This window comes from Etheostoma spectabile, chromosome 4 (genome assembly GCF_008692095.1).
Source record: "Etheostoma spectabile isolate EspeVRDwgs_2016 chromosome 4, UIUC_Espe_1.0, whole genome shotgun sequence".
Classification (NCBI taxonomy): Eukaryota; Metazoa; Chordata; class Actinopteri; order Perciformes; family Percidae; genus Etheostoma; species Etheostoma spectabile.
In genome coordinates this window covers 15559559-16136274 of record NC_045736.1, presented here as the reverse complement: position 1 = coordinate 16136274, position 576716 = coordinate 15559559, and the positions used below count along the sequence as shown (strand labels likewise).

At 39.4% G+C, this 576716-nt stretch overlaps 30 protein-coding genes and 3 long non-coding RNA genes across 70 annotated transcripts in view; 17 read left to right on the top strand and 16 right to left on the bottom strand.

The window, feature by feature from the left end:
• slc38a3b (solute carrier family 38 member 3b) overlaps window positions 1-11559 on the top strand; it is a 22723-nt gene extending 11164 nt beyond the window's left edge. For all 5 annotated transcript variants that reach the window (XM_032513088.1, XM_032513084.1, XM_032513087.1 and 2 more), the window contains 12 exons: window positions 2482-2555; window positions 2946-3038; window positions 4151-4226; window positions 6928-7010; window positions 7889-7947; window positions 8322-8495; window positions 8652-8731; window positions 8821-8921; window positions 9826-9950; window positions 10047-10191; window positions 11095-11198; window positions 11351-11559. In XM_032513088.1, the coding sequence (XP_032368979.1) occupies window positions 2482-2555; window positions 2946-3038; window positions 4151-4226; window positions 6928-7010; window positions 7889-7947; window positions 8322-8495; window positions 8652-8731; window positions 8821-8921; window positions 9826-9950; window positions 10047-10191; window positions 11095-11198; window positions 11351-11455 (1219 nt within the window). In that variant the 3' untranslated portion in view covers window positions 11456-11559. The remainder of the gene's footprint in view (window positions 1-2481; window positions 2556-2945; window positions 3039-4150; window positions 4227-6927; window positions 7011-7888; window positions 7948-8321; window positions 8496-8651; window positions 8732-8820; window positions 8922-9825; window positions 9951-10046; window positions 10192-11094; window positions 11199-11350) is intronic.
• A 4835-nt stretch (window positions 11560-16394) lies between these two features.
• Window positions 16395-60192, top strand: LOC116688038 (guanine nucleotide-binding protein G(i) subunit alpha-2). Its single transcript, XM_032513809.1, has 9 exons — window positions 16395-17185; window positions 44832-44874; window positions 47985-48126; window positions 51154-51314; window positions 53480-53608; window positions 56368-56497; window positions 57159-57312; window positions 57477-57669; window positions 58450-60192. The coding sequence occupies exons 1-8, from the start codon at window positions 17068-17070 to the stop codon at window positions 57665-57667; spliced, it is 1068 nt and encodes a 355-aa protein (XP_032369700.1). The 5' UTR covers window positions 16395-17067; the 3' UTR covers window positions 57668-57669; window positions 58450-60192.
• Window positions 60193-61722: 1530 nt separating this feature from the next.
• LOC116688487 (PAK4-inhibitor inka2) lies at window positions 61723-64197 on the top strand. 3 transcript variants are annotated; one of them, XM_032514562.1, is made up of 3 exons: window positions 61723-61856; window positions 61960-62009; window positions 63169-64197. In XM_032514562.1, the coding sequence occupies exons 2-3, from the start codon at window positions 62007-62009 to the stop codon at window positions 64078-64080; spliced, it is 915 nt and encodes a 304-aa protein (XP_032370453.1). In that variant the 5' UTR covers window positions 61723-61856; window positions 61960-62006; the 3' UTR covers window positions 64081-64197. The 3 variants fall into 3 exon arrangements, with proteins under 3 accessions (XP_032370453.1, XP_032370455.1, XP_032370454.1); XM_032514564.1 differs by lacking the exon at window positions 61960-62009 and having other exon boundaries at window positions 61741-61856; XM_032514563.1 differs by lacking the exons at window positions 61723-61856; window positions 61960-62009 and adding an exon at window positions 62029-62895.
• A 472-nt stretch (window positions 64198-64669) lies between these two features.
• uba7 (ubiquitin-like modifier activating enzyme 7) lies at window positions 64670-98831 on the bottom strand. The gene is made up of 24 exons (XM_032514005.1): window positions 98581-98831; window positions 98270-98438; window positions 96854-96988; window positions 96390-96496; window positions 96204-96294; window positions 95782-95914; window positions 95523-95620; window positions 95292-95441; window positions 94945-95109; window positions 94669-94773; window positions 94480-94560; window positions 93889-94044; window positions 93274-93439; window positions 92924-93120; window positions 91971-92035; window positions 89756-89966; window positions 87997-88071; window positions 86688-86889; window positions 86518-86609; window positions 84639-84731; window positions 83595-83786; window positions 68645-68746; window positions 67030-67117; window positions 64670-65938 (listed from the first exon to the last, which is right to left on the bottom strand). The coding sequence occupies exons 1-23, from the start codon at window positions 98625-98627 to the stop codon at window positions 67031-67033; spliced, it is 2919 nt and encodes a 972-aa protein (XP_032369896.1). The 5' UTR covers window positions 98628-98831; the 3' UTR covers window positions 64670-65938; window position 67030.
• Window positions 98832-103587: 4756 nt separating this feature from the next.
• Window positions 103588-114951, top strand: LOC116687976 (macrophage-stimulating protein receptor). Its single transcript, XM_032513723.1, has 21 exons — window positions 103588-103773; window positions 104525-105835; window positions 107088-107264; window positions 107493-107612; window positions 108058-108228; window positions 108353-108519; window positions 108936-109065; window positions 109180-109316; window positions 109451-109627; window positions 109770-109869; window positions 110104-110334; window positions 110454-110600; window positions 110711-110873; window positions 110996-111085; window positions 111317-111523; window positions 111688-111768; window positions 111873-112054; window positions 112169-112278; window positions 113015-113180; window positions 113268-113404; window positions 113612-114951. Exons 2-21 carry the CDS (start codon window positions 104630-104632, stop codon window positions 113841-113843), a joined length of 4131 nt encoding a protein of 1376 aa, XP_032369614.1. The 5' UTR covers window positions 103588-103773; window positions 104525-104629; the 3' UTR covers window positions 113844-114951.
• A 12083-nt stretch (window positions 114952-127034) lies between these two features.
• Window positions 127035-139363, top strand: camkva (CaM kinase-like vesicle-associated a). 2 transcript variants are annotated; one of them, XM_032513725.1, is made up of 11 exons: window positions 127035-127285; window positions 134638-134778; window positions 134882-135013; window positions 135379-135453; window positions 135602-135740; window positions 135872-135992; window positions 136094-136169; window positions 136270-136400; window positions 136529-136607; window positions 136720-136807; window positions 137561-139363. In XM_032513725.1, exons 2-11 carry the CDS (start codon window positions 134684-134686, stop codon window positions 137870-137872), a joined length of 1248 nt encoding a protein of 415 aa, XP_032369616.1. In that variant the 5' UTR covers window positions 127035-127285; window positions 134638-134683; the 3' UTR covers window positions 137873-139363. The 2 variants fall into 2 exon arrangements, with proteins under 2 accessions (XP_032369616.1, XP_032369617.1); XM_032513726.1 differs by having other exon boundaries at window positions 127052-127285; window positions 134635-134778.
• Window positions 139364-139988: 625 nt separating this feature from the next.
• Window positions 139989-154085, top strand: rbm6 (RNA binding motif protein 6). 6 transcript variants are annotated; one of them, XR_004331645.1, is made up of 23 exons: window positions 139989-140153; window positions 141131-141210; window positions 141744-143253; window positions 143372-143461; window positions 143591-143660; window positions 144338-144411; window positions 147685-147759; window positions 147988-148279; window positions 148409-148566; window positions 148698-148798; window positions 148891-148960; window positions 149053-149125; window positions 149212-149270; window positions 149357-149477; window positions 149811-149908; window positions 150974-151327; window positions 151688-151837; window positions 151956-152021; window positions 152714-152941; window positions 153027-153101; window positions 153192-153284; window positions 153378-153429; window positions 153516-154085. XR_004331645.1 is itself a non-coding variant. In XM_032513534.1 (23 exons), exons 2-23 carry the CDS (start codon window positions 141152-141154, stop codon window positions 153606-153608), a joined length of 3957 nt encoding a protein of 1318 aa, XP_032369425.1. In that variant the 5' UTR covers window positions 139989-140153; window positions 141131-141151; the 3' UTR covers window positions 153609-154085. The 6 variants fall into 6 exon arrangements, 4 of the variants coding, with proteins under 4 accessions (XP_032369425.1, XP_032369426.1, XP_032369422.1 ...); XR_004331644.1 differs by having other exon boundaries at window positions 153513-153620; XM_032513534.1 differs by having other exon boundaries at window positions 149056-149125; window positions 153192-153280; window positions 153513-154085.
• Window positions 154086-201334: 47249 nt separating this feature from the next.
• Window positions 201335-258643, top strand: sema3fa (sema domain, immunoglobulin domain (Ig), short basic domain, secreted, (semaphorin) 3Fa). Of its 4 annotated transcripts, XM_032513813.1 has the most exons (20): window positions 201335-201345; window positions 207897-208128; window positions 209650-209803; window positions 237759-237919; window positions 238003-238065; window positions 240450-240569; window positions 242001-242090; window positions 243128-243221; window positions 244610-244729; window positions 246353-246492; window positions 248128-248242; window positions 252875-252944; window positions 253759-253903; window positions 254057-254279; window positions 254569-254657; window positions 254926-254967; window positions 255518-255675; window positions 255767-255849; window positions 256048-256181; window positions 256313-258643. In XM_032513813.1, the coding sequence occupies exons 3-20, from the start codon at window positions 209692-209694 to the stop codon at window positions 256739-256741; spliced, it is 2388 nt and encodes a 795-aa protein (XP_032369704.1). In that variant the 5' UTR covers window positions 201335-201345; window positions 207897-208128; window positions 209650-209691; the 3' UTR covers window positions 256742-258643. The 4 variants fall into 4 exon arrangements, with proteins under 4 accessions (XP_032369704.1, XP_032369706.1, XP_032369705.1 ...); XM_032513814.1 differs by lacking the exon at window positions 201335-201345 and having other exon boundaries at window positions 207722-208128; window positions 255782-255849; window positions 256313-256741; XM_032513815.1 differs by lacking the exons at window positions 201335-201345; window positions 242001-242090 and having other exon boundaries at window positions 207720-208128.
• Window positions 258644-259976: 1333 nt separating this feature from the next.
• On the top strand, window positions 259977-263650 carry gnat1 (guanine nucleotide binding protein (G protein), alpha transducing activity polypeptide 1). Its single transcript, XM_032513305.1, has 9 exons — window positions 259977-260288; window positions 261360-261402; window positions 261493-261634; window positions 261748-261905; window positions 261982-262110; window positions 262221-262350; window positions 262482-262635; window positions 262730-262946; window positions 263031-263650. Exons 1-8 carry the CDS (start codon window positions 260183-260185, stop codon window positions 262918-262920), a joined length of 1053 nt encoding a protein of 350 aa, XP_032369196.1. The 5' UTR covers window positions 259977-260182; the 3' UTR covers window positions 262921-262946; window positions 263031-263650.
• A 1165-nt stretch (window positions 263651-264815) lies between these two features.
• Window positions 264816-273457, bottom strand: edem1 (ER degradation enhancer, mannosidase alpha-like 1). Its single transcript, XM_032513304.1, has 12 exons — window positions 272831-273457; window positions 270206-270278; window positions 269557-269660; window positions 269015-269186; window positions 268674-268857; window positions 268314-268488; window positions 267697-267817; window positions 266887-267057; window positions 266728-266801; window positions 266533-266629; window positions 266086-266271; window positions 264816-265976 (listed from the first exon to the last, which is right to left on the bottom strand). Exons 1-12 carry the CDS (start codon window positions 273298-273300, stop codon window positions 265887-265889), a joined length of 1917 nt encoding a protein of 638 aa, XP_032369195.1. The 5' UTR covers window positions 273301-273457; the 3' UTR covers window positions 264816-265886.
• Window positions 273458-274704: 1247 nt separating this feature from the next.
• arl8ba (ADP-ribosylation factor-like 8Ba) lies at window positions 274705-281904 on the bottom strand. The gene is made up of 7 exons (XM_032513306.1): window positions 281643-281904; window positions 278173-278253; window positions 277981-278054; window positions 277747-277840; window positions 277544-277611; window positions 275775-275845; window positions 274705-275628 (listed from the first exon to the last, which is right to left on the bottom strand). The coding sequence occupies exons 1-7, from the start codon at window positions 281763-281765 to the stop codon at window positions 275579-275581; spliced, it is 561 nt and encodes a 186-aa protein (XP_032369197.1). The 5' UTR covers window positions 281766-281904; the 3' UTR covers window positions 274705-275578.
• Window positions 281905-283002: 1098 nt separating this feature from the next.
• On the bottom strand, window positions 283003-287821 carry LOC116688471 (tumor necrosis factor receptor superfamily member 26). The gene is made up of 7 exons (XM_032514535.1): window positions 287634-287821; window positions 287087-287212; window positions 286782-286913; window positions 285358-285453; window positions 285146-285271; window positions 283915-284466; window positions 283003-283110 (listed from the first exon to the last, which is right to left on the bottom strand). The coding sequence occupies exons 1-6, from the start codon at window positions 287779-287781 to the stop codon at window positions 284312-284314; spliced, it is 783 nt and encodes a 260-aa protein (XP_032370426.1). The 5' UTR covers window positions 287782-287821; the 3' UTR covers window positions 283003-283110; window positions 283915-284311.
• A 3444-nt stretch (window positions 287822-291265) lies between these two features.
• si:ch73-361p23.3 (tumor necrosis factor receptor superfamily member 11B) lies at window positions 291266-295204 on the bottom strand. 2 transcript variants are annotated; one of them, XM_032514533.1, is made up of 7 exons: window positions 295061-295204; window positions 294838-294963; window positions 294457-294591; window positions 294303-294369; window positions 293938-294191; window positions 293765-293860; window positions 291266-293294 (listed from the first exon to the last, which is right to left on the bottom strand). In XM_032514533.1, exons 1-7 carry the CDS (start codon window positions 295137-295139, stop codon window positions 293209-293211), a joined length of 843 nt encoding a protein of 280 aa, XP_032370424.1. In that variant the 5' UTR covers window positions 295140-295204; the 3' UTR covers window positions 291266-293208. The 2 variants fall into 2 exon arrangements, with proteins under 2 accessions (XP_032370424.1, XP_032370425.1); XM_032514534.1 differs by having other exon boundaries at window positions 293944-294191.
• Window positions 295205-298362: 3158 nt separating this feature from the next.
• ddi2 (DNA-damage inducible protein 2) lies at window positions 298363-309603 on the top strand. 2 transcript variants are annotated; one of them, XM_032514524.1, is made up of 11 exons: window positions 298363-298516; window positions 298672-298844; window positions 299668-299797; window positions 300473-300763; window positions 300860-300986; window positions 301257-301384; window positions 301801-301929; window positions 302426-302529; window positions 302674-302866; window positions 306752-306800; window positions 307108-307301. In XM_032514524.1, the coding sequence occupies exons 2-10, from the start codon at window positions 298707-298709 to the stop codon at window positions 306760-306762; spliced, it is 1251 nt and encodes a 416-aa protein (XP_032370415.1). In that variant the 5' UTR covers window positions 298363-298516; window positions 298672-298706; the 3' UTR covers window positions 306763-306800; window positions 307108-307301. The 2 variants fall into 2 exon arrangements, with proteins under 2 accessions (XP_032370415.1, XP_032370414.1); XM_032514523.1 differs by lacking the exon at window positions 306752-306800 and having other exon boundaries at window positions 307108-309603.
• A 1124-nt stretch (window positions 309604-310727) lies between these two features.
• On the top strand, window positions 310728-314422 carry si:ch73-15b2.5 (rho guanine nucleotide exchange factor 19). The gene is made up of 13 exons (XM_032514532.1): window positions 310728-311040; window positions 311072-311134; window positions 311213-311359; window positions 311438-311502; window positions 311603-311874; window positions 312413-312572; window positions 312676-312828; window positions 312917-313046; window positions 313151-313225; window positions 313391-313483; window positions 313595-313740; window positions 313818-313982; window positions 314075-314422. Exons 6-13 carry the CDS (start codon window positions 312529-312531, stop codon window positions 314118-314120), a joined length of 852 nt encoding a protein of 283 aa, XP_032370423.1. The 5' UTR covers window positions 310728-311040; window positions 311072-311134; window positions 311213-311359; window positions 311438-311502; window positions 311603-311874; window positions 312413-312528; the 3' UTR covers window positions 314121-314422.
• A 656-nt stretch (window positions 314423-315078) lies between these two features.
• Window positions 315079-318021, bottom strand: cplane2 (ciliogenesis and planar polarity effector 2). Its single transcript, XM_032513012.1, has 4 exons — window positions 317314-318021; window positions 316447-316462; window positions 315959-316079; window positions 315079-315873 (listed from the first exon to the last, which is right to left on the bottom strand). Exons 1-4 carry the CDS (start codon window positions 317497-317499, stop codon window positions 315678-315680), a joined length of 519 nt encoding a protein of 172 aa, XP_032368903.1. The 5' UTR covers window positions 317500-318021; the 3' UTR covers window positions 315079-315677.
• Window positions 318022-318036: 15 nt separating this feature from the next.
• On the bottom strand, window positions 318037-319558 carry LOC116688475 (heat shock protein beta-7-like). Of its 2 annotated transcripts, XM_032514541.1 has the most exons (4): window positions 319447-319558; window positions 319182-319315; window positions 318666-318791; window positions 318037-318075 (listed from the first exon to the last, which is right to left on the bottom strand). In XM_032514541.1, exons 1-4 carry the CDS (start codon window positions 319523-319525, stop codon window positions 318058-318060), a joined length of 357 nt encoding a protein of 118 aa, XP_032370432.1. In that variant the 5' UTR covers window positions 319526-319558; the 3' UTR covers window positions 318037-318057. The 2 variants fall into 2 exon arrangements, with proteins under 2 accessions (XP_032370432.1, XP_032370433.1); XM_032514542.1 differs by lacking the exon at window positions 318037-318075 and having other exon boundaries at window positions 318544-318791.
• A 1382-nt stretch (window positions 319559-320940) lies between these two features.
• epha2a (eph receptor A2 a) lies at window positions 320941-333751 on the bottom strand. Its single transcript, XM_032514522.1, has 17 exons — window positions 333535-333751; window positions 332550-332617; window positions 330452-331088; window positions 326287-326442; window positions 325845-326177; window positions 325236-325363; window positions 324958-325135; window positions 324744-324846; window positions 324414-324466; window positions 324191-324316; window positions 323898-324083; window positions 323729-323790; window positions 323436-323645; window positions 323089-323238; window positions 322620-322813; window positions 322102-322257; window positions 320941-321730 (listed from the first exon to the last, which is right to left on the bottom strand). The coding sequence occupies exons 1-17, from the start codon at window positions 333608-333610 to the stop codon at window positions 321622-321624; spliced, it is 2925 nt and encodes a 974-aa protein (XP_032370413.1). The 5' UTR covers window positions 333611-333751; the 3' UTR covers window positions 320941-321621.
• Window positions 333752-335825: 2074 nt separating this feature from the next.
• On the top strand, window positions 335826-359957 carry LOC116688476 (uncharacterized). The gene is made up of 4 exons (XR_004331781.1): window positions 335826-335836; window positions 338506-338514; window positions 344261-344265; window positions 359869-359957. It is a non-coding gene; the product is annotated as an uncharacterized LOC116688476 (long non-coding RNA).
• On the top strand, window positions 341642-351232 carry h6pd (hexose-6-phosphate dehydrogenase (glucose 1-dehydrogenase)). Of its 4 annotated transcripts, none has more exons than XM_032514529.1 (5): window positions 341642-341715; window positions 347155-347821; window positions 347921-348034; window positions 348617-348890; window positions 349008-351232. In XM_032514529.1, the coding sequence occupies exons 2-5, from the start codon at window positions 347180-347182 to the stop codon at window positions 350351-350353; spliced, it is 2376 nt and encodes a 791-aa protein (XP_032370420.1). In that variant the 5' UTR covers window positions 341642-341715; window positions 347155-347179; the 3' UTR covers window positions 350354-351232. The 4 variants fall into 4 exon arrangements, with proteins under 4 accessions (XP_032370420.1, XP_032370418.1, XP_032370419.1 ...); XM_032514527.1 differs by lacking the exon at window positions 341642-341715 and adding an exon at window positions 346217-346431 and having other exon boundaries at window positions 347921-348037; window positions 348620-348890; XM_032514528.1 differs by lacking the exon at window positions 341642-341715 and adding an exon at window positions 346218-346392.
• LOC116688472 (probable intracellular septation protein A) lies at window positions 351989-353581 on the bottom strand. The gene is made up of 6 exons (XM_032514536.1): window positions 353089-353581; window positions 352913-352975; window positions 352731-352810; window positions 352495-352625; window positions 352345-352411; window positions 351989-352255 (listed from the first exon to the last, which is right to left on the bottom strand). Exons 1-6 carry the CDS (start codon window positions 353160-353162, stop codon window positions 352176-352178), a joined length of 495 nt encoding a protein of 164 aa, XP_032370427.1. The 5' UTR covers window positions 353163-353581; the 3' UTR covers window positions 351989-352175.
• rbp7b (retinol binding protein 7b, cellular) lies at window positions 353527-355220 on the top strand. The gene is made up of 4 exons (XM_032514540.1): window positions 353527-353727; window positions 354346-354524; window positions 354679-354780; window positions 355028-355220. The coding sequence occupies exons 1-4, from the start codon at window positions 353655-353657 to the stop codon at window positions 355079-355081; spliced, it is 408 nt and encodes a 135-aa protein (XP_032370431.1). The 5' UTR covers window positions 353527-353654; the 3' UTR covers window positions 355082-355220.
• cenps (centromere protein S) lies at window positions 356556-359822 on the top strand. Of its 2 annotated transcripts, none has more exons than XM_032514539.1 (5): window positions 356556-356815; window positions 357464-357587; window positions 359199-359232; window positions 359366-359432; window positions 359622-359822. In XM_032514539.1, exons 1-5 carry the CDS (start codon window positions 356786-356788, stop codon window positions 359757-359759), a joined length of 393 nt encoding a protein of 130 aa, XP_032370430.1. In that variant the 5' UTR covers window positions 356556-356785; the 3' UTR covers window positions 359760-359822. The 2 variants fall into 2 exon arrangements, with proteins under 2 accessions (XP_032370430.1, XP_032370428.1); XM_032514537.1 differs by having other exon boundaries at window positions 359166-359232.
• tardbpb (TAR DNA binding protein b) lies at window positions 359593-364384 on the bottom strand. 3 transcript variants are annotated; one of them, XR_004331780.1, is made up of 6 exons: window positions 363670-364384; window positions 362884-363047; window positions 362656-362796; window positions 362398-362586; window positions 361263-362314; window positions 359593-360625 (listed from the first exon to the last, which is right to left on the bottom strand). XR_004331780.1 is itself a non-coding variant. In XM_032514530.1 (5 exons), the coding sequence occupies exons 1-5, from the start codon at window positions 363908-363910 to the stop codon at window positions 361823-361825; spliced, it is 1227 nt and encodes a 408-aa protein (XP_032370421.1). In that variant the 5' UTR covers window positions 363911-364384; the 3' UTR covers window positions 360685-361822. The 3 variants fall into 3 exon arrangements, 2 of the variants coding, with proteins under 2 accessions (XP_032370421.1, XP_032370422.1); XM_032514530.1 differs by lacking the exon at window positions 359593-360625 and having other exon boundaries at window positions 360685-362314; XM_032514531.1 differs by lacking the exon at window positions 359593-360625 and having other exon boundaries at window positions 360685-362314; window positions 362398-362568; window positions 363670-364382.
• Window positions 364385-367550: 3166 nt separating this feature from the next.
• Window positions 367551-376732, bottom strand: LOC116687888 (uncharacterized). Its single transcript, XR_004331656.1, has 2 exons — window positions 376614-376732; window positions 367551-367988 (listed from the first exon to the last, which is right to left on the bottom strand). It is a non-coding gene; the product is annotated as an uncharacterized LOC116687888 (long non-coding RNA).
• On the bottom strand, window positions 367743-380677 carry gnb1b (guanine nucleotide binding protein (G protein), beta polypeptide 1b). Of its 2 annotated transcripts, none has more exons than XM_032513591.1 (11): window positions 380447-380677; window positions 374573-374672; window positions 374380-374418; window positions 373801-373907; window positions 373418-373481; window positions 371084-371246; window positions 370902-370968; window positions 370553-370754; window positions 370209-370425; window positions 369925-370040; window positions 367743-369240 (listed from the first exon to the last, which is right to left on the bottom strand). In XM_032513591.1, the coding sequence occupies exons 2-10, from the start codon at window positions 374627-374629 to the stop codon at window positions 369934-369936; spliced, it is 1023 nt and encodes a 340-aa protein (XP_032369482.1). In that variant the 5' UTR covers window positions 374630-374672; window positions 380447-380677; the 3' UTR covers window positions 367743-369240; window positions 369925-369933. The 2 variants fall into 2 exon arrangements, with proteins under 2 accessions (XP_032369482.1, XP_032369481.1); XM_032513590.1 differs by lacking the exon at window positions 380447-380677 and adding an exon at window positions 380151-380402.
• LOC116687887 (calglandulin) lies at window positions 380508-385946 on the top strand. 2 transcript variants are annotated; one of them, XM_032513592.1, is made up of 5 exons: window positions 380508-380590; window positions 382818-382992; window positions 384869-385013; window positions 385289-385389; window positions 385814-385946. In XM_032513592.1, the coding sequence occupies exons 1-5, from the start codon at window positions 380534-380536 to the stop codon at window positions 385855-385857; spliced, it is 522 nt and encodes a 173-aa protein (XP_032369483.1). In that variant the 5' UTR covers window positions 380508-380533; the 3' UTR covers window positions 385858-385946. The 2 variants fall into 2 exon arrangements, with proteins under 2 accessions (XP_032369483.1, XP_032369485.1); XM_032513594.1 differs by lacking the exon at window positions 380508-380590 and adding an exon at window positions 382055-382624.
• A 289-nt stretch (window positions 385947-386235) lies between these two features.
• Window positions 386236-391519, top strand: c4h3orf18 (chromosome 4 C3orf18 homolog). Of its 4 annotated transcripts, XM_032514834.1 has the most exons (6): window positions 386236-386660; window positions 387447-387860; window positions 388115-388140; window positions 388598-388727; window positions 389236-389270; window positions 390017-391519. In XM_032514834.1, the coding sequence occupies exons 2-5, from the start codon at window positions 387603-387605 to the stop codon at window positions 389239-389241; spliced, it is 420 nt and encodes a 139-aa protein (XP_032370725.1). In that variant the 5' UTR covers window positions 386236-386660; window positions 387447-387602; the 3' UTR covers window positions 389242-389270; window positions 390017-391519. The 4 variants fall into 4 exon arrangements, with proteins under 4 accessions (XP_032370725.1, XP_032370724.1, XP_032370722.1 ...); XM_032514833.1 differs by having other exon boundaries at window positions 389236-391519; XM_032514831.1 differs by lacking the exons at window positions 386236-386660; window positions 389236-389270; window positions 390017-391519 and adding an exon at window positions 388910-389222 and having other exon boundaries at window positions 387433-387860; window positions 388598-388761.
• mst1 (macrophage stimulating 1) lies at window positions 389070-418447 on the bottom strand. 3 transcript variants are annotated; one of them, XR_004331826.1, is made up of 20 exons: window positions 418180-418447; window positions 417532-417676; window positions 414942-415057; window positions 414743-414857; window positions 413703-413839; window positions 413089-413209; window positions 412829-412947; window positions 410246-410423; window positions 408978-409108; window positions 407906-408008; window positions 407182-407318; window positions 406892-406924; window positions 406681-406795; window positions 406508-406585; window positions 406133-406279; window positions 405921-406027; window positions 405478-405617; window positions 404220-404536; window positions 401137-401139; window positions 389070-389084 (listed from the first exon to the last, which is right to left on the bottom strand). XR_004331826.1 is itself a non-coding variant. In XM_032514828.1 (18 exons), exons 1-18 carry the CDS (start codon window positions 418226-418228, stop codon window positions 404375-404377), a joined length of 2133 nt encoding a protein of 710 aa, XP_032370719.1. In that variant the 5' UTR covers window positions 418229-418447; the 3' UTR covers window positions 403477-404374. The 3 variants fall into 3 exon arrangements, 1 of the variants encoding a protein (XP_032370719.1); XR_004331825.1 differs by lacking the exon at window positions 401137-401139 and adding an exon at window positions 401618-401620 and having other exon boundaries at window positions 389073-389084; XM_032514828.1 differs by lacking the exons at window positions 389070-389084; window positions 401137-401139 and having other exon boundaries at window positions 403477-404536.
• Window positions 391609-401145, bottom strand: si:ch211-161c3.6 (high mobility group protein HMGI-C). Of its 4 annotated transcripts, none has more exons than XM_032514835.1 (6): window positions 401048-401145; window positions 398093-398262; window positions 397483-397566; window positions 395812-395862; window positions 395644-395679; window positions 391609-393868 (listed from the first exon to the last, which is right to left on the bottom strand). In XM_032514835.1, exons 2-6 carry the CDS (start codon window positions 398195-398197, stop codon window positions 393785-393787), a joined length of 360 nt encoding a protein of 119 aa, XP_032370726.1. In that variant the 5' UTR covers window positions 398198-398262; window positions 401048-401145; the 3' UTR covers window positions 391609-393784. The 4 variants fall into 4 exon arrangements, with proteins under 4 accessions (XP_032370726.1, XP_032370728.1, XP_032370727.1 ...); XM_032514837.1 differs by having other exon boundaries at window positions 398093-398216; XM_032514836.1 differs by having other exon boundaries at window positions 398093-398306; window positions 401048-401139.
• On the bottom strand, window positions 403477-420258 carry LOC116688662 (uncharacterized). The gene is made up of 3 exons (XR_004331828.1): window positions 420246-420258; window positions 418732-418736; window positions 403477-404224 (listed from the first exon to the last, which is right to left on the bottom strand). It is a non-coding gene; the product is annotated as an uncharacterized LOC116688662 (long non-coding RNA).
• On the top strand, window positions 418698-424189 carry abhd14b (abhydrolase domain containing 14B). The gene is made up of 4 exons (XM_032514829.1): window positions 418698-418806; window positions 419911-420138; window positions 420523-420764; window positions 423167-424189. Exons 2-4 carry the CDS (start codon window positions 419925-419927, stop codon window positions 423344-423346), a joined length of 636 nt encoding a protein of 211 aa, XP_032370720.1. The 5' UTR covers window positions 418698-418806; window positions 419911-419924; the 3' UTR covers window positions 423347-424189.
• A 387-nt stretch (window positions 424190-424576) lies between these two features.
• On the bottom strand, window positions 424577-570435 carry cacna2d2a (calcium channel, voltage-dependent, alpha 2/delta subunit 2a). Of its 4 annotated transcripts, XM_032514824.1 has the most exons (39): window positions 570010-570435; window positions 564568-564649; window positions 528242-528358; window positions 497456-497515; window positions 476588-476632; window positions 472636-472774; window positions 461535-461666; window positions 461255-461312; window positions 451420-451470; window positions 450981-451080; window positions 449391-449552; window positions 447613-447723; window positions 446643-446721; window positions 443786-443835; window positions 441509-441598; window positions 440954-441022; window positions 440313-440387; window positions 440150-440224; window positions 439936-440007; window positions 439703-439774; window positions 439469-439530; window positions 437485-437561; window positions 436357-436371; window positions 434409-434469; window positions 433393-433490; window positions 432855-432945; window positions 432559-432621; window positions 432286-432389; window positions 432066-432164; window positions 431794-431885; window positions 431653-431700; window positions 431473-431544; window positions 431235-431387; window positions 431077-431129; window positions 430849-430904; window positions 430037-430160; window positions 429644-429753; window positions 429281-429363; window positions 424577-428022 (listed from the first exon to the last, which is right to left on the bottom strand). In XM_032514824.1, the coding sequence occupies exons 1-39, from the start codon at window positions 570123-570125 to the stop codon at window positions 427900-427902; spliced, it is 3339 nt and encodes a 1112-aa protein (XP_032370715.1). In that variant the 5' UTR covers window positions 570126-570435; the 3' UTR covers window positions 424577-427899. The 4 variants fall into 4 exon arrangements, with proteins under 4 accessions (XP_032370715.1, XP_032370716.1, XP_032370717.1 ...); XM_032514825.1 differs by lacking the exon at window positions 436357-436371; XM_032514826.1 differs by lacking the exon at window positions 476588-476632.
• Between the last annotated feature and the right edge of the window lie 6281 nt (window positions 570436-576716).

The following is a 576716-nucleotide window of genomic DNA, read 5'->3' as shown; positions in this document are numbered from 1 at the left end:
GAAGACCGAGGAGTCGAGGAGCTAACAAATAAGGGTTATGAGACGCAGCCTGAGTAGCTGTAGAGAGCAAGCAGAACTGGAATATAGAATATCCTCTGTGATAGCATCAACTATGGAAAGAAGAAGTCGGTCCAGTGCTAGAGCTTTCAAAGAGTAGCTTCTAGTAGTAGGTGACTGGTTTTGTGTAACTGGATCATTATTATGTACACAGTAGGTGCAACAGATATTTCTGTTACATATACATGAGTTTTTACACCAACATAAAGCCTAACGGTCTTTAGTATCATGACAACTTATATCAAACAAAACATACAATAAACAGCACTTGCAAAGTTAAACATAAAACTTAATCTGTAAACTATGTGTATCTAAAACCAAAATACAGTGATAGATTACGCCTGTTATAAGATACACAAAACATAGACTTGTGAGCTATGGAAAAACTATAGGTTTGAATGAGTCAACAGATGAAAGGAAGGATGTCACCTCCAGTGTGATTACCCGTATGACATTTGGATGTAGTTAATTATTAATTAATTATTGAGATAGACAACATGAAAATCAGTATTGAAGCATTATGTATTACTGTTAGGTGTTCTGTAATTTTGTTTGCTCTTAGTTTGTGTTTGTATTGCATTAATAAGTATAATTATTAAAAATAACAAACCAAAGAGCTTTCCAAGCACATGAACCCAATTATTTACAGTATGTATTATTTCAAGTGAAACACTCTTCATATCATATATGCCAGCACTTTATATATTTAAGCTAGCACTTCATCAAAGTAAAATAAATGTGTTCATTAAAAAATAAATCAACCATTAAACACAAGATTTATTGCGCATTGCATTGTTATTGCATTTTATTTTGTCAAATGCTTTCATGGCACATGTTTTAAGAATACTGCAATGACTTAGGTGTTTTGATTACATGTCCATGTATTTCAATCAAGAGAGACTTAATTTAAGAGTCAAATGGATTTAATGAACATGCATAATAGTTAGATATGTCTATATGTCTATATATGTATAGTCTTTGGCGATTAGACGCCATCACAGTGTTTATTTATAAGGGGTATACATAAACATTTGGAGTCTAGACACTGGTGGAGGTGATGATGGGTCTGATGTGAAGTGGGGCTTCTGACGGAGGAATGCTGGGTGCTGGGAATGATAAGAACTTGAGATGAATGGGGTGGAGGAGATTTTGCCTGAAATAACAACTGACAGCAGCAGAGAGTAGAGCAGATAAAAAATTTGATGAAACAACCCGATAGCTCATGGGGATTGTGGCAAATCTGGTTGGTTTAACTGAGAGTAAAATGCCCACATTCAGCAGATGACAATGCAGCTGATTAAGTTGGGAGAGAGAAATGTGAAGCATGGAAGTCTTCCTTAAAGAATTTACGCTGAGCTTCATAAGTCCGTACACATATTTTGCTGGAGATGTTTGGTCCTTCTTGCCTCCGTGTTACCTCTTTCGACTGCCAACTTTATTTCCCTTATGTGTGGCCCGGTTTGGAGATCCACAGCCTGTAGTGTCAAAAGAATCCTTGATCCACCGGGAGAGTTACCAATAGACATTCTCATTCCTCGTCAGCATATTTCCACTGAGACACAGAAATAGAGCATGCTCATGAAGGCGTCAGGATCCAAGGAAGGATATTGCTTCCTTTACACAAGGTATCACACAACTTATGATATTTTCCAAAACAAACCTATAAAATGATGAGTTGAGGGAGGTTGTACAGAATGCTAATGACGTGGAATCTGAGGGCTCGGCCTTCGTTCCTCTGTCTGTACAGACAAAGGCCAGTGGTATTTTCACTACAGTTGTTACAAGAAATACAGTGTATAGAAATGCTGGGAAAGGGTCTGAGAAAGGTTATGGATTTAGGATCAACCTCTGACCCATTAGGAATGCTGACCTAAGAACCTTGTGCTGACTTGATTCTGCAACTCTGAGAGACAAAAGGGTTATGAGAAATATAATTTTCATGTGTAGGGCTGTTTCTATCAATGGAGAGCATTTATATTCTATTTTTAAAAAATGCTTAGTATTTCAACAATGCCCCATCTTGTTTCAACTTGAATATTAGCTGAACCTTTGATATATTGTCACAATAATACTGTATAATTAGCATTTTGAAGCAATGAGCAGCATCCACTTTGAAATGTCATCAAATGCTGGACAGTGGAAAATCAGCCACCACTGCACTTTCCCCCTCATTAATGCACAATTTCAGATCAAACAATAACTTGTGTGCATGTATTATGTCACATGTGCAACATCTAAGAATATGCACAATACATTACAATTTAATGCAAATGGTTGATTGTAATGCACATGGAAATGGATGGAAGATGAATGCCTGGATTATCATCCCAGAGGAATGCAGAATTTGGTTTAATATAATGTTGACAGATATTGAAGTGTACTATAGTATAGGTATGTGACTGTCCCTTCCGTATTGTGTCACAGGTTTCTTCTGACTGCAGTAGCAGCCTTGTCATCTTACTCTGTTCATCTGCTGCTCAAATCTTCTGGCATTGTGGGTAAGCCCTGTGTCTTGTCTCTGCCTTTTGTAAAGAAATATAGAATTATACTGTACAGTAATGTTATCAAAATGATATGTTGACTTCCAAAAATCAAACAGCTTGCTATGTCTCATACAGTTAAACTGGTTAAAGGACCATTTAGGCAAAATGACAAACCATGCAAATTAATCTATAGAAGGGAAGGGTTAAAAGGGAGTTATGTCTGACTGCTTTTAACTATCACACTATGACACTAAATTTGCTAAATTTCTCCTGGTGGTCTTCAGCCACCAATCATAGCTGTACAACCTTTTTAGTTTTAATTTCAGTATATTTTATTGTGTTTTTAAAGGAACGTCTCAGCAAAACATAACTGAGTGAATATTATTGTTTGTAATATGTTAACAGGAATTCGAGCTTATGAACAGCTGGGGTACAGGGCCTTTGGCACTCCTGGAAAAATGGCTGCTGGTATAGCAATAACGCTGCAGAATATTGGAGGTGAGGAGCCAATTTGCCTCATGTGTTTTCATGAGTGTCGACTGTTTGCAAACTCCCTGTAGCAGAAAACATGAGATTATATACCCCTTACCCAACCACACACACACACACACACACACAACACACACACCTACTACGTACTGTCAAACCAGTAGTATCACTTTTGCTTTTGTTGTTGGCTTACGTCCCTTTAAGATGGAGTATAAGGACGTATTAAAGCTATAGTGCGTAGTTTCTGTTGTCCCCATGAGGAATTCGTAGTAATTGAGAACCAAACTGTTGGCGTATCCATGCAATACAAGCCTGCCATAATTGGCCCCACCCCCCCACCCCCCTCCAGCCATTGCAAATAGCCAAAAAAGGACACGGGGTTTTTAGAAAACTAGGACTTTTTAGAAGAGATTTATTTTACTTGATTTTCGCTTGCAAAAAGCCCGGAAAACACATCTTCAAACAGGGCCTATTTTTTAAACACAGGTTTTGTGAAGGAAGTTTAATTAGCCTTTAAACTTCAAACTAATTTTGGCAAGGCTTGAAGTAACGGTGTTTATTAATATTAAAAAAAGTTAAACTAAAGTTTTAAAAGCCAATCAGGGGCGTGTTGGTAACCCTGCGTTCGGGGGCTGCTTACAAAAGTCCTCCCCCCACTGAACGCTGCGTTTCTGAACAAAACTTTGTGGACTAGTGTTTGTCCTAAGTTTTAAACACAGCATGATTTTTAATATTTAATTGTAAGCTCAAAGATTTCCAGCCCCCGTAATAGGCACAAAAAATACCGAATTTAGGATATTTTTAAAAAAAATACGTGTCAAGATCCCCCAAACCCCCAACCAAAAGAAAATTAAAGCGTTTTTAAAGCAATTTTAATTTGACAACGTTTTTGTAAGACTAAAAATGTCAATATATAGTTTATCTTTGAAAAAAAACCACCATGTGTTTTTATTTTTAAAATGTAGAAAGGTTGCTAAAACGCCTCTGTCCTCAGTTTTTAGTCTGCGTTTTACACACAAACATAATGTGACATGGCTTAGCTGAGTTTTCTCAAAAGAATGTATTTAAAAAAAAAAGCAGCTTGGCCCCAACATTTTTATATTTTTTTCTTGCCGTTAAAGCTTTTCCCCGCTACCCGTACCTTGAAAAGAATTGCGCTGGTATCCAAGCTTTCCTGAAAGGAGATTACAACTCTGAGTAAGTGTTTTCAATTAAATGCTTTTCAACTCTCTGTGCTGTGAGTGAAAGGGATTTGACCCCTTTGTTCCCCCGCTCAGAAAACTGGTGAGGGTCAAGGGCATGGTAGATATTGGTTTAAAAATCTTTTGTTTGCCCCTTCATTTTATTACATCAGTGTGGGGGTGTGATGAGAAAAGGCGCCTTTTAATTTGGGTTTAGCTGCAGGGGCCCTTGGGAGGGTCTATCTGTCCCTATGTTACACAACAAAAAATTTTTTTGCGTCAATTGTGGAGGCGGGTGGTTAAGGTCAGAGGGTTTTGGAAGACCGACACATGCAAAAGGGCCCCGGGACAAAGGGGCTTCCATTGCCTGTCCCCAAACAAAAAAGTCTTTTTGGGTCAAAAAAGATTTTCGTGAGGGAGCTCCCCCTTATAAAAACCAGACCGAAAAAAAAAAAGCCCCAAAACCCTCCCCCCCCTCGTGTTGTCATGGTGGAGTTTTAAAACCCGGGTCCAACAATCCTCATACATTTAAAGCATATATGCACAATTGGTTAAATCCCCCTACACCCAAAATCCATCAAGACATGGGCCGACCCCTCCTTTCCCTTGACATACTGTGGGTTGTTCTTTGTGTTTTTCCATTTTTGCCATGTCCCTTTAAAAAAACTCTTTATCAAGCCTTTGAAGGGACGCATAACCCCTTCAACATTTTTTTCTTTTTTGGGGGGGTAAACTATTTGGTTTTTTATTTAGGTTTTGTAGTTTAAATTTAAGTGGGTAAAATTTGTCTTTCTCTTCCCCCTCTCCTCTCTCTCTCTCTTCTCTTCTCGCTCTCTTCCTCCTTTACTACACACACACACAACCCCAGAAAACAACACCACACACGGAGGAGGGCATAAGTTTGTTCACCACACACACAAATGCAGCGAGGGGTTAACATGGTGCCCCGTTTTGGTCAGAGTAAGGACAGGTCAGCTGGGTCGACACTTTGGGCCCCCCCCCCCCCCCCCCCCACACAACACACATGTTTATTTTCCCTTTGGTCTTTTTTTTTGAACTGAGCTGAGAACAAGAAAAAAGGAGTGGGTGGTGGGGGGGGTCGCATGGTCCCAAGGGGAAGGTCAGATATCTGGAAGCAGCAGGAATTCCCCCAGAGCTGTAGTCATGTTGATGAAGTCACAAAATGAAACTTGGACTTGAGGCCCAGGCGTCCAGACTTGGGCCTGATTGATACTAGATAATTTTTTATTATTATTTATTATTATTATTATTTTTAATTGTTTGGGCATTCATATGCTTAATAGAAAGGGGAAGGAGAGGGTGAATCTTAATTAGCAAAATGTTCAAAAGCAAGACTTTAATTTGCTTGTAAAAACTTGTAGATTATTGATTTCTATGTCCCTGAGCAGCTCAGGATTTATAGCATCCTACATTTCATCTCACATGTGAAAGCTAATTGTTTAAAATGGCCAACTGGCCAAATGTCCAAAGAGGACATGACCTAAAATGTGTGTGACTTCCACTGCTTGAGTGAGAGAGAGAGAGAGAGAGAGAGAGAGAGAGAACGCTAGACTTTTCTATTCTCAGGATTTAGGAGACAGTGGTCTTTATTATTACTCATCTCAGGTCTACAGCTACTAAAGTAGCATAGCATTATGCACGTAACAAAGCATTCTATCACTGCCACCGATTACACTTTATTTGTTTTCCTCTCTTTGCGAGACACACAAGGAGAGTTTGTCTTTTCTATTCCATTACAGTCAATTGGTTGCTGCTCAGCTCAAGGACTGAAACAAGTCTATGCACAGAACCACAAAGGTTGTTGCAAAGAACCACATACACATCTGTTTACTATAAATAATTGTGTTGGTACTGATTACATGCTAGTAAAATATTAAGATTAGGTCAATACAGAACACCATAACATGGAGCCAGTCAGACCCACATGTCCACGTGTTAAGAACAAAAGTTATGTTTTCACAGGAGGTTTGTTTTTTGGGAAGACGTGTGTGTGTGGTGCCTACGTATAGCAGAAGATATAGAAGATGATGATATAGCATCATGGTCCCCCTATTGGATTGAAGGGGAAGCAGGTCTAAGGATATGTCATTCCAGCCAACACATGTTTTTTAGACTTGATCCCAGAACTGTTTATGCAATCGTTTAAGGTGGAAACTATGTTGGGGGTGAGTAATAGAGATGTTTTTGGGGGGTTGGTAAGGAAGAACTAGAGACAGAGATGGCAATGGTGTGATGGAACAAGCTGACATTGGTAATATTTACTGACGTCTTCAGTGCTGTTTTGCTTTGGCTGCACTATGTCTTCCTTTTCTGCAACTGTGAACAGTCGCATAAATCATCAGTTATATAACAGTCGACTCCAGTACTTGGTCGAGAGCAACATAAGCAGACACGTTTTTTCCCCCCCACAATCTCAAGGCCAACGATGTTCCCAGCAGGTTGCTGTTGGCCTGAAAAAATGCAGCGAATCAACCATTTGAACCAGTTAATTACTTTGTCTTCCTCTCAGACTGTTAGTTTAAAAAAAAGTAATATCAACATTTTCACTACATGTGAAACAATTTATCACCATCCAACACTTTTCCACTGTATTTTTTTCTCTCTCTCTCTCTCTCTCTCTCTCTCTCTCTCCTCTCTCTCTGTTAATGTTTGAAATATTGAGCTCACCAAAGTAAACTATATTTGTCTCCAAACAGTCTGTGGTACTTGAATGGAAACTATCTAGTCATCATGGTCTCTGTCTGTGTCATCCTGCCCCTGGCTTTAATGAAACAGCTCGGTGAGTAGAACCACTACAGTTTTACCTGCTCTGTTTCATCTTCCCAAATTAACTGAGTTATTTGTATCTACTACAAAGAACTACTAGTCTATTGTAATTGGTGTAAGTGAGGCACATCAAGGTATATCTAACATTTTAGACTTTTAATCTGCTCACGCTGCAAGCAAATCAAAATTCTGAGATACATAGACTTCCGAACTCATAATCTTGACTTACCATGGGTGTTTTTATTTTTTAAGACGCATATCTTTTTGTCCATTGTTTCTTTTTTGTGGTGCAATTGGGCTTCCATAATTTTTTGTTCATGGGCCTTAGTTCCTGCCTCCTAGTGTTAACAGACTAAGGTTTACAATTATTTCTATGCAACCTTGTTATCTTTAGGATTTCTTCATTAAGATTGTGTTTCCTGAGGCGAGCGCTAGCACACCCAGTAGAGAGTGCGCCCCATGTTGGCTGAGTCCTTTGCAGCGGCCGACCTGCGGCCTTTTGCTGTGTGTCGTCCCCCCATCTCTCTCCCACCTCTCCACTGTCACTATCTAATAAAGGGAAAAAATGCCTCCAAAAAATAAGTAAGATTGATTGTGTTTCCTGTTTTTGAGCCAGCTTAAATATTCTTGATGGAGCAGTTACCTTAAAGTCATGCAATTAGTCAAGCAATTAGTGTGCGTCTTTATCCCAGCACTGGCAGAAGGAACAGCAGGTGCCCGATTAGTACACGAAATAAACATGCTCTTTCTGGTCTCATAGTGCTGTGAGGTCATTCTGATTAGGGCATTTTTGCAGAAGCCTTTTTTATAGAACAGTAGGAAACCTTCTGACTGTAAGACTAAATGGATCAGGATTTGTGAAATTAACTGTCTTTTCCCATTTATTTTTAGGTTACCTCGGTTACACCAGTGGCTTTTCTCTCAGCTGTATGGTGTTTTTTCTCTCTGCGGTAAGTTCGTCCCTCTTCACAAGGAGGCTTATGTGTTCTAGCATGTCATCTTTGCACACATTCCTCACTTTCCCACCCTTGTTTCTTTCTCACCCTCATCTCTATTTTCAGTTGTATATGGCTATGTTTGAAAATATATAATATAATGTATAATAAAATATAAGAGCTGTCTAATACACATCAAAGATTGAGAGTTAAACTGAAGTACTTAGAGGCTGAGTCGCACTAATCTGATGTGAAATGGTGTTATTTATTTTTAATTTGTTTTTAGCTTTGCAATGATTATTGAGAGCCCTTGTTTACTGACACTGACATATCCCTTGTGTCCCTTGTTTATGGTTTTTATTTTCTTTTTTTTACCTTCCTCGCTGTAGGTTATCTATAAAAAGTTTCAGATTCCTTGCCCATTCGAGGAGTATTCAACCAACAGTACTGCTGCCCACCTCAGCCTGAACATCTCAAGCCACGGCAATGAGCACACCAATAATCTGCTTCACAAGGACGATGACTCCCAATGCTTCCCAGGATTGTTCACCGTCAACTCACAGGTAGGCAGCCGAGATGAAGAAACTGTCTGCTTATCTAGATTGTTTTCAAACACTAAGGCCACACATGTTGAAGTCTGCAGAGTTCCCACACTGATTTTGGGAGGCTCGGTTGCACTGCTAATCATAGAAAGTCAAGTGTCACTGTGTTCTTCACAGACAGCATACACCATTCCCATCTTGGCTTTCGCCTTTGTTTGCCACCCCGAGGTCCTCCCCATCTACACTGAGCTCCGCAAGTGAGTCACCTCTCTGTAACTTGCAAATATTTTCTAACATGTCATTGCTGAATGTGGCATTCACATAACTTATAACTCTCTGATTTTAGTCCAACGCAGAAGAAGATGCAGAAGGTGTCCAACGTCTCCATCTTTGTCATGTACAGCATGTACTTTCTGGCAGCTCTCTTTGGCTACTTGACCTTTTATGGTGAGAAGTCGCCTCACTTTTTTGGAGTTTGTGTTTAAAGTATTAGGGGAGAAATAATTATGTTTATGCGCAAATCAGAGAGTAAGTGCATTAATGGATATTTGTCATTGTCAAAAGATACACAGTAAAACAAAAGGAGTTATGCTTTGGCTTATAGGCGCAGTAAAACTGGGAGAAGAGTTTTGTAAAAGCAGAACAAAAAAAAGAATAGGTTACTCTGATAATAAAAATACTTTGTTTTGCTGCTTTCTTGATCTTGCAATGTTAATCCGTGACCATGCAAATGATTTCATTGCTCAAAACCGCTTTAAAGACACCATTATCCAGAAAGAATCTGTGAAAATAGAGTTTATATTTTATTGACAAACATGTTTTACTTCCTGTGCACAGAGACAATTTACCTCTGGTGACCGTATAAGAGGAAAGACAATAGTTTGAATCAAAAAATCTACAGGGCCTAATTTTGTGATGAGGGGATGCTGCTTTCTATGTAGTTCTAAATTCATTTTTTTTTTTTAATTGTTATGTAGCTTTTAAATGTTTTTCAAATAGGTTTTTGGAACAATACAGTGAAAGTAAATTGTTAAAAACAATAATACTTTTACATTTTTAGAGGAGAGAGTCACAGTTTTTAACACATTCTAATCTATAGTTTTAATTCACTGATTGTTGTTTAGTCATATGATGATATGCAGTATCCATGGTTTGTATTTCTCTGTGTTGAAAGAAAACAGAGCCTGGTACAGTATTCCCTTCGTACATAGAGCACAAGCACCCACTTGTGGTGGCAATGTGCTCTTCAGTGCTAGATGGCATTATTACAGAGTGGTGTTTACATGAGAAAACTTGGTTACTAATGTATTGATTCTATAGCTATATATTTACTTTTGTATTATTTATACAGACAAAGTGGAACCTGAACTGCTGCACACTTACAACCGCATTGATCCTTACGACACTTTGATCCTGTGTGTGCGAGTGGCCGTCCTCACGGCTGTGACGCTGACCGTCCCTATCGTGTTGTTCCCCGTAAGTTTGTTGTTGATTTCTTCCTTGTGATGCTAAATGAATATGATATTGTAGTATTATTTCCTAATTGACTCCTCGGTCTGTGTCTGTCCACAGGTACGCAGAGCAATCCAGCAGATGGCATTCCCCACCAAGTCTTTCAATTGGTTGCGTCACATTGCCATTGCAGTCGTTCTGCTCACCATCATCAACATGCTGGTGATATTTGCTCCCAACATCTTGGGAATCTTTGGCGTCATTGGTTAGTACAGCACTGAACATTAAGCTGAAATTGTATCGGAAGCATCATAGTGTTGTTGCAGTTAGTTGTCATCCTGACACCCTTAACAACGGCAGACAAGTAGCAAACGCCCTATCCATTATGATAACAAATGAAAAGTCATTGAAAACAGCATTCAGTGTTTCCTACAGGTCTTATTTATCCACTTTATTTGATTATATCTGATATTCTATCAATGAGCCGATTATGGGTTACTCATTCTGTCTCTGTTTACGGACTGAGACCTCCTGTTTGACATGGCAATGTTTGTTATTTCAAAAGCTTCACAAGTTCTAAGTCAAAGTTGGGAAAAATTAAGTCAAAGGACCATCTTCAGCATCTACAAACATTAGACAAACATGTGCTTGCAGATGGTGTGATATATGGCGCTGTTTGCAACCACCTTTGTTTATTTTTAAGGCCTACAATCCAGGAAATCCAGCTTTTTTGTTGTTTTTACTCTCAGGGGAATGCATAAGGCAGCTCTTTGGGTTTTCTCCTTTTTTCCCCCCTCACTTTCTTTCATCACTGTATCTATCACTGTAAACTATATTTAACTGTGTCCTCTTAATAACATATTTTTAGGTAATTACACAGAAAACAATACAAAAAAAGAATAATTAGACGACAACACTTGTTGCCCAGTAATGAACAAATTCAATACAATTATAAAGAAAATGAAGAGTAAATAAATAAACAACCATACAAATGATCCATCAAGCACACAGGCAAATATTCAGTATTTGCTACTAAAATACGTAATAATGACTAGCGCTAATAAATTCAATAAAACTTGGCAAGATTGATTGATGTTAACCAGTCCTTTCTCTTTTTTTGTTTTGTGATCAAATATGTTTTACCAGTCCTTTCTCTTTCTCTTTACAGGTGCCACGTCAGCTCCATGCCTCATTTTCATCTTCCCTGCTGTCTTTTATATCCGCATTGTTCCAAAAGATGACGAACCGATGACCTCTACTCCTAAGATACTGGTGAGGCCTTGATAATATTTCTCAATCATCTTCTTCAATCATTCATTACACTAATTTGGTGATTATACTGTGTGATACAAGCTTTTGTCATGGTATCGAGTTCTTGATAATCAAATCTGTGAAAATGATGTGCTTCCCCCCCTCATTCTTAGGCTGTTTGTTTTACTGCTTTGGGTGTCTCCTTCATGGTAATGAGTCTGAGCTTTATAATCATCGACTGGACAACGGGGGGCGGCCATGCTGCAGGAGGCCACTAAATGCTGCTTTGGTGTGTTTGAGCTCTGGAAAGTGGGAAAAATAATTAGTTTATGTAAAGGGAGCACTATCACCTCATTGGGAACACACTGCAACACTATTGGTTTGAATCACCGGGTTAAAAATCGAGAAAAAATTAATTTTTCCCCCCTGGGGAATTTACACATATCGGAACAAACAACAAAAATTTGGGCATAACCCGTTCTAAATTAAATTTCACCTTTAAATTTTTTAAATAATCAGGACAAAAAAGGGTCATTTTTTCCCCTCGAAAAGTGGGGGAACTTAGTCCACCATGGGGGTAAATTTTGGGGGGCCCTTTTCCCCTGTTGCCCCCCCTTTTAAATTTAGACCCCAACCTCCGCTGGTACGGGTACAGAAAAAAGAAACGTGGTTGCCCTGTTGAGGGGACGGCATCATTTTCAAAAGTATTCCTCATGCTTTTTTTACCCAAAAAAATTTTTTTTTGTAAAAAAAGGAGGGGCAGAACTCATCCTGACCCAGCGGGCCAATCTGTGTTGCCCTTGATGTTTTATTATTTTGATGAAATATAAAAAAAACAAAAAATTTTTAAAAAGGCCTTAGTATTTCCCAAAATGATTGTTAGTTTTTTTGTTTTTGAAATCAACAAATTTTTGGGTTTCCCATATCGCTAACTCTCTTGGGAAACCCGGGTTTCCCTTTTTAAAGAAATTTGGGACAGCACAAAAACCCCACACAGTGATAACAGAACGGGTATTTTTATTTGGGCTACTACACCCTGGGGTTTTTAAATTTTCAAATGAAAAATTTTTAACCTACTGTATATGTAATCAGGGGATCCAAATTATTATGTTTTCCCTTTTTTTTTTTTTAAGCTCACGTACCCAAACCATTTCCCCAAATGATGAAGTTAACTGAATATATTTTTTTTTTTTTTATAACATAAAAAAAGCTTGTTTTTTGGATTTCCCCTCACTCCCTTTTAGACTTTTAGCACACATATACCAAAATCCAAAAAAAAATCCAAAAATAAAAAATTCTTGATAACCCCTTTTTTTGTTTCTCTTAAGTGTTTTTAAATACAGAAAACACTTTCAACCCCCCCCACAAACGGTAATATTCCCTATTTTTATTTACATTTGCCAAAACTTTTGTTTTTTTTTTTTGTTATGCCCACTTAATAAAAAAATTTTTCTTAAATTTAAAAAAGAGTTTTTGGGGGGTACCCTTTTTCACTTTTTTTTCAGAGAGTTGATTGGAGTTTGTAAAACTCCAAAATCTTTTGTGTGAAAAACAGCCCCCGGCCGGAGAAAATTTTTTTTAGCGTAACCTAAAGACTGGAAATTTGGGGGAAAAAGGGGGCCTGGCTCTGTCCTTTTCCAAAGGGTTTAAAAACTGACCAGCACTCCCAAAACTCACAACTAACCCTTTTATTCGGAAGCACTTCCCTGGGAATGAAATAATTTTCCAGCCATGCAGATAGTTTTTGATTGTACTTTTTTCAGGTTTTTAATACACTATAAATCAAAAGTTTTGGACCCTTACAGACCCTTCTAAAAACCCAGCAAATACAAACCAAAAACCAGTTAATTTGTTTTTATAGTTTGTGTGAACCCACGAAAGCTCCATGGGTTTGAACCATGGGTGGCCAAGCAAAATACTTTACAAAATAACCCCCTGGTGGGTCTGGGGAATAAAATTTAACGAGTTACTTTTTTTTAATTTGAAGAAAATTTGGTTTTGTGATTCTGTCCCAAAAATCGTTGCCACACTGGGTTTTTAGTATTTGATTTTGCTTTTACCCTTTGGGTTTACTAGGGAACTTGAGGGGGATTTTTTTATATGTTGTTTATGTCTAGGCCCCGTCACAAATTTTTTCGGGACGTCAAATTGTCCCCGAAAATTAAATTGGGAATATTATATTGTCGTCCTGAGCCCCTTCTCCTCTAATATAAAAATAATGGCACCAAAAATTTTATAAAACCCCGTCCCCCGTCAATAAAAAAAATTCCCAAAAAATATTTTTAAAACTGGACTGAAAGTCCCGCCTCCCCCCCACAGAGCCCTGTGGGTGACAATTTACTTGGCCCCCGGGGTTTAGAGGTTCCCCTGAAAGCACGTGTGGTCATCCCTTTTCTTTAGTAGAGAAAAAGGAGACGAGGAAACACAAAAAAAAATTAAACAAGCTCAATTTTTCCTTCATGCATAATTGTTTATTGCAACACGACAGGCCCCGTTAGTCCCCCCCTGTCCCCGTGATTTTTAAAGCGAAAACCCGAAACCCTTTTCCCCATGTCACCCGTCCCACACAACTTATTTTTAAATACGGGCATTTTTTCTCCTTTCAGTGAAGTGGAAAAAAGTTCCCTTCGGGGCCTATTTAAAAGTGGTTTTTACCCGTATTAGTTTATGAAGCTCCTTTTTAAAAGTGTGGCAAATTAAATTTTTAAGTTAATTTTAAAAAGGGGGATGATTTCCCCCCGTAATTCTCCCGGGGGGTTTTTATTTTTCCAAAAGCACTAAAAATCTGCCTACATATAATGAATTTTTTTACCGGAAAAAACAGGACATTTTTTATTTTAAAATTTCCCAAAATTTTAATTTTAAAACCACAAAGGGTAACCCCTGGAAAAAACTCAGAGAATTTTTTTAAAAAAATTTTGGGGGGCCCCCTTACCCAAAGGTGCCGGTTTTTTTATTGATTTTTCAGTCCCTTTAGAAAAGTCCCGTGTAAAACATCACTTAAACTTTTTAAATTTTTATATTATTGACCCCCTTTTTTTGCCGTTTTGGCCCAAAGGAAAAACTTAGGCCGTATCAAAATTCTGTCCCTTCTTTTCCAAAACTTTTTGCGTAAATTATGGGTAAAAGAGGTTTTTTTTTTGTCACTTTAAATTTTCCTTCAACCTTCTTCAAGCCAAAATAAAAACTGCCACCTATGAAATGCCTTCAAATTTTAACAGGTGCCCCCCGTTTTTTAAAACCCCGATGCAGTACATTCAAACGGGATTTTCCCGTACTGTACCTAAAAAAAACTGTGGATAATTTTTTTTATACTGTTTTTTCCCGGGGTTGACTATTGGAAAAAACCCGCCCATAAAAAAACCAATAGGTATATGAATTTTGGGGAAATAAAATGGGTTTATTTAAAATATTAAATTTTAAACCCCTTTTTTTTTTGATTGTAGTTACGTAGCTTTAAAAAAATTTAAAAACCGGGGCAGTTTTTTTGATTGGCAATAAAATAATTGTAGAGTTTTCATTGTCCTTGTTGGGCATCATTTTTCCCTTTTGAAAAAATACTTTTTTTAAGCGCCAGCAATATTTTGTGGGTTTTTGTGTTCAAATTCAATTTTTGGGTGTTTTTTTATTTTAAAAATTTTTTTAAAATTTAATTTACCCCTTTTCACTTTGATCATTAGGAAAATCTTTTTTCCCCCAAAAACACCTTATTTTTACCCGGGTTTAAAAAAAAGTTTATCCCTTATTTCTTATTGGGGGTTTTCAAGGCCCAAGCTTTGTTAAAAAAAAAAAAAAACCTAAACCCGAACCCTTTAAAGGGCATCCCGATCCTCCAGCTGACCTTTTTTTTTTACTGACGTGTTTTTACTCCCCCCTAATTTCCTTTTTTTTGCTAAAAGGTCCAAAAAACAGACAAACCCCCAAAGGGGTTTGTAAATTCAGCCCTTTGGTTCCCATATCTATAGTAAAATTAAAACCCAAAAACCCTTTTAAGAAAAAAAAATACCCCTAGTGTCTGTTAGGGAAAAATCACCGAACATGATGGTAAAAACTTATGGAACAGAAAATTAAATAGGGATACAACATTTTTAATTAAACCTATTTACTTTTTTTGTCTGTTTTGGGTTTTTTTAAAAACTTTGAGTGTATTATTGTCCCAAAAATTTCTAATAAATTAAACACAAAAAAAAAGGGAAGTTGTGTTTGGTAGATTATTTATTTTTTGTAATAATGATTCTTGCCAATAAATCTTCTACCATTGGAAAACCTTATTATTTACCTTTAATTGGTATCACATTTGTAAGGAACATGCACTTGTGGAATGAGCAGCAGAGCTGGGTATGTGGGTCGAGCCCATGAAAAAATTGTCAAATCTTCTCGGACAATGCCAAACAGCTTTTCTTTGCTATTGCTATTGCAATCAGCAGCAATCCCATATCTCCACAGTCTGGGACCACATTCTACCCTCCAAGATGACAGCACTTGTCCCCACAGAGCTTGGTTCATCAGAGACTACCGCCAGAATTTGGGAGTGGAGAGGATGAAATGGCCTGCCAGCAGTCCTGACGTCAACCCCAATGAACACTTGGGATCAGCTTGGGCGTGCTGTTTGTGCCAGTGTGACAAACACAACCACATTTCCTGACTTGCAACAAATGCTGGATGAAGAATGGGATGCCATCCCACAGCAGTGTGTGACCATGGCTGGTGATCAGCATGAGGAGGTGCCAGGCTGTTGTGGCTGTGTATGGTTCTTCCACATGCAACTGACCCGGCTGTTTGTTAAATGAATGATTTGTGGAATTGCCAATATGTCTTGTTACTTCAGACTTCAACCACCCAATCCACCAAGGCTTTCCAATTTATTACCAAGAAGCATTGCTACAACAAATAAATCATCTACCAAACACACGTTCTTAACTGTCTGTGTGTAGTTTATATATTGGTAGCCTATTATTCATTATCAACATAGCTTTACAGAAGGGCCCATAACTCAAACAGAAGCCTACTCGTCAGCTGCGAGAGGAAATATCTATTTATGTCCATTTGGGGGCGCTATCAACCAACTCTTCTATCAGCCTGATTAGGCTATGCGTATTTCATTAACACAAAGACCCATTGGCCATTTTAACAACCCATTCTGCATCCCTGCAAAGACAATCCTGCTCCTTTGCAGTTCAGCCACTGAGAGCAGTTCAGACTTCATAACGTTGTGTTGTCGTCTGAGAGGCTGCGTCCATGTGAAATGCAGAGGAATGATGCTGCCTGGCACAGCGCCCACTGCAGTTTGCACACCACACTGCTGAAATCACGCATCACTGGTTTCCCTCTAATTGGTTCCATATAAACTACCGTGGACAGCTCACCTGCTTTAATTGGACTAATATCGCGACAGGTTGTCCAAGTGACGTCGATGCGACTGGTCGACCACTTCCAATCGTCAGAGGGATATCTGAGGATAAGAAGCCAAATTGATCCCCGAAAAGGACTGCAGCAGTCGCGCGACTGAGGGACGTGCTGCGTCACCAGGCCGACAGTCTGCGGCGGAGCAGCGAGCACAGGCATCTCAGCCTGTGAATGTTTGCAGGACAGAGAGCTGTGCGCGTTTCGAGATGGACCAGCGGTGGTAAACAGCCTGGTGTAATAAACCAAAGATTTGAGTGCATCTGCTTTATATTTGAGCTCCCACGTGAACAGAAGAACAGGGACATTGACTTACTTTACGCGTGGGTAAAAACTCTGGAATCAGCTGCTTTCCTGTCTAGAAGGCAGTGCTGGACGCGGGAGCTGCACCAACGTTATTCGCTGCATCGGCTGGCACGCTGAGACCATCAGCATTGAAGCCTTCATTTTTTGCGCAAGTGGACGGTGCGCCCCTGCGTTTGGAGCCATGGGTTGTACGGTGAGCGCAGAGGACAAGGCTGCCGCGGAGAGGTCAAAGATGATTGACAAAAACCTCCGAGAGGATGGAGAGAAGGCAGCCAGAGAAGTGAAGCTGCTTTTATTAGGTAAGTCACAGCTGGTGGTTCCTCCTTAGCATACATTAAGTACCTCAAGTGAATGTTTGTTGCTGGAAAAAGGACAGAAAAGGACAACATCTCCACAGATTTATAGTGAAATTCAGTAAATCCACAGACCACCTGATTACACGACATACTGTGGTATGACCAATGATCAAGCAGCTCAACATGATGATGTGAAAATATGAATTAAAATAAATACGGGAAAACATGAAAGTTTAGACTTGACCAAGCATCAAATCATAAACTATCATATGAGATCACCAAACCACGTAGAGTTCCTCCGAATATCCGGACCATCATTTATATACCACAGAAAAGAGGCAATTTCGATGTTAATTTTTTTTGTTCTAACTGTGTTATTCATTTGGCCAACACAAGTGTCTATATCAAAGCCCGTTTACACATTAACAAGGTTACACTTCAGAACTTCAATCTTAAATACACATCATTCTATTCTTACGAAGAAACAGCAAAACAATCCTTGTTCTGCTAAAAACAGTACCCCCTATTTTGCATTTTACTCTTCTTGCATGTATCCTGCACACACACACACACACACACACACACACACACACACACACACAACACACACACACACACTCCTAAACAGTACATCAACAAAAAACACACACCTCCCACCTAGAAATATATTCTCACTTCCCCTCTTATCCATTTCAGCTCTTTGTTTGACATCATCTTGCTTCATCTTTCTCCTTCATATCATTTAAATGTGCACACAACTCAACTGACAGCTGACAAAAGTGTGTGTGTGTGTGTGTGTGTGTGGTGTCTGTGTGTGTGTGTGTGTGTGTGTGCGCGCGCGCACGCTGGGGAAGTGAGAGTGGTGAGGTGGGTGTGGTTGGAGTTGTGCGGGTGTCATTTTGCTGTGATGAGCTGTTTATAGAGGACAGGATCCAGATGTGCTGCAGGATTGCTAGTTGCTTTGAGGTGTTTTGGTTGGACTCCTACTCACTCCTTATTATCAGCCAAATAATTAGTAGTAATAATACTGAGTTTTGCCCTTAGTTTCATCCTTCAACTAAACAGTTTGTGAGAGAAGAGCTGATGGGGGATCAAGTTTGCTCTTTGAGGACCAAAGGCTCCTTGTGTAACTGTAGTTGGTATACCATGTTCTCTCTTTAAATGTAACCTTCTCTTATTTAATCATTTTCTACACATCAGAAAGCATGTGTTGGTATATTGCCCTTTCTTCACTCCACTGTAAACTAGAATTGGGCGGTATCCAAATTTGGATACGTCAAACCTCCCTCCCTATTTACCGCGGTATACAAGATTATCATGACTAATTAAAAATTATAATGTAAAGCTAAGACGGCGTCACCAATATGTTGGCTTGTGCCTACACCGTTCAGAAACTGAATACCAAACACTGGTACTGAAACACCTCTCCCCTATCATTAGGTCAGAACCAGAAATGCTCTTGTTCTTCATCGAGACCAGGTTACTCAGTGTGCGATTTGCCATATCCCCCCCTCTCTTTCTTTCCTCCACACTGTCACATGATGACAACCACACATAAACATTTTTAGGCATTTAATAAATTATTTAATAAATTATATTTAATATGTAATCCTTGTCTTCTATATAAGTGCATTGCATGTTTTTTAATGACGGTATTGAAACTGATACCTTTGCTATTTTTAAGACCCTGCGGTATACCGCATTACCGTATTAGGCTACCACCCAACCCTATGGTAAACCACTGTGAATGGTTTCACCCTGTTTGATTTCTCATGTCAACCACTTTAATCTGCTCTTCCTTACACATGGAAACTCACTTTTAAATGAGATGTGTATCTTTGAAATTTGGTGTTTGATGTCAACACAGTGAAGTTGTTGTTACAGAGAGACTCTAAGGGAACAGTTGTTATTTGGCAATAACTGAGAAAACAGAGCAACAGTAACAGCATTTTGTTCAGCATCAGCAAAACATTTTTAAAGATACAGAGAAAAGAAAAGTAGAACCTGAAGTTCCCTATGTCTGTGGTTTCTTCTGGTTTCCTCCCACAGTTGAAAGACATGCAGGTTAGGTTAACTAGCGATTTTAAATTGCTTTCCTTGCTTTCCTCATCACAATATAGGCTACAGTTTTAATGTAGAATCAGAATCCACTTTAATGGCCAAGTAAGTGTGAACAAATACAGGTATTTGACTGGGCTAGACTTTTTTTCATATTCCACATCCAATGCCGGAAATAGGCCGGATATCAATGGTACTGAGTACGGGCACTTCTGATTTTTGTCCACGTGAGTACCGTAACTTCATACTGAGTACTACCACCTCCTGCAATGAGTAGGTAGGCCTAAGCACCTGTAAACACTTGCATCACATAGCAGCTTAACGCTGAGGAAACAGAGCTGAAAATGCCCTTATTGACAAGGATAATTCTATTAGATAAACATATTATTGTAACCCTGATCACTGGAATAGACTACTGTGCCGCTTTGCCACCTCCCCATACAGGAGCACAGCTGTGATCCAGTGCGCAGCCCACGGCCAGATCACGATCCGTGGCGTTTGTGTCATAAAAACATTATGACGTGAGGATTGTTTAAAGAAGTAGGCTGTAGAGCATGTGCATCAGGACAAGAGACTTTTGCTCTGTGGCTGCACTTCTCGTCACCTGGGTCGCTCGTTCCAAACCACTTTCAATAATTCTTCTAAACCCCTGCACCACTTATGCAATAAGAACCTTCTCTTTTGATGTCCGTCTTAATCGTTTGCATGTTTTCATACAAAATGAGCTTTACACAAAACCTTATCACAGCTGAATATTTCATCACTGTAGCCACAGTTGCTGGTGGTGAGCAAAAATTTTAATATCAAGCCCTGAATGTGTGCAATAAAATGTATACAACCACTTTTTTTGGGGTAGGCGCAGTTACTTTCTGGAGTCTTGGCGTTACCATGAAGTTGCCAGGCAACCAGTGGAGACATCAAGGATGTCACAGCTCCTGGCCAAGAAATTATCCTGCACATAACCTAATTGTTATAAAAAGCCTAAATGTAACTGTAAATTTCTTTCATTTTGTTACCTTTGAACAGAGCCAAGCTAGCTTCTGTCTCCAGTCTTTGTGTTCAGCTAAGCTAATGGGTCACTGCAGCTTCATATTTAACACACTGAAATGAGTGGTATCAGTCTTCCCATCTAACTTTCACCAATAAATGAATAAGAGTAGGCCTATTTCCCAAAATGTCAAACCACTCTAGAATAAAGCATCACAGCCCTAACTGGGTCAAGCTGATTTTGACACAGGATTCCAGTATTTTGTCTGAAGATTTTCACACATACCACCACAAAATCATTGTAGTTTTTCAAGTATACTCTGCACTGCCACACCAGTATTTACTCCCCATCATGATATTATGTCAGTGGCTTAAGACAGAGACTAACAAAATCACTAAATAAAGAGAATATGACAACACCATCTGGCTCGTTCTAAGTGGCCATTTATTGAAAGCATTGAGAACATGCACAAGGTTGCAGCTTGTTTGCTTTTTATTTTAAGGTTTAGCTGAGGATCTTGTATTTGTCTTGTTTCCGTATGAGAAGATACAAACTTGTTTTACCAAAGAGAAGATGAGTCACTTGATGGTAGCCACTGAAGCATGAAAGGGGTGCATCAAAATGTTGTAATGGCTTCAATTCTGCTAAGTCATTTTATTTTTTCATCACGTGTTCTTGGAGGAAATAAAAAGCCTGTTCCCTTTTTCTTGCAGAATGAGTGTGAATGAATGTGTTTTGTCTTTGCCGACAATCATGTTCAGGACGTAAAGTGCAAAAACAAACCTTCGTAGGTGTCTGACAGCTCATGGTAAGGTCTGCAAGTTCTAGGGATGGAAAGTCAGAATGAAATTATGTGGAGGAGAACAAAGATTATGAACATTAGTTAATTACGTTTCCAGACTTAAAGACCTTTAACGTTTTAACTATTATTTTATTTTCATTGACTTTATTGACAGGACAGCTTAAGACAGAAAAGGGAGAGAGAGAGAGAGAGAGAGAGGAGAGAGGGGGGGGGGGTGACATGCAGCAAAAGGCCACAGGTTGGAGTCAAACCCACGGCCTCTGTGGTAAGGACTGAGCCTTGGCACATTGGGTGCACGCTACGTCTGCACAATTAATCGTTATAAAACCACAATCTCGGTTCACCCTGTTCACAATTTAACTTTTTAAATTAATTCGATTTTTATTTAATGACTTTGACTTCTCATTTAATTTTACGAGCCGACAGCATCACAAACGCTACTACTTTCCTCTGTGAGTTTTAAACAGATTGTTTGAAATAGGTTTCAAAGCACTGCAAGGCTATCCTTTCTCTTCATTCAAGGCTCTCTGTTTTCAGGCTTGTGGTGATTTGGTGAATCATGGCAAGAATTGTGACATCAGTTCTAAGCAAAAAAATCGTGATTCATATTTTTCCCCAAATCGTGCAGGCCTAGTGCACACTCAACCAGGTGAGCTACCCGGTCACCCCACGTTTATACGTTTCTAGTCTATATCCTTGACATTCCACTTCTGGGATTGCTCTATTGCAGAGGGCTTCCTTTGGGTTGGCTTTTTAAACTCCAGTCGATTTATGAGGCCTATGGTTAACCTTTTCTCAGATCTTTGCAGGGTAAATCCAGACAGCAAGACTATCTGTCTAATCTAATTTTTTTGTTGCACGACTAAAAAAAACTTTTGAACGTACACATGTTCCACCACAACAAGTTCTTTCCCTAGGCTATTTTGCAGAGGCAACGCAGCTTGTCCAAGTGCTTAGCACCGCCCAAGACAGTTGTGATTGGCTTAAAGAAATGCCAATAAACCAGAGCTCGTTTTTCTTCCATCCTGGAATGCTGTGGGGAGTAGGCAGACTTTCCTTTGCTGTGCTGCAGTGGAGGAAGGTCTGGCAATATGATACTGCTCGTTTCTAACTGGCTTTGATTATATTTAAGCCATATTCCAGCACAGGGCTAAAAAGAAAACTTTAGAGGAAACTCTTCTCTTACCACTTTGTGCTGTAAGAAAACACTGATTTCATCATATTGCACCATACTCAAGAGCTCTGTGTAACTGGCGCCTTTATCAGACCTGGAAGCAGGGCGAAAAACTATCTGGAAGTGAGGATCATCATCATATCTTGACATTGAAACACACATACATTCATACATATACAAGTATTGACAATGGTCTTTTCAACATTAGTATTCCCAGTTGTTACCTTTTTAATATGTGTATGTTATGACGTCGACCTTGTTAATGACCCATTCAAGAGTGTCGGTTTGGGTACACTTGAACTCAAAGGTTCTTCAACTGAAAGAAAAAAAGAAAAAGAAAAAAAGATCAATAGCCCAGTATAATGTAATTGGATATCAGGCTTTCCAAAGTAATAAAGAAATTATTTGTAAATTGCAGTAATTAATTTCGGGCATCTGGTAAGGATGCCTCCTGGGCGCCTCCCTAGGGAGGTGTTCCAGGCACGTCCAGCTGGGAGGAGGCCTCGGGGAAGACCCAGGACTAGGTGGAGAGATTACATCTCCAACCTGGCCTGGGAACGCCTCGGGATCCCCCAGTCGGAGCTGGTTGATGTGGCTCGGGAAAGGGAAGTTTGGGGTCCCCTACTGGAGCTGCTGCCCCCGCGACCCAATACCGGATAAAGCGGATGAAGATGGATGGATGGAGTAATTAATTTTGTATAAATGTTGTTTTTGCATATTTGCTATGCACTGCCATTTACTACCTGTATCGTTTTTAGTAAAAAAGTGTAGTAAATAAAACAATACATTATTTTACATTAGTAGTATGTAATGTAAATTTGCTATCAATACGTTTTTTCCTGCTGCAGCTGCTGCTTTGTGAGCTTGTCTTATCTGAATTGTGGTAGCTAGACAGTAACAAAACTCTGTTAACAGAGATTGTATTGAGTAAATCAAACTGAAATTATGCACTTCGGATTGTTGGAGTTTGGAATCAGTAACAGACAATTAAGACACAATCTTAATCACACTCAAATCCATGCCATCTGTCGTGCAATAATCAGAAAGTATTGATTTAGCTGTTCTTACTTGTGTATTTTCAGGTCCTGACTGCATAGTGGTAACAACATTAAACGCAAAGCAGTGCAGCCAAAGGGCAAAGTACAGTGCCTGATTTCAGAGTATTTTCTTTCTGCCCTGAGAAATGAATGTATAATTTTGCTGTTAAGTAAGGTATTATTACCATTCACTATGTACAGTGAGGTACATGAAGTTGATTTCGTAAATAATTGTTATTTCAGCACATAGCGATTATCTGTCACAACGATATCTAATTACCATCACATTTATTTACTGCCCTATCTGAGGGGCAGTTTCAGTTTTCCTGTCACACATTTTCACCCAGAAATATTAAGTGAGGATATTTAATTTTTTTCCCTAATTTATTTCCCTTGAACCCTCCTGAAATGAGCCTCCACTGCACTGCTGTCTCAAATTCTCACCCCAGGCAGATGATAATAATAGTGCTTCACAGACATGACTCACTTCTCTTGACAGAGAGGACAGCTCAGAGTGAGACTATCCATGCAGATATGACAATTTCACAACTATCCACAAACTGAAATAATATACTTATATACCGTTAGTCATGTCGCTGCTGAATACCACTAAGTCCACAATAAATGCATGTGTATTCAAGTGCTGAAATAGCAAAACAGGGTGCTTGCTTCAGCCTCACTTAAGATGCAATTTTTATTTTTATTCCCGTTTATTTCCACTTTTCCATACAGAACTGAGAGTAATTGGTGTTTTCTATATGAATAAAATGAACAATGTCCAATAAATGCCCTGAGACAGATTATTTGTAGTAGAAGCATGAATGAGCTCTACTCAGTAGTATCATAGGCGATTTAAGAATTTTTTCTAAATGAGGCGGCTTGGCTCAGGGTCACAGTGGACTAATGAGCAGAGGCACATCACAATTTCAGGCGGTGTGTGTGTGTGTGTGGTGTGTGTGTGTGTGTGTGTGTGTGTGGTGTATCTGTGTGTTTTAGGTCTTTGAATGATATGTGTGTGTGTGCAGAATGGCAAGCTGGTGGTTTATGTTAATGCATTGCATGCACAGTTCACATACATCTTCTAAACTTTTTAGAAAAGTTAAAGAAATTAGCTACTAGAGGGCAGACAAACAAGTATGACAAAAACAAGTGTGACAGACACACACCACTAACATAGTATAACCATGTAAATAGAATGAGAGTAGAATGGACATTCCCGTTCAAATCAACATGGCACAATGGTCATTGCACTTGGTACAATGGTATAAGCACTTCCTGTTACAATGCGCCCATGATAGCAATCACTAGATTACTGTTATACTGAGGAAAAAACAACAACCTAGAAAGTTAATGATTCTCATGCAAGTTTTGGTGTTATAAGAAGAAGAACCTTACTTGCCTGTTTTACACCGTTCTGAGGAAACATTGTTCAACCCGGAAACCGTGGTAAAACGGTGCACGCCATTTTAAGATTATGCGTGCCACATGATTCACCTAGCCCTTACACCTCTTGCAATATCCTTGCATAAGTTGTATATATTCTGATAAAGAACATCTCTCTTCTCTGTAAATCATTTTGACAAGTTGCTTTTGGTAGTTTCTGCAGAAGTGCCTGCTCTCTGCCAATTCATTGCAACTTCCTTAGCCTCATAGAGCTGGATTGTATGTATGGGAGACACACAGTGAATAAGGTAAAGCCCTCAGGCCTTTATGTGAATTTGATGTAGGCTAACTTACAATATTTTCTGCATTTTCTGTTGCTGCAGTAGTAGAACTCACATCTGATGACTTTGTAATACCAACAGTTGTTATGCAGCAGGTTTATGCAGACCTGAACTTACAAGTTAGATGAGAGCTATGTTTAATTAAATTACATATTTATCACAACTCACACATATACAGAATAATTGTCTGTTCCAAAGTTATTTCTCAATCCTGTATGGTGCAGATGACAAACCTGATCCTTCCTAATGTTTCTTGTTTTAATCACATTTACATTATCAGCTCCATCTATAATTGAATACTTCTTTTATCTCTTTCTCTCCTCGTCTTTTCACATTCCACTCACCCTCTCTCATATAGTAGTGAGTGAATAGTGCAAGAGTGCCGCAGAAAGTGGCAAAGTCTTGTTACGACCAATATTTTACCTCTGCCAACATCAATCCACTCACATTGATTACACTTGACACTAAAGACAGTTGGGGTGCTGGATGGATGGAACTTGGTATGCCTTTGACCTCTTGATTGGTTTTGCAAAAATGAAGGAGTTTTTTTTCACCTCTATTTATCCAGGTAAGTCAACTGAGAACAAATTCTCATTTGCAACCTTTCACATTCACACAGTTACACATTCCTAACTGGAAGCTGCCCAGTACTAGTCTGAGCAGATCCATTGAGCAATAACAATACAACATTTTTTCTACCACATGGTATCGTTTTGTCATTGATTACATCCCAGTTTGCAACACAGTTATACAACAGATACCTTATTTATTGACATTGATTAATTTGAATGTTGATCGATCCATACCAAAGATTCTATTGTACCTTAAAATAAGGTTTCCAAAATTGTTTCAGTGGTTCATTAACTCGTTGGAATGAATACTGGTAACAATTCCCCTCCAAAGCTGTAGGGGGAACGAAGAGGAAACGTGATTTGGTCCCTGTCACTGTCCAATGTGAGGAGAGTGCAGATTTGAGTTAACCAGATGTAAACGGTTTACAGCATAACACGTCATACCCAATGAGAGCCGAGTCAGACACGCTCTGGTCGAGTGCAGATGTTAGTTTCACGACATAACATGTCATACTGAAATTTGTGAAATACATTTAATAATAAACGTTTGCCATTACAAACAATAACAGAAGATGGGTATCATTTAAAAAAAGCTTTGCCATCTACCTATCTTGTTTGATTACTAACATTAGCTCAAAATACCATTCCAGTATCAATACCAATACCAGTCCAGTCGCAAAGTGACACATGCGCAACTCACAGCTTCATTCGTTGAAAAGTGCCGCATGCGTAACTCAAATCTGCACTCTCCTCACATTGGGCAGTGACATGCCTACTGTAAAGCTGCTGCTTGACAAATAGCTAATGGTAATGCTAATGTAATTCTTGGTGGGTAACATAACATAACAACACCGTTCAACACGCTCATTTATTTTTAGTATGATTGTTTTGACCACCGTTAACAACTCTGGGCTAACCCACAAATTCATTAGTAATGTTAATTGTATAGATAGACGACTAATCTAATGGTAATTTAGCTAGCTAGCAAACCTCTGTCTTCTGCCTCAGTCTCCCGGCGCTGCCAGGCTTCAGTTGGGATGAGAGCCGAATACAGCCCGGTCCACGGACACATCGATCATTCCACAGTCAGCCCCCAGCCAGCTAGCAACCATTCACTATCATTACAGCCCTGGCCGGGGGACACATCCTCAGTCAGCCCCCAGCCAGCTAGCAACCATCCCGTTCAGCACTTAACTCCGGGGCTAAGGAAGCTACTGGCAGTTTACTGAACCGTTGGGAAACAGACCCAGACACCCGGGTCAAATAGCGGCCAGTCGTAACGTTAGCTAGACCTCCGTTAGCGCACGGTGCCCACTCTTTCGATTTTAGCAGTCTGTACAGTTAGCTAAATTTACCAGACAGAACACGAATAAGGCACCAAAAGGACAAATAGTAATTTAAAGATGTGGTAGCACTGGATCTGGATGAGAAGGATAACTCTGGAGTTGGAAGGGATGTGTCGCGATTCTGCCTTCTCCACCGCGACACAGGATCGTGGAGCTAAGTGGCGTGAATTCGGTTTTATTTTCCATATCGTTACAGCCCTAATATTTATAAATCCATGCAATTACCTGGAAATCAGGTAAAAAAGAAGCAGGCCAAATTAAATGGAACCATTCAAGATTCTCTTTTAAAATGTTGAGTCAAAGACATTTTGTCTGCTCCGATAAAGAAATCAACAGTATTAAATATTTAGGACGTTAATATTAAAACTTGAGGTGACAAGGACATGAGTAAGAACAATTATATTCATTGTTAAAATAATGTATTTTTACTTATTTATTTTCCTCCAACTGACTCAACCAGTAATGGAATAATCATAGCAGCAAGTTTGACTATATCCAAGTTAAATCCACTTTTGCTAGTTTGACGGCGGAAAAAAGGGTCTGTGCGCCAGGCGCATGGTTCAAAAAGGTTGTAATTAGTGTCTTCATGCGCAAAGATGGGCACAAGTGCATTTGGTATTTAAATGACGCGGGCGCATGACTGGAAAATAACAACTGCATCGATCTTAAAATAGCAAAGACACTTACGTTGAGCTATGCGCTGCGCTGGGTATAAGATAGGGCCCCGGAAGTAATTCATCCCAATAGAGGGTAAATAATGCCATCATTGTGGCATCATTGAATTTTCTAAAAGATGACAAAGTTGTGTCATCACAACAACCAAAATTTAGAGGGAGGATTGTTACCATTTGGGTTGGTTGGTGCAGAAACAAGAACAAGAACTTGCTGTCTTTTTACCCATGAACAGGAATACTTTTATTCAAAGCAACGCACGACCAAACTGGACCTACTGCAACTGGAAATGAAACCCCGGGTCTCTGCAGTGATGATAGATGAAAATGAGGAATGATGAAAAAGATTTAGTATCTTCATCAGGTGTAAGCCTGGATGGTATCATATAAAATGAGACGGGACGTTTATGGAGAAAGAATGGAGAAGTACTGTTTTAGGTGTGTGTTGTTCAGCAGTTAATCTTGCATACTACTGCCCATCCTTATATGTTTTTTGCACTTTTATGACTGTATGCTCAAGGACCTCTCATGGTTGTGGTGATTCAGTTCAACCTATTTTATTGACAGTTTTACTCTGTCATTGACTGCTGACTCCTGACTCCTCTTAACCGACCGCTAGTGGCCATAAGTATCGACAACTGCTTCTGTTTGGCAGTAGCTCAGAAAGTGGAGCGGTGGTCCACTAATCAAAGGGTCCATGGTTTGATCCCTAACCCCTGCAGGCTAAATGTTGAAGTATCCTAGGGCAGATACTGAACACCAGATTGCTCCTGATGACAGTGCCATCGGCGTGTGTTAATGTTTAATCGCTCCTAATGAGCAGGTGGCACATTGCATTGTAGCTTCTGCCACCAGAGTATGCTGTGCATGCTAAAGACTAGAAAAGAATAGAAAAGCACTCTATACATTTTGTCCCTGCAGTCCATTTATATAGCAAAAGGAATTTCCGTAAAACGGCTAGGCTAAAAACAAGCCTTATTAAATCTGTTATGGCTCAAAAACTGACATCCTTAAAAAAGTTTGGTCTCATCTGCCTCCATCTTAACTGTAATGCTGCTTTGGGAGGTAAAAACAAGGAGCGAGTAGAAATAAAAGTGTTTTTTCACCTACATCACCAACTGCTGAAAGGTTTGTAAATCTACCCAGTAGATTTTTGCTATTTGAAAACGTTTCTGCTCAGCAGCAGTGACAGGAGGTCCGGATTCAGAGTGCATGAAGTTGAAGCTCTATCTGCCACCATTTAAGGTCTGTCATCGATTTGGCTCCCAGTTGATTGCTGGCATAGCTATCAACCCCTCTCAACGCACACATTTAGAACATCATAAAATATACAATAGTTAGATAGTAAATCTCAGATTTAGAACGTAAAAGTTGATAATCAGTACAGTTTGTTATGGTTCCCCCAAGTGGCCAACAAACAAAGGAATAAAAATGTTGGTTTAAACGTTTGTCTCTCTTTACAATATTAAATCTGAAGTTGTTGTTTTTGGCATTCATGAAACAAGGTAATGAAACAAAAGTCATTAAGTCTGGAAATCTTCTTGAAAAGATATTGCTGGTAACTTGAGGCCAGATAGATTAGGAAATTGACAAAATTAATACATCCCTCCAGCCCTTGGACCTGGTGAACTATTAACCTGATTTTATAAAGACTATATACAATTTGCCTGTTCCCAATATTAGCACAACACTTTGGGGTAGTTAGCTTGTTATCTGTGACGATATATGCTAAATGTAATGTCTCTTTCACTCTAAAAATGTCTAATGTCAAAGTGGAAATCAAGAAAATAGCACCAGTTAGAGAACAACATGCATATCAGTAACACAGTAACATAAATATCATAAATGTGTGCAAAATTAAGACAGTCAGGATGGCCCAGTGTTTGGTGGACCAAAAGGTACACCTTGTTTACTTACATAGCCTAAAACCCATTCATGGGATAAATTACGCATCACATGAGTTTGCCCACCCGACAGTTTGTTTCTGGGGAGTTGGATCTGTGCTCCCCACATCCTGTGGCCATGGATGTCAGAGCCTCAGCAACTACTAGCTATAAAGATACAATTTGCCAGGTTCCAGCATTAGCCCAACACTTTGAGATGGTTAGATGGTGACGATATATGCTAAATGTAACGTCTCTTTCACATTGCAACTGACTGAACTATTTGGGTGCGTTTTGAAATGCCTGATGAAGTTTGACATTGTTGATCCGGCATCTTTTATCTTGGAGCCAAACACCTTGCATGTAGCTGTTCGCTTACTACCACTGTTTACAAAGTTATTGAAAGCAAAACTAATGACAAAAGGCACAACTCCGGGAGGACTTGGTGTCACCATCGTCAATGCATTTTTGTATGTGATGTCAATGTATGTGAGTGCGCGCAATAGGCATAGCGCATGCGTTACGTTGCACATTATGGCAAAGGGCAGAGAACATGCAGCTTGTCATACGTTTCCCCAACGCATTTGCGCTAATAAAAGTAAATAGAAATACATGAATAAATTTAGATTTAAAAAGCAATAATTGTAGGACAACAGGTTGTTTGAACCTTGAGTCCAAGTCAAGTCTTTTGGGTTGAGTCGCTAGTCAAGTCTGATGTCAGCTGTCTCAGAATCGAGTCCCCATCTCTGGACTGGTATAGCATGATGAGATAAATAGAGGTAGTTGTAAGTGGGACAGTTGATAAATGGTCATTGTAAGCCATTTCAAAGGCATGAGAAAATTCCACAGTGGTTCTCTCTGTGACATTGTTTGGCATTTAATGTCTATAAATGACTATTTCAAATAAAACGGACAAAGCAAAGTAGATGAATACTATCAATGCTCTTCTCAGTCTCAATCTTCATCCCTTCCATGTTAACTTCAAGTTCCATCAAAAACGCAACTAACTGAGGTTTGAGGAGGAGAAAAAGCTGTTACTGAATGAGCCTGTGCTTTAAGAGTATTATAGTTTTTCATCTGTCGGCCCACACAATGGTGTAAATGTGTTGATATTTGTAATTTAGTTCTGGTGAGGTAATGTGCTGCTGTAACCATGGCAACTACTCCGGTACATGCACATGCAAGGACAATAAGTATTTCCCTACCGGCTCTGAGTTGTCCTACTAACACAAACCAGCATTAAGCCATGTTTCCTGGTGGAAGTGGCAGAGTATCTCTCCAGCAATATCAGCCATCAGCACTAACGTCAGCAGTAATAAAAGAGCTGCACAGCAAGCACCCCATGGGCAAGTGGGAATTTGTCAGGTGTGTACATACATTCCTTCTTGCCCGACACAAATACATGGAAGCACATACGTGTGCACGCAAAGGTGAGTTTATAAATTAGAATGCGTTCGAAGATGAATCTATGTAGCAACAATTACTGTACTCTTGTTTTTTTAATTGTGCCCCTTCAATGCATTGCAAGATTTTGTGTTCCTTGGCCAACCAAAGCTATCAAAACTTGTCTGAGCACTACAAACATAGGCACAACTGCACTTTTTGCCATGTGCAACTAATTTGGTGTAAGCAAAGTCCTCACTTGTCTGGTGTGCCAACAAAATGCAGGATGGTTTTATAACACTGCAGCAGCTGCCCGACACTGCTGATGTCTCATCTGTTTGCTGACGTGTGTGTGAGTTCAGTGTGTGTAAGAGTATAAGCTGACATGATGGTATGTGGAAACATAGTGAGGTGGAAGAGTAAGCAGTATGACTGCAAGGCAAATACCAGCTCTGATGGTTGGATATGCGTAGAATCACTTTCCTGGCACAGTGGATTGATTAGGGGAAAGGAAAAGTAATGATTCTCATAATCTTTGCTAAAAAGTCTGTATTTCATGCAGGCTTTCATTTCCTAAAACGCAGGGCTCAGAAACAGAAAACTAGCATGTGGGAAACTTCTGTTTCTACAGTGAATTATAAGTCTTCATTTTTTTACAAAAAGGGCCCTGCCAAATTGAATAAAGAGTTTAAATAGTTTTGATTAGCACTATCTTAAACTGTAATGCCAGCCAGAATTTATGGAGCTACAGATATTAAAGATAGTGTACGTCAGGGTGCTGAAGTATGAATACATACATGCGTAAAAACATTTGTGGCTATACATTTAGATATACATGCAGACTACGCCTGTGCATCAAAAATCATCAAAAATCTTAATAGTTTAACAATTGATTTGTTTTTGTTTTTACTTAAACATATTACATGAACAAACGTTTTTATAAGAATTGTTTGTCTCTAAAGATTTGGTACTAAGATATAGTATGTATTGAGTGGGACATCTTTCAGTACAAAAATAAATGTGTAACTGCTTACTAGTGTTTAATAACTTAAACATGCCATTGGCATTTCCTGTTGCTTAAAGGGTGACATAAATGCAATATACTGATATGTTGTTGATAAGCTACTAGCAGCCAATTTCTCAGTGGGGTTCTAGACTGACTTTTATCTGCTTTGTCTATGATTTAAGTAGGCATATTAACTACCTCTATGTAACCTTTTCTATCTGGCTTTCATGACATATTAAATATCTTGAATTTTCATCTAAAAGCTATGGAACTGTGGCTCTGATGCATTGATGATAAGAAAATATTTCACCAACACCAACATCTTTCTTTCTGATTGGATTCCTCTGTATTGAACGGTTCAGGAATAACAGTTTTTTTGGTTTATGCATGTTATCGAAGTTCAATGCGTATTCACCGGAGTGGTGTAATTAATAGGAACTCAAGTAAGGCTGGGTGCATACTGATTTTGTTCTAAATTACCCTGGTGGTGGCCGGGTTGCTCAGGGGTAGAACAGGTGCACATATACTGAGAAGTTTATGCCTCGACACAGAGGTCCAGGGTTTGAATCCAACCTGTTACGATTTCCTGCATGCCTTCCCCCTCTCTCTCCCCTTTCTCACCTAGCTGGCGTGTCCAAAATTAAAGGCAATAAAAGCCCAAAAAATAATCTTACCCTGGTGATTGGTGTGTGAACTGTGTGTTACCTGATACTTCCCACAACCCGTCACATACAGCAAAGTGTGGAATCAGCCCTTCTGTGAGGCCCTTTGTCATAATAATAATCCTGTTACTGAATAGTTCATCAAAATACCTTTTTAATGACACAATCCAGAATTTAAACCAGATGTGACCAAATGCGTCCTCTTATAATGCAATGCTGTCAATCATGGCCCATGTTTTAAATGGCAGCCAAACAGCCAATATTTTTATATAAGTTTTACACAGATGTAGATTTGGCTCTGTCACTACCTCTGTTGCCGGTTTAATTATTAATTAATAGTTTGAATTAGTCAGTTAATTTCATTCCATGTCCGTACCAAATACAAAGCAGTGAGGCCGAATAACAACTATAGCAACCGGAGCCGAATCTGAATAGGTTGTTGAATCACATGGTTTTCTGATCTAGGCAGCCAACAACTGACTGGGTTGTCGTATTTCACCGTCTGTGCGTTGCAGGCACTTCAGATACTCAAATGTATGAAAGTGTGGAAAAACAAAAAGTATGTATTTACCTTCTTACCTAAATACCCACAATAAGAAACAAGTTATGCCAATTATAAAGTTTTTAGGTAAAGAACTTCACTTCTATTAATTTGATCTAGGATTTTTTTTCTTTCTTTATTGGATAGGACAGTTTAAGACAGGAAAGTGGAGGACAGAGGGGATGACATGCAGCCGCGGGTCAGAATCTAATCTGGGCCACTGCGGTAAGGACTGAGCCTTAGTACGTGGGGCACATGTCCAACCAGGTGAGCTACCAGATTTCCTCAGTTGAAGCTCTGTTTAAATGAAACCTATTGTTTGGAGTTTAAATCATTTTTATTGTGATAGTTGGCAACTTTACCTGCATTGCGATGAATTGAGTGTGAATTTGTGCAAATGTTTCTGTGCAAAAGTAATATGAGCTCAGGATTTTGCTCCCTGCCAGTATGTCTGAGCCAAGGATTTAGATAATGACTAGCGTCAGAAAGCTATCCAAGTACACATCCCTCCAACGATTTCCATATCAAGTTATCTTAAGCGCTCTCCTTTTTTCTTTCCAGTATATGCATGGTCAAACTTTATTTACTTTACTCATCCCACTGTCAAAGTACTAATGATAATAACAAATTTCAAAACCGACCAACACCACAACTTGTTTTTGGAAATGCAAATTAATTCAGCATTCACTTATGACAGAAAGTAACTTTTAGCAATAAATGGTTGTCTTCCTTCTAGTAGTCAGAACATGGGTTTTCCTGGTGGTCTATTAATATTAATACGCATCATGTGATGTAATATCTCCGCTTCAATTTCTGCTGGAAACTTTCAACACGCTCTCCTCATCTCAGTCTGGAACTACTACAAGTACTAGAGAATCTTAGCAGAAATGTAAGTAATTTAGCCAGGTGCCACACCTTCCAAAGCTTAAAATATAATAAAATATTACTAGCAGTTTTAAACTGAGTTGCAGAGCTACAGTTGATTAGGGCTTTTTGTGCAGCACTGGTACGAGCAGCACTGATCTCTTCTGAAAAATATGAAAAAATTGAAATTACAAAATTGACTGAGAAACGAAAGTATCTTTTGATGTCTTCCCTAACGTAAGAATCAGCAAGAATTATTGCTACATTCATAACCTCATCCTGAAAGATCAGATTACTGTGAAAAATCACCCACACATGATCTATTGTTAGACTTCTTTGGTGGAAATAGCAAATATTTTCTTTACTTTATATTGCTGAGATGTACTCAGTTTTGAGACATCCAGCACATCATGAATTCTTAAAATGTCAAGAATGGTTGGATCATAGGCTTTTAAGAGGAGACACAGTCGGGCATCACTAACTTAGCAATGACGTTATATATTTCAGTTGTGTTTTAAACTGCTATGGGAGACCATGTAGAAAGAAATTGATTAGACAAAGAATGGCACCTTGTATTGGAAATGTATGAATCAGTCAATAAACGTTTTGGTGACACTACAAACTGCTGAGGGGCATTAATTTTATTGCAAGATGGTTGATGGAACTGGAGGAGGCACTAAGGTCTAAAACAATTTAGTAAGGAAGTAAAGGCCTGCTTGCTTGTATTAAATGACATGTTGTGTCTCTGCTATACTCTTCATAGAGTACTGTATGAGCTCAGTGCTCTTTCTCAGGCACCACTGATTGATTTGACTGCATTGCATACATATCTAAATGTCATGTTACAGCTTCTCTGGTGCTTGTCTGGTGCTCTCAGTGTGATGTTTTAAATTTGCATGCATTAGAATGAGCTGTCACTTTTCTCTCTGTTGTTTTACACTGATGTTCTTTTTCCCCAGAATGTATTAGACATGAGTCTTTAAAATCGACACGTTTCTCATCATCTGCTTTAGTTGTTAGCTTTAGAAGTGAATCTGACAATGTAGGCACCAGATATATGAAAAGCTGTCACACATAGTGCTCTGCTTGATGTGCTACATTGGTTTTTCTGTAAGAATACTGCAGTAGCTTAAAGATGCTTGTTGACAATTTTGAATGTAGAATTGTTGGGTGTATATAAAGCATCCAGGTCACATAAATATGTTGATACTGTTTGTGAGCACAAATACTGTTAATATTGGCTGCACAGCAAGAGCGCAGCAAGCATCCTACTCTGCAGAGCAAAGCAGTAAGCTCACTGCTCCATGTTAGGCTGATGACCTACTTTTCCACTCCAGGCAATGACTTACTATACCGTATCCAGCCATATAAAATTCCTCCATCACTTTTTCACTCTGCATATGACATAGGTTGGAGGGAGAGGGGAGCTGGCTGCTGTGCTGGCGGGAACACCTGTACTACTAATGTTAGTTTTTTAGACAGTCACCCCTATAACCTGCATGTAGTGATACAGTGAGCTAATCTAGGTCTTTGTTCCCTGACTGGAAGCCTGAATCTGTGGAGTAGCTGCATGAATTTATTCAAAGACTGCCACTATCTGCATGCTAATAAGAAGAGGATAGAGAAAGGCTGGGTGACACACACACACACACACACACACACACACACACACTGAGTAAATCATTTACTAGAAGTGTTGCCTAAATAATTTAGGTCACAATGTGGCCTTCCTGCCTTTTGGTAAAATGTAATAAGAATCGGAAAGTTTGTCTTTCATTTAACACCTTCGTTTTTGGTGTGTATTGAGCATTATGTCCTCACAGAATAGCCCTATTTTAAAGATCTGAAACGCAAGTATAACACGTGAAACGCAAGTAGCTTTGTGGGCAAATCTCGGGTGCTGTTGCTATTATATCGGCGGGATAAATGACTCTTGCTCCCGACACACATCTAAAATGGGTTGGTCTGAGGTAGCTACATTACTCATAGGTGTGTTTTGGGCGTAACGTGCAATAAACCAATCAACCTTTAAAAGCAGACGTGCTTGTTCCATGGCAGATTGCTATTATAATGGGGGATTTGCTAGGCACACGGCAGGTGCGGTTCACAGCCGAGGAGACCGACGTTCTCGTCAGGGCTGGAATGGTAACTGTCCGGGATGCGGCAAAGTATAAATGTCCATCTTGACCTGGTGGCGATGTTGCTGCGGCCTCTCGGGTGCATCTCCTCAAGTCTGGAGAGGATTGCTGCAGCCATGGAGCTCGGGCCTTAAACGCAACACCTGCTCCTGTTGTGTCTGTTGTGCCTCCCCCCACTCCATCTCTGTCCATCTACACCACCAGGAGCACTTCACGCATTTTCACTCCTGGACCCTCAAGTGTCCAATCCTGCCGTGGTGCACGTCACATGCCTATCAGAGGAGGGAAAAATAAATAGTTATTCTGTTTAAACTTTTAATTTTCTGTTTGTATTTATTGTTCAGTTCAGCACACAACTGGAGATTGTCCGTGTCAGATTTTCTACTGGAAATACTCCTTTTGGTTTATGCAAGGGGTGGAGCCTAGGAGAGCTTGCAGGAGGCAAGACATGACATGTATTAGACCACTGTCACAGAGCTGTTTGTCATAAAGAACCAATTCTCTTAAATTTATCTGGCAATTTCATCATTTGCCCTTATTAGAAGTTCCAGAATCTCATTGTCTCTTCAGATAGAAATTTCATGTAGCCATGATAGCCAGCTTCATGTAATGTAAATCACACTTCTTTGCCTTTGGATGTTTGTTTTTTTTCCGCTTTTGTGCAAGCCGCAATAGAAAGGTCATCTACACACAAGGGAGCTGGCAGGTTAAAGGCTTACTGATGTCTGATCCAACTGATTCGGAGCAACTAGCTACGGCTAGTCGCTGCTTTGGCTGGCTTCCATTTGGTTTCTGGACAGGAAGTGCACAGTGAATTTATAGAGCTTTTTTGCAACTGCCTGTTCTTGCTGGGAACAATGCAAATGAGAGTGGTGAGAACAAACCAAAAAGGTTAAATTGAAAACTTAAGTTAAACACTCTGTAGAGCTGAGAGGAACTAAAGAGTTGGGTGATAATTGGGTTTATCATTATATACAGTATTACCTCACCTTTTTAAGGATCGAGCTAAGAGGTTAGTTGGTTGTAAAGCTCAAACTCAATAACTGTGAACAATCACTGTTTCCAGAAAACATAGTGTTGGCTTCCAATGGCCAAAATCCAACAATTTATTGAATACTAATGCTGCTGTGTCTTGTTAAGTTATTGTGCACATTTGTCACTAAGTCATTATATTCAATTCTGATTTCACATTTAATAAAATGCTATTAAACACCACAGTAGTGAGAATATATATTTCTGCTACAACAGATCTTTATACATCAGATAATGTATGCACAGATGAACTTTACATTTTGGGTCAGGAAGAAAACTGTACTTACAAATTACTCATGTCTGCTTGTGTCAGACAGCTCCCTCAGTACATTGCCAAAGGGCTTTAAATAGCAACAGCCTCCTTGATGTGTATTTTGCCCAGTGTCATCAACGCCCAGAGGAGGTTAACCTTTTAAATGGCTGTGAAAGCTAGTTGGATGTGAGCAGTCGTGATACCAATGTAGAGCGAAGGAGGAATCGTGTCAAAGCCAGGCAAGTGAGTCATTCTATCATGGCAGTCACTTAGACAATAGATGGCTTATGATGCTGGCGTATTGTATGCTGATGTGATGTGTTGCATGTTTCCACAGAAGAAATGCCACAGCAGTGGACTGGGTGACACAAAGATGTGACACAGTGTTTGTGATCATAGGCCTTCCAAGGATGCTGACATGTTGTGTTGAAATAGCATAATGGATTTATGACGTGTGTGCGTGTGTGTGTGTGTGTGTGTGTGTGTGTCAACCCACCACTTTGGTTCAGACTGAAATGTCTCAACTATTAGCTGAATTTGCCATGAAATGTACAAATATTCATGGTCCCCAGAAGATGAAGCATTTGGTAACACCACTAACAGGTCCAAAATCTTTGACATTCATTTTTATCCAGTGAAATAACTCAATATTTATTAAATGGATTGGAAGATCCTTAACATACACGCTAAACTAAGATGGTGAACATGGTTAACACCTGCCTAACATCAGCATGATAGCATTGTCACTGTAAACAAGTTATCATGCTGCTGCTAGCTTGTTTTCTTCTTCAGAGTCAGATTTATGCTGTTCCACAGAGTGAATTGAGTGTGTTTTGCCTGCTGCCGGAGTAGGACATCACTCATGTGTCCAGTAATTAAATGTGCCAGGACACGTTTAGTTTTCTTCTGTGAGACAGCTTTTTTAATTGCCCTTTTCTGGTTAGTTCCCTCAAGGCATGGGTGTACATTTCATCTAGTTGGGGGGGGGGGGGGGGGGTAATAAACATAACATTTTTTAAGAGCAATTGTTGAAAGGGACACAAATAATACAGCCGAGATTGTACTTGTATAGGATACGTGTAGTTGTGGAACTCCAGTAAGTAGGCTAGCAAGCAATTTATCTGATTTAAAGAATATTTAATACAAATTTTGCTGAACTGAAAATTAACCCTCCTAGTAAGAAAGCTAGCTAACTAGCCGGCCAGCTAGTTAGGATGTGCTTTCTTTCTTTTCTGTATTGTTACATTTTTACAAAGAGATACATTTTAGGATCACAAGCCTGAAATTACTCACCTAACGATGTAACTTAACAACCTGTAAAAATGATGCTCTCATTTTGGTTTTAATGCCATAATTAGAAAAGGTTCTTTGGAAGTATTACCTGGGTACTTCAGGGGCAAGGTGTGCAATGAGGAGTCTGCACTGGGGGTGATGAGTTATAGAGCTCTCTATAAAACAGTCTGCCATCCTCATTGCATTTGCTTGCCTTAAAGCAAACCACTAATCCGCTTAAAGTGAACTGATGCCGAAAGCAAGAACAAAACAAGTGATTGCCCGCTGCTGTTCACTGAATGCTTTGAACTTGAACTTTATTGTCACTCAATGCAACACTCTAAATATTAAGCCTCCATTACCAATCTCGCATTTCATATTGCTCGTAGTTGCTGGACTTGCAACTGAACTCTATATTTATGTGCAAACTGGCAGATGACCTGTTGTGAATAATCATTAATGTAACAGGCACTCATGTTAGTTCTCATCCCACCACTTTTTCTCTTGACCAGTGCCCTCCATGCTCCGTCCGCTCACATGCTCAAAATTTCTCCACATTGTCATCCTCCGCCTCCATCTCCTGCTCATGTGTCACTCTTGTTCACCTTAACTGTCATTGCCTCCTATTTGTCTTTTTATTTAACTGCTATATGAAGGGGTTTCTTCCCAAGCTTTTCTTCATATTATCCTCCATGTCACAGTATTTTAAATTGTGATAAATTACTTCTAGGGCTATTAGTTTTGATGGATGTATGCTGCTTTGTCTCTGCTCAGTATCTCCACATCTTACAGGGTTAAGGTGGTACTGTGTCAGCTTTACCAAAGGGAATCTGTGCCCTGTGCGCTACACCCGAGCAGTTTTTACCTCCTCCCCATTGTATTCAGCTATTCTCAGTAAGTTTTTAATATGACTTATGTGGTCCTTAAGTTTATAAGTTAAGCACCAATCAAATTCTGGATAAAAGAAAGGCCACAGGAGGTCTGGTGTTACTGATGCTTTTTACTACATTTCTTTTCAAACCAACTCCCCTCTAACTGTGGCCCTTGTCATGTCTTACTCTCCCTGCTATAGTTTGAGGACACAGGTTGTCTGTAGACAACCACTTGTCTCCTCTGAAAGTCATGATCCCACTTATTTTTTACCTGAAGACAAGTAGCCTCACTAGGGTTATACATGTGGAGGTGCAAGCAATCTGCCACAGATCCAACACTCTTTCTTAAGATAGAAGATGCCTCACTGGCTTCCCACTCACAAACACTGTCAAATTGAATAAGACAGTTTGACTCCATGAAATCAGACTCAAATTGCATTACTGTTACAATAGAGTAGGTCTGCAACTATAGCGATTATTTTCATCATTGATTATCATGTCAATTATCTCTTATGATTAATCATTTAGCCAATATAATGTCATAATTTACAAAAAAACATCCAAGACAGTTTCCTTGAACAAAAGGCGTTGTCTTCAAATTGCTCGTAGAGTAAGAACGCTTCCTGCAGCAGGGTTCTCTCTAAATGACCTGTGATTGGCCAAAGTCTCCTGTCACAGCTCGATTGTCCTACGTCTGGCAACAGAACCAAGCAAAGGTGAAGAAGTCTAACTTTTGACAGTCTAACTATTTTTTGCGCAATGATGCCAAAGATATAATGCCTACAACAGCTTTAATCAACTAAGTGTTTCAGCCCCATAACAGCCACTTGTTTATACAGTAGCTCAGATGTAGATTGACATGTGTGGCCTGGTTGCCTAGTTTTATAATGATACAATATTATATTGATTCTTTGGACAACGGTACAATATGTTTTTATAGCACAAAGTCTACCTCAGTACAAATTCCATTCAGGAGCTCTCGATCGATGTGGGAGGATATTAAGACTTAGACTTAGACTTCTCTTTATTGATCCTTTGGGATGACTCCCGCAGGAAATTGAAAGTTCCAGCAGCAGTTTTTAGCAAGAACAAAGAAATAAAAAATAGATAAAAAGACAGTATAAAGACAACAAAATCAACAAAATACCAATAAAAATTATAACAACTATAAGAACATTTGTCAAATAAACAAAGAAAAGACCATAAATTATTATTAAAGTGTCAGTGTTTAGTCCAGTGTTAAAAATTATTATAAATAAATTGACCAGGTGTGAATTTAAGTCCAGGTGTGAATGTATGTATGTATGTATGTATGTATGTATGTATGTATGTATGTATGTATGTATGTATGTATGTATGTATGTATTGTCCTCTCTGCCCTATTTCCTGCCCTATTAAATGCCCATTTACTTTAATACAATCAGTTCCATTTATATTAACTCAAAAATCAACTAAAATATGATTTTGAAATGTTATTACTGAACTCTTCCAGCCATTGAAATAAAAAAACTCTTCTTTTTAATAAAAAATAAACATTAAAGGAACTTTCAAAATAAAGTTGCATATTTAAGAAGATATGTACCCGCGGCCCTTTACGCCTCTCTCCCCCCTTTTCTGTCTATCTAATAAATAAAACCTAGATATATTCACTGATGGCATTGAATCAATGCTCATGGAATTAATATATATTAATCCAGATCAATGTATTGTTACACCCCATTTGACAGATGATTGACCTGTTTGTATGTTTTCCACAATCAGAGTATCTCATCAGTCCATGAATGGAGGCTTTGCGTCATCAGCAGTGGGTAACTGAGACCCTGATCAAGTCGTGGATGTGATTAGACCTGTGAGAGCATTGGATGCCTTTTTGAGAGATGGTTCACTTTTCTGTAGCCTGAGCACTTGTGATCCTAATTCTTCACACTACAAATCATGTTCACATCAATGCTCTGTGTTCTGGCACTCACTGAAAACCAACTCAGAAACAAGTATGAATAGTTAGGGTTGAAAAAACAGAAAGAGGTGGCATCATCTTCTCATTGCCAGAAAGGGATTCTGAGTCTGTTGCAATGACACGAAGAAAAGAGCTTCTCCCCCCTGCCGGCACAGCACACAGACGACTCTTTGTGATACTAATCAGTGATCATTGCTGCCTCAACACTGTTGGTTGGATACATCTGTTCACTTAGAGTATTCTGTAAATTTATTTGTAATAGCTACTGAATGTTTTTAGCAATGGTGTTTGACCTTCTCTGCTGGGTAGATCACTGTTTACTGATTCCTCATGTCAGTAATTAAGCTCCGTGTGAGACAGTTGTTGAAATAACATCAAATATGTATCTAGTAATTTTTTGGCACATAAAACTTTCTTATTATCCTGTGCAGTGGCTTTTTGTTACCTTATGATCACAAATGTCATAACCTGAATTAGCTATGTTTGGTGGTGTCCCATTGGGATAAATTAACATCCTGCCTGTTTGTTATCATGAATAATTTGATAGGTAACTCTATTTCTCAAGTTTAAGATTTCCCTAATGTGTTCAGAAGACTACAAACAGGTGCATCATTGTCCGATAATCACTCTAATTTACAGCGTCCTGTAGTTTCTAGAAATACACCAACAAATACTTTTTGGTTTCATGGCTCAGCTCTTATTACACTTTGTATAGTTTTGGAGTCTGACTGAAATATTAGTGAACTAACATTGGCCAATTTTAGCTAATAGATAAATTGTACTGATGTGAAAGTTGTCCAGTAAGTAGCAAACAAAGTTCTGCAGTACTGAATATTTAATGTTCTACTGGCTTGCTGACAACACACTACCTCATTAAATTTGCATTATTGCTGATTTTAGTTTTCAGCCACACTAGAGGCGTGGCTCTTGGGATAGCAATGTCAGTGTTGGTCGGTCCACTACTTTGGTCCAGACTGAAACATCTCAACAAGTATTTCATTTGATTGCCATTAAAATGTGGTATTCATGTTCCCCCTAGGATGAATTCTCACAACTTTGGCCATCCCTTTGTTTTTCCATCTACTGCCATCATCAGGTCAACATTGAAATAATTGACTGTTAAAAGATTTTTTTTGTTTTTCATGTTAACACAGAGAAAGAAAGATAATTAAAACAGTAATCATGATTTATGTATTTGTATAGCACAGTTTCTTGTCCCTCTGGCTGGTGCGATAAATGACCTTATACTGTCAAATCAAAAGTCAATTCAAAGGTTTTCCACAGAAGCAGCACAACAACACTGGCCGTTTCTCCCTAAACACCGCCCTCATTTTTTTTTTTACTGCTGCTCAAGTGTTCACTTCCCTTTGGAGCTTGAAACATTGATGGATGAGTTTTATTCAGGAGTTAGGAAGGTGACCTTCATGCATCTGTGGACTTTTTTTTTTAAACAAGGGCCTATAAATCTGAGGCTGTTTTCATATTATTTGTTCATATTCATCCCATAATTAGGAAACTTTGATGTTACAGATGGAAAAAGATGACATTCTAAAAGAAGATACTTTACCATCTGTGATAAAGGTTTGTGTTCCTAGAGAAAGAATGGTGAATGAATAGAAGAACCAGCCTAGTTACATAATGTAATCTTGATTAGCTTTAAATAGGATTTAAACCATTCTACATCAGGATTCACCCAGGTACAAATTGTGAGTAAAACATTATTAAAGAGAGAAGGTGAAATGACCCTGAAACTTTTACCAGAAATAACAAATATCCATATATTATTCGTTATTTGTATACAATTAAATATTTGTTTTGTGTGTTGGGTTTCTCTACCTCTTATCATAGAGCCACAAATCACCTGGAAATCCAGCTACCTCTCTGCCTTATTTCAAATGACAGTGAATGCAGCCCCAGACATTGCTTTTACACCCCTCCCTTTCCCCCTGCATTCCTCCCCCTCTCTCAGAAAAGTGTTGGATGTGTGTGAATATGATGGGTGCTGACAGCACTGCTGGTCCCACCTGCTCCGTCAGCCCTAGGCTGGCTAAGGTTTGTTGGCAGGGCTGGGTCAGGTGGTGTGAAGGGACAGTGCATGGTGGCATGGTCCCAACAGCACACGGGAAATGCCAAAATACTCAGACTCATTCATTTCAACAAGATATCAATGGTTTACACTATAATTTGCAAAAAAACCTTTTTTGTGCATGACAACTTCTTTACTGTGTGGCACAGAAAGAAAATGACACGGTCGTCTCAGTTCTAATCCTTTTAAGGTTTTAATTCTTACAGTAATCTATCTTTAATTCTTTATATTTAATCCACAGAACTAGGACTTTTCTTGCCCTCTAGGTGTCTCCATCCATACAAATAATTTAAGCTCATGACTGTAAATATTTTTCAATATTATATATTTCCCCATTTTTCAAAATTGGATCAGTTCCTAGATTATTTTAATCTCACGCTCATTTGAGGTTTCTGATGATGGCAGTTTATGTCTGGACACTATAAAAAGTAAAGGTGCCCTGTGGTGTGTGTCTTTGTACACAAACAAAGTTTACATTCTGTGTAACCCACCAAAATAGATTATAGGTTGACTAAACAAGGTCAATCAATGTGTTTCCTTCCTTGAAATTGCTTACTTTTTATATTTAAAGCTTGTATTATGTACAACCATGTTTGCTAACTTGCAGTATTCTTCCTTGCATTTGGGGAATAGTGTAAAAAAACACAAACAAGCAAATGGGGACAAACTCCTAAAAACTTTGATCATAGCTCTAGCAGTGGACAGAAACTACAAAATCAATTCAATTTCCTCGCAGGAGTCATCCCAAAAGGATTAATAAAGAGAAGTCTAAGTCTAAAGTACCTTTAAATTTCAAAGATAACATATATAGACAGATAGACACAGAGATGATAACTTTGACAAAAGTTATATAGGTTGTGAATAGTTCACAGTGATTGATTTCCTACCTCAAGTGTCTGCAAGTTGATTTTCAGAGCTCACTGATGTGAATAGAAACCAGTTTCTGCCTGGAGAGTAAAAAAACATTACACACATCTATGGTTGCTTTGGAAAGTATATGAAATTTAGACTTACCGGATTAAAACATGCAAAGCCACCTTTTAAGGATCTTTCTTTTTCATCATGTACTTAGCATAAGTTGAAAACAAGTATTCCTACCATGAAGCATTAAACCTTGAAATAATATATATTTTTTTTAAATGCATGTCTGCACATCATGTTGTCAGAAAAGGAAACAACCCACAGGTCACAATCTGATGGTAGTGGCTGAACATAACTAGGTCGCTCATGTTTTTAAAGCAGAAACAGCCTACCCAAAGTTCAGCCCTGTTCCACTTACAAAAACAACAGGCACTTGAAATAACTCTAATCTTTTAATGTTCCAACAGGTGCTGGGGAATCTGGGAAGAGCACCATTGTAAAGCAGATGAAGTAAGTTACAAAAGCAATCTTTGTCTCACTTTTTCCTTTATATTTGCCTTTTTCAGCTTCACCCAAATATGTATTCTCCACCTTGGAATAAGTGTTTCAACTTGAAATAATGGTGCAATTGGTACAATTGTAATAATATTATATAATAATATAATATAATATTATAACATAATCTGTCCACTTCATTTCAATTTAATTTTATTTATAGTATCAATTCATAACAAGAGTTATCTCAAGACACTTTACAGATAGAGTAAGTCTAGACCACACTATAATTTACAACACCCAACAATTGCTGTAATTCCCCAAGATCAAGCATTCAGTGTGAAAGTGGCAAGAAAAAACTTCCTTTCAAGGAGAAACCTCGGACGGACCCAGACTCTTGGTAGGCGGTGTCTGATGGTTCTGGTTGGGTGTGTTTATAGTCACAAATAAAGATAATGGAACTATGACATATTTGTTTAGTTTATGGCATAGCGGGGCACTGCCGGGCAGTGTAGAGCGTGGTAGGGTGTAGCAGGGCATAGTGGAGCGCAGACAAGGGCCATGGCGACAGCTGCAACCATGTTTTAGGTGCCACCCTAATCCTAAAACAAAAACATAAGGACTCTGGGGAATACGCTCCCCAGAGCTTAGATAGTAACAAGCATTTCTGGGACTTTGATGCAAAGAAAGGGAAGAGAGTAGGCGAGAAGGGCTCAGTGTGTCAAAGGAAGTCCCCCTGGATTTTAAAACTATAACAGCATAATTAAGAGCTGGTGCAAGGCAATCCTGTGCCAGTTGTATAAGGGTTGGTAGTCTGACGGCTATGAAGAGAAGCGGGTGGGCCGGGCTAGGTGGACGCTGGAGCTCCTCATTCCCTAATAAGACTATAGGCTTTATCAAAGAGGAGAGTTTTAAATGTGTGGGTTTCTGTTGTTCTCTTTTCTTTAGAATCTAAGAACATGTTTTAGCTGTAGATTAACTTTTAAATCCTGATATGTGTTTGACAAGCTGGCTAATAAGAGGAAACTTTACCAAACTTCACCTGATGAGTCTCTTCTCACTGTTAACGTTGCCATACCTCACTGATCTTATCTTCTGTGTTTGTCTCAGACACTCAGGCACTAAACATGTAAACAATCAAAACATTGGTAGATAAATAAATTTGACTTTGACATGCGGTTTGTGCCTCTCCTGTTTGTTACTGTATTTAACTGCTCATAGCACAAGAACGGTGTGGAGAGTTTGGGAATACAGAGGATAGTGTATTGCCTGTGCCCCGATCAGAACACACACAGACAAACAAAGGACCCTAAATGTCTGAATAATTCACATTACTCTGGGCTAGCCAGGCATTGAAGTGACGAACAGTCTGTCACTTTTTGAAGCCAGATTATTACAGGAATACAGATAAATCAGCCTGCAAGACAGAAACACTTGCTTATTATGTAACATTGCACATTGATGTATCCTGTATGTGTGTGTGTGTGTGTGTGTGTGTGTGTTGTGTGTGTGTGTGTGTGTATATATACATATATATATAACGTACAACCCATAAGGAAATTCCAAAAGACCATTCAAAACGAACTAGCTAGCAAGCAACAGCGGTGTAAAATCTGTGGTACTAAAACAGTCCATAAAATCCCCCAACAATGACAACCTTAAAAAACTAAATAAAAAAGGAAATAGTTGGTTAATCTCTACAGATTGCCAATTTACCACTTTACTGTAGAAAGTGGATATATGAGTATTAATCTAACAACATATTTTAAAATACACTCTGTTATTTGGTAACCATTCCAACTGATGTCTTCATGGTGGCTAAGAAGGGTCACCATAGAGGTATACTTATCTAGAGTGCATATATTTACGTAAATTATTCAAGTTTAGCTATTTTCAACAGTGCATCAGTCAAGTCTTGAATATGTGGAGCATTGCTGTCTCTCCATTTGCAAAACGATTTTACTTTTTGGCCAAAGCAAAAGCTACAGATATCAACTTATTTTATCTCGCTGATTAGGTGATCTGACAGAACCCTTAATCGGGCTGAAAACAAACTTTTCTCACAGCACAAATTTTTTGAACAGTTGCACATTACCATAACACATATAGATATTTTGTTAATAACTCTTTTATTGATATTTTTTGGTTTTATTTGAGAAATCTCTCTTCCTTGTAAATATTTGTCTCAATAGAAGGCTTTGAGTAAAGCAGTAACGGCACTTCTCAGTTGGAGAAAACTCCACAAAGGTATTTGTTTTAGTGCACTCTGTGTAAACATGACATTAAAGGCGAGGAAGTTAGGAAAACAGTTTTCATAAAGCAGCTTAAATACTAGGCCATGTTTTGTTTACTAAATTGCTACTGTTCGTTATCGTTTGCATCAACACACTGTTAATAGCAGTAGGCAGGTTGACCTCAGAATTAATGGGGGGTCATCTCAGTATGCTCTCTCTGCACTTCCTTCTGCAGTCTGATGACATCTGGATGATTGCATCTGATGATAGGATGCACATACACTTAGTTCCCTCGCTCTCAGGTTCTGAGTAGGAATATTGCAAGAGGTAAACTCAGGATACTGCATCAACTGGATGTTGCAGAGTTGAGGCAGTTTCACTGGATCATCATACACAGCATTCTGACATGGTAATTGTAATGCAGAGTGTACAGTATATGCTTCTTGGTCGACAAAGTAGCAATTGTATGCAGACAGAAAAAAACTGCTGTTCATGTATTACTTAATTTATAACAGAATGTATTTTTCATGTTCAACTTAATAATTGATGTTTTGATGCTGAAATATACCTACTGATAATCAGTTAATAATCAGTTATTAGGGCTGTAAAAACCCTAATTTGAAAATGGAAAAAATGGCTACCCACTAGTCACGGCTTGCCAGTTCCACCATAATTTCCATTGTAAAGCTGCTATAATCAATGATTTTATTTTAACAAAGGACCAAGTGACTACATATGTGAATGATCTTAGTGATGAACTCACAGAGGATTGTAACCCAACACTGCAGTTTCAAATCATTGTTTCAAATCACACAGGAAAGACTTGACAAATCTGCAAACCTATACTTTAATGTGCACTTTAATAAATGTTGCATATGTTTTAATTCTTAGGATCATCCATGAAGATGGCTACTCAGAAGACGAGTGCAAGCAGTACCGAGCAGTGGTTTATAGTAATACCATCCAGTCTATTATGGCCATTGTTAAAGCCATGGCCAGTCTCAATATAGACTACAGCAACCCTGGCAGAGTGGTAAGACACACAAGCACACACATGCTTAAAAACACTTTGTATTTTTTGTGAGAGCAGAAGGCTGACCAGCCTAAAAACAACATCATTGTTTGAGAATGAAGAATTAATTTTCCACTAACTGTTGACAGATCAGGATCTCCTCAGGCCACAACAAAACAAAGCCTGGTTTATCAACAGCATCTTGCAGTTGTATATCTGGTGCAGTCCCTAAGACTTATGCTTGCAAAGAGCCAAAATCACAAGAGTTTGTCTTTGTTTCTACAACATACTTTGTCCCTTACATTTTTTTCTGTCTCAAAGTAATAATTGGAGACAAACTGCTGTGTACACTGTCCTTTATCTCTAAAACAAAGATTTTACTCCTTCACTTATCCAAATTCCAGTACAACCTGGTGAACAAAGATTATTTCAAGGCTGCGATGCCTCTGGGAGAACAAGTCTGCTTCATAAATCACGCCTCCTCTTGGCAATTCCTGTTCAACACCGGTAAACTGTGCAACGTCAAATGTTGGAAAGTGATTTTTAGCATTCATCACAGCAGCCCTTTTTCAGCTATAGAATTGCCCTAACTAGAAACTAGAACACAGTGTAATGCTTCTTGACTTCTTAAAGTAATAGTTAGAGAAAGAAGTGGCTGCAAGTGTGGTTAATGCCAGCCGCTGCAGCAGCACTGAGAGCTGTTTTTCGTGATTGGATTTATTCAAAAGTGCTGGCAAGACACATTTTAACCGCACATTTGGTTTGCCAGGTGCTTTCTGCAGCCTCAGCAATGACACTTATTTCCTTGTTTTGAAGGCTACAACCTGTAAAAAGAAGAATTTTGTTTTTAAATAACTAATTTATCATTTTCTGTCTACTTTGCATGTTTGTCTCTCTTTTTTGTCTGAACTAACATTACCTTGTCATCCTCTGAACAGCAATTGTCCAATCGTAGCTTAGCAACTCTACAGTAACTAGGCAAATCCGGCCAAATTTTGGATTTTACTACAAATAACTATGAATATTGAGAGTTAAATCAGCCATTATTTATTTAGTATTGCAAACTGTGTTACCCTATGAGAATGGAACGCTTGAAAGGCAACAGTAACTAATGGGGTCAGGGCTCAGCGACTTGTCAATTTGCATCAGTTTAAACTGACTGGTTTCATTTTCTCTGGTGTGAGGGTTTTCAGCTTTTCTTTTACTTCTTCATAGAATAGATATATCTTCACTGTATATTTATATAATTATACATTTATATTAACTTTGTGTTGAACATTGAATGTCATTTGTGATTATTTGTGACATTTTATAGATATTAGGGTTAATCAGTTAATCCAAACAATTTCATTAATCAACAAAATGACAGAAATAATAATTAACAAATTAACAGAACCTCATCAGCACATTCAATGAACCCTTATACAGAAACGCATGCATACAGACAGACACCCTGTACACACAGAGACATGGAGGCACACACCACCATCATCAACATTAACGAGTCTCAGCTTCAGGCAGAGATCCAGTCTACTGCACCCTGTGAACACTTATCAGCCTGTGAACAAGCTGTCTGTGAGGTCTAACAACGGCTGAAGGAGTGTGTGTGTCAGAGTTGTTTTGCTGTGATGCAAGGTTATGTGTGCTGTAACTGATGATATAATAAAAGGATTGAGGATTCTGCTGTGGTCATTAGAGGCCGATGGATGGACTTTTCTCTTTTCCTCTGACAGATCTGTCAAATGGCTATGTATTAGTCAGTTTAAATGTTGATATGCAGTAAATTCAGTAAACTGAACTATTATTTATTTTCGTCATGATAAAGAATAGTAAGTGGTGATTGATGTTCACCACAAACGAGGTAAAAGTCAATTGGCTGAAGAAAATCCATTAAAAATACAAAAACATGGCTACTCACAAAGGAGCATAGATGTATTCGCTGCCTGACAGGGAAGCAGGTTGAGACAGATGAATTTCTCCTCAAATGTGACAAATACACCCACACAGTAGAAATTGTGAAATGTAGTCTTCATTGTCACTTCAAAGTCATTCCTTTATTTTAATGAAGACTACATGCATATTCAGAATCAACAGATCCCACAGCCAGATACTGACCAGTGATTAATTAGTGCTCTTTGTATTTTGTCATATCACTAATTGTGAATAAGGCTTGGAGAAAATAGCTGATTTCATGCCAAGAGGAAGATGGAGTATTGAAGGAAACAAGCATGAGGGCAAACAGCAGGAAATCCAACCACCCTGTTAGGGCAGCCCTGCATGCTGTTACCTTAAGTCATACCAACTTCTCTTACGTGTGCTCGGCCAATATAGGCTGGCATCAGCATTGGTGTCAGTGATATCCACATCACATTTTATTGCCACTATCATAACCTTTGGCACTAATTTGGCGACACTGCCCTCCTTTTTTTAGTATAATTTATCAAAAGAAAAATAGCTGAGGAGAATTTTCACGGTTGTTGACCATTCTTGAGGGGTTGTATTTGCTTTGTCATTCTTCACTCTGTGGAACAGCTTTGCTCTAATGTAGATTACTATTCCCTTATTCTATGTTTACTGTTTTATGTTTCCATAGTTTAAGGATTTTCTTTTAGTTCACCTGATGTTTTACATTTTTTTTAAGTCTGCCTGGTGGAAGTAGAATAGTTACTGGTCACTGTAGCTGTTTCTCCTGTCTATAATGGCTGCAAAAAATATCAATTTTTATAGAAATTTCAATATAGGAAAGTCATTGTTCACTACAAAAATGAATTTCAAATTAGTACCAAAGCTATTATATGTCTTGTGTCAGACAAATTTTCAAAGTCAATTTTATCCAAAATTCCCCTTCAATGTACATATTGGCATGTATTGTTCTATTAAGATAGACTTATAAAAACGTCGACCCATTCTTTAATGATGCATTATGATTGTTTCAATCCATACACAAATCTATACAGCTGATTAAGATGATGTAACAGTTTTAATGTGTTTTGCAAGTGATGCTCTCATTGCAGCTATCCTGTCCTGCGCCCTTATCGCCCACTGCAGGACGATGCCCAGCAGCTCTTCGCCCTGTCTGCAGCTGCTGAAGAACAGGGCATCTTTCCTGATGATCTGTCCAATGTGATGAGGCGTTTGTGGAGTGACAGAGGCATACAGAGTTGCTTTGCACGATCGCGAGAGTACCAACTCAACGATTCTGCAGCATAGTGAGTGTGAATTTGTGTATACATTTTAAACTGGGACGCCGCTTAGGAAATAAAATACAATATTTAAAGCAATATCTTCCTTTCTACATTCAGGCTGTCATAATCAACGTTGACGCAACATATCCTCATCTAGTTGTACATCAATCATCAAGCAATTTGCTCCTGCATACACTAACTCTGTTTCACTACTATACACGTAAATGTGGCTACCTAAATATGCTCTTTTTTCATCCTGCATACTGGTTTGATATGTATATTAAAAAATAGTTTTGCAACTGAAACACTGCACTGCAAGATTATAAAACAGCTGAAGAAAGTGACAGTGAGAAAGTTTATTTTCTTTTTTTTCTTATATTTTTTTCATTTTATGTTGATATAAAGGTGTATTTTACATTCCTGCCATTAGGGAGGTTGTTGTCTTGGTGTTGTAATGGATCCAATGGTAAAGTCCTTTCAGCCTCTCTCATATGCGCTGCAGAAAAAGCCTGTCTTTAACTTCTCTAGGGAGCTATCAAGACTGGAAAGAAAGTCCAATAACTTCCATGTACTGAGTATTGCTACATCTCTGGGTTTGATTATTACAAATTGTAACCTAATAAGCAGAGAAAAGAATAGTTTGTCTTGAGGGATGAAAAAAATGTAGTTGGCATCCATTAGCCTCCAAGTAAACTGAGAATTGATAGTTGTGATAATATCACCCCTTTAGTCACACCTTTAGTTTTTTTTTGAAGAAGTTGATTAATTTTGTAAATGTAAAATATATATACTGTATTGACATTTTTTTTTAATGGCTGCTCTGATGAGAAAAGTAAAAGAGAGGACAATTGAAAGAAATGCAGCCAACTTGGTAGACTGAGTGGAGACAACCTACTTCCCTTTTTCTTTGTGTGAATCGTTTGCTCTCTGTGTTGCATTTTGCATACTACATATCACAAGTATATATATATATATATATATATATATATACTGTATATATATTGATTTTGATATTAATTAGAAGCTATGTTGATCACCTCGGAATTTCTTATTTAATAAAAATTAAGTTTTTTTCATGCATCAAATTTTACAAAAAATCTGTAAATAATATGCATGTTGCCATTACAATCCTCCCACTAAGGCTAGTACATAGTACTCTGGGTCTAGGGGTAATCCCTCAGTGGTCTCACAGACATTTCAGTCAGCTGTTTCCCACAGGGATTTATTGTATAAATAGTAGGTGTCATCCACACTGTTACCTCATCTCAATCCCCACAAGCACACCAAGCAAAGCACAGCAGATATTACAATAAAACGTTTACCCCCCCGAAAACCTGCTTGAGATATACAGCCTTGTAGGTGTTACCTATATCTATCTATCTATCTATCTATCTATCTATCTATCTCTATCTATCTATCTATCTATCTATCTATCACAGAAGACGTAATATATTGTTAACTAAAATGAATAAATAATTTCATAAGAAAGTAGAATTGAGAGGCAGCCGATAACCAGCAGTGCATACATGAATATGACAGGTTGGCAATGAGTGCAGCTGCACTGACCGAGGCCACAGGGAAATAATAACGTGAATGGACTGCCTGCAAGACACCAGTCATGTTTACATCCACAGAGCCAGCCAACGTACCATATCTGTCTGCAGTAAGGTCAATTTATAAAATTTAGCCAGCAGCGCCGGTGGGTAGAGTAACAACAACCACAACATTTTGGAACAGAGGCCATGGCTCTTACGCTGGACAGGACATCAACAGGACAGAAAGAAATCTAGCTTCCGGTTAGAAGTGGATGGTCTGATGTAACAAATGGAGATAACAAATGGCCACAGGAGCATTGGGGAACATCAGCACAAACATTTCCTCCCACACCGAAATGCCATAACCGGTCTGTTGGTCAGTGAGCTTTACGAATGAAAAGCTACGAGCTCTAGCAGTAGCAACTTACAATGGGCAGGGCACTAATAGTTTAAATATACTGCCTTATGACGAACGGTGCATTAGAAATGTTGCAACAAATAGTTCATGTCTTGTGGGTGTAGCAGTGTGCTCCAGTTGCCTCAAACCATTTGTGTGTGTCTACATGTGTGCGTGTGCATGCGCAGCCTCCTTTTGCGTGTTGAAATCTCTCTCTCTCTCTCTCTCTCTCTCTCTCTCTCTCTCTCTCTCTTTAGTTACCTGAATGACCTAGAAAGGATAGCTAAAGCAGATTACATTCCCACCCAGCAAGATGTGCTGCGGACTCGGGTCAAGACCACTGGCATTGTGGAGACTCACTTCACCTTCAAGGAGCTGCACTTCAAGTAAGGCCATATAGCACTGCCATCTACACTCTCACCCTGTCTCCACCTTTTATCAAAACAAGCAAGTAATCTAACGGTAATATGACCCCCAAGTGTTCACTCATCTCTGATGCTGGAGTGTTACTTTGTGATACATAAAAGACTGCCAGTTGTCAGATTTTTTTACTAGCCACATACGAGCACATGAAACGTGGCCGATACTGAATAAAATATAAATGTTCTTTTCTATTTTGAGAAAGCAGCAAGGCGGAAACCTAGCTTGGATATTAAAGTAAATGCCGGTATGTCATTGTACGTTTTCTTTTATGCCTCCGTGCCGGCAACAGCAGTGGCCAGAGACTTTATGTTTTCTGGTTGTCTGTCTGTCCATCCCATTCTCATGAACGCAATATCTCTGCACTCCCTGGAGGGAATTTCTTTAAATTCAGCACAAATGTTCACTTGAACTCAAGAATGAACTGATTACATTTTGGAGGTCACAGGTCAAGGTTACTGTGACCTGAACGTTTGGCCATAACTAAATAATTCCTACACTAATTAAAATAAACATTTTAAACAAATGCCTAATAGGATAGAATTATGAAGTGATGAGATTTCATGTGGTAAAACCTAATGTGGCATCATAATGTTCTGCAAAAACACTTTTCTGTCTATGATTCAATGCCATAACTCAGAAACAGAAGGGGAGACTGTGACCATATTTACTATTTGGTCGTATACTTTTGAAACTATGGTGATTGTTTAGATCTTCTGTGCTGCCGGGTTGAAGGTGCGTGTGAATCATCCATGTTTTGCCAAAGAATACACTTACTGTAATACCGTTTATTAAATTGCTTCAAAGTCTTCAGTACGTATGTTATATGAGTCTGAAGAGACAGCATTGTAGTGCAACTTGACTGGTTGGTGGAGGCATACAACTGCCTCCACCAACCAGTCTACACTTACAAAAGGTTGTAATTCTAGTTTACACCAGTTTAAGCAGTGACATCACTCCAGCCTCCTCCACACCTGCTTTAAACAAATTAGTAGACTTTATTTTGGTCTCAACATTAAGAGCATCAAAGACTGACCCTCCTGGCTTAAAATGCACATCTCAGCTATAGAAGCCAAATTATACCAGCAATTAAAAGCTTAATTATCACACATGCACATGAGAGCTGAGTACATGAATTAGATCCTTACCACCATACCCTCACTCAATAAGCATTATGTAGTTCTAACATTTAAATGTATTCTCCAGGGTACAGTGCTGTAGGTCTTACATAAAATGTGATATGACCCACCCTGAGCACTCATGTGTGGGATAGTAATGGATGTATAGATATATCTCTTGATAGAGGATGTGCAGGAGATACAGTAAGTGTTTTAACCAAACCAATACTGAAGCAGATACAAATAAGGGATAATAGCAAGTGAGTCATTATTGCAAATGAAACTCCCGCTTATTACACGGCTACTTACTAAAGAAATCAATAATTTGACACAAAATATGGATTTTACCCTTGTGTTGTCCTTCTGGGTTAAAATTGCAAATGTACATGGTTTTTTGACACTTTTGTCACTCATTTTGCCGCTCGTCAGTAAAACATTTTACATGAATGTTTTTGTAGCATTTTTTTTAATGTTTTTGCTTTGTAGTTAAAAAAGCATAATTATACAAAAGTATGAATTATTTTGACTGATATTTAAGGTCAGAGGATGCTGATGGATAATCAGAGACTGTCAAAGTTAACTCAGAATAATTCTATGATAAAAATAAAATAAAATACCCAAAGTTCAAGAAAATTAGTGAACTGATCCTCAAGTTGACTTGTGAATAGCATTTCATAGAACCATCCGTGTTACTTTTGGGCAATTTAGTTGAAAGAAACCTAAATGTTCTGATATACTGTAGATACTTTAAAAACAAGTCAAATTTTACCCAAAGACAAAATGAAGGTTAAACATTATTCTCCAGAGTCTATGATCAGAACTGCGTCCATTGCATAGAATGCTGTAATTGACCAGAATTCAGTATTCAACAAAGTTATGTAATGAGTATAGTGTTGGTGAATATACAAAACATGCCATGTAAAAATGGAAAGTTGTTTTGTAAAGCAGCTAAACAGATCTGGATGATAAAAAGGCAGCCATCAAAACGCTGATATTTACCTTCTGTCACAGCCTCAATATTTGGCCTGAATAATACATGGAGACAATCAATAAGAAGAAAGTCACGTTTTCATAATTCTGTCCTGTTTGCCATAACAAGTACGGAAAGGAAATACTTATAGATACAGAGAAGTGTCATTTCGTTAACAATGGCTTAATTTTAGATTTAGATTTACTAAGGCATCTGCTAACATAAACACCTCATATTTGCTCTTTGTATCATTAAATATAGTAGCTGTCCTGGATACGGTGGGCTGTCATTGCTTAAGCTGTCTGTTGGGTTTTGCTCACATTTCTAACATTCTTCAATCACAGTGCTCAGTTTTCTAATTAGCCAGTGCTTTGCTTTGAATATAGGGGCCTGTGTGCCTCTCGTAGCCCCACATTGACGCCTGCAGTCTTTTATCTGACAGACATCTCTCCACCTCCACACTTCTTTTGTTCTCAAAGCAGCCTCATGAAAACTTAATGTACATCCAGGGATGGAATGTCATCCTAACTTTCTATTTCCTTCCTTCTTTGCCATCGTCCTCCCTGACTGTCCTCTTCAGTACCAAATTCTCTATCAGCTTTACCTTACTGTCTTTCATTGTGACCTCCCTTTGCAGAATGTTTGATGTGGGAGGCCAACGCTCAGAGAGAAAGAAGTGGATCCACTGTTTTGAAGGAGTCACAGCAATTATTTTTTGTGTTGCACTGAGTGCTTATGACCTGGTGCTGGCTGAGGATGAGGAGATGGTAAGGAAAAATTCCCCTTCTGGCATGTGGGTCATTGGCTGCATGGGTAATATTATTTTACTAGCTTGATAAATCTGCTATTTTAGATTGTAAGGCATTACGAGGAGATTAAAATCACCCATTTCTCCTTATATATACTGTATATATCTTAAAAATAATGAGCTCCAGGTGGTAACATTGGATCAATGGACTTCAATGAACCATTGTAGTTAAACCAATGGAGTGTAATTATGTAGTTCAGGTGACTTGAACCTTTTGACCCCAGTTTCTAGAACTCCTTGTGAATTTAAAGCAAGTACCCAGAAGAGACTTGACCAAAAGATGCTCTAAAGCAGGGATCTTCCACAACAGGGGGTCTGGGACCCCTAGGGAGTCCTCATAGTCAATGCAGGGGGCCTCCTAATTATTGTTAAAAAATCCTCGAATTTATCCAACATATTATATTATTATTATATGTAGTAAGGGGTCCCTGCTCTGTCTGTCTTTTAGCTAAGGTGTCCTTAGCTTAAAAAATGTTCACAACCCCTGCTCTAAAGAACCTTGTCTGCACTGGTTATTCCACACATTTCAAATATTGAACAACATTGTCCCCTGGTGGCAGCTCTGATGTGTTGTGCTTCAGTGGAGACTGTAAGCTGTGACCAACTTTGCTTCTCTTTAGAATCGAATGCATGAGAGCATGAAGCTGTTTGACTCCATCTGCAACAACAAGTGGTTCACTGAGACCTCCATCATCCTCTTCCTGAACAAGAAGGATCTCTTTGAGGAGAAGATTACTCGCAGCCCTCTTACCATCTGCTACCCAGAATACACAGGTACTGCTTTAATAGTCGCACAGCTTCATTGCAACCACAGACAGGTTGCTGTTGCTGCAGTCGGCACAGTGCCAGTTTAAAAACAAATTGCAACATAAGAAAATGTATTCTGTCATATTAACAACAAATCACTTCCTCATCTTTTCCAAACTGTCACTTTGCAGGAGCCAACAAGTTTGATGAAGCTGCCAGTTATATTCAGACTAAGTTTGAGGACCTGAACAAGAAAAGGGACACAAAAGAGATCTACACTCACTTCACCTGTGCCACTGACACTAAGAACGTGCAGTTTGTCTTTGACGCCGTCACTGATGTCATTATTAAGAACAACCTGAAAGACTGTGGTCTTTTCTAAAGGTAGGATAGCGAAAATATGAAATATGAAATGTTATCAAACAGCTTTAGGTAATATAGGTGGACTTGAGGTGAGACAGTTTGTCAATTGATCACTTAGTCGATCAACAGGAAATGAATTTGGAACAATTTTACAGTTGTGTATGTAATTTTCTTACAAAAAAGTCTCAAGATCCACCTTTCTGTATGAATTAAGTTATGTTTAGAAACAAATATGGCCCCAATTTGGGTATTTCAAGCCGTAATGTGCATGTGTTACACTAATGAACATTCTCATAGAGTCTTAGATAGCGCTAAATAGGGCCAAAGTAAAGCATGTCATGTGTTACATAAATACATATTAAGACAATTTTTTTTTAATGTGTGCTTTATAAATAAAATTAATTTAACCGATTACAATGAGCTCTGTAGATTATCCAGAGTAACAAGACTATGTTGCTCTAAAGGCTGTTGAGTTTTGATGTCATTACTGTAAGCACCACAGATATTTCATTCAACTCCAAGAATAACATACTACTTTACCTCAGCAAGTTGAACCAAAACATCTGCATGGCTAGGTAGATACCACCAGAGATTTGCAAATATTTTTGTGTTTGGCAAATATAATGTAGACATATCCAAGTCTCTGCATTTTACTATAGTAGCTGAGGACCATATTAAATAGCATCAATTACAAAACATAAATCCAAGCCCTTGTGCAGTTAAACAGTGAAATAAGAGCTCTTCTATCATTTTGTATTGTATTTGTTTGAAGTTACTTTTTTTGTCTTTCTGTTCATGCAGAGCGATGCCCAACGCACACAGACTGCATGAGAGACTGCGAGAGCCATGTGATTACTACTGCTTTTCATAATGAAAACCATAACAGACTTGATTCCTAAAGGGGAACCTTAAAGAACGTAAACAATCACTGATTTGCAACCATTACATTCTCTGTCAATTGTGTTAATATTTTTTTATTTTAAATATGTCTTACTGCTCTTGATCAAGGGTTCTCATAATGTTCATATATATATTTGACCAAGGACCCCTTTCAGTTTTCAAATTAGATTTGAAGCCAAAATTATATTATCCAACTGGTTTAAAGCTTTAGTGCGTAACTTTTTTATATTAATGAACGCCCGTTACAGTCAAGCCATTGCAGAATGTGTTGCTACAAAGCTAATTAAGACGTTCAGCTCAAGTGCAGACCTCTTCTGAAGAGTCTGTCATGTTTTTTTTAATCCTCCGTGTCCTTCTTGGCTACTGGCAACTGCGTGGAGGAGGGGTGGGGTGGTGTGCAATAACGTAAGACTTATATCATGTGGACGCGCTGACAGTGTTGTTGTCATTACTTAGAATTCCTCATGGGGGCAACAGAAACTACGCACTATAGCTTTAAGTGGAAAATAATTGTTGGAAGAGGAAAACTAATAATAATAACCCATTATCTCACCATGCCACATAGCATGAAAGCAATGAAAATACAGCAAAATTAAGTATTTTTCATCCTTAATAGGCCTTTTAAGGACCAATTTTGAACTGGATTATTAGTTGATGAGTCTCATTTTTTGGGTATTCAGATCTCTTTTGGGATTTTTTTAGATTTTTATTTTACTTTCCGTATTTGTCTTTAGAGTTAAGTAAGAAAATACAGTACAAAAACAACTTTTCTATAAAAATTACATTAACTTACGTTAGCTAATCTTGGCATTTTATGAACCTTTTGACTGTACAGGGCTTATTTTTTAGAAGAAAACAAACAAGCATGGAGAATGAAAATGGATAAAGGGAAAATAGTTTTTTGTACAATGTTTACACAGAATCAATATTCATGGTTACACTAGTGCATTGTTCTGCATGTCCATAGATTAGCTAGTATCCCCCACAAACTGAATAACATTCCTTTAGTAACTTCTACTTTAAAGAAACAAAACAGAAGTGGTTACGTGTCACTTTTAAGATATCTGCAAGATTTTAAGTGCTTATGTCTGTTTCTTACATGGATTAATCCGTAATATTTGTTCCATTTCAAGTCTTATGTATGTTTGTGCCTTGATATCTGTTTACACGTGTTCTTTAGAGACATGCTATTGCCATAGTGTGAATTAGGGCTATTTCTACTCCACTTTGGTTCACAAAAAAATTCAACTCAGCACTGAAACAAATCCGTTCATTACTCTTAAGATTAAAGTTATTCACTTGTTACATGTAAATAAAAGTTTGCTCACATGATCTTTTATTCTACAGTGTGATGTGTCAAAAGAAAATGCACGAAAAGCATATTATTCTGTTCCTCCATGTTTGGGCCAAACTCTACTTAAAATAAACTAAAACAGAATGTACAAAGAGAACCATAGAGTAGAAACAGAAAACATTTGCTGATGAAGATCATAAGATGGGGTTGAAAGCTCAGGAAAAGCCAATAAAGAGACTTTGAGTTGACATTATGTCTTGTGAACTAAAGGTCAGAAATGGATTTCTGGGGATTGCCCCTGAAAGTGTTTTGTGTCATATTTTAAAAATCAATAAACACATATAAGAAAATGGACTTCGCCCTGGGACGTGTTCCTATGTCCCAGTGTGTTGTCTGTAACTGTTTGTGAATGTTATGTTTACATTATTATTTTTTCTGAATATAAAAATAAAAAGATTTGATCACAAAAAGAAAATGGACTTCTGTGCTCAAATATAGCAGTTTATTTGTAAAAACACAAGACTATGACCCAGAGCATAGTTATGAAATATTATGGAGGCTTGCACTGGCATTGCAGTATGGAGTGTGTACAAATATCAAAGTGTGGTTAGTTCTTCACAGGTCCCACAGAAAAAACTCAAAGTAGGTGACAGGATAATCTATGTTGGTGCCATTTGGCCATTAGCAAAAGTAACTTTGTACATTTACTGTATTAAGTAATGTAATTAAGTATAACTCTGAGGTACTTGTGCTAATTTATACTTTAATTAATAAAATATAATATAATTATATTATATTGTGTGCTTTATTTATATTTTCTTACTTCAACAATCATGTTCTGACCCCTCAGATTTATCTTGTGACCATTTGGAGGGGCTCTACCCCTAGGTTGGTGACCACTAGACTGGACTCAATCGATTACCAGTGAAAAGCTTACAAATTGATGAATTAGTATTAATAATCTAATAAAGTCGTATAAAATAAGTTTTATGTGCATATGTTTTGTTTTTGTGTCAGTTTTATTTTGCTTATGCTACCTATAATGTAGTCTACTTCTACTTCGGTAGGACTTTGGATGCAGTTCTTTAGTTTGTAATAGAGCATTTTCACAGCTTTGTATTGGCACCCACTTTTGCTAAAGAGAAGGGTCAGATAGTCTCCCACCACTGTGGCTGAATTATATTGAATATAAAGTGTTACCAACATCCAAAGACGGCGAGGCGAGAGGCGCAGTCGTGTAAATGGTTTGCTTATCTACACATGAAATGAGAACTAACTTGAGCCCAACACCGTGTTTGCATTACCAAACACCAATCAGGAGAATGATGGTGAACGGACTGTATGCAGACCTTAAAGGGTGTGAAAAGGTTTATATGCAAAGTCAGTGCAAAAAGGTATCATGGGAGCTCGTGTTAACAAAGATCCACAAGGTGGCGACATGTAGATTTAGTTAATCCCCACACACGTATTCAGAGGTTTTCAGCCAAACCAATTAAAAAAAAGTGGCGTTTATACTTTGCAATAATGTACACAGCCTTGGGAAACTACAATGAAGCGTTGAACTTATAAATAAAAATAATAATGCATTTAATACAATAATCAGTGTAGTGATTCGTAATATTTAAGTAGTAGTAGTATCTGGATAAATGGTTAAAAGGAAAACGTTTTAAAATGATCATTGTCTATATATTGTTCAATAAAATTGTTCTACATATCCAACTCCAGATTGTTGTCTCAACAGTGTAATACATATGGGTAACACAATTAAAGTTACAGTAGGAACCGCTGTAATTACACAGAGAGGTGTCTTGTTTCAGGCGACTTGCTATTGGCTGTTTTTGTGATGCTCTGTGCTGATTTGCTGCAGCGAAAAGCTCAGCATCGTCAAAGTCAGCTAACAGACCTTCATGTGGTCAGATGAGGGAACTATACAGAGCGACGCTTCATCTCTGACCAGCTGTAAACTTTTGCAGTTGTGGATTGTACTGGGGTTAACTCTGAACCAAATGCGAAGGTGAGTGTTATTACTAATAAATCACGTTATGGTTTAAGAGGTGTAATAGCCTAGTTGTGAAAAAACGCTCATCACTCATCTAATGCATTTTTCCTTTTTGCAGAAACAATTAAGATTCTGAACTTCACTACAGAAATTTACTCACACGCTATGGTAAGTTGTTTTCACGTGCTTTTATATATTTGGACAGTTTCATAGATGCGTAGGAGTGGCTTAATTGGGATTAAAAAGGTATGTTTTTTTTCTCCTTTTAACGCACTTCTTTATTGGAATTTTTCTCAAATCCAGAGTGTTTTCATCCCCCAAGTCACAGTTAATTCATACCAAACTTTCCTTGCCAAATGCATACAACTGAGTGAATCTTTTTTTCTCGTTGTGTGAAGGCAGGCAAAGAGAACAGGGCATTTTAAGAGGTGCACACTGTCCCACTGAGGATGTCTCTTTATGCCAGATAAGTCTCCCCCAGGGGCCAAATGGTTCAGCACCCACAGCTGTGATAACATCATGGCATTGTGGTGTCCCTACTACTCCAAACCAAAACATTGGGCGGACAGGGAGGTTCCACCAGCTCAATATTATAAGAACTTGAAAACAAAATGTATGGCAAAAAAAGTGAGCTCTTGACTGCACTAGGGACAGTGTGCTTTCTACCGCCCAAATAGCCTACTTGAAAAAACTTGGTTTGATGATTGTAAAGATCATGTTGCATCAGCTGGACTGCATTGATTTCAGTTTATCTGAAGGCTGAACGATGACATGATTCATAATTAATACATGCACATTGTGTAATTCCAAAATGTTGCTGTCATTTCCTGCTTTATAATGCAGTCCAGTCAACATCCTGTCAGTTAGGGGAATCCAGAGAGGATATGTGCCTCGGCACTCCTCCACAATTCAGCTTTACTTTGTTCAACCTTCCCCTCTTGGAGGCAGGGAGAGTCTTTCCCTGTGTAAAATGTGCAGCTTGTTCTCAGAGCCACAATTTTTTCATTTTCTGGGATCAAACTGCATGGGATGGTCTCCATAAAGCTGCTCTGAGGTTTGTCAGGAATGCTTCACTTGTTATATGGTCATAGAGCAGAGTGATCTCAGCTGGTAAAAATCTTATTGGCCCAGTTCTGGAAACAACAGAGGGAACTGTGTCTTAGCTAGACCGGCCAGGCCATGATAGTTTTTTTTTTTGCGAGCCTAACTGCTCTGTAGACTCCTGTAAAAGTCAACCAAAGCTTTTTGGTTAGAAGTGTTGTTTTTAAATAGACTAAATTTAAATTTTGCCTGCACCACTAATCTTTGTGTCTGTCTTATTGTGTAGCTGTGTTTAGGAGATTCTGAGTGCCTCCGGGACCAAATGCAGTGCATGATGAGATCCTTGCAGGACCTAAAGCAGATAAGCAGACCGAGGCCACTGAGTGAACCATGCGCTCGGTCCTTCGCTGTGACACGGCTCTGCAAACAGAGGGCACAGCAAGAGCGACTCACTCGTCTACGTGTTTCTGACGCCAGCACATATGACTCTGCCTGCTGCCTGGCCAGCACCCTGGAAGAAGAGGAAGAGCATCAGGAGCATGAACGGTTGACAAGAGACTCCCCAAGCAGTGAAAAGAGTCTGGACTTTGACTCGGGTTACTCTGAGGCTTCTTGGCACGATGAAGGTGTGGTGCTGAGGAGGACCAGGAATGTGCGAGTCTCTTCTTCTGCCTGCCTCCGCACAAACAGAGGACCTTCTGGCCGAATCCGCCCCAAATCCACTTCGGACGCTTGCCTGGAGCGCTGGACCTCATTTGAGGCCAGTGACCCAGAGGACTGGACAACATTGCTGCTGAGCCGCAGCAGGAACAGACAGCCTCTGGTTCTGGGGGACAACAGCTTTGCTGACCTAATAAAGAACTGGATGGACCTACCAGAGTGTCCTGAGCCAGCAGAACTAAAACCCAGTGCGGGCCGGCGTCTTGCCAAAGACATTTTGATCAATATGCGGCGCAAACTGGCAGGAATGTCTAAAAGTGTGGAGGTGAGGCCAACAGACTCCACAAGGGTCCGCAGTGCTGCAGAGGCTCCCAAACGGATGTCCTGTCCTGTGGGACTCCAGGCTCTCAAACCTTTCTTTCACCAGTCCCACACAGGCCTACATCAACCAGACACTGACTTCTACCAGTTCACCGCTCTCATGAAGACAGGCAGCCGACAACCCATCATATGCAATGACATTATTGGATACATTTAAGTAAGGCTGTATTCGCAGACTGAGCCTTTAACACTGAATAAAATAAGATGATTCTAATTTCCTAATTCGATTTTTGTCTACAATTTTTGTCTGGAATAAAAGTGTTTTGGATTTAATTCAAATGTGTTGTGTTCCTGCCTGAGTTTGAGCAGTGCTAACTGTAAAACTCATATTATTCTAGCCATCTGTAATTGTGTTTGACATATTTTAAGTTTCTTCGTAATTCTTCATAAGTCAAATGATGTTATAGGGGTGATGGTGTCAACCGTTATCATGAATGCAATATTTTGTGTCAACTTTTTAAGCTCAATCAGTCTGTCTTTTGATAGTTAGTGGGTGGGAGAGACATTGCATGACAAAGTAAAAATATTATACAACAATATACATCTAGGTTCAATTAAAAAACCCACACAGTATACGGTCAAAAGCTTTGTAAACCAAGTACTGTATATTCAACAGGACCCTTACCTGGGTAAATGGGAGATTGGGTGTGGTGTGGTAATCATAGTGTGATCAAGTGAAGATAAAGTGTGTGACTTATAATAATAATAATAATAATAATAATAGTAATACTAATAATATGCAGATGTTAAGGGAACTGAAGTCTAGTATTAAAGTACACAGATATAACATGGTTCCTCATAGACACATTTATTGAATTACTATTGTTCCAACATAACTGAATCACAAACAGCATCTTTCAAACCCAAGATTAATTCCACAGTGAATTAATAACCCCTCTAAGTAGTTGCAGTGATCATTTCAGAGAGGATTCTTCACGACAAGATTCAACTGGGAGAGCAGAGCATTGACAAAATGACAGATGAAGTTAATGTGAGGGTGTGAAGTGAAACACATTGTGAGGTTGTGGAAAAGGGCAGGGCATGCACATCAGCCATCTGAGGACAGACAAAAGCTTTGCAGATGAGTCCAGCTTCTCCACTCTGACCTGTTCTGGGATTCTTCTGGGAGGGAGGGGGGATGCATGTGTGCTCGGAGCGGGATTTAACCAAGGCAGCTGTGTCCAGATGGCAAGAGCACCCTGAAGCATGAAAGCACTTTACCTACTGTGCCAACTGCCTGTTCTGACTGCACCCCTTCAAAATCGTGCTCAGTCTGACCTGAATTAAACCAAGAAACCAGGCCAGTACTGCGCCAGCAGCGCCAGATCATCTTATCCATATAAGATGAGAAGAAGGCATCTTCTCATCTTGTACGGATGATATCATCTGGCACCTGTTACCTTGACCTCTTGGAAAACACATTTTACATTTAAATGAAAACCAAAAGCAAACAGAACTTTTTGGTAACATCTCTGGTATTTTGTATAGAAAGTACAAATTGATAAATTTACACTTTTGTGTAAACTTAGCGTAAAAAAAGAGGAAAGGATATTAGCCTAATGGTTGTGCATTCTGTGGTATTTATTGGGACATGGCTATGAGACAGGACAATAGATAACGGTTGTGGAATTATTCACTTATTCACTACAATGATTAGTGTCAATAAAATAAAAAGTATTGTTAAAGGAAATGAAAGGAATATATATACATGTGCTGAGGGGAAAAAACATTCAGATATGAATCTTTGTAAGCAACAGCTAAAGCAACAAAATGAGGATGTTTTTAACTGATATGATGTCACAGGAGTGTTAAGTTTACTTTGTCACATTGAAGTGGTTCCATGTGAAGCATTTTTACTGGAAACTTTGTGGAATCGGTGGCATCACAACAGCAGGTATCTGATAGGTGGGACTGACTCACAGTCCTCATCTTCAACAAATGAGGCGATCAACTCCAGCATCTTCTTGTGTGGAGGGATATCTTTCTTGGTGACCATCTTCACCACATCAGAAACACTACAAAAATATACAGAATTCATGCTACCTAAATATATGGATGTATCCAAAGCTTGATACACTGTATAGTGTTTCTCTATGCGACAGACCACCATAACTGGCTTGTCAATTCTACATACACCGTCCTGCTGCTGGAAATAATCAGTAGCAGGCAAAAAGTGTATTAATCAGTGGCTGAAAATAGTCCCCAACAAATATACTATTTACTCTGTTTGTGTAAGGTTCAGATTAAAAGAATGGTCTTGGGGCCACAGACAGGGTTGGGAAGTTCAAAAGGAGAATGCGCTTTTGGCTTTGGTCTTTCACAGGAATTTTTGATAATAACAAAAATGTAGAATAATATCAGCTATACAATTAAATCATTTTGAATTTTATCTGTGTTATTAGGTTTCAAGTTCCCCCTCACTGGCCCAACACAGGAAGCTTGGAGCAGGGCAACAGCAGATGAGGTGACTACTGAAGACAGCATTTGTCATGTGTGTCCACATGGCCAGCACTCTGCCCTTCTCCCCGTCAGCTTAATCTAACCACAACAACACAACACCAACTACCCAGAGACTTGAACATAAAGGCCTCAGCAAGATTTGAGCATAGAACAATAACAATCAAATATGTCAGTTTACACCTTTCTTGTGAAATGTCTGGTTTATTACAGTTACATGGAATCGAAACATCACTGAGGGTGCATGCTGTATTTTAGTTCTTGATGAGGAGTTCACAGTATGACGCACCTGATCAAATTCAAACACCCCAGGGCTTATTATATGCTGCAGCGCTGAACAGGCCCAGAAAAGCGTGGCTTCTCAGCTGCCAGAAAAAAGGTTCACACTAATTTAACTCTTTAACTCTTGTCCTCCACAAACAGAAGGAAACCTGAGGAGGATCGTTCTCACTCGACAGTGTTCAGTGATGCATTTATTGTGTCAACAGGTTCTCTGCTCACAAGTTTGGAGGAAACACCTCATTCTGCCATTAGCCTCTAAACAAAGGAGAGGCTGCTTATTGTGATTGTTTATGTGCCCTGGGTAGCGTGCCGTGTGTAGTCATGCATATGCAAAATTTCACTGTATCTTTGTCCTGGCTAGACATACCTCAGATTGAGCCTGTCTTCTTGCCCCGTGTATAACACAGCTGTTCCGTAGTAGTAGGCACGCAATCAGACACTAAGACTATATATACCTGTCACCAATAAAATGATTATTTAAACATAGCACAGTGCATATAACAGCAACAACGGCAATTTTTACATACATGTTGTCACTGGAAAAGAAGATGCTTTTAATCTTTTTGTACATGTGTATAGTGACAATAAAAAGGCATTCTATTCTATTGTATTCTATTCTATGAGAGTAGAGTATTGCCTGCATGCAGCAGAGCTGATTATGACCTGTGGCCTCAAACCCCTTCAGTAGTTCAGAAAGGTCCTCTGTGTCTCCACAAACAAACCATGAGGAACCGGCCAGTCAAAGGTTAAACAAAACCTGGAGCAAATATGAGCACTTGCCAATTTATTTTCCCTTTGCCTCTTCAAAACAAACTCCAACAGGATCAATAATCCTAACGTCTGTTCAGGGAAAGAACGTGCAGGCCAGGAGTCATGTGCTTAGACATTTCTGTTGCAAGTGACCTATATGGTATTATAAAGGCAATGTACTGAGTATGCTAGAGCAATAGGATAGGTTTTTACTGCATTACATTTACTACTACTTTACAGGATATGCAGACACATATCCTGGCTACAATTGGTAGGTGAAGTGTCTTCTATAAGTGTACATTGTATTCTGGGACACTATGGGGGCAATCACCTAATCAACCAGTTTATGCTCAACTATTTGCTATACGTTCAGTCAGAAAAACAAACAATATGAAATTTAGAATGGTGGGAAGTGACAGTTTGACATTTGTCAGTGTGGTGGAAACTCTTGTCACCTGTCCAACAATTTGACTTCAATTGGAACAGTCCATGTTTATCCACTCTATCTATTACTAGTTATTTGGTGTTATTTTTGTACAAAGCAGCATCTTAGGTACTAAAAACACAATATTTAATCCAGTTGTTTCAAACTATCTCAATTTACTTATCTAATGGCATTTCTTACAAATCATTAAATCTAGGTTGTTGAAGTTAAGTAGAGGCCTTTACAGAAAAAGCTTGACATTTTTGGAAATACATGTATTTACTTTCTTGCAGAGAGAGGATTGGTACCTCTGTAATATCTTAACTTTGCACAATAGCTTAAAACGGGGAACCAACTAGGTTGGCTCTGTCCAAAGGTGACAAAATCCACCAACCAGCAGCTCTAAAAATTGCTAATCAACACATTGTCTGAGTGTAAAAATGTTAAATCTGATGTTGTTTGCCTTGCAGTGAATACACATTAGCCATAATTACCAAGATGAGCATGTATAAGTAGTATACATATGCATTGGGGAAAAGGTTCCAAACATCGTTCAAGCAGTGAAAAGAAAGTCAATTGTTCAACAAAAAGAGTTTCCACCAGGATGGTAGATTTTCGTCCTTACGTTGTGAATGGAAGGTGCAAAGAAGCCATCATTTGAAACAATGGCTATTGTGTGCACTGGAGGAAGGTGAACAAGTTTAGGGATAAAAAAATAAATAAAACATGCATGAAATATGTACTCAATAGCACTGGGTGTGAAGAAAGTGTGTGTTTCCTTGCTGAGAGAAATGAGGAGGCGCTATACCTTGATATACTGGAACAGATCTCGCAAGGTCATTTCCTGCTGACCGCCACGTCTGCCCTCAACGAGGAAGTCATCCCACAGGGTGTATTTCTTTCCTGCGACCTGCCGATAGACACATCACATACACCAATGCGCACACACACAAGCACACACACACACACACACACACACACACACACACACACACACAACACACACACACACACAGTTGACAGACTAAGTACTACTTGCTATGAGGGATGTGCAGAAAATGTTGGGTCCATAACAACAGTCCTGGACACTCACAGACAGAGGGACAGCATGTTTCATCACTGTGTTATAAAGCAGCTGAGAACAATCAGCAGCCTTCTGAACGCTACGGTGTGGACCTGAACAAGTCGCCATGAGGTCAAGAAGGTGCTTCCTTATGTGTGATGAAGTGACCCACTTGCTGTTCTCAGGTTTCGATCTATGAGACTTACTTGATTTACCAGTTTTGCCATTGTCCTGTGCTAGTTAAACAAATTCATGCAGCCATGTCAGTGCGGTTTGGGGCACATAATATTTGTGCAACTTGAGAAAAAGTTGAAGAATGTTTCTTGTAAAAACTGCATCTGTGTGAATATAAAGGTCTTGCTCTGGGCAGTGAAATAACAACATAGGAATTTTTCAATCCACCCTGCCAGATTGCACTTCAAGTAGCTGAAGATCGAGCATTGAGGGGCCATTTTCAGTCTGAATTTCCTGTTGTTCTTTCAGTCTTCTGTGTTAAATAGACTGTGGGTGTTTAGACTGGGAATAGCAACTTTTACCTACTTTTAGTCCTCTTTTTGCTGATTGTACAATGTGCTGAAAATATTTTTTCAATTACCATTAAGTAAAAAAATTGAAAATTCATATATGGCCATTCTGATAATTGGACTGTGAATTTAATTTTTGTGTCACAAGAGCATCCAAATCAAGTACTGAAAGCTGGCATTGAACATATGGTCACATTTTTTATCTATTGGACACACTTCATTTTAGTATCATTACCAAAACCTTGCTATCATATCAGCAATAGTATCAAAACATTTTTTTAGTTTTCTGTCAATTTAAAGATATTCCTTTGGGCTCTGGGATGGGATGATGATATTTGGACTAAAAGGTAGTTCAAAATTGCAAAACATTAACCGATATATGAAGCTTAACCAATGTCATTCATTGAGAAAACTTTACAAACAACACATCTCTTTTTGCCTCAGACTCCACTATCATTCTACAGTACTGTGTCACAGCCCTCGTATCTCATGAGACAGATGACCAGACAACAACTCTTATAGAATTGACCTATGACCTTCAAACAAATACTGAGTGCAAAGTACTAACACCCAGACAGATCAATTCAAACCTCTGCAAACAGCGTTTCTTCTGTCAATGGACAGATACCGGTTTTCACATGCCACCACTTATTTACAATAAACGTTATAATCCATCTGTGTAGGACCTTGGGAGAAAACATCACCTGACCTGATCTGAGTCAGGATTCCTTCCTTGTCAATGTGTCACATAGTCAGACGACCCTTCTCTCATGCTGTCTGGCGAGAGAAGTTGTGAAGATCAAAACTTGGCTGGAGATGTGAATACTTAAACTCTGGCTAAACCTGGGTCCAATTATCTTTGCTCCAGCAGCCAAGGGGAACTTCTCGACCACCCCTCACAACTGCCACCACTTATAGGGTTTGGGGTTATGGAGACACACTCGAAGCATACTTCTCCTCAAGTCTGACAGGGTGTCTGGGTCCTTTGTCCCATTTTCAAACAAAGCACGTTTTGTTTGCAAGATGCACTTCTTACCCATGGTCATATTAAGTTCTTTAATGGTTATGCCGAGTGAATTATCAGTATACCTTCAAACTTCCACTTGGCAGAACAGAACTTAGACCTGAAATGCACTTGTAGTACAAAAGACCATTATTTTAAATGGCCATGCAATAGCACAGTTATTGTCAGTCTTGACATAAAATGGACCTCTTTCATTCAGTGGTTCCATGCCAGAGTGCTTTTGTGTGCAGATGCTGATTTTACACAATGCTAAGCCAGCATGCAGGCTATTTTTTACTCTATCCTAACTTCCTCTCTCTCATATCTGTCACACAACTGGCAGGAACCTGAAGCCAATCAACTACCACATCAGTCCGTGTGTCGAGTGACGTCAACTATTCAACACTATAGCAGAGAGAGAAAAAAGGCAAGAAGCAAGATTGCTGGAACCAAACTGGCTGCTGGAAAAAATTGGAAATGGTTTCCCACAATCACAACAGTATCTTTTTTCTACCATGAAAAAAACTAAAATTGCCCAATGATACAGTTATGTCTGGAAAAAGAGAAGGATTGTGAAGCAACATGTTATGGTTTTCCTCTCACAGCATCATGTAACCAAATTACCAGTGTAACTAAATCTGTTTTTTTAGGAGCCCAAATGCAGTTATTTTTTATGTTATAGACACATCTTTATCCACTGTTATATTTTAATAATAAAACAAACACACTCAAGGTGGACACTGCTGTCACAAAAATAGAATCAAAAGGAAAATCAACTAAACACATTTAACATAATACGGGCTGTTCTCAAACAATCCAGTTCATGAGAACGTGTGCATAATAACATAAAAGTCCACCCAATTAAAGCTGGGCAAGGCTTAAAATGTAACATTACTGTATGAGAGGTCACCTGTGATGCTTCACAGGCCTGGAGTAAAGCCACAGTGGTGGACATATAAGTTTATACTCTGTCTAGTCTGTTGTTGGAGAACAGCCAATTCTCTCTTCAGCAGTCCACATATTGTAGTCTGTACTATAAATGGAGCTTAGCACTTCCCCCTAAAACATGACACAGCTGGTCTTTCCAACACAGTAAAGGAACACAGTGACATTTTGTTTAACTGCTTCTCACTTCTCCCTTCAGAGCTTCACTGATGCTATGGAAAAAACACATGTACAGTGGCTGTATCAACTGCAGTCACAATGTGGAAAACACCATTCTTTTAATGTATCAGTAACACAAATGCTTAGTGATACTGTAATAACGCATTGATTTTTCATCCCCTTGTCTTGAGATATAAGGCCAAATTAGAAATGCTTGACTGTAAACAGAATCTACGTTTGTAATTTTTTTTTAAATAGACAAAATTCATCCAAATTTCAATGAGTGTTTGTGGCTTTTGCATTATTAAAGAGTGTGCATATTATACATTATCTCTCCTTATGAATCCTGTTCAGATAGAAAGTTCCCCTAATATCTGACCTTACCAGGCCAAACTTCAGACTGCTTCCTATTGTTGACAGGAAGCCTGGCAAGCTTCCTTTCTCTTCCTAAAAAATCTTAATGTAGACAGTAACAGCATGCAGGAAAGAAAATCTAAATTAATCTTATCATAAAATAAGCCACATATCAGATACACACACATACATCTTCCCCCTTCACTTGCTGGTCTTAAAACTGTAAAACAGGAACAGATGAATAAAGAAACAGATGACTTTAACGCACAATAAATCACGTCTGCAAATGCTCTACTGTCTGCTAATTTTATTTTTATTTCATTTTAGACGTTATCTGCTGTAGTTACATAGCTGATCTTGGGGCAGGGCTATCACAGAAAAAATAAATAAACAAAAAAATAAGTAAAGCTAAAAGAGAAAGTAAGAGACCAAGTGGAAAACCCAAGTTCAGTCTCAGTCAGGGTTTCAACAGCTGAAGACAATTATGGAATTGTAAATGAATCAAAACCTACCCCAAATTTAACCTCAGGTATGTAATATGTATATTTCATTCACAAAATAACTTTACAACACACAATGTGGTTGTACGTCAGTAGCCTAGGTTAAATGACATCCCCCTTACATTTAGAGCGGATGTTTATCCTTTTAGTCCGTGTTTGTGTTGCCCTATTTTCTTTTCCCTTGTCCCCCTGTAACTATGTAAAGCGTCAGTGGGTTTCATGAAATGCCAAAGTTATTATTACATTGGTTGCTACAACAATATCTTAATGCTTTGGTATCGTGATACAGTGACAGTGATACCCGTTTTAGTTCATGATCCATCCAACAACATGAAACAATTGAAATGCAACTATGGATCTTTGACGTATTCTCTTATTGTAAGTAAATTATTTTCTGTCTGAGCAAAACATTAATCACAACTGTATGCCCTCATGGTAACTCCAACTCAGTAATACAGTGGGCAATACAAAACAGTATAAAAAAAGACCTTTACGACAGCAGGTGTGGTAAAAACACTACTGCTTTTGTCAAAAGCAGCCACTAGAAATCAACACAAACTGAAAGTTACATATAGCCACTTTAAATTCACGCTTCACATTTACATTTTAAAATCAGGTTTAGGTTCTTTCAATATAAATAGTGCTGTAATCACCCACTCACTAAGGCAGTTTAACAACATAGGACCTGATACACAATAAAGACTCTTATGATAACAAGGCCTGCTGAACCCAAAAATAGATGCCTCTGACTGCAGATATACATAAGACCATGGGAATGTAGTGCAGAGGAAGTTCAGCCAAGTGAACCTGATAAGGAGGTATAATGAATCCATGTCTGATTGTGCCCCCCTTTAGAGAACACAGTCATGCTGGTCGCTTTGCACCGGTCAATGCACATGGAGTGTTATCATAAAGTGAGTTTTTAATCTTGCCCTTTAAGACAATGGAACATTTTTGGATGCCTCGATAAGTCCTCCTCCCTGCAGTTTGCTACAAGGCATGCTCCTGCCTCAGCTTTATTATCTGTACAGAATCCCAACAGTGGATACGTTTTTATAACCCGTTGTGGCTAGAGGCCTGTTGCTTCAAAGGCAACTCTTTCCCTTTGGAGGGCTTCAAAGTGAGCTTCAACGGAGGCAGATGGAGGGTCTGTGTGGTCTTTTCATAAATTTTCATCTTAATCTTCTTTAGCTTGCCGTAGATTTCATTTCGTATACAATCTGGTTGATTTCACTAAGACATAATGTCCAAGATTAGTCCTTTACTGAGCCTCAAAGTCAAGCCACATTTCTAAACATATGGCAGTCAAATTGACTACTGTATGCTCTTATTGCAATACAAGCAGGTATGCACGAAGGTTATTTCAGATAAACTGTGCAAAAAGTAAAATAGTCAGTCTTTTTTAAAAGCACACAGGTTTGTCTTTTAGCTGAATTAAAGGATTACTTTCACAAGATTAGCTGATACTTTATTTTCTTTAAAATGTAAAGATATTTGAATGTATATCATTGCTGCTGTATGAGATAAATAGTTTTGAACAATTCTAGTTGCAACAGCCTTATAAAGAGTCTTAAAAACAGTCATAAGAGACAAAAACAACATTCATTAAAACTAAATCCAGGAAGTATTTTTCATGTTTCAAACTGACTAAAAACATAAGTGGACTATAAATTTCCTTTTCATTCATCCAGTATCAATTAACCTTCCATCATACCTACTGCACAGAGCTGATGGTGATACTGCCAATGGCAGCACATCTATGGATGTAAACTCACCGTTGTAAATGCTCTACAAGGTACTAATATATCTGAGAACTGATTAGGCCTACTGTTTTTTCTATTGTAACAACCTGTGTCACTGGTGCATGATTTTGTGAATGTATTCTACAGCACCTTTAATATGTGTGTCCTTGTACCTGTTCTTCTGTGTGCTTGTGTTCGATAAGAAGTAACACAGAAAGTGATACAGACTTTGCAGACTGGTCTGATGCTTGATGCTGATCATTGTGGATAACCATGAAGTGATGCACTCCGCAAATACTTTTGTATGTATAAGATGTTACAATTGACAATAAAGCACTAAAAATTTTAAATCCCATAAAATTAAAATCAAGTATGCCACTGCATAAAATGTCCTTTCTTCTGTTTGTTTAGTAAATTGTTACAACATTGTGAAACAGCATAATTCCATTAAACTATGTTTATGCAATGTTTGTACATGAAACCAGATAGTTGATGTTCCATGTAACGTTACTAAGAGAGATAATTTGGAACTGGCTGCCAGACCTCTGGAGCTCCTCATTTTTGCCTGAAGCTAGCGGCTTGAGGACACAGTGATTGCTACTAGCACAACACACCCGAATCTCTGACAAATGGTGAAGCGGTCAAGTTGCTTTGCTGGTAATATAGGCCATTTAAAAAAACAACGAAAGTGTGGTATAAAACAGACGACATCTCTGGTTCTGGTTCCATTATATTATAAGTGACTCTTGTTTTGAGGTAGATTACCGTAATCAGAAATTATGCTGGTGAAATGCAGTTTACCCAGATCTATAGCAACATGTTTTCTTGTATGGCCTATTTTTACTTATTTACTAATTTTCAAAAGAACAACAGTATGGTTATGTACAGTGTGCCCTTTGTCTCATCGGGAGTGTCATCTGCTACCTTGTAACTATTGATTACCACTCCCTTTGGACTTCAATGAAGAAACAGATGGCTGGGACCTCCAACTGCTACCTCCAGCCCATTTCTACCACCCCAGAGAATCAACCAGGAAAACAGCCTTTCACTCCTCTCAAAATTCAATGAAAAAAATTAAAACAATAGACCAAACTTAATGCATTAAAAATCAGTATAAACAATACTATACGTTAAATTTGTAAACTTTATGTTTTGAAGGATGCCTTTCCGACTCGTGCGAGGAGGAGCAGCAGAGGCAGCAGCAGCATGCCAACACTTCTCAGGAGAGTGCTGAGTTGGACACTCAGATTAGCAGCCCGTTGCTTTTGAAAGGCTTTCATTGACGTGTAAAATAGCAAACAGAATGGCAATGTGATTGATTGTCTTTCAAATGAGAAGAAAACAACACTCCGCATGACTGAAAATGACCTGGGGCAGAAGGACTGAGTCAATAAAATGCTACTCTAATACAAATGGCCCACTGACATGCTGGAGCCTGCAGAGCCACTCAGAAAGACAAAATCACAGTTATAAAGCAATAAATTATGAACAAAAAGCTTCAAAGTGATGCATCAGATAGTCACAACAAAAGACCATGGATTAAGGGTAACAGAGCCTCTTACTTAATTCTAAACATTTGTAATACATGCAAGTTCTTTGTTAATTACTTTTTAGTGTGAGATGATTGGGCATCTTTTAAGATGGAATGATATACAGATAAAACACTTTTTAAACACTTTATAATAACCATCATTAATAAATGGGTAATTGATAGTAAACTAAACTTTAGCGAATACTTATTTGCTACTAGTTATTTTACTGGTCACAAAAAAATGACATTATGATTTATAATGTTATTAATTATTAGTAATGGAATTATGTATGTTAATTACATATTTTAGATGTATGAAATACATGCATGTAATATATCAAGGATTATGATGTGTTCAACAATAAACTGTTAAAGTATACATTATAGCATCACTAACAGTACCATTATTAACTTTCATTTACCATTTATTAGTCATGGCTATTATGAAGTGTTACCAAGTATAAGTGCAACACCTTTTGGATTATTATTTTTACAAAATGGCAAAGAACATTGATTTCTTGGAATTTTTTCCTTGCCACTGCACCAAATGCTTGAACTTTGGGAGGAATATGCTTTGTAAATTGCTATGTGGTCTAGATCTACTATCTGTAGAAAGTGTCGTGAGATAACTCCTGTTTTGATTTGACAATAAATACAGCACATAATGTTTATTGGTATGTAGTATAGATTTGGGACACACATCTGCAATTGTTTCACTCACATGGATCAATTTATCTTAACACACAGCTCTGAATGTATTGTATGTGTGTCCTCTGTTGCTACATCCCAGCTTGTGGCACTGATAAAAGGCTTTTGTAATCAAAGGTCATACTATTTGGTTATGTGGTGCAATGCCACTGGAGCAAGTTATTGATATCTGTGGGTCAATATAATGTCCAATTCCTGTCAGCAGTTGATAAGGTGTTAGTTTAACTGCTGTTGGACACAAACAAATAAGACACATGAGACTTCCATAGCGCTCACAAGGCACTGAACAAATAATGGGGCCAATTAAAGCTGCATCTGCCTAGATACAGCAGAGGAAACATTGCTACTTTAAGCCCATGGATCCCATGTTGACCCTAATCTTAACTGTGATTTACACACATAGAAAAAAAGATGTTGAATTCAAATTACTTTGGGGATTTCATTTAGCGCCACAATCAGCTTGACATTTGTGATTTATCTCAGCAACTATTGGATGGGTTGCCAAAAAATTTGGTACAGTAATTTGTGTCCCCCTCAGTATAAATAGTAATCAACTTGGAAATTCCTTACTGACTGGAGACCTGCACACTTTGCATTTGCTTAAACCCAATGACGGGCTTGTTTTGGCTTTAATCATGAAACACAATATAGCCAGTTTTGATTTAAACTGCCAGCCTAAAGATGACTGAGCTCAGCTTTGACAAACAGACTGTTGAAAATTGGTGCCAGTTCCTTTATCAAGCATCACAAAGTCAAAACCATTAATTTGCTTGTTAAGCATAGAATTAATAAAATCCATGATAAACACTCATTAGGATTAATAACCCTGCAGTCCCAGTCTGTGGATGTACCTAAATTGTTCCAAGTTCTTTATAAGCACATTCATGTGGCTTTTATTACCAGTAAAAACTTTATTTCTATTTCCATAACAGAACCTGGACATGTGTATGTTATTAGTCACTGACTCATGTGCACCGTATACATAAAGTACTGAAAGGCAGAACAACAACATGCAGTCTGCAGACAGACAGCAAGCAGACAGACTGTCCTGCCCAATTAGCCACATGTGACGTTCGACATACAAGCTGGAATATGTATGAGGTAACGGTTCCTGCTAAGAGAAGGAAGTGGAAAAAGGAAGAAAGACATAACAGAAGGCCTGTAGAATTCAGAGTTGATGTGTAAATTTGTAAACTCATGAGATCAGGAACAGCTTAAGAACTTAAATTGAATGTCACTAATGTGAATCCTGCAGCCCATTGTCCGCTAGAATTGGTCCTTTAATGACAGAATAATAAAGCAGGAAGAAAGAGTCCTCTGATACAAGAAATAAAAAAGATAAATACGCTCCTTCAAGTTATATTTGAGAGAGTGTATACTTGTATAAAAATCTAAGTAAAACATAATGATTTCATCTGCTTTCAGGTGTATTTCACATTCCAATGAATCTAGAGAGACACGTGTTCAACACTGCAGAATAACAAAGTTAACTTATTATGACAGCACCCAGCTGAGGTATCATAACCAATACCATATCAATAAAAGACATTTAGAACATGCCTCACAAAGCCAGCTTTATTATCTCTTCCTGCATGAAAAATAAAATCCACAGCAGTAGTATTAGGCTCTAAACTTTGCATGGGTCTAGCTTCTAGAGCCCCATGCACAACTCTTTAACATGGAGAAATGTATAGTTATGATTGCTAAACTTTGATTAGCTTTTAAGGGGAGGGGGGTTTAAATGACTAATTTAAGCTCTTTCATAAATTGTTGTATTCTATTCAAGGAAACATCAACTGAATATGAGCTCCTCCAAGAAGGTCAGAAGTTAGGGTCAACTACAGAGTAGTGCCTCTAGAAGCAGGTTAGGATTCCCTGCCTTGCTCAAGTATCCTTCAAAGAGGTGAACGTGGCCTCAGTGTTGATACAGAGGTTGGAACCCTGATTCAGCTAGTTGGAGTGTGGGAACTCTGTCTAACTAACAAGCCATCCTGATATTGTGTTTCTCATTGAAGAATCTGGCCTGTGGCTTAAATATGTATGAGATGAGGAGATATGTTTGAGAGCTATTTGAAAGAGCTGCTAACTACCAAACGCCTCAGGCTTTTTAATTTGGCTAGATGAAGAGCGGACATGCTGAGCCATATTACATATCCATAAATATAAAGAATTAATCTGTTCTCTAAATGATATTTGTTTCTATCTGATGCTACAGCAATAAGCGACCCATGTACAGATGTAATACTGTTTATGATGACACAAATGGGAAGTTAATGATCTGTGTGGAATGAAAGAACAGCAGTGATGGAACAATGCATGTAAACAACAGAGGACTTAAAAAACATAAGGGCATCCACACAATAACACCAACAACAAAAAACGTGGAGGACAACAGAAGGCACAAGCCATCTATGTTGATCACAGATTACTCATTATCCCGTGAGCACTATTCATGTCTGGGTCTTGAGTTACGAAGTGCACAATGGAGCTCCATGCAGGAGCTCCCGGAGGAGTAGAGAGTGCCTTGGATCATGTTCACCCTGTTTCTTTACTGGCACAGTGCAAGGACCAGCACAGATTTAACCACATGTGAGGTAAGTCTCCCCTTTTGTTGTTCTTGTTCTCTCTTTAAGCCAGTCCCTGTTATTTGTGTGACAGATGTGCAACCTTCAATTATATAAGTGCTCAAATCACAAATAGAGTAGCTGCAGGTTTTGCAGGTTAAAACATTTAGGGGGTTCCAAATTTAAAAATTCAGACCCAATTTTACAAAACATATTTTGATTTGTTAGCTCACTTTCCACACATTTAGGTGATTTTTCTCACATTTAAGAAAGAAATTCATATAAAACAACTTGTCAACAATATGTTAATGAAAGTAAAATAAAAAAAGTAAAATGTAAATTCTAAATATTAAATCTAAATCTAAATGTTAAATGTTGCTACAGTAAATGAAATATGCAAAAAGTCCACGCCCCTTGATGTGTCCCCGTCCACACCACCGACCGTGGATCCGCCATGGGATTAGCAGGAATAACAATGAACAAAATAGGCTATTTGCAAATGTTTTAAACATTTAACTTTACATTTAAAATGTACATTTAGATTTAACATTTGACATTTAGATTTACCATTTAGGTTTAGATTAAACATTTAGATTTAACATTTTAATTTGGATTTCACTTTTATAAACTTGCATATAACATGTACTAAATGTGAGGAAAGTGAGCTAAATAATCAAAATATATCAGCGATAAATTTGAATCTGAATTTTTACATTTGGTGCCATATACACTACCGGTCAAATGTTTGGGGTCATTTAAAAATTTCCGTACCACTCCATTACAGACAGAATACCAACTGACCCGAGTGGTTGGCTGATATTTAATGCAATATCTACATTGCCCATTATCAGCAACCATTCATCCAATCCAAAAGGCTCATTCTGTTTACTAATCAGCTATCATTTAAAAAAACTAAATGATAAAACATTGGAGAACCATTTTGCAACTATGTAAACACATAATGTAATCTGGAAACTGCTGCCCTGGTTAAAAAAACAATGCAACTGATCTCAGCTGGTATTCTGTCTATAATGGAGTTCAATGGAAATTTCTAAGTGACCCCAAACTTTTGACCGGTAGTGTATATAACCAACCCGGATACTCATCTAAAAGTGCAAACATCCTTGTTTCTTCTTTACTGATATTAAATAGGCTTTTTTGATGAGCAAGTTGTGAATGAAAAGTTATTTTAAACAGAGGCTGGAGAAGATGAACAGTCCCTGCCTCCTTCTGGTGCTCTACTGACCAAACAGCAAGATCACGTAGTGCTCACTGGGAAATCTGGTTTCAATACACGGCTTCCTGTGAAGGCAGGAAATAGCTGTCATTTCTGCAGGCAATTAACAAAGAACCAGTGTGAGTATCGGCCTTGGAGTGGTTTCCTTGAAATCAGGAGCCTTGCCTCCAACACTCCTAATTCAATTAGAGACCAAAAGGGCAAGCTGGGGAAGAGGGAAATCAAGGGAGCATGAAAGGGCACAAAGTTAAGACTAGAGTGTGGAGGATTTGTGCACAGACATGGAAGAGGGAGTATTTCCATGGCATACAACCAGCAGGCAGCCTAGAAGACAAGTAAAGACAGCATACTGCTACAGAGAGTTGGGCAAGCTGCTGGAGGGTTTGAGGATAGAGCTATTTAATAACCAGCTGAAACACATCCTCTTCTGTCTTGGCGTTTTACTTCACATGTTTTACTGAAGCTGCAGCTCAGTTACAGCTGCAGGAGCTCAGCACTCATTAATCTATGTTAAACTTGAAATATCCTTTTGTCTCTTTTTGTCTCATTTTGTTTTCTGCAATAACAAGGCATGCATGTATATGATATGTGCAGTTCCCTACAGTATTAAGCAACTTGTGACAAAGAGTGCATTTTAAGTTTTTTCAGATGGAAACAGGGTTGCTGAGAAGCAGAACAGTTAGTCATGGACTGTACAACCAAAACAATAACCTGAAAGACACTAAAATGCCATGTAAAGCTGAGGGTGATAATTCTCTGTGGGTTCTTGATCACAAGCAACCCCTTTCAGATTACAGATTGCATTTAGACACAGGCTTGCTAGTCATTTAAGGGTCTGTGCCTTGGCCTCCCAACTGATGAACCCAAGGAGGAAAACAAGTCTAAAGAACCACACAGTGTTGAGCAGACAAGGACAGCCTCCCGCTTGTTTACATATTTCTGCATCTATAACAGCAGCAGGGGATAGCCAGGGGAACTTCCTATTTTGGGAAACAGCTGCATTAAAGCACCAATTTCTGGAAAAGCGTTTGCATGGTGGTAGAATGAACAGTAATGCATTTTAGTTAAGAGTCTGTCAGTAAAACAGTTATCTGTGGACAGAGTGGTACACAACCACATCTAAAGCACCCTTTCAAAAATCACAACAACTGTCTCACTAACATATTGTTTCCCCTTCAGAGTTGTGATAAAGCAGGTTACATTACAATGACTGCCAAACATCTGGCAATGCTGTGATGTGGTGGATAAAATACACTCCACTTTGGGTGAACACCGGGTCGGCCACCAGTACTACCAGTGTGTTGTTACTTGATATTAATGAACTGAGACTGATCTCATGAGAGGAGAGGTCTAAGTCATTGCAAAAGTAAGCTGAGCTCTTGATGCTGCATGTCTGATCAGTGATATTTCACTGCTGCACGTCTGCTCTTGCTTCAAAGAGGGCCTAATAAAACTGTCTCTGATCCTAGACAGATTAGAGTGATAATAGAATATTAATAGGTATGTGACTTTAGTTTCTGCCTTCATTACTTTGGGCAAATTTCTGCTATTTTAAATAATCTATGTTTACATCCTTATCTTTCATTTACACATTTCATTAAAGAAAAGTCGTTGTCTTACATTGTAGCACTCACAAATCGATCAACAATCACAAGCAGAGCATCCTTATTCCATATAGTTCTTCAACATTATGGTATTTCGTTATCTGAGGTTGTAATGGCAACACTGTTCTAAATGACTTCATATTGGTATTTTCAGCACAGCAATTTTAAGACTTCTTGAGCTCTTGAGTACTACAACACTACTGATGCCATTTCATATTGTTTTTGAAGTGGGTTTTCAGAACTTAAGTGCAGTTACCTATGTGGATCACACACAAAAAAAGAGGAATATGCTTGAGAAAAAGAGCTGAACTGATTTTTCCAGAAAGTATCACAGACAAACTTAAGCTAATCATGAAGATTTACGACTAAAACATTTTCTTTGGCATACATTAGAGCATCTCCCACTCGGATGGCTAAATTGTTGGCAGCCAACCATCTTCCTCTCGCTCTCCAAGTGTGTAACAGCACGTGTTTCTCATTTACTAGTGCCAGATTTGTCCCTAACCCTCAAAATACTGACCCTGAAACTTGGAGCCTTTTTTCCTCCGGTCTCTGTTCTTGCTCCTCTGATGAATGGAGCCAAGCTTAAACGCTGATAACACGAGCCCCGCTGAAAAGGCCTGGAAAGGTTTGGAAAATCTAAGGTCTGCCCATCCCTCTGACTAAATTATTTAACACTTGAATATATAACCTCTAGCTGGGTTGATGCGTGGCTGCAATCATTAACCTAGTCCATCCAACGTTTCATGCTGCTTAGGCAATGCTGTATTTCAGCTAGCAAATTTTAGAAGTATGTGCAAACACTTTTGCTGACCAAATTACAGACAACTGTGAGAACACCAGGGTCTTTGTAAGTAAGGAAGAGGGCATGCCTGGAACTTCAGTACTGCACAGAAAGTCCCAGCTGCCTCTGTCATTAGCAGCCTTTAATGCAGCTGCAGCATTTTTGCCTGAAACCAAATCTGAAACCAGACCTACACTGTCTCAGAGCTCCCTGCCGTTGCACCCTCACGTCCCAGAGGACCCAGTTACCCCACTTGCTAACCCCCAGTGACCCCTGTCTGTCAGAGCCTCAATGCTACAAGTGAGAAAGCTGGCAAGGGCAGCTCCAATATCTGATTCCCTCCAGAGGTGAGATATTGAGGGAAAAGCAGTTGGTCCTGTAACAGGGCAGCAAATACTGGGTAGACTGGGTATCCTCTCAGACTTGACCTAAAATATGACCCGGAGAGTTACTTCTCTTTTGAATCTGTCTGGCAGCCATTTCGTGTTTGTGTTTTAAAGCTTGGCCAATACCGCATAAAGACCTTAGTATAACGTCAACCGTTAGCGTGGATTTGATTTTAAAAGGACTCTGTCTTAAGAGAATATAAGCTCCTGTCCTACTGCCTTGAATTACAGTTGCCTTAAACTTACTTAATTTGTGCAAACACAGAAGCAGACATAGGTGTGTTTATGCTTTACCTGCAGTAAAATACCCTGAGGATTATGCTGAGCTAGCTAAAGACTTGGCTCACATGCAAGAGATTGACAGTTAGCAGGGGTATCTTACATTCAGAGCACTCATTCATGACTTAATACTCTCCAGCCAGCAAGGAATGACGTGCATCTACAAAGGACCAAACAGATTTATCCCTAAAGTAGACAGACTTGAATTATGTATATGTACAGTATGTATATACAGCAAGGGTCTGTCTGGCTGTATAAAGTGCTCTACTCAGGTCTTGTATGTGACTGACTCCTTTGTATATTGTGTTCATATGAACACCACAATCAATGACTGCAACTAAAAATTGGCTGTAGGTGAATAGAGATGTTACTCACTTCAAAGTGCTGGGGCCGATTGGGCTGGGACAACACAATGTAAGGGGCAGCCAGGTACATATAAGTTGTGCGATAAGAGCTGATCTTCTGGTGACCCTGCACCAGTTTATACAGCTCCAGGCACATCAGGCCTGCCACTGCGGCTGTGGTGGTTGCAATGGCTGGGATGATCCTTCCAGCTATGCGCTTACTCTGTGAAGGAACAAGAGGAATGTTCACTTATAAAATGTAGTAGAATCAAGTAAAATGATATGAGCATATTGTGTTGCACAACAAAATTCCAGGGGTAGAAAATAACTAAGTACATTTACTTAAGTACAATTTGGAGGTGCTTGTAGTTAACTTAACTTTCTATTGTGTGGTACTTTATACTTTAGCTTTTGCAGTTTTGGTGGATGTAATGCAGAACAACACAGTGTGTCATTGTATTACGCATTAAGTTGATTATTTTATATATGATTTTTCATACATTTCCCACGTCAATATATATGTATATATAAGGAACAATATCCTTACTAGTAATATAATACTGACCTCTTTCCTCAACCTTATGTAGGTTTTTGAAGTATATACGTTCTGAACACATTTGTGAAAAACCCTTATATTACCAGTGCAATGGTGAGGGAAAGTAAAGTTAATCCCAAACCAGATGCAACATGTGGAAATCTCTGTATGATTACACAAGGGTTACCCTCTATTGTCTCCCCACAGTCAGCAGGACCCCCCCCACACACTCCATCTGTCATGGCTGTGTGTGTGTCTCCTGCAGCGGCTGGTTGAAGGCCTGGCTCAGGTGTCACCTCCCAGGCTACAGGTAAAGTGCTGTGATTAGTTCTGCTCCAGGAACAATAGGTGAGGAGGCTGTCTCTGTGGCTTTAAGGCAGGTGTGTGCAGCACTGACTAAAACATGACCCCAAGGGAAGGGCAGCGGCATTTTCTTGCTTTCTCTAATCTATACCACCTCTCACTTTTACCTTATCTCTCTATATTTTTTAAGCCTCCACAGAGATGTGATTAGATGATGCAGTTTGTGAAAATGTTGACCTGGTGCCGATCGGCTGCAGGGATGTCATAGTTCTCTGCCCTCAGGTTAGATGCAGCAACAATGTAGTCCATGTGGAAGTTACTGTCGTCATCCTGTGCCAGACGGGATATTAAACATGCTGTACATCATCATCATTCATATAACACACTCCAAAGCTTGATGCATAATAACAACATCTAAGTATGTATCCATGGCCATGCCAAGTGAAATGATCAGTTAGGCTGCTTTGAGCTTTGAAGGCTTTGTTGTTGTCACTTAGATCACTAAAATGCACGACTTGGTCACCCCATCAGAATGCAGTGGAAATCAGGTTTCTGTTGTGATCGACATGGCCAATGAGGTCATGCCTCTGCTTCTGCGGCTCTACAAAGGCTAGGAAGGTGACTGTCACTCAGGGATGGCTTTAGGGGTTGTGAGGAAGCGCCTAGCTGGCAAGTTGATGCATCTGAAACCTTCCTACACACATTCCATCTATCCACAGAATGACCTGTGCACATAGGGATAAAAAAGAGAAAGGGGAGTACTGTAGTTTGGGGATCTTATTCTTATTCAAGATGACATTTAATCTGTACCTGACTTACCTCATACACCTTCATTACTGCATCCCCTGAGTCACAGACTGCTTTACCAGAACCTCATTTAGGCTCCCTGAGAGTCATTTTCCATAGCCTTTCTAAATTCCTCTAACACTCACCTCTGCAGCTATAGCAACTGCACCCTGTTTGTCCTGCTAATAGCTCTTTGTTAAGGCATGGGGACTGAAGTAAAGGTTTAGTCGCTGACACACCTTTCTTCTCCACACTCCCAACCTCCAAAAAGATAAAGAAAATGGCTGTAAGGAGGTGACAATTGTAATTATTCCACTTCCAAGGATTCCAGGGAAACCCAGAAACTCATTGGAGGACCAACAAGTAAACATAATGGGTCAGATGCAGAAGACAAATTTCTCCCCACAGGGGTTAATTTAGTATAACATTAAATTATATTTTTGGGAGAGACATCCACAATAATTCACCTTAATAGAAAACAATTACTCAAATTGTTTAATGTCACAACTGATGATATATTTGACACAAAGTCATTATGTTTGTGTTTTATATAGCTAATAAATAGATTTTTTTTATTATGGTCCAGCTAACGCATCCCAAGTGTTGTAATGTGAATGGTACAAATTGCTGCCCTTGCGACACTTGACGACTTGATGACAGATGACTTGAATCCAAAAAGTTCTGGATTTGGGTTTAAATTCAGAGTCTGAACTGTTGTTTTATCTGCTGATATAGCTGAATGTGTTAAAACAGCTGGTTAGGATATACTGTACCTTTAGGAATTTGTTGGGAAAAAATATGTCTAGTCTGCACTCCCAAATAATTAGAAAAGATGGACCTTTACGCTTGGCTCCCACAGACCCTTTGAGATGTCAATCGAGCGCTAAACCGGATGTAATGTCCAGACAATGAGTGAAAATTTGTTGAAAGGTAGTGTGAAAGAGTGTGAAGAGAGACTGTGACAGTGATATAGAGAGAAATCTACCTGGGCTCTGTGTGCTACTTCAAAGACGCAGTCAACACGGTTGAGGACAGTATGTCTCTGTCCTGAGTTGTTAAATACATTTGCATTTCACCAAAAGTGTTCTAATGCAGCTCTCACATAGGCCGACTTTGAAACAAATCAGTTCCACATGAGCTGGCTAGGTGTTCTTTTTCCAGCATTTAGACTTCTGAAGTATATATCTTAGCCCCAAGGAGTTCTAACAGGGACATGAATTCAAGAAAAAAGACATATTCTGAAAGCACCTTTAGATTTGAGCTCTGCCGCCAGTCTGTCTGTGGTTTCTGCAGAGCATGCAGTAAAGGTGTCACCACACTCTTGCCCTACCTTTTCAAAGTCGATGGGGTACATCTGCATGGCTGAGCTTTTCAGAGATGGTGAGGCCAACTTTTCTTTCAACTCCTCAAGTCGGACTTTTTCTGGTGCAAAGACACAGAGAGTAAAGAAAAGAAATCCTGCAAGAAAGTGACGTAATAGCATAAACTGTAATAACTCACCCTCGTCATCCCTTTCCTTTTCTTTCTCCTCATCCATCTCCTTGTCAGTGAGAGGAATCTTCACGGAGGACTTGGGAGTAAAAGAGGGTATGTGGACTTTCTCTAAGATTTTTCTGATAGCAGCCCTGTCTCTTGTACCCTTGATTCTGTAGATCAGCCCATACAAATTAGCTGCTGCCTCCACATACCCCATATGGGTAGTCTAAACACAAAATGAAAATATAAACTGTTATTATTGTTAATGTTATTATTACATTTATATATTGTTATTATATTGAAACTAATGTTCATTTCAACGTCCATTTAAATATACTAAATATACTATATCATTGGGCATTATTCTTTATTTCTATATAGCTTTAGAGCAAAGACAAAGGTGTAGGAAATATCTCAAACAATACTCAACATGTTCATTAAAATGGGTTATTTTAAACTAATTCAGCACTGAGTCCTTACAGCAGACCTGCCTGCAGGGTGACACTGTAGAAGGGACATTGTGTAAAATATTAAGGTATATTAAGGTAGTGATTTAAGCCCAAATTACTTCCCTGAACCAAACAGGGAGCTGTAACAATAGATCATTTTCTTCCTCTCTCTAAACACACACACACACACACAAACAAACACACACACACAAACACACACACACACACACACACACACACACACAAATTACAAACACTATTTATTTTACTGATAAGTTGAATTGCAATTGTAGCATGTCTGTCAAAGTAGAAAGCTTACAAAAGATAAGATGACAACATTACATACAGACGGGAGTGCAAAAGAAATTGGTAAGGAATTACAATTAAAATGGGAGGAGATTAAATAAAATGATGACTGAGAGTATGTAGAAATCAGTCCAGCTATCAAAGATGTGAACGTGTGTGGACAGCAGATAATTATCTGCCTTTCAATATGTAGTTTAAGTGGTATTCACAGCTCAGATAAGAATCCAGTATATGGTTAGAGTGGGGAGGAGACACTATCAAACCAGATAAAGAAGGAATGCAAGTGATCATCACCAAATGCTGCAGCATTTTTCAGTTATTCCTGTCTACCGTTTTAGGGTGCATATCATTAGTAGTGTGGCAGACCCATCCTTCTGCAACACCCTCCCTGCAGATATCCGAAATGCTACATCCCTGTTTACCACTGCCTACAAACTGTAATCTGTAAAGTGTCCTTGGGTTTCTTGAAAGGTACTAGATAAATTAAAGTAATTATTATCATTATTACTATTATTATTATTACTATTATTATTATAATTATTACTTCTGCATGAAGAATTGGACCAGACACTACTCACATTGTTGGGGTCAAAGGTCAGTGGGTGAGGGCATCTCTTGGCTCCAGACCAGAAGGGTAGACCAGCAGAAGTAAGCTAAAGAAAAGCAAAAGTAAATCCCTTTATCACAATGATCAACAGCTGAAAATATCACTTATACATTTAATCTTTTACAAAGCTCACTGTAGTTCTTCATAATACAAAGGTGACAGCCACAAGAAGATTTTTCTCCTTCATTTAAAAAAGGATTAATTTCTATATTCACACTTTTTTTTTAGAAGAGTTGTTAGACATTCATTAAACTTCATATGCAACACACAGTATGTATGTATAACTTGATGAAAACATCTGTTTACAGACACAGCAGGAGGATTACAACCTCCCCGTAGACAGCCAGACTAATATTGTTATCAGTCGTTTGTCGACAACACAATTTGTATGTCTGATAAAGGAACAAAGGGACAGAGAACGTTTGATGTCTCCAAATGGTCCATCTGCTGGGAAAGAGAGAGTCTCCTACTGGTGGTGTCACAGTTTTCACAGCAGGGGTGCTTTCTATGGCAGCCAAAAGGCATCAACAGCATTCTCCTTTTCACAATCAGGATTCAGACATCAAAATAAGGCAAATATAAAACTCACAAACTTATGACTTCAATGCCAAAACATTGCCATCACTTAACTGACTGACCATTAACTAGTTTAAACTGCAGTAATTTCATTAGGAGGCAGTCAGCCACTCAATGTAATTAATAGGACTGCATGTACAATATGAAGCCTTAAATCTCTGATGTCATTTTAGCTGCATGCATCTCTTGTACTGGCCAGTCTTTCATTCTATTTTTATGTCACTGATCCGATGCAGCTCACACCCAACAAAGTAGCTGTTATGTTGAATATGTGGCCATCTGTCATGTTTGTGTGTGCCCGTAGTTGTCATGTTGGGTTGTGACCGTTAACTGACATTAGCTGCCTTATCATAGTTCCTCAGAAAGTTTGTGGTCGAAAGTGACTTTCCAAGAGGACTATGACACCATAACTCTCATATACGTAACTACAACAAAGAGAGTTGTGGAAGAAAAAGGAGAAGCAAATCATTATAGCCATAACTGCTGTGTTGATTATCCATAAAAACAAACCTGTTTCAGGATCAGTTTAAATGCTAATTGTAACACATGAGAAATGGCTCATTTTATCAGTATTAGATATGTTAATAACAAAAGTTGTGCTTTTATCAAGGAAATACAGGGTATTTAGTGTCCTACAATAAATATTTAAGCAGACACGAATGGAAGAAAATCATTCTTGGTCAGGGGGATTTCTATAAACCTGCAGGGACACTTAATGAGGCTAGAAACAGACAGTTGCTGGACGGAGACTGGGGTTAGTGAGGGTCTGTTTGGGTTGATACCGATCCGTGCCCCCCCAGGTGTGAAAGAACCATGTGACATCCCTCTGTCTGCATGCTTCACCAGATTACAAACCCTTAGGACCCCTTTAGAGATATTCATCACCGATGGCTTTCAGTGTTCAGGTTTCAAACAAGCGTAATAGTGGTCTCTGAGCCCGGGGAAACATGCATTAGTCCATGAGGGGAAATGTAAAAAGTGAAACACTGATTGGCGTTCATTTTGTGCTAATGCCACATTGCAGTGTGAAATTAATTGGTAGCCTGTGTAAGGACCTTAAATATACAACAGTGCCCCACTGTGTTAATGAATATAAATCACAGCTTTACAGTACTTGTCTTTTGGGAGTTATATTTCCTCTGGTGTAATTTTACCTCTTCAGGAGGGAAACAGTGCAGAAGCTGGCGAATATCGTTGTTATAAAGAGTCTCCCACTTGCAACGTGCCCAGCTCACACAGTCTTCCCAGCTCGTTGGACGTTGTCCTCCAGATCCCATGTCCTTCAGGCTGCTCCACACCCCTGCAAGAGTCTCCAGGGCCTCAGCATCTCCACGGCCAAGAGTCCGCTCTACAAACTCTACATCTCTGCAGGAAAAAAGTGCACCAATTCTTTTTTATTTAATGACAAGCATAGAGTATACAGAAGGTAATAATTACCAAATGTGGAAAAAGACAAGACAGCAAAAGTATTGTCTACATTTCTGGTTGTATATTACATTCTCAGGGTGTAAACTTCAGAATAAAAGCTTGAAACGTCCTCATGGAAAAATATTTGGTTCAAGAAGCACAGAGGACAATGACTAAACAGATCTTTGTAAATTAGGGTGTAGTCTTGTAGTGACTCAGAGGGAATTCTTTCTACGCTTGGCGGCGGACTAATAGAAAGGAAAGGAAGTGGTTAGTAAGCTTGTAGTGTGCTCGTCAGTGCAACTCCGTACCACACGCATGGACAGTTCTTGCAGCATTATGTGCCAGCTCACCGTACACGGCATTACACTGTAAAACAAAAAGGGATCTACCTCTTCTGCATGAGGTTACACCTAAGCAGGTCTAAACAGGAACATTTAGAGTCATAGTTCTGCAAAGAGATGTACAGGTAGAAGGACAACCAAACAAAATGTGTCTGCATCTCCAAAACCTCAATAACCAGGACTTAACATTTACTGGACTACAACATGAGGGGTAGGTATCTGTACAGGGTGAGTAGGTGTTTAAACCATAGACCGTTAATAAATATACAGTCTATGGTTTACACACCATAATCCCTACAGCGCACCCACTGTTGTGTACACCAGCTACAACCTTACTTTTCCACTTCAGAAATGTAGGTTATTGAATTGGTTAAAACTCTACTTAACAAAGTTTTTTTTTCTATTTAAATTGGATCAAAAGACTGTAACTGAGAGTAAAAGAGGGTTTGGGTTAGGGTACACTCCCTTCCCAGTAGCACCAAATGACAGACAGACAAGGCCAGGGACTGGCTGCTGAATTTTTAAAGGTCGGCACAGACAAAAGACAAATAATAGTTGCCAACGGTTGAAATTGTAGTTGCTCCCAACTTGATCTTTTAGCTGGTCTTGCAATGCCAGACCGTCCTCCAAATGGCGCGGCAAAGGAAGGTCTGGCGAGTCGACAGAGCATTCTGGTACTGGGAGAAAAACGTGCTCTGGTATGTTGGCAGTTCTTTAAACCAATCACAATCACAAACTGTGGCTGACCTGCATTATGAAGATGTCCAGAAAGGTTTTCAATGACTTCACAACAGAGAGGCCTCCGAAGAAATGCACAGTACATGTTCTTATTTCTAATGTGAAAAACTTTAAAACTGTGTGGACCAACAAGCACCATTTCTGCTTCTTGCTTCTGTTTAAAGACATGAGAAAGTGTGCGAGTGCTCTACAATAAGGGGGATTACATCAAATCTCACCAAAACAAACAGAGAGACATGGCAAAACATGGCTGGATTAGGGGGGCTCCGAGGCTCAAAGCTCAGACAAGGTCTGTCACTGATGTGCTGTTATATTATAATTAGGTCAAGGTTTTTTCAGTCTCACAACTTTCAAATTACATGATAAATAACATGGAGTTACACCTCAAATAAATAAGATATTAGCAGTACAGTCACGGACAAAACCCTTTGACATGATGTAGTGCATTCTTCTGCATTAATCTAATCTACTTTCTTGTTCAGTAGATGTTTCTAAACCAGAAAGCCTCTAATTAGTTGAGAGACTGTATCTATTATTTGGAGAACATAGTGTTGCTGTGACATATACATTACAGAGTACAGACTTGGCAAGACAGACTGTTTATGTAGTTTTTACTAGGGGTTTACAGCTAAAAGCCAACCACATGTTTTCCTGTTTATAAAACAAAATAATGAGCGAGAAGCACTTCATTAGCTTTCGTAATTTTGTTGGAATGTTTTGTAGGAGAGCAGAGAAGCATTGTAAAATGAGCAAGTAGTGGTCATTAAGAGCCAGCAGACTGGCTACAGATTGATGAATGTAATGTAATTCTCATGTTTGTTGGAGGTAACACTTGTTGTGGGAAAAAGGTAAATCACATGAGGATGACATCATATCTTACCTCAGGAAGAGATTCACATTTTCAGGTGTTTGTTTGAACAGTCCTTCAAACTGGTCTCTGGCCCACTAAATGAATTGTAATGTTTGCACAGATAATACAATCAGTATAATAGTGACTTTTTATACTGCATAAAATAACTCACAGTGTGACCAGAAAACCCTTTATGCTGTTTAAATGGAAATGTCGTTCTTTCTGACTGTGGTTCCACCACTTTGGTCCAGACTTAAATATCAGATGGATTGCCATGCAATTTGGTACACACATTTGTAGTGTAGATTGTGAATCCTACTGAATTTAGGAATCCCGTGACTTTTCCTCTAGCGCCAACATATCTTGACAACTAGTGTTTGGATTGCAACATAATTTGGTACATGCATTAATGTTACCTTAAGGATAACTTTGTTGATCCTTGAATTCTGAACTATTACCAAATACCTGAAATTTCCATCACCCTAAGCCATAGTGTAGTGCTCATCAACTATTGTTAGCATACTAACATGCTAAACTAAAATAGTGAACAATAAGATGGTAAACCTGTCAAACACCAGCATGTTAGCATTGACATAATGAGCAGGTTAGCTTGAAGAGTTTAGCATTTAGCTCAAAACACCATTTTTTTCCTATTTGCATTCTCACAGAACCGCTTGGCTATACTCTTAATGAGGTTCCAGTGCTTTAATGCATCTAATGTTTTGCCCCTTAATATATGTAAATGATGTGAATAAAAAGTTTTGATTCAATTAAACAGCACCATAAAGTACTGTATGATTCTGTCTATCAACAAAAAAACTTAGTAGTAACCTTTGAAAAATACATTTTAACAATTTTAGTAGGGCCTATTTTTCTTTTTTGGTTATTCAGAGTAGATTTTCAAGTGAACTTAGGTAAATCAATATGTGAAACTCAAACTTAGAAACTTAAAGCTTAATCAAACTAAGAAGTTTACATCATACTTGCAGGGTGTGCTCAATGTGGTGAGGAAAGTTCTTCAGCGTACACAGTGGGATGGCTTCATTAGAACTTGATGTGCCCGGGCCATAAGACTCTGTCAGGTGAGGCACCACTGCCAGAGCATGACCCCGACATCCTAAAGTTCCTCCCTCCAGTAATGGTTTCTGGTGTTGAACGCAGCGACCATCGAGATAGACCCCTGGGCAGGAAAAGGTGGGTTAAATGTTGTTGTTTTTTTAAATCTTTTAAAAGCATTTGTATTTAAATATGTACTGTAATGCTCCAGTATAATCAATGTGGTAATGAGAATTTAATATATTAATGGTAATGAAAGCAGAGTAAGTGTTCTCACTGGCTTCTATATTATCGAGGGCCGCAACCACTCCGTCGAGACCTATGAAGAAGTTGTAATCATACACTCCTTCACTGTCAGCGTCCAGACGATTCTGGTGAGCGGTGATTTTTATCCCTGGGTTCATCTCTTTCACTGCTTTGGCTGCAACGTCCGATTTCGGTTTCTGTTTATGAACAAGTGAGCAAATGGGTGGTAAATTGTTGGTAAAGTCAGACAATCTAACACCTATAGAACACATCCTTGGTCTTTAAATAATTAACATGTTTACTACTGTAGATTATCCTCTGAGTGTCTCACTACTCTTTTATTATAAAAAAAACAACAACAGAATTAACAATTCTTTTCTGTCCAGAATTTCAAAGCAGTTGAGGATTTTTTTTAATCAACATACCCCACTCAACTATGTGTTGCGTAAGTTGTTTAAACACAGGTAGTTGTTTTCACAAACATAAGAGATCAACTATACATATATACTGTATACTAAACTACACTCAGACAGTCAAAATACCTTCACCTGGACATTAGTGAAGCCTTATGACCCGTCTTCTTAAGGTCTAACAAGAACCAGTGAGCTATGACGGAATGTGAGTGTGTGGTAGTGTGTTTTCTCACCCCAATATCTTGAAACCTGAACAGGAACTGTCGGTTCAAGTTGGATTTTTCTATGAAATCCATGTCTGTCACGGTGATGTGCCCTTCTTCTCCAGCACCGAGCCCAATGAGGGCAAAGTTTTTAAGAAGCTCACAGCCGATGGCCCCTGCTCCAACCTTGAAATACGACAGTACAGACTGTGTCACACTAAATATATATTAGCTCATACAATGCAAGTGTATGTCAACAAATGAAAGCTATGTTATGTTTTACAAAGTGTAGCATGTTACTTGTCTCACTTATACATTGTGTGGAATTTTTAGGGTGATAAAAGTAACACATGCATGCACTCTCTCTCTCTCAATAACACACACATACAGCCAATAAACAACAGTAAAAATAACACTTTCAAAGGAAACAGAGAAAGGGTTTGGCACTGTTGAACGGCCCCTGCACAAAAGGTCAGCACTGGCAGGAAATGCCGCCAGTATCACAGCCGTTTCCTGCATGTGCCATCATCATTAACACCAGACAAGGAAAACACAAATGGCGCTTCTGCATTCCAGTGCAGAGTGTGCCCCCTGTTGGACAAACATCAAACCTGCTCTCACCAGGAAATACTTCTGCATTTCAAGCTTCTCCTGGAACGCTGACCCAAATACAGCAATCTGTCCATCGTACCTTGTGCCTTTCTGCCAGAGAGGGAAAAAAGAAATGATGAAATTGCATCCAAAGTCTGACCAAATGTTCCTGACTGATATATATATGACTGGTTCAAATCGAGGAATCTCTTAACATACTTCTGAAAAGGAGCACTCTGCCAGTTGGTCCCCATCTTCAGGGAGGCACTCCAGTGCATCAAAATATAACCACTGCTGAAGAGGCGTAAATTTCCTACTACACGCCTGCAGGAATGTTATAGAGATCACAGAGCAAAGTGTAGTCAGCTTTTTACACCACACAGAATGTGCTAAGTAATGTAAAATTAATATACACAGTGTAACAATAGCCGTGTTATACACCATAAAAAAACTGAGATATGAAACTAATGTTGCAAATGTTGACTTTGATCTCACCTTAATAACTTCTTGTGCTGCAAGGCCTCCAATGAAAGCATTCATAGGAGCCAAGTCACCCCGGGCTGTGTAGGAAAGGCTTCTCACAGCAGCTTCATCCAGTTCTTCCAGCTGTGCGACTGTATTAAGCTCTCTCACTATGGCAAGCAGAGCATCTGCATCTGACTGTGTGGGATTAATAATGAAGAAGTGAAAAACAATCCTTTTGAAACAATCCTGTACATTGCTTAAATGATCATACCACCACACCAAATCATGATTAACTTGTTTTATTTGTTACTGATAAGATAACGTGTTTTGAAAAATGAAATGAATACTGGCTGTAATATCTTGTAACCTTCACCGACCTGAGACCGAGGACGAGGGAGTTGTTGTTCTTTCTTTACAAAGCCATGGAGGGCTTGGAAAGCCAAGTGCAAGGTCTTGTGCCTTGATACTTTTCCATAATCATTCATTTTCAGCAGCTCGTAGTCCAATAAAGCCTCACTCAGGGGTTTCTGCAATTGTACTTATTTTATTAAGGATACACTTTTACAAAAGCAAAACAAATTTTTTTTTAGTTAAGTCTAGATACTCACAAATGTTAGCATGCGGGGCTGTTTCACCTCAGTCACTACTCCACCCCGTTCATACGTCGAAAAGGCTGAAGTGTCACCAATACTGAAGGAGTATGAGCCTGGTTATAGAGGTGAAGAATGACATACAGATAAGTGAGATAAAGTTCGCATCACAACTATTACATTTTATTGGTTGAAAATGTTGAGTGTCATGTGAAGGGCTGGGCTCATCGCTACATTGTGAAGAAGAGAAATTATGAAGAAACAAAGTAAAACTGACCACGGACTTTGATCTCCACAGGTTCGATGCTGTTGAGCTCCGTCATGCCTTGGACTTGGGAGAAGAAAACTTTAGAGCCATCTGAAAATCCGTGCTTCCTGTCATCTGTGCAGAACACCACTCCAGGATTCGCCTGAAATAAAATCATGTTGACAACCTTCAAATTTAAAAGACATGTTCTAGTAATAATGTTCAAGTAAGCTAATTTTCACAGTTAGAAATGGAATTATTAACATTCATTATCCATAATCAGACAGGCCTTCTGTGTGGAGTTTGTATGTTCTTCCTGTGCATATTTCCTTTTACAGTCCAAAGACATGCAGGTTGAACTGTCAACTCTAAAATGCCCACAGGTATGACTGTCACCCAACACAACTATTAGCAGGATAAGCCAGTAACATAAAACAAATGCAAGGTATTACCTTAGAGACACTTTGTATCATCGCTGATGCCGGCATCTCTCCATCCTGGTCCAAGACTTCAAACTCCTCCCCAAAGTCACAGAACAACTGACTGCAAATGAACCACAAGGTTTTCCCTTCTTTTTTTGATGCATTATGAAATAAATTCAGTCTTAATTTTTGGACAGTTTTGTCTAGCCCACTTACCCACACAGTCCTTTGGTGTCTGCTACAATAAACTTGATTCCATGTGAATGGCAGAGCTCACCAAAACACTTCTGATCATCCAGTGATGAGTCAGTGAGGACCACCACCTGAAAAATGACAGTTCCCTTCCACTCAGAAAATTGTTTTTTTACTGTGTGGTTGTTACTCTTGTTGTTTTTCTCTGCTTAACTGAATTCTGAGTTTACAGTAAGACATGTAAGTAAGAGTAGGAATTTGGGGCATTGCTACTAGTTTACAAGCCAATTGTGGTCCACTCACACAAGTGTGACTTGGAAACTTGAAACCTCTAGGGCAAATACATTAAGAACATACTTTGATAAAGTTAGGAGAAATCTTGTTTCCAAAATGAGGGGAAAGAACTAGATCAAATTTGAAGAATTTTAAACTAGCTAGTCAAAGTTTTTTTTTGTGGAAAAAGCCTTTATGCAACTGAAGTTAAGTACCTGAAATTGCAGAATAAGGTCCTGATCCAGTGGTCCAGAGTGGGGCAACACACGCACGTGTGGGTTTAAGGCAGACAGCTGTTGTAGGGAACATGTGGCACGGTTCTGACCAAGATGGGATTCCTTCAGGAAGAACTGGTTGGAAAATGAAATTGCAGATTAACAAATAACTCTTAACTCAATCTCAACATTTTTTGAGTGAATCTGTATTTAAGAAAAGAGGGGAGGAGAGAAAATGTTCTCAGTAGTGAAAGTACATAATAATACAATAAGACACACAATTACCAACGTACACCATTATGTTCCGTTATTGGTGGCATAATATAATTCCCAATCTGACAAAATTTAAGAAGAAAAGCAAAAGTAAAAAAAAAAATACTTTATATAACAATATCACTTTACAGTTTTTGTCATCTGCTTACACACTGAAATCAAAAGTGTTACACAATTATCAAAACCTTACACTCAAGGAGCAAAATATTGGCCCAGATGTGTGCCACTATAAGCACAATGTAAGCCTCACACTTTTTGCAAAACATTACACACAGTGATTTACAAAACACTAAACGTATACATTAGACACAGAAGTACATGTATCATGATGTCACTTCCTTGCAATTCCTTACCACACTTATGAGCCAATCTATGAATCCAATCCACCAAACTAATCAGGTTTAAGCACTTTAAAAGTGCAGAAGGTAAGTCTAGTATTTCCTGTACTGTATGTTCAGGTTTTTTAAGATCTTTTTTTTTTTTTACTGTAATTGTAACCTGTACTGTGGATACAGTATTTTATGTTTGTCTGTTGCTGGCTGAGCTAACAGTGTTACTGTATGCACACTACTGTAGTTGCATGTTGACATGTTGACTAATTTAGGTAAATGGAGAGAAATAAATATATTTTTCTCGGTCTGCAGCATTGGTCTTGTATAGTGTTTGGTGGACTTATTGTAAATTTGCACTTTCTCTGTGTACTTTATTTACAGTAATCTAATCACTGAGAAGTTGAATTGTTAAAAGTGTTTTAGGTTAGAAACAGCAGTGTGTAACTGAATTAAGTCATATGAAACGTGTGTGTTTCATTCGGTAACAAACTATATTGTTTATAAATTAGTGTATAGTTTTTGCAAGAGTGTTTCATTTTGCAAAGGATCTGAGGTGTTCTGCTAATTTGGTGTGTGGTTGTGTAATTGTGTGTATTGTTTTAAAAAACCGGTCCGTTTTCCAAATAGTGCTTACTGTAAGCAATGTAAGAGGATAATTACACTTGGCAGGTTTAACAAGTTGTTGTTGCTCTAACAGGAAGTATTTTAAGTAAATCATAGTCAATCAGTTACATCGGATATCTCCTCAAAGCTTTATTTATTTCTTTAAGCCTATTTTAACAAATAAAACCACAGGCCTATAGTAGTTTACCTGGGAGGACAGGTCGGTCCACACTGCCTGGCATTCATCTTGGACGGTGACAGACTTCACTCCGGACAGGATCACATTTTTGGCTATTTCTACCCCAAGACCACGCATGCCTGCAATGAGGACGTTGACTGTGCCCATCCGGTGCATCGCATCGTGACCCAGAACATACCTGTGCAGGTAAATGAACATGTGGATCTTATACAGTTAATTAGATTCATTGACGTGTGTGTGTGTGTGTGTGTGTGTGTGTGTGTGTGTGTGTGTGTGTGTGTGTGTGTGTGTGTCGGGGGGTCGGTCGGTCGGATACTCACAGCTGTCTGGAGTAGAATCCTTCATCAATTTCACCTAGTTCTGTCATGTTGCACTCGCAGTCTCTTCAACAATAGTAGATGACTAATTTAGAGTGGGGGATCAGCTGGACTGACTACAACAACCGCACGGGTCAAACCAGGAACATAATAGAAACCGGGTGTGTCACATTACGAGATGACAGCAGTTATAAGGAAAGTATTTCACTTTCGTTTCATAAGAGTCATTGAATCGTTGTTTTGCCAAAAAATATGTTGTGGCCTGGCCACTAGAGGGCGACCCGGGACTGTTTAACGAGTTGTGCTTGTATTGAATGAGTGTTTAAAACAACTTAAAACAGAAGTGGAACATTTAAGTAAAATTAAGTTAATTTATTTGATCTCTGTAGGTCAAAATTAAAATACATTTTTTGTTATTTTTAGGTAACATCAAATCCCACTTTTCAGACATTTTTACGAAGTGTTTTTTGGTATGATCTTGTATTGTGCTTTTTGTAGCCCAGTTACTAGGATGTAAACCTTATGGTGCAGAATGATTGAGACCATAGACTACACTCTATGACTGAGACCTGAGATATGAGATTTTGACCCCAGATTTTGTTTCCAGATTAGACGATAGGGAACAAGGAACTTTCAAAAAATCTGGATTTCAGAATAATTTCCCCAGTTTGCATTTTTTGCAACTATGGACATTGATGAGAGCTGCTCTCACATATACCCTAACACTATTGCCATCAAGAGAGATTTCAAACCAGCTGATTGCATTACAGATTTGAGATTAGGCATAAAGTTACTTGTGCAGATTTGGATTAGAAAGTTAAATTTAATTAGGAGTTGATCTGTTTTCTTTTGAATATACATGTTTATGTTAATATGCTATTTTTTGATTTAAAGATTTAAAGATTTTTGTTTTCTTCATAGATTTTTTCTGTTTTTTGTTTGCCTTCCTGTTGAATGATTTAAATTACCATTGTGTTTTCAGAGTCAAAGAAAATTAATTGTTTGTAAAATAATGTTTGTTTCTTACAACTTTTGCAGCTGATGTTTACATTTTTGGTTGTATTTTTATGTTCATATAATTCAAGACAAGACATTGTTTTCAGTAACATTTATAGTATTTTCACACCAAAGGTGGGATTGTTGAGTTATAAAAAGTTAAAAACAATGTTGTGAAAACAATGCATTTCGGTTGTATGTATGATGCAGCCAGGATGGGATTAATATGCATCTTGTCTTTGAAGAGGTCAAGACGACCCATTTGCTTATTGATCTGGTCAAGTCTGGCATTTAACATTTGGAAAGGAGCTTCTTCCTATCCACCAGGAGGTGGCCTTCTGTCTCCTGTCCCCTTAGACAACACAATGTTGATTAAACTGTATTGATGTTAGAGTTTCACATTTACACGACAGACCATTTTGTTCTGTAACCAAAAACGACCCCCAAAGGGGCAGAGTTTAAAAGCTTGTCCTCCCCCATTGGACAGCAAAGATGCGCCAGCATGTTGCAACATGCCAACAATGGACCAATGAGAATGGATCTGAATGCACCAGGTGAAAGAGAACCGCCCCCCGGAGCAGGAGATTAACGTGTGTGATTAAGAATGATCATGGCGGGTCTCACGCGACTCCATCATGGGGGAAGCATGCAGCCAGTCCGATGTCAGCTGCAGTGTTATCATGTTGTTTATGTCTTATTGTCATTGTCTCATCATCTTCATCATTTTGTTGCATTAAACCTTTTCTTAATTCTCAATTGAACCTCAACCTCCTTCCTTAGAGATCCAACGAACACGAAGTTAGTTACAAAATTCTAACACTTATAAAAACCGCAAACTGCGATTCCAAGCTCAAACCTTGATTTGCGTCATACCAAGTCTAGTTATTGTGCATTGAAAAAGCGCCCCTAGTGGCCAATTTGAATGAGACTTGTAGTGTATGTGTGAGGTCAGTAGACATTTTCTGGAAGTTTTGTGTTGGACAAACATGTAGTCATTTAAAGCCTGATTTGCACTATGCTATCTGTAGTTTGTTTGCATTTATAGCGCCCCATGGCGTTCAAATCGAATGAAACTTTCAGGGCGCGGTTCAGGTACTACGAGGACATATGAGATTTGTGATTATTGGACAATTAATACTATCTTGCGCTTGTAATACCCCCTAGTGTCGTATGTTTATAAAACTGTCTGGGTATATCTGGGGCACTTAATTGAACATACCCTGTGAGTTTTGTTATGATTGGCCTTACGTTGCTGATTTGTGTTAATCTATGTCCAAAGCCAAGCCCCTTTCGATGTTTATTCAATAATTTGTTGCATAAGTAAACTTTTTGTTGTATAAAGCATGTCCATATTTCATATAGACCTGCTTTATGCAACTTGTAATAAGCTTGTTCCATTGATGATTCACTGAAAGTAGCAATCGGAGCTACGGTGTAGGAGATCTCGAAAATGTGTTTTTCAAAAAATTAAAAATGTCGGAAAAGGTCTCTAGGCGGACCTTATGGTCATTGAGACTTTTATGTAGAGCACATTAAGATGCAGTGTGCAAAATTTCAAGTCAATCGGACTTACGGTGGGAATTTGAGCCGGTGCAACAGACAACAAATAATAATAATAATAACTGAAACAGACAAACATAGAAGGGTTCTACCGCTTCATAGTTTGAACCCTAATTCTAATACTACTACTACTAATAATAATAATGATAATAAGAATAACAAAACATTTTATTTATGGCCACCTTTCATAGTACTCAAGGACACTTTACAGGTAAAACAAGCAACAAATACAGTTAAAAAGGTAAATATAGTTAAATTAAATCACACACATTTAAGACTGAAATAGAAAATTAAAAAAGTGACAAGGTGGGGGGTGCAGGGAATTTAATCCACCTTGTCACAGATACAAATTATTATTTAAAGCAGAGTATTATTTAGAGGTCTTAAAACATGTCTGGCGGTTACGTTTAAAATTTCCATGGTGACAATAACAATGACACACCCTAGTATTGCTTAATGTCTTTGTCATCCATTTCAGCAATCTAAGTCTGGTAACGAGTCACAAAAAACCCTCCAGAAGAAAGTACGGCATGCTTACTTAGGAGTGATGAGAAATGATTCATCATGACGTATCTTGGCAAACCACTCTTAAGCTCCTTGTGGTGTGTAAAAAAGAGGAACCTGCAATCAGAATTAATATCCACATGCATAAAATGAATGTCAATTTCAAAACAAGCTGTTTATCTGCATAGCAAGTGGGGAGGAACCATTTTATGGCAGTTTATTTAAGAAAGAAAACCCTTATGGGAATTTAATCTCAGACATTAACATATCTCTGGAGATGCTTCTGCTTAATATTATTTCTTGTTGGACCAAATTTAAATCCAAGCTGCATGGCCTAGTGCACTACATCATGTTTATGTGGCCCCCTGCTATGAGTCATGTATTCAGTAAGTTCTGCAGATGCAAACTCAAGGACTGGATGTGATGTCCTTAGCACTGTTGTTTTGGACAGTTTGTTTGATTAGTGTCTGGATATCTAAGGCCCAAATAAGACCGAGTCCTTCCTCGGTTTCATGCAACTTTGTACTTCAATGCTAATGCAGTAGGCTACCTATTACAATTTGTGTCAAGTAAAGATGGATCTGTTGTGGTTTATAAAGAACGACGCTTTAAGTACATTTGGCTTTAGCTGAAAACTGACTGTCTGGGATTATATACTTTGGATTCAGTGGTAATTGGTAATGCATAATGCTTCATTATGTCATGAGAACATTTCTATTTGGGAAATGCATAATGATGAACAACAATATATTATGTTACAGTTCAATTACCATGTGTCAATTTATTTAATTTCTCTTTTATGTCAATAGATTTTTTTCTCTTAAAGGTCACATTGAGGTGGTCTGGGGAAGGAAGAAATTCCTTTCATAACTTCCTGGTTGGAGTGGCCATATTTGAAGAGTAACTAAATTCCATCATCCGAAAGCAATGCAGTTTTGGCAGAAATCCTACAGGCATGCACAGTATCAGACAGTTTTCAACTGTTGAGAAAGTTTTTCCACTACGCCACAGACGCATTACTGGAGGGGAGCTGCAGTTGATGATATATGATTGTGACAATGAGAACATTTTGTGTGATAAGTGGTCAGATTTCGCAATTATATTATACTTCCTTATTACGGGCGCGGCTTGACAGGACAGCACCCACTTGAAGAATATTTCAGAATTAAGCGCCTTAGAACGAGAATAGCATTTCCGGTTTAAAACCTTCAAAATAAGTCTTGAATCTCTTGTTCCAGAACATGTTTCCTGAGTGGGAGCGACTAATACATTATGTTAGACCTGGATAAAATTGTAGAATATTAAAGAAGTGGTAGGCTATTACAAATTGTGTTGCAAAAGTAAAAAACTAAACAAAAACAATTATCGAATTTATACAAGTTAGGCAATGCAATGAAAGAATATGGGGGCAATATGTGACTTAATTGGCTCTTAGAACTTATTTAATGATTCGTGTTTTTAATTGATCTAGCATACATTTTGTTATTGTAAAAAATATTCTATAGAGTTGTTTTCTATTACATAGGCTTGTAATGTCAACAGATCATGTTTTTGATTGTAATGCAATAATGTAAGCCTGTCAATGTCATTTCCATAATTTGTAAGTGTGTTGTATTATTTAAAATAAGCTAATGTATTGGTTTCCTCCCTTTCAGACTATTTCATGTGCTGCTGTGTAGTGAATTTCCCTTCTTGGGATCAATACAATTTTCATCTCTTCTCCTGTTATCATTAATCAGTAATTAATCATAAAGCAAATAAACAATGCCATATATATGGCATTGTTTATTTGCTTTATGATTAAGTGGGGATTACACGATGCCTCAAATTCTTACTGAAAGCAACGAATCATTCATTATCACTCCCAGCGTGAGGGCTTCGTCCTGGCGCGCTTTTATTTTGGAGGTGAGTGTAAGATCCTGTTTTCATCTATAGACTGACAGTGTATCTCAAAGCCTTGCTGCGTCAGTATCAGTGTAAACTCTGTGCCAGTTGGACTCCGGTGCTGTCAGGTGAGTTCGCGGCTGCAGGTTAGCGAGTGGAGCTTCACCAACACAAGAAATCTATCTCGTAGAAGAATTCACATTTAGAGATTGTCGGACAAATCACAGCCACATCCCCACTTTTCAAAGCGAGGTAAGATTTTTATATATATAAGTATACTACAGACCTGTCTTTGTATGCAGGATATCTAAAGTATCTGTGGTCCACTTTAATGAATGACTGAAAACTGATTGCCTACCTGCACAGGAGATGTTGGCCTTATTTTAGCAGCTACAATACAAATGATTCTTATTATAGTCATGCTGACTTCAATGCTTAGTGAATGTTCTTCCCTGTTTTGAAACTTTTAAAATAGTTGTTCATTGCATAATGGTGTATTAGAGTTGTGGTACAGGATTACTATCCTACTGAATAATTTGCATTGTATGAGTAGACCTGCATTATTTAGGTATTTTAAACTGTTTGACCTTATTAGTTATTACTCTGTTATTCTGTGTATGGCTCTGGATGCCTGGACATTTTCATAGTTGCTCCACATGTTCCAGCAAGTCATGTCTTGCCCACAGTAGATTTAATCTTGACGCTACCAACTTGTTATTTTTCCACTGGCTTTTATCTCAATAAGTTTCACGGCTATGACATATAGCTGCATATCAAGTCTAAATTATCTGACCCAAATCTGCTTAATTATTTAGTTCAAAGACAGAACAGCAGCTGATAGTTTTACCCCTTTCACTCAGTTCCTTATGCTGCATTTCTCAGTTTAAACAAGCTAAAATGTTGACATTATCCACCTCCACTTCAAAAGCAGCAGCTCTGTTGAGAATCAAATGTTATTGCTCACTGTTAAATTTCAACATTCCTTCTATGTTTTCCCTCACAGAGCTCCTTCAGGTTCTCAAGAATGTTCTCTTTGAGGAAGGTATCTTATTCTTTGGGGAAAGCATCTTATAGGTAGCACTCAATTACGGTGGACTGTGACGTGGAGATGGTCACTTGGGCCGCTTTGCTGACGGTATGCATATGGATACAAACCCAAACTGCCTCAGGAGAGCACACATGTGCCTCTACTCCACGTGTGCTAGTGGATTTCACTGTAAAATACTCCCTCCCCCACTTCCAAACGGACAGACCTATACAGAACATAGCTGTGAACCAGGAGGAGAATCAGCAAGAGGTGTATGTTGCAAGCCAGAATGTCTTAGAGGCAGTCAACGATGGTTTGGAAAAAATATGGGAAGTGAAAACTGGACCTGTAGGCAGTCCTGACTGTGAAACCTGTCGGGTGTGTGACATAGAAATAGATCCCGTGGACTCAGTGGAAACGGACAATGAGGTTCTGCTTTTGGATTTTTCTACATTTCCCAGTCCTTCCTTGTACATTTGTGGGAGTACTCAGCATGGGATCTGTCACTACATTGAAGTCGGAACTCCAAATCCTATCCCTAAGTGTTTATACAAAAAAGGGCAAAACTCTCCAACCAACTGTCCAGACTGTCTGGCTAGCCCACTTGGCACTAAAGTCACCATTGTTGAAGAGGCAGCCATAACGCTCTTCTTTGTGGCAGCCTCTGTCAATGACAAAGTGGCACAGAGGTATCCAAGGAGGTCAATATCAGTCATGAGGCCACTTTCAACTGAAGACGGCTTTCATATGGTCATGGATGGCCTGACAGTGCTCCCCGGTCTACGGAACTCTTACCCGATTGATTACATCTACAGCTTCGCCACCACAGAGTATGTCTACTTTCTGTCCCTGCAGAGAGAAAATCCATTCAAGAGCAATTCAGCTTTTCAGACTCGTCTGGGACGACAGCCTATATTAATCCCAGAGGTGTGGATGTACAGAGAGGTGGTCCTGGAGTGCAGGTACCAACCAAAGCGCAGAAGGAGACGGAGAGAGGATTTCCGGTACATTGTGTATAATGGGCTACAGGCGGCATACTTTGGGCGAGTGGGGAAGGACTTAGCAAATGAGATGACGGTGACAGAGAGAGAAGACATTCTGTATGGGGTGTTTGCAGAGGTGAATGAGCGTGGTGAACCTAAAAAACACTCTGCCCTGTGTGCCTTCCCTTTGAGTAAAATAAACCAAGCGATTGATGATGGTGTGGAGGCCTGCTGCAAGTCAGGTCCAGAGCAGCTGTCCAGAGGTCTCTGTCACTTCCAGGCGTGTGAGAGCTGCCCACATGAAGTGAGTAACTCTTTTTTTTTATGTCCGACTGTCGTCAGAGCAGAGTGCAAACATCCCCACACGTCCAGACAGGAAGTGACATATTCATACAAACACTGTTATAAAGTCACCTGTGAATGGAACAGTGTAGTTTATCATTAAGCTTACAGTTTTATATTGTCTTGAGCAATGAAGGATAGTTTAAAGTAAAGCTTGACGACTGGAATAGTGTATGGCTGTGGCAACTCTTATGAAGGTGTGTTAAAGAGCAGGGCCAGATGAACTGGGAGGGGTGGATTAGTCAGTAATGTGACCAGCACATTGCCACACCGTTTCTCTACTCTGTTAAGTTTCACTCTGTGTTTAAAGTACATAGATTTGATATGAAAACTGCTCATTAAGATAAAAGGCTAAATGATAAGGCTACACTAAGTTGAATGTATCTGGTTGCTGCAATTTTCCTTAACTGATAAGCTACCAGAGTAAAAAAGTATCGGAAGGTAAAGTCGACTTGGTGGGTTGAATCTGAGCTTAAAATAACAGACAAGATGTATTCCCCGACCACCCTTATTGAATAGAGCATTTGGCTGCGGTGCTAGACAGAATAATAAAGGTGTGGTCGTTTCACTTTTGTGGAGTTCATACTGTGTCCTTTGAGCTCTCACAGTCGAGTACACCTACAGGAATGTATGCCAGCAAATACAAGTAATAAATCCTGCTGATAAAAAGATGGACTTTTAAGGGGAGGGAAAGTTATTACGAAAATAGGTATATTCTGAGAAATGAGGGGTAGGGAGGAAAGAATCTCTCTTTTACTCAGTCAATAAATGCTGGTCTAAACACTTATAAATGTGTCTTAAAGATGATATTTACAATAGAACACAAATGTAAATACTGCATATATTCAAGCTCCAGATGCTGAATTACAAGTGAATGAAAAGATCAATGTTGGGAAAGTATGGACAGTCCAGTTTCAGTACAGTAGATAAGAGAAACAGTCATCATGTCAACATATAGAGCTGGAGTTACTGCTGTTTTATGAGTTTGTTACTCTCACAGCTGTTTAGACTGGAGGCTAGGAGCACTTCCTTCTTAAATGGATGAATTAAGATGGTCTCTCTTTCTATCTCTCTTCCTCTCACGCACAAGCATATACATGTTGTTATGTGGGTAGAGGGAGACTGATGCTGAACGAGGTAGATAGATTTATGAATGAACTGGCTGACTAAAAACAAACACCGTTGTTCTGTATTTGTTTGTCCTGCTTGCACAGAGCTCTGAAGACAATGACACATGCATTGTCAAACCCACTCTGGTGTCAAAGCCGTACTACAGACAAGACCTCTTCAACAGTCAGATGAGAGACATCCTTTTCACCGCTGTCCTGGTCACCACTATTGGGAATCACACGCTGGGCCACTTTGGTACCTCAGATGGCCGGATACTGCAGGTAGCCATATGCATGAGGATAAAATAGTAGTCATTATGAGGTGTGCCAGTGGGTGTGCTTCTGCAGGTTTAATGTTTTATACCATAACTAGAAGTATCTTGTTCAGTACTCACAATCAACATTATTTCAAATGTCTGAAGTAAACATTTGAACTTTTACAGTCTGTCAGTCAGACTTAGGTGGATATTAATCCTTGTGACATTGTCTCTCTGGTTTTGTGTGGTTTAGGTGATTCTTACTTTGAACAGGCCTGTTGTTTTTGCCAACTATTCTCTTGGAGAAACCAAAGTGTCCAGGACAGCAGAGGTGTACTCAAATGATTTACTTCTCTTCGTAGTGGGAAATAAGGTACAGTTTGTAATATCTACTGCAGGCACTACTTGTCTATTAGTGGGGGGAAAAGAAACTGGGAGCCTACAAGAGTGTAAACAGATCGACTTGTTCAACACTACTGTGTCTTTATCATAGTCAAAAGACAAAGACATAAGACAAACAAATACAGTACATGGTCAACCTAGAATAGGTGTACAATTGTCATTGAACAATTGATTTAACAGGATTTCAAATCTTTTGGATAATGAATCCAATGGTTGTACACCCCATGCACCGTCCGTTACAAAAGAACATCTTGAAGTTACAAAGATAAAGTACAAAAAGTACATAGTATAAATCCAGTATGTCTCTCTGAGGAACAGTGGGTTGACCTGTATGATGTTGAGCAGCTTACCTTTTGACTGTTTTTCACTGGTACATCTGGCTTACCCCACCTTCACTTCCTCTCTCCATGAACAAGATGTACAGGGTGCCCTCTGCAGGACCAGGGTGTGCCCATTTTATGACATGCTCCAAGTGTTTGATGGCTCCACGCTTCATGAACTGTGGCTGGTGTTCAGGAATCTGCGTCAGGCAGCATGAGTGTGCTTCAAAGTGGAACAAAGACTCATGCACACCTGTCATAACTCAGGTAGATCTGCTGCTAGGTGTAACTGATTAGCCACTGCATGACGTTTAAACACCATAAGTCATAAATCCCACTTATTGTACTGAGATGCTGATTGCTCTGAATCTTAACCTCCTTATTTTTGCAGTTCTTCCCTAAAATGGCACCTGCTGGTGCTGAGACAGAGGTAACACTGTGTGGCTGGGAGTTTCAGTCTCCTCTGCCACCCGCCATCATCAGCGGCAAAACCCACATCATTACAGTGGGCTCTGGGAACTTGTGTACCGTCCTGCCTGAAAATAGCAGTTGTGAAGTGTAAGTAGCACAAATGCACACAGTGCCAGACAGTACAATAGACGTAGGAAGTAATGGGCACTGATAGCCACAGGTTAACTATGGAAGATTGATGTTTATTAGTTTAAATTAAAAAATGTCTATCTAATTTCTCTCCCAAAGGTCCTAATGAGGATTTTGATATGACACAGTTCTTATAAACCTCTACTCCTGAGTCCCAGACCTGTCACTTTGGTTATTAGAATTGGAGTGTTTTTCGATTGCTTAAAATGTATGTGTGGTGTAGCTGGCTAGTCTTTTTTTTTTTAATTATTGAAACAATTTTTTCATAGTGTGGAAATATTTTTGTGTCATTGCCATTTTTGCTCTTGGTCATTTCTGTCTGACAATTTTCATCTACAGAATTTATAGACACAAAATTCCTTTTGTTCTTACAGCCTGGTATGCAAGATTCGGGAATACACACCAAACCCGGACCTCACCATCACTCTGGAAGTGCACGAGGGGGAAGTAAAGGGACACTACTCAATTGAAGGCACAGCTCAGATGTCTGGCTTCTCTTTTGTGGTGAGAAACTTTTATCCAATTGAAACAGTTTTAAATTGAGTTCTGTATATGGTCTTTATTTGCATGGGAAACAATGTTTAGTGCATATGGAATTTTTCACCTCTGTTTAACTAGGAGCCAAGTATAACAGAAATCAAGCCTGAATATGGACCTACGTTTGGAGGAACAACAGTTACACTGACAGGCAGGTATCTTAATTCTGGGATACGGAGAGATGTCTTCTTTGCTGACAAAAAGTGCAACATTCAAAGGTGAGCAACACAAAAAATACTTATTTTGCTAACACATTACTATGGTGAACAACACATTAATTCCACTATGTTCAGATGTCCCTTTCAAATGAAGGGTGTTAAGTATTGTTGACTGTCATCTCTCTTTTTTTCAGTGTTACTGAAGGAATAGGGACTTCTTCAATCATCTGCCACACAGCAGCAGCAGCAGGTGTTGGGGAGGTACCTGTGAAAATCTTCATTGACAACTTTCAAGTGACAACCCCTAAAATGTTCTTCTACAAGAAAGACCCCGTTATAACCTCTGTACATCCTCATTGCAGTTTGCAAAGGTAGGACAGGTCTCTACTGGTCTCATCAATGCAATCCAAATTAAATTATATTACTCCAAAATTGTAATTGCTAAACATAAGACAAACAGTGTTTGCACATAAAACATGTTAATGTAACATACTCATTTATACTGTCTTACAGTGGCTCCAAGCTAGTGATAGAAGGTCAGAATCTTGACTCTGCCCACAAAACTGTGGTTCAGTACACTTCCAAAAATCCCAACATGCAGTCTCTTGAACTGGTAAGTTAACACTTTGATTTTACCCTTTGTAAGTCTTTACAGACACAGTACATTATTCAATTAAACTACTTTCATTTCAGTTCACTTCAAACCAGGTCATTAAACTGTGAATTTTGGCAATGGAAGGACAGTCAGTCATACTCCTTCTTAAGCTGAATTTTGCTTTTCTCTTATGCCAAACTGTTACAATAGTTGCGATTTCAAACAATACATCATGTGCTTATGTCACTTTAGGTCTGCAGCGGCACAACAAATGCCACATATATGGAGTGCTGGGCCCCTGCTTTTACAGAGGAAATACCAGAAGAAAAGTCTGACACAGGAGAGATTTTTATTCACATGGATGGGAAACGTAACCTCTGGAAGAGACGTTTTGACTACCACCATAATGTTAAAATCATTCCCTTTGAAAATGATGACAATGAATTACCTCTAAAACCAGGAGAGACGGAAGTTTCACTGCATGTATGTTTACACATCTTACACTAGACAGTTTTTTCCCCCACCTCTATTTATGTAACACATTTTTGTATTAAAATTCTTGATATATGTGCATTTTTTTAATTTTTTTTTTTATTTGACAGCATAGCAAACTGAACAGAGCAAGCACATGTATGCAGATCACAATGACCATTGGGGGTGTGAACTGCCATGCACAGGTTCTTTCAAACGAGCTGACCTGCAGGATACCTAAAGGCTTGCTTATTCCCAGCGAGGGATTGCCTGTCAAGGTGAGAGAGTCTGCTTTTAAATCATCAACCTTAATCGGAATAATTTATAGAAATGTATACTAAATTAAATGTATTTTAACGAGAGCTGTCATCTGTAAATCATACTGTAGGTGTCTGTGAATGGGGAAGTTCATGATGTGGGTACTGTAGTCAACAATCACAGCAACAACAACACTGTGATTGTTGGCATTGTCCTAGGCATCATTGCTGCACTGGTAGTAGGTGCTGGTCTTGCATTACTTGTGATGATCCATTTAAGGAAGAAAAAGAAAGGTGAGGAAATCTTGATTCTAGAACACTTCCAACCATGATAATAATTGGTGGTACTATGTAGTAATGTATATTTTCATGGTTTACTGTTTAGTGATTTTCATTTATCATATGTATCCTTTCAGGAACTATAGATAATCATTTATCACCAGTGCTTTCATGGAACCGCATGGGCAGCGGTCCCGATTTTGTCCCAACAGGTGACTACAGACAAGGTGAGATAATCAAATTCATTCATTCATTCTTAGTTTATATTAACTGTTAATCAGTTATTCTACCTATTTATTACCTTCCCTTTCTTCATCATCAGCATCCCTAGGAAGTACAACATTTTTAAATATAAATATTTGTAAGATTGTATCACACACTGTAAGGTAAGTTTGGTAAAAGTTGCAATGGCCTTTAAGATACAACAACTTTATTGCGTGGTTCCTTGTGTGCTACAGTGGATCTGGGAAGTCAAACACCAGGGTCCGGAGGGATGGCTTTCCAAGGTTTATTGTATGCTGCCAGCCATGATCTGTCCATTCCTCTAATGCCACGAGACAATATCTCAATGGTCAGTCTAAGCTCTGATCTTCTTGAAGAGGTCAAAGATGTCCTGATCCCTGCTGAGATGCTCCGAATTGAAGATAGCCAGATTATTGGCAAAGGTAAGCTCCCGGTCTTATAATATTTGTTTGTTTCATTCTTGTCTTTGAATATTTTAAGATAAGATAAGAGAGAAAATATTGTCATCCATCTTTGCGGAACAGAACATAGATTTAGCACAAATATTTACTACTTATATTTAATAATTAATGGTCTTCTTATGCAGGTCACTTTGGGACAGTTTATCATGGATATCTGATAGACTGCAACAACCAAGAGACCCACTGTGCTGTTAAATCATTAAACCGTATGGGAATACCTTTTTTTAAATAATAATTTAAATCAATGTTAGCCTATATGAGGTCATGGCTGTTGGAAGCGTCTGTATGACAGTAAGTTTTGTATTAACAGGAATCACAGATTTGGGAGAGGTGGATCAGTTCCTCAGAGAGGGCATCATCATGAAAGGTTTCCACCACCCCAACATACTGTCCCTGCTGGGCATCATGCTGCCTAAAGAGGGGCTCCCTCTGGTGGTTCTACCATATATGAAGCATGGAGATGTGCGCCATTTCATCCGCTCTGAGAAAAGGGTAAATTACGCAATTAAAGGTTCCGGACCAGTAGGGTCATGAATATGTTGAATATCTCAGACCATGGGCGTTTTGCTGGGTCAGCTCTGTTTGATAATTGTTTGTCCTCCACAGAACCCAACAGTTAAAGACCTGATAGGCTTTGGGCTTCAGGTTGCCATGGGAATGGAGTATTTAGCCCAGAAAAAATTTGTCCACAGAGACCTGGCTGCACGTAACTGCATGTGAGTGTGAATCCTACACTGATAACTGGCCTGTCAAATGTCAGCGGAGACACATTGTCACACGAGTTTACGCATCATCTAGGTGATATATTATAAAGGTGTAATTAAGTCATGGATAATCTTTATTGGTTTAATGTAAGCATCACATGCTCCCTTGTGGTCTTCTCAAATGGTCAACTACAGTAAACATTTATAAATCCTTAAAAATAACTTCCAAAAGTTAGTAAAACCCTAAAAAAGGACAGTAAATATGACTTGGTTACTATTTGCATCTTGTATTTTTCATGCAACAACATAATTAAACTTTTCTTTTTCAAGTATTTTCCATTTAAATGAGTAAAGAAAGAAAACCTTATTCCGGTGATCCCACCAAATAAAAAGTATGTAAGGAAATCTGTCAAGCAAGATAGATTAACCTGGCTGTCTGAAGGCCCCTTTGGTATGATTCATATTCGGTATAATAATTATGTTTTTGTGATCTTTTTATTTGCACATAAATATTAAAAGAATAGTGCAAGATTTTGGGGAAAACAAAATTTTGTTTTATTGGAGAGAATTATATACGACTGATACCACTCTCACTTTTATTCCACTGTTTAACCATCCTAGTTAACACTGGACACACTGGAAACTAACACTTTCAAATTGGTGTAAATTTAAGTTCACCTGGCTCCTCTTAGGCTTAACAGGAACTGTCCGTAAGATAACGTTTTCTTAAGATGCATTCTGTTTTCAGGCTGGATGAAACCTACACAGTAAAGGTGGCTGACTTCGGCATGGCAAGGGACATCTATGACAAGGAATACTACAGCATTCAAGATCACAAACGGGTAAAGCTGCCAGTGAAGTGGATGGCCCTCGAAAGCCTGCAAACACAAAAGTTCACTACTAAGTCCGATGTGGTGAGTATGCTTTATCCAGTCCACTAAAGTATGCTTGTTACAACCATCATGTATATATCTACAATATATTGCTCATCTGTTTCCCAGTGGTCATATGGCATCTTAATGTGGGAGCTGTTGACCAGAGGTGCTAACCCATATCCAAATGTGGACCCCTATGACATCACACACTACTTGTTGAAGGGACGCCGGCTTGCCCAGCCACAGTTTTGCCCTGATACTCTGTAAGAATCAACCCTATAAATAAATATCATGACTGCTGCAGTATCTTATCATTTGAGTTCTTTCAGGAGAGTTAGTTATCTGTGAATATAAATCCATTTTATGTCAATTTAATATATAGTATTTCTAGGCTCACATTCAATAGTTTACTTACATGTTGTCATATTTACTCACTTAATTACTTATTTACTCATTTATTTATTCCACAGCTATTCTATCATGCTGACATGTTGGGACCCGGAGCCTGAAATCAGACCTAGCTTCAATAGCCTGGTTACAGATGTACAAAACATCCTGTCCTGTCTGGAAGGAGAGCACTACATCAATCTGAAGGTTAACTATGTCAACTTAGATCAGCCACTGCCCTACCCTTCTCTGACTGGATCTGCAGATGAGGCCGAGGGCTCAGACTTGGACACAGACAGCCAGGCCACCAGCTGAGGGTGCAAAGTCCTTGAGACTCTCTTATAAGAGCGCAGGATCTGGATTAAAGTTGGACAGCATACAAGAAAAGGCACAAGTTTGCCTGGAACCATTCAAGCATCACATAAATTGTTGATCATGTCTACAAATCTGAGTATATGTAAAGTTTGGCTACTGTTTTAAAAGTCACTGTAGAAAGTCTTATTGGAGCTGAGACAAAAGTACCCCATCCTTGTTACATTTTTTTTGTAACAAAATAGAGACAGCATGTTTAGTAGATTGACTTAAATGTTGTTTACACATCTGAAGCACAAGTGTGACAAACTGAATGTAAAATGTGCTTTTGTTCTCAGACTTTTTAGAATAGAATGGGTGGCTACATGAGAATTTAGAGAGTTAGACACAGGCTCTGTAAATTCTATAAGTGCTCGAGGGTCAACATTTTTAGTTTTTTTTAACACAATATTCCTGCTATAGAATGTAGACTAAATACAACGGGACATGTAAATGTGAAATCATATTGTATGCAGAATAACTCATTCTTCTCAGATTTAGAGCCATTGACATTTGCTCTGCCGAAAGCTCTGCATCTATGAATTATACATTAAGCTGTCCATGCTGTTCAAATATATATTTAGGCTTAGAAACACATCTAGTCCCTTTCATCATCACTAGAGGGCAACCAATGTCTTCTCCTTAAGCATCAATTGCTGCTGCAGTGAGGTCTGCTGCACTACAGCAGCTCAACACAAAGATGATACACAAACAGTACAACTATATTCATCTGGGAAACAAAATCTGTCTTTCAACTAGCATACCAATCTTTACAGCAAAGTACCATGATGATCCAAGGGATTTTAAAAGTTATGCACTGATTTTTTAATTTCTACACTGACAATGCAGTACAGTTAGCCAATAACCTGGTTTATGTTGACCAACAATATTTCTATCAGGGGTAATAGATTTGATTCTGGTATACTTGATTTTCTCTTCTTCGTACCAATAGAGCTGATGTTTCTTTGCTCTAGGTTACACTGTAAACTATGTTTTTGTGCAGACAAATTGTTGATTGTGCATGCTTTTCTGTAAAGCGTGTCAACAAAATAAATGTTTCCCTAGATTTGTTTTTTCTTAGCCTGGAGCTGCATTAATACTAAGAATAAAATTCTGATTAGCAAATACATTTCTACTTAAAATAGGCTCACCTAAAATTTAATTTGTTATTGTTAAAAAATGCAGATCACTACAATGAGTGAAGTTCTTCATGAAAGCGTATCATAAAAGCCAATGACGCAGGTCTGAGGCTTTTTCTCTGCTAGGCGGATGAGAGGAAAAACACTGTTAGAGGTCTGAATTATGTTATCTCAACCAGAATGAAAACTGCATGCTTCTGCCTGCCTTATCTGTGTATCTAGCATTTGTAATACTCTATGAATAATTTATGTATCTAAAAAATGTATTTTTATTTTTGTATTTTTATCCCTTCAGGTACCAAAAAGGTGTCAGTAGTAATGACATGCTCTGTTTGTGTTCAGGTACAGGTTCTGGATTTAAAGATGAGGCGATGTTTGCTGCTAGAGACCAAACTGAAAGCCACAATGATGGATATGTTTTTGCTGTAAATAACAATTGCATTCAATATCAGCTTTTATTTAAGGAATGCAGAAGCAACCACAGGATGTAATGTGTTTAATGGTTATTGGTCAGGTACAGTATTCCATACCACCAGGGCTCCAAAGAAATCTGGCTACCACTGACTTCATACAGATATTTTAGTATTTGTAGACTGCACATGATAAAGAGGAGGTGAGGAGAGGAAAATAAAGGTTTAGTCAATATATAAACAGTATGAGCTGCACATTAACCCACAGTGGGGAAAGGACACATTTGTTGAATGGCACAGGTGCATCAAAACAACAAAATAATATTTGTGTTTTTTAAGTTGAAATGAATGTTAAAAGCTAAAACTGGTACAAACAATAACTCCAATTTGATGTAAATTGAGCATTAGCCTAAATAACCCAGATGACATCACCAGGGTTATTTTCTTGGACGTTAGAAAGGAAGAAAAAAAAGCCACAACAGATACACAACTCTCTCCAAAAGTGCAAACTGACTATTCAGAAGCACCATATACGTTCCTCCCCCCCAGCTGGCAAACACACACGCACACACAACACAACACACTCCATCCAAACGCAGTGAGGGGTGATAGCTGCACAGAAACATGCTGAAAGCAGATCCCTAACGTGTCTGGTCTAAAATTCCTTTTGTTGTCTTCAAGTGTATATATTTATAAATATTTTACACTTTTATTTCCCACTGCCTTGGTTTTGAAGCAGGGTTTGGTTAATATCTGTGAAACTGCAAATACACAGCAGCTGTTGTGTGATCCATGTGGACAAGGGGGAGGAAGCTGTGGCTAGCTATTCTCCACAGACTAAACTGAAGAACACATGAAGAGTGTGATTAGGACAGGCTATTAGCACTCTTAGTGGAGTTGCCCAAATTGAAATCTTAACTAAAAAGCCGGGTGTAGGGACAGTACAAAAGCATAGTGGGGTTCAAAATCAACGTGTCTGCATAGATGTCATTTATAACTGCGGTGATGAATAAGGAGCCAATGCACTGCTTTTAAAGTGCCAAACATGACTGTTGTAGCTTAAGATGTGCTGAGTGAGCTTAAGCCTCCTGGATGTGCATGTTGAAGTTAAAAATGTATGTGGTAGTACCAGGCATCAGATGTTCTGCACTGCACCACTTGGAATAAAATGGTATGAAAAGTAAGAAAATAAACCTGATTCACTGTTGTTAAGTATTTCCTAGCAGGTGTTTTGAACTATGCAAGTCAACAGTCATTTTTCAACGTTGCCCGAGGTCTCTCAATTTCTACAAGATGTTGGTGAGAAAAAGTCTGCACAGGAACACAAGGGAAAAACTGTGAGGATGCAACCAAACATGCAGATTTGGTTAGTCACAAGTACACAGTGTTGGACTGTCTGATTCCTGTATTTGTCCTTTTGTTAGCATTCAATGTTTTTCCACTTTTCTCTGTAATAGACATTTCATTTTCTATTCTCATGAAATTATATTTTTTAATCATAATTTTTCTTGAAAAATCGGCGGAATATGTGATGTCTTTAAAGCCTAACTTTCTGTGCAAAATATCGTGCAAGTGGGTTTGTAGCCTTTCTCACACTTTTGTTCTCTGAATTGAATCTGCTATCCTTGAGCTTGTGTACCATCAGTAGATACCTGAATAGCAAGACAATTTTCCTCCAACTCCCTTGCTCTTCTCTATTGTAGCATTGCATTCAGGGGGAGGTTGAAGAGCTGGGAGGTCACAGATGGAGAGAGGTGTTATGTTTGTTCCCGTCTCTGCTCTTTGAGTGAATGTTTCCACAGATTATATTGAAAGGCAAACAGAAATTTGCGGCGCAATGAAAGTGCTTTAGAGCCACAAGGCCATGCCAGGCACATAGCTAACTGTACTTGTTTAGAGATTTCAATCATCAATGTCGATATTAGTATGCCAAGTTATTTTGAAGTTTAAAATTGCACACTTTGTTGCTGCAAGGATTCATCTTATACACACTACTTGCCGAATATGTTATTTAGATGACGACACAATTGCAGTTAAAGGTGATGCAAAATGTCAGACTGACACTTTCATCCTGTTTCTCATCATTGCTGTTTTTTCATGTACTGATCTACAGAGATATTTCTGCATTCGTAATTAAACAGATTTAGTAAACACTGATTCTTTCTTCTTCACTGATTTTTCACATGTGGTACCAGGTGCACATGTGGCCATACAAATGTGTATTTACACAGAAAAACAGTTAACAAATGTGTGTTTATCTCTTACTAATGTATAATACTACCAAAAGGGTATACTGTTTGTGTCTTAGTTCTCCAGACATCAGCCCATTCCTTATGTATACATAAAAGATTAAGTATGTTTATATCCACACAGTCAAAAAATAAAACTAATTTTGGACACACAAAAAAGAAACAGTAAAACTAAAAAGCTGGCCTGCATGACTCCTTGTTTTCAGTTTCAATGGGGAATCATATGTGTGCATATTCCTATGGAGAGTGTGTGTCTATAGTATTAATATAAATGCATTATCACATCTTTCTTTCATATTTATTAATTCATGTAGGTGATTATTGAACCTAAACAATGGAGATAAATGAGATTCAGCTTCCATTCCTCTATGTGAGGCACAACTGTGTGGCTGCAATCATTTCATGTTGGCAGTTATGCCACTTTGAAGTATTTGGTATTTTTTTATGGCATGCACAATAGACAACACTGATGAAAGATTACATCATCTTGACTTTAATTTTTAGGCATTATCATATTTGGATTACATAGTGGTTGTTCTGCAGTGTAACTGTACTTATGAATGATTTTGTTCACATTATCCACAAAGTGTTGGCAAGACGAGCTCTGCTCTCTCCTCATCTGATAGGGCAGTGGTGGCCTAAAGGTTAGAGAAGCGAGAATGTGACCGGAAGGTCATCGACAGGATAAAATCTGTGTGGGGAAAGTGAAGCCTCCAGTGGAGTTGCTCAGTATATCAGACTGTGGTTGTTCTGGATAGCTTCCAGGTATGAATGTGTGACTGCGAAAATGTGATCAGTTTCCTGCAAAAGAGAAGCTTCCTCTCAGTGAACCTTTCCCGGAATAAATAAAGGTAAAAAACAATCTTTTCAGTTTGGTTGTTTATACATACTCCCGCGCTGACGGTGACACAGTGCTGTGGAGACACGGCCTGTGCCAGACTAGGTTGTTTTTGGATACTGCTTCAGCCCATGGTATTTTTGGGTGACAGTATAAATTAAGGTGAGTCATAAACATGGCACACTGATGGCTACCCCTTGCTATCAAGTTCTAGAATCTGAATGTTAAATAAAACATTTGGTATGCGCAGTCTGAACGAGAGCCAGTCAGACTAGCTTAAACAACTAGATGCAATTTACCTGAAGTTAGGAGGAATATTGCACATTTCAGTCATTACTGTCGCTCATTAAGGCTGTACAACTTCACACTTGGCTGCCATTTGACAAATCAGAAAACCAGTAACAAGTAAGCTCCTTTAATCGTCCCAGTTGTGTTTATTGTCTGTTCTTGCATTGGAAGTTCTTTTTATATCCAGATTGTTTTCCCTGGTGTAGTCACCCAAAACATGAGATCAAAAAGCCATTTTATTGAAATTATATTTGGAAAGAAACTCTCAACATCAATGTATCTTAAAACAGTTCATCATTTGCATGCAGATTTTGATAGGTGCTACTAGGAATAAATTGAACAAGTGGATCCATAAAAAAGTGAAAAAGTGCATGTCATTTTTACAAGACTCTTCATAAGACTAAAAGTCATTTCTTATATGCAGTACAGTCTCGCACAGCGCTGCGAAGGAAGGTCTGGCTAGTCCACACAACATTCCTGGATAGGATAAAAATGTGCTGTGGTTAATTGGCATTTCTTTAAACCAATCACAAAAATCTTGGGAGCCGCTAAGCGCCTCACACAGCCTCCAGAAGGAACTTGTTTTGGTGGAACACGTGCACGTAAGGAGGCAAGCTCTAACATTAAAATGGCTATCGAGTGTGTGATGAGAATTTTACTCAAAAAAAAGATAATCATAATTTGATTGTCAGTTCTAGCTCAGAGACTGTTTCCCGAATCGACCAGAGTTTAGAAGACCAACTACGTATAGCTATGCATTTTCATCTTTACTTTGGCACAAAGCTGCCTAATAATTAATTACTTACACACAAAGCGTAACAATTTTTCATGATTTACCAGCTTTAAACAAACACAAGTTTAACACAATTTAACAAACCATGCAACAGGGTAAATTTAATATTTTGGTGGCTCAAGAAAGAAAAGTCAAACACAGTTACAAATGTTACACATGTAACACTTGAACATTCTCTGATACCTAGTTATTAGAGGTCCCCAGTGATGTTTTTATTTCTAATCTCCTGAAATAGCCAAAGATTTTGTATAGCTAGTTGATTACAGACTGTAATGATCTTGATATGTTTGATACATTTTAATTGTCTTCTTGTTTTTTTTTGTTGAGTAAATTATCCTGACAAAATGAAGTTAATTAGACTAATTAATGAATAATTATAATCCTGCTTTAGATACATAAATTAAATGTATACAATAAACAAATATAACAATGATGATGATAATAGTCTGATCCTTTCAGTGCTAAAAGACCAAATACACAAAGAGGTAAATCAGGTGCGGGTTTGCCTCATCGACCAGCGTACACCTTTACAGCTTCTATAAAGTGCTCGAGAAATTCCTCATTTATCAGCGTCCTCCTCAGTAACAATTGTTTTGCTCCTTCAGATTGCAAAAATCACACATTCAACATTGCCAAGTTAATAGTTTCACACTAGGGCCCAGCTTTTGAAACAGCTCAACAGTGTGTGAGGGGTTTCAGTGCCTGTTGTGTACTGCAATGGAGTGACAAAACATTCAGTCATTTCCTGTCAGTGTCACATCATGAAACCTCGGCACATTGAACAAAAGAACTGAGGCTTTAACCATTCTACAAAGCAGATACTTTAATCACTGTATAAAGAGTTTCATGATTCTAAACTCTATTACATAAAAAGGGTTAAAAGAATGTAAAGGCTTGAGTTCAGTTGTCTCTTGGTGTTCAGTTTTTGCATGTATGTGCATGATTACAAATATTTTAGATTTAAATGATGGTCATTTGGTCCGAGCAGCTGAGAAAACAACACTAGTGCATCCAGACATACACTACATACAGTGTTCAGTATTGATCAAATGATATTGACAGCATGAGAACTTTGTTGTAAACCAAAAATGTACAATAACTTAAATCCCTTTCCCTTTATTTCAGGTCCACTCCTGTCCAATCTCCTTCTCTTTATACTTTTTGGATTCATTCTGCCATCTTTTCTCTCCCCCTTTCTTCCTTAACCTCCACCCTCTCACGTTCACTACAGTGGTTTAAATTTTGCTTTATCAAAACTAATGTCAAGACTGAGGGTGTTTGGCAGAATAAACGCCATATACCAGACATGTATGATGCTTATGTGAGAACCATTTCTGAGATAAATGAATGATTGACATATATTTTAAAAAGAATTCATGAAAAAGTGTTTAACACTCTGAGGAATTAAGGCATTTTTAGATATAGTCTTGAATTCTCCTTTTAGGGGTATTTGTATATTACCTGATCCCCATGTGTTTCATGTCAAAATGTTCAGAAGAAACTCAGTTTTCTGTAAAATGACATCCAAAATTGTGTCCAAAGCAATGTAGATCATGTATCATTTGGCCCTAAAGCAGAAATATTTCTCAAATTGTTTGTAAAAACATACCTACACTTAATGGTTTTGGTGCTTGAAGTGAGTTTACAAAAGTCATGGGTTCACAAAAGTAGGGTAATATATGAATTAAATAGTAAATAAATTAAAAAGAAATGTTGTGCTATTGCTTTTAGAGTAGCACTGTTGTCAAACATCGCTTGGACTCGCCGGTGCATCGTTTGTCCTCAGAGGGTTAACTGAGTAACAAAATGGTATAATGGTCAATTTATGTTGGCTACAAACCTAAACAATGTTCAATAAAAGCAGTAAACATCTGCAAAACGTGGGCTAAATTTGGACGTTTGGAATGAAATGACAGTGTGGTTTGGGAATTTGTATCGGAATGCTAAAACATTTACCTTTTCTATCTACATGTTTCTCAGTCTAGCACAATATCCACTCACACTTTGGCTTTTGAATGGTTCACCATCAACTCCTTGGACAAATAATCTTCATGTATCTTTTGTAAGATGATTAAACTTATTTCTCTGACCTGCAGAACTTTGACTTGTGGGACACCGGAAACCCATTGAGACACAGGGAGAGAACATGCTAACTCCCTGCCCATCTGAGGTGAGATGTTAATTCAAAAGTCATTTGCATGTCATTGTGTTTTGTAAATAGAGAAGCAAAAATCAATCATGTCATCTCTTGTTAGGGTTTAGACAGGTTTGTAAACATAAAAGGTTGATAGAAGAGGTTTTCTGTAATGCTGATCTGTAGTTATCTTTTAAAAGCCCTGTTGGTGCTTGTGAGCCTGTTGCTATGACAACCACCATTGGATACAAGTGGTGTGTAGGAAGGCATGGAGATATGGTTGAAAATTAGCAAACTGCTTTATGCATGTTCAACAATCTATTCATAATTTTCACGTATATGTGTGTCTGTCTCAGGGTAATGAATAAAAATTAGTTTGGAGGAGTAATACAGACATTCCAGAAAATTGCATTCATTCATGTATTGAGTAAGACTGGGTGATATTTCTTCCCATTATTAATTCAAGGATTGTACAGTATATGCCTCAAAGTGAATACTGTGAGTACACTCAATATATATTTTTCTTTCAACAACTCACTGAATAACATATTTTGCTCATTATCCTTATAGAGATACGGGAGTGACCCATATCTCTCCTGAAAATCAGTACCAGCCCAGTCCCTGCAACCAACATATGTAATCCAGTCATGTGCTATTGCGTATGGGAAAGTAAAAGAGAGGCTTTTCCACGTGAGCAGAGTGACCACAGCAATTATAAAAATCTTGGAAGAATGTTAATTTATTTTCATTTTTTTCATTTTTTATTTGTCCCAAGAGCGTGAACCAATAAAAATGAACCAAACTAGTTTGTTACTATTGAATTGTGCTCCTCTCAATTTGTTAAGACTTGAAAATTAAAGTTGGGGACTCAGGTTACGCAAGATATTTTACAACATTGCTCACTTCTTCACTATGAAATTGATTGTTATGGACTGTTTTGGCTTTCATACAGAAATCATGGATTTTCCACCAGTTATGAGCTAATCGACATTATGGGCATCCAGTCTTGCAGTGTTGTGGTAGCTATGGTAACCTCAGTGTGAGGGTATCAACTGTGACACTGTGTATGTATGTACCTATACCGAGACAAAAACTCCACTCCACATGACTTGACCATGACCAACTGTCAAGAAAAGGTATTCTTGCACTTCCTTTAAAGTTTTGGTTTTATTTGCTCGCTGAGATTTATGCCACAATGTCAACACTGGGGCTGATTAAAATGTGATTCTTTGTGTTCATCTGCAACATGTCTTTTTCACATAGAAACAGTGTCACTGTTATTAGTCTGGATAATCTACAGAACACACTGGCAACAGTTGTTATGGGATTGTGTCTGTAGTGGTTAGTGTCACTGATAATTGTTGGACTTGGGTTGTAGAGAAAAACCAGGACGTTTTGCTGTTAATTTTTACTTTTCAAAACGTGGAGTGCTTTATGCAGCACAAGAGTTTACCTCTAATTAAATCAAATAAAAACTGAAACAAAAATCTGCATGGCAGTGGGTATCAAAACCATTACCATTGTAATTTGGTTAAACTGAACACATAACTGGAATTCAATAAAGTGTAAAATTTCAAAATAGAACTTTACATACATTATATGGACTTTGGAAAGACTTGATGAGACAACTAAAGCAGCAGAATCTTCAAAAAGACTTACACAAATGTTAACATTCTAAAATAACTCTCAATTGGACTTATTTTCCTTGTTAATGTTAAATCCTGCATGTTGTTGCTTAAAATGTTCAATGCTTAAAAGGCATCAAAACTTGACTGTACACAGAATTGGGTGCTACAGAAAGCTTTCAGCTTCTTCATAATTATATCCAAATATGATGCTGGTTTTGTCATGATTTCATTTGTTCATCATAACTCTGACAGCTATGTATGTGTTCATTTACACTTGAGCTAATTCTTTTTTAGCATTTTTACATGTTACATTGTATAATTGGAACAGTTTGTGTCCTCAGATACTGCAATAGCTGTCAAGGTCTCCACTGATGCTTGTGAGAAGCATGCTTTCAGCCCTTCAAAGGTTTCCATCACATATCCTATGACTATTGGTTTTGGTTTCTATGACAACTAAGTTGAACTATAAATTGACTCATCTTTTACAAGCTTGAGTACAGGTGGAGAACAAAAGAGTTTGGTCAGAATATGATTTCAAGGCCAATCCTCTGCAAAACAAGGAAAACAATAACAAGAGTCTGCAGATGGCATGGCATTGTTTAACTGATACCTCATACTGTCTTTTTCTTTAAGTAAAATTGACAATTTCTAAAACATTTCAAAAACAAGGGCAACTGCACTAGGATCAATTGATTTTCAATTCAATTCAATTTTATTTATATAGCGCCAAATCACAACAACAGTTATCTCACAGCCCTTTTCCATAAAAGAGCAGGTCTAGACCGTACTCTGTGATGTTATTTACAGAAATTCAACAATTCCTCCCATTGATGACTTCTGTGAGTTAAGAAGGATAATTTGCAGTGTGTTTTGACACACACTCCTAATTTAGCTGTGAGCCTTATCCTTGTTGCTCAGGTGGGCAGTTTTAGTTGGCTGTTTTTATAAGGCCTTATGGCCTTTTTTACATTTTTAATTGATTTAGATTAATTTGAATACATGAGAAAAGGGACTGCCCAAAATAGAGCTTGTAAGGTGAGTTTTTTTGTTTGTTTATTCTTTTAGATTTTCTCACTTTTTTTCCCTGTCATAATATAAATCCCTGTAAAACAAGAAATAAATGTGATTATAAGTTAGAATAAGTGGGACGCTGATGTGATGTAAACAAAGACCATTTTCTCCATTTTAAAATCCTTCATGAGAGATTTCAAATACAGGTGAGTAGACAGACTTGTTGAAACAGTAAAGCAGGAGAGTCACTCGAGTCCATTCACAGACTTACAAATGCTTGATTAACTATATGCAGCCATGGTAACATGAGGATGAGCAGATCATTGAGTAGTTACAGAGAAGCACAGTGTGGTACTGCCTGTGAGCTTTGTGACGCAGATTCCACTTTTGCATATGCTTCTACTGTAGGACAGACTAAAAAGCTTAATTACAACTGATATAAATCACATTACTTTCAACTGGCAATGAAAGTGACTGTTACAATTTAATTTAAATGATTTCATGGCACAGCTTCAGATATTAAGATAAACAGATTAACCGAATTAGAACTGTGCCTAACAAATGGCAACAGAAGGTCCCCTAAAGTAATATTAGGAAGAAAGAGTGTACTCTGAATCAAAGGTCAGAGAAAGACCTAGAGATACAAAGTTAGTCTACAAGACTCATTAAATCCTCTAAAATGATTACACAGACACCCCAGCCACCAACTTTGTAATATTTAAATTTAAATTTAACAATAATCATCCTATTACAAATGCCCCTGTTGTCTAAGAGATTTGGAAATGATCCTCAAAGTTGCTTTAGGGATCCTCGCTGTGAGATTTGTTACTTCAAAATGACTTTTATTACAGCTTATCTCAAATGGCACAAACAATGCAATGTCTATGTCACAGAAGAGGCTGTTACTATGGTGACAATGCACCAAAATCATGAATGTCAATGGCAATTTAGCTGTTGTGTCGAGTGCATAGACATGCAATTATTAGAACATAGACACGTGAGTATGGAGTTAAGCCATATTTTGCAAAACGTAAAGACTCCTTCAGTATAAATGTGCACTGATGGGGTGGCCTGCAATTCAGATAAGACACTGGAGAGTGAAGTCTTATTGCAGTCATACTATGTGTTTCATGTATGACTTGTACTTGTCATAATTACGGCGCTGGCACTCTGAGCTGTCTGAGCTGTAATGCTTCACTTTTAATCTGAAAAAAATCCAAATCTACTGTGTACCTGAACACTATTTTTGAGGCAAACTCTCAAACTCCTAACTGTATCACTGAAGGCATCTTTCTATTTCCAAGTTGTTCAATTTTGTATTCTTAATTCTGATGTCTCAAAGACACTTTTAGACTTTAACTAATACAGCTTTGATGGACTCTGTCGGAGGATTGGAGGAGGATTACTGTATAAACCTCCCGCTCTAAAATTATGACAGATAAGGGATTGCAGGACTCAGATTTTTGATACAGCATAAACAGTTTTGCTAAAACAACCAGAGTTGTGGAGAGCCATGTGATACGGGGAGACAAAAAAAGAGGGAGTAGGTGGTATTGTGGGTAGGTGGGGAGCAGGTTAAAGATGTTCTGCCACTCTCTGTTATACCAATGGCCTTTTAGCGGCATTACTCATTTTAGGAAAGAGACACTCATGTTACATAAGCCAATGTTGCAGAGTCTGCCTACCACCTGAAATCCCTGCAGATCCTCTGTATACCTGTGCATATAATTGCAATATGCAACATAGGGCAGATCAGTGCTCTCTCTCGAAACTGCTCAGCTACCGCATGCACACAGAGGTCTCTGTAAAAATTAAAGATTTATGTGGTGGCCAGGTAACTTTGGAGATTTGAAAGACAAATGTTAGGTAACATAAGTAACATAGAATGTTACATATGCTTATGTCCAAAAATGTACGTTTTCACAAAGAAATTGTAGAACAGAATGCACTCAGTCCCATGAAACATAACACATTGTGGTCTCATCCATAACACATAGTGTATGATTAAAACACACACACACACACACACACACACACACACACACACACACACAGCGTGGTCAATTTGCTTAGTTATTTTTCCACAGGTTAATTCTAAGCACATCAGGAAGAAGGGATACACAATGCTGTCCAAATTGACAATCAATTTGCAGAGACTAGAACTTCAATTCACCACAAACAGTATGATCAAATGCAAATCAGAAACCAGCTTATGGTAAGAAGCTCATAGTTAATGCTCTCTAGGATAAATTCAAGCCCAATAGTACGATACCCCCTTGTCTCTAAACATAGCATTGCTGCTGACACTGACCCAGTGAAGCGGTGTGTGATTTTGAGACTTCTTGGTTCACTCGAGCTTTGTCTCAGTCGTATCCTGTAGGATTGTTGCCTCTACTTTTAAAAGGCCTGCATTAAGAGCAAAGCTGGATACCCTACTGTACAGAGAAATCAGCAGAGTAGTCTGCCATTTGCAGCATGATTGGTGGGTTGTGACTGCTTAGTGGGAATGATTAAATTGAATCACTTGTTGAGGGATTTTGAGAAAAAAAATCTTTTGATCCCGATCATTAATTGTTAAAAGTCCTAAGAATGATGATACCGTCATCAAAACATTTGCTGCACTGATGCACGCACACATAGCGCGCATAGTGGTGCACCGTGCATCGTACACGCGCGCGCACACACTTCTCCTTCTTCCTGCATCATAGCCCGCTGTACCATCGCACATTTACGTAATAGCCTACTCTCGTGAACAAGCTGACCTGTTGTAAATGCTCGAGGATCTTACATCTCTTTGCAAGCACGCTGGCTGTAAAATCAGCGGAAGAAAAAGTGAAGCCTCCACAGGAAAATACTAAAACATTAGACAGAGGATTGGATTATTGATAGGCTAAATACCAGTTTACTTAATTAAAGGTAAGTGAACGCAATTTGCTTAATCTTTGGTTTCCATCTCAAGATTGCAAACCACTGCTGTCACAACCGTGAGAAGTGTAGTATGTCGAGGAACGTTCTCCGGGGTGGTCTTCTTGACCACTTCGCGTAAAGCTAGGAAGCATGACTGGTTTTGGAAAAGTTTTGCGGCGAAAACACATTTTTGGTTGAAATATCAGACAAGCTCACGCGAATTAAGAAACCTGTAGGAGAGTTTTCTGCAACATCAGTCTAACCTGGGTGATGCGCAAATACTGGAGTCTGTTTAAACTGCCAAGCTGCATCAGCAGTAGGCTGTCGGTAGGCTATGTACAGGGTATATGCTGTTAAAGCCAAAGTTTATGCAGTATTCTCATTACGAGCCGCTCAACAAATCTATTTACAATATGAGCTTTACAGTTCAGAAAGAGTTGCTTAAACTGCGTTTCAGATTTACATGAGGCATGCTGCTTGAGTACTCAGACTGCAGTACCTCTTGAGTTCACATATTCACAGTCTCGCGGTGTCCCTGTCTCCTTGTCATTATTGGTCATCATTTCACACCGAAAGAGAGCTTGCCCACTTATTTTGCCAATGCTAAGCTGCCAATTACACATCCCAGACGGAGAACAAGTGCTCTGACACGTCAGGATGGTGAAGGTGCCTATCCTCAAAAAAAAACATAAAAGTGGATCTCCAAAGGGTCCTTACTTGCAAGGGCGAATGTTGTCAATGTCAGCACTGAAAATACACTTGGATAAATCATAGGTCATCACATCAGAAATAGCATCAGAAATTAAACATGTAAATTAAGTACAAAAAAAGTTTGGGAACCTCTACTGCACTGCCAGTTGGTTTGATGCCGAAAACAGTAGACTTGCATGAGAAGGGATCTAGTGTTGAAGCACACTAAGAGAAAACAGGAAACATGTTGAGGGGATTTTACACACACAAGATGATGCTATTGGAAATATTTATGTGTTATTTATGAGTGGCTGATATTTAAAGATTAAACAAGGTCTAAGGTTTATAAAGGGGAATCGTTGAACAAACGATACAGATAGAACTCCCTACAGTAAGCTGCTGCGTGTACTGCTGCTTTTCAGAAACAGTGCCACACACACCTTTGTTTTTTCACAGGTATCTGTTTTTCTGTTCCCCTTAGCCTTAGTGTTTCGTTCTGAGAAACAGTTAAACATCTATCATTGATTAGAATGTTTAAAAGGCTCATTTGAATAGAGTGTGTGCCTTTTGTATATGTAACAGGTGTCAAGGCTTTTCTGATGCCGATGATGACTCAGTGAATTATCTGAGATGAGGTGCAGAGATGAGGTGCAGAGATGATGCAATATCACACCTTTATTTCACCAATAAATATCTGAGTTCAAGTCTGCAGACATGCAACTGAACTGAGTGCGCAGTGGAACAACATTGTAAACTGTGAAGAATACTAAAACCACTCCTGTGTGTGTCATAAGGCACTCACCTATGTAGTTAATTAAGTTGAAGTAGCTGTCAGATAACTGGGGCGCACAGTGTTTTCAGATTGACATGGTAAAACAAATGTAAATAGAGTTTATTTATTTATTTCATAAAATTATTTGTTTTTATTAGTGGAAGATGAAATTTGTTTTGGGAACATTTAGTTAACAGATGAGCTTTATTTTAGGGTTGCTGAAATAAGTCACATATTTCTATTAATTGTAGCTTCATAGTGTATTCTACTCCTTGAGTTAACAAGGGAGCTATCTCACATGTTGTACCCTGCCTGTAATTCAGTAACTGTTATGTTGGCGGAGGGATATGATGAAGCACATTTTGTTATGAGTCTTGACTTGTCCTACGCTTGGAGAGTGTCATTAAAAATTGGACCAAATTACACAGTCGAAGTTGTCTTGGTGCTCTTGCTCTATTCACGCCCCGAAAGTAGACCTACTTGTATGTAATAACGCTGAGTTAATAGTAATTCTAATAATCACTAGCGTTACATTAGTTTGGTTAATATTCTGGAAAATAAGTTTTGGCCACATGCAATGGGCAGTAATGACGTAGTACAGAGTACGCAGAGAGCTATTCTGCACAGACAATACCACAATGCACACTGTAGCACTTGGTGACCATGGCAACAAAACAACCTCAGACGAAAGTGGTCCAATGAGCCAGTGATGCCCGCAGAAGAGATGAATGGAAGCACAAAGTAGGACTGAGTCACACTTATCAAAATGTTCCTCTCTTTAGTCTGGACTTTGAGAAAAACAACACATTTCTTTGCTTCTGTTCAAGTCTGATATAATGTCCTTGAAAATTAAAAGTGTGAATGTGTTCTTTGTGTTCACAGCTAGCAAGAGCGACATTTAGGCCATAAATGAGGCATTACAGGCTTTAAAATTTGGCTCAAACATCACCACCACCATCTGTCTCCTGTCACCAAGCCGTTCCTTTTGAAGAGGCTCGGCTGTAGCCAAATTCACAACTCTCTCTGGCCTACTGCCACCACCTGACATCTGACTTTGACCAACAAACCCGAGTTCTAAAATAGCAACATAATGAGTATTTTATGACAAAAAGGCACCAAAACCACTTGTTTGTTGTTACGTAGCAAAAAACACAACATTTCTATTATTTATTGTACATCTTCATTCAGTGATCACATGTTTTTTGTTTCTTTTTTTTAGATGGACTGTGTGACTCTGTGTGTGCTAGTAGGACCTACAAAAAACAAAGCAACAGTAAACTATCCATGCAAATGAGCGGTTACTTTGGGGAAAATCATCATCCACCTTTTATCTCAGTTGCTCAGCACGACTCAGCAGGCATATCAGTTAAGCTAAGTAGAGACTTTTAAAATGGGAAATTGTGATTTAGCACCTCTGCTTGGCCAATTGGTATGTTATTAAATGCCAGAACAGAGAGCTGAAAAATACATCATCCCTTCAGCAAAGTTGGAGTATGAGTGTTGAAATGTGTTGAAACATAATTTACCTTTAGTTATACTGTTCCCCTTTGGCCAATCAGTGTAAATCTGCAACTGCTGGAAAACTGTTTAGTTGCAAATTTTACTTCTAATTATAACACCCTCAGTACATTGTTTAGTGTAATTTCCAATGTTAGTTGTGTACGTATGACAAGTTGAAGATGTAAGAAATTGTAGTTGACCAATTACTGAAGTTTTTAACCGCTAGAATATTGTCCCAAAATACACAATTTAAGCAAATGTTGTAAAAATCAGACTTATATTTTTAGAGCAATGTCTTGTCTAGACGTGTTAGAGTGCAACTTGTCTTTTAGGCCTTGAGGCCATCTTAACGTTATTGCACCTCACAACAAATCATAATTTAATTAAATAGAATACAATATAACTGGCATGACTACTCTCTTGTAGTTAATCAGAGTCCAGTTGTTAATGTGATCCAGATGTGTGTGATTTATTTTCCAGCAGAAATATGTCCCTTCAGAACCTGCAAATTATCATTAGAGAGATACTTACTTTTACAACCATTTTGTTTTTCAATTAATATTTTCTTATAGGCTATGTTATCAATTGTCATTAAATAATACACTATAGTGTAATTGTTTAAATGAGCTCTGCCTTTATTATGATCCCCCACGTAGTGTCCACTGTTTGGTTCTTCCAAAGCTCTGCGGCAGTCTAAAAGTGAAACACCTTTTACATTCCCAATAATGAAGAACACGTCATTCATATCGCTCAAAAGGCAATGATAAAAGAGCCCTGATTCAGCAAAAGTCAAGTGCCTTCTATCTTTTTCTTCGTCTGGTGAAGGAGAACAGCCTTTTATCTCCAAGATTGCTTTGAAAGGGGAGGGGGAAACAACTGTGCACAAAATTCTGTCTGAATTATACTTAGTGTTTAGTGTTTGGTGCACTGGGAGTCAAGCTTCCGAAAACAGGTGAATGGATCTATGATTCATTGTGAGGTGTAATGATTGCATTAAATTGTCTCGTGTCTGCCTCGCCCCTTAACCCTGGCTTTGTGAAGTGGCTATTTGGTGTGGTTAGAGAGACAGAGGCCACTAAAGTGTACCAGAGGGACTCATTCAAGATGAGATGAAATACTGCTCGGACATGGCTTGATTGATTTGGTTTAAGCCATTACAAAAGTGACCATGAATCTGATGACGTCTGTAGATTAAATAAACCTTGCAAAAAATCATTATGGAAGAGGTAAGGCATGAGAAAAAGGAAAAAAAGTTGTTCTTGTGTGCATTATCTGTGTGCTTCTATTCTTCTTAATGAGCATCATTGCGCAGGATAGAGGCGTATATTATGAAAACCCAGGCAGAGCAGTTGTGTGAATCTAGGTGAGAGCCAGAGAACACTAATGGTGAGTGTGGGTATTGTTCTCGCAGGATTCATGTAGAGGATGTGATTTAGCCAGAACATCTAATGCTCATCATACTCCAGACTAATAGTAAACTGATAGCCCTCCTCTTTAGGACAGAGGAGCATACCATTGTATCACTCATCACGCCAGTGGTACACTGAAATATACAATTGTTTGGGCTAGAGCACCACTGCAAGAGATGGGCTTGTAGTTTGAGTAGTTTGCAACATTCTCCCACCCTTTTTTTCATAATGATCAACAGACATTAGAGATGTAAAAAAGAAAGGTAAAGTTTGAACTCACCTTCTCAGAAACTACCATACTAGTCAACCTCATCTTGGAACACTCTGGACAATCCTTACAATTATATTACAGGACCCAAGATAAATACAACACCTTATGGTTTCCATATGTGACTATAGTGTTACTGTAGCCAATACAAAGAAAGAAAATGTGGTATTTTGTATTCAACAATATTTTACCTCTATAAAAATACTGCATCTGTTTGGTATTGACAGCAGCACTTTTGACCTTCTGTAAGGACTGTATGTAGAAGGGAAGTTTGAGATAAATGACTTTGATTATCACTTCTCAAAACACTTTCTCTGGCTATAACCTAAACAGTATTACTGCAGTGAAGATTAGAACATATAAACATATGAGGCCCCGCTGAGAAATTAAGGAGAAGGAATATTATAAATATATTCTATAAATCTACTTAAAAATGTACATATCTTGTTTTGCTTGTGCAATTCTTTTGGCAGAAGATGATTTAGTTGTGTTTTATGTCAATGCATAGCATGTCGTTTTGCTTCATACTAATAGATGTTTTTTCATATAAGAAAGGATAAAGTTACCAATTTTAAATCATTTATTTCATTTTCTTTCTGAGGTTACTGTAGACATGCTACTGTAGATTAACCAATGCCACTAGTAATGTTTGGGGAAAAAGTATTTAATACCAATTTGGACTGGTAGGTTTAGATATTAGAGTGACATGTAGGAGAAAGAGACCTGCAGCACTGGAGCACAGCTACTTAAATACCTGCTAATGTATAGCACTCTAAATGAATTGAAAACTATTCTTCTCCTTGCTTTAATATATGGAAGAGACTGATAGGATCCATTAAATCAGTATCAAAGAGGCCAAAATGAGGAACATCAGTGGAAACAGACTCTCTTAAGTTGTAATAACCAAGCAATTTACATAAAGTAACACTTTTATATAAGCTTCACAGCAGAGATCTGAGAAGTCTGGATCCCAGCGTAATGAGTCCCCTTGTGGACAGTAGCACACTGCAGACACCACTGTCTACTGTCTTCGACTAAAGGGCTCCCTTATGATTCACAAAACATGAGATCTTCTGCGGGAGGCCTTCTGCTTTGTTGCTGGCAGGTAATAAACAGTAATAATGCAAATTAATAGACCATCTCTTGAATGTACAGTCTTCAAATTCCATTTTTTTATATTTATAAGATCACTCAAGCTGGGAGAAATATCTGCCTCTGATAGGGTCTTGACTGAGGTTCCAGACAGCACCTCAGTCAGAATTTCTCTACTCCCACTCTTCCGTTCTGGCTGCCATTTCTACTGTAAGGCCTGCCAAAAAACTGGGTCTCTTTTTATATAAGCATTCTATTTTACCAGTAATATCTTGCTGGTAGTGATGGACCTGTGTAGTATTCTGCTGTGCAGCTGCAGCCATTCAAGTTACCCTCATTTAAATTTGTATGTATTTATATGTACCGTAACGCCACTTCTGCCTTTAATTGCAACAAAAGCGTCCACAAGTAAAGTGTAAAAACAGAAAGTATCTTATCAAGTAGACATTCATGTTAAAGGCCATTTTGTGGGTGAACTCATTTTATTGGGCTTTTTGTTGTTTACAGTTAGAAATGTTATGTTTATTGGAAGGATTTATCCTGCAGTTCTTTATGTTGTGTTACAGATATACAGTCAGCTGTTACCTCGGTCAGTAGAGTGAGACTAAGCAGACTACGAGTGTATTTATTTATTTAATCTAAATATGGTTGGATGATAATATATACTGAGATTATAAAATGGGTCTATAGTCAGACATTTTACAATAGTATTAACATTGTGGTATATATCATTTCACAGTAATGCCTTTGGTTGTATATATGTAAATATTATTACTACATTTAAACTTTGTTGATTGTAGTTTATGTAGATGTTATGCTGACTCCATTTTCAAACATATTTCTATCAGTTGATCACGACAAAGTACCTCTACAAATATGAAAACTGTGGGCCAGTCGGATGTGCAATATGCATGTCATTATAATTGTCATATTTCACTGGCTTAAAACACAAAACTCTGCTACACTAGTTCCTCTAACTGCAGAGTTAACAGCTTTCTCAATTTTCAAGAGTCTTTTGAAATATTAAACAGGTAGACAAAAGTTAAAGCAAGAGCACAGGGTCAAGGCTGTCTGAATACTCTTTTCTGTAGAAAGCAGACAGATGAATAATGCTACAGCTTCTGCAGTACAGAGCTGACTTGCAGCAGAGTGGAAAGAATCGAGCCAGGCAGTTCAATAAGGTTGATTATGTTATTTAAAAATGTCATTTTTTAATGTTGTTTTGCTTTTGTGGTAATTTGAAATAATTTGCTCCCACAAGCTCAATTACACCTATTGTCAGATGAATGACAAAAAAGTTTCAGAGAAAGAAATTATTGTGTGCTCAAACCGCTCCCTATAAATGTTTGTGTTAGGTGCCGTCACTAAGCAACAGTTTCCACCATTCCCATTATTGCCATTAATGAAGAAGTTTCTCTGTAAAGAAACATTTTCATATTTTGACACATTTTACAGCAATACATTAACAATGTTTAATGTTATTCAGTAATGAGCACACAGCTTCGGAGATAGTCTTCTAGATACAGATGCTCCCCTGTGTTCAGATCCGCTTTGTAATGTGGAGATGCACGTCTGTCAAAATGACACTGTACTATTGAGGTAAATCTAACATGTTGCATATTGTCAGCAGGTTTCGTTGTGGCAAGACATTCCCTGGCTATAGGGCACAGACTGCCATGCCATTTGGTTGTCTGACACTCGGGGAGAAGAAGGATTACAGCAATCCCTCAGAGGTGGCCGACAAATATGACCTCGGACAAATTGTTAAATCGTGAGTACGTCTTTGTTGTAATATTGTGTATATAAAGTGTGTAAAGACTTATGAGAAATAAGAAATCTGCCCAAAATATTATGGATATTTTCTCTTTTAACAGAGAGGAGTTTTGTGAGATATTCCGGGCGAAGGATAGGAACACCTTGAAAATGTACACCTGTAAAAAGTTCCACAAAAAGGATGGAAGGAAAGTGAGGAAAGCTGCCAAGAATGAGATAATGATCTTGAAGATGTAAGTGAAGTCTTAAGCTCCTCATGATAAAGCCTACGTGTCTGGGGCACTTTCCTGGCACTGACTGAGGCAAAGTATGATGATAAATGATCAGCAAAATTCTTTCTTCAGGTCGAGCCAAAGACAAGGCAAAGTCTGGTGCAAAACCAACATCCTGAAGTTTTCTTTTGCAAAATATCTAGTGTAGTTATCAGTTTTACCCTAACAGTCCTGAATGTTTGACATGAGCCTGTATAGTTCTGTAGCTCGTACTACTCATTGATTCTATTTATTGCTCATCTTACTCCCACTTACATCCCTCCATTCTCCTCCTTCCCCTCCTTTTACTCTCTCCCCCCTTTTCCCCCTTTTCCTGCTTTTCAAAGGATAAAACATCATAACATCCTCCAGCTGGTTGACACTTTTGAAACTAAGAAAGAGTACTTCCTTTTTCTGGAGCTGTAAGTATTATTAGACGCACTTGAGAGAAATGTCGGCATCGAGTGTTGTGCACTGTGCTTCCTCAACTCGTGTAAAACTGATGTTTTATTCAAAATGTTGTGATTCAATAAGTTTTATGCATTTAATGTGGATATCCCATCTCTTCAGCGCTACAGGCAGAGAGGTGTTTGACTGGATCTTAGATCAAGGATACTACTCGGAGAGGGACACCAGCAATGTTATGAGGCAGGTGTTGGAAGCTGTAGCTTACCTTCACTCTCTGAAAATTGTCCACAGAAATATTAAGGTATATCACACTGCTGACACCTACTGAAAAAATAGTTGTATTTCATCACAGGTCAAACAAGATATGTATGAATAACTGCTCTCTGTGAATTCTTTTGATTTTGATAAACCTTTATTTGTTTACTCATACAGCTGGAGAACTTGGTGTACTTTAATCGTTTGAAGCACTCCAAAATTGTTATCAGTGACTTCCAGTTGGCAAAACTGGAAAATGGACTAATTAAGGACCCATGTGGGACTCCAGAATATCTTGGTCAGTGACATACAACCAGATTAATTAAATCAAATTTTAACCAATGTAATTTGATAGGTGTGTAGTCATACAATAAAAGTGTTTATGTATGTGTTGCACAGCTCCTGAGGTGGTTGGGAGGCAGAGATATGGACGACCTGTGGACTGTTGGGCCATAGGTGTCACCATGTATATACTGTAAGGGCTCCCAAATATACATTGATTTTCTTAAGTTCATTTAAGTAACTTCATCAACATGTGTTTTTTCTATAATACTCTTATTCTGCCAACACAATAGTTTGTCTGGAAACCCTCCTTTCTATGATGATGCTGATGAAGACGATGATCGTGATAAAAATCTTTTCCTAAAGATTTTGTCAGGGGACTATGAATTTGATTCACCATATTGGGATGACATTTCAGATTCTGGTAAGAGATAATCAGTTTATTAAATTGTATAGTAATATAATTGTATGTTGCATGTTAGAGATGATTTGTTTCAGGACTCAATTTTTTCTAGAAGCAGTTGTTGAGTTCACTGTTTTGTTTTTTTACAGCGAAACACTTAGTGGCATCTTTGATGGAAGTAGACCAAGATCAGCGATTGACTGCACAGGAAGCTATTGCCCATGAATGGTAAAAAATAAATTCAATCAAATATGATTAGTGAGAGCAACACAACTTGTATCCAGCATGTTATTATATTTATGTTATATTTATGAGATAATTCTTATATTCTTTCTCTCAGGATTTCTGGAAATGCTGCTTCAGACAAGAACATCAAGGATGGCGTTTGTGCACAAATAGAAAAGAACTTTGCAAAGGCCAAGTGGAAGGTACCACTTTTAATATAGCTCATACTGTATATCAATACATTTTTTCTCATATATCATTATTTTTTTCAATAATGAATCAATAATTAACACCATTTTAAACTGTATAAATAGTAATATGCCTGCTGTAGAATTGGTCATTGGGACAATTGTTGGCCTATCCTTTAGCTTACTTTCTTTCATTTATTTCCCTCAAACAGGAAATTCTCATGTCTAATGTTTCACAAAACATTTCCATATATCCCTACAAATTGCAACAGTTTAACTTGCAAAACTGCAAAAGAAAAACTAAGTTTTTTTTTTTTTTTTTTATGTTACTGGTGATTTTTACCCCTGCTGAAGCCTGCTATTTCGTTTTTTGTTTGTTTTTTACAAAAAAGACAGCAAGTGTGAGAGAGAGATTTTATGAATTTTAACTTTTTCTTTTTCTCATTTGAATTTTTATATGATGCTTTGGCAATATTGTCTTTGTTACACTCATGCAAATTAAGTATATTTAATTGAGAGAGAGAGAGAGAGAGAGAGAGAGAGAGCGAGAGAGAGAGAGAGAGAGAGAGACTAAAAAATATATATCCCAAAAAATAATTCTTATCGAAAAAGCAGGTGGCCTACCACCAAAGCAGACAACATCTGTATACCTTCATGGTTTTGATAAAAATCGTTTCAGTCTCATGCCTTCCCCAGAGCATGCATCAGGATCAATCTGTAAAATGTGTTGTATCATATCACTTAATTTTAACTTTTAATTACTCACAGAAAGCTGTTAGAGTGACCACCCTCATGAAGAGACTTCGAGGGCCTGAGCAGGGGGATTGTGGGGCCTCCGGTCTTGCTGTAGGGGCTGCAGCTGACTCCAACACGCAGAGCGGTGCTCCTGCTCCTCCAGGTGGCAGCAGCGGAAGTGTTGCTGCCAGTCTACAGGCTGTTCTAAGTGAAAAGGCTTCTGACACACAGACTGCCACCATCTCTGCTCTCTCCCTGCCCAGTGCGGCCAGACAGGAAGAGCAGCCACAGGCCCCGTGCAATGGCGATGTTCCCCAAATGTTGCCACAAAGAAAGGGAGACTAGGCGTCAAACAAATATGAGAAGAAGACCCTTGCCAACCAAAAGCACATGTGAAGTAAAGCCAATACATTTGGCATGATGATACCATGTCTATGCTGTTCGACTACCCCCCAGTTTGCAGAGTTATTTCACAACACCATGCATTTCATCATTTTTGCCTTCTGTATTGATTAGTCTATTGAATAGTGTTCTCCACTCTCCCTTGTTATTTTGTGTTTGAGTCCTTTTAAAGCTAGTTGCAAAGTAGCTCTTCTTGTTTCCTTTTCCCTGAAAACTGTAAAAACTCATAGTGCAATTTGGTGAATCTTCAGCTCATCTTTATTCATTAGATCAGGGGTCTTCAACAGGGGGTCCGCAACCCCTAGGGGGTCCGCGGAGGTACTGCATGGGGGTTGCGAAAGTTTTGGTTGATTAGACTTTTTTTTAATATTCCCCCCACCCCCCTGCAATTTTTTCCACTAATTGAAATGTCTTTAAATACACATTAACATGAATTCAACACACTGTAGTAAACAGATAAATGGAGGCAGAAGATGTCTTTCAGTCATCAATGCACACATGGCACTATAGGACCAGTTTGATATAACACAATTTTATACAATATATATAATTAGGGGGTCCCCGCTCCATCTCGCCATCAGTTTGGGGGTCCTTGGCCTGGAAAACGTTGAAGACCCCTGCATTAGATCATTGTATATAGACGTATTTGTCAATTTCTACAAATTGATAGTTTTCAGCTTCAGAACATACAATCCTGAGTTAATGTCTTGACTTAACATTATAGGTTGAAAGATTTGGTTAATTGATCATATCAAGATTTGAAAATATTTTAAATATGAAAATACTTTCCTGCATGTTATATATATTAAATGCATTTTAAAAAGGTAAAATACCAATGACACACTAATTACTGTCTTTAAAATATTCTTACAAGTTGTCACGTAACAATTAGATACAATCATGCATTAGTGGATTCAACTTAACACCTATACTAGATATCTATTTGTTTATCTTCAGTGCAGTACAACATCAGTGAAATTACAATCTTAAGGCAGCAAGAAAGCATATTTTTAAGTTGAAGTGCCTTAATATTTGTTGCAGTAATGTAATGAAATGTTTCAAAAGAAACAACTTACAAATTACTTACTGATTTCTTTCAAAACGTTTTAGCTGTTCCTTTGCCCTTCTGTTAAATTTTACGCTTATGTATTGATACTTGTGTTCCGTCCTGTTTCACACTTCAATTAAAACAGAAAACTAACTTTAGAGTGTTGTATGTGGAGTGATGTTTTATTGTTGTATTGCCACTTGTATTAAGTCAATTTCAGAGTTTATAGCCGAGTCCATACACTGCACCACTACGTATTTTTGCATTGTATAATGTGTTTTTTGTTGTTTTACGTGTGTATTTAGCAACATTTAGCTGAGCTAACAGGTTGCTACAACGCTTGTGAATGAATAAAATGAGCAATACTGATATTGCTGAAACTGTGATATTCTTCTCAAGTTGTCCCTCACCGACTTTGAATTTGACAACACAGACCACTCCACCGACCCGATCCAACTTTTAATAAATGCAAACAATCTTGGTCATTTTAAAACGTAGTGTTAGAGAATACATTTTAGGCTACATACTTTTTTGTAAGTATTTAAAAAATTATAAATTTTCAGAGCGAATATTGGTTAATAGATGCTTCAAGAGGTGATATTTAACATTTGAGTGCTATCAGAACACAATACAATATTGTATGTGCATTGTTCACTAAACAGCCATAGAACAACTTCAGTCTTTGATTCGATTGATTTGATGAAACAAATGAAGCAGTGGTAAATAAATAGTGAAAACAGTTTTTTTCTTCTAAATCAAAAGAGATTTGGACTCCATTTTAAAAAAAATATATATGAACAATATGAATGTCAAGTCAAGGCCGTTCACTGATTTTGACACTGAGAATTCTTTAGTCCAACACGAAATATATGGCATAGGTATGCCATACTCATATAATGTAAAAAAGGAGAAGAAAAAAATATGATATACTTTTTATGGCTCCCAACATAATAAAACATGACAGCGGTTGCACGTAATAACCGCTGGAAGGTAGCAATCCGCCCCACAGCGACTGGTTTGTATGCCGTGAATCCGACGAAGAAGAAGAGCTTCGTCTGCGCTGCAGCAACAGAAGAAGAAGGACTTCTTCGTCGTCTGCGTTTGTCAACGAGTTCGTTGAAGCCCGTTGACGACAACGCATATCGTTATCGACACTGAGCTCGAAGAACAAGCAAGGTGGGTCCTGAAGAAACAATATCTACGCGATAATAGTGAAATATAAGGTCAGTAAAGTGTTCTGTCTTTCAAAGGATGCTGCTCAGCGGCAAGCTAACGCAGAGAATCAGGCGTCTAAACGATAATGTTAGCCACGTTAGCTCCAATAGCGTCACCCTGTAAATTTTCCTGCGGTGGTCCAACGTTTGTTATACGTTGATATTATTTTGCTGGCTTATTTAATAATGTTAAAATTGCCATTTTAAAGCGGTCCTTACCCTGACTTAATTTGTTTATTGCAGTTCAGTCATTTGATCCATAGCGCCAAATATGTATGTTGTGGCGTAGCTAGATTTGAAAGGCCTAACTAGCTGACGTTAGTGATAACGTTAGCCATAAGTAGCAGGCCACTCTTCTGTGGGCCAACATAGCAATCACACCACCCAGTGTCGTTACTGGCCCCAGCTTTGACAGCGTATGCAGCCATCTTTTAAGTATCGTCACTGTAGCATAAAAACACACCCACTCGCTAACAGAGAAATTATCACTTCTTGATATTTGTTTACGGTATGCTTATGATTATTCATCCTGATTGTCCGTTCTGTGATTTTACGTTGGTCTATTTTGTACACTCGCCATCTAGCTAGCTAACGGTAACGTTATTGCATGTCTGCCCGGCCTGGCAGAGAGATCCCTTCTCTGTTGCTCTTCCTGATGTTTCTTCCATTTTCCTCCGGCAAAGGCTCCGTTTTTTGGGGGTATGCTGTAACGTTACGGATTGAAAAACACTGATTTGGTGATATTTGGCTTACGTTACATAAATAAAAATGGACTTTTAGTGGCCATGCACTTAAAGATTTTTAATCACTCTAATTTCCGGTTGTGCAGTTAGTCTTATTTCTTATCAGTTGTGTTATGTTGGGTATACCTGCCACTGCTAAGTCAAAAGTGGTGCATTCATCCTTTCTTCATAAAATGATGAACACCTTTGCTTCCAGATAAGATACTGACTTTCAAACATGTGGGATGGACCAGGACCAGGGCCAGGGCAAGGACCACGGGGTGGACGACCCTTTCGGTAAACAATAATGATTCATTTGATTTTAAAAAGCTTTTAACTAGTTATAGTAAAGCAAATTCTTTGTTCTAGTTACTGCACTTTTGTGTTTGCCTACATTGCTGTTTGCTTGGGTTGGGCAATGTGGTTATTATCTGGTATCATAGTAGACCTGTATGTAGTTTTATAATGTTATATGCATATGGTGATGTGGTATATTTTATGGAATTCCTGTTGTGTTAACTGTTTATTAAAACTTTTTTAGTAGCTGTATGTGTTCACAGCATATACCATTTTTTTCTCAACTCTGCATCTGACTCCTCCCCTCATTTTTTCTATTTATTTAGAATTTAGACAAAATTCGTTTGCCTCACATTATTTATCAACACCTCTTCTGTATGCCTTTTGTGGTGATTGGTTGGGAAATTTTGAAAAATAACTTTATATTTGGCTATCCATATTCATTTGTTGTAAGCTTTGTTCTTTTGTTACATGCATTTCGAGCAAATAATTGGCCTAATGTGTTGATATTTATATATATATATATATTCCAGTGGTGATCATCGTGGAGAAATGTTTGGTGGCAGAGATCGTCCCATGCCTGATTATAGAGGTAGAGATGGGATGAACATGGGTCAAATGGGACCAAGACCTCTAGATCTGCCGATGAGAAGAATGGATGGGCCACCGATGAGGGGGCGTGATATGGACCCATGTGATATGCGTGTTAGAGAACCAAACAGAGATTTGTGCCGACCTGGAGAAGAGACAGACTTTAGTCTTAGAAGGCACTATGAAATTGCCATCAGAGACAAACTGATGAATTCTTCTGCTTTCCCAGTACAAGGCAGAAACTCTGTAGATATGGGAGGGAGGGGTATGCCACCACGGGAACCAAACAACAGATTTATGGACATGAGAGAGAGAGAGTCATGTCATTATGATGCACCGCCGTTCAACAATCCCAATATTGATGGAAGAAGAGGGTTTCCCATGGGGCGAAATGATGGATTTAGGGACATGCGTGACAGGCCCCCAATGCTTATTGGTGATACGGATGGCTATGATATGGACTTACCGCCACATGAAAGGAGAGTGATGGACACTGACAGAAGAGGAGGGCCACCTTTCAATTCAAGGGGTGGATTTGATTCTGATATGGATTTCAGAAATCGTCTTGGTCCATCAGCTGAATTCAGAGGTAGGGATCGATCTCCATTAAGATTTGGAAAGAGTGATGTCCCTCCAGTGGACAGGACAAGATCAGAAATGACTTTAGATGTTGCTGGCCCTCAAATATCAGAGTTTATGGGAGCAAAAGACACATCCAGAGAACGAGAATATCCAGATTCAAGTGGAAGTCCCCTTATGGATTATCGAAGTGGTGAAGAGATGACTCTCGCAGAGGAATGGAAGAACCGTCGAAAGGACAAGAGACCTCTCGTAGAAGTGGGTAAAGCTATGGCAGATGTACCCAAACCTAGCTTTCCTGTAGGTTTTGGCAGAGATGTGAATGCTCAAGATCCACCACCATTTCAGGAAAGGGATAGGACATCTGTTGAATTTCAAGCAAAAGATGTAGTTTTTCCTCGTGGTGACCACTTTTCTGCTTTAAATCTACCGACAATTACTGGCAAAGCTCCACAAGATGTTCCACGCCAGGAAATAAGTCCCCTTGCTGGCCCTCTTGGGAGAGAAAATGAGAGTAAACATTGGCTCGGAGAAAGGAACCCAAAGCATAAACCAAATCGTGAAGAAAGGCCTCCGTACCATCAAGAGAAGAATCAGCCCCCTCCTATGATTCAGGAGCCAAATGATTGTTTTAAAGGGCTGAAAGATATCCCACACAATCAAGGACCTGCCAGGGGTAAAATGGGGGCAGAATGTGATTTCCAAAGCAGCAGCACTGTACAGGCAAGAGACCAAGACTACAGGGACATCGATTACAGAACAGGGTCCGGGAGGGCTTTTGAATACAAGCATGAGGCGCTTCAAGCACCAGAGAAACTCATCAAAGAGTCTAAACCAATCCCCCCTTCCAAATTTAGTGAGTCTGGTTCTCAGGTAAGCGCATTTTTATTTTTCTTGCTAGTATTTGATTATATGATATATAATTATATTTGCATTTATTAATATATTTTGGTGTTTTATAACCCACATTTTAATCAAATGTCTGTGAAAGGATCAAGATTACAGGAATGCATCAGTGGAGGACAAAGTTTCCAATACAATATCCATAATTGGTATTCCAAAGACTGCCACAATGGAGCAGGTAATCAAACAGAAAAGCAAATGTATGTGTTCATTATTATTATTATTATTACTGTTACCGACTGTGGTTGTATTAGTCCGCATGGAAAGTCCTGGCATAACTTTGTCCTTTTGACGCTTTCTTTTGCAGATTCTTGGTGCCTTTGCAGTCCGTGACGGTGTGCCAATGCAGGGGATGAAAATCAATAACGTTGTGCCAGGTAAGAATTAAGTTTCTTTGTGGAGCTGTTTGGGGCAGTCGATCGCAAAAATGTCCCTCTAATTTCGCTTTTACGACTTTCGAAACTCCGCATTCTTTTTTGTCTTTTTTTATGTTGTTGGTTGCTTTTGTTGTTGTTGTGTCTGTGAACTTGCTCAGTAAAGATGGAATGGGGTAGGGGGGGCGGGATGGGGGTCTGTTATGCCATCCTTTTTCATGTCTGAGGATGTTGGGTCATTGTCACAATTAGAGGACTTACCAGGGATTCGATATAAGGAGCTTTGGAGAGCGTCTGTCACAAAAGATCTGTGACAAGTGACTCACTGAATGTGTCACTGTGACTCTTTATCTAAGTTCTGAAAAAAACCTTCTGTCTTCATGGTGCACACTACGCAGTTGTTCACTGCCACTGGTTTGGAATATCTGCCAGGAAAGGCTTTGATAAAGCCAAGCCATAACAGACAATGTCTGTTATGACATCAGTCATCAGAAGACTGACTAGTTAAAAACATAAACAAAATGTGTTTTCCTGAAAAGGTATGTGTGTCAGTAAAGGTGTAAAAATTCGCTCACACTGATCTCGATGTATTCACGAACTGCTGTCTTATATGTTTTAGTGGGTGTCATTACTGGCATTGACTAACAAAAACCCATCTGTATTTCAAATGCTGTCCCCAGGTTACAGCTACGATACGGCCTATGTGGAGTTTTTAAACCTCGAGGATGCAGTCCGCTTCATGGAGTCCAACAAGGTGGCCCATCCTCGTCACTCTACGAAGGCCGTCTCTCCCATCAGGATTATGAGGGGTTGAGAGGGCATTTAGTAGATGGGGGAGGGACAGAACCTGGGAAGGGGTTACTTTTATTTTATTGTGAGCTTACTTTGGTCAAGCAGATGAAGTTGTCAGTTGTTGACATTTGTAGATGCTAATATTTAAAATCTCAACAGTTTGTCGTAGTTTTACATAATTTAAATTCTAAGTACTTTCCACAAAGCCATGGTAGTACTTCAGGTTACTTGTTTAGCGCTTAAAAATATTTAGAAAATACATTTAATAATTTTCAGCTGTGTATGTGCACAGACATAGCCCTACTTGTCCTACATTTTCAAATTTTAACCCCAGACTGCCTAACCCTGGAATGGATTTAACCAGAATATACAGATCTTTGGGGGGGGGGGGGGGGGGGGACGTGTCCTTCCATGGGATTGTAACAGTTAAGAGGTTTTTATAATTTAGGAAGTCTTAACGATGACAATGAAGGTACTGTACGAGGCCACCATGTCATGTGTTGGGATTAAGCCTTTGTAATGGAGAGGATCAAAGGAAATTGTTACCACTTGCAGCACTTTAAAGCCTGTGTTTCTTTAGAAAATATGGGTCTCTCTTTGCTTTTTGCAACCTTTTAACAAAGTTTTTGTTGACAAAGATTAAACTGCAGATTTGATCAGGTTCCTTACCAATGCCTCAGGGGATGTTCAGAGAGGGGCAGGGCAAGTATTTTATCTTTGCGATGTAAACAGCAGAAGGATGTTGCATTGCGGTCTGACAGAGGTTGAGCAAGGTTCAACTTTTTTCCAAGACAACACTTTGCTCCCCTGCTATGTTTCTGGACCGTCCTCATTCAGATGACAGAAAAGACTTTTCACATAGGGCGAAAGTCGGTCTGAATGTGACCTTATTAGTAAAAACGTGCAGTAAGAATTTAACACACAGTGCACATTTTGTTAGTTTGTTTGCAAGAGACTATTTCAAATTTGAATATGTTAGAACAGGTAAAGCATTGTAGTGATCACAACTTTGGTGTACCAACTTTTTAGTTTTTTAAGCTATGAGTGTTGTGGCTCTATGAATGCTGCATTTCATTTACCTCTGAAGTTTGGGTCACACCCAATTTGACTACTTTCTCAGTTACAAAGTGGAAAACGGGATAGTGGGTCTCTAGCTGGGTTATCCATTGTTAGCGATACCAGTTGATAACAATGCATTATGCGGTATTTTTGAGTGTGCAAACACTGTAGCAACATGTCTACAGGTAGAAGATGGACAGTTTGCGTACGACTCAATGAACGAGACACAAAAAAGACAAACGTGTTATAAACAGTATATTCATACAGCTTCTACTGCTGTTGATGTTTGAAACAGCCATGTTTGTTTGTAATGTCGGTGTTGGGGAGGCTGTCCCGACTTTCTGTGTGGGAAATCTGACTTCAGGGGGGAGTTAAAGTTGACATTTCCCACTGGGAAATCCAGACTTCCCATTTCAACTGGAACGCATCATATTAGTGGATTGGTCCACCACTTAGGTGCAGACTCATTGGATGCATTGCAGTGTTATTTGGTATGGATAATTGTTGTCCCCAAAGGATGAAGCCTGCTGATTATGGCTATTACCTGATTTCTTCCTCTGGCGCTATTATGAGGTTGATATTTTATTGAAATGTCTTGACAACTATTGGATGGAAGTTCATTATATTTGGTACAGATGTTCATGCTGTATGGCGACTGGTTATCCATTTGAATTATCCATCTACTTTATGGATTAGCACAACTTGTGATACATATGTTCATGGTTCCCTGGATGAATCCCAATAACCTTGACTTTTCCTCTAGAACCACCGAATTTGTGGTCCAGAGTGGAATTTCTCAACAACTTTTGGGTGGCTAATCCTGCATTTTTATGCAGATATTTGTGGTCTTTGGAGTGTCACTTTGGTGATCCCCTGACTTTTCATCCAGCACCATCATAAAGTCAAAATCTCAATTTGTCTAATACTTGGGTCTATCTATTTAACAGTGCATTTATTAAACAGTTTGGTTTTCTTCACAATAAGCAATACAGCCTGTACAGCCAGTAAAGCCGCTGGTGTGCCTGCAGACTCTGGTTGTCTTTAGGTGTCTGAGGCAGTCCTTCTGTGGCAAAATTCTTGTGACTTCCCCAAAGAGTACATGTCCTCTTGATGCTATTCTCTTGAAATTATCGTCGGTGAACTTCGGCCTCCAGGATTTCTACTTTCTTTGAATTGCTCTGAACAATTTGTTCACATCTTAACACAATGAAAAAAAGTCTTCAACACGGGTCAGAACTGATGTGCTATGATTATTGTCTGTAAAAATATGGAGTAGCCCATTAGCTTGGGGTAGTTGGGATCACTTGAATTGTTGCTGAAATGTGCAATTTATTATTTGGCTTTGCTTTTTGGGTTGCTTTTGGCCAGTGTTCTGCAGCTTGTGAAAGCTCAGGAGTAGTTTTGTGGTCAGTAATTGTAATGGCAAACATTCAAATTGCCACTTAGAAGCAAGTGTTAAAGGATGGCTTTTGCTTTGGTTTTAATGGTTAATTCAGTTTTGATGTTCAACAAAATATTACCAATTTGCAAAGTACATTTAGTTTTTCCAAAACATCCCCTTTTTAAAACTGCTAATTTCTCATACTAATGCAGTCTAGTCTTGGAAATGGGGTATTCATGATGGCATAGTTTTGTTTGTCCACTTTACCTACCGAGAGCATGGTTCTCATTTAGCACTACGGACTTCTGCGTTCTTTTGGACTATGCTGTAAACTATCAGCACCTATTTTGTTAATCAATTGATTGTTTGTTTTAGTTATTTTCTAGCAAAAATGCCAAACATTCCATGGTTCCTGCTTTTAAGGTGTGTGAATTTGCTGTTTTTTGTTTTTGTTTTTTGTTAGTAAGCTCCATATCCTTTTTATTTTATTTTTTTTACATTTTGTGGACCAAATGATCACTCGTCAAAAATCAGCAGATTAGTTGATACTGAAAATAATTTAGCCCATCCTTAATTTGTAGTTCCCTTTTTAAACTATTTAGCATAGTGTGGGGGCGAACTGCCTGTGGGAAGCATGATCCTCGATCTGGGCTTTGCTCACCACGGTTGCCCTATCCTCAGCAGTGAAGGAGGGCTAAACTTGCCACAGTGCATGTTGGGTGTCATTGGTATTATTTAAGATAAAAGTCACCTATGTCGTATGATGCTGATTGGTCATTTCTGTTCTTCTTTCAGGGATCCCTAAAAGTTGGCACTAGAACAACATCCATGAAGTACATTCAGCCAGACGAACGTAAAAGAAGTGTTCATGTGAGTGCAGTGAGATACAAAACACTTCAAGAACTAACTTGTTTAATGGTAAAGAAGAAATGCTTGCAGCTCTAATGCAGGATTGAGTCTAAGTACCCTGACAAAACTGTTGATAGTTCTTGGTTGGGTCCTCTATGTACAGTATCACTTCACTATATTGTTTACTATACCACAGTTTAGTTGAAAAGAAACTAAAAGTGTCCTTTCCTTCCTGTCTCTGTTAATTAGGAATCAGATCACAAAGTATCTCAACTCCAGAAGCCCCAGTTGCCCAGACCAGATGAGCCTTTAGCGGAGTTGAAGACCAACCTGAATGGACCCAAACCAAAAGGCCCTACGGAGCCATTGTCCCACAGCCAGTGGCAGCGTAGCTCGGACCTGACTCCCGAAGCCTGGCAGCAGCAGGTAGACCAACAGCTCCAACAGCAAGAAACGGAGCAGCAGGCTGAGTCTTGGGGCAACCGCAACCTTCCTCATCACAGTTCACACCAATCTGACTCAGTCTTTAAAGACAGCAAAAGTATGTTGACTTGAGCTCATAGATTTTCAGCGTGTAGCCATAAACACTAGCAATTCAGGATCATTATTGTTATGTATTACTGTAATGCAAAACCATTCGGGTAATTAACACTTTTATTTTTGGTCACAGCCATGATAATAAAAAATGTGAAGCCCACAACCACAGTAGAGACTATCCTGAAAGCCTTGGATCCCTTTGCATATCTGGATGAAAGAAATGTTCGCCTAGTCAAGGCCAAGCCACCAGGTGCCAAATGCTTCTGCTTTGTTGACATGGACTCCCATGAGGTACCTCAAATATGAATGTGTACAGTTTTCTGTTAATTATTTTATTTCATGTTCTATCGACTTTGTGATTCCCGTCTTTGTCCAGTGTTTCCCTGTAATTTCCTAGCACTTAACATTGTCTTCTTTTGTAGCAAGTGACACGTCTGGTTGAGCTCCTCACTAAACCCAGACCCCTTTATATTGATGGAGTCAGAGTTTATGCTGAGGTTGCAAAACCTCTAAAGAACCAAAAGTAAGTCACCATTTAGCAATGATTTTCTTATCCGCTACATAATGTCTAGTAGAGAAATCCCATCTCATTTGTTCCTGATGGTTTTCATTCAGTTTCAGAAGAGACTTTGATAAACCAAACGGCTCCATCCTTGGGCATCCACCTGAGCCCAGTCTGATGGGGGTAAGTTGTGGTCTTAATTGTGTTGTTTCACAAAGTTATTAACAAAAAAAGAAGAGGATGACCTGTGATTTTATTTTCCGCTGGCACTTCAGCAGCAGTACCCACCACCTCCACTGTACTTTCAACCGCTGCAGCCACCCACTGGTGCCTCCACTGGAATGCAAGGTGGGACTCAGGTACACATTCTGCTATCTTGGTCCCTAGGCATTGATAATTATAATTAAACTGTAGTCTTGCATGTTTATCACCAGGTGATTTGTTGACTGGCAGCGCTATTGCTGCTCCGTCATCAGACCCCAGCATTGGACAGGTAAGTTACAAAGCAAAGCTTTTTAAGATTGACATCTTGTATTGAAGCTGGGCAGTACACCTTTCATCTCCTTTTACCCCTCGTAGGGAATTGGCTATGGTGAGACTCCAGCTGTGGATCTGTTGTACCAGGCTGGTGGACCCCATGTGCCCACAGAATCAGCTGCCAAGACAGTCGCTGCAGACGGATCACAGTCCTACGTTTATGGTAAGAAACAAATCAAGTGTTCAAATCCAGAAAAGTATTAATTATCTTCTGTTTGTATTGTTTTAACATTGTAGTGAACTGGTGTAGTTGTGTTTGGATTTTACAAATAGGAAACGGTGACGCACTTAAACTTATATCTGACATTTTAGCAAAAACAGAATTCCAGTGAGATTTCCATAAGACCGTAAACATAAAATTGAACACTCTTGTAGAATTCTGGGTGGTCTACTCTGGCTCGGTGTGTTCCTCCGTTTGTACATTGCTTTGGACAAAAGTGTCTACCAAATGAATAAATGTAATGTAAATGTCATTTATTTGTCCCAATTCCTCCAGGCTCTGAGATTCCTGACATGACCAACTACTTGTACGATTCCACGTCAGGCTTCTACTATGATCCTGAGACAACACTGTACTACGACCCTAACTCTAGGGTGAGAATATACAGAGATCCATCGCTTTCTCTGGCTTATGAGTGGGCAAAAGAGTAGCAAGGTAGAAACAATGTAAAATTGTAAATCCAAAAGCAATGTATGTGCTGCAGTCGGTAACCTACCAGAGAATACTAAATGCTGTACAGCTACTACACATACACTTACAGAAGTAACTATCCTCTCACACGGCACCTCACACTCGACAAAGCCACTAAAGATCTTTTCTTCCAGTAGTCTAAAGATTTACAAATGGCTCATAGTATGAATCAAATATTATTCAGACTGGTTTCCCATTTACAAACAATCAAGGTTACGTGTGCACAACAAATGCTAAAAAGTGGCCTATATTAGTGATTTCAGACACAATGACCAGCTTCTGCCCCTTTATGTCCAATTTTTTAGGCTCAACATTTAATCCTCATTAGATTAAATAATCACTAAATTAACCTTAATCTAACATCTGCGGCAAATTGATATATTTTACAGTACAGGGAAATTAAGGTGAGAATTAGTTGTTGAGACTTTGAAAACTAAAATTCAGAGGCAAAAAAGAATAACTTAATTTCATAATTACATAATTTCAATTCATAAATATTTAGTTATAGAAATTCTATGGCTTTTTAATTCCAAAATCCAATGAAACAGATTTACTTCCATATGATTCTAACTAGATCAGTTATCTAAAGGAACATCTTTACCTCAAGAGAGGAACAATCCAGAGAATTCTACTGAATGAATAAATTAACTTGACTAATTAAATTAAAAATAGGCTATATATAAAAGAGTAAGAAAGAAAAAAGTCCTACCGCCAGTCTAACACACACAAAGGATTTGTTGAAAATTGAATTTCTTTCTAAGGTATCTTGCAATGTTCTTGTTGTGTATGTTCTATGTATATGGATCTGTGTATGTTACTGATTGTTAACTGTCGTGAGTGATTTCTTAATAAGGAAACAGACTGCCGTATTAGCTGGATATGCACTAATCTGCCTGTAGCAACCATAAATGTGTCTTGAATTTGTTTTGGTTGTCATTAAGTTGTTATTTCTCTTTTTTTGTGTTCAGTATTTTTATAATGCTCAAACCCAAGAGTACTTGTATTGGGATTCTGCATCAAAGACCTACATCCCAGTTCCAGGAGGGAACCCTACAGTGACCCAACCTATGACCATGACTGCTGAAGACCAGGCCATTCTTTCCAACCCAGCAGCAGATGCTCCTCTGGAAATGAAGAAGTCATTGGAGCCTCCCGACACCGCAGCAGCCTCCGTAGTAGTTCCCATTTCTGATGCTGGCTCTGCTTCGGTACCTGTCCCAACTTCTTCAGCAGCTCCTGAGAGGAAAGACGATGACGACGACGACTCTAAGAAGGACAAAGATAAGGACAACGAGAAGCCAAGAAGTCTCGCTGCTGTCAAGGTAGCACTTTGGGGGGAGGGGGGAAGATACTTACTTCTGTAAGTATCATAGTAGAAGCCTTTGACCAATAACTCAAAACTGTGATCCGATCTTTGAGTTTTCTTTCGAGTTTTGTGATCCATTGCATCCCTATTTGAGAGGGATGGGAATATATATATTGCCAGCCATTATCTTATTGTTTCATTATTAAAAATGTGTGGTATTGTTACATAAGAAATTATTTGCTCAAAACATAGGCAGTATTGTCAATGTCAGCAACCAAAAGCTGATGCCTGGTTGTTAAGCTGGCAACAACTTCAAAAAGTTAGCCTTGAGCCCATGTAAATTGGAGATGGTTAAGATGTTTGTTGCCATTGGCAGATCATGAAAGATATGGAGCGCTGGGCAAAGATCCAGAATCGTCAAAAGGAAAGTGTCCGTTCTGCATCTCCGCTGTTGAAGACCGGAATGGACGATGATAGGAGGCAATCCAAGACAGCTGACGCTGGTTTTGCTATCTTTGAGAGGAAGGTTAGAGACTCACTCTAACATCATCTATTCTGTGCATTTATTTTTACAAGAAATTTATATTTAAGAAGTGTTTATACCTTGCCATTATTTTTGCCCTGTTCTTTATTTACATCCATAGATATCAGGTGCAGATGATCTTTTTAAGAAGCCCTTTGCTCCTCCAAAGAAAGATGAAAAGTCAAAGGTAAGAATCCTCATGTTCAGGCCATTTTGCTCATTGACCTGACTCACTTTGTTAACCTCCTTCAGAGGGCCATTAAAAATACAAAAGTGGATAGACCAGAAGATTTAGAAATTGATTGTTGTATTTAACCATCACCTTATCGTGGTGCAGAGGTTTGTGTGTCCCTATGAACTTAAGGGCTGTGTTGTCTGAAGCTTTGTGCTTCTGGTAGGGTCTCCCATGGCAAAGTGGTCTCAGGTGAAGGGCCAGACCAAGACTGGTCCAAAAACCAAGCGGCCAAAATGGGTTTCCTCAGGAGGGTGGCTGGCGGCTCCCTTAGAGAGGGTGGGAAGCACAGTCATCCGTGAGGAGCTTGGAGTAGAGCCGCTGCTCCTTCACATCGAAAGAAGACAGTTGAGGTGGTTCGGGCATCTGGTAAGGATGCCTCCTGGGCGCCTCCCTAGGGAGGTGGTCCAGGCACGTCCAGCTGGGAGGAGGTCTCGGGGAAGACCCAGGCCAAGGTTGGTAGATTATATCTCAAACCTGGCCTGGGAAAGCCTCGGGATCCTCAAGTCGGAGCTGGTTAATGTGGCTCAGGAAAGGGAAGTTTGGGGTCCCTTTTTGGAGCTGCTTCCCCTGCAACCCGATAACGGATAAGTGGACGAAGATGGATGTATTGTTCTATTTAAAATTTGTCTGGTTTGCTTTCCCAGCGTCCAATGGGCTCCCTGGGTCTACTGGCATCAGACTATGCAGCTGGAAGTGATGAAGAAGTGGAAGAAGATAAGGATGAGACAGCTAAAGGCGGTCAGGGGGGCCAGTCTGAAGACAAGGACAATAAGCTGACAGACTGGAAGAAGATGGCCTGTCTGCTGTGTAGGAGACAGTTCCCCAACAAGGACGCTCTGATCCGCCACCAGCAGCTTTCTGACCTCCACAAAGTACTACCTAGTCACCTTTTTGTATGAAGAATACTTGAAATTGACCCACATATTGTCCATAATACTCAAGATATTCTCTCCACAGCAAAATATGGAGATCCACCTTAAGATCAAGAGGTCGAAGAAGGAGCTAGAGGCACTAGAGAACCAGGAAAAAGAAGTGAGTGAAAATAAATGTTAGGAAAATATGTTGAGGAGAGTATCAGCAGCTTTTTTTGGTTGATTACTTAAAGCGGAATGTTGTTGACAGCTAAATTGCAGAGAACCGACCAGGTCACCAGAACCGAAAAGAAGAAAACCCCACCAACCGCATCATAATACCTGGGCTGGAAGCTCCAGGTAGGTGTGTCTCAACTGTCATTGAAATAAAAAACCAAGCATGTAAGTGATTTTTTTTATTGCTGACATTTCTGCCTTAACCGTTCTCTATGCTTAGGGAAATGAATACAGTCAGCGATAGACCTGGTTTAGGAGCTGAACCTGTCCCGGTAGGTGTGAAGCTTTTATATCATTGCAACATGTTCTGTTTCTTGTTAGTTTATTAAACTTTTCATTGCACTTTTCTCTCTAGCAGAGGAAAAAGAAAGAGCCTGTTGTTTGGGACCATGCCACCTACAAACAAGCAGTACGCAAGGCCATGTTTGCACGGTTCAAGGAACTTGAGTGATCTCATCTGAACACATCCGCATTTTGATATGTAAATTGTTATTATGACATGCTTGCCCACCTTAGTGTGAGAAACCCTTTTACTGTCGTGACTGTTTTTCTGCCTTGGACATAATTACCCTACAGAACCAGTTTTCTACACTGAAATTAAGCAAAAATAAGTGTGTAAATAAATCTCAAGGAGAAAAAAAAAGTCAAAAGGAACCATTATTTGACATCCTTAACAATGTTGTATAGAAGGTGTTTTATTCATGCTGTTAGTTTAAGTATTTTTGCCCAGGTTTTATGTGTGGTCTTTATGTAGAATAGTGAAATATGTCCAGTTAGTCTTTTTTTTTTTTCTCCTCTTCTTAATGCTACTGTCACTGGCCACAGTTAGATTTTATTTTAAAACAGCAATTTTTACATTTTCATTTTCATGGGTTGGAATTGCTATTGTGTGTACACATTTTTTAGTAAAACAATATTATGGACTAACCGTTCTGCTTCAAAAGTGTTTTTAATTGTGTAGAATGTTTAGTAAGATGCCTCTTCTGATGTCTGCACCTCTGCTGTCCACTAGGTGGCTGCAAGAGACCATGTTCTGTTTTTTATTGATGTGAAGTATCCAAGCAAGAATGTTGAATCAAATCATCAATATTATTACTGAATATCAGTATTTACTAGGTTTAAGAAAAATACATGTCTTCAAGATTGGTCTAGCCAACTTGCCTTTATGCATTTGCTGCTTTTAACAAAATGTCAGTTCTTTGTAGTAGAGTCCGACTGTAAAAGGATTTTTAAGACCTATACGAATATTATTTTATTTAAAAATCCAATATATTGGCCAATATACTGTATATTTTTTAAAAAATCCAGAAACAAATTTCCCTAACATTAGTAATTTGAGTTCTCACTAAAATAGTATTAGTTTTATTGTCACAACAGAACAGAGGAACATCAGAATATATTAAAGTTCTGATAAATCAAATTTATAAAAATCTAAACTTAAGCTATGAAACTTAAAGTCCTGAACAAAAACATTAACTAAAAAAATATGTCGCTGATGGATGTTGTAAAGTGCCCTCTGGTGGACAAACTATGCAACGCCAACATAACAGGGCCAGTCCGTTATTTATTTTTTTCGTTTGTTTTTAAATCAGCCATCATGAACGTCAGTACCGATGGATCAGGAAATGCCGAATGTATGCCCGCCGCTATATCTGTCAGGCTCTACTTTGTAGATGCAGCATTAATGTTGCCCAGTTGTGCGCTGCAGGAGATAGAACACAAAACCTCCCCTGTAACCTTTACTGATATGAAGGAACCAGCCCTCACCCTGTTCTATGGTTGTGGTTCATGAATGTAGAGGATTGCGTGGGTTTAGTGTGTAGACGTTGCTCCTCTGAGTGCTGTAACAAGAACAATGGGGAGCCTGAGGAGCTGCAGAGAACGCTGAGACAACACTGTCATCTGTGCATGAGCAATCATGCCTCCTATTGTGCATTTACTTTTGGATAGTAACAAATGGGGAAATATAGACTTGATATGTCAACCAACAGGTAGCTTACCCTCCCCCCAGTGTGATTGTCTGAGTATACGGAGTCTCTGTGTCTGAGGATGCAGGGCAACAAGGTAACAAAGCTACACAGTTTAGTACAACTCTTGTTCTGGTGCTTGGCAACAAAACAAAGGGAAGCACAAGAAACAAAACCACAGTGATTATTTGCAAGTTCAGATGTGCAGTAAAACGCTGACACAGCTTGCCATTGCTTTTGTATTTCAGTTGTAAAATCTGCTTTGGAAACTCATATTTATTTAAAAAAGAAATGGGTTTTACTCTGAACTGTGTCTAGCTGGGAACAGAAGTAAGTCAAGTATAAAGCCGCTGGGGCAGAACTGGACAAACATCCTGCTAAAGTCAAGGTGGGCTGGATTAAAAAAAAAAAAAAAAACTCTTTATTTAAACTTTTATCTAAATCAAGTTTAAGTTTGCCAGCAAGCTTTTAAACTCTGTGTCACTCTTGGGGAATAGAACCCTTATGTTGTATGGAGTTTAAACCTGTTCTGTTCATCTTAGGTGTATATATATATATATATATATATATAATATATATATATATATATATATATATATTATAAAAGGAGCACAGACATACACATATATATATATATATGTGTATGTCTGTGCTCCTTTTAATAAAGAAAAAAAGTTGAAACTTTGTATCTTGATTCCTACTATTACACTATACTACTAGTCTAATGATAGTCATCAAAATTTCCCACAACCTTTCCCACTTACTAACGTTATAATGTATTTGCTCAGTTATATGCTTCAGACCACACAAGTTATTTCAAATGAGCTAATGTTTCTATTTTAATGCAAACAATAAAGAAATATTTCAGAATATTTTTGCAACAATATAATGATAAGAGGGACCACGGCCATAAAGAAAGGAAAATCTTTTTTTTCTCTCAGTGGTCACTGTTTTTCATGTTTCCTTGAAATAGAGGACTGCTTACACACATGCTGAAATCCAATGTTTGAAAACTTTTTAAATGATTTCCATATTTGCAAAAAAAATGTCTCTTGCTTATCTGATAGGTTGAAATTGTCATGTATTTTGATTTCATGTACGTCACTATCTGCTTTGGCGACAATCAAATACATTTTACAGACCAACGTTTTTAGGTACACTGTAAATGCATAAAAATAGAGTATTTATTACCAAGATTCACAAGGATTTAGGTGCCATGCACTTTAACACTGTAAGAAGAATGAAATAACCATTTTAGAATACTTAGGGAGAACACAAAATGCAGTTAGATAATCAAAAGCCTTTGTTGATACCGAGGTAAGCTTACCATCTAGAGCCTATAAAATACGATTATTGTAACAGTGCCAACAATATTAGTAAATCTTAGCATAATTTGATCAATTAAAGTCAACAGGTACTGGACTAGATGGCATTTCCTTTTTTCACAAATGACAAAATGGGGGTATTTAGAAGAGGAATCTATGTCTCTCTGATTAATTTCCATTTCTCTTTTCTCCATTCTGTCACAAGACCCCAAAGCCCAGTGACAGATGTTGTCATTAGCCAGTCCTAACGAGAATTAATGTGCAGTTAGTCTGTGAGGATGAGAGGCCAAACAGAGAGGTAGGGCACGGAGAGCTGCCATGTTAGTATCCCCTGCATGTGTGAAGGAGAGCTTTCAGGCAGCGTGAATGTCAAAAAAGGTGGACAGGGTGGCCAATTATCCCAGCTGGACGGCTCTTAGCAGCAGTCTGGGGACGAGACAGAAGAAGAACACAGTCAGCAGGACTCTCAGATGTTGAGATGTGCTGTCAGTCCACAGAGGCAAGAAAAGGAGGAAGAAGCATAATTTGATTGCTTTTAATGGAGGTCTGACACCAAGCTGCTGCAGATGGAAAAAACATGTTCTAAATGTTGAAAGCACATCAAAAATCATATTGGACTTGCTTATATTTTAGGATTTTTTTTTAACATCGCTCCACATCAACACTAACAGACAGGCAGTTCACCAGACACCATCTAGTTTTTCCAATGTTTTATTTTCCTTTCAAAAAAGCCCCTTAAAAAAGCTGATTTGTGTGTGAAATGAAATCCATGTAGTTCTAAAGATGAAATGGATTATTTTACAATGTGCTTACATGTTGGATGGCAGTCTGGTAACCTCAAATCTTTTCTTTGTCCGTTATGACAAATGATCAAAAACATATCCCACGTAGAATGACTCCCTTAAGAAGTAGCATGTGTTTGAGGTCACCTCACGCAAACAAAATAGACTGTACCATCACAGGCTCACAGCAAAATCATGCTTGTCTGAGCAAGTTTCACCATCTGGCTTATCCTTTCAAGTGTAAATTGAAAAATGATGTCCATTATTGATTGCTAATCTATAACATCATGTTGAAAATGCCCTTGTGATTGTCAGGCGTGGGACATACTTCAGAGCACGGCTTATGTTGAGTTTGGACCATTGCTCGTAGCAGAACCCGTTTCACTGGCAGACTGTCACTGAGAACATTATATACATTCAAAACATTTAGAAATGATGTCATGGTTCTGCACTCCAGCACTGATGGAGAAATGACAGCAGCGATAGTAATATAGTAATACAGAAAACAGCTGGAATATTTTTCTTCTATTCTTTTCTGATACTGAAAACTAAAGTGTGCTAAGCTTTGTATAATTTACAGTTGTCTCATTTAATCATGACTTCGATGACTTTGGCATGATTATGATTCACAGGTAGGCAGTACTCGTGCACATTGCCACAGGTATGCATTATCATTGCAAACACACTATGGCAAAAAACTATCCCGATGAGGGATGTCAAAGATTTGTAAAGCATATCTAAACTATTTAAACCTTTTGTGACTTAAAAAGATCTATCTTGTTAGGCTGTTACCCTGCTGCCATACAGTTATGTTGCAATGTCATCATGGATCTTCGCATTTGGTTTGAATCATAATCTTCTGACAAATGTATTCTCATTGCCAGAGTATAAAGTTTTCTGTAGTTCTTTAGTCTGTTTGCTCTATTTTTTAACAAGGTATTTTATTGACAGTCAAAGCTCCATGTTTAACATCAGCTTAATATTAATCAATATTAATAAATTTTTTCCACATGCGTAGGAATAGGTAAGAAATTGTGTCTTAAATTTAAAAATAGGCTACGTTTTAAATGCTAGTATTGCTGTGTTCAGTTACGTGGTTCGGGCAAGGCTAGGCTAATGTGTGAAAAGCACAGATTTGAATTCCTGCAACGCAGCAATCTTTTTCAGCTTCATCTTCATCCACATTTAAATTTAAAGATACCCCATAATATTAGAAATATTGAAATAATACTATAATGAGAACCTGGCTCGAAGACATGATAATAATGTTAGGGTTTGTAAACTGTTTAAACAAATACCATAGTGGGATTGGGCACACCTGCACATCTGTATATACTGCTATGTATAAATAGCAGTTCTTATATTTACCCTTCCACCAGACACCAGTATTTTAGATACATGTGTATTTATGCTAATTGTTTTGGGTGTGGGGACTAAGAGGATTCTTTCGCCAAAGTCAAATGACTACAAGAAAACATTTTATTTGCCTGAAGGCAGCAGCACAACCCCCCGCCACAAAAGCCAGTAATTCTTCATTCTTTCTTCACTCACAAGACCCAATGGACATGCTATGATGATGAAGGTGGCATCTACCAGGACCATGATGTTGTGGTTATTTGACGTTGTGGGGAAACTTACGTACCTTACTTCACCAGTAAGCTAATTGCTCAAATAACCAAACAACTACATAAAAGAGAACTTGCCTAACGAGTGTGCAAGTTTTTTCCCCTCATAATCAGGTTCTGTCTGGCTAATACCATTTCTCATGGTCATGGAGTTCAAGCACTCATCATTGTATATTATTAATGGCCTGTTTAATTTTTAATGTAATATAAGGTTGAGTGAGCAAAGGGCTGAGGGACCATATGGTTGACAGAAGAAACAATACCACCTAGTCAATATTAGCAGGAGGGAATGTCTATAATAACTAACATGGTCAGGTAGCAAGTCTGTTTAATCGGTGGTATATTGTACAATTATTTTTGTTTTTTTATTTGGAAGTTGTTGTTTTTTCTCATTTGTTGTACAAATACCTGGCAGTAATGTTAACATTTTGCAGTAATAATGATAACCCTTGGGAATATGTCTGATGAATTTAACATGTGGCCATATGGATAAAACATCATCACAAGTCCATTCCCTGCCCTTAGTTTATTATTGGAAGTCACATGAAGTGGAAATGACCCTCCTTGCAATCAGCCATTCCTGCTATATTGTGCATTACTTCTCATAGCCCACATTGATACCATATTAGCTGCTTTAAATGTATCATTTCCTTCTCACGCCTGCATGTGTTCTCTTTTTCATCCAGTTTAATCCTCTACAGTTGCTTCAATATGCATCACTTCAGCCTGCAACCTGGTGGCTCATACCTTTGTAGCATAATTACGCTTGTAGCTAAATTGTGTTTATTGATGTTGCAGGAAAAACATTTTTTGTGGTGTGGTTTAAGAACTGACTTTAAAACCTAGCTGACCATACTGTCTGACAGGTAAAGTTCACTCTTTATTTTGAAGTTTTCTGTTGGAGGAAATGTGAACACCGAGGTTGTGAAACGCTTTGCCTCCTTCCATGCGCTGCTTAGATTGTGTGGAAAACTTTAAAACTCAGTTGAAAACTCTGCTTTTTAAAGAGGCTTTTAACTAGATTGTAGGGTGGTTAGGCTGGTCTTATGTGTACGTGTTATTCTTTTGTTTTGTTTTTGTGATGCATTGTATTTATGAGAGTTGTTAATGCTTCCTTTTGTTGTGAAGCACTTTGTGATCTTCATCTGAGAAAAGTGCTATACAAATAATTTTTACTTACTTACTTACTTACTTAATGAAATTGTGAGGTCAAACTCTCTCATGTTAAAACCTGAACTGACTCTGATATATTGTGATGTCTTGGCACATTAAAGTTAACTTGGAGCTCTTTGCGTTCAACATCTGGTAGGCCAGGAGTGTATTTCCCACCTTATGCTTAGACACAGACTTTCCCTGCCTCCCGAAAATACTTCTGGAAACTTGCAAGTGAGAAAGATAATCTCTTGCCGCTGGAGTACCTGTATTTCTCAGGGTATCACGGGGGTTTTACATTGCAGGTATCCATTGTCACAGCTGGAACACAGATCCTGGTCATAGACCCCTGACGACAGAAACATGGCTGTACTTTTTGACCTTCTTACAGGGCAATACCTGTGTGGTGGGGCCCTGGAAATGTGCACTGAATCAGAGGGTGCTGAAAGATGCTCCCAACACAAGCTTTTTACCCCAGAACAAAAGTTCCCCACTACTCTGTCTTCCCTCTGTGGAAGGAACCGGAGAACACATGGCTAGTTTCATCAGCACTAGGTTTACATTGGTTTTCTTCAGCTGATAAACCTATCAGCACAGTGTTGGGAAACAGATGAAGATGTAGTGTTGCTGCCTTTTCTCATTTCCCCAACATTACAACTTGATCCACAATAAACTGGCTTCAGGATATTTTCATTCCAGCTCTTGGCTTTACAATGTTTGGTGCATTTTTACAGAACAGCATTGTTGTAACACAATCACCTGCGTTGGAGCCAATTCCTGGAGTGAAAATCACTGTACAAATGACTCATTGTCCTGGAGGCACAAACCAGTACAGTGACAACATTAACAGCCATATCACGATTGTCAGCTTTGAGGGATTATAGCAATCTGTAATGTCGCCTGCACTCTTACACAAATGAGAATAGATAGGGCTGGTGGGGAACATGCAAATGTTTATTGTCTCGTCTTGGTTTTCACTGATATGTAAGTCCCCATTTGTGCTTGTCTACTGTATGAGTTTGCAAATCGAATAAGTTTATTGTGTATGTCTGTGCATGAAGAAGAAATAAAAAAGGACCATTTGCATCATGTTACTGCTTGCAATTTTAATTTGACAAAGTAGAAAGTAAACTAAAGGAAACACCATTTCTATAACAAAGTCATCCCGCACTTGTGAAAAAACAGAAGTCTTTGTGTCTTGTTAATGTCGTTTGTCTTCGGATGAAGTGCTTGAGGCCCCACGGGTGACAAACGCTGGCCATAAATCATTGTGTCTCTTTCAGACACACAGACCTCCAACTGCATTAAATCAAGGATGTAAAGCGCCAAATCATGTCGGAACAAATGCCTCCATATGTACAATAGTTTTTCTAAGTATATTTAAATTACATCTAAACAGCCTATAATGATTTACCTACCAGCCTTTAAGTTCCTCTCGCTCTCTCTCTCTCTCTCTCTCTCTCTCTCTCTCTCTCTCTCTCTCTCTCGCTCTTCTCTCTCTCTCTCTCTCTCTCTCTCTCTCTCTCTCTCTCTCTCTCTCTCTCGCTCTCTCTGTGTCAAGTGCCTCATACAGCTGAGAAAGCCTCATCAACCTGAGACACTTTCACCTCCCAGGAGAGAGGGCTGACGACAACACAGCCATTTGGGGTTGTTGGTCCCTTAATGCATGTGTGGGTGTGAGAGCACAGAGAGCTGAGCGTGTGTGTGCTAATGGGAGCCTGTTACACCTCAAGTGTGGCAGCGCATCTGCATGTTGGCAGAGGTCTTGTTTCTTGAGAATGTCTTAGGTCCAGAAGAGAAAGGATTCTGGCAATTGGGCTTTCATGAAATGCATCTGTGTTAGGATTGTAATGAACTAACAATCCCCTGTTGGTTATTATGCTTTTGCTGAGAACTATGCATTTACCTGTTCAATTACTACTAGAACTGTTGGGTCCTTGCAAATTATGTGGTCCAGTGTGGTCTAGACCTACTCTATCCGTAAAGTGTCTTGAGATAACTCTTGTTATGAATTGATACTATAAATTAATTGAATTGAATTGAAGATTGTAATCCATAGGTTTCTGAGACCATCAGAAAGAGAGTAAAGTGACATTAAGTAACGTGTAAATGTTTTGTTTCTTTTGTCCCTCTAACTAAAATCTCTGCTAAATCTTTGAATAAGTTCTAGTTGCTCAAATGTACAGTGATTATTATTCTTACGGCTTAAACATTAATTAATAACATTTGTTTGACTTGTCAAAATCTACTATCTGGCCTTATATAAAGTAGCAAATAAAATAAAAAGGACTCATCTCTGATAATGTTACATAAACCATTAGAAACAATCTAGCACATTTATACACTGTCTGACTGCTTTTTTTAATCCTCATTTGAAAAAAATGTTGGGTTATGTTTTGCTGTTGGGCTGTTAAAACAGCAACTAATAAATCACCGTGACCAGTTCAGATTATTAAATGTGATCAGCACTCAATATAGTGATGCTCACTTCAGTCACTTCTGTTTAGCCCTCCTCTTCGTCTTTCAATATATTTGCACAGAACAACTGCATTCTAATCTATAAGTGTGCTTGTTATTCTAATCTATAAGTGAGCGTCGTTTGCAAAGTTGTTTTTCCCATTGCACCTGATCCCAAATTCCTACCCTTGAAATCCCTATACGTTTTTAAAGTGTCTTTGTAGGTCTATGTTCTTTCATTCCCTAATTAGTGTCAACACCGTGACTCTTGCCTCTTATCCCGCCACATATTCTTTTAATCTCTCTTCTGCTCATCACATTGGTGAGTCATTTCCCAACGTCTCCTGCTCTAGTCTCTGTAAGCATAATCATGGAAAAGTAATCACTGATGCAATTCCTCATATGAAATCTCTGACAGGAGTAAGGATCTAATGTCCAAGCAACAATCTCAGTCAGAAATGACGGGGTCACAAAAGACCTTTTGCATCAAATGCACTTTAATTGGGCTAACTGTGATGCATCACGCAAATCACTACAGTACATTTTGATCTGTTCCCATGTAGCTGTCTTCTTGTACATTTCATGCACAAAGAAAATCCAAATTCCAGGAAAGTGTAAAACCGAAGATGGATCCACTATACCATCATGCATGAGAATCTGTTATGGAAGTTCCAATCTGGGCTGCAATGATTGCAGTGTGATTAGATTTAGATGTGGGATTACTCTTTATCTGTGCACATGTAGGATTGCAGTTATTAAACAGGATGCCTGTATCATATAGAAACCTTAAAATGACACATCTGGCCTGGCCTTGCATAGAAACTGTAATGGAAACGTTGGTCTGTTGGTCCAAAAATAGACAACTATTGGATTTATTGAAGGGAAATGTTTTACACAATATCCACGGAGCCAATAGGATGAACCTTAATTCCTTTGGTTATCCTCTGACATTTCTTATAGTGCCGACATGAGTTGGACATTCCAGGTTTGTAGTAAAATATCTAAACATCTATTGGATGGATTGCCATGACATTTTGGACGTACATTCACATCCCCCTCAGGATGAATTTGAATGAATTTGGTCATCCAAAGACTTCTTTTCTTTTTTTAAACTTTGTATTTAGTGCCAGTTAACAAATGTTGACACATTTAAAGTAACCCTGTGAAAATGGTCAACATTACTACATTAACATGTTAACATTGTCATTGTGAGCATGTAAGCATGTTGAGGTTAATACAGTCTCTATTAACAAAAGGACTTATTCTAAAGAAATATGAAAACAAGACTGATAGGTTTACTTTCTTTTAGGTAGGAGGTTTTTATTTTGTAAGATGGTATTTGACGTTCCTCTTCTGAAATTGGTGAAATGTAAATTGCGGCAAGATAAAACCAATGGTACTCAAGTATACTGCTACATGCACTAAGCTGAAGAAAAATCTGTACAAGGGCATTCAATGACTGTCTCTCTCAGACGCAAATATTTTCCCCATGTGACCTGTATACGTGTCTAATATTGTCTTCCACTTTACATTTAGGTCAAATCACATGTGATCTATCTTCATTTTCATGGATTTCTTCAATTCTGTTTAGCTATTAGGTTCTTCTGACCATTGATCAAAACGGTATGATAGTCATGGTGTGCTGTTACCCAGCTAATGGGGCTCATGATCCAGGAACACAGAGATCATCAGTTTGTCTGTACCATGCTTGGATCGCCTCTAACAAGCAGAGTCCCAGGGCCTTGCATGTCATCTCTTTGACGTAAACCTATTCACCTTCATTAATCAAAAAACTGTATTTGTACACAAGTGTGGCAGGGGACAGAGAAGATTGTGTTACAGACACACCTTTATGTTGCATTTGTGTCTGGCCTGGCTGGTGTGTGTGCCACCCCTGCAGCTGTTCAGGCATAAATCAAACAAAAAATAGCGTATGGGCATATTTGACTAATCAGTGACCATGAATGCCTTTAAACTGGATTTTGGGGATTTCACCGAGTGTCCAAGGTTAGCACAGTCAAAGGAAGGTAACAATTTTTATTTGATTATTTTCTATCTAATTAAATATTCTTTCTCTTTCTAAATCTGTCAAAAGACCTGTTTCTACCATGTGAACTTCCCCACTAGAGTCCAATGATGTGAGTCTTTTCTAAGAACTTGTTTTGTGCTACACTTCGTTCCCCTGAAATCCTAGAAGGTGTTTGATCTGCGGTTCTGCATGTGGCCCAGGCCATTATATGTCCTTGGCATATCAAATGGTTCAACAATAGCATGTTATCCTTCTGGCCTCGACTTCCATTTGAATATCATCTGTCAAGCAGTACAAGAGGAGACCTGCTCCAACAAAAAACGCCCATAGCATCTGAAATTACACAGCAATTTATATGTCATCTGTAATAGTTCTGCATCTACTCCGTATCCTGTGACAGCCATTAATTATCAGTGCTTTTTGTCTCTCTCCTCCTCTGCTTTACCTGAATTCTCTGGTGTTAAATCACAACAGAAGCTTTGATATTGGAGAAAGTGCTCATGAAGGTTATATTATACTACAGGTGCTGATATGATTTCAGAGCCTCAGACTGAGAAGGGAAAATGGCAGTTATCTGACCTTCTTTGAGGTGTTGGGTAATAAAGTATGTTATGGATACAATAGCTGTATAGTTAAATGAACTCCCTTAACTTTAGCTGCTGCAAGCTGTTCATACAATGGTTCATACAATTTGTTTAGCCCTGTGGGAAACAGGTAATTTTCTTTTTTAGGTCATGTTAAAGAGAAACACAGGATTGAGTTTCTGTGGCTTTCTGCATCGGGTGCCAAATCCAACAATGTAGGGCCAAAGAAGTGTCACTACACACATGCAGCTAGAACAGGGACCATATATGTCATGAATTAACCAAAGAACAGACTCATTTAGCATTTACTAAACTGAATGCTTTGCACAAACATATGTTTACCATGCTGCTTGTACCTCATGGCTACATAAATCTGCATCATTGTTTTTAAAACCCTCTTATTTAACTTTTTTCTTTAAGTTGAAGGCCAAGCAGTATTCATAATATAATAATAGCAATGCAGTTGTAATCTCACTTTAGGTCTAATCACCAAACATGTCCAGATAATGTTTTGTAGTTTCTGTCACATTTGTTTGAGTCACATACATTCTTGTTTTTCTTTACATTTGACTTAACTTGCATTTTTTTAACAGTGTTGTTGGGTGTAATTATAGACTGTATAAAATACAGGTTATAATAGACTGAGATTTTTTGTTTAGGATATTTCTGTGCTCAAAATAAAATCCCTCGACTGTGCGTGTGAGCTAAGCAGGGCATACTATAAGGAGACAAGTAAGATTAGTTTAGGACAGCATTTATAAGCTCCCGGTGAAGGCAAAATGCATACCCTTCCATACCCTACAATGTAATGTGAAACAACAGCTTACCTTCATGACCATAAATTCATGTGGAAATTTTTTAAAGTTCAACACTTATTACTATTTGGTTCATTGCTTTCACTTGAAACACAAGTAGAAGGAGCAAATGCCTGAATATTTAATCACCCTTCTCACCATATTCAAGGTAATTGTCCATCACTGGGATAGAAACCAAAACAAATCTCTCAAAATACTGTTAGCTTGCTCCATCTACTCCTTCACAGTCCTGCTCATTATTACTTGGTCAGCTTTTTGAACCATAGACTCAAAACTAATTTTCACATCGAACACAAGACAGAGAGTCATTTAAGGGTCATGTGATCACCTTGGCCAAAAATCTGGTCTTGAATGTGTTGGTCAGTGAGGAAGCTTCTCCAACATGGTTCACTGGCCACAATCCCACTCCAACATCAATGAAGTTGACACTGAAAACACTTTGTTTAACACAGGCTCATCGAATACATATATTTTGCCATTTCAGATGATCGTCACAGATGCTAAAAGTTCAAAAGTACAAATTATATTAGTTATAATGGATTTTATTTTTATTTAAAGTAACCACAGCACAGCTAGTTTTCATTGGGATTGTTTCTTCAATAGAAAGAAGTTCCAATGAAAAGTGTGGTCTGTGGTTTATGCTGAGTTAGAAGGGCATTGTTTCAGGAAAGACACACTGCTGTTGAGTTTTGGAATGTAATTGTTCAATTGTTTAAGCACCATAAATTAAATTCCATTTAGCTCTATCACAGTATATTAGCGTGTCAGCAACAATCCCAGATGCAGATATTTGAAAACCTGGGCAAAATAAAAACAGCTGTAGAGCTGAAAGACACTAGTGAGAAAATGTGTAATTTCGAAATTCAAATGATTCAACTCTTTATGTGTTTTTACATTTTCCTGCAAAAAAACAAAATAAAAAAAGCTGTTACAGTCTTTTTGTCCCACTGTTTTAACCCAAGGCTTATGACAAATCTATAAACAAAGAGAAGATAATTGGATAAATCAGTCTGCATTTCTCCCTGCAGCATTGGATAATCCTCAGGTCTGTAAAATGTTTTGTGATGGGATTCATCTCGCTGATGCAATAGCTTGAGACACATATTATCAGCACACAGGACTTGTGGGCAATTGGGCATATCTACGGGTCTTTAATCCTGTTCAATAGACTGTCCAAAGACACATGATTATTTCCTGTAAAGATTTACTGACCGACACGAACTGTAACAAATGTCCCAGGTTGTTAATGAGGCAAATAAAAATCTTTGCCAAACACATTGTGTAAATTAATTCCATATAAATATGTCATGTATTGCCTGAACCTGCAAACAGTGCTTCCATACATATTTTCTCTGACCTTTTTTTTGTTAATTTGCTTTTTTGTCCTTTATCTTCCTATCAAGCATTAAAAATGGAAGCACCTAAATTATATTGTTGTCCTGCCGCACACTCGCTTAACATTTCTGATTTCTCTGTAGACTGTAAGCATAATCTCCTGCTCACCACATCTGTCCAATCTCCGCTCAACATCTGACAGCTGTTGCTCATGAGCCCTTCCTGCTAGGAAAAAGCTTTGCCTGCACTGTACCATAGTCACAGTTTACACATGCTAACATCATGACCAGTCCTCCTACATACACATGTGCATGCACACACACACACACACCTCACTCACACACACACACACACACACACACACACACACACACACACACACACACACACACACACACACACACACACACACACACACACACTCACACACACACACACTTACATTTTCTGTAATGATTTTACATCATTGCATGAAGTGCCAGACACCAAGCATACCAATACTTGATTTATTACATGAATTAAATGGCAAAACATCCTTCTTGGGTCTACTGCCGTCTGTGTCTAAATGGCTAAAAGCTAACATTACTATAAACACACAAGCAGACATGCTGCACTTACATAAGATCCATTGTTTCTTTCAAATTAAATCTATCTAATTACTAATAAAAACAAATCCCAAATCAGCACGAAAATTATTGAGGAATTCCTTCAAAAAATTGTTGCGACATTTTAGACAATACATCCATCACTCCATGGCCGGAAAACTTTTGAAAATGTTGTATCTAATTTGAGTAATTGCATGATTCATCTGTCCGAGCATGTGCAGAAAGAGTAGGGATATCCCGTGTGTGATCAGAGAGAGCATTTATTGTAAATGTCCATTTTATGAAATTAATGAATTATTGAAAATTGCAAAAGGTTTAAAATTTTATATAAAAGGTTTGTATGACCCTTTTTGGACAGAATGGACAAAGTAAATGATCTATTAGTGTATCATGAATGGTGCAAACAAGCCCTTTTTATGTAAATACGGAACTCAAAAGCACTGAATCTATGCTAGAACATGCACCTTTATGTCAGACATCAATCTGAGCAGAACAGCAGTTTGATGAGCCCCCGGAGTCTACAGCTCCTCTCAGGTCCGTGCATCAGACAGGGGCCTCATCTGGACCACATCTGGACCTCATCAGGCCTCCAACCAGAAGAGGGGGAGGTGTGAAAGAGCCTCACACCAAGCACAAGGCCACTCTGCAGAGGAAATTAAGGAAACAAAGGTGTGACACCTGGGTGAGCCAGCCTCACCTTAGGTCTCACATCATTTTCTATATAAGTTTGTCCAGATGAGTTCAGACTCATCTCAAAGTCAAAGACATAGCTTTGAAATAAAAGCAGTGTATACAGTGCATTAATAAAAGAGTTATCTGTAGTACATTAAAGTTACAACATTGTGCGTTAAGATAGGACAGACCTTTATTCAGCACCGGTCTTCATTGTATTTAATGAATTTAGACTCCAAAAGACTGATTCAGACCAGCCCCTATCATTTGACATCAACATATATCCATTTTGACATATTCCACAGCTTCTTTGAGTTAGTTTTAGGTCATATAATACTTCCCATATTTCAGAGTAAGAGTCTCGTCTTCAGAGAAAGGTAAACCAGTGCAAGATGGCCATGATTACTGAGTATACTTAATACATACCGGACAGCTGTTTTCTTCTTTCATGCAGTGATATCATCCATGCCACATTGCAAATGGTCTTTGGATCCAGTGACTGCTAATCCAAAAATCGCATGGTGAAACCATGATCAGAGACTGCTGGAACATTACCTTACAGAGATGCCCCATAAATACTACCATTCAATCAGTAGTGAGGTAAGAATATGCTATAGCCACATCTAAATTCTACTACTGGTGAGTTGAGTCCTCATTCAGATAGTTCCCTAGTGTTGTCAAATAAAAGTTGAAGCTTGGAACTAAGACATTTTATTTCTTAGGTATTTCACTTCCTGCGGTGTTTAGCAAACCTTTCTCTCCCCAGCAGGACTCTTAACTGCCACTTGGCTGTGTCCAAGCTGTTCCTGTTTAGCGCGTTGACAGTATATTTGACACAAGTCTTGCTTCAACTTCCTCTTAGCCATAACACACCCTAGGGCAAAGCAGAAGGCAGCGGCACGTTTTGAAGGTTAACTCTGCTAATGAAGCCAGGCTGGCCAGAAGGACCCCTTGGGTTTTTGTAGCAGAGTCATCCACATGCCACTCTGCTGGAGAGCTGGACATCTGAGGGTCCTCATGCTTGTTACCAAGCTTCTGCAGGCAGCAGCACGGACAGCCCCGGAGCAAAACCCAATCCACTGTTAAAAATGAGCCCACTCAGTTCTTACTTCCTTCAGACTGATTGTGATCAAAACAACAGAGGTGTCTTTGGAAACATCTGGATCTCCTCTATAAGTTAAAATACAAATCTATTGGTTTGAACAATGTTTGGCTGCACAGCTTCAGTTTGTACTGACTGACCCACCGGTGTTCTGCTGACGTTTAAACAAACAGTACAATGTGACCAACTTATATTTATGCACGCCATGTAAATGAAAATCAATCAACATTTTTTAGTACCATCTTAAACTCGTTATTAAGGATGTAGAAATCACATCTGATATGAGAAACACATGCCTCATCTATGTCAGAGTTCAGTGTTTCATATCACTTTCTGGTCCATTAGCATGTGCCACAAAAAAAAGTGAGAGAATGTGAGGGATGCATGAACTAGATTCAAAGGGTCAGAGGAGTGGTTTTGCTCCCAAAACTGGCCTCATTGAGGTACGGCCAGTGTAGTGTGACTGGGAGTTTATTGTGATGAGGTGTTACAAGACTTAATACTGATTCAGTAACTAATTGAGCTAACTGATAATAGAATATGATTACAGTATAGGAGGTTTATGTAAGATTAATGGCAACACTATGAAGTTACATTAGTTACTCTCATGTATTTTAACATGCGAAAATGCTTTGAAATGCATTTTTGGTATTGTAGAAATGTCAACCCTGCAAAAATGCGTTCAGATGACTGGTTGTGTGTACTGATTCTCTGTCATGTACAGATGCTACAGAGACAGATGGTAATGAGGTGTCTGTCTGGAGTCTGAGCAGGAACATTCTCTCGGCTGGGACAACTCTACCGCTTTGGTCCTTTCCTGTTATGATTTCCCTTGATACAAACACCCATTTTGTTCTGTGCATGCGTGAGGAGATGGAGAGTGAGGCTACTCTTAGTGACTGATTTGTGTTCACATCTGGAAGTACACTTGCTGATGAGAAGCTGATGGCTTATGTACAGCTTTCTACTTAAAACACTTCCCTTGCGAGAAATGCTCTGTACGCTGTAAGTCTGTCCGCACTTTAAGGCAGGTGTGTGCTTGTGTGTGTGTATTCTCTAATGTTTGCAATGTCTGTGCATCTTTTGGCATGTGCATAAACATACTTGTTTACCTGTGTATATACTGTGTGGGAGACAAAAAGTGCATTGATGAGAGAGAAGAGAGGAATGCACTGCCTGTTGGTGGTCTTCTGAGTATTGTTACCATGCAATGCAGGTCGTTAGGACTTAGCATCTTCTACTCGTTTATTCAACATTTCAGCACAACACTGTGATTTATAATCCCATTTTTGATCCATTTCAAACAATTGGATTACAGTCTGCCTAACCCAACAGAATGAATGCCTCAAAAGCAAACTTCTGTCCCATTGCTTTTAAACCCATGACAAAAGACGAAAAAGACTTTCTGAGGATTTAACCTTATTTCAAATCTCCGATATAGGAAGTGGGGGTTGGGCTGGGGCTTGAAAACGAAACTAATCCAGTGTGAAATGGGCCTTGAGGCCAATCGGTCGGACCTGTCCAAAAGGAAAACATATCACATGCAGAGAAGTCTGATGTCATCAGGATCTGGGGGAGACAAACTTGACATGCTGTTCACTCAAGTGGCTGATGACAGCACTTAAATTTATTGTGCCCTCATTATTTTTGTTCCATGATGAGGTATCAACAAACTCAATAAGGGAGTCAGAATAACAGCCGCAGCACTCATAAATAATGCAACTGCTTGACTGGATACAGGCTGAATGGAGACTCCACGGGCATCAAACCCAAAGTGAGCTCCCAAAGAGACCTCACAGAATGAGCTTAGGGAGGTTAAAAGGCCTGTCAACAAGATAAACAACATCCAGAGTGAGGAAAGAGAGGCCCTCTGGTGTTTTAATCTCTCTTTTTACCTCTTGCTCTGCTTTTTTGCTGCTTTTGCAGAAATATGTGGTCGTTTTCCATTTCCCCACTCGCTGACACAAACAAAGCTGTCTCCTGTTGCTGAATTCTTCTTACCCGTCCTAATCCTCATCTAAAGTGACTCTCCAAAGAGTTTAAGGCATCTCGCAGGTCACAGGCAGGATTGTTCAAGCTGACACTGACACAACAACCAGATGCCTATGCAGCCTATAGCAGTGTGTTTTTAAACTAAATTTGCTCATGCACAATTGTAAGAAAACCATTTCAAATGTTATGGCACACCAGAAAAGTTGATTTAAAGCCTGTTTACTCATAGGAATCATCTAAAAATTATTATTTTGGCTGCTTATCTTTCAACTTTTAAGTAAACTTCAACTACAATTTAGTCGGTGTAAGCACAGAAAAGTATGTCTTCCACGTACGTCAGGTCTCTGTAATCCATACTTTTTTTATGTAGAGACAGACATTGATGTTGTGTTGCACATCTGGATTAATTTCAGAATGAAGCCATGTATTGCGTCCTCTGCAGAGGCTGGAGCTATACTAATTACTAAATATATACTAAATATACCCCAGCTCAGCTATTTCTGCAAGAATTGCATTGTTCTGCAATTGGATGGCAAGCACTTATGTTCCCCCCACCTCCATAATATCAATATACCTAAAGCCATATATCATTTGAATGCCCTATGTGTCTAGTGTGTGGTTGTAAAGTTTCATGGGGCCAAGATTATCCTGGACGTCAATATACGTCACGTTATACAGTGAGATCAAGTTTACAATGAAATGGCTACTATGGTGACTAACATCGTCACACATAAATGAAATTGGGCTTGTTGAATCCGCAGGGTCTTGGCTTTCCAGTAATATCCAATTGATGCATTTCCAAGAATGTATAAGGCCCTAGTATGCAGATTATTAAAATAAATTCATCATTTCAAAATAGACAAAAATAACACATTTATACTTAATGCAAAAAATTACATGGTTTTTGCCCCAACCTGCATAGGATTATCATAGAGTACCAGTTTTTCCCCAATAAAATGTTGCCGAACTTTGGAGCGTTTAGTTATTTAGCTAGCATGACTTAGTTGGTGCCAATGGATTTCTTAGATCATCCAGTGTGCGACCAATATCTACAATATAGCCTTAATTTGGCCTCTTAAAGGCAGTCTAGCTCAGGGGGCCAGAGGGGGGTCCAGGCTTAATATTTAATGGGGCGCTGGCCCCCTCTTGGCCCCCTTAGAACCGCCATTGTTCCTTTGCTCCCACTTCACACTCAATCTCTTCTCCCTGGTCCATCCCTCCAAGCTAACAACACTCAGTCAACCATCTGCATTAGCTTAATCTTCACAGAAGTATGTGGTGTCAACTGCTAGATTTCTGTTATGATAAATTTATGTCAGACTGTGGACATCACTCAGAGGCTGCCAGCTCATCAGGTCAGTCAAGTAAGAAGAGTACAAAACTCATACCCTGCTCAAGTTAAATAATTGATTGCTGTAGCACTGATTATTCCATTCATAGCTCTTTCTTTACTGCCAATCCTGAGTTGTTTATTGATGTAATGATGGTCAAGGTTTTTAATGGCTTTGGTTAATTCAGCTGCTTGTTTCCACTGGTGTCATATATACTGTATGTTTGCCAGATAATGAAGATGACCTCCACCATTCCTAGTTTTCATGAATAGCAGTTGTCAAATTATTATAGTGACATGCATAGCAGCTAAAATATCATGGTGCACATCAATCAGTGTAATTTTATTGTTTATTGTTATTTATAAAGATCACCTTAGAAAGGTGAGTGTTTTCTATTGTGGAAGACAGAATTAAAAAACAAAGTGATCAGATAACACTAGTGCAACTCTATTGAAAAATACCTTAATGCAATGAATTAATTACACAATATGAATGCATTGATGTATATGGAGAAATATGAATTTTGTATCAAACATTACCACATATGTACTTTAGAAGTATGAGTGTCACCTTCACTTATTTGGATATGTGCTTGCATGAGTTGGGGGACTTTCAAGACACGGATCCAGCAGATAATGAGGTATCCTGACTTACTCCTTAGTATGGGTCAAGCTCAAAAAGTCTAGAATCTACGTTTGCCATAATGCAATGAGATTTAATAGTATCTTTAATTTGACTTTTTCAAAATTCGTCTTCAATAACCCTAATGACATCATCAGGGCTTTTTTTCAAACTTTGAGCCCCTACCTGCAGAGCCTCAGAAAACACTACAAAACTGTTGTCACATAATGAGCAGCACTCCCCATGGCGAGTAAACTGATCTTGATGTGTAAAATTGGTAGACTGGACCTTTAAATCTCCAATTCAGAGCCACACTCAACTTCTGTGATTGTGTGTGGGCCTGTCAAACATGATATCATATCTCGGTTCACATTGGAGTGTTTTGGCAGGCAGATGGACAGCTGTCACACATCAGGGACTCATTAAAGTCGAGGAGGGAGGTTCCCTTAGTAGTTAAAGGGAATTCCCTGGTCCCACAGTGTCCCTTTAGTGGTGGCAGACTGTCCCTTAAGCGTCTCATTAGCAAAGCAGTAATGACTGAGTGATAGCTGCGTGGGGATTGTGAAGGTCCACTTGTGGCCCCAGTGAGGGTGACCATGCCAGTCGGTTGGTCTGGGCTACAGGAGGGGGCCAGTGGACTTGAAAGAGCAGGGGACACGGTGGGTGCAAAGAAGCTCTCCAGCGGCACTTTTAGTCCAGATCAGGTGTCAAGACCGCATGCCAGAGTTTATATAGCATTGGGCAACAAGTTGTGAGGAAATCTGATCCTCTTAGAGGCCGCGGGTTGGCTTTCCTCACACTCATAGAGCCCTGTGGCTAGTCCCCAAGCCACGGTTTCCCTACTACTTGAGGTGTGCATTACCTCTTCAATGGTACTAACCCATCTCTCCCTCACCTCTTGCCCCCCAGAGTGAAGCCTGTCCAGCAACTCTCAGGTTTCACAGACACCGCTGGTAAAGCCCTCTGACGACAGCCCTGTCGGCAGTGTATGAAGCAGAAAGATGATCGTCTGACGTGGGCCGCTCCCTGGATCTGGTGTGTGTGGAATGCCTTGGAGAAAGAGAGGAGGACATCGCCACTTCTAAGAGGAGGACACTTCTGTTGCTTCCCTTATCTATGCATGTAACTGTAACTGTCTCTCCTTGTGTATTGTGGCAGTGTAGTATAGGATGTTTTACTAATATTGAAATTGTATCTCCTCCCTCTAAAACCCTCTGACTCAATCCTATTAATTCGTCTCAGGTAAGAGCAAGCTAGGTTTATCTCCTCAGATGAATGGTTATGATAAAACATATCTGCATATTGTGGCTGGATAAAAATGGCAGGCGAATATGAGAGAACTCATTATCAACCTATAGCCCTCAATGAAGGAGAGACAAGAGGTGCAATCTGGCACTGGCACAAGAGGTGTCCTAAAGAGTTACATCTCCTTGGGTGACTTGGTATAATGAAATAAAAGCACTAACTATGTTTACAGTGGCCTTATAAAAACAACATAAATGCAAAATGAAACTGAGAGATTGCTTATATCAGGGCACATCAATCATCTAGATAATAAAGGAGGTAGGATTTTAAATCTCCAAATCAGTTTATGGGAATCCTCATCATGGGAATAAATTGGTTTTATTAGCAATGCTTGTGTTGAGTGCAATGACTTCTCCATGAAACTCATTTGTGGCCCATAGAGGGAAAAGCTGGCAAGACACTCTGCCCAAGCCACACTCTCAGAGACTAGTTTTGTTTTGAAACAAGTATTCCCATGATGCTTCACAGTATATGAGCTCCTTCTGAATGGCTACGAACTGTTTAGTTTTTGCTCCTCAGCGAGGCATCTCCTGATAGCAGCAGATGGATGAGCTCTGTTTTAAGTGTGAGGATAAGTCTTCTTCACTTTGAGAAATGACCCTCACGGTCTTCTCAGGGAAAGCTGGAATAGATATGGACATTCCTTGAACCAGACCTAAACCAGATATAAAGTGTATTCTGACATTTCTTGTAGGACACATCTTGTTTTATTAGGGTGCATTATGTTATCAGTTGTACCAGGCACCCAAAGGACCACTACTCATTTTAACAAGAGGATAAGGAAGATGTAATAATTTGGTCTATAAATAGTTTTATCTGAAGACAAATGATTCACAGATGCCGTATATAGCTCTGAAGAGGCTACTTTGCTCTTGTAAACTATCTTCTCATGTATGACAGCATCTCTGACAGGAAGCCTGGGCAACACTCTTTAAAGTAATCCAAAATAAATGATCCTCATTAGGAGATGTGGTTTGGATCTGTAAATATTGCTTTAAAAAGGTTTACACATGGAGGTGAGAATTATTGGTTCATGCAACTTGAGGCTGGTGATGTGGGCCTCTGAATGCTGTAGATACAAGAACCTCAAACTGTCACTGTCCAGGCGATGTGTTATTATCCTACCAAAGTATTTGTTTCTGCCTCCTGTGCCGACCATCTCATTGTGTTTACTTTCCATTCACATGGCTTACACTAGACTGTGCCACCTGAGTGAGCAAAATTTAAGATAACTGTTAAAAGCCTGTCTGTGATTTACCAAAGCTTAAACAAACACAGACTTGCCCTTAATTAATCAGTCTCCTTTGACAAGAACTACAACTTGTTGTTTTTAAATTTATATAAAAGTGCCTACTGTCAACACACTTAACACGTTAAATGTTAAAAGTTAACATCTACACTCTCTGCACTGCATGCAATTATATATATATATATATATATATATATATATATATATTATTGCATGTATTGTATACGTATTGTGACATCACAATCAAAGTACTGACCGCTCATTCAAAGGTACTATTTCTGTATACATGCTGTGTGCATTTCTTGGTGGATCAAAAGTTTTGATGAATTCCAATTATTTATACAGCAACTCATGCTTTATTGTAAAAATACATGAAACTCTCACTTGTTACAGTATGTGATATTCTTACTGGCTTATGGATGTAGCTGTATATTTACTCTACAAACATGAGAGCGGTATGGATCTTCTCATCTAATTCTATGCAGGAATGTGAAGAAGCAGATTTTCCAAAATGTTAAACTATTCCCTTGAATGGTCGACTGAGAGTTATGTGCTGATAAGGAAATAAAAATAAATGGAAAGGCAGTTTTAACCAAAAAAATCAACCGTAAATAAAGAGACTAAACAAAACAAAATGCTTCTTTAGCATGCAGTTTGGAGAGCTAACCACCACAACAGTTGTAAGAATTAGTGCCAAGGTGGGTCGCGCATGTCTGAACAGACATGTTACCTGTAACCATTGCGTGTCGTCTTCTTTCTGGACGTTACGTCTGCGGCTGGATTCCAACCAACTCACTTGGAGATAAGAAGTCTGAGGAGATCAAAACAAAACAACAGATCAGATCGCCCCCTTTAATCTGTCAGCATTGCCAGAATGGCCACTGATAAGGCGAGTCCATCATGCCATAAAAACGCAACATCACTGAGCTGCCTGTCTGCAGGAGTCTGCTTTCCTAGTTCCTCTTCAAGTGAACAATCTCAGCAAACACATGTGAAGGCAGAAAGCTTTGGAGCCTGAAGAAGAGAAAACATGAACAACGTTCACCCATTTGTTTTGTCGTCCCATGGCAAGCTTTCCTTTTACCTAAAAGTAACACATTGATGTTGGTGAGTTTGAGGCTTAACTTTAAATGTTCCCAAAAATAATGATAACCATGTCATCCTAGTATGAACAGCTTTGTCAGCATCAATAAACCTTGCGTGAAATGAAATCTGGGTGCTCCGAATGTTATCCAGGCGATCTAACTCAAATACCCCCATCCCCTCCATGCAACAACAAAGGGATGCTCTGCTGATTATCTGTTTTTCGTGCATTGACAGTAAAAGGGAGGGGGGGAAGCTACAAGTGAGTTGAAAACAGAAGGAGCCTCTTTAGCGGCTGTTAGACAATTTTGTTTTTTGGGTGGGAGAGTGACTTTTGTTTGAAGTGGGAGATAAGAAAGGCACATGAGAAAGAAAAAAGGATGAGAGTTCAGCAATACCCATGAAGGAAATAGCGTGCAAAGCAATAACAAAGCAGCGAGGGCATGTTCATCACAACACACAGAGGTTGAAATTAAACATATGAGACAGAGCCATTATCAAAATGTAAATACAGTAAGAGTAGCTAGAGTAGAGCAGTAAAGGCATACTAGCCTTTGTTTACTACTACTGTGAGGAAACCTGGGTCACTGACAACCAACACATACATGAGTTGTCAGTGTAGTGTAGTATTTGCATTTAGGGCTGTACGGAGAGCTGGAAGGTCAAGGGCTGACATGTTAATTATACCTCCTTCCCACTGGTAAAAAAACCCACTTACATCCACTAACAGGCATTTGTCTTTAGTGGGAAAGGTTACAACAGGTATTATTGGCTCCAGCTCCGACGTGCACATCACCGTAGCCACAAATTCTGTCACTCTTTGTCCGAGCAGCGCTTGACATTGTTACAAATTAGTTGACACTAAGTTTGAAAGAGAGACTGAATGTAACAAATTTTTACTACCGTGACATTTTCCCTGGCCTCCATGCTGCTTTCTACTGTTTACTAACCTTATGTTATAAGAGCTATATCGGTATATCTAGTAGTGAAGGTATCAAGTGGAATGTACAGTAGAGTTTGCAGTTTTGTGCACTGCATCAGAAAACTGTAGCAGTAAAAATTAACTACCTGTTTTCCAGCATGTTTGTGATGTGTACGTGACACACCAGAAAAAAAACAGAAAGGCACACTTGTCCACTGACAGTAGAAAAAGATTGCTTATTTTTAGCTGGTCTTTCTGTTTACCCTTATACAGTATATACACTAAGTTTGGTGGAAATAGGGTATTAGCGATATGTTCAGGAAACTGGTGTCTGCATGGTACAGTATATAGGAAATTAGAGCCAGCAGCTGCTTAGCTCAGCAGGCAACCAACTGAGACTAAGTGAAAGGAAGTCACTGCTTCAGGCCAAGAAATAGTCCAGCACATCTCCCCCACTCCCATAAAGTCGCAACTTTTAAACTCCTTTAAAAGTCAAAACAGAAACTCATTCTGAAAACATAGAGCAGTCGCTCACATCTGTACCATACAATGATGTATGCAAATCAGGAGTTCATCACTTGTTTTTAATTGTTACTGCAGCAGCTGAGTACTATGTTCCAATAGTAAGACACGAGTGCCAGTAAATGTGCTCCAAATGACATTACAGTTTTCCACAATGTTATCCAGTTCTCAAGATCCCCATTAAAGCTGAACAACTGCTGCCAGAGACAAGAAAAAGCTAACGCCAAGATAAAAAAAAGTTTAAAACTGTAGGAAGGAGGACCTGCAGCAAGGAGAAAGAGGAAGAGAGTATTTGAAGATTGGATGCAGGGTCGTGGGAAGTTTCTGTCAGCATAGCAGATACTTTGTAACTGGAAAGTTGTCGTGAGAAAATGTATCTGTTACATTGTACAGACGCAGAAACAGAAATGTTCAAGGGCTTACAGAGCAATATTCTCAGTCTTGAGAACTATTTTTCTATAAACCTTTCCCTGTTGTCAAAATGTCACTGTTTTGATGAGAAACATTCTGACTTTATTTGAAAGGACTTTTCACATATGGAATCCATATTATTAATCCATATTATTTTTACAATGGCAGGGATGCACAACTCTGACTGAAAGGTTTATTTCCAACTTGCAAGACATTTGCAAAGATCTTTATTTTATGCTGTCATTGTAAGGTATTCTGGAAATCACATCCTTTTTGGACGATTTGTCACCTCACAATTTACGTTGGATGTTTAAATGCCAACGCAGGAAGTAGTGTGCACATTATGTAGAGAAGAGAGAATTAAGGGTGTAAAAATCAATTAACCGTTACCACAATCTCTGCAAACATTAACTAGGTGTTTTAATTGGCCAACCCTAGTGGACCTAGTTCATTTGTCATGATCCAGGATCTTTCTTTAATACTGTGGTTGCCATGAACATAGAATTTTTAAAAACATTGGCATTGAATGTAAAAAAATCTTTGATTTTATTTGAGGTTTCATAGTGCAATATCAATGTTTTTGTCTGGTGATGGGGCAGTACAGTCCTAAATTGTCAAGGATACTAAACAGTTCTTAATTCAGTATTGCAAAGTGTTGACAGGTTTCACCATTACATAGTCAGCCACAGATCCAAGAGGGGAAAAAATGACAAGATTTAGATATGTTATCGCATAAAAATGCAATTTTTCAAAAACTTTTATATGGCATTTTCATCACTGTAAACAGTGGGCACAGTGGGAATATAATGTATCAAAGTCATATTGCAACATACCATGTATACCTGACAGATAAAAAATGAAATTCTTGTAATCTATCACGATGCTACTTTTATTCTTTGTTCTCACGGGAAGAAAGAAGTAAATGTGAAGAATTATGCAAATCAGTGCATTATGGATGACACTAACAGTGGTGATTCCTTATTTGTAAAATATTATGCGAATGTGGAAATAGCTTATCAACATTTAGAGAGAAATGATCCACCCACACTAGAAGTAACAGAGATTGTATTAGACTTCACAGTTGTTGGAGCCTGACAAAAATACCCTGATTTTATAAAAATCAGGCCGGGAAATTAAATTAGAGGCAGGCACGTTTGCCCCTGAACAATTATTATATGTAATTTATGTGTAGAGGCTCGGCTCACTTACTCTGAGCGACAAGCATCCCTGCAGACAGTGAACTGGTAGAGCCAATGCAACACACACACTCAGAGGATACAAAGAGGATGTTGTAATGGAAGTATTGTTCATTCTTCATAAACAGGTCACAAAGTGAAAATGTGGGTCATTTAAAAACAAGGGTCATTGTGTCTTTCCCTCTGTAAATGGACAAAGTAACTTTTAAGTTAGGCGTAATGTTGTTTTATGCGGCCATTGTGCTGGTGTTGTCTTGTGCTGTGGGCTCTCATTGAGTTTAACAAATGGGGCCTAAGACAATTGTGGCACTTGGCCAGCCTTGGCCCAGTTTTGCGCCTGCACAGTCTGTACATAATACCACATAATGTGATGTCAAAACACCCAGCCATAGAATGGTCGACCACCAGTTTAGTCAGTATTTGTCGGATCTATAATTTCTGGGCTCCGTATAAAAGCTTGGTAAAACACATAAAAAAAGAACAAGGCTGACAAGATGCTGGAGCCGAATTCACAGCCAATTTTTAATTAAATTGTTATTTTCTTTCACAGGGAATTTTTAATCCTTTAGTGTGAAATGGAGCACTCAATGGTACACAAAAGCAACAAAATGAGCCATGTCTGTGTGTGTGTGTGTGTGTGTGTGTGCGTGTGTTGTGTGGTGGTGTGTGTGTGTGTGTGTGTGTGTGTGTGTGTGTGTGTGTGTGTGTGTGTGTGTGTGTGTGTGTGTGCATGTGTGTGTGTTTTATGTGGATCATTCTCTCACTCTGTGTCTTTGCATTGCATGCCTGGCACTCCAACTATCTGTCTGCTTTGGCTGTGGCCCGGCTGTTGTTTCTCTCCAGGCTCACGCTCTAGAGATAAGGACAGAAGAGGAATCGAGATAACGCAGAAGACATACCCCCCTTAATCCCGGAGAGGCAACACTGTGATAGCCTCATTCCAACCTTGATTTAGTGACTCTGACACTACATAATTACCCTGTATAATCACAATCTGTATCAGTGAGCAATTAGTGTAGACATGGGCTGAAGGCTCCCCTGGGGATGCCAAGTTGAAAGAGCCGAAGGATGGTGAGGAAGGACTGGTGCTCTTACTGGAGATCTAAAAACCTAAATGTGTTGAACCGCAATTGAGAAACTCAGTATTTTACCAAATGGTTAATGGTTTGCACTTATATAGCCATTTATCTATGGCCTCTTATTCAGCCATTCACACACACATTGATACCCCAATAGTGGCGGAGCTGCCATGTAAGGCACTAGCCTGTGATCAGGAGCCATTTGGGTTCAGCGTCTTGCTCAAGGACTCTTCAACATAGGACAGGAGAAGCTGGGGAACAAACCCTCAACCTTGTGGTCAAAGGACAACCCCCCCTCCACCTCTTGAGTCACAGCAGCACTGTAGTTATAAACTAAATACCTACATTAGCAACTAAACATTTGGCCGTCACATTAGCTTCAACATCACCTTGATCCATCTTTAGATATCTGGTAGCGAAATGTTATCCAATCCCACTGGTTTGATGATCCAATTAGTCCAGCTGTGTACTCAAAACAAACGTGAATTTGGCCGGTCTTCCAATGCTAATGAACCGCTGTTAACTCTGCTCCAACAAATGCCTCTCCACTCACTGTGGAGCGGGGTCTGTTTGTTTAATGGCAGCCCGGTCATCTGAAGGAGCATGCAACATCAATGGGGAGCAGACCCCACTTGCAAGCCCCTCATAAAATGAGTAAATACTCAGAGACACTGTTGTGCAAAATGTGAAACCATCGCATGACATTGCTGACTGGCCAAATTTGGCTGCCGAGCTAGTGGTTGCTTGAGAGGTCCAAGCTCTATGCAATGCTTCTTTTTGGTTGACTATAGATGCATTTGTTTCTTAAATCCAATCTCAGTCAAAACCCCTATCTCTCTGGTTGTTAGTACCTCCCACCCCCCAGTCCCCTCCTGACCCCTTCCAGTCTCGCAAGTGGCGTCCATAGAATCCAAGACATCTTTACTGTTGGAGGAACAGACATAACCCAATAAGTCTGTTTACAGCAGGGATCAGAGGTCAGGCACGTACACACACATGATCACCTTCTGCTCTGGAAACTGGAGATAGCTCAGAATTTGTGCAAGTAAGCACAACATGAAGATCACCGCTGATTCACTGAAGACCATGTGGTTTTGTTGCAAGAGGTATAAAAACAAAATTCCATAATGGTGGAGCCATGGTTTTAAATTACGTGTCTCCAAAGATTTTAACGTTTAAAAAGTCATAACTTCCATCTTTGTAGACCAAAGTTTCCATTACAAATGTGTAGTTTCTTTAAATTAATGGAGGTATTGTGTCATTTTACATCAATTATAAACATCAAATGATTGGTTTTAATGTGTTAACTGGGCTAAGGGCAATGATTCCCAAAATGACAAGAAGTGTTTTTTTGTACGGTAAATTACTTTAAGAATGCTGCATTCCTGACCTCACCTCTGTGTCAACTTGCTAAAAATATTTGAACATGTATCTAATTGAGGGAACACCCAGCCATTTCTATGAAGCTGTCATTTGATGTGGATTGGCCCAAGGCAGGATCTTATCCCCGCAGCCTCATAATTGAATAGTTAAAAGGCTGCACTATTGGCTTTATTGTTTTAATCTAATTGCTCTAACTTTATTTTCCAAGGGCATGCGATAGGGTTCTACCAGACATTTTCCTTTCATTTGCATTCTGCACAGCACTATAGTTTTGCAAAAACAATTTAATGTCATGAAGCTCCCTCAGATTACAAATTCTGGCCCGGCTGCAGTACATTATCATGAACACTCTTGTTTTGGTGTTGTGCCAAAACAGACCTAAGTGCAATGGTTAGAAAGGGATCTGCAAAAGAGGTTTTCTCCTGAGGTTTAACATTCCCTCACTTCATCACCTCTTCCCCAGCATGTGCGTCTGAACAGAAATGGGCCCTGTTTAAAAACAAGGGTCTAGTAAACATACTCCCAAAAGAGGGAAACAATACAACTCAACCCCAAGAGCAAAATTCAAAGGACAGTTTTTCATTTTGAGAGAAAACTCCAGGGTCTTTAGAGCCCTTTTTTGGCAACTTTTGTCGGGTGCGGGCCCGGCACGATGGGATCGTCGTGTTTTTTCCTTGACTCCCCCAAGAAGAGGTTATACTCCCCCCAACCAAAACAACATACCTGAATTTTTTATTTTTTTGGATAAAATAGTTCTTTTAAAAAAAGGGTGATTTTACATCCTAAAAAGATGAGTGGGTTATATTTATTTTTTTTCCCATATTATGTTTTTAAACCCATGATTTATCTTAAAGGTATCGTTTAGCCAAAGCCTAAGCAGCTATTTTTCAAACACTAAAAAAATCGTTTTGCCACACAGTTGCACGACTGTTTCCCCATTTGGAGAAGGGGCAAAAGTACCAAAACCCCCAAAACTGCAGCTAAAATGTCCCCAATAAAAATATTTTTATGAGATTTGAGTGAGATTTGCCAACCCGTTCCCAGGGTTTAGGAAAGTTAAGCAACAAAAAGGGGTTGGGGCTGAGATGGACAAAGCTTGTGGTTTTGCTTTTATGGGATTGGGCAGTAAAAAAAATATGGAATATTTCCAACATTCCCCTTTAACTCAATATTGTAAATATTGACTACTTTTTTGTGCGTATGGTGAAAAAAATACACTACCTGGCTAGTATGGGTTAACTGTAGTTGGGGGTGAGCCCAAATTTAAATTGTCAAGTTGCAACAGAAAAAGGGCTACCTCAAACTCATTATGTGTTGCTATGGTAATTAAATATTGAACAATTATATTTTCCCTTGTATAATGTCAATCTGAATATTTGGCATGTCCACATAAATATGAACTCAGCTGCATTTGACCTTTGACCTCATGCTGCTGGATGAGCCTCTGATGACACTGCAACAGCTGTGGCTGCTATTCTTTCAGCTCGCAGACACTGTCTGCATGGAGCATCATGTTTGAGGCGTGAGGGGTAAGCATGGACAGTATGCGAAGGACTCTGAAATTAGAGCCCCTCAGTGCGGAGGGGGAGTAGTCCAGAAGCTGTAAACACTTCCGAAGAATATCCCTCTCCTTTAGACTCCTGCCAGTGCATTAAAAGGGCGACAGTAAACATTGCTGCCCCTCTGGTAGAGCTGGTTTTAAACATGCTTTCAATAAACTTTCACATTTAAATGCACATAAGCTACTGTGTGTGTTGCTATCCTGGCAGTTTTCTCATTGTGAAGTCCTGCTTTCTTACAATACACAAAATAGGTCCCATACAAGGAGCTCCACCAACACTGAGTGAAATGGTATTTGTTGGGATTTCATGCATGTGCAGATTTATGTGTGTAGGTGCCTGGGTCTGTGTTACTAAGGTTGATTAATTCTGACACAGGTTGACAGGTCTTTTGCAGCAGTGATGTATTTTACCACACATGTGCAGGGCGTTGGAGAGCATTTAAACTGGTCACCTTTCCCCTGTGAAAGTATCCTTTTAGCTTGATAACTGTGAAGCAGGTCTGTCTCTCCTAATCCGTCAGAACAGTACTGAAACAGCTTGTGTGGTTGTAGTCAGGAGCTTGAATAATAATGACTGGCTAAACTGAGAATACCTGGTGGTTTTCCACTATCGAAACAGCATGGATCTTTGTTATTTTAACACAAGTAAAAGTAAAACTAATTTATTTTTTTAACAACTAATAGTCACAAAATTGAGAACAGCTTCAAAAGAGTCATCTACAATAGAATAAAGAAATCATGTGTTTTGCAAATACACACGGGATGCAGCATTATATTATATATATATATATATTATATTATTTTGATTGATCAACCCAAACATTACACTGTAGAATTATGGGGCATTGGCACAATGCAAACATCTATCCAATAAGGGGACAACTAGTCATTTTCTGAATAATATGTCAATGCGTCAAGGCTTACTAGAATTGAAGCAACATCCAGAGTCTGTTCATTAGCCAGGTCTTACACCTAAACATTTTTGACTAGTTAGGGTTGTTATTCGTTGGATTAGGTAACATTTTAAACTGCACTACAGGTCATAAAGAGCCGCAGGAAAAACCAAAACTGCTCTGCATTGTGGAAGTTATTCAAAAGGCTGACAGACGTCAACAGCCAGCCAATTACAAGCTCCAAACCTCTAGTTGGAGTTTGTGTGGAGTGGACAGGCCATTTTGTTCTCAAAGGCACACAGGGAGACATACTCTGGGTAATCCCATTAATCTTTTGTTCTGTGACACCCAGACCAAAGAGAGTAAATAGTGGAACAATGCCATTGGTGAACTCCTTAAATGCATGAGGCAGCTCATCAGGCTTTGAGTTATGGTGTTACTCTCTTTGGGACAGAGGAAGAAGAGAGTAGCAGATCTACAGTGACAGCAGTTTAATTTAGTCCCCGTCCTTGTTTGTATCACAGCAGCCTGAGTACCATATACAGTATATGTAACACAATGTGAATTATGTGGATTTTTGAGTTTCAAGTCATTGTGAGAGGGACAGGTCATGTTCCTGATAGGCTATATCCCTAACCCATGTATTAATGTCATTTTTAACATTTGATAGCTCTGAAATAAGTGATACTAAACATATTTTAGTATTGAATGTACAGTAAATGAACACTGACAAGCTCCAGTATACCAACACCAACTCCCTTGCTACTCTTCCACTATACCAGGCTGTGTGTTGAACAATCCAGAGGGATTATGGGTGGAGGACCAAGAAAAATGCCATCATGTTGACTGACAAGCTAAACTGTCTACATTTCCTGTGTGGCTGTAGCTTGGCACACGTATCCTATGTGAAGCAATAATTGCTCACACTTGTTCCCTGCAGGCTGCTGTGCAGTAAACGGTGGAAGTATCTACAGACAAAAATAAAAGAAATCAAAGAAAGTGTGAAAGAAAATAAGAAATTGTGATGACCTGAACAGTAGCTACATTGCAGCAGCTGTTAAAGATGATAGACAGTATGAACTGTGGTAAATAAAACATTTATAATGTATGAACCTTTCAAACAATGTAAGAATTATGGGACTTTTTATTGTTACATAAAAAAAAAAATAGAGTCTAAAGTAGTTTAACAGATGTAGATGAGGTCAATTATTTTCAACAGCCATTGCTTGCTCCCCTCAAAGTTTTATGACCTTTACCTGAAGCTTCTTGTTGCAGCGCCTCAGACATTAATTACAGGCAACGCTAAACATGTCACAGAGCCTGAGTGGATCTGGAAAGGAAGAACGTGCCGCTTAGGAAGTGAAAATCAGTCATCAGTGGTGAACCGTACAATATGCACGCATCTCACAAGCAGCCTGGAGGCTGCTCAACACTCTCCAGAGCAGATGGACTTCCTTTAAGGTGCAAAGGGTAGAGAGTGTATTGAGCACAAATCCTATGGGTGTCTGACTGACTGAAAAATGGATAGCTCCATCCACACACACACACACACACACACACACACACACACACTCACACTCACACACACACACACACACACACACACACACCACACACACAGTACATTGCTTTTTATTCACAAACATAGGAAAAAGGATTTTTAGTGTTGTGGCCATTGCACCTGAGGTCTGTCATCTTAATCTGGATGAGGGCCTCCATTTCACAGATGGCAAATCTGATGTGGGCCTTGAGCTTTCTGCACTGGTTTTTTGATTACGTGACCTGGTTTCAGGGCTTGAGGAAGGTGTGGAAAGGGAAAAACAGTCTCTCTGACAATGTGCAGCTGTAAAAAACAGGAACACAATTTTCTCGACACAATTGATTCAATATTGTGACAGTAAGTGGAAAATAGGATTCAATGAAGATGAAACTGGCATCTTTAAGCATTTCTTTACGACGTTGCATGCAGCATTATCTGCTGAGGTGTCAGTAAATAATGACCTCTTCATTGTTTTCCAAAGTAAAGGACTTTTTATATCAGAGATGCGTCACCAGTGTTTCTTTCTGCAGTCAGATCGTATGAACCAACAACAGTGAGACGCTCAGACCCAATGACTAACTTTGTCGTCGACCTATTGCTCTGTTCTCTTGCAATTTTGGAGGCCACTAGATTCACATGTGTTCCCTTATTCCATTGAGCCGCTCCACTAATCCACTCCCACATGTCAATATCAACACCACTAGGTGACAAACTCATGAACTCATTGGCGCATGAATACAAACACATATCACTGAGGGATTTAAAAGGCGCACAACAAACTCTGCTTAATTATTATCATTGTTAATGTGCCAATTATGTATATGTATATATGGCATACTATGCATTCTCAGTCATAGACATTTCCAGTGACCAATCAAAAGTTTGAGTTTGCTTGTTGACAAGGCAGCGAGTCTTCAAGGTCATGGAAGTCAGTGAAAATCCTGTTTTAGCTGCCAAACGAGCCATCTGCTTTTTTCCACTGTTAATTGGCTGGAGTTTCCTTCCTTTATCGCGCCTCACTGGACATACCCACTGGATTTATGATTCATCAGGTCTGCTGTCACAAAAGGAAGTAAGGAACATAATTTATCTATCGATTTACAAATGTCTTACATTTTAGTGAACTAACAGATAGGCAACAATTTGGTGTAGTAAATATTTTACTTTTCCTGTGTCCTCTCTGCTACAGAAAGTGTTCCTGTCAGGTCAAAAACAGCTCTAAGAACCCAAGCTGCTTCCCATCACCTGCCCCTACCTAATGACACCTTTCCTCCCTTGTATGTAAACACACACACACACACACCACACACACACACACACAAATTCACAGACAGAAACACACACCCTACCTCATTAGTGTGCTAGGTCTCCATGGAAACACTAAACAGGTGACAGTATTCCAAAGGGGGAAGGTTTGGGGAACTGACAGGCTACCATCCTGCTAACATGTGTGTGTGTGTATTAGGTTTAACTACATTTGTGGGGACCAAAAACTGGGAATACAGTATACTTATGGCAGCTTTGTGGGGACAAAATGCTGGTCCCCACATCTTTAAAGGGCTGTTTGAGGAATAAGACTTGGTTTTAGGATTAGCGTTAGAGTTAGATTATGGTTAGGGTAAGGGTGAGGGTTAAGGTTAGGCATTTAGGTTTGATGGTTAAGGTTAAGGTAAGGGGCTAGGGAATGCATTATGTCAATGACTGGTCCCCACAAAGATAGTGAGACACACTTGCGTGTGTTGGTGTGTGTTGTTGTGTGTGTGTGTGTGTGTGTGTGTGTGTGTGTGTAAGTTGTGCTTCCGGTGTTGGCTGTGAATTGTAGAACTTTGGCTGTGCGCTTAGCTGTGGCTGGAAAGGCAAGGCAGTGCCAGGTCACAGTGACAGGACATGTTCAGCTGCCTCTGGCCAGTGTCATCCTCGTGTTTCAGACTCGTGCTGGAGGTAACTCATTTTCACAGAACCTAATCAACACACACCTCTGAATAAATTCAACACACAAGAACTTGGCTGTATTATCTATCGTCTCGTACAGCTGTTCCCCAGGAAATGACATCGCCAGAGGACAACGAGATTATCTATGCTTGAACCATCACATGATGATCTTCTGAAAATAATCTCCTAATTCTGCCAGTTATTATTCTAAATATATATTCAAGTCAAGTCAGTTTATGTGTGGAGTACATTTAAAAACAGCAAATGTAAGTGTTTTACAGAGATATAACACAATTAAATAAAAAAACATAAAGAATTATGAATATCTATACACAAATTATTTAAAAGCATAAGAATCAATCATTTTGAATCAAACTATAAAAACACAAAAGGCGTGACCAGTCATGTCTAACTATCATAAGGCTAATGTAAAGAAAAAAGATGGTTCATTATGGTGATATAGATAGAGTTTAATTCATTCATTTTAGATGCAAAAGATGAGGATACAACCAGTATGTAACCAGTATACAAACCAAAATGCATCGGGGGTTTTGCAGTTAATTCCGTATTTGGGTTAAATTATAACAGGATCATCATTATATCATGATGAGCTCACATGCACCCATGAGGTGGACTGGTGACATTAGCTAATGGCTAAGAGTGAAAGTCAAGGAAGTAGCAGTCAGTTTAATCAGCCAAATAGATACTCGGATGTATTGAAATGATTGAATGTGTGGCATTTCCTCTTCATGCCATGACAGCAGGGATGGATCCACAGTGGATTAGCCGAACCCCTTTGTAAATAACCTTGTTACCACAGCAGATAGGATTGTTTGTGCACATAAGGAGAAACAACCAGAGGGTGGTTTGCTGGAGTGGGTGCAGGGATAACCCCAATTCAGAGCATGACCAGTTTAATATGTAGGGCAGCCTGACTGTCATGCGTGTGGGTTGAAGGCGAAAAGGCATGGCGTGCAATGGGGGTGCAGGGTCAGAGTTCATCATGCTAATTATAGTTTAGAAAAAAAAACATTCACTTGGTGCAAAAGTGCTTCAAAGGTTAGAGATAATGATTGAAACGCTGGGCTAATGTGAGACTGTCCTCCCAAGGAAAATATAGAATCACTTGTTTTAGCAAATGCCGCAAAACAACATATAAGTTCAAGTGATAATCGCTCTCTAATGGTCGTAGGAATATAACTCGGGAGAATGGAGGAAGTAAGGGGATGATGATGAGAGGAGTTTGGAGTGGATGGATGAATCAACAAAATGGGAGACCGTTGGTTTGTGTCCCATCTTCTTCCCACAATCAACTTTGTTTTCTTTTTACCGTGACCACAGCCATTTCCTAACCTGACCACATGGTTATTATTGTAACCACTGCTTCAAAGATCCCCAAGCCTTAATGAAGTAGTAATTTTAACCAAAAACCACAATGTTTCCCTAACATTAACAAAGTATTTATTCTAATCCCAATCATGATCTTTATCTGATGTTAACTAAGTAGTGTTTTTGCCTAAATGTTACGAAACATTAACCATAGCATTGTAACATCATAAAACGCTGTAATAAATGATGTGTTGTTTTAAATGGCCCTTCATTATTTGTTGTTTAATTTAAGGGACTTCCTGGATAACTTTTTTTACAGCAGACCTTTTGACATTAAGAAAGGTATAGGTGTGACTATTAACATTAACAATGGCTCTGTTCTAAGTGTCCCAGTAAGCAATGACAGTGAGCCAATACCAGCTGAAGCAGCTAAATGGAATTCAGCCATTATTATGTCAAAATGTCTTCAGTAACAAAAGCCTGTAGGAAACCATTTCTGCAGCTATAGCTGTTTTGAATTCACCTGCTTTCTCAGTATTGAGCCCATGCATCAGTGCAGTCTCGCTGTGCCTGTAGACATGTTGCAAGAGATGCAAGAGTGTTGTATGGTTTACGTTGCCATGGTAACAGAACTCAGTTGGGACTGGAGGGAAAACAAAAATGGCCAGGGCTCTGATGCTCTGACATGCAGGGGCTTTATGCTGCTGCACCAAGGGATGACATTCATAGGGAGGATTGGGGAGAGACTTAAAACGTCAGTTTATCAGCAACTCTCTCTCCATGGTGGGCTGTCAGACATGAACGAGGCCTGCCTCCCTTCCTCTCGCTCCCACAGCACGCTGCACTGCAGGTGAGTGTCAGGCTCAAATCTACTGAAGCTTCATTAATATTAAAAGTTAAACCCAACAGCAGGCAGCAGAAACAGTTAAGCCTGAGAGCGCAATGTGGGGGAGGCGGAGAGCTCCTCCTGATGTGTGAATGGAGACAAAGATCTGCAAAGAGCTGTGAGAACTGGGGATAGCAAAGGTCCAGTGAAGGTGCAGGAAGTGTCAAGAAAGCTGTCCAATTACAGAACAGCCAAAGGCACCAACTGTCACATATAGGACATATTTTAAATGCCATGCAACAGGAAATACCCATAACTGCAGTTTTTTTTTTATTGAATTAGAGAAATTCACTGTCAGAGGTTTAGCCAAGTCCATGTGGATATACAGTACATTTGTGTCCTTTTCTCTTACCTGACTTTCTATGTTAATGAGAAGTGACACTAAAGATGTGGCTGATTTCCTACATGGCCCTGGCAGTCGCTTTGCATGAGCAGGGATGACAGGTGATTAAAGGGGGAGACAGAAAGTGGTATCTTGCTGAGTGACAGTCAAATGAGGAAAATTCGAGTAAGGCAACAACCTGCAATAGGCAGGAGCTAGATTACTTGATCGCTCACTCTCTGTGGCTGCTGTGAATACATGCAGGCTCCCCAGCCATTTTTAATGAGAAAAAGATGTAGATGCCAATAATCCAGCTGAGTATCTATTAGCGCGGGGAAAAAAGTCTTACACGTTGAATGAATTTGGCATTATCATGCTGTTTAATTCACTGCTATACCTAAAACTGTGTTGTTCTCTATGCAGTGAAGAAAACAACACTTAACACCTCAGAGGAATCAGAAGACTGTGCCATTTATAGACTTGTAGCTTTTTGTTGTATGCATTTTATTATTTGCATCTGACATTTAAGTATGGCATATATTATAAAAATGCTGTAACTCAAACTGCATAATGTTATTATGTAATGTATCATTATTGTCTAAATTGCTGATAATGTTTGCCTATTTGTTTAAGGGTACCATCACAGCACCATCCTTCTCATTTTCTTGCATTAAATTCCCACAGTTGCCTTTCTATATAAAGTCTATGGAAACCTGCAGAACACACTCCTAACCTGAATGCAGTTTGAGGTTGGCTACATTTTGGGTTCACTAAAAGCATCCCACCACCCCCCTTCTCTCTTTCAGTCTGTCAAAAAGTATGATGGTCATTGTTTGTATGATAAGTAAATCATTTCCACCACTCCCCTCCTTCCCTTGACCAAATTGCATTGATGGCATGTCAACGTAGTGGACTGAATAAATGTGGCTGTTGATAGTCTTCTTGCCTCAGGGAGAGCTGCATGTGGGGTTTTCCCCTACTGTTTTCAGGAAGGGATTAGTAAATGTATTGTGATTACTGCTGCATTGTGTTCAACCTCGCCTCAGTATCTCTTGTTGCACACATGCACCCAGGTTTGCCATTCCTCAGGCATCTTAGCCCTTGAAGCCTCTCATTTGAATTTAATCCACATTATACTAATAACCTCAACTAATTAGGTACCATGTTCTACACAAATTAACATGCCTCACCCAATCTTCAAGACCTTTCAAAGGAAAACAACAAATCATGCACACCGCTTAACATTTCCCATACATATCAGTTTACATAACATTGGTGAGGCAAGTGAGTACTGGAGAGGTTAGGGGCCGTGTCAGACCCCATGACCCAGGTCCTGGGTATCTCAGGAGGGAAGTCACAGCATGGTGTTCCGGGGTAGCTCGTATTGCAAAGACGTCTAAATGTCACAATCCTTTAAGATAAGAAGGTAAATATCACATCCCCTCCTAAACCCCTTTGACCCCCAATTTGACGAAGACTTCAAGGCCTTTATTTTTCCCCAATGACCTCTTAGTGCATGCGAAAAAACATATCTGTTGATTCTCATAAAAAGAAAAAAATAGCAGTCATCCATAGTTGTAATTTGGACAGTCGTAAATCCATTGAAATATTCGTGCTAGTGCCGGTAAGTTTGACAGTTATGTTGATGCTATTAGTGCATGATTTTTCTAGCAAATAAACAAAAACTTGTATGTATGTTGTTACCTGAAGACAATTTTCAACACTTACATGTCCTAAAAGAAGTCTCGTTAAACTCAACTGGCTGGCAGGAATAGTATCCACATGAGTCAAGCATACGAGTTTGTAATGCTGTACGAGAAAGTGAGATTGCAACATAGTTTAGGGTTGTGATGCTTACATTTTGCTCACTGGCAGTAAGATTGGTAATATATAAAAGCAAAGTAGACACAAGATTACCCATTGTCTTGATAGACTCAGATTGCGAGGTTATGACTACTTCCTGACTCAGTATGCACTAGTGCAGACCTAGAAAATGTTTCAGTAGAGAAGATTTGTTTGTTCACTTTTGCCTGCACTAGTTAATGCTCAAAAGTGGAGCTCAGAAGCTAAAGAAGCTGCTGGACATAGAGCATGCAGATGACATTGCCTTATATCTCTCTTGACTACCTTTGGCCTTTATCACTACGGATGCATTGAGCATGACACACTGCATACCAATCAGACTCTAGCATGGACTAAATGTGGGATACTTCATATATCTCCGTGGCTTGTCACAAATCAAAAATGCTGATTGAGGTTATTAAACACTGACACATTTCCTAGCACCCATCCTCAGCTCTGTAAATAGTCCAAATTATTTCTATCTTTTGCCAAAACTATTTCTCAATTTTACCAGCCCCAGATTTAGATGTAATTCAAATGGACTTTGTATTACGTCAGCCAGCGTGTCAGAGATTTCTGGGAGTCCTGATCTGCTTTGAGTGAAGCTAGCACAGCCTTGACTGCATGCTTGTCAAAGTGAGCCATCCATGGCCACTGTCCTGGGCATCATGCCACAGGTCTATTGCTGGAGACATGAACTCTTGGGAATGTTGGGATAAACAGTAAGACACTGCATGATTACAGTGCACATTCTTTTTTCTCCAAGATAACAAGAAGGAAGAGACTGAACAAGGAGAAAATCAGTAGAAGTATACTGCTAGTTAATAGCATTCACATCAAATGTATTTAGTATATTTTAATAATTCAGTGTTTGCCTAGAATCCATTTTTCAAGTGTTTCCCTATTTCCATCTTTTCCAAAACTGTAGAGTTCTTGTTGTATCTGTTCTAAATAAACCACTGTTGCCAGAAATATAAAATGTGAATTGAATAGGTTGTACTTTATTTCAGTAATAGAGACTGTACACAAGCATGTAGCAGGTCACAGCATTACCTCAATTCAGTGAACCTTAGAAAAGGTAAATTTTAGATTTCAGAAGTGCAGTATGTGAATTATGATATCAGGTGTTTGACAAAAGCATTTTCAACTCTCAGCAGTGCTTGGATTGTATTGTTTGTTTCATACAAATATAGCAGTAATGAGCAGAGGAGACTTGGGCTTTGAGACAGTAGAACAACCTGATACACCAGGGAAAAGGTGGAAAAGAAAAGGTCTGTTCCCACCTACCTTTTGACACAGCAGGTGGGTTTTTTTCTGTCGGATTTGAGGCGGATGTGTTTGTCTTTTTTGTGATTGGCAAGCCAGAGGTAAGAGGTTTGACGAAGGCTGCGGGGCACACATAAGAGTCTGCTTGCACCCACTTAGTATGCTGTGGGCTCTCAAGGGGCAGAGAGGAAGGACGGGGGTCTTCTGTCCCTGCTAATCTAGTTGGCAGAAAACTGACGGCTCCCTGTCCATCAAAGTGTGACCTGGGGCACACTTTTAATGAGATCCATTCCACATGACAGGCGCCACCTCTCCCTGGGCTGTCTGTCTGATCGCCTCTTCTGGCCCAATCAGATTGCTGACTACATGTGTTGCTGCTTTATGTACATACTGTGACTGTGTGTCAATGTGTCTGAGTAAAACGTGTGTTAGCTGCTTAGTATGCCTGGTAAAATGTCTAAAAACGGAAGTGATGTTAAACCAACAAAATCTGAATGAACATGTCAATCTCAACACAGGCCTGTCAACTGCTTCTGTCAGCCACCAGCCTTTGAGTACAGTAGGTTTTCAGTTTCAGCATATTTTACATTGAAAATTAACTTGTCAACTTTGTATAACACCACATTGTCATGTCCCTACATCCCGTACAAAATCTCACACACAGACTAGAGATGCTGAACAGTTTACATTGTGTAACAGTAAAGACTTGTAACAGCCCGGTCTGTGACCTCTGGATCCCTTGTGTTTTCTGTTTGTTTTCCCTGTCAGTCTTTCCGTGTGTGTGTGTGTGTGCGTGTGTGTGTGTGACTTCAACTACAAGGGTGTGGCTCTAAAAGCATTACTAGGCACACCTGGCTTCCATTTACAATCAAGCTCATTAGAAGATGCCCAGCTCTCCAGTCACTCATTGCCAAATTGTTTCTGCTCAATATGTGGTAACTCCTCAGGCCTTATTCTCCAGTATCTCATTCTCCAGTGAGAAACTTAACTTTGGATTTTGTTGTACTACTGAATCCAACTTCACCTGTGTCTATTTCATCTGCAACACCTGTCAAAGCTGATCCACTGCTGTTACCTGACACAAATTCCATACCACCTGTAACTATCTATTTCCATCAGAACTGTCACCTCATCACCTCTCGAACTTGCAACAACAGAGATGCAATAAAAATCACTTACAACTAAACCATTGAGTTTGTGTCAGAATCTGCTACCGGGGTCCAAACTAGGAACTAGCCGTAACAAAAATGTTCCCCACGTTTGTGGCGCCGATGATATTTATTCAACAGTTGAATCTGTCAACCTCGCTTTAGAGTGCTAATGTGGAATTCATGTGCACAGGCCAACATCCATCATACGCCCAGAAGAAAACTGCTGGAGCATCTAAGCCTTGGCTGATCTGTACTAGCCTGTTGGTTTGTATCAGAAACACATCTTGCTGGGAGGTTATGCAACCTCTGTCACACTTTTTTTTATAATTTTTAGTTTTAGACTGGGACAGAAACATTAAAATACTATCTATACATGCTAACAGGAGAGGAGTGATTCATGGGATCTGGAATCCAGGCTCCTCCAGCATTGCCCAATTTGTTTTAGTAATTGTCACACAACTTGAAAGCTGGAATCTATGGTGTCTTGGACAATAAAACATCTGTCTGCTCTGTGTGAGTTACAAACAACAAAGTGAAGGAATCTCCATTCTAAAAATTACAAATGTGTACAAACTGCACATAAATACAGTCTTAGACAACCTTATTACTTTGGACAACAGCAGCAGGTCTGAAAATACAGATGCATATTATCTCACTGTCAACTTCACACAGACAAGATGAGGTTAGCTTACTTTGGTTGGCAATTGCTGACGAAACTTCTTACTACAAAATTAGGAGCCAGATGTGCTACTCATTGGCAGCTGTTTGAGGCCGGACACTGTCCCCAGTGGTTGACTTGATGATTAAACTGTCAACACGTTGTTTATAGGGTGTAATGTTAGTGACGCAACTACTATATTTCAAAAGTATTTGCAAATTGGAACCTTTTTTTTTTTTTTGACGAAAATCTAAATGAACCACAGCTGACATAAAAGCAAAGCCATAATTTGAACATGACTGACTAACAATACATCAATCATGCAAAACAGAATTTTTACAAAATGTGTGAGTCTGATCAGTAACCCGAGCGTTGGGAGGAGGGAGTGCTGATGGGAAAGCAGACAGTGATAAGACTGAGGGACTTTCTTCTGGGATTGACTGAGGAGCCACTGACAGTTGTGACGTCCCCCCTACAACATAACACAGTTAATTAAATTGAGAACTAAGCCACAGAGTAAGGCATAGTTTAGAATATGCGCTTGATGTGCCATACTGTCTCCAGACAACTTACTACAGGATCTTTTACAACACAACTGCTGCTGGAAATTCTGGGAACAGATGTCCAGGGAGATATTCTCTCTTTCTGCAAAGCTGCAGAATTTATTTTTCCAGTCCATTGTTAGATTTTTCTTGTTACATAGAAAGTGCTCTATATTAAGTCACTATCTGTTTCATCTGAACTGTACCGTGCCTCAGTCATGAATGCTTTTGTATTGTATCTGTAACTATTCCAGCACTTCATCTGTGTTCCTTTAGAGTCCAGGGTTTGAATAAAGATGGATTACATTAACTTTTTAATTAAAGTGTGTTCTGGTGAAAGGCTGACAGTCTAGGCAGAGAGAGGAATCTAATATAACTCCAAAAGAGAGAACTAAAACAAATGTGGTTGCAGGCTCTACAAGCATTATTAGCAAAAACAGCAAGTAACCAACTTTGTACTGTGTTTGTTATTATTCTCGCTGGGTAACCTCTTCCTTTCTTCGTCCCTCTTTTATGAACACAGACATACAGACACAAAATCTTTCTTATTCCAGAAGATCATAATGAATTTGAATGAGCACCAGCTGAATGCAAAGATACAACAGCTGAAAATCAAGTTGTTTGCATAAGAGAACAAAACCATGTGACAATCTACCGTGATAGAGGGTTTAAGACTGAGATTACTTGGTCTTGGACAGGTGTTTGCACCCAGAAAGTTTGCCCATTTCTCCTCTCCATCATAATTTCTTGACTCTACCTCCTCAGTGCCATTCATTTCTACTTATTTGATTTCATGACTCTCGAGATGGATTGAAATTGATCTAAACACAGCTCAACACGCTGTATTTCACTTTGATTGTAAGTGGCCAGAACTCTTTTTTTTATGTTGCAAGTGACATTTACGTAAAGTTTTATTTAAATGACTTCCTTGGTGCTTATAATCACGCAGAACGTTTTGTGATTATTTTTTTTCTTTTGCTAGTCTTAACAGTGGTCCACAAAACTTGTTTATGTTAGCAGCTATGATAACACACCAACCACCAAGGCTCTTTTCAATTTAAATGAACAGTAATGAGGAATTTTGTATTTGCCATTGCCTATTGTTTGTAGATGCCAATTGCAGATTTTTTTCTTTCTCTTTATGTAATGGTAGTTCAAGGCCAGCAACTTATCCAAATACAGAGTATTTTCAGTGCATTTTATCAGACTATAGCAGGAGTTTCAAACTCAACTTCACTAAGGGACACACTGAAAAATAAGAATTGCACTAAGGGCCAACATGTATAGTTTGTTGACTTGCTTTTATTTAATCGAAAGTCAAATATATTTTCACTGTATTATTGCATGTCTAATGTAGCTTTCTTGGTTTAAGTTTGGTTGACATTAAGCTCTAAAAAGTCAGCAAAAAGGTTTTTTAGCCATCGGCAAATTCGGCGAAAACACTGATTACATTTTTTTTACAGCAGCTGGTTTCACAGCCTGAATGTGAAAACTAATTTCTGAGTGTGTCATAGTCGGCAAATCTGCCAAATTCTGCTATGAATGTCCTATAATTACAGTTTGAAAACAGTTCCCCGTCTTTTTGGTTTGGCGCACATCCACGTGTGAACCTAAACTGATATGCAGGGCTGGACCAAAACTTGCTTGAGGACGGATTTGGCACATGTAAGCTATAGTGTCTTTGTTGTTGAGATTTTGGGGTAGCTGGGAATTCATTTGTACCAGTATACTGTTAATTCAAGTTCATATACTTGTATTTTATCTAGTAAAAAAGGTTAATATCTTGATATTTTTGTTTAAAGATTCCCTCCAGACATATTAGTATTAAGCCGCATACAAATATGCATGGAACAATAATTTGTCTTGGTTTTATTATGCTAGATGCAAGATGCAAGATGTCCGGTGCAATAACATTCACATGTTATTGCATGCATGTGTTGCATGCATGAAGTACTGCACACCCATGTTCAGTGTTTGTGCACTTTACAGCTTCAAGTTTGTACATCACATTAATATTAATTAAATATTGGCTCAGACTTGAATAACAAATTAGTTGTGACATCATTCAGCACGGTGAAGCTCAAACATCCAACAGGAGGAACAAGAAGAAAAACATTTTTGAGTAAAATGTGTTCAAATCTTAATGTATTTCAATAAAAAGTGTCAACCAGGTTTGTCTCATGTATGTTAATAGGGGATCAAATGAACAAATAATTTATATATTCATTTATTTTCCAATAATCATGTACATTTGAGTTGGACAAATGTAAATCAATTTCATTTAGTTAATATAATTATTTAATTTCAGCTGAATGTGATAAAAAAATTGTTAGGCTAACTCAATCACATACTATTGTATTATTAAGGCTCGCTCATTTATATTTGTTGTATCTATTTGATATAAATTAATTAGGCTAACTGATTAATGTTCTGTTGAATGGATGTACTTATTATTCACTATATCTGTTTCATCTGAACTGGACAGTGCTACAGTCATTAATGCTTTTTTTTATAGTATAAACCGTACAATCTGTCACTATTCTTAGAGTCCAGGGTTTGAATAAAGATGGATTACATTAACTTTTTAATTAAAGTGTGATCTGGCGAAAGGCTGACAGTCTAGGCAGAAAGAGGAATCTAATGGAACTCCAAAAGAGAGAACTACACAAAATGTGGTTGCAGGCTCTGCTAGCATTATCAGCAAAAAACACCAAGTAACCAACTTTCTATCGTTTTTGTTATTATTATTGCTGGGTAGCCTCTTCCTTTCTTCCCTCTTTTATGAACACAGACATACAGACACAAAATCTTTCTCTGTTTCTCTCTCACACACACACAGCTATTTGGTCTCCATCCCTCCGTCATTTTGAATTCTCAAGCCACCTGTTTCACGGCCTCATCAGAGCAAGTGATGACAGGAGGATGAGATGGGGAGAGACGGGAAGGGTGAAGGACAAGAGACTCGACATAGACCAGCTAGAGTTGTTGCAAGGCAAAGGGAGATTAAATTAAAGACAGGCATTGTAAATGTATGTTTATAAAACATTATATACTACAACCGTCTACCCCATAAAAGCACACACAATCCTGTCCTTGTCAAAGGTAGACTGATAACAAGATGAAAATTCTGCAGCCATTCCATAGTTCTGTGAGGTTGTACTCAGGCACAGCAGTGCTTTGAGCTAACTGCCAACATCAGTATGCTAGAATGCGCACATTGAAAATGTTAATATTAATGTTGCTGATAAAGGTCTAAACCGTGTTAGTCTTGAGGTGTGTCTCAATTCAGATACCTTCCTGTGTACACTTACTGTACATGTTGTAAACTTTGTACACTATACATTTTCTTGTGTACAGCATACATTTTGACAGGGTAGTGTTGTCTTAAACCGCACACGCCCATGATGCACTGACTGGAAATGACTCTTCTTCTTCTTAAATTGCAGCCGGGCAAAGCATTACTGCCACCTATTGTCACCCGGCAAAGTATATACTGGCTTGTTTTCTCACTATCTGACTGCAGTTTAGTGTTACTTAAAAAAAGATTTTGATGCTTCAATCGCAACTGCTATGGCTTCCTCGCCCACGATATTCAGAAGTTTCAGCTACGCAGCAAAGTTGGCCACTGCTGAGGGCCAGCAGTGTCCAGCATTCCTCACTCTTTCATTCATTGTATGAACATACTTCATCAGTTTGAAAACACTATGTACCTAAAAAAGCAAGTGTAAGTACAGAAGTGCCTGATGATATAAAATTAATTTAGTCTGTTAGCATGCTTATGTTTGCTGATTATCATTAAACAAAAAACATTTAAATATTGACCTGATGATGACACCAGATGAAAAGTCCGAGATCACTAAAGTTATTATAAGTCATCCTGAGGGGAACATCAATGTGTGTACCAAATTCCATGCCAATCATCCCAATATTTGACATTTCACTCAAAACCACAAATGTGACCCTCATAATGGCGCTAGAATAAAAGTCAGAAGCTCATTAAAGTTATTAGGGTTCAACCTCTGGGAAGCATGAATGTCAATACATCCAGCAGTTGTTGCGATATTTTAGATTTTTAGACCAGAGTGATGGATTGACTGACCGACAGACCAACACAGCCATACCTAGAGCCATGATAGTAAGGAGTGACATACTGAAACATACTGAAAACAGTGAAGGGTAAAGAAGAAGCAGAAGAAGGGAAAGGAGAAGGCTATGTGATGTAGTGTAGCAAACAGCAAAGTGTTGTCTTGTAAGCCAACCCTTTTCTCAGTCTTTCAATAGCTGCAATTGAACATTATGTAGGAAAATAAGCAACAAACTATTGAGGTTTTCCACACAGACTGTAAAAAATATGGCAAAAACACAAAAGTCCCATGTATTCCCCTATCAGACCACAGACTATATTAGATTGAGTTAAACTACAAAAGTTGGCCACTTTTGAGTACAGCTTAGAACAAAAAGACCAGTCATTTCCTCTTGCTGTCTTTAGTCTCCCTCTCTGGCTAAAGACCTGCGGCTGGATGCCGATGAAGAATGACACCAACAGCCCGGACCCTCAGGAGCCCCACGCCATCAATGCTGCATGGGAAAACTATTACACAAACCCCTATCAACCAACCACAGGTAGCATGGCCGGGGCACCTTCAACCACAAAGTCATGCTAAATATAAAACCTTTGTTATTGTTTGCAGTTGTGAAGAACAAAGAAGAGGGGGGGAAAGAGTTGATGTAATGTAATACATGCTCTCCTCTGGTTGATACTGGTGGGGGGAATCCACCAGACAAGTAGGGGAGAGGATCAGACCCTGTGGAGCCTGTTAGGAAACAGCTCTAATTCATACCAAATCATCCTACCACAGCTGCCCTCCTCCCTCCATTTCCCATTCCCAGGCAAGAGACATGTGAGCCAGATACAATGAGACAAACTTGTGACATTTAAAAAAAAAAAGGCAGCTGTCCCATTTTTAGCCCTGCAAAGCTCCAGCTGAGTCACAGTCAGCTTCTATGACAAATGACTGAGAGACAAATACGAGCAGAAAAATGACCATCATGGCAAACACAATGAGATCTGAATGAAAAGAAATGTGTGTAAAGAAAAGAGTGCCAGAAAGCTAAAGAGTGCTGCTCAAAAGGTATGCCATGTGCAAGCAATCAAAGGAAGAAAGGTATGCGTTAAACTGCAAATGAATTTGGCTAATTACTGATTGATTAGCAAGCAATAACATTGTCCTTTACATTACATAGAGGCTATTGTTTTTTTAGCTTTACAGTTTCTTGGCTATTTAATTGTTAAAGTCAACATTGCCAGCATCAGGGGATGCTGCCAAAAGTAGCACAAATTTAGTTTGGGATCACTCACAAACTTGGATCTCAATGGGAATCTCCAAACAGTGTGAATGTCTCTCCTGCAAGCATGTACTTCAACAAAAATAGACAAATGTTGCTGTATTCACGGGAAAATTTGAAGTGGGAAAGCTTCTCCAGCAGTGATAATTTAGGCTTCCTTTGAAAACAAATAGTGTCTGAAATGGATGTCTAAAGTTAGATTTACTGACAGTTATATTACCCATTATGTATAAAAGTAAAAAAAAGAAAAGACAATGACACAACGCTAGTAATTATATGTAACTATTTCCACTTTCCAGTGTTAAACACAATCAAAGTTTTCAGGGCCTGATTCAAGTTTTTTCCTGTTTGCCAGCTTTGTGATGGAGGTATGACTCTGCAAAGTGCAGCGTTATCATTTTCCCATTTAAATGCTAATGAGCATGCTGCCTTACTAGTCAAAGCGCTAAAGAAACAGTGTGAATTTTTAATATCTTATCACACCAAAAGGAAACAGCTCTCCCGTTGAGGTAGAGGGATGAGTACATGTTCCCTCATTATATTCTACACAAATGATGTGTCCCTCACAGAGCACTGAGGGCCATTCTGTGTGTCACAGCATCCTTAGCTGTGTATGTGTTGCTGGTGTAACGTGCATGGTCAATTGTGTGCACTCACATCTGCCGGTGTCATGTAGATGTGTGCATACATGCAGATGTGCGCCGCAGTATGCGGGTGCACATCTTTCGTCACCTCATCAGTAATGAACAGCTGTTAATTTCCTTCCCATCATGTGGTGGAGTTAGGAGGCAGAGGTTAAGGTTGTCACAGCCTGTAAGAAAAGACGTGCTGTGGCTGGTGCGGTCATTGATGGCAAAAGGTTAGGGGAAAATTCATTGAACGTAATGAAACTCCTAGATTTGTATTTCCCTCTGGCACCTGTACCACATGTACAAATCAGATAACAGAGTGACTGAAAGAGGATGGGATAATGGACAACAACTTAGAGTTTAGGCAAGAGTGCAGGAAAAATGTGTGAGTGCACAAAAATGGCCAAAAGGAAAAAAAATGTTTTTTTTAATGGTTACCCTCATGAACTCATAAGACACATATAGGCTGTTCATCTACTTCATCGCATTACATCTGACCACCTCATGTTTCATGTTCCAAGAACCTTTAAACATGACTGAGCCTCTGACATGGAAGATTACTGTGAGAGAAGGTGACTTTCACAAGCATGTTTAAGGCTTAAGCAAGGAATGACTACAAGATAAAAACCTCAGACAAAACATTTCATTAAAACTTGTGTGTGACAAATACTGCATATGTCAAAATATAACAAACTATATGTATATTTTTTTTAATCAATCACAAAAATAAAAAAATGTTGCGTTGAGATGCATTGATATTCAGTTTAGAATTGAATTGTGAGATGCCAAATGATTCACACCCATTGTTAATGCAGTGAGTAAATGTTAACGCAGTGCATTGTTGCCATGTATAAAGTTGCAGTGGATAAATAAGCATAAAGTGCTTCTCATGAGCAATCCTCAGAGAACGAGTGAGAACGATATGCAACGTTGCGTTCATTTCCTCCGGGAAAAATGCAACCTTTTTAAATATGTTCAACCTGGAGTCAAAACCTGCTAAAACTGGCATGTTTATTCTGCCAGATAAAAGCGAAGCATTCTAAGTGATGTGACGTAATATCTGTAACAAACATTAAACTCCTCAAGAGAAAGAAAGACAAAGTATCCCACCAGCAGCATTCAAACTCAGATTTATAAACCTGGCTTTTTTTTCTGCAGAACAAAAAGACGTCACTTTTTCGCAGAATGTGTTGCCTCTGTGGTCTGGCCCCCAATGATGATCTTTGGTTTCAACATTATCTTTCACATTGTACTCCACAGATATATTGCTAGAGAAAGCAACACTAGAGGAAAAACTGGAAAGCATGAGAGACTTTTATGAAGGCTGGAGCTCCTCAAAGCCAGGATTCAATAATTGCTTTCCTCTTGTCTCACGCAAGCGACAGATGGTGAGGCCACCAGAGGCCTGAAGATGGGAATAATATTGTTGATTAAAAAGAAATATAGGGAACAACATGCAGATGTTGGCTACAAGACAGAGGAGGGAAGACAAAAAAGAAAACAGAGAAATAACAATAGATAGAGCTGGGAAACAACGTGAACATTGGTAATGAAACAATTTAACTTGGCTGGGCCACACGCATTTGGATTGGAGATTGTTTAAACTGCTGATATGTGAAGTTTAGGGAAAGAGATTTTATTGTTTGACTGATTTATTCTTGGTGTGTCCTGAGGGGTCGGGAGTTGTGTTCCACATATTTATGAAAGTTGTTATTTATTTGGCTCTGTAGTGTATTGTGCTCGGACTACATTTTAAACACGCCCACCTGCATACGTTAAACGAGTCTGATGATTTTTCAACATCGTCCGAGATTCAGATGGACTAAAACATATCAATATCTTCCACCTGTGTGTGTGTGTGTGTGTGTGTGTGTGTGTGTGTGTGTGTGTGTGTGTGTGTGTGTGTGTGTGTGTGTGTGTGTGTGTGTGTGTGTGTGTGAGCTTGTCAGCGTGGGGGTTATTGTTTCCCAGAGAGAAATTCAACACTTTAAATGGCAAATGCTGATGCTGAGCTCTTTCCCTTTCTTGGCTATGAGCATCAAAGCCTGGAGTCACACCGTGAAGCCCCTTTTGCATAGACTAATGTAATGATTATCTTTCTATATATTTCAAGGAACATATTTCAAAGGACAGAAAACTCAAAGTCACAGCCAGGGATCTGGTATCTTTTTGTTCCCATTTAGATAAATGTGCTTAAGAGACATCTTTGTCATGAATCCAATTTATTCTACATAACACAAAAGCATAGCAAAAGAAGCAAAGTATTCACATGTTTGACGAAATAAATGATCGAATAAATATGCAAAGTCATTCATCATCAAATTGGTTACTTTAAATGCAGCACCCCAAGTAAGTTTCAGTGAAATAACCACCCAGTCAGTTTTGCAGGTTTGGTTTTGTTTCACTGTAACATTACACTTCCTGTGAACCGACACAAAGGGACCAGCTCCACAGCCATAATTCAATGAAAGACAGTGATTGTATTCTCCAAATTCCAATTTGATTATATACATTCCTGCAATAGTTACATCCACACAACATGCATGAAACCTATGCTACTGTATTTATCATTTATGCAATAATAAGCATGCACACATGGGTGGCAGCTGTGTTGTGCATTGACTGGATAAGAAGCAAAACACGCCAGTGTGATCAGGGGAGGGATCGAGTCAGATTAAAAGATTTAAGGCTCCATTTGTCCATGAATATCTGATGCCTATCTGAGGCGAGAGCTAGTGATCCTCTGTCAGGTCATCGAGGTGTTGGAATAAATCTACCTTATCTCCATCTGGCCACTTTTCAACGGTTTCTTATGTGAACACGCAGCCAGATTCCTCTTGTGCTGAAGAGTCACGCAGCAGCTGCTTGCATCAAATGTAAAATGTTTCTTGTCATCTGGAATTATTGTTGGCTCGGGTATTCTTCTTTCTCCTCCTGAGTCAAAAGAAAGTAAGTGATTAATGTCTCATTAAAAAAAATTAACATTTGAGCCAACTGAGCAATTGTGTGGCTCAGCCCTGACATCTGAGAGCTCCTCAGCACAACTCGATGTTGGCACAAGTCAACAAATAAAAATCAGTACCTGGCCGTCGAAGGCATATCAAGTTGTGAAATGACATCAGTCCTATTTTGATACTCAAGCTTCTTCTGGAGATTCAAAAAGACATCTCACCCTTTTAAAAAAGCATCACCGATAAAACTGAAACATCTGAGTTCAGCGTTTAAGACCTTGTTGTTGCATGCAGTTTGGACACAGGGTGCTGTGAATTTGTCACAATTAAATATTGCTTTTCTCAGGAAAAATAAAGCCTACTACCCATTAACCCAAGTTGCCATGTGTTACAGTGATTTTACATATTGTAATTGGAAAAGTTTCACTATTTGAGATCTAAAAAAAAAAAATGCATTTCTTTGCTTGTTTTATCTTAATCTATCTTTATATTAACCTTGATATGTTTACCTTTTGGTGACACAGATGAATGCTAATGGAAAATTAAAACAAACAACATAATCATATCATAAAGACTTTTAGGTTTGGTTACCAACTCTGTAAATCAACTTTAGGGGACCAGATCACACTGACATATAAGTGCAGAAGTAGATTAATGCATACTTTATGGGAAAAAATAAAAACCCAAATTTCAAATGTGAATGAATGGAAATTATGATATGATGATGGTAAGTGGGAAATACTAAGACACCGAGGACGCATGCATGAATATGTCTTTCCAAATTCTTTTCAAGTAATTAAAAATAGATTTAAACTAAAAGAGCAGTCAGAGAGCGCAGACCTTCACCAAAGCCAATTCAATCAGGAGAGACATGTTTGCAGATATGCAAATAAGGTTTATTGTACAGCTCAATAAAATGTACAAAGTGTTTGGCGATTAGACTCCATTGCTATGCAATTATTTCTCATATCTATATTGACCCTAATGGAACCTAGACACCGGTAGTGGTGACGAAGGAGCCCGAAGACCAGACCGAAGGTGGTTCCCGACCGGTCAGCTGGAGTAGATGACTGGAGGTGGAAGGGGAGGTGGAGGGTAGCACTCTTTGCTTGCAACGACAGCTGATAGCAAAGGGAGAAACAGATTTTAAAGCAGGGTTGTGACTGATTGGCCTTTACAATTTGTGTAAATTTTGATTGGTTAAGCAGGAAGGTGAACGCCTCCACCAACTGATTCTATTTAGGAAGAGAGCATTGATTAAATTAGGTCTTCCTTTCTTCTTTAGCTATGTTTAAATCAGGAGAGACTAGTTGCATATGTGCAACAGTTATACACAGCAAAAAGTACATTTATTATGATAACATCTGAATTGATTTAGGAGTGCACCAATAAAAAGTTAGGTCTTCCTGAAAGAATTTAGGCTGAGCTACATTGGTCCAGTCTTCTATAATATGCAAATATGAAACCGCAACCCTATTTGCCTGAATATATTTCCACAGCTATTAGAAACGTTTTTTCCTTTATTTAGCCCCCTTCCTGACAAGCTAGCATGACATGATACCACTACCTTCACTCTAGCTTTAAAACTGAGCTTGCTACAACACATAAAAGACAGTAGGCTAAAGTCGGCAGAATACTAAAACATGATAATTAATCACACAAACTTAAACTCACCGTCTAAACGTCACCGCTGAGTGTCGGTTTGTAGCATCCCAGTTCCAACTTATAACAAAGATGGGGAAAATACACCCTAGCCTAACCCCACCTAGTGGAAAAGTCACGCCACTAATGCGCATACAAAATAATTTGTGTATCCGCTCCATAAATCGGATCGGCATTCTTGGTCCTTGGCCCATGTTACACCCTTCCAACAAGTTTCATGAAAATCGGGAGAGTAGTTTTACTGTAATTCTGCGGAGAGACAAACACACAAACACAGTCGGACTGGCAGAGGTACAAATAAATGTTTTCATTTTTTTTAAATTGATTGTAGCAGGACATTTTGGACAACCCCCTGCCTAATGTTGAAGGGAACATGACATCTCCTCCTGCCCTTTACCCCATGTAGCCTTTAGTGTGTTCTTAATCATTTACCAGTTTACCTGTAGCCTTGCCTGAGCGAAAATGCAGAGCAGCATTGTTTCGTGCTACACGTTGGGGCGGGGCGGGGCGGAGCGCAAGGATGCTAAGGTAGGTTCCCTCCCCCATGGGTGTGTCCACTGCCGGGAGACCTCAGTGAGTGTATCCACCTGCAGAAGACGCTTTCCTGCACACACGCTTGAGCGTCGCTGCGCTCCTCTCTGTCACGCTTCTCCAGGAACAACTCTTTGTTTCTAACCTCCTTTAGTGGAAAAAAAAGAATCTGTTGATGCGATTTAGAGATCACTTTAAGTTAAGGCGGCCGCGTCAAGTTAATTTAAATCTAAGCTTTTGTTTGGCTCTGGGGATAATCGTGCAGGATCTGCGGTGGATACACTGATACTCCTGCGTGCGGGGATAGAGGAGCTCAAAGGATCTGGGGTGGATGTTTTTAAATGTTGACCAGCTTTATCACAATATTTACTGAACGGCACTAGAAGGTAGGTTATAATGCAAGTGTTGTTGTTTTGCAAGTCGAATCCATTATTTGTATTGATACAAATGTGCTTATAAATTTGTAGGAAGGCATATTTGGTGGAGTCGGCCAAGATTAGGGCTCTATATGTATATATATTTTAAAAGTTTTGTCAAAAAATGTTGTCCTAAATATTTGGAATATGCTTACATTATTTTAAGTAATATGGGCTATGTCAAGTTGCCTTCATTATGTTTGGTGTGTCTTCTCTGGCGCGTGGGAGGTAGTTTTAAATGAGCAGCATGAGTAGCCTAGTACTAGTACTACTCAAACAAATACAAAATTCAAAATTATGCTAGAGCAAAGTGGTGTGTGTGCGTGTGCGTGTGCGTGTGCGTGTGTGTGTGTTGAAAGTTTTTTTTTTGGGTATTGTATCTTTATAATCTGACATTCAGTGACCGAGTTTATGTAACTGGTCCTCAGCGCTACTTTTCACAATTATAAAATCCTCTTATAAATGACACGAGGTTCATGTTCATGTCCTCATAACTCAAAGCCCAGTCACGCTTTATTTTCGTTTACGGTCTGCTTTGGAGTTGTGCCTTCAGGGCTCAATGTGGAACTTGATCTTATACCCTTAACTGACAGTTCGACCTCAGACTCAGATCCACGTTTACGAGTAGATCAGTGCCATGCATGGATAATTACAGCAAAACACGCTCACTATAATTGTTTTATTGTCTCCAAAACACACAGTCAATTCATTGTACATGCCTACACGTTTTTTTTTTTGTACGCACGCTGATAACTTGGAGCGTCTTCAGATCCTTTTGTGGTGGATATTATTAACTTCAGCTCTCTTTGTGGCTCAAAACAGCATGTTGATGCGCTTTGTGATTTTGCTCGCCAGGCTTAACGACCAACTCCCTGTAGGCTAGTGCTGGTGAAATTCAGCTTATGATGTGTTATAGTGATACTATTTCTTGACCAGGCATTTTCCGCATTCACGAACACGTTGTATTAAAGTGAGGATCGGCATTGAGTGGCGAGGTGCGGGCTTCTTCTGGCTCTTCCAGCTAAAGGAGGCGTCCATTCACACTGTTGCCCTTACAGCGCACAGAAGCAAAGGCAAGAATAAATGTGGGCGGTTAGGAAAAGCACATTACAATGAGAGATTCATCAGTGCTGAGCCAGCGGAGTTTCTTTCCAGACTCTGTCAACCCTCAGGTTTTGTGGTGTGGGTTAAGTTACTTGGTCAATATTGCACACCCTATTAAAATTACCTGGGCAAGATTTGAAGTGTCCTTAATAAGACAAACAGCCAATGCACCTCAGATATAGAAGGCTAAATAAAAGACCATATGTGGAAGGCTACATAATAGATGTGTCTTAGCCCCTGCTTGATGTTCTGTGTTGTCAGTGTATGAATTTAGTACCAAAAAGACTACACTATGCAGCACAGTGACTGAGAATTGGTTGCTGCAGTTGATTTGTGAGATGGAAGTGCAGGCTTATTGTCTGACGCTCATCCCTCTCTGTCCCTCAGCTCCTGGACTCTCCTTCTCCTCTGTTAACAAACAGAGGGACAATGTTGTGGGACAAACTGTGCTGGCTACTGGCCCTGCTGGCTTTATCAACTGGGGCGCTGCTCACCTCCAACGAGCCCCTCTCTGCTCCCAGGATCTTCCTGTCCTTCAAAGGTAAGAAAATACTTGCTGTGTCTGTGACCCACTGTTAAGTTCTGTGTTTTTCTACAGACATGTACATCACCGCTTCTGGTCGCTTCTGTCATCAGTCTTTTAGGTCTTGGTTTTGTTGTGGGTAAACTATTGGCACTAGCTGAATTCAGAGCTTGGCAGGCTTGTGTATTCCTTTACTGCCTAACAGAGAGTTTGATTGTGTGTCGGTGTGAGAGAGGCGTGATGAGAGGGATGAGGAGATGTGCTGCTGATTATCCTGACTATTCAGGACCAAAGAATATGTCTTCATTTAACCGCCTGGCTGCCATTAGTTCCCCAAACAGGCCTTTGTGCGACCTCAGCTCCCTTCTTAAATCAAGTCAGATTTAACACTTGGCTGGGCACACACTCGGGGCGCAGATCCAGCATGTTATGAATGTTTGCCAGTGCCACATGAGACCCTGTGTGTGTTGAACTGTCCTGTTAAAATAGGTCTCAGCGGTGCAGTCTCTTGTGCTTTGTCATTCCAGCACCGGCTTAGCCATCATGTCCATGTAAAGCTCTCAAGGTTTTATAGTACCTTTGCCTCTGAAGAAGACTTTGATAAGTATCTGTCATGAGGTCACCACTTTTCAGATCTGCACTCTGTGTACAGTTTGAACAGTTAGAAACACTAAATGGGAACTGATGGTTTCTCTGAGAATTGTGGCATTGAACTGTGGAGTTTTGGAAAATCATGTAGTTGTTTTTTTCTTACAACATCTATGATCAGTCATTTGTTTCTAGTATAATATAGTTTTTCCTGGAATAGCAGACGTGACTTATTTGCTTTAATATGTTTGTTGATCTTTTGCAGAACTATTTAAAACTTTAAATTAAAGGGCTTTGTAAATAAAGATTTACCCGTTCCCAGTTTCTCCCTTTTTCTCAGATATTTTGCTTATCTGTTTGTTTCCTCTCTCACCATCCCATGTCTATTTCTCTGTCTCTAATCAAGTTGGATTTTACCCTCCGCTGATGAACTGGAGTTCATTTATTTTCTACTTCTTTTAATTGAGTTCCATTTTTGTTTTTAATTAGTTTTGGAGGATACTTTATGCTTCACAGAGCAACGTCAGATAGCTGGAGACTGGAAATGCCCCCTAAGCTGTTCATTCCCTAATTGTATTGGTTTTGCACCGTACGGCTGGGAATAGCTCCGTAATGTGCTTTTCTTCATTTTTTATGTACCAGTGTACTTAACTAAATAATTGGCTTAGGTTTCATGACAAACGTTTGGTATTGGCATACAGATCTGTTGTAATAAGCTCCTTCTGATAACATGATCCAAGCTGATTTTTAAATGGAATTTCAATTTTTATTATACAACAAAACAAGGAGATGAGATACACATGTAGTATTTTTGTTTGTAGTAACTGTAGCAGCTGATAGAACCGTTCCCCCCCCCCCACTGTTGTTGAATTTGCTTCTGTCTGTGACCTAGCTTCACATGTTTATCCACAAAGGTTACGCAGTATCACTTCCCACTGATTATTTACATTTCATATTGTTGGTAGAGACGATGTTGCTGATTTTGGCTGCAATCCAAAAGACTTTGTCTTTGCTTTTCAAATTGTTGCACTCTGTCAAAGCAACAGCCAACGGGTTATACACATACATAAGATACACACCCATATCTTAACAAAAATGATAATATTTTGTATGGAATATACAGTATACAGTATTATTTCTGCATTTCAGTGTGACCATCTGCTATAAACACTTTCCTTGAATTTCCATTCTCCACACACTGTGTTTTATTAATCACTACGTTTCAGTTGTGTCTATTTTGTACTCTTTGTATAGTTTTCCTGGAAGTCTGCATAACTGAAAGCTAAAGGACCTAAACAAACCAGATCCCATGTAACATCACAGTGACATAGCAGCTTAAGTTTAATTGCTGAAGAAAATCCTGCACACTTGTATTCGGCTCCAACTTTATTATTTGAACTTGTAATTATTTTTTAATTCATGTACATCTTTTTCTATTAATATGATTTATTTAATCATTTCTCTTTGTTCAATAAACAAAATGGAATATTGTGGTGAATTTTATGAACTTGTAGTAGGTTAATTTTTGTTCAACATTTAAGCTCCATGTCTGCAGGATCCCAAAATAAAAAATTAATACAAGACACCACCAGATTATCAGCAGATTGCTTAAGACTAAGGTATACCTTAAGCAACCTACGCTGATAATATGATCAGTTGAGGTTCCCAAAGTAGGTATTGAGTGTATGTTGTGCGAGCTGAGTTATTAACTTTGATAAGGACCAAGAAAGCAAACAGACACTAAGACCCTAGGAATGTCCATTCAAAGCACGTAGGATAGATCACCAATCCTGCCACACACACACACACACACACACACTTACAAAACACAGGGCTGCAATGAATCACTAAAATTACAAAAGAAATTCCAAAAAAGTACAATTGAACAGCAGTTTTTAAGATAAATTATTTGATTAATTCAAAAGTGTAGTTGAGGTTATGACAATAACCTTAGCAAATAACCTAGTTGTTAGATGTATGGATTATATCACATAAACAAGAGGTCACAGGTGTATTATCTCTCATAAAAGACTGAACGAGGCTGGCTTAGATCAGCTGCTGGGAACTCCTATATTTACTTTTAAACAAGGTCTATAATCACATGCTATTTTAGTGCATGGAGCTTTGCGAGGTTGTGACCCTTCAAACAGAAGCCAGTCACACCAGAGGTTAACTGCCCTCAAACTGTGGGAGAATGGCACCATATTAACAAGTAATAGCTTGTTACGCTAATCCTCTGGCCCATTTGAAAGTGTTTAACTTTGTTTTTCTTTGGCCTCTTTGGTCCTTGTGGAACACCTGGGTGCAAGGTTAGCTCTGGGAAGAAAGACCGACAAAGCCAGGCAGTGCTGTAATTCTCAGGGACAATCTTAAGGTTACTCCTTCCTCTGCACTTTCCCCGGCAGTCTTTTGGTCCCACGTAATGCATCGATGATTGTTGCGCCTGAACAAAGACTTCACTATCGGCTCATCTCCCCGACTGCTTTCAGGGTTAAGATCAGAAATTGCGAGATGTCCTCCGCTTCTCTGAATAATTAGGAGCTGCTACTGAGTTTGAACTTTACAGCTTGAGCCATACAACAATAGACTTCATCTTCCATAGATTATATTCTATAGGCAGATTTATGTGTGTATATAGTACATGATAAAAGTCCTTTGTCTTCCTCAAATTATATCCACGTGACGTGTCTCTATGTAGGTGGTCTGTACTGCTGGTGTCCTTTTGCCTCCACTGGTGAAAGAGAACGTGTTTTAGTCATAACCACCTTTGTCTTGCCATGAGATGTTACAACTTTCTTCAGATTGTATGAAGGATACCAAAGCAACGTTTATCTCCTTGTACCTTGCCCAGCCTCCTCACTCCTTATTATATTTATAATTGTGACACTGGAGACCGAGCAAAGTGCCTCAGCCAGGCTTTGCTGCAACCAAGTCTCAGCAATCAATGGGATGCTGAGACTTGGCTTATCCACAGCTAACCTGTCTGCTACTATCTGACCCCTGGCTGTTCAGACAAACCTGACAGACAAGGTCTTTGCCTGCAACACTCCCACAGATGTAAAAAAAGCAGCACACAAAGTCACCTTAAGTAATTTAGACACCCATCTGATTGCCTTGATCTGTCTCCTTCAAACAAAGGTGAACAGGCTGTATGTAACCAGCTACTGTAATTGGCTACGTCAGGTTCCAGCCGCATTAGGAATTGTTTGTTCCCATAACCCAAAAACCCTCCGGCTTTTTAGCTATTACCAAAAGTAATTTCGGTAATTAGTCACATTACAGTGCATTATATTACATGCAACATCAGAGATGGTAAACATTATGTGACATGCATTGCACAGTGGAATATCCTTAGCAGATTGCCTCAATGTAAAGATTAATTTATTGGTAATATGCAATGATAATAATAATTATTCAGTCTTAAGTGCTCATGGTTTGGCTTTGCCTAATGAATATTTTAATGTATAATATAATGTAGAATATAGAAGTGGTCAACAGAGTGGAACAGAGACAGATTGTTTGTGGATGGTTTTTTTTTTTACTGTTCAGGAGTTTGGAAAATAAAGAGACAAGCAACAACAACAAGCAATGTTGGGGTCATGAAAGAAAAGTAGTGTAACAAGTTAAAGTTTTAGGAAATAAATGACGTGCAGAAGCAACATTCCCTCCAATGTTTATTTTGGAGAAACAAGCAGATACCAACAGCAACACTGGTTTGATAGTTTTTCCACAAAAGCAAATAAGCTTTTAGGCCTTGTTTAAGTCCATTTTGCTCCACTCGAACCACTCACACTCAGCATTAACTAATTCACATCCTACCAGCTGTGCTTGTTTACTTCTTTCCCAGCAGATAATCATCATCAGTACATGAGGGTAACAAGTTTGTCACAGTCTTTCACTGTCCCTCTCCTACATTCATTCAAATTCTTAGAAATTATGGATGGTCTTTTGGTCACGTTGCTGCTCATGCATTCATACAGTACTTGAGTGCAGTTTACTCTCTTGGTATGCGTCACATTATGCAACATTGTACCTGTTGGCAAAGTAGTCCAAAGCTGCCTCTCTTTCCTATTATCTTCATTAGAAAATGTCAGGGCACTGCAAAATGTTTCCACAGAGTAATGTGTGGTGGCTGTGGCACGCGAGCCCGCAGCAATTATTACAATACTTGCTACTTTCTCTCCAGAGATGCTGCTGGTGGGGGATGAAGAGGGGAGGGGGGTAGTGCATCCCAGCAACCTCTGCTTTGCAGGATGCATGCTGTCAAACTATGATTATTCAGGAGAGAAAAACAGAAGGTGACAGCTCCAGTGCTAAATATAGTGTCCTTTCTGTCTGTTTCTTTCTCTTTTGTATCTCCCTTTGCCTCGTCGTCCTCCTTCTCTGCCTTTATTCTACACTCCCCCCCCTCTCTATTTGCTTGTTGATAAGAAGTTGGCATTGTGAGGTAAGGGAGGAGAGCACCTCGCATGCCACCCACCAAAGGAGCACACTGTTTTATTACACTCAAAAAGCGGCGGGCTCTCTAAAGTGCCCAGACCTTCCTTGAGATGAAGGCACAATGGTGAGAAGGCAGAGGAATGCATAAAGGTGGAGTGGGTGGATATATGCGCAAAAAAGTTCTGCACACAAGCTAGCCTAACGGGAAGTAAGTGCAGTGCTAAATACGATTGCAGGCTTGAAAGGAAAAAATATGTCAATATTGTATAGCTCTTTTGAGTAATTTTCACTCAATAAATTGCTGGCTCCCAACCCTGTAATGGTGTCACCGAGAGAAATACACATACAAATCACTGCTCCCAGTGAAAAGCTCTAGATTGAAAACAGTTTGCTGCGATTTGAATGTTTCCTCAGAGCTGACAAGCAGAGCCCTTGCCTAAGCACTTATTAATGCTGGAATCTCCCCCTGTGGTGATAAAAATGCACAACATCCAAATGAAACCGTAATTACTCTGCTATTTATTATTCCAGTCTTTAGGCATTTTAATCATAGATTTAATTATTTGTTCTGGAGAGGAGCAGATCCACTCATCTAGCCTCCTCAGGAAAAGCTTGTCTTCTTCAGTGAGATGCGGTGAAGCACAATGCCTGTACATTTTTAATGCTCAAGGTAGTTTGACGTTTGGTTCAGGACTGGAGCTGAAACTTTAACCTTTTAAGAGTGTGGTAAAGACAATGGCATACTGTATTATGTAATAATGTAATGTAATATGGGAGCTGCCAACAGACAACATGAGGTTTACTGTTGGTGCAAGTAACTCCCTAACTTCTCTATATTCACATATTTCACTGTTTGCATTTACATTTTTTTTATTCAATAACATCAATGTTCCTCCACACTGTAGTACATATGGATAATGTACCAAAATAAAGGTTTATCATACAGTATGGCTGTCAATTTAAATTGTTTCAACTTTGTTTATCAGAAGTAATACTATTACAGTATCCATGAGCATTAGTCAGTGTTGTTACAGAGAACAAGCGGGTTCATCATTTCAACTGGAGAACAAAACACTTTGCCATAGTTGCTGATTACATCTGACATTGATGCAGAATCTAAAAATACACTGATTTAAACTGCTGAATGTTTCATCAGGTTTCTGCGGACTATAACCATTAGATTTTACTTGCTATTACTATCTTGCATAACCAAATTTTTATTGCTGATAGCATCGATCTAACTGAAACGCTGGACCCAGTCCTTATTATGTACGGGGAATTACACCTTAAACTTTTTATCAAAGGACTAGAAATTTTGGAATGAAAATTCTAAAGAATATAGAGTTTAATGTCCATGCCATTTACTTTAAAAATATTCATGTTGATAGTTTTATGTTTTAAGTTCTTCTTTTTGTAAATGATAGTGACTGTTTCATAGGGGATGCTTTGGGAGGTTCGATAAATAGCCCTTACAGTTCTGCCTGCTGTGTAAAGGGGAGCAACACTCAGCAGGAGGTGAGAGACAGCCACACTTGTGCGTGTGTGTGTGTACACATCCTGGTGGGTGTTTGTGTCTCTTGGTTTCCTGTTGCAGCCAATGTTTTTAGATCAAAATGTGGCAGACAGGATAACAATACGCAAAAGCCACAATGGTACATCAGACCGATTTGTCATGTTTGAGGAACTTGATTTGCTTGTGTAGTTAATGTGATTAATGGACTCTTTGTAGTTGTTTTATTTCTGGCTTCAGAGCACTTTACAGAGCCCATGTTTCTAAAGGTGTGATTTTAATCATTATTAGAGGCAGAGTATTATGCAGGCTGTGATTAACCTCACCACCTGCAAAAGAAGAGCATGAGGGGGATGAGGGGGGGTGGAAGAGGACAACACAGTTGTGGTTAAAGATAAAGTTAGAGAGCATGCAATGGCTTTTACTCTTTTACTTTTATCTCTAAAGATTCAAAGTGACAGAGAGAGAGAGTCTTAATATTCATGTCAAGTCCATGTGTTATGTCTGCATTGTTTGTGTGCATGCATGCGCTCACATGCTTGCAGAGCTTCTGTAAAGAGCTTTATATGCTTTGGTTTGGTTGCCATAGCAGCGCCTACCTGTCACTCTTCACAAACCAAATCGGGTTCAAATGATGTTTTCCACAGAGGAGAGGCGGGATGTAATCACAGCATTGTGCTTATTTCCCCTGATGTCTGTTGTCTTGTCTGCTCTCAGGAAATCCTGAAGTAAAGCATCGTGGAGGCTTCAAGGCTTGTTTAAGACAAACGAGAAAATAACTTTGCTAAAACAATAGACGTATAAGGCTGCTGTCTTGTCTGGTGAAAGTGTTGGGTAAGGTTGGAGAGTTTAGTGAGTAAATACCTGAAGGATTGGTTTGTCTGTGTAGAGGCCAATGGGCCGTGCTCTCCAGATGTGACCGAAGTGTGGGAGCAATCTGTGAGTAGCCAAGACTGGAATTAAGGAGACAGCGGGTCAAGGGCACCTCTCCACTTGTTTATTCAGACAGCTATCATTCATTATCATTTGTCTGTCAGTGGTGGGGTCAGGTTACTGCAGTGCCATTGACCTCATTTATATGGTGACTATTGTGAACAAAACGTCTTGTGTATTGTGAGTTTATATTCAGTTGCTTTAACACTTATGAGGACTGCAGATCAATTTAAAAAATATTTAATAGAATAATTAATAATGAGATACTCATTTTTTGCAATCCTAATACATTTCTAGTATAGTAGTGTTCGCACTGCAAAATTTGAGTTTTTTGCAAAAACAAAAAGTTGATAAGTTGCTTTGTTGGTCACTATTTTTGATAGTGTATTCATTGTTTCTCAAAGTGGTTTATCAAGCAAAACTCCAAGACATTTGCTGGTTCCAGTGTCTGCAATGTGATAACTAATTTGGATGTCATTGCAAATTAAATACCATTTGGTTAGGAAATGATTGAACAACACCAGCTATTGCATGCTTTGAAGCATTTTTCATTCTTTTTTGACATTTTATAGACTGATGAATTGATTTATTTAACATTGTTTATGGAACAGGGTCTGGCTAGTCCACACAGCATTCCAGGATGGGAAAGAAACATGCTCTGGTTTATTGGCATGTCTTTAAACCCATTACAATCATCACGGGCAGTGCTAAGTGCCGGACAGAGCCACGGTGATGCTGCAAAATAGCCTCGGTAAGAGCTTGTTATGGTGGAACATGTGTACATTCAAAGATTGTTTTAGTCTTGCAACAGAAAACTCAAATTGGACAGATAGTCTAGCCGTCTCGATTTGCCCTGCAGAGATCTAAGGAGCAGTCAACCATAATCCTCATAAATCCACCGGAGTTTAAAATTCCAATACAAAGAAAATGTAAGTCAACAGACATCCGGCCGAATAGAAGGACATGCAGAGGAATTTCCGGTGGCAATGGAGCAATCCCGGAAGTGGAAGGTTTTGGATATAGACTAGACAGGGAGTAACTGTTGGAGGTAGAAAGCTCACACTGTAGGAAAAGGCAATTGTTTGGCCATCCTATCAGTAATAACAGGTGTGTCTGACATTACATTAGAGGAGACCGGCTGGAGGAGAGTTATCTGTGCAGCTGTTGTGTCTAAAGGCTCTCACACACCAACCCGACAGCCGACCGTTGGCAGAAAAGGAAGTTGGACTGACCAGTCTCTCCGAGTTGGTCAAAAAAGTGCCTTGGAACACATCGGAGAGGCGGGTGTGCAAGACATAATTTGTCTCCTTAACAGCAGGCTGCGCTAATCTGTATTGTTGTCCAAAAAATTAACACAGGCAGCATATTGGAAGAACATGTCACGTGGGTTTGGCTTCTCCGGAATTTCACAGCCAGGCCATCATGGCGTCTCATTTGGAATACAACCTCATATTTTACAAAAATAGTTCACAAAAACATGTTTCTGAAAACATTTGCAGCGAGAAATAGGCCATGCAATTGCTGAATTTGTCTTCATTTTAGATCGACAAATCGGGATGATCGTCACGCTTATCCCACTCATCATTTCTGGGTTAGCATTCCACCAATCATATCGGTCATTGAGTCAGATTGCCCGCCTCCCAATTAACATATCAAATCGGGCCAAATGAAAGGCGACGGCTCCTCCAACTGACGACAGCACGGAACACACTGAACAGACTTGAGTCACTGACTTTGCCAGACTTGGCAACTGATGTTATCTGAATTTGACATGAGTGACTTTGGTCTTGTTCTCCTCCATATGGACCCAAACTGACAAGTTGAACTCAAGGAGCACGTCTTGTTCCAGCTCAGACATCATCCAGGAGGAAAAGAGGAAGGGTAAGAGACAGAGAGGCAGAAAGACAGAGAGAGTCAGATAAGGAGTGTAAGAGTCTGTCAGGAAGATAGGATGAGTGGAGGAAAATGTGAAGGGAGCAATAGAGCAGACTCCGACTTGGCTCTCTGAGAGTGCTAATGGACTACAGGGCATCAGTGTCAGGTTTGCTATCTCAGCCAGAGCGTGGATAGATGGAGGGATGTGAGAATGAGGAGAGGAGTGTGGGTGCGCAAAGGCATACTCAGGACAAATTGTGTGTCTGCTTCCCATTAGTGGTGTATGAGTGTCGGTTGAGATGGTTTACCTCAGCTGGAGACTGCATCGGACCACTCAACTCCGTGCCAATTCCCCAGCAACAACCTCGCCCTGCAAGGTTTGATGTTAGAGTCAATGAAAACTGCTGACTTTATCCACACTTACATATTGTCATGCATATTGTCTTAGAAGAAGTGTTTTTGGCACCTGGGAAGATTTGGACTAAAGCCCAATTTGCATTCTGAACCACACATCTATTCATTGACATTACAAAATGATATGGAGCCAAAGTACAAATATTTTCATTTGCAGAGTATTTATATTATAAAAATAGCTTGCTCTGTGTCAGTTTGGCAAAGTTTTATGGGAAGTGCTTTCTTTCAAAAATGAAAGGTTAGAGTACTTTTCAGGCAGAAGCTGGGCAAACTCAAACACCCGCAACCTTGTGAAATGTTTCAGGTTTGGGAGATTTAGACTAATAGGCTATCAAGCCTCTCTGTGTGTACAATGTATGTTGGAGGAAGACCAAGTAGCTGTCTATGTGATTATGGAAGAAATTAGACCTGTGGTTGAGCCTGACCATGATCTTGTGGGCGGCTGCAGTAGTGGTGTCTCACTATTGGATTTAAAAAGCCAGAGCATTCCTCTTTCTCCTCCTGCTCCTGTCAGAGCTGTATTTCATCTCTTAGCTTTAGCCCTCTCCGGCTTTCACACACTCTACGTACCTTCTCTCTGCAGGATGCATAATTTGCGAAACTGAACACTCAGTCAGATGCTAACATCATTACAAAGCCCACGTTCAAGGTTTGAGATGTAAATGCTTTGTAAATAGCAAAGCCTTGCTTTTCAGATTGATCTCACTTCAATCGGATTTATGTTCCCCATGTTCCATTAGCTGGTGTGGCTTCGGGCAAGTAATGCCTGAGTTTGAAGGTCAGACCTCTGAATGAGATCACCCCTGTGTGGGCGAGAACCCCCTGAGCCCATCCCAGAGAAGAGCCTAGCTGAGGAGGAAAGGGCAGAATGTGGTGGAACATGAGGTTTCCGGGCCTTATTTTCTGGGTCCATGCACTGATGGGCTTCCTGATAATGTGCTGATTGTGGAAGGGAGAGAATGGCCTCGCATCCCGGATCATTGTGGTGGTTGCATTGACGAGATGCCAAGATTTTTTCCAGGCCTGCCCCGTTCACTCCTCTTTGCCTTCACGCTTTGTTAGTCAGCCCTGTTCTCAGGAACTCTTTCTAGGTGTCCCTAATGGTATGTTGGCAGTGTTGTCAATGGTATCTGTGCCATATGTGTGTATCTGTGTGACTGCATACATATGTATGGATGAGAAATTGGAGCAAGGGCCTCCTATGTTGCTGTTGTTTTTGTTGTTGTTGGTGTCGACGCCTCACTCATCCCCGTGAATGGACTGCTTGGTCTCAATAGAAGAGGGGCGTTTGTGTGGGCTGGGTCCATCATTCATTTACTTCATTCATGTCCCTGGGTAAGCGGAGGGGGAGTGGCATACAACACTTGCGCAGCCTCAACACTCAAAGAATTTCTGTCCATCCTCTTCCTCCCTCTGTTCGCTCTCTCTGTCTGTCTCTCATCATTCTCGTCTCTCACTTTTCCTCCTCTTGGCACAAATGCTGAAACAGTCATCGCTCAAAGCTTGGCTGTGATCCTGGGCTTTCATGTTCTGTAGGATTTCATGTTAGATGAATTGATGTTCTCCTCTGGACCATGCACTACAATGATGGAAAACCACAGACAGCCCCTTTGAGGGCTTATAGGAAGCAGCACCTCCTGGCACAAACACAGAGACACAAACTTTTACCACGGCTGACAGATTGAGTTTTAATGTGATCGACTCAGCTGAGAATCACATAGAGGAAACAAAAAGTGTCTTTTGGCATTAGGAAGATCTCCAACCTAAATGATGCTTTGTTCAAGTGTAATCACATTTAGAAAGAATAAAAAGCCTTGAATTCATTAGTCTGTGGCTTTTGATTATACTCGCATGTCACTCGCATAAAAAATGGTTCACAGCGTGAAATGTACCTTTTCACCACCATGGCCAAATTACTCTGTCCTCTTAAACCATCCATGCATGATTAATTAGCAACAAACCATTGCAATGCATTTTGAGCAAATTAGATCATGAAAACAACAAGAACTACACCGCACTGCGTGCTGTGGTGTTTAACAGGATTTGTCTCTGTCACAATGTAAAAGCTATATTGTTTCAGTAGTTGCAAAGATATTTCATATGAAAACTGTAGTGATGATGGCTCAAGTTTTACATCCTAATATTAGCTTTTTACAAAATGTACTTGTACTGTGCTGTTGTAGTTCAACAATATGTTGCGCAGCATTTTTAGTCACATCAGGTGTGCAGTTAACTGGGTTTTGTTGCTAATAGTAAGCTGTACTTCTAAACTAAGGTTGGGTGATGTGTTAACATTTTCCATCCTCTGTCAACCCAAACAACCGATTGCCAAGACTTGTGCAGGTGTATGTGCAATTCTTAACTGAAAATATGCTGGCTCTTCACACTCCTTTTCCCACACTGGCTCTCTTAAATTGAATAAGCAAAGTAAAGTGACAAATTTTGCCTCAAAAAAACTGATGTACTCAGCTAATTGCCAATAGCTGATATATATGTCCAATCGCCCAACCCTACATGTAACTGCTTATAAAACCTAAATGTTTAATTGTTGTATACGTATATACTTTAGGTACAACCATCTAATGCAGTGTGGAGTTGTTGGAAAGCTGGTTAGGTTCTGTTACATCCAGTTTTGTGTCAAGGTCCCACATTGCTGTGTGTGATTCAGTCTTTGGTAATTCAACTCTGGATAAGATAGACAATATGTTTCTCCAAAAATTAGATTGTTCCTTTAAAATTATTAAAAGCGGCAGTGGTTTGTAAAGGTTGTCTCGCTGAATATCATACATTTTCTAATAAACAGAGATATATTTTCCTCATTAATTCACAAAACGACATAAACTATAAAGATAAGGGAGCAGCTGTGGAGTTAACCTCTGGGTTGGTCTACCAGAGAAATGCCATCATTGGACCACTGTTTTGTATCATGAGATGGGCAGTCCTTGACACTTTCCTGTTGCAGTACTTCAGTTTAAGTAAAAGCCATTACACTGGATTTTTTTTTTTATTATTAAAGGACGTGATTGTGGGATGACTAAAAGACAATGTGTCAGCACTCCTAACTTTTTTTGTGTGAATATTGAGAATGATACAATAGTGCTTCAGATGATCATAACCAGACTGCTGGAAAAGCTACAAGCTACAAACAAACAAGCCCCAAGCAGAAGAAAACTTGTCTTCTGTCCACATCTGATGATAGAAAATGAGATAACGAAGATAGAAGAAGGGTGTGTGAGAGAGAGAGCAAGAAAGGCCACTCATGAATGAAAAAAAAGTGTCTCTCTTCCTGGTGTGGATCAGTCAGTTTGGTTGCCTTATCAGTACAGAGCGGATGGCTAAGCACAGATTCATGAGAAGGTATGATGTGTAAGATAAGAGGGTTTTTAGCCTCCATGTGTCCGTGCAATCACTGGCATCCAACACTCCATGTGAGGATGGAAGGAGGGACTGTGACTTTGATTTCCCTCTGTCACGCATGTTACCTCCTAGTGGATAAGACTCGTGTCTTACTCTGTGTTTTCTCTTCATATCTTGTCATCTCTCCTATTCTTTAATCAAAACAGGTACTTGTCAAAATTGTCTGTGCATCTTCCACTTGGAAGTACGGACATGTTGCTTTCAGTACAAGTGTGAGCCTAAAGCCAAATAGCCATGACTTACTGGATCCTACTGTAAAAAAATTGTTATAAGACACTACCGCTATGGTTTTGAATGTGTTGCATCATGACTGTTCATCTGTTGGAAAGTTAATTTCAACATTTCTTATCTATCTCCATTTGTGTACATACTAAATCTCACTGAGCAGAATTGCCAACAACAACATGCCAGAGAAATCACTGCCATTTTCTGATTCAATGTTGGTTTTTAGGTGCATAGCCTCTAATGTGAACAGGGGACAATCTCATTTGCCCATTTCATGCTTGGTGTGTAGTAATTGCTGAGTAGTATTGACATTAAGGATTTACTAGAACCAGAGGCCTTGATGTGATTTGTTCAGGGCAGACATGTTATCTTGTATTTGCTTTTTTACTCTTTTCCTGCTTTTTTTTCAAGCCTTCTCAGTTTTGCAACTTGTCTCCTTTGACTGCCAAACCTCACTGTTCAACGCCACAGTTCAAATTGGGAAACATATACTTATGTAAATATGAATTTCTTGCTAACTATAACCATTCAAATATCCTCTCCCAACTGCCCCTAAGCAGCCACGCTCACCGACCCCTATTGTCACGGGTGAGAAGAAGGTGGCAGGGTCACGGAGTAGGATGTCCCATCTGTCCATCAAACATGAAAGCAGCCAACTCAACAGGGGCTGGTTTTTTAAATGGGAGGGGTGAGAGCGTCACTCAACGAAGGGAGTAAAAAGGCCATGGATTACACAGACAGACAGTAATCTATAGGTCTGTCAGCCTGTCAGTCAGCCTGACCTTTGGTGGCTTTGCTTTAATTGCAGCCTGCGATGAGAGAGCGGGGCCCGCGTTTAGCAGACAATTCACATTATCCATTTAAGTTGTAATGGCTGCCAACATGTTTTATCTTGAATGACATTGTTTTGCTTTCAAAGCACATATTTAACCTATTGGAATGTAAATTGAAGTTTTAGCCTGTAATTGTTTTTTTCTGTGAAGCCCCCTCATTTTTGAGTGATGCATGCCATTCGTGCTGGTAAAAACCAAGATATGCAAACATTCTTCTGGTACTGAAGTCAGTGCTTCCGTTATAGGGGATACTTGAACAAACTCCAATGCGGATTGTAGTCTAAGTTGACTGCTGCCCTGTGAGATTGGATTTAAATACCGCACCTGTTTGCTGTTTTCTGCAACTGTGTAACGTTTGACTACCTTTACACCTCAAATAATCCTAGCTATTGCCTTGTCAATTTATCACAGAGACCCTCTGACCTAGAAACAAGACAGGTGGCATATGGTGAGTAATTGCAAAAGTAAAAGCAGCCCATGAAATATTTGGCATCTTGCAAAAGCTTGAAGATCAATGCATCATTGCAACAAGAATTTCAACTGCAGTCATTACAGTTTGAATATAATAATAATAATAAATAATAATAATAATAATAATAATAATAATAATAATAATAATAATAATAATAATACAAATTAATTATTATTATTATTCATTATATAAGCGCTTTATCATAGACACCCAAAGCACTACTCTCCACCACCACCAATGTGTAGCACCCACCTGGATGATGCAGGGCAGCTTTTCACCACACATCAGCCTGGTGGAGAGGGAGCGAAAAATGTTTTTATTGGTGGGGCAAACCAGAGCATCCGGAGAAAACACGCAGACGAGGGTTCGAGCACGGGACATTGTTGCTGTGAGGCCACAGTGCTAACCATTTCTGCTATAGAATATGTTCCCAAACCCAACTATTTCCATAACAATGTTCAATAGCATTCCCACTGTCTGGATTCCTTTCTGCCATGTCTTACCCCACTGCAGCCCCTTCTCATTTTGCTCCAACTCCCTCCATTCCCACTTCCATCATCTCGCATCATACAGCCACTTTTCCACTTAGAAAAGATGAATGCCCTTGTCATCCCCACTTTGTTTTCTCCACTCCTCTGCTTCCATTTATGCCAAACAGACAGACAGACAGACACACAGCAAATGAACAAGTTAACATGGACTCTGTGTCACTCACAGCATCCAGTCAGCTTATTCTCACCAGTTGGTCTCCCTACGTTCTTTTTTCCCATAGCACTCAACCAACTTTCCTGCTGTGTTTCTTTGAATGTTTAGATAAAGTGTGTGTGTGTGTGTGTGTGTGTGGTGTGTGTGTGTGTGTGTGTGGTGTGTGTGTGTGTGTGTGGTGTGTGTGTGTGTGTGTGTGTGTGTGTGTGTGTGTGTGGTGGTGTGTGTGTGTGTGGGGTGTGTGTGTGTGTGGTGTGTTGTGTGTGTGTGTGTGGTGTGTCTTTTGTTAGTGTATTGGTATCAAATGTCATGCCTGTAAATGTACCAAAATATAATCAGTTACTGTTAAAGGAGGCACATACAAAAGAGAGTTTTCATGAAAAGAGTCAGGGATGCAGTTCTTGCACGCTTGACCATGAAACTCATTATGCAACTAAGAAATTACTAAAGGAAAGACTCAAAGACACACAGATAAAGCGGCTGCTTGTCCTTTTGAAGGATTAAGTGATAGACGATACTTATTGTAAGCAGAGGCAGTGTTGGGCTCAAGGGAAACACTAGCAAATAACATATCACATTTGTGGAGCTCAAGCTGCTCTCACCCCTGCCAAAGAAAAAAAACATAATAGTATTTCTGGGCTTTTCCCAAGTAATAACAACTCAGGAGTTACCTGTGATAGCCTGTCAGGGAATATCTGTTTTTTTTTTAAGAATATATTTACAAATCGTCTGAGTATGTTGCTGTACATTTATTTTTCTTAGGCAAACTTGTGGTTGCAAAGCTTAAGAGACTGGAAAGGCAGAGTTTGTGCTTGGAGTTTGATTACCTTCAGAATTATTGCTGAGGTCAAGGCCATATTGATCTGATGGTTCACCAGTGCACTAATGGTATGGATTACTAGATGAATGTTATGTTTGATTTGTTTAAAAATTACTTCTCTTTATGGAGTGTGTTTGGACAAATCTTGACCTTCTATGTTCTTGTAAATGGCAGAGACCCAACTAAATATTTATATTTTTTTGCCCTCATGTCATAAGCCAAATAATGAACATTTTTACCTGATGATGGTGCTAGAAAGAAAGTTAAGGGATACACAAAGTAATTACAATGCTTCCTGAAGGGAACATGAATGTCTGATTGAAATTTGGGGGTAATCCATCCAATAGTTCTTGGGCCATTTCTCTAAAAACCACAAATGTGAACCTCACGTTGTGTTCATTTGTGAACCATAACTGTCTGCAACAAAATGCTGTTCCAATCCGTCTAGTAGATGTTTAGATATATCACAGGGTAAGTGAAAGCTTTGACCTGGAGGTGGTATCAACCAAAGTTACTACAATTCATCCTCTGGGGACCATGAATATCAGGACCAAATGTCATGGGAATCCATCTAATAATCGTTGATATATAAAATTCAATGAACTTTATTTTTTCCTTCAACTTCAACTTTATAGCTCAGTCTTGAATAAAGTGGTGGACTAACCAACATACAGCTGGTTTTATGCATGCCCGCCTAAGTCTTTGTGGCAAAACTCCCACTCTCTGTTAACTGAGCACAAAGCCTGTCAGACAAATAAGCAAATCTTCACTGCAGGCTCAGACTCAAACACCCCATCTGAGGATCTTGCCAAACTGTTCAACAACCAGCCGCCTGATTGTTAAACATTATTTGGTTGTCTCCTGCCTGTCATATGGCATTAGTGCATGAGGCTCGGCCCGGGATCTGTACTGACGCGTACCTGGTTGGGGGTGACCCTGCCTTTGTCTAGCAGCCACGTTGGGTCAAGTGGATGTATGCAGCAGCAGAGCAGGCAGTATTATGTCAACTGTGCAGAGGCAGATGGGCTTCTGGCACTCGCCCATTAGTAGCTTGTAGTATGATAACTCCACAGATGCTGGTGACCCCGAAGCTCAACTAGCTGACCTGGCTGGCCATTTGGGATTGAGGGCAGGTTTATATTCACATCACAAACCTCTAATTGTTCATCTCATTTCACGGCCAATATTGGATAAATACACAGCATGCCTTGAGCAACGCAGCACATTTTACAAAGGATACCACATTTTCCATCAGCACACTTAATCAAAATGCTCCAGCTGAGTTTATTGAATGTGTTTCCATCCAATTGTTTTAATGCATGTTTGCAAAAAAGCATTTGGTCCCTTGGCTAAGAAAAAAAATGGTCTCTCTCCTGACTCTCCATGTGTCCTGTTAGTTGAAGACACATACTACAAAACATCCTAAGTTCAAGCTGTAGACAGTGGCCTTTGTTGCTTGTCATCCTGTCGCTATCTCCAGGGTAGCAGAAAATCGCCACATGGTGTGTGTGGACAGATGAGACAAAGTCATTCATTAAAATAACATAAATTCCATCTTAGCTGGGAAACGGCAATGAAATGCCAGCCGTATTGCTCCGTGTTTGAATATGTCATTGTGTCACAGGATCTTGAGTAATTTTGCACACTAGCAGATAGAACCACATACATATTATTCAATCAACTTTTGAGAAATTTGCTTAAAACTTGCACATGTCGATGGAAGCCGAACTGTTGAATCTCATTAGATGTGACTCTTTCATGTCTATTTCTTTCTTCATGCTGGAGCTAAATACTTTTAATGTGTGAAGATCAAGCCTGACAGTAAAAGAAAAATACATCATCACTAAACACATTATTTACGAATTTCCCCCATCACCCTGCTTCTTCCACCTGTGGCATGCTGGGTGTAAAAGAAATAAATGTGTGCTATCTCAATAGGTTGGTATGCAGACAGGGGCTAGTGGATGCTGGCAGGACCAGACAAGCTGAGGAAAAGAAAAGGTGTCAGAGGAACCTGGGTGATTAAATAAAAAGGCATTAACCAGGCATAGAGAGGGAGATTTAAGATAGATTGGGATGCTATAAAGTTTTTGGAAGAGCTGCATGCGTGACAACATCTTTAAAGAATCCGTGCAATGTTCTGGATGGTGTGCAAGGCTGGCGGAAATGCTCAAACAATCTGAAGAGGTTGATGCAGGACCGGAAAGTGATGAATGATTGTTGAGGTATTTTTTTCATCGTCACTCCTCACTAAGAGATAATTCTGTTTTATTTTATCAAATAGAGGAAGCAGCATTTTGGTTATCTGACATTGGCTATCGCCTGCTGTAAATTGAAAACCATCCAAATAAATGGTTGATTGAAAAACGGAAAAACATATTGTTTAATAAAATAGAGCAAGGGTTTTAACTGGAGTCACAACTCCGTATCAGACCTTATCTGGACTGCTTGGAAGATTGAATCCTTACACATGAAAGCACAGTGGTGTCTCTACTTACCTATAGTTTCCTCCACTCCAACTTCACTCTTATAATGGACCGCGGAGATTATCCTAATGAGCTGCATCACTGTCTGGAATAGGAAATGCACTTAGACTGCAACTCATTAAAAAAAAAAAAGCTTTCTTTGCATGGCCATCCGAACAGCACAAACGTGCTTCTTGATTGGGACGGTATTTGTTGGTGCATTCCAAATTACTGTTGGGTTTTCTAATCGGAGACTGACATGCTTAGGGGTTGGGAAGGTTTAGGCACAAAAAAAGACCCGGTTAGGCTAAGGTAAAAAATCTTGGTAATGGTTTAAAGACATTGACTGTCAAGATAAAACATAAAAAACAGCGTTCTCTTGTGTCAAAGTCCAACATTTTGTCCATCCACCTTGACTGCCTCCTTCATACTTTGTAGTTTTATAACAACATATCATAACTCTCTTTTCTTAGGGTCATAATTCCCATTGCTGGTGTAGGGGCATTTGCCGGATAAGATACTCTGTCCAGGGAGTCTACCATAAATGCTATATCAGCATTTCACAACTATCACACCTCCTCCCACCAAGCATTGGACTATTTGTCCACATTCCATCAGGAAAAAGGTTTTCAGAGCATCTGAACCATTACCACCAGGTCACAGTTCTTTCCAAAGGTCAAAGAGTCCTCAACAGTTCCCTTTATTATCATCATCATTTTTAACAGGCTGGATCTGAACAATTTCTTCTCACCTACTAGCACCAAACTCTGCTGTTCTCTATTGCATTTAAAAAATATAGAGTCAATAGCGAACATCTTGTGTGTCTTATAGAATAGTGCTATTTGCTCATTTGACCTATAATACATGTAGTGAAAATGTAGCACATAGATTTTTAAATGATGGTATGTGCAGTCTGTTTACCACGTGAATTTGACAGTCTGTATATACAATACGATATCGCTTGACCGCAAAATCTGGTTTCCTCATTATTTCTGCCGCCCTCTCTTTTCTGGGGTTATCATGACTTTTTACGGCTACTCTCTCCTCTCTTTCTACTCATGCCCTCTACCTAAGCTGGCAGCTGAGCTCTCAATCAGTGTTGTTGTCTATTTGGGCACACAATCAGGGTGTTTTGTCCTCTGTCCAACTCATGATTATAATACACATTGGAGAGCCTCTCTGGGCCTTTGTGAGCTGTGTTTCTGCCCCTTCAGCAGCAGTTGAGGGGATCTCAGCCTCTCTGTGTTGGCTGCACAGAGGAGCTCTCTGAGAGTTTGACTCAGAGTTTCCATGGCTCTCTGTTGCCTGCATTGATAAATGGAAGTTCTTAGGTTCGCTGTCAGGCTCCTTTCCCCTCGGGACTCCTCCCTCCATTTTCACTCCTCTACCACGCCATTTGCTGTTGTGGGTGAAAAATGACCTCAGGGAATATAGCGGAGTCTCAGTCCTGGACTGGAGAGTGGAACACCCAAAGAGGGTAGAGGTGGCTGTTGTCCCCAGTGGACCATGAATCAACACTTGCTGCTAATGGTCTCTCTAAATTTACCTCCTAATTACCCCCTCTTATTGCCCCCAGCTAGCAACACACTGGCCATGACCTTGATGCACGAGGAAGACGGAGGGCATGCTTAAAATTATTCTTTGTTCAGTTCTGGTTAAAATCAGTGGGCTGAGAACTGATATATTGACGTCTTTGGTTTATGAGCTATGCAAATTTTAACGCTTCCAATTGAATAGAGGATTAGGAGAAATCCATATATAAGAATGAACAGACCCATCTGAGATCATTGTCCATCTGGGTGTGTGTTGGTGCAGCTGAAAAAGAGGGAGAGTATTTGTTCTGAGTACCGGGTCAGAGGTTAGCAAGGGAGGGAAGGGTTTTTCACTCATTCACACTAGCGCTGTCCCATTATTCAGCCCTTTCCATAATCCTTCTAACCTGTGTTGTCACTGCTGACCACTGCTGCTGCCCCGACCAGCCTGCTGCAAGCGACAGCACAGCTACAACAACAAACACAGCTTCATCATCATTACAGCGGCTTGCAGCATCTGCGTCACCCCAATCCCACACTCACAAATACTTGTGCAACGACCAGCCTTGGGCTGGACAGAGCCTTGGGATAGAGCATTTCATAAACAAATTAAGAAGCAAACAAGTGTTTTATGATCTCCAAAATCCAGAGATTAGTGTTGTAAGGGAAGACAGCCAGACAGTCAGACCTGCACACTGTTCAAAAAATGACTTGGCTTCATAATACTTACTGATCAACATGAATATGGATTTGTAATTTTTCTTGCCACGTCAAGTTCTTTTCTGTCAAATGTAAAGGTTTCATGCTGCTTGAACGTATCCCACTATACTTATTTATGTGTAACCAAGCAGAAAACATGAATATAAAAACTAGATGAAAGGTGTTTTTCTCACTCTGTGAAGCAACAACAGTACAGCACCGTATCTCAATTAATTGTACGTTCTATTTCTTTTAACAGCTACAACAGTGTTCTTCTCCCCTATCAAACATTACTTAAGAGGTGTATGTTTGCCAATCTCTCCTTGCTGTCCTCCTCTACACAAACTATCCCACCCCAGTATCCCCAGTATCATGACCACCATCCTCCCTCTGACCCAGGATGGAGCAGGCATCCAGCCTGGCCCCCCCAGAGATAATCCGGATTATGCTGAAGGAGGCCAGAAAAAAGCTTTCACCCCAAACCCCTCCTGTCCTTTAACCTTTCACCTACGGCCCTGCAGGGCTGTGGGGGGCAGCTGTCTGTGGCAGTGTGTGTTAGGGGAGAAGAAATGGTAGTTAATATATGAGACACCGCAGGCTTTTAGTAGTCACACTGCATTGGTTTGGCTGGGTCTTTACTAAATGCATTAAAGAAACATGGATAAACTATGAGTTTTAAATTATTATTTTTCACTGACTGTTATATGTTTTTGGACTGGTTTTCTGGAAAAATAATTAATATTAATAAGAAACATTATTAATATCCATTAAGTTTTTATTATGGTCCATCCTTTTGTGTAATAGGAATCAAATTTGGAATTACATGCCTTGTATTACCCCTCTTTGCATCCAATCCCACTGTATTCACTTTTGATGAGTACATGCAGTACAACACACACAGTCAGAGAAACTAAATGACCTTTCCTGTCAGTTGAAGAATTCCTGCTCTGCTCCCTCATGCTTTAATTAACCTTTCCTGTCATCTAAAACAGCAAAAATAGATTTGTTATAATCTCTCATTGCCACTCAGGAAGGAAACTCACTACTTAAATCAATCTTTCTCTGTTCTTGATTTGTGCTGTGGAAGACAGGTGTCCCTGATTTGATGTGAGGATCAGAGAGCTCTACTTCTATTTCTATGTAAAAACACACACACACACACACACACACACACACACACACACACACACACACACACACACACACACAGTGTGTCAGTGGCAAATGAGCGTGAAGAGCATCTGAGTGACAGCATCCGGAAGCTTAGAGATAAGACGTAATCTGGTGCCAATTATTTGTCCTTGACAGGCACAGGTAAGCAGCAATCAGCTCCAGTGACATGTGTTCTCAGTCAATAGTCCTGGCCCCAGTGGGTGGTGAGAGGCTGATTATGAGTTGCTGAACGGAGGCAAACACAAAGCTGTGACAGGTTGGGCTGATAAGGCTTCCCACTGGTTTTCAGCCTCTCTGATATCTGCAATGACCTCTCCGTCCTGTGTGCTTACACCTACAAAGATACCCTAACATCAGACACTCAGTATGCACTTGGGATTTGCCCCGAACACACCCAAACTTTTGATCCTTGATGGTATGCATTCACAATACACCGATGGATCAAAAAGTCCTCATACCTAAAAATCCAAGGTAAGGTCTGCTTGGGTTTAGATAACTATACCTTCTTGGATATGGTATAAACAAGTATTGTGATTATGGTTAAAGTAATACTTGGATATGTTGGGAAAATCTGCTTATTGACTTTCTTGCCAAGAGTTAGATGAGAAGATCAATATCGCTCTGTCTGTGCGTTATGGCATGGAGATAGAAGCTATTGGCTTAGCTTAGTATAACAGGAGCCAGAAACAGCTGGCCTGCCGTACAAAGTTTAAAAAAATGTGCCTACTAACACCTGTAAAACACACACATACAGATTACACAAATGATATACAATAGTTAACAATGAGTTAATTAGTGAGCTTTAGAGATGCTGGTTGGTGTATTTTTTTTAATTTTGAGAGATTCAGGCTATCTGTTTCTCCGTGCTTCAAATCATTACGTTAATTTAGCTCCATTCTTAATGTACAGACATTAGAGGGGTATTGATCTTTTAGTTTAAGTCTTAGCAAAAACAAGTGAAATAAGCACGTTTACCAAAATGTTGAACTATTTCTTAAAGATTTAGAAAACATTGCTATCATGGTTAAAAGAAACCAGGTTTGACTGATAGTAGGATGTCAAATGAGGCTGTAGTCAACTATGTCAAAGTCACGCGCTTTCCTGACCTAACTATCCATCCTGACCGCCTTAAGAAGTTGTACAATAATATAACATCATGTCACCTCTGCATTTGCCATGGACAAATAATCAAGTCATTACTTGAACCATGAGGTTAATTGTTGAGGAAATTGAATTCTTTATTCTGTTGAGGACAGTGCTGATATGTAAGCTGTGTGTGTCCCTCACTTAATGAAGAATATCTACAGGGACACCTTGACAAGCTGCAGCAAGGTGGGGCCACACCTCTTCTTTATGAGAATGTGAACATGAGTAGATTGGGAAATTCAGACAACATGCCTGGGATGCCTGGGCAGCTTTGTGTGTTTTTCTGCAGCCTGTTTCCTTAGGACCCCCTTCTCTTTACCCGTAACACACACACACAAACACACATATACATGCACACACACAATGACGGAAAAGGAGAGATCTGCAAGGCTGATAATGGCATGAAAAGAAGTCGCAGCGGTGTCTGCGACCTGCGTCTTTTGACATCTTACAGATTCAAAACAGTGGTTGCTTATGTTCCTCTGAGGGCAACCCATGAAAACCCCGCCAAGGTACATCTCTTGGCCAAAAGGCTACATACCTTGGCTGCAGAACAAAGCAGAGAGTGACCACAGTGCAGAAAGATCACATTGACAGGTGGGCAGACTACAAGCTCAGATTACCAGCAGATGTCGTTCATATTCTTGGGCAGTAGTAGGAAGAGATTGGGTTTTACCCAACAAAAAAGAACTTCAATGAAACAAAGGCAATTCCACAAGCACAGAAAAAAGACAGAGAAGATAATTATGTCTGTGAGTCTGGTAGTAATTAGAAAGATCTTTTTGCTGAAAAACTTGTTGCTATACACCAGATCATGTGGTCTTTGGAGACAGACACTTGTAGCCTATCATTGCTGAATTCACCAGCTGGTTATAAATTCAACCGTTTAACACCATGTCAAGGCTGTGTTTTGTTTTATAACATTTTTCTTGGCTTTAGAGGCATGCCCAATTTAGGCTGAGCTGCAACACACAGGAATGTTTCTGAGAACATCAGTGTGTGCTGACAATAGAGCATATGAGCGCTTTGAGGTGGACTGTTATGCCTTACTCCTTATCTCGCCACAGGCAATATTTCAAAGAAAATGTGTTTTAGCATGTCTCATCTCGCAAAGATGTGGCATTTCCCCTGAGTGCAAGACTGCCACTTTATCATCACAGATTAAAATGGTAAAATGAATAGAGTTAATGTACAGTATAACTATAATAGACTCATTTTATTTCAGCTAAAGGGAGATGCAATTTATGTAGGCTTTTAACGTGCTTTGGAATGAGTCCCATGCATTATCCTCTCATACAATGCAATTTTATAATGTTAAAGTATGGTGCTGCATATAAAAAAGGGAGCTGTGATGAAGCTAAGCATGTGTATACACACATCACCCACTGAAAGTTTTTTTCACACTTTGGCCAGTCTTTGCTCTTTAGATTAATAGTACATCACAAGTAGTCATCAATCATGTGAGATGAACAGATGTCTATGAAAAGATTTAATTCCTTTTGATCTAGGCCTAATTTTTTTCAAACACAGCCCAACATTTTCTTTTCCATTATGTATCAGGGGTCTGTCAATAGCAGTTAGATTTGGACAAATTAGGCAAGAATAGTGTGTTTTCATGTGGATGTTGAATGACTATCAGTTAAACAAACCACAAATATACAATTATAATATATAATTGTCATGCAAATTTATAGAAACAAGATTATTATTTTATTTTAAAAGTGTTTCACGTAGTTAAAATTACAATATTATTGTTTTTGTATTGTTTTGCCAAGAAAGGTTTTATCAGGTAATATCATTACTACAGTATCATTTCCCAAATAAAAAAAATATATATATATATATTTTACTGTGTGTTTGTTAGCATTAGAGTATAAAGAGTTGAGTTTGGACCTCAATTTCTACCGGGTTTATTTTTTAATTTTATTTTTGATGAAATGTGGATCATTCAAGTCATCTTTGCCAGAATGAAATTAGGTCTGCTCCAAAAGAAGTGAGTGAGAAAGCTAACAGGCTGTCAGACACTCAAAGCCAGTCACCGCTAACTGATAATGTGATTTGATGAATGTTTGTTCGTAACGTAGTAGGTCATCTGTCTGCCTGTCTAGCCTGTCTCGTCTGTCTGTCTGTCCACTCTCATTGAACTTTTCTGTGACCTAACCACTGTCAGACTTGTAACAGCCAGCAGGCTCCCATTCAGATGCCCCTGAGTGCGATTCCGAGTGCAGAGGTGATAAATGTGGGATGTCAGCTGGTGACATCTGGTGTCCCTGAAGCTCCAGTATCATTGAAGTGCTGGGTCTGTCAGAGCAGCTAGCTAGCTAGCTAGCTGAGTGTGTGTGTGGTTGACAAGCAGACAAGGGTGTGTGTGTGTGTGTGTGTGTGTGTGTGTGTGTGTGTGTGTGTGTGTGTGTGTGTGTGTGTGTGTGTGTGGTGTGTGTGTGTGTGTGTGTGTGTGTGTGTGTGTGTGTGTGTGTGTGTGTGTGGTGTGTGGTGTGTGGTGTGTTGTGTGTGTGTGTGTGTGTGTGTGTGTGTGTGTGTGTGTGTGTGTGTGCATAGGACATCCAGTGGGGCTGTGATTCATCATCATGTTGCTGTCACCGCCTGCACCCATTTCCTACTTTACTGTAGGCTACTTATGCATGTGCTCCTCTGATCTAGGGCTGGGTGATATGGTTGAAATCAGTATCAACTTAAGTTATAATCCTTAACATTTCAGTTCTAGTTCATTTTGCAACACCCTTTGTTACTGGTGGTAACCACAAGGCGGTTTGCTACTACGGCAGACACTTCTATTGATTGCTGTCTGTGTTAACCTCCATGGCAAATACAGTACATTGCATTTTCAGTGCATTTCTTCACAATACAAGCAACCCTGTGTTTTACCAGTTGAATGCTTTTAATGTAAACTAGCAGCCAAAACGTAATATAGATCTGACATGGTACAAAGAAAGTGATCAGTAAACTGTGCAGCTAATATTAATCACATAAGATCATGAACAGTAATCCTGCATGCATGTATGCATTGTTTACTGTAGACTATTATAAGCAATAGAAATCCTGCATTGGAATGAGGGACTATGCCTTCCCATGGCTTTGAATCATTAATTTGTATTGAATGTACAGAATTCTCTAAAACAATACACGGATATATTCATATCACCACATGTGATTCCCCTGAATGTCCATAAACACCAAGGCCTCCTATAATTCAGTGTTCATGAAAGGGGAAGTGAGAATTAAAGCATGGGTGTGTTTGGAGGCATCTTACAACAATTACACGGGTGACAGCCATGTCTATTCCTATTTACTACCTTATCCAACCCACTGGGTGCTGTGATGCTGCAGCGTGACTACAGCATTTCACAGTTCCTGAAAGAGCTCAGAACACCAGCAGCTGAGAAGCTTTCTGGCAAAGAATTCATGTCAGTATTTTAAAATGCCTTGTGCAGGTGGAAAACATCATGTTGCATTTTATTCCCAGTAAAGTAATAAGACATTCTGCTTCCTCCTAGTCAAGAAAAGCTGTTTTAGGGAGTCTTTCTCAGCATCAGAGAGTCTCAGACTTGGCTAAGGAGAACAGTAGGGTTGTTTGTCTGGTCTCATTAAAGTGGATTATGAACAGGTCCACTATGTGGTCCTCTAGTTGTCTCTGCAAATAGAACAGCACGTGCAGGATCCATTTTCCCAAGGTTAGTTTTGAAAAAGAGCAAGAGAAACAGAGAGACCTCCTATCAGATTCTCTAACAGCTCGGGAGGTAATGGGAGGACGGGGAGAAAAAGCTGCTTTCCATACACCGGATCTCCACTTATCTCCCCTCACACCCCGAGTGTAACTTAAACTCACTCCAGTGATCTTCCCTGAGAAGTATGTAAGCCATTTGAGAAAAGTTTCATGTTAGAATAGTTTTAACAGTGATATGGAAGAAAGGTTGCAGCAATGTAATGAATGATATGGTGTGAGACTAAGCCCTGGAGTGGACGGCATCTTCTCTGTTGCAGTTGGAAATAAGAATTAACAAGAGGAGATTATAGTGAAGGCCATCATTTCCACTTAAAAAAGGTGAAGGAAAGACAGAGTCAGACTGCCAGGTTCTGAGCATTATCTGCCATGTGGCTTTTTCTAATGGAAGCCAAATTGTGGATACCAATAGCAATTGAGCATAGAGTGATCCAGTGTGAAAAAAACCGCACAGGCCAAAATAATGGCCATGTTTTCTTGACACCTTAATGCTGCCATACATCAGTGTATTGTTTGCCGGTTGCCATTCAGCTCTGGCTTTTGTGAGATTTACTGTATGCCTCTTGTTTTTGTCAAACCTGCCACAACCAGATTTAGACTGTCCATCACCCCATAATGGCAGGATGTAATTGTAGTACTGAATGGAAGAAGAGAACAAACCGCTTCTGGAAACTAATTTAAGAGAGTCTAAGGGAAGATTTGGCACACCATTAGCATACTATAATGACATCAGTATTTGCATACCGTTTGTGTAGGCGCGTGTGGTTTACATTTGTAAAGTAAATAGAGAGAAGATCACCTCTAAGTACTGAAAGAATGAAATGACTTTGGCAAACGAAAGGCCATCTCTGTGCCAAAAATGAGCAGCCTACACACTTCCCTTGTGACCATGTCTGTGGTTTGTGTTTTCCGATTGTTTTTTTAAAAACGTTTTTCTACTACACAGCTAAAAATGTATTCCTCAAATTGTTTCCCTCTTTATAGAGTTAAAGTCTACCGGCACCGCTCACCACTTCTCCTTTTTGCTGAACTCGACCGACTATCGAATCCTTCGCATGGATGAGGACCACGACCGCATGTATGTGGGCAGCAAAGATTATATCCTCTCTCTGGACCTGCATGACATCAACAAGGAGCCGCTCATAGTAAGAAATGCCCCACTAACAAAAATCGTGGCTGAGCTCCCTGAGGTTTACATCTAACCAACTTGTTGATGTTTCCCTGTCAGATCCACTGGCCTGTTGCCCTCCAGAGGAAGACTGAATGTGTCCTGTCAGGGAAAGACACCAATGTAAGTCTTCAAGTATCATGATATTAAAATAAAAAGAGTGCTGTTTGTAGTTTTTTTGTGCTGAGTGTAGTTTTTTAATTAATCAGTCCATTACCGATAATTCAGATGTTTTATTAAGCAAAATTATTTTTATAATAATAATTTACTGCTTCTATTTTCTTTAATGTTATTGTTAATTATTGATATTTGAGATTTTAGACTGCTGGTCAGATAAAATTAACATTTTAAAACTTCACATGGGGCTCTAGGAGATTGTGCTCACTTTTTTCTAAACTTTTTTGAAACATTTCATGGACTAAACAATTAATCACAAAACAAACATTGGACAGATTAATGAATAAAAAAGGCAATCAGGAGTTGGAGCTGTAATTTGCACCGATTATGCTGTGATCATTAACCCCCAATGTACCAGCAGGAACAAGCACAGCTCTAAACCATCTTCCCTTTTGACCTGCTCCACAAACACTCATCATTAAACATCATCTGGTAGTACATTTGTGTAAAATCACGAGTGTGTTTTCAATGTGTCTTTTTGGCGACATTAAATATTTGAATGTAGCACTGGGGTCCGTGGAGGACACGTTAAAGCTCCGTCCAGTGTGTGACTGTCTCTGCATCCCTGATTGCTGATTGCGTACAGCTGCCACCAATTAAGCTCCAGCAGGAACTTGGAAGTTGCGACCTTCACTCGTTTCCGCTGAGAGCTGAAAACATATTCCATGCACCCCTTACACATTTTTTACATACAATAGATTTTCAAATAAAAAAATTTCACATAATCTAGTTTTATTTTTTGCACAATAATTACGTTTACCCTGTGTTGTCCAGGCAGGCACATGAAATAAATCAGCCACCGGAAGGTACAGGCCTGTCTGAAGTGTTAATACAATTTACACGTTCAAACACAGCCACAGCCCGTGCAGCCCCCACAAGGAAAGTCATCATTTGAATTCATATAAAAAGCAGATCATTCTCTTTTGATTATGTTTCCACCCCGTAAATACACACATACAGACTTGTCTCAACCATGTTAGGGGCAAATGTTGGCAGGGTGATAAGGCTCTGGCTAATAACCCTTCTCTCCCCTGCTGGTAGAGAGCGCAGGCTGATGTTTATCTAACTGGAATGTTCATTTATGCGTGTTTGGTGACCCATGCCACTCACTGCCTCTGGCTACATTGTGTGTGTGTGTGTGTGTGTGTGTGTGTGTGTGTGTGTGTGTGTGTGTGTGTGTGTGTGTGTGTGTGTGTGTGTGTGTGTGTCTGTGTGTGTCTGTGTGTGTCTGTGTGTGTCTGTGTGTGTGGTGGGTTTGAAATTTCATAACTAAAATAAGAAATAAAATTGGCTACCAGGAGACATCTTGGCAATCCTGGCCCGCTCTTTAGGGAATGACAGATGATGACAATTCAAAAGCAATTCAGAGGGGATGTCTGTTCAGGCAGGAGGTCAAAGGCAATCATCCCTACTGTGCTGTCTGTGGGGGAGCACAACTGTGCGCTGAATAATACACACAGGCCCACATGCGTAAACACACACACGCTCAAAAACACATCCTCTCAATCCTCTGACTTGTGCATCTGTTGTGTTGCTAAGAGCCAAAATGGCTCAACCCCCATCCTGCATACAATATTTTTTTACCCTTGGTTTACGCTATCCTTTCTTTTTGCCAGCTGTCACTAGCAGCAGACATGACGGACAATCTGAAGAGACATCACCGGCTTCTACATTTCTGTAGTTGGAAGTTTTGATTTGGGTGGATTGAGACCAGGAAGGCAGGCAGCTGGTTGGACAAATAGAGATTAGAAATCTGCAGACCTCGAAAGCACAGAGCTGTTTACTCCAAACAAAAGTATTGTCTAGATTCTTACCTCTTAGATAATTAAAATTAGAAATAAACCACACCAGTGTTGAGATTAAAGCTCACAAGTCTCTTCTAAAAAAAAAAATCCTAATTGGATGTTAGAATCCCAGTCCTGTTTGGACAAACCTAAAGGTTTTTCAGTTCAAGTCTGACAGAACACTGAACTGTATCTACCCTCAATCCCCATAGCAAGCACTCTTCACAGCTGAGAGGCACTGCTTTTCTTGGTTTCTGCCACACAGTTATATGGTGTTTGGAAACAATTCCCTATGATGGTGTGGTCTGATGTGAAGCCTGGGCCAGGCCGACACACAGAGCCAGGGAACAGATCTGCCAAACATTAGCCAGCCAACAGGGAAAATGATAGATGCAATGGTTTTAAGCCAGGCAGAGGGGTTATAAAACATCAGTGGGACATTGTGTATTATGTAACTCTTTTTTTCAATTGCACTTTAATGATCAGAATTGTTTTTTTTAACCTAAGTCTCTAATCCTAGTGGGTTTTGTTTTTGCTCTCCCACAGGGAGAATGTGGAAACTTCATCCGTCTGATTGAGCCGTGGAATCGGACCCACCTGTATGTGTGTGGTACAGGCGCGTACAACCCCATCTGCACCTATGTGGACCGAGGACGTCGGTCACAGGTAACCAAAGGCGCATCCAGGCAGCCGTGGAGACATTTTGACCTTTACTCTCTGCTTCTTTTAAGAAACGTATCTGTCAATCGGTCTTGGGTCAGAGAATCTCCTTCTGCTCTTGCTCCTCAATTTCATGGGTTCTGCTTCGCTTCCAGCATATTCTGCCTCTTACTTTTCATTGATTTGTTCTGTTTCACAGTAGGGAGATTCAAAGAAAAAAAGCCTCATGACCAGTCCTAACGCTGAGGCACCAATCTTCTCTTACCACTGGGAAAAGCTTGTTGACAGTATATGTAGCAAATACCCTTTCTATCCATCCGTAGTACCCCCCTTACCGGTTTATACACAGCAGAGCCTGTGGCCTGTCTTTCTATCTGGCTGAGAGCCTCTGAAAGGCCATCATTACTGATGGAGCCGCTCATCCATCATCAGACTTGTAGCTCACCCCTTCCTCCCGCCGTCCATCCCTCCATCCATCCCTCCCTCACTCCAGCACAACGGCCTCGCAGATCTGCGGCAGCTGCCAGCCCGGCTACAGTCCGCACACTTACATTTACCACTCTGCCTGTTTAGTCTCACTGTTCAAAGGGAGAGTTCAGATTTCAATGTAAAGGTCAGTCCAGCCTCTTGTCATTCAACTTCTCCCCAAAGGCCCAAATGCTATGTTACTTCACACTGTAAAGATTTTCTCCAGCAAGAGTAGATGTAAACAGAAACCAGTTGTTTCCGAAAATTCTTCCGCTTTGCACATGGCGGGCTTTACACATTTACAGTCCTCTGTTAACTGCCAACTTTTTCCCTTACCTGCAAACTTTTTTTCCTTTTAACTGCATCACTCTTCCTGTTTTTTTAAGGCTTTTCAGAGCTCCTTTCAGAGTGTTTCAGAGTTTGTGTCAACCTGTCAAGTTCTACATGAAAAAAACTATATATTTTGAGAAAAGACTACACAAAATCCAAGCTAGACTTAGTTTTGTGATTCAATCATGTTTGTTAAAAGAGGCTAATAATCTTGTTCCATCCTTTCCACTGTATTTGATACTGCTAGATGTAACGTGTTTTTTTCAATTGTTGGTGTCTCATTTTCTTGCATTTCCTTTTCCTTTTCTTTCCTGGCACTGCATGGTTTATGCATGGAGTTTGCAGATGTGTTTGCTTGACACTAAGTCTAATCCAACATGATTACTAAATGATGAAGGTCACCCACCAGGCTCTCTTCACTCTACTTTGACCTCCACTTTGACATTTTTCTTTACATTTTTTTTTTTTTTTTTTTTAATTGTTCATCTTCGTCAAGTCTACATGTTTTTCCCGGTCCTTCGTTTTTGCACTATTTTCCTCTTCTGTATATGTCATGGTAATCATCAAGTTAAATTCATTTTGTTCCGAGGTGTCCAATGTCATAATGAGATGGCCCATTGTGCCATGTCTCTGTTTTAGGGGTTCCACTACCTACAGTCACCCCAATCTGGAGGGAGAACAAGTCGGGCAGCAGACTACAGCACTACATCAGAGCCTTTGGAGGCGAAGGTGGGCTGAAGGAAGTTTTGTAAAGGCTTAAGTTTGGTGCCCACCTGGAATACTTTTTCTTGCCCCAATTGGAGTAGTAGGGATGACAATTTTTTTTTTTACAGAGCTTGAAGCAACAGAAATAGCTAGCCAAACTGCTGAATCTCAAAAAACATACCAAAATATTTGTTTGAATATATGTATTTGTAAATGTAAAAAACTTGCTTCCCTCCAACAGCACTGGACACAAAAAAATGCTTTGTAAATGTATTGTTCACATGCCACTGGAGCCTTTAAAGGTCCTGCAAACATCATCACATTCTTACAATGAGCGATTGGCTCCAACATAAACGCAACATTGTTTCCCCATATCAAAACAATTCCAAAAAGATTTTTGATTTATTGATTTTTTTTTTTTTTTTCTACGCACATATTTTTAAATCATGCTTTATCTTGTTACTTAAAAGCATATCCAAGACCGGATATAAACAACTTGCAGCTTTGGCATTATTTCTGCTTTTCCTTATATATTTCCTACCTGTCAGACATCATTAGCCAGCTTTTGAAATACCTGACAAATAATCCATGTAGACACATAACCAGTGTTGACACAGATGTTCAAGATGTCCTCTTGCACTGTGAAATAATGAATTCTTGTTTGAGCCACTAACATCAGAAGCATGGTGGAAGAGTTTTGGATTGCCCTCAGCATTTTCCGCCACCTCTTCATCTCACAGATAACTGGCTTTGTATGCTTTTTGTTCCCCTCAGCAGATCCCATAATACTGTGAGAGAGTCTGTTTTTCAGCCCCCGTAAGGTCACAGCTCGCACCTCGTCATTGTCACTCACATTATTAGATTGATGCTATTAAAAACTTCTTTTAGCATCTAAGTATACTTCAAAGTGCCTTGCACCTGCTGCATTAAAAGAATACCCCCCCCCCCCCACCCACACACACAAACAAAAACAAATGATTCCTTAAACACATTAAATCTGTTATCAAATGAGAAAGGAAAACGAGAAAATTATTGATGATGTGATTCTTTACCATTCATAGGAATACATTTTCCGACTTGAACCTGGTAAAGTGGATTCTGGGAAAGGAAAATGTCCTTATGACCCCAAACTGAACAGCGTCTCAGCTTTGATCAGTAAGTATCTCCTTGTTTTATTGTGTCCTTCATCCAACGTGCATAGGCAGCTTTGAATAGCTTTCTGTGGAAAACAAAGAAGTTCTGCAATATAGCAGTATAGTCTTTGTTTTTAGTCTGTACGTGCTTTTAAAGGATTGCTTGAATTCTGTGAAACTCTACATTATTGAGTTAAATATTTTCTTTCAGTTTTTGATTATTTACTTCTTAGTCTGTTCGAAGGTAATAAGCTCTTCTGATCATGGGAGACTAAATGTTCTTATTGGGCATTAGATTGCATCAATGTTCAGTTTGGGGCTGCAACTTATTTCATTATTAATCGGCCCATATCTCCATTAATCATTTAATTATTTTGTATATGAAATTAAAATGATATGTAAATGATATGTTTTTGCTTATCATTCCAAAAAACCCAAAGACATACACTTTACAGGAGAAGAGGCAGAAGAAATCAGCAAATCCTCACATTTAGGAATCTGCAACCAGATGGTTTTTGACAGTACAGCAAATGTTCACTTTTTTAGACTGATGTGTGTGCTCATGCCAGTGGGTGGTCTCTTGTTGTGAGCAGCTTACAGGTGGTCAGACATGGCTGTTGATCAGTGACCTCCTGCCCTGTGTGTGTGTGTGTTGTGGTGTGTGTGTGTGGGTGTGTGTGTGTGTTGTGTGTGTGTGTGTGTGTGTGTGTGGTGTGTGTGTGTGTGTGTGTGTGTGTGTGTGTGTGTGTGTGTTGTGTGTGTGTGTGGTCTGTGTGTGTCGTGTGTGTCTGTGTGTCTGTGTGTGTTTGTCTGTGTGTGTTTGTCTGTGTGTCTGTGTGTCTGTGTGTCTGTGTGTGACCTTTTTCTTTGCTGCGCTATGTCAGCTCAATTCCAGCAGACCTGAACACACCTGTACCACCAAGAAAATAATTAGCATACCACACTGAGGTCCAATGTCAGACATGATGAAATTGTGTAAATCCAGCTGTCATTTTATTAAACTACATTTGGAATTACACTGAATAACCTTATGCGCGTGATATAGGACTGATTGCAATATAACTGTGAGGTCATCCTTTTTTAACTCAGACATGACATTTCTGGCACTGCCTGACCAGGTTTGATCAGGTTTCCAAAGTATGATGTATTTTGGCACTGTCCTCTGGGTTTTAAAGGCATTATAATCCTCATTCAAAGTAAATACTTATAAATTTGAATGGCCACAGCTGCTGTATTGTACGTGCCACTATTCTGATTTTGATGAAACCGCGAGGGATGAGGCTACTTTAATGAAGTTTCAATCAGACGTGGTAGAGAGAGAATTGTGTTCTATACATTAACCTGAAAAATGTTCATCTGTCATGATTTCACCTCTGCACTCACTCTCGCTTCTTTCTCTGTGACTGACAGATGGAGAGCTGTATTCAGGAGTCTACATTGATTTCATGGGAACAGACTCAGCTATCTTCCGTACACTGGGGAAGCAGACAGCCATGAGGACGGATCAGTACAACTCCAGATGGTTAAACGGTAATTTCTCAACTCATGGCTTGTTCTGCAGGCATCATTATTTCTTGCACTCATCTCTTTTCTGCCATTTTTTTTTTTTTATTAATTCCCCAGCTCCTGTAGTACTCTACTGTAATGTTTCATGTAACTTCTCATATGTAGCTTCAACATCGCCCTGCACATCATCTGTTCCTAGAGCTGCGTCGTCTAGGAAAGAGATTGTTGATCTCTCCAGCCTGCCCCACGTGACCACATGGTCATTTGACTCGAAGCATAAAATGCACTACGCTAATTGTTGACCGCGTGCCTGCAGAGCCTGACCGCAAGGTCAGTAGTGTAGTAGCAGGGAGAAATTACTGAATGTCAATAATGAGTCACAGTAGGCTCCGCTCTCTAAAGAACCACGATTGTCACAGCATTGTAAATGCTGGTCGGGAGCATTCAGTTGATGTTGCCAAATCAATCACGGTCTCCCCCAGCGTAGCTGGCTCCGAAATTTTCCTTTGACCCTGTTTCCCTGACAACAGTCCCATGGTGGTGGCACACTGAATCGGGACACCTGAGTCCTGCTAATCAGCCACGTGGAATCCCTCGGATATTCCCCCTCCCCCCATTACATGGTTCCTGGTTACCCTCCCTCCTTCTGGTTTTGGTTTGTCCTCATTTGGGACCCTGGTCAGTCACAGTGGGGAGGGGCACCCAGCTCTGACCCAGTAAGTCAGCCAGTGGGACCACGCTGTGATGCCATATTAAGCATTGTCACTAGGAAGAAATAAAGGGGTGGGTTTAGGACCGTAAAAGTGCTATTCTGGGCTCCGGGCTACTATTATTTAGGTTACAGCAGCAATCATTCTCTATAGACATCCGCCTCATCTAGTTTCTCTGTGGGGCCTTCATACATACTATGACATGTTCACTGTCATCAGGTTAGTGAGGGCAAGGCTAAAATGTACTCCAAAACAGTAATTAGGCCTCACGTGTTTTCATGGATGACAATCTCATAGTATTTTTCTTCAGAGTCTACTGCTTTCAGGGACAGTTAAAGGATAGGTTCACTTTCTGACTTAAAACAATAGTAATTGAACATGCTATATTATAATGCTATAATAGTTTCTCCTGATCATAAAGGCCATTCATGTTAGTGATAGGGGACACAATCCACAGGCCTTATTCTGTGTGAAATGAACAAATGTACTTTTTAGTGAAAACACAAATTATGAGTGAATATCAACACTAAAACGAGTAACTGGGGTGTACATAAATTTGATATGTCTGAGTCACACTGCCTCATATTAGCTTCAGCTTAACTTTAGAGTACTTTTTTTGCACTGAACAAGAATTTTGTACTCTGTAATCAGCATTGGAAGAATGGAAGGACAGGATCTCTTAAGGGTCAGTGTGTGCAGAAGGAATTATTGCAGCTACCAAAAAATTATTTTAGTGTACATATGGGCATATAAGTATTGTTTTAGACAGACTTAATGTGAACTTATCCAGATAGATAAAATTGGACAGAGGTTGACGTTGATATACAACTTTGATTACTTTAATAGATAACGTATTGTATTATATTCACACCAAAGCCTTAGCTGAGGATCATCACATTAAAACTGGTCTGAATTTTTTTCTCTCTCTTTTCTACAGATCCCACATTTGTCCATGCACACCTTATACCAGACAGCGCTGAGAAGAATGATGACAAGCTCTACTTCTTCTTCCGCGAGAAAGCCTCTGAGATGGGTCAGAGTCCCATGACCCAGTCCAGGATAGGTCGGATCTGCCTGGTGAGTTATCACACCAGTCAGCAAACCTCATGTTGGTCATTACAACTGAAAGGTTTATATGTCTCTGTAATGGTTAGTTATAGCATGTTGCCTGTTTCCTAGTCTTTTAGAGGCCCATAAAGAAAGTTCCCCATGATCATCAGTAATTGCTGAGCACAAAACCGTAACACACTCCACTTACCAGTCAGAAAACGAAATATTTATTGTTTGCCTCAACAGCTTAGTTTTGGAAAGCAAAGTTATTTTGGTTCTCCGCACGAAATGTTTGCGCAGCCGAGTTTACTTTAGTCCACATCTGTATACATACATATACATCCATACAAAGCCAGAGCTGTGCTTTCTCAGTAATGTAGTGCTTTGGGCTGGAGGTTTGATTTTCACTGAAGACAGACAAATAATGGCACAGCATCCAAAACTTCCAAACCATGTGTACATTGACTTCAGAAAAATGTATCTCAGTACATTTCATGTGTTTGCCAGATGCATCCCTCAAGAATACAATTTACAATATGTTAAACAAGAGTCTACAGCCATGCTAGGGATTCTAGTCTCTGGCTTCATCAGCATGCTACCATGCTCAAAATGACAATGCTAGAGCAGGGATCTTTAGAAGATATTATGTTTACCGTCTTTACCGTTGTAGTTTAGGCCATAAACCAGTGTTGGGCAAACAGACATTTTTGACCTGATGATGGCACTAGATCAACTACAACTCTTCATTTGGGGACCATGAATTTCTGTACCAAATTGTACAACACTCCATCGGACTTGTTATTTCAATAAAACACAAAAATGTCAACCTAATGCCGACGCTAGAGGAAACATCAGTGGATCACCAAAGTCATCATGTCTCATTGTCTGAGAACCAAGAATATTTGTACAAAATTTGGTCGCCAATCCATCAAGTAGATGTTGAGATATTTCACTGACTAAGTGAATCCTTTTTTTGTTTTTTTAAGGATTTTGTTTGTGCCATTTTTGCCTTTATTGGACAATTTGGCAGTGAAGAGCTAGATAGGAAACAGGGGAGAAAGGGGGGTTTGATATGCAAGAAAGGTCCCGGACTGGAGTCAAACTGGCTATGTGCGGTTACGTGACATGCGCTATAACCACTCGGCTACCAAGGCACTCCAGTCTAACAAAAATTAGACTTGCTAATGGCTCTAGAGGATCACCAAACATTGCCATCCTTATTAGAATGGTTAATAATAACAATGTAAAACATTTCTATCTGTTTCTGGAAAATATTGAAACATGATACCCTTTTTTACCACACAAAACTTCAAAAAGACTTCCCTACATGATGTTACAGTAGATTTTTTTTTTTTTTTTTAAATACGCCAAATGTACATCTTCCAGCTCTGTAAATCATTTGAACTCTGTAAAATGTGTTGAGTTGCAGCCCATGAATCATCTCCCCAAGGCCTTGAATCGGTACCTCAGTAATAGAAGTTGGCCGACCTCCTGTGCAGATGGGCCAAGCTGAAACACAGAGCTGATCTTTATTCATACACGCCCAATAACATCAGACCTAGTGCAGTTAGTTTGGACGGTTGCTTCAAACAGGTGCTAGTCAGACATTGGTCAGACTCTTTCTGTAGAGGTGGCTGGATGACTACTGTCTTTTCCCTACAGAATGATGATGGTGGACACTGCTGTCTGGTCAACAAATGGAGCACGTTCCTGAAAGCTCGACTCATCTGCTCAGTGCCTGGAGCTGACGGCATCGAGACACACTTTGATGAACTAAGTGAGTTTAAGTTGCCGTTTGCCTGTTTAATTACCTCCCTCCATTGCTGATCCTTTCAGAGCATCTCTTTCATCTCATGTATACACCCCGGTCCCTCACCGCCAGGTGTGTCCTGTGTCCACCACCTGTTTATCATTTAGTCAGTGTTTGTGACCTAAAAGTCAACTGCAAAACCAAATTTTAAATGAAATACTTTTTACAGATCATATTCCACAACTCAGGGAACATTTAATGCATCAGCTTAGACTTGGTGTGAAGCACATAATGAATAAGTGGCAGATGGAAAGTGAGAAATCTTACGTGACCGTGTAAATATAACTTAAATCAAGGATCTCCAGATGGACCTCTTGTTGACAGATTCTGTATCAACAAATGTCCTCATTTGTAGAGTTCTCTTCACATTTTGCCCTCCATTTGCTTTGCATACTTTTACCATGTTGTTACAGTTTTAAGGCCTTCAGCATTAGCGTCTACTCAGATTTTTGCTGCAGTGTGTGAGCCAAAAGCTCACTGTACTGGAGGAACACACACCCCGCAAGCAAGCATTTACAGCAGCATGTGTCTGCTTATGTACAGCAATGCTGGGAAGAATCCCAGGGAAGCTGCAGCTTTAGATTAAGGTATCACTGACTCACATGGTAAGCTTGACATTTCTATTCCTTTGAACATCAACACAGCAACATCCTGAAAGGGAACACCGTCACCAGACTGTGACTGTTCTGCTTTTGGGCACCAGCAACATGTTTTGCAGAGAATTTGTACTTGTATAAAAAAAAAAAAGAAACGAGATTGAAAAGCAAATACACACACGCATACAGAGTAATCAAAGTAATGAGCTGCTGTGCTCAGTTCAACCCCCGTGGATCGTCCCGGCCTGTCCGTCATTCACATGACTGACAGGATTAACAAGGGATTTGTAGTATCCTTAAAATTATGACTGGTGGTATGAGCAGCAGATCTTTCAATACTTTTTTCACTGGTTTTTGTCAGTGTTAGTGGGGAAATGTGCTCTCGCGGGGAATAAAACACAATTCAATGATAGAAAGACATTACAATTAACACCATATAATACAACTTTTCTAAATTAAAGAAACAAATGTATTTGTTTTATGCATGTAATGTAATGCATGTTTTCTGTTTAAAAAATTTAAAACAGATTTTTTTTTTTAAGCTATAGAGAGGTAATTTCTACTCAGGACACTTGATGAGTTCAGGGTGAGCCAGAATATTCTTGTTGTACAAGAATCTGGAAAGCATCTTTCCTTTTAACCTGGCCGCGTGGTACAGATAGTTACGTGTCAAATGTAAAGGGAAACCACAGATGCAACTAGTTTGTAGATGCAACTAAGCGGCAGGCACGTACTGGATGCCAAAAATAAAGCCCTTGACACAGAAAGTGATCCGTTGCATCCATTGTACTCACAATTTGAATGGCTCTCTGAGAAAGGCGCTTTAGACTGCCACGAGCCACCAAAAATGTCCAGAAGAAATTATTTGTCCCAAGCGCAGTTAAATGATTAAATACATAGTCAATCATATAGGGCCATCCCTCAACACCTCACTGAATTTGCATTTTTGTCTTATTTGTACATTGTACTTTTTGTTATAAGCCTATTAAACTGTTTTTGATTGCATATGATTGAATGCCAAGCTCTTCCAATATTTTACTGTTTCTAACTATTGTCTCTTTTCTAATTTATGTTGATTGTGGTGAAACCAATGACAATGTTCCACATCAGTAACAATAAAGTTTCAAATTAACTAACTAAAATGCATCTTAATCAAAATGTTAGAAATTATATGTAGATAGATAGATAGATACACATTTGTCTCTCAGTTATATTTTCTTTCATTCAGATTTTGCCCACATATTGTGACAGTATTAAATAATTCACCCATCAAGCGCAGCTATGAGCTAAATGTAGAGTAGCATCTCTTATTCCTGCTGTGATGATGCTTTGCGTGTTGCAAACGTATGTTCTGCATTAAGAGCACTCTGTTAGAGGCAAAAAAAAGCGCTCTTCTGTCAATGTTGCTGCTTTTTTTAGTCATCTCTCCACAGCACAGCAGGTCAGTCGTAGTCTCAGTTGTGGTGAGGTCATTGTGAGGTACAGTGTAACATCCCACAGCTCTCTGGTCAGTCTTCCCACAACCACAGACAGTCTGGTAGAAGTGTATTCTGTCTCCAGTCCTTCTGGTCCTGATGGAGCCCAGCAGAGGCATCGGAGTGGTTGTATGAGGACTCGGGGGAGAGAGTGGAGTAGATTCAGATGGCAAAGCTCAGTCGGGGTAACAGACGAGAAAGCATTCAGTGTTGTACCGAGGGAGAGGAGGAATATAAAGACGGATGGAAAGAGACACATACACACAAGAGAGATGAATATGTCTGCCAGACCAAAATGAGAATGAATGAGTGGGCGATAAAGTTTTATTGCCTTTTCTGAGATGTAATTATGGAGGGGATCTTTGGTTGTTCATTGAGTTATTTTTTATTTTACTATAGTTCACAAATCTTAAAACTCTTTACTGTACGTGAAGACATAGGTCATTTTTGGCTTTTTGTTTGTTTTTCAGTTTTCTCTGTAATTATTCTAAGTGAACATTTCAACAACATATTTTAGCTGCACATCCTTTAAAGAGGGTATCACGGAGCTAATGATATATTATATGTAGTCATTTGACAGTCCCTCCTACATCCAGTGACTATTCACTGAGTGAAACAGACTTTCTCTTATTTTTACTTTAAAAATGGATGTTTCCCCTCTCTTTGTGTTCTTTTTATGCTTACAGCAAATCAGAGATGTTTCTCTGCTTATGTGACGCTAAGAGCGCCTCAAGGATTCTTTATGATAACACATCAGAAACAAAAGTTGCAATGACGCAACTTGTTCTATTTCTCTGTTGATTTATTTCTTTTCTCTTTAACAGCGTTCATTCTGCAGCCAGGTCTGTCAAACTGGCGTCAGATGGGTTATGAATTTCTACTTTGTCTGCCAAAAGTTAATTTTTGCTTTAGTTTGCATCCATTACCTGCCCTTTTCCTATTATGGCATGTAAGGTATTACATTATTCAAACTTGTGATCAAAGGAGTATGTTTATTTTGCAACTTTGCTGAGTCAGAGATGATGTTTTGGCACAAGCCATGTGAATTTAAGCTCCATTGTGTTTATTTTGTGCACACTAGATAAAGGATCAAATCATGTGTTGTTATACATTTCACCCTCAATTCCACATGCATAATTGTGGCTTAACATTTTGCTCTTTCACATGCTGCTTCTCACATTCATTCAGGTGATATTTGATAGATAAATCTGAGGGGACAGCGCTACATTGTTATACTGTGGAGTGGCAGATTATTGTCTTGTTTCTAGCTTCACGGATAATAATGGAAAGATCTGAGGTTATAAAAAAGAGAGGATAGGATTTCATGCCTTTTTATTGTAATTGGTGTTTTCTAAAGACTTCTGACTACAGGTAATTGTTGTCCTTGTCTTTTCAAGGCCATTTAAAACAAACTACTTTCCTGTTGATGCACAGCATTGAATGGACCCTATGTTTTCAACTGCGGGTGAAGTGTTATTCTACTCAACCTGTCTACTTGAAATTTATTCCAGTTTTCTTCCTTATTGTTTTTCCTTGCACTTTTCTCTCATTAAGCCATCAAGAGGATATGCAGGGTTCACAACTGCCTCGCCCCACAGTCATTGGATGCATATGGCTCCCATTAAAGTCATGTTTCACCAGAGATCTCTATTTCACTTATATTCCCTGCTGAGACCAAGGAACTGTAGTTTCAGCATTGGAAGAGTTCGGATTCAGGATCTCATTGAGGCTCTGGTAACCGCAATTCATGAGGAAGTCTGCCTTAACGCCCCCTCCAAAGAAGCAAAAAGTATCCATATGTCACAATTACAATTACTTTGGGTTGGAACCAGGTGGCATCTGGGAACTAATAAAGCCTTGGAATGATTTGACATGAGACACGGACACTAATATTTACTTACACCATGTTCTCTTTGTGTGACCATTCATCATGGCAGATATTGTGCTTTTGTAGACTAGATATCTTTATTCATCAGTGGCTGATAATATTTACAAGATTAAGGGATTTTGAGCGAGGGCAGAATGCCTTGGGTAGTCTCAAACCTACCAAAATATTCCACCGTACAAGTCCCGACAGACGGCCACCCTTTGCAATGTATTGAGACAATATGCAGGGTAGACCTGCCCCCACTGCAAAAACAAATCCCAAAGGAAACCCTGAAATGTATTTGATAGCTGTAGTAACTTTGCAGATTCAGATTTTACATTCAAAACATATGAAAAGCTTATTGAACATAAAACATAGTTAAACACAATGCATAGTGAATTCCCCTTTAAACTTTTACAGATCCTTTGAATAATTGTTTGAGGTCCAACAAGGTCAAATCACCCAATATTTCTCAAAAACAGAAAAGAGTAGACCAAAAAGTCCATTGAATGCAGGGCTGGTAGTCTTACTTGTAAAGGAGTATTTTCTGTTTTTTTTGTTTCTGATTAAATGCCTTTTCCCTTAAGGATCTTGTTCCACCGCTGCTTATTATGGTTTATGACTTTGACTAATTACTATAATTGTTGTCTTTATCTTTTAGGGGATGTGTATATCCAGCCAACTCAAGACACAAAGAATCCTGTCATCTATGGAGTCTTCTCAGTTTCAGGGTGAGTGACTGACAGGTCTCTCAAACTTTCTAACTTTCATAGAGGGTGTATTTTGGTTTCCCTCCTGCAGTTTCTTGTTCATTTTCAGTCAGCCTGAAAGTGTCATTCTCTCTCTCTGATATTAAAATGCTATGTTGCATAGGGCCTGTCAGAATCAGGCTACAAAGACAACACAGGCTGTGAATCTGGAGCCCAGAGGGGGAGCGCACTCCTCTGAGAGACTGACTGAGCCTATAGTTTCTCATAGGTCTGATAGCAAGTTGTCATTGAACACACAGAATTCCTATTCAAGGGAACCAACCAGACATGAAAATTGAGATTCTGACTGCGCACAAGCAGGGAGAGGTGTGCGCCAAGTCATAATAAACATGTCTTGATTAATGTATTTGAAAAACCAATACTTATAATTGTTGTTATTGTTCCCATCCTCTCCTTAGACATTAGGCATGTTTAAACCCAGCTGATAAAAACACATGGGTTGCTAATGATAGAGGCCCATGACAGGAGTTATAAACATAGTACACCCACCACACAGCAGCGAGAGCCTGGGCTCTGGCGATTCTCTGCAGAACGTGGGTGTTTGTATGTCAGTGTGTCAGACAGCTTGACTCTAGTTGAGTCAGTTTGAGGGTGTGTTTGTGCGTCATAATGTTTTAGCGCGTTCCTGTGAGAGGCCGGCTGAGTACGTGGGAAGGAAGTAGATTCTACCAGCCGCAAAGATAACCTGTAGTAATTATCTCAGGGAGAGAGTTTATCTGAATCCTCTAGCTGCTGTCTCTGTGTGTTCACCCTTTTTTCTCCTGCCCTCCTCCAGAGCTGTGTTTAAAGGCTCGGCAGTGTGCGTCTACTCCATGGCTGACATCCGTATGGTCTTCAATGGGCCTTTTGCCCACAAGGAGGGGCCCAACTACCAGTGGGTGGCGTACACAGGGAAGATTCCCTACCCACGACCTGGCACTGTGAGTTGTAAACAAAAAAAGATCCTGAATACACAACTCCTCCCATTACAAACTAAATTGTCTGTCATCCTTTTTCATAAGAACATGTTTTTACTGCAAAAGGAATTTGGTAAATTGCTGGTTTCACGGTTAGATCTATTTTTTTGTCAACAGTGTCCTGGAGGCACTTTCACCCCAAACATGAAATCCACAAAGGATTACCCAGATGAGGTTATCAACTTCATGAGAAACCACCCCACCATGTACAATGCTGTGTACCCAGTGCACAAGCGCCCCCTGGTGGTCAGAACCAACGTGGACTATGAGTTCACCACCATTGCAGTCGACCAAGTGGCAGCTGCTGACGGGAGCTATGAGGTGCTCTTCCTGGGCACAGGTCAGTGCTCCAAAGCCTCAGTTGACATGTGATGATTGTCCAGTAATATTGTAGTCAAGTTTGAAGTTTATTGTGAAGTTAAAACCATGGCTCTCTCTGGCAGCTTTACATACAAGTAGAGGATTTGCTTATCCCTCTTAATTTTGGGAATTCTCAAAGCAGTTTTCTCTTAAAGAAAACAGATAAGACATAAGTGGATGGATGAAATGAGTTCAGCCGAAGCTTAGGTCCATGGCTCAAAACTTCAAGAGTTTTGGAATTAAACTTGCTTCACTCTTGTGTTTTGCAGATCGGGGGACAGTCCAGAAAGTAATTGTCCTGCCTAGAGACGACTTGCAGACAGAGGAGCTGGTCTTAGAGGAAGTGGAGGTCTTCAAGGTCAGTTTTCTGAACTAATTCTATTTACTTCTTCTCTTTCTGTCCTGTGTGTGTGTGTGTGTGTGTGTGTGTGTGTGTGTGTGTGTGTGTGTGTGTGTGTGTGTGTGTGTGTGTGTGTGTGTGTGTGTGTGTGTGTGTGTGTGTGTGTGTGTGTGTGTGTTGTGTGTGTCATGGTCTTTTTGTTAGTGTATTGGTATCAAATGTCATGCCTGTAAATGTACAAGAGTAAATATAATAATTAGAAGCTTTGTTAACTGTGTCACTGCAGGTTCCCACAGCAATAACCACCATGAAGATTTCATCAAAACGGGTAAGTGGCTCAGACCAAGTAGTTAAAGAAAAAAGTAGCACAGCAATCAGACATCTGAAAAAACACGTGTGTATAGTCACTGATGCCAATAAGAAAATTATGTAAATTTTGGTTGGCTTACCTTTACAGTTCCCATTGTTGTCATACTATATCATATATATTTCTTTATTTACAGACTCAAGGTCCAGATAGAAAGGAAGTGATAACTATAAACCGTAGGGGTCCTAAAAAGTACAATGTAATTTGGTGCTTTTTTATGAAAAATTTTGTTCAAATGGTAGATTGCAGAAGGGCAGGATTTTTTAAGTCAGTGCACAGCCAAATATGCAAACATCCTGAAATTATCCAGACACATATTGCCTAGAAAATGTTTCAAATGATACAATAAATGAAATAATAAATGATAAATGTCTGTGTTCTTTAAAGGAAATGTAATATCTCAAAATCATTAAGACATTACAGAACTGTCTAATAAAGTAGTGTTCAGAAATCTTTATATTTTATTATTTTTTTCTGATCTTCATCTCTGTTTTTTGTTTTTTTTAAATAGCAACAACTGTATGTTGGATCAGTTTTGGGGGTGACCCACCTGGCGCTCCATCGCTGTGATGTGTACGGGGAGGTCTGTGCTGACTGCTGTCTGGCCAGAGACCCGTACTGTGCCTGGGACGGCAAATCCTGCTCCAGATACTCATCCTCACAGAAGAGGTGAGGATTAAGTATATATAGTTTACTGTATACACAGGCATGTAATATTTTCAAAATATGTTGAAGTTAAGCTTTTTATTTTTGATTGTTGATCTGAACCCTCTAGACGGAGCCGTCGGCAGGATGTAAAGTACGGCAACCCGATACGCCAATGCAGAGGTTATAACTCTAACAGTGAGTATCAGGACAACTTTTGTAGAGTATACAGACAAAATTTGGGAACCAAAGATGCCACTAAATGAATTATATTGAACTATTATGTTGCCTCTTGCTGGTTATTCCAGTGTATTTCTTGTCTATCTCCTTGAGTTATATCCATCATATTTTATACATTTTTTAGGAATAATGCATCAAATATATATTGTTTTGTAGCCAATAAGAATACTCTGGAGACGGTTCAGTATGGGGTAGAGGGCAGCACTACATTCCTGGAGTGTCAGGCCAGGTCTCCTCATGTGTCTCTCAAGTGGCACCTGCAGAAGGAAAACAGTGACAGGAAAAAAGAGGTGAGCAAAACTTTCACTGTAAAGCAGTTACAGTTATATTTTAAAAGAATGAATTAATAAAGTCTTTAAATATCACATGTAACATCTTAAAAATGCTTCCTAATTGTCGTCTTTACTATCCGTCCTTCCAGATTCGCTCAGAGGGCCGCATTCTAAAAACTGAACAAGGTCTTCTGATCCGCTCACTGCAGTCCTCCGACAGCGGCATCTACCAGTGCACATCCACCGAGAAAAACTTCAAACACACGCTTGTCAAACTGCAGCTTGTGGTCCTTTCCAGTCGCACGGTCAACAACGTGTTGGTGGAAACAGGCAGCCCGGCCCTCCCTCCTCTCCAGTCTAGCGCCTGGACTCCCAGTGCCGGTCAGTATAAGGACCTGCTGACCATCCTTAGCCAGCCGGAGATGGGCCTGATCAACCAGTACTGCCAGGATTACTGGCAGCTTGGAGACGGCATCCTCAGTGACAACAAAGCCAAAAGCCTGAAGGAGCTGAAAGAACAGAAGAAGCCTCGCAACCGTAGGCATCATGATGAGCAAACAACTCCAGCTGAGACATGAGGAGCTAGATATACACCTCATCATATTCCCCCAGTCTACCTTTTCACACCATCTCCTCAACACTGTAAACCCTCCATTTAGAGGAATGACTCCAGTTAGAAAAATCTAATTATTATAACGGACAAAACCAAAAGCAACAGCATCAAACCGTTTCTATGTGACTGTTGGAAAAAATACACAATATTTATTGTAGGTTGTAAAAAGTGATTCTTTGTACCTATTTAGAAAACATGTTTTTTTGTGAATAGGTAAATTTGTGCAAATATTGTTGTTATTATTATATTATTGTTAGTGTTATTGTTTATTAAAATGTATTATTATGTTGAAAACTTCTCTATGTTGGGTGTTTTTGTGAAACAGCAACAACAACCCAGGACTTTGGGAATATCCACGTATGGAAGAGGATCGTTGAACATGTATTTAACTGTCACAGGCGACCATGTTGGATCCCGTGACTGCTGGCAGTATTCAGTGTCCAAGCTGGAAGTTGAGTCGCTGCTTCAGTGAAATTCTCAAACTTTCCTTAACTTCTTTACCAGAACTCAGCACCGGAACAGTTTTTTTTTTTGTTTGTTTGTTTTACTGAAAGATACAAGCTGATGCCAGAATGATGATCACATTTCTTGGGACACACAAGGATGAAAGAAATGCCCACAGACTGCGGCTGTGACAACATGTTGCATCTTAATGAAAGGCCCTTTTGGCAGGTGAAACGTCTCTCCTTTCATGTTAGTGGTCCAGCCTGGCCTCAAGCAATGATGCTTCATCACCCACCCAAATTCTTCCAAAATTAGCAGCTGCCAAATGTTTGTTTTTGTTTATATGTGAATATCACATCTCAATGTTGTATTCTTAACAAACGTGATTTTTGTGATAAGCTGTTTTTTGCTGGGGAGAAAGGGTCCTTTAATGACAAAAAAGCTGAAAATATAACATTGCCTTCTCTTTTTTCTTTTGAGATAAGAAATTCCAGCAGGCAGCTATGTGTGAGTTTGTGACAGTTTGTGATATCAAAATAAGCACCTTCTGTTACCAAATTGGTAATCTTGATAAAACAGTAAATACTTCACAAGTATCTGTGGCATATGCAGTATATTCATTGATTTAAGGTTGGGGTTTGTTTTTAGCTCTCAATTATTCCATTCCTGCCAGTTTCATGCTAAATATTGGTTTCACTAAGTAAATATTTATCATGTAATAGCTCTACACTTTTATTAGATCACAACAATAAAGTTGCTGATTGCAGTGCTTTGGAATTGACTACTTTGATTGGTTCTGATTTTTTTGTATCAGCTTCCACAGCTACTGTACTTTTTGTTAGTCCGATGCTGTGTCATCCTGCTATGTTTGTCACAGACTTAATATAAAGCTTCCATACAGTGGGGAAAAAAATGTCACAAGTACAACCACTAACAAGCTGATCACCACCATACCTGAAGAGAACATGTACCAAACTCTTTAGAAGGTGGCTTTTCATTGTGCATGGCATGTACAGTGTAATGTATATGGTATTTGTTTAAAATGCTATGTTGCTGTGGGTGTCAGTGAATGTCTTTCTCGTTGTGGGAATATGGAAATATTATCAGTGCAAGAAAGAAAGATGCTAAAAGTACAGAAAGGTTTTTTATTAAATCCTCTCTCTCTCTCTATCTCTCTCTGTATGTCTCTTAGTCTCTATTTTTCTCTCTTTTTTTCTCTCTTCTCAAAAATGTGCATTTATTTCAAACATGCATCTGTTTTATTTTCTCTGTTTGGCAGATTTTGCTCTGGGTCTTTGAGGTAAAGTAATGTATGATATAATGCACAGTTGATGTTGTTGTAATGACCTGTACAAAAATTACTATCTTTTCTTCCTCATCAATGTTGCTGACTAATAAATTAAAGCTCTATATTTTATAATAACAGAGGCTCTGTTCTGTTTGCCATTGGTGAGCACATAGTCTGCAGGCTCTCTGGTGTAATATGTATGTGATCCGTAGCATACGCATTCTGGTAGGGGAAGTATACAGATCCTTTACTTAAGTAGAAATAGCAAAACCACACTGTAAAATACTCCTTCACAAGTAAAATGTCTGCATTGAAAATGTTACCTACTGTAAATAAAATTTTGCATTATTACAAGCTAAATGTACTTAATTATCCAAGGTAAAAGTACACAATGCAGAATAATGTCCACTTGAGTGATCTACTATTGCACATATTAGATTATAATTTATGTAGTAATATAAACTATTGTAGTTGATTAAGGTGGAGTATTTGTTTTAATACTTTTGTACATTGTTCGGTTGTTTAATCTATACTATTTTATCATATTTTCTAAGCTTATCTTTTTTCTGTTTGTAATGTCAGGGGTAACTATAGCTGTCAAATAAATGCAGCGGATAAAATGGACAATATTTATTTAAGTACAAAGTGACAGAAATATTAAGTACTTTGAGTTAGTGTACTTAGTTAGGTTCCACCACCGCTGACTGCAGCAGTGTTGTCATTCGCAGTAGTGAATCTGGATCTTAAGCAATGTTGACTCCACAAAAAAGCTCTGTAAAGTTAAAGTGATAATTATAAACTTTATTCACACAAGTGCTTTACAACAGAAAAAGTGACAACCACTTAGGGAAATTCTGTACATTGCTCGTACATACGCATAATGTACATGCATGCACACCTGATTGAAAGTGAGTAGATTAGGATTCTTAACCATCTTGAGATTGAGGTCAATGAGATCTGTCAGGTGAAACTGCAAAGCTCTTTAAACACCTCGGAGCTCACCTTTCAGTCTGCGGTATCCTCTAAGAAATGTCAGTTTGCCTTTCTTATGTTTGGACTATGAGGTGGCGGGGGGGAGGTCTGGTTATTTATTTCAGTCACCCATATTTGCTGATTGTTGTCCTGTGTGGAATAGAGTTGTTTTAATCCCTCTATTGGACTTCTTGGCAAACAGCATACATTCAAGACATCGTGTTTCATTTTTGTTTTGGTCCTGATGTGTGACAAATCTGGTTTCCCAGCTATGACCACACTCAACACACCAAGTTATTGATCTTTACATACTTATTTTTTAAAAGCACCCAAGAACACCATAGAGAGATAAGCACTTGAGCCGATGTTCATCTTCCGCTGAGCACAGCAAAGTCCCCCTAAAGGTTAGATCACTCCTACACTGATATATGTCTGCCTCTCCTCACACCTTTGGCACGGCCCTAAAACACTCCTGTCCTTGTTCTCCATTGGCCCTCCTCTGTCAGATGGGCAGAGGATGCGAAATCCTCTCCTAAGACAGGAAAATTCTCAAACCTTCTCCAGTTGTTTCCGCAGGCAGGTGACGCATCAGCTGCATAGTTAACGGCACTGGTTAGAAAGTAGGCAATCAGCTAGGACCATCTCCCATTTTTTTCTGAAACTTGGCTTTTGAGCAGAGGGGCCCAAACCGGGAGAAGTAGAATGGGGGCTGGAGCGAGCGCTGAGGAGAAACACTCCAGAGGGCTGGAGAAGAAGCTGAAGGAGGATGCCGAAAGGGATGCAAGAACTGTCAAGCTGCTGCTGCTAGGTAAAGACAGTCAAGTTGGATGCTATGACGAAACTTTATCATCATGGTAACACATATTTAAGGGCCCCATAAGGCTACATGGTGAAAATATTTGTACCCCTTGAGCCTGCAAAAGTAATGGTTAATAGTTACCTGTCTATGGGACACAGTTGGAGCTGGGGTATTACTTTGTCTCGTGTAAAAAGTTTGGTTTAATCTTCCAAAGACTTGACGTTATTAACACAGACATATCTTGTTGACTTTGTGTCATGGATAGACCATAGTAATCTGAATAGCTTTTAAAGGTTTACTGCGTAATATTGACTAATTTAACTTTGAGAAAACAAACAACATGTTTGAGTAAAGTAAAGGCTTAATAACCTGTGTCAGTGAATTGCTTCGACACTTTTATAATCACTCAACCCAATCCCTTGTTAATCCTGAAACAGGTCCTCCAAAACAAAGGGCTTAACCCTGAAGGACACAGATACACTAGACCCAACCCAAACAGGGCTTGTGGCTGCAGCATTCAAATGCAATAACCCAAATACATCAGCATTTTGTAAATTGTGGATTGTGAGGAGCAATTTAGTGTGGTCAGGTTAGCTTTTCAATTCAAGGACCAACAAGTTCCATACATCAAAATATCTGTAGGCTATATTGTGTACAAGAATGTTGGATTTAAAAGCAAAATCATTTGCAAGATTGGTTGAGTCTGGCATTTATTGTTTCAAAAATCTATCAGCTTCTTACAGATTTAGTTTTGCACTCAGCTTAATCATCTCCTCATGACAATGTGGGTCAGCAGCAGGAAGAACTTTGCCTTACCTAAGCATCAAATAAGATAAGACCTGAAGTAAGAAGTATTATGACTTGCTGGGATCCTCTGTCTGATGAACCTGCAGTTAATATCATTCTCCTCTCACATTAATATAATCCAAAACATAAATAAAAGCAAAAAACTATGGTTAAGAAGAAGTCACATTTCTTCAAAATCCTCATAAACGTTTTGATCAAGTTCGGAATAAAAGCATAGTTTTATTATTTGATGTGAATAATTACATTTAATATGTCTTTTTTACCTTCATATAGGCGCTGGAGAATCTGGCAAAAGCACTATCGTCAAACAGATGAAGTAAGATATTTGACTCTTGCGCCAAAGAAATCTCTTATTTTTTCTCTAACTGACTGTAAGTCACATACTAATCCTGTATTTTCTTAACAGAATTATTCACCAAGATGGCTACTCACTTGAAGAATCCATGGAGTTCATTGTCATCATCTACAGCAACACCCTGCAGTCCATCATGGCCATTGTGAAGGCCATGACCACATTAAATATGAACTATGGCCACGCTGATCAGCAGGTAACAGCTGAGACACACTTTAATGGGATTTGGGGGATTTGATTTTAGGGATTCTAGCAGACTATTAAACATCAATTGTATTGTGTCCCTGTCCTCTTCCATTCACCCTGCAGGATGATGCCAGGAAACTCATGCATCTTGCAGACACCATTGAGGAAGGAACCATGCCTAAAGAGATGTCAGACATCATTTTGCGCCTATGGAAAGACTCTGGCATTCAGGCGTGCTTTGAAAGGGCTTCAGAGTACCAACTCAATGATTCAGCTGGATAGTAAGAAATCACCCAAGCTGAATTATAAAATTACCATGTTAGTGTTTGTTGTTGAAGGAATTTGATTTCCCCTCAGCTACCTGAATGACTTGGAGCGGCTGATCCAACCAGGCTATGTGCCCACTGAGCAGGATGTGCTGCGATCAAGAGTGAAGACGACTGGCATCATCGAGACTACATTTGGTTTGAAAGATCTCAATTTCAGGTTAGTCAGTGCAGTATTTCTCAAGAGGATGGCACCAGTGACTCCTCATCAGTGCTCCCACTTTGCTGGATTTTCAATCATACAGATAACATTCTTCTATTTCCATGCAGAATGTTTGATGTGGGTGGCCAGAGGTCAGAGAGGAAGAAGTGGATTCATTGTTTTGAAGGTGTGACCTGTATCATCTTCATTGCTGCTTTGAGCGCCTACGACATGGTGCTGGTGGAGGATGATGAAGTGGTATGATGGCAGTAATATTTTACACTTCATATTCTATACTTTGTGTGTATTTTCTTTTTGTGGACAATTGGCTGGTTAATTTGAAAGGCTCTTTATTGGGATTTGGTAAAAACACATATCCTTTCTTTCAGAATCGAATGCACGAAAGTCTGCACTTGTTCAACAGTATCTGCAACCACCGCTACTTTGCCACCACCTCCATTGTACTCTTCCTCAACAAGAAAGATGTGTTCACTGAGAAGATCAAGAAAGCTCATCTCAGCATGTGCTTCCCTGAATATGATGGTGAGGTTTATCATAACACAAATTGCAGCCTATTGAAGGACTTTAAAAAGTGACAAACTGATTAAATGTGCCTATTTATCTTATTTTCATTAAGGTCCCAATACTTATGAGGATGCTGGTAACTACATCAAATTGCAGTTCTTAGACCTGAACCTGCGCCGAGACGTCAAAGAAATCTACTCTCACATGACCTGCGCCACAGACACAGAGAACGTGAAGTTTGTGTTTGACGCTGTAACCGACATCATAATCAAAGAAAACCTGAAAGATTGTGGTCTCTTTTAAAAATCATGCTGAGAAACCCAATGAAGGTGAGAAAAAGTTTGCACAGTATTATAATGATACTAATAAACAGCTAATAAGCAGAGTCACTTTTTTTCTTTTCTTTTTCACAGGGTGATGTTGTAGCCCTGTCACATTCCACAAATCCTCTCTCAATTCAAACTGAGGACTGAGGATGAAAACTGAACCCCTCACTATCCTCAAAATTGGCGAATGCAAAAAAATAAAAAATGTATTTGTTGTCTTCAAATGAAGTTGTAGCTTTGACAAGACTTCGGGCCAAGTCCAGAAGACAGCTCTTCAGTCAGAAAATACTGTGCAGATTTCAGATGAGTTGAATTTTAGTCTAGGTACCTTTTCTCTTGAAATCATCTCTTGGAGAGCTATGCACCAGTAACTCTTTATCAGTGCATGTAACTTTTTGAAATAGTTAAAATGACCAGTTTAGTTAAGTCCACAATTAAACAATTTTCTATTCGAAAGTTCATGAAGGGTGGTGATACCATGTGGATCTGTAACACTGTTAAGTGATAGATGTAATATACTTCAATAAAAATAAATTTAAAAAAATACTTGTGTTTGTTTAACAATGTGTAAAGTTTAACTATCTACAGGCCTGTGAGCCAACTATCCTGTACAGAAACCAATAATTGTAAACCTTGACTAAACCTATTAAAGCTTATAGAAAACAGAGTACTTTCCCACTTTCACAAATAAAAAAATAACACAGCAATGTCTTGTTCATAATCTGTCATTTATTCAATGTCAGTTTCTTTTCTAGAATTATGAATGAAAAAACACTCCTTTAAAATGTTAACATCCTTTAACTTTATTTAAAAGGTAAAAAAATCAGATAGATTAGAAGAATAGTTTTTGGGATATACACTTATTTGCTTTCTTGCCGGAGGTTAGATGACTAGATTAATACTAGTTTCATGCCTGTACGGTAAATTTTAAGCTACAGCCAGCAGCTGGTGACAGCTGTAGTTTAGCTTCAAGCACAAAAACTGGAAACAGAGGTTAACAGCTAGCTTGGCTCGGTCCAAGTACCAAAAACCACCTAGTATCTCTTAAGCTCACTAATTAACACGCTACATCTTGTACATGTTTAAGATAGCTGTTTCCCCATTTCCTGTCTTTGTGCTAAGATAAACTAACCAACTGCTGGGGTTAGCTTTATATTTACCATACAGGAGCCCATTTAACCAAATTTGCCATTAAAGGTCAATTCCTATCCAATTAATTTGGATGTGTTGTGCTAAACAAACCTAACACTATACTTCTGACCAGTGCATTAGCATGCCAGAGTCCTGCAGTACTTGATTTATTTATCTGCAATTTCTGACCAAGAGACATTTGCATAAAAGATTTGCATGAAAGCTGTGCTCGCAAATCACATTTGTGAAACAGGCCCAAAAATGGTATCAAGTGGCATCAACCTTTTATTTTAACTCTCAGCAAGACTGCGAATAAGCAAAATTCCTAAAATGTCACTATTTCTTTGAAGATAATTTAAGACAAAATGGTTGAGGCGACGTCAGCTATGGCCTGGAGCAGTTAAAATAAAAACACTTGAGAATATGAACAGCTGTTTCCCAAAGCCAAAGAAGATGCCGATGCTGTAACATAATCGAGCCAGGCAGCCTGAAGCTCTCTGCTGTGTTACAGACACTCAGGCTGTTTGGTATAAGATCAAACCGATCCAGTAGAGATTTCTTTGTAGAGCTGTACATGAATCAATCACAGTTAAGGGGATATCACATGTTCTGTTTGTGTGGAGCAATAATGAATATTCACAGTATGGCTGTACCTCAGTGGTTATTCTTTTACCTCAGATAACCAAGTTGGAAGATTTGCAATATAAGTAACTAAGACTATCCTAAGACATTTCAGGCAACAACATTTCAAGGAAGTTTTATTTTTTTTATGAAAGCATTAATTGATTTTTCTTTCAACCCTGAGTTCTCCCCACATGACAATGAATAAGTAATGATGATGTGCAAATATGTGACAGAGAAACAGAAAAAGAAACACAAATGGCTACTTCCATCTACTCTGAACAAGAGTCTGTTTACTAAATACGTCTGACAGAAGGTTTTCGCTCATGAACATTAAAAGATACATTTTATGGCTTGTTTGTCATGTCTAAAAACAAAAAGGATCTTAATGTCATAATCAGTGTAAAATGAACATACATATGGAATGACATCTATTGTGCAAATATCAACTTTGTTGCCTCAAACTAATTCTTGACAAATACTTCAACACATCCAGATAAACCAAGAAAATAAAAAGGCACTTTAAAACAGCGAGTCCTCCTGAGCCTCTTTCTCACTGTCAGTATGTCAATGTGCAGCCCTTTTTTTAAAAGCGCAGACCTAATCAAGTGAATCAACTGAAAAGAGGCACTAATTATGTTTAGAGAGAAAGTTTAAGAGGTGAGCGCTTTTTCTAAGATATACATTGTACATATGTGTGGCTAGATGGCACTGTTCCCAAAAAAACAATATGATTCACAGATCAGCTGTAATTTTCAATTATGCATACATACACACACGCAATCACACATACACAATGTATAAACACTCACACTTGAACCAACAGCTAAACGGACAAAAACACACCAGCAATTCTAAGATCCCCTTACCCAATCTCAATTCGTCACTAGGCAAAAATGAAGCATTTGAAAAGACTCCTCATTTTCCAGCACATAGGTTCTTCACCTTTGTTGATATACTCACCCACCAAAGCAAAAGAACCCACACGCAGTCTTTTGAGTAATACAGCAAGTGATCAATCTGCTTTCTCAGGTTTCCTTTAGTGTCAGTTCCCTATCTGGACCCTGAGCAGCGGAACAGAAGGTCAGGATTTTGACCAACAACGATCCTTTTTAACCTCACTGCATCCGCACCCAAGGAGCGTGTACAGAAGGGCTGTTCATCTCAATGTCACCACATGCATCCTCATACTCAGAAAAGTCCCACCATGTTATCGATCTGCTTCATGTAGATACTCTTTAACGGAAGAGTGTACCGTCGCTCCACTGGGATCCTGTTGCACTGTTAAAGAGAGACAGGGAAGAAATCAGAATGCTATCACAATAAAAGTTACGCATGACATTAAAAACGGTGAAAAGTGAGATGGGCTGGGCGAGGAGGATGGCCTCACATTGCTGGTGTTGCTCAGTGGTGGCCGCTTGTTTGGTTCTTGCTCTGCCAGCACTCCCTCTTCACAAGGAAACAAGTCATTCCACTGTTTCTCCCTGAAGCGCTTGTCTATAGGCACAACATGGCCCTCTGTAGTGAAGATGTACTTGTTGTCGGATTTGTGAAGTGGGTTGTCCTCATCGAACAGCTGCAATACAAGAGAGACATTTTTGTTTATGTGACAGCTGAGCCAAAAGTTGGGCTAAGTTGTATTCTGACAATGGCTGGGGGACACTAACAAAATCTGATAGGATAATATTTTTAATAAATAATAATGTTTAAAAAATTGCAATAGCTCTTACTACAATTATCAAAAATTTACAACATATTTAGCATCACAGTATGCTCTCATGTCATTCTATATCCATAAATACCAGCTCCATCTCTGGCATACTAGACTGTAACTTACCAGGTAAAGGTATTTGCATGTCTCACTGAGGAAGAAACTCTCCATGCGATCCTCTTTGGATTTGTCCACGACATGGTGGAGAGTGGCATACCCACATCTGCAAACAACACAGCTCAGTTCAGCTTAAAGTATCTAGGCAGCGTAGGAAAAAAAAAAAGAAAAAGAAAAAAAAGGCATATATTACATGATCCATACCTGACTTTGGCATTTTTCTCAAGGCTCTGAAGAATATCCATTCCAACATGCAAATAGAAAGGATTTTTGGTCGCCTGTGGGAAGTGAAGAAAAACAACTTTGAAGTAAAAGATAATAAACCCCCACCACCAGTGCTGTGTTACAACAACAGGTTAGTACCTGGTACAGCAGATAGGTTGACTCCACCAGCTCTGGTCTTAAAGGGTAGAAGAGCACATCAGGAGCCTTCAGCTGCCAGTTGTATCTCTCTGGCAAAGCCCCAAAGCGCTTCCAGATGGCATAGTAGAAGGCGTGCAGGCAAATTGCATTATCTACATCACCATTCAGCACCTTGTACACAGAGTGGCAACACTTTAGCTGAACACAACAGTTTGGCAGTTTGCTGATTATTTGTATTTGTCCCTCTGCTTCGGTTTCACTCACCACTGAGTCTGACTTAATGTCCCACCCACAACAATATCTGACTATCCTTTAAAGGTGCTCTAAGCAATATTGGGTGACGTTACTTCTTGTTGAAGTTCAAAATGTTTTCAAACAAAAAAAAGACTAGCTTGCCCCTCTTCTCCTCCTTTTTTTTTTACAGTGTGTCCTGGGGACAGGCAGCTTAAAGATAGTGAGGAGATGTTTGCTGTATGTGACAACAAACGTTGCAGCTTAAAATATTGCGTGACATTGCTTAGAGCACCTTTAATATGTATGTTACGTTGAAAGATTCCAATTTATTAAATAATTGCTTAAAGCGTTTAAACAAAGTTTTTATATGGAGTTTGTGACATCCCAAAATCTTAATTTGGATTTAAGGATTTTTATTTTCACTGTACATGCATATCGGTTCCAAATATTGTTTATCGGTTTCAATAACTATTAATAATCGGTATCAATATCGGCCTTGAATAACCAGTATCTGTCGATCCCTATATTTGACACTTATTTATAAGACCTGTTATAGCTGAAAGTGCATGAACTAACCTGAAGCCCCGGAAAGAAGGCTTGAAGGGAGTCTATCCAGGTGTTCATTATTTCACCACTGAACATGTTCACATTAACATACAGAGGTGGGTCACCCTCTCCTTCATTACATGACTCTCTCCTGGAAAAACACAGAGGCAGAAGAGGGTTCACAATATGTATTGTATGTATGTGTATCAACATCCTAATACAATGTTTGTACTGTATATTCAAATACTAAGGCAACCACAGTGCCCCTGTCATTTGTCAGCTGTTGACCAGCCAAACCCAGCTACAGTTAAGGCTGTGTCACTTGCTCAAGGGCTAAATATCAGTGATTTCTAAGGAAGAGGAAAGTGTTACGTTTCTGTGTGACCGTGTGAATACAGATGTCCCATCAGACATCTCATGACATCCTAAAGTCTCAGAATTCATATTCCACATCTCTCAAAAAAAAGAAAATCTGTAAACTCGTAAGCAGTTTCATTAATTTGGCTCGTTTTGGCCATTCCTAGACAGAGATTCATTCACACAGCAGAGAAAGTTCTATTTCAGAGGCAACCCGATGTGAAGCCCCCAGTCCCACCCACTTTCACCAAAATGCACGCAGTTACCTGTTTTTGCAGTATAAGACTCACCCTCTCCTAATGTGGTTGTGAATACTCTCATAAGCAGCTTGGAACATCCTGTGGTCCTCTTTTTCACCAAAAAGTAAGTATGATTTCAGCAAATACTCATAGAAGGAATCCATACCGGCTCCCAGACCGCTCTGCTTGCTGACCCACTGGCCTGTTTGGATATTCACTACATTCCCTAAAGAATTACAGATAGAAATCACATAAAAATGCTTTAAGTTATATGATATTGTAAGCATCATATTTACATGTTGTAGACTTAACCATGCTGGGTAGAAGCTTAAAAAAGAACCAAATAAAAGAAAAAGAAAATAGAAGATAATTGTATTTACTCTACGTGACTACATACGCAGCTGTACTTACCTAACAGACCCGTTTCGTTGCTCCTCAGGTTCCACAGAGCTCTGACGGCTCGTCTGGCTACCCACTCAAATGTGGAATCTCCAATCAAGCGGCTCAAAATCCCAAACTCCACCAGCAGGGACCCAGCTCCTGCAGTACAAGTCTCGTTGATGCTATCAGGAGGAACGCCAGTCTTCAGATTCACCTGCATTTTACAAACCAATGAAGACGCTGTGTGACACTTCAGTCTTTACAGTATGTATGAAGTCATTCAACTTCCCTTAAGTTAGGTGTCTGTGAGCGTGTATCTTGTAAAAATAGCAATAATAATAGTAGCTCTAGTTTTTAACAGTCTCACTCACCCGGGGGTAAGGAATGCCTGTGCTGGTATTCTCAAAGGCCGGGAGTAAGCGAACAGCCAAGTCATGAGCCATGTGAAGAAGCTCATTATCGTAATCGTCAAAGCCGACCTTGCCAAATGGATGTTTCGGGTCCGTTAGCAGGATGTGGGATGAGATAAGGCTGCCCAGGATCCTTCAAAGGAAAAAGAAATATGACACTAGGGTTCCACACAGAAGCATTACGTGAACAGATCATTACAATAAGCTTTTTATTCTGGTATTGATATCATGATATCACATCGATTGTCATTTTGGTTTTCATGGTAACAGCCAGACAACTTAAAACGGTCATCAATAAAAAAATTGCTGAAATAATTTAAAAGTCCAATAAGGTGGCTACAGAAGTAATCATAAAAAGATCAAATTCAAGATTATTGCTTTCACAATGGCTGTACATGCTATTGGTTAAAAGATTTGTATCTTCAGCAAGCTAGTCGGTTTTTTAATCATGATTTTATTTGATTATAACTATAGCAGAAGGAAAATAGTAGCAACATTTGTACCTGATGTTTGCCTCAAAAACTTGCACAGTTGAGTCCTTGTCAAAAGACACAGTATCTATAACCAGCTTGACAGCTTTGTGGAATTCTGTCACGTTGCCAAGCACCTGTAGAGAAACACCACATTATATAACCACAGTGTTAACAAGCTTATTTGGGTGCATAACTACTAAATGGATTCCATGTGTTTCACTAAAATTCTATTCTTATCATTATAGATGGCAACTGTTGTAAAGAAGCTTTGATTAATAATTTGAGCCATCAAGTCAAAAAGTGCATGTCTTTTGCATGTGAAATTGACTTAGGAGAGCCCCTGATCCATCAGGTTTAGGGCTGACACAGTAACAAGTTGAGTTTAGAAACTCGGCTCCGTCTCGATTTCATGTCAAGGGATGTTTTGACTGTGACAGAAAAACAGACAACTACTCAGGAAGTGCTAACCACTGCGCCTTTTATGGGACATGTAGTACAAAATAACTGTTTTTTGCAAAACAGGTGATGTTAACTCACTACCTCACAGACTGGATTAAGCTGCTTTCAATCTCATATTTAAAGTTAATGCAAAATGTCAATACTAACCACTGATTAGTGAGAAAGAAAAACTGCTGATTTTGCGGGACGTGGTTTAAAAAAAAGACACAGTGTAACTTACCAGTAGGGTGTCTAAGGTGTCGATCAGGGTTAGGGAGTAGTTCCCCAAGACGTCGTTTATGTTGATGTTTGACCTGTAATGAAAGCAGCGAAACAGACTCATTGGTGTCTTTGCAAAAGAGGGAGACGTAATGAACGGACGACAAAAAACACAAACACAGAGCATGTTTTAAATCCAACAACGTGAAGTTCAGATGTGAATGCAAAGTCTTATCTTAGCTTACTGGAAGGAGAGAACAGAAATGCCATATTAAAAAAAATGTGAATTGTAAATAACATTTCCCCACTAACTAGAGGGTTTCTTTCTTTAAATGCCTGACATCCCGGTTCAAGACTCCTGAAAAAATTAAAGCCAAAGCTGATCTGAAGACAACGGGTGGCTGTTTTTGCCTCATTACATAGTTATGGCTGCTAATTATTTCCATTGTCGATTAATGTGTTGATTATTTTTTCGAGTAATTGTTTAGTTGTTTGGTCGGTGAAATGTCAGAAAATTGTGAACAAATGTTGATCAGTGTTTCCCAAAGCCAAAAATCCCTTTAAAGAGAGACCTTCAAATGTCTTGTTTTGTCTACAACGCAAAGTATTATTTATTTTGTTATTTATTATCTAGTTCACTGTCATAGAGGAGTAATGAAACTAGACATTTAAAATGCTGGAATACGAGGATTTTGTATAAGTTTCATAAAAAAAATGACTCAAATTGATTAATCGATTATCAAAATAGTTGGCGATTCATTTAATGGTTGACAACTAATTGATTAATCCTTGCAGCTCTAGCTAGGGCGGCAACTAACAACCATTTTCATTATTGATTAAGCTGACAATTATTTTCTCTTTTATTTTATTAATCAATTGGTCTATACAATAGTAAAAACAATTTTATAAAAGCTCAAGATTTATTATTATTTATTATTTATTTATTTTGCTTGACCAACTGTTCAAACCCAAATATCTCTCAAACTATTATTAAATATGAGAAGAATTATATGAATTTGTTTGAAAAGTGAATCATCAAAATAGTTAATGCTACATTTTCTGATGATTTACTTATCATTTTCGCTCAAGTTCCATCAGGCACCATTATTTTGGATGCCACTGTATGTCTTTTTACCCTGGAAGTCCAGAGATCTCGCGAGAGCACAATCTGAATTTGCTCAGCGAGTTGGATTTGGGTTTGTCTTCATTCAAACTGAAGACAAAACCTGTTCCACATTATGTGACTGAGAGGAATGTTGGTGGATAACACCGTTGACTCTGCAGATAGTAAGAAATGTTTTATTTGTCAGTCACATTTCAATACACATTTAACTGAACATGTATTCTAGTAAACCCCAAAACCCTCACAACTTCTGTACACTGCTGCATCTAAAGAAGAGTTTGGTTACTTGCCTACATCCTGCATGGCTAGTTACCATGATGGCTGAGCAGAAAATGTTTTTTCTGGAATTTGAGTGAACCGGACTGTAGAAATATACCGACCTGCTTTTTTATGTCATTTAAAATTTGGTTCTGTTAAACTGGTATCCTATTTAACATAACTTAACCTCAGATGTCTTTTACTTAGTGTTTGTTACAGACATTGTGCAATGACTGTATATATACTGTATTGTATACAAACTGAACACCAGTTTACTCTGATTTACCATGGGGATAAGGCCACGGTGGAAGCGTTTGTGTACATGTGTGCATGTGTGTCTAACATAACAGTATGGGGAGTGAAACGTTTCATTAGATGGCTTATTGTAGGGTAATTCTAGTCTTTCTGTTTCAATGTTCAACACAGGGCAAGAACGTGCAGGTGTTTCAGCTAGTCTATGCTTTTGCTCACTGAATAAGGTATAGAGTGTCTGTGCATTTTACTCCCCTGAGACTGACAAAAAAAAACTGGGTATTTGGGCATGTAAAGATTTCTTAAGCTTGCTGGATTTCTTCTCTCTTTTTGTCCTTGGTTAAGTGTGATATTTTTAAGCGCAGAGAGAGCTCGATTAACCAAGTAGTTCATCAACAAAGAATCAATCATAATTATTTGTATTTATTAGTTAATTAATCCCTCAAGTCTTCTTTTTTTTTTAACAAAAACGTCATCTTTACCTGCTTTTCAAATTTGAAAATTTGCTGATTTTCTTGGACTTTTGTGATAATAAACAGATTATCCTTTTGGTCTTTGGTTGGACCAAAAAAAGCAATTATAAGATGTCACCTAGTAACTGTGGTATGACAGTTCATAGACTAAACAATGAACGGATTAAATATTCATCCGAATTATTGATAATAAAATAATCGTTAGTTGCCGCACCTTTTCTCTACCTTCATCAATTTCATTTTCTATAAGGTTTAATCCTGATTTCAAATGAATTAAGCGATGAAGACGTTAAACAGTTCCTTGATTTGATCGGAAGATGTACTGAGATCAGTAGGATTACTACAGCTACTATTGCAAAGTACATGCAAATAGTAACGTTACACTCTGCAGAGGACAGTTCAAATGTAACCGCCTGTCACTGCCAAGTCAGGGTGCCACTCGGCTGAAACCACCACCATTGACAGCACAAACATTAACACACTTTTATAAAAGAAAACATTAACCTGTCGATGCAGACAGTCAGGACAGCTTATGACTCACGGGTTTAGCACGTCTGGTCCCCTCCCTTTACAGTCAATGGGATTCAGCTCGTCCTCGGGAAAGGCATATTTCATGTAATTGTCATACCCGAAATAAAACATTTCTTTGGCCATGTCCTTCATTTTTGCTTTCAGCGTGTCTGGGAAGGAGCTGTATCTCCGGACGTACTCGTCCTTGTTGCCATCGAAGAAGCTCAGGTAGGGTCTCTTGGTTGACTCCTCTCCAACATTTGCGCAGGTGGTCGCCTCCTCTTCATGTATGTGACCGTGTTTTCGTTGAGACCACGAGTTACCCTGCGGATTGATCCCTTTTTCGTCCCTGAATAACAAGTCTAATTTGTGCAAACTGAAACCGAGTGGGAAGTTGAACCCCCAGCTAACGTTAGGTCCGAGTCCGAAAGCTAGCCACAGCACACAGCTGAGGGAGAGTCTCAATACAACCAGACCAACTACTATTGACCTCCATTGCATCTTTGCCCCGGCTCGATCTTAAAACGCATACTTTAGGTCCACATATGTCCGAGGAATGAATGTGAAATCATGTGTTTGTCAGGCTAAACTACAATAGCACAGAGATAGTGGTGATTCCGCCCTACACGCTTCCTGTCAACAGACCAGCCCCTACTAGATTCTGAGCTGTGATTGGGTTTACTCTTGTGTCGTCATGCAAAAGAACGAAGTAGGCTCGTCTTGCGATTGGTCGCAGAGCTGTCAATCTCCTGGTTGCGTTTTCGTGGCAGTCCGGTCCGACGTGTCTTATTATTCTGATTCAACTTCTGCACCAATAGAAAACAGCCACAGGAGTGAGACGTTCAGGGGCACATAGCAAGCGATGTTTAGGTAAGGTGTAAAGCTCCTCCAATTATAGTTGTGCGTTGATGTCGTGAACTTCTGAACAAGTGTGATATTCCTAAATCACCAAAGCAATATTTTTTTAGTTTTTGATGCAATCAATTCCGGTGCCGTAATGCTTCTCATAAGATGAACTTACTTTACTACTGGGTCCTTTTGTTACTGGTGGTGGTCGAACCTGTTTCCACTGTAAAAAGATAATTACTAATCGTGAGATACGTGTTTTATTTCAGAAATAAATTGTCTCTGTTTAAATGCTGTTTCCTAATAACCTAAGCCTACTTCAGACCTGGACTGGAAGTTAATCTGGTGCTTACAGTTCCGAGCATCTGTTTTTAAAGTATGTAAATGTAGTTACTTTTTCCATGTGATACATGTCATTACAAAATTATTTAAAAAAAATTAAAAATATGAATACATTTTTGGAATTCTATGAATTGATTTTGAATCGGTAAAGCTTGAATCGATGCAAAAATGTGAATAAATGTTTCTGCACACCCCTAGTATTGCCATTTATCAGTGTGCAGATTGGAGTTATAAAGGCACAGCACTATAAGTCATTAGATCTCAAACACACTTATCACCATGTCATTAAAATGGACCTGGCTACACAATAAGTAGTTACATTTCTGTAAGAAATGCAGTTAAAGATTACTTCAGGATTAATGGCATTTTTAAAGAGCCATGGTACACCTGCCCAGGTGTTTTCACTTTGGCTGATTAGACCTTGCCAGGAGTGTGCAGGTGTCCAGGTGTGTGTGGATTGACTTTCCTGTGAGCTTTGTTGCACCAGTTAGTAGTGGGTAATCCTGTATAGATCCAACATACCAACCAACTTCCACATGACTGTAAATGTGACCATATGGATCTATTTAAATTGTACAATGATTAGATCAAACGGTTTGCTTTTCTCAAAAATCACGCAACGAGAAGAAAGAATACCTTTGCAGCACCATGCCAATCCTTTCATCATACACCTATTTTGTGGTACAAAGTTGAGTGTACAAATAACAGGACAATGTCAAAATTAAAAAGCATGCCTTTTTATTCTTAAATATATTGAAGACGTGTTGTTTTACTCTTCCCAGGTAGACACCCCTTGCGTGCTGCTTTGCTTCAGAGGTGAGAGACATTGCACAAGGCACTTATATTCTGCCACTCTCTCCGCTTCGAGGCAGCACAGACACATCATTCCACTGAGGCTACTTACAAACAGAAGCCAATATGAACCACACAACCCCGTACAGCTTTACTTTTAGCACATTCAGACTTTAAATAGAATCATATATTCATACACCCACATCGGTAAAAATCATACTAGCTTGATATTTGTACAGACCTGCATCAATTGACTTGCTTAAATGCAGAGTTTTCTAAAACAATAGACATGTCCTTGAAAGAAGAAAACCTTATCAAGCAGAGAGTGACAGTCATCAAAAACAATACACGTCCACGTCAGTAATTTCCTGGCATCACATCTGACTGTGTAAAGAAGATTGCTTGTTATATGAGGCCTGTTGGACAGAATCAACCCTCCTTCAAGAGGGTGTTGTTGTATACCCAAGATTAGCGTTCTAAACCACTGGGTATGATCAACCAGGTAATGCCTAAATGTAGATCCAAAATGTGATTCTGACTAAGTTTAAGTACAGCTTTACAGGACAAATAATGCCAAAGAAAAAAAAAATCATGAAACTTGGTTATCAGAATCACATTTTTTGTAGTGCATTCTGAGGGTTTGTGAAAAGAACCACAAGGTGAAAATGGGGGAAATGTGTCACAAGCAGAACCGAGCAGCTTGTGAGATGAAGATACAACTTTATATCATTGCAGAGTGATGGGGGGGGTGGCATGACAATAAAGTGGCAAAAACAGCAGGAAAACAACTCTTATATCTTTAGCTCCTCCTGGATTTTGAGTGCTGGATGAGCCACTGAAGTGTGATGTCTGGAATCAAGGAAACACGCTGCGTCAGTCTGAGACTCTGTTAAGGATTCAGGCATTTCTAACTCAGTAGCAACACACGATATGGTTTGCATACAATTTTTTGTACAGTTTGAGCTCTTTTTAGTCTATAGAGCCATCCAACTCACCAATGTTGTCTTTCTCTTTGCAGGAAATCGAGTAGCAGCATATCTCTCTGTCCTGAATAGCTGCCAGATTCCTTTGAAGGGAAAAAAGGTGCATGAACAAATAAATATGAAAAGACCGCATTAAGGCTGGTGATCGATCTTACTCATCTGCAACTTGTGGGCGGCATTGTTTAAAGGATGAGCACAACTCTCAACGCATGTTTCTAACTTGACAGCAGAGGGAGCCAGTTCCCTGTGGATCTAGAACAGTGACATTGAAAAAAGAAACTGGCAATACAAAATAAAACAAGCATACAACTTGATGTTGATATTATTTGCATTTTTTTTAATGACAACCTTCTCATTTTTTCTTCATGTCACTCTTTTAATCTGTTTGATTTTACACTGACAGTTCTTTTTCATTTAATTAATTTGATGAATCTGCATACTAAGGCGAAAACTTGAGTCTTATGGAGCCACAACCCGCAACGAAGCCTGGCATCAGGGTTAGGGGTGCAAATAAATATCCTTAGCCTGTGTTTTCTTTTTCAGTGGAACTTTTTCACACAATTGTGTTTCCTTTTTCAATGCAGAATTTTATTTTCAATGCCAAAACTTACACTCATTGTTCTAGTTCCTTACAGTGGACTACAACTCGACACAGGTCTAGTTTTAACAAAAATATATGAAAGTCACGCTTTGAAAAAAAAAAAAACTGTTTAGCATCAACTGATGTAGGATTGTAAAAAAATATATAGAATAAAATTGTATTATATATAGACAAGACATAGTTTAAAATAATACTCTAATATTAACACCCTAAATTATTTCTCTATACCTCTGAAATGTATAATAAAGAAGGACATTTTCATGACAAAAAGAGTCTGCAGTGAACTGCTGTGCATGACAGAAATGGGCTGTAATTGAATTAATATAAATAAATAATAAACCAGGTAGTATTTTCGAACGACCGTGCATCCTTCCCTCATTTCCCCCTGAGACGAGAGAACTCTGTATTGTGTGTCTGGGAAAAAACCTTGGGTTTTTTTCAGCATTTTTGCCCAGCAGCTCTGTACTACAAGCCAGCTAGTTCCGCGTGTTTTCAGTCCTCCTATAGGGGGTTGGACTCTTTACCCGAAACGAGCCGAAGCCAGCCAGGTGTCAGCCATCTTGAAGCTACGCTAACAGGCTCTCTCTTTTCAGCAGTAAACTTTTACAGCAATTATGTGCTTTCAAACTACCGCACGGACAGGGACGGGTGCTGAAATGTGGTGCTTTTATCCAACTACACCTACCATTCTACATTCCACGCAAATTCACGGCTATGTTTACTCCACTCACTCCAAGTGCTAATGCTACCATTGCAGTAGCTGAACTTTACGGAGCTTATAATGCGTGTGCACTAATTGTAGCCTGTTTCGTTTGTCGTTTTTATATATTTTAAATGTGTAACACCACTTGAGCCGCGGTGAAACATTGTTTTGTGTATGTTGTAATGACAATAAAACACACTTGAGTTGAATGCCTCACTGGCTGTATGTATGTACCGTATGTATGTAAAGGTAGGCGTGGCTTGGGAGTAGATTGAGCAGTGAAGCAAGTGCATTCTGGGATTTGGTATCTTTCATCCACATGAGCCAAAAACACATTTTCTGGCTTTTCTTGGCCTAGAAATCACCAATTTTTAAAATTGTTTTCACATTTCTACAGTGACCAAAATGTAAAGATATATTAATTTTTCCAACGGTGAAATATCCCTTTAAGAACTTTGCACACTTTTTCATACTTACATTTTCTCAATGAGCTGCTTTTCATCTAGAGCACTAGGAAGATCCCTTTTGTTGCCGAGTACCAAAACCTAAAAAAAAAAAAATTAATTACAACTGAACTCTGCAACTGCAGAAACTAACAATTGACAGAACCCACACATAGTTTTGCATGACTTCCGCAGAAATGACACAGTTCTTGAAATTGATTTCAGGAGAACACTTACAGGAATTCCTTGCAACTGAGGTTTGTCTAATAAATTATGAAGCTCATTTCTAGATGCCTCCACCTTTTCTTGATCTGCTGCGTCAACCATGTACCTAAAAATGAGCAACACCAAAAGTATTAGTTAGATGTGTTTTACATACATTTCCAGTGCATCCACTTCATCACCAAGTGCTTGTTAAATTTCCTCCCGTTTGTTTTTCGGACAAACTTGAAAATCGAAACAGATACTCACACGATTGAATTAACTCCACGACAGTACCGCTCCCACATGCTCCTGAACCTTGGCTGCCCTCCTATATCCCAGATCTGCAGAATTGTATGATATTCCTGTTTCAATTATTGTTGCCTCCTTGTAAAACCTGTGTGCTGCTTTCATTTCATTAATTACAGTTACAGTGTAATAACAGCAGAAGGATTAAAATACCTTGATAGTGACGTTTCCTTTGGTGACCTTTCTCATATTGAACCCGACTGTAGGAATCATGTCTTCACTGAAATGCCCAGACTGAAAGGAAGTATACAACTAGTATAAGTACTTTCTTATGAAACTGTATGACTTTTGATTGTTGACAGGAAAGAAAACTTTTAGAAAAAAAGGGCAGCTATGTGTAATTATTTGATCAAATGTATTAAAAATATGACATGTTGCATGGGATCTCTTATACTTTTACAATTTGACATCCTATTTATAGCTTGGATTGAAGTCTAATACTGATACATACACATACATACATACAGTGGCGTGCATAGGTTTACACTCCCATGCTCAAGTTGACTAAAAAGAGGAATTAAAAAAAACTCTTTTAGAAATGGATCTTAATGCCTAAATAAAAGAAATCTGAAAAATTCAACCTTTAAGGACACCAATTTTTTTTTAATGAATAAATAATGTATTGTGAAATACATTTTCTTCCTTAAAATACAGGGGGCATAAATATACACACCGCTATGTTAAATTCCCATAGAGGCAGGCAAGTTTTTATATTTAAAGGGCAGCTATTTCATGGATCTAGGATACTATGCATCCTGATAAAGTTCCCCTGGCCTTTGGAATTAAAATAGCCCGACATCATCACATACGTAATGGGTATGTGATGATGTCGGGCTATTTCAATTCCAAAGGCCAAATGAACTTTATCAGGATGCATAGTATCCTGGATCCATGAAATAACTGGCTTTCATAATAAAAATGGACTACAATAAACAAACAACCAGGAATTCCTCATTTTAAACCAAAATGATAAACAAGCCAAACACTATATATCTACATGTTCTCTTCTGAATGTTCAATATTGCAGACTGAAGTAGGAAGGGAAATCCACTTCAGCATTCAGAATCAGCAGCATTTCCCTTTAACAACAAAACTCACAAGCCGTGTCTCTTCCTTCTGCCCGCCCTCCTTTGCAAGACTGCAATTTCACAGCACATGACTTGCCGGAGTCACCTGATGAAACTAAGTGGAAATGAGTGCAGCGGTCTTATGACTGAAGAAGGAGGAACCACCTCCACAACAACTATTTACTCAGTCTTTTGTGTTGCTGGCTGGCAGGGCATTTTTTCATCTCTTCAATGTGTGACGAATCTGGGTTATGTTCCAACCCCAAACCCAACTTCCTCCTAGACACCAGCCCTCTTACCTGATGCCAACAGCACACTCTAATTCATTTGACAAATTCTGAACTTCATAGTAAAGACATTGTCTTCTTTTAAATGTGAAGGCACAATAAATAGTGCACTGGTGATTTGCTTTCTGCTTAACACTTCCTTACATCAACATGGGTAGTAATAGCTCCTGCCTGGTAAAAGTTTCTGGGCAGATAGGGCTATTGAGATTTTATTGGAATTCTGTGTTTCTTAACAATTACTTTTATTAGTAATTCATCTACCAATTATTATTTGATTAGTTTTGTTGTTTTAAATGTCTAAAAAAATTGTGAAAGAAACTGGCAGTTTCCTAAAGCCCAAAGGCAACCTCTTTAAATGGCTTGTTTAGTCCGCTTTATAATCATATGAAACACAGAAAATCTTCACAAATGAGAGGCTGAAACCATTGAATGTTTGCCTTTTTTATAGAAAACATAACTGACTAACAGAATTGTTGGCAGTCTTTCTTTTTCTATCAATATGCTAACTAATGAATCAATTAAGTGTTTCTAGTGGACATATGTTTTACAATAAACCCAAGTAGACCAGCACGATAAATGGTTAGAAAATCGCGATCTCGATTCACCCCTGTTCATGATTTAATTTATAAATGACTTTGATTTTTTTTTTTCTCCAATTAATTTACTAAAAGCATTTGACACTGACATTAACATGTTTTAATTATGTAAAGACATGTTCAAGGAGTTCAGATAGAGCCTGTATCAGGGCCATATTTAGTTCAATGTTACTTGTCACTATTTTTGGTAGCCTACTGTACTTAAATGGCCAGTATGTACTTTATTTTCTTTATTCATTTAAGCCTCTATGTGTACAGGCTTATGGTGATGAGCAATGTACTATAGGTGTCAAAAGAATCTATGTTTGGTTGGTACTGCCAATTTGTTTTGTTTTGTCATGGTTTATGTGTACAATACACATTACACTTTCTGAGAAAAAAATCGTGGCAGAGAATCATGATATCATATTTTTCCCCAAATAGTGCAGGCCTAAACCCAAGCCTAAAACCCTGTCAATCAAGTTAAAAGCTTTTTAAAAGAAACACTTCAACACACGTGTGAATCAAAGAGAAATTGCACAGACTAAAATAACAAGACAAAACAGGACAGACTGTCAGTCTCAAGAGAAATCTGATTGGTTGTCAGCGAGAGCTAATGGAAGAGAGCCATGTGTGCAAACTGTTGCGAGAGCCATCTGAGTTATGACAACCACAAACTGGTGAACAACTCCAAACAAAGCCATGAAACTTGCTTCTCACAATATGCTGCTAAAAACTCAGTTGCTGTCTAGTGATTTGCCAATGAAATTGCTTCACCAGAAACTGCCTATTTTAGGTCATCTCTACACAGTTACACAAAGTTGCACAAGAGAAAAATGCAACAAAAAAAACCTCCGGCCCCAGGAGGTCACAGCAAAGATGCAATCTGTATGTGTTATTTTATCACAATTTGCATCTGAAGCTGATGGTCACAGCAAAAAGCATCAACTTCCGTTTATTTTAACTTATATAGCCTACTACATGTTTATGCCACTGGCCATCTGGGTATATGGTCAACTTTATACACCAACTTTTTTGTAACTATATCAAACCATTTCATGCAAGTTTAAAAACAACATAACCGCCCCCGTTTGCATTCATTTTCAGAGAGCTAGCTCCAGTTTTACCTCTTTATGACAAGATCCTAAAATCTTAACAATACGTATTTGGAGTGGTCAGTTTCCAAATGTTGCAGGACACCTGTACAAAAGTTACACACTGTGCTGTAATGTGAAATTGGCTGTGTGTGATCAGTTGTTGTAATGGTCAACATGTTTTTACGTTAACGTCCTGGTGGCTGACAGCTTTCAGTGCAAAATGAGCCCCCAGTTTAGAAGTGATCAGATTTAAGTGAAGAATGTACAATGCGCTTGGGTTTAGCATGCTAAACAATCATAACAGTACGACACTAGCCGACGAGGACCACCTCTTTATGGAGCCTAAAGTCTGTGGAACCTACCAGCAGCAAACTAGTTAGCTCAGCTGACTTTTTGACACAATTCCACCAACCTGACTCAGTTTCAGGGTTGTTTTTATGGGTGCTGCGGTCCAAACTGAGTAACATCACATCGTTTTTTGACCCGAAAACCAGACAGTGTAGCACAGACCTAGTTAGCTTGGTAACTCTTATCCCATTATTAGCGCTAATAGTATTAGCACTACTGCAACAAGGTGGCTAGCAGCTGAAGACTTACAGCGATCACGTTTACAAATGTTGTTTTCCCCGAGTATTGGAGGCCGACCAGCGTCAGCTCCATCTCCTCCTTCCAAAACAGAGACTTGAACCAGTCCAGGAGTCGGTTCATTAGTGCCAACATCTTTAAGTCGGTGGTATCGCTCCCCTGTGTGGTTGTGTGTGTTTCTCCCTCCCTGTCAGTCAGATGTGGCGTTTTTCCCAGTGAGGAAGGGAAGTGGGACGCAGCCAGCCAGTCATATGATCAGTCTGCCGAAACGCCCGGCAGCGCCCCCACTGGAGGAAGTACCGAAGTGCGAAGACTACTCCTGCTGAATATTATACCAGGACTAATCTATCTATCTATATATATCAATCTGACTACCATTCATGTACATAATTGTCTGTTTTAAATGCATCTTAGTGTCCGTTCTTACTGCGCCTTAGTCTCTACTGCACTATTTTAAATATGGATATACTGCCAACTGTATATATCTAGATATTTATATTCTTCAGTTTTTTTTAGACTTGGTATATTTATATTTATCACTATACATGCTCTGCACACCTAGCGTTATATAAGCATTTATTTATTTTCGTGTATATAGCTAACAGCTCGACTTTTCTACTGTGTTTTAAATTTTTTCTCTGTTTCTGTGCTGTGAACTTTGCACGTAATTTCGTACTACAGTGTACTGTGGAATGACAAATAAAGAAATCTTGAATCTTGAGTAGAGAACATGTCAGGAGAGCAACAACAGTGTTCATACACACACACTTTTCACTGCTGTCCTCACGAGAATACATACATACATACTGTACATACATACATACATACATATATACATACATACATACATGCATACTGTACATACATACATACATACATACATACAGCATACGTACATACATGCACATACATATACATACATACATACATATACATACATCACATACATACATACATACATACATAATACATACATACACATACATACATACATACTACATACATACATACATACATACATACATACCATACATACATACATAATACATACATACATACATACATACATATATACATACATACATACAAAATACAATACATACATACATACATACATACATACATAATCTACATACTACATAAAATCAATACATACTACATACGTGAACAAAACAAGGGGAGATAATCATAGTGCAGTTATTTGGAGTATTATTATACCCTTACATTATTTAAAATTCTGCCAGGATTAGCATCTGTGACCACAAGCTGTGTTGTGTGGTGTATGGTCTTATGTAACAATGTTTGTTTGTTTTTTTGGTGTGGTTGGGAAAAAAATGAGTTTGGAATAATTTATTAAAATTACAGATTTGAATTAGATTACATTAGAATATAAGACTGCTAGTCACTTTCCAAAAGATGTGTCTAGAAATTATAAAACAGGAGTAATTTTTTAACCAAATCCAGCAAAAAAAATGACGGACTGAAGGTTTAAAAATATGACCGTTGACCTGGTTTTGGTCTGACCCAGTGGCCAGATTCTATCTGACTCCAATTGGTCACTTCACCTTACCCCTTTAAGTTGTAAGTGTTTGTTGGCTGGTGGACCAGGAAATCAATACACAGGATGCGCTTCAGATGAGTCATATCAATGCTTTAGTGAATGACATTGCATTACAAACGTGTGGACACAGAACAGTTTCCTTTCAAAGACAGTGTCTAGTCTCTCCTAACCAGTAGACAAACTGTCTCCTCAGGAAAATGCTCCTGACTAACCTCAAACCTCACTCTTTTATTCCCACTTTGCCAGCTCTCCAGCCCATACCTTGGTCTTCTTGGATCTTCTCCAGGCTTCTTGGGTCATCATGCGATTGTTGTGCAAAGCCATGGAATGCACGTTTTTCTCCCCGTTCCCAGGCCAACAAGACAGTTTGTTACCATTTTGGATGTTTTAAAGTTTTGTTTTGTTTATAACATTTACATATTGCTACAACTTGCTTTTTGACTGTTCATATTACTGAGACAAGTGCTGGGTCTTATCTTTCTCCAGGCTCAGAGGTTGTTGGAGCGAGGTCATCCCATGCATTGAATCTTATTCCCCATTTCTTACAAAACTTATCGTACACATAGCTACATTGTTGTCTCTGCTTCACCTGGTGCCATAATGCACTCCCTTTATAATAGCTTATCACTTTGAAAGACTAAATGGCCTCTCCTCACCCAAAGAAGCAGAGGTCAGCTCATTAACTCCAAGGCCTCTTACTTTATTTTAACAAAAATATCCTACAGGACTCATGAACATTGTACTTCTAAAATAACTAACTATAATAACATGTATTCATAAAGTACATTTTACAACACTCAAAGACACTTTACAGATTTTTTTTTAGAGAAAAAATAAACATATTAAAAATTCACACATTAAAAAGGACATCCTTTGACTATGTTTTCAAACTTTTCTCATTATACATTTCATCTGTTCATCAGACAAATACTGATCTTTCACTTTCCTGCTGGAGATCCAATCAGGAAACTTTAGATAGATATATAACTTTAAAGAAGTGTGCATCTCAAACCTTTACAGGTTTAACTACATTTAAATGTGTGCCATTACCAAGCAAGGTGCTTCATTACATCAATATTAGAAAAGTGAACAGATTGTGTATGTCATTAAATACTTGTTATCATTGAGTGAAGACTTTTTCCAGATGCAGGAGGGCAAAACTGTTACTGTTCTTGGATTCATCCTGCATGATGAGGTTGTACCCACTCTCCTCTTTTGACAGGTGAAAGTCACTGGCATTGGTGGACACTGCTAATATTTCAGTAGGAGTATTATCTGGAGCAGAGAAAAATAGACAAGCATTACTTTGAAATCAATAGCATCATCAAATACTCACTGCGGTCATGTCGTATTCTTATACCCACAGTACCCATCACCTGCACTCAACTGCGCTACACTTTAACTATAACTTCCTCTAGACTGGGATTTAATGTGTTTCAAGGAGTAAAAAACAAATAATACAGGGATCTGAGTGAAAATCTGATGATAAAAATGCAACATCCAGTTGCAAACACTTCAAAAATGAATAATATGTAGACTTTTTAAAATACATTTCAGAAACAACTCTATGCCGTAGTAACCATCTGGTTTCTCCCTGTATTTCTTTTTTAACTTTGCAAAGAAGAACAGGGGTAAATTACAATGTCCAGATGTGCACTGCTTCCGAATTGTCATAGGTTTCCTTGCGACTTTCAATTTCTTAATATTTTATGAACCGGCACACCAATATATGTTTAGGGACTTGGACATTTTCTGCACTGACTAATAAGTTTGTGGTGTCTTGTAATCCCATGGGGGCTGGGCCAAAATGTTTGGCATGACAGAAATAAAATAAAATTCAACTCAATTAAAAAAAACGTTTTACCTTTTTATATACTGATCTGTGATTCTTTTAAACATTGTATGTAACCAGTTCATTATGTTCATTATCATGTTTCCATTAATGCCCACTTACATGCTTTGCGCTTTCTTAGGATCTTTGTGCAGACACAAGATAGAAACACAAGGAGGATGAGAGAACTCAAAACAAAGCCGATGCCAAAGATCAACTTAATGGAGTCTATACCATCTGTGTGTATCTCTGGGGAAACATCAAATCATAGTAAAGTTAGTTCAATTCATATATATTTTTTATCAAGCAAAAATATTTATGGTGCATTCACTTACTGCAGATATTTTCTTTCTCATCAAAATATGTGTCATGAGGGCACAAACGCTCACACTGATATGAATACTTTATCAACCCGTCACCCAAGGCCCTGGCTACAAAGACAGAGAGACAGGTAGGTGAGTCCAAAACCATTTGTCCAATCAAAAGTAATTCTCATTCTCAATATTTTCCCAAATTTGGTCCAGACAGAAATACTGTATCTTAACAACTGTCAATGGGATTGTCATGAAGTTATGTACAGACAATCACAGTGCATGGTGACAGCTGCTGTCCTCAAAGGCTGGCTGCAACTCAGCAATGTTTTTTAATTTGGGGCGGTGAGGTCTGATTGCATATAACACACACACACACTCACAGATGCATGCACGCACACGCACACAGACACACGCAAAAAATTGCATGAGTACTGTGTAAATGCAAAATTATGATAAGGACCTTGTACATTGATGTGTTCATGTCTTAAATCTCCATAGCATTCTATAAATGTAGAGTTCCCCACAATGCATTCTCTATTATCTGTTTATGTTCCCACACAACTGAGAGAAACAGTTTTACATAACCCACTAGTGTCACTTATTAATAATACACAGAATATAGAGGGACAAACAATTGTGTTTTTACGGAAAAGGATTAGGGCCACTGGTGAAAAAAGTCTGTGAGTTCTGACTTTATTCACAGAATTCTGAGAATAAAGTCAGAGTTCTGACTTTAATGAGATGTCAGAACTCACATAAATTGTTCACCAGTGGCCCTCATCCTCTTCCGTATCTTTTAACCATTATCCCAACCTTAAAAATGTAAATTAAATCATAAAATAACACTGACTTTATATCCATACCATGCTAACATGAGTGCACAAAACCCCCTGTTCCTCCCTTAGCCCCTTAAAATGTAATTTCAAATGTGAAGGTACAACATTTGTGAAATGCCTTTTTAAAATCATCAAGAGCTGGAAGGTCTAATGTCATCATAACTTTCTCTGATGTTAACAAGAAGAGCAAAGAAGAAGCTCACAGCCAACTAAACAAATTCTCAAAGACAAATGGCCTATACGTAAAAGCTTACGAACATCGGATGAAAGGTACACATAAAGAGGTCTAGGTGTTAGAAATCTAGGTGTTGGGTAAAACGTTATTCAAAGGTGATCAACGTACGTGTTTTAGTGTTGTGGTTAAGAGTCTAATTACAAACCCTGATTTCATTTCTTGTTCCAATCACAGAGTTGAACCATTTCATGTTGCTCTACTGTAGTAGATATTTTTTTTTTTCATTAGTCTCATCAAGTTAAAAAAAATTGGGTTGGGTGCATTAATCAAATCTACATTTCTAGCATCTAGCATTTGTGCACCTTTACACCCACAAATAAACAGTAACTGAAACATTTAAAAAAATTGGGAAATAAAAAAATGTCCACTCTCACCTGTCCTCTTCAGTTTTTCCCCAGTAATGCACTTGTTTTCCTCACACTCTGAACACACATTGTTGGAGCACAGGAAACCAGAGCGGCAAGAACAGTTTGCATTTGTGGTCAGCGTACATTTCACAGTATATTCTGTAGACAGACAAGAATTTAAACCACAAGACTTCCAGGTGATAACAGTGTTTTGTCTTTTATCCACAGAGTTAAATGCATTGTCATGATCAACTGGTGTTTCACTAGAGAGCCACAGAGAGCAGGGCTAATACTATCATCTTTTTCTAATTCAAACTAATTTTAGAAATTACCTTGTTGGCATGACCGGCATTCCTCACATCTGTCAAACATGTTCCGTCGATCCGAGAAGTAACCCTCCTCACAAGGGCTACAGACAGTTTGTTGATGCTTTGTGCAGTAATCTTTTAAATATGTACCTTTAAAAGAAGAAACAGACTGAATTAGTCACTCTCAAGAATACAGATAACATTCACACAATGAGATGAATGAGTTCAACAGATTAACATAAACTGCAACATTTCTTTGTGATCAAAAACTTTTATTTAAACAGCTAAACAAAAGTGCAAAACATTGTTCTAGATGACAATATACAGAAAAGTACACTACACATGCCGAAGAAGGCACTGTGCACCTTCTCCACAATCCTTTCTTGTAATAAAACATTTCACTCCGAAACAAAGAGAGAAAATGCGAGAACAACAATAACACAACAAAGAACAATGTCGGCAGCTCACAAACAAGACACACAGGCAGACACAGACAAACACACAAACAAACAAACAAACAAGAGGCATTAAACAAACAATTACATTATTTTTTTAAGATTATTTATTTTACCTGGGGAGCACAGGTCACAGCATTGCCCATCTATCTCATCCTGGCCATCAACACAGCCTGAAGTGTGTTCTAAATTCCAAATACTCAAGACAAATATTACTGCCAGGGAAAGGCTCCGAGCCGTCATTGTGACCAGTGCTCTGCTCATGCTTCCTTAGGTACCTCAGGGTTTTATCTTGTTTGCTGACGTCAGTGTTTGATGGGACTGTGGTTAGATCACAGAGAGACTGTGTGACAAGTATGTGGTGTAGATCAGGAAGTGAAAGACCACTTATAGGCTACTTGCACATCATTCAACAACAGTACGAACTGAACAACAAAAGTAGTTTTATTAATTTTTTGGCATTTATTTTACTGTTTTTTGTCTCTTGTGATGTGATGATGTTGTGAAATGTTATTTTATATGGGAGGGGGGCTTCATTACTATTATGGTTCTGTCTTTTAGAGGCTTTCCTACAAAGCATGTGTTGGTGTTGAAGGTGTTGTCATGTCAAACACTTATGCAGAAACTGTGGGTAAAGTCACTTACACACTCCAGGAGCACTACAGAAACCTGAGCAAACCAGTAAACTATGTGACTAACTAAGTGGCTGTAAATAATGCACTCAAAATACCAAAGACATTTTTAGTTCTTCATTGCGCAGTCTAATTGCTGTAGACACAAATTAGTTGCTGTACCTTGTCAGTTCTAGTTTTCTGCTGCAGAAATCTACTGCATGAAGGGTTTCCCCAACTATTCAGCAGAATCACCATAAACTACATTTAAATCACTAGTGGGAATAAGGGTTAAAACAATGACATGCTCGTAGTTTATGATGCAGGAGAGTTTATACAAAAAATACATTATGACTTGCAAGGAATGTACTGCTGTTGTGGTGGGATTGGGTTTTGTTGACATTTGATGCAGGAGGGGAAGTTTCCTGGTAAATGCAACACTGTTGAGTAGTACTGAACTGAGCACACAAACTGAATCATCAAACGTTTAGAAAATCAATTAAATAACGTAAGTCAGTTATGAAGCAAACGTGTGAAACATTTGCTGGTAACAATTTGTCAAAATGTGGAGATGGGTTGTTTTTTTCTCTGTAAAATCATTGCTAGCTGCTGATCCAGTTATACTGTGCAATAATCCAATTTTTTCTCTGCACATCCATCACTGCATTTGAGGAATCAACTACAACGGACAGTCTAGACTGCACAAAACAATGGGGCCAGCCTGTCCTCCATTCAGGGTTTATACATCTCCAGAGGAAACAGGCAGGTAACATCGCTGCAGACCTGTTTCCCCTGGAGACAATCTGTTTCTGCTTCTCCCATCTGGTAGGCGCTGCAGAATGCTGTTCGCCCCCAAAAAAACCCACAAGAACAGTTTCTTTCCACTGGCCATCACGCTGATGAACAGTTCAAATCAGCACTGTACTTCACTGTACCTTTAAATATCTTTCAATGATTCATTCACACTGTTTTTTACATGAATACAAGCACACTGTATACACTGCCAAATCCAACTACCTCGTATAAAGCAACCTGTTACATATTTTATTTTTTATTTTTTTTTATTTTTTTTTCAGCACCCTTTGCACATACTGTATATATATATATATATATATATATATATTATTATATATATATATATATATATATAGATAGATAATAGATATATATATATAGATTATATAGATATATAGATATATAGATATATACATTGTTTATTTTTGTCATAATATGGATACACTTTACATAGTGCATGATATAACATACTTTAACATACTAAATTGTGTCAGGGATGACACAATAAAGCCCAAGACTCATTTCCATTGTGGTCTCTATAAAGAGCAGGGGGGAAAGGACAAGTGGCAGCAGATCATGCATCAATAATTCATCAAACATTAAACCAATTCATCCATGTTATACAAATAATAGGTAATGATTGGCACCTAAGCCATACTTTTAAACCCTGTTTACAATTGCCTAAAGAAAAGACTGTTCAAATTATTCTTCAATCTGGGGGGTTGAAATCTGTTGAGCTACCCCTAGTGGAGTACCTGTGAACTTCAGTTACTCTGTTAAAGTCAATTTTTAAAATATTTGGGAACATCTCCATAAATAATTTTATGTACCATATCCACCGCACTGCATCTGAGACACTGAATCCCTAACTTCCATCCCACCCTTTCAAAGTGGGAAGATTCCAGATGAGTACAGCGGAATCTGTATAGAAAATCTTTGGGTTCACATTACCTTGGGCTCCTGTAGTGGAATCTTTTTTATATACTATAGTTATAGTTATAATATATATTAACACTTTAAATCAAGTAATCATAACATAAACAACAGACCAATCTATAAAAATAAAAAAAAAGATTTGTTCCAGCCTGTTGTTGTTGAGCCTTATCAATGTGTTTTGTTTTTGAGAGAAACATTGATGGATGCTGTCTGATAACTCTGATGGTGTCCACACTGACTCATTCTAAAAGCTCACAAAAGTAAGTGATTCATATTGACACATGACTTGTGACCTGTACATTTTATACAGGAGAGCCACATGTTTGCTGTGGTCTTCATATGCACGAATTCTGTGTTTTACACTTCATATTGTAGAAGTATGGGTGTGGTACTCACCTTTAGATCACAGCGCAATGAACATTAACACCCAAACTGTAAATGTTTGTGACATCCCCCAGCTAAATTCTCACCCATCAAAACCTCATCCCAGGTGGGCTGTACCACCAAATTCATCAGACACCTTGCTATCACTTACACTCACTCACAACCACATGGTTGCATGTTTGAAACCTCCTTCAGGATGTGAAATAACCATAGACGTAGTTAAACGTAGTTCTCTAGTGTAAATCGTCATTGTGTAGCCACAAAGGGCTTGGTAGACACTTCAGACAGCTGGATTTCCCTTTACAATGCATTGCACAAGTACCACCCACTCTGTGGGCATTGTGGTGTGGGCGAGTGGAAGACATGTGCTGTCCCTTGTTGTAGCTGAGCTTTTAATGTGATAATATATAGGGTTACGGTGTGACACTTCATTTCACTTAATACAGGAGTAAAGGAAGGCATTACCCAATAAAGATCGTTCTCCCTTTTAAAATTAGACAACCAGAGAACTAACAGAGCACAAATACAACAAAGTATCCACCGCTTTTGGAAGATTTCATGTGTTATTTGTCTTAAAGGGGAACATTGATTTTTACACATCAAGGTCTGTTTGCTGATCTTGTGTAGTACTACTAACTACTACTAACAATTAAAAGTTCTTTAAAGCCTTTTTGTGGCTCCACAGGGAGCTGTGAGAACTCTGATAAATTACCTAAAGGGATGTCACTTGAGGCACTTCAAGAAGGAAAGAAGTGATCTTACCAGACCTCTATAGCCTAATGCATAACCCCAGTTTAAGAATGTATGTTATATATTATCCGTTGGTGGCGTTAATTCTTGTTATTCAGTCAGTTAAGTTGCAGCTTTTTCTACAAAAAGCAAAGGGTTTGATTAGGGTGTTGAATATTTCTTGGAAACCACACAGTGACTTCCTGGATCACTGACATTTACTGGAGGTATCTGCAGGGACTGTTTCCGTGTACATTATTTGCATACTCTCAGTAACAAATGCTCAGACTCAGTTTGGTAGTTTAGTTACAAAAGTCAACTCTTTATTCACACACTCTCAGGACATCACACTGCAAATGGAGAACAAATATTAGAGACAAAATGTTTAACAAAAAACATGCTTTACTGAGTCACATAGCAACTACTTTGTTGTTTAAACAGTGAAGAAGTAGTAGTAGAAGAACATGTACTCAAGTACTATACTTAAGTAGCTACAATTCTGAGGTACATTTTTCCATTTTATGATACTTTATCCTTCTACACTACATTTCACATGGCAACATTGTACTTTTTTCCAACTTTTGTTTGACAGACACTGAAGTCACTTATCAGATTAAGATTGTGTACAAAAAAACATATAATAAACTTAAACCAGAGGTTTTTCAACATTTTTGTTTTGTGACCTCTCACATGAAAGCTGTTGTTAGCACTTCCAACAAAGGGACATTTCCCCTCTAAACTTCTCAGATTTAATTGAAACACCTGTTCAAAATCAACATTTCACCAAAAATCAATCAAAGATTAGAGAATGATCTCACAACCTTTAAGATTTATCTGGTGACCCTTTGGAGGGGCCCGGCCCTTAGATTGGGAACCCTTGGACTAAACTAGCTGACTGTATATAAACAATATAACAAGCTCCGCCGTGAACAGCAACAACAGTAAAATCATGCCTTCACATTGCTGCAGTATTAACAATCAAAATCAAAACAAACTAAGTCATGAAATACTATCCATTTTTCTGCAGAGTAGGCCTACTTTTACCTTTCATATTTTCTTCAGTACTTTTACTAAAGTAGCATTTTTAGGACTTTAGTTTTTACATAGCTTTATTGATACTTGTACTTAAGTGAATACTTCCTCTAGCACTGTTTCTAAAAAGGAAGTTCATTTTTTTCCTGAAGTGTTCCAACAGAGGACGCTGTCAAAGGAATTAATGAGGTGGAACCAAACTGCAGCTTTTTCCAAACATATTCTACTACACTACTTTTAATCTGATATCTTAGCAAAACATAAGTGAATACAAATAATGAGGGCCTGCTTTCATAACTCCTTTGACTGTACTGATTTGGGGAAAGTCTCCAGTGAAGTCAAGAACATGAAATGTACAACATCAATCTTTCCAACTGCTGAGACGAAATACGAGAGGAAGTATCTCTCAGTGGGAAAAGAAGCACATTTAACGCCACAAGGGAAAATCCCCCTACCCCACACACCACTGAAAACATGTTTTTTTACTGTTCTTAGCTTTACAGATCTGCTACCAGTGGAACAGATTTGAGTAAACAAAGCATGACCAAAAATAGACAGTAAGACTGCAAGAAGAAGGTAAAATGTTTTTCTAAGGTTCTCCAACAGTTCATTGTTCAATATTGATTGTTACCTTTACTGTATATTTCTCAGAAACTTGTCACCAAATCACATCATATAACACCATCAAACACACACAACAAAATCATATGTACATGTGCAGTTCAACAAGAGTATTAAGGATTGTAACTGTAATATAAAATACTAACGTATTTAGTGGCATGATCTCTGAGGTTATTATAAAATATTCCATATCCAAATTAGTATTAAATATTTACGTCACACAGAAAGGGACTTGTTAAGCAAAATGATCTTATTAAGAAAGCAAAACATCTATTTGTACATCCTTACTGCTACCTTTTACTATTTAACTTTAAATTGGTCTACAGTTAAATGGCCAAAAGTGAGGTATGATTTAGACAAATCTTTTACATAATTTGCCCAATATTCTTTACAACAAAAAACTGTATTATTAACCACATTGCAGACTGTAAATACACCTGCTACAATACAGATACAGTAAATAGTTTTTTCTGATGTTTTTGTTCATTAAAAACCAGCAATATAAGTAAATATAAGTGATCAGTCAGAAATTACGCATATGACAATGTAAAAATTCACAGTCTTAGTTGACAGCTTCATCACCTCATTGATCCCCTGGACACAGTTTGAGAGAAGACAGACTTCCATCGCCGCTTTCCTCAACTGGCCTCCGACACAATGAGTCGTTTTCTGAAAACAAACATTAAAGCATAAGTAATAACAGGTTGTTATTTACAACACAATTTATATCCACAATTAATATTGATATTAATATCCTTGTCTTTCAAAAAGATGTTTGGCACATTTGGCATGTGGCACAAAGCCAAGAATGAAGAAGCCAAGGTGGGCAGTATGAGGTGAACCATTTGTTTCCCACAACAATGAAAAAACATTAAGATTTGTTCTAAGAATGAGAATGATATATTTCACTTTAGCATGCACAAGGTATGTTCAAAGGAATACATTTGAGAGGAAATATGCTTATTTGTTTTCTGGCCAAGATTTAGATGAGAAGATCAATACCTCTTTTAAACACAAGAGTGGTATCAATCTTCTCATATAACTCTGTCAGCAAGGGACAAAATACCAATTATTTCCCAAAAAATTTCCACTATTATACTTTATATGTGCAAGCTATTACTTTTAATCCTGCTACATACTTGGTAGTACTGCTGGTTGACGAGTAATGTGCAGCTTGCAAGTCACAGCAGTCAGAACAAGCAGTCCAATAATTCCAAAAATGAGGAGGGTCATACCTAAACAAGACACTACAGGTTACTTATTATTGATTTCATGTGGTTGTGTCGTAAAAGAGATGGCAGCAAAGTTGTACCTGTACCAATGTAGTTGCCTGTGTCGGAAGGGGGGTCCCTTGAGGGTCTTATGTGTGCTGAAGCAGCCGCGGTGGTGATGGTACTGTGCATCCTCTGTGTGTGGGCCCCCTCAAGTGGATTCTTGGATGTTGACCGTGTGATTAAAGAAAAAAATTTCTTTGATGCGGGGAGTGTAGTATCATCAGGTTTCAACTCCGAATTACAGATGACATTTGAGGTTCTGGTTCCAGGAATTTTCACTCCTGATTTACATCTAGAATGAAGGTTACATTATACAGCTGTAAACAACAGGTAACTACTTTAGACATTATTGAGATCAAATTTGTTCATATAATGTGTGTGCACTATAATACGGCGGACATACTCTCTCCATTTTTTACAGGGCGAGTTGATTTGTGTGTTGAAATATCCATCATCACACTTTGAACATTCTGGAAATTCAAGGAAAAATAATGAATCAATAAAAAGACCATTTCTTCTATAAACTGTATGCAGTGTTGGGTGATCCAGCTCTGTACCGTTATTGTTTAGTCCAAATCCAATGTCGCATTTGCAACTGGAAAAATCACTCTCTAAGGGAACAAATTCTCCACGGCACTGGCATTTTCTGTTTGTCACTTTTGTGCACTCCTCTTTAACAACACTTCCCTTTTCTACAACAAGAAAACACATCAGATCACAGTAGACTTGAAAACCAGCCAGTATACATTCAGAGAAAAGAGAAAGAAGCTTTCTTCTTCTTCACAAGTTCAACCAGTTTGATGCAACATCTTGGTTATATTAACAGATTCAATAGTAATTCTGTAAATGTAGGTTTCTCAGCTATTGCTCGGAGGATTGTTTTTTGTTTTGTTTTAGTTTTTTGTAAAATAAATCATACCAAAAGCTTCAACACTTACTGTCATCGCACCTTGTACATGGTTTGCAGTATTGGGAATAATTCTCTTCAGGCTGATAATTATCATCGGGACAGATTTCACAGCCATGTCTTTCGTTTCTTCCATGATAAACTTTAATTCTTTGACCTTGATTTACAATAAGAGGAAGTTGTAAAGCCAAAATCGTTAGTATATACTACAGCATTATGCAGAATGAGTTTAGTACAACAAAGTTACACTTTACCTTTTGGACAAGTCTGAGCATCCAAATCAACAATGAGTTCGTAAAACGTTAAAGTGAATATAAGTTTCAGCAGAATCATGTTTAATACTTCAGCGCCGACAAGTGCCACTGAGTGTTTCCTGTGTGGAGCACCACAGAGAATGAGACAGACTGGGACACAACCACCTTATTAAGACATGAAAACCCCACGTGTGTTTGAAAAAAAAAATACATGAATCAACTGAGTACCAACCACTTTGCTCTTACAGCTGCACACTATAAAACAAAATGTTCCTCAATCCAGCATAGACCCTTATGAAAACCACTGGGTCACCAATATCTCCCAAAGCATTTGTTATTATGACCCAGTTTTAGTTATCAAGGAGTTGTTGATTAAATTTGTGTTATTGACATTGGGTTATTTAGCCCTACCAATATGTGGTTATTTTGACCCAATAACAATGTCATGTTTGCATTACTGTTATAAGCTGTGTCATTTTTAAGTTTGGATGTCATAAATAGGAGTGAGGATTCTATAAGCCCAATTATAACGTCTTACTTAAAAAATACTAAACAAAAAACATGAAAATAAGGAAAACAATAAAGATGATAATAATTTAAAGTAAGATGCTGTAGTATTATTCTACTTTTCTGCTGAGATAATGGAGGAAAAATGCTTATTTCTCATAAGTGCCTGTTACACACTCCACTAATGAATGAGTATTGGTTTTAGAATAAGAATCAATAATTCAAATGTTCAAACAGCCTACATTTCTTTTAACTATATACAATTTGATGATAATAATTGACAAATCATTATTATTTGTTTGTGTTTGTTTGTATTTGATTGATATGAAATAAATCATGCTATAATATACATGTTATAAACAGTATATATACATATTTATATATATGTGAGAATTTTATGACCTGTGACAAAAGCAGCCTTTAAGAGCTACTTTGGCATGTTTATTACCCTTTATCTGGGCTTTTTTTATTCTATCAGGAAAATAGGCAAGAGCTCTGTGGTTTAACTATCGGAAACTATGCAGCTTTATGTTTTTTGCCAGTAAGAACATGACAGTATGTTTTGCATAGGACTTAAAAAGCACCTGGAAACAACCACATTGATAACTCTGCAAGATACAACCACACAACTGCAAGCTCGCTTTCAGATAACGGATGTTGAATACACCTCTGCTCAAGTTTTAGCTGGCTGTTGCTCAGTTAAATTACAAAAAAATACTTTAATTAGAGCATCACTCAGTTCTTATTAAGTCCATGCTCAAGGGACTGGTTGTCATCTTGATACACTATTAACATAAACCAATTTAACAAGTCTAAAAAGTGAAAAGCAGCGTACATGATGTGATGAGTCATGTTGAGCTGTCATCAGTGAAATGTTGTTCATTTGATGGCCAAGTGAATTTCTATATTTTCCAAGATTTGTATCAGTAGAGAAGACCATTGTTTGTCTCTTTCTGGCATCATAGAAGGTTTTAATCAGACTGCTAATTCCGCGATTTCTAACTTTATCTATAAATACATTTTGCTCCTGAGACAAAGCATCAAACAAAAACCAACTTCATGACAAGCATGTTAGGGAAGGGGAACTTTATAAACTGTTGTTTAAAAACGTGTGTCACAACATAGCAAGTTTCCTTTCTTTGCTTTGGACAACCCATAGAGGTCCTACAGTAAAGACTGAGATGTGACTCTGCACACTGATGTAGTGATGTATTTCTCACTAATGAGTCTTCGGACTAATAATAATAATAATAAAAGTGTAAATTGTCCCACCTAAACTACCTGGAGTCTGTAAACTAAACTCCTACTTAATCTTAAGAAGAGGGCTAATCCAACTGTGCTGATTGACAGCTGGTGTGTGGGGCCTTAACACACATTCTAATAGGCTTTTTCATAAGCATACACTTTTGTATTCTTATATTATTGCAATAAGATTAAGCATATGTGGAATGAATGTTGTTTAAATAAATTTTATTTTGTGCCCATAAATTTATTTTTTATGTAAAGAACTTAAAAGGGACATTATGACATGAGACTAAGACTCATGTCTCAGACTTCTCATCCTCAATACCAGTGTACAGAAAACTAATTTATAATGGGACTATTTTACTCACCACATGCTGAGTAAAGCCTGTACAACTGAAAAGTAAAAAGAAACCTATGGACAGCAATTGGCATCTAGTATCAAATCATTTAGATTCAGTGTTCTGACTTGGCTTAAATATGCATAAATCTACATATGATTTTGAATTATAAAAACAGTTTACGTTCATTTCTTGTCCTCTGTTCTCATCAACTGAAATATATTTCAACTGCACAAAGTGATTGCAAAACTATTTTATACACTGAGCTAGCAAAAGTCCTCAAAGGATTTTAAAAGTCCTGTAAATATCAGTTTGTTTAGTTATTGTTTAAGAATTATGTTGCTCAAAGAAGATTATATTTCTCAAATGTATTATATTTAACTACAATCATTTGTGTATTTGTTGAGTCAACATAGTGCTTTACAATATATTTGACAAAACTGCTGCTATCCCCAAAACCTCTTACTTTCTGTAAGGAGGTAGACCAAGTCCATCCATTTGTTGTGGGACATTGTTGTGAATAGTTTGCAAAATAATTTCTGTGTTAGTCTTTTGCTGCTTAGTGTTGAACGTTTGGTGTAGGCTACAGATATATATATATATATATATAATATATATATATATATATATATATATATATATATATATATATATATATATAAGTTAACACCAAACAATGGTTGTCAAGTGGACACACACATTAACAGGATGGGAATGGACTCATGTAATTTAGGTTGTGTGGTGTCTAGCACAAAAATGCTGCAGCTTTGAAAAAAATATTTACATTTAAATCATTGTTCATAACTTTGTCACTGGCTGAGAGTATTTATTAATTATCCCATCAATACCCAGCTCACAAAATTAGGCTACAGTACATGAATCTGCCACCCATATTCCGTTCAGGTTGACACTGAACTCACTTACCTGAAATATAATATAAGTAACCTGTGGATTTTTTGTAAATAATAAACGAAATGACAACCACTGTTTGTTACTTATTAGTGTAGTCATGTCAATTTTAAATCTTTTTATATTAATTTCGTAAAGCCTTATAATCAATCAATCTGCCGTTCTAAACCAAACAACTTTTCTCCTAAAAGAGCTAAATTATCATAGTATAATTATTCCCAGTTTCATTATGCCTTGTATTGAATGTGTGTAATTTCCAAAGGATCCAATAGATGGTGGTATTAGGACTCTGGCCTGCAGTGCTATTAAGATTAGAAGAAGAAACTTCTCACGAATCACGACTGCAAATTCTGTAATGCGACATGTCGAAAAACAAGCTGAATGAAATGCGGCACTGAGCAATACTTGATGTTTAGTTGTTGTTAATAGAGAAACTGTCACATCAGGCTTTTACCCAGTAAGTGCAAAGCAGCCACTGTCTGTCCGTGTAATATCAGTTTACTCTTTGACGCTTTTTGTACTGAAACATATCTTACAACTGTACCAAATACCAATAACAATTGGGTTTTCCTTTGTGAAACAAGGATCTACACTAACCGCATTCTGTTACAGCGGGTTTGTCTAGTGATCCTGCCCCAAAAAAAGCGATGCTGGTCACCGTGTTTTGCGCGCCGACGGATCGCCCAGAAACTACCTTCGCCCTCGATGTGTCTCCAGAGCTGGAGCTGAGAGACTTTATAGCACTTTGTGAACTGGAATCAGGAATCCCAGCTGGGGAAATTCAGGTAAGACCCAGGCTAGCTGTAGCCATAGAGCTAACGTAGCTATGAGCTAGCTAACTGACTTGCTAGCATGAATCGTACTTTTGCTGTTTTGATGGACGGGCTGTTGCGAAACCTCGTTTATTAACTGCAGACACACGGACCGCCCCCAATGGTTATTAACGGCTACAAACAGTCGGCTTAAGTGGGTAGCTAGTCTAAACTTAACTGAAAGTCAAACTACTTTAGCTAACTGTTGGCAGACTAGTTAAAGCCTCGAGGATAATTGTTAGGCTAGCTAAAGATAACACAAAGATAATAAAAACTAACTGCTTTTAAAAAGGCTTTACTTTTTTTGGGAAACTCTTTCGCATGTAGCTAGGGGGTTGTCTTCCTTTTCATAATTGATAAGCTTGGTCTGTTATGAAATACGTCTGTTTGCAAAACAGAAACAGAAACACACACAGCGGGAAACAGAAAGTGAGGGTGAAAAATGAGCCTGAAACTAATTATTGACAGCCAGTAAAATAACCTCGTAGATCTGGGTTATGGCAATAGTTGCAGTCAGGAAGACCACCGAATTGGCCAGCCAGTGAAACTATAGCTATATCATTCACAGTCTGGTTAACTTACTGAAAATTAGAGTTTGCAAAAGGAAGTGCTACCTAATGACCACAGCATTTTGAAACAATTGTACAATTTCAGTTAATTTAATATCTTATCTGTGTTAACATGCTTAGCTTATTCAGTCAGGGATTCAATAGTCACATCAATTACAACACAAGCATAATCTTTCAATCTTTTGGATGATGATATACAGTTTTATTCTATATTTTTCCATAAACAGATCACATATGTAGAACAGCCCCTAAAAGACCCCACTCGTGCCTTGGGGACCTATGGTGTTAAGGATGGAGATGTGGTGGTTCTCAGGCAAGCTGACAGAAGGCCCCCACCAACTCAGCCAGCCTTTCCAGGTAACACACATTTGTTGAAAAGTATATGAAAGAGAGGTTGCGCTGAGGGTTCTTCGGTGGATTGATGTTTTTCCACAAGAAGGCGGATGATGGGTTGACTTTGCGTAGGACTTAAATTGAGAGTTCAGAAATAGGTAGGAATGAAACAAAAACAACTGCTGATATTCACAATGTTGTTTTACGTCCAAATACAGGTATTCAACTTGTATTACTGCTGGTAGTTCTAGTTAGCGACCATGATCAAAAGTATGAGGGAAGTAAGTGCAGGTTACAGTAAGAAAAAAGTGTTGACTGAAAATCTAGGGACACAAGGCAACACTATTCAAAAGACATAAAAGATTAATGCATTATAACAAGGACTCTGAAAATGAACGCAATAAAAACAATTTAACACGTTCTGTAATTTGGGCCTCGGGCAGCTCCATAATTTGGGAAATTAGGACAGCAGTAATGTTGTGGATGGCTAGCAGAAACCATAAAATGTTCCGTGATAATATCAAGGGGATCACCAGACCAGCCAAACTTGTAAAATATCCCTCTGAAAGTACATTTAGAACAAATCAAAAAATGTGCGATTAATCGTAAGTTAACCATGGACAATCATGTGATTTAAACATTTTAATTGATTAACAGCCCTAATTATAACCTCTCACTATTTATCCTTTGTGCTTCTAGGTTTGCCCCATATTGACTTTCGTTCCATCACAATCCCTGGCACATCTTCAACTAGTCAACATGGTGCCATAAGGCCGCAGCATCAGGCTTCACAGCAGCCGCCGCAGCCTCAACAGCAGCCACAGCGCGCGGCACAACCTTCCACGCCAATGGCCTTTCGTGGCTCCTCTCCTCAGGGGCTAGATGACCCTGCCTTACTCCAGCAAATGCTATTATCCAATCCACATGAGCTTTCACTTCTCAAGGAGCGAAACCCGCCACTTGCTGAGGCCCTGTTGAGCGGAGACTTGGGTAAACAAACAAAAAAACAGTTGATGTTACATGTCACTATTTCTGTTTATGGCAGATTTGAATCGATCTTGCTAGTGTAACTATCTATTTCCTCAGAGCGTTTCACCAAAGTGCTGCAGGAGCAGCAGCAGGATCGAGCCAAGAGAGAGCAGGAGAGGATTAGGCTTTTGACTGCTGATCCTTTTGATTTGGATGCCCAAGCTAAGATTGAGGAGGACATCAGGTATGGGGCATAGACCGTAGATTTTGTTGTCTACTTGTAAATATTCACAACACAACACATAATACCCCTCGTCTTCAGCATGTTACAGCTCAGTTTTACTTCCATAACTGCATATTGTGGTGTAATCATTTTTAATATAATGAATTTTCATGACTTTGACTGTACAATTTATAACTTACATTAGGACAGGAAGCTTGTTCCCCAAAGTTAAGCAGCATGTTTTTATTCTTAAAGAAAATGTCTTACCCTTTGGATTTGTGCATATTTCAGGCAGCACAATGTGGAAGAAAACATGACCATTGCAATGGAGGAGGCCCCAGAAAGCTTTGGACAGGTGGTTATGCTCTACATTAACTGCAAAGTCAATGGGCATCCTGTGAAAGCTTTTGTTGACTCAGGTAATGAGCATTAAATCCTGATCCCATGTGTAGTAGTAGCAATTTTCCGGCCATGAACGAGAATGCTACTGAGATGTTGGTGTGCTACTTTGTGGTTTAGTTTTTGTATGTTGCTTAACAGATGAACAAGAGAGCAAAATGTGTTTGCGTTCTCTGATTTGATTCACACAGGTCTGCATGTGTGTAAATTATAATCGATTTCAGCCACTTCTATCTGTGATCTCATTCCCCTTGTTATCTTTAAAAGACTAATGTAACTTTAGTCTAAAGCACATAAATATGACTCACTTGCTGTACCATTTTGGATTTTACACAGCATTGTATTCCCCTTTTCATTGCACAGGCCATTTTTTGATTCTTGTTTGTTTGGTAAGCATTCAATATTTTTGTAGAGTTCTGACATTCTTTGTTTTTAGGAGCCCAGATGACCATCATGAGCCAAGCTTGTGCTGAGCGCTGTAACATCATGCGGCTGGTGGACCGTCGCTGGGCCGGGATTGCCAAAGGAGTCGGCACCCAGAAGATCATTGGCAGAGTTCATTTGGGTGAGTGTTGGGTTCTTTGAGCAACACTGTATTATAACGTCAGACTAGTTCCCAAAAAGAAAAAATGAAGGTTTGATAATTCAGTTTTTGCTGAACAAACGTTGCATGCAGTTTTAGAAATGTGCTGAATGGTAAGATAGATAGCTTAGCACAATTATTGGATGTTTTTGAGTCTACTTCCTTGTCACTCTCACCCATAGTTATGGTTCATACCACTGTTGTGAGTTTGTTCAATGTGTGGTTATAAAATGGCTTTGTAAGAATCGCTGTCAACGCTAGTAACTTACTGCAGATATCCACAAACTACCTTAACTTAAAATTCAACATGCCTTTTTAAAACTGCACACAGAGATTTACAATGGTGTTAGAGATTGTCGAACTCTGGGTAGGCAGAATCATTTTCCCTTGATCTATTCCTTTAACTGCATCCGCATTCAAGCTTCTGCATGCAGTTTCAGCGTAGTTTAAATTGTGTTGTCTCATTGTGCTCATGTAGCTCAGGTCCAAATAGAGGGGGACTTCCTTCCTTGTTCTTTCTCAATCTTGGAGGACCAGCCAATGGACATGCTGCTTGGCCTGGATATGCTGAAGAGACATCAGGTGCGATTCCCTTTTTACCGGATCACAGTGTGCAGCACAGTGTCTGGTTGCAATTAGTTACATAATATTTCCATTGTTTTGTTCCTTGTATACTGAATGTAAAGGAAGGTTGAAGAATATTTTTAAATGTGTTTTTTCTTGTAGTGTTCGATAGACCTGAAGAAGAACGTGCTTCTAATAGGCACTACGGGCACTGAGACTCGCTTCCTGTGTGAGGCCGACCTGCCAGAGTGTGCCCGACTGGCATACGGAGCAGAGGGGCGTGAAGACGCCCGTCCAGATGAGACTGGTGACAGAGAACTGGCTGAGGCACTTCAGCGGTCCATACAGGAAAGCGGTAAGAAAGCGGTCTCCCATTACTGCACTTTAGCCTGTTTTTCATTGGGCTTGTTTCAGCTCAGTTAGAACCACATTTGCATGTGCCACTTAAAGCTTCTTACTCTCAACCCCATTTATGCGGTCATCTGAATTTTCAGTCACATGATCACTTTATGTCATCACCTCAGCAAATTAAATGTACTTCAGAATAAGATGGGGTCAGGAAATTGAGAGATATCTATCAGGCAAATGTAAATGCATATAATAAAAGAAGATAAATGAGTTCATGGCTAAGATCAAGTTATTTAGGCCTAAAGGGAAACACTTATGATTAGGTTTGGGTTTATTTGTTGCTTTATTCTGAATGTAGAGTGTCCTGGGGTTAAGTGAAAGGCACTTAAAACCAAATGTATTATTATGATTTGAAACTATATCTATAAGCAGTGTTGGGAAGGATACTTTCAAAACATATTCCGTTACAGAATACATGCCCAAAAATGTAATTTGTAATGTATTCCATTACTCAGATTGAGTAACATAACGGAATTTGTTACAAAATACATTATTCTGAATACTTAGATTATTTCCACATTGAATTGCATTTTAGAAGTGTAGGAATGCGGCCATCAAATACTGCTTACTAAACATGCCTATTATGGTGTGTTCTTCTATTCCAACTGGCTGAATGTGTTTAGCTCTCCGTTGTAGCTACAGAGTGAGACATCTCACTTCTATACTATCTTTGTTGGACGTCCCACATGCGCAGTAGCTAGGTAAGGCTCACATCAGCGAGATAACTCTTTCTCCAACTTTGGTCAGTACAAGGCAGGATTAGCTGGGAGACTTCTTCTAAACGAGGGCGCACTTGTGGAATACCTGCAAAACAGGAACTTGCAAGTAGTTCTTTAGTAGATTATGGTGAACTAGTGTGTGTTGTAGCAGTTTTTTGCCATTGAGAACGTGCTAGCATGCTAGCAGATTTTGAACAGCTCATCTGGAGACTAAAGGCAGTAACCTGTATCTCCCTCAAAACAGAATGGATAGCTTTTTGTCCAAGTTTGTATGTGTGTGGAAGCATCAGAGACACAAAATAACCAACAATGTTTATAATATGGGCACTTTGAGATGCTTCAGGTTGGAGGTGGAGTCATTTCGACATTGATAGGAGGTTGGTTGCTGGCAAGTAGAGGTTGCACTGCACAGTTATATTTCGTTCTTCCTGTTTCTTTAATGTGAAATGCTGTTTGAATTTTCAAGATAGAAACACACTCCTGCCCTGGCTCTGTTGTTTGGCATCTCTACCTCTACCACGCAAAAAGCTCATTTTTTGTTTACATATTGGGGCTTCTGGGAAATGCATGGAGTTAGCTTAATTTATTTAGATAAGTAATGAATAGTGAATAAACTTGTGGAATCCATTGATTTCAACAATGTAAACTATTTAAATTGTAACTAACAGTATACAGTTACTCATAAATTGTATTCTGATTACGTAACGCCAGTACATGTATTCCGTTACTCCCCAACACTTTCTATATGGTGGTTACTAACTAGCTAACACTTCATTTAGGGCTGCACGAATATGGCCAAAATAATAATCATGATTATTTTTATCAATATTGTGATCATGATTATTTGTTGATTTTAACCAAACAACTTTTATTGTCACATAGGCTATTTATAACTGCTTTCACATCTATATTGTGCTACGTTCTTCTTATGTTGAAGTTGTATGTTGTATAGACATACAGTTGCAACACATGTAAAGGAAAATTGCATGTGTCGTCACTGCGCTGCATTTTTATGCACTATGATATTCCGGCCATGGGTCACATCTCTTGCAGGTCCAGCAGGCTCCGTCTCACACGCTGTTACTCTACAAACTGAAGTTAGTTGCCGTGGCGGCCGCTATACCAGAGTTACCAGCGGAAACACTGGTACAAATAAAGGTTTCCCGCTCATGCTTAGCAATATACAGCTGTGTTAATAACAATTAAAACTGGACAAATGTCAGAAGTATGGACCGGCACCGCGGTGTGGCGGGGCTGCGCGGAGAGTAAGAGGAGAGAGAGTAGAGAAAAGATCCCACACAGGCATTGAGACCTTGAGACCGACGTATAACCGACTGCTATCTGTTGAATTTTCCTCCCGTTACTCTGTCCTCTGTGACTGTCTCCATCTAGAAACTAAGCTGTGCGGTGGAGGGAACAACTCTGACTGGCTTATGATCAGACAGTGGTTTACGGAGCGGAAGATTGGCTTTGCAAAAAAAAACGGCGCGTTCTGTGAAATGACGCATTTAAAAAAAAAATTGCTTGATCAAATTTGATCGTGGGAAGTCAAAATCGTGATTGTGATTAAAATTCAATTAATAGTGCAGCCCTAACTTCATTAGCAACCTTTGGTTTTACTATATGATAGTTAAAGCTATAGTGAGTAGTTTCTATCTCCCCCATGCATTATTCTACGTAATGACAACAATTCTGTCAGTGCATTCACATGACACAAGCCTTCCGTGATCGCCCGTCATCCCTACCCACAGTTGGTAGTAGCCGAGGAGGACAAGGAGGATTAAAAATAACATGATGAACTCTTCAGATGAGTTCCTGTGCGCGAAAGTCACCGGACGACACCAATTTCTAAACATAGCCATGCTGAGAAATACAGAGCTTTGTAGAGCTGAGTCTTAATTAGCTTTGTATCCTCTCATAGTAATAGCTTGAATGTAACTGATGTTTTATTATTAAGTTACGCACTAAAGCTATAATTGTGCCAATACTGCATTAGGAGACATAACACAGAGCGATTGTCTATGTATGCGTTTGCCTCCTTTTTAGCTGCCTTTTGCGGGTGTGATAGGCATTTACTGTGTATTTAAACACCTATATTAAGCAGAAATTTGAAGACAACCCTTAATCGCTGTTGCCTCCATTAACACTTAATAAAATCATCGTTGCTAATCAGCAGTACTGAGTGTGTCTTATTGCAGTGTTTAGCACGGACTTTTACATTTTGTCAGATTCTGTTAGCCAACAGTGCAGATGGATCTCTGAAAGAGTGAGAACCGCATTTTAAAACCCTTTACAAAGACAATATGAAAGGGACATCTAGTGCCAATAGAGAAATGAGGTGGTTATTTGTGTGAGCAGGACTGTCTTCCACAGTAAATAAGTAAGATCTTACAGCAGCAAGTATGAACTGTTTCATCACTACTAACAATGTTGTGATATATAGTTAAATATTCTGTGATAGTTTATCCATGTCTCCCACTCCTACGTGGGTGTAAGAGTAACTGTTCCGAGGTTAACTATAAGCAGAAAGTGGTGCTTTCTCCACCAGTTGGAGGTGTGTTAGTATTTGAGATTGTCAAAACATAATCATGTTAGTGTTTCCCTTTAATGCTTTTAACATTAACATTTGGCCTATTGCCATTGATACACTCAGTCATTGTTACTGTTTCCATCAGCCAGTCATGTCCGGTAATGGCTGCACATTGCAAGTAGAATTCAAACAAAAAGCAGCAGCAGCAGAGTTGCAATGGATGTGTGGGAACTGCAGCGGCCATGTTATGAAATGAGGCAATCCTCCACAAAAGAAGAGGCATCAATCAGCTGTTGAATCAATTTTGGTCTTGATGATCATGTTTTTAAGGATTTTTATCAAATGTCTTACTGACGTGACCTCAGTTGAGTTTTCTGAGGTTCAGTGATGGGTTATGTGATTACACTGTGACCTCTCTGTCAGGACGTAGGCTCCGGCTGTTTTTGGATGACACTTTTCACATCTGTGTGTGTGTGTGTGTGTGAAAAGGTTGATAGGTTGTTGCATGCTCTGCGTGTGTGACTGCTAACTTTCTCCGTCCCTTTGCATGATGTGTGTGGTGTGCGCCCTAACCCCTGAGCAGGACAGCACTGATGCATTTGGAGACCACTGGAGAGGGCCCTACCAACCAGGTACTGCAAATTCACAAGTCCATTGCCAGTGCTAAGCCCATTGCTATTTATGTCTTTTATTTTGCTGTTGTTTTGCTGCTGGATTGGTTAATTGATGTTGTACCTTTTGTCTCTACGTATTTATTTTGAATACTTATAACTGTTAAAAACAGTCAAAAGTGGCACAAGTCACAAACGATATGTGCAGCGGGTATTCAAGAACTTTGCAAGAGTTTTTAGTAAGGAAGTGTGTGTGTTTTCTGTTAATAATGCTTCCAGATGGCTTCACACACTGTTTCATTCCCAGTTATATTGTCTCTTACAATAGACACTGCAGATGGACAAACTACCTCACCGCAGCCCCCACCATTTACATTACCCAGAACCTTAGACCAAATGTCCTCATCCACCTCCCCTTCCCAAAGCCCTTCCCTTGGCCAGCCCCAAACCCTGGATCGCTCTCAGTCCGCACCGGCTGCCATGGAGCAGGCCTCAGCACCAGGACTGTGCCGGGACCCCCCTGGTCTCCCGGAGCTTCCTCTGACTTCGTCCTCAGTAGAAGATGCTGAGTCTACATCTCATCAGGTCCACCCTCACCCTCTGCCTGTCCATAGCAACTCCAAAGTGCCCCCTGTACCCAGTCCCTCAACCGATGCAGAGGGGTATAACGGATCAGATGAGGTGATGAGCAGTCTGGTGCTCCCCCATCAAGAGGAACTTTCCCCCATTCAACCCATGGAGCAGGAGGCAACTGAGTCTGACACCGCTGATGCCACAGAAGCCTGTCCGAGCACTCCTGACAAACATGACTCTGTTGAAATGGAGTCCCCCACTGCCTCCCAGGGCGTGGTGTCCTCTGAGAGGGACCAGCCTGAAGGGGAGCACTGCTCCAGCTCCGACAGCATCCCATCGCTGGCAGCCGCTCTGATGGAGCTTCACGAGCTGCTGGTGTCCAACAACTTATCTCAGTCCCAAAACCACAGCGCCTCCTGCTCAGACGAAATCGCCCCCGACCCATGCACCCCAACACCCGAAAACACCCAGCGTATCCCCAATACTGCCATCACAGCCGGTGCAGAACCAAGCAATGCCAAAGCCAACGAGGTTGCTGCTGTGTCTGATGAGGGACCATCTAAGTGTCTTGCGCCAGACCTCTCTGGCCACGATGAGCCTCTAAGCGGGGAGACAGCGGAGACTGTGGAGGGACCAGCGCAGTGTCCTAAGGGCTCCGGGCCCGGGGAGAGTAGGGCAGGTAGATGTGGGCAAGATGAAGCAAATAACATCAGCAGGTTTCAGACTGAGCCAGAGGTTCCTCCTGATCCTCCTGGGGACCTGGAGTTCAGGGAACCTCCTGAGGGGCAGCAGGGGAGAGGGGTTGCAGATGGACGTGCTTCAGGCGCCAACACCCCAGACACTCTTGGCCTCCAGACTGAGCACACTTTTCTCAGCCCTCTGTCTATGGCAGTGGGCTCACTTGAGGAAGTCTCTAGCATGTCCTCCCCCTCTACCTCTCCTCTTGATCAGGCTCCCCAGCTTACATCTCCAGCCCGTATTCTCCCACCCGGGCATCCCTTTATAGAACCATTTCCAGCTGAGCACATCCAGCGAATCCAGGCAGCAGGGTTCTCTGCCGGGGAGGCAGCAGAGGCGCTGGAACAAGCCCATGGGGTTGTGGAGCTAGCTCTACTGGCACTACTAGCCCGCAGTATCACTGTGCCCACCTAGACTCATAACTAGTCATACAAGTCCCCAGCCTCCTAACTCGGCATCTGTTTTATTTATACCTTGTTACTGATCCAGATGTCTCAGTCCCTTTTCTTTTTAGCAGGGAGCACGTATAAACACAGGGAAATGCTGTCCTTTGGTTTGTCGTACAGAATATCCAAGAACAAACAGGACAACTAGTAATACTTTTCTGGATATTGCATATGTGAGGTGTGTTTGCATGCAGATGTTTTGGGTGGCCACCCATTTCATTGGTTTTTAGAGAATTGGTATGGTAGACTGATTTTCTTCTTGTTTTGTCGTCCATCATTGACACATTATTAAATGCCCAATGTATGATTGATTCTTTAGCCATTAAACACTATTGTAATTTCCCCTTCAATATGCCATAAAACTATTGTTGTTTTAAGTTGTGGAGCATAAATTTTAAAAAAAAAAAAAATCTCAAAATGGAGGAGTGTTACTTCTACTCCCCATTCCAGAACAGCTCTGTCTGGTGAGCTTTAGATCATTCAGCACAAATATGAATATTTGAAGCAGTTTGCTGATAAATAAAGCGCCATGTTGATTGTTGTTGTTTGTTGCCCCTTCAATTCACATATCAGATCACAATGATGGAAAAGCGTCATTGTGGGAACTGCTGCAGTTTAGAAGGGTTGCTCATTTTTTATCAAGTTTACAAATACTGTCTCCTGATGGAGTGGAACCCCCTTTAGGGTGTTATCACAATGAAAAAACAATTGAGACACACGTGTGTTTGTTGGCATTTTTAAATTCAGTCTGTGTATTACAGAGGTTATCTTGTATTGTGTGTATTATTTTCCACAGTTTGAATGCTTTGCCATGTGTACATTACAAAACTGTTCATAGCTCCTGTTCAGAAAGACCTTTTTGTGTCAAATCATCACAGTGTGTGTATCTTGCACACCCATTTTCATTTTGTAATTCATTAAAATATTGCCATGTCAGTACATCATTTATTAAGAATTTTAATGGCTTTATTTGAGTCATATACCAACAATGTTCAGGCAGATTGAATTATCTACTTTTATCTTGTATGACATTTTAAATTGCAAATAAAATGGAACAAGTATTTGTACACTGTGCGAAATTATTTTGTACTTCATTGGTAAACGCAGTGGGATTAGAGCTGCATCTTAATAAAGTCACCAAATTTTGCTATAAATATATATATATATCTACACACACACACACACACACACTGGTGCTCAAAAGTTTAGGAACCCATGCTTACGTTGACTAAAAAGAGGAATAAAAAAATAATTTGGAAATTTATGATAATACCTTAATTTAAAAGAAATTAGGAAAAATCCAAACTTTAAGGACACCAATTTTCTTTGTGAATGAATAATGTATTTTAAACGAATAAATGTTCTTCCTTATGTTAAATTCCCATAGAAACAGGCAGGTTTTTATTTTAAAAGCCAGTTATTTTATGGTTCCAGGATACTATGCATTCTGATAAAGTTCCCTTGGCCTTTGGAATTAAAATAGCCTGACATTATCACCTACCCTTCACCACAGAGGTTGGCATGGGGTATAATGAAATAACTGGCTTTTATTTTATTTATTTACAATACATTGTTCATTCACAAAGAACATTGTTGTCCTTAAAGGTTGGATTTTTCCTGTTTTTTTTAATGAAGGCATTAAGATTTCCAAAAGATGGTTTTTTTAAGTCATTGTTTTAGTCAACTTTAGCATGGGTTTCTAAACTTAAAATACCACTGTACAGTGGCAGCAGCAACAACAAAATCAATGTACTTAACTAAATCAACTGTTTGACAGGAAATGCTTAAAGGTTTTACGTGCATCTGTGCACATTTTACAAATGCACTAAAACCTTGAAATTGTAATGTCACTGCCAATTCAATTTTATAGCTAAATCTTTTTCCAAAGATTAATAGTTGACTGCAGAAAGTGAAACCTGTTCCTCCAGTTGGTGTGTAAAAAAATTCAATTTCCTAATTGTCTTGATCTTCAGTTAGCCTGCAAATCTTTTTATCTTTTTTTGATGAATCATTTGGTCTATAAAATGTATGACAATAGTTAAAAAATCTGATTTTCCCAGAGCCCAAAGTGACGTTAAAAAGTTGCTTGTTTTGTTCAACCAACAGTCTATAAATTCAAAATATTCAATTTCAATTGGTATTGAACTGGGACACAGCTCGTTAGCTTGAACTTTAAGAAAAAGAGAGCCACACCTGGTTCGAGTTTTTGTGATTGCAGCTCAGTAACTCAAACTGCATCCAACAGATCATTTAATCCGAGTGGCTCCGGAGCAAATCAAGGGTACTTCAGGAGATAAACACATCCACAATTGCACTGGGGTCAGAGTTTTAAACAACATTGGTGGCAGCAGTTCTAGACAGAAGCATTATGGCTCAGTTTGGCTACACAGATGAAAACAACCCCTGTTGGAGCAGCAACATTATTGCTAATTTACACTCCTACTTTGGAGCTAGTCATCCAGTGAATCACTTGATTTCACAAACCGTAAAGACAAGAGATCAGCGTCCTTTGAGGTTTTCTCTGGAAACCGACAGTTTGCAGGACACTGGAGGCCTTGATAAGAGCAGTGACTCCCTGAGCCAGCTTGAGAATTGCAGGTAAGGACCACATGGTTAAACCCTTTCCATGTGGGATAAGGACAATGAAACACGTGTCCTTGTTTTTGTTGTTTTTAGTCCTCCCATAGACATATCGTCAGCTCTCAGGTCGGTGGCATGGGGTTTTAAAAAGCACTCCCCTGTGCCCAACCACTTGTCAGTACCTAGAATTGAGGACTATCCAATTGTATCTCCATTAGAGGATCAGGAAAGCAGCACAGAAGGGTAAGAGGCTGTAAATTGTTGTACTCTTTATAATACTTTACACTTTTAACTGAATGTGGCCTGCTTAATAAAACCCAGGGCAGCACATCCAGCTGAGGAGGAAGTGCCGAGTGTACCATTCCAGTCAAAGTACATTCATTTTTGTAAGTTTACCATTCTTCTTTGGCCTTGTCATTTATTGAATAGAGCAACATTTACATCACTGAGAAATACCCTGTCTGCATTTCTTCCTTTGCTCTGCAGTCCCACTGTATCAGGACTACTGTCTGCATGCGGTAACAGACGGTCTTCGCAGACTGAGCACGAGTTTTGTGTCTGAACTGATAAGCCCCCGTGGTCTGCAGCGTCGCTTTGACATTCTATCCCCTCAATTAAACTCTCCTGAAGCGACTCCATCCTCACCTCTATCTCAACCAGTCAGAGTGACTCCATGTACTCTCTGGCAAGATCTAGAAGAGGTGAAGGCGTCTGGCTTGCTCAGCAGCCTGACGACCAGAGAGATTCGCCTTCAGGAGGTGTGGAAAGCTCTTTCTTTCATACTTTACACATGTGGAGATTGCTTATCCAATTTGGGATCAAATGATATTCATTATCACAGGAAAAACAGAAGTGTAGCAGAAGTATTGGGCCTGGGTCACTAATGCTTGTTACACAACAGGCTGGAAATGGAGGGATAACTATGCTATTTACTAGTAGGCCTATGTGTAGAGAGGCTGAACGCTTTACCTAAATCAGAAGTGGTTATTCTCTCAGACTTGGCATGTCATGCTTTTAGCATTTAGCGTGTTATTTTGCTAAAGTTACCCATTTAGATATGGTTACATCATGCATGTTACGTCTAACTTTTTATGAAACTTTCTAGAATTTTATTTTTTTTTTTTTTAGCATGTCAACATCCATAGTTAGTGCATTTTATATACCGTGTGTCCAAAGTTTGTTTTTTTCAGGGAACTTGCTGACATGACATACAGAGTTGGCTGCATCTGTTATGCTCTTTTAAGGTTTAATGTGACATTCTCCCTTAATCCTTGTTCTTGTTTTCTTCCTCTAAAGTCGATGTTTGAGTTGATCGGCTCTGAAGCGTCTTACCTAAGGAGCCTTGGACTTGCAGTCAATCACTTCTATGCATCAAAGCACTGAAACGGACTCTGAATCAAAGGGAGCATCACATGTTGTTTTCCAACATTCGCTGTGTGATGACAGCCAGTGAAAAGTCAGAGCTTCACATACCAGTACCTCATTATTTTTCTTTCCTTTTTTTTTTTTTTTACTGGTTTTGTTGGTGTCTATGCTGAGCTGGTGTCCGTCTCCTCTAGGTTTCTTATGGATTTGGAAATTCAACTGGGAAAGAGTGTGTTGTTATCTCAGGTTGGAGACATTGTGCTTCAGCACTGCCCTGAGTTTCACCGCCTCTATGTGCCATATGTGACCAACATGATGTACCAAGAGACTCTTTTCAACCAGCTACTGTAAGTCTCAGTTCTGTAGCCTACTTAATGCCATTGCTGATACACCAATGACTTTCCATAAGACACATTTCTCTTTTTTTATTTGAAGGCAAACGAACAGGGACTTTGTGTATTCAATCAAGAAGCTTGAGCGTGACCCAGTGTGTCAAAGACAGAGCCTGAAGTCATTCCTTGTCCTTCCCTTCCAGAGAATTACTCGTACTAAACTCATCCTAGAGGTATAGGCATCTGGTGATTTAATTTTAAATTAAATGCATACATATAAGTTTCTAACTTGTATGACATGTTTTAGAATTCAAATGGATTTTTTTTGTCATTTCAGAGCATCCTGAAACTGACTACACCAGGCTCTGCCTCAATTTCAAATCTCGAAAAAGCAATTGAAGCCATCCATGAGGTAATATTGTCTTACATTCAAGTGTTCAGATCTGTACATTCGGTTCCTTACGGAGTGAGCTTGTTATTGGAAGGGAGATGAAAAAATTAATAGGAATTGCCACGTAGATGGCTTTCAAAGTCGTCTCTAAAAAATTTAAACTGCATTACTATCTACTATGACCAGATAGTGACAGAGTGTGACAAGCGGGTCAGAAAAATGAAACAAATCGAGGAGCTGGTCTGCCTGGAAGTGCTGCTGGATTTTTGCAAAGTAAAGGTGATGACTTTTTCTTTTTTTTTTTCTCACAGATTATATTACCATCTGCAGGTTTACACAACAAAATCAAGTCTGTTTGAATTCTGACTGATTGCCTCTTCCTCCATCCAGTCAGTCCCTCTGATCGTGAGTGGGCGTTTTTTGGTGCACCAGGGTTCCATGAGGCAGCTGACTGTGGCCGCGTACAACTCGAGAGTATCATTTGTCAGCGTCTACCTCCACCTCTTCAATGACCTTTTGATCATCTCCTTGAAAAAGTAATTCCATCTTAACACCACAAACCTATTTTTAACCTTCCTATTACTGAATTTCAGACTGTTTTCTCTCGGCACAGGGACAAGAGGTTCAAAGTTGTGGATCATGCTGAATTCCCCACACATGTGCACGTTGAGCATCTGAAGGCTGAGGTCCTGGGTCTACCCCCAAACTCCTTCCTGTTGCATCTCTCTCAAAGTCACACCAGACAACCCACTGCCATGATACTTGTTGCACACACAAGGTACAAGTGCACATCTTTTTGTTTTTAATGTCTAAAAGCTTCTTGAGCAGCCAGTCATCCATCTGTGATTCCTTATTTTTTTTAAATTGCAGGTCAGATGAAGAGGCATGGATGAAGGCACTTTCGTCTAAGCAGTGATGGGCAAAATCATTGTGCAATTTTTAGCTAATTGGGATTTTAGAATTCAAACTTTGCTTGTTTTAACTCGCACATTACTAATGTATACATTTTGATAATTGAAAAAATGTTGTAACTGTAAATTTGGTTCACTCTTTAAAATGTATCTTAACTTGATTGCACTTGATAAAGACCACATGACACAATATGAAGGTTTCAAACACGCACTGAATATGTCACAATTAGACACACAGCATGAAGGTGACTTTTTTTAAATAATTGGGAATAGATATTTTTTTTTTTCACTTGTATTAAAATGCTGGCCTCTTAAGCAATGTGCCTTTTAATTATTATTTTTTTTTTTAAATCTGACTGTTATGACTAGCCTAATGCTTCCAATTGTAACAAGAACTTGACAAAACGGCCCCTGATCTTGACAAAAGTATTTAAAGGCCCATTGTGTAGGAATTTGTGCCATGTAGTGTTGAGCTCATATTGCAGTCAACTCTCTTGTGCCAAATAAAAAGGCAGAGCAGCGATAGATCCTGTACGCCTCTCCCCGGCTAACCTATTTCAAAATAGTGCATGAATAGAGTGTCTACCCAAGTTAATGGAAATATAAAATTCCAAGCCAATTGATGGTGGTGATACAGATATATATTTTCATTCATGAAAAAGGACAAGTTTGTGAACGGGCAACACCGATTTTGATAATTAAACTATAAAATTAAACACATTACACACTGGACCTCTAACACACTGTTTTGGTGCTGTTAGATGTTAAGGAATCAAAACGGTGGTTAAAGGGTGTTTCCAACAAAGTAATTAAATTTGTGGCACTAATACATAAAAGTGAGAAGTTAATCATGAACTTAATTAACTGGCACTCAATGGCATAGAGAACACAAAACTTATAAACTTCTGCACATTGATATAACGAGTCCCAGGTAATGGCTGAATCTTATTACCCTTATTTGTTAGCTCCTCGGCTGAACCGGAAGGTGTTCTGTCCCTCCTCTCTGAAGGCCGTCTCAAAGCTCTTATTTCTGCCCTGAGGAGGGACCACTGAGAAGCTATAGGCGAGGGCACACGAGAGCAGCCTTCCCGGAATCCATGCGGCTGAAAAAGTTAACGCCCAAACAACTGACAAATTCATGTGACTCTTCAGAGGAAAGGACGTCTCATCCTTCTAAAACACATTTGCTCGTTGCCTCTCTCCTTCTATGATTTCCTTTTTATTGGCTAGTCCTTAAGGGAAGCAAGTTGAGGTTTCGAGGAAGCAATTTAAGTGCAATGGAACATACCCATAATCATGACTGAACAACACCCTGCTGACAGGATAGAATTTAAGATGTTTCAGAATCAAGAATCCATCTTGACAGCAGTCCTAGTGTCAGGGAATGCCCATTCATCTCAACAGCAGCCTCTCTCCCACCTGAAAAGCTTAAACACGTCCCAGATACTGCCCAATGCAAATTTCCCCCAAAAGGGGACAAACCCCGGGTAAAACCCCCAGTTTCACCTCAACGCCCTTTAAAATCCCTTTTGGCATTAAAGTAGAGTCTCTGTCTCCTGCTGTTAAGGGTGGCTGGCTGATCTGGCTGTAACACAGTCCTGATGCCACAGGTTCTCCGCCAGGCAGTTGAGGAGGGGGGCTACATCACCCAGCGTGTCACTGACGTCCCCACCTACACGCAGCACCGGTAAGCTCCATGTCTCCTGGAAGTCTCTCACGTCTCTGTCTGCCACATCACAGTGCATGAAAAGGTCAAATCTAAAGGGAACATTAAGGATGAATGCCCATCTCTGTACTTTTTTTCATATTCAACTTTCAAGTTTTAAAGAACACAAAAGGATACTTGGTGCCAACCACCAAATTCAAAACCCACGTCACGGTGTCCCTCCTTTTAGAAATTTTGATTTGACAGATCACGAAGAGCCGTCGGGGGAGAACAAGAAAAGGGCGGCGTCCACCTGCTCCTTACAAGCCTGGAAGACAGGGAACTGGGATTTGACAAAACGTCTGGTGTGATGGTATTTTTTTTTTTTTTAAATCTAGATTGATACTAGCATAGTCTTTATTTTCTGTTTCCCATTAGTTCATAACTCAATACAATATGCTGTGAAAAAACACTTTTATTACCAAAAACGGCAGCAAATGGCAAATCTACGCAAGCTTCCTCCCATCCCACACTCAACGGGGAAAAAAAAGCCTCTCCTTTTCTCCACTTCACTGGCCAATAAACCATTGTTGTCTCAATACCTTAAACAAGAGATAAATTGGATGAATATATGTAACCATATTTACCTTTGTGTAAATTTCTCTAAAAAATCATTTTAAACCTACCCGTGGTTTTCATGTGCTGTTGGGGAAAATTTTGGGCCTGCAAGCTGCACAAAGCAGTTTTCCCAAAATCCGCTCTTGCCAAGATGAGATCTTAAATAACTGTGTCTACCTACGGGGGCTCACGAGACTCCAACGACCCCGTAAAAACCCTTTTAAAAGGCCGTCAAAATTTTTTGTGTGCGCTTGTACAAAATTTTCACAGTCATGACAGTGTCAAAATGGTGTGCTGGTCAAAGACCACTGACACTTATAGGTCTTAAATTTCTGAATTGGAATTTATTATGTACAACATGACAGCCTGGAAGTAGCTTTCAAGCAATTATATAGAGCCCCTGAATTAGTTCGTCATTTGATTTATCCAGTGCTGAATATGTATGCCACTCTTAGAAATCTCCTACATCTGCATTAGACAATATCACAAATTATTTAAGAAGAAAAAAACACCACGTGACAATCCTAGATCTTGGTTTGCCATCTTGTTTTTAGTGATTTCATGTTGAATGTTTAGTGAAACAGTAAAAGGTATTATAGAGACGGGCTTGTAACATTTCATTTACTTTACACTGTTCTCTTTACACAAACTCAAACCTAAGTTATGACATCATAATCCCACAGCCTCGTAAGACAATTAAAAGTCCTGTTTACAAATGTTACCAACTCTCCCTACATCTAGAGCCAACCTTGACAAAACCCACATCATGCCACTACCAACGTTGTTTTGGTGAGTGATGGTGGAGATGTATTATTGGAAATGCACATGGATCTACCAGCCCCTTTGTGCAGGTAGATCATGTCCATGACAATTCAATACAAAAACAAAAATGTTTTCCTGAAATACTGTGTCGTATAATCAAAGCCCTGCTGTTACATATGACTAATAATGTGTTTCTTTTGAAAACTGTTGTGATTCAACCAAAATGGTAGTTTCTTAGTCATACCGAAGTTTTTGCGTCTCTTCTTGTGTAGAATTTTGCTGAAATATTCTTTGCTGTCTTTACATCGATGCCAGTCAGCTACTACGATTGAACCGGAGGAAGGAGTAACATGTGACATGTTGATGTCTCTAGCTAGCTAGTTGTGCTGCTCAGCTAGCTAACTAAACGTAACGTTAGCGTCACTCTACTAAGGTCAGTATTTTATCAAAAAAGGTCAGACTGTAGATCTTACTGTAGCGGAAGACCGTTGTTAGTATTAAAATACTATAAACAGTCTTTTCTCAACATAAAGCGTGTAAAACTGTTATCGGCAAATAACATTTTTTTAATAGCATAGCTAGCTAACTAGTGGTGTAGCCACCTGACAAACTTCCGTAATCTAAAAACATCCCTTGACGTGTGTATTATATATAGCTACGCATGCACATCCTTTTCCCCAACAAGTGTATTGTATGTTGTTGCCTTTGTAAATAAAAATTAATAAAAATAAAAATCCCTTGATGTCTGCTTCTTGACGTCACTTCCGTGTTTTACTTTTTCTTCTTCTTTGAGTTTTAACGGCAGTTGCATCCTTAATGTTGCACTACTGCCATCTTCTGGATTTAGATAACTCTTACAGCTTCTGCCTCGGCCACTTTCACCACATTGCAGTATGTTCTTTGCTCCGGTAGCCTGCTTACTGTATTTCCTGCAAATGTTTGTCCATTTTTAGTGACAGGCAATGTTTTAAATGTTTAATTTTGAAGTATTACTAAAATAAATAGTTGGCTAAATAGAAATAGCCTGGCAAATGAAGCATTGAGCATGGCAGATTTGTCTGGTTCCCAGAACTGAAATCTGGGTGTAAAACAGGAAATGTGCTTGTATTTGAGCAATATTGGTTCAGAGGGTGGGTACGTGAGTTACAGGTTCTGGTCAGTGTGTAAACAGCAACAAAACAACACAATTGAAATTGTAAGCCTTGTAGAGTTGCAGGACTCTTGAAAACGGTTCAGTTAGTCTGCTAACAAAAGTTGTGTGTAAGTATTTCAGGTTTTTGTGCCCTCCGCTGCTGTTTGGCCTTGATTTTCACATGACGTTAACAAGTGCATTATGGAAAATCCCACTTTTTATACATTATTTGTCTTGTTGTTGGGTTCAAGTGCAGTGGAAGGGGATTTTACATATTTCTGATACTACATGAATGGTGCATTGGGTCGCTTTGCCCACCACCAGAGGGCGATAGACTCCAGCATTGAATCAATCATTGAAAGTGCAGGGAGGAGACATTAGGCATCATGAAAACCTGTGAGCTCTCACAGTCAGGGCCCCGCTGCTCTCCATCGTCATGGTCACCGATATGGGGTCCACACCCGATGGTAGTTTGCATTGGTGTGAAAAAGTGTTTGTGACTGTGCCATCTTTTCCTAGCTGCATAATGTATGGAGAACACAAGGAAGGCATACATTATTGGTGTTGAAAAGTTACATTCAAAGAATTTGTACACATTTCTTTCTTTACATTGGTGTAAACTCAAAGTCCCTTTGAGCTGTTCTGTAATCCTGCTCCAGTAATCCATTAGATTCAATCTATTACTATAACTTGAGTACTTTAGGTCATTTATATGTTGATATTATGTGCATTCATGTTGGTTGCAAAGAATAATATACAGCCAAAATAAAAAATACTATCAAATTACTTAATACATACTTCATCTCAAGCCAAATTCAGCAATCAAACAACAGGTCACATTACGATTTGGCAGCTACTATTACAGATTCGGCCATTTACTAAACCAAGCTGACTGACTGCATGGCTCACCTTCTCCGCGTGCACCTCAATCAGGTTGTTGGAAATTGTGATAATAACATCTTCTGGACAAAATTCACTCACATCGACTGTGAACTGAAAAATGTCTCCAATGACTTGGACCTTCCCTGTAGGATATGAGTGACCTGAAACAGAAATCATTTACAGCTCTCAAATCTTCAGTCCTCAATTTTCTAACATTCACTGATTTTACACACACAAAAAATCAGGTCAAACATGCTATATAAAAAGGAAAATCAGTCTTTGTTAAGCTGACCTGTAAATTTGTTGTCTCTACAGGTCTGCTGAGGCAGTGATCCTGAATCTTCAGAGAAAATACCTTGACCTTTCTCCATAAAGGCTGAGGAGGTGTTGTGTATCTATGGTCTGGATCCTGAAGAGGTCATTCTTATCTCTCTATATATGTGTGGGTGTGGGTGAGATTCAGCTGCAGTGGAACATAACACACATTCTAGATATTCAGTGTGTTAGAACGGTTGTTGAACTGTTGTCAGAAGGTCCGAAATTTCTAGCCACACCCCAGACTGGCAGTCTTTGTGGTTGGGGTGTGGAGCTGTTTCTGTGTGAAGGAACAAGCTATAATTATCAGGTGTGAAATTGATATTGTCATTCACAACCAGAAGTGTCAATTTGAAACATAAAGTAGCTTTGAGATCAAATTGAATTGGGCTTTTTAGGGATTTATCACGGAAAAGACACTGTACTAATACATTTTCATTGAAAACCTTGAGTGATTGTGATATGATAGAGCAAGGTTGTGTGTAGGTGTGACATTCTGCTCCACCGTGGCAAAGTCAATGAGGTTGATCAACTCCATCTGGTTGACAGGCGTCACCAAAACAAGCTCTGTGAGGCTGAAGTGCTAAGTTGTAAAGAAAACCAAACTGTTAAGACGAAATTAGTTTTTGTACTTGCACCAGTCGTGGTGGAGTAAACATAGTAACTGGCCAGAGGGTGGTATCAGAAGAAAGGCCCTAAGCAACCTATGTCAGAAGAGTTTATCATGTTTTGAGCAGGGAAGTGTTAAGAGCTATATGTGGCAGTATTGCATAGTTTATTTCTGAGAGGTTGGTGTTAGCAAAAAGATCTGATTTGTTCACACGTACTGTATATCTGTTGAGTGAGCAAATATATGAAAAGTGAGCTAGAAAGCGGTCTGGAATTAATTAGGGCTGCATGTCAAAACTATATTTGAGTTTTGATGTTACAAGAGTTATGAAAGAAAAAATAATCTCAGACTTCTAAAAATGAAGTCAGAATTCTGAGATTAAACTCAGAACTCATGTGGCCCTAATCCTCTTTTGTAAAGAAGTAAGGTATAGAGTTTTTATTTTTTCTGAATATTTAGGCTTGAAGTAATTCAATTTTAGCTACTGGCTGTCATATACATCACCTGTGTTTTCATCACTATTACCATCCTAGTTCCACGTAATAGCATGTTAATAGTTGATAATGGGCAAGTATTTGGTCATAAACTCAGGCACAAATTCAGAAAAAATAAAGCTCACAAACACTGTAAATGTCTGTAACATATTTTATGGCAATCCATCCAATAGTTGATGAGCTGGTGCTAAAGAGCCAGGTGATCACCAATGCCAGTGGGGTTCATCCTTTGGCAAACATAAATGTCTGTTCCAAAGTTTGTGGCAAGATGAGATATTTCAGTATAGACCAATTAAAAACAAATACTAGTTGACTACTAAGTACAAGAAAGTAATCCAGTAACAAGGAAACACTAATTTTATTTAAACACAAAAATACACCTGCCTGACAAATATGCGCCAGATCAGTCACTTGTTACATAACAAATTACATAAATACAAAATAAAATAAATATTAAATAAAAATGGACAGTTGTAATAAGACATGATGTAAACAAACAAAAGACTTGAAAGTGCATCATGGGATGCAGAGACTAACTACAAAACATAAGAATGTGTGATTCTTTGCCCTGAGTGGAATAACCATTCCAAATTTAATAAGTGTCACTAATCTTAACACAATGTAGAAAACAAACTGACTTAAGGATCCAGAAACACTGGCAGGATAAAGTGAGTGCTTGGAAGAAAACACCCTCAATCATAAAGAGCATTTAATATGCCAGTCATTCAGTGAATACAAACCAAGCACTCTCACATTGTCTCACATTTTGCACTTACTTTCATAAAAGTTGTTTATGTTCAACATATAAAACCTTTTTACATAAAGATAAATTATTTGTCTTCTGTCATTATAAAGTACATAAGTGTTTTTGATCTCAGTCCTTCTGAGTGGCTTGGAGGGTCCTCTTCAGTCGGGCCACAAAAACCCCCTGCAGTGTAGCTCAGTTTAACCCCCCCCCCCCTCCCCTCACTTGAGTCCTCCTCGTGCGTGAGTGAAATGGCTTGGTCAGTGGTCGGTCAGTGTACTTTGATTCGGAGGAATGCTTAGATCACACACTAAACACGCTGAGGGAGCTTGTCTCGTCTTTCAGACCCAGGATGCTGTATGCTATCCTCTTCATGTGACCGGGCAACCGAACCCCAATATTCCTGATGTCTCTGAAAGGACAAGATAAATGATACCATTTTCAGTGGGCTAAAAAAAAAACTATATGGAAACTCTCTAATGAATTACTATTTCAAATAGTGAGCTCAAAGTTGTGGATCAACTCTTGAAATATATTGTTCATCTGACTGAGCTGTGGTGGTAAATCAGATTAAAAAGGCCACTGCTGTAGAAGTTATGGCAGCAGAATGACAGGAATGACATGGGCAGAGGCGGTGTAGAGGATTTCAGCATTCACAAACTGGATAACAAATGTTCAAGCTGAGAGCTAAATGCTTTCTCTGTGTTACTACAACGTGTGGCCTGGTGCCAGATGAATCAGTGCAGCTCTGTCTCGCTGCACCTGTGCCATGTGTGTACTTACTCATGCCTCAAGGCGAGCACCTGCTCCATGGACGTGATCCCGGCGCGGGCGAAGCTATTGCTGTACTGGTTCATTTTGATGGACTCCAGCCACTCGGGCACCGACTTGAACGTAGTGCCGTCACAGCCGCTGGTGCTGGGCAGGCGGATGGACACGCTGCGGGGAACAACCCATATTTTGGATTACTCATCAGTTACTCTACTGTACACTATGTACACTGAGTGCACAAGTGAAGACGTGTAATTATTATGTAATCTAGTTGTGTAATTCTCCGCAAAATTCATTATACTCCTGAGAAGATTAGTTTCTTTTATAGTAGTTCTTCTAATTTTGTCTCTTTCACTTTGTTAACAGGAAGGAGCTCATGCCTTTAAAAGTGGAATATGCTTCACTAACTAATGATTAACTGTGCTGTATGTAATGTATTTTGTTTATGAACTTGATTTGGACTGTGTGTGTGTGTATACATACACATATATATATAAAATATTTATTTTTATTTTATTTTTTCTTCATACCGTGGATCAAAGTCAGCGATGGTTTTCAAAGACTCTGGGCTTTGGAGCAGTTTGTCCAAAATGTTGACGATATCTGAGAAGCGAGGTCGTTTGGAGCGGTCGTTCTGCCAACACTGCAGCATGAGCTGGTTGATAGCAGAGGGGCAGTCCATTGGAGCAGGAAGCCTGAAGGCCTCGTTGATAGCCTTCATGACCTGAGGAAGAGTGAAGGCAGTGCTTAGATCTGAAGTATATTTCTGAGTGTAGTGACAGACTCAGTCTGAAAAACTGCTGTGTTCGTATGTTGACATTAAAAGTTCACTTGAAGAGGATGGCAGGAAACTACTCTGGATGTCAGGCAGCTTTCTATCACCACCGACCCCGCACAGACTCAGTGGTTATACACATTAAAGTTTGACCTACACAGGCCAAAACAATCCTTCAGCTCAACTGTAAAAGCTAGAAAGACAACGTGATATCTGAAACATACCTCATGGTTGCTCATGTCCCAGTAGGGCCGTTCTCCAAATGCCATGACTTCCCACATGACGATGCCGAAGCTCCACACGTCGCTGGCTGAAGTGAATTTCCTGTAAGCGATGGCCTCAGGGGCCGTCCAGCGGATGGGGATTTTACCTCCCTGACAGAAGAGAAACATCAACAAATCATATTAATGGGTGAAGGGAGTGGAAACACAAGGCGCTGACAGACCAACACCTTAGATTGGACAATTGAGAATGAAAATACTATAACAGTCTGGCATTTGTTACTAGAAAAAAAAAACAAGGGTTGTTCACTTCATGCTTTAAGACTGTGAAATGTAGCTGATAGACTTACTCTTGTTGTGTATGTGCCCTCAGCATCATCCTCCAGCACACGCGAAAGCCCAAAATCAGACACTTTACACTCCAAGTTGCTGTTAACCAGAACGTTTCTTGCTGCCAGGTCCCGGTGGACGTAGTTCATATCGGAGAGGTATTTCATGCCAGCAGCTATTCCACGCAGCATCCCCACGAGCTGATATGACAGAATCTCTCCATCACGGTCCTAAAGGGAAAAATACATATGTCTGAATACATAATATCCTGTTTAAGTCATTTGAACTTCTTTGACCAAATGCATCCACCTACCTTCAGATATGTGTCAAGAGCTCCGTTCTCCATGTATTCAGTCACTATCATGGCATGCTTGACTGAAAATTGAAAACAAAACATGTTTAGTGAAAGAAAAGTGTGCAAGAAGTTGATGCTAATAAGTTAAGAAGGATTGTTTGGCTCCTCTCTGAGGTTATCCACTCACATTTGGTGACGACTCCCTCCAGGCGAATGATATTTGGGTGCGAGAACTGACCCATGATGCTGGCCTCGCTCAAAAAGTCTTGCCTCTGTTTCTCCGAGTACCCCGGCTTTAGGGTCTTGATTGCGACGGCCACCTCCCCTCTCCTGGGAGTCTTCATCACGCCCCAAAACACTTCCCCGAACTCTCCTGATCGGTGGACGGACAGCAGGAGGAAACGTTAGAAACGGTGCTCTTAACATTTTATTAAGTGGAAGAGAGGCGATTTAAAAAACGGCAACAAAAAAAACACTTACCAACACCGATGACTTTTTGTTTGCTGATGGCACTCGGGTCAATTTCTGTGACAAACTTCTGGATGGCAATGTTAGGGTCCTCATACATGTGTGGATCAATGTAAGTCTTCAGAGGCTTGAGCTGATCTAAGGAGATAACATAGTGTCCAGTTTGTTTGGCTAAATAACAACTTAATGAACTGTTATTATTATTATTGTTGCATGTACAGAATGATTTTCTAACCTGTTGAGAAGTAGGGATCTTCAGCCCCTCCCCTGCCACGAGAGCTCAGTCTTCTGAGAGGAACACAAGAAGAATCACTACTAAAGAACTAAACAGAATACAGACTGGCTATTTTAGTAATTGCAGGTCAGTCTCTGCTGAAAAAGACAAAGGCTGTATTCAATAGCAGTACCAGCTATTACTGATAAATCCTCCCTGAGCTGTCATAGCAGAATATCTTTAATTTACTGGCGCTTGTGGCACATAATCATACAGTTTGCAGGTATGTAGATAACATTTATCTGAAAGACACAGGCGTTGCATGTGGATCTGAAGCATGTTGTTACTAACCGCCTACGCAGCAGCAGAACGGCCACGACAACGAGAAGAATAACTGCTACTCCGACTACAGCTCCCATCACCATGGCCGAGTTGTTCTGGATCTGAGACTCAGCTGCGCAAATCACAGAAAGGGAAACATTTATCAACTCAAGTGTGTGAAATAAAAGTCCACACAGAGAGACATTTGAGAAAATAGTTAATCTTCTATAGATTTAGCTGGTACCTAATGGGGAAGTTAGGAACTCGTGCTCCACACTGTAGCTGCCGGGGTGTCCTTCAGGACTCAGTGCCTGGACCCTGAACATGTAAGTAGTGTCTGGGGTGAGGTCGTTTATCTGGACGGAATTTTTCTCCAAAATCAAGACTGTGTAGGTGGTCACATCACGCTCGCCCTCGTCATCCTGCGAAGGGGAAAGTGGGTGGATTAGAATGAGGTTGGAATAATTTACAACTTTGAACGAGGGAAGGAGAGACAAAAGAGCACAAAGCACTCAGTCATACTTTTCTGCGGTACATAAGCTCATAGCGGTGATTGATGTGGGCTGGAGGCCTGCGAGACAGAGTCCAGGACAGAGTCAGACTGGTGGGGCCGCGATCATCCAGATGGATCAACGTCACCTTGGGGGGATCTAACGGTCGGTGAGAGACAGAAAGCAAAATAATGGTTAGAGACTAATCATAGTCTTTGGAAAGGACGTTTGGAAATGGAAGCCTTTGGGATTTAGTGGGTCACACTAAATTCCTCTTTGTGGAGAAAGCCCTTCTTTTTGTACAATAGTTTTTACTGACAAATACAATATTACATAAAAATAAATAAATATGTTTTGAGACAACAGACCCTCAAAAGAAAAACATTCATATAGTTGCATCACCTTGATACTTCCTGACTTCCCCTAATTTCATGAGAAATGCATATAAACATAATTTTAAACAGATGGCAAGATTACTACTTCAATACATATTGGGTTTTAAAAAGGTTTTGCTTTATTTCACAGTTACCATTATCCCACACATACAGCAGTGGGGTCTGTGGGATCCCAAACAATGAGGAAGTAAAGCCAATTAGAGCAGAACACAAGGTTAAATCTAAGAAAAAGGAAAAAAGCTCACCGGTATAGTCCAGAGCAGTGGTAATTCTTGCGATGGGCCGATTAGTACCAAACTGGGACACGCCGCTGTGAGCCTCCACTGTGAACGTGTAGTTCAGATGAGAATCTAGGTCACTAACGACAACCGTGGAGTCCTGCAAGTCTGAAGGTCCTGGCTCAAAACGGATCTTCTCACCACAGGAAACACACAAGCCACCGTCGCAGTGTTCGCACACCACGCTGTAGGTGAGGTCTTTGCGGCCCCCGGTCACTAGCGGCGGGCTCCAGGACAGCTGCAGCCGGCCCTCTGATGACAGGGTGGTGGCGGTCAGGTCACGAGGGGCACTGGGTGGAGCTTGGGGAGGAAGTACATGACACAGACCGGTTAGCCTGATCTTCTGACCTGCCTGTAAAGACCTAAACGTTGACTTTGTCTGTAATATGACAGTGAGTGTGGTTGTTACCAGAGCAGGGTGACGTAGGAGGGTCTGAAGAAGAGCGGAAGAAACCTTCCTCACATTGGCATTCTGTGGCGCCGGCTGTGGACGGCTTAGTGTTATCAGGACAAACCTGACATAACTCACTCGATACAGATGGCTTGAAGTAACCTGGTTTGCATACTGTGTAAGAGAAAGAAGGTGTGTGTTAGTTTAAGTCCAACATTAGGAGGAACTGTGAAACAGACAAACACAGGAAGGAATGACTGATCTGAATGCAAACAATGAAGCGGTCTTTGTAATACCAGCTCGTTTTGACAGACAGGAAACATTTGTTGTGAGCAACCTATAATCACTGAGGCTTTGTATCCAGAGGAATGAAAAGGGTATTCCCAGACGACCTGCCTCCACTCGCCTTTTTTCGCCTAAAGGCCTAATCTCAGGTCACACTGCCAGTGTCAACCGGATGACAGCAGAGCATTAAATCTACCAGGTGATCTGATCTGCCTTTCCCCTGTGAACTCCCAGCTCATATTCTCTGGCAGATAACATATCTGTTTTTGCCAAAGGAAATGGCACCTTGGACACAAGTAGAGAGTTGGGATGGACATGTCAGCACACAGATAAACAGCCTTCCAGGGCATGAGAGGTTAATGAACGTGCAGAGTGGACAGAAACCAGAGCGCACATGCTGCAATTCAGTCTGAGGCTGATGTTTCCTCCCTTTCTTCTTCCTTCCTTCCTTCCTTCCGTTGACCCCCCGCCCCTCCCCCGACACCAGTCGCAAATTACAACATCCGAGCTTGAATAGTTAGAAGACGAGAGAATCAGCAAAGAGGAAAAGCTGTTTATGGAAACAGACGCACACACTTTCTGGGGTGATAAAGGGCTTCAGCACAGTAAAAGAATGGATCTTATGAAAGATCTCCTCTCTCTGCTTTCATTCTGCTGTCTCTCTAGGGAGGAGTCTTTCATCTGGCCCCTGTGCTGGTGGCCGTTGAGATGAGGTTGAGTGAACCCTGGATTTAAGACGTGGTCGTGTTACTTTGCCATTCAGGCAGAAGGACCTTTGCACTCCAAGTATTGCCGCAACGGAGGAGAAGGAGCAGGTTGAGTTTGAGTAGGAGGGATAAAGATGAATGGATGGATGGATGGATGGGGGATGGGGTTAAAGGTCTGTAGCACCAACAGAAGTTCTCTCTGGGGAGTCACTCAGTGGCTGTGGGGGTGTAGCGGAGTCCTTTTAGTATAAGAAAAGGGGGCCAGCCCATTTCATCTTGAGCTGCAGCAGCAGGACCTCTGTCACGTACCAAAGAAACTCCAGCCCTATTCATCTATTGTCTCGGAGATTGGACAGAGTGGTGTCGTAAATATGTTGCTGATCTTATTATACAGCTCGTGAATGGCAGCATGGGTACTGATAACAAACATTGTTAATCCAAACTTTGGAATTGATTGTTTACGATTACTTTTAAAGTTTTTAAGCATCATTTTGTTAATCAAAATATAATTTATTTGATCTAAAACTTTCATTCAACCAACTCATATTTTCCCATCTTGATGGATATTGTTCATCTAATTGTCCCACGCTCCTTTCTGACTACAACACACATATGAAAAGGACTCATGTTCCGCACCGGTGCATCTGTTAATTGAATCGGTTTTGTGCTCTTTGTGTCGGCCCATTGTTCTAATGAGTGGGAACATGGATTAGGGAGCTCGTTGCGTGTGTTAACAACAAGATGAAAGAGCAAATGGAGGCAAAGCGGGGTATGTCATTGGTTAACAGCTGTCCTGTTGCTCTACTAATCCTCTTGACTAAATTACACTCCACACCTAACTAAGCACCACCCTCAAACTAACCACCCTCGTGCACCAACTGTCGACTGACTCCCCACCCTCCGACTCCGACCAAGGACAACCTTCTTATTTGTGTCAGTCGGCATTCCTCCTCATCTCACTTTACTTCCTTTTCCCACAACAGTTGTGCTCTTCAGTGGAATGCACATGCAGGCTGAGGATATCACTCTCTCAAGTGAAAATGGAAACGAGGAGTTGGAACAAACAATGGCATAATATTTGTGTTTAAAACCTATGTAATAAAACATGTTTCCTGCATCCTTATACTCAGGTCATCCTCCAGACTTTGGAATTACACTTTCTTCCCGCCCATCATAAATAATTCCTTTCTTCCTCTTATAACTTCCGCTTCAGGTGCTCAGCTCAGAGTCCACCTGTGGTCAGAAACCTCAAAGACTCAAACATTCCTCTGCCATGACGTCCTCCCCTCCTTCCTCTTAATAATCTGTCTTCATTTTTACAACCTCGGTACAAGACTCACTCTTTGAAGCACTGTACTTATCTATCAATGGTATGCAGGGCTAAAACTAACAAGAACTTCCATTAACTATTATCCTAATCTTACAAGTAATAGATTATTCGTTTTGTCTATATAAAGCCACAAAATAGTGAAGTTATCATAACTTTCTGAAGCCCAAAGTGACGTCTTCAAATGTGCTGAACAACAGTCCAAAAGACTAAGAAAGATAAGCATCAGAAAACAGAACAGTAAAAAAATATCTGATAATTGAAAAACTAGAATCAATACATTTATTTTTTTATATTTTTTAAAAAAAAAATGACTTAAACAATGACTCAAATATCAAAATAGTTCCCATGAAATCCCTCAATTATTTAAGCCGGTCGAAGCGGTTTTATAGGAAATTACTTCAAAAAAGAGACCAAACTGTGCCAGTCAAGGTGACTCGGACCATCAGGAGTCATATACCGCAGCCTGACTCAGTCTAACCTCTTATAGGCGTGTCGGCCCCGTCCCTGTAATCTGCGGTTCCTGTCGCCCTAGCAACTGGCGCAACATAAATACATGCAAAGAGAAGACGCACCACTCAGGTACATTCTGACACATTCACACGGCCCCTTCCTTCAGTCAATCAGCGGTGCAGGTGACGCGAGGGTGAAAGAATTCTTTTCAGAAGTCCCCACAGCATACTGTGCCCATCCTCCCTCCTTCCTCTTCTCTCTGTAGCCTCTCCTCCTCCCACGTTTCCTCCAGACAGCTCAACATACCACACCCAAGAAAGCCAAAGACAAATTCCACACAAAAAAATAGGAGCACATACAGTATGAGCATTGCAGTTACGTCTTTTACTGTAGCCTACACATCTTTTTTTTAATTTTTTTTTATGTACTCATAGGTTTTTCTTGGGGGCAGTACATACTGCAAGTTGTTTGCATACTTAACCTTATTATGGGTGTCCCTCATATTGACAATAGCTTAAACCTTTAACAATGTGTTCCCAAATTGCTATTAGCTTTCAATTATATATATATATATATATATATATATATATATATTATATTTTTTTTTTTTAACTAATAGGCACATAGTTACTATTAAACTACCTGCCTATAACTATCTCAATTGTTTAAAAGTGTGCCCTCATGTCATTTTAAAGAACGTTTTCCTTATTTCATACTACATACCAATACTATACAGTATGTGACATGCACTAATCTTAATAGTACACGGCATGTGTGGTTTGTATATAAGAAAGTAATATACTTTGCTGTTTTGGAAAGGTGTTGTAAACTTGAAATCTCTTCCAAAGAAAAAGCTAAATATTTTCACCAAGATTTAACACTCAATTATTTTTAAAACTTGTTTTCAAGATTCAATTATCCCTTAATGTTTCTACTGAGCAGAGAATTGTGGAATTGGGACACAGCTCCTTGTACTGTACGTTATCACCATCTAGCCATAAAACCTCAGCCCAACCCCATTCCTGAGTCCTGAGAAAAAGGCAGTGGAGAGAATGAGCTATTGGCCAACAGGTAAAGAGATGATGCATTGACGGGAGACTATCTATATCACAGCAATCTGTGGTTGCCGTAAAATCCAAACAAAAACATGTTTAGACATCTTCCCCGTTTCCTCCCTTTCCAATGCTGATCCTGCTGTACCTGACCCACTTCAACACAGATATCATGTGACAGAGATAGAGTGTTTTTGTGAAAGATTTCCAAACAAACCAGACATAATTAACATTCCTCTGAGCTCATTCCTCACACTTTGCCAAAGTAGTGGCTGGAAGAGTTTAATTTACAACAACTCCCCTGGCAACGCAAACACGTCTCAGTTGAGTGCGTGGCATTTTTCTGGCAGTGTGCTTACCTTGGCAGGAGTCCCCAGTGGTTTCGTAGCCGGCGAGACACTGGCACTGGCCCACAGGAACCACCCATTCACCCTCAGCTGTACAGTAGATGCGTGGTGTGGCCTGGCTGATGGCATTCTCCACACAGGATCCCTCCACCTCCCTGAGAGCATCCGCCACCGTCTCCGGGAAGGTCGCCAAGCTCTGCACTGTGGATGGGCACGTCTTGTAGTACACTCTGACAGAAAGCAGCGCCACACAAGCACCCATGTCCTGAAAAGCCAGGTAAAAACCCTTCCTAGACAGAGGCCCCACGGTCCTCGTCTCTGTGTTGACCTTCAGCAAGCGGCCCCGCGTGACCTCATCAGGAGCGATGGTGGCCACTTTGCGGAACTGGCCTTTTCGGAAGTTAGTTCCCACGTCGGCATCAGCCTCCGAGATGAAAAGGTTGAAGGTTTCTTTGCATGCGACGGAAGCACCATCGAAAGTGTTACAGTCTCGCACAATAAAACGGAGCTCCACAGAGACTCGCGTTGTCCCCGGGCGGCGCTGGATGAATGTTGTGCGCAACCAGTTGTCCTGTTCAGTAGAGTCTATGCTGCAAACACTGTAGGTATAGAAAAGTGAGCCATTCACCACCGTCTGGACTATCTCCCACTGCAGAACAGAAATAAAGAGAGACGATAGGGATTAGTTTGAGGGGTAAAAGTCACTGTTAACAAGCCACAATAATTAAAAGGAGAAAAAAAAGATTTTTAGGGAATAAGTACAGGGTTCACAGGCTTTGTTCTGGCTGGGAACTTGTTTTATTGATGAAACACCTCTTCTTTCATGCTGACGGAGAAGCTCATAAAGTGCAGAAGTGAGCTGGATCTTTTTTCCACAAATTAAGATTACTGGCCTGGACATGTGCCGTGCTCACGACGTGTGTGGTTTTCCACACAAGGGTGCATGTGTGCGAGACACACACAAACCCAGCAAATACTACTGTAGACTACCAACATGTATGGCAGTTAAATGAGCTTTATAAGCACAGTGGCAGCAATTAAGACTTTTTTTTTTTTTTAAGAAGGAAGCAGAAAGATTAAAAGCCTCCATTTAACATTAAAACGGAACACCTCTTGTGTTAGCAGTACTGGTGTTTTTAAAAGGAATAAATCCCCTTGACCCGTTGTTAGAAAAGAGAAGCAAAACCATGGGCATTGATTCAAAGAGAGGCAGAGTCAGTCATTGAAGTCAGTGATTTTCACATCTTAGCTCCTCTTTATTTTGGCCAAACTAAATACTGCATTTCCAGTAATTAATAATTACTATCCAAACTTCAGTTGTCCACTTAGAAAGAGTTACACTGCATTTAGAAAAGAAACCGTTTAAATACTTTTTTATGCTGAAACCACGACCACATATTGCAAACCCTGGTACAAATTTAAGTGTAGTGTGAGAAAGTTGGATTAAAACAAAGCAGGGCTTGATGGACAAGGGGAAATCCTATCTGATAAAACAAGAACCTTAGATCTTTCAGAACGTAAGAAGAAACGCAGCCCACAGTGGAAGTGGCCATGTCCTGTGGCTTTTTTTAGATGGAAAGCCACTGAACTATAGATAGAGGGATGGTTCTCTACACATGGACCAGTTTTTTCCTCTCTTTTACTTAATGCACGTCTTCCCACAACTGCGGCTGCTGTTATTTCTAAATTCGGAGAGGAATCACAGGGAAATCCTAAAAATGCGGTTTTATGGTTTAATGTTGGAATAGAAACAATCTCCCGCAATTGTGTAAAATGTACATCAATACTGTAAATTTAAATGTAGGTTAAACCATGACATTTTAATGGCATTCATCAAGTTAGTTCTTCATGAAAGGGTAGCGTTAACACAAGACTAGCTGAGCTCTACCAAACCTCATTGTGCTGCCACTCATCCGTGTCTCCCAAAGAGCTTTTTAGTAGACTGAATGAGCAGAAGGAGGCCTTTATGTTATGGTTGCTAAATATTATTCAATTTCTCACATCACCTAATCTTCAGCTGCCTTTCTTCATTTGTCATTACTCGGCAAAAGAAAGTTTCAAGTCTTGAACCTGAAGTCTTAAAAATGCCTGTTGAGGTATAAATACTCACTCCGTTCTCATATGGCAACGTCAACCACCCCAACTCGGATCCTGAAGCTCTCATATCCAGCAATACTTCTACAGAAACAAACAGAAAAACATATGACATAGTTACAACAAGCACAGAAGCAACTAATGACACACACATACATATACATATATTACACGCACACACACACACACACACACACACACACACACACATATATATATATATATATATATCTGTTTGTGCTGATGTTTTGCAGACCTAATACACCTCTGGCCCGAACAGTGTAGGCTGTATATTTTTAGTTGTTTATAAGGATGGTAAATAATTATGACTATGACTATGAAAATGACTGTGCATTTAAATTCTGTGACTTCTGTGACTTGATCTCCGGGGCCAACAGCTTTATGGGGAGCACATGCCATGCTTTGACAGTCTAATCAAGCATGTCGGTCTGATTCAGAACTTCACTGACCGTGTCCTCCAGGTCCAGGACACAGGACTATTAATGTCTGAGAAAGGCGTGGGCAGTTTTAATTGCCATGACGAGAGAAGTACATGAATCTGCACCACAAGTGAAACTAAACGTCTGACATGTTAAGGCATCTCACAGGTGCCCCTTAACCCTAAACTGACAAAGGCCAGTAAAAACCAAAAAGTAATTCACTCAAAAAAGACTGATGCATATTTTGTTTTATTTAACTTATTGCTTTGATCATTTAACCTAGCCTACTCTAGTTTAGACAACGTTCAATTAGTAAGGGAATTAAAAGAGGCATTTACCAAACTATAGCATATTATGCTTTATGTAGGCTACAGAATTAAATAAAAACAGGAAAAAAAAGTTTATAGACATATGGCTAAGCAATTTTGACAAACAATTTAAAACGGACGTAAAACTTGAACGCAGGCTATCAAATTCCAACCTCCTGACTCACGATGTGCGGTTAAGCTAGGCTACACTTTTATTTCTTTTTACACAACGTGTGAAAAGTAGGCTACTTACGTTCTTTCGACTGGAGGCTGATAAATACTTGACTGATGAATAAAAACAAGAACAAGTTAACCCGACGGAGCCCCATGATTCCATGCAAACTTTATGTAAGTCTTGGTTTTATATCCCAAAGTCTCTCTTCTCTCCTCCGTCTGTCTCACTGAGTCCACTTCTCCAAATATTTCACTCTACTGGCTGGGTGAGCACGAGCACGCAGACCATTGAGAAACAGGTGGCGTCATCGCCCCGCCCCGCGCGCTTTGGAATGTGTTCTCCGAATATGGTAATGAGGGGGCGGGGCAGACCTGTTGGACCGCACCTGTTTCATTGAGAAGGATGTGTTTCCTTGATTAACTAAACTGTCGTATTGATTTTTTTTTTTTTATGTTTTCTTAATTATTACATCGATATTGTACTTAATTAATAAATCAATGTCAAATCAAACTTAATGTGTATTCTGCTTATCACACATGAGGTCCAACTGACTCATGTTAACAACAAAAGCTAAATTCAAAAGATTAAGTAGCCCAATTGTTTAAACATTTTGCAAGTGTGTCAAACTGTGATGGACACAGAAGTACACAGATTACTTAGGTACAAGTAGAAATATCCCGATGTAAACCAGCGTTTAAGTAGGCCATTAAAGTAAATGTAGGCAACAGTAGTGGCTATCAGCACAATGTTCAACTTTTTCTTATGCAAATGAACCATCCCAGAGTATATCATTATATTTAATAGTGGTAGACTTAGATCCCTTACTTAAGTAAAAGTTGTACTACCACAGTGTAACACTCAAATAAAAAATGACTTAGCTAAAAACACATGGGCCTAATAGATTTTATTACATATGCATTGTTTCCAGCATTGGTGAGGTAGAGCTAATTAAGTACTTCCCATACTTTCGGGTACTTTGATCTATGTCAATTCATCATTCTTTTGCAATTAATTGTCAGTTTTCTAAATAAAATATTATTCTGCAGAGTAACTAGTGTAGTACTATACTATGACAATTTGCAAGAACTACATTTTGTGGTGTAAAACATACAATATTTCCTACTGAAATATATAGTGGAGTACAAGCACGAAGTAAAATTCAAGTACACAAAATTGTACCTAAATATAGTTACTCTTCACCACTATTAACCAGCACAATAGTTTAAAATGTGATTTAAATATTCGAAATATATATACAAATGAATAATAATACAATATTAAGTGTAGTAGTGCGTCGTTTCTGTCACCCCCATGAGTTATTATGATAGTTATTATGATTAATGACTACAACACTGTCTGCGCGGTCCACATGTTGCAAAACTTCCGTGATCGCGCACAGGCTCCCCACCCCTCCTCCACGCAGTTGCTAGTAGCCAAGGAGGACACGGAGGATTAAAAAAAATGAAGAGATAATGTTCTTCACTCAAGCTTTTGCGCGGGTAAGTCACGGGACGACACAATCTTCTGAACATAGCCATACTGAGAAATACAGAGAGAGAGCTGTGTGGAGCCGATTAATTAGCTTTGTAGCAACTCATTTGGCAATGGCTTGAATGTAACGGACGTTCAATAATATCAAAAAGTTACGCACTAAAGCTTTGAATGTGATTTTTTTCATGGGGAACAAATATAATATTTTTAAAACTTGTGTCTTGTGCTTTTGTTTTACACATAGGCCTACCTTTGTGGGTTTTCATTAGAGTTAATACATGTTCTCATGGATCTGGCTACAAGGAGAATGTGGGGAAATACACCGAACTGAACTCAGTTGCATAATCAAATGTTGAACTGCCTTTTTAACGAAGCATTACAGGCAAAATTTCTTTTTGTTTTTAAATGAAGTGTTTCAGATTTCATTTGAGTCTTCCTCTGAGGTTCTTTGCATCTGCATGAACTGTAGCTTTGGTGTCTTGCACATGGCATAGGAATTTAATTAAAGATTAAAGAGTACCAAGCTGTACAATAGAACTGATGTAAATAATCCATTCTACTCCAGCTTGGGTACATTTACACTTGGTGTTTAAATAGACATTTTAAAACCTTCTTGGATGTTTTATCTGTGCTGGAATCTCACGTTCTGGTTTTAAATGTTTCCAACAGTACACAAATCTTGGCTTTTCTAGATTTTCAAAATGAAAGAGTGTTTAAGCAGGACAATCTTTTTTGACTGTCTTCCAAATAATTGCCTGAATCCTTCACGTCTTGTCCAGGACTTGTCTTTCCCACGACTGGTAAAGGAGGGGTCAAGTGGGAGGGGGTGGTCTGGTATGAATATATGACTACTAATGAGACACTCCTCATAAAGAACCTTACAATTTGGGTATGAATATGTGACTACAAAGAAGATCTGACAATAGCATCACCTAGCAACTCTTATCTGGAGGAATTTCAGAGTCAAGTCTGTGAAGCGCCGTGTACTTGGAAAGGAGAGCCCCTCGATTTGAGAGCCAAACACAGGCAGCCACTCTGACAAAGAACCCCCAAAAAATCAACTGAAGAGGCGTACATTGTCTTGTCCAACGTTACCATACACGGACATTAATCATACAACAGACAGAGTGAAAGATGCTGCTGAAATAATAGATTAACAAGTTAAGTGTGGGCTGAATTATGGCTTTCTGACCTTCAAGTGACAGTTACTTAATTGCTTACAAACACAAATTGTACTTTAACATGATGAGTATAATTCCAACAGGATGGGAAAAGAAGATAAAATCCAATCATGTAATGAGAATTAATTTGTCGTTTTTATTTTTTTAATGTTAACGGATGCATTTCAAGTTGAATTTTGTTCTCTAAATGGTGTTGTATATAAGTTGTATTTCTCTTTTCTTATACCGTTTTTCAACTTAAGCTTCCACAGGTAATTCTTGTTCATTGCTCAAATATCAGTTCTGTTTAGTAACCAAATTCCAGTTTTATGTCTCTCTTGAGAAGAAAAAAATTCTTTTCAATCCCATAAATACCTGACACTACACTTTAAGATTCAGATATCCTTCCCTTTCAAATGACCCCACACACTTTAGTTTGAGTGTGAACTGCCACTTGAAGGAAACTTCCATCTTAGGCACTCAAGCCTCTCTGTATTGGTTTGGATACAAACTGAGGTACGCTAAGGTGTTTATTTCGAGTGTGTTAATGCTTAAGACTCCGAGAAGTGGTTTCTGGCGTCATCCAGTTCTCGAAGGTGTCAAAGGCTAACACCCTCTCTAACACACAAGTATGCAAATGCTTTCATTACAATACAGGCTTCTTTTTATTCACCTAACAGTGCATGTGTGCTGCTGAAGAGCAGACTGCGGCGTCACATCAGCCCAAATACCCCACCACCACCCCTCCCACTGGTTCCTGTCTTCAGTGGGTGATGACAACACAAAAGTACTTCACACCGGGGGCTGGTCCTGCATTTTGTGGGTCAGTGAATAGCAGCCCGTGGCAGCAACGCCATGTCATTCAGACCCTGCTCCCCTCACAACCCCCTGCTTTCCTTACACTTCTCGTGGTATCAGCAAACAGAGAGGTGGGACACTATTGAAAGCACTGGGGGCTTTTTGTAGACTGCAAACATAAAGTGCACCTACTGTTTTCCACCATCTCAGCGAGGCCCCCCCAAAACCCTTGTTAAGAAACGATGGATCCACGCCATTCTTTGTACGTTTTGATGACTATAGCCTATAACCATCAGTGGTGGAAGAAGTACTCAGCTTATTTGCTTAAGTAAAATAGCAACAATAACCAAAAGCAAACGCTCCATACAAGTAAAAGTCTTTACTTCCAAAAATTATAGAAGTATTTGCAACAAAATGTACTTGAAGTGTCAAACATAAAATTGCTATACAGGTTGTAAGTGTTTCATTGTGAGGCCAATGGAATTATTTTTATTCATGCTTTAACATGTAAACAAACAGTACTTTTTTGTTGTAGTTGTGGAAGTGGAGCTAATTTTAAGTCTTTTATATACTGTTGGCTAATTAAATCTATATCAATGTATCATTTGTAAATTGATCATATCTTTAGTATAAAATAAACATTTAACCTGAAAAGTAACTAGTAAGTGTAACTGTTAAATAAAGGTTGTGGGATGAAAATTAAAAAAAATAGTACAAGTACCTTAAAGGTGTACTGAAGTACAGCACCTAAGTAAATGACTCTCCAGTGTAAATTTATTTATTGTTCTTTAATTTTATTTTTGTTTCATCTGAGATTTATTGTAGAAATCACAGTATGTAAAAGTATACTTGCAGTGAAATAATGGAGAGCTTTCTGCAAAAACATGGCTTTTCAGTGATAACCATGTGTCCAACAGGGTCAAATTTTCAAGAGTTAAGAAACTTGGCAACTTTATCAAGCTTGTTTTTAATCACTTAAAAAAAAATCAGACATGTGGGTCTGATTCAGCTGGAACGTGACTAAAGAAGACATTGCATTTTTGAGATAATCCATTGAGGTAGGGCGTTTTGATCCACAAAGGAGTTTGGATTTACTCAAGATATCTCAGCCCAACAAACACAACATTGTTCAATTTACAATGTACTTGTATTGACACAATATGAAAACATGTACTGATAAGCTTTACACAAATAAACTACAACAGAAAGTCAGATTTGAAGTCCCTTGTCTCTGCACATGTAAGATAGGTAAAGTCCCTCACCAAAACTGAATAAAAAACACACAACCACAAATTGTAACGTATCTGTGTGCTTTAATAATTACACTAATGCCCAACCACCATGCTTTTATGTACCTCACAAACAGGATGGGTGTTGTGGAAGCTTCCTCATTATGTGCTTTGTTGCATGGACTGAAAAGCCTCAGTCATCCCATTTTTTTAAAGCTCCACATGCTACCTCTAAAAACACTGAAAACACTACCTCTCTTCACTGGAATTTGAGGGGGGGTGTCTGCTGTCTGTGTGGACAATGTTGTGTGCGGCGTAGCGTTCAGAAACAAAAGAAAGAACACGCTACAACAAGTTTTTGCCTTATAAAGAGAAGAAATGTGAGAATGTGGTTAAAAACACGGAGCATTAGTCATACATGCATGGGATGTGTCTATTTGTGGCTTCGCCCTGATCTGTCATCACTGCATTATTGGCACTGACCTCATCAAAGAGCAGTGAATGCTGCAGGTATAGACAGATATTTTACTAAGAATCCAAAGAAAGATTATCCCACCTCTGAATTATAAAACCACCTTAATTACTTTTGCCTTTAAAGTCACATATTAAATAACCAGCCATAAACAACCATTAAAAAATTAGCCTTTGTTCATTGCTCAGTATTTTGTTCTCTTATAGTGTGTAATAGGATGTGTATTCAATTGTACCCTAGACTGAGGTCACTATTAATCCTCCTCGTCTAGCAAGTAATAGTGGGGGGACGAGAGCATGACTGAAAGTGGAATCTCCTTCAGTAAAGACTAAAGACCTGTGTTAAATGTAATGGGTGTTGGCAAAGGGGCCTAATAAAGATGACAGCACACATTCATATGCATTCGTTTGTGTGCTCAGCTTGACGAAGTCTGCCTTGCATGCTTAACAAAGGGGAGGAAGGAAGCCAGGGGCTGTGGGGAATGCCTGGGGGCTGTGGGCCCAAATTCTTATATGGGCAACCACACACATACACACACACACACACACACACACACACACCCAAACACATACACATACACACATTGGCCCTCCGGCTTGCATCCTGTGGTCTCTCAAGTCTGAAGTTATAGCAGTGACAGCTGGGCTATAGCAGGCTCTGCATGGGCTCATTCTCTTCTTCTTTAGCAGCCCACCCCTCCACTCCCCCCTCCCCTCCCCTCCTCACACACACAATCAAAGAAGCGCGTGCGCGCACACACACACACACACACACACACACACACACACACACACACCACCGACACCCACACACTCAAAGAAGCGCACACACTCAGGATGCTCCATCCTGTTTACTATTTACATTTCACAGTGGCCGGCCAACTTGGGAGGGCTGGTGATCATAGGCATTACAGCTGTCTGTAAGGTAGTGGTGCGGATAGTGTGTGTATGTGTGTGTGTGTGTGTTTGTGTTTATGTGCGCGCGTGCGTGTGTGCGTGCGTGGTGCATGAGTGTGATAGCCCATGTTAGAATTTCGGACTTTACCTAAAACACATTGAGATGAAAAGGTCATTCTTAACCTTTGAAAACCGCAGTTGATCCAACTATCTCACCACCAGGTCTATTTAGTAGCTATTCTGGAGTTTTCAATCATATCACACCATCTTTCTTAGCAGATGGCTTTTTCCCAGTTGTCGTTGAATTGTAGATGTTTAATTTAACACTTTTTCTGAGCCCTTTAAGGACTTCTTGGCTTAAAAGTAGAGATTGAAAGGTAATACTTGACTGTGGAAACAGCATTTGAGAAGGACTGTGCAATACAATTGAAAGATCTAGAATAGATACGTAATAGACCTTGATGGTAATATTGTTTTACAACAAACTGTGCCACTAAATGTTGATTTTTCTCCTATAAAATGGGAAAATTCAAACAATGCAAAACCTTCCAGCCGGGATCGAAAAACAGCTGCTAACATTAACATTATGTGCATTAGATGGGACCATAGAGCTGCTGTAACGACCACAACTGTTGAGTAGAGGAACAGGAAGGAGCAGAAGGGCGGCTGGCAGTGTGGTCAACAACAATCGGACCATTATTTGGCCAAAGGGGCACCTGCTTTGTTTGAGGTAGGTCTCGATACAGAGGGTGCTGACATGAGACAGCTGGACAATGCAGAGAAAACAGGAGCTAATGTTTATCCACTCAAAGTCAGCAGTTTGTATTATTCAGATTTTTGAATTCCTGTTTTTAAAATTGTAGACAGTCAGTTTAGACTACGGTAGCTTGTTGGCATCACGAAGGCCAGCTGTTATTTTTCAATTTAAGAAGGAGCGAGTAGAGCTGATGGCATTTGATTGATGAGCATCGGTCTGTGAAAAGTCAACGACTCAAGTAGAAAGCAGCTATAGCACACAGACACCAGAGGTCCCTGTTGTGTAGACAAGACAGTGTAGTCTACAGCTGCTCCCAAGTGACAGGCAACATCCAGGAACACTAACAACAGCTGATATAAGACTTGCATAAGGTGGTCAATTATTCATCAACATTACATAAGTCAATGAATCTGAATGTGCTCAAGGTCATCTGTTCTGTCAAAGTATTGAACTCAACACACAGGGATTTATAATCCAATTGGCCTACTCTAACCCTTTTATTTTAAGATCTGAAAATTACATTTGGCCTCCATCACTAAAATAAATGTTTCTTTTACCAAGAAATGTGCAAGGCATTTTGTAATATTGCTTTGACTTAAATTGCATCTTCCCTGCAAGTAGACCTATAGACTTAAGTGGAGAGTGGAGAGACCCGCCTGCATCGGGGGCCACATCCATCACCTCGGTGCATGACTTTAAATCCATGTCCAATCTAACAAGTATTAATCAATTACCAATCTAATTTATACAGTGTATATATCCACCAATTATCAATCTAAACAGACTGTGTCACTTTTACACATTTGTATCATATTTTGGACAACGCACATTATGGTTAGGCTACTTTACAACACAACATGCATTGACAGAGGACCAACCTCTGCACCTGAAATCATTTAAAGATATAGTGCAACATTTTAATTTGCTGGTTTACAATAGTCATTAGCTGATGCAGGCTAGTCCTGACCTATAGTCAGGGCTTCGACCAGGTCTCATATAGGCCTACTTTTTTATCAAATTGGGTTATTCTCCACATCAGATATTTTCTTTCTTTACATATACTTCATCTTGTAAAGTCAATGATTACACTATATATACTTTTTTATAAGACTTTAATTTGATTATCTTGCATTTATAGGTCCACGTTAGGCTAAGACCACCACTGATTATGCATTGATATTGACAGAGGCACAGGAGTATCTGCAGCTCAAGTAGACGGAACGCGCCTTTTCCCCCTAGCCCTAGTCCCAAATACTATTCTCATTTTTAAACTTTATCCATCTAAAGCATGATAATATATATCTTTCTTTGAAAGCACAAATGTAGCATATAACCTCTGCATCAGACAGTCTGCGGTACACAGCTGCGGTATCGGCATAGACAGCAGCAGGACCGTACCACGTGACTGGTGCAGGAAGCGACGGATTTGTTCAAGCCCAAGCCGAGCACGGGGCAGGTTCGTATCCAATTAACTTTTTGCATAGTCTGTCAGTTGCATTTACACGTGTTTCTTTGTAGTGTAGTTGTAGCTAAATCAGTTTTGTTATCGATACTGCAGACGCAGACATTAGAAAGAGGGTGGTGGAGCGTTGTGTGCTTATAACGATAGCGGAAGTAAAGTTTGATAGCCAGCAGGTGGAATCGTTCATCTGAAACGTTACGGGGAATGACTATAACGTTAGAAAACAACCAGTGGGTTTCGCCTTAGTAGCTCAACATATGAACTGACAGTATGTAGGCTACAGTTCATTGGCTCTTGTGGTTGAGCTCAAATCATTAACTACGCTAACGTGCGTTCGCGAGCAGTAACTTTACGTTTGGTACGTTCGTACCTGTAGATAATGTCAAACGTTTCAAACGCCTCACCGAGAAATAATCTCCCCCCCCCCGTGTTCAAGTTTGTGATGTTTAGTTTCCTGGTTAGCGACACTACAGTGACAGGGAAACACACATTTTGTAGGGGGTACAGTATTTAACGCAACGTGTACAAACAGGATGCGTTCAAGGAACCTTTTAAACTGGACTGTATGGTGTTTGATGATCTGCAGCAGTGGCATACACACACTAAGGGTCAGAGGCTCAGACACTAGTCCACGCACACATACACAGGTATTTTTTTTTTTTTTTTTTAATTTCTCCAAAAAAATCCCGTCCACATGTGCTGAGTTTACAAATATGACAGTCTGCTACATTTAATAAAAAAGAAAAAAACAAAAACTGTAGTATGGACTAGGCCTAACAAGTTGGTGTAATCATTTTTATTATTTACATTCAAGTCACGCATTCAAGCTGCTATTAAAGTGTCCATGTAATGATTTTTTTTCTTTCTTTCTGGGATTTGGGGTGTTATCTTGTGTCTCTGGTGCTTCCACACGCATACAAACTTGGAAAAAAATATCCATGTTGTTTTGAGTGAGATACAGGTTTCTGAACGTCCTCTGCCTTCAGCCTCCGGGTGAGCTCTCCAAAATCTGAACGGCTTTCTACGTAACTAGCAAACACGAGGTGGCTAGCTCGTTCTCATGGGCAAAACACTGCTACAACACACTAGTTCACCATAATCTTCATAAGAACTACTTACATGTCCCTGTTCTGCAGGTATTCCACAATTGCGCCCTCACTTGGGAAAAGTCTTCCAGCTAATCCGTCCTTGTACTGCCTTGTACAAAGTTGGAGAAATAGTTATCTAGCTACTGCACATGTGGGACTCCCAACAAAGATGGTAACGAAGTGAGATAGCTAAAACAGAGACCTAAACACACAGGGTAAAATAGTGGATCTGCAGCAATGTGCAGTACAATAAAAATATGGTATTTTTTGAAAATGAAACCTTGTAAACCTATTCTGGTACAACCTCAAAATACAATTATGAACCTGAAAATGAGCAGAATGTGGGCGCTTTAACATGTGATTATTAGCAAATGGATCAAAACATTTCTGACGCGCGAACTCAACACAAAAATGGAAAGAATCAAATCTGTAAAAGTAATCAATATTTAAGACTGGAACAGCTGGGCAAAACAAAATGGTATGTTCACGCATAATCCAAATATTAATTTAACAAAAAGGTTGAAATATAATTTTTAAAATGTAAACCTATTTCACAAAGTGCAAATGTGTCCCCCTTTCCTTGCTTATTTTTGTGTCTGGCAATTCAGTTGTGCAATTTGAAAAATTAAAATTAATACAGTTTATAAACCAGATAAAATTACCACAAAAGTTACCCTCTTTGTTTGGATGGAATAGTCACACCCTGTAAACTAAGTTAAAAATGTATAACAGAGGGAATCATTTTCATACCAGCTGGATACAATAGCTGAGTCTGGAAATGTCCAATGACCTCCCAGTTTTTTTATTTTGGCTTGCGTTTATCATGAAGCAGTGTGAATTCAATGTAATCATTGGTACACAATAAATAATAAACTGTGGCTACAGGAAGCCATGCTCATTCAGTAGAGATGTTCCGATACCAGTATCAGTATCCCCTCCGATACTGCCTAAAACACTGGTATCGGTATCGGGAAGTACTTGAGTTTAAGCACCAATCTGATACCACGTGAAAACAAAAATCTAAAGAAATTCTACGTAAAAGTAATTTATTTATGTTCTTTTTCCGTTATAACTGACTGCCAAACTGAATAATAAAAGAAATCATATCCCATCCATACAGGGATAGTAGTATACAGTTGTTAAAATATATATGACACACTGGTATCTGATCAGTACTCGGTATCGGCCGGTACACAAGTTCAGGTATCAGAATCGGTATCGGGAAGCAAAAAATGGTATTGGACCATCTCTAAGTTATCAGTTTGAAAGATTGCGACGTTTGCATGTCTTCACTTACTCATTCACGTTTTTTTAACGGACTATTGATACTGAACCAAGAGACTGGAATTTATCTCAGCTTGATTTGCATATAAGCAAAGAAAAGCAAAATGGGCAGATGACAGGTACATTGACTGCCAAATTAAGTTTTTCCAATCTTCTCTATGTGAAAGAAATTGTTTGATGCCTGCCTTTATCGATCACAAGCTGTTCACAAGGATAATACTGCATATTTTTGTTTTAATGTTTCAAATTCAGCGGATATGTCATATTGTATGAAAAAAAAAAAAAAGCAAATGACATTATTACAATTACATTTCTGTCCATCCATTTTTACCAAGCACTTTACAGCATTCAAAACCCTCCCATTGCTTATGTTGTAATGATATATAGGATAAGCATTATCTGGGTCATAAGTCCACAGTCGTAGGTGAGCATGTAGTTGGACCTGAAGGCTAATGACTCAATTATTAGTCACAAACCAGGATAGTTGAATAGGGTTACCAGTTTCTTAGGATAGTGAGTGAATACTTTAAACATCCCTGGCAGAGGACTTATGTTATTTACTACAGACCAAAGTGGCCACAAAGATTTAAACCGAATACAGCCATATCCCTCCAGTAGGGGTGGGAATCCCTGGGCAACTCACGATTAGATTCCGATTCAGAGGCCAACGATTAGATTCTAAACCAATTATCGATGCAACAATTTTGTATGTACATTTCCATGCGTGATTTAAAAAAAAAAAATACATACAAATCTGAGTTTGTTAGATTTTGACATAGACAGTTTTTGTCACACAAGTTTTAATGAAAAGGTTTTTATTTTGTAGTCATTCCATGCTTAAGACTTAAACATGCTTGTGAAAGTCACCTTCTCTCACAGTAATCTTCCATGTCAGAGGCTCAGTCATGTTTCAAGGTGAGAATTGGCTTCTTAGAACGTGAAACATGAGGTGGTCAGATGTAATGTGATATTGTAGATGAACAGCCTATATGTGTTTTGCCTAATTATTGACTTTTGGAATGATGTTGCATTTATTGAAGTTAACTGTCAAATTTCCCTTCATACTTTTCCCGTTTTAATGTTGTTGTTTTTTTTCATTCAAAACACAAGACAAAATAGTTTACTTGCAAATGTAATGTACAAAGATTTGTGCCCAGCCCTGTTAGTTTGATGGATAGATGAGTGAATTTGGAGTGTGTATGTGGTGTAAGCGAAGATTTTCTATGTTGGTGATAGAAAATAAAAACGGCTTGTGTTTGAAGAGGAATCATGTGTTCCACTTTGCTGGATACATTCTGGGGAGGAAGAATGAAGTCAAAGAATGAATGAAGATGTCTGTTTTTTCAGATGATATGACACTTTACTGATTCCTGTGGAAATAATAGCAGAACAAGTAATAGCCCAGAAGTCAATAGAAATAAATAGATTGAAAAAAAAATAGTGATATGTAGATTAAAATGAGCAATGAAACGAAAGTTTGTTTGTCAAATGTATAATTTCTCCAGCTGCTCTGTAAATGTTTTGAAATGATGTTGTATAAGTTGTGGCAAACGTCATTGTTAAGAAATAAGTGCATACTTTGACTGCAGTAATCCTTAAGTAAATCAGAGCTAAAATTCAGCTGTTGTTGAAGCAGTCAGCGTTCATGAGGTGGCCTTTGCTGTTTGCATTGCTACTGTGTAAACATGACTGTGGAGTGCAGGGATACCAGATGTTTCACTCAGTCATAAAATTAGCTTTATTAGCTTTATACTGTAGGTGTTCTGTTCAGCGTGTACAATTTTCAGTCTCCCAAGAGAGAGGGGGGGGGGGTGTAAAATGTTTTCTGTCATTAATCAACTTTATAACATCTAGGCCTCTGCTGGTATTCATTGTATCGATAGTCAAAGCGCACACATGCCTGCGTTGGGCAGTTCTGTGGACTGAAGCACAAATTGTGTTGGCGCATGGACCTTACAACTCTTCTGTGTTTTAGACCTACTGAAAACCCTTCTTTCCACTTATACCTCAGTATCTGACTGACAATTTCACCTTTGCTGCAGCCTTTTCTATCTTGCTAGTGCTATCTTGCACTTTTTTTTTAGGTTGTTGCAAACTCATCGTAAGTTGGTCGGACTTTCCCAGCACACTACCAACAGCAGAACGTTTGTACAGGAAGCTAAATGCCCCCGAGCAAAGTGCAAAGTCTCCACCCAGCTCCACCACTATCCACTGATCATTACGCTCATGACAAAATAACTGCACCATATCACCAGCTCTCAAGGGACATTAAAACAGCTAGAGAAAGAGACATTGTTTGGTAATTTATTGCTTGTCTATTTTGTCTTTGGATATTTGTGTAAGTTTTAGTGTATTTAAGATTATATTACTAACATCTATTATTGCTTTAGTTTCCATTCATAGTATTGAAAGTATGTATCTGTAATGGTGCTTAGGTTTTTAAAGGATTTTTTAAGTTTAGTTATGTTAATCACATTTTGACACAACACTAGAAATACAGCAGTTTTTTTTTATATATTAATGATTTTTAGTTCTTATAATGCATGTGTGCATTGTCAGTTGTAGCTTGTCTGCTTGGCATTCATGAGGCAAATTTCAAATATTTTTCAGTTAATTTCATTTACTTTGCTTGTAGTGCCTGTAGTGCTGAAAATATTGGCTGATTAATAGTTAAACTATTTGGATAATGGATTGTTTCGGTCACAAATGCAAAATATTTGATGGTTCTCGCCTCTTTAATCAGATGTCTTTGTCATATGTAATCATAAATTGAACACATTTAGGTTTTGGACAGTTGTTTAGACACAAGACATTTGAATACATCATATTGGGCTCTGGGAAATTATAATAGGCATTTTGTTTCACTATTTTCTAACATTTTATAGAGTAATCAAGAAAATAGGCTAATTACTAGATTAATAGGGAAAAATAGGCGCTAGTTGCAACCCTACAAACATATTTTTCACGCATGGTGTCAATCATATATTAAGCCTTGACATGATGTCTTTATTGCTCAGTGGTTCTAGATAATATAATGTCTCTCATTGCTGTGTTCATACAGGAGTTTGGACGGTTAGGACCAGAGCATGTTTGTGACTGTGCTCCTGCTTCTGGTCACACTGTGTGCCCAGAGGGGAAATGGCGAGGAGAGAGCGGAGGCACAGAGACCTGGCCATGTTTCAGTGGTGATAGTAGGAGGCACAGGGGATCTGGCAAAGAAGTACCTGTGGCAGGGCTTCTTTGAGCTGTACGTCAACCAGGTCAGTAGTGGAAACACCTTTTCCTTCTACGGCGGAGGACTGTCCCCAGCCGACACGGCCACACCGGTCCTCTTTGAGATCTTAAAGGCGGTGTCTTGCTCAAGGGATGTGTCACAGGAACGCTGCGCTCTGCTGAAAGAGCAGTACCTGCGGCTCGCACAGTATCGGCAGCTGAAGACCCTAGAGGACTACCAGAATTTGGCCAAGCACATTGAGCAAGAGCTTCAACAAGAGGGGATAACCGAGGCAGGGAGGCTCTTCTACCTCTCGGTACCAGCCTTTGCATACGCAGATATTTCTGAGAAGATAAATAACAGTTGCAGGCCGACCAACGGGGCGTGGCTGAGGGTGGTGCTAGAGAAACCTTTCGGACACGATTTCCGGAGTGCTCAAGTACTTGCATCTCAGCTCGGGAGCTCCTTGAAGGATGAAGACATGTACAGAATCGACCATTACCTGGGGAAGCAGGTCAGAAAATCCCACACAGTATGTGCCTTTCACCCGTAACTCCCATAATTGAGATGTTTGATTTTGTTTTTTGTTTTTTCTTCTGCTTTTTGTGAAAAGGTGGTTGCAAAGATACTTCCATTCAGAATAGAGAACAAGAAGTTTCTTGATCCCATCTGGAACAAGCACCACATCGAGAGAGTGGAGATCGTAATGAAAGAGACCCTCGATGTGAAAAGGTGAAATTTTTTTTTTTTTATTTATTTAATGTGTTATTAAAGGTCCCATGACATGGTGCTCTTTGGCTTTTATATAGACCTTATCAGAGGTGGCAGTCGCTCAATCCGTAGGGAGTTGGGTTGAGAACCGGAGGGTTGCTGGTTCAAGTGTGTATACGGACCAAAATACAGTGTGTGGATTGGTAGCTGGAGAGATGCCACTTCACCACAGGTGCTCTTGAGCAAGGCACCGTGACCAACTGCCACTTTGCTTGTTTTGAAAGCCATGATGTCTTTCTCTCATGGGTGGACCAAATTCTCTGGGCAGGCAAAGCAGAGAAAGAGGAGGTCACTGATCAGCCCATTTGAGCTTTCATTTTCTCAAAAGCAGAGCAGGATACCCAGGGCTCGGTTTACACCTATCACCATTTCTAGCCACTGGGGGACCATAGGCAGGCTGGGGGAACACTTATTATTGTTAAAAAACCTCATAAAGTGAAAGTTTGATGCCATGGGACCTTTAATGGTAATTAAGTCTTTTCAGATATGAAAAAGTAGTAAGAATTCCTGAGATGCAATCATGGGTCTGTTTGATCCTAAAGGTCGTATTCCCTTCTATGACCAATATGGGGTGATCAGAGATGTGCTCCAGAACCACATGACTGAGGTCATGACCCTGTTGACCATGAGGCTTCCCATGAATCTGAGCAGCAGTGAGGAAGTCCTCCAAAACAAGCTGCAGATCTTCAGTTCCATGCTACCTTTAGGAAGGAGCCAAGCTGTGGTCGGCCAGTACCAAGCATACAACACCGCAGTTCAGCAGGAGTTGAATAAGACAAAAGATCACGTCTCTCTCACACCAACATTTGCAGGTGACAGCTTTTCTTTTTATTCATTATGACTTTATGTATACTTTGCTGCTGTAAAACACTTTCTATACAACAAAGGTAGTTGTTCTAGTACTGAGTAATCCCGTTTGTGTCTTTTAGCTGTATTGGCACACATTGATGATGCCCAGTACGAAGGAGTGCCAATTCTTTTGATCTCAGGGAAGATGTTGGATGAACGTGTGGGATATGCGCGCATCCTTTTCAAGAATGACATCTTTTGTCTTCAGAACCACAACAGTGTCCACTGCAAGCCCAAACAGGTAGTTTTCTACTTTGGGCATGGCAAACTTCAATATCCAGCCATTCTTGTCAGTAAGAATTTATTCAAGCCAGTTTTAATGGACGGTGAGTGGAAGGAAGTGACAGAGCATAGAGATGTCAATATTTTAGGTTTGCCTATTTCAGACTATTATGTGCAAACTCCAACAGAACAGAGAGAAGCTTATTCCGAACTTATTTCCCACATTTTCGCTGGCCGTAAGGACAGTTTCATTAGTACTGAAAACCTGCTGGCTTCCTGGGGCTTATGGACACCACTACTCAATAGCCTAGCCAACTCTTTTCCCCGCATCTACCCCGGGGGTGCCGACAACGGAGACCTTCTGGACATCCGTGTGAAAGGGAAAGACATTGGCTACAACAGTGAGGTGGTGATACTCAGCCCTGATCAGATGGGTGGCATGTCAACAAACGGTTTCCAAGTGATGCAAGGCAAATTTCGTGGTGCTGACATGGTGTCGGCCTGGGCTGAGGAGCTGGTGGAGAGGCTAGCTGCAGACATTCAGGAAGCAGCGGAGGCAGCAGTGAATGAGGGTGGTGTTTTCCATCTTGCCCTCTCTGGTGGAGCCACTCCTCTTGCTCTGTTCCACAGGTTGGCCCTGCACCACTTCTCCTTCCCCTGGAGGAACACCCATGTGTGGATGGTGGACGAGCGCTGCGTGCCGCTGACAGAACTGGATTCCAACTTCCACAGCATGTATGACCATCTATTGCAACATGTGAGGATACCCTATTACAACATTCACCCCATGCCAGTGCAGCTCAACCACCGTCTATGTGTGGAAGAGGACGGAGGAGCGCTGCTGTATGAGAAAGAGGTCAGCAAGTTTGTTAATGGCTCCAGCTTCCACTTTGTACTGCTGGGAGTCGGCTATGACAGCCACACAGCCTCTCTGTTCCCTGGTAGCAGAGTGGATGAACTTGGGGAGAGTCTGGTGGCCTTCACTGAGAGCCCCGTCAAGCCTCACCAACGCATGAGCCTTACTTTCAGTGCCATTAACCGAGCTCGCACGGTTGCTCTTTTAGTGATGGGAAAAGGCAAGCATGAACTGATCACCCAGCTGAGCCGAGTGAAGGACAACCCAGGCAAGTGGCCTGTCACCGGGGTGAAGCCTGCTGACGGTAGACTCGTTTGGTATATAGACTATGATGCACTTTTAGGGTAGGAATTACATTCCTTACTTTCAATCAGAAAATGTTTTTTTGACAGCTGGTTGGTTGAAAAGAAAGTATGAGCTAGCACTTAAGGACCAGTGGGTTTACAAGTTTTAACTTAAAACCACAAATCACATTAACATTACTGCTGCAATTTTTTACATTACGCCACATTATCAGGTTTGTGGCCGGAATGTTTAGTATTTGCAATTTGTAGTTAATGGGTTAAAACAACTGGTATGTTCCTTCTTTTTTTTATTGGAAGTTTAAACCTCATTAAAATCTTTTTCTGTGTGTGTGAAAAGCATATGCAGACTTTTTAGAGTTTATCTTAGCCTAATTATGTGTGAGATGAGTGAAAATCTAGCCAAATGCATAAAGTATGCATGTCCACATTTACAAGCACAAGGTATGTATGTGTAGCAGTATATGCACATCTGATGTCTGAAACAACTCGTACAGAAAACCAATTGTTACAAACAGAAAGTGGTTTATCTTGTATGAGCTCAGGTGTTTTTGTAAATTTGCAGATATGCAGTTTGCTGTGTAATCTATACTTTTTGATTGTATTGTTTCCTTTATATGCGAATAATCAAAAGATTTCAGGTAATTGAATATATTTGGTACAATACATCACATTCCTGACTCATTCACATTCTATTTAAAATATCGAATACCTGTGCTTTTTAAAACACTGAGTCCAAACAGGAGAAGGTTCATTTCAATCAATAGCTTGGTTGGTTCATTTATCTGCCTTCTAACGAAATAAAGCCACTGGGTTTCAGCAGTCGAGACTGAACATGTGTTTGTGATGTACACACACTACATATACAAAATATATTTTTCATGCACTGTGAGGTAAGCACTTTGATGCAGCACAATGGCACCATGGGATGTAACATTACATTATTTCCTTTAAAGTGCCCATATTATGAAAAAAACACTTTTTCTGGGATTTGGGGTGTGATTTTTGTGTCTCTGGTGCTTCTACACACATACAAACTTCCCAAATGATCCGTGTTGTTTTGAGTTAGATACAGGTTTCTGAATGTCCTCTGCCTTCAGTCTCCGGGGGAGCTGGTCAAAATCTGCACAGCTTTCTACGTAGCATGCTAGCTCGTTCTTAATGGTAAAACACTGCTACAACACACACTAGTTCACCATAATCTACAAAAGAACTACTTACATGTTCCTGTTGTGCAGGTATTCCATGAGTGCACCCTTGTTTAGGAGAAGTCTCCCGGCTAATCCTGCCTTCTATTGACCAAATTAGGAAAAACGGTTCACTAGCTGATGTTACCATTACCTAGCCACTGCACATGTGCGACTCCCAACAAAGATAGTATAGAAGTGAGATGTCTCACTCTGAAGCTTAAACAAAGACCCAAACACACAGGGTGAAAAGAGGATCTGCAGCAATGTACGTTACAACAAAAATATGGTGTTTTTTTTTAAAATAAAATCATGTAAACCTATTTTGGTACAACCTCAAAATACTATTATGAACCTGAAAATAAGCAATAACCATTAATTTTAATTATATATATTTTTTAGTTTGTCTCATTAGGTGTGAAAGTTACAAATTGAAATATAAAGCATTTTATTTTCCTACAATCTGTTTAATGTTGCCTTACTTTTTCAATGAAATATCACTACCAGCAAACAACTGAGACAAACACCTGCTTTGGGATGTTTTTCTGAAGTGAGCATTAAAACGTGAGAAGGATTAAGTCACATTCCAGGTTTGAAGTTACCAGCTGCTAGTGGCATAGTAACCACATGAAATTTTAATAGGTGGAGTATCAGATGTCGACGTGGGAGAGCTGGACTGCTTCACTGCTCATTGTTTCTGCTCAGGTCTGGCGCAAGCTTCCTGTTAGTCAACCAGAGTCCTCCTCTCACCATGAAGAAACCTGAACAGACAAGCATGTGTTATTTCTTTCTTTGAACTGAAAATCCAGTGTATGAATTGCCTTATGTAATTTATAAGAATGTGCTTTACCTGTACTTAAGATAGATGCAACAGTTAAAATCAGGGAAATGTAGTACAGTTCAGGGGTGGTTTTGGCCTGTGAATATACATGCAGCACATGAATCATTTGATGCTGCAGTTTCTCTGTAGTACTTAACAACTCTTCACTGTTTTTCTTACACATGGTGCTGCTGTCAGAGTCAGGATGGTTGTGCATAGTCCTTGTCCACATGTCAGCAGGCCAAATACATGAAAGGAGGCCCACAAGCTCTGAGGAACTGGGTCTATCAATGTGAATATCACTGAAAACCCTATTGAAAGAGTTGAAGTTATGTCAATAGTAATCCTTTTTTTGTTGTTGCTTGTGGTATGTAATGCATGTGTTTTTGAAATGTATCAGATGCGATAGGATTTACCTGAAGCTATGAAGGATAAGGCAATTGAGGCTGACAGGTTGTTCAGGAGAGGCTGCTTGCAGTATCTTGAGGATTTTGGCCTTTAAACAAAACAAACGCCATGATCAATGCCACATTCCCTCTTGTACAAATGATCCATGAGCTCCATGTCTCAATGCCATCACCTGCTGTGTCCTAGTTACCTTCCCATGATGTAGAACTGAGGGACCAGGACAAGTGCTGTGAACACTGCATTCACTATTTGACTTCAAATGGAATAAAACAGTATTAGGAAAAAAACTCATTGCAATGAGAATGTTTACATCAACAGACATCCGATCAAAACTGAATTATCATGACTTATGAAAACAGCACTTACAATTTTAGCCTCTGATTCCTCGGTATCCATCTGCTGCTATGATACGCCATGAAGATTAGCATGTAGAGAAACATGGGTGTCACACACTCAGGAAGATTAGACTGTAACGCTACTCCTGATGGTGGGATGTGTTCAGCTGAAAAACTGCCTCAGCTCCAAAGGATTGTATTTCATGCTGCACATGTACAAAGACTTCTGCTGCATTACATTCACTGAAAGCCAAACATCTTCACATACTGTACATTTAAGATGAAAGATTATCTTTATGTCTTTGACTGTCTGTATTAAAGTGTTAAATATACATTGTACTCATAAGATTTAAGAATAATGCCCTGTCCAAAGGCGCATGCTTAACAGGAACAGAATAGTTTCCTTAGATTATGTGTAAAAAGTGCTGTTTCCGCCCTCCAGTGCTTCACTTGTGTCCAAAATAGCTGCAGCCGGCCACATATAACCCCTGCCCCATATTGACACACAATGAAACATCCCACCCATTAACTTTAAACCTGTTAATTCCTGATACTTGTACCGCTGAGTCTTCCTGAGAGTCACACAAACATCTAAAGATGCCTGTCAACTACAGCGGGACATGGGACATTGTCAGCAATGTCAATTTTGAAGGATACATGGTCTCACTTGGTAAGTGTCACCGTTTCTTTATACACACTGATATTTGAACTTGGTCTTTCAAAGAATGTTACATTATAATATGCAAACCCTTATGTAGGCCTATAGTTGACTGAGTATTTATCTCTTGTAAATGAAAAATTGTTCTCAGCATTATGTATGTAAATTAGATGGGAAAGACTTTATTTGGACTGTGACAACAAATTTACTAAGAAAAGGACAGTAAAGTGTCTGTTTGTCTGTCTGCCTGTAGTCTGCCTGTCTGCCTGTCTGTCTGTCTGCCTGTCTGTCTGTCTGTCTGCTGCTGTCTGTCTGTCTGTCTGTCTGTCTGCCTGTCTGTCTGCCTGTCTGTCTGTCTGTCTCTGTCCTGTGTCTGTCTGTCTGCCTGTCTGTCGCTGTCTGTCTGTCTGTCTGTCTGCCTGTCTGCCTGTCTGTCTGTTTGTCTGTCTGTCTGTCTGCCTGCCTGTCTGTCTGCCTGTCTGTCTGTCTGTCTGTCTGCCTGCTCGCCTGTCTGTCTTTCTATAAGTGTGCTGAACAAGTAATTCATGTAGTTCATGTATTTTCTGATCAGAACATGATGGATGCGATATCAGGGTGAAGTTAACAAATTATTCTCATTTTTACACTCAGGCATTGATTTTGCAACGCGCAAGATTGCCTCGATGTTGAAGCCTCAGAAAGTGATTAAGCAAGATGGAGATTGTTTCACAATCAGGACATTCACCACTTTCAGAAATTACGAGTGTTCATTCAGAATTGGAGAAGAGGTCACAGAAGTGACTAAAGGGATGGACAACAGGTCATGCCAGGTAATCGCGTTAGTAAAATGTGATTACTACCACACAATATAAGAAAATAAAAGCAAGCAAATGACTTTTCTGTGGCTGTAGGCTACTGTAAACAACCATATTTATTGCCTATTTAGTTTGCTTTGTTTGTATTTCATTTTTTGTTCTCTATCAGACGGTGGTGAACTGGGAAAATGATAAGCTGGTGTGTGTTCAGAAAGGAGAAAAGAAGAACCGAGGGTGGACTCACTGGATTCAGGGAGACGAGCTTCATCTGGTATGACTACAGTTTTTATTAGTTTTATTTATTTATCCAGTTAGTGTTTGTAATCAACACTTAGTCATATGCTGATTCATACTATTTTGTGGACTCATAGGCTTCATAGAGGAATAATGTTAATTAGTTATATATACATATGAACATTTTGCTCTCCCCTAAAAACTGATACAGTTCCTTCAGTCACATGCTCACTTTTAGCATTGTTTGTTGGAAAATTTTACAACTTTATGTTTTCTCTCCTCAGGAACTCACTTGTGAGAATCAAGTCTGCAAGCAAGTTTATAAAAGGACTCTGTGATCTTTTTAAAACCATGTCAGACTTCAGAGAAATGCATTCACAGTATTGAATGAACTGAAATGTCTTATTTGCTTGTCCTGGGATGCGTTCCTAGCCTCATTGTATTGTTTCTCACTGCTTGTAATTTCTAAATGTATTACAAAAAAAGGAAAATAAATATAGCAGCGATTCGCAGGTTCAATCCTTTTTTCTCATTAGCGACTTCAAAGTAATTTCACACATGTGGTCCAACGTCGTTATAAAACATATACTGCAATCTTTGTAATGATTGGACGAACAGTGCACTTTGTTTAAAATGCGTACAACGGATTTGTCAAAAAAAAAAATTCAATTCAGTGTGATATGTAGCTCAGTCCAGCTCACGGCAATTTGAGAATAGCAGATGACCAACACACAGACAATTGCTGATAAAGCTGCAAGCTGCGAATCCAAGCTCAAACCTTGATTTGCGTCATTCCACGTCCAGTTATTGCGCATTTAAAGCGCCCTCTAGTGGCCAATTTGAATGAGACTTGGCTCATTCAAAGTTAGCTTTTCAAAGTTAGCATTTTGAAGCCCTAATTACAGCGCCACCATGTGGCCGATTGGGTTCATATTTCTTTAGAAGCACATGCACACCATTTGCAGGTATTCCTCCAAGTTTCATGTTTTCCTCATGTTCCTCATGTTTCCTCAGTCTCATTCCAGCTCACGGCAATTTCAGCCGGAGCAGCAGACAACAAATATTATAAATAATAATAACTAAAACAGACAAATATAGAAGTGTTCTACCGCTTTTCGGTTTCAACCCTAAAAAAAACCTATTGTGTTATATGCTTTATAAATAGCATGTCATTTGAGTGGTCTGATTAAATGCTTAAACATGATGTTGTCCTCAGGTCAAATTGACCCATATCAATGTTATTTTTAACTACCCAATTGTAATTACACAAAATGACATGATTGACTCCACACAACCCTCTTTGGCAAGTACAAATCTCTACTTTCATTAATTTTGGGGTGTCTTATTCAATTCAACTAAAGTTTCCTTCTGGATGAATGAAGTATCTATCTATCTATCTATCTATCTATCTATCTATCTATCTATCTAATAGCATTGAAAAAAAAATTAAGTGATTTCGAAATAGTATTGAGTAAAAGTTGACATATTCCAGTCTGTAATTATCCATCAACATACATTCCTTTAATTTTAGTCTAAATAATTCCTAATTTCTGTTTTTCTTACTCAAACATTAGGTATAATTTCCTATAAATGAGGTTTATTAACCATAAATGCCAAAATAACTGTAAAACTAGTTAATAAGATAGTGTTATGTAGTGTTGAAAACATCAAAAAAGTGACAAACATTGTAAAAAAGCCAAAAGTCAAAAAGTGTTGATAAAACGTAAGAAAAAGTTAAAAACATTGATAAAAAAAAAGCCTCAACAAAAGTGGTGATTTTCAATTTTGACGGGAAGACAACCCAAGGGTTAAACATTGCAGTACTTCCTCCGGAGCACAAGGGGGTACTGTATATTAAACATGCACTTAAACTCCGGAGTTGTTGGTCTTTTGCTGAGTTTGTGCCGCGAGTTTTTGTTTTCTAGTTTTACCGTCAAGCTAACAACTTGACATAATTATATTTCTCACACCTTAGTGCGATTTTTTTTTCAACGTTGTTACTTAATTTATGCCATTGTGGTCCAAAGTTTCTCCGCAAGAAGATGTCAGTTGATAAAGACGAGACGCAACTGGTAAGAACGTTATCTTAATGTGTGCTGCTAATAACTATTAGCAAGCCAGCTACATTTCCGTTTGCCTGTGATTTAACGTTAGGCACCTAGCTACAGCAACAGCATTGGTGGAAGATGTATTCAGATCCTTTAATGCCACACTGTCAAAGTAATTTATTCCAAGTAGAAGCCCTGCATTGAAAATGTTTTTAAGTAAAAATATGTAAGTGTTATCTGGAAAATGTAGGCATACTTAAAGTATTCCAAGTAAATGCAGACAAATCCTCACATTTTAGTAACTGGAAATCAGTTTGTTGTCTAATCGGTTCATCTGTAACGTTAATAGTGTGGTAGGCTATATAGTGTTCCGTAGTTTAGTTTTTAACAAAAGCATCGTATTTTATAAACGTGTTTTACATGCAAACATTTTAAACTGTAAAGTAATTTAGTAAACTGTCAGATTAATGTAAGTAGAGTAAAACATGTCTCTGAAATGTAGTGGAGTAGAAGTAGAAAGTAGCATGAAAAGGAAGGACAAGTATTTTATAAGTACAGTACTGGAGTAAAGGTACTTCGTTACATTCCTTCAATGAGCAACGGACAGGTAAACAAATGTATGTTAATACATATAGATTTCTTGTAATCTGATTTTAATGTTGTGCATTTCAGAGGTTAAAGGCAGCAGTCCATTATACCGTGGGACGCCTGTGTCAGAGGATGGGAGAGGTCCACCGGAGAGAGTTCAGTCGACAAGTCCTAGCAGCGATAGCCGAGACAGCTTTCAGACAGTGTGGTGGGTGTCGCAACCAACGTTAGTCCAGCAGAGACATGCGCAGTACACACCCAATGGTCAAACTCATTAGGCATTAAGTCAAGTGTACCGCTTCAATTTATGAATCACATCTAGTTTTCTGTTTGGATAGATATGTCATTTTTGTGTTCAGTTGAGTGTTCTCTGTCCAACTGAACCATAGGGATTTTAGATCTCTATAGGTGCAACGTATGCTAAAATATCCAAATTTTACTCTCACATCATTACAGCCAACCCAGTCACCTGAATCTAAGATACAAGATTATTGGGTACATTTTGTACAATTCAATATTAGCTTTGTACTTAAAGTACCAAAAGTAAACTCACTATGCCGAATAACCCATTTCAGAATAATGTAATTAAGATTGGATTATAGTTGGTAATTCATTAATGTGTAAGCATCACTTTAATGTTGCATCTGGCAAAGGTGGATCTGATTACAGTAATCTATACCAATACATCATACATTTTGTTTAATTCTAATAAACTAATCACTAGATCAAATAAATTGTATTGCAGTAAAAAGTACATTTCCCTCTGACAGTGGTGAAATAAAAGTAGTAGGGATGCATAATTCCGAAAATGTCGTGAATATCAATTTTTAGGCTCGCGATTAGATTCCAAAACGACTCCATTTAAAGAAAGATTCACAGTATGTAAATATAATTGCTTTTCTCCTGTGCTAGTAAAAATGGCATTACAAAACGGACAAAAAAATGAATCAATTTTTAATCTGTAGAGCTTGAATCGCAATATGAATGTGAATAGATTTCTTTTTGCAGACCCTTATAAAGTACCATAAAATGGAATTACTCAAGTAAAGTACAAGTACTTAATTCCACCATTGGAAATATGTAATACCTTTTAAAGCTGATAATTTATAGGCTTGTTACATTGAAATGGATTATATTGTAGTGCATGCAGTGTTTTATTTTTTTATAATTGGTAACAGAATTGTTACATGTTCTCCACCAGCATACAGCTTGGTACGTTTTAACCCAGAATGCCCTAATGACCCATTTTACCGCTACACAGCGCTGTGGCGTGAGGTCTGGCTACTCCACATACATATTCTGCAATTGGAGAAAAAAGAAACAGTTTGGGTTGTTTACATTTTTTTTTAAACCTATCACAATTGTCTTGTCTAAGTTCCAGACGTAGATGCTTTACTTATTGGTCTTGGGAAGGAACTTGTTATGGTGGAACATTTGCACCCTGCAAACACCACACCAAAAATGAAGTTAACTGTTATCAAAATCCAGTAACGTGGCCGATTTAAACTTGCTGGATACACTGTTAAACTTAATTTGCTTGTGTATAGCCGCACTGCTTCGTCCACAGCAATCCCACCAATCATTCCTAAAACATCCCAGTTAGATAGTAAACACCGTGAACATATTCCTTGTAAATCTAGTATTCCCAGAAGGAAGCAAGCAGGCCTGCCTTGTTGCACAATCCAAAACTTGCCATTGCAACATGTTTTCTAGCTCGACGTTTGTTGTTTCACAAGCAACATACGTGGACAAAATATCACTAACAATGTTCATTGTATTGCCACAGGTCAATTTAAACACATCCTCACTTTTTCCCCAGATATATTTGCAAAAGACTTGGAGGCCTTTGCAAGGTAAGAATCTTTTCTTGTGAGCATATTAACGGATGAGTTAGCCCTGTACTGCCTTTCATTTATAAAATAGAACTTGACTAGTATAATTTTTTTTCATAATACATCCAATTTATTACTTCAACTTGGACTTCAGGCATGCTAAAAGAAGCACAGTGTCTTCGGAAGATGTAAAGCTTGTAGCTCGTCGCAGCACTGCGTTGGTAAGTGATTTCCAGTCTGTCAGAAATTATACACCACTTAATTATGTTGAGTAACTAGACTAAATCAAATACATGTAGTTATACCACTCAAACATTTCATCCTAATAGTGCAGTATACTGGAACTATGAAGGGGTATATATTCTACAGCAGACAAACTTAAATGTTTAATTTGCCTTTATTTATTTCAGTCCATCTACATACAAAATAAAAGTGAAGAACTGAACCAGGAGCAGAGGGATTTGAAAAAGAAGAATGCTGGGAAGAGGAAGAGCAGAGACACTGAGGAGAGAGCAGAGAATAAGGACAAGACAAAGGCAGGCCTGTAGTGTCTCACTTGTGCCCAACATTAAAATAAATATGAAGGCTGACCAATACATGAACAGTTATTTGTAATGAAATGTGCCAGTCATTTTATGGGAAATTAGTATTCCACAGCAGACAGTTATCTGTCCTGGGACCTGCTGATGCAATGTCAAGTGAGCATTTAGCACTGTTTGACATAAAAAGATTATGTATGAACTGAGTCAAGAGAAGACTGTCAAAATGATGACTACCTGCTGTTTCTCCAAACTAAGTTATCTAAATATGCAGTTTTCAATTTTAGAAACCATGAAGGTACTGTTACGACTGCCAGGCAAACAATGTACACTGAGTGACCACTTTTAGGTACACCTGCATAATCCAGTACTATGCAATACACCAGCCTAATTAATACTTCCATAAACTTGGACTGTTGCTTTGTTAGTGGTGATTCTAATATTGTGCCCCCTCATGTATATATGAAACAGCTCAAATTTAGTCCAGTACAACACCTATGACCTTAGAGTCAAATTTTACACTTCCCGGTGGTGTACCTAATGAAGTGGCCACTTAGTGAAACAGGCCTTCTAAAAATCCTTCTAAACTCAACATGCCATTAGTATTCTTATTTCTTAAGATAGAAAAGGGACAAAATACAGTTTGTAGAGGTGATGCCAGATTGAAGGTTAAAATACCCCCCTTTAAAAGTAGCTGTGGAGAATAAAGGATAATTCACTGACAAGCCATCAAAAGCAGCAAAAAGACAGGTACTACCCCATGTCATGTCTGAGAATGCCACACACTCAAAGTGTTGGAACTTCCGTCTTCGTCCTTCAGAACAGACCTCAGTCAGGGTTCAAACGGAGACCTCGACCAGCAGAGCCCAAGGTCCCTAGATATGTGAATCGAATTAGATTTTTTATTTGACAAACTGACCCAAGCAATATCAACTAATCATCTATTCAAATGAACTTTATTAGAACTCCCTTCATTTGACAGGTTTTAAACACCACAAGAGCTACTGGGAATCATTGGACACACCACTCCACGTTCTCACACTATCACTCACGTCCCCCAGAGTCTTCAGCAGGTGTCATCCACATCAAGTACACACGTACAGATCAGTTCAATAACATGAAAGCACACACACCATTCAAATCAGATAATATAAGCAATACAAATTCATCACAACATTCCACTACATTTTGATATTTCTGCACTTGAACATACTTAAAGAGTAAGGAAAAACTTGCAAAGATTTAAAAAAAAAAAAATCTTGAAGTACTAATTAAAGAAAGTCCATGTTAGGGGAGGCGCTCGTAGCATCTGCAGCTTCCACTCACACATTCAAAAAGCAGTCAAATTGGGCTCTTTCACTGCACAACCAGTCCGTTTCACGCGTCTCTCCGTTCGCTCACTCATCGCTTCACTCTTCGCCACAAGCCATCCTCAATCGCACTCATCAGTTCTTAAAATGTCAGTTGCGCAGTTCTTTCCATTTAAAAGTGGATAAAAGTGAAAACACCCACCGTCTCTTAGAACATGCGGAGTGAAGCCGTTCTTTGATGGCATTGCATTTACAGGTGGGAAGAGGGACAATGATACCGATATCACCCCAAGAATGCTGCCAAAGAGGAGCTTCCTCACAGGAAAATTGAAGAGAGGTGAACTGCAGAAGAGATTTCAATGAAGGCTGTTCCACAGAACTTTACTGCAAATAAAGTTTCACTTAAAACATTTAGGTTTCAACCAGATTCTTTCCAATGCAAGATTGCCGTTTAAGTCGATGACAAAGCCGGATAATGGTGAACCAAGACATTCATGCACTTTCAAAATGGTTATCACATTTCACAATACATGCATTAGAGAATCCAGTTGAAATGGACACTAACAAATGAGACATCAAAAATAGCACTTTAGTCAGACATCCTGGTAAACAATTTACTTCACTTTCTAAATTAAATCTTTAAGCATTTTTTCCAAATGTACAAAACATCTCCCACGAAAGTGTTCAGATACGCATCAACACCAGAAATAAATTTGGAAAAGACTCATCTTTGTCACGATACTTACCATACAAACACTTAACTTACATACCCCACCCAGATGACTTTGACTCCATACTGGACCCAAAACCTGTGCTAAACCCACTACCGCTGGTTGTAGAGTTTGACCCTGTTCCCCAGCCGAGGCTGGCTGAGCTGGTGCCGTAGTTGCTGTTGCCTGTACCAAAAGACTGACTCTGGTCCCTACTAGAGCTTGTTCCACTGGAAGCACTGCCTGAGGTGGATGTCTGCTGCTGGCTAGCCAGCATACCCATCATCCCCCAACTACTCTGCAGAGCAGCCTGAGCAGCAGCCATCATAGCAGGGTTCAGACTAAAGGAACCAAAATTAGCCAGACTACTGTTAGTGCTGCTCCCTAACCCACTACGGCTGCTACCAAACGCCTGAGCTCCAAAACCATTCCCAAATCGTGTTGTACGATCAAACTGCCTACTGCCATGTTTGGGTTCAGCATTTGAGATGTGAACACTGACACCTTTGATTATTAGGTCTTCTCCACAGAGAGACTGGGCAACCTGTGAGAGAAAATAAAATAAGATGAGTTAGGGAAATAGTACCAGTACAACATTAAGTTGTTTCTACACATTTAACAGTATACCTGATCATCTGCAAATGTAACAAAGGCAAAAGCACGGAATGGCTTGGGGATGAAGACATCTGTAACTTCTCCATACTGCATAAAGAACTGCCGTAGGTCTTCAGTGGTCATGTCTTCTGTGCAACGACCAACAAACACTTTCCGGCTCCTCATCGGCTCATCTGGACCTTGCTGTAAACAAAAAGGGAACTACAGATTATAGTATTAGTTAAGGGTATTGCCATAACATATGGGTATCACCATTGATATCAGACTCACCTTTGAGTTAGGAAGCTTGCAGTCACACCATCTCCCGTCAATCATATGACGCTGGGAGACAACTTTTTCTTGAGCCTCATACTCTGTGAACCTCACAAAGCCAAATCCTTTGGAGTTTCCAGTCTTAGCATCTCGTTTCACCTTAAAGAAAGACAATGAATGAAGATCAATTGTCACCACATACAACCCAAAGCAACGTGTGTTAAATTACAGTGTCTAATATTATACCTGAACCATGATGACTTCTCCAAATGTGCTAAAGTAGTCTTTCAGGTCCTGCTCAGATGTTTTCCAAGGAAGACCCAATACGATCAGGTCAGATGTCTTCATGTCCCCTCTCTTCATTTTCACTGCAGAGGAGGCGTCAATTTCCTCCATCTTCCTCTTGTTGTCTAAAATGTAAACAGAGGAATTCATTGTATTTTAACCTTACAGCTAGGAGGTAAGACTTTTGGCTGCCATCACTGCTCTCTCTGCAGACTGCAAATAACTGCACAGCAAAACTAAATTCACTTTCTATAAACAAACTACACACAATATTTCCATTGTTTCCCAATGTTCACTTTTTTTGCAATTATGGTTGTATGTTGTGCAACCAATTAGTAGCAAATGGGGTTTAACAAGCATCTCATAATTGAATTTGAATGTTTATGCAGTTTAACCTAGCGTAACATACCAAAACACCAAATCATTCAACGATACTTTTATTTTTTTTAAGTCAAAGTTTTTGTAAAACAACGTTTTTTTAGTGTCAATTCAACTTTAGTTATATTTGAAGCTGTAGTTCTATCTATTTGAATTGGCAACTTTTGTTTTGGTTATTTCAGTGAATGGAGCTAGTGACTCGGAGCACACTTCTGGGGCGTGGACAAATCGCAGGTCACGCTATTGTCTTGTATTGTATTTCAGTGTGCTGAAGCTACATCATGAATTATAAATACCCTTCGACACCTGTTCGGTTTAAGGGTTATGTAACGTTAAAAATAAAATTGTATGTAATGTGCTCATATCTACCTTTTGGATAGTTCACCACATACACGACATTTCCCCATCCGTTTTCTGGCGCGTGTAGGATCCCTTCCACAAGACGCACTCCTCGCATACACTGAGAAACAAGGCTCCTAAAGCGTAGGCCACACGCCCCTGGAAACTGAGCTGCCACGGTTGAAAGCAGCACAGTGCCGTCGTCCTCGGAAGGTATCTCCATGGGTTCTTCATTTTCCTCCTCTGCTACTCGAATGTATACTTCAGCCATTTTGCCCCCAAAATAAAACTTCTTGCTATATCAAAACAATGCTAAAGCTAGCAGTTAGCTCGCTAGTGGACCACAATAGCAAATAGTAAGACTAACGTGAGAGTTGAGAAAAAGACGTCTCAAGTTAAAATAGTATACCACAAAACAGGCGTTGGGGTGGTTTTAATTTTCAATTATTTAATAAATACCGCGTTCCGACCGCGCCAACAAGCGAACATCGGCCTCCTGTTCCTTTGTTCGAGACGGGGATCTGCGTCGTCAACAATGGACGACGACCGATGTGCCGCGCTAATGAAAAATGCGTAACGTTACCTAACGTAATCCAACAAATGACTTCCGTAGCCTGAAAAGTTATCCACCCGCACAAAAAGGCTCGTCTCGTCTCAAACGCACAGAAAGCAATAGTTTTTTTTCCACGAGGCGCAATGTGAAACCACCATGTACGGCCTAGCAAAATGGTTTTTTATCTAAGCGAAAAAGGAAGTACGTCATTGGATTGGACGGTTTCATTTCATGGAGGTTAATGTCTCTTGAGTGTGTCGTTAATATAAGCAGTGACTAAATCATTCATCAGTAAAACGTTGTAAAACCAACACTGCTACTATAGTGAGATTATTTGTACAGGACGTAATTCAACTCGATTAGATGTATCGTTGATAATCAATTTTATTTAGCTCCTACCCCGTAAAAAAAAGTATGGTAGGCCAGGTCGAGTACGTCTGTCACTCCCCGATGTAAGTCGAGTGCAGATTTGAGTCGCGCATGCTCAGATTTAAACGGTTTACGGCATGACGTGTCATAGCCGATGAGAGCAAGAGCAACTGTCCATGGATGAGTGTAACTCCCCGATGTGAGTTGAATGCAGATATGAGTCGCGCGTGCTCAGATTTTAACGGTTTACGGCATACATAACATTTCATACTGAAATTTGTGAAATAATAACGTTTTCTCATTACAAACAATACCAGAAGATGGGAAACAGTTCAAAAACGTTTTAGCTATCTATGATTGTTTGATTGCTAACGTCAGCTCAAAACGCCATTCAACTGACAACCTTTGTTGTGTTAGCTTGTAGCTAAGCCAGCAGTCATGTAGACTGTTGGTCCATTTTTACTGTATTGACATTACAAAAGTATTTTGTTAGCATCTTGTATGCTACTTGTCGCAAAGTGACGCATGCGCAATTCACAGCTTCACTCGTTGCAAAGTGACGCATGCGCGACTCAAATCTGCACTTGACTTATTTTGGGGAGAATGATAGTCACTCCTCGATGTAAGTCGAGTTTTTGAACGTTTTGAAATTACTGCTTACTTAGCTACAAACTAGCAATCAAACACAACAAAGGCAATCACTTGAATGGCGTTTTGAGCTAACATTAGCAATCAAATAATCATAGATAGCTACGTTTCTAAAATGATTCCCATTGTCTTTTTTATTTTTTATTGTTTGTAATGAGAAAAGTTTATTATTTCATGGATTTCCCAAATTTCAGTATAAAATGTTATGCCGTAAAACATTTCAATCTGAGGATGCGCAACTCAAATCTGCACTCGATTTCCATCGGAAAAGGACACTCAACTCTCATCGGGTATGACATGTCATGCCGTAAACCGTTTAAATGTGAGCATGCGCGACTCAAATCTGCATCGGGGAGTGACAACTGTTTTGTACACAATCCGTTCTGCCTGCTCGATCGGGCATTTACAGATGATGTACAAATGTTTACGACACTGCACAATCTGTTCCCATAGAAAGTAAAAGAAAGTTTGGACCACAGTAGCAGTCTGCCTCCACCGGAAAGTTAACGATAGTTTAGCTAACAGCTAATTTGGCTAACCACTAGCTGAGACAGCATGTAAAAGACCCGTTTGAAAATAACAGGTAAAATATCTAACAGCTGTTACGTCAGTTCTACGTTACTTGTGCTCATTTAAAATACAATCACTCAATAGTTGTCTTTATTTTTACTGTAAAGTCATAATTTAGCAGATGGCAGACCGCTACTGTGGAACAGCTCGCGCAGTGTCGTAATCTTCAGACATCAGGATTATCATCTTGCGCATGCGCAGGACGGATCGTGCAGGCAGAACGGATCGTGTACTGACAACAACATCCACTATAGCTATGACGCGGTTATTTTGGATACTGTGTAACTTGTAGGAAAGGCCCGCCGTACGACATAGATTGATTGGTTGTGGTTAGGCATTAACCTCGAGTGAAAGTTAGGATAGCCGATTGGTCTTGGGCTAGGACCTGAACAAACTGGGTTACGTTACCTTGGGTTGGCATAGACGCCTGGCCAATAGTAGTGTGTGAGTGCTATTGAAGGGCAGGCCTTTCCTAGAAGATGCGTGGGTTCCATAATAACGCCTGACTACACAGTAGCAGCTTCGTTAAGTACTAGTTAGCTAGGTTGTGTTGGTTGACAGAGATCATAGACTGTATCCATATGTCTATGGCAGCGATGGGGACAGTTGACGTATAAGTCGTACAAACTTTGAATGGAAGATCTATAAAGTTGAGCCTACATTCCACATTGTCGCAAAATGTCTCAATAAATGTATTTGACCACAAGGATTTACCTTAAATTGAAACGTTATTTCTGTTTTATTGTCTTATTTTCAACATTGATAACCGCTCCATACATCTCGACGCATCACAATGCGTGTTTTTAGGGGCACATACATGTAAACATTCATTGCATCGTTGAATCTGCGCCATGGGTTAACGTCATTATGATCTCAAACACGAACAGTGTGATGTGTAACAGTGTTGACATCAGCTACATCTTAAAACATTTTGACTTTGACATTCAGTGTCAACGGTTTGTTGCCAACATGCAGTTGTGATATGTTGAGGAGACTAGCAAATTTGTGTCGTCAAAGATTATATTGAATTTCAAGTCTGTGCTAAGTAGACGTTAGATGTTAATTAACATGTTTATAAAGAGGATAATATCAAGTCATTTGGCATTATAATTATTTCCAAGTCATCCAACAACTGTTGTTTACTTGTATGCCTTTTTTTTTCCTTTTACATAAAAATAAAATCTTGTATATAACAGACAGTATAATACAGTTAATATGAAATAGTTAACCTACATGATTAAGTTTTGATTTAGAAACAGATTTATGTAATCCAAAACTACAGTATTTTGTAGTGCTGGTTTGTCAACAATGAGAGACACCTTGTAAAAGTACAGTAGGCCTATATTGCGGTAAAAATACAAAAGACGCTACAAGGCAAAAGCAGAGGGCAACACCCAAATTCATTACACTCACAAAATTGTAGCTACTGTATTCCAATGTGACGTTCGCTAGATTTTGTTCTAGATAGAGCAGGCCAAAATCTATTGGCTGGATTTGTTTGTCTTAAAAACTAAGGAAGCCAACCCACAGGTCTCAGAATCTAAAATAAGTAAAACTTAATTGCATACCTACAATCAACTGGTTGTTTTTCGCTTTTGAATTTGGTCTTACGTTGGTTCTCTCGCTTTAATTCTTGCCCTCCCTGAACAATAGTGAAAAAGCTATCTCATACAACTACAAGTTACCTGTCAGAAAGCAGAGGAATGTTAAATCTGAATGACATGTATACAACATCCAATGCTGCCTTTAGATTTAACTCAACAAAAAGAGATCTCAAACAGCGTTTTATTACTTTTTTTTTCAATCAATAACAGTACAATTTAGTACAGTATCTATCTTGCATCCAGCTCACCGTGTAACACCAACAGACAAATGAAATACAAAAAGTGTAAAGGTACATAAGGGTGCAGAGCTCTATAATATCAATGGAAAGAGAAAAAAGAATCCATCTCAGTTGAATTGCATTTTCACTTGTGGCCACACAAGAAATACATCACATTTATTGTACATCATTGCAGATAAAAGAAAAGTGAAAATATGTCACAACTTTAACAAAAGTGCTCCTGTATACAGTGAAATGTTGTCATTCAGATGCTCCGATTTTCAATTTAAGACCAGAAAAAAAAAAATGTACAAAAGTTAAAGTATGGACAGTAGGTGAGGGTGTTTTTGTTCCATCGAGTGTGAAGATTTGAAGGAGAAACAAGGACTGAATTCTCACAATGATTGTTATAATTATTACAAAAATTGGCATCAATAGAACTGGTAAGCATCATTTACACTGAGTATGCAATCAATATTAAGTCTCTCCATTCTTGCTCACTCTGGTGCATAGCAATACCAGTATTAGTACACGTTTATGCAGAATTTGAGCCAACACAAATTTGGCTTCTAGGTTTCAATCAATAGGTTACTCTCCTTTTCAGAAACAAAGAAAATTAGGATTTTTGCACCATTGAAAGCAAGTCTACAGCATGCACATCTAAATTAACTCATGGCAGACAAAATTAAATGTCTTAACTCAAAACATCAGACCATTATTTTCAGACATTGATTTGTACATTTCATTCAGAGTTGCAACTGCAGTCCCAAGCAAAGGAAGTGTCTATTTAGTCAGGTGACGTGTTTCACTCAAAGTGAATACTAAAACACAAACCCCCATCCATATGATAAAATTCAGCCATGCCCCAATTATCTCAGCACCTACCTCAGAATCCCACCCTTTCCCACCCAAAGTCAAAGGCATGTACAAGAATTGAGGGGGTGAACTGGATAAGTTACTCGTAATAACTCCTTTTGTACTGGAATGAGCATTAATAACTTATAGCATGTGCTTGGTTAGTTAACATAGTATTAGTTGAGAGGCCAAGCTTCTTCATGTGCAAAAGGCTGTGATAAAACAATAACAGCTAGTATATAAATGCATAATGGACATTTTGAAAGCTGCTCGTGTAATATGATCCAAGCTTTTACTAGCATTTCTTGCTGCATGTTTTTTCTCATCTGTCTTATGATTTAACTGGATTAGAAAGACAAGCTGTAATTCAAACATCTCTAAAACCACAAAAGAAAAATGACAAAAGGAAAGCCTTCAAGAAAAAAAAACACATCAGAATAGAATTCTTTAAAAAAAGAAAAAGGAAAAAAGTTAAATAATTTGTACAATTACACTCCAACATTTGCTTTCAAGACGCACACATTTGCATGGGATGATAGTGTTGTTTTCTCTTTCAAGGTAACATTAAATGGTCCAAGAAGGAATGCACAAGTTTCTGATTCGATACCACAGGAGATCCTTTCTTAACTAGGTGATAAACAATTGTGCTCTTCTTTGTGTAGGAAAGGAATTGGCTTCCCTTCATTTTTGTGGTGTCCAAGTCAGTTTAAAACAGTGTTGAAAATGCTGTGAACATTCTGAAGTTGTAATGGTCTTCCAGTCAACTTTGGAGTAAAAAGAACATCTGGGAAACAAAGAAATGCAATTTAGAAATTTACCTTATCCAACTTGATCTACAGTTAGTCAATTTAAACTTCTGTGAAATGGAATTTAAGACTTAATGACACAGACCGGCATCAGAATGCAGGTGCTTCTGCAACCTGCAGATACAAAGCTATTTGTTTTTTTGTTGGCCTTTTGGAGGAGCCTACCAAAATGAAGACATCTATTTTTTGGTGAAAGAAATTTAGTCTAATGAAAAATGAAATGATATTAAACCTACATACAGTATTTACAGGAATTGTCCCTTACGGTTTGTAAGCAACATTCAAAGTTGCTGAAAATGTAGTAGCAAGAATGTTTGTCAAAACAAAGTCAAAAAGAGAATTCCAAAATTCATTCAATGTTACACATGTCTCAAATATGCAGCCCAGCAATACACTAAGAAAAAAGACATTTTATTGAATCCACAACACTCTTAAACCTGTAAGGGACAAAATTAGAGCAAGATCCCATTAGCATCCACTCCAGCAATGCAAAAGATTAGGCTTCAACAACATGCAACTACAGGTTTAGAACTATTTCTTTACCAGGAATAGAATAACCTTAGGTACACATGTAAGAACATGTGAAACAGTAGTAGTAGTAATAATAATAATAATAATAATATAATAATAATAATAATAATAATAATAACTAAAAAAAGAACCTTCAGGCTTCAATTCCAGATCTTCAGAAAACTGTCCCAGGATCCCGTTGCAACTGCCATGCCATCATCAGTAACTCCCAGGCAGCTAACACGGTTGTCATGTCCAGCCAACACACCTAGACAAGATAAACAATTGTAATTTAGTCTAAAAGACTAAAAATCAAGACAGCAAGCAAGTACATTTGATCACTTTGTCCAATTATCAACCCCAGGCACTTTTGTAATGCGTTCCTTCATGTTGCAAAAATTGGACATCTATTGGAGATCCTGCTTCAACTACTTACCAGCACGGTCGGCTTTTAGTGTGTCCCACACGTTACAGTTGAAGTCATCATATCCCGCCAGAAGAAGACGGCCACTCTTTGAGAATGCAACAGAGGTGATGCCACAGATGATATTGTCATGAGAGTAGATCATTAATTCCTGGTCAGCACGCAGATCAAACAGCCTGCAGGTGGCATCATCGGAGCCCGTGGCAAAGGCATTGCCATTAGGGAAGAACTGAAAATTACAAAAGAGAAATCGTTAACGCACATCAGACACAAAAACAAGAAGAACACCTATATAAAATAGTTATTTAAAACACAAACATGTCCCAAAGTACAATTTCAACTAAAAAACAACTTACGCAGATGGCATTGATGTCAGACTCATGGCCCGTAAATGTTTGTCTGCACATGCCCTCTCGAACATCCCAGAGTTTAGCAGAGGCATCACAAGCGCCTGAGACGAATAACCGGGAGTCAGGGGCCAATGACAGGCTCATGACATCACCTGTGTGTCCAGCAAATGTGGTTGTCTGCTGGCCAGTCTCAATGTCCCAAAGTGCACTATGAAGTGAAATACAAGATTAGGATACCAGTTTGCCATTTCTCCAACATCTTTGGTTTACCCCCAAATTTTGACTCATATATTATATCATAATATATAATACCATATAATAACTCAAGGTTGACATGGGCCATCTGTTTACCTACCAAGTGGTATCTCCAGAGCTTGTAACAATCTGGTTGTCATCAAGAAAGCGACAACAGGACAGGTATCCTGATATTCAAAAAAAATGAAAATAAAAAATAATCAATGGGAGTTATTAATATGGAATTTCATGTCAAATATATAAGTAGCAGTAGAAAAGTAACTAGCGGAGTAGATCATATACCTGTATGTCCAGCGAGCTCACGGCTCACACGTACATTCCCCTCACGCGTTTTGAGGTTGTAGATGGAACAGATGTTGTCTAAGCCACCACAGGCCACGTAATTTCCTGAAGGTGCATATGCACAAGTCATGACCCAGGAAGATCGAAGTGGGATGGCATGAACCTACAACAAAAGTGACAAACACACACACAAATGTGTTAATTTCCTTTAAAAACGTCATGGTACAGTAAAGTCAGTTTTTGTACAGTGGCTAGTTTTACCAGTCTTTAAAAAAAAAAAAAAATCCAAATTGGATTTTGGAGGGCAACCTTTTTAAGATTACTTTTGACACCCTGTGCTAACACTCTGGAAATACCAGGATGCCCTTATAATTTGTTGATGTAAAATATACACCAAATATACACAACAACAACACATCTAACTAACTCCAATGCTAGACTTGTTTTTTCGAACATGCCAGGTCACCAACTGAAACACCATTTTGATGGAAAAATCGTATACATCAATCAATACGCTGCAGTGCCACTTAGTGGCACTCACAGACAGCTTAATGTGGCCACTTAATTTAACAAAAGGCTGAAAATAGCAGTGTTTTCCATTTGTGAGCCCGTATACACATTGAGGTATTTAGGGCTGCAGCGGTTAACCGATCTCACCGTTAAAAAAGGCACGGTTAATTAATCGTAAAGGCACGAGTGTTAACAGACAGCACGTTATGTGTAGCAGTTCTTCTTTTTAAACCTCGTTGACAACAAAAGGCTTGTGTGTGCGCTTGTCACCGCAAGTATTGATTGTCAGGGTCCCCCGTACTGCTGCAATTTTTTAATGTTACGTCAAGTAAACGAACTGCAGGAAAACTCGAAGCAGAGCAAGCCCGGCCTCACGACAGCTGCAAGGGGGAATTCAACCCCAAGTTGGTAAATTTGTTTGTTAATTGTTTTAAACTTAATTCATTGTTAGCTTGTTAACGTTACCAGTTAGCCAATGTTGGCCTGTTTAATGTATTTTTTCCCCCTTTATTAGTGACAGTGGATAGACAGGAAAGGGGGAGAGAGATGGGGGATGACACACAGCAAAGGGCCGCAGGTCGGCTTCAAACCCGGGCTGCTGCAGGACTCAGCCAACATAGGGCGAACGGGGTGAGCTAGAGGCCGTCTGGCCTGTTTAACGTCAATGGTAACGTTACAGTTAGCGCCATCAAAAAAAGACAGTAGAAGCAGACGTTTGCATTTACAGTGAGTGCACCGACGACGTGATACATTCATCTGAGTCAAAACTCTAACAGCTCAAACATGTCAATGACGTTACTTTCTCTTCTTCATTCGCTGTGGGACATTAGGCCTCAAACAGATCTCTCGATTGCATTTTGTCCTTGGCAACATGCTGCGCATCTCCCTGTGACAGGTGCATCTTGTCTAGCAGCTCCACCAACATATAGAAACACAGCTAACAGGGCCGTTTCTAGATTTTTGAGGGCCCAGAGGACAGCACTGGCCTTTGTTTGTTGTGTGAGTGACTCATCTCTAGTCTCTAATCTTTTCAGACAAATTTGAACTAAAAAAGGTTGAGGGCTGATCATATAATCATTTTCAAAACATTCAAAACTGTTACTGTGTTATTACCGTTTTAAAAGGCAGCAATACGTAACACATTAAAATCTAGAGTGTTTGTGTGATTTTGTACATTAGCAGTGAAATAAATCAATGCATAATAAATCGTGAAACCGTGATTATTCTTTAGACTATAATCCTACCAACAAAATCTATAATCGTTGCATCCCTATTTCCCATTAACAATTCTGACCTCAATCTGGCCTGTAATCTTCTCAGTAGGTCTAGAGATTTTAATTCCTGGTTGGATTTATTGCTTACTGTATCAAACTCAATGTCTTCTTCTTCAGTGTTTGAGAACATCATTCTGCACACAACTTCAGCCCATCCCACTCACTGCACACCAGACACACTAGCCTCAAGGTAAAGGCCACAAATGCCTCAGCCTCCAGCAACTCTTTTGAATTTATTCCAAATGAATGCAGCATGGGTCAAGTTAGTTAGTTTCCTCCTTGTACTTCTAGTATAGCCTAATGAGTTAGTATAGGTGCAAGGCGCAAAATACAGTGCAGCAGGGACAATATTAAAAAAAGATTGCTTTTCCTGCCTCAGGTTTTAAATATATAGCAGATATTAATTTGTATGCAGATGGAAACATTTGACATGCCTTTATCTGCAAGTCTGAACTGCTGCTGTTATAACTTTGCATTACAATTATATGACACAGATTGGCATGATTCAATTATTACTTAATTAATCCCTGTGACAAAACACATGACTTACCTTATTTGTGGTATAGCTGTCCCAAATAATGAGTTTGCCATCTTGAGAGGCACTGACCAAGAGCCTACAAAAAAAATGAGAACAGCAATATTAACATAAACACAAACATCAATTAGAGTTGTACCACAAAATCTATTTTTTTTATCTACAATCATAAGCCAAAAACTGAGGAAAAAAGACTGCAGGAAAAGAAGATGCCTGCCACACTGCTGAAAAACCTAATGTATGAATACAATATTCACTACATCAATGTAACAACTTACATTTAGGCATCATCTTACTTTTACACATTGCTCAACATTTGACATAAAGCATGAACAGAACGTAACATAAACAAAATCTCCCTTTGCATTATAAGTCATAAACACTGGCAGTTGGGTTACCTGGAATCTGTTCCCCAATGCATGGCATAGATTTTAGCCAAATGACCCCGCAGCGTTCGTCTTGTACGCATCTGGATTCGGCCAACGGGGTCAATATTAGCTGTGATCTGCAAAACATTAAGATAAGATACACCTTTTATTGATCCCCAGCAGGGGAGTTTGGTTGTTGAAGCAGTACAACAGAAACAATATAGACTGATACAGATAAGTATAGAAAGTAAAATAAATAATTAGAGGTACATAAACTAAAATGGCGTAAAAAATAGAAACTAAACTCTACAGAGCAGAAGGCACGATAAATGTAAATGTGCTGTATTTATATAAAGGCACGATAAAGTGAGTGGTGCTGATAAAATGACAGTGGTGTGATTAATAGAAGCGGAGTCTTAAGAGAATATATTGCAAGGGTCATTGTAGCATTAACAGAGTATAAGGTGCAGCGGTGCAATAATAGTATATAATAATGTATAGTATAATAAAATATATAGTATAGTACAGCAATATAATGTAGCATATAGAATAATTTAGTGTAAGATAAAACAATGTATATAAAACACACACACACACACACACACTTACCTGTGATAGCGTGGCATCTGCACATGCTTTCCTGGCATCCTGAAAGGAAGAATACTATTTAGGGCAGAATTTCTCACATCTGCCTGTATAGGCTTAACTCTGACTCAACATGTAAATGGCATTTTTAATGATAATTGATTGTATGAAAAATAAAGTGTTTAAAAAAAAAAAAAAAAACCTGTTTGTTACTCACTCTGATCTGATTTTTGAGCTGCTCTGCCTCTTGGCGTAACTGGTCCAGTTCACTCATTTTATTCTGCTTTTTCAATTACCTTACTCCAGCTACTGGGGCACTTGTTGATTAAAAAAGAAGAAAGAGAAGCACTTTAATCAGTCAAGTAAATCTTCCTCATTTTAAACTCAAGGTCATATTTTCAAACCATAAGCAAAGTGGGCCTGACAAAACCAAATCTCTTAACAGTAGAAGGCAATGAAAGGGGAGGGTTGGATTTTCAGCCAGCTTGCTGTCACTTTTCAATCAACTAAATGGTTTACCTACAATACATGCAACGTACAGGTAACGGTTCAACCTTACTGTCCTGTGCCTTACTGCTAACATAATCCTGACCCACAATTTAGATTGCCAGACAAATCTTGTTAAGGCATGACTTTCCAGTTATCCGACAATCAGTCATTATCCTATTGACCTCAATCCCTGGGATACTCAAAAGTTTTAACCAATAAGCCATTAATACAGAGCCTCGAAGTCCTCTTATAGTTCATCTAATAAAATGAATTAGATGAAAGAGAAGACGATGGAGTAGAAGCACTGCTGGGTCTTTGTGGTGATCACATGCATGTGCTTTGCACAAAAGCAAATCTCCTTCAAAAACAATCCAAGGCCTACTTTACTTTTTAACGACAATTACTGGAAACATGGAAACCGTATTTTTATTCGTAAACCAAAAGCACAAATACATGCAAGAATTAAATCTAAATCCAAAACCACGGGTAAAGCCACTCGGCCAGGCATGCTAAAACACTTATTTACAGTATGAACTTCAATATTCAATGGAAAATAATCTCAAAATAAAATAGTACAACGTGGTGTCAACATAAAATAGCGCTTTCAAGCCGGGGAGCGGAATTCACTTTTTGGCGAAAACAAAATACTTTCACCCAGGAAACGCATGCTCGTTTCTTGGGAGTGTTTTAATTCAAAACACAATATTTTTCCTAAACTTAACTAGTCGTTTTGGTCATCGCTGTATGACGCTCACTTTTTCTTGGCTAAACTCTACTTTCTACTTTGGCCATTGAAAGGACTGTTATCTGGTGGTGCCTGTAGCCGGCTAACAGTCACCTATTGGCGGCTAAACACATGTAGCAACTGCCGCTCAAATTTTATCGTTCTATCGCACTATAGCCTTGTCACGTTACAGCACGTTACTTAGTTTAAAATACTTCTATTTTAGGTATATAATATATGGTCTATTGGTGAAGTAGCATTGATCACTTTTCTCCGCCGGGAGAAAAAATAATACAGCAGAAGCAGGGACACTGCGACACACATGGCAATTCATCTGTTTGATGACACATGCACAGTCCAAGTCTACTTATTTAAAGCAATGAAATAGTTTTTGCAAAAGAAGCACAATGCAACATGACCACAAATATTTGTGAACAACTTACTGAATATACCATCTTATTTTGAATAAGGTCAGTAGTTGTTTGCGATGTTAGTTTGTGAAATAGTCACTGATTGCTTACCAACTCTAGCATTCTTGGGAAATGGATAACCTTGGGCTCCGATCCATCTAATCAATTATTCAAATGTGTACAGAAGTACATTAGGAAAAACAATAGTGCAACTATACTCTTAATGTGTTTAAAGTATGTGTTTTAAATGGTACACGTTTGTTTGTAGTACTTAAATCATACACAGACTACACCCAGAAAACTGGCTCACAAAAAAGAAATTGAGTATGCACATACAAATTTGACCAAATGCAACATCGATTGGGATTTTCTACTGATCTGATGAAAAAAAAAATTGACTTCAAAAAGGCAACTTTCTGGAAATATTTTACATGACATTGGGAAATTACAACCCAGTAACCACGTTCTTTAAGCACATAGTGACTCTCATCACTTGTAGTTTTAAAAAAAAATAATAAAAAAACGAGTCTGCAAGCTGTTTTCTATGAGACATATTGCCCCCTTGTAGCTTGAAAGAACAAACCATAAAACCTATGTTTACATAACGTGAGTAGCAGTTCAAAGTGCCATATTACAATGTAAAAAAAAGGAAAAAAGATTGGCTCACATGATAAACTGACAAGAGGAAAACTAAAATCTAATTCAGATTTACTGCGGATTGCAAGCAATGCATCATTCAGTTGGACCAATTTGCCTTCCCAGTTGCCTTACCTGGTGTATTTCAGTCAGTAGGCCTATGTCACTGGAGTTTCAGGACAAGACTGAAAATCTTCTTTACCTGACTATGTTATCCTTTAGGTCTGTTGATTGGTTGACCTTTTTAACACAGGTTATCCTCTTACACTAATTAATCTATAAATAAATGTGTCATGAATTGTGTTTATGCAGTATCATCAAGTGACAGCAGAATGCTCTTTTCACCTTGAAAACCTCTGAAAATATTGTTGATACCTATTTAAAAACAATCCTCAACTTTTGTTAAATTGATAAATATTTTTTTCTGTGAAAAAATAAAAGTTGAATCAGTTGTGCCGATATGCATTATCAGATTAAAAAAAAGTTGACTAATGCCCAAAGTAGAGCACGTTAAATGTGTTGTTTTCTGTCTCAACATACAGTATAATTAATATATTTACATGAATCTAGCAAAAAAAAAAAAAAAAAAGACATGTAAAAGATCTTATATTTGGGTTAAGTTATAAACAAAGTTATAGTATAAAAATGTACTGATGTTTCAATAATGATTTATTAGCAAAACAATGCTACCTAAATTAAACTGGTCATTTTAGCTTTCTTTTAATTCTGATTAATAAAATTTAATTTATACATCCTTTAGTGATATATTAAATTCCCACTTTGTTCACAATCAAATTACAAGATGCAATTAATTTTTTATTCTTCTTTTTATATCAAATCCTAAAACTGCAATGGTAAATCCATAAGTGGGATGGATCTAAGTTTTTAATATTCAATAATAGAAATATTATTTTACATAGGTCCACAGCGGGCTCTGTGGATGCTTACAGCTAAGGAGTTCCTCTCCCTCCACACTTCTCCTTTTAAAGCGCCTGATCAGGGTCAGCTGACTGCATGATAGACAATGAGCAGCGGCAAACAGCCTGGAGTTGTAGCTCACTGGCTGTTCTCAGGTCCCTTAAGGGCAGTCTATGCCAGCTACTTTCAAAAAGGTGTCTCCTACATTTCCAGTTAATTTCTTTTTTACCTGTCTGCCATATTTTACATCTGTTCTCGAAAGACAAGTCTGTGTATATGTACTGTTAAAAGATGATAATGCAATGTTCCACAGGTCTAAAGCTGGATCATAGAAAAAGCCATAACCAGCAATATCACTGAGCAACTACATAATCCTAAAAGCTAAAATCCTCCGTCAATGAGTCTCTAATCCTATCCATGTCCACTAACATAAACAGCTGGCAAAGCCAGCCCAGGCATTAGAAATATGTTTTCCCAATCATAAAAGGATGAGTTTAATCTTAACTCTTTTACACAAAACATGCTTAAAGCAAGTGCCTGGATTTTCACACAGCCAGTGAAATCAAGAGCCTAATACAGTCCCTTTCTTCTAGTTGTCCAGTGTGGCCAGCTACTGTACAATTAGTACCATTCTTAATAAACTAGGATGAAGTTGCATTTTCAAGGAATCCATTTGCATATTCAATTAATTTGCGAATTACATACACAACTGGCACAAAGTAAAATAATGTATTAAGCTACTGTATGGCAGATAGATGTAAGATATGACAGCACTAAGTAAGAGAATCAACATACCTACTGTGCATATTTACTTATGATGCACTGGTTTACCCAACTCTAGATGTGCTGTACTGATAGTTGACTGTCACTGTGTGCAGTACTATGATTTGCCTACAACTGTAGTCTAGTTTGCATTGTATTTGAATGGCTGCTGGATAGCTGTTTTAGTTAGGGTTTTATGTTTAGAGGGTTGGGCTACTCAGGCTCTACACATATTTCAGGGGAAAATTAGTTGCAATTCAGCACCATAATGTGGCAGAATACTGAGGATTAGACTATTAGTATCCGACTACGTCTAATCGAATGTCTACATTTACTTAACGCTACACAGTGTAATGATAATATGACTTACACTGATGGAAATCTAAGTAGATCCAGCTAAACGCCATCTTGCAGACTGCTGTCCGCTAGTTAGCCTGCTAGCAGGCTAGCCAGTGTGGGCCTGCAGGCAAGGCAGAGCTAGTATTAAAGAAAGCAATGTACTGTCACTTTATTAGTAACCGTTTCGCTTGTGATTTAAAAATGTCCGGTAGACAAGCAGAGTCGATAACGTAAGCTGAATTTTACAACAAATAAATCAAACACTTATAGCATCTAATGCAAAAAAAACCAACGTAACCACAGCCACTTAGGGGTAGACTCAGCTGCTCTTCCGCAATTACATGGAGTGCTATGTAGTTAGCTTTTAAGCCAACATAATGTGGGTAAACCTAGAAACCCGGTGGTTGCTTGGCCTTCAGAAATCCACTTGCGTAGTAGCAATCTCGTTAAAACTGACAGTGCACAGTTGATTTGATTACAACGTTCCACTGTATTTATTTGGTTCTCTAATCCTGAAGTGGACCTGAGCCTGCAACAAAACTGCAAGGTCGGGCGGCGGTGGCCTGTGTGGGACTTCAGGAGCAACAAATGCGGGTGATTTTAAATAAAGTAGAAGACCATCTATCACCCATTGCTGCATAACGTTAACTAACTAAATATAAATAACTAACGATAGTTACTAACCTAAGTTAAAGGCGTTGCACTGGCGCGGCCGTTTCGTTTCAGGATGCAGCAATAACGTTATGCTAACTTATTACTTTGGCTTGTAAAAAAATAAAATAAAAAGGTGTTAATGCGGCTACAATAACAAGTTAATAACATGTAGCTGATGTATAGTGAGCACTTGTCATGTTAATTAGGGATGCTGGGTGTTCTGCCATTGCCAAAAACAATTGTTGTTCATTTGTTTACAGGACATTTATTGTTTCAGCCCAACCCAGTATGTCATCATTGACTTGCGGCAACATCTTGAAATAAACCATTTCGAGTAGAAAAAACATTTCGAGCACAAAACAACTATAAAGCTTAAAGTGCTGAACTTATCACTAGAATGTATTTTGCCCATTAACTACCCAGTACTTTTAAGTACAGTATTTTAGGCCGAGAAGCACCACCGCAGGGCCATCACTGACATCCAGCCTCACTGGCCAACATTTCCGTTGCTTCAACGCCAGCCAGGAGCTTTCACTGAACATTGACAGTTAACATAGCTTACTCACTGGACTGAATGCATAAGAAATTATGTAGCAATCTGTTTATCCACCGCAAATACTGATTTCCAGGGTCCACCGCTGCAGACAGTCTTATAACGTTACCATAGCCACTAGTATTTTCTCATGATAAAATAGCCAACTCAACGTTAGCTAACCGCAGCTAACTAGCTAAATGGCTAAGCAGCTAGATTTCGCTACCCCACCCCCGGAGAGTCCAATTCCGCCACAATTAATCAGCTAATGATTTTAATAGTTACTCTGGAAGATGTAGAAGCAGCATGCTTGTCGCTTTTTTCACCTTACCTGATTCAATTTGCGTTTGTTTTTGCGTGTTGGCATTGACTGGAAAGCAAGACGGCGTATACCTCCGATCCACGCATCAACGAACACCACAACGCTAGGCTACTAACTAGCCAGCCAGCTAGCGTCAGTTTTCCGAGGAGCAGCCCTTCCCGAACGCAGCAGGCTACGGCTATAGGGAGCTTGACAACCTCAGTCAACTGGAGAGGGGAGGGGGGATCACACCCATTAGCTAGCTAGCCTTGTACTGTAGACACTGCCCAGGCAGACAATAATGATGCTCTTTAAAGTAACAATACCTCATTCAATAAGACTGTCTCCCTTTTGCCAAGCTTAACATCTGCCCTTTCCGTAGTAACACTCTCGTCCGGCCATCGAACGACGAGATGGGCGCGGTAACCCTGCAGTCAGTGCTGGGAAACCCCACGCTGCAGCAGCGATGGGTATATAACCATCTATTGATGTTTTATACAGCTGGAGATTATCAATCACTTCGAACAATGTTTAGCACTTCGTATTTTGTATACGTGCATTGCGGAAGAGTGGACTGAAAGCCAAAGAACACGGTGTTCGTTTCTCTATCTTCAGTGAAAGGCTGAGTCAGTTAGTCACTCGGGCCCAAATTTGGTTCCTAAAGTAAGTGGTGGTGTATCAGCAGGGCTCTCTTAGCATTGTCAAACAATATTTAACATAATCTGGCCATAGGTAATTAGGAAATAGTGTGTTCTTATGTTAATGTGTATAGTACGGATCACTTTGTTTCCTCGGGTGGGTTTCTCAGAATACAAATAATGGACATTTCAGCACATAACACCTTTTTTGGTGCAATTCTAGGAAGCTGTCACTGTTAAACTTAATACATTCCCTGAAATATCATACACATTATCACAGTTTATCTATGTGTTGTTGTCCTTTTAATTTGGAATTAGTTGTCACATTATGTAGGCAACAGTACTTCAAACAAAGAGGTAGTTGTAAGATAAGCTTTATTTGTGCTGGAAGTCTTGTTGAGATCAGCAAGAGACCTGAGAACTTACATATAGGCTATACAACATTACAAGATAATTCAGCCACACAAAACAATAATCACACAAAAGAGAATTATTCCTATTATTAAAAGTATAAATAAGCCGAATGGTCCATTAAACAGTAAGAATGAGTGTATCTTTATCTAACTTCAATTTGTTTTTCATTTCATTCTAGTACTAATGTGCATAGTACCAGCAATCAATAAAAAAAAGTACATGTGTACAACACACCATTTACTTTGAATATAAAACATCCATACAAATAAGGGTTGGAACTCACATACAAAATTGCTTTTAGTTGAGTGATGTGTATTTGAATTGATAAATGCCTGAGACGGGTCATCCCAATAATTGGATTGCAACTAAAGATGCAGAAGCAGAAAGAAGACATTATTTCCACATTGCTTTGCCTAATCATAAACCATTTTGCTTTGTAGATGGGCCTTCACAAGCTTTCACTGCACCTCTATGCAAATTACTAACAAAACTGCCATTCCCTTTAAGTTTCATTTTTAAACTCTTTGGTGTATCAAGTAAACTTTTTCCACTGAGTTGTGTATAGGTCATAAGGAGCCCAATCAATGTAATCTGGTCATTTCAACCAGTTAATTGACCATGATTTTTATTAATTAATTTATTCATTCATTCTTCTACATTGATCCAAACTTTATTATCTCTAAGGAACCATCTTCTGTTATGGATAGTTTGGTCTTACATGACTCCTTTTGTGGTTCAAACTATGACCCAACAATGAAAATGTTAAACGTGAGTGTACAAAAATAGAATATAGGACAGAACATTATAGTTTTTTATTGATTAACCTGCTGATTATTAGATCATGTAAATAGTTGTTTCATTTGCTACTGTATCATATGCATGTGGCATTCATAGCCCTTCCCCTTGCCTTGACTAACAAATGGGAAATTCTTAATGTTACCACTGCAATGTTGGAAATAACTTCTTAAGTGCCTCCTTATTTGGTTGTCTGCTTTCATGAGAGTCACTGGGGGCTGCATAGACACCTGCTAATGGCTAACAGCAAGCTAATTGCCGTTCCCATAAGTAGACCATGTGATGTTGAGGTCAGAAAATGCATCTAATAGTTTTTACATTTTGTTATCTTATCTCTCTCCTGTTCTGTCTTGGTTACTTTGAGAACAGCATTATATTTTAACTAATTACAAGTTTACCAAACCAGTTATCTTCCAAAGTTATATTCAAGTTTAACTACGCTGAATACAATTTGTTAGTTGAGATATACCAAATGTTCCTCATGGGGGATTAGCAAATCCATCCTTTAGGCGCCATAAAAGGCCACAAAGCATGCGCCTCTAACCCCTGGGGAAAGAGCATTATAAGTGGATGACTTGGCCAATGCATCCTCTCATTCGACAGTAAGTGTTGCCACAGTGTTTGTCCTCAGCCGTGTTTGGACTACCAGGAAAAATGGTGAGAATCTTATTAAGGAACTAACTTCACAAATAAAAATGTTTATTTTATTAAATGTAATTAACCTTGTTAAATTTAACATAAAGTAATTCCAGACGATTTACTGTGCTGATAACTCTCCTCTTGATTAATCTGGTAGAAGACTGATATTAAATACTGCAACTCCCTAATTAACTCCCTTATTTTCTTTCAGGCCAACAAGTTAACACAAGAGCAGATCACAGAGTACAAAGGAGTTTTTGAGATGTTTGATGAAGAGGGGAATGGAGATGTTAAGACACAGGAGCTGGAGAGGCTGATGAGTTTAATGGGGATCAATCCTACAAAGAGAGAGCTCAGCCAGATGGCCAAAGATGTGGACAAAGATGGTGAATATAAACTGAAATGATAGTAATGCCCAAACTATGGAATATTATTCTTGGCTTTCATAACCTTTATGGACCACTGACTAAGTTTGAAATAATATAGGTAGTTAAGGTATTATACACACCTGTGACAGCATATTTCTTGAACTTCCTCCTAATTAAGTATATACTGTATGTGAATTAAAATGTAATCCAGTACAACAGCCCTGCCACGAATTGGATATTTTTAACATATTATAATGGTAATCATATATTAATATATATTTTATTGGTAATTATTTTGGTTATGAGTTAGAAAGCTGCTTTAACTCTATGTTTGGGACCAGTGGTGGTGTATTTGACTGTTACTATTGTTAAATAGTTCTATTTCCATAAACGAGTAATGCCTTAAAATGCCTTTAGTAATTCCTTGAGCAATGCCTTGCATGTATTCTGAGCTCCACCTGGAGGTGAGGATGGAAGAATAAGCTTTATCTGTCTAAAGTTCAGCCCGAACCAGTCAGTAATGTGCTTAATTAGGCTCTGTGATAATAATATGGCTTTCACATCAGCTAAAGATTTCTATTAAAATTAGATAAAGTATTGTAAAGAAGATCAAATGGATTTTTGCTACTACTTCTAATAGGGTGGAGATCAATTAATCCAAGACATATTATATTATTATTAGGAATTGCTCTTGAATCTGGATTTGTATTGCAAATCTACATACATTTAGGATTTAGCGTAACATCTCCCAAAATGCATTATAAAAATACATAACATTATCTAATACTGCAGTATTCTGTTTTACTGCAGGTTACCACATTAATCACTAGGTGTCAGTGTTTCCCTATGTGTGAATTGTGTATAAAGCGCTTTACTTTATAAGGCACACACACACACACACACACACGCACGCACGCACGCACGCACGCACGCACGCACGCACGCGCGCACACACACACACACACACACACACCACACACACACCACACACACCACATTAGTTCCCCAATAATAAATAGTTTATTGTCAAAACTATAACATTTAATCACACAGAACAAAATAACTAACAAAACAAAAGAAACATGACAAAGAAGTCATGTGACATGAACAGGGGCTTCCTTAATGCACCATCATTTTCTGCTTTCAGCTAATTTAAGGAGGACTTCTTGACTTTTTCTTGAATAACTTTTATGTTAAATTATGTTCCCTGTACATTTCCCTTAACTACATTGTGCCATTTCCTTTCTTTTTTCATATTTCCCCTACTCTTAGCCATCTCTCTCTCTCTCTCTCTCTCTCTCTCTCTCTCTCTCTCTATGCCTGTCTGAACTGAAAGGATGAAAGAACAAATGTAATGCTGCCTTTTTCTATTAATTCTATTTTGGCATTTTGATGTCAAAGATGTATTGTTGGACAGTAATGATTAATACTGACTCAATTCTAGCTGTAAAAAAAATGGCTAGATTTTTATATTCCAGCCATTTTTACCCAAATACAAGAATCTGTAACAACAACAAAAATGTTTTGGTTCTTATAAAAATGCTGGAAACAGAAGATGTCCTTTAATGCTAAAATATCACTCAACAATTTCCCTTTCTAAAAGCTAATTTTTTTAGGTTTATTCAGGACATTGTGACCACCGGAGTTTTTCAGAGATATTGGGAAACAGTTCATTGGGGTTGGATAATTGTAGTAAAGGCTCTGATGTTGTAATTCATTTTAATTTCATTGGAAATATAATTCCACAATATCTATGTATTTTTTTCTCTTCTATTTACAGCATGTATGTATTTGTGTCTACATAAATATGTCTATCCACCAAGCAAACAAAAGTTACGGCGCCGCACACAGATAGTGAGGGTTTGTTAAACAGATTATTTTTGTGACGCTCCAGGTAAAGGGACATTTAACTGTGACAGCTTCCTGGGTCTGATGGCACTGTACCTAGAAAGAACCAAGAACCAGGATGATGAACTCCGAGCTGCTTTTAAAGTATTTGACAAAGATGCCAAAGGATACATCGACTGGAACACGCTCAAGTAAGAATAACAGTGAATGGAAAAAGTGATGGAAAAGCAAAGCATAAACATTTCCCTAACACTGAATAAATACATTCTTATCAACTCTTAATTGCATGCTGGATTACAAGACAATGTCAACTATTTAAGTGAAAAATAATGATTTATTTTGATCCCAAATAAAAATCTAGATTGAACAAAGAAAAAAAACTCACACATTGTTTTTGTTAATTCATTGAGATTATTTTGTCATAATGCTCTTTCAGCGTTTTCTTTTTTTTAATATGCATTTCCAGATATGTACTGATGAACGCAGGGGAACCACTCAATGAGATTGAGGCAGAGCAGATGATGAAGGAGGCAGATAAAGATGGCGATGGAACCATTAATTATGAAGGTTATTTCAATTACTGGCCATAACAACTCTACAAAGTCCTTTATTTGGTTGAAAATATATAAAAATATATATATTATATAATTATAATAGTGTACATTTTTACAGTACTGCATTGCTGTTCTGTTTTGTAAACATATTGTCATATTGATTCAGTATAGGTCATCTATTTTCTAGGTCAAAACGTAATTACTATTCAACACGATAAATACATAATGTTTTTACAATTTATGTATGTATAGTATGTATGTACAGTATGTATGTATGTATGTGGAAATTGGAGCCAGATATAGGATAAGGATTGTATTTGTTTCCAATTGGGAGTTCAATTTGTATATCAAAAATGTGTCCTTAAATTGAAATAGATGGGATGACAGGGGAATTGTGAAATTACAAAAATATTTACTGCTGATTTGAACTCTTTCAGAATTTGTGGCCATGATGACTGGGGACTCGTTCAAAATGAGCTGAAGATCTTGTGGATGTTCTGCAGCTGTTGTGAATATGTGTTTCAATTACACACAATTGTAAAAAAAAAAGAAAAAAAAAGAAAAGAAAAAGTATATTTGGTCTACAACATTTTAGCTGTACAAATGGAAAGGTGTGTAACAACATTTGTGATTTATGAATAACTGTACAGATCCTCTACATTACAGTAAAACAGTGATTTGTTACTGTCTGTTTTGTTAACGAGTTTGTTTTTTTTAAGAGTAAATTCAGACAATTGAGAGTTAAAGAAAAGACACCATAGGGTTAATTTCCTTAGAGCTGCCACCCGGATGCAGTCATTCACATGGGTCTGACAGCATCTGGTGTGCAGAGCCATTCAATCCTGTTCTCATCCCTGCAAAGCCGAATAGACAGCTGAGAGAGCCAACTGCATCTATCATCTTGAAGCCATTAGACCAATTGCAGGGTGGTAGGGGAGGGAGGTCTCTGTTTGCAGCATCCCTGGAGCAGCCCCTGTTGTGTGAAATACAAGAAAGGGCAAGACGGGGAGGAAACCAACGAGGAGGCAACCGGAGAACGGGAAGGGGATCTATTGGAGGCTGCCGGGATAGGGTTACTCTGGTGTGTGGAGTCCATCTTCACAGAAACACGGCTGTTTTGTCAATGTAAATAGCCTGTGCAGTACCTATATTGCTAAAGGGGGAAGCAAACGAGGAGGGGCAGCCGCTGGAGAAAATGCTGCCTCTTCCAATGAAATCTTCCCCTCTCTAGCTACCCCGGCCTGCCGCAGATCACCTCTGAAGTCATGCGTGTTGTATATTAAGGTAGGCTACGTATGCATCTCTAATCTGAGAGGAGGACACATGGAGTACTGTAGGATCTGATCACGTTGGTGGGATTAGAATCTCAGCTGTTTGAGCAGGACTAAAAATAACATGCTGTGTATCACTAACACAGTAATAAGACCATAACATAATTTAAACAACGAAGTTTTGCTTGTTGCAGTGCAGGGGTTAATTAGACAACAGCAATGACTGAATCCAGTCTTTGGTTTTCATTGGTTGTTTGCTTCAGCTGCACATGTTCCTCATTAAGGGCACATAAGCAGACAGAATGCACTAAGGAGAGAGGAATGGAGCTCTTAAGACTCACAATATATGTACACCTTCGGGATACATTGCTCCTCTCTCTTATGGGATGTGTACAGCGTATGTGTGTGGGTGGGGAGGTGCATCTGCGGGGGCCAGCACATTTCCTCCCAGTGCACGCCACGGTACAGTATGAGCGGTTAGTATTCCTCCGTATTTTATCAAGTTTGTTATGCCACTTATCGCCTGTGCCTTGCTACCCACATCCTGCCCCAAAATATCTACCGCAACCCCTCTGGCACAATCAACCGTGGTTTGAATGAAATAAAAGGGTGATGTGTGCCAAAATTCAAAAGTTTGAATTTTTTGAATATACAAATAATCACTGCACAGAAGCAAACTGGAAATGATATTTTACCATTTTGGCAGAAGAATAATTACTTTACCTGTATCAAGGATCCCTACAATAACCCTTTTTTAATTATGTACTGTTTGGTCTTTTGTTTTCATTTTATCCTCCAGATCACATGGCCAAAGCATCATTAATGCCTCAGCAGACCCCAAACCAGAGGGAAGACGCCTGTGTTGACCATGAGCCGCGCTAGAAGCTGAGCGACACATCAGCGTTCACACAGAGATTGAAAATACATCCTTCAGTTCAAACTGTTACACCTGACCATGGCTGTGACTGCAGCTGAGACAACTACAAGTTTTCTTTCCACAACTGCCACGGCCACCCCACTTTCCTTTCTCTCGACGAGAAACGCCAGAGACAATGTCACCTCCAGAATGTCATTAATGACTGTTACTATAACAACAAACGAGACCAGCTTCAATGCCACCACGTTTCCAAAGGCGGTGATTGAGGGCTCGGGAATGGGAATGGTGCTCTTACCCTTTGGCATCATCACTGTCATTGGCTTGGCAGTGGCAATTGTAAGGAATCATTTAGATATCATCCCAAAAATAGCTTTTGAATCAATAGAAATTATATTTTCTCTGAATGAACTGGAATGTCTTGACCTCCTGGATTCTGTACCCAATATCATGTTTACATTTGTTTATATTTGTCTTGAGAAACAAGTATACGTCACTCAGTCCTCTACTTTAGTTTTGACAAGTTACTTCTATCGATAGCACTGCTTTTTTGTCATTCTGTCTTTTGTCATTCATTATGTCTTTTTTCCTAGATGCTGTATATTCGGAAACGGAAGCGGTAAGTTTACAAAGATGTTTTGTGCCAAAACCAACCTTAGTTTACGACATTCCAATTAGTTTCAGTAATTCGACCAAGAATTTGCACCACTAAAACATATCAAGGACAAGGCAATTTTGCAGGTTATGTTGTGACCCTGTCCTGTAGAGGAAAAAAATACAACTGAAAACCACAACCATGACAGGGGGCCGGTTTTAAAATCTTGTTAAAAAAGCTATATTATTTTAGTTTATTTTGTGTCCACAGCATGATACATATTGCTACACAAACAGACACAATTTATTAAAAATAATGTATTATACCATCAAAAGATTACTGAGATAACATTGTAAATACTTCCATAGGTGGAAGGTTAGTAGGGGCCCGCAAATGTTTGCCCATTTTTAACCAAGTATTTGCAACGAAGCATCATTTCTTAATGTTTACTGGTCTTCACCTCTAAACTCTTGTCATAAAGGTTGGAGAAGCTGAGACACCAGCTTATGCCCATGTACAACTTTGACCCGGCTGAAGAACAAGACGACCTGCTGGAACAGGAACTACTGGACCACGGCCGGGAAGGCAGCATCACAGGTCCCAATGCAAAGGTAAGGTTCTCACAGGAACCACTGTATCTCCGCTGTCTTAACCCTTATGTTGTACTCGGGTCAAATTTGACCTGTTTTCAGTTTTTTTATCATAAAAAAAGCACCCACAGCATTGAAAAAGTGACAAAAAGGTCAGAAAGAGCGATAATAATGTTTCATGGTTGACGGGAAGACAACACAAGGGTTAACTAGAATGAAAGTGCTCCCATTTAGACCACAAGTGGTAAATGGCTTGATGACCACAAAAGCCACGACATCATCAATAACCCACACCTTTATCAAAATGCTCCAGTATGGTGCAGCGATTCTTCTGGCTTGTTGTTGTTGTTGCATATGTTGTTATTTTTGATATAGTCACTATGTTTTCCATATCACAGTACACCTGTGCTTTATTTTAGGCAACTGCTACTTTTCATCAGTTTATTTTGTTCCATTTATAGATGTAAATCTGTAACTGTCCACTTCTGTTTTTTTGTCATAATTTATCTTTTTTTTAATTTTTTCAAAGTTTTGACAATGACATAATGGTAACAGGAAAACATGGTAAAGTATCACCTGAGTGTCTTTTGAACCATCTCTTTTAAACCTTTTTTTTCCCACAATCCTCATTCTTTCATTATTTCAGTATCTCAAACAATAACCAGTAGGTTAGATGTTTGCAATGTGTAATGTTTATCATTTCATATAAACTAATCTATATTAAAGTATGCTAACAGAGGACACACACCAACACAATCAAAGCATTTCCCTTGGAAACTACACCTATATTATCTTTCATCCTTTCCTTTGTGTTCCTTCAACTTAATACTTTAACATCACATTTTCCAGGGGCCACATGCACAAAAGTATGCAAAACATCACCTTTTTTATTATTATTATTTTCAAATAAGTAGACCTTGGTTAAGATTATTTAGTCAAACCCTTATTGAGCATTGCATTGCAAAACAATATGTGTCAATCAGCCCTACAATTAATTATCAACGAATTGTTAGACTGCAGGTTGGCATTTTTAATATACTGGTAAATTTATTACATACCCTAAACGATTTGCATACTATGGTTTTTTTACATGTGGCCTTAGATTCTAACACATTTTCTCCGGTTTCAGTAGTCAGTCATACTCTAAATCTGTAGGTTAATTTAGCTGTTTTGATGGTTCTAAAATGAACAAAACAGAATGTCGCACTGGGACAACTAGTTGTCATCACCATTCCTTACAATCCAAGGCTGGATTTAATGTCACTAATAGTTTTGTCTCCCATCCATCCTGCTGCCCATCTACTCTGCAGACTCTCACAACCTCCCAGGGGACCATGCAGAGGCCCAGTCGTCTGGTCTTCACAGATGTAGCCAAAGCTCTCAACGCTTAACAGCTCTCTTCCATTAGTTGGTTCATTGATATACAGACTGTCTCTCAGGAAGGAAAACAAAGGGACAACTGGACTATTTTTTGGAACAACTGGAGCTTTGGTGAACGTTTTCCTCACGACGACACAGTACCTGTAATGGGTGTGTTTTTCAACAACAACAAACAAACGTAAGGTGCATGTATGATGAGGGAGCATAACGGGAAACGTCACATATAATCTTGCACTGTTGTCATTTGGCACACAAATGCAGTGTAATGCACTATTCTTGAATCATGTTGTGTCATTGCTGTTACAATGTTTGGTAGCTTGTCAGTGAAGTTCTTCTGAGCTTCAATCTCTACTACCATGTTTGATAAGAGAGTGTTATACTGATTTTGTGTTCTTTTGTCACTGACAAGCTTGAACTCCGGATGTGTTACCATCCTTATGTACCCTTAGGTAAAGTATTGTTTTTGTCTGTATACATTAAAACTATTGAAACCAACTTGAAAAAGGGTGTTGTACAAATCTATAACAAAAGAGAGTCGATAGGTGCGATATTTTATTAATAAGCGATAAAGAGGCAGAATAACACAAATCACATGGTAAAGGATCATAACAAAAATATATATCACAGGTTTGTGAGTTGTATTAAAGAAGTGGATGAGGACACATCAATACCAACTACAAAATGGGGTTAAAAGTAAGGCAGAAAGGATGATTTCTCAAGTTACACTTCAACTTTTCAATAGTTGAAAATAGATCAAGTACGGTATGTAACTAATTATCACTAGCAGTAAGATATCAGAACAACATTGTCCCCATATAGAGAGTAAATATCCAGACAGAGCTTGTGTAAATAACAAACATTATGGTGAAATGAATGTAGGGAGATGAGATGAGTGGACTACAACAGTACTAGTTTGATACTTATTTCAAGATTTCATGATGCACATCGCCTGGTCTGATGGAAAAGGTCAGATACAACACACTAACTCATTTCTTCAGAGATGTCCCAGGCTTGTTAGTTTTCAGAGGTAGTCCAGATGGCAAAAAAAAGTAAAGTCAATGCAGATGAACAAGAAAATATACCTGTATGTAAATTAATTAAGCTCCTCTGGCAGCAATTTAGTCAACAATGCTGAAATACATGAAAGGTATTGGGATACAACATATCAGTGATACAATTGGCAAGTTTTAGGTGGAGGAAACACTCGATACATTGATAGGTGATATTCAAGTCATGTAATAAACAACTAGTAAGTGATACGTAGTTCATGATGGATCCATGTCTACTACATATGATGACACAATGAATGAATCTGAGGAGCTTGAAGTATTTGCAACAGGCTGTCTGTCAGTTTAAGTGCAACTATCTTGACCAACAATGTCTCAAAAACATTTTTGTGAAAACAGACTGCAGGCTAGAATCCCATTTTATTTTTTAAAAATGTTCAAATAAAAGAATTTGGTAAGCTATATATAAAAAATACTATTACTGATTCATTACAGATAAAACTTACCAGTTTATAAATGAGTTAACCTTAAAGTGTGGTTTTGTACACAATTTTTACACAATTTTACACTAAAATTTAACACAGTCAGGGGGTTTCCTGCAACAGCCTCATTTGGTCACTTGGTAGGAAGATGTTACTAATAAACACTTTTACTGAGTCAGTTTATATTTTGTTTCTACTCATGCTTCTATTACACTATTTTTGCATTCACTCGTCATACTACCTTTTGATAGCCAAATAGGAAAGGTAGGAAGAACGTGGACCCTTTTTTGTCATAAATTGGTAAAACAAAGATAAGGTTACTGATGCAGTGTTTGCTATTAACCATGTTGATTCAGACATTGTCATTCATAAGATATCTGTTGTTCTGTTGTCTTGTTGTTTACCATATAAGGGACATGTATTTCAGCACTGTGTGGTCATTTGCTGCCCTTCCTTTCAAATCACACAAATTAAGAGTATCACACATACAATTTACAGTGTACAAGTCAGAAAATACATGAAGTAGTAAAAATGAGAAATGAGTAACAGAACAGCCCCCCCCCCCCAAAAAAAAGAAAAGAAATTCATAAGGAACTACACCCTAAAAGAAAGTATTTTATCAGATTGGCTGACTTTTATTTCCCAGGAGAATAAACCAAGTCTCACTTCAGCTTTTAACAAATACAGTTGTTTTTAAAATAAATGACACTGCGGCTTTTATCTGTAATTGTACAAATTCTTTGTGTTTGTATGTAGGCTTGAAAACCCTTTGCCTGTCTGTGTTGTGTATCTGCAAATGAACGTGTGCGTGTGTGTGTGTGTGTGTGTGTGTGTTTGTGTGTCTAGGGCGTTGCTGTTGAGGGAGTGGAGAGTTACTTAGTTGGAGATCTTTTGTGTTACTGAGGTAGTATGAGAGATTAAGAAGCTGAGGACAACTGAGGTTTAAATGAGGTCTTTTTGTCAAGGCATACTGGTAATGTCAAATACAGATCAGAAATGCACAACAAACACAGCACAATAATTACTGAGTAGACTGACAGCATGTTCCTGAATAGCTTTGTACCTGAGGTTTCAATATGGTGTAAAAGCACTGTAATAGTAAAATCCTGAGTGTGGTAAAATGACACGTCAACGCTGTTGCTGACTAAAGTATTTATGAAGGGTTTCTTTCCAAAAATGAGACATCCATTTAAACCTTTGGGTGTTTTTTTTCTTGCTGCTGGTTGGAAGGTAAAACCGAACTCTTGGTTAAATTGACAATTGATCTAATGTAATTCTTTGCATTTTTTATTCTGAGCAAAGAACATAAGATCTTTCTCCCCTCCAAAATTGGATATTTCATTTTGGAAGAAAACTCTTCAAGTCTACGAATCTTCAAGTCAGAGCACCATGTTTATGTTGTAACATTGCGAAAAATGTCACTGTCTTGCTCCCATTTCACGTGAGGATTCATGACACTTTAAAAACATGTTTCAATAACCCCCCCCGCCCCCCTCTCATTTTAACCCGCAAGTCTGTCCATCAAGCAGGCATCCTTAACGCAATAGTTTTTTGGTAAATATGCTTCTCTGCATTCTCGCCTGGAATTAGATGACAAGATTGATACAACGAAGAATGCTTAGCTTAGCATAAAGACTGGAAACAAACAAAACCCACCTACCAGCACCTTTAAAACTCAAAGGCACATGCCCTCTGTAAACAAAAAAAGGCATTTTTCCACTTTGTGTACTTATCAAACAACTTGTTAATTAATGAGCAGCGCTTTAGAGGTGCTGGTAAGTAGATTTTGTTACCTTTGGACAGAGCCAGGCTAACTATTTCTATTTGTTTCCAGTTTTGTGCTAAGCTAAGCTAACTAGCTGTTTACAATAGCTCTACCTCACACACAATCTTATCAATCTTCTAATGCAACTCCCGGCCGGAAAGTGAATAAGCGTATTTCCCAAAAAGGTGAACTATTCCCTTAAAAAACATGTCCAAAGATTTAATTATTCAATGTTAAAACAGAGTTTGTTCACCAAACTCTTACAGTGAACCAATAAAACCAGGATACAATATCCGGTCGGGAGCAGAAACCACTGCAATGATTGTGTGTGTGTGTGTATGTGTGTGTGTGTGTTTGTTTATGAAACCCAGTCACCGATAGGAGTCAGACAGTACCCCTGTTTGTTTGAGGCCAAACCTTGAGGTAGGTAGAGAGGCACCCTGTCTACTCCCCTTCCTCCTGCGCTGGAACCTGAGATGTTGAGGGCTCGAGCTGCGAGGGACCCTCTTCAGCCTCTTCTGAAGAGCCCTGGAACATTAGGGGGAACAAAAAAACACTGTCACTTTGTCTGTCATTGTCATATCTCTTTCAGTCTAGTGACTCATTGCGCACAAGGTAATGAATCAGTACAAGAAAGAGCACGAGAATACAAGAATGAGTGTTAAAATTTCATTGAGCGATTGCGTGCGGGGAAGTAGGTCCAGCTGTCAGACCTAGAAATGTGATGAAGACGACGGTTATATCAGGAAACCAAGAAGACAGAGGAAGAGAACAGTTAGATCAGGTTTCCCCTCTCTACATTGACTCATTCTTCCCCTCAACAGTTTCAGTTCTTGAAGCATCTTGGCAAACTGCTCAGAGGAGAGGATGCGATAAGGCAGACAAGGGGCATCAAGAAAACTGCCCGCTTTGGTGACAACTGTTGTGCAATGATTTTTGTTTGAAAAATGTGTTTAAAAGAACCAACGTTTCTCAGAAACACTGTGCGTACTTTCACCAAAACTGGATGTCACAAAAGGATGTTTGGAGGTGTATCTGGGGAATTCAGCACCGCCATTTGTGCATTTTTTCCAAGAACTCCTCATATCCTCATGAAGTCAGTTTACGTAAACCGCAAGGAACATGTGCTTTGGTTGTTTGCTATTCACGTCAAATGTGCCTGAAGCCACAGCAATTTTAGCAGTTTTATATTTGTCTTATAACACATGGTGTACTAGATTTAAAGATATATTTCTTACAAACACAAATAAGTGTATGTACTAAGATGGAATGTGGCATGCTACTAAGATTGTGCTATAGACTAATGTGTAACAAAAATGTAAATACGAAATATAAATACATACAAAATAATGTGCATACATCACATGTGCATATATGCCATGTGCAGGGCAGTGCAAAGGATTTGCTGTAGACAATGTATTAGCTGGAGGATGCACAGAGGTCAGAGGAAAGAAGCTTTTTCTTAAGTCTGTGTGGGGTTTGTGGTCGTGGAGGCCAGAGCCAGAGCATGGCACCTGGAATAGTTTAGACTAGTATGATTTTGTGTGAGTGGGTCTAAAAATAATTAAGACAACGTATATGAATGTAATAGCATAAACTCAGTTACTAGTTTACTTCATCTAGTTTAAATTATTCCATTGTAAAACAGCAACCTGGTAGCTAAAATGAGGACATTTGTTGTATGTCATCACCCTCTCTTTTCATGTTTCTTGTCTTGTTTAAAACACCTCTCGGTATAATGAACTGCATCAGTCCTTGCTAGGTATATCTAATAAACTGGTAACTATCAAAGGATAGCGTGGTCCGAAGGCCATGGTTTGTTGGCTGCAGCCCCACTATAACGGGTTCAAAGGGCTTTGAATGTAGTTTAGTTTTGATGTACATAAACCCTGTGCTTAACAAGCATAAGATATTCATGAATAGTTAAATGAGATCAGCTCTGCCTTTACACACCCCTTATCATAAATGTGACTGATATTAGTCGAAAGGTAAAAATGTGTGACACAAACTGAGATTTCTGTTCAACTGAAGGTTTGCTCCATTGCTCCATTCACAAACTCTCAAAGTGACTTCAGCTTCAGTTTAATGTAATGACTAATTAGGAGGGCACATGTTCATAAGCTAAAAGGATTTCATGTTTTGTAATGATTTAAAGATTCTGCAACAAACTGCAGCTCATTATAAGACATTTTAATCAACTAAAACACAATAGGTTTTCTGTTGAGGGAATCTGTGGTTCAAAGTGCTACATCAGAACAAAACTCGACCACCCTACAACCTTTTAAAGATTTGGTTTTCCTCACCTGCTGCTTTTCAGCTACTTGAACTACTTTCTGGGGCTGTGGAAAGAGAGGAAACAGAATTAATTTTTTTACATGAAAGAAAGGCTGCCGTGTGTCGAACTGTAAAGCTCCAGCAGACATCCGAGGCTTTGGACACCATGTCTCTAACTGTCAACAATTGCTCCATACCCATTTCCTTGGTCGCCCACGTGGTCGTTTCTCCCCAACGGGCTCCACTTTCTAAGAAAGAATAAATTAATGGTTTAAAGGAGGTTTCACATTTCAACAGTCCTGTCATACAGCACTGATCACTAACTAAGATTAAGAGCTCATATGTTTTCATTTGATTATTGTAATTTTTAAGACTTTGTGAGCAGAACAAACACAACTACAGTCTTTAATGATGAACAGGGACAGAATTATCTTTCCTCTCAGTCCAATCATCCCTTGAAATGTCAACATGTGCAGTACATGCAGAGCTGTTTATTTCATAAAATCCTGCACACGCAACAGTGTTTACTGTGTGCCAGAGTAAAATGATTTTAAACACTCGGATAGTACAATATCAACATCTAAGTGAACATACTTTTGGCATATTTGCTCTAAAAAGCATGTTCCATTTTCCAAAATTTCAAAACACAAGCAATTGATTTGTGTGATTGGCAGCGCAAGTTCAGTTGTCTCCAGAAATAGTGATGAAGCTAAAAAAAAAAAAGATGTCCATTCCAACAAAACAAATTAAATGTTAAAAAATGACTGTAAAAAAAGGTTTCACATTTGTATAAAAAGACTAGTTAATTTACAGTGTTATACATCAACTACATGCTACAAATGTACAAACAGTGGCATTACAACAACTTCTTCTCCTGAGACAAGATTTAGCAAAACTACAATGGGTATCTTAATCTTCTGTATACTAACAAATTAAAATACAATTTAAAATAACAATGCAAGATAGAAGATTGCTGATAATGATATATTTCAGTGCATGTTTGCACAGGTGTACAGTAAATTCATATTTGAACAGCTATCATTAAAAACGATGGCACACAAAATGCCAGTAAACCCCTTTAAAACGCACTGTAAGCTTTTTAATATCCCACAAATACACAAAAAGAGACAAGTGTATTTGTCAGTGAGTGTTTAGGATATAAGTGAATTTAGAAATGCTTTCTTTTTATTGATTGGAAATGAGATCCAATTAGTAAGAATGAGCTTGATCATTGTCGCTTTAAGCACAATGGCGGAAAAAGTATCCTTTAAATGTCCCATGGCGTGAACATTTCACTTAATGAGTTTTGTTAACATTATTAGGTGTCCCCCCAGCCTGTCTATGGATCTCCCGTGGCTACAAATGGCGATAGGTGTAAACTGAGCCCTGGATAGCCAGCTCTGCCTTTGAGAAAATGAAAGCTCAGATGGACTGATCTGGAATCTTGCCCCATATGAGGTCACAAGGGGCAAGGTTACCTCCCCTTTCTCTGCTAAGCCCACCCAGAGAATTTGGCCGCCCATGAGAGAGAGAGACATCATGGCTTTCAAACGAGTAAAGTGGCAGTTGGTCAAGGCCACACCCATACCCTAATCCTAACCCAAGGTTGTTTCAACCAAAGTAAGAAGTCACAGATACATCCAAATTTACTAAAAATATTTTTTTCTTGTGTAGCTGTACTGCGTAGTTTGTCTCTCCCCCATGAGGAATTCTAGGTAATGACAACAAAACTGTCAGCGTGTCCACATGATACAAGCCATCCTTCCTCCACGCAGTTGCAAGTAGCCAGGGAGGAATGGAGGATTAAAAAGACATGATAGACTGATATACTGCAGACACAAGGTGTGACAATTCTGATCGGTTTCAACCTTCAGTGCAGTTCTGGGGCCTTTGTTCTTGCTGCCTTTTGGTCGTCCTCTCGGTCGCTTTGGAGTTGGTGGTCCAACAGGCTCCTGTAGAGAGATGTGGATCCATAACTAACCAGTGAAAAACATTTCCTTAATTGAGTTGTTTTCTACAGCCAGAAAACAGACACATCCTTAACTAGGTTTGTCTTTCAGAATTACTTTTCAGTAGATGCTTAACCCTCCTGTTGTCCTTGGGTCAAATTTGACCCGTTTTCAAAGTTTTTATATAAAAAGATATGGGATTCTTTTAACCAAAATTGCCCCAAAAGAACATGAATGGTTTCATATACAAAACAAATTGTGATTATCAATCAACGTAAATTTTTCTGATCCTAACTATTTGTCAAAATTATTCATACTTTCCAGGTTTTTTAACTAAAATGTGAAGTAAAAAAAATAATATGAATTAGGTTTATTGACCATTAAATCCAAAAATAAGTGTAAAACTAGTGGTAATAAGTTTGAATAAAGCTGGCTAAGAAGATGTGATAGTTTGTTCTTCATATGTCCAAAACAGACGGACAACACAAAGGGAAAGGATAAAATTGATCTGTGAAGACGGAAGTCCTACCTGCTGCTGTTTCCGTGGCCGACCCCTGCCTCTGCGCTGAGGCTCAGGAGGTGACTGGGCAGTGCTCGACTGGGGAGACGGCTCTTTGGTCCCACTGTTACTCATGCCTGCGTCTGTCCACCTGCTTCAAAGAGTGAGGGCATCAAAGCCTGGAGGAGCAGCCCCGAGGGCTTAAAGAGGAGAAGACCTGAGTATCATGAGCTGGAGATGTGAGCTAAGAAACATGAAGAAAAAAAATGCTACTTTCGATTACAGGAATCATCTTTGAAGACTCTGGAATAATTAGCTTTATTATACCACTTCAAATCTCCTTTATTTTTGCACAATTACCACAGCGACTTTCAATCAGTGCTTAATATCACTGACAGGATCATTCAGAATCACACAGGATTCTTTTCCAAGAGCGAGCGTGGGAAGTGCTTATGCATAAGCCTTGGCACCAGGTTCATCGGAACACAAACAGGGGTCTGGCAGACGCAGGGAAACATGAGAGTGGTGTCCAGCGACTAAAAGTAGCACAGATATTCACAACTCAATCTACCATCCAAAATCTGCATTCGCTCTACTGTACGCTGCCTTTCCATCTGCCCTCTGTGAGGTATTTCTCAATGGGGTTGTGCATGTTGTAGGGGTGCTGATGCTGTGACAACTTTTACTGTAAACCGTGTGCAAATGAGACACAAATAGAACTTCTACATGCAAATCTTAATGGAAAGAATCACGACAACATAAAACACTATGGACAGTGGACTTTAGAGCTGCAATGTTTAGTCAATTAGTCGCAACTACTTTGATAATTCATTCTTGATTGCAGACATTTTCAAGCAAAAACGTTCTGTGGATTCTCAGTTTTGATGATTTGCTGCTTTGTTTGACTTATAGTAAACTGAATAATGTAAGGTTTTGGACTGTAGGTCACAAAAAGACATCATCTTGGGCTTTTTATTAAATTTAGATGGACATTTGTCCCAATTTTCGGACATTTTACAAGAAAATGTCTTAATCATTTAAATACTTCATTAAATGATCATCACAGAATGTCAAAAAATAGTGCCCCAAAAGCACAGTAGGAGACCAGGGACAGTTCAACACCTTGTTACACCTTGAATTCCTCCAATCAGAAACAACCTAGAGGGATGACACTCACTGTGCTCATGCTCAGTTAGTTTCCCTACATTCTTGCTAAAAAGGGAGCCACATTGAAAACTTCCTCTACAAAAAGTGTTTTTTGCGGAAAAAAAGAAAATACTTTACTTTCTGATGTACTTTTTTGGATGCTGTTATAAAATCAAATGTCTACGAATCCAAACAATTATTATTAGAATCACTGTTTTGTAAGCTAAAAATAGAAATGGCTAATAAGTGTTAAACTAGCGGTCAAGCAAGCTCACATGAGATGAAAACATGGTTGGTGCTACCTCTCTGTTGTTAAGAATGTTTAAGTTCATGTTTAAACTTTTTTGAGGTGTTCTACTCATTAAATCATTTTCTCTTGCATTATAATTTGACGGCTTCACCTATTTTTTTGTCATGTAGTATGAAAAAAAGGTAATCATTAGGCTACTTAAAAACATGACGTGAATTGTCACAATCACATGACATATACATAATATTTCCCATTTTGAGTATATGATTGATTCATTATGTATATTTTAGACATGTTACAACCGTCCATGACATGTTTTACAACTGTCCCTACACACTGGGACGATTGTAACAGTGTTGCAACCTGTACATATTTCATAAAGTTACTTAAATACATTGCTTCAGCAGTTGGCAGATTGATTGGCAGAAGTTTATAATATAAAAAAATTGGTTATTCCAGTTTAAATGGTTCTTGATGTAGGCCTATTGCTAAAAATTGCAAAAAGTGTTACAATTGTCCCTGGTCTCCCTATATTCAGGTTCCTATCACATAAGACAAAAAGGCAGCAAATCCTTTCATTGGAGAATTAGAGACTATAGAACAGTTGGCATTTTGTGCTTGAAAACGGCTGAAACGATTAATCAATTAACAAATCGTGGTCGGATTAAAAGCACCCATGTTGATGTACAAACACTATTATGCCTTTATGACATCATATTTCCGGTAACTTCCGAAAAAGTAGCCAAATATAATATTTAGACTACTTTTTATTAAGAAAGTAAACCACAAATGTCAACTTTAAACTGGCTGTTGGTAATGTAATGTCCCAGGGTGGTCGTTTACCATAAGGTCTAGCTCTGTAAAGAATGTGCCAAACGCTAATTGCCAGCACAGCCTATCAAAACGGTCGCACTGAAGCAGGAAGTCGGTGTCATTTGAGAAATCTACGTCCTCGTTGAAAAGATTTAAAGCCAAACGAGACGCACAACGTCGTTTCGTCGCTATTAAACTGATTTCCCGACCGACACAACAAGCGTCCTGCACTTCTTGTGCAGCGGCAGACCGTCCGCTTCTGTGTTTGGCAGTCATGTACTGGGACTGAATGTACCTTTTGCATACGGGTGGCAATTGCAACCATAAAAACACATTCTTTTACAGCCTTTAGAGAAGGTGCGTAAAGCGCTCGTGCAGCGAGCCCGTGAGTTCAAACTTTCCCGACTTTGGGTTGACTAACTGGCACATGTAAAAACGCCATACAGTCGAGGCCGTCAGTGTTTTAAGTCTGCTCTGAATACACATCCCCCTTCTCCCATCACTTGCGCAATCGATCTTTAATGTGTTGGGTTTCGCAGTGATAACAGGTCCGCCGAAGTGGACGAACCCGAAGAGCTGCAAAAAACGTAACCAAGAAGGACAAAGGGCGAGGAACACAGGTGCAAAAGCTCTCCTATCAAACCAGCTATGAACACACAAACACCCACACGTAGGCTACATACATTCAGGCTATAGGCTCCATGTTCAGGCTGAGTGCTCCTGTTCATGCAGGCAGCGCCAAATGCAACAATGAGATCCGAGAGAGTTGAACTTACCTTGAGACGGTTTGCAGTTTTACCTGGAAGTTCACACAATCAGCTCACTTTGTGCTCCTGCACAACTATAAAAATCCTAGTGTATCGACCGTCTCATTGGTTGGATTGAGATGGTAAACTCTCTCACTCTCACTCTCTCACTCTCTCTCTCTCCCTCTCTCCCTCTCTCTCTCTCTCTCTCTCTCTCTCTCTCTCTCACACACACACACACACACATTCCCTCTCTCTCCTCCTCTAATCGGAAATGTGTGTGTGATCCCCCCAGACGTCCAGTCACGAATACCCCAGTTGCAGTATAATTGGGGGTTGTAGCTGAGCAGTATGCATTGCATACTTTCTCTATTAAAGCATGTTTCAAGAGGGAAAGGGGGTAAAGGGGGGTTGAAACAGAGGACCCCGCCCCGAAAAGTTCACCGGACCACCCACTTGAGAGAAGGAAAGAGAGGGAGACGGGCATCAGACAGGAGGGTAGAGTATGGTTCCGGGGTTCCCAAAGTGGAGTCCGGGGGCTGGGAAGTTCCCCACAGACGGGAAGAAAAAGGTTCAGTAGAAATTCTGGTGAGAGCAGACTGTCTAGACTGTTTCGAGCAGAGGTTTCACTCTCTCTCTCTCTCTCTCTCTCTCTCTCTCTCTCTCTCTCTCTCTCTCTCTCTGTTAGGTCCCCACCTACAGTGTTAGATATATTGTTCTGTCATAAATAAGGACAGTAATATCAAATAGAGTTTCTGAGAACAAAGTCTGCCTGAGCAGCCATCTGATGTGCATTTGTTGGGGGGGGGGGGGAGAACTGAACACCAGTTTTGTTCATTTAATCATGCGCTGCATGCAAACACATTAGTGTGAGTAGCAAAAAAACAGATGTGACAGATATGTGAGCAAAAGGACAAATTTCCCGTTCAATTTTCTTACTTAGAAGATGTGAAAAGTGTTTATTAGACACCATCTCTAATCTTTTATTCTTCTATTCTTTTTCCTTTCAGTCAGGTATTCTCTTTAAATAGTGAAATAAAAATTGGAAATCACATCCTCCTAGAGTAGATGTAGTATTTTTGGAATTAAATTGTCCCGTTGTAGGTTTTGTTGCATATTTGGGTGTAGGTTTAAAATCTTTTTTTTTGTCTTGTCTTTGGGATTTTCAAGAGGTAACTTTATAAATTTGCACAAACTGATAAATACAGACAGAAATGTCTGAACCACAGTGAATACACATTCCAGGGACGGCTAATGCCGGACCACTCATGGAGTCATGTCAGGTGAGCGTGCTGGCATGGGACCAAAATATAAAGCTTTAAGTTACAAAGATAAAGCACAAAGATCCTTTTGAACGAGTTTTAGTGTAAATTCCACGATGTAATTCAGAAATTCACGTAATAAATATCCTGTGAAACATGAATTACATTACATTACATTGCGATAAAAATCACGATCAAATGTTGAATTCAAAGATAACAAATTGTTTTCTCTCATTCAGCCTACACACAAGCCATTACCATAAGAGGCATAAAACATTATTACAAAGAAACTATTTGCATATTTCTGTGGCAGCATTTATTACAAATTTATTTGGGTTTCCCAGAAGCTTTAAGCTTTAACAGTTGGTGAAAACCCATAGTCATATGAATTAGATTAGTCATCCACTATAAATATTACTAAATGAAAGTGAGCAGAATGACATTGAAATCATAACTGTCAACCTGCCATTTCCAAACGCTGTGTGCAGCAGGAGGATAATTGCCATCATTAGCTAAAGGGAACATCTTTTACACTTCAGTCCTATTAGTTCTGCAAAAGAAAAAAATGTCAGTATTTTCTGAAAAAAAATTTTGGTCTGAAAATGTACAAGCAACAGAAAACAGATAGACAGAATGGGGAATAAGACAGAGAGAAAGGGGGGAGGGTTTGCATAAGAGAAATTGTGTGTGTGTGTGTGTGTGTGTGTGTGTGTGTGTGTGTGTGTGTGTGTGTGTGTGTGTGTGTGTGTTCTATGTGTGAGTTCAGTGGCCCTCTGCAGGCTGGTGTGTCTGAGATTCAGTCAGACTCTGATCTTGAGGTTTATTTAAGCTGAATTCCGTGGGCTCATCAGGACCGGGTTACAAAAATCCTCCTATAGAAATAGAAAGAATGTGCCGCGCATACAGTTCTGCATAAGGCACAAAGGCATGTCTTTAGAGGTGGGGGCAGGCATCAAAAGACAGAGAAGAGGAGGGATTTCTTTAGAGGCTGGGGGCAAAGAAGGTATTTCAGAGCTCCATTCAATGCCAGGGAGAGGAGGGGAGAGGAGTACAGTTTTGTGGTAAAGGGTGCATTTCCAGGGGATGTTAGAGACTTAACACACACACACACACGCACACACACACGCACACAAACTCACACACACACTCACACACACACACACACACACACACCTTATTGGGAGTTACTCACTCATAGCCCCTGCATCCTTTTTGCGTGAATAAATAACAAAGATTGACAACACTTTACTTGAAGTCCCCACATGTAGCATTTATAAGCAGTATATACACATTTAATAAATGGTTGATAATTCATTATAAAGTAGCTGTGCAAGTGTGAGTCTAAGCAGTGTTTATTACAGTAATGTATTTGCGAAAAACTTTGACTCCTCCTGTGGTCCCCATGAGCAAAGTCTGCTCTATATGATGAATGAATATATAGTAAAAACACAGTTGTAATACTGTAAAATATGTCTTCAAACATAAAGAAGAAGGAGGGGTTAAAATTGTTGACAAATACTGCTTGTTACTATTTACCACTTACAAATGTCTTTATATCTACTTACCACTACATTCTAGTTTAAATGTTTATATAGGTTATTTCTTATGACTGGATAAAGAGGGGGACTCTGGGGAGAAAGTGTACAACATAGGTGTATTTGTAGAATTTTACTTACTTTTTATAATACTTACTATATTTTTATGATAAATCTTCTCTGTTTTGCATCTCAGTGTACATGATTATGTTTTGGGAATGTAAATGTTTTCTTCTTATTGTTTAAATGCCCCCACTGGTGCACCTCAAGTTAGTTACTCTGGCTGAAAGGATTCACTAAATATAAATGCACATAAAAATTAATTTCAGATATACTGTAACAAATTACTGTGCTGTCTTTGCATTTTCTCCATGTATGTGTCTAAATGGTTCTTCTTTATGATACAGTAACTTCTGATTATACATTTTACCATATTGTTTAAAATGTTTTGATGTAAAAGATATATGAGAAGAAGTAAACGTGTATGGTAAGTGAATAAATGGTCTTGAGGTCTTTGACAGTGGATTTGATCAGTCCCTGTTGGACGGCAGTCTCTGTCTCTAAGCCATCTCCATGACCTTTTTAATCCAGTCCACGTAGACGGAGACACGGATGAAGATGTTGGGCTGCCCCGGGTGTCCGCAGCGCCTCATGGGGATAATCACACCCTCGAGTACCCAGCAATCCCTGTTCTGACACGCCAGAGGGCCGCCGTAGTCTCTCTGCAGACGCACAGGAACAACACTCTGGAGTCATTATTTGTCTCTGTTATGACTGACTGTCACTGCCGAGGTTGGAAACATCTTGCAGTCACATCTTGTCCACTCCACCTCCATTATCCAAATAGTAAATGTGCTTGATTTATAGGAACATAAATAGCTGTATGCTCTTTGCTTCAAGTGATTTTCATCATCAAAAGATTTTCTTCTCCATCAGTATTCGAAGAGTTAATTCTCAATGCTTAATGGTGTTATTTTTGCTCCTTAAAAGGAGTTGTTTGACATTTTGGGGAATCCACTTATTTGCTTTATTACAGAGAATCATATAAAAAGGCTGATAGCATTAAAGTTACATCCAGTTAGCTTAGCTTAGCATAAAAACTAAGGTAAAAAGAAAATGCACTTAAATCTCAAAGGTTCACAGGCACACAGCCCCCTTTAAAATCACAAATTGTTTTTACAGTTCAGTTTTTGTATGAATTACACAAAGGAGCTGAGCTTAAGAGGTGCTGGTGGGAGGATTTTGTTTTTTGTACGGAGCCAGACTAGCAGTGCTAAGGAAAGCTAACTGGCTACAGGTTCTAGCTTCAGATTTAGCATACAAGCATGAGAGTGGTATAACTCTTTTCATCTAATTCTAAACATGAAAATGAGTGTATTTACCAAAATGTCAAACTATATTTAATGCCACTGCGCTCTACAGTAAATGTCCAAGACAATTGCCAGTTTTGTTATGGGGACCTCGCTGTATACTATATTAACCACAGCGCATCTCTACTGAAAACAATCTAATAAAGGCAAAACGCAACAATAAAAATACAAAGAAAATCTAACAAAAGAAAATAGTGAATGAAGAAACTCTCCTGCAGCTCCAGAGTGAAAACACATTCTACTCAACTTGGACAATAACACTTTAATACTGTGAAAATTACATGGACACCTACCTCACAGGCGCCCACCCCGCCCTGGAAAGAGCTTGTGCACATCTCATTCTCACGAACACGACCTCTGAAGTATTTGTTGCATTCCTTGTTACTAAGAACTGGTATGTGGGCCACGTTGAGGACAGTCTCATCTCCAGTCCCTTCAAAAATAACGAGAAGAAGGAATAAGTTAGTGGCTAGTGTGTTTAGAGAGATGTAGAAAAGAAAAAAGGAAGGTGGAGAGATGTTGAATGGTTCTGGAAATAGCAACGCCATCTGTTGCTCAACAGTCTGAATAGCTCTCTCATTTAGATGCAACACTACTTCAAGAGCAGAAACAAGATGCTTGTTCTAAGGAAGTCATCTATTATCAATTACTGCAATCAAAGCATATAGTAGTGGAATGAAGCGCAGCAGGTAGTCAATTCAGTGTCAACTTATCATTTGCAAAGGATTATACTTGCCTTTCGTCTCACCCCATCCTGCGATCTCACAAGTCGTCCCCTCAGCTACAATGTAGCGCTCAGGAGGGAGGCAGATTTGAGAGATACGCTCATTAAACTGGGCTGGGCTACAGAAAGAAGAGATAGGCAGAGGGAAATTATTGGAATGTATGTGTGTGTGTGTGTGTGTGTGTGTGTGTGCGCCCCTGCTGTGGGCACTTGACAGTACACACTATTCCAGTTGTAGCATGACCAGCTGAGACTCTGAGGGTCCGCAGACAATCTTGGTCAGAGGGATGGTTTGCACACCAGGCTCTTCTTCTTGTGGATCACGAAACAGTGTTCCCATCTTGGCCGAGTACCCAGGCAGATCAACGTAGCTGTGCACAAATGCAGATAAGAAAAGTACAACTCTTTTTGGTTCATGTGTAATCTTGATATATCCCTAAGCCAAGCAATTTAATACCGCTCTTCCTTAAAAGACTAAGAGTCTGCGGCCATGCTAACAGCTCTGTGAGGCAGTACTTAGATAAAGCAGTGCTTTGATTTAAATGCTAATATGTTCACAATGACAATTCTACTAAAACTTAAAAAAAAAAAAACTTTACCAGGAGGAGAAACACTGCTTTGTGCTGATCACCCATCTGGAGTTAACCAGGGATCCTCCACAGAAATGGTTGCCTCTCCTGCACACAAGAGGTCAGAGGTTACACTCAGCACAGCAGAGTGTATTTTCCAGCTGTTCATAGCCAGCTCCAACAGCGTCCGCTCTCAGTCTCACCTGTCTCTGAGGCTTACTGTCCACGGCGAGTTCCCAGGAATCCCATTCACGATACGCAATCTCGGATTCGGGATGCGGTCCTCTCTCTTCCCGCACTCACTGAACTCCACTTTCTCTGCGTTCACAAAAAGGTGTCACATTATTGTGAAAAAAAAATATGAGAAACCTCGTCAAATTCAAAATGTTGCTCTATATTCATTCAGAAACTAACCTACTGGTTCAGTCATTGACACTTTCTCTCCAGCTGTTTGAAAACAAAAAGAAACAGATGAATTGTTAGAGTCAGAAATCAGATACACCGGATGAATTACCAAATTCACACACTCTCACACATAACCAACAGAATAGTTATTGCCGAGCCGCCTCACTGAATTGGCCTGAGTGTGTACTGTTGTGTGTCATTGTATGTTGTTACTTTGTCTGTGTGTACTGTTATTTGATGTGTACAGTATTTTTGAAAAGAATTTCCCCTTGGGAAAATAAAGTCTAATGTCTATGTACCACAGTGTTTGATTGCACAGTAGTCAAACTCAGTTTTGGGGTCGGTGGTGTAGCACCAGGGTCCGTGCTGGTCCCCATCTGGGTTACGACAGTAGTTCTCTGTCAGATTGGCCTCAGGATGCGTCCTTGGGTTTCTCCTGGAAAATCATAGTGATAAGTACTACTACATACTAACTGTATACATTATGTAATATATACTTATTTTTATAGAAGTATTTTTGTAGAAAGAAATTAACATATTTACCTTATTACCTATAGCTGATTTGATTTGTGCACTAAATGTAACCGTTATTTTTGTTTTGTTGAGTGTTCTTGGAGCTGTTTCACCACCATCAACAATTAGTTTAAAATGTTCCATCTGTGAGAAGCTCCTTTATTTCCATGCATTGCATTGTGGGAAAATATTGTCTTTTTTGTCTGCATACATACATGCAGCAAGATAATTTCACTTGACAAGCTTGCTTGATTTTAGATTATAGTGTAAAGTTGAACATTTAAAATAAGAAATTCACTCTTTAAACAAGATAAATTATCTAACACTTTTAAATTTAGTTTTTTTTATCTTGGTAAGAACCAAATAATTTGCAGTGTAATCTTTAACAAGATTTGGGATTTTTTGAGATTTTGGATACAGCTTCAATATAAAGGCCACAAGCATGTCCAGAAATGATTCTTTTGGATAATGAAATCATTGGTCTTTGTAACACTTAAATGATCATCGTACTTGGTCTGGTGAGGTGTGTTGACGTTCCATTTCTGGCAGGTGATCCCCTTACGAGTTTTGCGGACCATGCCTCTGTAGTTCTTTCCATTTTCTTGGTAGCAATCTGAAGATAAAATACAAATAGTTATTATGACAGTTACCTTAAAACATCATAACAGTGAAAGTGTTAAAACAAGTTGTAACATTTGGATACAACAGTGAAACTGTCTGTTCTCGTGCTGGGCCATAGCTACCGTAGCACACAATAACTATTTTAGGGGGAAATTGGTGATTTTACATTCCTCACTTAAACAACTTAGACATGGTGGGCACTATGTCACTGATTATATACAGTTGTATTTTTTTGACTTAATACATTACTACTCTAAGGCCAAACAAATAAATAAATACATAAATAAAATAAAGGATTCTGTCTTTCCTTATCAAAATTGCATTCTGCAAAAATGTATTTACATTTCAAAGTGGGACCATGTAACTTTTGGCAACAACGTGATAATGGTAAATGCAAATCATAGAGTATTGGTTGCACAAGAATAAATCAGTTAAAATTAGCAAATATTAGCCATCCGACATACCAGATCAACTAATGCTGTAGCAGCAAAACCATTTAGTGTATTGAATTGACCAAAGGTGCATTGTATTGCTGACAAAAACTTAATTTGTAAGTTACGAAGAGGGGCTTTAATGTGTTTCCTTAATCACATACATGTACAGTTCACTGAATAAATAAACTTTGTAAAAAAAGAAACAGAGATGTTGTAGAGACTATTATCAGGGGCAGGGGCGTAGCACAACATTCTGGCCACATTTTAGCAGCTTTTAGACCCCTCCACACATTAGGGCCCTAGATACTCGGTCTCGTTTCCACCCCTAGTCCAACACCCCTGATCAGGAGTTATTACGGGTTGCATTGGAACAAAATTCATGACCTCAGTGTTTCTATAATCATGGTTGCAGCCCTGCATGTCATCATGTCTTAGGGCCTTTACAACATTATCTTTATCCATTACAGTTGACAGTAGACCAAAACTGAATTGATCATTTTGCTCAAATCTGAATCAAGAATTCACACCTTCAGCCTCTATGTCGTCCGCACAGCGTTTGATCTGTAAGCAAAGAGCAGTCCTCATCTCTGGCACCGATGTGAAGCACCAGGGAGCCTCGGACCCATCTGGGTTACGACAGTAGTTCTCCTCCAAACCCCTGAACGTGGTTATATTGTGGCATAAAACCAATTATACACACAACACCAATTCACTTCAAAAACAAACATGCATAATGAACAAAATAAAACAACCCATGAACAGCATTTGAAACAAAATTCATAAAATTAAAGCGTGACACAGTATAAAAACACTAAAAGATCAAGTAACTCCTTTCCATGTTGGGCCTGGCTTGAGACAACAGCTTACCTATTCTGGTAACTTGTTCCAAATTTTAGATTTAGTTAAAAAACTACCATACAGTACCTTTGAATTTTGACTGACTTCAAGTTTTATACCTTTGCTGGTATATAGTCATCATCAACAACGTCTGTTAATAGTCAGGTACCTGACCATTAGGCATTTAGGATCACTTTTTGCAAGATACAGACCCCTGTTAGCAACAATTAACCATTGTACTGATTTAAAATGTCTTGCTCTTAAAAGGGTTCTTTTAGTATTATCAAAAATATTTTGTACAATCTTTAAGCAGGCTGGTCCTTGTTTAAAAACAAAACCAAAAAGAAAACACCATTATTAAATGCACATTTAATTCTTCATTGCACTAAGGCCACACATACATGTTTTTCTATTTAAAAATGTACAGGCATTACAATAATAATGTCCACTGTCATCACTATGCATTAAGTCACCTGTTACACAAACTTACTGTACTGTACCTACTTAGCCTATTTAATGTTTAATTTCAGAGATACAAGATTTTACCAAAATAACATACTAATAACATCCAGCACTTGTAACTTCTACTATCAGTGGATGATTCAAATGCCTGTAATCGATTTAGGCATGATGAATGATTGATTACCATACCAATATTACAAATATGCTTAATATTCATTTCACATCCATTTTGCCACTGAGATTGCAACTCGCTTCCATCTCTGGAGTTGCTGACCATTTATCATCTACTGTCAACTGTCTGCACAGATATAAGATTGCAAGAAATTTCACTGCAGTGACATCTTGATATTAATTTTCATGTTTGAAGCAAATAGAGCACTTTCAAACTAATGAGCACCATGAGTGCAAAAAATAACCCCAAAGTACTTTCAAACACACTCAACGTCTCACTCACTCTTCTCTCTTGCATTATGCTATATGTTGTATATGTACTTACTTGCACTCGTATGTGTTTGGGTAGAAGGGATGCTCATGAGGGTGTTGGGCATCCCACCGCTGACAAGGGATACCTGATGTTGTCTCGTTGACTTTACCGCGGTAATCCTCTCCGCGGCCACGGAAACAGTTGGTCTGTTGTTGGCTGGAGCGCTGGCGCTTCTCGACACGCACCTCAGCTGGAGGATAAGAGCAAGATGAAGAAGAAATAAATCGGTGTTACAGGTGGACCACAACGGGGTGAGGTTAGTTAATTTACACTTGTCTTGAAGTATTATCCTTTTAATGATGGGGGATAAATCTATTTGGATCAGATCTCCAAAGAAAGTGCACAGAAGGTCTGGCTTTGTCTATTTTCCTTTTTCATTATGGGGCATTCTACATTCAAAAGTTAATCCACTGGTTAGAACACAAACCAATTGCATGCAAAGAAAGTCACATGTCAAACCATATCCTTAAATGTAATTCAGATGAGCTCATTAATATGAACATTAACATCAATTTACTAAAAACTCCAAACAAAATTTAAAACTGGCCTGGGCCTTTTGGAGTAATTTTAACAGACAACCAATGGGACTCTGTCTAAGGCCTAATGCCCATGTCTGCTAAACATGGCTTAAAGGATCTGAAAGTGATCCACAATTCATTTTAATATTGCTAGATTGGCATATATTCATCCAAAAAATGAGCCGTTATGCCCTTAATGTATAGAGGTCAGCCAGCAGACTTAATGCACATGTTCTGGCTGTGTCCGAATCTCTTCACCTCTGAATAAGTACTGCTAAAGCTTTTAATGAGATGTCTGAACCCCAGTTTGACCCAGACCCGATCTGTGCACTCTTTGTTATAACATCAAACCAAATAAAGCCTTTAAAGTTATCAACATATGTGATGAATAGGGCTTCTTGGTGGCTGGAGAATGAGTAGGTAAATTAAAGTCAAATATAAAGGTTTTGTAATTTTTAAAATCTTGTATGAGAAAATCGTCGAAAATCAATAAAATATATTTACAAAAAAACGTATCTCCTTTTTTACGTGACATTTAGAAGATTAAGTCGGGTGTTTGATTTATTTTTAAAACCAGGATTGAATTGTCAGATTTTAAGTGGCATCTACCGAAATTGTCGGTTGCAGATACAAAAACTAAATAAATACACTGGATAAAAGAGGCAAACTTCTTTCTCTTCTTATAAAAACACCAAAATAAAAATAAAACTATGTGATTGTTTGTTTTCTATCTTTTTGTTAATAATGAAGTTGAGAATTGACTTTTTTGGGATTATTTTTGGGGAGCCTTCTCCCTTTATGTCATAGTGACAGTGGATAGACAGGAATGGTGGGAGAGAGATGGGGGATGACAAGCAGCAAAAGGGCCGCAGATCGGACTCAACCCGGGTCGCTGCAAAGGACTCAGTCCACATGGGGCGCCACTCTTAAGGGGTGAGCTAGAATTCGCCCCAGATCAGTTTAGAGTTTTGACTCAACACTGCCTGCACCCACAAGATGGTGCTATCTTATAGCTTGTCAGCCCCAGTGATCTCTGTCCTCAGCAGAAATGCCAACGTTGCCAGTGTCCTCTTGCACAGTTGGTGTTGAAATTCTGGAGAAAACACTGATACCCTGTTTGGCTTTATTTATTTAATTAACTACTGAAGCTAAAAGTGTGCCATTTATTATATTTGACACAAGAGTCAGTATCAGATGGGAAAAAAAGCCTAAAAAGTATTCATTTTTTATGTATAATTCTATATTAAACAAACCACATTGAAAAAGCATAAAACACCTGTAAAATAGTAGTACTACTACCACTCCCACTAATCCTAATTAAAGCTACCACAGAAAAACCTCACAGAAACCAAGTGAAAGTATAAACAAGCCGTATAAAGACAAATAACATAATAACGTTCTAATTGTAATTAACCTTTAATTAACCTGAAACCCTGTGAGACTCCCTGACAAACAATTGCAAACTTTAGGTGCCTTTACTTTTAAATCAAAGAAAATCATTGAGGCAATTGTGAAATGTCTCACACTTAAGGAAGTAATTTGCACCAAAAAGGTGATTTTTCTAAATTTAATTACAGCAACTTAATGAGACTCTCTAATTCCACTGTGTCTCCTAACGCCGCAGGAATCAACTCAATGTAGCTCATGTCTCCTTGATTGTGCCAGAAGGAACTAATGGCAAAATCAAAAAAGCAGAAACAAGCTAAAAGGTCTTATGAAAGCACGGATACAAAACAGTTTTATTTAAGGCTGCAGCTAATGATTATTTCATCATCTATTCATCTTCCAACTACTTTCTCAAGTAATCATTACGAAAATAGTGTAAAATGGATATAATTCCCCTGGGATTAAGATGCAAATTTTGTGTTTTGTCCAACTTCTATTTAAAAACCCAGACATATTCAGTTCACTATCAAGTAAGATGAAGAAAAGCAACAAATCTTCAGAAGATGGGCATATTTGATTAAAAAAACAAATAAAGAAAAAAGGAATCTTTCAATCTAACTAACTAATCCTCCATCTTCAGTCTTATTGGGACTATTTCTAATTGTGTTACTACTAAAAAGCATCAACTTACTGCACTTGCTGATCTCACAGTTCTCCCTCTCCACCTCAGTGTCTGTGGTGTAACACCAGGGCACCGGAGAGGCGTCGGGATTACGGCAGTAGTTGTCATCTAAACTCTTATCAGGATACCTACAAGAATTAATAAATATTTGTTGTGTCCACAATGGCAAACACAAGACTTAATCAGTTTGAAACACACCAGTTTACATGATTGATTAATTAATTAAAGGCACACAACATGAAAATGTGTAGTGGTGAATATTCAGGTACTTCTCAGGCTGGTAGATGTGTTGGTGAGGATACTGCTGGTCCCATCTCTGACACTCTTTTCCACTCACAGTGTGGTCAACCTGCCCCCTGTAGTCCTCTCCATTGCATGTTATGCATACCTCTGCAACAAAACCACAAACACAGCTGCACAGCCGGAAGTGTGATGGTGGAAAAAAACATCACCTACACAGAAACATTTTATTTTACAGGTCACAACCGTCCCATAATGTCCAAGTAATTCCTGATGCTGATATGATTGTAAATTCTTAGGAAGGCTCCTGGATATTAACTACTAATTACGGGGCAAATGGTGTTCTTGGAGTTCTTTAAGGAAATTCAACTGCCATTTAAACTGTACACAACTATGGAAGTACAAATTTATTTTCCCAAATCTTTCCTTGAAAAATTTAAAGTAAAGAGCGAGTAATCACTACGTGTACTCTCTCAGAAAATTGTTTAGAGCCATTTGCCTGATGATTAGTTCCAACTTATGCAGTTTGTTCCAAAAAACGTTCTAGAAAATCTTGAGATATTTCAGAAACAATAAATAAAGCATGTCCCAACACATGCCGTTCTGTAAGGCATGGTGATGTATGGACATGTATGGGATATACCATCTTTGCACTGGGGGATGTTGCAGCTTTCATAACGGCGCTCAGGGTCGGTGGTGTAGCACCACGGACCGATTCTATCCCCATCTGGATTCCTGCAGTAGTTCAACTCCAGACCGTTGGTAGCTGTGGGAGTCCACCTGAGACGAACAAAGAGTTTCACAGTGAGTGATGGGCTGTTTCAGTCATTATGCAGTGCAGTCAAGATGTTTTAGGTCATTGTCACATTCATTTCTTTTATGAGCTCTGTACACTGGATTGGGTATGTATCATGTTAAAGTGCAGCTTTAATTTAAGGGTACATCGGCATTGGCAATTTTAAACACAGTCCCCCAGTTTTAGAGGACAGAAAGTAAGTAGTAGTAGTAAACAAGTTAATATGAACTTAAAGCTGTAACTTTTCAATTTAATTTCTTTTAGCCACTTGGCAGCGGAAGAATTCCACCACAAGCTAAAAAAAGCCACACACTACTGACATTTACTGAAAAACAGCTGCCAATTGGTGTTGGAAACAAGGTCGATGAGTCAGGTATATGAATCATAAAACCAAAACAATGCAGTAAAGGAGGCTGAAAAACTCCATACAGCTAAGGGGTACTGTGGAGTTCATATGAGTGACCACTTTCACATCACAAGCTGTTATTTAAATCAGCTGTTCATATAAAAATATTGATTCGAGGAGCTGTAAATATGGTCTACAACTCATTAACATCAACAGACAGTGAGTTTCTTCTCTGCCAGGCCTGTATTCCAGCCATCTTTGCTTCCAGCTTTTTTTGTGTCTTTCAGTCCTATTTAATCTAGTGAACGCCAACAGTTGGATTGAGGTCAGGTTGAAAAGATTGAAATGTTTTGCCATAAAACATGTGTTGTTTTGGCTTGTTGGCTTGGAGTCCTTCACTGTTCACGCTGTATGGATGTTAGCACCTTCAATTGCCTGAATATCATCTGTTTTACCTCATAATTGTTCTGTTACTTTAAATCCAATGTGCCTGATTACTCTATTAAAAACTAAAGCCCCTAAATTGATGAATCCGTCTCACCTGTGATCGTGAGGAAACTTGGACCACCACTGTTGGCAGTTGAGTCCGCTTCTTGTGGTGAAGACTTTCCCTCGGTAGTCTTCTCCTTTACCCACGATGCACTTTCTGACATAGACTTCATAATACAAACAAACCATTCAAACAACACCAGAATGTATCCATCACATTGATCTCTGTAACATCACACAATGAGTCTTACCCTTCTTCTCATAAAGGTCACCGTTGACGTTCCTCTTCACCTCAGCATTGCTCCCGTCACCCACCCAGGGCAGATGTTTACAGGAGACAGTTGGACGGGTCTCGTAGTTGAATGCTCTAGTGTTTAGGGATACTTTCAGGTCAAAGCTTTGTACATTGATGGATACAAACGTACAATAAGGTATACTGATGAAAGGTTTTTTTTATCAAAAATCACTTTGTTAAGAAATTGATCGCTGTGCTTTTAAGATCATTAAAAGCACATGTAGACTGCAGACATAACAAGATCTCTGGGGTTACCAAATTTGGTTAACTTAATCTAATTTTAACAGTGTTGGCCATCATTTTTGTCAGCAATAATAACATCAATTGCTCTGATCTTGATACATGATGGCACATCAGGTTTGTCTTTCTGACTGTCTGATCAACGTTTTCATTACCAATAGATATGGTCAATGGTCAAAACTATCCTAGGATGTAATAGACCAAAATTATTCTTTAAATTCATATATTGATACCCTTTAAATATTCAGTAAGGACTCTTTCCCTTGACTATTCCTTCTGGAGGAAAGCCTTACAACCATTTATTTATAACTGACATTGAGCTGTACATTGATAACTTGTTTAAATAAACCCACAGCCCTTATGAGATAAAGGCTGCATTATCTTATATTTTTCTTATTGTCAACAAATGTCACAAAAAGACCAAAACCGTCTATCTCAATACTTTTAGACTTCTCTAACCACTTAGCCCAAATCCACTGGCTCCTACGGAAGACCTTTTTTTCTTTAAAAAGGTCACAAATCCAAAGTTTCTCTTTAAAAAAAAAAAGCTAGATGGTGTTTTTTGCTTCCAACGTCGCTTCCAGGCTGCTAAACCTAACCTTAACCCTGAACATAACCATTGCCGCGCTGCCTGAAAGGAGACGCTGGGGGGAAAAAACACCAAACACCTAAAAAAAATGCTCAATGTTTCCTAACAATTCAAGATTCAAAATCTTTCATTAATACCACAATGGGGAAAGTCACCCTGCAAAACAGCTGAACAACAGCAGTGAGCAAAGGCAAATGTTATTAAAAGAGGATGAAATAGTGCACGTTTGGTGCTTCAGTGAGTATTTACAGCAGCAAGACAGTGTATGTGGGATTGACTCAAAATAAACCATTTATCGTTAATGATAATAACCTTTTTACATTCCTTGTTTGTTTTGGTCTTTCCAAGTAACTCACTGACTGAATAATATAAATATAGAATTTCACCAGACGTGTCCTAAAATGCACTTTACTGTAAGCCAGAGATCTTCAACAGGGGGTGCAAGACCCCTAGGGGTCCTCAGATGGTGTTATTGCAGAAAACAAGTTGTTTTATTATTTAAAATGTCTTAACATGAATCCAACATATAATTAGTAAATATAATGATAGGCTTACTGGCATATAGGTAAGGTAATCACTAAGCTAGCCATCTACTGATACAGTTCGTCCCAAATGATTTACTGTGCCATATGAATGTTTAACATTAAAACATGATATATAAAATCATGCCAACAATTATTATTTTAATAGCTTAGTATTCTAAAGGCTTTAGGCTGCCCTACATGTTTTAGACTTTTTTCACGGCAGACATGTTGACATGTCATAGCGGGAAAAGCACAGGTGTATTCAAAACCATTAATGATGGCTGCATTCCACTTAGCAGAGGCCCTGGTATTTTGTGCGTGCTGACTCACTGAAATAGCTTACTGGAACACCTTATGGAATTGAGCCATCGTTAGGGTTATCAATTTCAGCTGTGGCTTTCCTACTACGACAAGTCAAAATGTCTGTTGCAAAAAAGGTCCATTGTATGTCCAGTTTTATGTGCAACATATTGTAAACAATATGTAGTAGGGGGTGCCTGATCCGTATCTCTTCCTCTTAAGGAGTCCTTGGCTTAACCCTCATGTTGTCCTTGGGTCAAATTGACCCTTTTTCCTATATCAATGTTCTTTTTAATCACCCATAATAACGTGATTGATTCCACACAACGCTCTTTGGCAAGTTCAAATCTCTACTTTCATTAATTTTGGGGCGTCTTATTCAATTTGATAGCATTTGGAGAAACAATTGAAGTGGTTTTGAAATATTATTGAGTAAAAGTTAACATATTCCAGTCTATGATTATCCATCAACATCCATTCTTTTTTAGCTTTTTAAGTCTAAATAATTCCTAATTTCTGCTTTTCTAACTCAAACATTAGGTATAATTTCCTATAAATGAGGTTTATTGACCATAAATTCCCAAAATTGCAAAAACTGTAAAACTAAAGTTACTAAGTTAGTCTTAAGTGCCGTTGAAAATGTTAAAGTGACAAAAATTGAAAAAAAAAGCATCAAAAGTGTTAAAAAAAGAGACAAAAGCATAAGAAAAAGTTAAAAACATTGATAATAAGCGTCAACAAAAGTGTTGATTTTTCAATTTTGACAACACAAGGGTTAAAAAACATTGAAGACTCCTGCTGTAAGCCATCACCCTATACTACTGGCCTGGCTGGAAGAAAAAGGTTGCGTTGAGATGCTAACGACCTGCTGCATCAGAGTAAAGGTTGGATACCTGCAGTCCAGAGACTGTGAGCAGCGTGTGGCACAGTCCTCCAGGTTCAGGCCTGGTAACATCAACACTCGAGCTGAGTTCCAGGAGGTGGGAACCAGTTCTCTTCCCTCTGAGCGCTGGAAGTCATTCAGTGGACTGCGGTAGCCTGTTTATGCAGAACAGAAGAATAAAACTCAGCTGACTGGCAGGACTGTAATTCCATCTGTTAGGTCCAGGCTTGAACTGGAGTGCAGCTGCTCACTGGTACCAACCAACTGCAACGTGTGGGCACAGCCTGCACACATATAACCTTTGGAGCAGGACTCTACTGGTTTGTAAGACCAGAGACCAGAAAAGGCTTTAAACAGAACACTACTACTACCACTGCAACTATTACTAGGATACATTCATGAAGTGTTAATAGACACAATAATCCTAGTAGTCACAAAAATATTCAATTTAAAATAACTGGTTGTGTTTTGGGGATTTTTTTTATTTTGTATTTTGTCCATTTAAACCAGCAGAGACAGTTATTAAACAGGCATTTACTCTTAATCTAATCCAAAAATACAGTTGCCAAACAAAGTTTAACTCATCAGAACAACACAGACAATTAAATAACTATAAGTCAATTGTAATTAAAGCCAACGATCATAAAAACGTTCTTACCAGTGGCCAGTCCGACCGTCAGGAGAATGAAGGGCAGCAACACTTTCATTGTTTGGGGCCTGTGGACGATAAAGACAGTTTTCTAACACTGGATTGAAGTCAGGTTGAGATCTCTGCTCTGAAGTCCTTCTGAAGGATAAATATCCGGTTATAGTTCTCAGTTGACACTGAGAAAAACAATCTTCAAAAATCTTCAGTAGGGTGTTGGAAATCCACGCAGAAAACACACAACACTGTGGACACGCGGACACTGAGCCCTTTACTCAAACAGAGGCCAAATCCCAAAACACAGCCAATCAATACTGCGTATTAATCATTAATGAAGATCAGTTTTTGTTCATGCAGGTTTTCATGATAGTCAAATATGCATTCCGACAACAATGTACCTAACGAATAAACCAACTTATTTGGGTGGGTGGGAAAAACTACAAAATTGTTTTTTAAATTGCTGGTCAGAATAAAAGCATTTCTCATTACAAACGCTAGACGTCAGTAGAACAATTTCCAGAGAGTTTTTTTTCTTCCTGTTTTTCGGGTGAAAAAAAGTGAAACTGTAGCTGGTTCAGACTCAAACAGCCCTCATTTATTTTACACTCTGATCATCCGCTCAAATCTGCAGGGTGTCAGGTAAGAAGTGGGAGATTGTTTTCTCATCGTGTTTGAGATGAAGCGCTGAGAGCGAGCACGAATCAAATGATCTAATCTGGACTTTGATCCGACTGTTTACTCTTCTTTTTCAACACTGAACTGGACAAGAATATAGCCCAGTACTTAAATGCGTAGGCTGTTGTTGTTGCATTAAAACTAACTTGGCTAGTGTGTGTAGATGTTCCCAGCCACCTGATGGGTTTCTACAAAAGCTTTAGATGAATGGTAGTGTATTAGGATGTCATAAAGTTACCTACTGTACTACCTTTATGCTTCTTCTACATTTCAGAGGGATGTAGGCTACTTTCCATTTACAGAGTAAAAGTTTACTTTAAGTCCCCTTATTAAGCATTTATACGCATTTCATATAGATAACATACTATAAGGACATTTTCAAGTGTTTATTAATGTACGTTTGTCAACACTTAAAATACTCTTATGAAGACACTTTTAATATGTTGTACAACCACTGGTGGAAAGTAGCCTAACTAAGAAGTCTACATTTACTGAAGTACAATTTTGAGGTACTTTTACTCTACTTGAGTGATTGAATATTGTGCTACTTCAAATAACTACTACGCTACATTTATCTGACAGCTGGGGCTAACTGCTTTGCAGATTCAAATTATTAATAGAAAATATAATCAACATAATAAATTACTACGTAATATTATAGATTAAGATACCCAGCAATATATAAAGTAATTAACAACACCTTTTATAGCTACAACATAAAAAATGATGCTTACACATTAATGCATTCAGAGTTATAATACAGGTAAAGTAAACACAATTTTGAAACGGGTCATTCTGCATAATTCAATTAAATTTTATTTATAGTATCAATTCATAACAAGAGTTATCTCGAGACACTTTACAGATAGAGTAGGTCTAGACCACACTCCCGAATTTACAAGGACCCAACAGTTCTAGTAGTTTCCTAATAAGTAGGCTACTTTTACTTTTTGTATTTTGGGTATATTTTCATGCTAATACTTATGTAGGCATACTTTTACTTTACCGTATCATAATAATAGTGTGTGTTACAGTAACAATGTGATGTAAAATGACTGTTTTCTGCAGTTTTTCTGTTCAGGATGTCAGCTGTTAAGATGACAGAGGGGAGTGTGCAGGTGGAGAGCTGCAAAGCGCCACTGTTCTACAGACAGAGTGAACCTGCTGTAGGGGAAGTGAGAATATCAGTTTTACTCCTTCACGGCATCCGTTTCTCATCAGAAAACTGGCTCAACATTGGCACTCTGGAGACTCTGGCCAAAGCAGGCTGCCGTGCGGTCGCCATTGACCTGCCAGGTGAGTCTGATGGCCCTAAAAGTCATCTGATATGGAAGGCTATTTTTGATGCTAAACGGGTTCCTTAACTGACTCCATGAGCTGTGTTCCAGTCACTGGTGCAGCACTAACTGCTGACAGTGTTGGTGAGGGGGCCAAATCAGCAGCCAAACTACAAAAACAACTTCCTGTTGTTGTTTGGAGAACACCAGCATGCACCTGTTCCCTTTTACCTCATGCCTAATGTCTCTCCCACCACGTCTCACAGTTTGAAAACTCAAAATTTTAACTTAAAATATTAAAATCTGCTGCCCTCATCGTCGTCTTCTCTCACGCCTTCTTTAGTCGTCTCTCTCTCTCTCTCTCTCTCTCTCTCTCTCTCTCTCTCTCTCTGTCTCTCCACAGGGCTCGGCCGGTCCAAGTCAGCCGAGGCCCCGGCCGCGATTGGAGAACCGGCCCCTGCGGATTTCCTGAAGGAGGTGTGTGAGGAGCTGAGCCTGAGCCCGGTGGTGGTGATCAGCCCGTCCCTCAGTGGGATGTACTCCCTCCCCTTCCTCCTACAGCACCAGGCTCTGATACGAGCCTACGTCCCTGTAGCTCCCATCTGCACCGACAAAATCACAGCAGAGCAGTACCGGAGTGTAAAGGTACATTCTGCGTGTGATGTTATACTTCATGTTTCTTTGTAGTTTCCTTTCTGTTATCGAAAAACACAAGAGCAGCTTGAGTCTGGATACACAAATAAAGTTAGGGAGATTTTGATGACTTGCACAGAACCATTTAATGAAATCTCAATCGAGGAGATTCAGGATAAAGCAGATTTAGGATTAAACAGTTAAACCACAATGTGGTGTCATGTAGTGCCATCCCAATTCTGAAGGTCTGTGTATTTCCATGAGGCATTTATCTCCTGCTGAAGCTGTCAAGTTTGGGTTGGAAGATATGGATGGTGCCATAACATTGGTGCTACAAACACAAGATGCTCACTTAATAAATCTTGTTGTTTTGCAAGTCCAGTGTGTGTTGTCCACTAGCCGTTTTTTTTGCTGACGGCCCCGGAACACAACATTCCCTTATCATGCAGCTGCCTAGACTCCCTCAATCTCTAGAGACAAACATTCATTCACACTTTAACACAGGACAGGTTTAGTGCTGAACTATGGCTGAATAGATATTCTTGTCCCCTGACCTGTGACCTTATGTTACCTTTTCCACTTATCTCATCTTAGCACAAAATTCTGTCTTGCGAAATTCCACCACACTTTCCTGCAAAACTTATTTTATTATTATTTATTTTTTTTACAGTATATGTGCTCTTCATTTCTTCTTTAAAGGATAACTTGATCAACCATGAATGTCAACCCCATTTTGCAGCACAACCTGCTGTCCCTTTTACATGAAAGTATGAGAGGAGAAGATACCATGTGACTTTCACACACACTGGCTTTTATCCAGCTCCAAACGCTTTCAAAATTCAATTTATTGGATGGCAAACCAAGTGAAAGGGCATTATCCATGAAGGAGACGTGTTTGTTACCCAAAAGTTGTTCCCCTCCAAAAACAAGCGAACACGTCTGAGTAAATGAGAGCTTCATGGCTGCTTGATGTTCAGCGAATTGGGGAAAATATCAAAGCAGAAAATCAGTGACATGATATTAAAGTGAGATGTTGATAAAAAAAATAACTAAATAGATACAGTACAGGTTGAGATTTTATGTGAAAAATGTGTATATGTTTATAAAATATAAGTAGTTCAAATCTTCTCCATCTCGACATAATACAAGTTAACTCTGCTCATATATTAAGGCATCACTCATTAAAATGCAGTTTTAAAACACATAATAGAATAGCCCTCATGGGTTATTTTTCTGCATATACTTTTCATGGTTATCAGGGAAAATACACTTGTGATTATGTAAATTGGAGTTCAAGCATCTCTGGAGCTTGACCCCTTGAATGTGATGACCACCTTCATCAGAAGACAAATGTTTTAATGTCTCTTACATAGAGGCTACAGCCCAGACCTCAACCTGCACATGTGTTTGGTCCCTTGTCTTGTGTGTGTCTGTTTGTGTGTGTCTGCATGTGTTGTTTTGTCTCCCTCCCAGGTTTCCTGTTTGTCGTTTTTTGCTCTGGGACACGTTCCATTGTCTCAGTGTATTGTTTGTAATTGTTTGTTTGAATATATACAAAAACTAAAAAAATTTGATCACAACAAAAAAAAAAAAATCTTTTACAAACGGCCACACTCGAGTTTGGGATGAAAAGCAGGTGGCCCTAGAGAGGAGAGCGATAATAATAGTTTAAATGTAGGATGTGGGGATAAGGATACACACACAGTCAAAGTGTCACAATCAGTTGTTTACATGAAAAGCAACAGAAATAGTTGTGTCAATTATGAAGACAGAGAGAAAATTTGGACCCCGACTCTTTTCTCAACAACGCACAACTTACAGAACATGGTTTGAAGTGGTGTGAATGTTGGATTGTGCTGTTTGGGAAAGTTACAGCCCCTCCCTGTCCGATGTCGGAAAGGTGTGTGGGCGGGAAGTTTTCCAAACTGTTTGACCATCCAACAAACACTTCTCCTAGTGCTTTTTTTAGTCTGTCTCTTACAAGTCCCCTAACTTTTTGTAAATGCAAAACTAAATCTTTGGCGTGCCCCTTTGATGTAGGGCTTTTTCCCTTGTAATGGATTATATAATATTATATATTATTATATATGATTATATATTGGTTATTTAAGATCTGAATACGTCTTCCGCAGCTGATGAAAGATAATATTAAGGTCTGCCTGACTAGCGTGTGCTTACTTTTATTCTTATTGACACATAAATTCGTTACACCGACAAATAAAAAGCTTGCCTCTTATCTTTTTATAAGACTCGTTTGCTTTTTTTTTTTTTTAACTTGAGGTAAAACAGAGGACATCTAAAAACCCTTTAGCTACGGGCTTGAACTTAGATTCTTTCTTTTTTTTAATGGAGAAAGGACCCAGGAAATGATTCATCAGAAAGATCTCATGTGTGTTTTTGTGTCTCTCCTCCAGGTCCCATCTCTGATTGTTTATGGTGATCAGGACACCCAGCTTGGGGCACTGTCACTGAGCAACCTGAGCAACCTGGCCAATCACAGCGTGGTGGTGATGAAAGGAGCGGGTCACCCCTGTTACCTGGACGACCCAGACACTTGGCACAGAGCCCTCACTGACTTCCTTAATACCTTGTGAAGCTGCTCGTTGTGTTTCAGTGGAGAGATTCTCAACAAAAACTGTCACACATAAACAACTCAAAGGAGCCACACAAATAAACCATTCATGAGAAATGAAACTGATTTTGACTTTTTAAATAGAATACTAAAAGCTAGTAATGAAACTGGAAATAGAGACTTTTCTAAACTTTTGAAGGCAAAGTAAGACATTTTTAGATATATACGCTTATTCATTTTTTCTGCTGAGAGTTAGATAGGACAATTGATGTCTATATGGTAAACATGAAGCTACGGCTCACAGAGAGCTAACCTAGCTTAGCATAAATACTTGAAATGGCTAAACTAACCTGGCTCTCTCCAAAGGTAACAAAATCAACCTACCATCACTTCTAAAACCTTACTAATTAACGTGTTTTATCTATTTATCTTTTCCTGTTTCCAGTCTTTGTGCTAAGCTAATTTAGCTGCTGGTGTGAATCATATGAGAAACGTCAGTTAATTGTCTTTTCTAATTAAGAAAGCTGATACAGTTAGTGTATTTCCAAGATGTAAAACTTTTTTTTGAAAGACTTTCTATTTTCAGTGTAATCTGAAAATAAATGAATCTCCACCTGTGTCTCGACTGAAAAAAAAACACACGCTGAATGAAGTGAAAAATATGAACATTATTTAATAACTGATTCTCTGTAATAAACAATTTGAAAATATTTTACAAGGAGTCACAGACACAATATTTTACAAATTTTGCTCTCTTCTTTTTTTCAGCTTCATCTGTACAAAAGAATGGAGCGACATGGACCAGTGCCCAGAAAAGAAGGAGCTAAATCTTCCACGCACACAAACATTCACACTCACACAAATAAAAACAAAACAAAAAATAATTGAAAACATTTTGTTTCAGATCTCAAACTTATCAACAGTGCTGTATTCCTATATATGTTATAACTTCACTTAAAATTTGACTGATTTTACACTTTTTTCTCTATATGTTTGCTGTTATTTTTTATTTTTTTTACACACTTGTCAAACATGGTCACATAGCACCAGACTACAGAATCACATACACACGTCTTTCCCATAGAGACGCACCAACACAGATGCAGCAAGGGTCGGGACGGGAGGGGGCAAGAGGCTTTATGAAAACCATCCCCTACTTATTTAAGGGTCCTGTCCTAAAGCTGACCCCCTCCCTCTCATCATCCCCAAGCTGGTCCAATTTTCTATATATTTTTTTTTGATTTTTTTTTTGTTGGCAAAAGTAAATTTGTCAAACCACAGATATCAGACGTGTGTTTCCTTCAGAAGACTTTTTTTTTTTTTCTCTTGTCAGGATGCACACACAGACGTCACTACATGATTCCTCCGTGACCTTCCGTTGGACAGCCCGTGCTGCTCTGTGGAGACCCACTCCCTGACTTTGCCTCTGATATTCCACCCGCTCACCAAAACAAACACCTAGGAAGTGACGTCCTTGGCTTACTTCTGCCTGGTGCTTGACATCTCCCAGCTGGGCATGAATAAGTGTCATTACATGTTTGCTTATAGGTGTGTTGTGCCAAATGTCTTGGTGCAGGTGCAAAAAACTATAGGCCTACATATTTAGTTTAGTTGTGAGGACTGTAAGCGTACAGAGCCAGGAAAAGAGAGGACGTTGCAGGGGGTACATTTCCACAGGCACGTGTAGCGCTCATTTACAGACAGTGGAAAAAGGGAAATACAGACAGAATTAAATGGCACAGAACAGAGACAAACAAGTGCCAGAAAAGTAAAACTGCATCTGGCATCAGATGACCCAGTAGGTACTCAACACTGAATGGATCCGAATTGGAAGTACTTCTTTTACATTTTTTTTTAACAGTCTTTTGTTTTTCTGAGTCAGATTTGTTCGGAGCCGTGCTGCAGTTACTGTGCCAGCCTGTTTGTCACATCAAAAAGTACCAACAACTGTACAGAGTGTGTAGTTAAGGTTCCAATTGTTGCGTGAGTCGTCCCACCTGAGCAATACAGTGAGGTTTGGGTGGATGTGGACATCAAAGGTCGGCGGCTTTTTGAAATTTAAAAACTCCCACTTGGCTTTCGAGCATTTAATCAAAACAGGCATTGGTCAATAACAGACCATTCAAAGACGCAAAAATTAAAAGCTCACTATACTTACTGGAGAACACCAAGAAAACCCAGGGGAGTGATCTATTTGTTTGAGGATCTATTTGTTTTTGTTTGAGTGTACATGAGGGAAGGAAAGGTATCAGAGCTCTGTATACTGTGTAACACTAAGGCATTTATAGAGGCTTTGTTAACTATGTTTCATTTGAAGCAGAAAACACTGATGAACTACACATTCTTTCGGACGCCTCTGCTCCCTAAGATTAACATTTAGGCAGACGGACGGCTAAAGATGGATTATTTTTGTTTCAGTCCCTTTTTTTCCTCCACAACACTGTATTGTGTCAGTAACAACATAGGAACAAGAAAAAACAACTATGATACCACAACTGTCATCTCTTCAAACAGTCCACAACTCATTTTTAAGACATTCCCTTTAAGTGCTATTAACGCAAACGCACGCACGCACACGCAAACACACACACACACACACACACACACACACACACACACACACAGGCAGAACTATAGCAGTCAGGTGGCCCTAAAAACACTCTATGGCCAGTTAAGTCGCTGTATACTGATAGTGTATCATAGCTCTATACATGGCTTTGTAAAGGAACAGTATAGTAACTCCATATAATGGCAGTCAGGTGACTCTGGAGCATCCACAGCCGAGAGGCCAAATACATTAAGTCTTAGGCGGTCAGAGCAATGGCTCTGTATGAAGCTATTTCTATAGCTGACAGCCTTAGTCTCACAGGGTCCTGTGTTATCCAAAGCCTCAAAGATGGATGCTTTATAAAGGTACTATACAGTAGCTCTACTCTTTTACAGCCGATGTGGTCCAAAACAAAGTGCATCAAGGCACTATGAAACAGAGCGGCTCCTAAACATGGGAGTCTAAATGACTTTTCACACATCGTAATGATCAAAATGATGAACTGTTACGGATTACAACCAGACTACTACTGCACGTGATCACCATATTTAGTTGCCTCTTCTGCACTTTTGTTGGAAATGTTGATAAGCCCCTAGCCCCCAGCAGCGAATGGTTTTAAAGTTTAAACAGCATCAGTCAAAGGTATTACAAGCCTAGAAAAAGAAGAAGAAAAACCCACCCGGAACTATGAGACGGTCATGAGGCAGAGATCTCAGTGTGTTTTTTTTGTGTGAGCAGAAATAAAGCACACATACAAATCATGATTAGGAGTGTTAGTAGAGGTTACTGGAGAAGCCTCATGAGGATTGGCAGAGGTGAGCTTTCGCATCAGAGCACAGGGATTTTTTTTTTTTTCTAACATCAGTCCAAAACCAGAGGTCGGAATGGTTGATTGATCATAAAGGAGAATAACACACAACATCAACGATGCTCTGAATCTGCAGTGACCGAACACTGATTCACATGTTACAGCTGTCACTATTGTGTAAGCCAGATAGCGCTCCCCTTAAATACTAAATGTGAGGAAAGTACTTCAAGAAATGCGATTACCATCATGTAATTACAATAATCCCCAGTGGACGTTTTTTAAAAGCGTTAATCTGTAATTAGGCGTTACACAAATGAATCAGCATTCAGTTTCTGAGTGTCTCCTCTTCCTCTCATGGTTTATCCCACATCTAAATCAGAAGTCATTTCCTCCTCCTGTTTTGGCTATAAAAAATAAGACCACATTAAAGTCTATCTCATTTTGGCAAGTATAGTGCATAAATGAATTAATGTCTTTTTAAACAAACACTTAACACCTTCCTTTTTAAATTCAACCTAAATATGCTGTTATGTTTGGAATACTCATTACTTCAGCGGTTTATACTTGACATTTTGAATACTTGACAATATTTTTTTCCTGTTGTTTTCTTTTATGGTGGCTATAACTGGCTGAATGGCCCACAGCCTCTTATAAGAGGCGAATGACAGAGCAGTGAGACTCTGAGATGGAGGAGAGAAGAAGAAGGAGAAGTCCCACCGACTGTCAAACGGAAAGAGGTGAAGGCGGACAGACAACTTCAACTCTCCAGTCTGTAAGATATGGGAGGTCTGTAACAAGGACATCGGCCTGTCCTCTTTCCCGTCCCTTCTCTAGATGGTGGAGGTGGTGGTGGTGGGTGGGGGGGGGGGGGGGAGGGGCAATGGGGAGGAGGAGGGGGGGGGGGGGGGGTGTGTTGTTTTCTCTTTTCTGACGTTGCCTCTTATGATCCAGGTGGTCCAGCCCCACCACTCCTCCTTCAAATGAAGGCTAACTGGCTGAGGACACAAATGTCCGGCAGTTGTCGCTAAGTGACACAAACTGAAGCGAGCTGGGTAGCGCGACACTCAGGGCTTCCAACTTGCCGTGAAGGGAAGTCCCATTATTACCTATGACTATATTGGGGGGAGGGCATAGGGGCATGGAGGTGGGGTCGGAGGCATTTGGGTCAGGAAAGAAAGTCGGGAGGGCTAAAAGGAGGGCAAGTGGAGGGAAAATGTAATTAATGTAGTAGAGAGTGAAAGTGGGGGCTAATGGCCGGATAAAGCAGAAGCAGCTGGATGAGGAGTAAGGTGTAGAGGGACGGACGGAAGGAGTGGCCCCGTCCACAGTCTGATGTGTTCTCCTGTAGAGGGAAAACTGAAGCTGTGAGTACACATCTAGTGCATCAGAGGTGTGTTTTGATAATGCATGCTAGTGGAAAAAAAAAAGTATGACTTATGCTTTCTTACTTATCAAACATATCAACTAACTATGTATTTATCTTTTTTGTTTCATTCTGTCCATGTGCAAAACCATTTTGTTTAATAAGAAACTGATGAGAGGAAAGTAGACTTTCTCTCTTGCACAATTTTCTGTTTAAATTTAAGTTTGGGATTCTTTAAGGAATAGTTTGATATTTTGAGAGACATATTTATTTTCTTTCTTGCCAAGAGTTAAATGATAAGATTGATGCCATATTCATGTCTGTCTGTTAAATTCGCTTACCAGCAAACTTCAAGATCACAAATTAAATGAGTTCTTATCTTGTCAAAAATCACTCCCTTGTTCACTCATTCACTGCTCTCTATATAATAGACACTCAACAGCGTGCATTAAATTGAGATTTCAGAAACTTATCATTATCATCATTTTGCGTAATCAATGATGCTCAATTGTAATTTTAGCATCAATAAAATCTGGAGTGGGGCTGTTAGCAAAAAAGAGCAGATGTTTTGAACTCTACTTTTATTGTTTCACTGTAGAATTAGTGAAGGCACTACATAGAGGATCAACTTCACAATGAACTCAGAATTTGGACACTGAAATAAAATGGTGGACAGTAAATGTAGTGCACTGTATAGTGAATACAGTGACTCACTACAGTGACTCTCAGCTGGTTGCCTAGCAATCTCCACGTGATGACAAGCCTCCAGAGTGGTGTCAGTCTTCACACCTAACTCTCAACAAGATATGTCTTACTATTCCCTTAAAGATAAAGAACTACAGTTGTCATAAACTTCAAGGTAAACTAAAAACTGCCTGTGCTCTCTCACACTGTGTGCCTGTACTCTATATAGTTAATGTTTGCAAAATTACATACAAAATACATATTACATTTTCAAAATAATCAACTGTGTCTCACTGTTGCTCAGAATCCTTATTTTGGACAGGAGAAATGAAACAATATAATTAAAAGATCTAATTGTCACAATATGATTCTGCTGAAAGTCAGTGCTTATTACCCACTACCATTACCTATATGCACTAATGTCCTATTCATGATTCTTAGATTAGTTTGTGACTTTTATCAGATTCTATTCCATGAACATTATGTTCCCTAAAATTACATTTTTACAAACTCAGTTTATTTGTATTTGAATAAATGTGCTGAAAAATCTTACAGAGATGTTGTTGTCATAGCAGGTGGAGGGTCCTTTTCGATAGCGGGCCACGGTCAGTTCTTCACATGGATTTTCCTCCTTGACTGCAAATGGACTCAATTAAGGAAAAGTAAAAATGCTTAGAATTTCGGCTTTTGTCTGTCTTTTTTTTTTGTTGTTGCAATGTTTCATCATCCACCCACACCCTGATTACTCACGCAGCCCTACAGATGTTAAATGACTGATCATGATTCACGCCACCATGATAAAAATAACCTTGAAATGAATGTGACACATCTGCGTTTTCACAGGTATGGTAATACGGAGATGTAATCTAGTATGTCTTCTCTTCTGCCAGCTGGTGTACAATGTGAAAAAGGATACACTCCTCCTCCTCCTGGGACAGCTTCTCTATCTCGCAGGTGTTGCATGGCATCTTCTCTGCCACCACAAACAGCAAGTTGGTGTTGTTTATCTTCTTGGCATGAATCAGCCTGCAGAGAGAGAGAGTGTGAGAGAGAGAGAGAGAGAGTCAACAACCCCCCTCTGCTTGCTTACATCACAATCTCATTTGCTAATGGATCAGCGAGATTCATGAGACAGTCTTGCAAGGCTCATTTAGCCAATGATGTGACCGTTTCATTAGAGCTGATGCAGTTTAATCATCAGCAGAGTTTATTAGCTCCGACAGAAAGATGAATCTTGCTAACTGTGCCTCTCTCACAGTGCGTTTGTGTGTGTGTGTGTGTGTGTGTGTGTGTGTGTGTGTGTACCGACCTGGAGCAGTTGCCACAGTCTTGCAGTATGTAATAGGAGTTGCTGAGATTACTTAAGTAGTACTGAGTCTGGATCATTACACAACTTCGCTCTTTGGAGTCCATTCCTTCTGCATCCACCTCATCTGCAGCATCACCAGAGCATCAAAATAGTGGTCAAAAATACTTCACAATTTAGTGAAATACAGTTATTATTTTGTGAGAAAAAACAATTGTTGCCATAACTTCCGCATGAAACCACAAATGACAGTTTTTATGATTGTCTATATATTAAACAGATAAGGTGCAAGGTGTTGATTAGTGCGCTGTAGAGGTGCTGTTAGGTGTTAATCTTCTTGTTGTCTCAGTTTGCCAGACCCTCCTCCAAAGCGAGCTGAAGGAGGGTCTGGCTTCTGCGAAAACTCAGATTGGACAGATAGTCTAGCTAGCTGTCTCAATTTACCCTCCAGAGATCTAAGGAGCAGTCAAAAATAGTCCAGCGAATTTTAAGCAAAAGGAAACGGAAAATACACGCATCCGGCAGAATTTCCTGCGGTACCGGAGCAATCCGGAAGAGGTAATTATCTTCGCTCAATTTTCTGAGAACAAAAATTGCCAGACAACACAATTTTCTAAGCACAGCCATACTGAGAAATACAGAGAGAGTTGTGTGGAGCTGTGTCTTAATTAGCTTTGTAGCAACTCATTAAGCAATGGCTTTAATGAAACGGATGTTAATTAACATGAAAAAGGCATGAACTAAGGCATTCAACTTTACATGCAGACATGTAAAACACCAAGATAACATTTAATGATTGTCTTGTTTGCACCCACCTGTGACAAACCAGCTATGATAAGCCAGTCCATACATAAACTGTTGGAACAAGGACCTGTGGAAGCAGGAAATGGGTATTAGTAACACGTTTCAGCAATGTATTTTGCAGTGAAAATGGTACTGTGCACTAGGAGTATCCATCAAATCTCTTTTATCAGGTACAGTATGTGTGTACTGTATGTTACAGCTGTGTTTTTTCTTCTTCATTTGAGCTTGAGGAGTCTCACCATGCAGCTGCAGATGTCCACCAAGCCACGTTTACAAAATCGGCAATTGTGGGCTGCAGATACATGCGAAAAGAGACAAATGTGACATCAATATTTCAATCACACATCCATCAATCTCACCGTATGACATCAACTATTTTAATTCTTACTGTTCTTACCACAAACACTCCTCTGGGTGCAGCTCCTGCTTCACTGTTTGGCATTCGTTCACACACAGACTGGTAGTCAAATGACTGCTTGCGGTTGTAGAAGGAATTGTTGTAGAGAGCGTACATCAAGTAGGGATCAACGTCACTGAAGAACATGCCCACCTGTGGGGAATAACCATTGGTTAATATGAGTGTAAAGATTAGTTAGAAACAGTGGTCGGTGTAAAAATGAATTTATTAACTCCACCTTGTTCCAGTCATCCTTCTGATTAGACATGATTAGGAATCCACCATCATCTATTAAATAACACAGGAGATCCTGCAGAGGCAAAGATAGGCTGTTCATTAGGAGTGCAAACTGTACAGTGCTATGATACAGTAGATCGAGCTGAATACAGAAAGCTCAGACATTAGCAGAAATACGTACCTCACTGTTGGCTTCACAGTCCATTTCACAGCCTCTGTTTGGTCCACACTGTCACAGAGAAAACAACAAAGAGCATCTAAGAAATACTGCTGAAGACTTAAGCTTGTAAATATAATGAACTTTTAATGTATATTTCATTACTGTATTTGAGCCCTGATGGTTGTCTGTATGGTTGCTGGCAAGAATCTTGAACTTATCCGTCCAGGCTTCAAGATCTAGTTTTACTCCAACCACTGAGAGAAAGAGAAGTTAGAAAAAAACAAAAAGACAGATGCAAATAAAAGGCCCAACAAACATGTCCATACAAAGTTAAAAGAGACATAGGCACGCAGACGTGTAATTATGCTCTAAAACATTTTCTATTGCATCCATTATTATATGGATTTTGTCTCCTCTTTCAGCGCTGAACCCACCTGCAGGTTTGATGGTCTTCCCGCCTACTGTGATCTCCACAGCCGTGCTGACCAGGATCCCTATGGTGTCGTTATCTGGGTTCAGCAGCTCATCCCGGGCTTCAAGAGGGAAACAAAATAAAGAAACAAGCCAGGAGGGAGGTTAGAAAATACGGGCCACTACACATTATGAGGCTTAGTGTGAGATATATAACCCAAGACCGAAAGAAGAATCATTCACCTGTTCGATAAGGTGCTCTGAAGATGTAGCCCTTGTTGTCCAGACTGCGGCGGTAATAGCTGGCATTAAACGGCTCAGGGTCTTCTTCCCAGGTTTCTGCAGCTCTGAGATTTAAGAGCACATTGGACAGGCATTGAACTTGTACATCACTGATGTACAAGCCTCCCACTATACTGTAACATTTGAAGTCTTCACGACTTACTACTTTAAGATACTAAAGTGAGAAACATAACAGATTCACAGACACACAGCCTTGATGAGGAGTGCACTTACTTGTTCGGAAACACTCTTGTTACACCGCCATCTGTTGCAGCAAACACGGCCAGAAAGCCATATCTAGACGTCAGGATGGAGAAAAGAGACCAAAATCAAATCATTTTTTTATCATAATTATATTATATTATTATTTTATATTATAATTAATTTTTGGGGGCATTTTTAGGCCTTGATTGACAGGACAGCTTAAGAAAGGAAAGGGGAGAGAACTGAGCTATCCTGGTGCCCACCAAAATCACATCTAAATCTTATTCAGAGTCAAATCTAAAAAAAAGTTCCCTAATAATACTCACGTATTCAAGTCTTTATTCTTCCACACTTTCTCAACCAGCTGCCTAATGATGCCGGTGTCCAGAATCAGGTTATGGAGAAGCAAATTGTCACCTAAACATGTTTAGGTAGCAATGATCAGAAAAAGGTGCAAACAAACAGAATGTCAGTTATATCCACATCAGATGTAGATTTCTCTTCCTGAACACATCTAAAACTCGCCAAGTTGACTTTTGGTCAAAATTGAACCAAACATAAACACTTACGATTGTAGTGAATATGAACACAATGTTTCCCCCCCCCCCAAATTTGTCAGTTTCACCAATTTCCAGCCAAGTAAATCCACAAAACTCAACCTGTCTCTGTGCAAGTGTGGGTTTGACATTTTCCTTTGACTAAACAGACAATACTTAGCAATGGGATTAATTTATGGTTGGTTTTGGTCTTATCAAATGGATTTTATTTGAATTTGTTTAACAAAAACATAAATTTGCCGGTCTTAAGTCAATTTTGAATAAGTTAATTTAAAATCAGTGTGAGTGGAAAAGAAATTAAACTTACATTGTTTGGAGTCTGGTGTCACCTTCTCCATGAGGGCAATGAAGTTTAGCAGGAACTCAGTGTTGTTGTTGGACAGTTCTAGATCATTGCAGTACTCCCTGAGGAACAGACAAGGCATTTTAACTCAGAGAAAGAAGTGTAATATTTACACTCTTGCCTGCCTGTCCTTAACAGAGGGACACTCAACACAAAGTGGGGATGTATGAAGCTGTATACATGCGTGTCTTGAAAGCTTAAATTCCAATATGTTGAGATGGATGTTGATCAAAACAAAATGTGGTTGGGACTGTGACGCATCTCAATGAAGGAGTGATTTCTATCAGTGTATTTCAGAATTCAGGTTGCAGCTGGAGGCCATGAGGGTTTGATAACAAAACAGCACATGCAAAGATTACTGTAGCTTTTGTTGTCCAATATCCATTTTTCCAAACCAACAACCCCTAATTGTAAATGGGTAATACAAACATACACCACCACAGTAGCAGCAGGCAAAGAAGATTTAATGTGGCTTCAACACTTTGTTGTAATGAGGTTAACTCAGGAAAGAGAATGGCTAAATGCTAAATCAATTCATATTATAAGGTTATGATGGATTAAATATTTTCCTTAAATGTAGTACTTTCAGTTAACACAGTGGTTTTCAAAGTGGGTTCCTGGGACCGCGTTTATGACTATTTTCGGTCAGGGGTTTCATTCACTTTCTGTATTAAAACATAAGTGATAAATCATAAAACCTGAGATTGGTGTTTGTGGTCTAATTTGTGTCAGTTTAGGGGTCCTTGACGTGAAAAAGTTTTGGAACCACTGAGTTAACACACCATTCAAAATGAAAAATTAATAAATGAAACACAGCCACTTCCACACAGTGCAACTCGACACCACAAAAGGAGTATTTCAAAAAAGCAGATGATAGATAAAAAAAAGGCTGAACATGGAGCCGAAACAACAGTGCATCGAAAGACAAGACCAAACACTGATGACCGTCAACGACACCAAGCATTCACACACAGGGCTACCTGGGAGCAATGAATACATGTCCTTCAGACTCAAAACTGTTTGGCAGCAGTGATTCAAAATCTGCAACAGAAAGGGGAAGATTATCGGGGAAGAGCAGTGGGCAGGGCAGTCGGGAGTTGTGGGTCAACAGCAGCTGATCTTCAGAGTTGCAGGGACGCATAAGGGGGTTTACCATAGCAACAGTGAGGTATCATGGGAACATTAGCGTTAGCCAAGATGGTGCCAAAAATAGAACCTGACTCTCAATGGTCGACTTCTTAAGTTTCACAAACACTCACACCTTCTTTTTCTTTTTCACTTTGTCAACAGACATTTCAGATTGATTTGGTTTCAGTCTAGAATATTTTGGATGTCTGAGAACTGACTTGCAAGACGTGATGAGTTGGGAAGCAAGTTCTCACACAGATTATCCACAATGAGTGCTTTTAAGAGCAGGCAGGCATCAACATGGCCAACTATTGCAGGGGAGGTGGGTGAAGGTCCTGATGGAAGTGGTCACCCCTCAGACTGGCAGGGCAGAGGGCTCAGAGAGACACATAATCAGAGGATATGCATTGCATTGTGAAGGGCATGTCAAAGGGCAACTTCATTTCATCTATCACAGACAAAACAGCACAAAATATGAACCATCATTAAAGCCTTAACAAGTGAATCCAACATGTTCTTTTCTCATTATGTCAAGACCTGTAACTATGTACAGCAGAGGAATGAAATTTTAGAGCTAAAATAGAGTGCCCAGGTAGTTTTCCGCCCACAATGCCGTGCACATCCGGGGTCAGGTTTACTGAGGAAGTGCTGGGCGGTGCCACTGGCAGTCTGAGGGGGGAGAAGGGAGGGAGACAAGCTGATGGAGACAGGGAGTACAGAGGGACGACACAGGAGTCAGGCGCTGCGCCGAACGGCACCCTAACACCTGACAACATAGAAGGACCTGGGTGGGCAGGACCGGGCTCAGCCCTGAAGGGTCAGTCTGCAGGCTGCGACATCTCCAGCTACAGATGAGATACTGCGGCAGCTAACAAACATTAAATACGTGTTTTTTTATATATGGAGATTAATGAAGTATAGCTACGTTACAGAGATCCCTATTTACTCTACAATAACTAAATGGTGGTACTTACAAATTCTGTGTGTGCGGAGAAATTAGTATAGCTAAGGTGTAGCACTAAAAAAATGAATATTTCAGATTACTATGTTAAGCCTTCTACATTATGAAAATGGCATAGCAAACAATGTTTACAATCTTTTTACTGAACGTAGAGCTCAACATGCTCAAAACTGATCGAGCTGTTGCACTAATAAGAGGGATTTTAGAAAAAAATCGAATTAAAGTCAACACCTGAGCCCTAGTATGAGAATTAGTTAAGACATTTATTAACTAATGACACTGTAAGAAAAAGACAGAAAGAAAGAGAGATAAGAAGGCGACAGAGAAATAGAGAAGGAAAATGAGGAAGAGAGAGAAATCAAAGAAAAAGAAAAAAGTGTATAAGAGACAGAGAGAGAGAAAGGAGGCAGACACAACCCATTTGGAGCTATCCACAGAAGGAAAGGCATTAGGAGGGAGGACAAAAGACAAGTTTTAACAAAGAACACGAATATCTGTCTTCTTTGGGTGCAGTAGGTGTTTTTTATTTGCTTCTGAGCAGCGGATACGTGGGGAGGAGGGTGAGGTTGGGCACCGGAGGAGCCATCGTGAGAGATGTGGGATCTGAGCTGCAGCAAGAGGGTGAGGAGGAGAAGGAAGGATAAAAAGAGGAAGAAGAGGAGGAAAAAAGAGGACGTCCTGGCAAGACGGGCAGGGACAGAGGCAAGCAGGCTTGGACAGGGGAGGGTAGGAGGAGGGGCAGCAGGAAAAGGTAAAGGACGAGAGGTGTGGGAAGGAGGCAGCGGTAGGGGATAGGAAGTAAAAGGAAGGAAACGTGGACCAATATGGAGTATACTTGCCCTTGGTGTATGGCACTGTGTGGATCCATCAGAGAAGGAGTGAGCAAGAAAAGAAACAGGGGTTCGGGTGGGAAGGGGGGGATCACAGACAATATTTTATTCAATTACTGTTTGAATAAAAATATTGTTTTCTTAAAAGTAAGAAACCAATTTAAGTCAAACAAGACAAGAGAGAAAAAGAAATGAAGAGCGAACGTCTTATTTGCAAGAGCAAACGAGGAAACAGAAAACCAACGGAAGAAAGGAAAAGCAAAACTGGGAAATCCAGAAAAAGAAAACATTAAAGACAAAACCAGTAATTGTAAAAAGTAACCATGGTCAAACAATAAAATAAAATAAAATGAAACAGGAAAAGAGGGGTGTAACAGGGCTGGACAAAGAAAGAATGAGAGAGACAACATGTGTCCCCATTCAGACCCACAAAAACCCAAACTCCCACATTAGACGAGCCCTTGTCCCGGGCCGTGTGGGAGTTCATATACTGAATGATTCCAAAGCTGAGAAACATCTCACACAATCTAACAAAAGAAATAATAATAATAAAAACATCACACAGAAAACAGAAAGAAAATCCCCCAAATCATAAAACCCATCATAAAGAGTGAAAAGCATGCATGTTTTCACAGGTTTTCAGAACATCAAATACTTTAAACACAGATGCTTCAGAATCATTACTTGGTGGAGAAGAGGCGAGAGCATTTGGCAAAAAAAATAATAGCACAAAAGTCACCATTATTTTTACCTGAGTAACACAGTAAAACCACAGCTTTCACCTTTCTGTCTGTTCAGTTATTTTTTTCTTCAGCCAGTGTGAAGAAAAAACATCACCATTTTACAGCACAGCATGAAGACAGGAGGGAACAGGGGGCAGTAGAGGAGTCGGGGGACTCAGGTATGATCCTGCCTATCATAGAGCGTAGATTGCGTAGAGAGGGGGGAGAAGAGGGGGGAGTGGGGCAGGCGACTCCGCTCGGACATCCCTATGATGATGTTGGACACCCAGGACAGAGGACTGAATTGTAGCATAAGGTTATTTTTGGGAGAAAGAGAGAGAGAGAAAGAGAGAGAGCGAGAGAGCGTGAGAGAGAGAGAGAGAGTGAAGGATGCTGGGTACAACCGGGTACTTACACTGCACCTGAAGGATCTGGTCACTCAGGTTGGCCTTGATGTGGTTCTCACTATATGTGGGCAGTACCAACCCTAGACTGCAGGTAACAAGGCAGACGCAGAAAATCAGAAAGACGTTATGACTGCACATATAAACTCTCCAACATACATGAACCCAAACGTAACATTACTATTTCAATATGATGTCAGGGAGGGATCATCCTTAAATGTACCCTGGGAAGTTTTTGACAATTGGTAGTGCAAGGGAGCAATGTTTTTATTATCCCTGCTTTGCTAGTATGTGCTAACACTCACACAAGAATGCACACATGCAAATGTGGTGACACAAAACACATTCCCGCCAGTAGTTTCATACTCCTCCGCCAGGTTTTTACTTGGTCAGGTTCTGTCAGGTGGCAGTAATGTACATCAAGAAAAAACTGTGAAGAAGAAAACTGCTAGCTGGTAAACATGGATTTAAACAATGCAGGTTTCAAAAAGTAGAAAAACTTTCCAAATATTTTATGAGGATGGACAATAATTAATAATTAACCAACTCTGTTAGACCTCAAATGAAGCAATGAATGGAAACATAAGTTTGTTAACAAGCTACACTACGAATGGTACCTTTAAGCACTGTATAATCCAATGGGCTATTACTTATGGAGAGAAAGTACGTTTCATTTAGTAGGAAGGAAAGAAAAGCGGAACTGTTAAAAGTTTGTGAAAACTTCATAGGTTATACTTTTTAGATACACCCAACTAGTACAGCATGAAGCCACTAGGCCACTAAGTTTGCAGTAGACTACTGAATGCAGTTCTCCAGGAAGTTCAAGTCTCCAACTCAGAGAATCTTTAAACCGAGTCCAAAATGGACTCAAATCAAACAGTCAGAATATACATCTGGCTGGTCCTCGATGACTCTCTGCTGTGAGAAGCCCTGACTCTTTCAAAGCAAAGCAACAGCGTTTAAAGTGAGTTCACCCTGTACAGTGTCACACATACTTAATATTTGTGACACGCTTCTGATTCAGTTTCTGTCAAGTCAAACTTTAAGGGGGTTCAAATGAAAGAGAAATATCTGTCACACTTTGTAATATGGGATCACTATAGCATCGTAGTTTGACCTACATATGTTTAATGTTGCTAAATATTTTCTCTTCTACCAAAGCCAGAAATTAAAAAGACAAAAAATAGAAATACATGCCTTTTCTGTTGTGCCATACAAAACTAAAATATAAATCAGTAAGAGGATTAATTGGAACAGATGGAAAATCAGGCTGTGACAGTATCAGATTCAGTCTAATCCAAAGCTACAGTCGACTACCTGTACTATAAAGTTTTAAATTTAGTTTTAAAGGAAAAACCAACATCACCAGTTTAATGAAAAAAGTAAGTCCATAGACTCTAGAGTGTAGGATGCATGACAGAGTAGAGCTGTGAATGTCTGGTTCAAACACATGAGGATTGTTAAAAACACTGAAATTTCCCTTTGAGTTGAATGTTAATAGAATTATGTCTGAGAAAGCCTCATATGGACTCAGCCAGGACCAGGCACACTGCCAGTAGATGTAATAAAAACACACATCAGGCATTTATTTGTAGCACTATTGTATATAATAAACTATAATTTGCAAAGTGTTGCCTGGAGGAAATGTCATAACGATGCAACCTCAACAAATGTTCAACCAAGTCTTGAGATGAATAAACTATGCAATTAATTTGTGCTTAAGTGAGAACTGTTGAAGATTTTTTATGAGAGAGAGAGAAAAATACTTAATGGAAATATAGAAGGCAAATGAGCAAGTTGCATTTATTTCAGTTATGTTTAGTCTAATCCAAGTACGTCAGAGTGGCAGCTACAGTGAACAAACACTGCTGCTTGATGAGTAACAGCTGTAAACTGTAAGTCTGAGACTTGTGCCTCAAACTAAATGAATCCAAAGTATCAAAGTTGGACCTCACTCGTAGGTTCAAGTTGATGCATGTTTGATTTCACACTTACCTGTAATCTGTACCATCCACCGGCGTCCATGTATACGTCCGCATGGCCTCATCGATGTACCTCTGTTGACAAAGAGAAATACGTAACACAATCACATCCACAGCACATTTCTCTTCCCATAATTGGAGGGAGACAACAGATCATAAACATACTGAGTCATTCAGGTTCATTACAACAGCATACAGGAAGGCGCTAGTTTGGATCATGATTGAGTCTCATATATTGATGACTTGCCTCATCAACTGACTTAATGAGCGTCTTGATTTTCCTTTGCCCTGATTTGCCATCAATCATCTGTCGACGGATCTGAAGAGAGAAAGAGAGAGATAGAAAGGAAGCGAGCGAGAGATGTGCAGCGTGAGAAGGCATTTAGGTACATACAAGGGAATAACAAAAACAACAAATGAAAAGTATGTTAAACACACAAGCTGATCGCAATGATGTTTTTTCAGAGAGGTTGTTTTTACCTCTTCTTTGTTGCTGTCCTCCAGCTCTGCATCCAGAAAGTCCAGAGTGACGGGCTCCCTGAAGTTAATGATCTGAACAAGAGAGAGAAAGCAGGGGGAAGATAGAGGAGGGGGGTTAACTTCAGTCAGCAGGAAAGAAACGTTCACATTTGGCATCAGAACCAGGCAGACATTAAACTCATTTGATGCGGGGCGATGTTCATAGTGGACCTACTTTGGGCCGCAGGTTGGGATGCAGCAGTACGTAGCCATTCGGGTCAATGGCGTAGGTATAGCCGTTGGCTCCAAGCTGCACATAAACAGAGTGAATGGTGTGATTCAATACACATCAATGTGAAAGAGATATGAGAGTGATATTTAATGTACAACATGCTCACTCTGTATGTAGGAGTCTTTCTTTTGATTTCGTTGATCGCAATATCTACTCCCATGACTCCAAGGATGAGTTGATTCTGTAGGAAGAACATTATACGGCAATCATTAGCATTTTATTCACATTTTATTATTCAGAGCTGTACTGGCATCAGACAATCACAGAGAGCCGGTAGCTGTGCCGTGAGAGTACCCAGAACTTCTCCAAGCAATATTTAAGTTATTACTTTGTGTGCAATCTGATTAGTCCTATCTTAAACTGAGTCGGTTTTCAGCAACATCACTGCTTTAAGCCTATGTGATAAGCTCAGAGTAAATACTTTGGTCATGGATACTGAAAGCTGTTCTTTCTGGATGATAATAGATACTACAGATGGTAGGCTGTGATATCTGTTGTCACCTCAGGGGGGCGGTGTTGCCTAGAAGAGATGCAGCTGGGTGGACGCCATAAAGAGGCAAAATAAAACTTTAAGCCCATCTGCTACTCCAATTCCTGTTTCTGTTTGAATGACCTTATATAGCCTTAACGCCACAAATTACAATAAAAAACATTGTTCTTACATAATGATAAAGGTAAAGGCTCATTAGGATAAAGGATGAGCTGCTAGGTAAAGCTCCATGTCTTGTATTGTAGTGTTGTTTTTACCTGAGAGCTTACGGTATCAACAGTGAAGTTAAAGACCGGCACCGTCCCAGTGATGACAAGGCCCAAACCCTGATAACACACATTAGAAATCCAAATAAAAGTGTTTTGTTACTTTTTAAAAGAACTTTACACGGTGCATAATTGAAAATCCAAACCAATACACACAATAAGCTGCAAATAAATCAGCTGAAATTTAAACTGGAAAAAACCTTTAATGACACAAAGTGAAATTTAATCGATTAAATGTAGAAAAACTACCTGACAGGTGTTGTATTTAAGGATAATAAACTGTGATAACATAATCGTATACTATCCTTTTTATGCTCTCCTAAGACAGTGATACAAAAACCATGCTTTCATTTGGACAAATCTAAGAGGTCATATACTGAATATCTTAGATAAAATCCGCTTATAATTTACACATCAAAAGTAGCAGATGAACTGAATAATTAACATAGAATTAGAACATTTCAAGAATTAGAAATATTTGCAAAATCATTTAAAGGTTACTCAAAGGGGTAACTAAATAAAATGTCTTTTTAAGTTCTCTCTTACCAGAGCATCTTGGTAGACGTTTGTCCACTGCACCTGCTTTGCTTTATTCCCTGCCAGCACCATGGGACGACCCAGGACGTCCAGATACTCCTGCAACAGCAAAACCACACATGCTAGTGTCACCATACAATCCAACAAACGTTTACAGTGCTTGTCATGTAAAGGCGTTAAAAGCAAAGAGCTGGAATAGCCAACGTTCATCTGTCATAAAACTATAAGACCCTGACAGGCCTCCTCTCTGTCACCCCATAAACCAGTGTGCCACCAGCAACAGGATCCTGGTCCTGCCGAGCCATAAAGCCTCCAGTCTTGAGCCACTCAAGGCCATTTCTCATCATTACGAAGGAGCTATTAAAAACACATTAAGGGTGTCAGTGGCACGACATGCAAACAGGCCATTCTCCCAGAGGCTCTACTGTCATGGCCAGCACTGTGAGAATGTCCCACAGCTATTGTGAATAGAGGTGAGGGGTTAAGTCTACTAGTAATACATCATATTCACTATATTCTTCTGTTCTCAAGAGCCACCTCACTCAAGCTGAGATATCTTTTTTGTGAACAACCTATTGATTCTTATCATTTTAGAGATGGTGTGTAATTGGTTAGATTATTAAGTGATTGACCTCATGACATACGATGCAACTGCACAATTTGGAGGGGAAAAAAGCCTGCCGGGGACGGGCCAATTGCACTGAGAGCCTTTTAATGTTTTGTCATTATAAAGACAAGAGGCAGCAACATTATTCTCTATTTATACAGACGGTGTGGACGTCTATTCAACAGTCTGTGAATTATAATGCCAAATGTCTGTTATATGTATCAACACAATATATTTAAATGTAAAAACCGGATCAGTGAAAATGCAGCAGCTCTGTCAGGGTCAAATGTTAATTTCAACATTAGCCGTTTTCACAGGATAACAAATTCACACCCATTTTGCAACAAAAAGGGAAACATTATTGCAGATTTCTGACCCTTGTATCTACCCTCAATACACAAAAGGTGCGCCCTGTATACTGCTATTTCAGTATTATGCTTTTAACCGTTTTTTCATCGCCTGAGCAGTGAGGTGCTGACAGGCGTAACCTATTCTATTATTAGCTCAATAAAAGTCCAGTTTAACGCGCCACAGGGAGATATTCCATCAGGACAATGACAGCCAGACCTTTTCATGGGATATAAGGGAAATTTTCAGCCTAGCGAGAACAATCTAGGAAACATAAAAAGTCAGCAACTGGAGATATGTGATCCAAAGAACTCTATATAGACTCCAGCCCCATCTCCCCGTGTTGATTAAATGATATTGTCTCCCTGGGTACCTTAACAACCACAATTGCAGAGAGTATACTTATTAGTACAGTCTGTCCAAACACAAACATCCTAACTAAAGCCTGGTCTGTTACTGTTGCTTTACTGAAATCTTATACAAAGAAGACAGAATAGATGACATAAGTCACTTTAAACGTCAGTCTTAGATAACTACGCTGAAACACAAAATATAGTGCCATTTATTTTCAAATGGTTTCCACTCTTTCTACATAATCACATGACTCAGGACAGTATGAATGATAATATTTCAGCCATCTATGGTCCATCTGTTATGTGAATGTTGCCATCTTAGTCAGGTGATGTGATGAGTGTGTGATGTTGAAGGGCAGAGTACGATTAAATAATGTGTCTTCTGGGCCCATACAGAGAGCTGTAGTCACCTACCTTCGGAAAACCTATTAGAGTAAGTGGCAGTTCTCAGAATATAAATATGCTGGAGTTAATGGAACAGCTGACAGTATATTCTAGGGCCTGATCACTCACGGGGGTTGAGGGGGGTGGGAGGTAGGAGGGGATGGGGTAAGAGAAAGGAGGGGAGGGGGGTTTGCAGTAGCTCCCCCACCTCCCAGCAACTGAGTCAATTTCTACAGCTGGAATGAGGTGTAGGGCCTCTGGGGGGGTTGTGTTTGTGTAAAAAAAGAGAGAGTGAAAGAAAGAGATCTAAAAGTCTATATCAGTGCCTCCAGAAACATTCTCACATAAAGACCACAAGCCTATTTGTTATCACTCCATCTCCAACAATGTAACTTCCTTTCTGTAGTCATCTAGTTGTGTCGTCCTCTGTCCCTTTGTTATGGAATACTTAAAAGCATATCTGCAATCTGTATAGTTATCATCAAAGCAACCGTGAAGGAAGAATTGACTAGCTTCTCGCTTAAAGTTGTTTGTTTCCTTTTGTGAATTCAAAAAGATGTATTCACAAGCTTGCACACACTTCATATGCTTTACCTGGGTGTTGATTCTGATGGCTCCAATCGATGGAATTTCAAAGTAGTAACCTGAAGATTAAGAAGAGAGATTCAAAACAATATTCCAACAGAAAGCATTGCATCCAGCCTGCGTCATGGTGCCTGCTTTTGTCATGTATTGTCTACATTTCACAGTGTGCACAAAAGCGATCTATTTGTAGATTAGAGACTAATCTCTTCCATGTTATTAGCTACACGTAATGCCATCATCTCCAGCTGATGGTGTTGGGCCAAGCAGGCATGGTACAGCTTGTGGCCATTGACCTCTCTACACTAGTTCTTGTGCTGTAGGATATAACTGTGGAGGCTTATTGGTAATGCTGGGCCCCAGGCACTGCTGTTGCTGATTAGGAATGGAGAAGAGTGACCGACTGGGTCAATAACCACACCGCTCCCCAAGTTATTAAAGCCACGAGTGTTTATACAAAGAGCGGTGAAATGGAGACAGCATCCTCAGAATGTTAAAAGGCTGAGATGACTGTCATTATTTTGATACATTATGCACTGTGCCGCAGTGGTTTGTGTCGATATTTGCCTTATCTGTCTTATTCATTTGCACATTTGAGAATGCTAACAATATGCATATACATCTCTGCACACATAATCTATGGTGTGCACACAAACATGCAGCGCACAGCTATTTGCTATAGTTTTGTTCAGAGCAGTAGTTTTGTTCCAGTGCTTTTGGCAGCTTGCCAGAGAGGTGGCGTCTGTGGGTGTAGGGCAAAGCTCGATGAGAGGTGAAGAGAGGAAAATATAGGCTGGTGCTAAAACGTGAAACTGCATTGAAGATCTCCTCTGTGCTGTGCAGGTTTACAACACATGTCTGCTGTGTGAAGGGCAATTATTAATTTACTAAATAACCTATTTTCTTTATGTAATGCCTCTGCACTATTATAAGTCAATTTTCCTCTAACATCTTCCAAAATTTGGAACTTTTGGAGTGGACCATTTGACTAGGGGATAAAATATATCATATCATATATGTCTTTTTAACTAAATGGTGCTTTTTGCATAATTGTGTTGTAGGGTTAAGAATAATGTACATAGAGTATATACTGTGTCGATTATGAGTATGTAATTTCCTCCAATGTACACCAGCATGCACTACTTTCTATCTTATCAATGTTTTTGCTTAGGCACCATATAAACCGGTTTACCCAAAAAACTTCTAACTCTTTTCACATTATAGATGTGCATCCATAATTTATGGGATATTCTGTTCCAATTTTGGGGTTAGTAACAGCACTTTGGTGGAAGTATTAGGATCACCAATGCAGTATATGGTATTTGCTGCTTTTATCCTCCATTTCACCTTTTTCTTTTTTGAAGATAACCCTCCTTTCTGTTTTGGTTTTTGTTACACTTTGTGAGAGCATGAATAAATGGTTCCATTGTCCCCAGAGTCAAAGAGAGGTTACTTTCTTCTTAATATGGGATTGAAGCTTAAGTGAGACAACAGCTAGCATCTCCAAGTAGCCAAGTTCTGTGTGTTTGCGCTTGTGTGTTACCACTGTTGTATCAAATGTCATGGGTGAAGGGTTAGGGCCTGTAAAACTGTCAGGGAGCTGGCTATGTTGGAGTGAGATACCAAAGAGTAATAAGTACTGAAGATATGAAAGGACAGCTCCATTGAGGCTGGTGTGTCAACATTATTGTCTAATGTTGGCATAGACTTTAGTACCATGGTAATCACTACAGACACAACTAGCAGAGAGCATGTTGGCACAGCGGTGTAATCCTGGACTTTCCCCAGCTTGACAGGGAGATGGCATGGTAATCATCCTGCTACCAGACTCCTCCTGCTAATTAATAACAACTTATGGGGAGATACTTCTAAAGCACTTGGCTCCAATGGCAATAAGCTAATCAGCAGCAGCAGTTAGCCAAAGCTTCATACAGGCAGCTAAAGGCCTCGTAAAGGAGCAGCTTTAGATAAACGATAACACTGAGAAACAATATTAAATCAAGCCACAAAAGAGAGAAAGAGAAGTGTGTCATGGCTAAAAAAAAAAACAATAGTGTTCCAAATTGTCCACAGCAACAGCAATCTGAGTTAGGTTGGGATTAAATGAGCTGAGTCAAGAGGAGATTCATGCAGACAAAAAGCTAACAGGAACAACACCTGAATCATTTGGGTTGTCAGACTGTCTGTCGGAGGCAGAGCAGCCTGTTGTTTGTGGGGTTATTTTAGGGACTGTAGCTGCTTTACATGAGCAAAAAATTTATTCGAACATCACGTGCAGTAAGACAGACACCTGGAAAAATCTTAGTAATGAAGGGTTTGCAATGGGGCAGGTGGGTTTTAATATTTAATTTTATTTTATTGATATTTATCCAAAATCAGTGAAAGAATAACTTAAAACCAAGCTAAAAAGCAGTGTGTTGCTGCCCGTTGTGATGGCACAAGATCCAGCTTTTTAATCTACACTCTTGAGCAGACTACACCTGTGTTGTTGTGTACTGCTGGGTTGTCCTCAAGAACAAATGCAACACATTCATTCATAGTTATGTGTTAAGACTGGCTGGGCTTTGAATTTTCCACTGGCAGAATGGCTTGACTTGAGATAATGCCATTCACCAGAGAATAGCACAAATGCATTTGTTATGGTTTATCATTTAATATCTATTTTTTTGAGTGTATTTCCCTTAACTGTATTGCTCAGTGGTATCCAATGGATGTTGAGTATGACGGGAAAATGTGTGCACCTATAAAATCAACATCCGGAGCAACGCGGGCACAAGGACCCACCAAGCCTGCACCAAAACATATTTGTCTTTTTAATTTGACACACAGTACAAACCTATGCTTTTAACAAAAAATCTTGTCCACTTACCTTTATTGGCACAAGCTATCCACTGCAAAGGGGTGACATCATAATTATGCTGGCCAACAGAGAAGGTGAACACACGGACCTGGATGGAAAAGACAAATGGAGAGATACCGAGGACAAAAAAAGACAAAACCATATGACGTCAATGCCAGAAAAGAAAAAAAAAAAACTTCTTGCAGAGGCAGCTAATAGAGCAAAACAATTCAATTTTATTTTATTACAACCCAATATCACAAATCACAAATTTGCCCAAAAGGGCTTTACAATCTGTACAAGAAAGGACAACAAAACAATACCACAAAAACCTTCTGCTGCGTGGCAATAAGGTCACTGTCATGTGACAACTACTAGGCAAAAATCTTGAGTATGATTAGATTAGCCTCCCAGTCAACTCACACAAGTGTCTCTAATACAAGGCTGCAGTGAGAGAGTTGCAAGACTGGGACAAAGACAGAAACAAGAATATCTATTAGCTGTAATTGTATAGGCCCTGATGATAAAGTGGCTAATTAGTTAGCAGGTCAGAGCTGTTAACACCAGCAGCAAAACAACAAAGGAGACAGAAGAGTAAAGAGAGAAAGAAAGAAACACAGAGAGAGAGAGAGAAAAAAGAGAGAGAGAGAGAGAGAGAGAGAGAGAGAGAGAGGGAGAGAAAGAGAGAGAGAGAGAGAGAGAGAGAAGAAAGAGAGAGAGTTGAAAAAAGGACAAAGAGATGAATCACAGAGGAAAAATCCAGAGTCAAAACAGCCAAAATGGACGTGAAGATAGCTTGGAGAGGACGTTATGTGCACAGATTGGAGTGCTTGGCATGTCTAACAACCTGACTAACACAACTGCCTGTGCAATAATGAGAAAATGTCAGCGGAGACGGCGGGGAAAGAAAAGGGGTCTGCTAAGTTACTGGAAATGCATGATCTCTTAGGCTGGCACAGCAATGCAGATGAATAGAAACAGCCTCATGGGGCAGACTCACTGTTTTGTTCGGCCAGTTGTACTTTTCAAAGATGTCCTGTGCACGATCCTCCCCGCCATCTGTAAACATCATTATCATCTTATTGCAGTTGGCCCTCGGGGCACTGCTCTCCTGTGGCACATGAAGAGAGAAGAAGGAGGAGAGAAGAGCAAAGTAAGAGGTAGGGAGACAGGTTAGAGAATATGCAAGAATCAAAGGGGAAGGTGATCATGCATGTCATTTAAAACAGTGTGGTACTGTTGCAAATATGTCAAAGAAGCAAAAGGGAAATAAATACAATCCAAAATATTTAAAAGGTTGAAAGTGTTACGGATATTTAAATTTTTTTTTTTTATATGATAAAAAAAACGGAGGAAAGTGGACCATTCCTGTATGTTATATGGGAATGTACATTAATCAGACCATTCTTGATCCATCAGCAATCTCTTTGCTCCTTGATTTAAACTTTGTGACAGATCTTTAATACTAAATATATCACACTTTGTATTTTTAGTCATTAATAGTGGACATGATTTTAGCTTCCAGGATTAGATCTAGACTTTTACCTTCATAAGACCATTTTTTTTCTCAAAAAAATCAACAAAGTGCCTATTTAGATGTAAAGCATGGCTAACAATGCCCTGTATATAGGATTTTATCTTTTTATTTTCTGTCACTGTGGATTTGTGTTTTTCATTTAGGACTGAAGTTAAACATGGACCATTTCCAATGCAGGTTGAAGAGTTTATTGTCTTTACTGAAATCCTGGAAATTCTAGTGATAAGAATTACCATAGTGTTTAGAGTAGTATACTAATGCATAATGTAAAGAGCAGATAGAAAACAGTGCTTTATACTGGAAATGTAAGGTTAAATTATGAATTGTTGTCCACATCATCATTTTCACATATTTTATTGCAATTAACCCATCAAAGCTTTTACACATTTCCTATTTGCTTCCTTTCTCTTGTTATTTTAAGATTTCATTTGAAGTATACAACGTTACTCAAGCGTTAAATTTGATTTCAGCACTATATGCTCATAGCCAGGCACCAATTTTTCAGCTTTGATACAAACTCCCCCTGCCTGCCTGCACTGCAGCTGCCATTGATATGCAGGCCAGTGGAATGTCAATCTCACAAGATTCTAATAATGATAAATAATATTGCTACAATTACATATTTCTATTGTGCTGGTGCCACCAATCACAGGAGTGAGTCTGCCGCGGACAGCGATTAAACAGGCCTTTTTATTTCTCATTCTGCTGGCAAGGCAAGGTGGGGAGGGGGCAGCTGGCACTTGGCTCTAAGCCTCCAAGCCCACCAGAGGAATATAAAGTGTCTGTGGCTGATCTCCTCTGGGCTGCGCTCATCAATCATTTCATCAGAGCCCATTAGGGTGGCAGCCTCTTAAAATACACAGCAGCATACGGAGCTGAGGCAGCACCTGTGTCGAGAGCACGTGGAGTTCTGCTGCTGAAACACCTCACCGTGGTGCTGGCTGTTGCAAACCTGAGCGTCACTCCATCGCAACAGCGGTTGTTATCAGACCTACATTCGACAATGACAGAACTCTGGATATGTCTTATACAAAACCTGCACCACTCACTGTCAGCACTGTTTTATCACTGCTAATTCAGTTGTATTAACTGGATTTGACAGGATATATAATAACATGCTGGAGCTTCAGTACATAGTTCTAGCACGTTTTTGACGACTTTCTGGAGGCACACAATTCTTCCGCCGCAGGCAAACATCCAACCTTGGATTGCCCTTCTCTGAAAGGCTTGTTGGCTCTTACATTAAGAAGCTGTTCGAAGGCAAATGTGAAGCCAGACTTGTAATCTGTGGTTCCTTTGGCTTGCATATGCATGACGGCTTCCTTGAAGATCTTCTTGTTCCGAACATTGGCTTGGACCAAAGTCCTGAAGCACGGAACAACGGCATCGGCTTTCTCATTGAACTAGAAGGGGAAATGCAAACACGCACATGAATATATGTATACTTGCTTTTCCGGACAAAAATACAAAATAACCATGAATTAAAATGTTCGTCCAACAATTGTGAGACTGTGTCTCTCTGTATGTTTATGTGTGCATAGTTCATGGTGGTAGGATGCAAATGTGGATGTGTGCAGATGTACGCTGCCCTGCTACTCTCCGGCTGGCAGTAAACACTGGTAATTACAACTTCCACACAAAGAACAGGTGCACCTGAAACGCCAGTGCAAACCACTAAACAGAAACCCAGCCAAGGTAATATCATGTGTCTCATCTCATCCACCATATTAACCTAAAACTGCGTGTGCAGGTTGTGTGATGTCTGGGTGTGCACGTGGCGTATATTCTCAACTTGTGTGCAGTGTCTATGCGTGATTACAATATTAGCAGCAATGTCTGTAATAGCAGGTTTCAAACGGTGTTTCTTTTTGAAGGTCAGCTTTAAAATCTACTGACATTTTCAGGACAGATTGATGTAAAACGTTGTGCGAGAAAAGCTGACATTTCTCATGGCTTGGAAACACGCTAAAGTCTTCAGAGCCACATATTAAACTTCCATCATTGTGTCATTTGTTAATATCACATCTATTATGTCTTAAAATGTTAGGAAATACAGTAGTTGTGAAACAAGCTGAACAATAAAGAATCTTGGCTAAATCTACTATCTATAATGAATAAAAAATAAGTCCTATGAAAAAAAGTCTGTATTATTGTAACAAATTATATCACCATTTAAAAAGTGAGGCCACAGTTTGTTATAAAGAAGTATGTAGACACCAGACATGGTATTTGATGATTATTTTCATCAACATTATTTTTGATGATTTTTGGTTTTAATGTCTTTTGTGTTTGCAAATAATTCACAGCAAGCTTTTGTAAGCCCTTACTTTCTTTATAGGGGTGAAAATCAGATGCGCTCCCACCCAGATTACCATGCTCATTTCTTGCTTTTATAGCTGGGATTTACAGGCATACAGTGGCTAAGAGCAATGGATTAAGAAGGATTACTGAGGGAAGTCTCCAAACAGAGCCACCACACCGAGCATGTGGATGTGTTTGTGTGTGTGTTATCTGTCCTGCAATATAGGATGAAGTTAATGTTTCCCTCAACATTAGTCCTAATGGAAAACTTGGTAATCAGCAGAGATGGAAAGGAAGAGACAGGCACAATCCCACACGGACAACAGTGGTGCAGGAAAAGTAAATACACTATAATGAGGGAAGTGTAGTGTTTTCACTGCAAGCAACAATTGGGAGCAGTAGGAACACTGTGTGCTATTCACTGTTTGATTACCAGCTGCATAATGAATACATCAAATATTTGTGTTATTGGTGCTTTCAGGGTTGATTTGTATTATTAATTGCAAACCAGGATGCATGCTTCTGCTTACCCTGGCCACATTCACATAGTCGTCGTCTGATAGAGTGTCCAGCATCTCCACTACCGAGGTTTTCATCAGTTTCAGAGTGAGTCCGCTGACACTTCCACTCCTGCAGAGAAGACGCCATGAGGCACTTAGAAACTCAGTTATACTAGACAAGCCCTAATTCTGCAGTGTTTTCTAACTTGTGACGGACTGGTTTAACCGTTTTGTCCTCCCACTAGACCTTTTATGTTTAGGCACACATTCAAAATCCCATCTGTAAGTTTTAGATGGTGATGTAGTACAATGGCAAGTGGACTTCAATTAAAGTGAGAAAATGAGCAGCGTTCGCCCTCCTCTAACTTTAGGCTTTCCTCAGACCAACAGGTGGCACTAGAGCCCTTTGAGGAGACATCGACTGTTAAAAGAGGAGGCAGTGAGAGAAACTGAAGAGTTAGGTACTCACACATCCACAATGATGACCATGTCCTTTGGAGACGATGCACCTTGGATATACCTGTACAAAAGACATACAAGAATGGACTTTAATTTGTTCCCATAATCTTTGAGAATTGTACTAAAGAAAGGATCCAAAGTCATAATGAGCTGAGCCATGATAATATTGAACGACCACGGCTGAGCCCACTTAAGCTACAGAATACTGAAAAGGCTTATGTGCTTAGAAGAGTTAATAAGTTGTGTTATATACTTCAGTGTTGGCTACAGCTACTGTCGGCTGACTTCAACAGAGATACTCCTCTTTACCGAATAACAATGCCTACTTTAAATAATTACTGCATAAGCCAAAGCAATTGCTAGTTTATGGACTAAGTATATAATAGCACATTCACTAAAAGTGGCCTGGACGGAGCTGTGCAACCTCCGAAGCACACAAGTAGTAGCGAGTCTAAAAGCAACAAAACCTGACATCTTGTGTCTAAACAGATTCCATTGTACCAATTACTATTTTTTAGAAGGGCTTGTGTTTACCCAGGTTTTTAATCCATTTTAGATAGTACCATTTTGCTAAATAATTATTTAGGATCAAGCTTAAATTAGATAGTTTCCTCTTTCTTTAAAAAAATGTGATATCATATATCAGTTACAGGCCACAATACACTGTGCCGGGGACCTGTTGATGTTGTTGGGGTCTCTTAATTTCAGGTGAAGTTTAATTAAAATCATTGCTTAACTGCCACGTTGTCTTAGTGAATTAATCCGCTTTACACTGCTTTACTTGATTGCTTAGGATACTGACAATATATGTCAAAAAAAAAACATTGCTGTAATTATTTAAAGACAAAAAAATGGGGGAATAAAATTTAAACAAACCATTTTTTTCAGTCACGGTATGGTGACTCATAGAGTGTAATATGCTTTATATTTAATCACTTGAAATTTATATAAACTTGTCAAGGAGCAGCTTTAGTGGTGTTGACCTGTGCTGTGGAGAGCCTGTGCTGTCAGTGAAAGAAGATAGCTGATGTTCTGCTTTTGTGATGACTCATCAGTTGGGCGTCAAACACATTATTTACTCTGGCAGTCCCTTTGTTAGGGGGAGGCACAAGCTGTTTAAAACCATAATGCTTCTGCTGCAATGCAACTCCTAAAATAGGGGTGTTATGGGTGTGTGTCAGCCACAGCACAGCATAGGCCCATAACGCACAGACGGAACTGGACAAGCAAGGCCAGACAACTTGTGTCCTGGAAGAGACACATATATAACATCTGTCCACGGTTGATAGGGGATGACATACAGAGGGAAATCCAAAATTCCCTCATTCTGTTCCAATGGCAATTAAATTCACATTTACCCCTGATACAGAGAGAGCTGAGATTGATGGACATTGTAGACTTTTCTATGGCACGCTGGGAAGGGGGAGGAGGGCTTAAAATGGGAGTACTAGTTTGACATTCTGAGGAGTGAGCAGGCAAGCAGTTAGCAACCGTCTTAGGCAGAGGCAGAGTAATCATCAGGGGTCTCTTTCTGCTGATTATCAGCCGTTCCGCTGAGTGTGGAGAGAAGCCAGCTGCCTGTGGGCCAGTGAGGCTCTTTTCTAATGCTCGGCCAAGCTGATATGGAGGTAGAGCAACAAAGCCCTGGTAGGATTCGCCCCTGCTCCCACAAATCTCACTGCTCCCACTCACTGGCAGGAACCACTCCAACCTGCAGCATGACCCCCGACCCGTGTTGAAGTGACGTCCCTCAGCATACTGCCTGGGCTGCACACATTCGGTTTTTCAGACGCAACCTGGGCCCTACTCTGCTGAAAAGCTGCCTGAAACCCCCCAGATGGAACAGAGCCTCGACACCAGCACTGCCTACCAAGAGGTTGATTAACTGAGCATGCCCAAAGTGAACATGGAGTGTGTGTGTGTGTGTGTAAGAGAGAGAGAGAGAGAGAGAGAGAGAGAGAGAGAGAGAGAGAGAGAGAGAGAGAGAGGGGAGGGGGGGGCAGGGGAGAATCTAATTATTTTCAATAATAAAGAATGCCACATCAAAGGTAGAACTTTTTCAGCTCTCCATAACTGTGTGGCGTATGAAATCAGGTCTGGAACCATGAGGCATGCGGGCATGCATGACTTTTATCAATTTAATTACTGAAATCTTAATTTAAGGGAGTGAGAGGGGTGGGGGTGGGCGGCGGGAGGGGGCTGAGACTCCACACAGTGGCGGATGGGGTTTGTGAAAGAGATCGTTGGTGCAGGATGGAAACTCGGTCAAAATGTGGCCAATGTCTCTCAGGCTCATAGACGAAGACAAACCTTTTGGAGATTGAAGGAGGGTCACTTGGTGACAGCTGATACCTGCAGACCAACTGCAGGATTTAATTAACTTCTAAGTCTATTTTTTGTAGAGGAGAACAGTCCTTTAATGGGACTTCCAAGTTATTTTGAAGGGGCTAAATGTTAATTACAGGCAATGCAGACTTAGTACTTATTATATTACTAGTAGCCATTATAGGTCATCTCCTGCAGTCACAATGCAACGTCTCACAATGGAGAACAGTGCTAGTTGTGGCCCTAAAATCTGCTGAGAAAAAAAATCACTTCAAGCAGATCATTTCTCTCTAACTGTGAAAGAGGCAGCATTGATCAGCAGTAATGGGGTTTAGGAGGAATGTGTGAGCAGTGATGGAGTAGAGAGGAGTAACCCATGAGCCAGGATAGCGTCACTCAACATTGAAGCTAGAGTGCTGCCAAGGCTGATTTTCCCCACAGATTGTCTTGGTGTATCAGCACCGCTCTCTTTCTCTCCCTTTACATAGCCTGAAGTACAATTGAATTTTCTCTGAGCAGAGAACATCAGGATCAGAGAGAGTGGGAAGGAGTCAAGAATATTTGGTCTCCAGGCTGATATGCAGTTCTACGGTTCTGACAGATAAAAAAATCATGAATTGATGCCGGTATCAGTGTAAAATTCTCCACATTTTGACTCATGGATCCAGATGTGTTTTTTCTGCATGGATTCCAGTCAGTAATTACCTCTCAGCTTCTGCCCACTGATGCCATTCTTTCCCTGTCATTACCCAGTCTTCTTCGAGCCAAGGCCAGGTGACAAGCAGATGGGCCTGGCTGGTGCCGAACTGAGCCTTGTCACCCATTCTGTTCCATCACAACACAACCATCACCACCTCTCTGTCCGTTCACTCAAAGTTATGGTTGGTATCTAACCACTGGTGGTGAACTATTAATTTATACTTTATTCCAGATATTACTTTAGTATTTACATACGACAAGATGTCATTTCTTTTTACACTGTGGGCAGCTCATTACTGTAGATAAACTAATGTAAAAGCGTGTGAGTCACACAGTACGTGATTTAATTCAACCTGTTTAAACCTGTCCATCATGTACAGGTATTAAAGTGAAACATCACATCTCAAATACAAGTATAGTAGTGACTACTTTGTTGGCCATGCAAGTGCAACTGCCTGGCAGTTATTAACCAACCAGTTTTAGACAAGGTCCAACTACAGGAACAATATCAAGAAAGCACACAAAAAAATAAGGTTACTTAGTCCTTATAAGTACATAAAGCATATTACATATGGAACAGTGAAGCCTGGAAACCTCTAAGAACACAAAAAGTGACCATGTTTCTGAATATTCTTTTTTTTTTATTATTGATACTGTACAGTTTGTTTTTCTGTAAAATATACATTTAAATGTACATTCCTAGAGTGACCTTATATCGTATACAGCGCATGGTCTTGTAATTTTTTGTTACAACCCAATAATGCACTGTGGCACATTCCAATTCAGTCAGGCAAAAAAACGTTAAACATTAGTGTTGTTTTTTGTTTTATAAAGGTGTAAACTTGTTTTGGTTTTGGCCTGTTGGTTAGACAAAACAATCAATATGTAAGACATCACCTTGAGCTCTGAGAGCTTGTGATTACATTTTACGGATTAAGTGATAAGGGAAATGATAAAAGCAAAGTATAGAGGTTTGCAATATTTCACCCACTGTAACAGAAGGCATTTCAGCTAATTGCATATGTAATTAACTAAGGATAAGTGACCAATGCTTTTTTCATTTTATGATATATTATTAAGCTAATAAATTGAAAAAAAAACAGGTCTGGTCACAGTAGCAGTAGTGATTTGTATACCCATAAAGAAATACCAGAAAGCCATAACGTTCATAATGTACGTCATGATGTAAACATGCTCATACCATCACAATTTGTGCAATCAAGATAAAGCCTGACTTGTGTGTGCGGTAGACGTGTGCCACCCCTAGAATCGCTTGCCCCCCCCCCTTACAACACCCTGCCCCGCGTCATCAATCTAAAAGAAATGCATAATACAAGCAATAAACACAATGGCATATTCTGTGGTGTGGTGATTGTATTTTTTGCAACAGTCTGGTAAAGGAGTCTCATTTGAATTCATGAAATAGTTTTATCATGGCGCAGCGCTGTAAAATCAATACATTAACTGTGCCGGGGGGCTAACTCTCAGGAGATTGTGTTTATGCACCCTGACCCATTCCACAAAGTGTTGAGCATTACATTTAAATTGGAGGAATTATTTACTACATCAATTTCAGAAACATGCAATAGATACATCTAGCATGATCCATGGAGTGGCTCATTTTGAATGTTCTACAATAAGAGTGCTACAGGAAACTGTATGTTCGGAGTGTGTATGTGTGTGTGTGTGTGTGTGTGTGTGTGTGTGTGTTTTCATGTTTCAGTATTTCTATGCTGGTATTCATGTTTATAGTACAAGGCATACAAAAAATGTGTGGGATGTATATACAGTAGCATTTGCATTGTGTTTGCACACTTTGTGTACATTTTCCTCACAGTGAGAGCTCTGATATGCATCCACCATGTACAGTAGATGTGAACGGAGTAACCACAGAATAATGGGAGAGCTGTATATAACACAGAAAGACAGCTGCGCACGTGTGCGTGTAGGTGTGTTTGTGTGCATGCTTCCACGTGTGCGTGGATTTGTGTTGTGCTGATGGGCTTATTATTTTATGGACTGCTGCTCTCTTAGTGCTCCTGTGGATGTGGCAGGCGAATAAAGATTGAATTAAGATTAAAAAATATATAAGAGGACAGCGCCCAGAGAGCCTGCAGGAGAAAGAGATGTTGTCTGCCGTTTATTTATTCTACTTTCTGTTGATTATTGGAAGTGTTGGTACTAGGATTCACATTTCCAGATTTTCGGGTTTTCACAAAAGGAACACATATGCTATGCTCATTTTTTAAACTACTTTCCTTTCTGGCAAATAAGTACAGAATATTAAATTAGTCATGCATATTGGAATACATCAGCATCAATCATTAGTAGACAAGTAATGGTTGGTTACTGTTGCTCTTTGAGATGAAATAAAAATTCTCCAGCTGTGTCTCTCATGCTTTGTGCTGAAACTAAAATGTCACCTATTTTATTTGGACTGCTAAAGCCCTGTGTTACCTTTCAGTCTCACCAATAGCACACTGGCCATTCCTTTTGACTCTGCTTATCCCTGAAGTAGGGTGAAGAGACTGAAAGGAGGAGATACTGGTAATGGTATTTGGGGGATTCAAGGATTGAACAGCAGTCATAATATTTACAAAGAGGTCAGATTGACTTTTTGAAGAAATCAATATGTGATATAGCCTACATGCTGTTGTGAACCTGGAAGGTAATGGGATCTTTGCAACGCTTGGCTAACAGGACTTCATGCCTGTCTCTGGTTATTTCTCTTCTTGCTCCTATGCTTTTCCTTCTCCGTCTGCCTCACTTCACCCACTGCTTCGCTTCCCTTGATAACACGAACAGACATTATAATGGACAAATGTTAATAATTAATGTCAGAGCAATTGGAGACAATTAAGTGTGTTGACTGGACCATTAATTTTCCTGGGGCTGTTGATGGGGGAGCCGACAGGGAGCAAGTCCATCTGTGGAGGCATGCGGCCCTCTGATCTTTTTCCACAGAGTTACACCTGGACAGCTTTGGACGGGTCAGCCACGGCACCATCCATCCATCTCAGGAAAGCCTCAGGTCTATTACGCCACAAACTGGCCGTGAATTCTGGCCCCGTACTTTTACTCTTAATAGTAAATCACATCTTTGACTGGGAGACTGTTCTTGGTGACAGTGTCAGTGAAAACGTTACTGAAGCATGTTCCTGTGATGGCATCTGTGTCATTCCAGTTGCTGAAGTGATATTTGTAAAGCTCCAGTATCTATCGGGCATACAATCAGTACATGTGATCTGATGTATCTGTGAGTTTGTGAGAGGAGGAGTACTGATCTGCTTGTACATTATTTACTGTACATGCATTTTAAGCTTTTGTTGTATGTTGTTTACACCTGTATGTTTATTCTTGGTGTTGGTTTTTACTTGTGTGCTTATTTTCTCAAAATTGTAAATTAAAATTTTACTTTAGTTTCTGCAATGACATGTAGTGCTCCCCACATTAGTGTTCTCCAGGGAGCATAGATGTTTGGTCTGCTAAGAAAACCATAACTCATGCACAACAGTTGCATGACCATCCATTGTGTAGATGCTCATGTTGTTGGTTGGGTTACTGTCCTCGTGACGGACGCTGCTATCTCCTGTACTGCTGTCACATGATCACACATGACAGGCTTACCTAACCCCTGTGAACGTGTGATTGGCTGACCTTGCCACAGAGTGTCAGCCAGGGAGACAGCATGTTAGACTATAATCACACAAGTGTGACCTGACATATCATGACACTCCCTGCCACGGTCTCGCTACTCCGCGCAGCTGGGCACAAGTTGCTAAGCAACGGGCCACAGTAATGTCGAAGGCTCCAACATGAAATAAAGCTCGACAAGAGTGACAAACATGGAAGACCAGGGGGGCGACAAGGTTTTCCTGCAAAAATACACCTCTTCCTCTGTCTAGCCTTGTTACACACACTGCTGCCGCTCAGCACTGCCCCTCATCTTTCTTTTTTTCTTCTTCCTTTCTGTCTCCAGGAGGAGTCCCCCAGTCAAAACATGTGTAAGAAAATTAAACTCGTGTGTACGTTGTTTGTAGCACTGACAGATCAGAGACAGGGTCCTTGTTTTAACTTATCCTGTTACACAGTGCCATGTGTTTTCCAGCATTTTTCATGTTTACACTGTTGGCTACTATGACAGTGGAGCACTAGGGAGACTTATGGTGTTAACTTAATTAAACTGTCAGGGACCACCTTGCTAGTCTGATGATTGCAGATACGTTGAGGTAATAGGCCATCACTTATTTTTTTATTTTTGTTAAAAGGCAGAAACGTCACCCAAAAGAGAACCTGCTATCACCTCAAAACTGACTGACGGATTAAATTCTTCAGTCATATCTGAATATATCTGCATTTTTAGTACATGGTTAACATATTATTTAGTCTTCTGATACTTGTTCTTCTTTTATCCAACAGGGGATACAACAGTACAACCGTAAATTTGTACAGTAAGGAGGTTGTAAACTGTGATTATAATTGATTTCAATCTTTGTTTTGATGTTGTTTTTTTGAATGGTTCTTTTTAACAGTTGTGTTATAAAATATAGTCATATGTTGTTTTTATATATGGTTTTATTTTATAGGCATTTATGTTGTTATGTGACTTTTGCCTTTTAACCCCACATGAGCGACTGAAGTTACATTTAATTTACTTCTAAAGATGAATGGATTCATTCTCTTTCAGACGTGGCTACATTTAAAGATTTAAAGATTATGTGTTTTGAATCTTGAATCACTAGAATTTAAAGGCTTTTGCTTGTCTTTTTTTATTTGTTTGGTCTGAGCTTGTTGACTTCATCTGACAGTCTGGGCTGACCTCAAACAAACACTCAGGTTGAGCTGGATCCAGACAGAGAGGGAAAAAGGGGTCGGGTCTAATCAACATTGCTGTCATGATTATGTCCAGTTCACTCCAACCTGTAACCAGGCAACAGGCAGGGCTGCCACAAAGCCGATGTGACAATGGCAGGTAGATTGAACGTGGAAGGGTGGACAGAAAGCTTGGGCGGGTGGGTGAAGGGGCTGTTTGGCTGAATGCAGCCTAGTTCTGTCCAGCCCATCACATTCGCCCGCCCCGGCACTCTGTGCAGCGATCAGCTGTTGCACAGAGAACCACAGGCAAAGGTGGGCACTTTAAACAAAAACATTAGCCTCTATCTTGCTTTTGTCCTTGTAGCAAAAGACAATGCATCAACATTATCTCTTCCTGAGAGAAATACGGCCCGGAAAATGCTTTGATCTCATTCTACTGAACAATATCCTTTATTTAGCTCCAGGCTCTACAGGAGCCAGAGATAAACCACTGTACAGCAATCCTAATGTAAGGCTGCATTTAAGAGTTAAGAGTTTAGTTTTTTTTGCATGTGGTTACATTCACAAAGACCTTCGAACATGCAAACAGCCCTTAAGCAGCCGGTTCAGGAAAACACATTTAAAAAGGGTTAATTGTTTTAAATAAAGGCATTGCCAGAAGCATTTTTTTTAAATTGATGCATTGATGCATACATTGCTGCTGTTGTAAAGATTATTTTAGAGTAGTGCAGTGAAGAAAGTACATGTCATTTTTGAAAATAGCTGTACGTAAGTATGTAGTCTCACTTTGCCAGACCCTCCTCCAAAGCACACTGGATGGGATGGGAGGAAAACGTTCTTTGGTTTATTGGCATTTCCACCAACCACAATCGTCTTCGGCGGTGCTAAGCGGTGGTGCTAAGCGGCGGTGCTAAGCGGCGGTGCTAAGCAGCAGAGAAAAGCAGCGTTGCAGCTGCAAAATAGGCTTGGAAGGAACTTGTTTTGGTGGAACATGTGTACGTTTAAAAGTTGTTTTAGTTGTGTAACAGAAAGCTCAAATAGCTGTCTGGATTTACCAGGCAGAGATCTGAGAAAAGGTTAACCATAGTCCTCATAAATCAACCGTTGTTTAAAATGCCAACACAAAAGAAGCCCACGGCAATGGATAAATCCCGGAAGTGGAACGTCAATGATACAGACTAATAAGTATGTTACTCCTTTTTATTTCAGAACTGAGCAAAGAATTAAGAAGTTAAAAAAAAAAGTATAACAAAATCCACTTGCAGTGGCAAAGTGTATGGATACCTCTATTATAAAATGCATGATAATCTAATGTGCTTACAGCATGTGTGTGTGAGGACTCAGTCACAATAGTTTTACAATTTTAAGACAGCAGGACAGTGCTGCTGCTGACATCAAAGGTGTTGTATATGTTAGATTTCTGAAATGTTACTCTGCCTTTGTTGTTTGTATTGGTCAGAAGCTATCTCCTTTGCTCTCAACACTCAGCTGGATTAACCTGGTGCCGAAACACTCACACCGTGGAAGGTGTATCTCAGGGATAATTAAGGTCAAATTAAGATGTTTATTCTTTGAACATCTAGAGATGATTTAGTTGAGTAAAATGTGTTTACAATGCACTTATTTACTATTGTAATTCTTCATGTTTCTCTCTCTCTCTGTGTCTATCTCTCTTTCTACTATATAAACTTAAATTGAATGTTTTAATTCAAAATCATCTCTTTTTCTATATTTTACAAAAAGCTGGTCTAAGTTTTTTGTGATGAATTTTCAGAAGCACGGTAAATTATTAACATTCTCTCTATCTCCATCAATGCCCCCGAAGAGTCCAAATCTGCTGATATAGGAAATAATTACCTTTTGAAAACTTCATTTGTTAAAAATTGTTGAGAATGATGGGACTTTTTTTTCTAAGGTATTCTTCCTAAAATGGTCAATAGGCAATAATATTGGAAGAATGGAAATAAAATCGCACTGAACCAGGTCCTGATAAACATGGCACTTACCAAGGTCTTCTGCGCACGTCATACAGGTCAATCTTGTTGGGTGCCCTCCATGGAGTGGCTGGAGAGAGAAGAAAATAAGTTTTATGCTGTACCGTGTAGGATATTTTATATCAGATTAGATCAAAGTAATCATAATTTAATTCTGTCTATCCAGATACCAGTACAACCATCTGATAAGAGATTGCCAATGTTCTGCAGCTGAGGAGCCCTAGGGTCAATTTAGACTTTATCTTGCCGTGAGTTATATGGCAGACTGTTGACTCAGTACTCTGTGGCCTACCTGGGTAGTATCGAGTCACTCCTGTGGCACTGCCAAACACCTGCCAGCGCAGAGAGCTGTCCTCCTTACGGTTTTCAATAAAGACCCTCTCCAGCGCCTGGGTCCAGTTTAACTCGTTTAGGATGACTGGGGCTGTAGGAACACACAGTGATAAACACACCCAATCAGACTCACAAAGGGTTATTGGCAAATGGCAAAGGATCACTGTTTTTTTGTTGGATCAGTTAAGACAGAAAAAAGGAGACAAAGTTTAAACCCAGTTTCAGTCAAATTTTAATGTCCCCATGCAGTCAAAATTTTGTGATTTCTCTTGCAAGAGGATACCATAAACCCCAGTTATCAGAAGAAAGAATTCAAGATCCTCTTGAAATGAGCACAACTCAGAATATGCTTCTGTCTGAAACAAATTAGATTGTAAATTATTACTTATTATGTGCCATAATCCTTTATAGTAAGTCTAAAAAGGCTGATGTAAACCTAGTTTTGTATTATTGATTTTTTTTACACCTGTTTTTCCAATATTCATAATAAACAGATACTATTTCTTGATTTTTAAATAACAAATGAAAACTATGAGCCCTAAATATAGTGTAACCAAATTGCAAAACATCTCTCTGTTAGTAGCCCAAAGGTCAACTCTCCTTGCTGAACAACCTTGTTCGTGCCAGCGGCAGTACGCTGAGTTCATAAGAATGGAGGCATGAGGCAGCTCCGACGGCAGTGGCCGAGCATCAGTATAATCTGGGTGATCTCAAACGAGTGCAGGGGGAATCTGAGACGGCCTTGGAGGAGGTCATATCTCACTCGCAGCATGTGGAGGCAGAAGCCACTTTAGAATTTTTGATAGCAAAGAAAAACAATATTTCTCCAAATGTTGCTGAATGTGTGTTTTTTGTTAAGAGGATTTGTGGGTGCGTGATGAGGAAAAAGAAAAAGCCTGTGCATGCGCAGCTTAATGCATCAACGTGTGTGTTTTAAGTTAAACCATAAGGGCACAGCTATATCTCACAGGTCAGATATACGCTAGGAAATTGATTTATGCTTGTGGAGTCAAGTATTCATTATCTAGTCAACAAGAAGTGGAATAACACTACGACCATGTCAACTTGTGTCTTGTTTCCTCTCTAACTCAGAATTGTATTACTTAATATTGTATTTACACTGTCCTTTTCCTTTCACTCTTTGATCCAGATTATCTTTTTCTATGTCTAACAACGTGCATGCACGCACACGCAAACGCGCACACACACACACAAACACACACACACACACACACACACACACACGCTTTCAGTCTAAGCTGAAGCCAGAAAATGTGGAGTGCAATCAGAGGTTTAATAGCCACCTGATTAAAGAGAAAGAAAGACAAGGCATTGAGCAGAGGAGAACTTCACTCACTTCTCTAATTTAATTACTCAGCCAACAAAAACTAGCCAAGCCTCTGAACCTCTGAAGTCCAGTTTTGATAAACCCCTGGTTTGAATTTCACAAATAAACAATCATCCACCATGTTTTTCAATGACTATTTAGTGTTTGATATGCTGTCAGTTTAGAGGTATGAAATACGCCACCAACCTTTTTCCCCATCCACTGCTCACCTCCTTTACCGTAAGATAAGAAACTCGGAATAATCACAACCAAATAACATTACTTAAAGGTCCCATGACATGGTGCTCTTTGGATGCTTTTATATAGATCTTTGAGGCCCCCTAATACCATTTCTGAAGTCTCTTTCCCAAAATTCAGCCTTGGTGCAAAATTACAGCCACTAGAGCCAGTCCCACAATGAGCTTTCCTTAGTATGTGCCATTTCTGAGTCTGTAGCTTTTGAGGAAGAGAAAGGGGGGGGGGGGGGGGGGGGCAAGGTTGAGGCTGGGGGTGTGGCCTTGACCAACTGCCACTTTTCCCGTTTGAAAGCCATGATGTCTCTCTCTCATGGGTGGGCCAAATTTTCAGGGAGGGCAAAGCAGATAAAGGGGAGGTAACCCCAGATCGATAAGATAAGATTCCAGATCAGCCCATCTGAGCTTTAATTTTCTAAAAGGCAGAGCAGGATACCCAGGGCTTGGTTTACACCTATCGCCATTTCTAGCCACTGGGGGACCATAGGCAGGCTGGGGGGATGCATATTAATGTTAAAAAACCTCACCTTCAAGTGAAATTTTAATGTCATGGGACCTTTAAAAAACATAATATTGTATTTATTTTTTTTGCTGAATGTTTACTTCCACGTTGTCAAACTCTCCAAAAGTTCCATTACTCTTTAGCATCCTGTAAAACAAATGCACACAAACAAACACACACACACGTACACTCACTACCGCAACACTAAGTAGTGTCTGGAGGATAGTACTATGTGAAAGCCAAATTGCTGTCATCATCAAGGGGGAGCTCAACATGTTTTTCTCAAAATGCATAGATGTAAACAAAAGAAGAATGAAGGAGGAGAGAGGCAGCCCTACAGATGAGGATAAACATAAAAACCCAGAGAGAGGGGGGAGGACGATTGGAAAGCAACACAGAAATTAACGAGTGGCTGCTTTCACAGACCGAAAAGACAATTTATTGTTCATGAGGGAAGGAGAGAGAACACAACATAAAATTGACTTTAAACTTCTAAATTGAAAATGGTAGATTCAAAGACTTAGAGGTCAAAGAATTGAGAATTTGAAGTTTTTTCACATTATGTAACAAATGAGAGATCAAATTTGCTTTGTAGGTGAACAACTTAGCCGGTGAAAAATTGTTGATTACTGTTTTATAGTTGGCGTTGTGAGAAAACAGCCGAGGCTAAAACATCATTGTAAAACATCACTTTTGATTTATTGAAAAAAAATAAGTTCTATCTTATTAACAAAATCCTTGTTCAGCTATTTGTTGTGTGGTTATTTGAGGACTAATTCCTGACATTTCTGCTGCAAACTTAATTGTGTTTTTTCCAGAATCAGAAAGTGAAACAGCTCTATGTTCTATCTCTCATAACACAGAGTTTACATTAGCCAACAGTCCAGATGGTCTGAAGATCTAAAAGGAGACTTTCAGTATCTCTGCAAATTTAACTGTGAAGTATCAAACTTGCCGCAGTTGCTCCCATGACTCTATAATTAATTTCAGCCAAGACCAGTGGGTATATTTTACTGATGTTTGTGTGTGGAGATCATCATGTGTCCAAACCATTTCAATTTCATCAATGCCGTGGAATACTCTATGATCAAAAAGCCATCTGATTAATGTGTAAAAAGTATTATACTTTAAGCATGAGCTATCATAGCAGGTTGGTGCGGCAGCAGCCCTTGTGCTGTGAAATCCTGGGCGCTCTTATCTAGAGAGGCACTGGGTCTGTAATGACAGCTGTCCCAGACAGGCTAAGGGCAAAAATAACATCACGAGTCCTCTTTTTTCAAACTAGCACCATCTCAGCTACCTTGACTAACATCAAGGTATCAACCAAACTCTTGCTATGCAAGGATGATCAGCTGCACTGCTGCCCTTGGGTGCACACACACAAGCAACTTTCAACTTTAGTGTCCCAACTGATGGTGGAGGTGTGTGTCTTTATTCACTTCTAAGTGTTGGTCAGTCTTGGTCTTTCAATCAAGGGTTAATAATACAGACCAAAGTGTATGTGTGTTTATATTGCCAGTTGAAACTAAAAAAGTCAGATGTACAGTAGATGTGAGCTATCTATACTGTCAGGCCAATGCTGCACACACCACACACACACACACACACACACACACACACACACACACACACACACACACCACACACACACACACACACACACACACACACACACACACACACACAGATGATCTTTTCCGAAAAAATACGGGCACAACAGAGAGAGATAAGACAACAGAGCAAACCAATTCTCGTTGATTTATTCATTTAAGATATGCTGTGACTTCTATGGACAGTTGATAAAAAGACAAATTTCCCTTGGGGGGATGTATGCTCACACAGGGAGACAGGGCCTCCGAGCGCTGTGTTGGGCTCATCTTTCACGTGAAACGCGCCTCTCTCTGATATCTTTAAAAGGCAATTCATCAGCCCGCCGCTCCCCTGACATATAGAGCACCCTTGGCTTTGCCCCTTTATGGAGCAAGACTGCACACCAAGTAGGGTAACAATCATGAGTGAGATTTATGGAGCATCTCTGCATGAGATAATTTCTCAATCCCCCATCCTATGACCCCACCCCCCAAACCCTCACACACACATTATTCACAGTGATGTACCCAAGATAAAGAGCCATCTAAACCGATCTGTGCCTTATGCCCTGTATTAATACAACAATAAAGAAATAGGCGAATGCATTTACTGTACACACAGAAGAGTAAAAAGGCACAGTAGCCTGTAATCTATTAGAGCAAAACACAAGTGGTCTCTCGTAAGACATTCATAATTGTGGATGTCTGAAGCTGTTAGCTAAGTCTGTTTGAAGAGTCATAACCATTATCATCGTCATCACCGTGAAGCATTTACATATTCTGCTTTTTAATAAACAGACTGAGACAAATACCGCCTATTTTGAATCTCAGTGAGTTAATGTTGACAGAAAGAATAAGGAGTTAAAATCATTTATAATTCATTGACAGCTCAGATTAAACCATTGATGATTTCACTTAAAGGTTTACGTTATCTGAACTTTCCTTAGATATCTGCTTCTTTTGCTTCCAACCGAAATCAATAAAGGTGGATAGTATTGTGTTTTTTGGTGCTCATTGTATCATTACAAAATTCGACAGCAAAAAGCATTTTCAGCAACTAAAATAAATTAAGGAACTCCATGTGAGCTGTTCTCAAACCACACTAAAGTTGAGAAAATGTTTTGTTGCAATTTAGTGATAAAGGTACACCTTCCTGCACATTTCTTCACAAGTCTTCACAGACCAGCGCCTTCTGTCTCTCTGTATTGTCAACCCAATTCCTTCTCCACATCCCCTCTCTCCTGTTTACTCTCTGTCTCTCCTTCTATTCTCTTCTTTTAGGGCTGCTTTGTGACTTGGCTGAGTGTTAAAGAGCCTGAACATTAAACCTTTCGTCCTGCAGAGAAAACAGCAGCAACAGGAACTGGCAGCAGCTCACACACCCACAAAGACAAGGTAAAACAAAGTCTAAGGCTTCCTAGAGAAAAATATGTCTTCATGTAGCCTTGGCTGGGAAAAAGAATGTCCAGAAGATACTGTTTAACCTAATTTGTATTCTTTGCAGAATGTGCTTTACAAAACAGATCTCCAGGAATTTATTTGCCACTAAAACAGCAAACTGACTAATTATAATTAAAATTTATGTGAAGATTCAAGCAGTTTCATTTAGGAATAGCATTTAGTAAGAGTGTATTTGTCAGCGACTACTTCCATTTTGCTAAATGGTAATCTCAGACTGCGAGGGGAGCGCACACATGGTATTTCTCTGAAGAGGGATGATTATTCAATATACAGAATAAGAAAGAAGGGAGAGATTTCACAACACCTCCAGAGAGCCCCTCCAAATATTCTTTCTAATTAAAAGAAGAGCAGTAAATAACTAACACATGAAATGTAATTTGTGAGCCTGGTGGTGAGTGAAGTGGAGTTGTGCTGTGCTGACTGTTCTAATTAGTGTGCTGGTAAATGATAGTGCCCCTTCACTGGGCACACACTATAGGGGTGGATGGGTCAGGGGAAGAGAGAGAAAGATGGAGTCTGTAATTCTAATACAGCCCGCAGTGTTTATACTGTCTTTCTTCTCTTTTGGTTTAAGTTTTAAAATCTCATTTCCCTTATACCACCCCACCCCCCTCTCTATTACTTTTTTTTTTTTTACAAATCACTTTGGCTTTCTTTCCACACATTTAAATCTGGTTTGATGTTGAGACGGGCAGAGTTGATCTCCAGCGTGGTGTGAGTTGGTTGACAGGAATGCTTCCGCGTGTGAAACAAATACAAGCTGCATGCATGCATACACATACACACACACACACACACACACACACACACACACAGATGACATTTAACATTAAGCTGAAGCTTAGATTCACAACTCATGACTTTAAAATTACAAATGTAGCATGCTCTTATAGAAATATATGGCAAAGTAAAGTGGGAACATTCACTAATTGGGGCTACAGAATATATTTTGGAATTACCTTCCTTTTGTGAACAGACCTGAGTCTGTCTATTAAAAGTTGCCTTTGTCCCTAGGTGACCTTACTTCTCTCCAGATCCATTTTGAACAAGATGAGAGACATCAAAGGTAGTTTTACTCATATGAATCCCAGCAAATGCAAATATTTCTCTTCTTTTAAAATCAAATACAACGCTGTGTTGACCCTCTATCTGCTCTATCTGTTGCCCTCAATTTTCCACCGAACATTAATTATACTCCATGCAATTTGTTCTTTACAAAAGGTGAATTGGATGATTTTTTGCTGGGAGCTTCCCAAAGGGGATCCAAACACAGACCAAGAGAGCAGTAGCAAAATGGAGGCTACTATTCAAAGGGACGAGCTTGCTGCTGGTTTAGGTACTGATTCTGGATTTTTATCTCTCTTTTTATTTCTCTTTTTTAAAACAATGGCCTAGCCCACATATTATTGCTGACCACTCTCCAAAGCATAACATTTTTTTCAGACAGATACAGTTAGCAACTAGCTGGATAACATAGTGCAACAATTAGCAGGTAAAGATTCTATTTCCCTCAGGAGATGGTGGAGAGCAAAAACAACAAGCAGACCTAATATTTGACTTACATCTATTAAACACAAATCCAAAAGAATGCTAATATTATGCGTCTCTGCTAGATGTGTAAATAAGCAACTCATTGCTAACAGGTTTCACCATATCAACTTAAAAGGTGATGATACATCAGTGTTGTGCTAACAGGTTTTTTCTGCTGCTACCAAAATCTATCTTAAAGGATGATCGTATGTTTGCAATAAGTAAAGGTAACCTAGCAGTATGGTCCAATCGGAGAATCAAGTACAGGGAAGGGTGGTAATCATTGGTTGTGCGTGCATGTTTGTGTGTGTGTGTGTGTGTGTGTGTGTGTAATGGGTGGGTGGGAGAGTTAATCACTCCATGCAAAACATTTAAGCTCTGCTATTTCATGTGCAAACACAGTTAGCCAGTTCCCCCCATTCATTTGTGATATCCAAGTTCGTGACAGTGCCTGACTACAATAGCAAACTGCCAACATGACGTTAGGCCGCCGGAGAAGGCGCTGCATGCTGCGGATTTAAACTTCAGATTCAATGAAAGGGCTTCCCACATTCACTGGCGGTTTTCTTTATTCCCTGCTGGGAACAGTGGCTGCCTATTCTACACTAATGCAGTGACACACCATGTGTACACTATACACATATAATTGCTACCTTTGTTTTTTTTAAAAGGCATATTTACAACTTCTGTATTTTCAATATCTTATAACGGCCAATGGCCATGCAACCGTGGAATGAACCAATCTGGATTAGTATCCTCTATCTACCGTATGAACTCGGTCCAATTACCAGCAAGATTCCCCAGAATCTACAAAATAGTTGCCAATGAATAATTTCTATATTCCCTCCATGTTTACATCCTTATTTTTCAGTGATAATTTTAAAGATTATATTTCCAGCCCTTTTTTTGCTATTATTTTATAAATCCCTGCCTCTTCCTCACCATTTCTGTAGCATTCGCTGGGCAAATAAAACCTGTTCTCCATAGATGACACCACCCACATCCATTTATTCCTCTGTGGCTGTGTTGCGATGTCCATTCTTTAATAAGCAACGATAATTAGACGAAAACTGTATGAATATTTGACCTAAGCTAATTAGAAAGTTTGCAGACTTGGCAGCAGGAATCAGCAGTGGGATAATGAATCATAAAATGGTTCATTACTGCGCTCAGGGAACACTCTCAATCTCAATAAACGGACATGGGGCCTAGCAGACAAATCAAACCAGGACGCATGCACCGCCTCATTTAGCTGCTGAAAGGATCACAATAAAAAAAATGAAAAAAAAATGCTTTTTTGCTCTAAATGGTTTCTATTATTAACGTGTCTCTTTCCTCTCACCCCTTTTCTTTCTATCTTTCCTCCTATCTGTGTCTCTCTCTCTTTCTCTCTCAGTCCATCCCCAAGTACTACCATTTTGATGTGACTGGCAATTCAGGCTGCCATTTTTTGGAAAATAGTAAATTTATTCATTGCATTAACAATGTGTACAATTCAAAGCAAGATACTCCAACAACCCAATGTAAGTGAGTGATAATAAACAACACTTTACAGAAACTGTTGAACAATATGCTACACCTTGGACTGTGTTCCATTCTTCCTAAAGTTTTTTATTTCTCTGCCTTTCCTCTGGTGTCCCTCTGAGGAACGAGTGCTGAATCTACCCACTCAAACTCCTTCTCTTCTGCTAATGCTAAACCCACAGATGCACTGTGGATCCAGACCTCTCCAGACCCAGTGGACAACAATCCACCCACATTAGGTTTCTCCGAAATCCTCTCCGAGGCACTCTGCAGGCTCCCAATGGTGGGACCAGAGCAGGACACGACATGCAGATAATCATCCCCCTTCACCATGGTGCAAAAAAGAAATGATAGCTCCCATGATATGAACCTAAATAAATAAATTAAAATTCTGAAAGCTTAGCTAGCTTTGCACTACTATGAAATTGCCATACTTTTGAGGTAAAATGTTACAAAAAGGATCAAAAATCCACGCAGTAGTAACAGAGACATGTCTTTTTTAATCAGCACATTCTTCTTCCTTGTCAAAACCTTCTACGTTACTCGCAATGCAACTTGGGAGTTTGGTTGGAGATTCATGTGTGTGTTGTGCTAGTTGAGGTTAATGTAACCTCTTACCGCTAGCCTCAATCAGAGTTGAAGAGCAGGCTACGGAGGTCTGATAAGCTCCCTACTTTCTATCTCCACACCTCCAGATTTATTACATTTCTAAACTTGACTTTACAAGTGTCTGGAGACACAAAAAGCTTTATACAACTTTTACATACCGGTAAGCAGTAGGGTTGGGCGCTATCCAAATTTTGATACCGTCAAACCTGCCCCCTATTTTACCGCGGTATTCTGTATTACCCTGAAAAATTTAAAATGGTGACATAACGCTCAGATGGAGTCACCAAACTGTTGGCTTGTGCCTACACCGTTCAGAAACTGAACACCAAACACTTCTCTCCTCCACACTGTCACTTTATGACACACATAAGAATTTTAGCCATTAAATAAATTATATTTAATATGTAATCCTTGTCTCCTATATAAGGGAATTGCATTTTTTAATGACGATATTAGGACCCCGCAGTATACTGTATTACCGTCCAACCCTAGTAAGCAGTAGCTTTCCCTAAAACCTGTAAACATACTTTGACATGTAAAATCAGTGGGGTTCCATGGCATTGCACATTCAAAACATTAAAATCAAAGGCTAATATCTGCATTTATGCCTAGGACATTTTGTTTGGCATCTTAAAAAAATCGGTAGCAACATGTTTTTCAACACTATTTATCAGCAACAACTAAAACATGGCACACGTGCATAATGGAATTGGCACAAAATCTGAAGTTGGCAATCTCAGCGCAGCAGAGTGGCCAGCAGAGGACAGGGCAATGGGAGCTAACTAAACAACATTCATAGTAAACATTTTACACCAAAGCAAAATGAAAAAGCTAATTCCATGCACTGTACCACTCCACTCTTCTAGCCTCCAACATGCTCAATCAAGCAGCTTTTATTCTCTGACTCATATCCTCAGACAGGAGGACTGGAGCTGGCACAAAATGGCTCCGGGAACAATGTGCAGGCCTGATTGCTCTTTTGTGAGTTAGCTGTGGCCTTTGACATCTCCTCCTGAACCAAGTGTCTAATTCTGACAAGATTTGTCTGGAGACACAGCTGGAGGGCATTGTCACAGACAGGTGCCATACACTGCCTGTTCTACAAAGAGGGGGCGAAAGGCAGACAATAACAGAATGGAAAAATTGCCACTGTGAAAGTGTCTGTCTGTCTGTACATGCTCTTGTTTTTGAGTCTTAAAAGAGGCGGACACACAGCGTCTAAAGGGTTAGGGGTGGATAACAGAGGGAACATGCCAAGCAAAATCAGAGAGCTGGAAGGTACATGTGTTCCCTTTTGTCCATTTGGCAGCTGCAGACTAAGGAGGGTGTTACTTATGTCCGCAGGGCAACACAGTGCCAAGCAGGAAGGGCAGGGTCCATGAGTGGGGGAGACCATGCCCACGCAGGAGGAAAAAAATACAGTACAGATCTGGTTTGAGAAACCGTTTGTCATCTAAAATCATGTTAGTGTGCTAAAGTGCTGGCTGATGGAAAAGGAGGGAGAGATCAAGCCAGCATTTTGAGAGTGAGGGGAGAGGTCAAGTCACAAAAAGGAGACTGTCATCTATCCACAGCCCAGGGGTGTGTATGAAAACCACAAGGAAACATCTTGGTACATGTGTGATATAGGTAAACCTCTCTATAAGCATTATACATTAGAAGTTAATTATCTTATTGCCATTTTCTTACAGGGCGGAGAAAGATCATTCACCATACAAAACACCTTTTTTAGGACTCATGAAATTAAAAAATGTATTTCCAAGATTAGCCTGTGTTTTTGTGTCATCTCTTGTTAAATATCAAATATATGTCCAAAAAATCAAGTGATCTGAGAGAAAACTAGACTTTTGCACCTCCTCTTGGCTCTTTTTTCAGATCTTAACCCAGGTGAGAGAGATGCAGGTGACGGTGAACCATCTTCTACTACAGTTTTATGTTTTGCGATTCTCCAAAAACTGGATGTTGATTTGTTTGTGTGTAATACTTTTTTATTTTATTTTATTTTATTTTATTTTATAATTTAGTAATTTTTGAACATTTTTGGCCACATAAAAGGAAATGCAGTGTGCCTTCATACAGCAGTCAGTATGGCAGTGGTCTTGAGTTCACCCTGCACTAGGTGTGTCATTTTTAACTGTAGTGGCTAATTCAGTACAAGTGTTACCAGATACATTTCATGAAGCCTGTGCAGTGTCACCCATTCAATCAACTCCACCAGAACACTAATACAGAAAAAGTATTCTTTAACAAAAATAACTACTTACAGCCTTTGTATATGTCTGTAGGAATCTGGACCGCACTGGAAGAGTAGTTAACCTTGTTTTTAAAATTAGGATCATCCACAAACTCCAGCTCCAAAGATGTCGAGGTCTCCAGCGGGTTCTCCTCTTCTCCATCCTCCGTCTGCACGCATATGCACACACACACACACACACACACACACACACACACACACACACACACACACACACACACACAAACACACACATACACACACAAACACACACACACACAAATCTAAATGAGGATACAAATATGAAATGCAAATAGAGTATCGCATTCTATCGTCTCCCACATTGTGCATACATCTGGGCTCTGGTACATAGAGTATATTGTGTCTTCACACACAGAATTACACAGCCTTTGGATAATGTTAAGCACAAAAATAGAAATTATTCTACCTTTTGTCTGCCTTTAGATTGAGGTGGTTCTATTCTCTCCCTCTCATAAGAAAACAGCAGCAGGTATCAGAGTAGACACCAAACAGAGAGTCTCATTAGTAACCGAGATGACTATCACAGGCACATGAGGTGCCACACAAATTAACCCCAACAATAACTAGCATCCTACACCAATTAATCGCGATTTAGTCTACCACCCGCTCATATGATAGCATATTTCATAACAGACAGTCTCCTCTCTCTCGCCTGTGATTGTTCAAACAAAAAACAGCGCTAATGCTGAATATTTCTAATATATTTTGGCACTTACAACTTCTCAGTGTTGCCATTGTACATGATGAGAAAGTACAGGGAAGAGCCTGACACACATATTACATTAGGAAAGTGTCAGATATCAAAGAAAGCCAGAAGATAAAAGAGAAAAACTGACATTTAAGCTTTTATCTTGATAAGTTATCAATGGAGTCCAATCTGTGCTTGTTCCCACAGGAGGAAGTGATTGTTGGATGTGAAGAAAAATGACAGCAAGATATAATTCCACTCTGCGGCTTAATTTATTGGTTTATTCCTGATCAGATCTCAGTGTGTAGCGCTCACTAAAACCCTGTTAGATGCATCCTTAGAAAACAGCACAAACCTTAAACAAAACTCATTCCTTATGCATTCTGACGGCTGAAGAGTAACATTTTACTTCAATATAAATCTGTGAGAACAGCAACCTTTTTAATGAAGCAGTGTGGGTTAATTCTGACATGATTTGTTTGTTTTTTGGAGAAATTAAATCAAAACTCTATGGGTACGGTAGACATTGATTGATGGGTCAACTTTAATTGACTATTAAACTGCAATTACAAGCTGTTGTTGGGACAAGCTGGGGGATAGTTGTGCTGAAGTCCCATTGAAAGTCAACATAAAGAACAATACAGTGGTATGACAGAGACCAGCTCATGAGAGATATGACCATGTGGAAAATATTTGGAGAGATAAATGTGTGCAGAGCGGACACCCCTGGAATTCAATGACTTACTTAAATACCAATTATCAAACAGTTTCAAAAATTATTACACATGCCCTGGCCTCAGCAAAATAAATGTTTAGTAAAATAAGTTATTTTAAACGTGAAATCTGAGAGCAATTTACTCAATACAACTAAAACGCAATGATAGACATTAAGAAAGATTAAATTCAAATACAACATTTGCATTACTTTTTAAAAAACAAAGGTTGCCTGATAACCACAAGGCTGAAGAGGTTCAAGACTTTTCACCTTTAATACTCCTTGTTCTTTTAAAAATAAAGAAGTTGTTAAACAAGACGGAATGACGAAATAATCAAAACTAATACTTCGGATTTTTGCAGCTGTTGTTGAAACAGTTTGAGATTTCACAGGCTGACTCTCCACTAATAGTAAACGTCTTTAGGTTAGGGATGTTGGCTTTTTAACAGCACTAACTGTGAGGTTGAGGTGTTTGTTTATCACTCAGTCTGACACTAATTCTGTCAATGTGAGGCAGGGAGTTTTTTTTTCTTCTTTTTCTTCAGAAGAGCCCAATCATAATTTACCAAGGCAGCGTCTAATTAGGAACTGAATAAATCCATGCAGGAAAGACTGATTAGTTCATTTTCTTCAACCATCCACCACCTGTTTTGCTCGATTCATTACCCAATTTGTTAATTTTATCTCCCTGTTCTCAAGGTTTAATTAAAGGCTGAAGAGGCCAGAGATGACATTTTGAAAATTCTTTCATTTCCGCCTTCAGCCAACCAGGGATAACCTTAAACCTGTTACTTAGGACCGTGTGTGTGTGTGTGTTTATTTGAAAGACTGCATTAACAAGTGAGAGAAAAACAGCATTTCAAACAAACTAGGAATCCTTTAACAAAAAAAAACATAAACAAATAACACAATCGGTACAATTGGTAGCTGCTTAAACATTTATGACTTGTAGTATGCCACAACTGAAAAAAAACCTTAGAATAATCAATCCTACATTTTGATGGTTGTCCTCAAAGTAAATTACTACCATGGGGCAATATTTTTCTACCAGATGGATAAAAGAATTCCAGTAAAGTAGAATGATGCCGACCAAAGAATATTTTCACTTTCAATCTGCGTGCTCCCTGCTGAAGCGTACGTTATAATCTTTTATGGGAAATGAGCTGTGTGGGGCCTGGTTTTAACCGATGGCCAATAAGACTTCAAAGCCATAATACTGTTCAACTTGCAGGCAACAGGACACCATTTAAGGACATTACATTCTGTGTGTGATTAATACAAAGGACCCAAAGGAGGCTAAAAGGTAATTGCATAAGAGAAATAAATAAAAATGCTCTTCAGAAATGCGCTGACACATGGGCAGTTTTAAAAAATGAATTATCACATTGCACTTTTGATATCAAGGGTACAATGACAAGAGGAGAAATTAAAAGGGGATAGAGTAAAGGATAAGGGATAGGGTACAGAGGAGACAAGGTTTGGATAAGAGAGCCCGCCAATCACTTACCTGAATTATTATGACATCTACTTTATGGTACGGTACAGCACATTAGTACACACTCCGGTGGTAAAACCCTTAATTGAAAGGGGTCATCGTGGGAGGAATCAAGATTTAGATCTGGGAGTACTGATGGGCGGCGGGTGGGGTTGCAGGGATGAGGAATGACCTCTGCCTCTGTCTTTAGGTGGCTGTGGGGTTGGTGAGGTGGGGGTCAGGGGTGTGACACTTGCTCGGCCTCAGTGTGCCATGTTAATGATGACTGATGTTCTCCAATTATATGTGCTGACAGGCCCTAAAGCGCTGTGTCATTAATCACAGGAGTGGCATGCACAAAGAGAAAATCACATCATGATTTATTGCTCCTCCGCCTCACTCTCTTCCTTTCTCTATTTCACTCTCTTCCCATCTTTTTGTGCTTTGGTGAACGCACTCCTCCTTGAAACTTAATCAATCAGGGCACGAGCTCCAGTGTGACCTATACCAAGAAGGAACTGCAGCCAGAGTGGTGGTGTGTTGAGACCCAACGACAGTGACTTGCAGGGCTTTTCTAAAGGTAACGCCATTAACCAGCCTGCAGGTTGTTCATATTCTTCGGTATGAATGACACACTTGATAGAAATGGTGTCCTTGTGTATGAAAGCACAATATGACTCATGTTTGTGTTTGAGGTGTCTTGATGATTGGTGTGGATGCATAATAACCCTGCAGTTCAGATCCTCAGTCAACACAGTTAGGGTCGGTGGGGAGGGAGAAACTGAAAATAATACTTTATTTCAGGATGACAGCTGAAGTTACTGTCACATGCATGTCGGCCTGCCCCTGCTCTGTCACTCCGTCTCACCATATAACAGTGTCACCTCACTAACACACACAGACATCCCAGGGGCCTGTGACCGGAAAGGTGGTATCAACACCGAGGAGGCCGGGGAGGGATGGGGTGGGGTTGCAGGAAAAGGAGTGGTAAGTAGAGTGGGTAGGATTTGGGGTTGTAACGCAGGCAGACGGGGGAGGGGGGGAGCAGTCCGTACTGTACTCACATAGTCTGAGTCCGCTTTGGAATCGTAGTATGAAATGGCATTCTCCTGTGCAGAAAAGAAAAGTGAAAAGACAGTTCATGAGAGAAGATATAGCAGTGTCTATATCAGCACGGACTCCTCGCGTTGGTAAGCTAGAGAGAGTCATGGTTATATTCAATCACACTGTTCAGCATGAGAATATAATCAGCATCACAGAACACAGGAGGAGTAGTGTGATGTGGAATGACATGAGAAGGTGAGCAGGTGAGCTGTAGCGATTTCGAAGGATGTAAAGCATCTAAGCAATGCTTTTGTTAACAAGATGCAACGTATGTGGCACATGTTCAAACTTGTGTTAAAAACACTGTAGGAACATTTTCATGTGTTGTGTTATGAGCTTAGTATGCAGTGAGAGAAGAATAAACTCAAAATATTACTCTCTCTGGGAGTCTTATCAACCTCAACTGGCTGTGTTTTTAGTCTAGGTAAAAAGCTCTCACAAAAGGAGGGAAACAGAAAAAAGACTAAGTAAAATAATGTAAATGTATGCAATTTTGCTGCACTTTTATGCTCTAATTATAGACTTAAGTTACCAGTCTCAAGGCAAAGCTCCTGGCCTGTATCCCTACCAACTCCCCATACCCAGGCTGTTAGTCTCCCTGCCGCCCCTTTTTTTCTCTTAACTGGCGTTCTTATCTTCCGTAGAGGCAGGCGTGAGGGCGGGCAGGGGTTGCACGCAGCAAGCAGCGAGCAGCGTCTGTGGGGCCTGCCTCATTATCATGAGGAGGCTGGCTGAGGACGTGCTCTCAAGGGCATAACAGTGAGTGACTCGCCCCCACTGAAGGAGCTGTGGTCATGGTCTGATTAGGAAAACGAGACAGTCTACTGTACAGGTAAGGGGAGTCTTACACACAACTTAAGGACTTATTTTGTCTCAATTTCTGTTTGTCTCTTGCACACTTTCACCACTTTGCTCTTCACTATTTTCATAAGTCTCCCACTGTCTCACACACACGCTGTTCTCTGTGTTTGTTTAACTTGTACGGAAACACCACACACACACACCACACACACAACACACACACACACACACACACACACACACACACACACACACACACACACTTAAATGCACAAATATTCTCTTTCTCTGTCAGCCCCCAGCTTTCTCCCAGCTCCCTTCAGCGTGAGAGCCTCTCTACGCACCACAACCAGGGTCTTGGCTGGCCTCCAGTGCCAATCAGAGAGTTAGTCATCAGGTCCGCTCAGTCCCTAACAACTCACCAAAGAAACACTGTATGATCAAAACTCACACTGACACCGAACATGGGGCGGACCAGCCTGGACGCAGCTTGTGTCTTTGGGTAATGAGCATGGACAAGATAGATAGAGGAGGAGCAGAATCTGCCCCCGACACGTCTCCTCAACTTACCAGCAGTCCCTCTGCTTTTCCAGCTCTGTCAAAGAGATCAGGAGTCAGGATTGAAGGAGAGGAGCTGACTGTGGATCAGAGCGGATTGTTCAGGGAATACTGTACATGGGGTGAAGGTGGAGGGTTAGTATGGAGGCTGAGGTTGGGGTGAAATGAAGGGATGAATTAAGAGGAGAGAAATGGGTGGTGGTGGGGGTGGGTGCAGTGGCAAAAGAGCTGCATGTACTAAAAATAGCCATGCCTCTGCAGAGAGAGAAGAGAAGGAGTGCTAGTGAAACTGTGGCAGTGCAACAGTGTTGTTGTGTCTGCCAGCAGGATTGATCTGGAGCCCGGTCCTGCATAGACTGGTCCCTTGTTTCTAAAGAGTTTACTCTCACTACTGTGGCATTACAACCCATTATTCAGGGCTCCTTCCTGTAAAATGGTTCCTTGCACCCGAGGGACACCGTCCAGCAGCTTTACTCAAACAAATAATACACTCAAAAAAACATACAACACATTACTGAAGGGAGAGTTTAGTGAGAGGTCCAATACATACCTACCTTGCTAATACTTTATTGTTGCACTGTTATATGTACATATTCCTTATTACTGGAGGAAGATACATCATGATGCAGATGCTTCCAAATGGTCACTAGATGGTTGTACGAGCATGCAATTTATGTGAATCACATGCTATGCTATCCTTCCAGTAAAGTTCCAAAGACTAGTAGATTATTTGCAAAGGAGCACTGAAGCTTTTCGGGTGACTGGTGGTGCCCAAACACCTTTCTTAGACTTTTTAAATTGTTTTTTCCTTTTATTTTTCACTCATCTCTCATTGGTATCATGTCTGTTTGCAAAGATAGACAGCTGTGTCTACCTTCCTGCACCCATATCCTGTACATATCACTTACTCATGCAAAACCTGTATCATGTACAGACAGGAATCCCCACTTACAATCAATCAATAGTATCAATTGCATAAGTATAAATATTGGTAGCAAATAATGCAACCTTGTGCAACTGTCTTTAATTACATACAAGTTCCCTTATTCAGCACTTATTAACATTTAATACATTGATTATAACATATAGTGGAAGTTGTGCAGATGCAGATAAATCAGGGAGTGGGATTCTGGGATTTTGTAAATTCAAGCTTCAGTACAGGTAGGTCAGATATGATTCGACACATCTATGATATATACTGGTTTGAAAATAGTAAGCACTTTGAGTTACACTGATCCTACTCATGAATGCAACAAATGTAAATGTACTGTATTTATATAGCGCTTTTGTAGTCTTAACGACTACTCAAAGCGCTTTTACATAGTACAGGAACCAGTCACCATTCACACACATTAATACACTGTAGCCGAGGCTACTGCCGTACAAGATGCTCATCAGATCACTCACACACATTTACACTCTGATGCACAGAACCAGGGGCAACTCGGGGTTCAATGTCTTGCCCAAGGACACTTTGACATGGGACTGCAGGTCCAAGAATCAAACCACTAACCTTCCAATTGGCAAGCAACTGCTCTACCACTGAGCTACCTCTGCCTTCAACCACACACTCTTATAAACACCGCACAGACATGCACAGAAGAGGTGGCTCCATGTGGATGAGTCCTAGGCCACCATGACCCTCTGAGCAGCCCCCAGGGGTAGCATGGCCATCTGCTGCGGCTGGTCACAGGTCTCTATTGGCTCAGGGTCTGGGTTAAACACACATCTGATACAACACCAAGCCAGCAATGATCCCACACTCATCTCTCTCAAGCTCCACCTTGCTAGTGCACACATACACACACACACACAAACACATTTTTACAGCATGTACACAGTTGTGAATGTACATACGGAGTGAGATCACGTACAAGACCAAGTGCATCCCATGCACGCACAGAAACAAAAAGTCTAAAAATTTCCACTGACACAAAGTGCTATCAGTAAATCAAATCTATCATGCTGAGTGTACCAACAAATTCCAAACAGGAGACAAACACTGAGGTCAGCCCCTCCCTTACATCAATCTTCCTGCGTTCATCTCCTTCCCTCTCCTCACCCTTATCTGGATCTGCTTCCTCCCTCCTTCCTTCGCCACATCTCTCCTCCTCCTCCTCCTCCTCCACCCTGCCCTGTCTTATCTTCATCTTTCCTAATCTCTCTATCCTCAATACCAGCCTCCTCTCACCAATTTCAGATTTCAGCAAAAGCAGTGGCGCGTAGGTTAGATGCCTACTGTTGCTATAGAAACCGCCCCTCTGCTCTAGATTACAATGTGACTTTGTCTCCTTGCCAGGGCTACGTCTGCTCGTTTTATGTCTGACCAGATACATGCCTGCCTATCTTTTGTTTGTCTGTATGCCTGTCAGTCTGTCAGACTATGAGGTTGTTCATCTGCCAGCGTGTTTTCTTGTCATCGCTACATGCTGTTATTTTAATGTCATCCATTGCTTGTAGTTACATATTTAAACTTAAAAATCTCCTGTCAAGTGAAGGTCGGAGCATTTAAAGCCCAAGAAGTTCATAATTTGTTCATAAGTTCATGTTGTTGGGCACAGAAGAGTTGGAAGTTGTTAATGAGTTTACATATTTAGGTGTGATTATAGACTCCAAACTCTCTTTCAAAAACCATGTTAAAATGATATCCAAAAGAATAAAATTCAATCTTTGTAATTTTAAGCAGATCAGAGGATCTCTGCCAGATGTAGCTGCTCTGATGTTTCTGCACTGAATGATACTTTCACATCTGAACTACTGCATCACCAGCTGGTCTTTGTCGGGTTCTACTACCTTAAAACCAGTTGAACTTCTGTACAAGAAGGCACTTAAGACTCTATATAAACAAAGCCTCTCTCTTATCATTATTGCAATATTTTAGATAAATATAACTCATTGAGTTTTGCTGATTATTGTAAATTTTCCTCAATGTGCTTCATTTATAGAGTACTACATGGCCTGGCACAACCTCTACTGCTGGAGTTTATCAAATACAGACTCAGATCACCAGAGCTGTTGTAAATGGGGATTGTGAGAAAAACCTCCTTTAGCCATAATGCACTATCTATTAAAGGTAGTGCATAATGGAACATACTTTCAACCAACTATAAGGCAATGTCCCACTTTGGCCACCTTTAAGAGCGAAGTAAAGCTGTGGCTTAGAACTTATCCAAAGTGTAACCACCTCTAACTATGCTGTGCTGACTTAGTCTAACAGAGCATACTAATGAATTGTGTTTCCATTTTAACATCTACTATTGAATTGTCCTGTTTTTCTTTCTTTTTTTTTTTGCTTCTTCTTTTTTTATATACTAAACGTTACTATTGTATATATTTTTTCTTTTTTATTGTAACTTCAACCTGCCTAATGGACTGCAGATGGAAATTAGCCCTTGGGCTACAATCTGGCATTTTTAGGTGTACTGCTGTACATGTTCATCAATGTACATTGTCCTGAATTAATTAATAATTAAATAAATAACATGTGAAGAGGACCTTAACAGATGATTTATCCAGTAAAGCATATGGTAACCATACTTTGTTGAAAAATGCCTAGTAGCCTACATAACAGCTGACATATTTAGGGGTACATGTAATGACAGAGTGTGGTCACTGGGACTAAATCTTTTGAATTTGAATCTGTGAGCTCCCTCAATGGACTGGCTGAGACAGGTTGACATTTGAGTGTGAGACAAGCGCTCCATCATGGGTGGGGACAGATTACAGTCATATTCATATCTCCTCTGGACACCTGCTAATGATTTTATAATTACAGAAGACACTCTGTGCCTCCGCCATGCCCTGGGGTGTGCACACAAGCATGCAGAAACACACACACACATACACACACACACCGCACCTCTCTCCTGGCCTCGATAGTCTAGCAATCATTCGTAGCACCAGTTTCCCTAATGGAAGCTGACATTATATCAAACACAATAAATTATTTCATTTACTGCTCTTCATTAACCCACACATCAGCCCATAAGGTATTCTCACACTCTCTCTCCCACACCCAAACAAAACACAACAACCCAACACACACACACAACACACCAACCCACACAAACACCCCCACAACCCCCCCACACACACACCCATTGGGAAACCCAAAAAAAGGGGAACAATTAAATTTTTTGCAAAAACCACCGTTTTCATAATTTTCCGCAAACCCTTTTTTTATGAACTATGGTTTTTAACTTTCTTTTCCCTTTTCTCCCCCACCCAATCTCTCCCCCATTTCTCTACGTATCCTTAACCCCGGCTTTTTTTTTCTAAGCATCGTTATTTTCCCCCCCCATACATGTCAAAACTCAGGAAATTTTTTTTAACCCGATAATACTCAGCCAAATTTGGCGCTAAACCCCCTTTTTTTAAATGGGGGAATTCCAAACTTCCAAGGGTACCCACCCCATATCCCTTTGATTTCCCCGCAAACACGCACACGGGTTTCAAATTTCAAATTTTCGTAAAATTTTTGTAAGAAATGACTGACATCCCAAATTTTTATCTGAAAAAGGAAATTAAAACACAAAGGGGATCCAAATAAGGGGAAGGAAAGTGGTGGGAAAAAACACAAAATGGGCCCTCAGAAAAAAATTTTTTCTTTTGTTTTATGGCCCACAGGTTTTTAAAAAATTTACTCATTAAAATTATTTTCAAACAAGGTAAAATTTAAACATAGACATGTAAAACATTTTCAGGATCGAAAAGGGGTCTTTAAAACCCCTTTTATCTTTTAAATTTCAGGGTTTTCATGGAATAAAAATGAATTCTTGTTCTTTTTGGGGGAGCCTTTTTTTAATTTTAGGATGTTAATCCTATCCTATCCTGGTTTGGCATATTTATTATTCACAAAATGTAAAAAAAAAAATCAGTACTGGACAAAAATTTTTCTAAAGATCAATAAAAACACTCGCATAATCTTTTTGAAAGTTAAATTTTTCTTATTGGCTATAGAGGAATTCATTTAAATGTGACTTCCTGCAAGATCGTGTCTTCACAAAGGACCTTTTTTTGTTTTGCTTTGGTTTCTATTTTGTGTTTTTCTTTTCCATGTGGATCTTTAATTTGTAATCTGTATGTGTCTTAAGTTGTGGGTGTGGGGTTTGTTGTTGGTGTTTGTGTGTTGTGTGTGTGTTTGTGTTTGTGTGTGTTTTTGTGTGTGGTGTGTTTTGGGTGTGTGTAATTAAGTATATGTATTAAGTGGGGAAATTTGACCCAAACTTAAACAATGACCCAAAATTATTATTATATTTTTTTGGGTCTTAAAGACGAATTTTTCATCTGTAAACACGGCTTATTCTCAGTATACGGCCCTTTGAAAAAAAACCCGGGTAAAAAAATTTTGGGAAAAAAAATAAAAAAAAATAATTTTAAAAGTTTTTGTTTTAACTTTTTGAGCAAGGTTTTTTTTTCCTCAATTTTTTTGTTTCTTGGGCTAAAATTTTGGGGCTGTTGATTATCTGGGGGTATGGTCACCCTTTTGTTTTAAAAAGGGGTTTAACTCTCATAAAAAATGCCATACATTCACATCCAGCACAGGCTCTAAGATCCCATTAATTTTAAAAAACACTAACATTACACCTTAATGAAGGCCCCTTGTGTTAGAAAACACTTTCTACAAATTGGCCATTAAAACACGTCCTATTTATTTTCTAATTTTTACACCCTCTTTCGGAAAATGACAACTACCCCGTGGGAAAAAAAAATTAAAAACCACATAAAAAAAAATAAATTTACCTTTTTTTCTGCAATGTTCAAGATATCAAAACTTTTTTTCTTAATTTTTTGGGATCATTTGCTTTCTCTTTATAGTATATTTTTTTGTATTTAAAAATGTATTTGCACCTTTATACTGGAAAAAGCCATTTGGTGCCCCATTGTTTCTTTTCACAATAAATGCAGACGTGTTGTTTGAGGTGTCTTGTCTAAAAACATATGGCTGGTGAAGGTTACCAAAATGCCTCCTTATAATGTCAAGTCAATAGATAGTCACCCAACAAACTGGAAATAAACTGTTGGCCTGGAAGACAGAGAGAGAGCTATTGAGCTAGAGTGAAACTCCGATAAAGGAGTGCATGACGGGGGCCTTGGGCGCGGCTGCCTCTCTCTCTCTCTCTCTTTCTCATTGGCATGCTCTGCATCTCTAGGCTTTTAAGCGATTAGGGAGCTGCTGAGACCATGGCGTCCAAGCATAGCTCCATGCAGATGTTCACATTTGTATGCCAATAAACAAATGTGCCCCCAGATTAAAGCTCCAACACACAGTGCAAATTCAGCAAAGTGAATGACATTCTCCATGCACATCTCATCAATGTCTTGCTCCTCTCCAGGCAGAGAGCCATGCCTCATCTAACTGCACACTCAGTTCAAAGACTCTCATTAAGATGGGCAGCAAACCAAACGACAGGAGACGGAGTGAGGGAGGAGAGAAAAAGGGAGAACAATTGAGAAAGAGAGAAGTTGTGATTATTGTGAAATTATTAAGGTTAAATATTAAGGTTACATAGGCCACGGTTAGATTTCATGCTCCTAATTTCACCCATGAATCTGCAATTTCAGCTCTATAAATCTCTCTTTGTAAACATCCAGCAGGTCACAGAATCCTCTCTCGCTCGCTCCTCTCTCTCTCTGTCTCTCTCTCTCTCTTGCTCACCCTTCTGAATATCTGCTGTATCTTTCTTTCAGAGCCTGACACTTCCCCTTGGTAAAAGCAGATAAATCAGTCTGTGAATATTCCAATCCTGTGATAACGAAAGAAGGCTTTGTCCTGCTGCACTGCTGGTAATGCAGCTCTCCATTGTTGGCTGACAGGGTTCCATTGAGGAGCAGGTTTTAACACTGATAAGCATCACCACACTGCATGGACAGAATGCCAGATAAAAAGCCTATCCAGCATGACACATGCATGCCAACACCTCCCTAACAAGCCCTCAATCTGATCATCAGAGAGAAAGCAGGAAAGAGGTGCTGTAACACCAAATAAAGACAAATAAGATAAACCAGCCGTGGCAACATTAAGGCTATCATTCGATTCCAGAGGGATTTGATAAAGCAAATGCAATTATCTACGTTGAACATTTTTACTGCATCTGTATCTGGGGTGACCGATCACAAACAAACTGATACTCGGCCTGGATTTCCCTGTCCAAATAGGCCGCAGCTTTCTATGACACTGGGGCTCCACTTATCTGTGTAAAATGTTTCCAGGTTCCATTTTTCCTGTCGGGTTGCATACAGCTTTTCATTTCATTATTTTACAGCCATTTTTCTTCTGCTAGTCCACAGTGTCCGAGAGTGGCCAATCAACAATCAACACGGACCAAAGAAGACCTGTTATTTTCGACCCTGTAATCATTTCCATCAGATGCCTTGCTGTCCCTCACAATGATTTGAACATTCAAATGACAAAGGGAAGCCTGCTTTAAGATATGTGCAGACAGCAGTGACAGACTACAGCCCACAAACACTGTAACCAGAGCAGCCATCTCCCTTCTGCTACAGCAAAACCAACCTGTTACCCCTCACAAAATGACAACCTGCCGCTCACCCATCACTTTTCTGGAACACCTTGGTAGGCAGTTACACAATGAAGCCTCAGACATAAAATATATAGGTTTTTATTTTCTGCAGACATCCCTTTTAATTAGACTAGATGATTAATCGTTTAGGTTTTGACAAAAGTGATAACATGCTATCACCAGAGCCCAACATAACATCTTCAATTAGCTTCTTTAGCCCAACCAGTAGTCTATAACTCAAATATATGTCATTCACAGTAATAGAAAAAAAACAAATTGTCATATTTTAGAAGCTGGAACGAGCAAGTATTTTACCTTTTTGAGTCTAAAATTTAAATTATTGTCCGGGTACCCTGGTGGCCAAATAGTTTAATGCACAGACCATGAACCAAAACATCTCCACTCAAGCTGGGAACCACTGCTTTTGTGTTTGTTATTGTCATGTCACTCCTCATTCTTGTAGTATCTACAGTCAACTCCAATAACAGGGCATAAAATGGCCCAATATTCTTTTTTTAATCAATCAATGTAACTTAATGATTTAAGCTGAAAGCCCTAAGATAATGTGTTTCAATGTGTACACTAAAAAAAGAGAACATATTGAAATACAGAAAGAAACAAATCAGTCCCTTTTCCTTTCTGCTCTGACCAGAAGGACCTTAAAAATAACATTTCATGGGTGTTGGTCATGTGTTGAAATAGAAAATTGAGGTTCTCTGGATTTCTCTGACTATTGATTCCCATCTCCTGTGAGGCAGGGGGATCAATATGTGGGATTTAGACATGGGGGCTGCTGTATCACAGTTGGCCAAACTGCAACTGACTGAAGGCTTACTGACACACCTGAAGTTTTCTCCTTATATCTGTTCTTTTTATTTTAGACTTTCTCATTACCTGTTCCTGTACATCAGTGCTTTGTCCAATCTGAGTCATTTTAGACTTTGCCAATGTGCTCCTACTCAAGTATAGAGCAGCATTAGTTCTCAAGAGGTCTCTCTTGAAGCTGCAAAGGAACATTAGGGTTGAGATGTGGCTAAAGTGAAAGCCACAGAAGCGGGGGTACAGAGAAAATAGTTGGAGAAGAAAAGAAAAATAAGGATATTTCTACCTTGGAGAGCACCACTTAAGCAAATAACAGTGGTCTGCAATCAAGAAGCTGAAATGAGCAAAACTGTCACCACAGCAACCAAAAGCCCAATTAAACCTGTGAGTAGAGCGGCAGTTATTAGAAAGTGAGGGTAGGCACCAAGAGGGGATAGGAGCTCAGGAAAGGGGAGAAGCTGCCGTCAAAATGGGAGTTTAAGGTGATTTTTGTATTGAAATATTCCTAATTGATCAATTGATCAATGTGGCTTGATCCACAGACACACATTCCAAGTTTTCTATTTTGTGTGTGTGTTGGAATACATTACAGATGCTTCTCAATATTGGTGATAAGTAAAGCTTGGTCCAGTTTCTACCCAGGCATCCACACAATCAGATACATTTGATAGAGACGAGACTCTGCTAAATTGTATACTGTGTAAGAATTTCTATTCCACATAGCCCCTCCTCATTGCTTTTCCTTCCAGTGGCGAGCAGATGGAAGTCCGCTCCATGGCTCAGGATTCAGTGATAACACTGTTTATGAGTTCCATTACGTGCTCGGCAGGCTGCAAACACTCTGTCTCAGCGCAGCCATAAGGAATAAAAAAAAGAATACTGCTTACAATAAAAATATATGCAGTTTATTTCTTATTATACTGTGTGGCTATGCTTATCAATGTTTGAAATAAGCACTGTGCATTTAAAAAACGTCCCACACGCTTTATTCCAACCTCCACATCTCGGGGCTCTGCTAAGGAGATCCTTTTGAGTTTTGTCTCTCTGGTGCTAACACGAGATAGTTGGCAAAATCTATTTTATATTTTACTTCTGCTTTAGAAGGTCTCTATCTGGCTTTAAAAATGAGGGACAGAAAGGTCACAACCGGATGGTCAGAGCACAAAACACCTAAACCGATATATATCACTTGCAGATAAAACACCACTATCTTGCTAATTACTGCTGTGTCATTTTTCTTCTATTCGTTCAACTCAACTAATGACAGAAGGAAAAATGTCTTAATTCAGCAGAAAATGCATGTGCTTGGACAAATGGTCAATTGCTGCCTGTTTTAGTTAATCTAGTGAGAGATGGATTGGCAACATTTCCAAACGACAAAACTAAATAGAGGAAATTACATAAAAAATGAACATGTTGAGAGTAGAGGGAGCTGAAACAAAGCCAGAGTGAGGCGTCCCTTCATTTCTGCTTATTTTACCAGAATCTGAATTAGAATCTGTCAAAGGCAACCCTCATAAATCTAATGTATTCAGCAGCTAATGGAGCTGGTAGCTTCGAGGGGTGGGCTGAGAGTCACCACAATGATTCTCACTCATTTCCTCTGAAGGGCCAATTATCTTAAATAGAGGCATTATGAAAGGAGCCGAACTTGGTCAAGTGAACAAACCCTTGCAACTCTAGCTAGTGCCTCTAGCACTTAAGGTCATGTTACACCTCTGAGGGGACCTATTCTGACTTTAGAGCAGTAGACATGGCTAAAATACTGGCTACATGTAGCTACCACTGATTCCCACAAACAAATGTTACTGTATCTACAATGGAGTTTGAAAGTTTGGGCACCCCAGGTACAAAATTTTAATAATGTTCATAAAGATGGAAAAATCTCCAAAAGGCATCAAACGACAGATTAGACAGTTGAATAATATGTCACAAAAAGTTAGATTTAATTTCCATCATTTACACTTTCAAAACAACAGAAAACAAAAAAATGGGGTCTGCAAAAGTTTGGGCACCCTGCAGAGTTTATAGCATGCACCACCCCCATTGGAAAGCTGAGACCTGACAGTGTCCTGGATTGTTCTCAGTCATTGTCTGGAAAGACCAGGTGATGTCAATCTTAAGGTTTTAAATGCCCAGACTCATCTGACCTTGCCCCAACAATCAGCACCATGGGTTCATCTAAGCAGTTGTCTAGAACAGGGGTTCCCAAAACTTTCAGCCCGCGACCCCCAAAGTAACGGTGCAAGTGACTCGCGACCCCCCCCCCACACTATAAACATTGCGCGCAATCGCGCACGCACTACAGGCGTATCCAAACATGAGCATATTGACGACACAAAATAACACAACAGCCATGACATTATTCTACAGTAATTTACTCATTACTTTAATTTGAACTTAATCTCACCTAATGAGGTGGATGTGTAATATGTTTGGAGCACAGCAAGTTAAAAAGCTCTATATTTTAATTTAAAATAGTTTTTATATACATTACACACTAGGCCAAAAATAAAAAAAATCCCTTTTACCTATTTCGGCCAGTATTCCATTACAGTATTCGGTATTTCGTGGTGTTGGTTTTAATCTTTCGCTCGGTTGAAGATGCAAATTGGTTGCTTAGTTACCATCAGCGTCTCTGTCAGAGAAACGTCATAAGCGGTCTGGAGTAACAAGGGTGGGCATCAGCGATGGGCCGAAGGTAAAGCCAGAGTAGGTAACGCTGCTACCACCATGAGTACGGCGTGGATGGACTCCGTTCTTTACCAGAAGGCAGCGCCGGGCGCTCGCTCTGTGGAAGGAGCGGTACACGGAGCTAGATGGCCGGGGGCTGCCTACGTGTTTATACAACTTTATACATCCTCAAACTGGCTGGAATCACACACATCCTCTCCAAGGAGGGCACCAGCAGGGACATTGTCCGGAGGAAGTTCAGGCAGAGGAGCTGAGACACGAGTTTAGAGGAGGAATGGGAGCGGGGCGCGGTCCGAGCAGCGGGGGGGGGGGCGCGGTCCGAGGAGCAATGGGCACCACAGCAGACACCAACACGGAGGCAGTGACAGGTTAGGTTAGGTTATAAATGTTCAAAGAAAATACTTCTAGGTGTTATTTGCATGTTTACATACCATATTTTTCAGATGTGAATGGAATAATTACGTTTTACTATGCCATGATATGAGTTATTGAAGCACCTGGGCAACTCAAGTGTATAATTAAACACGTTAAATTTTACATTTTGGTGTTATTTAGTTTTTCTAATGATATCCTAACACAATACCTGCATTAAAATTGCAATTAGGTATTTATCATGACAGATTATAGAGTTCCAGTACTTTTGGAATCCAGGCAGTTGTAGTGTTAATGTTGGAGACACTACTCGGAAAGAAAGAAAATCAAAACAGCTGTTCCCTTTTTATTTAGTTGCTTGGTTTTATTTTAAATTCAGCCACTAGTTTTATCTTGTGTTAAAATCATAGCTTACTCTATGCTATTTCTAATCGTTTTTAAATTTTTATTTTATTTCTGGAAATCAGCTCGCGACCCCCCCTCTCTGGCTCGCGACCCCCCTGGGGGTCCCGACCCCCACTTTGGGAATCACTGGTCTAGAAAACTGAAACTGAATATAGTTGACTCTCACAAAGCAGGAGAATGTAATAAGAAGATAGCAAAGCGTTTTCAGATGCCAATACCCTCTGTTTGGAATGAAATTAAGTAATGGAAGTCATCAGAAACAGTGAAAGATAAAGCAAGATCTGGAAGGCCAAGAAAAATATCATACAGAACAGCTCGCAGGAGTGTGAGAAAATCAAGTCAAAACCCACGTTTGACTGCACGATCCAGAAAGACCTGGCAGACACTGGAGATGTGGTACACAATTAAACTATAAAGAGATACTTGTACAAACATGGTCTTCATTAAAGAGTCATCAGTCCTCACCACAAAAATCAGCATTTAAAGTTTGAAAATGAACATATAGACAAGCTTGATGCATTGTGGAAACAAGTTCTGTGGACCGATGAGGTTAAAATAGAACTTTTTGGCCGCAATGAGCAAAGGTACGTTTGGAGAAGAAAGGGAACAGAATTTAATGAAAAGAACCTCTGTCCAACTGTTAAGCATGGGGGTGGGTCAATCATGCTTTGGGGTTGTCTTGCAGCTAGTAGCACAGGGAACATTTCACGAGTAGAAGGAAACATGGATTCAATAAAATTTCAGAAAATTTTGGACACTAACTTAATGTCATCTGTGAAAAAGCTGAAGTTAAAGAGAGGATGGCTTCTACAAATGGATAATGATCCTAAATACACCTCAAAATCTACGGTGGATTACATCTAGAGGCATAAACTAAAGGTTTGGCATGGCCTTCACAATCTCCTGCTCAACATAATTAAAAATCTATTGCTAGACCTTAAAAGAGCAGTGAGGTACAGACAGCCCAGAAATCTCAAAGAACTGGAAGACTTTTGGAAGGAAGAATGGGCGAAGATACCTCAAACAAGAATTGAAAGACTCTTGGCTGGCTTTAAGAAGCGTTTCCAAGCTGTGATACTTGCCAAAAGGGGGCAGGACAAGGTATTAACTCTACAGAGTGCCCAAACTTTTGCAGACGCCATTGTTTTGTTTTCTGTTATTTTGAAAGTGTACATGATGGAAAGAAAATCTAACTTTTTGTGACATATAATACGAATGTCTAATCTGTCATTTGATGCCTTGTGGAGATTTTTCCATCATTTCTTGGCTTATTTATGCACATTAATAAAAAAAATGTACCTGGGGTGCCCAAACTTTCAAACCCCACAGTATAAAAAAAGATGATTGAGAACAGGAAAGGCTATTAGGTTTGTGGGGGTGGACAATGTAGGTGATGTACTGTCTGAATATTATTTGTAAGTACTACAAAGGTACAGATAAACATACTGTACATGTGTGAAGAGCAAGAAAGAGGTCACATGATAACCACTATGTTATGCATACGAGTGGGTGGCTGAGTGGGGATGAAGAGAGAAAAAGGCAAAGGGAGAAGAAGAGAAAGAAAAGGAGAGATTGTGTTATCCTATGATGAAAGGCCTGATTGATTAGAGAGTGATGATTGCAGTAAATGGCCTGGAACATGGCTCCATCTCTGTTTCCCGTTTTCTCTGTCTCTTATACCTTCTTCCCTCACTCACTTGCTTACTCACTTACACCTCTCTCGCCGTCCATGGCTCTCTTTGACACCCCCTCTCCCTGGTTTCATCATGGCAACCCATCAACAGAGTGCCTCTCTCTTCCCTAATGGCACTGCTATTAGCACTAATGCATTTCAAACGTACAGCAGCTGCCACATCACAATCTGATGGAAAGCACATGTCTTCTTCCAATCTCCACAATCTCCGTCCTTTCATCCAATCTTGTATCTGTGTTCCAACGTGTTGCACTTTGCGTCAACCCTCCTTCAGCTAAGCGACAGTGGTCATCATCTGTGGCCAGTATATGATGGGGGATGAGTGGGTAAACAACTGATTGAAGATAATGTAGCTCATAAAATATTGTTGATCATATCATTAGCTTAAAAATGATGCTGACCACAGACCATTTTGTAAAATTAGCAAAATAGTTTGGTTTTGGAATAATTTCCCAAAGTTGCCAACTTCAGAATTGAAAAGACTAGTTTATGCAATGTTTTTAATATCTCTCTCTCTGTGCAGCTTGGAGGAATAGTATGTTGAAGGGTGATATTATTTCCATGTAAAAATAGGAAAATACATCTTTTAACCTGCAATAACTGTTTTTTCCCAACTTAAGGGCAGCAGAAACAAGTTGCGAAGACAACATTGACACATTATCTAGCCATTATATAGCTAACATTAGCAAACAGTAAAGTGGAAAATGGAATGGAAAATCAAAGCAACATAGAGGTGAGTAACCGTACGTACACACCGCCACCGACTTGAGCTTCAAAAAAGCTCTGGCCGCCCCGCCAAGGACGCTTGTCAAAAAGTACGGGGAAGCTTTTTGAAACGTTGGCCGCTCTGACGTGGCGGCGTTCTCTGTCCGACCGGGAGAAACACGCGCAGCCAAGGCCAATACATTGACACTAGAAACCTTTCATAAATTACATACTAACAGAAGTTGTATTGTTAATTGGTCACAGCGGGGTCTGTTAGCAGTTAGCTCACTCGTGTCCCGCTGAGCCATAGCGGCTTGCAGGCAGAGCGAGCAGCCGCCGGATTAACCTAGTGACTCGTGCAGGATTCACTGTGAGTGGACCATTCGAGATGATGTCACCGGCAGGTGACGTGAACTGGTCCCTATGTACAAACAACGTTATATCTTAAAAGATAGGTAACCCAGCAACGGCGATTGTGAGCTTGTCCTCAGAATGAACGTTTTAGTAGGAACAAAAGTTTACATAGTTTGTTTCTCCGGGATCAGCAAGCGCAAAGGACGTCTATATTCCGATTGGCGGTTGCAGTTAGCCGCTGCTTGCCGCTGAACCGCGTCATAGCTCATTACCATAAAGTTGAAAAATTTCAACTTTCAGATTGACGCTTAACATGCTCAAAACGCCCAAAACGCGACGCCGACAGATTTGCCGCTCCTTGCAGCCGAGAGAAGCCGGCTTCCCTTGAAAATGAATGGCTTCCAGTAACTTTAGACGCTCAAGCCGGTGGCGGTGTGTACGTATGGTTAGACTGCTGAGTCGAGTAATAAAAGTGTAATAGAATTGTTGAGCACTGTACATTCTCCCACAGAAGGAGTATTCTGATGATTGTATCTGTACTGTCCTTGTGAAAATATCTGTTAACTGTAGGCTAACATAGCATATTAAACCTTTAGCATCAGTCATTGTCAATGAAACCCACACACAGGCATGACCTGAGCTAAACAAGCCAAGCTCACCATTTATTATACATTTAAACTGCATGCAGAGACATAAAAGAAGCATCTACAAGGTTTTCTTTTTTCCCTAGGTTACATTTTTTTTTAACAATCACTTTAAAAAATACACAGCAACTAATTTTAACAGAGAATCTATACGATATCTACAAATGCATTATTGGGTCATGATAACATTGTGATCAGTCGGGACAAGATATCTCCAAATGTATCTTTACTGGTCAGAATTGATTTTAAGATACTGTATCCATAATGGCATTACACATGCAAAGAAGCTTTTATCATGTAATATCTGATTGGATTCCCATTGGAGATTTCCACAATTCATAAATGACTATTGGAAACATTTGTTTCAGATCAATGAAATTACAATTAAGCTGGTCAAAATGCTAATTCATTATAATATTTTAAATGGTCATAATGCATGTTAGAACAGCTTGCCATAGACAATAAGCTGGTTCCAGCAGGCAATATAACTGGTGGCATATGGTGCACAAGCCTTATGTGGTCCTGTTTCTTCCACATTGCCTTTACTACCAAATGTAGCATATTTAGAAAGCCTTATAATGAATATGCACCAACATTAATGATGAATGTAATTAAGTAAAAGTGATATGCACACAACAAACATAATCTAACTTCTCTAAAAATGTGGTCGTCATACACAAAACTTTGACTTCAGTATTTAACCCGTCTACGTGGTCAAGTTGTGGAGGTCTTATTCAGTGTGTAAGGGAAGTAACATTTTTGCAAGGTCAGTTTTTAATTTTTATTAGACCTACTGAATCAAGTCTTGACTTAGAGACTGAACTATGATTTCAGCAGGGCTGCCTATACTCTCCAAGCCATTAATACCTAAAGCATTGGTTGAATAAGATTTTATTCATTTATTTATTTATTTTTTCACTTCTAGTCATTTTATCTTCTTTTCAAGGAAAATAGTATATAAGTCAATATTCATTACTTGAAAATAATTTCTGGCATCAACGTAATACCAACAAATAGACTTTTCTCTTTTGATAAGCCCTAGATTCCAACTCATTCTGGATGAGTGCGTTCAATATTTAGATGGACAATAACACATACTCTTAACTGATCTTTCAGCCTTAATTAACTTATTGATCAACTCATCTTAGAATCCTAAATTTCTTTAGCTAATGGCTGGCTGACTGTGTTAATACAATTATATTATTGTATTCATGATAAGTGTGGCCCCCGTGTTGGCTAATTCCTAGGCAGTGGCCTGGGTTCAAATCCGACCCCCGGCCGTTTGCTGCGTGTCCTCCCCTCACTCTCTACTCTTTCCTGTCCTTCTCAATTGATCACAAAGGCATAAAATGATTGAGTGTAGACCTTCTTAACGTAGATGTTGTTGCACTTTGGTTTCCTCTATGGACAAGCAACATTTAAATCTTACCTAAACATTATACACATTGAGCGAAAACTGTAGGCCCAAGGATTGTTTCATAACCTTATGCTGAAATAGAAAAAGTCAAATGATACGCTGATTAGGGCTGGGACGGTTACCGCGGTCACGTGACGCCTACCGCGGGTCTGAGCTCATCACGGTCATCACGGTCAAAAAAACCCTGCTTAACCTGCACATGTGCACGGCCCCGTTGTGTTTAATGACATGGATTTATTGATTCTAATGACATTGAATGTGTCTGATGACTGAGTCTTACATGGACTCAAGGTTTTCTAAACAAAACCTATCAAAAAAGGGAGCAAATCCGGCCTTTCGCAAGTGGAGGAGGGCAATATTCCATGACACATAACAACATACTTGGAAAGGAAAGCAAAGACATTTCTCTTTTCTCTGAGGTAGACACATTAAAGTTTTATAGCCTAAAAAAGAGTGGCTTCTATTGGTAGAGAGAGCAAAAAGTTAGCGAACTGCAGAGTCGCCCTGTCTGCCTGCTCAAGGTGCTAGACAAGCTGCACCATATGTTGTAGGCTTAAAGTTTAAGCCAATTTTTAGAAAAAATCCATAGCGTCCCAGCCGTAATGCTGACACTTTATGTAAATATTTTTAGCTGTCAGTTTTCAGTTTACCAAACAGAGAACAGTTTTGATTTTTTTGGCTGCGAATTTGCTGGTACTCCCTCCACCCTATAGAGAATTGCAAAGCAGCAATGAAAGACCGTGTCACCTTGGGATGACTCTGTCGCCAACACAATAGTCGAGTATCACAGAGGGATGGGCACCTGACCTTGAGAAATCAGCGGCAATCCAACACTTTAATGTCTATTTCACACACCATTTCATTCCAATGGATTTAAAAACCCTAAACGACCATCGCAACAGTTGTTACTATCAACATTTTGAAATCCATAATCTCCAGCCGTCGAGATGGTCAGAAAGCTGGCTCTGTAGTTAGACCAGGAAAAAGCTAAAATGTGTGTGTGTGTGAGAGATAGAAAGTGAGAGGTCTTCCCATTGCTACGTTAACAGCTGCGATGGCAGCCGCTATGCGGAACAGGCGCATCATTGAATTTCTATGATGTCACTAGTTTGGTGAGGCGAGCAAATGGGCTGGGCCAGGTACAAACCTGGCGTTTATAAACACATGAAAATAAATATCCTCCTATCCGCTTGCCGACAATCACAAACAACCACATGACGTTTTTCCAACCCACATACGTACTCACAAATTCTATCAAACGCACAGTCACTCATGCATAAACACCTTTTCTCTTCATTTGACAGACTGCTCCACCCGCTAGTTTAAGATGCAACGCATTTCTCCTAATATGCCCAAAGAGCATGCAGCCCTAATCTAATTAGAGTGTCAGTCAGCAGAGTGTTCACCTAAACAGAAATTAGGAAAGCACAAAATCTACACACAGGAAAAATATTCTTGCAAGGATGTGGCGCATCTCTCTCTCTCTCTCTCTCTCTCTCTCTCTCTCTCTCTCTCTCTCTCTCTCTCTCGCTCAATCAACCCTGCTGAGATGCATTACCTGGCCTAATTATAAAGGGAAATTATATCAGCTTTAATACATTATTAATAAAGGAGGACCATTATAATTCTATTGCAGTATTTGCAACAATATGATATTTTCCAACTGTTTTCATACCTGATTAAAGACACATACAGATAAGAAAAAAGGTATATGAATGTAATGAGGGTGCGGGGGATAAGGGTTGGTGTGAGGCTGGTGACTGGACAGAAAGAGAAATGGAAACAAGAAGAGAAAAGAGAAAGACAGAAATGAGAAACAGAGTGACAGCGGGGGCGTGTTGGATTTAAGAGAATGCTGGCTTTTTCACTTGAGGAAGTATTGATGCCATATTGGCTGCAGCTACTTATGAACAGGTGTGCTGTGTGTGGTCACTGTGACCCAGGCTCCACTTCCTGCATGGTTACACATCCGATCGAGGTGCATCGGAGCGGGGCAGGGAGAGGCAGGCATCAACCCCTCTCAGACCTAAGATGAAGGGACAGCTGCACTGCAGCTCCCTCCCTTGGACCAGCAGGGGAGTTGGAGGGTTGCAGCCCAGCCACCCCAAGACTACAGCTCCAGAGTGTAAGCAACCATGAATAAAAATGGACTTTGCAGAGAAGTAGGGCTCATAATTATTCGTTTTAAATCAGTTTAAGCCTTTTCTCAAATATCCCCCAGGAGGCACTGGGTTAAAAATCCATTTGTGGGAAGTGTACCATGACAGCGAGCTCGTCTCCCTGGAGACAGAGGATATGACAGTAGGGAATGTGCATGTGTATCTGTCGGGTAAGGCTATATGTGTGTTTGTGTGCATCAGTATGCCTGCATGTAAATGGGGGCATTTGAGTGTTTGCAAATTTGAGAGTCAGTGGAGCACGCAGGCTCACATACACACAGAGACAAACGCACGGACCATAGTAATACCAATTCCGCTTTTTTTTCTCCTTTCTTTTTTCAGAGCTGAGCTCTTGTGTTTTAAAGGTCAGCCGCAATCTAATGCAATGTTTAACTTGCTGTGGCCTGTGAAACAATACAGACAGAAGGCTCTTACATAATACTGAAGACCATTAAAATAAAACCCCCAAAAGTAAGCAATTATTGTGTGCGTATGTAAAACTGTGTTTATGTGTCTTACTGTTTTTTCTCTCCACTTGTATAAAATTAGGCTTTATTACCATATTGTCTCTGTGATGCTGATCACATTGTCATTAAAGGAGTAAGTAAAATAGCCTGGAAAAGAAGAGGAAAAAGAAAGAAGAGGTCTCAGAGAAGGAGAGGAGCAGATGTCCTACTTTACCGTCACACCGTCTTGCCATACATGCTCCTTCTGAAGCTGCTCCGCCTCCCTGGCCAGTTTCTACAAGGAAACACAAAAACAGCAGTATGAGTGTCAGAAGTCAATAGAACATTGATTTGTTTATGTGTGTGTGTGTGTGTGTGGGTGTGTGTGTGGATGTGTGTGTGTGTACGAGTAAGTGAGTGAGTGAGAGTGGGTGAGAGTGAAATAGAGAGAGAGAGAGCGACAAACAGATTGGAGATGTTGATGATGACTTTGTTCCCTACAAAAACTAGTACCGCTGGAGGATTCGGGAGCGCCAAACAGTGTTCTTCTTAAAGTTCTAGTACTTGGTACCCAAGGGGGTAAGCCTCTCCTCTCTAAGCGTAGCTCCCATGGCACCATTTCAATGCTACAAAGCCATCAGAGAATTACAAATACTTCGTTACTGTACTCAAGTAGATTTTTCATTTATTTTTACTTTACTATTTATTTTTGGGCGACTTTTTCCTTTTACTCCTAACATTTTAACACGAATATCAATACTTTCTACTTTCTTTACTCTACTTACATTTTACCAAATTGGCTTGTTACTTTAGTTGTGTACAAAAGGTTGTCTATTCGGTGTGATTGTGAGTGCATGTCAGAGAACAGCGCGGACATGCGCCTCACAACGCAAGCAAGCAAACTCGTGCCAGTATCAAGCTAAAGCACAGTTGTCATTGTCATAGGTGGAGGTGAATCCACACTAGTCCAAGTCTATACTGACCCATCTTGATATGTGCAGTTTGGTTTTTAAGCTGTGTACTTTACCTTGCCTTGTTTCCCAACAAGCAGGCAATATATTTGTGCATGCTTTTAGATAAGAAACAGATATTAGCTACAATGTTTGCTGTGGTTCAAAATACAAGGCTGTGTAACTTTCACATGCAAATACAGTTCAAGCAACATGGTTTGACTGACTTTGTTGGCAACTGAAACGTCTGTACACTATGCCTTGTATTTATAAGCAAGTACTACTAAATATTTATCACAATAAATATTGTTTATAAACTGATATGCCTCTGTTTTAGATTTGAAACACCATTCACATCTCATTCTTTTTATAATGCAATGTATAATGCACACATTTCAATTTTTTGGACAATATGCACCAAAGTTCTCCATCTACATAGACTGACAACAAACACCATATTGGTGTATGCATAGACAAGGGATGCCTTCATGAAACCAACAAATATATAATGCCCCCCCCCCCCCACCCACCCACCCACACACACACCCACACACACACACACACACACACACCACACACACACACACACACACACACACACACACACAATTGAGAAATGACATCCAATCCAATTTCAGCTGATTAATATTTTTTGTTGTTCTGAATTATATGAAACATAATATTCGAATCTCATTTAATAGTCTAACATCATTTATCATGATGCAGTTCAGGCTTATTTCTGATTAACTCTTACAGTATAGGCGTCTCATATAGGAAGTCATCCAAGTGACAAATCTGGTGAAGCCTTAGCATCGCCCTCCATCCCTACAGCCCTCACTCTTGTGCCTCAGTATCTAGGTTTCCCCAGGCATCTAGGGAGTGATCTTGTTCCCGTCCCAGAATAGTTTGATCAGTCATAAAATCCCAGGGCTCTGAAATTACTAACCCTATTTAGAGCCCTGCTGCAGTATGGGCTCATTTATTTGTGTAGTCACAATGAAAGGAACCAGCCCCCTACCATGGAAGGCTTTTTATCTACCACAAACATTATGGTAAAAGCTGTCCTATTTCTATTAAGAGTAACGCCCACATCATCTCAGCTGACCCTCCCATTCACAGACACACAAAACAATACTGCTCCACCTCCTCACAACAAACACAGCAGCCCGTGATATCAGTCCAGGCTCTTGAAAGATGTTGTAAAGGGACATTAGTGGAGCCTAATGGTTTTAAAATAAGTACATAATGTGATATCACTAACCTAATTTGTTACATAATAGCAGAAAATCTGGATCATTTCAAACCCTGTGTCTTTATTCGTTTTCGTTGAGCTTTTAATCACCTGAACAAGCCTTAAATAACAACGAAAAGATTTCATTCATTTCCTAATGAGACAATAGGCAACTGAAACAATGAAATGAGGATCTAATTAGCCCACTGAAATTATTACCAAAGAGTCCATTAGAAAAGACAGTAATGGGGCGACCTCTAGCTCACCCAGTAAGAGCGTGCGCCCTATGTACGTTTGAATCCGACCCGACCCCGAAAAAAAGCACCCAAAAATAATCTTTAAAAAAAAGAAAGGACAGTGACTGTGTGACTTTTCCCAAATGAGGGTACATTTTCCTAAAAGGCAGCGCCACTTTGGTAACCTCTTGGCAAAACTGTCAACACAACATTTTTCAATTAGGGATAAACATTGAGCAGCTGAGCCAACAATATTATCACTGAATTCCAGATATACAAATAAAAGCCATATGATTTCACTCTCTGTCAAAACAGCTAGAATATGTAATATGTTTTATATTAATATGCAAAGTTATTTTTGAAGACGTACAAAAAAAAGGTGCATTTGTTTGAACGGTTTCCACCTTTTACTTTTCCCAACCCTCTGCTGTGATCTTTGATCTAGCTATTTTATCCCCTTTGCTCAATCTTTTTCTCAGCATTTAATCTGTCAGTGAGAATCTCTACTTTGTCCCTTTAGAAAATCCATTTCTCTCCCCCTGAGTAGCCCACACATTTTTTTTTTCTTCAGTTCTCTCTGTTTCTCCAGCTGCCTCTCCCTTGGTATGTTTTCCTCCCTCTTCCCTTGGTAGGCCACCATTTCTCTGGGACCCTATCTCTTCTCTAGCAGCTTAATGCAGTCCCCTGCTCCAAAACAGCCATGTGTCTTCATGTGTTCTTTCCTTCCTCTGTGTTGGCCCAGATGGATGGGCAACATAAACAGCCAATGAATCAGAGTGAGAGATGTGGGAAGGAGGGGGGCAGGGATATATCATCTATGCTGGTGGCTGGAGCCCAAGCAGCTTAGAGCACTGGATGAGCATAGTGAGATCAGCACAGTACAGCACAGATAAGCTCAGTACAGGCCCACACAACACAGCAAATAACAGCACATGGTCACAGAGACACCAGAAGAGGTGACATCATGAGCACAGCCATCTAATGTTATTGCCATTCTAACCTTGACACAAAATGCATCACGTTGGGCTATTTGTCACCAAGCCTTCAAGCAAGGTCAAGAACCATAAAGACAACTCTGTAATGGATAGTGGCATGTGAAGTGCCTCCACAAGGTCCACAGCCTTATACAACACACAATTGCGTTGGTCGTGTATGCAAACACCATGGATAATGGTGCAGGTGATAGTGTAATTGTACAAACAGCACAACAGCAGGCTGTGCAGCTTGGTGATGTCTATGCTTTTCAAGAACCCTGATGGTTAGACGCCGCGCTCCCTGAACATATTCTCATAGAGCAACAAGACAGCAGGGGTAGCGGAGTGGAATAACAAAAAGCTCAGCATGAGGTGATTAGGATCTTTAATGTTCATAACTGAGGGGAGTAGTTTAATCACTCAAAGTCATGTTGTTTCTAAGGGAATGACAGCACACCAGCAGGACAGCGTCATGCTGTGGTGATCGCCACCTCGACACTAGGCCGTCTTTGAGACTGCTGCAGCCTGTTAGGCCCTTTTACTGAGCATTTACATAAAGGGCACTCAACACACCACCACATTGTCTTCTTTGTGATCTGGAGGGACACTCTAACACAGCCCTACAATGTGTGTGTTTGAGTGAGAGGCTACTTGAGAAAACACGACACGGTCTGTACATGTGATTGCAGCCTTGAATCGAGGTACTCAACATGCTCCAAATGAACCCCTCAGCTCGGTTTCTCGGAACGCTTCAGTCACCTTGGGGACAAAAAGACTGTGAAATGACTCTGCTGAGGTCACTTGACCTTCTCAGAGAGACTAACGTGGCGTGGGAAGACCCTTAGTAAATTTTACAGTGATTGGCTGCTGTGGACACTGACAGGCATAATGGTAAGCCACTAAGCTCTTTTTAAAAAAAGCATTGTCTAAATATAGAACAGCTTTCTTAAGGGTCCTTCCCACATTGTTGAATAAAATATCCAGATCCAGCATCACTAGAAACTACATCTTCACTACATCTACTGACACATGAAGGATCAGGATGATGCAGCATTAATGCCATGTTTACCGAGAGAGTGCATTGCTTTCGTGTTGCATGAAGACATAATTAGGTAATACTTATTACAGACATTGCAAGATGCATTTAGAGTTAAGTGAAAACTTGTTTCTAATGGCTCCTACATCAAAATGTCACCACTGTGTTGTGGCCTGCTCCATGTGCTGTAGTAGTGCAGACAAGTGCAGTGTCATGCAGCAGTTAGTCCATTAGGGGGCAGCGGACTGAGTTTACCAATGAGCCCCAGCAGCAGCAGCAGCAACAGCAGCCAGTGGAGCCTGTCAGAGTGAGAGCAGTCTGCTTTAAGCTCTTCATTCTGTCTTCTCCACTCGGCCGGGATTAAGGCCAATCATAGAAATCACTGAGTCAGAACCGTCCCACAATAACAGATGGAGGGACTCTCCACTCCAGAATTTTAAAACATCACAGACAAACTCACTTTCACTTCGCCTCGCACCCTCGTCGCTTCAATTGGCACCCCCCACCACCACCTTTCATTCTCTCGCCATCCTTTTATCTCTCCTCTTCGCTCGGCTGTTTTATCCTGCCATCATGTGCTGTACTCCATTTCTCTCCATCTGTCTCAGTTTACTGCCCTCAAACTTTCTCCCTGTTCTAACGCCATAGTAATTCCAACAACACAGTAACAAACCAACTTCAAAACTGTTTAATTGACTTCACATAGCACATAACTTGAAATGGAAATAAGGTTGAAAACCTATGGCATGTTACTTATTGCTTGCAATATTACACCTTCCTCTCGGCAGCGTAAATGACAGAACTTCAAGATCCAGTAACAAACTACTTCATAATAAGAAAAGGCTCTCCTGCTCAGAGTGGGCAACAATGTTAAAGTCGATAATGAGGAGAAATAATGACCCTTAATTCCAAGTCCCTGGTTGGTTTGCAACTGGCAGCTGGGTATTGTAGTCCTCATTAGCTAACTCTGACAGAGGATCTGCATGGATGGGTGGGAGACCCTGTCTTTGTTCTGTGATCCAAAGCACCCAGTGGCAGGCCCGTTTGCAGAGGATGTGTGTAGTGCTATTGTAGCATGTGCCGAGATAATCCCTGCCTTTGTCCCCCGATAATCTTCCCCCTTCCCCCTCCACACTTTCTTTTTGCCTTTTCCCACTCATCACAGCACATTACTAACTCCACTCTCCTGTTTCCACGGAGACTAGATCTGGAAGACGCGAGCTGTCACCTACCGGCAGAAGCAGCAACTCGCCAGCTTTTAAAAATCAAACACCAGCTTTCTACACTCCACACAGGCCCACAGCAACACAATGTTTCCACAGTAGATTGCCAGCATTGTGCTGAAGCTTCTCTGTGTAGTTCAATAGGACAAGAAAGGCAGCTGTCTTTACTTTAGAACAATACAGTAGCGCTCTGCAGCAGCTAAACGCCCTCATTATGGTTCTTCAGAGCTACACTGAAAATAATCAACCTTGATCATAAGCTCTTGTGTAATAATCGGTCTACTTCTAACTTTATAAAATGGATATAATCAAAATAGGATTGAAGCTAAGTCATGGGAGTAAATGAGCTAATCTAATATATTACCGACTGGTGAAGTATCTCCATAAAAACAATATTAATTCTCTTTTAATTGGGACACTTTTTTGTTTCATTTGAGATACGCCATTCAAAATAATATGCATTTCGCTCATTAAACCACAGAGCTTTTGAAGCTAAGTGGCAGACTCATCATAGCACAGAACGGGGGCAAAGACTATTGTACTGTGCACATTATCATTTACTGAAGCAAATACTATTGCAGATTCAATTAAACCTCCTATGGGTTGAATTCTACAAACAGCTTTATTACAACATTAACTCACAGGCACACATGCATACACAGGTCACGATGCACATGCCTAGGCTTGTAACAATTATTACATATTTTTTTTCTTTGTTTAACTGCAATTAATTGCTAACATTAGCTAAGGTCCTAAGGTGTATGGCTATTGATGGGAATTGTTGATTTTGTTTAGATATGTCAATTTTTAATTATATAAATGATTGTTGGTCGGACTGTTGAGCTAAAGACTGCTAAAGCTATGCAGTTGTTGGCACTGTTCATAGCAACAAAAATGAAAAGGGGGGATGCAATAAGAAAAAAAATGTACAGAAGCAGCGATGACTATTTTGCCTTATTTTGATTATTTTTTGTACTCCTAATTTAATCTGTTTTTAGTTAATGATTAATGCTTTGTTTTTATTGATAAGGGATACATGTTCTATTGTTAATTTTATGTTTTCAGAAGAAAAAAGACAATGTTTTATGATAATAAAGTGGCGTAGTTTACTTCATAGGCTGTGTACATGGGTCACACTACAGTGATATAACCAAAAGATGTATTCTGGGATTCATTCAAGACCTTTATATGTTAAATAAATATTTTTAAATTTGACTGAAAGAGACAAAGATAATGTAATAAGACAATTAATTGTGCAGCAAAATTTGGAATTGTTACAGTTTACACAGTCCAGCAGAAATTAAAGATGTAAAGGTCAAACAAGATCACTGTAAGAGCATGGCAGTGAGTCAACGCCACACAGATCTGCAGTCCTGATGGCTTGCAGGTAGCCAAGTGTCCTACATGCAGGGACCAGCAGGGGGCTCCGGGTGAGCGTGCAGGCGGAGCGCTGTGTGGATGGGGCAAGGATCAGCTCAGTGACATGCGGCTGTCTGGCTGGTTGGGCTCACTGTCCATTGTTTGACAGATAGTCACAGACATGCCCAAACTGCTGCCTGGCCTTTACTGCTGTTACTGGCCTCAGTCAGACAACACAGACAGAAAGGAAGGGAGCCTAAAGACGCCATTTACAAAAAAATAAGATTCAGATGTCTTGTTTCTCTAGCGGCCCATAAGGCATCGACCTTGTAGGTGACTGAGAAGGAGATAATTGCATACCCTTTGTCTGGAACACGCGATATAACTAAAAATAAATACGTCAAAAGAAGCCAAGTGACATTCCGCTAGAAAGAAACAAAGCACATGACTGCTTATTTAGTTGGTACATCTGTTAACAGGTGTGTGCGATTGCTTGGATGACCTGCTTGTTTCGTCTGCCTCCTCCGCAGGCTGAGTGGGGAGGAGGAGAGCAAAACAGCATCAAGATGCAGGGCAAACGTCTCCTTCATCAGAGGTGAGAGTGATATACACACACTCTGCGACACAAACACAACAGTATCAGACAGAGAGCTGATGCGTACACTCAGCCACTCCATATTTCAACAGTCTGTTATTTGTGTCACATCATGACAAAAACTATGTAGGGTTTGCCAAAACACACTTTATTTTTTTAAACACAAACACACACACACACACACACACACACACACACACACACACACACACAAACACACAGCATGAGGAGAAAATCAATGACAGCGGTCGTTAGGAAGAGAAGCATGATTATCACAGCGTGTGTGTGTTTAATACATATATGCATACACACATTAAGACACACTCTTAAGTCACATATTACACACACACACACACACACACACACACACACACACACAAACTCCACTGTATACACTGTACACTTGCAATCAGCTCAAAAGAGCCCTCACTAATCAACTTGCAATCAATTATACACACATTTGTATTTTCTGTGCCCTTTTCTTTGGCAGACTAACTGGTTGCTGAGCTTGGATGCAAATACATTTGGAAAGGGTCAGACTTGTATTATTGAGACAAATTAGAAAATAAAATATTTTTGGGGGATAGTGGGGAAATCCCTTTCTGGAATTCCACTGAATATTGTATATCCAAAGTATTATAGTAAAATTGCTTTAAATAATGTGTGATCAGGGATTTTGTAAGAGCAGCGGCCACTTTTTTTCTGTTATATGTAGTCGTCTACAATAGCGAGCAGAAATGGCCACACTCATTCCGAGATGACCAGGACGAAAAAGACCCAGTTAGAAATATAAAGAAAAACTACAATGGGAGGAAGGCAGGTTTTTTTTTTTTTTTTTTACACAAACCAATATTATCTCTGTCCATTAGCTTAGCAATCTTCTTTTCACCTCACCTCATCATAGCACCATCTGTAACTCAAGGGCAAACTGTATACTTTGCTGTCCATTTTTGCCCTTTTACTTCAATCATCCTTCCTCTTACTTTAGCTGGCTGATAGAATAATGAAAGGAGCTACACATTCAGAACTTAGAACCCGGGTTATTATTCACCTAAAAGGTCATGACAAAAAGATGTTTTGTGAAGTCTTGCAGATTTACCTCGCCCCCTCCCCTCCTCCTTCTCTGCTGCAAAGAGAAAGTGTATGGTATCTGACAAAAGCCTTGTCAAAGTGCCAGAGAGTCCAGTGACAGCAGCTGGTGTTTGACAAAGTGTATCAATGACAGTGTATGGCCAGGCAATTGTTCAGGATTTACACACACATGTGCACACACAAGCACACACCTTCAGTCATATTCATCCATGCACACACACTTACACTTCCACGCACACACACACACCCTATAAAGTATTCCAGCAGACATAAGAGAGGAAAAACATGCAGACACGGTCGTCTCTCAAAGCAATTACAGCAGATTGAAACCAAATTAAATTTGAAGCCTAGAGCAACACCAGCGACTGAACGTCTATGACAGATATGACAGGGGAGGAAGGGGAGTGCTGCGAGCTCAAAGGGTGGAGGAGATGTTGGAGAGAACGGCAGGTGTGGGTCAGAGGGGAAGCGAGAGCTACGTGGATAAGAGAGCAAACCCAGACAGAAGTAGGGCAGATAGCTGGTCCCACACAGAGAACATCAGGAGGGGTCTCTTCTGGGATTTTATAGATCAAGCAGATGATTTTGCATGTTTTAGCCCATTAACGAAATTCTGTGTACTCTACACGTTACTGCCGACTGATTTCGTGATGAAAGTGTACCATATGTTTTGCTGCCGCTGGTTTACATGATGATGATACGATGAACTTTGAGAGCCTTTTGAACTAGCGTGACATAGGTAATCCATCACAGCAAATGTTTTGTCACTTTTTTCATACTGCTCTGACAGCTATGACTAGAAAGTCGGTTGCTGAACAGTTACCGTTTTAAATGCAACAAATGAATGAATTCACACTCATCACATCTCACATGATTGTGTTTCAGCTCCTGAACACAATGCTTTTCCGCAGCAGTGATAGGAAACTTAAGAAAGGTAATAATAAAGGCACAAATTGTGCAATATGAACATTAAATGTAAGTTGATTTAATACTGTAATAAAAACTAATACAATCACAATCTAAACAATATGGCATGCAATGGGAAATTGTCAGGACGTATTGTATAAAAAAAATGAAAATACAAAAAAACTTGTAGAAAGAAAACATGCACTGATATGTTCCTTTCTGAAAACAGGATGTGGTTTACAATGCCTGGCTATTGCAGTGAAAATACAGATGCAAATTATTTTAAATACATCATACATATATAATGAATCACAGAGGTAATAATAAAACATGAAGAAAAACAGCAACACTGAATCCAGTAAAATGACTTTATTTTAGCAGTCATCCCACTAGAAAATGATACCATGTGAGTAGAAATATACAATAATGTGTAGACCATTTAGCAATCACAAACATGTACTCGTTACAGGCATACAGATTAGCTCGCTTTCCAGTTCTCCAAGAGATCTCATTTCTCCATTTTCATTATTCTAGTCCAAGAAATGACAGGATTAGTTGTGGCGGCTTTTAAACATCTGATGTTATCTTCCTCTCCTGGGTGAACAATTAATCCCTCTCACTTGCCTTCTACTCATCACCCACTCTCTCCCCATCCGGGCTTCTTCTCGCCTCTACGCCGCTTCTCCTTTCTTTCTTTCAACCCCCCCACCACTACCACCACACTGTCTATCTCTCCCAGGAGATCTTTTTTTACTAGAGAGAAATAAAGCTAAGTGCACTGGCATTTAAATACCAACAGTGTAGTGTGGAGATGTATGACGGGGTGTCTGTAATCACTAGTCCCTGGTCTTACAGTATGTGTGCACACACAATTCACCACTTCATCATCAGCTTTGTAGCTGCTTTTCAAATTCTTGCAGAACTATTCACGCTTAGATATGGTCTGTTTGTAAATCTAATCTAATTTCTTCTACTTTACATTAGAAAAAACAATATTGGATAAATGAATCTATAATAGCCCCTACAGTGTGATGACACTTTAAAATGATAATCTGTCACACATTTATGCCAATATGTCTTCTGACTAACAAATTTTCGAATTCAGTTTTTTTTCACTGTGTGGAGCACAGCTAGCTTGCTAGCAGGTTTCATATATTCATGCAAACAACATCTGGCTAACAATGTAAATGTTTGATCACTCTGCTGTAGCTCGTCCGGATACAGTCTATACTCCTTGGCCACCGAGAGATGATTCACTGAATATTCAACAAGGGGATGATGCTCAGCATTCACAAGTGCTGAGTGTGGTGGTACCAAAATGTAGGACCTCCAATTTATAAACATATCCACATCTGAATGCATAATAAAATGACAAATAATAAATAATCCCATTCCAAATGACTGTATGCAAAATTATAGCTCAATCCATCTTTTTCATTTTAAATTCTGGTGATGCTGATTTGCACCCTCCCTGTCCTGTCTAAGAAAATAATCCCACGGCTTTTCTTTTCATGTCTGTCAGATGTGGATTGAGAGTGCTCTATTTTCTGAACTGATAATTCACTAGAGTGACTGGCAATACTGAATGTGATGTTGTATTTTATTGGTGAAATGCCATCTTGAGTTCTAAGCCCCATCCAAAAACCACCTGTTAATGTACTATTCTTTACGTTTGTAACAACCACAGATTGTAAAAACATGATCGCTACATACGCATTAAGGAAGAGTTTGAAATATGCCAATTTTCAGCCTTTGACCCAGAGTCCAACGAGATACTCAATTTCAACTTCATTATTGAGATACTGTTGGTCCCGGGTGTGTTAAGCCTAGCACAGCAAAGAACAACGTCCATGTTGTTGAAAGACAACATTAAATTAAAGGGGTTAGTGGTTAGTTAACAACTTGCTTAGTTAACACATAGAAAAATGGGGCAGAGACTTTACACAACATGTCAAAAGGCCTGTCATCACTCAGTAAAGCCACATATTGCTATTGTAAATTGCCAGAAACACAATCCAGATGACACATGGCTGTATTGGTGACTGTCTTGCTAACAAGGTAAACCACGTAAAAAAAGAACTATTTACTGTAGGGCTATTGAAGAGCATATTTTCACATTTAAGAGAAGCTGTTTCCCCTGCTCCCTGTTTCATTAAATAGCATACTTAATGTTTCAATTTGTTTGAATGCATATTTTAAATATGCGTACAAAAAGACCTTGATAAAAATAAAATACCTTAAAAGAATATGGATTTTTTTTAATAAACAGGTTCTGGCAGGCCAGTGGCATGTTAAAAGAGTAGCTAAGCTCCTTTAAGGAATACAGTAGCTCAGTGCGTAGTGATTGAGTTGTCAAATGATTGAGAGACGATGGATGTGGTTAGAGGAGACAGCTGTTGGCGATCGGAGCAAAGAGTAAAATTAGCAGTGGCATTGTAAAGTGGTAGCAAATTTCTAGTGTAGGTTTCAGTTTGTTCATAAATAAACACTGCAGCTCCTCAAGACCCAAGCAAAGTCCCCGTTTCACCTTCACTATGGATAGTGAAGGTGAAACAGGAACTTTGCAAAAATTATTTTCCAAGAGGATGAGAAAGAAAGAATACGAGAGGGCAGGAGAGCCCTTCTACAAACCAATTACTGTCACGTATCGGTAGGTAGGTGATGACAAAAGGATGTACATGTAGGTGTGTCATGCATTGTTATTTAGTGCGCTTGCATCATTGCAATATGAAACCAAAACTGTAAATGTATACAATGTAACAAAAAGATAAACCTTGGTTTAGACTTAAAAGGCATCCGCAATGTCCCACGTTCGAATCAATACAAGAACCTTTTCTAACATGTCATTCCTCTCTTTGTCCCCCATGTTGGCTGACAAAAACACTAAATGAAGACAGAGGACACAATAATCAATAAATTGACATTCATGCACGCTAAGGTGAGAAATATATGAAATGCCACTGAACGCTTAGCGCACTGCCATATGTAATCTTTTTACTTCCTCTTGAAAATGATCACGTATTCTCTTTTTGGGAATTTGCTTAAAACAGGTACACCATTTGAATGGTCACACAATTACTGCTCACCTCGACTAAATCCTCAGTCCTTCATTGGAAACATAAAATTGATATGTTCACCTGAACATGGATAAAACAAATAAGGGTCAGACAAAGTGTCGGTGTTTGACGAGATAGGGAACGGTCCGTGAGAGCCTTGTAGAGGCAATCCAATATCCTACAGCCCATTTAAAGAAACACTTTAATTTGTACTGAGAATTGTAGAGGGGACATTTACTACACAGTGGTAGTGATATGTCATGTGAGAGAAAAGCATTGGGCTAATTGATGCTGACCATGAGAATAAAGCAGTGGTCAGGATAAATGAATGAGACAGAGGTAGAGCCCATGGCGTACAAGGCTGTTCCCAAGTGTAATCAGCCTAACAAGGGTGAAAATACACACATTCACGGCGTCTTACACTCAAATTATCAATTTTAAACTAAAGCACATATGTACAGACTCAGAAGCACACATATGGCACTGACCCAGCACAAAGATGTACAAAAGCCTTCAACATGCATTTATTTTTAAAGAACTTAGGCATTTAGCATTGTTGAAGGGCAGATAATGAAAATACCATATATAGTTCCACAAAGGAACAAACTCATATTCGAGAGGGCTTCACACACACAGCAGCCCGCTGCTTTATTTAGTATCATTGTACACCAACATTAGTAGATTATACTGTGCAGCCGGTTCTGTCTGTGCGTATGAAGTCCATTTAACTAGATGGCATTTTCAGTTTCTCATTACCTGAGTGGTATGCGCTGTGTGCCTTTTATCTAATGTGCTAAACCAATCTGCTGCTAGTGAAACAACATGCTGCCAAAAAGACAGCTACATGGTATGAAAGAGCAATGTGGAAAATGTTAAATTACAGAAAAACCCTTACGGGATAGAAAGAAATGGTGAAAACATAAAAGGGAGGGATAATAGACGAAGTTAGGAAGATGAAGAAAGCAAAAGTGTGACAGAGGGAGAAGGAGGGAGAAGGAGGGAGCTAGGCAGCGCTGAAACAGTCTAACCTTGACAGAGAGCATCTTCTGACAAGCATCTGCCTCCTGTAATAATTTAGAAATAATCTCCATCCACAAAGGCCAGGCAGTCTGGCAGAGCAAATGCTGTGTGCCTGATCGATCACTCCGATTCAGCCAGCTGCTGGTCTCTGTTTGCACAGCCCAACATCGATCTCAGCCCCCCCCCCCCCCCCCCTCTCAGTACAGAGTAGGATGATAAAGTGAGAACGAGGATGAAAAGGTGAGACTAGTGATGGAGGTAGTGATGTCGAACTGAAAGAAACAAAAAGGGATATAGAAGAGTGATAGATTCTAAAGCAGATTTCAGAAATAATGGTGCAAAAGTAAAGAGAAAACAGTGAATACTATTGAAAATTGAAAACAAACACAGTGGATGCATCTCCACAAACTACAGTACAAACTGAATCCCGGCTATCATGCTGCTCCCCCATGATGCTTTGCTTTATGGCAACTATCATTTGCCGGCAACAGACAGTCCTTTTGTTGAGAGGTTCTGGAGGTCCAGTAGGTGGCCACTCAGCTTCAGACACAAGGAACACACACCAGCACATCCCATCAACACACCCAATTACTACTCAGCGTTGTGACAGCATTAACTGCCACTGTGCATATGGCCCCTAGCAATTAATTGACTTTTAAATAGTCTGCCATTAGCACCAATTTAAATGAATAGATGTACTCCTCCGCCTTCACTCAGCATACTATGCCGTGGCTGCCCTTAAGAAGTAGCTCTACGGCGTCATCTGAAATTGTAGTGCAGTAAGCGAGGTTTCAAAACAGAATGAACCATGGCTCTAAAATATGTCATTATCATGCATATAGATGATTACAGTATCAGATTAAGCCTTTTAACTGGATCACCTGTGTGCAGTGAGTGCAGTGCAGTGCAGTGTGTGTGTGTGTGTGTTGTGTGTGTGAGGTATAACCTAAATATTCCAAGTTTTGTTAGATTTAACGTGACAACAAGGAATTAATTTGTAAGGGAAATATTATACTGAGTGTTTATCACTTTTACAGTTACAGTTTGATTTTCTCACAAAATCTCTCTTAAAAAAAGAGTCTTCTTACTGTCTAGTATAGCCCGACCGATAAAGGATTTTTACAGCCGATCCCAATACAATTATTTGGTTATTTAAAAATCCGATATGTATATTAAAACAAAACATCCAGAAACACGCAACAAAATATAAACAGATTTCCCTAACATTAGTTATTTGTAGTTATTTATATGTTCTCACTAAACTAATATGATAATAATTTGTTTTATTGTCACAACAGAACAGAGGAACATCAAAATAAATTAAAGTTCTGATAAACAAAATGTATGTAAAAATACAAACTTAAGATATGAAACTTAAAGTCCTTTGAACAAAAACACAATAACAACAGGGCCATTGTAAAGTGCCCTCTGGTGGACAAACTATGCGATGCTAGTTTTAATGGTCCATTATAAATGACGATACCGATAAATCGGGAAATGTCCAAAATTGGCCGATAACATCGGCCTGCCCGTGGTTGGGCTCTGCTGTCTAGTCACCATATTTGAGATGAGAGAAGATAGGAGGTGGTAAAAATGTTGATATGCTCATCTAGGTTGTTTTCCTGCACTCACAGGAATAACACATTACGAGCAGCAGCAAGTGCTTTCCGGATTTTTTGGGACTTTGTTTCACCTCTTCACAAAGAAGCTTTTACGCTCTCTGCTCTGATTGGTGGCTGTTTGTAGCTGCAGCCTGAGACATGGACTCCAGGAAAGACTCAAAGCTGGTAAAAAATATTTGACTCCTCTGCACTTTTTCCAATGAAAAATAACTAAATGATTGGCTCAATATTTTTTGTCTAAAGCCCATATTCTCCTAAAAAGAGACACCGTAAAGACAATAAAACTGCACATTTTAGAGTGGCTTTTTATTGTGGCCATCCTAAGGCACACCTGTGCATTAATCATGCTGTCTAATCAGCATCTTGATTGCCACACCTGTGCGGTGGATGGACTTTCTTGGCAAAGGAAAAGTGCTCAATTACAGTGCAGATACATTTTTGTGACACAACTGAAGCGCGGTGTCGCGACATTATACATCCGTGGTTAATGCTCCACGCCTCTTGACCGGCAGCTGATTGGACAAACGCATCACTTGGGTCTGGCTACTCCCAAATTTCAAAACGACAGTAATGGCGGCTTGTTTGTAATACAATCTTGCATTTTACAAAAATATTTAATCAAAACGTTTCTGAAAACATTTTAAGCGAGAAATAGGCCATGCAGTTGCTGAATCTGTCTTCATTTCAGATCAACAAAGGTCAGTTTGAAAGATTTCCGTCTACTTCTTTTGGATAGTTGTGTCACGTTCAATGCATTTGCATAAAGATGGAGTTTTTTTGACGCCTCCCCGGGACGCTTTGCGGGCGCGTTAAAGTTGCTTGAGGTCACCCATAGGAATAAAGTGGAGTGTGGCGCGACAGAAACGTTGCACCGCCAGGTGGATCTGCACTGTCTGATCTGCTATTTCTAAGAAATATAGTGGATGGTCAGACGCAGAAGAGGCGGAAGCTGCCCACTTCCTTTTAGTGCCTATTTTAACCAATTGTTCAGACAGACAGACAGGACATGACACTGCAAGGAGCTCCCCAGTCGCCTCACGATCTGTAGCGATATTTTGCCATCTGGTCCATTTTCTCTGTGCGCTGCGAGGGAATGTGGCAAGAAAACACACTGAATCTATTATAAACGATAAAGAATAGCCAATATTGTCTTATCTGATTCTGCTGAGCCACTTGAAGGTTGGCTTCTGGGCCGGATGGGGCCTGTAGGCCACCAATTGGATAGCCTGGGTGTACAGTATTATAAACCATACAGTATAGGAAGGGGGGGGGGTGTCAAATGGTAGAGGCTTATTGTGATAAGCTGAACCTGAGCTTGTAAGTTTGTAATCAATGATCGGGATTAATGAGTATCAAAGAGAAGAAAAAGAGCCGGGCTGCTTTTATCTGAGGTCGCAAAGATTACAGGAGCAAAGGACACACATGAAAAAGGGAGAGAGAAAGAGAGACATGAGGGGAGGGAGAGAGACAGTAAAAGAGGCAGGAAGGTAGAAAGGGGGACAGAGTGAGATAATTAGAATTGTAGAGATGGTTTTCCAAGGTCAATATTTCAGGTTTTTCCCCCCCCGCCCCTGTCCCCTCAACGCTCCCTTCAGAATCCACTCTCTCCACCGCTGCCTCCAGGCAAACTACCATTTTCCCTTACCTTATTTTCCCATTGCAAAACCTTTCCCCTGTCACTCATTTGGCAGAGAAAGGCAATGTCCCATCCCCCTGGTCACTGCCTTGAACGAGCCAAAGCTTTAGCCGACAGCTACCGTATAGCTTTTCAAACACAGGATGAATTAAATGGGTGATAAACAAACAAACAGGCCTCCTGTCTGTGTAGTCTGGGGAGCCACCTGTCAGTCAGCGAAAAAAACAAGGTAACTGTGAATCAAACCACATCTCCAAGCCCCTACTTCATTGGCCTGTAAGGAAAAACACCTGCCAATCATAAAACGTGTTAGGTCATTATATGATGACAGGCTGTCAAAGCTCAAGACAGTAGGGCAGAAATCACGGATGAGGAGGAGGAGGAAATGAGCAGGAGGAGGAGGACTGCAGGGCAGGTATACCAGAGATTGACGGCAAGAATTTAACTCCTCCTGATAACTTGAGAGTACACACGAGACTAAAATCCTTTTAGTCTTTCATTTAATAAAAAAAGATAACGATGAACGTGTAAGGTTCGAACAGGTTTTAAAAATGTTTTGAGAGTTTTTGGATTTGGAAAAACAATCCTTGAATTCACAGTGAAACAGTAGTTAAGAGTTTCCTCATCTTCCGTAATGTGACGTATTTCCAGGTAAACATTACACAAGTCTACTGGTTTTTGGGTGGGGCATAGTTACGATTAATGATAAATTAATTAATCGATTAATCCAGTCAACAATTTCGATAATCGATTTTTTTGAAAGTTATTTATTCAAGAATAAAATTACAAACTTGATCTGGTACCAGCTTCTCCACTGTGAGGATTTGCTGCTTTACTGTTTTATGTCATTGTGAACACAATATCTGGTTTCTGGATAGTTGGTCAGGAAAAAAACAAGACATCTGATGTCACATGCTACGTGACATTTTATCAACAGAATGACTTATCAACTAATTGTAAAATAAGAAAAATAACAATATACAGATTTATTGATAATGTAAATAATCACAGTGCCACCATGGGGGCTCTAGGTAGGTAAATGTGCTCTAACACCAATAAAAGCCCTGTTTGTTCTTTGCATGACCATTGCAGGCCAATTTTAGAACTGATATGAGATGATGCAACAAGGTGGACTCTGAACAGCTTCCACTTAAGAAACAAGCCCAACAGAAGAGAAGTGACAGTGCTCTGCAAATGAATGCAAACTTAGGAGAAATGGTAAAAGGGAGAATAATTCAATCTGCAGCCACCTCCTCCACTCAGCCAAGGAGAAATGAGCATAGGGGAAGGCAAAGGGAAGGGAGGCGGAGGAGAGAGGGCTGAGGCGTGTGACGCCTTTCTCCCTGGGCAGGGGCAAGGGTGGCAGGCGCCCAGATAAGCTGGGGCCGAGCAAAGATTAACTGCTTGCTCTGATGGAAGAGCAAAATAAAGGCAAGCCGACCTCTGCTTCCCTTGGCCTCTCTGTGTGTGTCCTTACTCTGTGGGGACAAGTGGTGGGGATTGTGTACATTAACCATGATGAGAATGTTTAAACTGAGTCCACAGAAGCCCAGGCAGAAAGAAACTAATATCATTCCTCCTGTGAGCAACACAACCTCTCATAGCCATTTTACTCATCCCTTTTTGTCTTTCACATACAGTCAAACTTTTCCTTTCCCGCAGTCCTATGCTGCAAACTGATACAATAGCCTTAGTGGGTGCACCTTATTTGCATATTAATGTATTGCATGACGTTTGTTTAATCAAGGTGTAGGTTTCTCTGTTGTGTTCAAAAGCCTTCAACCTCAATTAAATAAAATTGACATTATTCTCCGCAGTGGAGACAGAATAACTTAACAAATGTAATTTCTGTGGACAAAACATAAAATACTATATACCAGAAATTCCATTAGATGTCACTCTTTACAGCCGGATGTCCGTTACCTAACGCTTTCTTTGTGTTGGAATTTTAAACTCTGGTCAATTTATGGTTAACTGCTTCTCAGATCTCTGCAGGGTAAATCCAGACAGCTAGCTAGACTATCTGTCCCATTTGAGTTTTCTGTTGCAGAACTAAAACAACCTTTGAACGTACACGTTCCACCAAGACAAGTTCCTTCCCAAGGCTATTTTGCAGTGGCACTGGGGCTCCGTCCAGCGCTTATTGGCCTTGTCCACTCCACAAAGATGAGAATAAGGGACTCACTCAAGCAGAACCTGATTCTCCATCACACTGGAATTAAAGCACAGCTTTCCAGGTTCAGAGTCAGGTTATGGATCTTATAGAAGCATTCAGATAAAGATTATTTACCTCAATACCAACAGGTACTTTGCCCAAAAGTCACATCTGGCCTCCCACTCTTGACCAGTTTAAAAAGAAATTTGCATCATCAAACAGCAAAAACTACTTCAAATGTTGAACCCAAATAAAATAAAAAATGGGTAATGTGCAATTTTATTGTCACATAAATTTTTATGCAAATAACCACTAAAGCAATTACGCAGTGTTTAATACCGGATTAATGGGAGGTTTCTTAATCCCTGTGATCTGTATCCACAGAAAGTTTGCACATGGACTTTATTCCAATGGAAACCATTTTCCTATATGGCCTCTCAGCTGATGATGCTGATAAGAGGGAGCTGGCGGATAATTGTCTGGATGAAGAGGAGGCAGCGGAGGTGGAGGGATCTGATAGGGTGAAGGGCCGAGGGGTTTCAGTTTGACCTGCTTAGAACAGTGATCCATAATGACATATTTAGTTTAAAAAAATAAAATAAAACTGGCATTCTACAAAAGGGGGCTTACTTGGAAAAGCAGATGTGTCGCTTTGTTACCCGAAAAAGGCACTATTTTTGCGCAGTGCTTATTTAATTTTTTTCACCACAAAGCGCTATAACATATATTTTGTGTTTGATTGCTGAGGCGTTTTTCAAAAGTCCCTTTCATAAAAATTATCTTTTTCAATTGTGCCTTCTAGGAAAGAAAACAACAAACAGACAAGAGTACTGCCTTGCAATCGAAAAAAGAAAGCCTCTGCATTTTAGCGCAGCGATTCCTGATTCAAGTGTCTCTATCTTTTTCTTTTCTCTTCCCTCTCTGCAGACACAAAATCACATATGGGATAGGAGAAATATATGGTTTATGCAGCTTGGGGAGACTTCTGCATAAAAGCACAAAGCAGTCATTTCTATTCATTTGTCTCTCGCTGACGGGGAAATGAAGGAGTGAAGCAGATGCTATTGCTACGTGAACAAGTTGCTTAAACAGAGAACGCATTTCTTCCTTTCAAGAAGAAGTTGGATAATTAGATGCTGAATCAAACCCCCCCACTTCCTGCCTGGAACCCATATTGTCACTCAAATGAATGACTTTGTGTGAGGCAGGAACATGGCAAAAAAATATACAAATCGTCTGCTGTACACTGACATTTGTTTAGCAAAAAAGGGGAAACGGAGCATTCAAATAGAAGTGGAAATTGTATATTCAGAGCTAAAATAAATGTGTGCATTGACGATGTGAAGAAAAGTGCTGGAGGCAGCATACTGCCATGAAGCAGATCAAGTTCTGACATTTTGTCTAATGTGAAATGCTGCCAAGGAAAAGTGGGTGGAATGTTGTGACCTTTTATCTGTGGGAGTGATAGAATGACCCAAGATTATAGATAGAATAATCTTGAGATACTGCAATCTTTTTTTACAACACAAAGCTGTGACCTATCCCTACGTGTGTTTGTAATCACCTCTCATTCTGTCTGATGTGTGTGTGTGTGTGTGTGTGTGTGTGTGTGTGTGTATGTGTGTGTGTGTGAGCATGAAGGTTGCTGACCTTCTAACACATCTGTTGTGTGTAGCAGCGGCATAGTGACGGTATTCACAGGTGTTTGTGAGTTTACAGGTGGATTCTCCTTTGAAGGTTAAACAGGCAATGCTTCAGCAAATTCTCTCAAGGGTTAGAAGAAGTTAGTCTGCCATACGTTGAGTAAGGTGAGTGTATCCGTGTGTGTTGTGTGTGTGTGTGTGTGTGTGTGTGTGTGTCTTAATAGCTTTGCTGCAGGTTGTAACAGATGGCTACTAATGGAAGTTCATAGATCTGAATGACAGGGGCCAGGGGATTGGGGAGGAGATTATGGGAGGGGATGTGTGATTCAGTGCATGTGTGCGTGCACGCAGCCATGGTTCGGAGTGTGTCTACCTCTGTACATATGCACAATTAGTGTGTAGCTCACTAAAAAAGTGGACCAACTAGTGTATCTGTGTGTGTGTGTGTGTGTGTGTGTGTGTGTGTGTGTGTGTGTGTGTGTGGTGTGTGTGTGTGTGTGTGTGTGTGTGTGTGTGTGAGTCCTTGGGTTAACGAAGATAATGTTAAACTGAAATTTTCAGCTACACTAAAGATGCAGCCATAGGAATAACAATATTTGTCGGTCGATCAGTGCACCACTTTGGTCCAGAGTGAAATATCTCAATTATTGAATGGATTGTCCTGGAATTCATGGGCCCCATAGGATAAAGCCTGCTTAAGTTATCTTTTGACTTTTTATCCCACACCAATGGCAGGTCCAAGCTAATTTATCCAGTGAACTATCTCAAAATCTACCTGATGAAATTTTGTACAGACATTCAGATGCCAAACCCTAATGACTTTAGTGATCCCTGCCTTCCTTCTTCAGCACCACCATAAGGTTGACATGTGTTCCCAGATGGGCTAACTGTAATGACTTTGAGGATCTCTTGTATCATCAGGTCAAAATCTTGATTTGTCCAATACATGGTTATCACCAAATACTGACCATTCCCATCAGCCGGTGAACATAGTAAACATGAACTGGATGGTAATGGGAAGTCAGGCTTGTACTGTCATTTTTGTGGTTCTCAACTCTCAATATGGGATCAATCCAATTTAGAAATTGCTTTGTATTGTTTGCTTACACAATAAAGAGGCAGGCTATGACTGACAATATATAAAACTGAAATAATAAATGGAGTCCTTAAGCTATGTTTGTCACACATCAATGATTGTCAGCTGTATTGAAAACAAAGCAGAGACATTTCAAACATCAAACATCTTCCTCTGTCACAACATTTCATCCAAATTAATGTTTTAGTGTATTTTGCACTTGTGAAGGAATTGCCAAAACATCAGTTTGAAGGTACAGATCGAAAGCCTAAAGGCATCCGTAAAATATACCACAAATGGTGTTATGTCCTCAGGAACCTAATGGAATCTCTCTGAACTACACTGACATAAATTTGGCTTTTGCCAATCAGTGCATGCTCCAAGTTGTAGAGTTTTCTTTTCTATTTTTACCCAACTAGAGCTCGGCCTACTTTCCCTGTATTTCCCTGATGGGACCTGAGAGTTATAACTGCCTCTCCAAAGGCCTATAGGAAATGAAAAACCAAATTACTTTGTTAGAGTCTCACTGTAGTGGTAGTGGTGGGAGGGCTGGGGTTGTTTTATGTAGCTATGTCTTCTACAACAGCATATAAAATGTTCCACACATGTTAAAGTTCTGACTGCTGATTGGGTTCATTAGTTATTCAAACCATCTGACCTCCCCACAGTACTGCTCAGACACACTCATTATGAAACCCTTGTAATTCATTAAGCTCCCTAAATGAACACAAGCCATATCGAGGGGTGCTTGCTGGTACGGAGTGGCTTTCCATGCCTCGGGGAGGTTAATAGTAAGTGTGTGGATCAAGTTTTAATGCTATGATGAGGGCAGGGTTGGACTTTAGCTGACTGACATCAGAAGAAGGATGGGTTAGAGGAGGAAAATAAACCACAATGGCGCATGCAGACTTCATTGAACATTAAGTGCTTGAAATCATGATAGAATCCAAATATACCTGGAATAAAAATAAACGTTCTATGCTACAAAACTACTTTAATACTAATGGTAATTATGATCATAGCACGTACACTTTCACATATTCCGCAAAAATTCACTTAAATGTTGCCCCAGAATGAGGTGAGGGGTGCGGGGCTGCAGGGAAATCTCGCTACCTCTGAAAAAGAGACACAACTCCTTCATTTGTCACTGCGTCACGCCAACAGGAGGAATATAATCACTTGCTGCTGGTGGTGTAACTCATTGTGTTCACACCAGCTGTTGTCGTACCGCTGCTGTTGGGAAATACAGAAACTTAATATTCAAGTGATTAAGAAAGCTTGGCAGAAGAGCTCCTTTAAAGGGTGTACTATAGAGTATTTATCGATTTACCGGCACATCAGTCAACAAACAACACAGGGCAGCGCTGGCTAACCGATTGAAAGGAATCGCCAGTTGCCATATTAAAATCAGTAACCAGCCCCACATTAGACAAAGAACATCTTCACTTTACTAATCCTCCAGCTCAAGTACACTCTGCCACTGAGGGCCAGTCCAGATCCGACTGACAGCACTCACTACTCACAACAGCTTCACAGTAGTGCGATAGCGGGAGCATCATTTTTAGGGCTGGTGGCCCTTTAAAAGATTGAGGGTTGAATTTAGCGGTTATAAATTGGTTATTTGTGCCGGATGCCTGTTCAATTAAAGCCAGTCACTGAGGCGTTTGAGAGCTTGCTGGGATGACGACTCAAGCCATCAACCACACAGTCCAAGGAGGTGATTATACTCCCAGTGTTACTGCAATAACAATAATTACAACTGTTGCTTTATAGTATTTGTTGTTCTTTTTAACTAACAACTGTACCAAGTATGACTAATCATTAAAAACACAACAGTAGAGATTTAGATAGATTAGTATAGATGGTAGAAAGGTGATCAAAGCTGCATTCCCCTCATGGAAAAAGTGTGTGAAATCAAAAAAGAGGTTCACACTACACAGCTAATTTTTCAGTGTGTGAATAGTCAATGAGGGTTAGGTATTCTGTGTCAATCATCCTGAGTTAAAGGGAGGTTAGCTGGTTCAGCTTTGGGGTGGTTATTCAGAAGAAGTAAATGTAATGCTTACTGCTCTGGCCAATGCTTGCTAAGTTACAAGAACACTTACTAGTGTCAGAATGACAGGGTAATGAGGAAGCAAAGTAGGTGCATGACCGACAGCTTATTGCTACAATTTTACAGTTTGATAACTGTTCAATGTCTGCTATAATTTCCTCAATTTCTTTAGTGGAAACACAAGTATTTCAGACATTTTTCTAAGCACTATAAAATTGTCTGTATAGTGCAGGTGAGCACAGAGTGAACAAGTTGCTAAGTTAGTAGATCTTAATGTTCACACCGGTGCCAACACGTGCATGCTCACACTTTTAGTATGTTTGTTGGCTGTGCGTGCCACGCACAACAGCCTGTGTCGCAGTGAATTATAAATGGATGTAACGTGATGACAGATGACTCAGAGCGGCCCGTCCCTCCCCATCCCTGACCCAGCTGTGTCGTCTTGGTTTCCACAGTCAGGAGGAGATGGAGGCCCATGCAGTCTGATTGATTAATTCTGTCAAGCACACTTTTGCTGTCCCTGCACAGTGTCCGGTCTGAGCTCTCCTGCAATCTCTTACAATCACTATCAGCATGACTGCAAAAGTCACAGAACATCTCCGTCATTCCCCAAAGAGAACCTGCCCACAGTCTACCATTTCCTTCAATTTGCTTTTTGTTCTTTTACAATCAAACAAGCCTGCTTGTCATGTTCATTTGTAGTTTTGAAAATCTCCAAGAAGCCCAGTTGACTTTTCATTTTTGACACATACTGTATGATGTAACGCACTACTTATATATTAAGTTCTGAACCAGAAGAATCCCCAACAATATTTTTTTAATTTGACAAATCTGACCAAATTTAACTCAAGGTCCACTTACTAGTGTTAGATATCTCAGTTAGGTATCTCCATGACAACTAAGCAACTCCCTCTGCTAAGGAGAAGTAGAAGATGCTGAAAGTTCTTGAAAAAGTAGAGAAAGTGGACCTTGAGTTTTGGAATAGATAACTTATTTACTTTTTTTGCCAAGAGGTCGATGAGAAGATTGATACCACTCTCATATCTGTACGTTCAAAATGAATCCACAGCCAGCAGCCTTAGCTTGGCATAGCATAGCATAGTGACTGGAAAAGGACAAACAACTAGCCTGACTGTCTAAAGTTGATACAGTGGTAGCATCTTTCAATTTTGCAAAGTCATAGGTGTTCAGAGGCTTTTCCAAGGTAAACAATGAATTTCCACACTCAATTATTTGTTTTGAAGTTACATATACTTATGCAATGAATGGTCTAAATGGTGATACATAAAGGTAATAAAAGCAACAAACAAACAACAAAGGACAGACAGACAGAGAGAAAAAGCGGGTGATATTAAATTATGTGGGAAAATGATATATCTTCACAATACATCAGGGAAGCGGCTGGACTGGGTACAAAAACTACTCCAGTGTAACAGTGTTTCCTCACTCACTTGTCAGTACATTTCCTTAGCTGTGATATTGAAATATTATTCAACCAGGCCTCGTCCCTTCTCCTTCCTGTTTCATCTCAATGGTTTGACCCTGCAACCATCTCAATATGCCACCTAGTAGTGTGCTGGGTGTGTATCCATCAAGCAGGGAGCAGCCCAGAGGCAGCCATCCTTCAGCCTTTAAGTGGTATTGGAATAGTATTGAGATCTGTGTAATTGGATTAGACCAACCTTAGTCCCCTCTCTATTCCACCAGTTCCCTCTGTGAAATCGTAACTTAAGAGCTTTGACAATGGTAGTTTTGCTGTGCAGCAGCTGATGGGAATGTAACGTGATCCTTGTCTGTAGCTCCTAGCCTCATCTTCCCTCCCCGAGGTGGGAAAATCCCAGCAGCGGCCTGACTGATAGCTTGGCTCAGCCTGGCTTTGACTGACAGCGTACAGGATGTTGTGCAGCCCCAGACGGTTCTGAGAGGTCCAACTGATCTCAGGCCTTTGTGGCGATCATATGGAGCATTACAAAGAGGAGCACAGGAAGGTTTCAGATCAGTTTGGGAGGTCTATCACACCGGTTTGGCTTTATTCACATGACAGGTTACGCGGAGGGCTGTGTTCTCTGTGGCTGCTCAGGCTTAAAAGGCCTGTCAGACAGACACTTGTGTATCATCGCTCAGGTGTTAACCTGTTGCTCTGATAGCACAGACACATAGGAAGACACAGTCAAAGTACAAAGAAGCACATGCAGACTGGTGCATAATATGTGTGTATGCACACAAACACTCACAGAACCTCTGCTACCAGCACAGCACAGCATATTGTAACCTCTATGCAACTAATATGAACTAAAAGAAGCAAATAAAATAGTTGGGACAAGTATACAGAATATTTAAGATTATTTATCGTCTCATGCATGAGATAGTAATAGTTATTAGATACTAGTATTAGATATTGAATTTTATATTGTTTAGAGGACAAACAATTGAGAATCCTTTATTATCAATTATATGCAAATGCCAATAAATCAATATAAATATGTATTTATTTGCACTGTCCCTTAAATAAACTTCATTGAATAGAATTTTACAGACCAGTTATTTCCGCCTCATAGTTGTATGCCTCCGCCAACCAGTCAAGTTGCAGTTTACATCCATGTCTGTTCAGACTCGTATAATATATTTAGTGAGACTTTGAACAATTTTAAAACTATACTAAGTAGCCTTTTCCTAAAAAAAAAGTAACCCCTTTCAATCATCGCGTATGATCCTCTAGAAGTGTGCGGCTGTGTCTGCATCTGCACAGACCCTGCCCTCTGCCTGTATTTTCTTCTTCTTTTGCTACAGACATGAGGTCACAATGACCTTTCACCACCAAAATCTAATTAGTTAATCCTTGATTCCAAACGGACGTTTGTGCCAAATTTAAATAAATTCCCTCAAGGTGTTCCTGAAACATCATGTTCACGAGAATGGGTGGACAGACAACCAAAAAACATTACTAAAAAAGGAATTTAGTTATATTTAGAAAATGTGTATTTATTATGCATTTTTCGTAAGCGTTATTCTCCACATATGTTGAATTGTATCCTTGCTTATACACAAATTTCAGAGTTTTGCATGTTCAGCAGACCTGCCGTGGACTAACTAAAATACTATTACACTAGCAATGAATTGAAATAAATTGATTGAGAACAAGCATTGAATAGAATGTTTCCATTTTTCCTGTAATCAGTACCAAACGACTTAAGTTTCTTTCAGCAAACTTAGAAATCATTAGGTTATTATTCTGCCTGTAAAAATTGTTAACAAAATTCCTTAAAAAAAACGTCATAGTCTGTTTACAATGTGCCTCAAACAAGAGATGGGTAATAATGGAACTTGAACAGAACAGGACAGAGCAACACACAGAAAACTTGGTGATAAGTTACTGTATGTAACTAACTAAATAACTAAATTCATCAACCCTCCAGTGAAGTTGTCATCTGCAACCCACAGGTTAACTGAAATAAGCTAAAATGTTGAACATCAGAGGAAGCATTCCTGAATCATACAGTATTTCAACCTGCCTCTAGAAAACAAAGATTTATATGAAGTGTCCAGCGGCAACATTCAAGCCTGTCAGCCTACCGGGGTTTGAGTTACATTTGAATTTTGGCACAGACCTGAGAATCAGATCATTGTTTGAGAAGACGGCTGGAGCCAGAGGCAAGAAAGAAAGAGCAGACAAGGACATAGAGTGGAAGAGATTAAGACAACGGAAGGAAAAGAATAAACGTGGAGGCTAAAGCAGCATCCATTTTGTTTTGGTAAGGGGAACTTTCAGTACATTGCACTTTGAATGATATTTTATAGACTTTCATATTATAGTTATAGTCTTTTTCAATATTGGTTTTATGAAAGCAAGCACACGTTGCTGCATTAGTTATGTCTAATGATGACATTATAGCTGAAATGAAGTATTCAAACAGTTTGTGGCATGCAACAGTCTTTTCCGATTGTTGCATGCCCAAAATGTATCTTGCAGTAATGGCCCCAGCTAAACTGTGAGCATGGGCAGGTAAGCAAGGGAAAACTCACCAAGTGAATTTTTGTTTTTCACCCCTTTCCAAATAAGCAGAATATTTAAATGATTAAAATGTGTTGCTAATTTAGGAATTAAGGCTAAAGCAACTAAATCCAGAGCGTTAAGAAATGCATCCCTCCCCACTTTATGTCAGTAACTGAGTATTTAGAGTCAATGTGCATTTTTTCATTACTAATATAAACATGAATTACAACGAATCACCCCGAGCAGTTTTTAAATAGGTTGCAGAAGAATAATTTATTTTTGCACACATACACACACATTTCCACTTTTTTATGTGGCAAGGAATATTCAGGACTAAATAACCATTACAGGGGGTAGAAACGGGCCAGAATATAAAACGCTGTCAATACTGTGCTGAGCGGAGTTTGAGACCTTCTTATCTACAGACTGTATTAAAACAAGGCTTTTACTCCCCCCCCCCACCGTAGGAATAATAAGTCCACATGAATATATTCGCCAACAGTCTTGATTTTTGTTTTGTTTTAGTAGACAAAATCAATCCTAATCTGCCTAAATGAACCATTTTAACTTCTTGCATAATTTGTGTTCAAGTTTATATACTATTATGACTCTCTCTTTCTTTGCATTGCTCATTCTCTTTTGCAATTTTATCACTCTTTTCCTCTCTTCTCTGTTTTTTCCTTTAAATTTCCCCCCAGTCCTTCTCTCCTCCAACTGCTAACTCACCCCCCTGCTCCCTTTTTCCTTCTCTCCCGCTTGCTGCTCATTTTTAAATCTATGAATTTCTGAACATCATTTTCTTGATTTTTCCACGCCCCAGGGAGACATTCTCATTCCAGCCCTTCTCTTTTTTCACCTCATTTCCTCCCTCCTGAGTGAATCTCTCAGACAGGATGTGAGGTGACAGTGTGGCCCATGGAGGTTAGGGTGGGTTTGGTTGTGGTGTGTGTGCGGGTGTGCGGGTGTGTGCGTGTGCATGTGTGTTTCCAAAAAATGGGGGTGGGTGGATTGTCAGTGCCCTTCCAAATCCAATCCTGCACATGACCACGGGAGACGTACAGTAACGCTTTTCCCCCTTTCAGGATCCAATCGGTAGAATTAACTGTGCCTTAGAGAGACTTCTGCTCCTTGGCACGAATGAGCCTCATCCCACAAGACCTCATGCTCTTAAAAGATATACACTCCTGCCCCTTTAAAAGGTTTCAACTGTGTTAAAATCTGTCAATGCTTTCGCCTTGAGTGACCACATCAAGGCAGAAACAGGGAGGGGAAGTGGACAGTCCCTCAGTCGCCCTCAACCTTTAAATAAGGTGCTTTGCGGAAGAATTTCAAATTGTGCCTTGCATGTACTCAGCATACACTGATAAAAGTGTTCAGAAGTGTAAGCCAACGATTTTTGCGACATGAATGCTTTTATAATTTGTATGTACTGTATTATAAAGAGAAAATATACAAATCTGATTGAAGGGCAAGGTTTGCATTATACGACTTAAAAGCATATTACAGCCGCCACAATTTCAGTGTATGTGTGTTGCTCATGAACGATAAAGATGATCACAGTGATAAAAAGGAATCAGTGTGTGTAAATGTGTGCGCAGCTGTATGTGTATATGTGCATTGAATTGCATCAAATTGAATTAAATTGAATGTGGGTGGAGAAGATGAGAATCGCTCAACTGATTAAAAGGAGTGCCTCACTGCCATTATGGGGGCAAAAATAAAATCAGATTTAAAAATACAAATTATTATCAGGTAATTTTGCCTGATGATTTGCCTGTCATATTAAGTGTGAAGATAATCTGAACAAGTAAGACAGACCACTAAACAGAGTGAAACATTTTGATTTTAGAATCCACATTTCTGGTATTAAATACAGATATATAATATACAAATGCTTCTTTTCTTTATCTCTGGCTTCTAAAAATTAAAAATTGATTGGGTATACTTTTCTCATTTCCCTCCTTGTCACTCATCTTTTCTCCCCCCTCTCTTCTTCTCTAAAGGGTTAGAGGTTCCCCACTGTGAGAGCGAAACTAATTTTTAACTAATCAAAGGGCTGTCTGAGCAGAACGCTGGTAATAATAATACTCAAAAATGTAGGACCTTTGAAATAAACACTGTTCCGATGCAAACTATCAAACTATCTTTAAAAAAAAAAATCAATTCCATTTACCAATTCTACCATTCTACAAGATGTACTCATTGTATTTTAACATTCAGATATAGTACACTGCTTTCTACAAGAGTTAAAGGAAGGAATAAGCACGATCTCCTTCCATCAGAACACTCCCAACAAACTGCTGCTAATAACTCATCCTGTAGATGGCAAACTACCTGCACACCATTTTTATGTTTTATTTTGAACTACTTATCGATAAAGTTTTTGTTGCTCTGTCTTAAATTTTTATTGCCCCCCCCCAACACTGGACCCCCCCCCCCCAGCCTAACTTAACTTAGTATTTGTGTTAGTTAGTGTTAAAAAGTGTTTATCCTAGTTCAAACCCTTGTTGTTTTTGTTTGCTCTTTTTCTTTACTTTTTTTTTATATATATATATAAATTATATAATATCTTCTTTCTTACTATGTATCATACTTTATAAAATAATATAAGATAGCATAATAAGATTAGTTAAAAAGTTTTAAAGAATATTTTTATACAACGGATTACACTAACGCTAACCCTATTGAACATAAATAAAGTACAGTGTGAACATAAGCAGCAGCAGTAAACAAATAGCTGAAACATGTCAGACTACAATGATGTTGAATTGTGATTATGATTACGTGATTATAGCACATAATACCTACATTAACGAGATGTGATTATAGAGATATGATATGGAAATATATGTTGTGTGACCAGTTTGACACTCCAAGTGTGTAACACTCAGAGTGAGGAGTTATATATTGTAGTTTGATGGCCACAGGCAAGAACAACCTCCTGTGCGGCTCTGCTGTACATCGTGGCTGTAGGAGTCTCTCACTGAAGATGATACCCAGCTAACAGCTAACATAAGCAGAATATTCTTCTTAAAAAGTTTTACAAACTTTTTTTTAAAGATTGCACAAAATTAGAGCACAGAGAATGTAATGATGTGTAGTGTGTGTGCTGTGTTTTACATTTCTTATAGTGCATGTTTGTACACAAGTGCATCATCCTCTTACCTCTAAGGCTTTCCTCTTACTGTTGAGCAGCTTGGAGATGTCCCGTGCCACTCTCTCCACCAAGTCCTTGGGGTTGTTTCTCTTGATTTCAAACTGGCTCTTCTTCTCATTATAAATCTGCAGATGGAGAACACAGGGAATCAGAGGTCAAATTACCGGAGCTATTAGTTTAATTAAGAAGACCACAGAGGAGCTGTTTGATTATTCTCAAGGTAGCACACAAGATGGTAAACATTTTCTGTAGAGCAGACAGTATACAGCCTGTCGTTTTACCCATAAGCCTCAGCACTGTAGCAGCATTAAACACAGAACAGAGCCCTAATGGCAAAGCACTTAGCTAGCCAGCTGCAGTCTGGCAGTCAGGATCAAATTAAATAAACGCAAACTCCAGCAGATCCTCACTGCTGGGTAAACATCTTGTACCTCCACAATGTTAACTCCTTTGGAACTAACACAAGCGGCCTTATTCACAGCTTAGTGACAACACATTTGTGATTTAATCCAATGGGTTACTGAAAGCTATCCTAAATCAAACATGCCTGCAAATTTTGGTTACCTATAAAGGACCATAATCCCCTAGATTAAGTGCAAGTATGAATTACTTTTTTTAATCAGAAACAGCAATATATCAGGCACTTTTAATGGGGCGTTACTAGAATGAAATAAGGTTAGACCAATTAAACAGAAACAGACCACACAAAACTAAGTAAGAGAAATGGGTTTGGGATGCACAAGGGAATGGGATGTTTGTAAAGTAGGGGCGTCCAGAGGCAGAACGACAGATGCTTGGACCGCTGACAGGAACGTACTTGGGAGATTAGTCTGCTACCCCTAAAAGAATTGTGAAGGCTGACTCAGCGGCCCAGGCTCCATAGAATCTGTAGTCTACAACAGAGCACCACCGAGGGATAACCACTTATCCTGCTGCCCTAAAACACTGCAAGACCCACTTTCACACCATTAACACCATTTTGTATAGTTCTTCTGAAGAAAACCCAGGAAAAGCCTGTTGGTTGCTGAATATTTTTAGGCAATTAGGGTCTTTGTACATCTTAAATGTGAGGCTCAAAATGCTGCATTTACTCAAGGTTGTGTGTCTAGTTAATTGCTCTTTGACGTACTATACACTCATTTTTTTAATAAATCATTCACTCAAGTAATTAAACACACTTTAAACCTTTTTTTACATGATATGATGAAATGCATGCAAAGTACAGGGTGTTTTAGGAGACCTTTGACCCTAATTAACACCCCTGAAGACGTTAGCTTTTTCGGATGATCTATAAATGTATGTTCATGTTTAAACATTGAGAGGTGACGAGTAATGACAGGCAGCTGATGTAGCCCATATTGGTGCTGCAGGTACCGGCACTGGCTGTAAATCTGCACACTATACATGTAATACACGCAAAATAACACATTCTGAACTCCACAGTTCTCATTTTTGGAGAACAAAGTTTCTAAGAGGTTGATGTCAAGTTCTTGTTATTTTCTCAGCCATGCCTGAGATTGGTGCTCTCATTAACAGCAGTCTGTTAATGAACTTGTTAGTTTTTCAGCATACATCTGACAATCAAATATGCTGACCTTTAGAAACTTTCTCAGGGCTTTTGTTTCACTTCTTGTGTGGTTCATACCATGAGTATTAAATTATATTTATCTTTTTTAATTAACTCACCAAAGCTCTTCTCAGGCCTGAATAATATGCCAACCATAAAGTAAAGTGATATCACACATTATTGACTAAAAATATGTCTAGTCCAACATTATCTAGTAAAACATAGATTTAAAACTGTGTGTCACACAAAGAGAACTGATATAATCACAATGTGTGAGTAAGGCTGCAACAAATCTCCGGGAAGAAGGTATAACATAATAGTCAACCGTACCACTTAAATAGATTTTTATTAATGTCCATTTCATGTAAACTAGACCAAAAACGTCTGGAATATGATTTTTTTACTTCAATGTTGAGAAGCAGTGGTTCATTGTGTTTGTTCCATACCGCATGATGTGGCTAGTCTTCATTTGCCAAAGTGACACAACCAGATGCAACCATTCCTTCTGAAATGCAAAAATGTGACTTTCATTCCAGTTACAGGGATTACTATTTACAAATGAAGACCTTGCAGTTAGATAAAGTAAAGCTTGACTGTCTGCATCAATTGTTGTATGTATTGGTCTACTGTAGTGTGAGCATAATTACAACCAATAATCTGTGAAGCAATGCTTTCTTCTGTGTCATTAAACAACTGGGACACCCTATACTTATCTTTGATTTTAAGTCATTGAATGAGACACATACTACACAGTTTGACAAAGTGCAAGTAATAATAATAATAATAATAATAATAATAATAGTAGTAATGCACAAAACACGTGGGGTCCGTACATTTTGCAAAAGGAGGTGAGTATTCGCAGTACCCCCTGCCAGTCTCCTGCAGGGCCACTGCTATTTGTGGGCTGATCAGTTGGGTCTGTTCACAATGAGCAAGTCATTGTTTATATTTATCTTTTGATTAAGTTAAGTAATCATTGTGGCCTTTCAGTCACTATCTAGGATGTTTGAGATTCAATCCCCACACATGACAGCACCCACGTCAGTTAGATCAAACCTGATTGAAATCAGCACATTGCCTGATTCTGAAGTCTCATGATTGAATGTTTATAAACCAAATCTTTTCATATTTGGCAAAGTAACAATCTCTTGATTTGGCATGAAATATTATGTCTGTGGGATTGATGTGTTGATGTGCAGCAATTAGGAAAAGAAAACACTGGCGTCCATACGATCTGTCTCTGTCAAGCTGAAGGCTGGGCAGGCAGCCAGAGGCAGTTTCCCTCCACTGGCCCACTGAGCAGGCAAACCTGGCCCCAGAAGCTTAGACCATGCCAATGGAGCACTCTGACGAGATTGCCTGGTGTCTTATTTTGGCCGCCCTCTGAGGGTTAAGGGATCCTGCTTAGTTTCAAACAACACTTTAAACTACTTCTCAAAGGGAAATGTGAAGGTGAAGCCTGCATACTCCATCATGACGCAACAAAAAGACATCTTATTAAATATTTTTTGATGAGTAAGACAGGTAGTTCAATCATTTTAGTTTTGTTTCTATGAGGTAGTCTGCAATGCAATTCAACAGTCCATGCACGCACACACACTTGCACACAAAGGAATTACTCATCACCCCTCGGTTCTAAATGAGGCTCAGACCTGAGTCCAATAATCACGCGAGTATTTACGCACAAGAACATACCAACACATTTGCACATACACACACAGTTACACACACCGTGACACACACCATTTCAGAGGGCTTTTTCTTGAGGTGGAAGAAGACATTAATGGAATCTTATTAAACCATAAAACAAGAGCGAAGTTTTCTCCGCTCCATTGACGGACTACAAACCCCTGACTCTTTTAAGTAATGCATTTTTCAAGTCGATTTAAAAACCATGTCAAATTTGTTTTTAAATCAATATTCATTCCCTTAATGTGTGGTAGTGCTCTCTGGGTCTGCCTCTCTCTGGAAGATTCATGGCTTTCTCTGGGACATTACAGGCAGAGCCATCTCTACTCTGAGCTTAAACCAAATGCAAAATACAAAGAAAGAGATCAAAGAGACCCCTATTGCCACATGTGGGGATTCCAAAATATATATTTATTGTATTAATACACAGCAAGGTTTGTTTTTGTAAAACCCTTTGCAGGAAAAAAAAACGAGCTGAGGGAGTAATTTTCAGAGGGAAAAAATGTCCAATAACTTCCATTACTGCCCTTCCTTCTCCCTCTATATTTGAAATCCTTCTAATGCGTTGTATTATGATGTAGTCCCTGCTACTACAATCATCAAAGAGTCTCATTTGGAAATACGCTGCTTAATTACCTCCTCAACGCATACAGCAAGCAAACCATTGACAAATTAATTCAACCACTGTGTTCACTGTTCAAAATGTATAAAAATAAGCTGCTTCAATGCAGACACTGTACTGTAAATGCAGGCCAGCACCCAAGTGTCAAATAAAAGCAGAGCCGCTAAAACTGATTCCTACAATATCAATACTAGGCAAAAACTACAGATCACAGTTTATTTCCTATTGACATGTATTGATTTAAGAGCTGTGACGAGATCTTGCGATCTAAAACCGTGAAGATTTTTCTCGTTGAGGTGAAACGTCGTCTTGCGATTCAGTACACAAGTGCAGAATTACATCTACTGAGGACCGATTCATGTTAAATCATGATGTGCCAAATTTTGGTACCTGGGAGCGTAAAAGCGTGAGCTTCTTTTTTCTCTCTGTCACAGAGAGCAGAGCTCAACTCTGTTGCGGTGCAGACGGAGCTAACTACAGCAAATCTCAGCAGCTTGTTTAAGTCACAGTTTAAGTCAAGTGTGGTTAGAGTTTTCAAAACTTTACGCAATATAACATAATGGTGAGATCGCGGTGTAGTTACCTTTAGACTTCCGAGACAGACAGGTACAACAGCGTCCTCTATGCCCTGGTGACTGACTGACAGGCTGGAGGTTGGAGGGCAAGGCAACTTTATTTTCGTACATTTCAGCAACGAGGCAATTCAAAGTGTTTTACACAACATTAAAGAGCAATTAAAGTGACCATGAAAATAAAACAGCTAAAATAGAATAAGATACAAATACAAGAATAAAAGTTACATTGTAAAAAATGAATAATTATTTAATTGAATAGGTTGTGGGGGTGGGAGGGGAGAGGAGAGTGTTTTATTTTTTGTGGTATGTAAAATTTTCTAAATAAAGTAAATAGGAATTATTTTCAAAACTAAAATACATTTTTATTACTACAGAGGGAAATTGTTGTTGGGTACTGGCACCAAATTGCAGGTACCGGTATCGGTAAAAATGTAAACGTAACAAACCCTGCTCGTCACTTTTAAATCGTTTGTGTGGCCACATTTTGGATTCCTAGTGGAAACGCCGCAGTTATTAGGTCTGAGGAGGTTAGTTATACAGGAGAGAAGCCATTTCACTTTGTGGCAAAAACTTTCACCATGGTTGTTTTTTAATTTTTTAACCTTCGATTGCATAAAAGTCTTGCCTTGTAAAGCCAATATCGTATCCCGTCTCACCAAACCCTTAATGGATTCTGTTCACATTACCTTCTACACTGTTTGCCATAGGACAAAAAATTAAATCAAACAGGACTAGGCAATCACTCAACCTGGCCATTCATCATCTCTCAATATAACTTTGTGCCAAAAGTTCCATATTGAGATACCGTTTTGTGGTTCATAGTTCTATCTAAATGATTAAGATTCAATTTAACCAAAATCTTTCCCAGCCCATAATCTTGAATATGTTACAATGTTGAGATTTTGTTGTACTGAAAACACACAATTTGAACAATTTTGATTCAATTGTCTTTCGATACTTAGGTGATTTAAGTGGTGCAGTCCTGCTTTGTCAAATTGAGACAGCTAACCAAGATTTTTTTTCCTCTGCAGACTTAGAAAAGGTCATCCATGCTTTTATCGACCTCAAGACTTGCATTTTGCAAAACACTTTATTCTGGTTTCAGCAGGCAAAACATCCAAAGAAGACGGTTGACACAAAACGCTGTTGCCAGGCTTATAACTCGCACTAAGAGAAGTGACCACATCACACCAATCCTTGCTGAACTTCACTGGTTACCGGTGAGTTTTAAAATTAATTTTAAGTTTCTGAAAAATCTCAACTTGACAACAAAGGTGACCGGAATTTGCTGTCTGGGCCCCTCAGCTATGGAACTCCCTGCCTGAGAATCTCAGGCTGGCACACTCAGTAACATCTCTTTTTAAGACTCACTTTCATATTATGGCTTTTCTTAACCAACGCTATTTGTTGTAAATAATTATATTAGTGTATATTGTTGTATCTTAAGTTCTAAGTTCTGGATCTTATTTACCTTTCTATTTTATTGTAAAGCAGTTCATAACTTTGTTTTTAAAAGGTGCAACTTAAAGAGTGCTATTATTATTATTATATTATTATTATTATTATTATTATTATTATTATTATTATGTCCACGTTTTACACCCCTACATTTACAGATGTCTAACTGATGGCAGATCAGTATCATATACCTGAGCTGGCAAGGGCTCTCTAAGTGTAACTGGGCATGACAGCAGTGTACTGTAGTCACCTACACAGTTTGTCCTCTCCAGTGACCTATGTCTATTGTATATTGTGTACTACCACATAAACAGCAATTGTATCAGTTTCTCTGCCATTTTGTCTGGGAAACACTATGTTGGCCTGATGAAAGACAGTTTTGCTCTTTTCATCACTCTACATGGACTAATAAAAATACAAAGAGAGACAAATAAAGATAGATAGTACTGTAGGGTGCTCATCTCTCTGACAGGTTGGCCATTAAAAGCTCCTGTAACCGGCAGATGAGGTCCCTGTCCATTCTGGGAGAAGATTGAGCTGTGCTGTCAACCAGACAGAGCTCCAGCCCAGAAAGTAGCAGCCGGCCAATGTGAATTAGGTTGGAGGAGCACTGGGTGCAGACCAACAGCACGTGATAGTGCTGGCCACGATAGGCCTGAGGAGCTTTAAATCCCCTTTAGCTAGAGGTTGGAGATGAGTGACCATCATCGCTGAAGGGCCATAACCACATCAGCCTGCCTGAAATTATATTTGAGGGCTTTAGAGCTTGACTCACTCCAAGGTAATGGGACAGCTGCAGGAGAAAAACCAAGCACTGTGTCAGGAAACTTTACTCAGAATCATATGCAGTGTTTGAGCTGAGGCAAACCACTTGTATGTACTTGTAAAAGAAATAAACAGCAACAGTAAAAAAAAACAAAAAACTAACAGAAGTAATAAAGAAACATGATTATTGTTTAGAAAAATGTAAAACCTTGCTATTAAGAGCAAATTGTATTCACGTAGTTGTTTGGTGTACAGTACAGCATACTTGCTATCTAACTTCATCTAAGTATCACTGGAGATAAGTACTGTAGCTCAAACTGGTACTGGTGTGGGGTACTTAAGTAACTTCCTTCGCAGTGTTCCCACAGAAGAGCAAACAAGCTATTCTAAAGGGAACAAGTTGAATACCCACCAATGTAGTCATTTATTTACTTAAAAACATGTTTGATTGAAAGATTATGGGCAAGGTTACAGCCTATTTATATTATACCCACGTCAGCTCTAAGTAGCATTTTACAATTTAAAAGAACATATTCAAAACAGTGAAAAAAAAAGGAATGAAAAGGATGTGACTGTTTTGAGGTGCTTTTTGTAAAGAGGAATGATAATTCATGGATTGGAATGGCTATGAAGCTATTAACAGTGTTAATCAGTTATGTTATTGGCTCGAGGCTGTGACGCCTGGACAGCTTTCTGTGTAGGCCTGTCACTCTCAGAGGAAAAGAGAAGAGGTGGCTCTGCAGAGTGCCACTGACGGCCAATCCAACCTTATGCCGCTAACGCTCACACAGGACACGACAGAAGTAACTCTGCCAATCGCGACCAATATGCTTGATCTGGCAGTCAGGACATGAAGTACACACCAAAAAATCAAACAAAACGCACACCAACACACACACAAACACACAAGCACACACCACACCCCCACAACACACACACACCCAAAACCACACGTGCAAAATGCAACATGCACACGTGCTTAACTCCATTTCCCCCCCTGTGCAGCTCATACAGGTCACCCCTACTCACATTCTCATCATTAGCCATGATGACTGGTTCCAGTGTGCCAAGCTCTGAGTGTCACTGTAAACACACAGATGGGAAGACAGAGGGTGGCGAGACTCCAGAAAATCACTGTTAAAAAGTGCTATGCAGATTCAGCTGGCTCCCAACACTCATCACACAAGTCAATCCCCAGACTCAAAAAAAATTCACAGCATAGGAATTTCAAAACTAACTGGTGTTATCGCACAAAGCTTGATTTTTTTTCCAAAATGTCCTATTGTCATCAACGCAGCAGAGAAATGTCAAAACCGTAAAAATGATAACAAATGAAAAAGATTTCCGTCTGCTTCTGCCACGTTGTATAGAGTATAGACTTATTTGTTGACTTTTTCGCTATGTTCGCTGGTAGTACTGATGTTCTTTGGTAGTGTTGATGTTATTGTCCCTTTGCCTGTGTCTGAGAGAAAGGACTGCTTATCTCTCTGTGAAGTCAGCCACAATAGGCCGCGTCTGGTTGCTGCAGCGCGGAGGCTGACAGAGACAGATGTCACATCATTAAGGAATATTAGTGGGCTCTGCCGAGCAGACCCGGCTTCAACGGGCCCCAGGAAGAGTTCAATAAGAGAGAACACATAGAGAGCAGCAGCCCCTCAGAGGAGCTCGATAAGACACAACACACCAGAAGCCTCTCATAGTTCAATAGGACTGGAAGCCTCCAGAGGAGTCCAGTCTGATGCAGAAAAAGCAGAAGCATTGACTGCTATTGTGAAGCTAGAGTCTCAGGGGAGGTTTTCTGTCCAAATGTGACAGAAGACTAAAAGCGACTTTGAGTCCATGAAAAGTGCTATATAAATTATTACCATTATTATTATTATTATTATTACCATTATTATTATTATTATTATTATCATTAAAAAGAGGCTGATCAGTGTGTCAGAAATGGAAAGCATGTATACAGCTAATCTGCCACCTACTTTGATGGCATATACTCCCTCTGACTGTCTACCAGGGCTTGGCACTCCATCATGCCAACAGGAAAAAAATTATACAAGACAAGAAATGTGAAGCCTGATTTGCATTTAGCTTTTACAAGATTTCCGTAAAAAAAAAAGTTCAGTGAATGCAACAGCACATTGACCGCTCAATTATCCAACCATAGCTTAGCAAACATTACTAGTGAAGTCTGCCAAGCTCTGGACTCATCCAGATGTCAAAGCATGGGGCTCTGTATTTAAAGTGTTTGGTGGGAGGTGTGTCTTTTTTTTGTCTTTTAAAAAACAAAGAGTGAAAGTGTTAAGAAAACAGTGTTTTATGTGCTCTAACATAAGCTGCAATCCTCAACTCTGGTCTTTGATGCTATCAGAGTTAGGCTAACATAGCAGCTCTGTCCTGCTCTTTATGCTTGGGAAGTTACACTGCCACCACATATTCAACGATACCAGAGTAAAATGTGTGATTGGTTAGCACTCATCCAACATGCAACAATTACTATGGGGTGCAGAGGCTATTGAATGGTTAATTGATACTCACACACAACCATGGCAGTTAGACCTACCAACTAGTAGAACCTGTTAATTGTGAAATTACATCTATTTACAGGCTGAGATATCCAAGGCCCACACATTAATGTTGCACATACAGTATCTACTTTTGATAAAAGATGTACAAATAACCAATTTCGAATCAGTTATAGGAGCTTAGAAATCTAAACGCACCATAGCGGCAGCAAAGGTAATTAGCAGCACGGTCGTCCAGCCTCACCGTGGCTGGCAGCTGGAAAAACCCAAACGCTATCCGGCCAATAACATCATGTATAAGGTCCAGGGCTGGCTATCAATTGACGGCACAGTTGCGGTTCTGCTGCTGCTGGCAAACAGCGGTCATTCGAATCGTCTTTGGCCGCAACTTTGGAAGTCTTGGAGTTAAGATTTTATTTGAGAAAAGAACACAGAACGGCACTGAAGTCCTGAATTCCTAAAAAAGTAAGATGCATTCGGAGTTTTGCCGACCGGATACGGCAAAAGATTAATCTATCAACTAGCGTCGCTCTGGTCGGTCGTAGCACTATCCTATTGCTTAAAGTGGGAATTTGAAACAAAAGTTTATCCCCGCCCCTCGCAATGATCCCTGACAATGGTGAGTTCCTTGACCCAACATCTTGATATGGGTCTGGCTTGTCAGGCTAATGTTATAGTACATGTAAAAGAAACAGACATGATTCCAACAGGCAACAGAGGCTGCATCCGCACACTCATCAAACAAAGGCTTGGCTAAATATTTACATACACCCTGTGGGGAGAGTTTGAGATTAGAGAGAGAAAGAAACTGAAAGATGACATGGAGGGGGGAGGGGGGTAGAGTGGGTTGGCTTCTGTAACATTATCAGAGGGATTGTCAGCTGGTGATACAAACAGGTCTGAACAGAGAAAGATTATTTACTCATACACAACCGCAACCACACACACGTGAACAAACACCCCACAGAGACAGGACTTTGCATACACTCAGCCTTGCCTAATCTCCTCGCTGAAATAGCGTTTTCACCTGCAGGTGCTGTACAGTCTCATTCAAATATGATCGGTGTATTTAAACTTGCTGTCTTCACTGCTTCATTCTATCTTACCATCATCCTAAGTGATGTGATGATCATGTTCATCCAGAGCTCACTTCTGTCACACTATACAAGATCTAAAGGCTTTTGGAAGTGCCTGTAATTGTAGTTTTAGTGATCGCCACGGCTTGGAGATTCAAAATCAAAGAGCCGTGACTGATTCATCATCGCAGTCCAGTTTAACTGACCAAGAGACAATGAAGATCCTTAGTAAAACTGACCTTGAACACCGTGTCTTCCATCATCATTTATCCACTTCTACTCCCAAATGAGCGATAAAAAAATTGGACTCTCCTAACAGATAAAGCATGCCAATATGACAGTGTGAGAGGGGATATTCACTAAGCCAAGCCACAGACGGCGCTAACCTACAGGCAAACAAGACCAGCTGGACAGATGGAGCCCACAGCGATCTTTTAACTGCCCAGTTTTGTATATATTCATTAATTAGCCCTGTCAGCAGAACCAAAGGGTAATGCAGAAGTGGTGTGTGATCGCAGGATAGAACAGGACTTGCTCTGGTGAAAACCAGCCAGCCAGTTGGCAACTATCAGACAGAAGGATTCATAGTAAGTGACTTGTTGGAGCGAGAAAGGATGAAGGGAATGTGGGGCAGCCTCTCCCATGCTCCTTTCCTCCCTTCCATCCTCAGTCAGGGTATTTGTCTTTTAGACAGAGATAAACTGCAGCCTATTTATTAACTCGCTGATGGTAGGGAATTGTTTTTTCCTTCCACTAGGTTTTCTCAAATGGACAGCCGCAAAAATATCCTCACTATAATTCTTCCCTACACTATTTCTCTTATTTTCTAGACTTCCTTAACCCACTCCCCACCTCCACCCCCTTTTCAATATTTGATGTAGCTCTAAAACAGCCAGTATATTGTCACAGTAATGTCGGTGGGGGGTGGCTGCTGAATATTAAAAAATACAATCATCTGGATTTCTTCTCCCATCCTGGCGCATTAAGTCACAACAGTAGCAAAATGACATGTGATGAGTGTGCGTCTATGTTTGTATGAGTGTAAACACAGAGGGAAAGGTGGAGAAGATAGAAGATGAGCTCAAGCTAACAAGACCCTCTCTGTGGCCATCTCGTGGCTATGTGTCGCTCATCAAGATCAGGAAATCAACTCACCAATCTTCTGCTGACTCTGCTAGCCTCCCTGCTCAAAGCTTTCAAATGTAAACATCAGAGTGAATACAGAAGAAAAGGTAAAGGATGGATATCAGCTAAGACCTATAGGTGCGACCCCTTGCTGGTCCACGCATCAAGCAAGACTGTCTCTGCGTTCATCTCCATCTCTAGATCAGAGGAGGCATCGGGGCAAGTGTTGAGGAATTAAACATTGACTTTAACCTCTCCGGTGGGCACAGTGCTAGCCAGTGTGCGGTTGACAGACGGTAAGCTGTGTGGCCTCCGTGCCTGCATTGATTTCCAGCGGGATGCTGGGAGCTGTGGTGACCGTTAACCGAAACTTGCTTGGATCCTGGATTGCTGGTGCCATTCAACCGGGTGATTTTTTTTCTGTGTGCCAATCTGATGGCCACATTTTGCCTCATGATGAATCATGCACAAGTTGAAGAAGCTGATGGGATAGCATTTCCCTGGAATTGTACAATTTTTATGTGACAAATAAAAATTAATTGATTGTGGGTATACGTACAACATTTTTTAGGGTATGTGTGCTCCTTGTTTCTGTATCTAAAAGACCTCTAATGTGTGAAACTGAGTCCATTATTATAATTTTTTATGCAGGAATTTGTCTTTGCATGGTTGTATTTTCTTATGTATGTGTGGATGTGTGTGTGTGGATCAGTGTTTGAGTGGGCTGTGGAGGTCCTCCTGCTGAGGAGACAGAGCCCCAGGGGGTTTCTCTCTCCGTAGCGTCTCCTCCACTTCCATCTCATTTGACTAATTACTGCGCCACTTCCACGCTACTGATGAAGCCTGGCACATGTCCATCACCCTAACTGTGAGCTTGGCTTGTTTTAGTCTATTGATACAAATGGCTAGCAAAACACTGTTTCATCATGTCCTTTCTCCTAATTTTAAAATTATATTCAAAAAAAGAATTGTACGGTGCAGCCTCTTAGTAATACTAAAGCTAAGACAGTGTTTTCAGTTCATTATGTTTTTGAATTAACATTATCCAATTGCATTATTTTTGGTTTGCAGCTGACTGCACACACTCTACTAACTAACATTGGGCCTAGGTCATGCGTGCCAGAAAGTAAAGGCCCCGTTGCTCTTTCACGGCATCTGGCTGTCCTCTTTGGCAGCTCCTATCCTCTCATCTTCTTTTACACACGCTAAATCTGTCCCATTCTGCATATATTGCAGCTCCACACATCTGACCATCTCTGCCAAGCTTTAGCAACTAAGCTAAACCTGAACTATTTTTGTCTTTCTGTTTTCACTGTGTTTAAAATTATATGTTTAAAAAAAATACTGCTTCTCTGGCAGCCGAATATCTCCTGTTAACTCAACCTGTTAACTCTGTAAATAAGACAAGTCATCTTGAATCTTCCACGCTAAGTTCCCTTTTGTAAAACATCAGTAAATATGAAATGGATAATGAGCTGAGAGTAAGCAACGTGCAGAGCCAGCCGTGCTTGGATCAGCTATAATTTGGAGAAGAGATTTCATGAGGTATTAGAGCAACAGAGGTCAATAAGGTGTTATTATATAATTCAAAGGGGGGGGGGGGAATCACATGCTTAGGATGCCCAGCAGAGGAATAAAGGGCTCATTATCCAAACATACAACACTTTGTTTAACACAGCTGAACACCGGAAAAAAAACCTGTCTGAATTAACTTCAAGATTTTCAAGAATCTGTGTAATTTTCATGATTTTAAATTCTATTCAGCAGATGCTTTTGTCCAAAGCAACTTATATGTTACTTACCGGTACATTACATTTTACCTAAGAGTATCGGTAGCAATTTGGGGTTCAGTGTCTTGATCAAGAACACTTTTACACCTTGGAACCTTGGAAATCAGACCATGAACCTTACCATTAATGGTTGACCCATTCAACCGCCTACATGACAACTTCCTAGCAGCAATCTGGCACGTCTCCTGTTTCAAAAGAACGTTTGTTTTGGAAAACTCCAGGAACAAATGGAAATCTGTTAATGTAATTTTATATTTCAAGAAAAAGTTGTGGATGTCTAACAATATGATCAATTAACTTGTAAAGATGTGTTTTACAGTGACACATTTAAATAGCAGATTCACTCAGTCTCTAGATAGTCTCAGTCTTTTTAAAGTAGCTTCCAAATTAAATATAATTTTTTAACACTGGATTCTAGTGTAACATGTCACTGGGCGGGTTAAGGTTTGCGTCCGATTCTGCAGGCCAAGCAAATATCTCAGTGACAGTTGCTATGACAGCCATTTTGTTCTGGCCCACTTATCTCTGTCTTACCACAGGCAGAACAGAGCAGAGAGGGAGAAATCCAAAGACAATTTAAACTCACAGTGTAGATTACATTTCAAACCTCTCAGACTGAATATTTAACCCTCTTGCCTTTCGATAAGCGATAGGGGGATTTTCACTGACTCAGGAACTCAATTTAACCTCCTCTCTGAGACATGAGGCTGCCAAAATGTCCAATAGGCATGCCTTTGGGGATGGCCAAACCCCATCCTCCTTCCTCCCCAATCTCTGACACTAACAGTGGTTGTCTGCTGGGTCTGATAAAGAACAACTCCGTGCTAAGTCATTAAACACAGAGCCTAGCCTAATTACACACAGCCAGCCCCTCATGTCAACAGGGTCACTGCTCTTAGAAGTGACGACATTATTGGAACAGCTACAAAAACCCTGGTTGAGAGATATGGGATGCAGGTGACATCTTCAGCTTGCTATGTGTATGCCTTTGCCATCAAAAACCTTCCATATGTCCCCCTGCTAAAAGACGTCAACATCGGCTGCATCCTTTCCCCACAAAAACGTCCAGGCTTGTCCAGGTTTGCAACGACACAGTGAACTGGACAAGCTCTCAGTGGAGAGGGGGATAGTTCTCCATATTGAACATCACAGGGACGCTTTTACAGCATGCCAATTCCTGCCAAACTGGTTGTTTCCATGGAAACGTAGCACATAATGACCGATAACAGTGAACAACCTGGGAAGAAAAAAAAAGAGAGTTGAGAGCGAGGGAGAAAGGAAAAGAAAAAGACACTGACAGAGATGGAGAGAGAAAGACGGAGATCTTATGGAACAAAAGAAGCAATTTAGTATCGGAGGACAGCGTGAAGCCTGATTATGTCGTCAGTGTAAATGATCATTAATTTCCTTCTGTCCAGCTGGGCCAGATTAATGCCTACCCATTCTGCACTGTAGAAAGAGAGCCAGGGCTTAACTACTTCACTGTGCACCCCCGCAACAGCCACCATAGCCTTAATAAAATACTGTGCTTGGACCACACCAACATCCATGAATGGATAGAATAAAAAAAACCTTTTCAGCAGCACAATATGTATTATAACTCAACTTATAAATAATTAAAAGTCAACAATCAACACTGAATACAATAAAGTAACATGAGCATCATTGCAGTTTTATCAAAAGCTCATGAACCGTACCTTCAAGCTACATTTATATTACCACTTGAATTTAGCACTTAACTAACAATTATGCATTAAATACGTATGCCCAGGTCTGACATCTATGGCCAGGATGTGTTCACACCCCAGTAAAAGCTGGACTCATATCACAATACAATCAATAAAAACATATATATTTTCAATTTCAAGGAAGTCTGTTGTTTATCCATCCAGTGGCAGAATAACATTAACAACTGACAATAAAACACAATCCATCACAACAGCACCACAAACGACAACCACAAGAAGAAACCGAACACTTTAAATATAATATCTAGTGCGCAGGTGCACTAGTTCATCGATCTGATCTGTCTGGAGGTTATTTGAATATAACATCTAATGTTAAAACAATGTGTTTCTGTTCAGGAATGACACAAACAGAATGTAAGTGATGTCATTTCTTTGTTAAAACTATTGTTTCAAACCAATGTTCAGCCCTTCTCTATATTCCTATAATGAATAATATGTATCTTAGAATAATAATCTATCTTAACTAGCAGGAATAAAATTATTGAGTGCACGGGAAACAGGAAATATTTGAGGCAGGCTTGTCTATGGGGTTAGTATCGAAAACCCAGGCTAATGCCTCTCTGAGCGTGACTTTAAAATATTTGACTAAAAAGATATAGTTGTGTGCAGCATGTCAAACCCTCACTCCACAGACTCCAGGTCAGAGGTAAAATGCCCTTTGTGATCACAAATCAGATGAGAGCAAACACATAGCCACTGTGTGCTTTGTTGTCTCTCTCTCTCAGTCACTGGTTTCCACATAACCGGATCTGATCAGAACCAGCATGCTGTTTGGCTTCTGAAAGCCCGCAATTCCACTCTTCTGAGAATGCTGATCTGATTATTCATAAAGTAAGCAATTATACATCCATTAAACCTGCAGATACATAAACCTGTATCAACAGAAGTGTCACATGGATCAGGTTCATTACTGAGAACTTGCACAACCTCTGTGAAGACTAAACACATTCCAAAAATCATGGTTAACTGACAACCAATTAAAACACATCAACATTTCAGGTCCTTAACATTTGAGGAAAAAATGTTTGTCAGAAACAAAAGCTGACCTCTAAAGGTTTTTGACAGCTTCAGTGTCGGATAAACCTATTTCCAAAATACATTCCTCAATGAGAACACTGCAATAGATGGGGAAGAACTACCAATGCAAATATAAAATACATGACAATCTTTTGATTTCCTTACAAACTGTTAAATACACTGCAGCCTTATACACTTATAAAATAACTGACTCTCAAGATCATGCAATACACCTCAGAACTGAACAAACTGATAACTGACAATCTCTGATCAGTGTTCTAGGCCCATTGAAGTAATTTAACTCATGACATTTTAAACGCATGTAGTTAATGTGAGTTAGTTTTAACAACCTTGGCTTTGTTTACTGCAATATACATTTCCATAGTAGGTCATTTACTCAAACAAGCAGAACTATGTTAACCAAGCTTGTTAGCTTTTGTACATATTATGTATTTTCCTTTTTACAGATGATACTTTTGTCCTTCACTACTTTCCAATAAGACATGTTCAACTGATTGTAACTGATTACATTTTAAGTAAGTACTCATGTTGCGTGTTTACCTGTTTTATGAAGTGTGTAATTGAGTTGTCTGTGCCCTAACGTTAAATGGGTAATGATGGGCTCCTCCTTGCGGTCTCTACCCCACAGCCTTTTGTAAAGCTGTCTTCTGGCTTCACTGCCTTCCCTCTTGCTACATTTAAGGCATATACCGGTATGAGTCCTAACTTAAGCTTTACTTTGTGGACCTATCGATATTTTCATTGCATTCCACACTCACATGCATGTGAATATACAGTAAGTTTGAAAAACAAGTGGAATTGAAAAAATAGTTAAACAAACTAGCATTGGTCACTTAATAAAATTCTGCACATTAAGTACATTTCTCTTTTATATATTAAGTGTTTACCAATCAATGGCAAGCAGGACAAATGTGGCACTCAAATAACTTGCCAGGAGAACAGAGGTAACATCTCAAGATTTTAGTTTCCTTTCCTAGCCTGACATTTCTCCAAAAAACTCTCACTTCATGAGATAATAAAAATAAAAAATAAAAATATGCTTGCCATATTATTTTTTTTTAACAGAAACTCAGTTTTGATGAGACACAGTTTAGAACAACAAACTTCACAGCACAAAGAGACAGCTTCAGTTCCCCAAAGTTGTGTGGCATAAAAAGAAGACAACATTCAAGAATGAGCTGTCACTCAGCATTTGTACAAAGTGTGCAACAATCAATCCCTTGAACATGCTGGGCGCTCTGTGAAAAGCTCTACAAACACACTACTAAAATAGAGATCAATGCAGGGCCTTGCTTACTATGTTATCGTACAACGCACACACCACACACGCTGGGTCCTAACGACGGCTTTCTACTTGTAAAAAAAAAAAAAAAGAGTAAAAAAGCTTTTTAACAGACACATTTAACACAACCTTTCAGAATCAAGGCTAAGACCCTGAGTAATGAGCATATATATATATATATATATATATATATATATATATCATGCCTGGAGGGTCTTTTAATTCACAATAAAGCACTGCTGTAATATTCAATTTATCAACAAAAGAATTCACTAAACCAACAATTACGCAGCAGTACAATTAAAAGGTTTGCTACATTGTTGTACAAAAATCCCAATGTCAAAATAATCCACAGGTTGCCAAAGCTTCCTCTAGTCCCGAGTGGAAGATAATCAAGGTAATTTGCATAAAGTAACAGTGCCATGAGTGAGAACAGAAATGTAAGAAAACATTTATTACAGTACGTATTATGAAGAAAATAAACAAAAATATTAATAATAATATAAAATGATTGGACATTGTGATAAAACCAACCAGTAAATTGAATGCTAAAGGTTAGATGTAACCCCCCAGTTGCATGGCACGGAGCTGCAGAGACATACTGATGAAAAATGTTCCGGATTGAACATTTATGTCTCATATGTATGCTTGAGTGTTTGTGTGTTTCAGAAATATCTGAGGCAGGGGTACTGGGAACCAGCCTGACTGATGGCTGAAAAGAATGATCCTCTTTAGAGCCAGAAAGTTTACGCTTTGGTGCAGAAATTTGCAAAGCTACAGTACAAAGGAAAATGTTTCATGAAATTCTCCTTCAAGCTGTAAGTTTCAATTCCCACTTTAGTGAGTCTGTCACTGTGATTTCTTTATGTCTGTTAGAAAAAAGCCAGACACAAAAGTCTAACCGTGGCTCTTACCTGAGTTGCATATTTTCTCCTCATTTATTAGATTATCCGTCCGTACCGCAGGATAATAGGAAGCAGAATGTGGTCATTTAAACACAATGAAGAAGTAATATCAATGAGTTACATGTTCCATTGGGTCTCCAGTTCCAGACTAATTTGCACTTAAACAAATTCCAACTGCATCTCAAGTAGTAGTCTACGTTTTAACAATCAAGATCAAATAACTGAAAGGTAGCTTTATGTCTTTTAGCATGTTTTTGTCCATACCGGCTTGATTAATTGTTATTTATCTGGGGTTAATTGGGGTGATTCATTACTGCCCTCCCACTAATGCAGTAAATGAAACTAGGCAGAAATCCCTTTATAAACACATTTACTTTTACTTTGCAAAATGCACAAATAACATCATGAACATTGTTTCTAGCATCACATTTATATTTAATGTAACTTAGCATTATTTGTTTTAAGTGTGTGCGAGTACAGATACGATGGTCACCTAAGATACACAGAATTAATATTCAGGTACTGGACCTTCAACTGAACCCATCTGTTTATTTATTGTCAGTGACGAAAGCCATCAGTTATTGACACTATTTATTGACCAATGTCCAAAGTCTAAAATAGTAAAGCTAACACAAAGAAAAGTTTCATGTTACAAACCTAAAGTAAAATTTAATAGTTTTTCCTAAGCAATTGTCAGTAGGAGTTGTGTTATTATGTTTGATGTGCACTTCTACTGGCTCCATGGTATATGGTCACTGTTTGTAGTTGTACACTAGTTTGGTTGTATTGGCAATCATTATCGTTAATTGCAATGATGATTATCGCAATCATGTATTGTTGTGACAACATTTCTCTTACTGGAGTTTTCGGTTTCCTTGCTCTTAATCTGCTGCAGAAAGCCTAATAATGCAGAATCCTTTTTAGGACTAAATCTCGCTCATGCCACTATTTTAAAAAATTCAGGTTGTAGGCTAATTATTACAACAGTATTTTATTTTTGAGTGTTGCATCCAGTTTCCATAGGTATTTGTGTGTTTGTATGCCTGCAGTGCAACAAAACAGTGGTGAAAATATGAGTGACATCAATGCAGGAAAATAATCAAATTGGATTTGGACTAGGTTTAAAAAATGTCCCTACATCATTCTAAACAAGTGAAAATTGTCTGCTGCAAACTGATGCATACTTTTGGCACCTTTTCTGTGGGAGTTATATTTAAGTATGTCGTATGCACAGAGAGAGAAGCGCACCGATGACCTCAGCCTTAGCTATCAACTCACGTAGAGTCTGTAGAGTTGAGTCACACACAGAGCTGTGACTAAAAGCTGCTAATTTGAGTGCAGCAGTCCACTAGATACAGACTCTAGCAGTGTTAGATGCATGCCTTTGAGAGCATGGTCAACCATATCTTAATGACATAAGAGCCATAGAAAAGAAAGTGACTAACAGTTTGAAAATAGACATGTGTGGATGTGGTTATAGTAAAAAGGGAAGTTTTAAGAGTAAGCGTGCATTGTACATGTCAGCATGTCAGGAGCTCATGTCAACTGGTCTTGTTGGTGGAACTGAGGTGCTGAGTGGAGTCCCAGCAGAGAGCTTCACAATTCCACAGATTTAACAGTGAATTTAACATTACAGATCCTTTGAGGCCATGCAGGGTTAACACCATTGGCAGATGAGACTGTTTGCAACCCCCAATACATACAAACAATCCCCTGAGCCCCCTTCAGTGCCAATATATCCTCACAAATACACCACACTAGCGTGCAAAAAAAAGGGAGTTGTCATGTCACTACACATACAGTATGTCTCCTTTATGATATGGCCGTAGGTGAATCTCTTTCTCATGTTCTCATGTTCTCATTTACGCGCACACGCACGCGCACACGCACGCACACGCATCACACCGCACACCACACACACCACGCACACACACACACCACACACACACAACACCACACACACACACACACACACACACACACACACACACACCACACACTACGCTCTTGGATCCTTGACTTTGTATTACATTATGAGGCGCAATCAGTCCTGGATGGACTATTTATCATCCTCATTGGAAGCTAAACCCTATCTAATACAAACAGCTTTATCCCTTTTTCCCCCACTCTGCAGACCTGTAACGTCATCTTTATTTGGAGCAGCTACAAACACGCACACAATGTACAAATGCACCAAGATCAGTTCAGCTGAGTGCAACTGAATAATTCATATGAGGAAAATTTACAACAAGCCTTCATTATGGGCATAGACAAATGTTCTTTTCTGTGTGGTACAAGAACTAGGGGACGGATCTCAACTAAAAATGCTACTTATAAGCAATGACCCATTACCATTTTATTGACATGCAGAAATAAATTACATCCATAATCAGTCTGAATTTAACTCTGCAAGGCTATAAAGTAATTGCCTTCTACAGAACTCTTAAAAGAATGTTATTTGACAAACTTCAAGTCTCCGTGTGGTAGGTTATGCGCTCCTTCAGATCTAGGGCTGTATCGAATAGTTTTAAAGCCTCAAAGCTTCATTGATGACGTTGACATTCAAATTCTACATCAACATTCCTTTTATTGCATGCATATTCTATTGCATGTACAGTATATTCTACTTAAACCTTGTATTTCTGCACAGTTGCAGATGAAGATTAGGCTACACTAATATAATATTCAATGGTGACTGCGTAGAAATGTTTCTGAACCAAAAAGAGGCTGCCTGGTGGTGTAGCGTGACTGTTCCACTAGTTAAGGGTATGATCCAATAGGTAGCTCTAGTAAATTAAAAAAAAAGATTATTTTAGCTTATGTATCTGCATTCACTTGGTTATAAATCTTATTTTTAATTTAGGGTGATGGCATCATAAAACATGACAACAGAGACTCAAAGCTTCATTCGAAAACCTCAATAGAACATTCGAATGGAAAGAAAAGACATTCAATACAGCCCTAGAATGATTTTAAATGATGTTGGGTAATGGAGAACTATTAGTGCCAATCATTAGCTCATTTTCAATTCTATTTGCAGAAAGGGACTCTTATTTGTAGTCAACATGATGACAGGGACATTGTATCATTAACTTGATCGCTTGGGTTATTAAGTGTAAATCTATGTTACTTTCTTAGAGCCATACTCTTCATCCAGTAGAAAAAAAAGATTATGGATAGTTTAGAAATGCTGTCCTTTCAATTGGGTGAAATGCGCTGTGGCTGAAAATATAAAATGACATAACTTATATATCAATTAAAATGTTGGTTGGTATGTTTGGTTCCATATGTACATTATATTTAGTTTTAGAACTTCCTGCCCTTTAAACTTAACTAACTCAAAGTCCACTTAAAATACTAGCATGTTCCAGAGATTTCCACCACATCACAGTCTTTATCAGCTCAATTTTTTTTCTAAAGACATTCCACCATGTCACAATAGGAAAAGCACAGGTGTAAACATTCCAGACATGACAAAAATATACCATCTTGAAACATGTACCAGGTAAAAAAAGGCAACAACCAAACATTAGATGATATTTTGTTTAAAGAGCATCCACTTATTTTAAGTAGTTTTACAACTATTTGTGTGTCTTCAGTATGAACAACAATGTGAATGTACTTACACACAATAGCACAAGTGCAAGGGGGAAAGCAAGGTGTATTTGTATGTAACAGTTGTCCTATACAGTGTTACATTTAACCATCATGGACTCAGAAAGTGTATGCTAAATAACCATGGTAAAAGACTTCCTACCATAGTACTTACAACAGAGTGTGAATGTGTGTGGGTGCAGGTAACACTGTAGGATGAGGTACGGTCTCAGTGGATTACTGAACAACTCCTAAAGGAGACAATAAGAGGCTCTCAGGGGGAGGGGCGGGGAGAGGCCAGATTAATGAAATATGAATGTGTTTACTGAATAGCTGCTACGGCAGCCTACCGATGGTTGGAAGATATTAAAAATACACAGTGCAGCTGATGGCTTTACCTACACTGCAGTGACCCCAGCCATTTTCAGACGATGCTCTAATCAGCATACAACTCATCGCAATCACCCGCAGAAAATTATCATCATCATACTCTTCAGTTCCGTTTCCATCCTCGCCATCCGTCGCCTGTTCATCTACATCATGGCTTTCATCATGTAACAGCATCGAGCCACTGCAGGAAATTGAAGTTGGCCAGATCAATAAATACAATATAAAATTAAATTAGCTGCCAGGATGAGGTGAAAATGTGAAAATGAGTGTTTGCAGGCAAAGGGAGAGGTAACACTATCCCGTCAAAACAATCAATAACAAAAAAACGTTTGGACACACAAGCAGACAATATGGTGAGACCACCGCAATCAGTTATGGTTTTAAAAGGGAGTTAAAAGAGGTGAGGCACATATGCTTTGATGTGTGTAGCTGTGGGTGTGTGTGACCATGGAATCATTTCTGCAGTGTCTAATCAAGGAGAAAGGGAGCCGGCATTTGAAAGAGGGCTGTAATGAAAACACAACTGACCTGCTTTAATAAGAAAAACATGGTACCCGCACTTTGCCCACACTTTCTCAGAGACACAGAACACCTTCAATTCACCTGCGACGACACACAGCACCACCACCTGCAAACAGATCCGAATGTATCTCTGCTCTTTTGAAGTTTTATCTTTCTTAGTGAGGGATGGCGATTCGGTGCTTGCGTGGCAAAACTCCATCTGTTCATTTCAATATGAATGGGCATGTAAGTTTGGTGCTGCTGGAGCAGCAGAGATGTGAAATTGAGGATGGCATGCAGAGCGGCCCCGACACCCAGGGTTAATTCAAACCACCTTTGATGTCTGTCTGTGTGTGAAATGAACTGGTGGTCCAGAGTTCACATAAACACATGCCTGCGCACACATACACGGCGTGCACCCAATACATAGGTGTTTTCATCCCACTAAAAGACTCAAGAGTCCACTCATGTAGCCATATGAATCCAAACACACAGGAAATACCTCAGCTCATATCCCATACTGTATAGCACTAAAACACCAATAAAAGTTTAACGTTACTGTGTCAGTGAGTCTTAAATCCATTGCCCTCTTCAGGATTTAACTTCTGAGCATCTCCAAACATCCACTCATATGCCATCCACATCCACATGATAATGGAAGTTAAGCTGCCTGGAGGCAAAACAGACTACTGGCTTACACACACAATACCTATGTAAAGCAGATACTGCAGTTATACAGCAAAAATAGTCAGAATGAAATTTGAACATATCAGTTTGATTCTCAGTAGTCGGCAACTTTCATAAAAAAAAAAAAAAGAATTCTAAAACAATTTTCAAGATTGATTTCCGCATTCCCAAAGGTCCACAGCCTTGTCATTTATGTGTTCATATTGCATTAAGCTTGTGTCATTTACAAACACAGTACATGTTACAAGATGGTAATTATTGCAAGTGCTAATTTAAATAGCGCTGTTATTTAACTGCAACAATGGACCACCACATCTAAACTGGCAAAAGAAAAAAAGTAAACAAGAAGTCAGTCTGAGTGCCAGAATTATTACTAAAAACATTCTTCACTTGGATTTCAGTTTACTGGACAAGCTGTCAAGTTAGAAGTCTGGCCAATTATACAGAGCCAACCACAGTTCCCATGAATACAAACAATGGGCTTATGTTAGCATTAATCATTGATTTGTTTTTGTGGTAGCACACTTTTAAAACTATTTGAAAGTGAAGCTGTTATTAAAATAACACAGCAGCATTAACAACATGCTGGATTGGGGAAAAGCTGTTGTTTCAGTTTGATGAGTATCAAAAAGATGAACAGTTTTAGTTTGAAAAATGAAACTATAATATCGGTTGGGGGGAATGGAAATGCTTTTCATTATTTTTCAATTTGACTGTGAAACACACACACACACACACACACACACACACAGAAAAAATAGGTGTTCTTTGTGTCTCTAACCAGTCTAACGTGTGATGGTGTGAGTTTTAGCCATTTTATTACATTCTGCTTTGAGCTCCATTAATAATTTATACTAGCCTGCATTTATTAGACTCTTCCAGGTCTATAAGTTCTGACGGTCAAAAAACGGCAACAGCGTAACCTGTCCTTGTCTTTTTTTGTAAGACAGATGATGACTAAATGAGCAGTGTTGTGATTGTATCATTTCAATCAATATGGCAAATTTGGCAAATTAATTGCTGTACATTTATAGACTGGGTAAACCCAGCCTGATCTGCCAGCGATTTGATTTTGCCCTGCAATCTTTAAAGATTGAGCTTGGTCTGGTGATAGCCAGACTAGTACATTTATGCATTTGTTTGCAATGTAACTTCTCTAAATCATGTTATATATACAAGTAATTTGTTTTGTCATATAGGTTTTGAGTGAAAACCTAGAAGATTACTGGATTAGTATACGTTCATGGGCTATGTTTTTTCTGATAAAGAACATACTAATTTGTACCACTCGCAATTTTTGGGGAGGTAGTTGGGGTATACAAACCACAGGACTTTGGACTGTGGTTAGGTTTAAAAATCAAGAGCACTCTGATTAGCGGCCATATTATGCTCATTTTCAGGTTCATAACTGTATTTTTTTTTACAGCACATTGCTGTGTATCCTATTTTCACCCTGTGTGTTTAGGTCTCTGTTTTAGCTACAGAGTGAGACATCTCACTTCAATACTATCTTTGTTGGGAGTCGCACATGCGCAGTAGCTAAGTAAGATCCCATAGGCTAGATAACGCTTTCTCCAATTTTGGTCAGTACAAGGCAGGATTAGCTGGGAGACTTCTTCTAAACAAGGGCGCAATTGTAAGTAAGTAGGGCGCATGTAAGTAGTTCTTATGTAGATTATGGTGAACTAGGGTGTGTAGCAGATTTTTTGAGAACAAGCTGGCATTCTAGGGCTAGGATGTGCTACTGTTGCAGGTGGGCGCCACCTTGTCGCGGCTAGTTACGTAGAAAGGCGTGTAGATTTGAGCAGCTCACCCGGAGACTGAAGGCAGAGGACATTCAGAAACCTGTATCTCACTCAAAACAGCATGGATAGCTTTTTTTTCAAATAACACCCCAAATCCCCCAAAAAGTGATTTCTTTACACAGGCACTTTAAATTTGATAGTGATAAAAGTGAACACATCCTGTCTGCGCTTCAGCTCACTTTTGACTTTTTCAAAGATTAACCAAGACTAGCCAACCTTAACCAAGTAGATAAGTGCTTAAACATTGCCATGAAAACATTAATTATGCTTTAGTTTAGCGATTTCGGATATGTTTAGTGCAAACATTTTGCAGCAGGGCTGATACTTTAATTACTTAATTACTAATTTATAAAATCGTAATTCAGTTGGCAATAAATTTTATCTCAAAACGAATTTGCTGTTGAAAATGTGTGGTATACACATGTAATTTCTAGGAGAAAAGGTTTGTATACTGAATGGATGAACTGTATGTGTTTGCAAATATATGTTTGCATTAATGCACATGCATGAGTATATGTGTAACGCAGCAATTGTAGTGGTGGAGCACAAATCCCATCAAACAACAAAGTCCTGGGAAAAGGCCCAGAGGCAGGCAGAGATGAGAGTGAGTACAGTTCAATGCCAAAGAAGAGGGAGGATAGACTGTGGAGGAAGGGGAAGCTTTTCTTCCAGGTTTTAAGGAGAACAAGGCAGAAGACACTAGGATCTGCCGAATTAAAAGATGTAGTACTTCTTTTTCTTTAAGATTATTTTTGGGCATTTTAGGCCTTCATTTTGACAGGACAGTTGAAGACATGAAAGGGGAGAGAGACGGCAAACAACATGCAGCAAAGGGCCACAGTTCGGAGTCAAACCGGCAGCCGCTGCGTCGAGGAGTAAACCTCTACATATGGGGGCACGCTCTACCAACTGAGCTATCCAGGCGCCAGTAGGTAGCACTTCTGAAGAGCCCCCTTTTAGATGGCAGTAGAGTCCTTCCTGCCTACATGAGCAAAAATGGAAAAGCTTTTCTAGGACTTCCACAGTACCTTGGCGTTTAAGAACCACCCACTACTGAGGCAAGCCAATTAAAGTTATTCAGAACTGTGACCAATCAACCACAGATTAGTGCAGGTGGAGAAGGAAGAGAAGAAGAGAACAAAACCTCTGAGACTTGAGCACACCCAAACTCTCTCACGTGCACAACCAGCCGTAAAAGAAACAAATACATTTTGTTCACAATGGAAAATAAACGCAGAACCTACCACTTCACACACAGAGTAGCACTCCCTCTGCAGTGGAATAAATAAAGCACTTCACACCTGGAATTTTCTAGGGCATCACGCCACTCTACATTACCATTGCAACCCACTCAGGAAACTGTACCCGTTTTTCTCTGTTCTCTCTATCAAGCACAGATAGTGCCAAAGACACGTCATGCACTCTCTGAAACATCAAACAGAAGACGGCTGAAAATCGCACAAGCATGCGCACACACACTGCATATAATAGTATGGAGAGATGGAGACAAGGAGAAAAGATTTGCAGCGTATGCAAAATAAAGCATCTTCCTCTGACAGGGCTGGAGATTTAGCAGACCTCTAATCCTATTTTGACACATAATGCTATATTGTCTTCCTTTAAACAAGTGCAAGGCCTGCTTTTCTCCCCTCAAAAAGCCAATAGTAGTATGAATGCATCCGCTTTTTGTTTTCCTTGAATTCATCAAGCAACAATTAGTTACACCAGTAACGGCCCCAAATATACCACAGAGAATGTCAGAGATTCAGAGACTCTGACCATTTCTGTTTGTTCTGCGCTGACACTAAAGGGGCTGTTTCCCCCCAGTGGGCATTTACAGCTCCATCCTGGTTATTCACTGCACTGTGTAGCACTGTGTCTTCAAAGCCTTCTTTATTGATTTCAGTCGGCGGGCTTTACTCTGAGACTGAGCAGTTTAAACCTGAAGAAAGTCAAAAACAAACACCTTTGTTTTCAAGGCAGAGATGTCTAGGAACGGACAAATCTGCCGAGGGTCTCAAAATAAAAGACGACAGATTACCTAATTAATAGAATCATACCAACAGAAATAATTTGAGGATTGTTTTGAAATTCCTATCATTATAAGATTTGCTGTTACATTTCAGTTCAAAATATGTTACAATTGTGGAGGTTTTGCGATGGCTCAGCACCACAAAAACGTTTTCTAAATGTTGGGGGAAATATCAGCAGTTATTATTGTATAAAAAAAATAACACTATATTTAAACTGAAGGCAGGGCACTGACACTAGGTTTTCTTAACTGTTACAATTTCACTGCAAAGCTATTCAAGTAATTCCTTCTCATACCAACCTGGCAATATCTGCATGCACGGCTGCACTCTGCAGATATATGTATTTTCATTTATATAAACACCGCTAACCAGTGCCAGGCTATCATGCTGGGGAGCTGAGGAATCCTTGTAACCTGTCCCAGTGTCAGAAAACCAATAAAAAAAAGGCTGAAAAATAAATAGTGTGCATTTATGTGCCCTTCTGTTCTCCTGTCAGCCCAGAGGAGTCTGAGCCTGGGAGTAATGGTGCTGACCAGCTCTCACACTGCTCAACGTTCAGCTTGCTACTGGGTTTATGTACCTCTAATGTCCACGGTTATTTTGTGTGTTTTATTTTTATTTTTGTTTGGGGTAAATCCACAGTAAATGCTAGACCTGGCAAACAAATAGAGAAATGTGAGTTACACAAGGGTTCCAAACTAATTAAAAAGTGGGTCGCTAGCAGACCATGTCTAAGCTTTCATGGTCCTGATGTGTAACCCTGATGACCGCTCTTTCCCAGGACTGGCACATGGGATGTTTGAATAGGATGAAGCCAGGTTTAACCTTTGACAGTACACCCACGAGGACACGGAAAGGGATGGATAATATCTAGGATGCACAATTAATTTTTGATTATCATGCATCATACTTAAGCAATGCGTGAAAAGCCGCAGCCTGCTCATCATTTGATGGGGCCACAGGGTGGGGGCAAACAACACAGGGTCAAATTAATTGAAGATCTGTGGAATTTGTTTTCAAGTATATCAAGAAAATCTTTTTTTTGTAGTGCAAATAACAAAACTCTCTTTTTTTTCCTAAACCGATACCCATCCCTAATCATGTTTTGAAATCCCCGGGGATAATAATGACTAATTTTAATCAGTTATAACTAAAGTGTGTTTAGTTTCAATCTTGCTTCAGGGGTGGAATAGCAAGTGCTTCCAGTGCATGTCATCAACAACAAATTATACATATTCATGCAGACATATGCAGGCATTATTTTCAGATAAAGAACAAACAACAATCACTATATAAGAGGAAATTAAGATCTTAACTTAGTATTGGAGTTGAAAAAAGTCAGACCCTGGAAAATGCTTCATTGTACTAAAAACTTTAGTTTTTACACCAGCATGACAAGACAGGGTTTACTGCTGCCGTAGATGTGCTAAAATAGCAGTTATTATGTATTCATTAAAGGTGCGATGTTGGGTGAAGTTACTTCTTGTTAACGTTCAAAGTATTTTCAAACAAAACAAGACTAGCTTGCCCCTCCCTTCTCCTCATCCCGTCCCCTCCCTTCAGTGCTTCCGCGCACTAACCCCCCACCCTCACCCCCAAATCCTTCGGTTATTGGCTGGAACGCTGGAACGCTGGAACGCTGGCACACTGTTTGTGTATGCTTTGTGGTGCAGGTGGGCGCAGTTTATTTTTGTTGCCGTTTGTAGACCCTGGGCTGTCTACAGAGACCGTGTTTACAGTGGGTTCTGGGGACAGGCAGCTTGTGGATAGTGAGGAGAGGTTTGCTGTATGTGACAACAAATGTTGTAGCCTAAAACACGCGCGACATCGCTTAGAGGACCTTTAAGGTTAACATAAAGACCTCAATAAGAGTAAAGGGAGGTGTGTATTGATGCATGCTACACAATGACTGAGGGATACTTAGGATGAGCGGTCAGGAGAGAAAAGCGGAGCCGGAGAGTAAACTATCCATCGTGCAGAAATAGCCTGTGATGTTTCACACAGCCAGATAACAAGCTGCTGTTGTGTAGGTCCAGGCCAGAAGATGGAGAGGAAGGGAAGGGGAAGGGAAGGGAGGGAGGGAGGAGAGCTGAGAGAGGAGCTCTCTCTCTATCTCTCTCTCTCTCCTTTAAAGGTAACTTTTCATTTAGGGAGGAGGAGCCTTCAACTCTTCCTGTAAACTATCTACAGGCTGAACGAGCTATTAAATCCAGGAACAAATGGCACTGATCAGCCCTCACGTCATCGTCCAGTGATGGATCAGCAGACAGGAGGGGGGGGTGAAGCTTTAGCTTTAGTAAGTGGGGACGGGGGTTGTGGAGTGAGAGCAGGGGTGATGTCTAGTATAGCGCTGGGCATTTGAGACAGATTATTGGAAATGTCTGTAGTCAGCAATAGTGAGTAAATCCATCAGTGCACTTTCTAGGAGATACGGTATCTGTTTGTTGGGGTCGGCTGTCTTGGCTGTGAGCAACTTCCTTTTTTAGAAGGCGGGGGAGGTTTGCAGAAGGTTGAGTAGACTTTGGAACTGGTTTACAGCCTGAAATCATATCTCCACAGTCATAAAAACATACCTATACAGTATCATTTAGCCACTGGCTTCAGCAATTGTTTAAGAAAGAGAAGTTCAGAAGTGAGATTCACGACTGGCACACAAACAATCATCCCACAACAAACACACACCAACACACAACACCACAGCTCACAACACAACAACACACAACTTCACACGCACACACACACACACACACACACACACACACACACACACACAGTAAGCACTAGAGGCAAGAAAATCTGTGTTGAACTGAGATAAACCTGCTGCCAACATGAGGTCAGCGGGCCGACTGTAGTAGTGTTGACTACACAGCACAAAGAGACGCACAGAGTGAAGGGCAAACCTAAAGGAAAGAGATCAAAATAGTACTTGGTGAAGTGAAAGATTTTAGCTCATATGAAAACTAGATGAATCCCAGACCCATTAATTGGGTCTCTGTCTATCCCCGTTTCCACGTATGGATATATTGATCGAGATGTACGACGGCCTCAGGTTTACAGTGATCAAGAGCAGCAAATAGCCGGAGGAGAGGGCGTGGAGATCCATAGAGTGCAGACCTGCAGAGTGCCAGACTAAACCAAGGGGTTCAGGAGCAGTCATGTGAGCACCGGGTTAAATTATTCATGCTGATTAGACTCTTTTTATTGAAATGAATTTGAGAGAGTTCAACATATGTTGCATGGCATCACCATTTAAGAGGCTTGCTAAATTAAAGCTGTGACTCTGTGTGCATGTGTGTGCTTATTGCAAGTTTGCGAGTGTCATGGTGAAAAGTAACTAAGTACATTATACTCAAGTACTGTACAAAAGTTAATTGGATATTTCCATTTTCTGATATTTTATACTATTACTCCACTACATTTCAGGGAAATAGTGTACTTTAAAAAACATTAACCAGAGGTTCCAAATCTTTTGGGCTTCTGACTCCTAAAAAGCAACATCTAATTAGGACTCCCTGTCTTGTTTCAGATGTCAAAGAGTTTGTAGTAGTTCCACCAAAAACAGACTCCCCTTTAAATTAGCCTAATAGTCTGAGAGAATCTCATTTCAATAACTCCTCATGGCCCACAGACGTGAAATTATCCAAAATTTTACATAAGCGTAAAGACTCGAGAAAAGTCTAAAGACTGAATACATAATTTCTGCAGCAGAACTTTTTATATTCTTACCTACCCCATTACCTATCATATAACCGTTTAGCTCTTGTGACCCACTGGCGGGGGGCCTGACCCATAGGTTGGGAACCACTGGACTAAGCTACCTAACTGCATAGTAAGTAGTTAAAACTAGCTCCACTTTAGCTACAACAATAAAATGCTACTTACATAGTGTCAATTGACAATTATTTATCAGTTGCTGGGGCTATTCTGCTCCAGAATGAGTAGTTTTACTTTTGATACTTTAAGTACATTCAGCTGATAACACTTGTGTACTTTTACATAAGACATTCAAGATCTGTTACTTTACCTTCTGAATACTTGTTCCACCATAGGTATATATGAGCATCTCTATGTAGTTATCTTACAGATACAGTACAGTGAAAAAGTTTCCACCTGGTGTCTAAATATGTCCATAAAAATATTATCTGCCTGTATCTCTGATAAACCATCAAATCACAGTAATGACAGTATGTGGGTGTAGCCGCACTGCTCGTGTGCGCCTATTAAAACTGTTATGAATAAGCCCGAGGATATGGAAACAATGCCAGTGTCGACCGCCACCTCTCATCACCACATACTGTAACACATCAAACACAGCAGCACACAGGATAATGAGGAAGATAAGGACTATAAACAGCATCCGTCTGCACACATTTAAATTTACCAATTCTTGTCCCTCCCTTCTATCATTTCATCCATCTTAAGTAGTTGGACTATAAATATACTCTCAAAACCGCCTGAACATCCATCTCAATTGTCAAGCCATTCTTCATCCTTTCTCTCTCTAAACATCCCCCCCCCCCCCCCCCCGCTATAAAAGCCGCCCACTCTCCTTGTCTATCCACACACACCATTCTTCCATTCGAAACTTCCAACTGCCCTGATACATCACTCACCCTCTATCTTCCTTTCACTCCCCCGCTGAAGAATAACATCTTGACCAAACCTGGCCAGAATATATTAGAATTTGATTTTAACCATTTAAATAACTTGAGTTTTTATTTATTTTTGGCATGAAACACATACAAAACGTGGTACATCCCTGTGTAGTTTCTGAAGTTGACCAATTTTAAACACATTCTGCTATTTTTGTGCAGCCCTGTCTCTGCCTTTCTGTCTCTTTCACCCGCTACCTAGCTTGTCAGAAAAAATAAAATATCAACTGAGAATAACTGAACAGACCACATTATATTCAACTTACTTACTTGTCTCTTTCCATGTAAGACAAACTCAAAAATAATTTGCACACACTTTACATTTTTTTTGTCTGTGAGAATAAACTGCGCATGAAAAGGAAGGGGGCGCAGAGGGAGGCAATCTTGTTACCAGCCGGCATAGCCCTGGGAAGATTTCTATCAGACACACGTATAGAGAGAGGCATCCATTTAGAAAATGGCTTTCTAGGCATGCTGGGCCATTTAGCACACCCTGTGACGACTCCTGTTTGGGGCCATGATAAATGTTCTTTCACACCCACTCTGCGCACACTGTCAGGCCAGTATACACATGTACACACAACCATATGGGCACCCTACACAAGAAATAACTGGGATGGACGAATATTTTTAGTAAGGCTAAAACGATTCCTTAAGTTACTTAATTACTAAAAAATCATTGATGCAAATAATTTGCATGGAAGTTTTGTTTAATCCATATAACCACATAGATCGCACTGCGTTTCACATGTGAAGAAGATGTGGATATGATCTTGGACCACCCCGACTCCACGCCAGATTGGGTTAACAAGTTATACCCAGCGCCTACCCTGGGTCTTGAACTGGCTGAATTCAAGTTACTACAGCCGCTAACTGAAGTTCCGTCTTCAAAAAAAATGACGGCTACAGTCACTTGGAATATTGCAATATTGGGCACTGAATTAGATGAATTTACTGTTTTTCAGACCACAAATGAGACAAGAGTTTGTTAGCTAGCACACCCAGCGGCCCCACCGCCGCACTTAATAAAATAAAATGTAGCTTTTGTTTAAAAAGGAAATTAAATGGCACCCGAATAGCTATGGAGCTAGATTTGTTTCTTTATTACATGCGAGAAAATAAATGATGTAAATGATGAAAAAAAGTTTGAGAGAAAAAGTTATCACACTGATAGCAAAGAAGCACTATATTAGAGAAAAAAAAATTGAGTGAAAAAGGTTTCATACCAATAGCAAAAAATAATATTTGAGACTAAAATATAAATTTGAAATTTTTTATATTATTTGAGAAAAAAAATCTCTCTCATAACACTTCTTAAATTCTCAAATATATATTTTTTGCTATCAGTGTGAAAAAATTCTCAAAAACGTTTTCATGTCATGGGCAGGACCACGTTCCTATTGGTCAGTCGGGTGAGCACCATCTTGTCTTGGGCAAGACAAGCTCTTTCTTTAACTGTCTATGGTCTTGGGTGTCGATCTGAATCAATACACCAATAGGCTCGTTCAAGATGAGCCAGGTCCGAGCAGAATCGATCACCGGCGATCACGGTGATCGCCGGTGATCGCCGGTTACATTTGTGTCCGACTTGATCCCGACTTGCTCTGACGTCATGCACACGTAGGCAACGATAATCTCGCGAGAGCAAGGCGGCCGCAATTCTGAGACGCAGACAGTGCAGTTGCTTTTCACCGACTGCAAGACTCAGACGGACCCAGAGCATGTTGGGAAAAAACATGATGAAGTTTTATATAAACTTTTTATTGATATTGAATGAGGGATTTTAATTGCTGTTTGTCTGATTTAAAGTGTTATTCTGTACAGAACACATGTTGTGTGGCTGATAGTAACATTTAGTCAGAGAGACTAACTCCGTTCAGATCACGGATCATCGTCTGTTAAAATCAGCAACAGATCGCATGTAGAGCATTTTGACAGCTACTCTTTCATAATTCAAACAACTAGAGACTATGGACAAGCTGATATGTGGGCCTGATAACATTTCATTAAATCGGAATCACACCACACTGTTTCTGTCAACTGTCCGACTTGAATGCGGATTGTTGTCCCCGCCTCCTGTTGCTGTCGCCTGCTCTCGTCCACTTTACAGGCGAGGCGCAGTTTATCTCGAACAAGCCTATTGTCACCGTCATAGATGCACTACCTTAGTTGAGCGCGGAAACTAGTGTTAGCTAACTAGCAGTCAGCCCACTAAATAAATACCTTTCAATCATTTTAACAATTTTATCAGTCAAACTGAAACACTGGCGGTGAGCTCCAGGTCCTGCGGCCACAGACGGACCGCCATCAGCTGGGATCGGCCAACGTGGAAACATTGCTAAAAAGCTTCGCTGCTGACCTTGAAATGATCCGATCTGAGCTCCAGCGGGACACGGATTCCCACACCCGGTAGCAGTGTTAACTCTACCCGGTAGAGTTTGCTTTGCTGATGCTGTACCCACATTTTGCATCCCTGCCAAGAATTGCACACGCTTGTGCTGCAACAATCATTTCTGCTGAATAATGCATCTCTTAACCCTCATTGCAGCCAAGAATTGCATCCAGGTAGGAAGAAAAATGATAATAAAACACTGATATCTAGAAACGTTCTTAAATTATAATCATCATTGATGAAAATGACAAAGAAGTGTATATAGCCGAGCTTTTAAACAGTAGCTTCTTTGCCTTATAAAATCATTATTTTCCCTTGTGGATATAATTCTCGGCAGGGATGGAGAACTTGGCACGCGTTATAGCCACTGATGGCAGTCCGTCTGCGGCTACAGGCCACCTGGCGGTGTTTCAGTTTGACTGTTAAAAAGTGTTTTGATGACTAAAAGGTATTTATTTATAAGCGGGCTGGTTGGTTAGTTTGCTTACGCTAGCTTGATATTCCACCAACAATGGCGGAGAGCTCCAGGGGGGTTGGGCCTCTGATACCGGGTGTGAGGCGCTCCGTGTCCCGCTGGAGCTATATTTGAGAGTTTAAAAAAGTATTCTGAGAGAGATTTGTTTTCTCAGAAATAATTTCAGAAAGAGAAATAATCTTATACATTTTTTTTCTATCAGATCATTTATTTTCTGGCATGTATTAAAGAAACAAATCTAGCTCCATAGATAGCTCAGCTGGTAGAGCAGTCGCCCATATATAGAGGTTTACTTCTTGATGCAGCAGGTTCAACTTCAACCTGCTGCCCTTTGCTGCATGTCATTCCCCCTCTCTCTCTTTACATATCTTTGACTGTCCTGTCAAATAAAGGCCTAAAAATGCACACAAAAAAATAGTTTAGTTATATAGTTAACTAGTTGTTCATTTTAAGTGACCCAACTTATTTTTAGCAAAAGTATTTCTTATCTGATTACTCGATTGATTAATCAATGGAATAATCGCAAGTTGCACCCCTAAATGTGAACATCACTAACAAAGTCTGCATGTATTATGAGTTGTGTCATATATCCAGTAAAGATTTTGGGACTTTCTGGTGAAACAATGCCTCTCCAAGTTTAGTGATTCAGTGAGAAACCCTTAAAAATGATTTGTCACCCAGCTTAAATCAAGATTGTTTTTTTACAGTTGGTGAAACTGAGATTTTGAAGATACCAATTTTTTTTTATCCGACAGCAACAAAATGCAGTTTCACCTTGAAACGATGTGTAACATTATTTTAGGGTCTACTGTCATTTAAAAAATCCAGAGACCGTGGAATACTGGAAACCACTTTTCTGGTAAAACGGTGAAAAGGGAAAAATTTTGATGGGTAAAACATTCTCTGTTTCGTCTTTTTTAAATGGAGATCTAAAAATCATCCCTCTTTGCGTCGAGTGTTTGATATCCCTACGGGGCACTAACCTTTACACCAGCACAATCGTGTCAATCATTCCTCCTCTCTGGAATCCTCAATGCCCACCATACAAACAGCCATCGCCTAACCACTGTACTGTACATTAACCCCAAAGGAGTAGGGTGGGGAATCACATCACCAAAGAAAAATGAACATTATCTAGGGGCATTTCAAACCCGGGAAACACAGGAAATGGCACTAGCAAAAATAGAGAAACTGCTTCAAACCTCTGCCAACCCTTGCTCTCCACAAGATGAACGGTTTCATACAGCCCCGCGAAGAAAAGGGGAGACACAAAAAAACCAAAACCATTTGGTAAATGTGCCAAATGTTATAAATTTTTTTAAACCAGCTTCTTAAAACAAAGAAAGATGTCCCCATTCATGTTTTTTCCATGTATCTTACTAGGGAAAAATTTAAGGAAATTATAGATATATTTATCTCAGCGTAAAATGATCTCAGAGAATACAGTTTAATACTAAACCTGAATCTCATTAAAGGATCAACATTTTTTGCAGTGCTCATACTAAATCATTGTCTCAGACACACACACACACACACACACAGACAGACAGGAGTTTATAATGTACAACCTCGCCCAGTGAAATCTTACGGATTAATAATTCAGTAAAAGCGCAGCGTCACATGCAAGCGCAACTTCAACTTACCGATCTCATCTGCTGAGTTCCGGTGACGTGCTGCAGAACCTTCTCCAGCTCCTTCTCGATGCGTCCCGCCCAGTGAATCATTCTGGAAAATAAAATTAGACATTTTCAATCTGCATCACTCTGCGTTAACACCTAAATATGTCATCATCACTCATTTCTCTTGTCATTGGATGTGAGTTAGAGTGTTTGTAAGACTGTATCTCTCCCCATCTTTGTGTATCTCTCTTTCTGTTGTCAAACTGCCATACTCTCCCCCTTTTACGGATCCCTATCTGGACGCATTCCTGTCCCACCTCTGCTAATGTCTGGGTTAGGCATGAGCAGCTTCCCCCCCCTTCACATCTTGCATATATCTGGAAGGCCCTTGCAGGACTGGCAGTGAACACGTCTGTCTTGGCTCAACTGGGATCAGTGGCTCTGCAATAAAACTGCTCAGGTCTGACAGAAATGCATCCTAAGCAGGAGCTGATCCCCGTTAAACAGAGCCAAGTTTGGAATTAAGAGATCAAACGGCTTGAGCTCATCATTGTATATCTCCCAGCAAGCAACAAATGACTTAATGGATCAAGATTTTCACTAGATCATTTTAAAGTAGCACCAAGGTCTAACCTGCCAACTGGATACAAGCTGATCAATCCACATGCATGGTCAACAAGAAATTCTCACTTTTAATAAAAAGTCATTTGAAAGCTCATCTTTCAGCAATCAGATGACTAAATTCTGTCATGTGTCTGCGAGCCAACTACTGATTCAATGCTAACCTTTTCCTTTTAGCAGCCTGCAGATAGCTAATCACTAGCATCAACAACACAACATAGTTATTTGTCTTTCAATATGATGACCGAAACAAATGTCATCTTTAAATGTCAGATTTGCTGAGAAGATAAGAGGGTAGAAAGATTTATTAAATTGCACAAATCTGCCAAGTAGCGACGGCGCCTCGCACTAATCACAAAGGCAGAGCAGGCCTCATCAGCAGAGCAAACACGCCAGGCGAGCATGCGCACTGCCTGTGTTTTGGTGATGAGATAAAGAGCAAGCAAGGGGCTTCCAAAAGGACAGTGCAGAGCGAGAATGCTGGGGAGAGGCCGCTGACTATGAAAAGGTCACCTCGATATGAAATGAAAACAAGCTTACAGTGAGAGCAGAGCCGAGCAGGACGTAGTGATACTAACAGAGAGGGACAATACCTCTGCCCCAAGCCAGGCAGACTTCTTACGCAACTTCATTAGTCTACACACACACACATATATAAACACATACATACATACATACATACATACATACATACATACACACACACATATATACACACAATACACATATATATATACACACACATATATACCATATACTACATACATACACACATGCATCCATATATATAATATATATATATACATCATACATACATACACAACACACACACATATACAGACACACACACACACACATATACAAATTACATATGTGTCTAATTATATATATGTGTGTGTATGTATATATACACACATACTGTATATATAAATATGTACTGTATTGTGTGTGTGTAATATTACACATACACACACACACACAATTATATATATATACATACATGCATACATATATAATGTATACATCTATAAATATACAGTTTACACACACCACACACACCTATATACATATATGTATATATATTTATATATTTGTATGAAAATATGTCTTATATAAAAATACACATATATACCATGGGCTGGGTAATCTTGGTTTAGTCAGGCAGCACAATATTGACTCAATTAATTACCAGAAAATGTTATTTTAGATTTGATGTTGATTATACTAAATTGGGTATTACTGACTTCATGCAATATATTATCCAAACTAAGGATGGATAATGTTGTCTATCCTGTGGACTTGATGGATGAGCAGGTAAAAGGTAAACCCTGGTTAATTCATTCAGCCAGAACTAAGGCTGGGCAATAATTCAAGGAAATGATAGTCACGCAATTCTCATATGGATGGAACTCTTTCACAGATGTGTCAATTAGTGATAACAAGTTGACAGTTTTTTTAATTAACATATTACATGTATTTGTCTTAATGAGATGAATATGAGTTTCTTCATTTTGCCTTGTGAATGAATAATATCAAAAGATAGTGTTAAAGATAATAAAAAGTGAGTGTTAATATTAATTTTGCTCATGTTGCCCACCCCAGTCAAATACGATTAAGAAAATTAACTGAGTTTGGATGGACGACTTGTGTGCCAGCCACACACCGTCACTACATTCCTTCTGCAGCAATGGATCCAACTGCATTGCTGAAATATCTTGAAAGGCAAACGATAGACTATTGAGTCCAGCAACATCATCCCTTAAACTGATAAATGCGATATCAAAATACTCTGTTTTGTGTCACAATATACAGTAAGTATTACATACAAACATGTAATAGCTGTATAAGCACACCAGCACACAATGACCTTGTCACTCCTTCTTACTGGTGTTTCCATTTTCCAAATCTCCTTCACTACATTGAATACATCAAGTCAAATTAATAGCATACTTAAAAATGCAGACTGATATCAATGATCCAGTGACAGGCAGCAACAAGTTGACCATGGAGCCTTAACACAACAGAACTGCATCAGGTGAGATCACATAAAGCAAACCCAGCAACATGTAATGTCACTTTTGTACAATGTTGTATAATGACTTAAGATGTATAAGGGTTGAAGGAATCTGAGGTACTACAGAGGTCTAGTACACTTTTAAAACTAGTAGGATCCCCAAACTGAAGAGCACCAAAGAGACTTTCTACACAAACGAGTAGAACTCCATGCATGCTGTCCTTTGACTGACTTGTGATTTATGATGGACTTACTGTAAATCAAAAGGAGAAAAATAAGTCCTAGTCCCAAATTTGCAGAACTCTCCATTCAGTAACAACTTTAGAGATGTCAGGAGATACTTGTTTGGTAAACTATATGCACTACTGAGGCCTGATGTTTAATGAATGCTTGAAAAACTTGAAAGATGTTCAAAAAACAGAAAAGTTGTCAATGTGAAGTACATGAAAGAAGGCTGATGCTCTCTATTTCTTTGAAGTCTGATGTAGTAGAACAACTTTGCTTATTGGCACTATGTTCCTGATGTATTTCCTGTGTGTTAAGATGTATGTTAGGCAAACATTATGGGAAAATGTGATGAAACGTATTTTGATGCCAGCCACACAACGTCACCAGGTTCGTTTTGCTGCAATGGATCTTGTTATTCCAAGTGCAATGCTGAAATATCTTTGAGGGAAAAAGTGGACTATTTTCGCATGTGTCGAAATAACTAAATTGGGAGGAAATTGCTCTGAGTTTCATATAGACTCACTAAAGTTATGGTATTTTACTTTTTGGAAGAAGATTGTACTTGTAGATAGCAGTTATCGAGGTTAAACAGGTTTCCTTCACATAGTGGAATTTAGAAATGTGGAAATTATTTCCCTCATGCAAACACCTTCTTCCTCCAAACACACACACACACACACACAAAATACTATAAACATAATCCCGGCAGTACAAAAACTACATTAAAATCAAGATTTATTTGGTGTGGTGTAAAAATGTACACTTTCTTGGCACTGATATTAAAATGAGTGTGTTTGTTTGTGTGTGTGTGTGTGTGTGTGTGTGTGTGTGTGTGTGTGTGTGTGTTGGTGTGTGTGTGTGTGTGAAGCCTATACACCCAATGAACAGCCACAGCCAGACAGCCACAGCCGCTCCCCATACACTTCAATTAGGTAACCGTCAAATTCTTGCAAATAGCACAGTGATGTGGGTGACACAAAACCCAATTTTTAAAACCCATGGTGCCCGAATATAAAATAAGGTACCAGACCTGGACGATTTATTGTATCTAATGAGATTAACATTGTCTTATAACAATGGTAACTGTATCAGTATAGTTACAACAAACCAACAAACCTCTGAAAACCACGAGGTGTATTTGGAGGGAAATGTGGACGAGATATTGCTGCAAGATTACAAACAAAGCATTTAATAATATACTACAGGTGTAGATTATAACATAGATATTCAAATTCAATAAATATACTTCTTACAATCCATCCATCCTTTCACTGATGGTGCTCAAGTGATCAAATCAATGATGCAGCTAATTGTCCTTTAAAGTCATTCAACAGTAGCCTAATATAAGGTAAGTGATTCTCCTTTGAAAGTCACCTTGGCAATCAGGAATAACAAAGCGATCCCCCAGCAGATGCATTAGGGAGAAACCAGTTTGATTCTACATTTATGTGAACCTGACTGACTAATCATCACTACATGGTCCACACCATGTCCAGATCAGATTGTCACGTCATCACGTATAGACTTGAGTGAGGAAGTGGTGCACTCTGGCTTTACCGGGTTTAATAAACTAGGCCTACTGGACAGCAAGATCTGAAACGAAGCAGCGTACACTTAAAATATTTAATAAAAAATAAAAAAAAGGTAAATTATTGTTTGACTAGTTTGACGATGCAAAAAGTGGTTAACTGCTGCGTGTTCCGAGGTCATGCTTTTATCCATCTGCCTCAAGATGTCATTCAATGTTTAATTCTTATATTGTTCGCACTTGAGAAGAAATTTCAAAACTCTTTCTCAACAGGTGTATGCTGAAATTGTCCAATTATATAGTACGCGACACGCACACACACACGCGCGCACGCACACACACACACACAAACACACGTGTGCTCTGCTACTTTCTGCGTCTGCGGGTCAGCTGGATAAAGCAACACAGTGATGCGTCTACATTGAAACTATACTTCTACAAGAAAATCGTCTAGTTTCTTATCACTGCAAAAATGACCAGATATCAATCTGGAAGCCATTGCTACATAATCGTCCCCGAAAAAAGTCCAAGCAAGTAGTTTTGCAGTTGAGCTGAGATGCGGGGACTTCACCTTAAGGTTTGAAGACCTGGCGCTCCTGCTTATATGCGACATTAAATATTTCCAATCTCTGAATCAAAAGTATCCTGTTAGAAACACCACTGTCTCCTGCTGTGGGACACAGATGGTTATTTGCACGGTACGTGTTCAGTAGCCTATCCAGTGGATGACTTTTTTGATAGCCTCGTTGTAGCTCATATCCACCATGCGTAAACTGGGTTATTCTCCCCCATGCAGCGACAGCAAAACACATCAAATATTATCATTTCATTTGTGTCCCTATATATAGGCTAGGTCTATATTATTGCTCGCTTGGCTTATTTGCCAATAACGAGAGCGTGATTCATAACGCGGCATCAGAGACGGAAACTGCGTCTTCTGTGGTTGAACATCAGGGACATCAGCTCCTCTCGCACCAAGGTAAGCGACGCTGCAAGTGCAGGCTTGGTGGGGCCACCTGTCCTAGTTCCGCGCTCTGGAGCCCGGTTTATCCCCCAAACGGTGCAGGGTACTTACGTGTATTGCTGTGGGAAGAGGTGAGTCCCGTCTGTCGGCGTGGAGACGCATATGATAAGTACAGTTTGGATTGTGAAGAGGCAGAAAATACCGTACGACTGCGCGCAGATCGCCATTTTCCATTAAATATTCAAGAAACTGGGATAAATAAGAGAAGGACCGGAAGGACTGTCTCTCACAGCTGAGCTAAGAATAACCGAGCTCCAGAGAAAGTGTGTGTTGGTAGGTGATGGTTGGAGGACGCTTCTGGACACTTCAGCCGGCAGTGAAATCTTAATAAGAGACGCACAGACGATTGGCAGCTGAAGACACGGGAGATCAGGAAGATGCTCTGCCGCCGCTGCTGCTGATGTGCTTGCGCACTGGCTGTCCTCCCTGCCTATCCGCCGCCGCACATTTGCTCCTTTTCTCTCCCACTATCTCCAATGTAACAAACATACAGAGTAAAGCGGGCCACGACCGGAATAATGTGTCACTATCCGGCTTTTCAAAATAAAGCCATTAATCGTTTTAGGGCAATGTATATTAAAGTTGTTGGAGAATGAAGGCAGAAATTTAAAAGAAACCGTAATATATTTGTTGTATTCTCAGTAAAATGATTTAATGAGCTCACAGTGCTATACTACGTAACAATAGCATTAAAGTGACGAGAGGTAAGGAATTTCTTTTACAAACATAACACCAGGGTCACTTGGAAAATTCCTGCCATTGTAAAATATGTCAATTTAGGGCACAGATTTGGCATAAAACCCAAGCATTGGTTCAAGGACTTTTTAACGTTACGTTTTATTTTGAAGGTCCAATTACTCAACTTCCTGTATTTGTTCATCCTACCTGTGGCACTTGACTCAGCTGTAGGCACAAGCGGTCCTTCCTCACTTCAAACAGTCTATTCCTGTGCGACAGTCAGACGGGAGCGCGCATCAGGCCACCTCCTCTTCCTCCGTATGTTCATCCTCCGTGCACTGTGTTCTCCTCAATTTGGGATTATGAGCAAGAATCAAGGCTTTTCTTTCATAATTAGAGGCATGACAGTAGAGGGGAGGATTGTATTAACTCTGAATGTAAACCTTCAGCAATCACCTTGGGGCTCCTCTTACTTATGGTGCATCTGTTCCATTGGATGAACATTTAAATGAATGTAAGGAGAATTTTGGAACACTTTGCTATTATTTCATGCTGTCACCATTATTTAGAGGGGAGGTTGGGCTCCTTGTTGCTCGTAACTGGGAGCCTCTGAACCTGAAACCTCTGGGTAAACTTAATTCTGAAGTGAATATTTCACTCTATCAGCTGTGTGTGTGTGTGTGTGGTGTGTGTGTGTGTGTGTGTGTGTGTGTGTGTGTGTGTCCTTGGCCCAATCCCAAAGTCCGCACTTTGGTGCAATTTCCCACAAAATTTGTAAAGGCTTAAGGTTGTCCCAATGTCAAATTTCAAAGGGCGTGAGGGTTTGAATGGACACTTACCGAGCCCTTTCCGGGAGTCTGCATCGATGCAAGTCTGCAAGGAATTACCCACAGTTCAAAGCGTTGTGTATTTACAGTGGAGATCATAGGGAAACCCGGAAATTACAAAAGGTAAACAACAGCACGACACACGACCACACCACGGAACGGACCTGTTGTCCAGCTTGTAAAACAAGAAATTGAAAAAATTTGGAATCAGCCAGCCGTCTCCTGTGCCTCAGCCGTGTGGAAAGCAACACACTTAAAATGCAAATACCCAAACCGGCAAGTGTCAGCAACATATTTGTTATTAAACGTCACCAAGGTAACATGTGATCTTCTGAAGTGCTGTCCTAATCCCATTTATACCTATCTGAGCCCATATGGCCACACACTCACTCACTCAGCACCTGAGATCAATCTGTGAGTCTTTAGTCCTTAGTCCTTAGGGCTCACTTTGGGATTGGGCCATTGTATGTCTACCTCGTGTACACCTCTACCTGTTTTATTACCTATTACTGCACTGCCGTTTTTTCTTTGATCCTCCTTTCTCAACTGTACCCAAACAAAACACATTGTCAGGTTCATAAATGCAATAGAGAACACACAATAAAGAAATACAGCTTTTTACATGATGTGTTCCAGGTGTGTTTCAGTCCCTACAGTCATTTACACAGAATAGGGATAAAGGTGCTCAATGCTTTAGTTTTTTTTTGTTTTTTTTACAGTTGTCTAATTCCAGGTTCATTACACTCCTCAGGGAGTATTATATCTCTCAGCTCGCTGCTGGACACAGTTAGAGACAGACAGTCTTGTGGCTGCGTTGTCCTTGGCTCAGCCAGTCAGCAGGGGATACGCAGGTGCTCTGCTACAGAAAGCCACACGGCAGTCGGCAGGGTTGCTGCACAGCATTTCTGTCTCTTCACTGACAGGGAAGATGGGGCTGTTTTGGTAGAAAGGACACACTACGGGGCACAGACCTCAGCAGGAGGAAAAATCCACCTGATGGCGGGGATGAAAAGCTACAACAGCGGTCCCCTGCTTATGTACATAGATGTCACGGATCATTCAGTCAGAACAAATATCTAGGCCTGTTCCTCAGGAAGAGGAAAAAAAGACTGCTTTTATTCCCCAGAGCTACTAATCTTTGAGACATATTGAGCTTCTTTCCTCCACCCCTCCAAACAAATCTGTGGCAGTGAAGCAGGAGACAGCTGTGTTTTGATTTATTGTTATTCCCTATGCGGAGAAAAATAACCTTAATTGATGGCTACTCTTGCACATTAATTTACTGTACCATACTTCCCATCATGACATTAATGATAACAACAAACAGATACTGGTAGAGTGATGCAGCCTGGCTGACTCACACTACATATTTCTGCTGACTCACAGTGAGACACCCCTTGTTATTTTTCTACTTCCTTCCATTCAAACATAAATTAGGCAAACCTATATCAATTTACCTGGCTCATGGGGCCTGGAGAAAGAAAAGTGAAGGCAAATTTAATTTTGAGTTAATGCACAATTATGTAGTTTTCTCTAACGGAAAGAGCATAGAGCGGGTTTATCTGTGTAAACAAAGCATCAGGGGGTAGAGATGTTTCTCTCGATGGATGGTATGCCTCTGGGTGTCTACAATTTCTAGGACCAAGAGATGATCGGCAACCAATTTATGGCAATAGACAAGTTTTTTTCTTTAACTCATCATTATGAAGTAAATATGTATTGCACATTGTAATAGCTGTAGAATAATAACACAATCGACGTTTAGATTGGTTGCCTAAGCCCTGCTTTCACAATGCAATTCTGTCTGTCAATACGATCTCCCAGGAAAATGAAAGTTTGTCTCTGTGGCAAAAAGAAAGAGGATAATGGTTAAGTTGTGCCTATTCTTATTAAGGTCAACAATATAATAACACAGAAGCTCTGAGTCTGAACCAAGACACTAAGTTATGTATTGCAACCCCCATTGTTCACAACAGCGCATTACGGCTTCACTACTTTTGTTCTTATCTTTCACAAGAAAAGCCCTAGACATATAGTCTTTATCATTTCTTACCAGTGAACATTTTGCTAAGGGGCAACTCAATATTTTAGAATTTTACGAAACAGAAACTATCATCAGGTCGCGGAAATAGCCGGTGGAACAACCAGTGTAGCTGTGGAAACTACCCGGCAAAAGAGGAAGAGCTCCATTGACCAAGGAGGAAAAGTAGACGAACAGGAGAGTGATAAGAACCATTCTTTCTACTATGCTAGATCAGTAAGACCTGTATACCCAACTGGATAGACCTAAAGCCAATCAGAACAATGAAACGACATAGGTCTGAGCGGCACATGCAAGTTGGGATGATGCTTGGTCCGTTTTGAATTAGGAAAGAAAATGGCCTGTTTACAACTTTTTCAAATAACAGTAAATTAACAGTACCCGACAATGTTTTTTAGGAAAACATTTGAAGCGAGAATTCAGTTGTCTTAGCAGCAGCAACACCAAGAATTTGTTGTCGGGCAAAAAATTCTTGTAAGATTTAACTCCGTCACACCCATACCTAGCAAATATGTATGTGTGTGTGTGTGTGTGTGTGTGTGTGTGTGTGTGTGTGTGTGTGTGTGTGTGTGTGTGTGTGTGTGTGTGTGTGTGTGTGTGGTGGTGTCTGTAGGAAAAAGACTGGCAGATAAAAGAGGTGATTGCCACCCTGGGGCCTTAGATCTCATTGAACATGCTTCAATGCTTATAGAGAATCTGCTCTTTATTAGAGCTGATCAATACGGCCAGCTAAGGGATCCGCTGAGTGAAAACACACAGATCAATGGGATCAAGTTCTGCTCATACTCCAAATGGGGAAAAAAGGCAGACAAGAGGTGGTTCTCAGCTGCTCAGGGTCTCTCTCATTGGCTGTGCAGTTTCTCCTTAAGATAATGACCTGCCAATCTGTTATTGATCAAGAGAGTTGAAAGAAAAGAGACAGGCCTTGCTGTATCGGACCGTCTGGGGACTGCTCCCCCAGACAGAGGCCAAGTAGGTTGGAGTAAAATTAATCACTTCTTGTTTCCCCTGTCTCCAGGCCTCGAAGAAGTCACTAGTAAATGTGCACCCCACACACCCAGACACACACACCACACACACACACACACACACAGACACACTGGCCACTTATCTTCCTTTTCCTCTACCTTATCCATCTTCTCTCCCTCCTTAACCACCTCCTCTGTCTCCTTCTGTGGCCCGTATGCTGATGTTTTGCTGCGCTGGACAGAAAGTGAGGCTTCACATTCTGTAAAACCTAGTCTAGTCAGCATGCTGAATGCTTAGATTTTATATTTCTGATTAGAGAAGGACTGCGCGTCGCATTCACCGCAGATGATGACAGAGCCAGCTGCCCTTGAGAGAGAGTCCCGACGCTTTCAGTAAACTTCAATGATCCTCTCAAGTGCTCTCTGTAAAAACAGGAGCATGATATACTGTCACTCATTTACCACACACTTTCTTTGAGGGCATTTCTTCTTCTTTTTTTTAACCACAGCAGAGAAGAGTCGGCATGCTCTTGTCCTCTACAGGGATATATTGAAGAGATCGGCAGAGTGATTCCAGCAATCAAGGTTATCTTCCCTTTGTGTCCTTTTCAGCTTACTCCCTTGCTCACCTCGCGGCTTATCATTCCATTTAGTTTCATCCACTCACCAAAACACAAAGATCCAATCTAAATAACACAGACCTCCATGTTTACATAAATATTTGTATATCCCACATCCCTCATTATTTGCTTTGCTCTGTAATATTACCGGCATGACCTCAAGGCTTTGTTATATCAACAACAAAAAATTATCTAATTCTGACCACAGTGCTTTGCATACCTCCCTTACTGTAAAATGCAAACGTACCCAGCGACGTTGGGCTGCAAGGCACTGTGGGACTTTCATGCTCAAAATGTCAGAGCGTTTCATCTTGATTGATGATGACTCACTCCCCTCGCTCTAAGTCTGCATGAAAGAACAACAGCACCAATTAATGACCCAACCTCCTCACATGCAACCATAAGAAAACCACCACTATATCAAATGTTACAGCACGGCACACAAACAGTGCTATTCTGATAAAAATACAGATGTTCATGATGAAATATATAAATTTAAGACTACATTTTATCACCCCCAGAGAATACCCCTCTATCTTACCCAGATAGTAAAGTGGCTGCATGTGAAAACAGAGCAAGACTCAGCACTCATTGACATGCTCTACTAGAGGCCTAATGGCCCCTGGGTAATGGCCTCTTTGGTCTTCAGGAAATCCTCCCTCATGCATACATCAAAGCTGGGATTGAGAAGGATAGAGAGTGGAAAATAGAGGGGAGGAAAGAGACATCAGTGCCACACAGGGAGAGGAGAAAGGAGGTGACGTTAACACACTGAAGGAAGCTCTTAAAGGAGGTCTTTTTCGTTTTTCACTATTTCATTTTTCAGTTTTATGGCAAGGTCAATCCAACATGTTTAAGATTGAAGGTTTGCATCAGCATGGTACACCAATGCCATACTTTCACTCGTCAAATGGGGCTGGGTATCAAATCTCAGTAGGTTTTTGGTGCTGACTGACTGTGTTCATAGCCTGGTTTGATTTGTAGACTTGTTTACTTTTTTTTGGTCAGATATTTACTGAAAAAAAAAAAAAGAAATCTGTGTACATTTTTAATGGTATCCTTTTTGTGTCGGCGGGATTCATAAAGTTTAGCCTTGAAAAACAGTAATGTGGAAATTTGATGACTTTGATAATCAATTTATCATTTGTCAAGCAAAACTGGCAAAATATTGTCATGTGATAGTATATATTATTACTATTATTCATATTATTGCATTTTGAACTGTGGGTTACACAAAAACAAGTATTTTAAATGTGTCATGTTTGGCTCTGAAAAACTGAAATGGGCACACATAGATTGATTTATTCATCAAGAAAATAATCCTTAGATGCTTTCCTATGATATGAAGTTAGATCTCCTCATCCTCAATCCACTTCTCTATTTCTCTGCCTGTCCCCATCTTTCTTCTCCTCTATATTTTCTCTTCTACTGCTGACACACAGCATCCCAGAGTTTTCAGCCAGCTGCTATAACAGGAGAGACCTGTAGTCCCCCCCCCCTGCCCCCCACCCCCCGCCTCTCCACACTGTCCATGAGCCATCTGCTTAGTCTGCATATTGCAGATCTGTCAATGCTATCTAATTATAATTCATACTAAAGTGTTCACAGTGACCCTGACTGTTTT

Bases quoted from the DNA above. Each gene is read 5' to 3' on its own strand.
- LOC116688038 (XM_032513809.1), top strand. From the start codon at position 17,068: ATGGGTTGTACGGTGAGCGCAGAGGACAAGGCTGCCGCGGAGAGGTCA. The intron at 53,609-56,367 runs GTAAGGCCATAT...CTCCCTTTGCAG, and splicing joins TTCAAGGAGCTGCACTTCAA to AATGTTTGATGTGGGAGGCC. The intron at 57,313-57,476 runs GTACTGCTTTAA...GTCACTTTGCAG, and splicing joins CTGCTACCCAGAATACACAG to GAGCCAACAAGTTTGATGAA.
- uba7 (XM_032514005.1), bottom strand. From the start codon at position 98,627: ATGACAGAACTAGGTGAAATTGATGAAGGATTCTACTCCAGACAGCT. The intron at 96,497-96,853 runs GTACTTAACTTC...GTCATTTTTCAG, and splicing joins ACCTTATTCTGCAATTTCAG to GTGGTGGTCCTCACTGACTC. The intron at 93,121-93,273 runs GTGAGAACACTT...TTTCCTGCCCAG, and splicing joins CCTCGATAATATAGAAGCCA to GGGTCTATCTCGATGGTCGC.
- LOC116687976 (XM_032513723.1), top strand. From the start codon at position 104,630: ATGGTCACTTGGGCCGCTTTGCTGACGGTATGCATATGGATACAAACC. The intron at 110,601-110,710 runs GTGAGAGAGTCT...ATCATACTGTAG, and splicing joins GCGAGGGATTGCCTGTCAAG to GTGTCTGTGAATGGGGAAGT. The intron at 111,524-111,687 runs GTAAGCTCCCGG...CTTCTTATGCAG, and splicing joins TAGCCAGATTATTGGCAAAG to GTCACTTTGGGACAGTTTAT.
- camkva (XM_032513725.1), top strand. From the start codon at position 134,684: ATGCCATTTGGTTGTCTGACACTCGGGGAGAAGAAGGATTACAGCAAT. The intron at 136,170-136,269 runs GTAAGGGCTCCC...CCAACACAATAG, and splicing joins GGTGTCACCATGTATATACT to TTTGTCTGGAAACCCTCCTT. The intron at 136,808-137,560 runs GTACCACTTTTA...AATTACTCACAG, and splicing joins TTGCAAAGGCCAAGTGGAAG to AAAGCTGTTAGAGTGACCAC.
- rbm6 (XM_032513531.1), top strand. From the start codon at position 141,152: ATGTGGGATGGACCAGGACCAGGGCCAGGGCAAGGACCACGGGGTGGA. The intron at 152,942-153,026 runs GTACTACCTAGT...TTCTCTCCACAG, and splicing joins AGCTTTCTGACCTCCACAAA to CAAAATATGGAGATCCACCT. The intron at 153,430-153,512 runs GTAGGTGTGAAG...TTTTCTCTCTAG, and splicing joins TAGGAGCTGAACCTGTCCCG to CAGAGGAAAAAGAAAGAGCC.
- sema3fa (XM_032513813.1), top strand. From the start codon at position 209,692: ATGTTGTGGGACAAACTGTGCTGGCTACTGGCCCTGCTGGCTTTATCA. The intron at 244,730-246,352 runs GTAATTTCTCAA...TCTTTTCTACAG, and splicing joins CAACTCCAGATGGTTAAACG to ATCCCACATTTGTCCATGCA. The intron at 255,850-256,047 runs GTGAGTATCAGG...ATTGTTTTGTAG, and splicing joins CAGAGGTTATAACTCTAACA to CCAATAAGAATACTCTGGAG.
- gnat1 (XM_032513305.1), top strand. From the start codon at position 260,183: ATGGGGGCTGGAGCGAGCGCTGAGGAGAAACACTCCAGAGGGCTGGAG. The intron at 262,351-262,481 runs GTATGATGGCAG...CCTTTCTTTCAG, and splicing joins TGGTGGAGGATGATGAAGTG to AATCGAATGCACGAAAGTCT. The intron at 262,636-262,729 runs GTGAGGTTTATC...ATTTTCATTAAG, and splicing joins GTGCTTCCCTGAATATGATG to GTCCCAATACTTATGAGGAT.
- edem1 (XM_032513304.1), bottom strand. From the start codon at position 273,300: ATGCAATGGAGGTCAATAGTAGTTGGTCTGGTTGTATTGAGACTCTCC. The intron at 269,661-270,205 runs GTAAGTTACACT...GTTTCTCTACAG, and splicing joins ACACCTTAGACACCCTACTG to GTGCTTGGCAACGTGACAGA. The intron at 269,187-269,556 runs GTACAAATGTTG...TTTCCTTTGAAG, and splicing joins GTTTTTGAGGCAAACATCAG to GATCCTGGGCAGCCTTATCT.
- arl8ba (XM_032513306.1), bottom strand. From the start codon at position 281,765: ATGTTGGCACTAATGAACCGACTCCTGGACTGGTTCAAGTCTCTGTTT. The intron at 277,841-277,980 runs GTGAGTATCTGT...GCTCATTTTTAG, and splicing joins CGTGGAGTTAATTCAATCGT to GTACATGGTTGACGCAGCAG. The intron at 275,629-275,774 runs GTGAGTTGGATG...CCTTGATTCCAG, and splicing joins CAAAGAGAAAGACAACATTG to ACATCACACTTCAGTGGCTC.
- LOC116688471 (XM_032514535.1), bottom strand. From the start codon at position 287,781: ATGAGCAGAGCACTGGTCACAATGACGGCTCGGAGCCTTTCCCTGGCA. The intron at 285,454-286,781 runs GTGAGAGTGGAC...CTGTCTTTGTAG, and splicing joins GGAAAAACTGAAGAGGACAG to CCAGGGCCTTGGGTGACGGG. The intron at 285,272-285,357 runs GTAAGTGAATGC...ATGTTTCCCCAG, and splicing joins TGAGAAAGAAAATATCTGCA to AGATACACACAGATGGTATA.
- si:ch73-361p23.3 (XM_032514533.1), bottom strand. From the start codon at position 295,139: ATGATTCTGCTGAAACTTATATTCACTTTAACGTTTTACGAACTCATT. The intron at 294,964-295,060 runs GTAAAGTGTAAC...TTGTAAATCAAG, and splicing joins TGCTCAGACTTGTCCAAAAG to GTCAAAGAATTAAAGTTTAT. The intron at 294,370-294,456 runs GTACAGAGCTGG...TTGAATTTCCAG, and splicing joins ATTTGGACTAAACAATAACG to AATGTTCAAAGTGTGATGAT.
- ddi2 (XM_032514523.1), top strand. From the start codon at position 298,707: ATGCTGGTCACCGTGTTTTGCGCGCCGACGGATCGCCCAGAAACTACC. The intron at 301,385-301,800 runs GTAATGAGCATT...CTTTGTTTTTAG, and splicing joins GAAAGCTTTTGTTGACTCAG to GAGCCCAGATGACCATCATG. The intron at 302,867-307,107 runs GTAAGAAAGCGG...CTCTTACAATAG, and splicing joins GCGGTCCATACAGGAAAGCG to ACACTGCAGATGGACAAACT.
- si:ch73-15b2.5 (XM_032514532.1), top strand. From the start codon at position 312,529: ATGTTGTTTTCCAACATTCGCTGTGTGATGACAGCCAGTGAAAA. The intron at 312,829-312,916 runs GTAAGTCTCAGT...TTTTATTTGAAG, and splicing joins ACTCTTTTCAACCAGCTACT to GCAAACGAACAGGGACTTTG. The intron at 313,484-313,594 runs GTGATGACTTTT...TCCTCCATCCAG, and splicing joins TGGATTTTTGCAAAGTAAAG to TCAGTCCCTCTGATCGTGAG.
- cplane2 (XM_032513012.1), bottom strand. From the start codon at position 317,499: ATGTCACATGTTACTCCTTCCTCCGGTTCAATCGTAGTAGCTGACTGG. The intron at 315,874-315,958 runs GTATCCTTTTGT...TGTTCCCTTTAG, and splicing joins AATTTGGTGGTTGGCACCAA to ATTTGACCTTTTCATGCACT.
- LOC116688475 (XM_032514541.1), bottom strand. From the start codon at position 319,525: ATGGAGAAAGGTCAAGGTATTTTCTCTGAAGATTCAGGATCACTGCCT. The intron at 319,316-319,446 runs GTCAGCTTAACA...TTTCTGTTTCAG, and splicing joins TAGAGACAACAAATTTACAG to GTCACTCATATCCTACAGGG. The intron at 318,792-319,181 runs GTGAGCCATGCA...TACATTATGCAG, and splicing joins TTGAGGTGCACGCGGAGAAG to CTAGGAAAAGATGGCACAGT.
- epha2a (XM_032514522.1), bottom strand. From the start codon at position 333,610: ATGGGGCTCCGTCGGGTTAACTTGTTCTTGTTTTTATTCATCAGTCAA. The intron at 331,089-332,549 runs GTGAGTATTTAT...TCTGTTCTGCAG, and splicing joins CGTTGCCATATGAGAACGGA to TGGGAGATAGTCCAGACGGT. The intron at 322,814-323,088 runs GTATGTTTCAGA...ACTCTTCCTCAG, and splicing joins GGGACATGAGCAACCATGAG to GTCATGAAGGCTATCAACGA.
- h6pd (XM_032514529.1), top strand. From the start codon at position 347,180: ATGTTTGTGACTGTGCTCCTGCTTCTGGTCACACTGTGTGCCCAGAGG. The intron at 347,822-347,920 runs GTCAGAAAATCC...TTTTGTGAAAAG, and splicing joins ACCATTACCTGGGGAAGCAG to GTGGTTGCAAAGATACTTCC. The intron at 348,891-349,007 runs GTGACAGCTTTT...TGTGTCTTTTAG, and splicing joins TCTCACACCAACATTTGCAG to CTGTATTGGCACACATTGAT.
- LOC116688472 (XM_032514536.1), bottom strand. From the start codon at position 353,162: ATGTTTCTCTACATGCTAATCTTCATGGCGTATCATAGCAGCAGATGG. The intron at 352,976-353,088 runs GTAAGTGCTGTT...TTCCATTTGAAG, and splicing joins AGGAATCAGAGGCTAAAATT to TCAAATAGTGAATGCAGTGT. The intron at 352,626-352,730 runs GTAAATCCTATC...CTCTTTCAATAG, and splicing joins CTTATCCTTCATAGCTTCAG to GGTTTTCAGTGATATTCACA.
- rbp7b (XM_032514540.1), top strand. From the start codon at position 353,655: ATGCCTGTCAACTACAGCGGGACATGGGACATTGTCAGCAATGTCAAT. The intron at 353,728-354,345 runs GTAAGTGTCACC...TTTTACACTCAG, and splicing joins AGGATACATGGTCTCACTTG to GCATTGATTTTGCAACGCGC. The intron at 354,525-354,678 runs GTAATCGCGTTA...GTTCTCTATCAG, and splicing joins TGGACAACAGGTCATGCCAG to ACGGTGGTGAACTGGGAAAA.
- cenps (XM_032514537.1), top strand. From the start codon at position 356,786: ATGTCAGTTGATAAAGACGAGACGCAACTG. The intron at 356,816-357,463 runs GTAAGAACGTTA...TGTGCATTTCAG, and splicing joins ATAAAGACGAGACGCAACTG to AGGTTAAAGGCAGCAGTCCA. The intron at 359,233-359,365 runs GTAAGAATCTTT...CTTGGACTTCAG, and splicing joins GACTTGGAGGCCTTTGCAAG to GCATGCTAAAAGAAGCACAG.
- tardbpb (XM_032514530.1), bottom strand. From the start codon at position 363,910: ATGGCTGAAGTATACATTCGAGTAGCAGAGGAGGAAAATGAAGAACCC. The intron at 363,048-363,669 runs GTAGATATGAGC...TTTACATTTTAG, and splicing joins TGTGGTGAACTATCCAAAAG to ACAACAAGAGGAAGATGGAG. The intron at 362,315-362,397 runs GTATACTGTTAA...TTTCTCTCACAG, and splicing joins TTACATTTGCAGATGATCAG to GTTGCCCAGTCTCTCTGTGG.
- gnb1b (XM_032513591.1), bottom strand. From the start codon at position 374,629: ATGAGTGAACTGGACCAGTTACGCCAAGAGGCAGAGCAGCTCAAAAAT. The intron at 371,247-373,417 runs GTAAGTCATGTG...CTTTTGTTGTAG, and splicing joins ACAGCTATACCACAAATAAG to GTTCATGCCATCCCACTTCG. The intron at 370,041-370,208 runs GTAAGTAGTTGA...TATCTTGTCTAG, and splicing joins ACTAAAAGCCGACCGTGCTG to GTGTGTTGGCTGGACATGAC.
- LOC116687887 (XM_032513592.1), top strand. From the start codon at position 380,534: ATGGGCGCGGTAACCCTGCAGTCAGTGCTGGGAAACCCCACGCTGCAG. The intron at 382,993-384,868 runs GTGAATATAAAC...GTGACGCTCCAG, and splicing joins CAAAGATGTGGACAAAGATG to GTAAAGGGACATTTAACTGT. The intron at 385,014-385,288 runs GTAAGAATAACA...ATGCATTTCCAG, and splicing joins ATCGACTGGAACACGCTCAA to ATATGTACTGATGAACGCAG.
- c4h3orf18 (XM_032514831.1), top strand. From the start codon at position 387,603: ATGGCTGTGACTGCAGCTGAGACAACTACAAGTTTTCTTTCCACAACT. The intron at 387,861-388,114 runs GTAAGGAATCAT...CTTTTTTCCTAG, and splicing joins TTGGCTTGGCAGTGGCAATT to ATGCTGTATATTCGGAAACG. The intron at 388,762-388,909 runs GTCTTAACCCTT...AGACAACACAAG, and splicing joins GGAACCACTGTATCTCCGCT to GGTTAACTAGAATGAAAGTG.
- si:ch211-161c3.6 (XM_032514835.1), bottom strand. From the start codon at position 398,197: ATGAGTAACAGTGGGACCAAAGAGCCGTCTCCCCAGTCGAGCACTGCC. The intron at 397,567-398,092 runs GTAGGACTTCCG...ATCTCTCTACAG, and splicing joins GGCCACGGAAACAGCAGCAG to GAGCCTGTTGGACCACCAAC. The intron at 395,680-395,811 runs GTATGGAGCAAT...CTCTTTCCACAG, and splicing joins GTGGGCGACCAAGGAAATGG to CCCCAGAAAGTAGTTCAAGT.
- mst1 (XM_032514828.1), bottom strand. From the start codon at position 418,228: ATGAAAGTGTTGCTGCCCTTCATTCTCCTGACGGTCGGACTGGCCACT. The intron at 415,058-417,531 runs GTATCCAACCTT...CCTAAACACTAG, and splicing joins TCACAGTCTCTGGACTGCAG to AGCATTCAACTACGAGACCC. The intron at 406,586-406,680 runs GTGAGACTGAGA...TCTTGTGTGCAG, and splicing joins ACAGTAAGCCTCAGAGACAG to GAGAGGCAACCATTTCTGTG.
- abhd14b (XM_032514829.1), top strand. From the start codon at position 419,925: ATGTCAGCTGTTAAGATGACAGAGGGGAGTGTGCAGGTGGAGAGCTGC. The intron at 420,139-420,522 runs GTGAGTCTGATG...GTCTCTCCACAG, and splicing joins GGTCGCCATTGACCTGCCAG to GGCTCGGCCGGTCCAAGTCA. The intron at 420,765-423,166 runs GTACATTCTGCG...TCTCTCCTCCAG, and splicing joins AGCAGTACCGGAGTGTAAAG to GTCCCATCTCTGATTGTTTA.
- cacna2d2a (XM_032514824.1), bottom strand. From the start codon at position 570,125: ATGGCGATCTGCGCGCAGTCGTACGGTATTTTCTGCCTCTTCACAATC. The intron at 440,225-440,312 runs GTGAGCATGTTG...GTTTATGTGCAG, and splicing joins GAAAGACTCCTACATACAGA to CTTGGAGCCAACGGCTATAC. The intron at 429,364-429,643 runs GTATCCTTTTTC...GTCCATTTGCAG, and splicing joins GTCCCAGGAGGAGGAGGAGT to TCAAGGAGGAAAATCCATGT.